This window comes from Delphinus delphis, chromosome 3 (genome assembly GCF_949987515.2).
Source record: "Delphinus delphis chromosome 3, mDelDel1.2, whole genome shotgun sequence".
NCBI lineage: Eukaryota > Metazoa > Chordata > Mammalia > Artiodactyla > Delphinidae > Delphinus > Delphinus delphis.
Genome location: NC_082685.1, coordinates 108,284,846 through 108,861,561, shown reverse-complemented (window position 1 = coordinate 108,861,561; position 576,716 = coordinate 108,284,846). Strand labels below are relative to the sequence as shown.

At 37.5% G+C, this 576,716-nt stretch overlaps 3 protein-coding genes across 20 annotated transcripts; 1 reads left to right on the top strand and 2 right to left on the bottom strand.

Annotated features, from left to right (window-relative positions):
- The first annotated feature begins 532 nt into the window (after positions 1–532).
- Positions 533–14,450, top strand: ZCCHC9 (zinc finger CCHC-type containing 9). Of its 2 annotated transcripts, none has more exons than XM_060009213.1 (6): positions 533–880; positions 2,018–2,424; positions 5,092–5,242; positions 5,546–5,638; positions 7,596–7,664; positions 8,944–14,450. In XM_060009213.1, the coding sequence occupies exons 2-6, from the start codon at positions 2,041–2,043 to the stop codon at positions 9,060–9,062; spliced, it is 816 nt and encodes a 271-aa protein (XP_059865196.1). In that variant the 5' UTR covers positions 533–880; positions 2,018–2,040; the 3' UTR covers positions 9,063–14,450. The 2 variants fall into 2 exon arrangements, with proteins under 2 accessions (XP_059865196.1, XP_059865197.1); XM_060009214.1 differs by having other exon boundaries at positions 1,986–2,424.
- Positions 14,451–14,569: 119 nt separating this feature from the next.
- Positions 14,570–65,903, bottom strand: ACOT12 (acyl-CoA thioesterase 12). Of its 12 annotated transcripts, XM_060009211.2 has the most exons (18): positions 60,865–60,909; positions 55,911–55,971; positions 50,822–50,891; positions 48,292–48,434; positions 47,680–47,857; positions 47,384–47,438; positions 44,768–44,869; positions 40,346–40,481; positions 35,677–35,833; positions 34,001–34,120; positions 32,988–33,138; positions 32,426–32,481; positions 32,077–32,140; positions 31,318–31,401; positions 22,240–22,373; positions 20,370–20,498; positions 18,867–18,993; positions 14,570–18,601 (listed from the first exon to the last, which is right to left on the bottom strand). In XM_060009211.2, exons 7-18 carry the CDS (start codon positions 44,840–44,842, stop codon positions 18,452–18,454), a joined length of 1,383 nt encoding a protein of 460 aa, XP_059865194.1. In that variant the 5' UTR covers positions 44,843–44,869; positions 47,384–47,438; positions 47,680–47,857; positions 48,292–48,434; positions 50,822–50,891; positions 55,911–55,971; positions 60,865–60,909; the 3' UTR covers positions 14,570–18,451. The 12 variants fall into 12 exon arrangements, with proteins under 12 accessions (XP_059865194.1, XP_069396701.1, XP_069396700.1 ...); XM_069540600.1 differs by lacking the exons at positions 47,384–47,438; positions 60,865–60,909 and adding an exon at positions 65,706–65,819; XM_069540599.1 differs by lacking the exon at positions 47,384–47,438.
- Positions 65,904–109,765: 43,862 nt separating this feature from the next.
- Positions 109,766–408,871, bottom strand: SSBP2 (single stranded DNA binding protein 2). Of its 6 annotated transcripts, XM_060009206.1 has the most exons (18): positions 408,676–408,871; positions 334,344–334,416; positions 324,089–324,150; positions 312,698–312,782; positions 200,191–200,280; positions 178,739–178,798; positions 157,923–157,989; positions 157,129–157,199; positions 150,082–150,173; positions 145,114–145,162; positions 135,133–135,168; positions 133,096–133,150; positions 129,411–129,481; positions 126,650–126,728; positions 124,297–124,325; positions 118,422–118,520; positions 116,090–116,203; positions 109,766–110,825 (listed from the first exon to the last, which is right to left on the bottom strand). In XM_060009206.1, the coding sequence occupies exons 1-18, from the start codon at positions 408,735–408,737 to the stop codon at positions 110,796–110,798; spliced, it is 1,224 nt and encodes a 407-aa protein (XP_059865189.1). In that variant the 5' UTR covers positions 408,738–408,871; the 3' UTR covers positions 109,766–110,795. The 6 variants fall into 6 exon arrangements, with proteins under 6 accessions (XP_059865189.1, XP_059865187.1, XP_059865184.1 ...); XM_060009201.1 differs by lacking the exon at positions 116,090–116,203 and having other exon boundaries at positions 109,770–110,825; XM_060009202.1 differs by lacking the exon at positions 116,090–116,203 and having other exon boundaries at positions 109,771–110,825; positions 150,082–150,149.
- Positions 408,872–576,716: the final 167,845 nt, after the last annotated feature.

The window sequence follows — 576,716 nt, the reverse complement described above, 5'->3', positions numbered from 1 at the left end:
GATGCCTAGATCAGCTGCCAGTAATCCGGGCGAGACATGATGAAAGCTGGAACAAGGGAGGTAGCAGTAGCGATAAAGTGGACAGATATTTAAGAGGTAAAAGGGATCGAGCATGATGATGGGGATGGGAGCAGTTGTCCTGGTGAACTGAGTGGATTGCCAATTTTTCCACCAAGCACAAATGCTGGTGGTAGCCGGGTTTTTTTGGTTGGGGGCGCGGGGGGAGGGGTGGCTAGTTGAGATAAAGAGTTGCTCAGGAGACTACAATTTCTCTCTTAAAGGAGAACGTCTTTGGCTCCACAGGGTGGTATTTCAATTGAACGCTGAACTAGCATTGGTCAGGACTATGGGGCACCGCCCTTCACCTAGTAGGGCCCCAAATGTCCTTTTTTACACTTCTATCACAGTGATCCATTCCCACTGCGCTAATAGTTTTACTTTACTTCGGATAGAAAAACGTAACTCCCTCCCGCCGCCAATCCCAAGAAATATTTGCTTTATCTTTCGAAGTCCAGTACAAAGATCATTTCTCAGGGAAGTCTTTCGGGCCTTTCCCACCCCACGGATCCTTCCATCCATCTCGCCCACTATGTTGTGCGTTCCATACAGCACAGATTGCGCACTCTCAACTTCGCATCTCCGGGGTCCAGAGCGGGGCCCTTCAAACACTGCGAGCTTCACATTTTCTAACTAGCCACATTTACTGGCGCTGAGAGACAGCATAGCGCCTGACAGCCGTACCTCAGCGTGTGAACCAATTGCCCCCCGGAAGTGACGCGCTGTCAGGGATGACGTGCTTCCGCTCCCGACTGTCGCGCCGCCGCAGCGTGACGGGTTTCTCTGGCCTGCCAACTCTGCTGCTCTGGAGGATTCGTGCGTGGTAAGAAGCTGCGCGTGGGGGAGTAAGGTCGTGGGACCCCCCCTCTTTCGTTCCCTGGGACGCGGCGGGAGGGCGGAGGGAGTGGCAGCTAGGTCCCCGAGGGCCCCCAGCGCCAGGTGGGGCTGAAGCACCGGGCTCCGCGGCGGGACCAGGCCGCCGGTGACGGGACACGCCTCAGCTGTAGGAGGTTGGCCGCTTGGGCCGGCGCGGGCCAGCCCCACTGGGACCCGTCGGGTCGAATGGATCCGGCCGACCGGGTACTCAGAGCTTCCCCTGTTCCATGTACTCAGGGGAAGGATAACCTTTCTCCTTTTGAACAGCTCCAGTCCCCACTGTGACAGTCACAGGATCTGCAGCGACGAGTGCGCGCGCGTGGTGTAAAGTGGCGTGCACAGCACCACACCTGTTTATTGGCTCCGCCCCGCAGCTTGTGCTGAAGGGATGTAGTGGCAGGAACTGAGGTTTTCCGCACGGGATGCTGCCCTAAAAGAGGGGCGTCTTAATAACTGAAAATTATTTAAAACAGCTGGGCTGGAAGTAGCTTACGCTCTGATTAATAAAAGGAAGACTCGGTATTATCACGTGACTGCAAACACATGTTTTGCTTATCAATCTGCCGGAAAGAGTTGTCATGACAGACTTCAGGTCAAAGGACAGGAGTTGTGTATACTTACTAATTTGCTGTGCAAATTATTTGCGATGAAATGGCAGACTAAACAAGAAGATTGGAAGAAAGTAGACCTGGGACTTAGAGATAGGAAAATAAACCGCTAAGAAAACTGCAGAATTTGGGAAAAGTAACTTCATTTACTATTACTATGTGATTTAATTTTGGAAATAATTTGGTTTCTTAATGAATTGTTTTCCAGTTTGAAGCAAGTATTTATATCCTTGTGTTTTTTGTTGTTGCTGTTTGTTTTCTTACTGGTGTGGTAGCAAGGGCTAGATTTACATTACAGGCATATCTCTGCAGCATGTTATAGAATTAAATATACAGATATATAAATTAAGTTAAAAAGTGTTTTAATAATTAAAACAGTAACATATGGGTACAGGTTATATAGTGATATAGCATGTATCTTTTTTTTTCATTTTTTAATTTGAGATGGTGACTAACTGGCCATGCTTGTCTTAAAGACGGATAAACATCTGATGAAGCCATGACCAGGTGGGCACGAGTTACTACCACACAGAACAAAAGACCCTTCCCTGCAACATCATGGGAGGACATGAAGAAGGGGTCCTTTGAGGGAAAAAGCCAAAACCTACCAAAGAGTAAACAACTTGAAGCCGATAGTCTGTCCCTTAAAAATCATGCACCCCAAGCAAAACACAAAAAGAATAAAAAGAAAAAGGAGTATTTAAATGAAGATGTGAATGGATTCATGGAATATCTAAGGCAAAACTCACAGATGGTTCGCAATGGGGAGATGATAGCAGCAGACAGTCAGGAAGTCAGGGAAGAAATTGCAGTTGCTTTAAAGAAAGATAGTCGCCGGGAAGGAAGACGATTAAAAAGACAAGCAGCAAAGAAAAATGCAATGGTAAGATTATCACTTCTACTAAAATGTTACTTTGTATGGCTAGAAACTATTATTCATACACTCAGATATGTATTTTAGCAGAGTCTGATTGTGGTTATGTACTAGACTTATATGGCATCTTTTTGAGGGCTAGTAATGACACTAGGACTTTTTTTGAACACCTTCTCTATGCTAGACACTTGATGTACTGATTAATTATCACAACATACAAAGATGGTGGCATTATTTCCATGTTTTGGGTAGAAAACACTGGTGTGCAGCTAGGTTAAGTATCTTGCTGAAAGCCACTTAGCAAGTAGCAGAGGAGAAATTCAAACCCAGGAAAAGGTGTTAATATTTGATTACTTAGAATCATGGTTGGCACTTATAAGTATATGCGTTATTAAATAAATGTGAACCTAAATGAGCTGCTAACTCTATGTAGTTCAGCCAAAAGAAAAAAAGAAGATATTTAAACCCAGAGTCTGACTTTAAGACCTATGTTCTCACCCCTTCCAGTAGCCCTTTTTCAAACAGCCATTTTTAAAAAAGATCAAAATAAGGGGGAAGGTTAAGTACAACAGGTTAGATATGTGTGGTTCCCATTAGTTGGAAAGGATGTCTCCTTTTATCTTTATCCATGAAAAACTGATTGCACAGGAAGGAGATCTAATAAGAATCGTACTGGTTAGTAACAGAGCAGAGTAATAGCAGAGTTAAAACTCCTTGAGACTCTCCCTAGTCATTGCTCCCCTTCCCCATGTTACACTGAGAGGAGTGCTGGGGGCTACAGGTTTATTTCCGTGGTGCCAAGACCTAGATTTTAAACTGTGTCAGACACAGGAAATGAAATACTTGGTATAATTCTTTCCCTTCTCTAGCAAAGGATTCTTCTAGCAGGATACTACATAAGAATCAGGATTTGTTGCTATTTTACAGTTTTATTTTTTATCAGAATTACTACTTGTAGAGCACTGTTTGCACCAGTGTAGATTTGAAATGTTACAGCCTCCATAAATGTGGCTTCTGACTATTTGCAGGATTAGTTTTATGCAGTGTCATATTTAAAGATTCTTTTGTGGAGATAATACTGATAAAATGTTCCTTATGGATAAATTGGGATAGAAAAGATAATCATTTCTATTTGGATCAAGATAGTTTTGTTTAAATTATACAATTTTTAAATATTTTAAAGTCAAGTTAATTTAATGTAAGGATAGTGTAAAGATAATTTCATTGACATAGGCGGTGTGGTGAATTGCATACTTTTTGAAAAAGTTTAGTATTGTGACCTTTTAAGAGAAGTTTTATGTTTTTAATTAAGGGGAAGGACATTGTTTTTCCAAAAAAAAAAAAAAAGAATTCTTTATATTAAAGCGTGTGCTTTAAATAGTATATGGCTTGTTGAGACCCTTCAACTAATTTTCTTGTTTTTCTTTTTAATACCTCAGACTAAGCAGACTAAGCATCAGTTCTGTTGTTAATAAGTTGACATCTAGAAATTTACCAGTCCGCTCTCCACAATCCCATCTACATTAAATTTAAGGATCATTCAAAAAGTTTGTATTCGGTGAAGATTAGGTTTTACAGATAAAACCCCAGTCAGTAAGCTGTCAGGTTACTAGAGACAACTTTGACTTCACCAAGAATACAAGGCTTCTTATGTTGGTGATCCAGTTTTGGGTAGTAACTTTTCCTGCAGTTGTAGAATAAATGAATTCTCTTTGTTTGCACTAGCTCATTTTAAATGTAAAAGTTAATAAAGACTAAAGGGACTCATTCTTTTCCAGTATGTTATTAAACAGGAAAAAAAGAAAGTGAGAGCACAGTTGCAAAATATTATTTTGCCTACTGAATTTGCTTTTTAAAAACCTTGTGCTTATTTCGAAAAAAAATTAAATGATGAAATATTTGTTATCCAAAAAATGTACCTTTTTCCAGTTTAAATAAAATACTTTAGCTCTCTACCATCTTTGATTATGACTGATATTCTCATTCATTGCAGCGAAAAATATCCTGCAAATTGCTAGGTAGTGTGTAAAGAAACCAAACCATTGTTCAATGTTAGGCTGGAGCCAAATAATTCATCTTAGAATTATACCTTGAAAATGTGCATATATTCTAAAATGAAACATCTATCTATTTATGAATACTAAGGAATATGTATGAAAGATATAAAAATTTAAGTATACATTTTGGTATGAAATATATCTTATGATTCAAATCATAATTTCAATGGAATCACTTGACCCAAATTCATTCAATTATGTGAACTTTAAAAGTGAAAGTATTAATTTTGAGTGATAATTTCTATGGTCATTGTCCATCTCCTCCAGAAAACTCGGTGTTTCTAGGTACAGACAGCCACATTAATGAAATGAATAGTCCATATTTGCTTAATTCATTTAAGCAATTACCTCCTACAAAGACATTTATAACTTGTGTCTGAGACTGAGAGATTGATGGATTGAGGGTTTTCAAAAGCACTGAAACTCTCTGATGGAAATGACATTTCTTATGGTTTAGGAATATGTGAAACACTTTTTTCTACAGATAAAATACTGAGATTTCAAAAAAAGAACTAGATAACTTTAAAATGAGGAATGTTTTAAAGACATTTTTGATGACTAGAATTAATAAAGCCAGTGTAGTGTTGCAGTGTGGAAACTCACATTTTTGTTTTCCTAGGTATGTTTCCATTGTAGAAAACCTGGCCATGGGATTGCAGATTGCCCAGCTGCCCTTGAGAATCAAGAAATGGGCACTGGAATATGTTACCGGTGTGGATCCACAGAGCATGAAATAACCAAGTGCAAGGCTAAAGTAGACCCAGCTTTTGGTATTAATGTATCTTTTTTTCTATCAATTTTTTATTTGGTTAATGGGGAAAGTGGCCAGTAAGTAGCCAACTTGTTTTTTTCATTGTTGACAGGGTTTGTTATGAGTGTGTCACTTAATATTTTGAAATCAAATGAGATTAAACTTTAAATCATGTAAAAACAAATATGTTTTTTAAACACTCTGAGAATACAGTGTTTTAAAATAATATGAATTACATGATATGTGTGTGTGTGTGTGTATATATATATATATATATATATATATATAAAACTAACTTAACAGGAACTGTTGATTATTACAGGTGAATTTCCTTTTGCAAAATGTTTTGTTTGTGGGGAAATGGGACATCTGTCCAGATCTTGTCCTGATAATCCCAAAGGACTCTATGCTGATGGTGAGTACTTTTACTCTTATGTCGAAAATGGTGAGTCATCATGCAGTTGTGATTTAGTTTATACTTAAACTTACTCAAGAATTTATTTAAAAACTAAATTTATTTAGTTTTTAAATAAATTCTTGAGTAAGTAGCAAAATCTTGAGAATTTCATTATCTTTATCAAGCACTATTCTATGTACTAGACTTTTTGTGTAATGTAACTTGGTATTATTTTTAATACATCAAATCAGAAAAAACTGACATGTATATTTCAAAATATCTGTGCTTGCTTCAGCATCATTTGTGAGAGTATAAGTATCTACTTTTAAACATAACAGAAGCAAAGGGATAATTTCTCAAACTAGGAGAAGATTTAAAAAATAGTGTTGTGAATTTAATCTCAGTCAAGCATACCATTTTGGGTAGAAGGGTTGGTACACACTATTCATATTTGTAGTAACTTTTGTTTTTGAATGTTTTCCTTAGTTAGTTGTCTGGCATGGGAATCAAGTAACTTTCTTAACTTTAGCTCAACTAATGGCTTAAGGTGCCCACAGTAAAGTCTGTGATGTTTAAAGCTTTAAGGAGGAGGTTGTCATCTGTTAATGTGAGTCATTTGTTAATGTGATGCTGGTACCATCAGATTCTAGAAACCTTGTGTTGTGACTGGGTCCCCTTGCAGAAGTCCAGTGAAAAAGCATAGCTTTGGAGTTAGACCAGTTATAGCCTCAGCACTACCACTCACTAACTGTGGGACTTTGGCCAAGTTAACTTCTCTCTTCTCAGTTTCCTTACCTGTAAAATGGAGATGAGAAAATTGTATTTCATTGATTCTAAAATGCACATTTTGTTCACATTTTAGTATCTCTGAACTCATTGTATCTTACTATTGGGGCGTGTCACATAATTGGAAGGTTTTTTTTCCAGAGAGCAATGTAAAATAATGATACATCTTATAATCAGTGGTATCTTAGATTTGATGAATTATGGTATTTTACCTTGAAGAGTTATGAGGATTAAAATATATTATTCAAGTGCCTCTTCTATTTCACTATGGCATCTACAATAGTAAAGAGTCCTGGACCTCGAAGATGCTCAAAAGTGCCTTTCAGTTTTGAACTTAAGAAACAGGTCATATAATATGACTAGTGAGCAAAGATGCCTTTGTATGGTCAACCAAAATGACTAGATATAAAAAAGTGCAGCAAGGGGAGTAGGTCACATAGAAGTGAGAATTCATCCTATTAGGATCATTTTTCTGAGTGAGTCACTTAACATTATGAGCATGATCGTGATAATGCTTGACCGTTAAGCAATAGTGTTCGACCATTCAGTGAAGACTCATTTTAGAAACCAAATGTGTTGTAATTCACAGTCCTGGAATGTTGCTTAAAGAAGGGCAATAGGGATTTTTACTCGAGTTGGGATGCCTGGCAGATAGAAGGTACTGAAACAAAAGTTAATTTCATTCCTTTTGTAATTGCTCACCCCCATCTGACCTGTACAGCAGAGCAGTGGTTCCTAACCCTTTGGGGACCTCATAGCACCTCATGGTTAAACGTTCTGATCATTAAAGAATCTGATTAAAAACTGTGGGCATTCTCCTCAAAAAATGCATCTGCCCACAGATTTTTCAGAGTTCACAAACCCTTCCCTTTCTAACCGTGGTTAATATCCAGGCTTCTGTGCAGTGGCTCTTGGACACTCCAGAGGACACGTACCTTCCGTCATATCTCACTTCTTTTTCCCACATATGCCCTGAAGGCCAGGGGCAAGAAATGGTGGGTAGGTACAGTTTAGTGCTCTTTGAAGTCAAGAGGAATGGAGAATGGACTTAATAGGAGTAAGTTCCTGGCTCCAGCTACCTTTGCAACTAACAAGGTTGTGAGGACCAAATAAGATATGGAAGTGCTTTGAGACCTTAAAAGCCCTATGTAAGTATTAGAGGTTTTCAATTACTCTGTTCTTTTTATAGGTGGTTGCTGCAGACTTTGTGGCTCTGTGGAACATCTTAAGAAAGATTGCCCCAAAAGTCAGAATTCAGGTGAGATCTCTGGGCCTCCATTTAGAAGGGGTGAGATTAGTATTCCTCTGTGTTTTCGCTGGATTTTGTTATTAATAACTTGTTGATATACAACTGATTTTAAGGCTGCCTGGTTTCCTACTGCAGTAATGACTTCATCATTTCTTTATCAGCAGTACTAACTGAGCATCAGCTGCTGTTCTCAGGTGGGAAAAAAAATGACCAGTAAGCCCCAGAGGACCCTGATTTTATAAAGCATCTTATTCATAAATATTTTTATTTGCTAACCCATGTATTTAATAATAGAGCCAATTCTGTCACTTGAAGAAAAGTATGAGAAAAGTATTTCTCACTAAGAGAAAATAAGAAATTTGAGAATAACTTACAGTATTCTTATGATTGAGTATCCTCATGTATGCTGTGAAACCAAAAGGATTCAGTTAGTTGCAAAAACTGCCGAAAATATTAAAATTGTGTTCTCTACACAGCATCTGGCCAGTTATATTTTCTTCCCAGTGAAATACTACCCTCGTGTCATCGAAAACTTCATAAATGTTCACCAAACCTAAGGCAGATTTTTTTGGGATGTGGAGACCATTATTACATTAGTTTACCTAGCTTAAAATGATGATAATCCTGAGTGAAAGAAAGCAAGACAGTAGGATAGCCCACTAGTGCTTCTTGGGGAAAAAGCACATTTCTATTTATATCATATAGTCATAGTACCACACAAATAAGTCTGCCCATTCTTACTTCCTACCCCTAGCATTTGAATCTGAAAACCAAGAGTTCTTGTTTACAGTCTTGTCTAGAAGAAGATAGTCTTTACTACACTGTAGGCAGTGAGGTTGAAATGATGAAGTGGAATTTGAATTCTCCCTCCTGGGAGGATTGCCTCTTCCCAAATGACAAGACTGACAAGCAGATGTTGTATAATTTCACAGGTGGAATCTTGTTCATTTGAAACTGATGCTTCATAAGTCTTGCTGTTTACAGACTCTTGGAATTCATTGACTCTATAATGATGAACTCTGGGAAAGAATGAAAGAGCTTTCTCATCAATTTGTGCATTGCAAAGCAGTTGCTGCATTTCCCTAATTGGGATGAGAAATTGCCTGTGGTACTCTGAAATCAAGGGTTATAATCAATTACAGAATTGCTCACTTTCCTTTAGTGATGGAGTCTTCTCTCTTTGTGATTATTCATGTCAAAACTAGTTCCTTTGCTAAACCAATACCAGTCTAGGTGATGTATTTGATGACTGTTTCTCTTACATTCTGACTTTTCTGTGTCTTTACAGATCGAATGGTCACGGTTGGTCGCTGGGCAAAGGGAATGAGTGCGGACTATGAAGACATTTTGGATGTGCCTAAACCACAGAAACCCAAAACAAAGATACCTAAAGTTGTTAATTTTTGATTAGTGCTATCGTTTGTTAGCACCTCATTGTTAAACATTCTGAACTGGGCCTGCTTCGTAAGTTGGAGCTGGACTCTCCCTTGGAGTCCTGTATTGTAGATATCAGTATAATCTAGGAGTGGTCAAACCAGTTCCTGAGTTCTGTCCATCAGGGAGCACTACTACAGTTGTTTGGAGAAAATCACTGAAAAAAAGTATAATACGTTCAAAATGGATTTTCTAAAAGAATATATTTTTAACCAACAGAACTTAGGTGTAACTAAGTGGTTATATACCTGATTGTAACAATCATCTTTTTCTAAAAACAAAATTATGCATTAATATGAACTATCCCTAAACATGGGGTACCTGCTTTGCATTTGGAAATGAATTTTTGTTATATTGTTTTCTTGGCTCAAAGCATCAATATATTGTTATATTAGAAATTAATTTATAATTGTCACAAAATCTGTATTTTAAAAATATTTAATAAAAACTCACTTGCTATTTACTTATTTTTCTGAATACCTAATTTTGGATTGAATGAGCCATTGTCCATTAATGTCCATGTAACAATCCCTTTGGAAACACAGTCTTTATGAATCCTAGATGAGCTTAATTTTTATTTTTGTTTTAGTTTTGACATAAAGAACAAATTAATGAGGTTAAAATAGAAGAGTATCTCAACTTAACAGCAGCTCTTTCTTTGCCCCTGATTTTCAAGAGAGAAATTCTAGCCAAAATTCAGTTTGTGCTATTTAACCAGAATGATGATGGCACATAACAGATTGTCTGTCAAACTTAATAGCATTTTGTTCACATGTTTTAGTTGAGTCAGGATGAGATGCAAGCATCATCATCATCAAAACAGAGTTAGAACACTAATCAGAGACCCATTAGCTTCTTTGTTTGATTTGATGAATACATGCATACTTAATACATATATTTCACAAGGCTTAAGCCTCCCATTGTACTGTATAATGGAATGACTGTTGGATTGTGTGTTTCATTTGGAATTTTACCTGATTGGATACATTTGTAATGAAAGGAAACAGCTGTGATTAGTTACTGATGTTTCAAAAGCAAATATTTACCAAATAAGAAAAGGAACACTTTTCTGTTTTAATCTCTGTACCTCTGAACATTTCTAATCTTAATAGGAGCTGTTCTTTTTTTTTTTTCAGTGACAGGAAAACATGAACAGACTATGGCTCAGCATCCCAGAACTTAAGGAGATGAGTGCCATTTAAAAGGAATGGTACAAGTCATGCAGCTGGAAAAGGACAGCAGTGCTGCCCTGGTCATTTAGTCTGAACACACCCAGATTTATTTCACCTGTCCTATCAGGAGCAAAAGGCTCTGGAAAGTCAAAAACCTGTCAGCTGCAAGTTAAGTCTAATGTTTTTTATGTAGTCTTCAATGCAGGGATGTCCATTTTGTCTTCTTTGGGGTTACTTTGTTTACATTTTAATGGTCTATAAAGTAGACAGTGAAATCATTGGAAATAAATTGCAGGTGCTGAATGTAACATTGGAAAACTATGTGGACACTTTGTTAAAGAAACTCACCAGAGACAGAAATTATGACATCCTGAGAGATTGTGTATTGCTTGATGTTGGTTATTTTCTTAACTAAGAATGCCAAAAGAAGAAGGCACACATTTACTTTATTCATTATATATTTTCCAAGGACCTGCTGTGTTCCTGGTACTCTTTCAGGCACTTGAGATTGTGGCAGTGAATAAGACAAACAAGGCCACATGCATTCTGCTGGGGCTGAAGAATGGAGAGGAGACTTAGGAACAAAAAATACATATCAGAAATATCAGTAAAAATAATATCAGAGAGGGATATTTTATACATTTTATAAATATTTTGTTGAATCCCCTAAGACTTAGTGGTTAGCACTCTTTTCTTCCTTTAGTCCTTTGGAAATGTCATCTCTCTTTACAAGCTTATCTTTCACTTTTCCGTGGCTGACTCCTAAATCTCCATCTTGCCCTAAAATCCCTGGTTTCGGTTCTGTCTTCTCGCCTGCCTGCTGGACATTCTTACTTGGATGTTACACTAACACCTCAAACTCATAATAGCTTTAAATCTCATCACTTCCCCTGAGGGAAAAAATGGGCTAATTCCCTTTGTCTCCATTTTATTCAGTACAATTATATTCCAAGCCTGTAGACTCGCATCTCAAGTTACGCTTTTCTTGACATTCTCCCCACCACATCCCAGAGTCAACCCTCTCTTACTTCATTCAGGTGTCTGCTTATAATCTGCCTAATAGAGAGTCTTTTATGACCAGCCTTATAGGAAATAGCTTTTTCCTCATCCCAATAACTTTTCATTCTCTTGCTGTCTAAATTTTCTCCATAATTTATGTCCCTACATAACACTATTTGTCCCCTCTCCACCGGATTATAGGTTACATGAGGGCAGGAATTTTGTCTTATTATCCTCAGAAGTGCTTGGTGCATACAGAGCATTCACACTGTTGAATGAATGAGTGAATTAAATGAATATGTGATAGAATTAACACACAGATGATACAGGAGGCTGGGTAGCTACTTCAGATTGGATAATCAGGGGAAGCCCTCTGAGAGGAAGACTTTTAAGCTGAAATCTGGATGACAAGAAGAAATCTGTTGTGAAGATAATGAGGAAGAGCGTTTAGGGAGAGAAAATAGTCAAAGCCATGAGCTTGCCATATTTGAGGGGCAGAAAGAAGATGTGATCTTTTTGACTGGCTTCCTTCACTTAGCATGTTTTCAAGGTTCATTTGTAATGTTACATTGTATAGTACACAGGGAGGTATTAGGGAGAAAGCCTTGGATATCTTGATGTGAGGTAATAAGTAAATGCAATGATACTGAGGAAGGAGCCTGCCTGGTATAGTTGGAAAACAGCAAAGAGGCGAATATGGTTGGAAAAGAGAGGGATAAACTAGTAGAAGATCAGAGAGTTAACAGGGGTCCTATCTTACAGCCTCTACCAGTTTCTGCCACATAAAAACCACAAACTCTCAGAAGCATACATGAATAAGCGGTTAGTTAGCTCATGCCTATGAGTCAGATCTAGACTGGGCTTATCTGGACAGCTCTGCTCATCTCACTTGGGCTTGCTCACATCCATAAGAAGTTTGGTTTGGGGTCAGCTGATCTAAGCTAGACTCAGATGAAGAAGCTCTGGGGCCAGCAGGCTAGCCCTGACATGTTTTTCTCAGGACAATGGCAGAGATGTAAGAGGGCAGGTCCACTTGCAAAACCATTTTCAAGCCTTTGGTTGCATCATGTCTGTTGATGAGTCACACAATCGAGCTCAGAGATAAGAGGTAGAACAGCGCGCTCCATTTGTGGAGGTGGGGATGGTGGTGAGGGAGTGAATACTTCTGAAAAATAATCCAACGTACCACAACATACCCCAGACCATTGTAAAGCTTTGACTTTCACTCTGTGATATGCAAAATTTTTCACATGTTTGGGGAGAAATGTGACATGATCTGATTGCCGAGTTGAGAGCAGAGTGAAGGGAGGAGTAAGGATAAAAGCAGGTTATAATTCAGGTGAGAGAAGATGGTGTGAATGAGGGTTGTTGTGGTGGAGTTGTTAGAAGGGGTCAGGTTCTGATTATGTTGATATCTTTAACATAGAGCTAATAAGATTTCCTGAAGGAAGGAGAATTTATGGAGGGAAAGGTGGCAGAATTAAGAGATCTATTTTGGAAATGTGGACTTTGAGATGACGATTATCTTAGTGGAAATGTCAGATAAGTAGTTAGATATACAAGTGTGGAGTTCAGGAGAGTTTAGGGCTTGAGACACAGATTTGGGAGTTATTGGCAAGTAGATGTCTTTTAAAACCCAGAGGCTGGGTGGACTCACTGAGGAATGGAGATAGAGGAGAAGAGGCCAAGAACAGAGCCCTGGGTAGTCTAATATTTAGAGGTCTGGTGGAGGAGGAAGAACTTCAAGAGGATTTAAAAGTGTGACTGGTCACACAGGAGGAAATCCAAGAGTGTGACATCACGGAAGCCAAGCGGAGACAATGCTGCAAAAAGAAGGAACTAGTCAACTTTGTTAATGCTGCTCAGAGGCTAAATAAGCTAAGAACAGGTCCATTAGTGTGGCAATGAGAGGTCTTTGTGGAGTAACGGAGAAGTACAGTTCGGTAAATGAAATAAGGATATGAAGACCACATTTATAGATAATTGGAGTAGAGATGGTGGCCTTTAGGAAACTGGATCAGGTGAAGTGTTGTTTTGCTTTGTTTTGATTTATTTTAAGATAAGAGATAATAGTGGCTATGAAAATAATCCAGGAAAGACTCCTGAAATAGAGAAAAAAAGAGAATTGGAGGAGGGAAGCCTCGGAGAAGGTTAGAGAAATGGTTCTTTGCTAGGGTAGAGATGTTTAATTCATTGTGTTAGGAGGGATGACAAAGATGTGGAATGTACATAGATGGGGAGATGAGACAACTTCTGCCTAATGGTTTATATTTTCCTCGAAGTATTTTCTAAATTTCATTAACTGAGAAAGGGTAAGAGACATGAGAAACTTGAAGGAAGAGAAGGCAGTGTGAAATAGCAAACATGTAGGAAATGTAGTAGTATTATCAGAGCCCTTTTGAAACCTGTGGTCATAAATTTCAGGTGAGACCCATCCACAATTTTCAGATGCTTAGTGCAGGGGTGAGGTATTACAAATACTTTAACCACAGTTTTGAGTTTGCCAGACAAGTAGAATGAAACGAAAAGGTACAGGTGTTTTCCAGGGTGTGATATTAATGATAGACCATGGAATCTAAGCCAGATGAAGAAAGAAGGGAGGACATGGAGAGGGATAATGAGCTATGGAAATGATCGAAATATTAATTTTGAATCTATTTTCAAATGTCCCTAAAAATGTCACAAAATGAGGAAGGGAAAGATGGCATCAGATGTGTATTTTTTATATGGTACTTTATACCTTCAAGTACACTGAGAAAGACATTTTATAATATTTCTTTGACTTTTGAATCTGGAGGTGGGTTACTATCAAGAACTGTGAAGGGTCTGAGGTTCTTAATACACTAGTCTGTTACTGTTTCATGGATGTCGACAAGGCATGAGAATCCTGGTTCAGAGACAAAAGATAGTATTCATGGCACAGCAAACACCGTGAGTATCAACTTATTTCTGTTGCTTCCCTTTTTCCCTTAGTCCCCACAGGGTGACATGATGGGCCCAGATGGATGCTATAGACATAGCCGGTTTGTGTCACAGCTGAGGAACAAGTTGCAAACGCTGTAGCACAGAGCAAACAAGCCAGCCTTCCTGCGCCCCAGAGAGTGAGCCATTACACTGAAGTCAAGCTGTGGTCACCTTGACCTACTTAATTGCCTATGGGACTAGCATTTGCCTGTGGATAAATAAATCTTGCAGTTTGGCACACTCAGCAATAATATGCAGGACCCCTCTGGGCCCATGGTGAACTGTCTGTCCCAGTAGTTACACTACCTTCAAATGGGTAAAATGAGTCATGAACAAGGTTCATAGTTTACATTTCAATAATTTATTCTAAACATAAAACATTCCTTAACATACACATTTTCAACATATATTTTCAAAACTACTCCTATATATATACCAATAAAAATTTCCAAGGTTGTCTCTGAAATGTGCAATAAGAAATATGAACAAAACCATGTGATGGTATATATAAAAATACTCTGGATTTCTCTAGGTTTAATTAAAATTGTTCATTATTTCCTAGAGGTGTTAGACCATAACGGTAAACTATATTCTAAACTGTATAGATCAATTTTTACATTTTTTTCCTCTAGAATTCTTTAAAAATATGATAGAAAAACTGAATATAAATCAGAAACTCAGTTGCATTAAAACCAGGAAGAATTAATAGGGAAGAACGTCCTTTCTTAATCAAAAAGCTTTCAGTCCTGTTAGACGCACTTGAAAACCCTTACTATCAAGAAAGGTATGAAATCTTTAGTGTTCCTGGAGGATATTTTGACACTCCAAAGGAGAAAATAAGCATGACTACATTTTTATGTTCCCTCTGTCCTTAGTCTCCAGCGGCTTGAGGGTGAGTGCTGATGAACGAGCTTTGCTGCTTATCCTTGGTTCAGGCATGTTTGCTTAAAGTCAGGGCACCAAAGAAATCCAGAAAAGCCTGTCGTTAATTCATCTGTCTTTAATTACCTCTCTATTCCAGCCTCTCCAGCGTCTGCTTTTCCTGGAATGTGCCAGAAACACATTCCCATCTCAAAGGCTGTGCCTGGGCTAGTTCTTCTGCAGGAAACATGCTATCTCCAGAGATCCTCATGGTTCAGTCCCTCTCTGCCTTCAGGTTTTCACTGAAATATCCCTCAATGGGGCCTACTCTGACCACCCTATCCACCAGGCCATCAATAACCAAAAGCCCGAATCCTGGATGTATATATTGCTACATTCGTTATATAGAATATTTACTATCTTTCAGTGTGAACTCCCCCCCACACCTTCTTGTTGTTTGACAAAAGTCATGTTTCATGGCCAGAAAAATGTTATTAAATTTTATGTCTTTAACTTGCAGTTCCCTTAAGGAGTAGATGTGAAGCTTCACACTTCTGACCCCTGGTCCACATGCCTGCAATTCCCAGGCATGAGGGCAACTCCTGGAACTCCTCACAAGGCCCCTCCAGCCCTGGTCCAGCTGGAATGTGGGTGGCCGAGGTAAGGAGTGGGGGGGTGGGGCGTCCTGCAAAGTCAGCGGGGCTGAGGGACCCCGGTCTCTGCACTGAGCCATAGCACTGGCCTCCCAGCCCTGGGGAGGGGGGCCCAGAAGCAGCAGAAGCATTTTCCTGCTGCTTCTGGCAAGTGGCCACCCTTTTTAAAATATGAACAACTACCTCCAACACCTCCCCAGCACTCACATCCTTTACCCTGCTTTATTTTTCCATTTAACACTTATCTCCTAAATATTCTATTTATTTATCAATATTTTATTATGATGTTATCAGTATGCTTCTGTTCCTTGCTGAACCCACAGTGCCTAAAAGTGTCTAACACAAAGTAGGTTCTTAATAAATATTTATTGAATGAGTGAAAGAGCAATCAAATACATTTCCATTAAAAAAGGAAATGTAGGGCTTCCTTGGTAGCGCAGTGGTTAAGAATCCGCCTGCCAATGCAGGGGACACGGGTTCGATCCCTGGTCCGGGAAGATGCCACATGCTGTGGAACAGCAGAGTCGTGCACCACAACTACTGAGCCTGCGCTCTAGAACCCACAAGCCACAACCACTGAAGCCCCTGCACCTAGAGCCCGTGCTCCACAACAAGAGAAGCCACTGCAATGAGAAGCCTGCGCACCACAACGAAGAGTAGCCCCTGCTGTCTGCAACTAGAGAAAAGCCTGCATGCAGCAACGAAGACCCAACACAGCCAAAAATAAATAAATTTATAAAAAAAGAAAAAAAAAAAAAGGAAATGTAAACCTAAGGGCTGTTGTTGAATTTTGCAATAGGAATGCCCTAGTCGTGTCATGGTTTGAGGCACAGATTTTAAACTTTTTGAGGTGCCCTATGTAGAGCCTGAATGCATTGCTATCTTTTCCAGTGTCATGCCCTTTTAAAGTCTCTTTAGTCCAGTAGTCTGAAAGTGAGCACTTCAAATTAGGCCTTGATGACCACGTGACTGATAATATTGAAGTGGGGCTAGTGTGGCTGATGTTCAAATTTTATTTAAGTTTGATTAATGTAAATGGTCACATATGGCTAGTGCCTACCATATTGGACAGTGCTTGACTATGCCTGTGTTACAAGTTAGAGTGGGCAACATCTTTATATCTAAAAGTGATCCAGCCAAAGTTACTCTATTCCTTCAACCTCACAATGTTTCTGTTACTGTTCAGGAGAAAGATTCAAAAAAAATAAATAAATTCAGAGGTGTAGGAGAGGCAGCAGTTAGAAGTGTTTCAGTTGTAGGAGAGGGCTGAAATTTTAGCATACAAAACTCTAGTGTACTGTAAGCCTCTTTATTGCTCCTTTTTTTCACCTTTTTAAAATCTAAAAATATTCTCAAAAATCTTTCTACTTTTGGAATGTAATGTATAAGCATGTTTTAATTGACATATCCATTCTTCTTATTGTATATAAATGTTAATTCATAAAATTGGGACACAGTCCAAAGTTCATATAAATAACCTGCTGGCACAGATTAATAAAAATAATTACAGCCAAATTTGGACAGAAGTAAAGATTTGACAAACTAAAGCAGGATGTAACTAATCTCTTAAGTGCTTTAAACTCTTAACGGAGAAGTCCTTTAACTTTTAGAAGTTGTCCTGTAGAGGAAGCTAACTTGACGTATGCTGGTTTGTCTTATGAGTTAAGACAAATCACAGACAGAGTAAAATAATAAATGTTAAAGCCTAGGGGGACTTCCTTGGTGGTGCCGTGGTTAAGAATCCACCTGCCAATGCAGGGGACACGGGTTTGATCCCTGGTCCGGGAAGATCCCATGTGCCGCGGAGCAGCTAAGCCCATGCACCACAACAACTGAGCCCACGTACAACTACTGAAGCCCATGCACCCTGGATCCCGTGCTCCACAACAAGTGAAGCCACCACGGTGAGATACCTGTGTACCGCAATGAAGAGTAGCGCCTGCTCGCCACAACTAGAGAAATCCCATGCACAGCAACAAAGACCCAACACAGACAAAAATAAAATAAATTTTTTTAAAAAGTCTAGGGAATAAAGTTCTAATGTAATGATTATTAAAGTAGAGCTTTCTTAATGCTTTCTCTACAATATCACATTTTGCAGGTACTTTGTGAGTGTAGATAGAGCAATAGATACTAAATTGGTCAGCTAACTTGATATATGTTAAATGACACTAGGAAAGTAGTTCCTATTACTAAAATTGATTGGATTCCATTATGTTTTAATGTCTTCCTAATTTAAAGCTCTAAAACATAATACATCTTGTCAGATGCTCTTGACATACAGATACCTGCTGTACATGGAACAACCCCATACTATTAATCAACTAGCCAACTTATCATTTCTGATTTTATAAAATTTTGTAAACTTTCAAACAGAACATGTAGCCTAAAAACGTTTTGATTATTTTAACCTAACTTCCACCATTTTACAGAACACACAATATTGCATGTGGGAATTTTCCATTGCCTGTGCCCCTGGAAGGGAGCAAAGCCACGGGTGATCTAAAACAGAGTTTTAAAGCTCTTTTAATGTTAACCCAAATCACTGGTATTGGACTTGGGATGCATTTTGTTTTTTAACCTCTTCATAACTGCATTTTGCTTAGACTGATATTAAATTATTTGTGGCCCAGAAGCTTGTCAAGTGTCAGAGCTAAGGGTGCTTGAAATTGAAAGTGGAAAATAAAATGACAGATAATTTAAAGTTTATCATTTAAAATATGCTTATCAACCCATCATCAGTAGTGTTCTCTATGAATTGTATACAGGAGGCTGCTGTCTCTTCAATGGATTTTGACCAGCCACCAAGATTTCCAGCAAAGTAAGGAAGGATGCTAGCAGAAATCTGGTTAAAGTAAGATACCTGTTTCAAAAAACAAAGCAAAACAAAACAATATTTTAATTTCTTACTGACTTGGAGCTTTTTCAAGCAGGGATCTCAATCTTGTTGGTGTAGGGGAGGCTATGACCCTAATCTTTTCGGAATGGATCTGAAAGGATGACCTTAGGATTCCCTGGTGGGTGTGGGTGGACACATTGCAGAATTAGAGTTAATTAGTAAATCCAGGTAAAAGGTTCCTCTGTATCTGTAGGAACAAATTAATCTGCAGATGTTTCATCAAACTTACGGTACATGAACTGCTGTCAATAGCACGGATGAGAAATCCAGCACTTATGATTTCACTTCTGCTGTACTGTGGAGAAGGTGGGACTGATGGCAGAATAACTGACCTCACTGCCACCGTGTAAGTGTGGCTGAAAGATAAAAGGACATTTTCAAAGTTCTTGAGAGAAACAAAGAATAGTTGTTAGAAAATAAATTCCTACAGTTAATGCAACTTGTTTATATAGTAGAAGTAAAACTATAGACACCCAGATCTTTTAGATGAGTGGTATACATAGGAAAAATTCTCTGTGGATACATTCAAGTATAGCAAATAATAAGGGCCATAGGTGTTTTCTGCCTAAGAATTACATATACTTTGTATAACTCCGCAAAGCTGCAGTCAACCTCCAAACTGGTTTTTTTTTTTTTTTTTTTTTGGTGCCCTAATGGGTTGTAATTTCAGTCTCTTCTTTTTTTAATGAAAAATAATACCATTGTTTTAAAGAACCTTCAAACAATAGAGAACCCTATACATTAGAAAATAGAAGTCATCCTTCAGTCCACCATAAGCACAATACATGCTTATCCTAGAGATGACCACGTTATATTGTGATCCTCCAGATCTTTTTATAAATATATAACATTTATGTAAGCAAATGGATGTATGTAGATTTTTACATAAATATAATCATTTTACAAATATTGGTCTATAATTTGATTTTTCACCTAATGGTAAAACTTTGTAGGTGTTTCTGTATCAATGCCTCTGTGACTACTTCATCCTTTTTAATGTTGGTATAGTGCTCTGTAGTGTGGTTCTACCATAATTAATAAGATGGAGCTTCAGTCTATTTCTAATATCTTTTGCCATAGTAAATGATACTACACTGAACATCCATGTGCATTAATCCCACACGAGAGGGATTATTTCTATAGGCCAGCTTTGACATCAGAAATAATGCTGGCTAGTTCCAGGGGTAGACCATAACTGCCCTGGCAGCTTCCACTTCTTGTCCCTTTGAACACCTGCTCTTGGGCCCCGACCCTTCCCCTTAGAACCTAGACACTATTCTCTGAGAAGCCCAATGCCCATGGAGAAGCCATGAACAGACACTCTAATTGACAGCCAGCCATTTTGGGTGTCTAGCACAGTTGAGTCTTTGTAAATTCTGAACCAAAACCAATTCCTGGTATTTTATTTGGCTTTCACTGCATTTTTACAATAACGGAATATTTTGAAGGTTTGCTAAATATCCGTTTTACATCTGCATAGAGCAAAAGGAAAGGGAACTGCTTTACGAGTCTCACAGATGCTTTGCACATGGCTGGCACTTAATAGATAATTGTTTCTTTCTGGTTCTTTGTTTTTTAATGATAACTAAAGCCTCATCTAGAAAAAATTCACATGAACATCATTCAAGACCAGAAATGCTTATTCCATTGACTTCTTTGTTTTCATATCAACTTTTTCTTTCTACTCTATATTATAAGACATTGCTATAACACTTGAATTACATATACTCACCCATCTTTGAGAGGCCTTCTTCGTGAAACAAGTACTACCAAGTCTTTGGGTTTGTCATCATTCACCACAGGACAAGTGATATAATATATCTGATCATCTTCACTTACCCAGTCTATGACTTCACAGGACCTATGTAAATAGAACAGTGACAGAAAGTCTGCATTTTACTACCTGGTAGAATAAGGCATTCGTTTTGTTTGTTTGCGTAACTTCATTATTGGTGTCCATATTCACCCTTCTGCTCACATAACCATCCCCCCAAAGCCAGCATCATTTCTTAAAGTCTGTTTTTAGAGTTGTTTGGCCAGAAGGAATAATTCTGCATGTGATGAAAAGAATGCTGGCCATCTGACTCTAAGGTCACTGCCCTCAACACTGAAGAGAAAGACACTTTTCTTTTTTCCACAAAATTATTTTTCTCTAGGATCAAGTAATAATATTTTGAAGACTAGTGAATTATATAGACAATCCGACGACTCTGAGGTAAAGGAATATGGTATATTGGGAAAGAGAACTAAGCTTGGAATCAAGCAACTTGCCTTTGAGTCTCAAATTGCTTAGTAGCTATGTTATGTTAGGCAAGTCACTTTTTTTTCATCTATAAAATGTAGATAATAGTACCTATGGGGTTATTGTGAGGATCAAGTGAAAACACCTGGCACAGTACCTGAATCATGATAGATGCACCAAAATAGTAAGTGGAATTAGAATTCATTCATTGAAGTTCAGTTAGGCTAGACTGTCAGGTGATATAGAAAATAATGGGAGATACATTTGAAAAAAGCAGCAAGTTTAGGCATTATTCTTGCTAAAATCTTTGTACTTATAGAGTTATCTACAAAGATCTACGCAAGAAAATCGTCAAGTGTTTCCTCTTCTCTCCGAATGTTTATTATTGTAACATTAACCAGGATGTATCATTCTGGCCTCTATGCAAATGTAACACATGAGCCCAGAGATGTTTCACTTTAATGGTGTTAAATTGTCTATTACATGCTGTTAATCACAGTGAGATTTGGACATTTAAAAGATGAAACTCTACTTCATCCAAATTAGGAAGTAAATGGTAATGCTGAATATAATAGGTATAATCTTACTAATCCTTTCCTTCAAGCAAGGTGTCCATGAGGCCTGAGCCCTGCAGCCCAGGAGCTTGGACTCCTTGAAGAAGGGGGTGTTGCCCTGACAGTGCAGTTGACAAGATGCCCAGCTCTGCATTCCAGGAAAGGAGGGAGAGTGGAGAAGATTGGATTAGGGATGTGGGAGACAACGAGTAACAGAAGAGATGTAGGCTGACAGGAGTGGGCCCTGATCAGACATGGAGAGCAGGAAGGAATGTACTCATAGAGCTGCTTCTCCCAGCTTCTCACCAGGGAGTGCTGCTTCACAGAAAAAGAGGGGACTATCAAATAAAGATCAAGAGTGGGAAGTTGGAGGGACTATTTGATAATCACTTCCTCAAGAGCAATGAGACTGTGTATTAAAGTACAAGAGTGTAGAATTCAGAGCCTGACAGACCTGGGTTCCAATTCAGGTTCCATTGCTTTACTGCCTGTGTAATGTTGGCAAGTCTTGGGATCTCTCTCTTGTTAAATAGGAATAATATCAACTTTGAAGAGTTATTGATAGGAGTACAATAGATGTGGGTAAAGCATGTCAACTCAATATAGATGAAAAATAGATGATTATAATAATTTTTGTGTCTCTCAGTAGCACCTGATGCAGTTTTCCATGCAGAGCAAACTTTAGCAAATACTGTTTAATAAAACAATAGGTCATACATTGGGCAATGGAGATACACTGCAATGTAGAGGTTATCTTTTACATGATGTCAGGGTTGAATAAGAAAATATTTAAAATTTATTCTTACATGTAATGGGGGTCCCACAAAGGTCGCTTGGTAAAGTCAGACAAGAGATGATAAGCCAAGTGTGCTGGTCTTTCCACATGCTTTTCAACACAAACAGATAAAATATTGTGCTCTTCCAGAGTATATATTTTTATCTAAAAGAAAATAACAAGAAAAAAATTACAAAGAAAATTAGGTGTTTTTACATTAAAACCACAGCATATGTACGTAGTCATAGGCGGATTGCACTAGCTAAGGCATCTTGGCACCTGGGTAATAATGAAGCCAAATGATGGCAAGTTCACTTTAAATACTTGGATGTCTAGAGCTCAGACCAGGATGCTATGCCCCTGTGTCATCTAAATAATATGTGACTTGAGGGTGGTTTATTATTGTGCAATAGTTTTTCTCATGAAAAATTAAGAATATAAGCCTTTCTTTCTTTATCCCTTTGTGGTATTTCCCTGCCTCTATCCAGGAACAGCAGAAATTATAACCAGACTGCTGGGCAAGTCAGTGCTTCATGTCCCCCTAAGACCTTGGAGCCAAGGCTGCAGCCTCACGTACTTTCTCAGGATGTCAGGCATGCCTTCACGTGGGCTGAGGGAGCCCAGGGAGTAAGTCAACACCTCTAGAGCCAACTCAGCCTCTCAACAGGGCCGCTGAAGCGTTTCTTCAGCACAAAGAATTCTTTCATTTGTGAATCACAAGAGCTCGTCTTTCAAGGCGGCCAATTCCTGGGTTTCTAGTGCCTATTATTCCTTAGATAAGAGGAGGCTTGTCGTGGGGATCCATTTGATGTATACTTAAACATTCATGTATCCCTTGTTACTCTGAACTTTCCTTCTACTCTGCTTTGGCCAGTAATCAGAGATACATGTTCAGCTAAGAGCATATTTCTATCCTGCCCATTTTCTCCATCTCTTTCAGGGTGCTTTGAAGACAGTGTTGAAATTTGCCATCTTATAATCATTCCCATGGCAACAAGCTGTGAGAAGACAAACAAACATAGGGTTAAGACTTCACTGCAGGAATCAAGCAGATGGAAAAATCAGGCTGTGAGGGAGAAAACCTTTATTTAAACATAAATATCTTTAGGAAGAGAATGAAGAAATGAGAAACTGACTAAAAGCAGCTTAGAAAGGTAAGAAGTGACTATTTGCTTATGCTTTTACCTCTCTAATTGACCTCAGTGCGAAGCCTGTCTTTAAATTGAGCCTGCAAAGGAGGACATGATGTAGGCTGTGGGCACTTATCAAAGAGAAAGAAAACCATGAATGCAGCTGTAGTTGGTGGCTGAGACTCACCCCAGCATAGACATGCCTACCTTTGCCCCCATACAGCAGAAGTCGAAGCAGGTTCATTGGTGTAAATCCAGAGGGAAGTCACCTTATCAAAGCCTGGTGTCCATGTGGCTCTTAGCCAGCCTGTTGGGGCTCTGCAGTCTCAGAGGAGGCAAGGGCAGGGGGCCAGAGTGAATCCCATCACCTCAGTCAGATTCTGGCCATGGGGCAACCATGGTTAACCTTGGTGGAACCAGGGTGGAGTAGGATGTAACACTGGACTGAGCATTTTTTAAAGGTTGAATTGTGTGTCCCCCGCCCCTCAATTCATGTATTAAAAGTCCTAACCCCCAGTAGCTCAGAATGTGACCTTATTTGGAAATAGGGTCATTGCAGGTGTAATAAGTTAAGATGAGGTTATACTGCAGTAGAATGGGCCCCTAACCCAATATGACTGGTGTCCTTATAAAAAGGGGCAATGTGGACACATAAACATACATGCACACACACTGGGAGAATCCCATATGAAGGTGAAGGCAGAGGTCAGGTGGTGCATCTACAACCCAAGGAATGCCAAAGATTGCCAGCAAAGCACCGGAAGTTAGGGGAAAGACCTGGAATAGATTCTCGCTCACTCCCTCAGAAGGAACCAACACTGCCAAGACCTTGATCTCAGACTTCCAGCTTCCAAAACTGCAAGGCATCCAGTTTGTGGAACTCTTAGGGCAGCCCTAGGAAACTATCACAGCACTTTTCCAGGTTGCAAATACATGCTGCTGCTTCCTATCCTGGAACCAAAACAAACTTCACGCTAAGTAGCCATCATTAAATTCTGCCCTTATAAAACTCACTTGACTTATCCAGTGCCAAGTGCAGTATTGGATGAGTGGATGATATTTTGATCCTTTCCCCAAAGTTAAAAGTAGCAGACAATCAGAGTTAATGACATTGATGCAGACACAGCAGACAAGGAAAGGCAGCGGTTGTTGTTGGTTCTCTTTAAACTGTACTATTTTAGGAAAGCCAACTTTGGCTTAGTGTAAAAATTCTCCAAGACCAACTCTCCAAGAAAACGAGTTCCCTTTCATGCTTGGAAGAAGACAGGTTAAATTCCATTTATCATCTCAAATGTTTTATCATTTGGTGCCTGGAGAATTTTAGTCACGAAATGAAGCTTATAGTAGGCCCAAAATCTGCTGGAGCTTGTTAACATTTTACTAATGATATATTTTTTCATTCTAATAAGATTCTGTTTAATGGGTTTGGATCTTATATAAATAGCACAAGAGGAAATAACTCAAAGTTTTAGAATTTTATACTATCTGTTGACAAATATGTTATTGATACTATATTGTGGAAAGGAGGACAAAACTTGTTTTTACAGAGTCATGGGGACAGGGGTAGAGTCCTTGGAGGTAGGTTACCCCCTGGGCTAAGGGGAGGAGACATGATCAGGTGGAGCTCTGGGACCAGCCCCAGCTTCAATGAGAATAGCTCTTCTTTGGTCTGTTTCCTGTGGGTTTTGTCCTGTGTGAAGGTTTTCACATGATCCTTGCCATTCTGGCTTCCAGTACACTCTCAGCTACTCCCTAAATAAAAAGCTACTCCTGTCAGGTCAATCTCTTACCCATGCCAATTCCAACCAGGAAGGTTTGGCTCAAAGCTACTCACTGCCTAGAAAGCACCCTTTACCCCTCCAGCAATTTACCCTTACACTATCTTCAAGGAGGAAAGAATCAACTCCTCTCCAAAGTTGTCTCTAAACAACTGTCTTCCCTGACTTCGAATTGCTAAGAGCTGACCTTTGCGGTTTAAATACTACAATGTCTCACTTGTTTATAAACTACCTTAAAATTATCCTTCAGCTATGATATGTATATATGTGATGCTTTCAAGATAGACTATAAGCTCCTTTAAGATGGGTGTTCATCTTTTGCTCCTTGTATTACTGGTATTATTAATTCCAACACTATACATTGAAAATGAAATATGGGTTAAAATAGTAAGTACTGCCCAATTTCGTTACAAATACTAGAAATTTTAGAATTTTGCCATCTATCAAAATTTATATCAAAATGAGTATAGATTTTTATAACCCAAAATAAGTATAATTCTTAACAGGCTGTTTTGTTGTAAGAATTTATTCAGCTAAAAGGTGACAGAAAAAAATGTGAGCTGTATTTTTAAATTAAAAGCATATAATGGTGAAGGTGGTTAAAAAAACCACATAAAAGCTTTAAAAAGTGGGAGAGAAAAGGGGGATAACTCAGAAAGAAAAAATTAGATTTTTATTATAAATACAATCTAAAAAAAAAGGAGGGCTTCAAATTCAACAGAGATAACATAAGAATGTTTAATTATACAGTGTTCTCTAATAAGTATCTGTACAAAACTTAAGAATTAATTATTGATGGCTCTCCTTAGACACTAGCAAATATACGTTTATTTGTTTAGATTGGTTTCTGGCACAAAACTCTTTAAGAATTGAAATTTTAATGACTTCACTAAATATGTTCTCGTCCTTCATTCCAGACATGAGTTTGTCCTTTGCTATGCTGCTCATGAATGCTCGGATGCCAGCAATGATGCAAGAAACAGATTTCATATTAGTAAAAGAAAACAGTCTTGAAGCAGCTTTTATGAGGGTTAAAGAGAAGCAAGTAACTTAGTTATGTTAAACCTGTATTTCTGCATCACTGAACCAAACACACAGATGGAAACCTAACTGGATCCAAAGAAGGTAAGGAAGACCCTGAAAGGATTCAGAATTGAGCACCAAGACATAATAAAAGCAAACAACCAAAGCCAAAACACGCAGAGGAGGTCAAAGTCAGAGCTGAAAACAATAAATGAAGTAACTGAATTTGCTTTGATTTCAGGGTAAGTGACCATATAACTTATTATCCAAAGTGGAACACTTAGGCACTGTTAATAATTATGAGGGGAAAACCAGGACTGTCCCAGGAAAACCAGAACATATGGTAATCATATTTTAGAGGCTACTGTTTCATTGATGATGAAAAACAGTACACACTGAAATGTGAGCATAGACAAAATGTCAGCATTATTGAGCATCTCCTGAATGCCAGGCAGTGCTGTGTTCTGGGACTATAGTCATGAACAAAATGGTCCTTAAAGAACTTATAATCTGTTTAGTGTGGACATCAGCCTCAAAGGCTCTCCTGATATACCTTTGAAATTAGATAAAATTAAAATCCAAATGATATACATTAATTTAAATTTGATGACATGCAAAACATTGTAAAAGGTGCTGAGAAGAAAGATGTCAAGACAAGGCTTCTTTCTTAAGATGTTTATAATCTAGGGAAAAAGACCATATGTAAAAAGTTAAATTACTATGAAAGACAAATACTAACTCAACATAGCTGTGGGAGAAATGTCATGAGATAATGCATAATTAATTGACAAGTTAATCATAAAGAAGTAATTGTTAAAGGAATTCCTAGAGGGATAAGTTCCTTCAGTCAGGAGTGATTGGCTTTATGGAAAAGCATTTGTCCTGGGTCATGAAGACCAGGTAGGACTGGGGTAGATAGGAGAAGGAGAGAGAGGTGGAACATGAGAACTAAGCTCAGAGGTAGGAATGTGTAGGGCGATTTGAAGGACCCTAGATCAGCCAGTGTGGAGGAGTAGAGACAGGGCTGGAAAGATACTTGACTCTTAAAAAAATTTCCCTCAAAGATTTTTTTACCTTTTAAAAAATTGAAATACAGTTTATTTACAATATTATATTAGTTTCAGGTGTATAACATAGTGATTTAATATTTTATAGCTTATACTCCTATATATATGAATATATATGTGACTATATATGAATCTATATAGATGTACATATCTATATTTATACATTAGATATATACCCAGTAGTAGAATTGCTGGATCATATGGTTGTTCTATTTTTAGTTTTTTGGGGTACCTCCATACTGTTTTCCAAGTGGCTGTACTAGTCTACATTCCCACAAACAGTGTACTAGGGTTCCCTTTTCTCCACTTCTTCACCAATATTTGTTATTTGTGGTCTTTTTATTGATAGCCATTCTGACAGGTATAAGGTGATACCTCATTGTGGTTTTAATTTGTATTTCTCTGATGATTAGGACTGTTGAGCATCTTTTCATGTGCCTGTTAGCCATCTGTATGTCTTTGGAAAAATATCTATTCAGGTCTTCTGCCCATTTTTTAATCAGATTGTTTATTTTTTTTGATATTGAGTTGTATGAGCTGTTTATATGTATGAGCTGTTTATATGTATGAGTTGTATGAGCTGTTTATATGGCCCCTTATTGGTCATGTCATTTGCAAATATTTTCTTCCATTCAGCAGGTGTTGATGGTTTCCCTTGCCGCGCAAAAGCTTTTAGCTTCAAAGCTAAATGCTCTGGGGGCTTTTCCTCCCGATGCCAGACCCCCAGACTGGGGAGCCTGACATGGGGCTCAGAACTCTCACTCCTGTGGCAGAACCTCTGTGATATAATTATTTTCCAGTTTGTGGGTCGCCTACCTGGTGAGCATGGAATTTGATTGTATTGCAAATGCACCCCTACTACCATCTCATTGTGGCTACTTTGTCTTTGGATGTAGAATATCTTTTTTGGTAAGTTCCAGTCTTTTTTGTCGATGGTTGTCGATGGTTGTTCAAAAGCCGCCAGGCTTTTGTTGATGGTTGTTATTTTGGTGTTTTCATGAGAGGAGGTGAGCTCAAGTCCTTCTACTTCACTATCTTGTCTTCCTCCCCTTTATCGTTATATAATGCCCTTCTTTGTCTTTTGTTATAGACTTTGTTTTAAAGTCTATTTTGTCTAATATGATTATTGCTACCCCTGCCTTCTTGCTGTTTCTGTTTGTATAAAATCTTTTTCCATTCCCTCATTTTTGGTCTGTGTGTGTGTTTAGCTCTGAAGTCAGTCTCTTGTAGGCAGCATATAGAAGGGTCTTGTTTTTTATCCAGTCAACCACCCTCTGTCTTTTGATTGGAGCATTTAGCCCATTGACGTTTAAAGTAATTATTGATATTATTGCCATCTTATTACTTGTTTTCCAGTTTTTTTGGTAGTTCTTCTTGTTTATTTCTTTTTGTTTGTTTGTTTCTGCCCTTGTGGTTTGATTATTTTCTTTAGTAGTGTGCTTGAGTTCCTTTCTTTTTGTTTTTTTGCATCTATTTAAGTTTCTGATTTGGGGTTACCATGGTGTTCATATATGTTGTCATGTAACTATATGCTTGTTTCAAACTGACAGTCCTTTAAGTTCAAACACATTCTAAAAGGTCTACATTTTTTTCTCTCCTCCCTCACATTTTATGATTTTGATGTTTATCCCTTAACTGTTTATTGTAGTTATATTTTATTTTATTTATAGTTTTTGTCTTTTAATATTTATACTAACTTATTTAAATGGTTGATCCACAGCCTTTAATAGTGGGGTTTTTCCTTTCCTATGACTTCTTACTTCTTGTTGTAGCCTTTTCTTTTCCACTTAGGGAAGACTTTAACATTTATTTTAGGGTTGGTTTAGTACTGATGAACTCCTTTATTTTTTGCTTGTCTGAGAAGTTCTTTATCATTCCTTCAACTCTAGATGATAATCTTGCTGGGTAGAGTATCCTAGGTTGTAGGTTTTTCCCTTTCAGCACTTTAAATATATTATGCCACTCCCTTCTTTCTTGTAAAGTTTCTGCAGAAAAATCAGCTGATAGCCTATTGGGGAGTGGGTGTCTTGTCCTTGTATGTGTCTCTGTTTTTTCTCTTGCTGTCTTTAGAATTCTCTCTTTTTCTTTAACTTTTGCCATTTTAATTCTGGTATGTCTTGATGTGGGTCTCTCTGTGCTTCCTGTACTTGAATATCTGTTTCCTCTTTCAGGTTCAGGAAGTTTTCAATCATAACTTTTCCAAATACATTTTTGACCACTTTCTCTCTTCTCCTTCTGGGACCCCTATAATATGAATGTTAGTATGCTTGATGTTGTCCCAGAGGTCCCTTAAACAAACTAGTTTTATTTTTTTTAATTTATTTTTCTTTTTGCTGTTCTGATTGGGTGATTTCCATTATTCTATCTTCCATGTTACTTATGTGTTCTTTATTACCTAGTCTGCTTTTAAATCCTTCTAGTGTGTTTTTCATTTCCATTATTGTATTTTTCAGCTCTGACTGGTTCTTTTTTTTTTAATTGGAGTATAGTTGATTAACAATGTTGTGTTAGTTTCAGGTATACAGTAAAGTGTTTCAGTTATATATATACATATGTCCGTTCCTTTTCAGATTCTTTTCCCATATAGGTTATTTCAGAATACTGAGTAGAGTTCCCTGTGCTATACAGTAGGTCCTTGTTGATTATCTCTTTTATATATAGTAGTGTGTATACGTTAATTCCTGACTCCTAATTTATCCCTGACTTGTTCTTTTTTTTAATATTTTCTAGTTCCTTGTTAAAATTCTCACTGTATTCATCTATTCTTTTCCCTAGTTCAGTTAGTATTTTTATTACTAATGCTTTTAGCTCTTTATGTGGTAAATTATTTATCTCTGTTTCATTAGTTGTTTTATCAGGGTTTTTTGTTCTTTCATTTAAAACAAATTCCTCTGTTTTCTCATTTTGCTTAACTTTCTCTGTCTCTATGAAATTAGGTGAAACAGCTACTTATCCTGGTCTTGAAGGGTATCCTTGTGTGGGAATGTCCATATGCAGTCCATATCTGCCCTGTGGCTTTGGTGGGAGAGCTGGATCTGACGTGAGCATGAGTCACATCTTCCCCCAGGGTGTGCTGGCAGCTATCACCTTGGTGGGAGTGGGGGGCTGGATATGGAGGGGCTAAAGCCAGAGCTAGCTGTGAGCTAGGGCTTCTCCTATGCTTGGTGGCCATTACTGCCCTACTGGGCAGTGAGGGGGTCCCAACGTGCTGGCACAGAAGCCCTGAGGGTTGGGTCCAAGCTAGTTCTGTTCCATCTAAGTGTGCGCTCTCCCCTATTCCAGCAGTGGCACCATCACCGCAGAGGGGAGAAGTGCTGGAGCAAGAAGGCCCAGAGTGGGTACCCGGTGTAGGCTGGGGTATGTGCTAGGCAGTCTTGGCACACCAGTCAGAGCTCCAGACTGCTTGTGATCCACCACCTTCACGAGCACCAGTAATGGCCACCCTTGCCCTGTTCAGATGCAGTGCCTGGTCTGAGCTGGCTCCATTTCTGCCAGCTGTGCAACCTTCTCAGCAGTGGCAACCTTCACCCTAGTGGGGAGCTGCAGTGGAGCCAGAGGGGCTGCAGTGGATGCTTGGCATGGGCCAGGGTGTGCACTGTGGTGGTTGCAGGAAACCAGCCAGAGCCCTGGGAAGTTTCAATCTGCTTCCTTTGCCTGGTTCCCAGGAGTAAGGAAGCATGTGTATGCTCTTTAAGAGCAGAGTCTAGGTTTCTTATAGCCCTCCTGTTAGTCCCACTGGTTTTTAAACAAGCTAAGGGGACTCCTTCTCCCGGTATCAGACCCCAGGGCTGAGGTGTCCTCTCCTAGGGCTGCAGGTCCTGACCAGATTGCTTCTCTTCCCCTCCTACCTGACTCCATGTGGATCTTTCTCTGCAGACTTGTTTGTTGTATAAGAGTCTTTCTGCCACTCTCCAGTTTGTTTTCAGTGTGAATTGCTCCACATGTAGATGTATTTTTGATGTGTTCGTAGTGGGAGGTGAGCTCAGTGTCCTTGTACTCTGCCATCTTGATCTCCATTTTTTCCTTCTTAAAAGTAGCAGAACAACCACTACCATGACAACTTTCATTTGTGATGGGCAGTGGGTTGTGTGTATACCTGGATGCCTCCTACCTTTTCCACAGCACTGGTAACCTCCCAACCACTTTTGGCCGCCAGGCTTTTGAGAGCCTCCACATTGCCATTACTCAAGGATACCTAAAACACAAATATTTGAAATGCTGTGAGTTCAGTGCAGATATGTGATCAAATATTTTCTGCTTAGAAAGTGGGCACTGTTAGAGCCAAAGTGATGATGTTGAGGTTAGAACTAAGTTATAGGAACATAATTTCTGTCTCAAACTCTTAATGCCGAATTCAAACAGGTAATGTGAGTCATATATGCTTAGCAGATTAGTATCATTTTAATTAGCATCCTAAGCAAAGACAAGAACACCCTTCAGTATGACTTGTAATCAAAGGGTAATAAGTAAACTTGGATTTCCCTTTACATTTTATGGTCAAAAACATTAAAATGACTAATACTTCTCTATTGTGTTATAAAAACGCAAGCCAGTGGGCATGTCATTCAACACAAGCTATGATGAAACACCAGATCTCAATGTCCTATGTTGCTTGAATGCATTTGATGGCAGAGCATCCAGAGTCTGTATTCAGGAACGATACATATAATTCAAACAAGGCAGTGAAGCAGCTGGCTGAAAACTAGTTGCTGATAGCTTGGTTTTGTTTCATTTTTGAGATGACTGGTTGCTATAATTCACCTTTTCATCTAACCTGTGTAGGCACAACATGAGTCAGTTAAATGAGGGGATTTCCATTTTTGTAATGAAGTGATTTTACATGAAGAGCTTCAGATCATAAAACTGTCACCTGGTTGCCAGTATCCCAGTGTATGCAAAGTGGAACCTCTCCTTTGTGGGAAATAATGTATTTTCTGGAAAAAAATTAAAATATTAAATAACAGTTTTCTTCCCTGTATTTAGCACACAGCAATAACTATGACAGTTTCTTGAACTGAAATCAGCAGTTTTAAAAAGCTGCCTTTACTGGTGGAACAATCAGAAAGAACAATTTCCATCACAGTAGTCTCCACAGTCAAAAAGCATCAGACCTTCTCTTTTTACGTTATGTGGGAATAGAGACACAGAGAGGGCTCTTTGCTATGTAATTTGTCAGATGAGAGAAGATTCCATAAAATCCTTACACCTAAGTCCCTTACCTGCCTAGGCGAATTCTCTTGCGTGCAAGAGCTCCACGATACCGTCTAAAATCATCCTTAAATAAAAAACAAAGTAAAATCAATAAATTTCTAATATTTTAGTGCTACAATCCCTAAGTTTCTCTCTCCTAAGTCAGTTGAAAAGGCTAATTGGGACAAGGGGTCTCTACGTGAACTATCTTCAGGTCAGAGTTGGCAGTAAGGCAGCTTATTCCGAAAGGCTTAATTCCGATGAGTGTAGAGCAGCATAGAGAACTGGGTGTAAGGTGGGAGAAGAGACTCAGAAATGAGACACGGAAGACGATATGCTCCCAACAGTAGCACGTGGCTGAGTAGATGTGAAGTCTTCAGTGACTTCATCATTTAAAGAAATGACTAGAGTGATTTGGAAAAAGAAGAAAAAGACCATTTTACTTTGTGATGCAGAAAAGAAAGAAAACCAAAGGGGAATAGACATGGAGGTTGTTGCCAGTTCAGGGAAAGATTCTGTGTGGAGCTCTGTACCCACAGCTTCCCCAGAATAAGTGGTCTGATTACTGAACCACACATGCTAATAACTGACCTTTGACATCGGTTTGATTCTGGGGAATGTGATCAGTTCTTCCTTATCATCGACAGCATTATAAATGAGAAACGCACTGTTGATATGACGGCCCCGGCCCCCAGACCACTCCTGGCAGTCAAAGGCCTCCACGCGCACTCCCACTTCGACACTGCAGACGGGCGACAAGGGCAGTGGGCAGAGAAACTGAGCATGCCAGGCCTACTCTGCCCACTGCCCCACCACCTCCTCCAGGGAAGGAAGAGAATGAGGACCCTGGGTTGTTTCATTGTCATCTGCTAATCTATGCAACTGTTAACATCCATTTCATCAGGTCGATTGATCTGATGTACAAGCTCCTGGGAGCATTTCTGCTTTACTTTCCCACTTTCAAGTGGTAAAAAGGCCATTGGAACTTTATATACCTTCATGAACATACTTTGGTAATGGGGGAGGGGTGGTTAAATTGTGCCAAAGTCAAGTTTTCTCTCTTAAAAACAATAGTCCTGTAATTTAAAAGCATCGAACACTGAAACTGGATAGGAAACACAGATGTTCTTTTTTACATTTAAAAAGAAAAAAATACTAAATTAAATCTTTTCTTTGTGTATCAAGAATAATAAAAATAACTGGGAAGTGGTTTGGACTTCATGGTGATAAATGATGGGTCCATTATGAAGTGGTTGACCACACAGTCACTGGGACTCTTTTGAGAGTGAAAGGAAGAATGAATAATTATGACAGGTGCAAAAACCAAGACCATCCTGGATCAAGTAGGACATATAGTCACACTTATTATGAGACAAAAACCAACTTATCCTAACAGTGTAAGGAGGCCTGAAGTGGAACAGAGAGTTAAAATGTGTGTCTGTGGATTTCGAAGATTAAGTGAAGTTTAAAAAAAATTAGAAGGAACTTGATTTTTTTAAAGTAGTCACTATACTTACCTCCAGATTGAAATAAAACAAAAAATATTGCTTATGTGCAAGTTTGAATTCATTTATAGCAGCCTAAGAGCACCAGACGTGCTTTACCAGGTCTGAAATGTATTGTTGACAATGGCATTGAAGACAAGACGATCTCCAACTGTAGATGGTCCCCGGAACTTAAACATGTCCACGGACTTCAGAAGGGGATGCGCTCGACACAGGCGGCTGATGAAACGAAGGGAAGGAGAGAGAGAAGAAAGTGATCATTCTCCAAAATATTTTCAGGAACTGTTGCTTTGCTTAATGGATGCAATAGGCCAGTGTTCAGGGTGCTTTCTAAATGAATATCTCTTTTAGCTCAAGAGGGAAATGAATAACTGGATTGTGTGTGTTGAGAGTGGTCCTGTACATTACCTGCAAATATTTTAGGAAATGCCACACGTCCCCAGGCCATGGGGTCTTTACCAAGATGCTGGTGCTCCTGCTCTTGTGGTGACAGTCCTGCTCTTGTTTTGTGCCCTATGGAAGTATCTTCAAAAAACAAACCGCTGTCGTTTGTTCTAATTTGAGGGATTTTTTTTCCTCCTGACAGCTCATGACTACAATCACAGAAAGCTGTGACTCCCAGGTTGGAGTGGGGCACAGTGAAGAGAACTGTCAGCTGGTGCCATTCACATGCATTCCCTGGCTTCACTGTTACTTGAGTTCACCCGCATGTCAAAGACTAATTTTTTTCCCCTAAAGAAAAATTACCTGGATTGCTGCACAAAGCCTGAAAGGCTACAAAGAATACATTTTACAATTTTTGTGGTGTGCGGAGTTTTGAAAATCTATAAAGAAAATTTAATCTCAGAAAGTTACTTCCATAATTTTCTACATTTTAGATTCCCACTGTAGTCATCCAATTACTCTAAAGAATTGTGCCAACAATAAGTGAACAGACTCTGCCATAGTTAATTATATTGTAAGCCTTTACAGTAGAACAGGTTCAAATGCTTTATTGTCATTAAGAGTGACAATGTCATTTTAAAAACAAGCTCTTATATTTGTGCACAATTTATAGGAAGGATAACCACAGGTTCCTAATTATAGTCGTAACTGTAGACATATTACTAATAAAATTCCTTTAATTTGGGGGAAATAAAACCTTAACAATTTTCAGTGGTTACAAAAATTGTCGGAAGGGCAGATCCTGTTCAAATGCATTTTCAGAGAACACAGTGTTCTTTAAAGCTGCTCAATTACCTACGTGGCTTCATTAAGAATAAAGGAACCCTTTTTGAAACTGAGGAGGATTTAAAAGTACTTTTCTAAGTTCTTTCCTCTTTCTCATCTTATTTTTCAGTTAATCCTTTGGCCATGGTGATTCTAACCAGCACCTTCAGAGATCAGACCTAATTGTAAACCGCCTTTATAAAAGTTTGTATCTTGACCGTTTTTAAGTGTAAAGGCTATCTTCTGTTTCTATCCTGCATCTACTTTGTCATAAGTAATGTGACAAGGAGTTGCAGTGTCATAAGATCAACAGTCATAATTCAGAATCAAGTATAAGAACTGTCATTTCATTTTTTTTTCTGAACCAAGAATTTAAACATTCACCTTCAAAAAAGGACAGAATAATTCTAAGGTAAACAGGAAAATGACTTATCATTTTCTCATTTTGATAAAAGACAACATTGTTCTCTACTTGTTTCCTTGACTGCCCAATAGCTGAGCCTCAGACCCTTCTATCCTCTCCCCACTGGTCTCAAGATCACAAGCCAAAGGTCCAAACCAAGAACCTTGCAGAAATAGTAGCCACTGTCTCCATCCAAGCCATGATCTGGCCACCAAATGTATTTCCATGATGGTTTGCATGGGGTGGGAGGACAAGTTCAATGCTCTGCACAGAGGTGCCCCTCGTGGAAACGGTTCCTTCTTCTTCATCACAAGTGGGATCTGAAAGGTGGATGTGAACAAAGATGGTGGAGTTAAATGCAGAACCTGAGGCTACAGCCTTTCCTTCAACTCATGGGATTTTTTAGAAAACATAAATTATTACCAAAGACTTAAAACTCCTGAAGAAATGAATAGGCTTTATTTACAGTGAATTGGATAAGACCACAGATCAGAAAGGGCATTTTAGAGATTGTATTCCAACCTGTTTTACAAGTCAACCAGAATTTTTTTTTTTTTTTTTTTTTTTTTGCTTGCGGTACGCGGGCCTCTCACTGTTGTGGCCTCTCCCGTTGCGGAGCACAGGCTCCGGACGCGCAGGCTCAGCGGCCATGGCTCACAGGCCCAGCCGCTCCGCGGCATGTGGGATCTTCCTGGACCGGGGCACGAACCCGTGTCCTCTGCATCGGCAGGCGGACTCTCAACCACTGCACCACCAGGGAAGCCCTCAACCAGAATTTTGATTAAAAGAATGTTTAAGTTTAAGTTTGAGTTGCTTCAGGTGGAAGAGGGGCAGATCAGAGCAGGTCAGGGCAGAAAGAAATTTGGGGATTGATGGATATATTATTATCTTGATTGTGGTGATGGTTTCATGGGGGTATACATGTCTCAAGACCTATCAAGTTGTACACTTTAAGTATGGGCCATTTATGGTATGTTAATAAAGTTATTAAAAAGAAAGGGATTTGAGCTTTAAAGGGCCACAGACACTGAAAATCTGGAATAGTTTGCTGTATGATAAACTTCAGAATGGGAATATGGCCTCCCGTAGTTACTGTTTTGCAATGAATGCAGTCACAAACAGAAAAGACACAATACATTGTACTTCTTAGTGTCATTCTGCTTCTTTTGAATCATATCTGCTTCATTTACTGACAAATTGGTTTTGACTCTCAACAATGGAGAAATCATTTACTTTGGCGGCAAAGCAGTAAAATGTATTCAGTTATATTGCCTGCATCATCAAGGGAATTACCAGCTAGGCTTATATCTCACGTACTATTGTTGAGGAGGTGGGAGAAAGAATTACAGAGTAGGGCACCATCCTAGTTGTACCGTCAGAGGCACAGCTGAGCTTTCAGTGTGAGAGCACAGACATGCCCGGCTGTTGTTGGTAACTGGGAATGGAGCCTTTCTTATCACAGTCACATATAAGTGAGCAGAGAAGAGTGGTTACAGAGATTTAACTCCATTTCCTGATCTAATTATTATATTTTTCATTAATTGATGGTATTTTTCTTTTATGTTTTTTCCCCTTCATTCCACTGATCATTTCAGTCCCTTGCTTAAAAACATGCAGTGACTTCCCCTTGGCCTATTAGAAGAACCTAAATCATTCCTATGGCCCCAAGCCCTTCCTTTCCTGTCTGGCCTATGCCTACCTCTCCAGCCCCAGCTAGTCTGATTTGCTCGTAGCACCCCTTCCCCTCTCAAGCTCTCTCTCCCTTTGTTCCAACCACAATAGCCCTTTTTCAGTTCCTGTAACTAAATGTTGCCCTCAACATCAGGGCATTTGTACATGGTGCTCCCTCTGTCAGCAGCAGTTCCACTGGCCACCCACACTTTCTTCCACTTACCTCCTATTCTCTCTTGGCCCATCTCAGTCACTACTTCCTCAGGAAAGCCTTCTCTGGCCACAGCAACCCCACTATTATGAGCTCCCACTTGTACCTTTCTTTCACTGTTATAATTTTATGTTTATTTGTGTGATCTTTGATTTTCTGACCCCCTATATCCTAAGCTCCTTTGGGCAAGGACTGATTTTTTAAAATTCTAATAAAATTCCAGAATGTGGGTGCTCAGTCAATATTTATTGAATGAATAAGTGGATGAATAAACTTAACTTTGCTGATTTATTCCACGTTCACAGTCCTTACTAACAACAGAATATTTTTAGGAAACAAAATGATTGTACTGATTTATACTTCTGTCTGTTGTTTATTACAGTTCCTACTGCTCCCCATTTTCACTTAAATAGTATTGTGGACTCCTCAATTTTTCCAATTTCATGGGTGTGAAATAGTGTCTCATGGAGGTTATAATTTGCATTTCCCTGATTAATAATGAGGTCCAACATCTTTTCATATGTATATGAAACTTTCATGTTACCCTTTAATGAAATGTCAATGTTGTTTGCTTCAAATGTTACTTCTCCCCCTTTCTTTTTCTCCTCTCTTCCTGGAACTTTGATTAGATGCTTGTTAGACTTCTTACTCCATTCTCTATATCTCCTAATCTCTCTTATATATTTCCCATTTCTTTGTCTGTCCATCTGCATTCTAGGTAACTTCTTCAGATTTACTTTTCCAGTTTACTGTCTTAGATGCTGTTTAATTCATCCATCGAGTTTTTTTAAATTTTTATTTATTTTTTTTGTTTGCATTGGGTCTTCATTGCTGCACGCGGGCTTTCTCTAGTTGTGGCGAGCCAGGGCTACTCTTCATTGTGGTGCACGGGCTTCTCATTGTGGTGGCTTCTCTTGTTGGGAAATATGGGCTCTAGGCATGCAGGCTTCAGTAGTTGTGGCGTGTGGACTCAGTAGTTGTGGCTCACAGGCTCTAGAACGCAGGCTCAGTAGTTGTGGCACACAGGCTTAGTTCCTCTATGGCATGTAGGAACTTCCCAGACCAGGGATCAAGCCCGTGTCCCCTGCACCGGCAGGCAGATTCTTAAGCACTGCACCACCAGGGAAGTCCCATTCACTGAGTTTCAAATTTTAATTATTATATATTCTTTTTATAGAAATTCCTTTTGCTTCTTTGTCAAGTAGTCTAGGTCATTTTCTTGTTCCTGTATAATACTTTTGATACTCTTTTCTTAAAATATATTAATGTTCTTACTGCACATTCTTTATATGGTAAATTTAATATCTGTAGTCTTTGTGGACCTCATTCTATGGTCTGGTGCTTTTTTGGATTTAGGTGACTTATTTTTGTCTTTTATGATTTTTGACTAGGAGCTCACATTCCTTGGATCTTTATCTGTGACAATTCTTAAGGGCTGGGCTTAAAGTCATTTCTTCACAAAGGATTTGTATTTGTGGCTGCAGATCACCCGTGGGTACATAGCACAGTACCACTTCACACTAAGTATCACTTGGTCTGTTTTGGGCCAAACAAATTATGTGAATTCTGACACCAAATCTGCTTGAGAATGTAATTGTGATTGAATCCTCAAAGAGAAACAGTTTTTTTCCATTCCACCTAGGGCTAAGTGGAAAGCATCCCTACCAGAGCTCTCTGAGGGGTGGGATTTTTCCAGTTGACCCACTGAGGGTATCATTTTGGGGGTGTTGCAGCTCCAGGTATGGTTCCTTGATCCAACCTTCCACCTGGCTGTGTCTCCTGAGCCCTGGCAGGCCCATTAAAACACAGCTCTAGGTCTGGCACATACAGTTTCCTCCTGAGTAAATGTCAACTCTTGTATCTCCTTACACTGCTGAATTTGTGTTTCTAATCATTTGTGGACTTCAAGGCTTTCTCTTATTTTTTTGCCTGCTGAGATGTGTTTGCAAAGATGTTTGTAAATATTTCATCCAGAAATTTTAGTTTTTTTCAGACTCCAAGTCCACCATAGTGCTGTAATCAGAATTGGATTGTTTCCTAAAGTGATCCTTAAAAAACATATGAAGTCTTAAATCCCTTCCAACTTCTTTTTTAAGTACTGATTTTGTTAGATAATTTTGTATAAACATCCAAAACCAGTATTGATTGAGATTTTTTAAGGTTAATTTCTCTTACTCAAATGATACTTTTTTGTTTCAAAATAAATTAATATAAATTATCTGTAAACTATATTGTTAAATGAAAAAAAGAAAGGTGCATACTTGTTTGAGTATTGTGTTACCAGGATAAAATAAAAAATTGAGAGGACCTTATACTGTGAGAGACATTGTAAAGACTCAAATATAAGGCAACTCCTTTTCTGAGGGATAATTAAAGAAAAAGCTACTTGATTCCTATGAAGACATACATGGCCTACACTAGGACACATAGAGGAGATAACTAGGGCAGGTCATATGTGTATAAGCATCAGCTATGACATCTATGCAGAAATATATTGAGTATAGGGGACCTTGGTGCAGAAGTATGCCTATTTGAGGTAATTGCCAATCGATGGGGAAATAGGGCTCTTCCAGGTTTAGAGATCAGTGTAGGCTCACAGCTCTGGCTGTGTACCCATGTTAAGTACAATAAACAAATGTCACCCTTTCTACAGGCTTCCAAATAGGGGCATACTCATCTGGAGGTCAATTTCAATTCTTGTACTTTGGATGTTCATTAAGTATTGTGTCATTCTGCTTGGACAATTTTACATTTATCCCGCATTTTCTGGTCAGGATCTCTGACCTGAATTGAGGTTATTCTAGCTCTGGTTTTCTTTCTCATTACTGGAAAGGATCAATAAACCGCAGAATACACATTCTTCTCAATTGCACATGGAACATTCTCCAGGATAGATCACATGCTAGGCCACAGTCATATAATTAAAGTTCCTGTAAGTAGATTTACTGACCATCAAACTTGCCGCTTTCCTTCATCAGGTTTTTAAAAGTATCTTCATGTTGTAATCGAACTTTCCTTCTCTCAGAAGCCAGATTATGTTCCACATGATCTTGTTCAGTTAGAAGTGTGACTGGTTTTAAATGAATCTAGAGAAAGAAAAACAGTTATCTTTCATTGCCCTGTTAAACTATAAAAGCACATCATGAATTTTGCAAAAACAAATGATATGCTACATTGTTTTCTAACTCAAAGTAAATAGAGCATTTATGGGTGTTTATATATGCATTTTATTTTGACTTAATTTTTTTCTTAAAATATTTTTAAACTAAAAAAAATCAACATAGACTTAATTATTTGTTCATATAATATGTGCCTTAATAAGTTTTCCAAATATTAATTTTCCCTGATTTAAAAAACTTTCAACAGAACTACAAAATTAAAAATTCTTCAGATTAATGAGTGAGGGGAGGGACTTTGACTCCACTAAATTCTTATCAAGAAATGCTTTCTACCTTTTGCAAAATTAATCTATCAAAGGGAGAGAATAAAGATGTTCTAGAGAAAGCTATCATGTACCAAGAGATATTCCCAATTTGGAAATTTCAACACATGGTGAAAACATTGTCTAATAAGCAAACTGAAAAAATCAATAAGTCAGAATAAAACTCTAACTGACCTCCAGAAACCTGGAAATGTGATGCAACAGAATGAAATAGAAACAAAGAAAACAGTAGCAAAGATCAATAAAACTAAAAGCTGGTTCTTTGAGCAGATAAACAAAATTGATAAACCTTTACCCAGATTCATCAAGAAAAAGAGGGAGAGGACTCAAATCAATAAAATGAGAAATGAAAAAGGAGAAGTTACAACGGACACCGCAGAAATACAAAGCATCCTAAGAGACTACTACAAGCAACTCTATGCCAATGAAATGGATAACCTGGAAGAAATGGACAAATTCTTATAAAGGGATAACCTTCCAAGACTGAACCAGGAAGAAATAGAAAATATGAACAGACTGATCACAAGTAATGAAATTGAAACTGTGATTAAAAATCTTCCAACAGGGGCTCCCCTGGTGGCACAGTGGTTAAGAATCCGCCTGCCAATGTGGGGGACATGGGTTCGAGCCCTGGCCCGGGAGGATCCCACATGCCGTGGAGCAACTAAGCCCCTGTGCCACAACTACTGAGCCTGCACTCTAGAGCCCGTGCTCCGCAACAAGAGAAACCACCGCAACCAGAAGCCTGCTCACCACAACAGAATAGCCCCCGCTCACCGCAACTAGAGAAAGCCCACGCACAGCAACGAAGACCCAACGCAGCCAAATATAAATAAATAAAATAAATAAATTTATATAAAAAAAAATCTTCCAACAAACAAAAGTCCAGGACCAGATGGCTTCACAGGTGAATTCTATCAAACATTTAGAGAAGAGCTAACACCTATCCTTCTCAAACTCTTCCAAAAAATTGCAGAGGAAGGAACACTCCCACACTCTTTCTATGAGGCTACCATCACCCTGATACCAAAACAAGACAAAGATACTACAAAAAAAAAAAAATTACAGACCAATATCACTGATGAATATAGATGCAGAAATCCGCAACAAAATGCTAGGAAACAGAATCCAACAACACATTAAACAGATCATACACAATGATTAAGTGGGGTTTATCCTAGGAATGTAAGGATTCTCCAATATACACAAACCATTCAATGTGATACACCATATTAACAAATTGAAGGATAAAAACCATATGATAATCTCAATAGATGCAGCAAAAGCTTTTGACAAAATTCAACACCCATTTTATTATAAAAACTCTCCACAAAGTGGGCATAGAGGGAACCTACCTCAACATAATAAAGCCCATATATGACAAATCCACAGCAAACATCACTCTCAATGGTGAAAAACTGAAAGCATTTCATCTAAGACCAGGAACAATACAAGTATGTACACTCTCACCACTATTATTCAACATAGTTTTGGAAGTCCTAGCCACGGCAGTCAGAGAGGAAAAACAGGAAAGGAATACAAATTGGAAAAGAAGAAGTAAAACTGTTACTGTTTGCAGATCACATGATACTATACATAGATGATCCTAAAGATGACACCAGAAAGCAACTAGAGCTAATCAATGAATTTGGTAAAGTTTCAGGATACAAAATTAACGCAGAGAAATCTCTTGCATTCCTATACACTAACAATGAAAGTTCAGAAAGAGAAATTAAGGAAACAATCCTATTCACCATTGCAACAAAAAGAATAAAATACTTAGGAATAAACCTACCTAAGGAGGTAAAAGACCTGTATGCAGAAAACTAGAAGACACTGATGAAAGAAATCAAAGATTTCACAAACAGATGGAGAGATATACCATGTTCTTGGATTGGAAGAATCAATATTGTGAAAATGACTATACTACCCAAAGCAATCCAGAGAGTCAATGCAATCCATATCAAATTACCAAGGGCATTTTTTACAGACCTAGAACAAAAAATCTTAAAATTTCTATGGAGACACAAAAGATCCTGAATAGCCAAAGCAATCTTGAAGGAAAAACACAGAGCTGGATGAATCAGACTCCCTGACTTCAGACTATACTACAAAGCTACAGTAATCAAGACAATATGGTACTGGCACAAAAACAGAAATATAGTTCAATGGAACAGGATAGAAATCCCAGAGATAAACCCATGCACCTGTTGTCAACTAATCTATGACAAAGGCAGCAAGGATATACAGTGGAGAAAAAACAGTCTCTTCAATAAGTGGTGATTGGAAAACTGAACAGCTGCATGTAAAACAATGAAATTAGAACACTCCCTAACACCATACACAAAAATAAACTCAAAATGGATTAAAGACCTAAATGTAAGACCAGACACTATAAAATTCTTAGAGGAAAACATAGGAAGAACACTCTTTGCCATAAATCACAGCAACATCTTTTTTGACTCACCTCCTAGAGTAATAGAAATAAAAACAAAAATAAACAAATGGGACCTAATGAAACTTAAACACTTTTGCACAGCAAAGGAAACTACAAACAAGACAAAAAGACAACGCTCAGAATGGGAGAAAATATTTGCAAACGTATCAACAGACAAAGGATAAATCTCCAAAATATATAAATAGCTCATGCAGCTCAATATTAAAAAAACAAACAGCCCAGTCCCAAAGTGGGCAGAACACCTAAATAGACTTTTCTCCAAAGAAGACATACAGATGGCCAGGAAGCACATGTAAAGCTGCTCAACATTACTAATTCTTAGAGGAATTGCAAATCAAAACTACAATGAGGTATCACCTCACACCAGTTAGAATGGGCATCATCAGAAAATCTCTACAAATAACAAATGCTGGAGAGGGCATGGAGGAAAGGGAACCCTCTTGCACTGTTGGTGGGAATGTAAACTGATACAGCCACTATGGAGAACAGTATGGAGCTTAAAAAACTAAAAATAGAATTACCATATGACCCAGCAATCCCACTACTGGGCATATACTCAGAGAAAACCATGATTCAAAAAGACACATGCACCCCAATGTTCATTACAGCACTATTTACAATAGCCAGGTCATGGAAGCAACCTAAATGCCCATCAACAGACGAATGGATAAAGAAGATGTGGTACATATATATAATGGAATATTATTCAACCATAAAAAGGAATTAAATTGGGTCATTTGTAGAGACATGGATGGACCTAGAGACTGTCATATGGAGTGAAGTAAGTCAGAATGAGAAAAACAAATATCGTATATTAACGCATATATGTGGAATCAAGAAAAATTGTACAGACGAAATGGTTTGCAAGGCAGAAATAGAGACACAGATGTAGAGAACAAACTTATGGACACCAACGGGGGAAAGAGTGGGTGGGGGGGTGGCAGTGGGATGAATTGGGAGATTGGGATTGACATATATACACTAATAATGTATAAAATAGACAACTAATAAGAACTTGCTGTATAAACTAACTAAATAAATAAAATGTTAAAAAAATAATGCTTAGACTAAATGCAGATCCTCCCCTAGGCACTCTGACCCTAAAAAGAAAAGCCAAGAAATTATGAGTAAGTCCGCAGCAGACAAGGGACATGCTGCTCTGGGCCAAAGCAAGGCAAGCCCACTGGGCACCCACATGAGGCCAACATATTTCTTTTAAGGGTGTTTTTACCCTATATATGCCCTGCAGCGAACTGGCTACATCTCTCATTTTCTCTAAGGCAGTTAATACTATGATATTACCACATAAATATTGGTGAAAATTACGATAAGTATTGGTGAGTAACAAATCTTGGGAAAGTATATCTCACGGTAAAAAGAAATGTCCCTTATTCCATAATAATTCTGATGCTTATACTTCTGTTGATATGTCCCTGAATTACATGCTAGATACTCTTCACAAAGAAATTTACCTTTTCTTTTCCAACTGGTTTGGCTACAAATGTAGAGAAAGCCACACTAACAAGTTTCTCAATGCCAGTGAACATGTCCTGTACTGTGACCTTGATGCTGATCTAAAAAGGAAAGAAAAATAAATTCAAAACTTTTCAGCCGTCTAGACAACAGATGAGACTGCAGCATTCAAAATTCATTTATGCACTTCACCATTGTTTTGTTTTTTGAATAAAACCAGCAATTCAATTTACTTTTAACCAATACTGTCCTCTCAATGATTTTCTATAAAATTGGAAAAAATTTTCTTTCTGATTATAGAAAAATATATATTTACCATGGAAAATTTGGTAAGTATAAAAATAGATAAATGATAAAGATGGAATCTGACAATCAAGAGTAAATATTATCAGTAATTCCATCACTCAGATTAATAGTTGCTAAACTTTATATAAAATTTCTTCCAGTTTTATATATATACATATGTATGAAATGTATCTATATGTATATAGTTGTGTCTGTGTGTGTGTATACACACACACACAAAAGATTATCATACTGTATTTACAATTTTATATTATAATGAAATTTTTTGGCATTTATATGATAAGCATTTTCTAATCCCACTATTACTAAATGTGCTTTTGAAAACAAGATATTAATGAATTCCTTATAGCCCATCAGAGAGATGCACCATAACTTTTTTTTTAATCTTTAGTCTGAGTTTTATAACCAAGATGACATGGACAGCATGTTATTTGCAGTCATGTTATTTGCAGCTTTGTTTTCTCTTTCAGGAGTTTTATTTTTCAGGAATAGCAAGAAAGTAGTTGAGACATTTTATGGTGACACCACAGTGGACTGGATTTCCCCATGTGAAGAACTCTGAAGCTCTGGTCCTCATGATCACACACTGCAGAAGTGTAGCTAAACTCGGGAACATAGCCCAGAGAAATAATACTACCTTCTTGAAATAGTGGGCAACCTCGGGCATCCTAGTTCAGCACTGTGTTATCAATGATAATATCTGTTTCTACATCTTCACCAAGTACATCATGCACAAAAATAATCATCAATTGGTGATTCACTTAACTTATGAAACCAAATTAGTATTTGCATGGTAAACATAAGTTAACTAGATGGTGATTAACCAAATTTAAACCATCCATTTTCAACTCCCAACAACTCTCAACCCCACATAGCTTTCTACTTTCAGAAAAATAGGCAAATGAAAAATAGAATAGACAACTAATAGTAAAAACAAAGCAACAATTCTGGAGAGTTAAAACAAGTTCCAAACATTGTCTTCTATTAGAACAGTTAATTTAGTTATGTACGAAGGCCAAATGTCTCGAAAACATATGCCAGGGAGAATTTCACTTTGTGTCATTACAGAGTGGGTCAGATTGGAATTACATCCTATGAAAACAACTGGAAAATTGGACCAAGTATAGGAAGCAACTATTTTCACACATAGGACAACAGACAACACAGACCTGTGATCTCCAAGGAAAGGGAGATAAATGAAGGGAGCACTTGCATTTCCTGGGTTCTCAGCATGCACATAATTCCCAGACTATGACCAAGGAGGGGAAATGGAAACTTGCTGAATTGAAGAACCAGAAATCAAGGAGATCAAGGCAGCTGAGATTATCCCAGAAAGGAGGGAGCTGCAAATGGAAAGAATTCCAGGTATGTGCATATTGTTCCTGTTGAGTGTTTGGGTTGATACCAGTCTGAGCATGTGTAGGGTGAAATCCGACAAAGCCAGAAAGGAACAGCTTCTGAGGAAGAAACAGTTATTGTAAGGTAAACAGTTCCAAGAGCTCATACAGCGCTAGGAATCTGGTGTTCCCTCCAGCCAGACCTCAGTGAATACACAACACATTCATAGAGGCCATAGAAGACCACAACTGAGTAGAGGAACTAAATTAGCCCTAGATGGGGCTAGCATTTATTTTTCTTAAGATAAGAAATCTGTGCTTTCAAACTCACCGGGTTCTTTTCGTAGCTTTTAGTCAAACTTCCTCTGGAAATTCTAGCTGCTATCAGGGAATAGGAAGAAAGGAGAAAAGAAAAGGAACTTTCATCTGTGTATGGGCTGAGTATAAAGGAGAGTGCTGTCTCTCAGGGGAAAGGCTAGACCCAGAGGCTACTGTGAGGCAAAGCTCAAGAGCCCCATAGCTGAGGAATCAGGATCCAGAAGCACCATCATAAACTGTCTCTGACAGAGCTCATTTTATCTACAAGTTTTTATTACCTTTCTGATTTCTTCAAGTTTTTTTCTATTCTGTTTATAAACATACTGGGAGAAAGTGACTAAATCGGGGTAAAGCCATCACCATAGGTGTGGTTATTGCCAAAATAGTTCTTCTATGGGTTGATTTGTGTCCCTCACCAAATCTGGTACCTCAGAATGTGACCTTATTTGAAAATAGGGTGTAATTAGTTGAGATGAGATCCCTCTGGAGTAGGATGGACCCCTAATCCAATAATGACTGATGTCCTTATAAAAAGGGAAAATTTGGGGGGGTGCCTTCAAGATGGCAGAGGAGTAAGACATGGAGATCACCTTCCTCCCCACAAATACATCAAAATTACATCTACATGTGGAACAACTCCTAAAGAACACCTACTGAATGCTGGCAGAAGACCTCAGACTTCCCAAAAGGCAAGAAACTCCTCAGGTACCTGCGAAGGGCAAAAGAAAAAAGGAAAAACAGACAAAAGAATAGGGACGTGACCTGCACTTTGTGGAGGGAGCTGTAGGAGGAAAAATTTCCACACACTAGGAAGCCCCTTCACAGGCAGGGACAGGGGTGGGGGGTGGGGGGGGAAGCTTTGGAGCCACGGAGGAGAGCTCAGCAACAGGGGTGCAGAGCGCAAAGCGGAGAGATTCCCACACAGAGGATCGGTGCCAACCAGCACTCACCAGGCCAAAAGACTCGCCTGCTCCCCCGCCGGGGCGGGTGGGGGTTGGGAGCTGAGGCTGGGCTTTGGAGGTCACATCCCAGGGAGAGGACTGGGGTTGGCTGCATGAACACCGCCTGGATGGGGGCTAGTGCGCCACAGCTAGCTGGGAGGGAGTCCAAGAAAAAGTCTGGACCTGCCTAAAAGGTAAGAGACCATTGTTTAGGGGTGTGTGAGGAGAGGGAATTCAGAGCACCGCCTAAATGAGCTCCAGAGTTGGGCGTGAGCTGTGGCTATCAGCGCAGACACCAGGGATGGGCATGAAATGCTAAGGCTGCTGCTGCAGCCACCTAAGAGCCTGTGTGCAAGCACAGGTCACTATCCATACCTCCCCTCCCGGCAGCCTGTGCAGCCCGCCACCGCCAGGGTCCCATGATCCAGGGACAACTTCCCCGGGAGAACACACGGCGCACTTCAGGTTATTGCAACGTCACATTGGCCACTGCTGCCGCAGGCTTGCCCCACCTTCCATACCCCACCTACCCCCAGCATGAGTGAGCTAGAGCCACCTAATCAGCCACTCCTTTAACCTTGTCCTGTCTGGGTAGGGAACAGATGCCCTCAAGAAACTTACACGCAGAGGCGGGGTCAAATCCAAAGCTGAACCCCAGGAGCTGTGCGAACAAAGAAGAGAAAGGGAAATTTCTCCCAGCAGCCTCAGGAGCAGCGAATTAAACCTCCACAATCAACTTGATGTACCCTGCATCTGTGGAATACCTGAATAGACAACAAATCATCCCAAAATTGAGGTGATGGACTTTGGGAGCAGCTGTAGATTTGGAGTTTGCTTTCTCCAAATAATTTGTTTCTGGCTTATGTTTATCGGAGTTTAGTATTTAGAGCTTATTCTCATTGGTAGATTTCTTTATTGATTTGGTTGCTCTCTTCTTTAATTTTTTTTTTTTTTTTTTTTGCAGTATGCGGGCCTCTCACTGTTGTGGCCTCTCCTGTTGCAGACCACAGGCTTTGGACACGCAGGCTCAGCGGCCATGGCTCACGGGCCCAGCCGCTCCACGGCATGTGGAATATTCCCGGACTGGGGCACAAACCCGCCTCCCCTGCATCGGCAGGTGGACTCTCAACAACTGCGCCACCAGGGAAGCCCTAATTTTTATCCTTTTTCTCTTTTTGTGAGTGTGTATGTGTATGCTTCTTTTTGTGATTTGTCTGTATAGCTTTGCTTTTGCCATTTGGCCTAGGGTTCTGACTGTCCATTTTGTTTGTTTGTTTGTAACTATAGTTTTTAACACTATAACCAACTTTTTTGGTTTGGTTACTATCTCCTTTCTTTCTCTCTTTTTTTAATTTTTTATTTTTAATAACATATTTTATTCCTTTTTTCTCTCTTCCTCCTTCCCTCACTCCATCTCTTCCTTCCTTCCTTCCTTTCTTTCTCCCTTTTCTTCTGAGCCGTGTGGCTGACAGGGTCTTGGTGCTCTGGTCGGGTGTCAGACCTGAGCCTCTGAGGCGGGAGAGCCGAGTTCAGGACATTGGTCCACCAGACACCTCCAAGCCCCACATAATATCAAATGACAAAAACTCTCCCAGAGATCTCCACCTCAAAGCTAAGACCCAGCTCCACTCAACGATCAGCAGGCTACAGTGGTGGACACCCTATGCTAAACAACTAGAAAGACAGGAACACAGACGCACCCATTAACAGAGAGGCTGCCTAAAATCATAATAAGTTCACAGACACCCCAAAACACACCACCAGACGTGGTCCTGCCCACCAGAAAGACGATCCAGCGTCATCCACCAGAAGGCAGGCACCAGTCCCCTCTACCAGGAAGCCTACACAACCCACTGAACCATGCTTACCCACTAGGAGCAGACACCAAAAACAACGGGAACTATGAACCTGCAGCCTGTGAAACGGAGACCCCAAACACAGTAAGTTAAGCAAAATGAGAAGACAGAGAAATACACAGCAGATGAAGCAGCAAGGTAAAAACCTACCAGACCAAACAAATGGAGAGGAAATAGGCAGTCTACCTGAAAAAGAATTCAGAATAATGATAGTAAAGATGATCCAAAATCTTGGAAATAAGAATGGAGAATATACAAGAAACATTTAACAAGGATCTAGAAGAACTAAAGAGCAAACAATGATGAACAGCACAATAAATGAAATTAAAAATTCTCTAGAAGGGGCTTCCCTGGTGGTGCAGTGGTTGAGAGTCCGCCTGCCGATGCAGGGGACATGGGTTCGTGCCCTGGTCCGGGAGGATCCCACATGCTGCGGAGCGGCTGGGCCCATGAGCCATGGCTGCTGAGCCTGTGCATCCGGAGCCTGTGCTCCACAACGGGAGAGGCCACAAGAGTGAGAGGCCCGCATACCATTAAAAAAAAAAAATTCTCTAGAAGGAATCAATAGCAGAATAACAGACAGAAGAATGGATAAGCGACCTAGAAGATAAAATAGTGGAAATTACTACAGAGCAGAATAAAGCAAAAAAAAAAAAAAAAAAAAAAAAGAGAATTGAGGACAATCTCAGAGACCTCTGGGACAACAATAAACACACCAACATTTGAATGATAGGGTTCTCAGAAGAGGGGAAAAAAAGGGACTGAGAAAATATTTGAAGAAATTATAGTTGAAAATTTCCCTACTATGGGTAAGGAAATAATCAATCATGTCCAGGAAATGCAGAGAGTCCCATACAGGATAAATCCAAGGAGAAACATACCAAGACACATATTAATCAAACTATCAAAAATTAAATACAAAGAAAAAATATTAAAAGCAGCAAGGGAAAAGCAACAATTAACATACAAGGGAATCCCCATAAGGTTAACAACTGATTTTTCAGCAGAAATGGCAAGCCAGAAGGGAGTGGCAGGACGTATTTAAAGTGATGAAAGGGAAAAACCTGCAACTGAGATTACTCTACCCAGCAAGGATCTCATTCAGATTCAACAGAGAAATTAAAACCTTTACAGACAAGCGAAAGCTAAGAGAATACAGCACCACCAAACCAGCTCTACAAAAAATGCTAAAGGAACTTCTCTAGGCAGGAAACACAAGAGAAAGAAAAGACTTACGATAACAAACCCAAGACAATTAAGAAAATGGTAATAGGAACATACGTATCGATAATTACCTCAAATGTAAATGGATTAAATGCTCCAACCAAAAGACATAGACTGGCTGAATGGATACAAAAACAAGACCTGAAAGAACAAGAAATGTCTATTTAGGTCTTCTGCCCATTCTTGGATTGGGTTGTTTTTTTTGATATTGAGCTGCTTGTATATTTTGGAGATTAATCCTTTCTCAGTTCCTTCATTTGCAAATATTTTCTCCCATTCTGCGGGTTGTCTTTTCATCTTGTTTATGGTTTCCTTTGCTGTGCAAAAGCTTTTAAGTTTCATTAGGTGCCATTTGTTTATTGTTTTTATTTCCATTTCTCTAGGAGGTGGGTCAAAAAGGATCTTGCTGTGATTTATGTCATGTAGTATTCTGCCTATGTTTTCCTCTAAGAATTTTATAGTGTCTGGTCTTACATACAGGTCTCTAATCCATTTTGAGTTTATTTTTGTGTATGGTGTTAGAAAGTGTTCTAATTTCATTCTTTTACATGTAGCTGTCCAGTTCTCCCACCACCACTTATTGAAGAGGCTGTCTTCTCCATTGTATATTCTTGCCTCCTTTATCAAAGATAAGGTGACCATATGTGCATGGGTTTATCTCTGGGCTTTTTATCCTGTTCCATTGATCTATATTTCTGTTTTTGTGCCAGTACCATACTGTCTTGATTACTGTAGCTTTGTAGTATACAATGGAGTCAGGGAGCCTGATTCCTCCAGCTCCATTTTTTTTTCTCAAGATTGCTTTGGCTATTTGGGGTCTTCTGTGTTTCCATACAAATTGTGAAATTTTTTGTTCTAGTTCTGTGAAAAATGCCAGTGGTAGTTTGATAGGGATTGCATTGAATATGTAGATTGCTTTGGGTAGTAGATTCATTTTCACAATGTTGATTCTTCCAATCCAAGAACATGGTATATCTCTCCATCTGTTTGTATCACCTTTAATTTCTTTCATCAGTGTCTTATAGTTTTCTGAATACAGATCTTTTGTCTCCCTAGGTAGGTTTATTCCTAGGTATTTTATTCTTTTTGTTGCAATGGTAAATGGGAGTGTTTCCTTAATTTCTCTTTCAGATTTTTCATCATTAGTGTATAGCAATGCAAGAGATTTCTGTGCATTGATTTTGTATCCTGCTACTATACTAAATTCATTGATTAGCTCTAGTAGTTTTCTGGTAGCATCTTTAGGATTCTCTATGTATAGTATCATGCCATCTGCAAACAGTGACAGTTTTACTTCTTTTCCAATTTGTATTCCTTTTATTTCTTTTTCTTCTCTGATTGCTGTGGCTAAAACTTCCAAAACTATGTTGAATAATAGTGGTGAGAGTGGGCAACCTTGCCTTCTTCATGATCTTAGTGGAAATGGTTTCAATTTTTCACCATTGACAATGATGTTGGCTGTGGGTTTGTCATATATGGCCTTTATTATGTTGAAGTAAGTTCCCTCTATGTATACTTTCTCGAGGGTTTTTGTCATAAATCGGTGTTGAATGTTGTTGAAAGCTTTTTCTGCATCTATTGAGTTGATCATATGGTTTTTATCTTTCAATTTGTTAATATGGTTTATCACATTGATTGATTTGCATATATTGAAGAATCCTTGCATTCCTGGGATACACCCCACTTGATCATGGTGTGTGATCCTTTAAATGTGATGTTGGATTCTGTTTGCTAGTATTTTGTTGAGGATTTTTGCATCTATGTTCATTAGTGACATTGGCCTGTAGTTTTCCTTCTTTGTGACATCTTTGTCTGATTTTGGTATCAGGGTGATGGTGGCCTCGTAGAATTTATTTGGGAGTGTTCCTCCCTTTGCTATATTTTGGAAGAGTTTGGGAAGGATAGGTATTAGCTCTTCTCTAAATGTTTGACAGAATTTACCTGTGAAGCCATCTGGTCCTGGACTTTTGTTTGTTGGAAGATTTTTAATCACAGTCTCAATTTCAGTGCTTGTGATTGGCCTGTTTGTATTTTCTATTTCTTCCTGGTTCAGTCTCAGGAGGTTGTGCATTTCTAAGAATTTGCCCATTTCTTCCAGGTTGTCCATTTTATTGGCATATAGTTGCTTGTAGTAATCTCTCATGATCCTTTGTATTTCTGCAGTGTCAGTTGTTACTTCTCCTTTTTCATTTTTATTCTACTGATTTCAGTCTGCTCCCTTTTTTTCTTGATGAGTTTGGCGAATGGTTTATCAATTTTGTTTATCTTCTCAAAGAAACCTCTTTTAGTTTTATTGATCTTTGCCTATCATTTCCTTCATTTCTTTCTCATTTATTTCTGATCTGATCTTTCTGGTTTCTTTCCTTCTGCTAACTTTGGGTTTTTTTGTTCTTCTTTCTCTAATTGCTTTAGGTGTAAAGTTAGGTTGTTTATTTGAGATGTTTCTTGTTTCTTGAGGTAGGATTGTATTGCTATAAACTTCTCTCTTAGAACTGCTTTTGCTACATCCCATAGGTTTTGGGTTGTTGTGTTTTCATTGTCATTTGCTCCTAGGAATTTTTTGATTTCCTCTTTGATTTCTTCAGTGATCTCTTGCTTATTTAGTAGCGTATTGTTTAGCCTCCATGTGTTTGTATTTTTTACAGATTTTTTTTCCTGTAATTGATATCTAGTCTCATAGCGTTGTGATCAGAAAAGTTACTTGATACAATTTCAGTTTTCTTAAATTTACCAAGGCTTGACTAGTGACCCAAGATATGGTCTATCCTGGAGAATGTTCCAAGAGCACTTGAGAAGAAAGTATAATCTGATGTTTTTGGATGGAATGTCCTATAAATATCAATTAAGTCCATCTTGTTTAATGTATCATTTAAAGCTTGTGTTTCCTTATTTATTTTCATTTTGGATGATCTGTCCATTGGTGAAAGTGGGGTGTTAAAATCCCTTACTATTATTGTGTTACTGTTGATTTCTCCTTTTATGGCTGTTAGCATTTGCCTTATGTATTGAGGTGCTCCTTTTTTGGGTGCATAAATATTTACAATTGTTATATCTTCTTCTTGGATTGATCTCTTGATCATTATGTAGTGTCCTTCTTTGTCTCTTGTAATAGTCTTTATTTTGAAGTCTATTTTTTCTGATATGAGAATTGCTACTCCAGCTTTCTTTTGATTTCCATTTGAGTAGAATATCTTTTTCCATCCCCTCACTTTCAGTCTGTATGTGTCCCTAGGTCTGAGGTGGGTCTCTTATAGACAGCATATGCAGCTCAATATCAAAAAAACAACCCAATCCAAGAATGGGCAGAAGACCTAAATAGACATTTCTCCAAAGAAGATATACAGATTGCCAACAAACACATGAGAGGGTGCTCAGCATCACTAATCATTAGAGAAATGCAAATCAAAACTATAATGAGTTATCACCTCACACCTGCCAGAATGGCCATCATCAAAAAATCTACAAACAATAAATGCTGGAGAGGGTGTGGAGAAAAGGGAACCCTCTTGCACTGTTGGTAGGAATGTATATTGATACAGCTACGATGGAGAACAGTATGGAGGGTCCTTAAAAAACTAAAAATAGAACAACCATACGACCTACCAATCCCACTACTGGGCATATACCCTGAGAAAACCATAATTCAAAAAGAGTCATGTACCCCAATGTTTATTGCAGCTCTATTTCCAATAGCCAGGACATGGAAGCAACCTAAGTGTCCACTGAAAGATGAACAGATAAAGAAGATGTGGCACATATATACAATGGAATATTAGCCATAAAAAGAAATGAAATTGAGTTATTTGTAGTGAGGTGGATGGACCTTAGAGACTGTCATACAGAGTGAAGTACATCAGAAAGAGAAAAACAAATACTGTATGCTAACACATATATATGGAATCTAAAAAAAAAATATTGGGTCTGAAGAACCTAGGGGCAGGACAGGAATAAAGGCGCAGACATAGAGAATGGACTTGAGCACCCGAGGAGGGGGTAGGGTAAGCTGGGACGCAGTGAGAGAGTGACATCGACATATATACACTACCAAAAGTAAAACAGATAGCTAGTGGGAAGTAACCACATAGCACAGGGAGATCAGCTCAGTGCTTTGTGTCCACCTAGAGGGATGGGATAGGGATGGTGGGAGGGAGATGCAAGAGGGAGGACATATGGGGATGTATATATATATGTATAGCTGATTGACTTTGTTATAAAGCAGAAACACACCATAGTAAAGCAATTATACTCCAATAAAGATGTTAAAAAATTTTTTTAATAAAAAGGGAAAATTTGGACGCATAAACACACACACACACAGGGAGAACACCATGTGCAGATGAAGGCTGAGATCAGGGTGAAGCAAACCACTGGCAAACCACCAGAGGTTAGGAGGGAGGATGGGGGCAGATTCTTTCCCATAGGCCTTGGAAGGAACCAACCCTACTGACACCTTGATTTAGGACTGTTAGCCTCCAGAACAGTGAGACAATAAATTTCTGTTGTTTAAGGCACCTAATCTGTGAAACTTTGTCATAGAATCCCTAAGAAACAAATGTAAGTCCCTACATGTCTTTTGTGCCCAGAGATCAAAGGGACTGCTACTGAGCAAACTACAAGTTGCAACATGGGATCCATGAACTCCTTTCCTGCTATTTTAACCTGGATAGAGACTTCAAAATCTCCCAAGAATTTTGTATTCATAGCTATAATAAAGAAAAGAAAACCAGGTAGGCGAAGAAGAAAAATCTAAGCTTCCCTTCTTGCTCCAATTACTCTGTCTTTCAAAAACTAGTTAATCGTGGGGCTAGTTTTCATTATAGGTGAGGAGATAGAGAACAAGTAGAATTAGAATAGTAATAGAGTCAGAATAATTAAGAAATAAAACCTATACCTGGCAAAGAACCAAGGGAGTGCCCTCCCTTGTATGTTTACTTTGTGTATATCCTTTTATGTAAAAATAGTTCATTGCATCACATTTAATTTTAGTAGCAGGGAAACACAGGCTTATTATTTACCTGTGAGCCTGACTACAGATTCAAGGGCCTTCTGAAATTCAGAATCACATGAACTCCAAGTTATTCCAGGCCTCCTCCTCTCTCCTCTGTAAACAATGAAGAAATGAGCACCAACAGGCAGAAGGAAGAAAAGGGAGCCTCTTACCTCCATGCTTGTGCTGAACGCTCTAGTAACTTTCGCTTTGATGGTTATAACTTGTCCAACTCTAGATAAAAAAAAAAAAACAGTAATTCTAGCACATCTCATTTCAGACTTGGAGATTCACTTAAATGTGTGTGCCATAGAACAGTTCCACCTTATGCTGATAATGTTCATGCATGAGAAACTCAATAACATAACGAGACAGCACTAAAAATAGATACTGATTATTGTAAGCCACACAAGAGTTAGCTGACTACCTCTTTTTAACAGAAAACGGCCTTTGCAAAGATGGTGTGCAAAATGATTTCCAAATCTACAACAGATACTTGACTGTACCACAGCTGTTTGGTTAAGAGAAAACGAACACACATGCAAACCTATACAACTGATATTTTTAAATGTTGGTTAACAAATAAATGGTAAACATACAAGCAAGCAAACAAACTGAATACCTTCACTCAGTTTACAGGAGCCCTCAATGTTGCCAGATGATCCATTCACTCCACATTATTACTGGGACTCTGGTCATGTAACCCTAGTTGTTTCAAAGCTTTTGTGTTCTGGCCCTTCAGTCACCTAAGGGTCTACCCAATATAAGCCTCCTCAATTTTTCTCCCTGACTTCAAATTCGAACTACATTCTCACTATTCTTCTCAATCTTCTATTTCAGGGGAAGAAAAATAGATCTCTTCCAGACCTCTTTCTTTACCCGTGCCCTTGATCCCGTCCTACTCTTACCTTTCCTCCTGCACCATGGCCTGGCTTAGGCAGCTCTTTCCTCTTTTGTACCCTCAATCTCTGCCCCTTCCTTGACTCCTTATCAGTCTGTGAAAATGTTCAAGGCTTTTCCTTGCTAAAAATCTTTCTCTCAAGTTTATTCTATCACAACATTTTTTTCTCTTCTCCTCTATATTTCTCCATATTCAAACTTCCTAAAATAATCTTTTTCTTTTTCCAGCTCATACATTTAACAAATGTTTACTGAGTTACAACTAGTCCTGGCGCGAAACTAAGACCTCAGGATACAATGATTAACAAGATAAGGTTGATGACATCAAGGAGACCAGTCTTCACTTGGGACATCAGGATGCAGACAGATGAAGTGCAACGCTATGAAATTTTTCAGAAGGAAGAAAGAATCAAGTATTGCAAAAACACCCAGAAGTGACTAATGTGAAAAGTCAGGGAAGGAGCCATAGAAGAGGTAACATCTGAGATGGGTCTTAAAAGATTAGGATTTTGTCAGGTTCAGAAGTTTGGGGGTTTCATCTCTCATTCACTTCTCAGCCACTCAAATCTAGCTGTTGCTTCCACATCTTACTCCTGATATCTCCGAAGTCACTTCCTAACAGCTAAATCCAAGGTCTTCTCTCATTTAACAGCATCAATCAACCTCTTTCTTCAGGAAACCTTCTCTTCCCTTGGCTTCCAAAATACTGTTCTCTCTTCATTCTCAGTTTTCTTCACTGATTTCCCTTTCTTAATCCATTCCTTAATGGTAGCCATCCACCAAATTTATGTTCTTTGTTTTTTCTCATTTCGGCCTCTTCCTGAAGACCTTGTTCTCTTCCACAATCCTATCATCTTTATAGAGATGATTCTCAAGTCTAAATCTTTAGCCCGAACCTCATTCTTGAAACACAGAGCCATATTTTCAAACTTCTCTCAGCAGATTCAGCTAATGGTTATGGAGGCCCTACTAGGCTGAGTGATAGCTGCTTACACACACATTACCTAATTTCACTTAATCCCCACACTTAGCACATGCAAACCCAAACCAATTTTCTCTTTTCCTTAAACTTGTTCCTCCTAGATTTCCTAACTCTGTTTGGTAAAGTTTCTAGCAGAGATTTACAGTGATAACACGAGGCAGAGAGTCCCTCTTCAAAGCTACTGTAGTACTTTGTACTCATATACTACCAAAATCTTCCACCTCTGCCTGTCAGACTCTGAGGAGGGGAAGCATCTTGCCACTTTTTTTTTTGGCCACACAATGTGGCATGTGTAACTTCCCTGACCAGGGCTCAAACCTGCTCCCCCTGCAGTGGAAGTGCTGAGTCTTAACCACTGGACCACCAGGGAAGTCCACCTTGCCACGTTTTTGTCTCTTTTGTGAACTCTGCCCTTCCTTTAAAAGCAGGAGACATTCTGCTTTTCATTCTGCTAAAATCCCAAGTAAAATCAATTTCATAGCATGGCATTCAAGGTCTTCTGTTACCCAGCCCCACAGTGCTGCTGGGGCATCATCTCTGCACGCCAGGCTTTTCCTAAGCACCCCCCACTTCTTCCCACCTCAATGCTTAGGCTCTTACATGTATGTACCTCATCTTGTGAAGTCCTTTTCCTATTCACCAGTGAAAATCTATACCTCATTCAAGGCCCACATTAAATACTACCTCCATCATGAAACTCTCATTGGTTCTCCAGTCAAAATGTACCTTTTATCTACCCCACAGAATTTATATCTCACCCTAGGCATGCATCCTATCATACTTTCTATTCTGATGACTATGTATTTGTCTGACTTTCTTACCAGACTGAGTGACTGCCACACTTCAGTATTGTGTCATAAACATTCATATATTCTATTGAACCTAGGGCAGTACTTTTGGTATATTCAATATATATTGTGAATTGAAAAAATATCTAATATGGGACTTCCCTGATGGCACAGTGGTTAAGACTCTGCGCTCCCAATGCAGGGGGCCCGGGTTCGATCCCTGGTCTGGAAACTAGATCCCACGTGCATGCTGCAACCAAGAGTTTGCGTGCCACAACTAAGGAGCCCGCCTGCCGCAACTAAGACCTGATGCAACCAAATAAATAAATATTTTAAAAAAATCAATATAGTAAAAAAAAAATAATATGGCTTTTAAACAAATTGTATGGCTTTCTATATGTAGCTTTTAATTTTCTTTTTTTAATGGTGCAGGTCCCATATATTTTAGTGGCCACAAATCCTTTCTGATAACACAAACACAAAATGGTTCAAATGGCAAACCACACTTTAATGATGAGGTTACTAGTTAAGTCTAAGTTACAGAATTTAGGATTCGAAAGTACATAATAGATGTTTTATTGCAATATACTGTTGGCATTCCTAAATTTAATAATGGTGCTTTAATCTATTCCCAAATAAGTTTGGATTTTCAGTAATCTGTAATTGTGTTGAGATACAAACACATGTCAACTTTTTCTACTTCAGGAAAAATCACATAGCTAGTATCTGTGCTTAGTCAATAGACCCAATAGACCTTTATCTATATCTACAAGTCTCTAGAATGTCAAGGGCTCTTTCACTGACACTGCAGCTACCTATGAGAACAAGCATTAGGAGATGTTCAATAAAGGTTGCTGATCACAAAGATAGAAGAAGTGGGTTGGAGAAAGCACTGGATAGAGCATAAGAAGATCCAGTCTCTAAGTATCCTCTGTCCTTTGGCTGGCTCTGGGCCTTAGGCTTCAGTTTCTTATCAGTACAAAGAGATGATTGGGTTGAGTTCTAAAGGTCTTTCCATATCTGTGATTCTAATGCCTACCAAAAATTTCTTTTGGGTTAGCTTTGGAGATATGACTTCTTTATGCATGTCATTTTATTTAACTTAATTTTGTTTGTATGTAAATGAATAAGTGCCAAATAGATAAATGTAAGCTGGAGGTTGTAGAGATGAAGTGGGCATCTCACTGGACAGACTACTTAGGGTTTTGAAAACAGGTGGCAGCTACCCCGTGGTCCTTGAGAACCATCCCAGACTAGAAACAGATGATCTTCTCTCTTCCTTTTTCTAAACATAACATAAGAAAAAGGAAGAGAGAAGATCATCTGTTTCTAGTCTGGGATGGTTCTTTTAGGATCAAGATATTCAGAAAGAAAAAAAAGAGATACAAACATAAAATCAGATAAATTAAGTAAAACCATATAACCCTAGTTTATTACAGTTATTAATGTAACTTCTTTAAAAAAAATAATTCCTAATTCTGTCCACCAAAAAGGCATAGAAATAATGACCAGCCCTGCATCAGTGAGCATGTTAAACAGGTATACAATGAGCAGATACAAAATGTGGTAAACGCTGTAGGACAAATGACCAAGTTTCTTTAAAAAACAAATTGCAAGAGAAAAGAAGAAAGGGAGATTTTTATGTTAAAGGTCATATCAGCCATATTGGATCCTGATTCAATCCATAGACCAATTGTTTAAATTAAAAAAAAATGTTTTTTGAGACCATTGGGAATGATAGTTTTTCTTAATGGTATTGCAGTTACGTTATTATGTTTTCTAAAAGAGCCCTGATCTTTTAGAAATATATACTGAAATATTCAGAGATGATGTCTGGGATTTGCTTCAAAATAATCCAGGTATGTGGGGGAGTATGGAAGAGTATTGATAAAACAACAGCATTTATGAGTTGATTATTGTTGTAGTTAGGTGTTGGGTCCTTGGGGATACATGGTAGTATTCTCTCTACTTTTGTATATGGTTGAAAGATTTGTGTATCTTGAAATTTTCTACAATAAGAGATGGTAAAACATATACACACTCCTACACATAAAATGTTTTTCATAATTTAACACCTCTACTCAGATGAATTAATGTTTACCCAACAACCTAATGATGAAATTCACCATCATAGAGATACTTATTATCATTAATAGTAAAGGAAGGAGCCATTCAGAACCAGCTTTTAGAAATCCTGCAGTGCCTTATACCAGAATGCATTTAATGCTGAGAGCTATTTCTCAACAAAATCAGGGCTGTAAATTTACACTTAATAGTATTTACTAAAAGTAGGTCCTGAAATTATTATTATGTTTTACTGATTTACATTGGTTCAAATGTTACTTATTAACAAATTGGATCCCTGACTCCAAATGAGTACGCTTAGGTGCCACAAATACATGTTGTAAATGAACCAATAAACCCAGGAGAAAGGTGTGATAAAGCAATGCCACTTACCTAGCTGTCTCCTCAAATTGTATGTCATCCACTGAGGCTGTAACACAGGAAACCCCAGCATGTTTTTCAGCTTCAAAAAATAGGTTAAAAATGGGCTGCATTAATAGTTATTTTAAAATATTTCAGCATGCAGGAAAAGGAATAAAACAAGTGGATTTATTCTAGTAACTCATCCTCTTATGCAGTATAGGACCACTGTGCCCACACTTCTGGATGAACTGGATTGATAACAGTTCCTTTGCTCAATAAGTTATTTTTCTACTGCATGGAAATTACTGTACTTTCTCCGAAGTTTTAACTTATACTGTCTTTGATTTGAAATTCAGCACCAATACGCAGCATATCTAGCTATTCAGATAGTAACTTTAGTAAGTTGGTGTCAAATTTAAATATTTTGTCAGGTACTACCCTTCTTTCGTTTAAAAAAACAATGCATCAAAGCTGTATCTATTATCCCACATAACCAGTAGCTGAATATATTTAAACCACTTAACCAGTGCAAGCACTGAACAGTGTGGAAGACCTTAAGTTCATACCCCAAATCAGAGAGAAACTTGTCTGGGCATCAGAGAAATAGAGATGGGCACATAGTAAGTATTTAATCAATATTTATTATTTATTACTACCAAATTCATATGAAATTCACTATGCATTAATTATGTTGGAGGAGAAAAGCATTGAGTAGGGTGAGAGAGATTAGGGAAGCACTCCAGTTATTTCCATGTTCCCTGCCTGCATTTTATAATATTTATTTATTTATTTATTAATTTATTTATTTTTGGCTGTGTTGTGTCTTCGTTGCTGCCCTTGGGCTTTCCCTAGTTGCAGCGAGCAGGGGCTACTCTTCGTTGCGGTGCACGGGCTTCTCATTGTGGTGGCTTCACTTGTTGAAGAGCACAGGCTCTAGGTGCATGGGCTTCAGTAGTAGTGGCACATGGGCTCAGTAGTTGTGGCTTGCAGGCTCTAGAGCGCAGGCTCAGTAGTTGTGGTGCATGTGCTTAGTTGGGATCTTCCTGGATCTTCCTGGACCAGGGCTTGAACCCGTGTTCCCTGCATTGGCAAGCGGATTCTTAACCACTGCGCCACCAGGGAAGTCCCTCTGTCTGCAGTTAATTTGTTGAGATTTTTTTTTTTGATTGTTGGTTTTACTTTATGTAAAAGTATCTGAATTTTTCCTCTTTGGGAAAAATCTTGACATGTGGTTTTTCCAGAATTTCATTTTGAGGAACAGTCAGTTAAAACCCAAACAGACTGCATTAGCTTTTTAAAGAAATTTTAACTCCATTTTAATTTTGGAGACTTCACTCCTGCTGTCATATTATGAAAAAGAGACAGTGAATTATATTGAATTTGCATTCTTTGTGTGTAGTGGATTACTTTAATTGCAATATATATTGATAGTCCCAGGTAAAGTGATATGAGAAAATACTCCAGATAGCAAGTATTTAAAACATTCCTCCCTATGATCTAATTCTGTAGAAAACTGGACATTCTGGTTTTACTAGTTGGAAATAACTATTCTTCCAAATATGCAGATAACATAAACTGAGTTACCAGAAAACTAACCATAGCAGAACTCTGTGTGTGAGTGATGGAGGCGGGGAAATGGGTTTCCCAGCTCTAAAGTTCAATTAGAGGAAGGAAACATAAAAGTATTAGACTCTAGAAAGTTGGGTTCAATTTAATTCAGTATATCAAACATTTGTTAAATTCCCATTGATTTCCAGACACTGAGCTGTTATCAGTCCTATCTTTTAATGAGTCTACTCAGTGACAGAGATCTAGCCATAGTCAATAAAGTGTTGACTAAAGGGTATGTAATAGACATTCATTCTGGTCACCTGACATGAGGGAATGATATGTTGAGTTTATTAAACTATTCTTGTAGGTAAGTGTTACCATGTACATCAACATGAGTTACCAAATTTTGAATGATTTAAATGATAACTAAAGTGCAAAAACCAATAAAAGACTAAATTTTTATTGTATATATTGGGTGTCTTCTATGTATATATAGCACAAAGAAACATAATCATAATAATTATGATTTATTATTGGCCTGGCACTGAGCTAAGTATGCATATCAATTACATGAGGTTGATACTGTTATTAGTTCTATTTTACAAAAGAGGCAATTTTGGCTTACAAAAATCAAATACATTGTTCTAAATAGTTATTTTTACTACAGAAGCAACAGGAACTCTGAGAAAAGAAAAGACCAACCAAGGAATGCTCCCTAGAGAAGTACTTGGCTGCATATGGGATTCAGGAGCTCAACTGCCATGTTTTACATTATAGACTTTCAAGGGCCATTAAATTAAAAATGAAAAATGAAAATATGGGGAACCAACACAGGCCACAATTTTTACCTGTGTTTATTTTCTTTTTACAAGCGTGACAGATATGAATTCAACAGGACCAGTCTGTTCTGGTTCTTGGTTTTGATTGCCCTTCATGCAGTATGCCAGTGAAAGTGGAGAAACCCTAAAGCTATTTCTGATTTCCTGGGGAAACTGAGAGAAGCTGAGGAACAGCTAAGTGGATATAGTCCAGGTATGATGACTGATAAAAATGACGGTGGCTTCATTCATTCTTTCTTTTAACTAATATTGATTGAACACTTGTGCTATGCCAGCCTCTCTGTAAGGTGCTAGAAATATAAAACAGCTACTATCCCTATTCTCATGGAATCTAGTGAGGAGCCAGACATTAATTAAATGAATACATAATAACAAAATGAGTTAGGTGATCTGAAGGAAACATGGATTTTGTGAGGGTCTGTAAACTGAGGAACCACACCTAGGTGGCATGTCAGGGAAGGTTTCCCTGTGGAGAGGATGCTTGAAGTGAGATCTGAAAGATGAGAAGGAGTAAAACAGTTGTGTGTTGTGGAGGAGAGCAGGGAAGGGCTTGCTGGGCAGAAGGAACAGTGACTACAAAGGTCCTGGGGTTTTTGTGGCAAAAATGCAAAAAGCAAGAAGGAGAGTAGGTAAGATAAGGCTGAGGGGAAGGCTGAGGATAAACCATGCACAGGGCCTTGAAGCTCTTGGTTGACAATTTTTATAATATTTAGTATTAAAGATATTGTTTCAGTATCTTTTGGTCTCCAGATGAGCCCGGTGGCTAATTCTAACAAGGTCAGTGGCTAATTCTAATCCTTGTTTTCCTACAAGGATTAACAATAACCGTGTTTCCAAACCAACTTTGTCATAAAGGTTTCTTCAATATTGTATTATTAGTAATATAACTATTAAGGTCCACAGTAACTGGTTATCAATTGACTCCTGCTGTGATCCGAGTTTCCAAAGGTGTAAAACCATAGAAATCTTAATGAAAATTGCAGGAGGGCAATTGTTTCTCCATTATAGGACAGAAGCACTAAGTGAGGTAACTTTAAAAGTCACATCAATATTCACATAATGAATTCAGTTGCCATGGCAATAGGCATGGCAACTGAATAATTTCTATACTTGTTTCTCATACATGTGAATTGCTTTTATATTCATGTCTCCATTATTGTTATTATAACAGACCTCAAATCCTGATAAAAACTGTTAAGACAGAAACCAAACAGACCTATCAACAAACAGAAAATAAACAGATTGGCATCAGATATATGACTGAATTTTGCGGGTGGTTAACACACAGGGGATTAGAAACTCTATGCACACTCATTGAAGAAAACAGGAATTTGTAATCAGCTGAGCGTTACTTTTGTCCTGTATAAAATAAGAGTCCTGGGATACACGATCTTAAGCTCCTTCCAGCTCTAATATTTTATCCTAACATATTTTACTTAAAATGTACATTTGCTGAGTCTATTAAGTGCCTTACGCAAAGCCTGGCTTCCTTTTAGAAATGAGATTCCAAGTTCTGGACCCATCCATCCAATTACCCATCCATATAATCAGGAAGTTTTTATTTAGTGCTTACTTATTAAGTGCTTACTAAGCTTCAGTTTACATGCTAATTGGCCAGGCAGGAAATAAAAGGTGAACATATATGTACACAAAGTAATTACGGATTGTGCTAAGTGGTGTGGAGGAATTTGGAAAGGGTGTTGTGATGAAAGGGTGCAAATGTAAAGGAGGTAGTTAGGAAAGACTGCTCTGCATAAATGATATTTAGTGGAGATGGAATGCATGGAAAGGGCCAAGAGAAGAGTGTAAAGGCAAAAATAACAGCAGGTGCAAAGGTCCTTCGCAGAGACTACATGACGGTGTGGAAGGCAACAAACTGAATTCAGAAGCAGATATAAGAGGTGAGTGATGTATTAAACTAGACATTAAAGAGATTTGCAGAAATGTAAACCAGTACTCTAAGTACATTTTTGTTCTTGCTGAAAATATAGTTATTTTACAATAAAAACATGTAATGGGTTTTTGTTCTTTTCAAATGAATTATTTTTTAAAATTTCGCATATGGTAAATATGGGTAAAAGAACAAACACGAAAGCTCTCTGGGGGTCCTCGTTTATTTTATGGGGTAAAGGAGTCCTAAGACTAAAAGGTTTGAGAACCACTGGTCTAGGTCATTCCCAGTGTTGGATGAACAATCTCAATCATTACTTCCCAGGTGCACGGGGTTTAAAGCTCTGTCAATACCCTCCTCTCCTTCCTTCTCCCTCCTCACCGATCAGGGGTCCTGGTGTGACAGCATCCCGACCTCTGCCGTCTGGACCTCCGTCACCCCGCATCCCCACATCCCAGCCCGCTTCCCAGTTCCCAGACACGCCCCTCCGCTACACACACTGGGCCCCGCCCCCACTCAGGGCTCCTCCACTCCAGACCCCCGGCACCCTGGGTCTCCCCCATCCTACCCTCCCCTTCCAGCACCCCTACCCGCCAGGCAGGCGGCAGCGTCGATCCACTTGAGCAGCTGAGCGGCGCTCAGCTCTCCGCGGAGGTTGGCGTGCGCGGGCTGGATGGCCTGGCTCACGTGCACCTCGCCGGGCGCCGGCCGCTCCAGCTCCATGGCCGGTCAAGAGTGCGAAGCAACCGGCCCTGGCCGCCGCCCGGCCACCAACTGGGCCCGCCCCCACTCCAAAGGGCACCGAGCCGCTGCCACCCCGGCCCCGCACCCCGCGCCCTGCTGGCCACTGGGCCACCTGGTGCACCGGGAGGTGAGATTTAAGGGGCCAGGAATACCGCGAGGAGGGCGAAAGGGAACTCTCTTCTGTCTCAGAAGACACTGACTCGGGCGGCCGAGGTTGGCAAAGCTGGAACTAGACCGGGTTTCTCACCTATGAAGGGGGGATAGCAGTACTTATCTCAAGAGGACTGTGCAGAGAATTAAATGAGATAAAGTACAAAAGTCATAGCGTGTGCCCGGCTAAGGTGACATAGGTGTTTGCCAAGTAAAGAGTGAGGTTATTATCAGTCTGAAGAACTTGACAGGTGATGGGGAGTTAATAATTAATTAGTTAAATGCTGTCCAGAGAAATGTAGACCTTTTGCTTTAGAAGTTGATTTTAAAGTATTTGACTTATTTTCTTTTTTTTCTGGCTGTAGACTGCCAGGTAGGGTGGGCACTCACTCTTCCCATCCCTAGTTCAAAATACACCTTCTGAGTCTTAGGATAATATAATGGCTCCAAAACCCCCTGTTATTCATCTTTTTGTTATGAAATTACCTCCACTGCCAAACAAACGGAGAAAAATTTAAAAAGGGCTGATCTTTGCTGGCACATCAGAAGTTACCCAATAAGGGAAGTCAACCTTTTGGTTTTAATATAGAGAATTTACAGTTAAAAGCTTCCAACTTGGACTTCCCTGGTGGCGCAGTGGTTAAGAATCCACCTGCCAATGCAAGGGTTCGAGCCCTGGTCTGGGAAGATTCCACATGCCACAGAGCAACTAAGCCCATGTGCCACAACTACTGAGCCTGCGCTCTAGAGCCCGCGAACCACAACTACCGAGCCCATGTGCTGCAACTACTGAAGCCCACGCGCCTAGAGCCCATGCTCTGCAACAAGAGAAGCCACTGCAATGAGAAGCCTGTGCACCTCAACGAAGAGTAGCCCCCGCTCGGCGCAACTAGAGAAAAGCCCGTGCGCAGCAACGAAGACCCAACACAGCCATAAATAAATAAATAAATAAATAAATTAATTAAACAAAACAAAAAAACCTGTCAACTCATTACAAATGAGCCCAACAAATCCCAAGAGAATTTCTTCTTTATGAGAGACGGAATCTAGAACATTAGCGTTCTCATTGTCAAACTTTAGCACATATAAGCTGTTACACTTTCTAGAGCTGAAATCAGTGACTCTACAAAGCAGTTTCCATTATGGAAACAGTGACACCAGAAAACCTCCAGCATGTTATAGAGCCATAGATGTCATATTGTGAGGGCTGGCTGCATCTGGGATGGGTGAGGGAATGGACACCTGGAGAGAAAACCATGTGTCAGACAGGCAGCTGATGTAAAAGGAGCAGTTAAGATAGTAGGGCACCTGACTTGAACTCAGGACTCCTGACTTACCACAAAGTCTAACTGACTCCAACAAATCAGTGCTGCTTTTTTATCCTTGTGCAGATGGCCTGCCAAGCCCCAGCCTGGAGCATCAGAATGGAGATTCTGGTAATTTTGCTTCTCCTTTTAAAGATTTTTTTTTTTAATGTAAGAGAGGAATGAAGGAAACATGGACTTGATAACTTTTCAGGATCCTCTGTGAGTAGGTTTCTGTCCCGTATAAGCATAAATAAGAATTAGATGCATTCAGTTAGGGAAGTATGAAGTTTGACTTTTATAAAAAGCATGAAAATGACTTTTTTAAACAAACAATTTAAAATGTGTGCTTCCAGGATGGTCCCCTCATGTGCTTATATGCTGATTTCAATGACAGTGTTATTACTCATATCACTTTTGGCATTCCTCATTGGCAAGTGCCTCTAGAGTTTTTAATAGCATCTTGGCAGATTAGATCATTGTTCAGCAAATATTCATACTAATAACTCCATGCGAGGCACTTATTGGTGTTGGGCCTGGCCACATGACTTGCTTTGGAACGGAATGTGAGGAGGTAACAGTGTACCAATTTGGACCTAGCCCTTGGAGGTACCACATGCTCCTGTTCTCAGGAACATCTGACCTCTGCAGTGAGAAGATGCTAGCCTGAGCTGCTGCCCCATTGGCATCTGGGTGCTGGGCTGAATTCACATATTGCAGAGCCATTCCAGCCAACCTGCAGACTTGCAGCCTGAAGCTGAGCCACACAGCAGACATGCAGACTCCTGAATGAGACATAACTATTTATTGTTGCATGTCACTGTGATTGGGGGATTGTTACACAGCAATAAATAACGGTTACATGCATGAATTTCATTTATTAATATTTTAGAAATTTTATTAAGTTATTGGAAATAAAGTGTGTGTTTAGGTTGGGTTGTATTGTTTTGGGTAAAAAAAGGTGACTGAAGTGATAATAATATGTAAGGACTTGTGTACTTGCTTTATACGTATACTTGGTGGCTTTCTGAAGTGATTATCTGGAAAGGGATAGCATGTGTCTGTATATGTATGTCTAGGAACGTTTGATCAAAGAAGCAGACACAGTACACAAAGTCACTATTGTTTTCTTATATATATTATCTCCTAATTAGATGTCTTGATTATGGTTTCATAGCTTTTGTTGGTTTTGCACTGATTTTCATTTTCATAGCCTCTGCCTGAAACTACTGTTCTTATGTTTTTCTCAATAACATCTGCATGTGTGAACATTTGCTATATCCTTTATCTGTCAAGGATTTTTGCTATTATGTTTGAAAAAAAGGCTTCCATTTTCCATTTCTGTTTAGAGACATCTTTTGGAGATGAGCAGGCTGTGAAGCCAGCTTGATTTTTAGAAGGTCATGCACAAGAGCAGGAAAGCTGATCAGGAAGAGTATGGAAAGCATGATAATCACTAGAATAATAAGAACATCTTTAGAATGTTGGTGTAGGAGGGAAACTAGACAGTTGAACCCCGTCATTCTGGAGATGAGGGAATGAGGTGTTGGCCCTGACTCACATTGCAAAGATAATGGTCAGGCTTTGAGAAAACTGAGAGCAAGGAGCATGACATATAAGAAAAGAGACAGGAAAAAAGTGCTTCCCCCAGAAGCGGACCCTCCAACAGGAATTTGAGAGCAAGCAGTTTATTTGAGAGAAAACTGCAGAAAGCACCTGTAGGAGAGTCAAAAGTGCGGTCCTGGGCTTCCCTGGTGGCGCAGTGGTTGAGAGTCCACCTGCCGATGCAGGGGACGCGGGTTCGTGCCCCGGTCCGGGAGGATCCCGCATGCCGCGGGGCTGCTGGGTCCGTGAGCCATGGCCGCTGAGCCTGCGCGTCCGGAGCCTGTGCTCCGCAACGGGAGAGGCCACAACAGTGAGAGGCAAAAAAAAGTGTGGTCCTCAGACCAGCATCAGCACCACCTGGGAGCTTGTTAGAAATGCAGAATCTCAGGCCCCACCCCAGACTTGCTAAATCAGAATCTGCATTTTATTAAGATTCCGAGGGGAGTCATAAGCACATCCAAGTTTGTGAAGAACAGCCTGAGTTATTCCTGCCGGAGACATGGAGGAGATTGGAGGTTTCTACCCTCCAGTCTCCACCTTTCATTGGCTGAGAGCTGCTTCCCAGCATAAATTCCTCAGCACTTACACTGACTGCAGGGCAAGAGCGGGCTCTCAGGCAGAGCTTTGCCTCCTTAGGAAGGGAGGATGCTGTCAGCTTGTACTGGAAGCTGGAATGGCGAGTGCTGAGGGGATGGTGGCAAGGCACCAAGAGCCATGATACTTACTGTTCTGAACACCACGGGCAGCTGGGAGCCTTTTCTTTTTATGAGACGAGTCCCAGGCAGAGGGTTTGGTCATTTAAAGTGTTTCACACAGAGATGAACTTTATTAGCTAGCAGTCTCTATCTCCACCTTTGGTAGAGGTTATGAAAGGCGCCAGGTCAGTGTTTTCAAATTCAAATTTATACGGATATGGTTCAAAGTTTAAATACAGAGTTCCTAAACAAAAAATTCAGAGTGTGTTTCCATGTATTTCGGGTGCCAAGTTCTTGCCTGGAGGGTCTTTTTTGCTCCTGGGCCCTATTCTTGGGGTCACGCTGACCTTGGGAAATTGAACTGTCCCATTTAGCGCCTGGAGCCTCAAGCAAAACTTTCTCCTGTTTGTTCCTGTGCCTTCCGTGGCCCCAGCTCTCAGACAAGCATTCGATGCACAAGCCAGGTGTTACCTAATGCATGTGGAGTGCAGCACTTTATTTTTTTGAACAAAAGCCATGTGTATAGAGTCCAATATTTTCTCTTCCCAGGGTTTGCTTGGCCTTACCTTCATTCCAGGAACAGCTCAGTGGAACCCCCTGGCTGCCACCCCCATTGCTTGACAGTAGGCTGGGCTCCAGGGATTGCTTTCAAATATGGAGCCAGCCTTGCATCTCTGGAATAACCCCACTTGGTCATGGGGTATAATTCATTTTAAACGTTGCTGAAGTCTCTTTGCTGATATTCCGTTAAGGATTTTTACATCTACATTTTTGAGTCATATTGGTCTCTCCTCTTTTTCTTTTTTTTCTTTACTGTCTTTGGTTTTGGTGTCAGGTTCATAAAATGAATTGGGAAGTGTTCCCTCCATATTCTAGAAGAAATTGTTCTTTAAACATTTGTTAGAATTCTCCAGTGAAACCATCTGAGCTACTCATAACATGCTACACAGCCCTATGAAGTGTGGGTATTATTATAATTCCCATTTTATAGATGAGGAAACTGAAGCAACTTGCCCAAGACCACACAACTAGGAAATAGTAAAGACAGGATTCAAACTCAGTAATCTGGCTGGAGTCTCAGCTAGGCTGAGAAGGTGACCAGTGGGGTCAGGACCACACAATTAGGAAATGAGAGAGATGGGAGTTTACCCAGATCTAACTTCAAAGGCCATGCCTCTCTTAGTCAAGCTACCTTCACTCATTCATTCATTCATTCAATCAGTGCATATTTATTGAGTGCCTCCTGTGTCCCAGAGACTGTTCAAGGCACTGGATAAATGAAATGATGAGTGAAATAGATTTAGTCCCTGACTTTATAGAGTTCGTGGTTTAATAAAATGTGCTACAAAAATGTAAATCATTCTAATAAGGATGAAGCAGTGATAAACATGTATGGAAACTAGCTGATGGCTCTGGGCAGCTCCTCAAATTATATCCGGCAGTTGACCATTTACTAGACTGAAGATCACTCCTGATTTGTGTGTGTGTTTTTAGACAGTCACAAACTTGCAGAAAAGTGGAAGTACCATACAAAGATGTGCTTGTTGCTGTTGGAGTGTCACTGCTCCCAGGCCCTCACTGTGGACACAGCTACAAAGTGTAAGTGTGTGTGTATATCTGTCTATAGTGGATAGAATGATGGTCCTCCCCAAAGATATGTCCATGTCCTACTCACCAGAACATATGAATATTAGCTTATGTGGCAAACAAAAAAAAATGTGATTAACAATCAGAGAGGAGAAGCTTATCGTGGATAATCTAGATGGGCCCTAAATGCAATCACATGTATCCTTATAAGATATACACCCAGAGGACAAGTCACACAGAGGAGAGGAGGAGACAGAGGGTGGTGTGATGTGGTCACGAGCTAAGGAACACACAGCCACCAGAAGCTGGAAGAGGTGGGTACAGATGGAGTGTATCTGTGCCTTCACCTTGACTTCTGACTTCCGGCCTCCAGAACCTTGAGAGGAGCAACGTCTGCTGTTTTAAACCACCCAGTTTGTGGTAACTCGTTGTCCTGGGAAACTAATACACTACCTATAAAACCCCAAATTCAGAATTTTTTTTTTTTGGCCACTCTGCATGCAGGACCTTGTTTCCCTGACCAGGGATCGAACCTGTGCCCCCTGCATTGGAAGCACGGACTGGACTGCCAGGGAAGTGCCCCCAAATTCAGATGGATACATCAGTTCCCATCCACCAATGCAGGGTTCATTTTATTTCTCCTTCCGCATATCTCTAACTCCATTTTCTGACAATGAGAAGCCTGGCTTACATCCCACTTGGCAGATTGCCTTATTTGGTCAGTCCCCCCGTGTGTATCCAATCTACCACCTCCAGGTCATTATTGCCCTTGAGGGGCACCCTCCTCATCTGCTCAGGCTCCAACGCCCAGCCGGGCCCTGTCCTGGGGCCACCTCCCCACTAGGCAGGCACAGCCTCCCGCTCAGGCAACCTGCGCATACACACACCTGCTCGCCTCACATGATGGCTTTAGGCTGAGGAAGAGGTGGGCCCTGACTTAGGTGTGCCGGTGCCGCCCCTGCTTGCTGAACGCCCTGCAGCCCAGCGCAAGCCCCGCTCCCCCTGGGATCCGCGTGAGCCCACCCCAGCGGGGCTAGATGTGGTTGTGACCCCGCAGCGGGTGGGAGGGGCCAGGGGCCGGCGCCCACTGAGACGCCCTCACCCTGCAGGACCAAGTACATCTTTTCCCACAGGGAGTCATCAGCCAGGACTTGGTGACTGGAGTGATGCTGGAAGGCTAAAACCAACTGGAGGTTTCGATACTTTATTTCATTTAGGAAGAGGCCTGTACCTAAACATCAGAGGCATTTCTTGGTGGCAAATTGGATATTTCTCCCCTATTATATAGGCATCAATCTGCTGTGAAGAAGCCTTCAGATTAAATTTCAATGATGAACAAGATTAGTCCTGGCAGGTATATAGATCCTCAAAGAATGTGCAATAACTCCTCATAAAACAGCCTAAAAATATTCTTTCTGTCAGTTCCACACTTTGTAAAGAGGCTTTATGATTTGTGCTTGATAATATACTGCTTAAATTTTAAAATTGTTTAATACCAGCATGACTTTTCTCTCTAAAGAGATTCATTCACCAACTACTTCATTGAACACGTTATCTTAAATATGTAATATTGACCAGACACTGGGCTAAGCATAGGTAAAGCCCTCGTTCTCAGAGCTCAGGGAGCTCTCAGTCTGTTATTTACATCAGTAGTGGGCATATCATAAGATACTGTACACAGTGCCATGGGGACACGGAGAGGGGAGGCTCTCCTCTGCATGGTCATCCCCAGAAACTGTTCATCACTTTGTCAGTCAAGCAGCAGGACCTAAGCATCCTAAGCAAAGGGGAATGCTTTGGAGGCTCCCAGAACTGACTAGATTTGGAGAACCAGTCTTGACAGTGGACAGGTGCAAACGCTGTGCTGCAGGGCTGAGAAGTGCAGCAAATGTTTGTTAAGAAGATTCTGGGCCTTCCCTGGTGGCACAGTGGTTAAGAATCAGCCTGCCAATGCAGGGGATATGGATTCGAGCCCTGGTCCGGGAAGATCCCACATGCCGTGGAGCAACTAAGCCCGTGCACTACAACTACTGAGCCCGCGTGCCTAGAGCCCATGCTCCACAACAAGAGAAGCCACCATAATGAGAAGCCCGTGCACTGCAATGAAGTGTAGCCCCCACTCGTGGCAACTGGAGAAAGCCTGCATGTAGCAATGAACACCCAACACAGCCAAAAATAAATAAATTAATTTAAAAAAAGAGAGACCCTATTAAAAAAAAAAAAAAGAAGAAGATTCTGGTATGGCCTTGCCTCTGCTCCTTCCTTCCTTGTGGACCTTGGTTAAGATCTAAAGTCCCAGGAGAGAGCATCTATCTGCTCAAGCTTAACTCATATGTCTTCTCATGGTCCTAGGACTGGGGAAGGGAAGGGTACAGGAAGGGCAAAACCTGTTTCTCTTGGTTTCAGTAGAGATGAGACAGGTGCCTGGAATTACTTTCTCACTAAGATTAAACCCACTGTGGGAGAAGTCATTCTCCCAAAGGAAATTGGATTAGGAATGGAGAAGGGAAGCTAGACAATTTTTTAAAAATTAGCAGTGACTTGTACAAAGGCATTCAGGCATGGGGAAGACAATGGGGAAAGGCAAGTCCTTGATAATGTTCTTCAGCTGCTGGATCAAGCCTCACCTGAAACCAACATACTTTGGAACTTTCCATTTACATGAACAGATAAGTTTTTTCTATGGCCCTTCCTCCCCCCACTTTTTTTTGCTTGTTTGTTTAAGCCCGTTTGAGTCTGGTTATCTGTCATGTGTAACCAAAAGATTTCTAACTGATACACCCGCACAATGGTCTTACACAATTTCTGGCAGTTCTTTACTTTTCTTTTATTTGCTATGAAAATATTCATTATTTTTCCAGTCTCTGAGTGACATCAGTGCTTCTCATTTTTAGCTCATATCAGGTAAGTGATCCAGCTCCATAATATAACATTTTTATTTTTTTCAAATAGGTGGTATACTTTTATAATGATGTTTGATTACACACTTTGCAGCATCCTAATAAAACAAAGGCAACACACATTGGAAATCATTTTTTCTTACAGAAATTTTGAAATCAGTTTTTCAGCCATGCAGCTGACTGGGCTAGAGATGCGAAACCTCCGCAGTCATCAGTGTGTCTTTAAATCAGGCAACCGCTCAGTCCCCACAAGGTCTCACCGGCATGAGCCCTGCCTGGGTGCTGTGGGGCACGCAAAGCAGCATCAAAGAGATCCAGGTCAGTTCCTGTCCCTATGGGAGACTAGAAAAGTAACCCAACTTTATATAATGCTGCATTATCCTGAGGGGCTTTAGAACCATTAATTAATTCACAAGACACTCTGCATGGGAGCAGCCACTATAATTACTCCAATTTTTCAATGAGAAAACTAAGGTCCAGATATTTACCCTGCATTGTCCACCTAATCAGTAATCAAATCTGAATTCCTAAGTAACTCTGCTTCTTTGGCTTGTTGCCATTTGCAATGTTATTTAGCTAAAATAATATGAATGTTTTAAACAATATCCTAATAATCATTCATCATATAGCATTTGAAAAGAAAAAAATGTTCTATAATGTAGGTATTGACGTCTTGGATTTTTCATTAAGGATTTTTTTTTCTCTTAATTTTATCACATGAGAGAAAATCAAAGAGGAGAAAATTGAAATTAACTTTACATTACAGGACAGTAATTCATAGGTCAAAAAAATGTTGGTTTACAGATTAGAACTAATAAAGACAATTGGAGCTAATAAAGATTTTAATAAATCTTAGAAAAAATATATTTCCTACCTGTTGGAATTACGACTGTCTTGCACATTCTCTCCTCGATAGAATCACATGTGAAGCCTGGGATATCAAAGGAACATAAACATTTCCTTACTATTTTGCTCTTATTCTTGTCAGAATTTGGTCAGAAGAAGTTTGGAGGCAAACGACGATAGGAAGCCAAGAGGGTCCCGAATATTCCCTCAGCAAATGTTGAGAGCTTACCCTGGTCTCATGGAGCTTACATTCTGCTGAGGGGAGACAGAAGCTGAACAAAATAAACGCGCGCGTGTGTGTGTGTGTGTGTGTGTGTGTGTGTGTGTGTGTGTGATGCTTGGAGAAAAAATGAAGCTGAAGAGGGATGGAGGGAGGTAGGCATGGCTGCAATTTTACACAGGATAGTCAGGAAAGCTTCCCTGAGACCCGATATTTGAGCAAAGGTCAGAAGGAAGTGACAGAGGAGCCATGAGGCCTCTCTAGGGGAGAAGGTTGTCTTTAGGACTGTTCGCTAATGTTCCTGTCCTTCTTCTTCTGGCCACATGGTAGGACTATCCCGTATCTCCCCGAGTATGAATTGATTTGACAAATGAGACATAAGCAGTGGTGGGTAAAGGACTTTAAGGGTCAGGGCATGATTTGTCATGTTCCCTTCTCTTCAGCCAGTGGGGTCTGCATAGAAGAGGTCCCCTCAGGAGGCATCTCGGGCACAACAGCATGGGCCAGGGCCTGCAGCTAACCCAGAGACTCTGTTGCTGTAACCCTGAGATTTGGGGGTGGTGTGTTATTGCAACATTGCCTAGGTTATTCCGACTAATGTAGCAGTGTTCTGGATAAGGGAGCAGCAGTGCAAAGGCCCTCAGCTGGGGGTGTACCTGGCACGTTGGAGGAACAGAGCAGAGGCTGGGTGGAGCAGATGGGGCCGAAGTGTCCTGAGATGATACCAGAAAGGTAATGAAGGGAGGGAAGTTGTGCAGGTCCTTCAAAGTTACTGTAAATATTTTGGCTTTTAGTCTGAATGAAATGGGGAATTAGGGAGCTTTGAGTAGAGGAAAGATAAGATTTGCATTACATTTCAAAAGGATAAGTCCAGCTGCTCTGTTGAGAATAGATTGCTGGGGGCAAAGGTTCAAGAAGGGGAATTAGGAGACCATTGCAGGTCATTGTATGTATATGTAATAGAACCCAAGGGTCTGGGACGCAGGGGATGGAAGTAGGGATGAACCCAATCACTGTCGCTTATGCTGCTTGGAAAATGTGTGATTCCAGTCCTTGCAACTCCCAACTCAGGGCTTTGTGGGTGTAGATCTCCTGATTCCCAAAGGGGGACACTTCTGCTGGGGGTCCAGCAAGAGTCCCCGTCACTCCAGGCTCCTTGTGCCAAGAGACCAGCAGGGAGGAAAGGTGTCACCATTCCTGTGAGGGCCACTGACCTAAAACTCCAGGAGTAGGTTAGATTTTTGAGGAAGGCAAAAATACATTCGGCATGCAGTAATTTTCAGAGCATCTCTTGGTTCTCACTTGCCCAATTTTGGTGATTAATAGACATGTGCAGCAGCCATGTCCTGTGAAGGACATGATGACAAGGATAAACAAGATCCCTCAGGGATGAGGATGTAATTAACTCACCTGGTAAACTGCCTCAGCCAGTAGAGGTGTAGCCAAGGGGAATCTAGAATGGGCAATTGAGGAGGGTGATTATTAGCATCGTCACATTTCTGAAACCAGCTGCAGCGTGGGGGATACAGCTTGTCCCACTAAGTTTCCTCTTGTAAGTTTTCTCCAGGAAAAGAGATCAGTTAGAATTTTGGAGTGGCTGGTTCCAAAGTTGTCTGACTTACTGTACAAAGCAAGTGGATCTGAGCAGGCAAGGGGTGGACTTCAGTGGATTTTGTGGTGCACTGCACACAATACCCGCTTCAGGACCCAAGCTTTCATTCTCCCAGTTACCAAGAGTGTCCCTATTCTTGGATGACACCTGGGCACCTCCCCAGGATTTGCCCTTAGTGGAAGGAAACTGCTGGGTTTTTATTCATGTTCCCTTCCCATAGGGAAGTTGTATTCAGTGACTGGCTAATTTGGGGAGTATAAGGGCCTGGCCTCTTGCTTCACTCTGGGACATCTCTGAAGAACATGCCTGGTTTAGAATCTCTGTGGGATTGCCTGAGGTCTCTGATGTACCTATATCATAGTTCAACTTCTCCCTCTGCCCTGTCTGTTCCCTTCCCTTCTGGGGTAGACAGAATAATGAATGGCTTCCCAGAGATGTCTACATCCTTCTCCCCAGAACTCATGAATGTGTTGCCTTACACAGCAAAAGGAAATTTGCAGACATGATTAAGTTAACGATCTGGAGATGGAGATATTATCCTTGGTGGACCAAATGTCATCACAAGCGTCCTTCTAAGAGAGAATCAGGAGGTCAGAGAAGAGAGAAGATGCTTCGCTGCTGGTTTTGAAGTTGGAAGAAGGGGCCACAACCCAAAGAATGTAGGTGGCTTCCAGAAGAGGAGAAAAGTCAGGAAAGCAGATTCTCCTCAAGAGCTCCAGAAGAACGGTGGCCGTGATGACTGATTTTGGACTTTGATCTCTAGAACTATTAAAGGATAAATTGTGCTGTGTTAAGCTACTGTTTGTGTTCTTTTTTTTTTTTTTTTTTTTACAAATACACGTTCCCTTACAGGTAATTTACACCATTACAGTTTTGTTCCTTTTTGCAGAGGAACTGGGGATATTTGGATGTATTGAACATGTTCATGCCACACTGAAAAAACTTACTATGAGGATGAATTAAAAGGTAGAAGGACAAATGGTTGTCCACTACTCTGCTAGCTTGGGGAAGACAAGATGGAAAAACAGGATAATAAGTTAGAGACCTTAGCCTCACATTTTGCAAAGCTAGGAGGACACTAGATGCCACAGATTAAGATTCAGGTGATGACAAAACCTGATTAAGCTAAGAGGTAGAATGTGTGGGAAAGTAATGAGAATAAAAGGGAGTAAAAGAAGCTTTTAAAAATACAGACTTCTGTAGCCAAAAATCGATTTGTACAAAACTACTAGGAATAATAAGAATGAAAGAAAATGACTATATATGAAAAGTAGCATGTATGTTTTTGGTAAAAGAAGGTAAGAGGAGTGGAGGAATTATTCTAAGAGAAAAATCCAGAGTCAAGGTGTATATTTTCCTGCTGTATTGTGTTTCTGTTTCCTATGCTAGTGTGATCAATCATCAGAGAAACTGTTTGGGTTAGAAAACTTTGATTAAAATATTTGACTCTCAGACTTCCCTGGTGGTGCAGTGGTTGAGAGACGGCCTGCCGATGCAGGGGACACGGGTTCGTGCCCCGGTCCCGGAGGATCCCACATGCCGCGGAACGGCTGGGCCCGTGAGCCATGGCCGCTGAGCCTGCGCGTCCAGAGCCTGTGCTCCGCAACGGGAGAGGCCACAACAGTGTACGGAAAAAAAAAAAAAAAAAAAATTGACTCTCTTTATAATGTAGTACAGAATTCTCTATTGGCTCACATGAGTATTCAGATTGTTGGTCTCTTCTTGATGAGAAATTGTAAGCAGGGGATTTTATTTGCCTTTTCAGTGATCTGCCTAGAAAACAAAGATTTTGTGTGGTGTCATTTTTTTTCTCTCATGTCAGGTCTTTGATTATCTAAGAGGGCTGCATCTTACAACTATATATATATATATATATATGTTAAATTACGTGGGAAGCATTGTCAAATAAGTATTATTTTGTGTCTAGAAATGATGTAAAATTCCTGGAAATCTGATATGTCCAAATAGAATAACTTTGACAAGTAAGAGTTTTCTGATAACTTTAAGATCATAAAACTGAACTGGGTAGGAATTTCCAGAACTAGATTCAAATAGAGCAAGAATTAATATGGGGCTGAATTAATTGATGAGGGTGATTATAATTTCTTCCAGATATAAGGAAACCTTTCCTTTTAGACTAACTATGACTTACAGCACAGATAGGGAGAAAATGATTGTTTCATATCACTTCATTGCAAGCCTGTTCCTAAAAATTGTACATTTTAGAACAAGAGTCCAAATGGAGGCCCACACTCCATATGTCTAAATATTTAAAAATTATAAATCAAGTGAGCAAATTGTTAAAATATGTTCTATCCTCCCATCTTAAAATATACATTTATGATGACAAAATAGAAAGTTGGCAAAATACAAAACACAAATGAATTTATTATTACACATGTCTTTGGGCTGATGATGTTTGGATGAGTAACTGTTTCATATTGTAGCAAGTTACACAGCCACTATGTACTACTGTTGCACATACTTCCCTAATTCCCAGGTATCTCCCCAGTCAGGAACTGGAAAATGAAGGAAAGAAAAAAAGACAGAACTCCCAGGAAATACCTTGATGTGCAATAGAATCTATTGTATACATAACCATCTCACAGTAAAGTTGTTAGGTGAATTAGTTTCTCTTTTCACCTACTGAAATTTTTCACTGAACTTCTCCCAATGAAATCCTCCCACATTCTAAAGCAGTGTTTATCTCTGACTGAAAAATCACAAACCTTTATTAAATTCAGATACCTTTTGAGGGTGTAGGGCAAGCAGAGTGGAGAGGCATTTCCCTGAGACCTGGACAGTGTTACTCATTAGAATGGATATTAGGGTTAAGGATGGTGCCACATCAGTGAGTGCCAGACCCCAAGAGTATCGCATGTATAGTTTAATAAAAATTTGGGTGGGCGTGCCTGTGTTACATGGAGCCCTTAAAAGTGCAGGACCAGGGCAGGGGGCCCCTTTTAATGTAAGGGCATTGTCACCTCATTGTTCCGTGACATAGGGACAGAAGTCTAGGAAACAATGACAGGACTCTATGTGGGGTTTAATCCACTTTTAACCCCCCCACCACACACCCTCAACAACAGAACAATGATGAGGCTGCAAACCTACTGTTTAGTGATCATGTTCATTGTTTCCATTCATTCATGTGTCAGATGCTGTTCTAGGCATAACAGTGAGCAAAGCAGTCAGAATTCCGCTCTCATAGAACTCACATGTTAGTGGGAGAAGACCAAAGATAAACACAAACTATAAGATAATTTATCACCAATGATAAACACATAAACTATAAGTAAGATAATTTATCATAGAAATAAGTGCTATGAAGAAAATAAAGCATGAAATGGGGCAGGGGCAGGGGTGGACAACTTTAGCTACAGGGGTCAGGGAAGAGCTCTCTGGGGAGGTGACTTTTTGGCCAAGACCCACAATAAGAGTAGGAGGCAGTAATGCAAACATTGAACACATTAGCTAACTGGATTTCCTGATATTAGAGGGTTAAGAAGAACCGCTTTTTAAACTTCAGCACTTGATGAACATCTTAAGTACTTAGGCCCACTATCTTGCTATCACCTGTAGTGCAACAAATATAAAATTTTTCATAATTCTGGACTTTCTACCACACCTTGATAATTAATGCACAGAATATAAATGTAAAATTGTGATCAGACCAAATCTGACCTGAATTCAGAATATACCCTATAAAACACATCACTCAATAGAATTTTAATATCAGCTACCTTGCTGTTCTTTCTCAAATAGCAAAATAATAACAATTGTCTTTGTGACTTCTAATGTTTTTCTAGAACTGATCTTAATATGAAAGACTTGATTTCACTAGCTAAGTTTTTAAATAGCTAAATCTATATAGAATAAAAATTTAGTCCTATACATGAGATTTTTGATTAAAGAATACTCAAAGTTCTAAGTTCTTAGTCAAACAATGCACCTCATAGACTGAAATGGAGCAAAACCTTAATATATTTTAATTTGAAAAAAGGAAATTTACCAGCTGGTTTTAAAAGAAATATGCATGTATAATTTGGGATTTTTTAAAAAATATAAATTTATTTATTTATTTATTTTTTGGCTGCGTTGGGTCTTTGTTGCTGTGCGCGGGCTTCCTCTAGTTGCGGCGGGCGGGGGCTACTTGCGTTGCGGCGTGTGGGCTTCTCATTGCAGTAGCTTCTCTTTGTTGCAGAGCACAGGCTCTAGGCACATGGGCTGCAGTAGTTGTGGCACGCTGGCTCAGTAGTTGTGGCTCGCGGGCTTAGCTGCTCCACGGTATGTGGGATCTTCCCAGACCAGGGCTTGAACCCGTGTCCCCTGCATTGGCAGGTGGATTCTTAACCACTGCACCACCAGGGAAGTTCCTGGGATTTTTTTGTAAATGCTAAATATTTTTTTCACATAATAGAATCAACCTAAAATAATTTTCATTCAATAATTTCTAATTATAAAAGAGAATCATTAGACTTATTTAGTACTCTATTTATTTTTAGTACTTTATTGTTGCTTGTGCCAGACAGCATACGAAGTGATTTACATGCATCATTTCATGTAATTGTCACAAAACCTTGCATGGATTAGTATAAGGTAATACTAAGAATTCCTATTTTATATTTGAGGAAATAAGCACAAGTTAGGCACCTTGTCCAAAGTCACACACAGTGGGAAATTGTGGAACCAGAAATGGAACCTGAGCAGCCTGACTTCAGAGTCAACTTAATGCTTGAGATTATGACAAGCTTCTAGATATTTTATACTGTTTTATTCTTTATAATATTGGCATGATTACATTCTTACATAATCTGAAATTTGCTTAATTCTTAGGAGTTTCTCCAGAAATTCAGTATATTGAATTTTTAAAATATAATTATAACTGTTTATATAATTTTTAATACACTTACATAATTATTTTATATAATATTATATACTTTTTTATAATATGAAACTTTATTCTAAAACATGTCCCAAACTGCAAGACACAAGTACCATTGAAACAGGTAAAGGTATACGTACGGAGAATGGTGAAACAGAATTTTCGCCTTTAAGAAGTCTTTATCGGGCTTCCGGTAAGATGGCGGAAGAGTAAGACGCGGAGATCACCTTCTTCTCTACAGTTACACCAGAAATACATCTACACGTGGAACAACTCCTACAGAACACCTACTGAACGCTGGCAGAAGACCTCAGACCTCCCAAAAGGTAAGAAACCCCCCATGTACCTGGGTAGGGCAAAAGAAAAAAGAATAAACAGAGACAAAAGGGTAGGGACGGGACTTGCACCAGTGGGAGAGAGCTGTGAAGGAGGAAACGTTTCCATACACTAGGAAGCCCCTTCGCGGGCGGAGACTGCGGGTGGCGGAGCGGGAAAGCTTCGGAGCCGCGGAGGAGAGCACAGTAACAGGGGTGCGGGGGGCAAAGCGGGGAGATTCCCGCACAGAGGATCGGTGCCGACCGGCACTCACCAGCCTGAGAGGCTTGTCTGCTCACCCGCCGGGGCGGGCGGGGCTGGGAGCTGAGGCTCGGGTTTTGGGCGGAGGCAGGGAGAGGACTGGGGTTGGCGGCGTGAACACAGCCTGCAGGGGGTTAGTGCACCATGGCTAGCCGGGAGGGAGTCCGGGGAAAAGTCTGGACCTGCCGAAGAGGCAAGAGACTTTTTCTTCCCTCTTTGTTTCCTGGTGCGCGAGGAGAGGGGATTAAGAGCGCTGCTTAAAGGAGCTCCAGAGACGGGCGCGAGCCGCGGCTAAAAGCGCGGACCACAGAGACGGGCATGAGACGCTAAGGCTGCTGCTGCCACCACCAAGAAGCCTGTGTGCAAGCACAGGTCACTATCCACACCCCTTTCCGAAGAGCCTGTGCAGCCCGCCACTGCCAGGGTCCCGGGAACCAGGGACAACTCCCCCGGGAGAACGCACGGCGCGCCTGAGGCTGGTGCAATGTCATGCTGGCCTCTGCCGCCGCAGGCTCGCCCCGCACTCCGTGCCCCTCCCTCGTCCCCGGCCTGAGTGAGCCACAGCCGCCGAATCAGCTGCTCCTTTAACCCCATCCTGTCTGAGCAAAGAACAGACGCCCTACGGTGACCTACACGCAGAGGCGGGGCCAAATCCAAAGCTGAGCCCCGGGGAGCTGTGAGAATAAAGAAGAGAAAGAGAAATCTCTCCCAGCAGCCTCAGAAGCAGCGGATTAAAGCTCCACAATCAATTTGATGTACCCTGCATCTGTGGAATACATGAATAGACAACGAATCATCCCAAATTAAGGAGGTGGACTTTTTTCAGTTAAGGAGAGCAGGATTTATGATTTTTTCCCCTTTTCCTTTTTTTGTGAGTGTGTATGTGTATGCTTCTGTGTGAGATTTTGTCTGCATAGCTTTGCTTCCATCATTTGTCCGAGGGTTATATCCATCCGTTTTTTTTTTTAAATTTTTTTCTTAATAATTACTTTTTATTTTAATTATTTTATTTTACTTTATCTTCTTTCTTTCTTTCCTTCCTTCCCTCCTTTAGACAACGAATCATCACAAATTGAGGAGGTGGACTTTGAGAGCAAGATTTATGATTTTTTCCCCTTTTCCTCTTTTTGTGAGTGTGTATGTGTATGCGTCTATGTGAGATTTTGTCTGTATACCTTTGCTTCCACCATTTGTCCTAGGGCTCTATCCGTCCTTTTTTTTTTTTCCTCTCAATTATTTTTTTATTTAAAAAACTTTATTATATTTTATCTTACTTTATTTTATTTTACTTTATCTTCTTTCTTTCTTTTTTTCTTCCTTCCCTCCTTCCTTCCTCCCTCCCTCCCTCCCTCCCTCCCTCCTTCCCTCCCTCCTTTCTTTCTACTTCTACTAATTCTTTCTTTCTACTTTTTCTCCCTTTTATTCTGAGCGGTGTGGATGAAAGGCTCTTGGTGCTGCAGCTAGGAGTCAGTGCTGTGCCTCTGAGGTGGGAGAGCCAAATTCAAGACACTGGTCCACAAAAGACCTCCCAGCTCTGCATAATATCAAATGGTGAAAATCTCCCAGAGATCTGCATCTCAACACCAGCACCCAGCTTCACTCAACGACCAGCAAGCTACAGTGCTGAACATCCTATGCCAAACAACTAGCAAGACAGGAACACAACCCCACCTATTAGCAGAGAGGCTGCCTAAAATCATAATAAGTTCACAGACACCCCAAAACACACCACCAGACGTGGACCTGCCCACCAGAAAGACAAGATCCAGCCTCATCCACCAGAACACAGGCACTAGTCCCCTCCACCAGGAAGCCTACACAACCCACTGAACCAACCTTAGCCACTGGGGACAGACACCAAAAACAACGGGAACTATGAACCTGCAGCCTGCAAAAAGGAGACCCCAAACACAGTAGGATAAGCAAAATGAGAAGACAGAAAAACACAGAGCAGATAAAGGAGCAAGATAAAAACCCACCAGACCTAACAAATGAAGAGGAAATAGGCAGTCTACCTGAAAAAGAATTCAGAATAATGATAGTAAAGATGATCCAAAATCTTGGAAATAGCATAGACAAAATGCAAGAAACATTTAACAAGGACCTAGAAGAACTAAAGATGAAACAAACAATGATGAACAACACAATAAATGAAATGAAAAATACTCTAGATGGGATCAATAGAATAACTGAGGCAGAAGAATGGATAAGTGACCTGGAAGATAAAATAGTAGAAATAGTTACTGCAGAGCAGAATAAAGAAAAAAGAATGAAAAGAACTGAGGACAGTCTCAGAGACCTCTGGGACAACATTAAACGCACCAACATTCGAATTATAGGGGTTCCAGAAGAAGAAGAGAAAAAGAAAGGGACTGAGAAAATATTTGAAGAGATTATAGTTGAAAACTTCCCTAATATGGGAAAGGAAATAGTTAATCAAGTCCAGGAAGCACAGAGAGTCCCATACAGGATAAATCCAAGGAGAAATATGCCAAGACACATATTAATCAAACTGTCAAAAATTAAATACAAAGAAAACATATTAAAAGCAGCAAGGGAAAAACAACAAATAACACACAAGGGAATCCCCATAAGGTTAACAGCTGATCTTTCAGCAGAAACTCTGCAAGCCAGAAGGGACTGGCAGGACATATTTAAAGTGATGAAGGAGAAAAACCTGCAACCAAGATTACTCTACCCAGCAAGGATCTCATTCAGATTTGATGGAGAAATTAAAACCCTTACAGACAAGCGAAAGCTGAGAGAGTTCAGCACCACCAAACCAGCTCTACAACAACTGCTAAAGGAACTTCTCTAGGCAAGAAACACAAGGAAAAGACCTACAATAAGGAACCCAAAACAATTAAGAAAATGGGAATAGGAACATACATATCGATAATTACCTTAAATGTAAATGGACTAAGTGCTCCCACCAAAAGACACAGATTGGCTGAATAGATGCAAAAACAAGACCCATATATATTAGGCTCTCTACAAGAGACCTACTTCAGACCTAGAGACACATACAGACTGAAAGTAAGGGGATGGAAAAAGATATTTCATGCAAATGGAAACCAAAAAAAAGCTGGAGTAGCAATTCTCATATCAGACAAAATAGACTTTAAAATAAAGACTATTAGAAGAGACAAAGAAGGACACTACATAATGATCAAGGGATTGATCCAAGAAGAAGATATAACAATTGTAAATATTTATGCACCCAACATAGGAGCACCTCAGTACATAAGGCAAATACTAACAGCCATAAAAGGGGAAATCAACAGTAGCACATTCATAGTAGGGGACTTTAACACCCCACTTTCACCAATGGACAGATCATCCAAAATGAAAATAAATAAGGAAACACAAGCTTTAAATGATACATTAAACAAGACGGACTTAATTGATATTTATAGGACATTCCATCCAAAAACAACAGAATACACATTTTTCTCTAGTGTCATGGAACATTCTCCAGGATAGATCATATCTTGGGTCACAAATCAAGCCTTGGTAAATTTAAGAAAATCGAGATTGTATCAAGTATCTTCTCCGACCACAACACTATGAGACTAGATATCAATTACAGGAAAAGATCTGTAAAAAATACAAACACATGGAGGCTAAACAATACACTACTTAATAACGAAGTGATCACTGAAGAAATCAAAGAGGAAATTAAAAAATACCTAGAAACAAATGACAATGGAGACACGACGATGCAAAATCTATGGGATGCAGCAAAAGCAGTTCTAAGAGGGACGTTTATAGCAATACAATCTTACCTTAAGAAACGGGAAACGTTTCGAATAAACAACCTAACCTTGCACCTAAAGCAATTAGAGAAAGAAGAACAAAACCCCCCCAAGGTTAGCAGAAGGAAAGAAATCATAAAGATGAGATCAGAAATAAATGAAAAAGAAATGAAGGAAACGATAGCAAAGATCAATAAAACTAAAAGCTGGTTCTTTGAGAAGATAAACAAAATTTATAAACCATTAGCCAGACTCATCAAGAAAGAAAGGGAGAAGACTCAAATCAATAGAATTAGAAATGAAAAAAGAGAAGTAACAACTGACACTGCAGAAATACAAAAGATCATGAGAGATTACTACAAGCAACTCTATGCCAATAAAATGGACAACCTGGAAGAAATGGATAAATTCTTAGAATTGCACAACCTGTCAAGACTGAATTAGGAAGAAATAGAAAATATGAACAGATCAATCACAAGCACTGAAATTGAAACTGTGATTAACAATCTTCCAACAAACAAAAGCCTAGGACAAGATGGCTTCACAGGTAAATTCTATCAAACATTTAGAGAAGAGCTAACACCTATCATTCTCAAACTCTTCTAAATTATAGCAGAGAGAGGAACACTCCCAAACTCATTCTACGAGGCCACCATCACCCTGATACCAAAACCAGACAAGGATGTCACAAAGAAAGAAAACTGCAGGCCAATATCACTGATGAACATAGATGCAAAAATCCTCAACAAAATACTAGCAAACAGAATCCAACAGCACATTAAACGGATCATACACCATGATCAAGTGGGGTTTATCCCAGGAATGCAAGGATTCTTCCTTATATGCAAATCAATCAACGTGATACACCATATTAACAAACTGAAGGAGAAAAACCATATGATCATTTCAATAGATGCAGAGAAAGCTTTAGACAAAATTCAACACCCATTTATGATAAAAACCCTTCAGAAAGTAGGCATAGAGGGACCTTTCCTCAACATAATAAAGGCCATATATGACAAACCCACAGCCAACATCATCCTCAATGGTGAAAAACTGAAAGCATTTCCACTAAGATCAGGAACAAGGCAAGGTTGCCCACTCTCACCACTCTTATTCAACATAGTTTTGGAAGTTTTAGCCACAGCAATCAGAGAAGAAAAAGAAATAAAAGGAATCCAAATCAGAAGAGAAGAAGAAAAGCTGTGACTGTTGGCAGATGACATGAAACTATACATAGAGAATCCTAAAGATGCTACCAGAAAACTGCCGGAACTAATCAATGAATTTGGTAAAGTAGCAGGATACAAAATTAATGCACAGAAATCTCTGGCATTCCTATACATTAATGATGAAAAATCTGAAAGTGAAATCAAAAAAACACTCCCACTTACCATTGCAACAAAAAGAATAAAATATCTAGGAATAAACCTACCTAAGGAGACAAAAGACCTGTATGCAGAAAACTATAAGACACTGATGAAAGAAATTAAAGATGATACAAATAGATGGAGAGATATACCATGTTCTTGGATTGGAAGAATCCTCATTGTGAAAATGGCTCTACTACCCAAAGTAATCTACAGATTCAATGCAATCCCTATCAAACTACCACTGGCATTTTTCACAGAACTAGAACAAAAAATTTCACAATTTGTATGGAAACACAAAAGACCCCGAATAGCCAAAGCAATCTTGAGAACGAAAAATGGAGCTGGAGGAATCAGGCTCCCTGACTTCAGACTATACTACAAAGCTACAGTAATCAAGACAGTGTGGTACTGGCACAAGAACAGAAAGATAGATCAATGGAACAGGATAGAAAGCCCAGAGATAAACCCATGCACATATGGTCACCTTATCTTTGATAAAGGAGGCAGGAATGTACAGTGGAGAAAGGACAGCCTCTTCAATAAGTGGTGCTGGGAAAACTGGACTGGTACATTTAAAAGTATGAAATTAGATCACTCCCTAACACCATACACAAAAATAAGCTCAAAATGGATTAAAGACCTAAATATAAGGCCAGAATCTATCAAACTCTTAGAGGAAAACATATGCAGGACACTCTATGACATAGATCACAGCAAGATCCTTTTTGACCCACCTCCTAGAGAAATGGAAATAAAAACAAAAATAAACAAATGGGACCTAATGAAACTTCAAAGCTTTTGCACAGCAAAGGAAACCATAAACAAGACCAAAAGACAACCCTCAGAATGGGAGAAAATATTTTCAAATGAAGCAACTGACAAAGGATTAATCTCCAAAATTTATAAGCAGCTCATGCAGCTTAATAACAAAAAAACAAACAACCCAATCTAAAAATGGGCAGAAGACCTAAATAGACATTTCTCCAAAGAAGATATACAGACTGCCAACAAACACATGAAAGAATGCTCAACATCACTAATCATTAGAGAAATGCAAATCAAAACTACAATGAGATATCATCTCACACCAGTCAGAATGGCCATCATCAAAAAATCTAGAAACAATAAATGCTGGAGAGGGTGTGGAGAAAAGGGAACACTCTTGCACTGTTGGTGGGAATGTTAATTGATACAGCCACTGTGGAGAACAGTATGGAGGTTCCTTAAAAAACTGCAAATAGAACTACCATATGACCCAGCAATCCCACTACTGGGCATATACCCTGAGAAAACCATAATTCAAAAAGAATCATGTACCAGAATGTTCTTTGCAGCTCTATTTACAATAGCCCGGAGATGGAAACAACCTAATTGTCCATCATTGGATGAATGGATAAAGAAGATGTGGCACATATATACAATGGAATATTACTCAGCCATAAAAAGGAACGAAATTGAGCTATTTGTAATGAGGTGAATAGACCTAGAGTCTGTCATACAGAGTGAAGTAAGTCAGAAAGAGAGAGACAAATACCGTATGCTAACACATATATATGGAATTTAAGAAACAAAATGTCATGAAGAACCTAGGGGTAAGACAGGAGTAAAGACACAGACCTACTAGAGAATGGACTTGAGGATATGGGGAGGGGGAAGGGTAAGCTGTGACAAAGCGAGAGAGAGGCATGGTCATATATACACTACCAAGCGTAAGGTAGATAGCTAGTGGGAAGCAGCCGCATAGCACAGGGAGATCAGCTTGGTGCTTTGTGATCGCCTGGAGGGGTGGGATAGGGAGGGTGGGAGGGAGGGAGACGCAAGAGGGAAGAGATATGGGAACATATGTATATATATAACTGATTCATTTTGTTGTAAAGCAGAAACTAACACACCATTGTAAACCAATTATACTCCAATAAAGATGTTAAAAAAAGAAGTCTTTATCAATTAAAACCCAATATAAAGATTTGTTTCAAAACAAATTACATATATTAACTCTAGCATAATTCTAAAAAATAGTCAAAGTAAAACACAAAACTATGTAAACTGTGAATTCAAGTACAAAAACAAGATATATGTACATTTGAATCTGTGCAGAGTGCTTCAAATTAATTGTAGTCTAATTCCAAACAGATTGCATAACAAGTCCACAACAAGTCATAGACTAATGAACAACGATTTCATAAAGTGACTAAATGATTTATCTCCAAAATCTCCTGTATGATCTGGCAACTGCCACCTCTACCTCTTTCCTTACCTCTAAAATAAATCAGGTTCTGTCACATCTGATGTTAACCACTGCATGGCTTATTAGATTTTGGGCATTTTGATTGAAACCTTTTCATTAAATTTGCTTTCCTGTGACATCTTTCTTCATCAGTATGTCTTCTAAATTCTAAATATTTCAGGTACCAAAATCTCATTACTGCCTGGTATAATTACGGTAGCTTCCTTCGTTCAAGTGGACATTTAGAGTTCTATTCAAATGAATGAAAAAGAAGAGCAGACAACTCCACACGAACAAGGTAACTTCATAAATATACTTCTTTATTCTTTAATACTCTTGAAATATTATTAGTAAGTAACTCCCCAGGTCAGAGTTTTAGAGCTTAGATGTAGTAAAATCTCAGAATGTAGTCAAGGGAACAAAAGTTAGTCCTATAGAGATGTGGGTGCATTTTAAAATTTTGTTAAATATGTGAAAGGGCTAATGCATTGGGCAGGGGACGCATTTAATCATGTCACTTCTGACTCTCATCACTTCTTAGCTGCTTCTTTCTTTAGGAACCTAAAGTCTGAAAAGATCGATATTATTAGACAATTTCTCTGGCATTTTCAATAACAACTTAGGAAAATCGGTTGTTAACATAGGAAAGTGAACTCAAAAATGGTGGTAAACTTTCAGAAAAATCAGGCCTCCAAATCTTCTTTTATTATCAGACTGTTTCTCTACCTCAATAAAATTTTCTAGCTATTTATACGATCTTATCTTGACATTAACAGTGTTAGATATAGTATTATTATTAGTATTATCAAAATGCAATAGCTTTAAGAAGAGATATTTTATCATTGTTACTTTCTTGAAGTTTATGATGCTTAGAGATTTTTCAAATCCATGATCTTATTTTAGAGCTGAACAAACTGAGGCTCAGAGAAAAACATAACCTGTCCAGTCACGTCATGACAGCAAGGTTATAACGCCCACTTCTTTCTGTCTGCTAATACTATGGTCACTGTGACACTATACTGCTTCTAATCAGAGGTCTTTAATTTCTTAATTTTAAAAATAACCAAAATATTTTAATAAGCAAAAGTAACAAAACTTTGGAAGTTAATATCTGAAGTTTTTTGTTTTTTTTTGTTTTTTTTGTTTTGGCCATAGTTTACACATATTCCTTATTAGGAATATGTCTCCATCTTCTTGTTTGGGGTGAGTCAAATTTTTATGTTTTGTTTCCCTTAAACATAAAACCTGAAACTGTTAACACTCTTAGAAAACATAGAGGAGTTCCTAGACATTGATTTTTGGCAATGACTTTCTGGATATGACAGCAAAAGCAAAATAAATAAATGAGATTATATCAAACTAAAAAGCTTCTGCACAGCAAAGGAAATATTCAGCAGAATGAAAAAGCAACCTATGGAATGGAGAAATTATTTTCAAACCATATGTCTATTCAGGGCTTAACATGCAAAATATAAGAAACTCGTATTACTCAATATCAAAAAATGGGCAAAGGACCTAATAAACATGTTTCCAAAGAATACTTAGAAATGGCCAACAGGATCTGAAAAGGTGTTCAACATCACTAATTATTAGGGAAATGCAAATAAAAATTACAATGAAATATTATACCTGTTAGGATATTGCTTATTAAAAAAATGTGTTGAGAAGTGTAGAGAAAAGGGAACACTTGTACACTGTTGGTGGCAATGTAAAGTGGTGCAGCCACCGTGGAAAAGAGTATTTAGGTTCCTCAAAAACTTAAAAATAGAACACCATATAGTCCAGCTATCCACTTATGGGTATTGATCCAAAGGATGCATGGACCTGGAGGACATTATGCTAAGTGAAGAAAGCCAGACACAAAGATGAATGTTGTATGTGGAATCTAAAAATCATCAAACCCATAGAAACAGTAGAATGGTGTTTTCCAGGAGTTGGGGGAAGTAGGAAATGGAAAGATAATGTTCAAAGGGTAGAAAGTTTGAATTATGTAAGATGATTTCTGGAGACCTGTTATTCAGCATAGTGCCAACAGCTAACAGTACTGTACTCTTAACACACACACACACACGTACATGACAAATTGGGTGAGAGGAAACTTTGGGAGGTGATGGATATGTCTGTGTTTCTGATGGTTTCATGGGTGTATACTTATCCCCAAACTTAGCAATATGTATATATAAAATATGTACAGCTCTTTACATGTCAATCATACCTCAATAAAATGATTTAAAACAAACAAAACATGTAGACTTTAAAGATTAAGAATTTTGCTGCTCTTTGATGCTATTTGCCCACTGGGAACATACTGGCGCTGTGATTTCTGGAGACCGTTAGGCTTTCATGTACCATTCAGGCTCAGGGAGAGGGAGCTTACCTCGGAGAGGGGCATGTACTCATTCAGCTACACAGCAGCCGTGTCTGCCAAGCTGGCCAGAGGAGCTGCTTGTACTTCTCCATCCCATCTACACGCCCCACTTTAATCTTAGCCTTTGAGTAGACATGTGAGTCACTTGGGACACAGAGTGAAATCACAGCATTTAATCAGCATACTCACTTGTTAATTTTACTTGTTTCCTATGAGGGAGGAAGTCTCATCTCAGGGGAGTAACCAGTTAATTATTGTAAGCAATCATCAAATACTCAGGTTTCAGAAGTATGCTGGGCTATGATTTAATTATTTTCCTTAAGAAATGCTTCCTATTTTAATTTTTCAAAGCCATATAACTAATGTGTTTTTGCTGGATATGACTGCCTTACCACCAAGAGTCTCCCCTTTCCCTCACATCAGATATTGAGATCATTGAATGTGTTTAGATGAAAAAATACTGCATTAGCATGTTTTAATGAATTAGGTTCACAGAAGAAATTCATAGATGTAATGAGCATGCATCTAACATATTTAAATTACTTATTTATAGGTTTTTAGAAGTCTTAGAAGCCTAGGTATGTTTACTATAAACCACATTGAGGAACTGTTGATGGAAGAGGTGGAGGCAGCTTGTTATAAAACAATCAGCTCACACTTCATCCATGTAAAGGATCAATAATGAAAGAGGAAGGGGCATGCTCTCGCCCTCCCCTCCTCTCCCCCATTGCTTCAAAACATTGGGAAGAAAACTGCACATTTATAATATTCCATCAAAGCTAATTTGTAAGATATTAGTAGATGTTTGTCTCAGTGTTACAATATGTGGAGCCAAAAAACCAGAGTGAACTCAGGGTCTTCAAGAATCATACGCCTATCTAATAGGACATGCTTAACAGTTATCAGTAGAAACCAGTAATCATGTTTAATAAAAAGATAATCAGTTCGTTGTTGAGCTATCATGTTCTATCAGTCACTGAACACTTTCTTTCCTTAACAACTGCTAACACCCAGATAGACAAGTAAAAGGAAAAAAACAAAACAAAAAACCTTGAAAAACAAAACCCAAACTGACACAATGCAAACTATAGAAGTTGGAGGTAAAACATAGAATAGCTAAAAGTTTTGTGGGTCTCCATGGGGACTGACAGAGACTGGGGGACGGGTACAAGGGAGGGAAGCAGTGAGGCTTCATTCTGAGTAGCTGCTAATGCATGCTGTAAACCACCTGCTGCAGATTCAAACAGGACTCCAGGGACCAATGGGGAGGGGTACAAGTAGGGAGAGATTGAGAAAGGTTACCTTTAACTGGCTTGAACGTAAATAATGGGTCTTGTGATAGAGGTGAAGAGTGTAGTTAGCCCCAAAGCAAAACATCTTGAAAGATTGCTTAATGGAGAAATGGAATTCTTTTATCAAATTGTAATCTTTCATTACAGGAAAGATTATAGTAATTGTGAGATGCCATTACCACTTGCCACAGTAGTTTTAAGATTTGTATCAACTTGGCTTTATTTACCTGGGTTTTCCTGGAGTTATTTATTTATTTATTTTTGCCTTAATAAGCTTCCAAAAACGATTGGACACTGTTCTTACCAGTGTCAAAGTTACTCCTTGAGGAATAAGGTAGTTGTTTCAAGAGCCACATTAATCCTTTTAAAGTAATAACTATTTATGAAGGTGCATTAACTTTTCAATAATTCTACATGGTACCTTAACTACAAGGACTAATTGTAGGTACTAGAGATAACAGGACTCCCGAATGAGAGAGAAAGATACATAGAGAGGATTTAATGTAATTCTACTTACAAAAATTATATGAATTTCTTATTAGACAAGTTTGATTTCACTTGATGAAGATAATGCATGATTGGGTAACTAATTTTTTCTTGACCTGTAAGAGTTTTTTCAATGTACTCTTCTATTGTGAAAGGAAAATAGTTTTTTTTTTTTCTAAAGCTGAAAATAGGGTTTGTTTATTTTAAAGCCGCCTTCTTGAAGTTTCCATTCTCATCCCTCCATCTTAACTCACCCTCTTTGTTTTAAACGTGGCTTGAGAAATAAGGTTTTGTGATGCAGGCAGAAGCTGTCGAACTAACTGCAGGAAAAGGAGTGTTGTGCTCAAGTTGGATATATGATTGGAATTATTTCAAAGGAAGACAGAGGAACCAACCCTGCACATAAATTTCTTGGTTCTTTGCAGCAAGACTCCTCTGGTCTCATCTCTTCTAGAATGTAAAGGTCAAAGTAAACTTCACACAGCTAGCTTCTTATCTCCGTATACTGGCTAAATGTCTTAGGAGGACAAAGTTTACCTAATGGGAAAGTAATCTTATAATTCTGTTTGCATTCCAGAAATGTTCAGATTATGTTTTCCAGTTGAAACAGTTCTATATACAAACATCTTCAAAAACCAGTTCTTTAAGATGTCTGATTTATTTTTTCTTGTTACTGAAATATACTTGATTTACAATATTAGTTTCAGAAGTACTGCATAGTGAGTCAGTATTTTTACAGATTATACTCCATTAAAAGTTATTATAGGATAATGGCTATAATTCCCTGGGCTGTACAATATAACCTTGTTGCTTATCTATTTTATACATACTAGTTTGTATCTGTTAATCATATACCCCTAACATGCTCCTTTCCCCTTCCCCCGCGCCACTGGTAACCAGTAGTTTATTTTCTATATCTGTGAGACTGTTTCTGTTTTGCTATATATATTTATCAGTATTATTTTTTAGATTCCACATATAAGTGATATCATATAATATTTGTCTTTCTCTGACTTATTTCACTAAGCATAATATTTTCTAGGTCCATCTATGTTGCTACAAATAGCAGAATTTCATTTTTATGTCTAAGTAATATAATATTGTATATATGTATATATATATTCTACATCTTTATTATCCATTTGTCTCTTCATGGGCACTTGGGTTGCTTCCATATCATGGCTATTGGAAGTGGTGCTGCTATGAACACTGGGGTGCATGTATCTTTTCAAATTAGTGTTTTCATCTTTTTCTGGATATGTACCCAGGAGTAGAACTGTTAGATCATATGGCAGTTCTATTATATATTTAGTTTTTTGAGAAACCTCCATACAGTTTCCCATAGTGACTGCACTATCTACATTCCCACCAACAATGTATGAGAGTTTCCTTTTCTCCACATCCTCGTCAACATTTGTTATTTGTAGATTTTTTGAAGGTAAGTATTCTGACAGGTGTGAGGTGATATCTCATGGTGCTTTTGATTTGTTTACACTCCTCTGATTAGCGACGTTGAGCATCTTTTCATGTGCCTGTTGGCTATCTCTATGTCTTCTTTGGAAAAATGTCTGTTCAGTTCTTCTGCCCATTTTTTAAGTTGGGTTATTTGTTTTGATGTTGAGTTGTATGAGCCGTTCATGTATTTTGGATATTTACCCCGTGTCAGTCACATCATTTGTAAATAATTTCTCCCAATCAGTATGTTGACTTTTAGTTTTGTTGATGGTTTCCTTTGCTGTGTGTAAGTTTTTAAGTTTAATTAGGTCCCATTTGTTTCTTTTTGCTTTTGTTTCCTTTACCTTAGGAGACAGATTGAAAAAAATATTGCTACAATTTATGTCAAAGTGTTCTGCCAATGTTTTCTACTAGTAGGTTTATGGTTTCAGGTCTCAAATTTAGGTCTTTAATCCATTTTGAGTTTATTTGTGAGAAAACGTTCTACTTTCATTCTTTCACATATAGCTGTCCAGTTTTCCCAGCACCATTTATTGAAGAGATGGTCTTTTCTCCATTGTATATTCTTACCTCCTTCGTAGGTTAACTGACCATAAGTGTGTGGGTTTATTCTGGACTTTCCATTTTGTTCTATTGATCTATTTATGTTTTTGTGCCAGTGCTGTTTTGATTACTGTAGCTTTGTAGTATAGTCTAGAGTCAGTGTGATTCCTCTAGCTCTGTTCTTTCTCAAGAACATTTGGACTATTTGGGGTCTTCCATACAAATCTTATTTGTTCTATTTCTGTGAAAAAATGCCATTGGTATTTTGATAGGGATTGCACTGAATCTGTAGATGGCCTTGGGTAGTATGGTTATTTTAACAATATTACTTCTTCTAATCCATGAACAGGTTATATCTTTCCATCTGTTTGTTTTTTGTCTTCAGTTACTTTCATCAGTGTCATAGATTTCTGAGTACAGGTCTTTTACCTCCTTAGGTAGGTTTATTCCTGGGTATTTTATTCTTTCGGATGGGATTGTAAATGGGGTTGTGTTCTTAATTTCTCTTTCTGACATTTCACTGTCAGTGTATAGAAATGCAACAGATTTCTGTATATTAAATTTGTATTCTGCATGTTAACCAAATTCGTTGAGCTCTGTTTAATGGTGGTGTCTTTAGGATTTTGTATGTGTAGTATCATGTCATCTGCAAACAATGACAGTTTTATTTCTTCCTTTCCAATTTATTGGATTCCTTTTGTTTCTCTTTCTCCTGACTGCTGTGGCTTCGACTTCCAAAACTGCATTGAATAAAAGTGGCGAGAGTGGACATCCTTGTCTTGTTCTTGATCTCTGAAGAAATGCTTTAAGCTTTTCACCATTGAGTATGATGTTAGCTGTGGGTTTGTTATATATGGCCTTTATTATATTGAGGTATGTTCCCTCTATGCCCTCTTTCTGGAGAGTTTTTATCATAAGGGATGTTGAATTTTGTCAAAAGCTTTTTCTGCACCTATTGAGATGATCATATGGTTTTTATTCAATTTGTTAATGTGGTGTATCACTTTGATTGATTTTATGGATGTTGAAAAATCCTTGCATCCCTGGGATAAATCCCACTTGATCATAGTGTATGATTCTTTTGAGGTAGTGTGGGATTTGTGTTTGCTAATATTTTATGGAAGATTTTAAAATCTATGTTTATCAGTGATATTGGCCTGTAATTTTCTTTTTTGTGTGATATCTTTGTTTGGTTTTGGTATCAGGGTAATGTTGGCCTCATGGAATGAGTTTGGAAGCATTCCTTCCTCTGCAATTTTTTGGAATAGTTTGAGAAGGATAGGTGTTAACTCTTCTGTAAATGTTTGTAGAATTTGCCTGTGAAGCCATCTGGTCCTGGACTTGGTTTGTTGGTAGTTTTTTTTTAATTACTATTTTTGTTTTCACTACTAGTGACTGGTCTGTTCAAGTTGTCTGTTTCTTCTTGATTCAGTCTTGGCAAGTGCATGTTGTTAGAAACTTGTCCATTTCTTCTAGGTTGTCCAATTTATTGGCATATAACTGTTCACAGTATTATGATTTTTTTATATCTGAATGGTATCTGTTGTTATCTGTTCTCTTTCAGTTTTCATTTTGTTTTAATTGGGTCCTCTTTCTTCTCTTCTTGGTGAGCCTGGCTAAAGTTTTATCTTTTTTTATTTTTGAGGTAGGCGAGCCTCTCACTGTTGTGGCCTCTCCCGTTGCGGAGCACAGGCTCCGGACACTCAGGCCCAGCGGCCATGGCTCACGGGCCCAGCCGCTCCGCGGCATGTGGGATCTTCCTGGACTGGGGCACGAACCTCAGTCCCCTGCATCGGCAGGCCGTCTCTCAACCACTGCGCCACCAGGGAAGCCCTATCATTTTTTTAATCTTTTCAAAAACAAAAAAACCCCAACTGTTCTTGCTTTCATTGATCTTTTCTATCTTTTAAATCTCTATTTTAATTATTTCCTCTCTGACATTTATTATTCCCTTCCTTCTGCAGACTTTGGGCTGTGTTTGTTCTTTTTTAAATTCCTATAGGTGGTAGTTTAGGTTGTCTATTTGAGATCCTTACTGTTTCTTGAGGAAGGTTGGTATCACTGTAAACTTCCCTCAGAACTGCTTTTGCTGCATCCTGTAGATTTTGGAGTATTGTGTTTCCATTTTCATTTATCTTGAGGTATTTTCTGATTTCCTGTTTGATTTCTTCACTGACCTATTTGATTTTTAGTAGCATGTTGTTTAGTCTCCAAGTGCTTGTTCTTTTCCCATTTTTCTTTCTGTACTTCTAGTTTCATGCTGTGTGGTTGGAAAAATGCTTGAAATAACTTCTATCCTCTTAAATTTGTTAAGACTATTTTGTGGGCTAGCATGTGACCTATTGTGGAGAACATTCCATGTCCTTGAAAAGAATGTGTATTCTTCTGTTTTGGGATGGAATATCCTGTAGATATTAAATCCAACTTCTCTAAAGTGTCATTTAAAACCACTGTTTCCTTTTTGATTTTCTATCTGGTTGATCTGTCCACTGATGTAAATGGGCTGTTAAAGTCTCCTACTATTATGGTGTTATTGTCAATTTCTCCCTATATGTCTGTTAATATTTGCTTTCTATATTTAGGTGCTTCAGTATTGGGTGCATATAGGTTGATGAGTGTACTATCCTCTTTTTGTATTGATCCCTTTATCATTATATAATGTCCCTCTTTGTCTTTTGTTATAGCCTTTGTTTTAAAGTCTAATTTGTCTGGTATGAGTATTGTTACCCCTGCTTTCTTGTTTCTGTTTGTATAAAATCTTTTCCCATCCTCTCACTTTGTCTGTGTGTGTCTTTAGCTCTGAAGTGAGTCTCTTGTAGGCAGCATATAGAAGGGTCATTTTTTTTTAATCCAATCAGCCATCCTGTGTCTTTTGTTTGGAGCATTTATGTACTTACTGCCATTTTATTACTTGTTTTCCATTTTTCTTTCTTTTCTCTTTTTTAGTTCCACTCTGTTCATTTCTTCTTTTTGCTTTTTCATTTCTTCCTTTTGCTTTTTCCCTTGTGGTTTGATTTTCTTCAGTAGTATGCTTGTGTTCCTTTCTTTTTAGTTTTTATGAATCTGTGTAGGTTTTTGATTTGTGGTTACTATGGAGTTCACATATGTTGTCCTATAGGTATATCTACTTGTTTCAAACTTGTAGTCATTTAAGTTCAAACACATTCTAAAATATCTAAATTTTTATTCCCCTACCCCACTTTTTGCATTTTTTATGTCGTATTTTATATCCTCATGTTTATCTCTTAACTGTTTATTATAGTTGTAGTTGATTTTATAGTTTTTGTCTTTTAATCTTCAGACTGGCTTAAGTGGTTGATCCTCAGTCTTTACAATATATTTGCCTGTCCTAGTGGGATTTTCCTTTTGCCATAGATACTTACCTGTTTTCCACTTAGAGAAGCCCCTTTTAACATTTCTTTAGGGTAGGTTTAGTATTGATGAACTCTTTTAGTCTTTGCTTATCTGAGAAGTTCTTCATCTCTCATTCTATTGTAAATGATAATCTTGCTGGGTATAGTATCCTAGGCTGCATATTTTTCCTTTTCAGAGCTTTGAATTTATCGTGCCACTCCCTTCTGGCCTGCAGAGTTTCTGCAGAGAAATCATAAGGCTGATTGATAGCCTTATGGGGATTCCCTTGTATATGACTCTTTGTTTTTCTCTTGCTGCCTTTAGAATTCTCTATCTTTTTGTCATTTTGATTCTGATATGTCTTGATGTGGGTCTGTTTGGGTTCATCTTTTTTGGGACCCTGTGTGATTCCTGTACATGGATATCTATTTCCTTCTTGATGTTTGGGAAGTTTTTAGTCGTAATTTCCTCAAATACATTTTTGATCCCCTTTTCACTCTCTTCTCCTCTGGGATCCTTATAATGTGAATGTTGGTATACTTAATGTTATACCAGACATCTCTTACATTGTTTTCATTTAAGACTTTTTGTTTTTCTTTAGATACTCTAATAATTGGGTGATATCCGTTATTCTATTTTCCAGATCACTTATGCATTCTTCTGTGTCAGTCTGCTATTCATTCCTTCTGTGTGTTTTTGATTTCAGCTATTGAATTCTTCATTTATGATCAGGTGTTTATTTTCTAGTCCCTTGTTAAAATGTTCACTGTGTACATCAATTCTTTTCCCTAATTCAGTTAATATTTTTATTACTCATGTTTTGTGTTCTTTATCTGATAAATGGTTTATTTCTATTTCATTATTTTTTCAGGGGGTTTCTCTTGCTCTTTTTCAATGGAGAGTAGTTCCTCTGCCTTTTTGCTTAACTTTCTCTGCCTCTATGAGTTTATGTGAAACAGTTACCTATTGTGGTCTTGAAGGGGTGTTCTTATGTGGGAGCATCCCTGTGCAGACTGAGTGTGCCCAGTGCCTTTGGTGGGTGAGCTGGACTTGACATGGATGTAAGTCACATCTTTCTTCAGGGTGTGCTGGCAGCTATCACCTTGGTAGGTGGTGGGGCTGGAGATGGAGTCGCTAGAGCTGGTTCTGGGTGTGGGACTTCCCCTTTGCTCAGTGGCTGTCACTACCCTGAGGCCCTGAGGGCTGTCAGAAGCCTGAGAGCTGGGTCTGAGCTGGCTCTGTTCCCTTTAAGTGTATGTTTTTTCCCTTTCCCCTCATTGCGACCCTTGCCCCAGAGTGGGGGCGTGCTGAAGCAAGTGGGGCCTGTGCAGGCTCTCAGAACATGTCCTCTGCTGACAGAGATCTAAGCTGTGTCCGATGTGCTGCCTTTGCAGGCACCCACAATTGTTTCCTTTGCTCTGTTTAGACACAGCCTCAGGTGTAAGTCCCCTTTGTCCCTCACAGCCAATCACTGCCCCCAGCCTCTGCTGCCCCTGCCCTGTGTAGAATTGCTCCACAGGGCAGGCAGGCCCCATGCAGACTCTTGGTGTGTATTGGAGGGTGAAATGTGGTGGAGTGGCTACTGTCAGAGACTCGGCAGCTTCTGATGCGCTGCGTGTGTAATCACTAACAGTGGGCGCTGCCATCCAACCCAGGCTCCACCCCAGGACCGGGCTGCCTCTGTGTCCCACGGTCACGTCTTTCCCCTGGTCATGGCTGCTCCAGATCCTGTGCTGCACTGTGGTGTGACGTGAGTGGGGCCAGAGTGTTGGCTTGGCTCAGGCTGGAATGTGTGGCAAAGTGACTGCAGGAAACCCAGCAGCCATTAGAGCAGACCTCTCTCTGTCCTGCTTAGGGACAAGGCAGTGAACATGTGCTCCTTACAAGGATATCCAGGCTCCCCCAAGCCTTCCGTTACTCCTAGCAGTCCTCTAACCAGCCAAGGGGTCTTTTCTCCTCCAAGTAGGACCCCAGGGCTGGGGTGCCCAATCTGTGGTTCCAACCATTCACTCCCCAGGGTGGGTGTCCCCCCGTGTGTTCTCCTTTTCCTCTGAGTCCCCTCCCAGTGGCACAGGTTCCAATCCTATTGCTTTTCTTCCCTTCCCACCTGATTACCTGTGTATCTTTCTTAGAGCCTTGGTTGTACAGGAGTCCTTCTGCCAGTTTCCAGTTTTCAGTGACAGTTGTTCCACATGTAGATGTATTTTTGATGTGTTCATCAGGCGAGGTGAGCTTCACATCCTCCTACTCCGCCATCTTGATCTCAAACTCTTAGATCTCTGATTTCTTATAATTAAGTCAAATTTTTCAATATATTCTTTTAACATAATCACTGAAAATAAAAATTCATAGCCAAGTAACCAAGAAATGTCTTGAACTCTAAGCACATTCTGAATATTTATGTTGATTTTCAACTTTTAATCAAATGGTAAAATATAAATTCAATTTGTGAAATAAGCATTTATTCTAAAGAGTTTGAAAGTTGAAATGTTAATAAATCACTGTTAGCACATATATACTCTCTCTCTCCAAGTCCCAAATTACCTATTTTTCACAATTCTTTTGTTTGAATCCCATCTTTTGTGTATAAGTTTTTATGTCAAAAATAGATTTGAAGTGTTTCAATTGCTGGCATTTATATCTGAAAACAGTTGGAATGATGTAGCTTATTTTTGGCAAGCAGAATCAAGATCCACCACAAAGCGATCCATAATGTAGAGCCTATAGCATAAATTTTTGTCTTTAGTGGGAATAAATCCACAATAGGTTAGGGACTAACTGTACACATTTACTTCTGAAGTTTATGTGGCAGTTTAGTGATTAAGCATTAACCTTGGTAAATGCCAATTTCCTACTTACTAGGAGTAAGAACATCTATTTGTGCAACTCAAATGGAAAAGGTATGTGATTTAATTATTTGCTCCAAAACTCCTCTTCGGCTGGATAAGCTTTTACATTTCCAGTGCCTTTTTTAAAAAATTTTATTTATTTGTTTTTATTTTTGGCTGTGTTGGGTCTTTGTTGTGGTGTGTGGGCTTCTCATTGTTGTGGCTTCTCTTGTTGTGGAGCATGGGCTCTAGTGCATGGGCTTCAGTAGTTGTAGCATGCAGGCTCAGCAGTTGTGGCTCATGGGCTCTAGAGCGCAGGCTCAGTAGTCGTGGCACACGGGCTTAGCTGCTCCGCAGCATGTGGGATCTTCCTGGACCAGGGCTCAAACCCGTGTCCCCTGCATTGGCAGGCGGATTCTTAACCACTGTGCCACCAGGGAAGCCCCTCAGTGCCTCTTTAATGCACAAGTGTGGACCTCAATTTTTGAGGCCCAGTGCAAGAGCTCGTGTCATGGCAAACTTGATGAGAAATAATACTGCCAAGTGAACCAGAAAGATATTTTATTTAACAGATTTCAAATGAAGGTCAAAGTTATCTGGAACAGATACTTTTCCAATCTACATTTCGTGTTTCCTGAAGTGCTGCCTGCCAGAGCAAAACAACATAATATTTCTGGTTGCTTGAAGGAAAGGATGTTGATATTGCTTACTTATTTTTGCAGATACACAGTTCAGTAACTCTCTTACACAGAAACACTATACAAAAGCTTTCTATAACTTAAATACAGTAGTAAATACCTTATTAAACAAGGTTTTGAGTCATCTGGGAAGTGAAGTAACCAGAGAGAGCTTGCCAGACTTCTACTCACCCCAGACCACCTCCCCTTGGAGATGACTTAAAAGGCTCATCTTAGAGATACTCGCAGCATATATGTTCTACTGAGATTTGGACCTTGAATGCTTTACATTCTAAACTGAGCTTCACTGGACCATGTAGTTTTACAACCAGAAATCTTTCAGCAAGATTACTATTTTTTGAGAAGGGCCTGAGAGGATTGTGTTGCCTATTTCAAAAGGAATTTTTGCTAAATGGATTGAGTTTTAAACTCTGTCTCAATATTGAGAATTTGGTTATGTTCTGATTTTTGTGGAGATAATTATCTTAGAAATACTGGTAGTGGTCTTACTAATGCACTTTTGGTACAAATTAGATATGGCTCCTATGTTGGTTTTGATTTGGTTATTGGATTCAGTAAATTTCTTATTAGTAACTCTTATACTGAGCATTTCAATTTTGAATTGTGTATTAGTTTGAAAACTTTTATGGTGAGATGATCTCTTGCAATTGCTAGTGATCTATTTTCATAAAACACTTTCATATATTGCTTATATGTTTGAAAGTGTTCATTGTATTCTCTTTTTCTCTGGGTATAAGTTCAGCTCTCTGGAGCTTTTTCAATCGAATTAAAAATTGTGCCTAGGTAAGTACTTCTCAAAGATGAAGTAAATATATGAAATTTGGCTAGTAACCGCTTGTTGTAATAGCATGCTGAGTTCTCAAAATTAAAATTAATTACTACTTTCAATTATTTATACATGTGTTCTGTTAAAACAATTTTGAGACCATTAAATATGTGTACTATCCCTTCAGTCATAAGCGAATAATGATTAACTTCATGACAAGACAGTGAGCACCATTAAGACTGTCAAGAGAATACTTTTGACTTTTCAACTCTTAAACTATTTCTTTCTCTGAAACAATATTTACAAAAATAATAAACACTGAATTCTTTTATACAATGTATTCTAATTTTATGTTTTATATTATATGTGATAACGGAGATTATATTGTGAGCACATTTAAAAGCAAAGTTTTTCATGTGACCTGAGTAGATATCAGGAGTTTCCTATTATCGTCAAGAATTATGTGCTATAAGATGCAAAGATACAGTCACGTGAGGAAAATTTGATATCATTGTACACTGAGAAATGCACCTGTAGCCAAGCAGGGCCCTTCAGACTTCAAGGGAAACTTTGCAAACTAAGACAGATAAACATTTATATGTATAATGTCTATTGGCTCTAGAGCTTTCTAAACGGCAATACCATATTCGTCATCAGACAATTTTGTAGGGAATAAAACTTCTGGAATTTCTTTTATTTAATTTTTATGCCTCTCTAGATATAAAGGGTTTGTTTTACCTTTAGAGATACACTGAGCTATGGGAACAAACACTTGGTGAGTCTCACTGTGTGGGCCTGGGTGTGCAGTCTCCAGCCCCTTACCCTTCATTTTGTACTTTTACTGTTATCTCACTTACCAAAAGGAGCCGAGGAGGCATTAAACTAATTCTACTGACTTTTTTTTTAATGTATGTTACTCTTGTCCTGAATCTACAGGATGTTACTACCACTAATAGCCACTTTTGCACCATTAAAAACAGCTTAAGTAACAACTTCCAGAGAAGTTCTTAGTTATAGGACTCTACCTGTTTCAATTCAGGGACTCTCCAGTTGCCTTGCTACCTACTTTCCATCTCCCAGAAATCCAGACACCTTGCTAAAACTGCCTCATAAGTTACTTGAGGTAACCTTCAGCTCAATAAGGTGTCTGCCCAGTGGGATTTACAGCATTACCCTTTCTAAAGACTGTACAAATATGTGGCAGGAGTGAGCTAGAAGACACCATGTGGGTCAAAACCATAATGCTAAAAATAAAACACTTAAATTCTCTTGAATACTACAGAAACAGCATTTAAGAATTTATTGAAAAAATAATTTATATGCTTCCATTTTATCTAGGATGAATTCTTTTTTTTTTTTTTTTGCGGAATGCGGGCCTCTCACTGTTGTGGCCTCTCCCGTTGCGGGGCACAGGTTCCGGACGCGCAGGCTCAGCGGCCATGGCTCACGGGTCCAGCCGCTCTGTGGCATGTGGGATCTTCCCGGACTGGGGCATGAACCCGTGTCCCCTGCATCGGCAGGCGGACTCTCAACCACTGTGCCACCAGGGAAGCCCTAGGATGAATTCTTAATCTCAGTTATAGACCTCCCTCTTCCTATATTCTTAAATATCTATGCAGTAGTGTGCAGAACCTACTTCAGAATTTGTATTTGGGCAAATGCTCATGGTGAGCTGAGGCGACCATCTGTATAATTCATCAGAAAGATGAATGTACTTGAGGAGAAGCATAGTTTTACACGAATCACCTGTATAACTGCCTCAGATTTCCACATTATGTGCAATCCTACTTGGAATAAAATACTGAACTTTTTACCCATTAACAGATTTGCTAATAATATTAGTTATATTTTTGGTATTCAAAGTTTAGTTATCTGACCGCAGAGAGCTAGCCACTCATCATAACCTATTTAAATGCATATAAAGAAATTCTTTGATATTAGAGACACCTGGTTTTTACATAAAGCATAATGCCTAATTCAATTGTAGACACAGATGTCCACATTAATTACAATTTTATCATTCAGACAGCATTTATGCTAGCTTCATATGAACAATTTCCTTTACTTTTTCAATAAGTAATAAAGCTAGAGGCTAGAAATGGTAGAAACTGTAGATGAAAATCTGTATTTTTAGAATTAAATGTGAAAATGTGCGAAATTAAGGGATATTTACGTACATCTTTATGGCAACCTTTTACACTGCGTGACTAGCTCAAATATCTGTACAAAAATGGGGAGTGATAAATCCAATTGAAAATATAATAATGCACGTATGTGCATGCATGTGTGCATACACACACACACAGGCAGACGCTGAATTTACAAAATGTATTGGGTAGCTGGTGGCCATAGTAGAATGAAGGACAGGAGGTTATGAAGAGGCATCCCAGACTCCAATTACAGTTATACATTAATTGTGCATTCATAAAAGCCTGACAAATAATTGTTTTTCCAGGAAGATATTATAAGTAACATTTTAACACATGTAGGAAGAAAACATCTTAAATTCTTAAAATCACAATTAGATAAATTAAACAGTACAATAAGCTGATGGCTATAAAGAACCCTCGTTATAAAGACTTGTCCATTCATGTTTGAAACAACACCATGTCCTTTATTCATTCTAACATATAGTTTCTGTTAAGTTTTTAACTGTTGTAATGCATGGAAAGTAAATATTTTGAAATATAATCTAATAGAAAGCCACATACACAGTTTAATCTGTTTATATTAAAAACATTTCTAAGGTGTGGCTAAAATTAGGTTTATTTTCAAATTACGTAAACTGGAAAGGTTATTTGAGTTGTTGTTTTCTAATAAGTAGATGATTAATTGCGTTTTCCTGAGCAATTCTGTCAGGACACGATGGTAATTTAGCTAATAACATGTTGTCTTGTGTTCTGAGAACACTGAAGAATCCAAATTTCATTTTCTGGGCAATGTACTGAGGTCATTTGGTACAAAAGAGAAAAGTGGGATAAAGTTTTAATGTTAACTGGGAAAAAATTCTGGGAATAAATACTTTTTTAATAGGAATATTAACACTTGCCTTTGTTACGTTAATTGCACATCTCACTTAAAAAATGGAAATGCTAAATATTTCTAGGGACATATCATTACATTTCAATAACTGGGATAATCAAAGTGAGTCCAATTTATCCTGAGGACAGTAAATCCGCAAAGGGCGAAAAGACAAACTATACATGAAAACACTTAGTCCCACTTTAAATTTTACAGTATCTATATATTTGTCTACGTATTTAAGGATGTAGTCAGCAAAAATATTCACATTAAACTATCAATACTTACAGAAATTATTTTTCTTCTACTCAGGAAGACCATTTGTACTAAGTTAACATGGGAAACTTAGAGGAAATCCTCCTTAGGAGACCTACTCAACTGATCATTTCTCTTTAGAATATAGTTCAGGAAAGTAATTAAAGAGGTCTCAGGTGTTTTCATCTGTAGGTCACTCCTTTCAATGCGAATTACAGTTCATGGGTAAAGTTGACATTTTTGGTGAAATAACATCAACTCAGTTTCTTCTAAACAAATGTCTACATCAAAAGACTGTAATTATTGCACAATTCGTGGCAGTGAAGTGACCAAGGATTAGATGGTCATTTATGCTCTTACCTTTAGGTGCAGTGCCTTCTCAAGAAAGCCTAATGTGGACAAGCTAGCAGAGGATGTGAAAGCAGGTGAGTCCATCTGCTTATGTTTTGTATTACTCTTTCCATCCGAAATCACCTTAATCAGCTATTTTACCATTGAAATAACATACAAAGGAAGGAATTAATAGTTACCAGTTGTGCAATAATATAAGTCATAATGGAAGTGTTTTGTGAGCAGACTTCACACTGCCACCCCCAACACACACATACACACACACACGCAAGTTTAATATGCCAAATGGAAGTGTATTAATAGTGGTTCACTTTTCCAGTATTTCTCAAGGTATGGTTCACTGACCCAATTAACAGTGGCAGTCAGAAAGTGGAAATTGTGATTACGTCCCCTAGGAAAACTATATACTATATGAAGAAGAAAACTGTAAGGGCTAAGAAAGTAAAAATGTTCAGTTTGTATCTTATTTCTACTGGAGGGTGCAGGGATTGGGAAGGAGACGTGGAGAAAAAGCCCAATCAAGACTTCATGGGATTAAGGACTGTGGAAAACTCTTTGCCAAGCGCACAGTTCTAAATGCTTGGCTGCACATTCTCAGGATGAAATGATAGAGAAAAGGTATGGACAGACGTAGGGCTTCCTCATGTCCAAACTGAACTCATATATTTTCATTTGCTCTTTTAAACTACAAGAAGAGTGTTAACTGAATGATCCTATGAAATGCAACAGAGTTCAGATAGCTTAGAGAATCATAAATATAGAAATGGCACTTTATTTTATTCCTGGAGGGAAAGGGTTGTTTTGGGCACTTTCCATGGCTCAGGGAGCAGATTTGTTAATTTCCTGGCAATAGAGAAATCTTAACCTCAGATTCTTAGCCATGTAATTCCTGTTCATCAGCAACTGAGTCCAAACTGGAACACTGGGAAAGGAGAACGAACATTCACCCATCAAATGTGTGGGTTGTTACCAGATCAGTGGCACCTCACAGCCTCTGTTCCTGTGTGCAGCTTTGCTATAAGAAAGGTAGCTAGTTAAGGACATATGTACCTTAGAAAGACTCTGACATATATTTTCAACTGTAGTGAGTTAGGCAGAACGCAAAGCAGAGTAATAAGAGTTAATGTTTTCACCTATTTATTTTTATATTTCACATGTATATTTTATATGTTCAATGTAGGCAAGAATTGCTAATGTTACTGTGAGGTGAAATGTTAAAAGTAACTCAGGAACAGGTAGTATATATAAAGACCAACACAAATGCATGGAAAATATGGGTGAAAAGAGAAAAGGATAAGGTTTAAATGATTCAAAACCTAAACAAAATTAATATATAGATATACTATCCTCCATTCGGTGCATGAGAAAATTATTTGATATTGGAATTAAATATCTTTATTTTCTGGTTTTCTTGAATACAACGTCTTCAAATTTTCAATGATTTCAGGAATTTAAAAAACTAGCTATTTTTAATCTGGGTTCCAAGAGAAAGAGAAATACGCTGAATTGATTGCTATACCTTGGAAAACGTCAATTTTACTATTTTGACCAAATAGGCTAGAAATAATGGGACCCTATTGCCTTCATATTCCAATATTACTTCCAAAATAAGAGCAAGTAAAATCATGCTCAGGATTCTTTGACTATAAGAAACAATACCTTCTTAGAAGGCAAATGAAAGAAATTCAAGATCAGTAACAATAGAGAAAAGAGTCAACAAAAGGTTTCAAAATTCTAGCATTATAAGATTAAGCGTAATAATCACAAGACTCTCAGTGTTCACACAGCTGTCATAAAAAGTGAAAGTTAAAATTATTCTTGGTAAATTCGTGTGTCTGTACAAGGTGTCATCTTCAGGTTACCTTGGCTTGAGTTAAAGACCTTGTCGTTTGAATTTTTCATGAAAGCCTCTCTGTGGCTTGAAAGCTTGAAGTTGTTCTCCAGTGTGCAGTCCTAGCCTCTGGCACACTGTGTGATTAATGGCAACTAGTTTGATTAGTTTAAATCTGGAACATAAATTTTAATTCAGCTTCCTTTTCCCCTCTTAACAGTTCTGCCTGACATCCCTGTCATGCACAGGCAAAAATCTTTATTTTCAGAAGGAATAAATCCTTATGGATTTGAGAGAAGTAAGTCATCTGGGATGAGGAACTAGTAAATATATTGCCAAATTTTCACTTTAGATACCATACGCCTAAAGAAATATGGATGCCCCTTACCTGAGATTAAACAATGCTTTTCAAAGTCTCTGGAGTCTGGATATATAGTTGCTGATCAATGGTTATTTTTATCACAATTTTCAAAGAAAGGATCACCAACTTAGCTTTAGAATGTAAAATCAGTCTTCAGACTTTGCTATTATGACTTTGATGTTTGTATGCCTGACTCAACACAGAAAACCCAAAAGATCTGGAAAGGGCCATAGAGCAATGTGCTTTCATAAGGGAAGTGTTTTGTTTAAATTTTTCTAATGTTTTATGAACAGTTATATGAAGCAGATGTAGCCTACTGAAGTCAATGGCTAGATGAAATATAGTTATATCAATAATTTCGCTCTACTATAAGTCCTATATCCTGGGAACAGAGCAGGTGCTCTGCTGGCCGCAAGAAGGGACAGTCAGTTTTGCTGCTACTAAGATACCTGGGTAGAGAAGCAGCACTCCAGAGCCCCTGGTGTGTGATTAAAAACTCCCTCCCCCTTGTGCTGAAAGTCTCAATCATTTGAATCTATCTCCTTTGCAGTGTCTATGTGGAGATATTCACAAGTCTGAATAAAAATGAGGTACATTTCACGTTAGTATGTTATTAAAAATTTAGCTCTAGCATTCCTGGTGACAAGTGACATATTCAAGCAAATAGCTGTGTTACCACTTCTGGGCTTTATCATATTAAAGAGGAAATATGTTGCTAAAAATATGATGACCCCTGTCACTTTATTGCTATGGTCTAAGCAATCATGGCTAATTAATGATTTTCTGTATCATCTAAGACAAATCAAGAATTCCATCTAGAGCAGTTATTGCAGAAATATACTGTGTTAGGCCCCAGTTAAGCTTTTGTTGATTTGAAGTAACACTTTTCCTACATAAAAAGTACAAAAATACTCACTGAAGGTTACTGAGAAGTTGTTTGATTTGACATAAAGATGAAGACACACTTCTTTTCTGAGACAGTATACTTTGTGATTCACAGGATAACTTGCATCACACGCAATTTAATGAAAGCTCTCAAATAAGCGATTTTATTCCTATCCATGATTGCAGACATTTACAAAACCATAACATCTGAGTTCACCTTAAAAAATAACTTATATAAAGCAGTGATATACACAGCACAAAATAGATCAGGGAGGGGCAGGAGCAACTTTTAATAATTAAAATGTAAACGTGAAAAAAAGGATGGAATAAAAGTCCCTACTTATTTCTACTTAAGATGTCATGTGATAGTATTTTACAATGTCCTGTGGGTCAATGTATGTATGTGCATGTGTCCATATAACATACACACATACAATACATTCTCTTTCCCACACATATACATACACAGATAATCATTTGCAGTTCCGTTGAGGGCAATTCTAATATGCCGCTCTGTACAGTTGTTCGAATCACGTTTGGACCCGCTTTCTTCACAAAATAGGGGAGAGAGCAGGAAATAAAAAGGTTGGTTTGGTGTGACTGAGATTCCTTTGTTTAACTGTACACTGTGATGAATAATTTTCTTCCGTAGTAGTTCTGTGAAGGGCTGACTCACTGTGGTTTCCATGAGGAGACTTGGTAATGGATCACACACTCATTGTCATGCTAGGGGAGTACTAGAAGGAGAGAAGAATCCATATTTTAACAACAATTCTTCTACAGGCCACTAACATTTTCCTTGGTAAACAATAGTAACTGTGAATTTTAATGTCTTTTATGCACAAGCTTTAAATACAGCATAAAAATAAGAAAGCATAAAAAGAGTAAAATTATACAGAATTGACTGTCCTGAACTGTTAAATATTTCCTCTGGAAAGCAAGCAGTCTCATTCTGTCTCTGAGCTTAGGGGTTTGATAAGTATCTAGTCCCTCAGCTTTCTCCTAGCCAGATTCATGTTTCATAGGCCCTTGGAACAATTTGGGTAAATCTAGTCCAAGGTTGATTCATAATAATCAAATACGTGTGAGGGATAGGATAGTCTTTGTTAGCTGTGTAAACTTGGGAGGTTACTAACCTCTCTGTGCTTGTTTCCTCACCTGTAAAATCAGCTTAATGATAGTATCGATCTTAAACGGGTTTTGGGAGGACTGACTATAAAACCCTTAAAACTATGTATTTATTGAATACACGGAAAGTGCTCAGTAAATGCTGGAGTAATAGTATAACTCCCAGCTGGCCATAAGAAATCCTTATTTAAGCATTTAGAAAATACTTAAAGAGTCTGATTTATACTTTAGCATATAAACTTCTTCCTTGAAGCTGTGACTCCTAGCTCAATCCACAAGCATTTCTGGGTGGGAGTAGGGGCATTCTTGTTACATGTTACTTGTCAGTTTGAGGCTGACCATTGGTAAAAGGCGAGACTTTCAGAAATTTGGAAAAGTGGTCTTAACAAATGACAAACAGCAATTATTTTGATAATGATGCCAATCTACCCTCATATGCTTGAGGAATAGACTGTGACAGAAAAGTTCTAGAGCAGCTCTGCCCAACAGAACTTACTTCAACGATGGACACGTTCCACAACCTGTGGTGTCCAGTATGAAAGCCACTAGCCACATGTGGCAACTTGAGCCCACGAAGTGTGGCCAGTGCCACCGAGGAACTAAAATTTTTTTTTTTTGGTACGCTGGCCTCTCACTGTTGTGGCCTCTCCCGTTGCGGAGCACAGGCTCCAGACGGGCAGGCTCAGCGGCCGTGGCTCACGGGCCCAGCCGCTCCGCGGCACGTGGGATCTTCCTGGACCGGGGCACGAACCCGTGTCCCCTGCATCGGCAGGCGGACTCTCAACCACTGCGCCACCAGGGAAGCCCAGGAATTAAAATTTTAATGTTATTTAACTTTAACTTATTTAAATATCTCCACGTAGCTGGTGGCCACCATCTTGGACAGCACATTATAGATCCCCTGTGACGGGAAGGAAGAGCGTCTATTTCCAAGTGGTAACGGTTTCCATATTTAATATGACCTCGTGAATATTTTAAATGCTTTATGAGAACCTGTGAGGACCAGGGCAAAAGGGAATTCCTTTTAATGCGCTAATAATGATTGCGCCTCATGGAAAGAGGCAGATAAAATGAGAGGGTTTGGTCCCAGGCTGCAGGGGCTTAACCAGGAACAGTGATGGTCCTGGGAAGGGGAGCATGAACCTTCTAAAAAAGGAACAGACAGAACAGAAAGAAGTGAATTCCAAATGAGCGGAGGTCGTGCAGGAACCAGAAACAAAGTATAAGGTGTGTACTAGATAGGGATGGATTTGTTAATATGGTGAAAGCAGGATTTCCCAGGGAAGAGCACAGGGTGACAGTGGCTCAGCTGGCAGAAGTCTGGACTGGAGGTCATTAGAGTTTGATCTAGTGCTCAAACCAAAAAGCCCACATTGATCCTGAGTAAAAGCAGATGACTAAGCCTGAAAACGGGTCACTGGACCTTAGGGGGAGGATTGTTAATCCTTTAAACACAGGTCAAATCAAGGAAAAATCTACTTGTTAATCCCTTAATAGACTCAAATTTCCTCAGTATAGGAAAGCTAATTTACATATGTTACTGACCTTCCACATTGGATTACAGTGAGTAGGGTGATATAAAGGGGAGACCGCCAGAGAAGCGAAAGGGGATTCAGTTTGATAGAAAAACTCCCTCTTTATGCTTGATAGTGGCAATGAAAAAGCAAAGCTAAACAAAACCCAAAACCCCCAAACAATCATTGAGAAGGATCAGTGAAGTGGAGCCCACCCCGTCCCTGAGCTGGGAGGGGATCTACCCCCATCTCATCAGGAGATACCATGCAAATCTCCACTACAAATAATGACAGCACACTGCCATGACCTATCCACAACCTTTGACAAAATAATCATATTTTGGCATTTGACTTTCAGGGGCAAGACTAAACAAGGAGATAAATGGATACTAAGGTTTTATTAAAAGTAGAAAACATAAGAATATGGCAAAATGGGCATAGGAAATTTAATCTATGCTTTCTATGGCTACTGCTTATTTACAGTAAGGATCGGTGGTGAGCCAATCAGTACTGCCCAGTAGAACCTTCTGTGATGATGGATATGTTCTATTCTGTGCTGTTCAGTACAGCGCCCACACATGGCTGCTGAGCTCTTAAAACGTAGCTAGTGTAACTTAGGAACTGAAAATGTAACTGTATTTAATTTTAAATAGCGCAGCTAGATCATTAATCATTATTTTTTCTATATATATATATTTTTTGGCGGTATGCGGGCCTCTCACTGTTGTGGCCTCTCCCGTTGTGGAGCACAGGCTCCGGACGTGCAGGCTCAGTGGCCATGGCTCACGGGCCCAGCCGCTCCGCGGCATGTGGGATCTTCCCGGACCAGGGCACGAACCCGCGTCCCCTGCATCGGCAGGCAGACTCTCAACCACTGCACCACCAGGGAAGCCCATCAATCATTATTTTAAAGACAAAGCTTTTAATGGGTATATTGTGCCAATCTAAAAACAGTGAAAGACTTTAAAGCTTTTTTAAAGTCTCCTTTTTTAAAAAGGACTTCAAAGGATATGTTGGAAAAAAATTTTCTGGATAAGTCGTAATTAATTCTAGAGACCGTCTCATTTAATGCACATCCTGAATAATCAAATTTTAAAAATCCCTGAATCCTTTTTTCACAAGGATTATTCCAGTTCATTCAAATGCAATGTAACATTAGGGAATATAGTTAAGAATATATTATAGCCTTCATTCTAATTATACACCATTAAAAGTATGCGTATATAGAGACAAGTATATATGCACATTCTCTGCTACCAAGCATGGTTATTGGTTGCTCCCATTTCTTAACATTGGCAATTGTTAGGATTTTTAACCTGTGTTATTTCAAATATCTTAAGCAAATCTTACAGTAAAATGAGAATTTGTTACAGATTCATTGGGAAGTTAAGAGAGTTAGGCTTATTCAGGGAGGAAACTGAGTGGAAAATAGGGTACAACATGAAAGTCAGGGCCAGATTCAGTCAGAAAGGATGGAAGCACCATCTCCAAGCAATACAGCTCAAAAATTAGCAAGCATCTAATGAAATTTAAATTTTGAATAGTACAAGTAACTGTAAAATGATGCCCTAAGTGTATTTGGTACAGTAAAACAGATTGTATTTGTGTGTGACTGTCTTTATAAGCGATGGGCTGTTTGCACTGCTAAGGCTGTAAACTGCTCGTCTGCTGCTGCCTTTATTGAAACTCCTTCAACTAAGTAAGATTGAGGGAAATTGCAAACTTTCTAGGGAAACTCACAGAATGTGCCAGCAAAAAGGAATTTTGCTATTGATTACTATTCAAGCAGAAGTGGCTTACAGTTTTCTAGAAGTAGAAGAGCAAGCGTTAAATGGGGTATCGTATTTAGAGACATAAAATATTCATGGTGTATTGTCCTGAGACCACACTGCAATGTTTCTGTTGTACTGCTGCATCAATATGCCATGACATATTCTAGTGTTTGTGTCAGAATGCTGTGATATCAGGTTGCCCTGATATCACAGCATTCAAAACTATTCTGAGTCTGGTTCTCCTCGATCAAATGATAAAATGGCCTTACAGTGCTGTTGACTGCATCAGTGTTTGGTTATGCATGTAAAACATGAGCTAGAGAATTTATTATACCCAGTTCATGTACCATGGACTCCATCAGAAATATCCATTAAATCTTCGAACAATGTGCATACATTTCTGTTCACACACTTCAAGAACACTTCAGATCTTACATTTCTCTTCATACACTTCAAGAACACTTCAGATCTTACATTTCTATTTCTAAGCATCTATATAATATTTTTTCTTAATGAGAGATAATACTACAGGTACCTGAGCTGAACTAAAGTGAAATAAATCTAGTGTGTATGTGACTATGTAAAAAAAAAAATTGGGGCATATGTGATTTCTTTACAAGAGAAGAAAATGAAAAAAGGCAGTAAGGGTAGTAGGAAATGATCTACCACCTCGTTTCTAATTTCTGTTTGACACCATGATTTTAATAGCATGTTTGCTCAGTATGGTGCAAATATTCTGCTAAATTAATTCAAGAAATAAGACTAACTGCTTTCTTTACTTGAGAGGCACGAAGCACTATTCCTTGAATTAAAAGCCTTTTTGTATTATGTTTTTAAAGCCAAACATTTTATAGAGTTTGAACACTAGGGGGCATCTTTGTTTCTTGAAATAAAGGCTTTTTTTGGATCCCCCCCCAAAAGAGTCTGAATGTTGAAACATTTTTTGATTCCTATTTTCTTGTGTAAAGTGTGTTGGCACTGCAAGGTTTCTGCCTTTGGATTGGACATTTCTGTTTCTATATTGATTACATTAAGTAGTATGTGTAAGGTGACTGGGATAGTGTCTGTACATGATAATCAGTCAATAGACGTTTGCTGTCTGCCCAGGCCTCTTATATGGTTAAACTTCAAGATAAAGACCGACAAACCCTCAAAAGGCAGACTGTTCAAAAATCTGTGCTTTTCAGACTTATGTGCATTAAAAACCACTAGAATTCAGTTTGCATGTTTAGTTACTGGAAATGTTTTCTTTTTAAAAATTATTTATTTTTAATTGGAGTATAATTGCTTTACAGTGTTGTGTTAGTTTCTGCTGTACAGTGAAGTGAATCAGCTATATGTATACATATATCCCCTCCCTCTTGGACCTCCTGGTTTTCCTTGATGATAGTAAAGCTAACTTAGCGGAGATACCTAGTCTATTTACTTCAAGGCCTTACTACATTTGTCAGCAATGAATCTCTTTTGTCTTCTTCCTCTCTGTTCTCTTTTCTTGATCTTTTAAAAAGGTGCAAACAAAAATGTGTGGATATGATAGAGGAAGCCACAGATAACCAGGGTGTCACTCATAGCATGTAGACCCCTCACCTGGCAGACAGAACAGCGCAGCCAGTGTGGACCCGCTTCCAAGGCTGCACTACCCTCCAGGCGGTGGTGCAGGTTCTCAACCATCATCCAAGTATTTCTCTTTTGGGGACTTTGCTAGTGGGGACAGGAGAGAGGGAGGGGGGAGACAGGAGGGAGCTTCTGTTTTCTGCTAACTCTGCACAGCAGTCTGGCGTTTTACCTGCTTCTTGGCTTTAAGGGTAGCGAGGCTGGGTCAGGAGTCAGGGTGGGGGAAGCCCTACTCCAGTGGCTCTATATGCTACGCACATATTCCCAGAGGGATCTGCTATCCAGCATGTGCATAATCCACTTGGGGTTAAAGGATGAGGCTGGTGTTTATTCTGCACAAAGTAGTTTTTTAAGTCCTGTTCTATCTGATTCTCTGATCCCCGTGAAGAGCTTTCTGATGCCAACTCTGAAGCAGCTCCCCTCTCTGGCAAACAAGGCGGCAGTCGCCCACAACAAATCTGGGAAGGAAGGAGGAGAGTTCCTGTCGTCGCTGCCCCTAAAGCTAAAGTCACGTGGAACCTTTTTAAAGAAGTTTTCTTTTCCAATACAAAATTAATACTTTCCTTGGTGCTCTTAAAACACCTGGTTTATATCTATTGTAGCACTTATTAATCTGACATATGGTTTAATTAGTTGTGTAAACATGTTCTTCCCATCAGATTGCATTCTTTGAGGTTAGGGATGTATTATGTTTGTTTCAGAATATTTTGTCCTTAACCTAGTGCTTTGCATAGTGCAGGCTCAATACATGTTGAATTGAACTGAATTAATTATCATATACCTCACTGAATTATACCATTACTGGAAGAATTAGCATAAAATGAAATTAATGTCTCTAGTTAGATAAAGTGAACATTAATTAATTAAAATTAACTAATTTGTCCATAGTCTTGAAGCAAACTAGTGAAAGAAACGGGCTCTAAGAAATCCCATAATCCTAAGCATTATGAAAAACTATATAGTTCCTCACATTTTTCTATTTCCTCATCGACAGGCTAATCTTTTGATTTCTTTAAATATGAGTTTTTATGTATACCTTCTTGGTTCTCACTAATCATAAATATCCTGCAAATAAAACAGATAAACTAAAGATCATAATATTATTTCTAGTTTTAACAGAAATTAAAGTCTAAAAACAAGGGAAGTCTTGTCCCATGCCGAGGTGCTAGGTCAACACCAAGAAATAAAGGAAACCACAGAACACTCCATCTTGGGTTCCATTTTGGGAAGCAGCCATTCTGTGCAAAAGTAGGTATGTTATTAGCCACCGCTTCAAATTCTGATGGCATCAACTCTGGTAAAGGTCTGGGCAAAATGAAGGTAATTTTCTCTTCTGATTCTGTGTATAGTTTGGTAGATCCTCCATTACTTTAATGATGGCGGTACATGTATTGGAGGCACTGATTCTATGAACATGAAACTAGTTTGGGTTCTGAACTCCTTTATTCCAGTTCAGGAGTTCTTAGCAGAGAATGTGCATCAGCATCACTGACGAAGCTTTTTCACATGGGAGGATGCCTGGCCCCACTCCTGGAAATTCTGATTTGCTGGGTCCAGGGAGGGTTCTGGGAAATTGTATTTTTAAAAATCCTATAGATGCTTCTTATGTGAAATATTAGTTAATAAATTATTGTATAATGCAATAAGTCCTTGAGAAAAGATACCATGTTGTCCTTTTGGTCTTTCCAGTGCCTAGCACATTGCTTTGGCCTGTAGACAGTGCTCAGTGACTGTTAAATGAAGGAATAAATTTTATCGCTTCTCCATTTGCTCCTATCTACTTCTGTGGAGACATGAAATGATATTGCCTTTGCTTAACACTATAGTCACACAGAAAACGACGTGGATATCCAGTTCAGGTTAAATGTAAATAACTCGTTAACATACAAGACAGGAAAGTCTAGTGCATAATGTAAAGACATCTTAGAGACAATTTTCAGAGCTTTCAGGACAGCACTGAGAATAAACCTGGTTTTGCAGTGATCAAAGACATTTTAGTAATGTGAAAAATTTATAAAAACGATCACATATGCAACCTGTTTCTAGTACGTTCTTTTATGGTGGATGTTTTCTAACGTAAAATTAGTATTAAAGTTTTTGTCTTTGTAACTATGTACATAGAATCGGAGTAGAAAGTTTATTTTTTAATACTTTCAAAGAAATTCCACTTAGTTTTCTAACTTTTAAAAGATCAACCTATTGAACTCTAGATAAACAGTCGTAATAATGGCTTTATGCATTTATTCTAAAGAAGAGCTTCAGAAATAAAATCTGGATATAGTAACGTAGTCAAGGGAATACTTACACTCTCACTCTGAAAAGGATTTAAGAAATTTCCCCCCATTTCGCCATCATCCCTAGGAGTGCCCGGCTGATTACTCAGGCTCATATTATTGGGAGAATTCTGTAAACAAGATTTAGAAAACAAAGCATTTTGAAGATTTTAATTTCCCTTTTACATGGTACTGTTTCAAACATGGAATCTATACCATCATCTCTAAGGACAAAGCAGACTTATAATTCCAATCTCAGACTTCTACCATGGATTCTGTTCATTCTTTGCACCTTGACAAGTACTAATCCTTTCCCAAATGAAAATTAAAAAACAGAAAACCCAAAATAATTCACTGTAACTCTTTGTCTTAGTCTCAGAATCATTTATTCCATTTCCCACTCTCAGTTCATAGAGTTCCTAGACTTCTGGAGAGTATAAGAAACATTCCCAGGAGGGGCATGATAAAGTGTGCATTCTACCCACTGATCAGGTGGGATGGAACAATAACTTCCCTGGGTGATTTTACTAATCAAACTCGAAAGGTCACTGTTTTGATAAATATTTCCCTTTAATTCTACATGTGGTTTACATAGTAACACGACTTTAACCATTATTTTTATATGAACCATAAGGAAAAAAGGAAAATGGTTAACGATAGTTAAGAACAAGAGAAATAAATACCTCAGGACTTGAGAATTCAGTATGTACTTGTACAGGAAAAGGAGGCTCAGAGGTGGAGTGATTTAGAACCCTTTCCTATCATTTGTTTGAGCAGATTTATTTGAAACTTTTAAGATAAAATGGCTGATATTAGCAATCTAATCAAACACAAAGTTAACAGTATACTGCTTTATATTCTATTTAAGTTCGCTAGTCTTGTTTTTGCTGTGCGACTTTAGCCACGTGAGGTCATCTGATACTCCACGTCGATAGGGAATACAGAATGGCAGCGGCGTATAAAGCATGCTCACACAGGATTGCAACTGTGACTAAGGGACTCTTGTAAAAATAAACTTCAAGGTTAAAAACTTTTACTTGTTATTTCAAACGTAAGTCAGGTTTTAGAGTTTTTTCCTGAGCTGTTGCCATTTTATATTTTGTTTTTGAATAAGTTTTTAGATTTTTTTACAAAAAATTGCTCTGAGGATTTTGACTTAACTAAACCAAGTTAGGCAATAAAAACGAAAATGTCATGAATGGGTTATCCCCAGAAGAATATGTGCTTTTTAAAAATATGGTTAAACTGTAAAGCAGAGACAGGTAGATGAGCTGGTAGAAATAGAGCTTGTATCTTGTCCTGCTGTGCACCCCACAGGGAGGATCTGAGAACAGGGATCCTCTGAAGTCCGTAGGAGCTCCATTTGCCAGTGAACCCCAAGGGCTGGGGAACCACAGCTTAATGGAATAAAGAGGATTCTATTTTTTTTTTTTTTTGGAAAATTTTTTTTTCTCTGGAAATGTTAGTTTCCCAAGTAACTGGACTTTGAAATGAACATGGATAACCTGATTTCCTGAAAAAAAAAATTAAGTAAAATTGAAATGCAATTAACTAAGCTGTAGGTAACTAAGCTACAACTCATGAATAAAGTTATTAATCAACTGTGTCTTGAAAGCAGGAATGATAATGCTTACTTAGCTCAAAAAAGGGCAAATTTATAAAAACACTATAAGATTTACCCAAAATCTATAAGTCTTTGGTGAAGGCAGATTTGTCATTTCATACATAATGGAGAAACTGGCAATCTTGGAATAAAAAATAATCTAACATACCTATACAGGGGTATTTGAGCATGTATTTACAAGCTGCATACTTTTACATATTCAAGCAGATATATGAAACGAGCCCTGTCCATCCTTGCATAATATTCACACTCCTAGCCTTAAGTACGTGAGGTGCCCTGAGAGGAGCAGCATATCTCTGACTAAACTGGGGTGCTCCCAGACTCTGCTGCACTTTTGCCGTGTATCATTGCTTTTTTAAAAAAAGTTTTATTGGAGTATAGTTGATTTACAATGTTGTGTTAGTTTCAGGTGTATCAGTTATACATGTACATATATCTACTCTTTTTTAGATTCTTTTCCCATATGGGCCATTATAGAGTATTGAGTAGAGTTCCCTGTGTGATACAGTAGGTCCTTATTAGTTGTCTCTTTTATATATAGTAGTGTGTATATGTCAATCCCAATCTCCCAATGTATCCCTTGCTCCTTACCACAGGTAACTATAAGTTTGTTTTCCACATCTGTAACTCTATTTTTGTTTTGTAGATAAGTTCATTTGTATCCTTTTTTTAAACTCCACATTGAAGTGATATCATTTCTTGATTTGCAATTCTGAAAGTTTGGCTACCTTCAAATTGATTCCTGACTCAAAGTGTCGATTTAAAAATATCTGAAGTTGGGCTTCCCTGGTGGCGCAGTGGTTGAGAGTCCGCCTGCCGAGGCAGGGGACACGGGTTCATGCCCCGGTCCGGGAAGATCCCACGTGCCGCGGAGCAGCTGGGCCTGTGAGCCATGGCTGCTGAGCCTGCGCGTCCGGAGCCTGTGCTCCGCAATGGGAGAGGCCACAACAGTGAGAGGCCCGCATACCGCAAAAAAAAAAAAAAAAAAAAAATCTTAAGTTTAAAAGTAACATTACAGTAATATTTAAATACATATAAAACACTTCATGGTGTTTCTGTTTTCCATGCTATCTTTTCATAGCATGGTGGCTCAGCATTAAATGTTTTTAGGGGGCAGTGGTGGTGGTGTATATGAGAACACTGAGAGGCGGATTAAAAGGACACATTCAACACACAAAACTGAGCTAGTATCAGATCTCTGAAACCTCTTCCTATCTAGCTCACTGGGTATATTTGAAAATCATGAAATGATAGAACACCTTTAAAAAATCTGAGGTAATCTCTGCAAAATGTTGTGAAAACAACAAAAGTTGCTCAATGAGGAGTCTTAAGGAAATTGTGCTGTCCATGGTCCCTGGGTGACATGATGAAGATATAGCTAAAGATATACTCAGTATTGGTATCTGAGGAACAGCTAAGACAATGGTTCCAAGCACCAACCCAGAGCAGGTTATGACGGTGGGTGGCAATGAACTGTGTGTATGCTGCATATAACTGTAGCTATGTTTGTGTGCAGTGTCTCCAGTAGATTTCATCAACAAGGCAAGAATATAATGCACAAAAAGGGCGTAGGTTGGTCAAACAACTTCTTAAAATGGAGTAAGAAATTTAAAAAATGTAATACTGATGCTTGACAAAATACAGGTTTAACTGGAGAATTAGGAAGATGCAGCTAGAGACCCAAGAGCAAGTTTGAACACAATTGCTAAGCAGAAGTGGTTAAGATCATCTTCTGATTCACAAACAAGAATGATTAGAAAAAGAATAGGATGAAAAGGAATGAGCCCAGGAAATAAGAGAAAAGGGAGAAGAGAGCTTCTTGAGATGGCCGGACATGTGGTGGAAGAGGTGGGGAAAACGAAGTTAGTGACAACTTGGACAGCTTGGAGTAAAAGGCTGAAAAATTCAGCTGTGAGTCGAAAGACATAGGGAAAAAATAATTGGGAGGGGCGTTTATAATACGTTTGATGCTGCTGATTAGAGATAAAGTGACAGACAAGTGGAGATGGGACAGACAATAGTGGTACCATCACCCAGACAGCCTGGTTAGAGCCTGGAGCCAAGGAATGAAGAGTGGGGGCAGGGCAGAAATGAGATGCTTAGGAGCCCATTTGAAGGTGGATGCAACCAGTCATTTCCAGTACATTGTTAAGTGGCAAGTTTATTACTTGGGCATAATTCTTTTTTATTTATTTATTTATTTTTCTTTATTTTTACTTATTTATTTTGGCTGCCACGCGCGGCATGCAGGAGGATCTTATTTCCCTGACTAGGGATCGAACCCATACCCCTTGCAGTAGAAGCGCAGAGTCTTAACCACTGGACCGCCGGGGAATTCCCTTGGGCATAATTCTTATGTCAGTTGAAGTGTACTTGAACTTTCCTTTGTAAACTTTTTCCCTATTGTATTTGTTTGGTCTCCTTAGTTATACTGAGCTTCTTGAGGGCAGAGACCATATCTTGTTTGTCTTTGGAATTGCATAGCCCAGAATAATGCCTTGGCACATTAATGTTTACTGAATGAAGGAATTCCTGCCGAAGTACAAACCATTTGAGGGCAAAGATTATGTTTGTATTTAAAGAAGTCTTTTGTATTTCCCCATAGTGCACAAGGCAATACTCAATACATAAAAGTACACAATGGGTGGTCAATTAATGCTTAAAGAATAAACAGTAATCACTAGGCAAGAGAATGTTAGCAGCAGCAGGCAGTGTGGTGGAAAAACTTGCTTCTGGGTATAGGAATGGGAAAATAAGCATAGAAGGAATAGCAATGGATCTGATATGAGGGCAGATTAGAAGATGGTATTATGGCCCTTAAATTTTTTTTAAGTGCTTTATAAATTACAAAGTACGTTCCCGTATAGAATTTCATTTACATCTATGTAGTGTACAAGGTTATGTCAGTGGAAACTTTACGAAGACGGCCTTAAGCAATCTGGATGTTCCCGCCTTTGTGTAATGAAGAATTATCTTTAGACATTAGAATATGTTTCTCAAATATAACTTCAGACATTTTACTGTGACCACAAAGCACAATTCAGCCAACATCAATTGTTAGATACCTAAGACAGCCAATACAATCACATTCATCTGGTTTGCAAAGGTGCTTCCCAAAAAGAAGGCTCTAACGGTATTATACAATTAATCTTATTTTGAAAACAAGGTTTTTGAAGGCTTACCTAATACTATTTCTCACAGAGGTAAGATGGTGCCGTTTGTATATATCTATTTTTAGAAAAGAAAAAGATCTTCCTGATTGTTTCTAAACACAGACATCCAAAGTGCATGATGAAGTTCCTAGGCCAAGCAGCCAGGCGATGCAGATACAATGTCAGAATGCCAATTAAACGCTCTCTCTCTTTTTTTTTTTAGCTTGAAGTCTTAATTTATAAGTTTCTATAGCTCAACTTCATTTTATTTTTCTTGGCATCAGGAATTTTACTTTATTATACATGAATATAAATTCAAAGTAGAATTAAAAATGAAGTCATCCTTTAATGAATTTCTGTATTTATTGATATAAAGAAGACTTCTGAGAGAGTCATTCTAGTGGTAGTTAATAATTAGTTCTTATCAGCCATTCTAAATATACATTTGACCCACAGAGAAGTATTTTAAAATTCATCATCACCTAAAAAGTATTTAGGTATTCTTCAAAAAATATACGGCATCTTACCAAAGGATTAATTTTAGAAACTCAGACGACTGACAGAGGAAAAACAGAGACATGTGCTATTGGAAGGGTCACTTTCCTACTTCTATTAATATAATTTTCCTCTAATTACTTTCTTACTCTATTCTGTGGAACTATAATAATGATTGAGGACATCAGCATTGCCTGATAAGAGTTTGGAATACAAATGAGATGTATAAATGCAATGCCCTTACAACATATAATAACCACTTTTTTAAATTTACCTCTTCTCGTGTTGCTCTAGATTTCTTTACATTTTCAAAAGATTAAAGTATGTCAGTTTGCTTTACAAATGTGTAACATCATAATGTGATTAAACTGATTATTATTTGTTTGGATATCAATTAATCATGTATATCACATCCTGTAAATGAATCCTAGCATGCTTTGAAATATTCTTAAAAGACTAATTTTACCCTTTCCTACAGATTATATGCATTAATATTTTAAACTTCTACTTAATTATATTTGGCCTTCTACTTTCAAACTCTTTAAGAACAAAAGTCATAATGTTATTCTCAAACTTAATAAGAGTTCTGTGTAGAATAAAACACAGATAAAAAACAACACAATACATAATACTCACCTTGGAAATACTGTCCATATCTCCTGAGCCTAAAACAAAATATGGAAAGAAAGCCTTTATTAGGTAATGATTCTATCTGTAAATTAAATACTCCTTTAAAATAAACTAATGTAGTAATGCAGTACACTGTATGTATTTTGCAGTGTATATCTCCTGGACTTTTGAATCTCAAAAAATTACTTTTCTCTTATACTGTGTGGTAAGTAAGTATCATCTGATGACAAATGCAAGTAAGAGTTGTACCTTTCCTTCCCAATCATCTACTTTTTTTGGTAATGCCAGAATAAAAAACTATTGCTATCATAAATTCCTGAAGGTGAAACAGTAGACATATATATCCTACTCAATTCAAAATTTTAAAATGTGTACACTAATACACGTGTATATATATTTATAGATATGTAAATAGAGAGCAAGAGAGAGAGAGAGATCTCTATTTTCTGAAATGATGCTTCTGTACATCTGATAAAGTACAAAACAGGCATTTGCAACAATACCTGACAAGATTCTGAACCATGTTTTACTATAATAACCAAAATCAAAGCATAATATTTTTAAGAAAATTTTGGCAGCAACAAATATTCATGGCAGTCCATCAAAAGTAAAAATGTCTTCAAAATGTAACACTGTGGGTTTATTTTAATTCTTAGGAGAAATGGACAATCAATACTAATTTCTTACTTAAGAAATGGAATCATAACTTAGGTAACAAAGAAAAATAATCAGATCCTCGCCACAATTTTAGCTTTATTTTTAACTATTTAAATAATTTTCCTGGCATAAAAATATTATAATATTTTAATAGTACAGCATTCAACAGACAGTCACAAATAAAGTAAAGGCTTATTAGCATTAGTTTATAAATAGGCATAATGTTAAATACTGAATGTATATATGCAATTATGTATCTATAAATATATGCAACAATATTCATTATAGATGACAAATATATGTGAAACTATTTTGCAAATTCTGTTCTAGTGAGTAATATAACTAAGAATCTTCTCACTATGACCAAATGCCATCTTTTTGTGAATGATTTTACAAATTAAAAGATTGGAAAGTAAATTATTTTGCAATAAATTAGAAAGTAAAATTCTAGAATGGTGCTATCCCCAGTAGACCTTTGTGTGATGCTGGAAATGTTTCCTTGGGCTGTCTGTTACAATAGCCATTAGCTCATGTGACTATATGCACTTGATATGTGGCAGTGCAACTGAAGAAGTGAATTTTACATTTAATTTGATTTAGAATTAAGTAGTCACACATGACTAGTAACTACCATAACTGGACAGTGCAAATTAACATTTTGAAAACGAGGCAAAACAAGCATGGATCCTTAAAAGCACAAAAGTCTATTAAAAAAAAAGTCTATCAAAGTGTTGTAAATAATTTCTTGATTATTGAAGTTACATAGCTTTTCGAAGTATCAGAGGATGGCACTTCCTGACCTAGGGTGGGGTTGTGAAATCCGTGTATAACCTGAGTTACTCATGGCATAGTTTCTCCAACTTAAGTAAAAGATGGTTCTTTTTCAAAGAAAAAAATTATCACAAACCTCCAACCCCACTGTCAACTTTTAAAATAGTTTTTGATATATGATGATGATAAACATACAAACATAAAATAAATGTCTTTTTTTCCCTTGTTTTGGTTTTGCCTTTGGCCTGCCTACATATACAGTATGCTGTGTGACCAGGTCAATTTTGTACCACTTGTCTCTGTTACTCACTGTTGTGAAACTTTTTGTTCACCTTGCAGATATTTGGCTTCATTTGGTAAGAAGACATCATTTATGAAGTATGTTTACAACCATTATTTGCACTACTTGAAATCAGCTTTATCATGAACACAGACAATGTGGGCAGTGTTCTCTCTTAAGAGAATCATTCAGATTATCCAGAATATGATTGCCAATTTTACTTTTTAAAAAGAGACAAACATTAAAATGCAAAAACAAAATCAAGACATTCTTGGAGAGGACTGAAGTTCCTCTGAGACTGTGTCTACAGACCTCTGGAGACAAAGGAACCCACTGTGAGGATACCATGGTCCTCTAGGTGCCCAAAGCAGCAGTGTCTCCTTTCATCATAAACACTCAGATTTTGATAAGTTAAAGTAAATACCTGTGAATATGAGCTAGGTTAGAACAATTCTCGCATATCTGATTTTCCAAATAATCTCTAGCCATCATAGCGAATATCCTATGGATTAAACTATCAGTTGTAGATAAAAGCTGAAGCACTTCAAAATGAGTTCCTATAAAAAGAACTTTGCAAATCATGATATTCACTATGTAGAATTAAGGTTTTGTTTTGAATTCATTTCTGAACATCAGATTTAATATCCTTACCTAAAGAGCCATTCATGTGATGTGACTCCATTCCTCCTAATCCACCCATGGGACCATCTGACCCAGGGCCCATTGGAAACTATTTAAAAAACGGAGAAAATGACTGTGATCACATTGAAAACAATTGTTCATCTCAATGTCACAATACCTATCTTTAACACTGTAAGACACTTCTATAACTTATTTTCATTTCCAAATTATGGAGATTATTTTCCTAGATTTTTTTCCAGCTTTCTAGATTCTCTAACTGGACTGCTACTTCCCTCATTCCATCTTCTCTATGTTCTAGATCTTCAGGCTAATCCTCATTCATATCCAAATTTTTCTTCAGATATCCTTAACCAGAAAGCACATATATTCCAGTGCAAATGAGAAGATAAGTATTCTATGCTATTGACAAATTCTGCTATTATAAACCAGAGGTAATTCTTAAGAAGCTGCTAAAGGTATTGGCTTATTAATAAGAATAACTGAACATCATATGCCAACATTAACATTTTTCTTAGCAGACAATCTATCTTTGTTCAAATGGACATGATAAATAATTTCATCTTGCAGGTTAAATACATTTAGCTCCTTGGGGAATAGCTGAATATAGCTAAGTCTTCTTGGCAGTCTCAACTATGTCAGTTCAGTCACAATTAGGCATTCAATAGCAGTTAGATTTAACATTTTTTAAAGTAGTGGTATTTCATTTTCAAATGAAACCTTACATTAGAAGCCTAGTACAACACAGATGTAAAGAGATGTGCTGTGGTAGAGTTGGTGGTGGAGAGCCCATGACCTGCCCGCTTAGTCTCTCCCTCAACTCCCCGGAATACTTCTAAGGAAACTCAGACCTTAGTTTGAAGACAGGCTATCTATAATTACCTTATGTTTACAGTCAAGATAGATTACTGAGAACACTTGTTCTTAAAACTTCCCATGCCCAAATCATTTCTTCCATGATACTAAATGTGTTGCGTGTATGTATGTGTATAGATGGGGCTGTGGTGGTCACTAATCATGTAGGCTTCGGGGGAAGACTGCCCTGAGTGGACACCCTGTATACCACCGACTCTGTGTGGAAAGAAGATAGCTTTCCTTCACCGTGCTCACACAAACCACATGCTTATACATTTTCACAGGATAATGCCAATTCTGTTGTCTAAAATTTTGTTGCTTAAAACACATGGATGGATTGTGTTTTTTAGATCTGGGCTGAGAAACTGGTGCCGGTGAGGCCAACAGCCTGTGAACCTCCTTGGTTTGGTCCTTTTATCCGGTCCCCACTGCGCTTTAAACAACACTAAGACTATAGGTATTATACTTGAAGCACATAATACTGCAGTCCTAGCCCTCAGCAGGCATTTGCTTTGACTACCTCTGGCTGAAATGAATGACATTTGGAAGAGTGACATATTCAGCTTCTGGTTCTCTTGAATCTCTTATCTTTGTAACAAGTAAGAGAACCAGAATGGAACACACTTGGATGATATCAGTTTAGCTGTCTGCAGAAATGTCTTCAGTACCATATGCTCTTGGTTTCCTCCCTTATTCCCTCCCTTTCAAATATCAAGTTTTAAGATCTGAAATTGCAGTATGAAGAGCTTTTCTACATTTGTGCTGCATTTCTGAAATGAACATTGTTCATGATCATATTCAGTGTTCTTTAAAATCTCTGTGAAAACACCTTTTAGACATTACTGACAGAAAATTCTTTTTCCTGAAAAAGAATTTATTTGATTATACAAAGGGAATACTGGTAACTGAAGGCAGTGCTGCTTAACAGAAATAATATGTAAGGTTCAAATGTGAACTACGTAAATAAAGTTAGACTTATTAGCAGCCATGTTTAAAAAGTAAAATGAAACAGGTGGTTAATTTTAATAATTTTACTTATATAATCAAAATTATAAACCAAAATAGTATAAAATTTTAGTGAGATATTTTATATATTTTTTCATATTAAGTCCTCAATATCCAGGGTGTGTTTCATACCTGCAGCACATCTCAGTCTGGACTAGCCATATTTCAAGTACCATAACATACTGGACAATTTAAAGTTTCCCTTTGCTAGGAAGCTCAATTATAAGATTTCATCCCCAGTTTTTGGTATAGTTTTGGAAATTCTTTATATGTGTTTTGATTTTTCTTTAATTTGAGCTACCTTTTATTCATATATGTATATATATCTATGTATTAACTGTATTTTCTTATATTTTTTGTTAATATGTAGTCTTATAGATATCATTTTTCTTTACGCGTTCATGGAAAAATCATGACCTATGCTTTATTAAGTACACTCAAATTCTTTCTGTAGAACTGCTTCAGTTCTATATTTAAACTCCAGGTTTCAAAAATTTAAGAAAAACAGGCATATTCAACTTCCTAATTTAGTTTCAAGTTTATCAGGAAAAAAAAACAACCACCTGAAGAAATTAGTGATGTGTAAAATGAGGTGAACATATGATTACACATTAACTGTCACTTTCAAATAGTCAATATTAATTATTAGGTATTTGAGATAAAATAAGGCTACATATCAACATTTTATAATTAAGTTCTGTTTTACATTTCCATTATATTGATATGAAATCTCTTGTTATGTATGTTATATATTATGTTTTTTTCCAACCCAGAACACAGAATTTGATTTTTTGATATCCAGTAAGATCCTGGATAATAAAATATAAAGCTTAAACAGTATCAAGGAAAAGGAATGTACTTAGAGCTTGAGTCTTCAAATGCATTCCAAAAATTTAAAAAAATGCATAGTTACATTAGGCCTGTTAGGTCCAGGAGGTACTGCATTCATTAAAGTATACATGTTGTCTCCAGAGTTGGTTGAGTCTGAAACAAAATATTACTGAATTAATATCTTTCATTATAATCTACGCCCAAGTCATCACAAAGTAATAATCAAAGATGATCTGGACACTTATGCATATATATAGCTACAGCACTCGAAATAGTCATTACTAATGTTCAGAAACAAATATCTGTAAGTCATTTTCTGACCCCAAAATTATCATTCTGAGGTTGTAAATTAGGAATATCTACCTAATATATTAGGAATAATCACTTGAATAATTCAGATCAAAAGGAATATTACTTTAAAAGTCTAAAGAGTTACTGTAAATTTTTTCTTCTTTAAAAAACATGATCTCTTTTGATTTCTCTAAGCAATTTATATGTATACATATAACAGAAATCTCTTAAAATTCAGATTTAGTAGCTTTTAACGTATTATTTCCTTAGGCTTCTTGTAGACCAATTTAAAAAACAGTTTATTTAGCTAATAATTAATAAAAGCTGGTGGAATATCCTGGCTTAGTTCCCACAGAAAGATATTAGAACGAGACTATACAACTGGAATGAAAATTCTCTTGCTTGAAGTAAAAGCCAGCTTCCACTAGTACAACTTTTGATAAAAATCTTTTCATTCATTTTATTTTTGATTCATTATAATAAAAATAACTGTAGTGTATATCCACATAAATATATGTAACATTTTACATTTCATGTCTATTAGCTAGTCCTAATTAAGTCTCTGAGTATATGTGTTTATAATGTATAGCCTAGAGTGAAAGGCTTAATGTTTTATATTTAGGCACTATCAATTATAAAATGTTTTTCTATTTTTCCACAATTATATAGTTCTTAAATATAATGTTGCAGGCCTCTATTTTGAAAAAGATGTTTTTCAAATGTTTTGTACTGATTCAAGGCAGAAGATAAAACTTATTTGCTTTCTCATGGCAATAACCATAGAGTGAGAAATGGGCAATTACTTTTCCTCTTGTTTTGTGATTATTAGACGTTAATTTATTATTTTAGAGTAGGTTACATGCCATTTATACTTTGTTTGTAAACAGTGATCCATAAACCTAAATATTATTTTTTATTTCTAGATTAATACATCATATTGTTGAGAAAGTTGAAATGCCCACCTCTGGTTGACCTGTTTGTTTATACTAAGTAAGCTCCTAATCTACTTTTGTGGCCTTAACTATTTTTACATCCTTATGTACACTATACTCCTGTCAACCCAGGCTACTTGTTCTTTCTTGCATATGGTCATTCTTTTCCATCACCTTATTTTTGTTCTTTCTTCCTCTGAGCATCTTCTCTACACAGTCTCCGCTTACTGAAATTATACTCTCACTATTCAAGGCCCATTGCCAATGCTACCTCTTCCATGAAGTTTTCCCCTGATACTTAAAAGTATGTGAGTGCTCCTCTACCACTGAATTCTGCTTTGCATTATAGTTAATATTTTGTCTTATTTTTCCCTCCTGCTTCAAACTAGGTTATAATTTCTTTGAGAGGAGGAAAGGGACCATATCTTACTCATGTTGTGTACTATAAGTAATAAATATCTACTAACTTAGATTCAATTCATGGCATAAACTCTATCCCATAAAAATGTATCTTTCAGAAAAGCTGGAATTGTTTTTTAAACATAGGAAACCTTCAAATGGTTTTTCACCTTTATTAGCCTTACTAATTTTGCTTACTAATTTTAGCAATTAATTTGAAAGGAAAATGGGCTGTATATTTAAAAATATGCAGAAAGAAAACTTTATTGCTTTTAAGACCAATCAAATATAATTGCATCTGAAAATGAAGAAACATTGAGTGAATAAGGTTGGTAGTTTTTAGAAAATGTCTGATTTATTTTTATATACAAAAAAACTTTACAATAGATATTCTGGCACCTATTTTTTGGAGAGTGGGGGATATTGGCTTCGTATTAGAGGACTGACTGTGATAAAGGATAAGTACATAAAAGAATAGGCAGAAAAGCTAGCAAGATATACTGGTGGCAATTTCTGGCTTGAAAGGAAGAAGTGATCAGATTACTTATCACCTGAAAAGTTTAGTGTTACTCCAAAAACTTTCTTTGAGTATGTAGTGAAGTATTTATTTAATCACATGCTACCTTCATAAATTAAACCTTAACTTCACCAAAAGGATTGCAAATGTGGGCAAGATGTTCAATTCATATACTTCTATCTTCACTGAATTTTGTTTCACTTCACTGAAGATGTTCTGAGGACAGAGATCCATGAAATATTTATGATATATTCCAAAGAGTTAGTGAGGCAAAGTAAAATTTTGAATTAATCATCAAATTTATGCTTTTTCTAAATTAAAGATTCAAAACTTAAAAATATTGATTGGTATGATTAATGATATTTAATTTCAAACTTCTGTGTATCTTAGATTTCAACAAATTCGTAAGAACATACGAATTTAACAGTGCAACATAATAAAAAATTTTTCTAATTATAAAAATTTCCCATATATTTCATTACCCAGAAGTTAAAACTGACAAAGTCTTAGTCTGTTTCTTTGTTATCTACTTTTTAGATTTCAGGGTAATATATTTTAGTTTTTTTGGCCACGCCGTGCGGCTTCCGGGATCTCAGTTCCCAAACCAGGGATCAAATCCATGCTCTCTACAGTGGAAGCATGGAGTCTTAACCACTGGCCCATCACGGAAGTCCCAGAGTTCAGGGTAATATATTTTAAAATAACACTGTGATCATATTGTATTAAATCATGAACATTTATTTCTCTGTGTCATTAAAATTTCTTTGATAATAATTTTAATGGCTACATTTTAGTCCATAAAATATTAATTAAAAAATATCACTAAAATTGGATTAGGCATGAAGGTTGTTTCTATTATTTTGCTATTGGCTATAACAAATGAGCATCATTCTACATGATTCTTGGATTGTACCTCCAATCATTTATAGTAGTAGGATTATAGTGTCAAGTGGTATGAGCTTTTTCACGGCTCTTGCTACATGTTGCCAGGAGCTTTCTAGGAGGGCTGTGCTACCATCAGAGGCCTCAAGACACATTTAATAGTTTGTATTAAAGTCTCAAAGGAAAGAGATATTTAAAATAACTACATGATTCCAGGAATATTAAAGTATTTTGGTTTAAAAGGTTAAAAAACTTTCCCCACTACATAGTGGATTAGCTAACTAATAAATACCTATAGACGTGTAGGATAAATGATATTGTAAGCACGTCCACATCTATCTTAGATGCTAGATATGGTGGGTCTGATTTGCTGTATTAAACCCAATGGATCCATGTATTTCATGTGTTACTTATGCAGAATTTTTCTTAAGTTGTGAGGTTTGGATCTTTTCCATAGTCTCAAGCAAACTTTTAGTCAGATAAATTATTCGGCAATTCATATAGATCAACACAGTTTTCATTCTGATTAAATCTATTATGTACACAACAGGAGTTTTCTAAATGCTTAAACTAACTGGACAATAGTTACTTAAGAACACTATTTCTTCCTACTTGCTACCTCTACTCAACTTGTGAAACCACCAATGAGGTAAAGAATACTACTAACTTTCTTTCATAACAATTTCTGTATTTTGTGGTTTTACTCTAAGAATCAAATGTCCACGTGGCTAGTTCGATTACAATACCTGCTGGACTAGGCATGATGGGTGTTCCTGGTGGCCCTCCACCTCCTGGAGGACCCTAAATAATTACACAAAATTTCAGTAAAAATAAGGCACGGCATTAAACAATATAAGGAAAAACAGAAGTTAGACTTTATAATAATCCAGTTTGAAAACAGCAGAGGAAATACATTTTCTCCATAATTTATTTTCTTTGAATGCACAATCATTTCAATGTTATGCAAAATATAATTTAGCTTAAATATGTTGAGATTGTTTTGACAAGTTTCCAAAAACAATGAGCCTGTAACGCTGATTTATGATTCATGGCTTAATGACATCAGGTATAAGGAGGTTAAGGAGAAACCATTTAATAAGGCCTTTACAAATCCCATACAATAGAAATCATTCATGTGTATCTGTGATTTAGCTTACTGTAATTTTCTTACATTCTGTATCACTGGTTTTTATAGGCAACTGAAAATCAAAAGATATTCATATGTTTAAAAAATACATTGATGCTGTTTCTTCTGCCAGCATCAACTGCAACACTTCTGATGCACTGTTCCTTCAGCTATCACATCAACTAGAAATGAGAGGTAATGCTGACTGATGAGAGGGTTTCTAAGGCTGTAGGTACACAATCAGTTTGAAATGGATGTTAGGTGACTCAAATCAATTCAGTTATTTCATGCAACCAAAATGAGTAATTCAGGCAATGAGTTTTAGAATGTTCAGACTTACAGTAGTCAGATTAACTATTAAGTGGCTAAATTTTTGCTTCATTTGGAGTGCACAGACATAGCCCACTAATTATTTCAAATAATATATGTATTGCTATTTATTAAACAGCTTAAATTTACTTTCAATTAAGTCTATAATTTCATAAAACTATATATATCAAGCCTATTTTTAATTGACTTTAAGAAAAAATAGGTTTTACTCAAACTTTTGCCCTGTTGTGTCCTCTCCCATTGCGGAGCACAGGCTCCGGACGCGCAGGCTCAGCGGCCGTGGCTCACGGGACTAGCTACTCTGCGGCATGTGGGATGTGGGATCTTCCCGGACCGGGCACGAACCCGTGTCCCCTGCATTGGCAGGCAGACTCTCAACCACTGCGCCACCAGGGAAGCCCTACTCAAACTTTTTTACTTTCATAGAGATCGTGCAAAAAGTTAGACTTGCTTAGCTTGTATAGCTTAAAGGGATACTAAGCACTAAGTTCACAGGTCCAAAACAGCGTGTGCTTTTCGCTATGGTCACAGAACAGTTTCCATGGAGGGTAAAATGCGCGTTGATCTTCTTCCTAAGTACTCCTTTTTTCCTACTCTGGTTAGCCACCACCTCTGAAAAGTTCTTTAGGAAAGATTCTTCTTTTTACCGTTTTACCCTTGCTACTCTGTTAGGCATTTCCCTCTAAATATTATAAACAAATTATCTTTTATGATGGCCTTGAGATACAGCAAGGATGTAATGTGATGATGGTTAAAAGGTCATTTGCAAGTTCAAGAGGTCATGTAAAACCTGCTAATTTGACGAATGTAAATAATTGGAAATTTTTAACATGTACTAAGTGATAAGAAGAAGAGTAAGTGGTCTCGGTTTCTAAGAATGAAAACTAGCCCTCCTTCCCCAAATTACTAGTCATTATTCTGCTATCTAATTCTCTTTGTGATTGGGAGAAAGTTTAATGTCTTCTTAGACTTTGTGTATGGGAAGTGGGGTGGGGAGGCAGTGTAGATTATTCTGAAGAACTGCAAATTCAAGCATATCATTGCATAACTGGGATGGCTTTCTTCATGATTGGACAGTGTATTGCAGTGGTTTACAGAAACATGCTGAAGTAAAACACAGCACTCAGGGCAATTTTGGCCAGATTGATAACTGTTTCACTAATGAACATCAACACTGAGGTTGGCAGACGAAACAACTCAATACACATCAGATGTTCATTTCTTGGCCAACACACAGGGGCTCTTCTTAACATCTGGACAACTATTTCATTGCCCAAATAGAACATAACATCAATTCTTATGAGCAAACAAACCCAAATGTACTTACTACATAATTCCCAGGAGATGCTGAGGAGTATGGTATCTGGAACATGAACAGGACAAAAAATATACATATTTTGATTCATGTGGCAGTATGCAGACTGACCTAAAATGAATCTATTTTCTAACTTTTGTCAAGGTTTAAAATTTATCACAAAGGATAAAGGCATTTATATAGGTCTGAGTGCTAGAAAACTGAATAAAATGCAGAATTATCTTGATTTACAAAAAAGAGAGGATTTTAGTCAAGAGAAATTTAGATAGAATTACAGCTTCAAGTTATATTGATTTCAGGGCAGTTGTACTCACTGCTTGATACAATGACACTTATTTTGTAATTAAAAAGATATATATTTGTGCAGCTAAAAACCAGAAACCAGAATTTTTCAAATTAGTAGCCTTTACAGATACAATTTCTAATTTATGTGCATTCTGGGATACATTATTTTTTTTAAAGACAGGTTTCAGGCTACTATATTCATGCAGTAGTCAATACTTGATATATAAACCTCATTTCCCCCCCCCCCTTTCCTTTCTAATTAGCTTCTAGAAAACAATATAATGAATGCAAAAGATTTTGTTAATGTAAGTCTCCGAAGACTACTAATTTGTGGGGATCAGATATGGGTAACATATTCCCTCTTTCCCTTCAAATCAAGCTCCTAACTAAGCTCTTTTCTAGAGATTAGAAGGTATTAATATGACATTGCTGTGATAATTTAAGAAATGAAAACTGGAAAACATATATTTAAAAATAACCCCTTAACTGTGGATATTAATAGAGAAGTTAAATCCAAATATTCTTTTTTCACACAAGCTCACTAGCTTACATCCTTCTGCACATCCAGAAGAGATATTTTTGCCTTATTCTGAAAAAAGCCAGTAAATTACTGTCTTCTTGGAGTAGGACAGCCAGGGCCAAAATAGGACCTTAAAGAGTGGTGAAAAGATTATAATGCCTGTACCTAAATGTTCCCTCCACCCCAACTCCTTCCTGATAATTAAACATAAATAATATGAAATAATAAAGTAAGCAGAAAGAAATACAACAAAGTTATGGTTTTCCTTTGATTTTAATATTGAGTTATTTGAAAGCTCTCTCCTCATTGTTTGGTGTCCTTGCTTTGCCTTAAGCACAGACCACAGGTGTCTGAGCCTCTGGTTGGTCCACCTGTGGGGAAACTCAGCACTGCAGGTGGCCGTTACCGGAGTGTCCAGTATCACTAGTGATAACGATCACTTCTATGAGTATGCGGATCCCTATGGCAGTAGACATTTACTCGACTTGGTGAATGAAGGTAGCTTTGCTCTCTAGGGTCCTCTGCAGTTCATGATCTACTATCCATCCTCTGCTTATTATTTTAAACATGTGCACCTGCCCTCTCCAAATCGCCAACTTATCTGTTGGCTCCAGCTTTCATCTCCTTACAGCTTTAGCACATGGCTCATGTTCTTCTGCTTCTATTGCCTACCGTCACCCTTAAGCAGCTTCAAGATATGATCTAACCACTCTTTAGATCTTTGGAATTTACACTCACTGTCTTTCCTTTCCTTTCCAATATACCCCCCTTTTCCATTTCTGAGCACGAATACATCCTAAAAGGTTTTGCACAGAGATCTAAACAACTTTCCTGACTGACATTTTTCTTGTTCCTCATGGCACTCACAAATAGCATTCTATATTCCAACCAGAATCTTATCCCATCACAATTCCTCTTTAATTTTGGCTTACCCTCACTGTTTCTACCTCATAGTCTTTGTTGCCCTCATTAAGAGAAAGGAGGATTTGGGCTCCTACCCCTAGCACTTTATGGAACCTGCATTCTTGTAAATTACATCAGCATCTGCCAGCCTAGCCTGAGAAACAAAATATGACAATGTAGGTAGAAGTACTGTGTGGGTATAGAAGACGTTATTTGAGCTGGGCAGCTAGGACTTAGAGAGGGTGGGGGTCCATTAGAAAGACAAAGAGAAGGATCAGCATTTGAAAAAGAAATGTGAAAGTACACAGTTTATTAGGGAAATGGTATATGTAATTTTACACAGTTGTTGCAGTGTGGGATGTATAGGGGATTGTGGTAGATGATGAGGCTATATGGTCAGACTGGATTTATGCTGTTGGAAATAGGGAGCCACAGGCTTTAGAGAGACATGTTCAAATTTATGTTTTAGTAAGATAACTCTAGAGGCATTATGGAACATGAATACAATTTAGGAGACCATTGCAAAAAGTCTAGGCAAGAGATGGTAAAAAGTGTTCTAGGCAGGGCTGATCAAGATAAGTAGGAGTAAGAGAACTTGACAGACTTTTCACAGATGTACTCCACAGGGCTTGATGACAAACTGGGTGTGGTGGACAAGGAAGGGAGAAGTTAAGGTGATTCTGAGGTTTCCAACTTGCTGACTGGGTGGATGATGGTGCTACTAATTTATATATAGGGAATTTAGGAAGTGGGGGACAAGTTTGGGGAATACCTGACATGTCGAATTGGAAAGCACTAATAGACACTGAGTTAGATCTGAGCAACAGATATTTGGAAACAGAGGTCTAGAACTCATTGGAGATAGGACTAGAGATAAAGCTTCAATTGAATAAATTTCCATTTTGTGCTGGGCACTGAGACTTTAATCTAGGATTTGATTAGATTTAGTGATAGTTGAAAATGTTAAAATGAAAAAAAAAAAAGCCCAAGATTGAAATTAAAGAACATTACTAGTTGAGAAAGGGTGGATAATGTGACTGGAGGAAAATCAGGAGAAAATATCTCATAAAAAGTCAAGCAAGTTAGACTTTCAAGAAGCAAGGAGTTGGGGCAGCTTGGCTAGGAAATGCCTAAACTGGGCTTATTTTTGAGCTCTGTCAGGCTCAAGTCTTTCAACCTTTCTGTGACACACCTAAGAATAAATAATAAAAAGGAATATGCTAGTACAAATATGGAAAAAAACACATTATTTAAATGAAGAAAAGAAATGAAGAGACATTTAAACAAAACCAAGGTATCAAATATTTCAAAGGTCAGGTATGATGAGGACAGAAAATAAGTCATTATTTTTGGTTAGTAAGTAGAAGGTCACTAGTAACCTTCAGAATAGTACTTTTCATGGGAATTGAAACAGTTGAGAAGTCAATTCAATCAATCTTCGTCCATCACCTGTTATATTTCAGGCACTGCAGTACCACATAGTAATGAAATGGAAAAGAGGATCAAGGAATTCACTGTCCAGGAGAATGATGGTGAGGGATTCAATGTGTGAGAGACACTGGATGGTGGTTTGAGACTGAGGAAGGGTTGAGAGAAGTTTTCTATCAGTTGCCCCCTCCCAACTCTAGAGGAGTGAAAGACTGGGGGTTTTAAGGTTGTCTTGGGATTTTGTTCATTGGCACAGTGTTAGGGAAAGTTCCAACCAATGGAAAGGGATTGATGAAAACTCCTTTAGAAAATGAATGAGCAAGATATGTAGAGACATCAAGACATGGAATAAAGAGAACAGATAAAACAGTTAGCGTTGAGAACATTTCTGAGACAAGCGGAAAGAAAAACGATTAAAGGTCTTATAATATTGGAGGTAAGGGTAGAATTTGAAGAAATTTGAGTCTAATGGTGTTTTGTTTTTTTTCCTCTATAAAATATGAGACAAGTTTAGCTAATAGAGAAGGGGCCAAAGATAAGTGCAGGAAAGGCAGGCGACTAAAGAAGAGTTTAAAAAAATAGCTGGTCACACACATCAGTGAGGACTCAGCAGAGGTTGAAGGTTATATATTTAAATTATAACACATTATGTTATAATGTTCAAAGACTTGAAATCACCTTCAACTTCTTCACTTTCTTTATCCTCAAGTCCAACAAGTCACCAGGTATTTTTGATTCTATGTGAGACATTTATCTCGGCCATCCTTTCTCCACTGCTTTTACCTTAGGCTCTGACAACATTTTATAAGGTCTGTTACTATACTCTCCTAATATTGTTTCCCTATGTGTCCATTTTATATACTATCTTCCTAAAACACAGCTCTGTTCCACACAGATGATAATTACAGATTTCTCAGCATTCAGAGCCCTGAACACATCATGGTCCCATTTTTCTTTTTCCAGCTTTGCCTTCCAAATCTATGTTCCCAGCCACTAAGAATCTAATAATTTTTTCTCACACATTGCCTGCATTTCCCTTTCTTTTTACTTTTGTCCAGGCCTTTCTCCACCTCTAGTGACCAGATTCTTCCCAATGTAATTAATCTCATCCCTCCACCCCTCTCCCATATGCTACACAAAATAACCATTAATATGAAATGAAAGATGAAAATGCAGATGTAGAAGATAAGCAAGACCAGAGAGGTAGAAGATCAGAATCATAGAACAAGAATCTCTTATTTGACAGATGATAAAATTAAGGGCCATATGTATTGTCTGGTTAAGCTAGACAGAAAATTCAAGAGCTGTGACAATAATCCAAATATTCTGAAATATTCTGACTCCTAATATCCATGACTGGTGTGTGGTAGGGGGAACAGCAGAATAACAAGAAGTTTTTTGGCTTCATTAAAAAAAAGATTAGCTAAGTAGCTTTATATTTTAGCTAAGTAGCTTTCGTCAACTGTGAATTTCAAAACTACCTTAAAAGCACTGAAATTCAGTTCACCAGAAATCGCAAGGGGAACATTATCTGTGTCAGTGTAAAGTTGAAAATATTCTATTATTTTGTAATGCTCTTTAAAAAAAATGAGCATCTATTTGTACAGGGCAGAGCCTATTTGGAGTAAAATATTTCTATTTCTCTTAGGCTTAATCATTGTAGTAGATCCTCATTTTTCCTTAAAGGGGTTTTCTCTTCTATCTGTCCAGCTAGTGAGTTGATGAATACAATGCTATACTGAACGTTTGTTGTTTCTGCCTATCCCCTCTTTTGCCAACAATTCCTTGAATTCTCTTTGAACCATACCTCCCTTATTTTTCCATGTGGTTCGGGTGGGGCTCAGGAAGTGGGTGTGTGACCTAGGCCTGGCCCATAGAGCATTGTACATAACTGGTTCATGAATGAGTCTATGTACCCAAGCTAAGTGAATCCAGTTCAGTTAGTTATTCCCAATACCTGTGCTTAACTGATAGAGTTGCGCTCTTTTGTACTCAACAGGGAGCTGTGAGGATATAAATCTGGAGCATCACAGGGCCTTCTTGCCAGATGAGTGGAACAAAGGTAAGCAATGAATAGAGGCAGTGTCTGATGATGTTATTTGAATACTTGGAACCAAATGTACCCCAAAGCAAATTTATATCTGGACTTTTCAGATACACGATCCAGTAATATTCTCTTTCAATATGAGCCTAGTTTGGTTAGTTTTCTATACCTTGTAATCAAAAGTGTCTGCAGACAAAGCTAATTAAGATATTTTTGATAAAAGTGCTTGCTACTTAATGATGAGAACTTGCTTTATAGTTCAACCCAAATGCACAGTTCTTTGTGAAAAACATAAAAAAGAAAAAAAAATGGTTGGTAGACTTGTAAATAAGCTTCCAAGTAAGAATCTGAGGCCAGTACTGTAATGCTCAGAGTGAAGGAAGTTAAAAGTAAAAAATCGTACTCTTATTTTGAATTAAAAACATAAATTTGTCCTTAAAAATGTTTCTCCTGCTGCCATGCAAAACAGTGCCAAAAACATTTTTGATCAAAACACTTGTATATGACAAAACTATGTAAAGATAAAGATTAAGCAGATAAATAAATGTATTGTGGATAATGGTTGGTAGATTTCTCACTTTCAGAGAAGTGAAGTATAAACCTGGAAAGCAGAAAGTCTAGAATGAACTCTGTTGTACTGAATTGAAGTTGAAGCACCAGTGTGCACTCACGGGGTTTTTAAAAAATTTTATTGGATAAAAGTTGATTTACAATGTTGTGTTAGTTTCAGGTGTACAGCAAAGTGATTCAGTTATACATATACATAGATTCGTTCTTTTTCAGATTGTTTTCTGATACAGGTTATCACAGAATATTGAGTAGAGTTCCCTGTGCTATACAGTAGATCCTTGTTGATTATCCATTTTATATATAGTAGTGTGTATATTTTAATCCCAAGCTCCTGATTTATCCCTCCCCTCCACGTTTCCCTTTTGGTAACCATAAGTTTGTTTTCGATATCCGTGAGTCTGTTTCTGTTTGTAAATAAGTTCATTTGTATTATTTTTTAAAAATCAGATTCCACATATGAGTTATATCATATGATATTTGTCTTTGTCTGACTTACTTCACTTAGTATGATAATCTCTAGGTCCATCCATGTTGCTGCAAATGGCATTATTTCATTCTTTTTTATGGCTGAGTAATATTCCATTGTATATATGTACCACATCTTCTTTTATCCATTCATCTGTTGATGGAAATTTAGGTTGCTTCCATGTCTTGGCTATTATAAATAGTGCTGCAGTGTGCACTCATGGTTTTAATATGTAGAGATACAGAAAGATATAGATGTGTGTGTGTGTGTGTGTGTGTGTGTGTGTATACATACATCTGTATCCTAGTTCTGTTGGTTGAGAGGGTTAGAAGCTAGATTACTCCAATGGGTTCTAAATACCACTCTCCACTAAAAGGAACCAGGGACCCTTAAAAAATGGCTGCTTCCAAGGCTAAGACTGGGAAAATATGAGCTTCAAAATGCTCAAAGAATAATGGGGTCATGTCAAAAGGACAAATGATCCAACCTGAAAGGGTTTTAACTGGACAAATCTGAAATGATTTTAGTATTAAAAAAACCTATTGGACAAGGTAAGAATCCACGAGTACCTTGGATTACATGAATGATTGGAGAAGAAAGAAAATCTCTTATAGTAGAAAGTCAACTAATAAGTGGAGAAGGAAAGACAGAATTAGAAAATAGACATTCGGCAACCAACACAGCAAAAAAACGATTCAGGCGAGATTCATCAATGGATACTAAAAGTAGCAGATTAAAGTAGGATCTTTATGATAGTGTCAAAGTATGTCTTCACAGGTTGAAAATTACAAAGGGAAAAATAGTAATTTAACAAGCTAGGAGAAACCTAACAAGCATCATCTAACTAAGTGATCAAAGTTAACATCACAAGTAATAGATAAATCACCATCATATGCCCCCTGAAATGATGCACTGAGCAAATCACAAAATTACTTCTGTGGATTCCTGCCAAATATATATAACATGAATCTAATCATGAGGAACCATCAGCCAAAACCAACTTATGGGACATTCTACAAAATAACTGGCTTGCAGTCAACAAAACTCCAAGTTTACAAAAGACAAAAGTTAAGGGACCTGTTCCAGGTTAAAGGAGACAAAGAGACATGCCAGATGAGTGCAGCAAGTGAACTGGAATTTTCTTTTGTTACAAAGGATATTGTTGGGGCAACTGGTGAAATCAAAATAAGGTGTACAGCTTAGAAAATGGATTACATCAATATTAATTTTTAAATTTTGATCCTTATACTATGGTTATGAAAGATGTCTTTGTTTTTAGGAAACACAAAGTATTTAAAAGAAAAAGAAGTATATAAAACATATTTGGAAACAACAAAAACAAAACAACCAGCCACTTTAATGTGCTGCTCTGAGGAGCCAGAGGCTTACTGTATTGATACCAAATGAAAAGTATTTGTAATTTTAAATATGGACAAAAAGTCCAAAGAACTTGGAATTCAAAATAATACAGATAAATTGTCACTACAACATAATCAATGGTGTTTAGGGGAAAAGGATCTCTCTTTAATACTTTTGCTTTGCTTCATGTAAGCCTTATGTTTTTGCTAGAAAGTCATCAGTTGTCTTTGGTTTTTTTCTTCTCATAATCTATCATATTCAGAGGAATGCTTTTCCTTTCTGTGCTCAGGATGATGACTCCTTTCTTTTTCCAAAGAGAAAAGTATAGGTGTTCCTTCACAACTTTTCCCTATTCAAATTCTTTGGGGGGAAGTGTACCCATATGTGGTATATATTAACAGAAGGGACTGCTTTCAACTTGATTACGTGCCTACATGTGTGCTGGCCAAATGCCCATTTCACAGTGGTTGTTCAGTAGTTTGATATGCACAGCTCCTTCCCTAACGCCTAGTGTTTTTCAGGGTCTAAAATAATGCAGAGCTGCTGCCCTGATACAGTACATTCTCCTATCCACGTGCTCGGCTCTGTGAAATCCCCAAGAGTTGTTTAGGTATCTAAAAACTAAAAGTGATCAGAAAGCATAACTCTCTCCTCATCTCTGCCTCTACCTAATACTCTTCACTTGGATAACATACCCGCTAGGCGCAATGCACCACCTTTAGTATCATATCCTGCCCACCTTCCTCGGTGGCTTTTGGAGGATAGTATCTCCAGATAAGCGTACAAAAGGAGGTCCTGCAGGAGGTGGGCAGTGGAGGGGATGGCTGGCTGAGCTGGCAATGAGGAAGGAGAGAGGGTCCTCTTGCTTCTAGGCAGGAAGGCTTACTAGCTAAGGTGGGTCGTCGATTGTGCTTTTTAACCCAGTTTCATCAGACATGTAGATAACAGAAATTCTTTCCAGATTCTGACAATAAGAAGATTTGCAGAGTTTTCACTGTTATTAAAAAATTGTTTTTCTGCACCTTTATAGGTATTTTAATGGGGAGTTCGAAGAAAGTATCTTGAGCTGCTAGTTAGATGCCTTTTAAAAGTGAAATCTTGAAATCTGAAAGGCGTATATAACAAGAGGCAAATAGAAATGTGAACTAGTCAAAAGCATATAAGCAGACTAAAAGAAATTTGGAGGAGAAAAGATAGTCATATTACAACATAATCGGGTAAAATGGTATCTTAGAAGATTTGTTGAACTTAAATAGTGAACTGAAGACCCAAACGGAAGCAGCAACATCACTCTCTCCACCCCAAACAATATTATTTAATTAGCAACTGTAATAGCTATTGAAACTAAGAGATAGGCAGATAATATAAAGTAAATGTTTTCTCTAAAAATATGACAGTTACTTAATTGAGAAGAAAGTGATTTCTGCTTTAGAATAGCAATGGATTTACGATGATTCTTTCTATACCACCCACACCTCACTTTAAATTTTCTTTGAGTTTAAATTAACATTAAACATTGAATCAGTTTCATGTTTATTTAGCATTAAGGCCACTGCTAGTCAGTGAAGGTACCTCTGCATATTAGCAAAAGGCATCCCTTCTGGGCAGAATCCATAGACTTCACAAGTGGAAAACAGCTATATTTCAGCCTCCTTTTGACTTGCTAGACTCAGGCATCTTTGTGCAGTGCACATACTACACAAATGTACAGAGCAGAGCTCTCTCGCAGATTGAAGAACTCAAGGTTTCAAAAGTCAAGAAAAAAATCTCCAGGATCATTAAATTCAAAATCATATCGATATTAATTTTAAGATTGAAAGCTTAATTTTTAACCTGTGCCTATATTTGTGACATTAATAAGAGACAAAAATATTTATGCAGTCAAATCATGGCCACAAAACTTGTAAGGAAAATTCCCATGATGTCAGATACATAGATACAAGTGTAAGGATGGCAGTTTAGCCCACAGGCACAAGGTAAATGTGTACTTCCTTCTTGGGGCAGCGAGAGAGCAAATAGGTATAACCAGAACAGCAAATATAATAATAATAACTGAGATTGATTTTATTTGGCAACTTAGTAATTATTATAGTTATTTTAGAAGGTGAATTCATTATATGATAAATTTTACGATAAATGTAGGCTACCGTAGAGTATCCTTAAATCACACTACTCCTCTATTTTTGAGGGCCTGGTAATCTACATAGAATGCATGTTTACATTAGACCTTGAAGTGAAAAAAATCACATAATTTCAAAAGTTATACATATTTTTCTAAAAACATATAAAAATTTATTTTTTGAATGATTTCTTAAAAAAAAGGTTAATATAACCAATTGCAGGGCTTTCAAAAGCAACAGATTTTTGTTGTTAAATGCTACAAAGTGCAAAGAAAATGAAAAAAATACATATACTCACTGAGTTGGCATTTGTTGGGTTTGGCCAAGGTCTACCACCACCAGGACCCCTGTAAGACAAAATGACAAATGAAATTTTAACTGATGCTCTGAATGTTTCACAGTAAGCAATAACATCATAAAATACAAACATTTATAATTCAGTTACCATGCAGTTCTAGTCCAGCACTGAAATTACTCTTTATGTTTTCACAGCTTTTTAATTTCTAAAATCCAAAAATTTTATCATTCCCCCAAACAGCTTTCACTGTTTTACAGCTGTTTTAAACAGCTTCATCACTAATTATGAGATAAATATAAAAGATAATTGTGACAATAATAAGTGCTGCATGTATCATACAAAATGAAAATGAAATTATTTGTGAAATATCATTATACATAAAATGATTGCTCTTAAGCTACAAATGAATAAATGTACATAGTAGGTATCTAAATTTGCCTCCTCTTCAAAAAATTGCATAGAATATCATGTTACTTTATACATCTATATATCAATCTATCTTTCGGTGCTGGTGATGATTTGGTTACTATTAAACAAGGGAAACACATTTCTTGTTTTCATAATTGTAGTTCAAGATAGTGGCCAGGGTAAATCTTGGGGAAAAATAGGAGGTAATCTATGCTCATGTATGTCAATATATTACTTCATGTTAGGGCGAGGGAGAATGTTCCCTATTCTATAGCTTAAAAGGACATAAAGCTTTTAAAACAAAATTAATGCCTAATTAAATTAAAAACATCTCTTGTCCATTTGCTTTTTAGTATTAAGTGTACCTGAATATATACTGCCTGATGAAAAGTAGACTACTGTCAGCAGGTCTTCTCTAATTAGAGTCACTCAAAATTCCCCTTTTTCCTCTAATCTCAATGAAAACACTGTGACATTTTTTAATTTAAAAAAAGTCCCCTGATTCTTATCCTAGGGACCTTAAACCTAAAGTTCTAAATGCTAGATAGAGGCTGTCCAAGTTAGCTATATTACCCATGTTTGCTTGGAATATTTAGAACTGTTCTGGGTATTATTTTGGGGTTCCCCAGGAATGTAAACAGCAGGGAAGGGCATGAAAAATTGTGTCCTTAGGCTCTATTAGGATGCCCAAGTGCAAGTCCCCTTTTGACCAGAATGGACTTGGTCGAAGTATCATGCATAGGGAAAAGGTGAGGGGCACGTGTATTGTCTCTGGAAATAGTTCCTCTCTAGGATAATGACGAGGACTTTACAATTAGTTACTGGAACACTTTGGAAAGGTGATTTTACATAGAGGATTCAGTGTCTTAATGGACAGAAACTGAGGTAAAGCATAAGATATACGCTGATCAAGTAAAACACTTGACTTGTTTGACGTTAAATAAAACACAGTAAAGAAATTGGAAAATATTTATCTTAAAACAACATAAAAATATACTATATATCCAAATCATGGGAAAAATTTGTATGCAACAACATGCAGACAATCTCATATTTTGAAATATTATGTTTAAACAAGGACTGTATGAATAAGAGATATTAAATATAAAATAATTTTGTTAGTTAAAAATTTGTTTAATGTTAAATTAATGTGCTAAACTAAATGTTAAAATAATTAAACATTTTACTTAAGTAAATACAAATTAAATAAGATGAAGTTAAATGTTAAATTTATTCTAAGAACCATAAAATACCTTTTATGCAGTTCAATTGTTTGACAAATACTAATCTAATCTCAGCTCACCATGTATTTCATATTGTTACATTTTAATGTAATGGGTTAAATGTTAACTCATTTGAATAAGCTAAATTTACCCCACCATTACCATTGTGTTTGAAAACATTTTCAGTTTTGCAAATACCGCTAAATAAAGTGGGGGTTATAGTAGTGAGTAGTTCTATTAGAACAACTTCTTAAGTGTGGTAATTCCTACTCCTTTTGAGGGCCATCAGTATTATCAAGAGAGTAATCTACAAACTATTACACAGGCATTATTTTGAATGTACATTTCTACATAAGTATAATTTGAAGTAGAATCAGGTTAGCCTCATTTAAAAATAAAGAGAAAAATGAAATTTAAAAGAAGTCTTTAATTTTTCGTAAGGGTATATGGATATGATTAAATCAAGGCAACCATGACTACCAAAGAGAAAAATTCTCTTTTTTTTCTGTAATTCAGTCATTTCGAGATAATAACCATACAAACCTTATAATTCTATAGGATGTGATTTAGAACAAGAAAGTCTAGATCCTTTGAAATTATTTGTCCTCTTAGTTTCTATAAAATAGCAAGGTATACAAAGTTGAATTAGAAATATTTTAATACTGAATCCTACACTCTTTTGAAATTTGTAAAACTGTAGTTTATTTAGAAATATAATTTTCTTTAAAAAATAATCTATAATGCATTTGAAAACATTTACATTGTGGCTGTTGTTTGTAAATTCTACTTTAAACTACTGAAATGGATATTAAATTTTTTTCTAAATATATAATACTAGTTATATAAACATTAAAAGTATACTCTTATTTTAATTTTAGGTGACACTACATATGATTTATCCTGAGTTTGGAGCATGGAAATGTAAAAATCATATCAGAATAACTATTTTCTTTAGAGGTCACCAATATTTTTTTAACAACAAAATTATCAGAATTTTGTTCCCAATGGTTTGGTGTCAATATAAGAGAGAAAGCTGCAGTTACAGACTATGGTATTTAGTTACTTTAATGACCGGGGTTTGGTATTCTTTACTGTCATTATACTTTGGTGTCAAATAATAAAAAGTGACGAGCTAAAGAAACCTCATCCAGATATGATCCTCCAGTAGATCCCTCCTGATCCCAACACACAAATATCTTAGACTCTTAAAAACATAGCCTAAGGTAACACTATTCTAATGCCTTTTCCTTTAATTTTTAAGTTAGCCAACATGTAAAACAGTGACATGAAGGGAGCCATAATTCCAGTTAGAAATACTTACTTGCCATAATACAGTAAGATTTAGTTTGTTTTAACAATAATAAATTATGAAGTGAATTTCAATAAAATTTATTGAGTACAATGGAGACAATAATATGTTTTATTGTTAAATTCACTTTTGCTTTCTTGGGGCCAATATCAATAAGAGAATGAGTCTCTCTGGTTGGACCTTCCATACTTCAGAACTTTCCTTGTTAGAGGGAAATATTTGTGATTTCATTGTCCTTGAATCCTAATCTATAGAAAACTGAAAATGGTATAAGACTCCAAATAACAGTCAACAGTAACAAATAATGGAAATTTGAGTCTGTAAAGCTTAAAGGCTCTTTAAAAAACAGATATTATATAAATAGTAAAATATTATGTAATAAAAATATTTTAAAATATCTGGGTATATTTAAATGAGAAACCCAAATATGAATAAAAATAATCATTTGAAATTTTCAGCCATACTTTTAGTCTCCATAGTCCAGGGAATTAAATGTACCCTTATGTATCTGTTTAAATGTATGTGAGAAAGGAATGCGACAATTTTAAGCTATTTGAGTCTCTTAATAGTCATATGAGAATAACTTTCCTCTATACTAGCAAAACTGTGTTGATCTAAAGTCAACCACATCACTACAAAATGATATTAGATACATTCTTAACATTTAAAGAGAATTTTGGGTTGATCATAGCATTCAAAATGTATACTCCTTACCTCTATACATAGTATTCAAAATTATTCTTTAAAAGGCATTCTATTTTAAAGTCAGAATCTTAGGTAGGTAAATTTTATATGTATCTAAATCCTATTGTTAAGAGTTTCAGCTTTTGATATAAGCACAAGATATCACTCCTTTTTGTAGAAACCATTAATAAGCCTAAACCTTTGAGGAATTTAAGAAAAGTCAGACTTCATGTCTATCCATTTTTACTTTAAAAGTAAGAAGACATGATAGGAAAATTTGACCTACTTTTTCCCCTTGTTCTGTTAGTTTTGAGCCTGGCTGGTATCCACCTATTAACCTATTTTCTATTTTAGGCAAAACTGCTTTCCATGAAAATGGTTCCAGAAACTTAAACAAATCCCTATGTACATCAAAAGAGCTCATATATTCAATGCTATTAAATGATGGCAGAGTTGTTTAATTTGATAGGTAGGTAACCAAAACATGGACTAATGGGAAATATATTAGAGGAGACTACCCAGAACCCTATATAGAGCTCTTTCATTATTTCTGATAAATTTTCTTTAGGCTACATCATGGACTTGGATCCTCTAATCAATTAATGAAAGTCATTCACAAGTTCTGGGTGTATATGGAACTTTGAGGGCTAGTAAGATAATGAAAAATAAATAAAAAATCCTTAACAAATTGCATTATATTGGCTGATAGAAGCAACTACTCTCTTTGGGCTTGAAAGGCCCTTTCAGTACAAAAAACAAAAAAAACTGTTAGTTTACTCCCTAAGTATATTTTGAATTTTCAAAAGAAAGTATACTATGGAAAGTTCTTTAATAAAGAAGAAACTACCAGAGAGACTTCTTCCTCGGTTAACAATGGTCCCAACAAAACAAAAGTAAAGACATATATATATATTTATAAGAATTTAAAACTCATAGGAATCACGCTATATGTGTTAAAATGAACGATATTCCATCATCTACTTCTGTAAAGTCAAGTCATGGTCCTGGCGTCATCATCTCTTCATACTTTTGTATGGACTACATAAATATTATGTGCTTATTTATAAAAGACTCATTTTTATGATAAACATGAAAATCAGGCTAAAAGTTGGCATTTGTGGCATTTGAAAATGGAAAAAAATTAAGGGTTGCAAGGGAAGGAAGAAAAACATGGAGAATATGTTGTGAAAATGAAGCAAATGCTACAGCTCATGTTCAGTCCATTTATACTACAGTTTCATTTTATACTACACAGAAATTGAGCTTAAATTGTGTTGCAAATTGGTGTGACTTTAGAAGACAGAAAAGAGAACACTTTACAGGATAATATAGCATTTTGCTTACATGTTCATTCCAGGCATTCCAGGGCCACCTAAAGCATTCAGTGGGGGTCTCATTGCACCTCCATAGTTCTGTAATGATAACCAAGGGTCAGACTACCACAAAACAAAAAAACAAAACCAAAGAGGAGGGGGGAAAGAAAGGAGAGCAGGTTAATGATTTCCCTACATAACTGCTGATGGGATAAGGCCTGTGCAATTCATTCTCAGAAGGGTCCACTCTTGTACTTTTGCTTCTATTTTAACAATTACTTTGGTTTGTGCCTTTTAAAAACTACATGAATATGTACAATCATTGGAGCATGTTAAGTGATTAAGGTATAGTTGCAATTATAATATTCAACATATCTTTATTAATTTCCTGATATCTGTACAACAGTGAACTTTTTCAACAAAATATTTCATAAATCCCAAACTCTGTTTTTAAAGAAAGGACTTAGTCAACATGTTTGAAATTGTCTGACTCAGAAAAATTACATAAAGTCTGAAAACAAATAGGTGAATCCAGCATAAGAAAGTGGAATACAAACTTCTGTTCACAAAATAATATATCCAAGAGAGAAATGTACAAATATACAGATACACAAAAATATATGAACACTAAAGTATACTTCAAATATGTATGCGTGAATTATATGACTCAACAGGCTTCTGTCAATATCTATTATGTGCATTCAAAGGATAAAAATATTTTAATGTTTTAACATGCATTATCAGCTTAGCTTAGTTTAGTTTCCACAAGGGCCAAAAGACTACTTTTAACATTATCATATTAATATATTTTGACATCATCAACTACTTTCATGCTCAGTTTTCTGACACCACCTATTCCTCCAACATTTCTGATCACTCTTCTTCAATCTCCTTTGCTGGCTCCTTTGCTAGCTCTTAAAAATGTTGCTTTTCCCCAAGTTCTAGCCACAGAATTCTTTTAAATAAATACACATTTATGGGTACTCTTACCTGCTACCATTAGTTCAACAATTATTTATATGTTAGGAATTTCAAATCTATTTTGTCATGATGTCTCTCCTAAGCTCTTAGATAACTCATATGTTGAACTTCATATCAGCTGTTTCTATCTGGATACCATTTCACACTCAACATACCTAAAGGTAACCTCAATTTTATCTTCTCACAGCTGTGTTCTTTATACTGCCTTCCTCAGTCAGTTCTGTGGCGTCACCTTCTATGCAGCAGTCCAGGCTAAGAGCCTCTGAGAGCTTGATATTTCTTCCTTTTATTTCAATTTCCATATCCAGTCAAGTTACCAAAGTCTATTGATTCTACCTGTAAAATAGCTCTTGAAATACTGCCCTCCTTTGTATCACTCATCTCTGTCATTTACCGAGACTACTGTACTTAGTTGGTCTCTCTGACTTAGCCTCTCCCCTTCCCCATCTATTCTCCATACTGCCTCCAGAACTGTGCTTCTTAAACTCAGTCCTATTTATGTCACTTAAAAGCCATGATGCCCCACACTGCCTATCAAATAAAGTCTGTACTTCAGCATGGGTCTATGGTGTTATTCACAGATCAGCTCTAGCCTATATTTCCTGCCCCCATTTCCTATAATATTTACCTTCTTCCCCTACTCCCAACTATACCCTCCAGACTGCTGAATTTCTTGTGGTTCAGAAACATGCAGTACGCTTTTACACTCATGATAACTCATCTGCTATGGCCTTCTGTGTAGTAGGTGCTAAGATGACAAGGAAATATTCAATGAGAGAAGGTCTGTTAACTCCAGAGAGTAAGCCACAGTTTGTAAATAAATTACCTAATTACATGCTCTTCTCATTTTTTATTTACTTTTAATTTCAAGAAATCTTATTTAAACATCTCAATTGTGTATGCTATGGGATAAGAGAATGGTGTCTATCCACACTTGAGTCACTGGTTAAAGAGATAGCTATTTCTCTTAACCTCTGGAACAAGCATGGGGGTGGCAGCAGCAGTATTACCAAGGAGTCTCTGAGAAGAAAGTTAGTCACTGGGAACGAAATCTGAATGGTAGAGTATAATAGAAATTCTTCACACAAAAGGTTGCTCCTCATTTTTGATCTTAGTTGGTCTGTGTTTTATCAAGGAAAATGTTAGTTTTCCTTCTAGCTCTGGACATGGAAAGATACTGGTTTGAATCTCTCTTGCCCCTGCCCTATTTCCTCTTCTCCTCTTTCTATATGTGTGATTGCGGGCCAATGATTCTCCCAATGATCTGCTCAACCTTTATTTCCTTATCTGTAAAGTGAAAATATCTCTTATAAGCTTGTTGGAGGAAAAATGAAGTCATACAAAACGCATATTAAAGTGCTTGGTGCATTAAAAGCATGATACCTGGTGCTCAAAAACTGTAGCTGTTAACTCTTATCACTGTTAATAAGGGACTGACTTAAATGAGTCTTCTCATTTTCCCTTGAGCCCTCAACCCTAACATGCTTGTGACATAGTGACTCCCTGACAGAGTACACGTATTTCTTTTCTTGACTTTTTTCCTACTGCCTAATAGTTTTTCTTTATGTATCTGAATCTCCTGCTAAAGAATAAGTACCTGAAGGTAGAGTCTGTATTACTCATCTTTGTGCATCCAGTGCTCAAGTATGACAGTGCACAAGTGTCATAGGAAATGAGTAAGAAATTATCCAACACATATTTTGATAGACTTACAAAATATTTTCATTTTGTGAACAATCTGAAGCATATAGAGAACAGGAAGATAAGATAGAATAACAACTAGCTTTCTAACTGGTAACAAAGGCAGAATGTGAAGAGCTAATTTTGAATCACTGAATTTTAAAGCTGATGGCAACTATACAATTCCATCTGGTTTAATCTCTCTCCCAATGCAACGCTCCTGACAAAAGGGCTGTTCAGACTCTGCTTGGAAAGTTTATAAAGAGTTTTTCCATGATTGGGCAGTTTAATTTCTAGCAAGTTCTTCCCCACACTGAGCTAAATTCCACTTCCCATCTTAGATTTGAAAATACAGAATTAGTTTACTCTCTCTTTACATGAGAGCCTATCATATATTTCCATCTCACTATTTCTCCACCCCAAGTATTTGATTTGGAAATCATGATATGTTCCTACTTGTATATAACTCATTTATCCTTCAGATTTCTAGAGGAATTAGAACTAGTTGGACAGTCTTGTTGAATTTTTCTGTTAATCATATGGTACCTGCTGAGCCTAAGAACACAGACAAGCTAAGTATACCTTATTATAAAAGCCAAGTAGAAAAATTACTTCAAATATGGCATTAGGGAAGACATTTTTTATTGAAAGGATACTGATATCAATCTAAAAATCGTGTATTACTACTGAACGTAGATTTAAAATAGATTAAGGGGTGGAAGAAATATGCCAGCATTTGGAGCAAAGTTTTATTTCTTCATCCATGCAGTAGGTTTTAATCACATATTTACTATGTTCTAGGTGTGCACTTTGCCTACATCAGCATTGTCTGAGAATCAAATTATATATATTTCTTCTAGGAATTCAATTATTCCAATAGATAACTGCTGTCCCTCTTCACCACATTGGTCCTAAGCTGAAAAAATAGTGGAAATAATATCTATGATATTATGATACATAATATCTATGTATCTCATATCTATGATACAAAGGAGGTATGTATTTTATTTTGCATAAAGCTAGAAACAATATTCAAGAGACTGTTTCTATAATTCGGATACAAAAAAAGCAGACACATTCTGTTCTTGAGTAGCATCCATAGGATTAAATATCTGTCATGAGAGTTGTTTTTCTATTATCTTTTAAGAAACACAGCTAACTTTTATTATAAAGCTCACAGTTCAAATCCATATGTTACATATACCAGGTGTTATGAGTAAATACCTTACAAGAATCCCTTAATTCAAATAATTTTACTTCACTTTTTACCTATTATACCATTCATATGAATATGATTCCTATTTTCATTTAAGTACATGATATTTATAAATAATTTACTTTAACCTTTTATACTTATATACTGTGATTTTAAAAGTTGTTGTAGGTATTTCTGGTTTCTGAGGTAAATTCACACCAAAACACTTTACTTCCTCCAAATTATAAAGAAATAGATAGCAATGATATTAATCCAAATGGAAGAAATAAACTACTCTCTTTGGGTGTGAAAATGAAAAGAATTCATACTTATATGATAAACTTAGTTAAACTCTTCAATAAGCAATTAGTCCCCAGAAATGTTTTCTTACTTTCTGTCATAATTTACTTATAACACAAAACACATACATATTTGGCTAGATATTTATAAAATATAAAGACCAATATGCTTTTTACTTCTGCATTTTCAAATGAGATCTAAGTATTCATACAGCTTAGGTGAGCATTGGTTCATCTTTCAAACACTGCAAAACTGACTCAAATCAGACTCTAATTTTTAAAAGTATTGAAAATATTGGTCTGGAATGACAAAAACTCAAAGAGCAGCTAGCTGAAAAGTAAGAGAACTGAATGAAGAATAAATTACAGGCATCAACTTTTGATGTATATTTAAAATGCATCTGTTATGAAAATCTTTTGAGGAAAAAAATCCTTCAAGTTGTATATAGCTAAACTGGTTGGCTTAGCTCATTAAAGACTAAAAGTATATTCATTCAGTGAAATATCCTACAGATCTTATAAATTCTGACTGCCATTAATAGATTAATGATGGTTGGTCATAAAAATCATCATCCTTAACATGAGTAGAAATAGGAAAAAATAATTTAAATATCTAAATTAGGGTTTTATAAGATCTTAAGAAAATACATAGAAAATAACTGAGCCTAAATAAAAGAAATGGGTTTTTTATGACTTTGAAGATCCCACAAATATTTACATAAAACTTTTTCTTATCATGTAATATGGTATCTCTGAAAAATTTGTGCTTCATGTCCCAATACAGACTATATATACAGTTGACCCTTGAACAACATGGGTTTGAATTGTTCCAGTCCACTTATACGTGGATTTTTTTCAATAAATACATTATTGGAAAATTTTTTGTAGATTTGTGACAATTTGAAAAAACTTGCAGAGGAACCACATAGCCTAGAAATATCTAAAAAATTAAGAAAAAGTTAGGTATGTCATGAACGCATAAAATACATGTAGACATAAGTCCATCCTTATATAAGCATAAGGGGAGTGGTATGTAATATAAAATTAATAATGTGTTTTCTTACTGTTTTATAATTTTGCTTTCAAAGAACTACATTACTATACAGTATGTGCCTCTCTCTCTCTCTCCCTCTTCCCCCTGCCACCAACCCCAACAGGAGAAACTATGTATCAGCCTATCATCACATGTAAGTGGTTTAAAAAAATGTAACAATGTTCACAATACTGTATTGTGAATATGACTGTAATACTGTATGCCTTAAAAATGTTATAATGATTCATTCATTAGTGTATAGGATAGGCTATGATGAAGCAATCATTGATTATTACGCTAGTTTACCATAAAGCTATCATATTGCTGCTTCTTTGTTATCAATGCATGAATTGTTATACCTGTAAATAAATAGGAATTTTTTTCACATGATCTTTTCATTTTTGATGTCCCGTGTTAGAAATATATATAATATCTACAGTGTTTTGTATCATTTAAGACAACATTGATGAAGATGCTGAAAGATGATTCATCTTATAAACAGATGATATAAACTTATGGTATCGAAAAATATAGTGCAGTACAGTAAATGTATTTTCTTGAGTTCTGTAATAACATTTTCTTTTCTCTAGCTTACCTTATTGTAAGAATACAGTATATAATACAAACAATATATAAAACATGTGTTAATTGACTACGTATGTTATTGGTAAGGCTTCCAGTTAACAGTAGGCTATTAGTTAAGTTTTAGGGAGTCAAAAGTTATACCTGGATTTTCGACTGCACAGTGGTTTGGTACCCCTAACTCCCATGTTATTCAAGGGTCAACTGTATATTATTACATGTTGGCAGTAACTCCTTGGTCTAAGTCACATTTACCTGAGAATCAAATTATATATATTTCTTCTAGGAATTCAGTTATTCCAATAGATAACTACTATCCCTCTTCACTACATTGGTCTTAAGCTGAAAAAAGCTTAAGACCAATGGGTGTTAGATTCTTAATTCTCTGACTCCTTTGGGTACACAACAAAATACTTAACATTTTTAAAGCAGATACATGAAACAAGCTCCTAAAATTATCACTTATAAAGTCTGTTCTTGGAAAGAATAAAGAAAGTAAATCAATTCATTCTTTTAACCAATGTTATGATACACTAACCTCTGACCTTTGAGGAAGAAATTTAAAATTCGGAGTTCTGGATTAGTTTCTTTGAAATATAACATTACAACATTAGTTTCTACCCCATGCAGTTTTCCCAAGAGAGACAGAGGGATGTTTTAGCTAAAATAAGTGATATCCTGGAGCAGCATACTTAAAAATGTAATCAATAGCTGAATAGGTTCAATCTTGGTGTATACTTCTGGGAAATTTTGATACAGAAGTAGGCTAACATCTAATGTATACTGATAGTATTATGCGTGTTCAGTAAGACCCATTTCAGTGTTTATTTCTAAAAGGTTCTCTATTGATTGCATATTCTGTAAAGAAATATGGTAGTATATAATAGTCAATGGAATTCTTTAAAAGATTTAGAAATATATTTTATGCTGCTTATTCTATTTAATTCAGTCAACTAGGTTTTATTTAACTTATCTTAGTTATCTTTTGTAATAATTACTATAATTTTTTATATTTCCTCAATAGAACTAACAAAAGGGTAATAGTTATCATTTTTAATAATTACTATAATGTATTTCTACACAATGTGTTTTCTCCAATGTACCAAAGGCATATGTGTAGCACCTGTTAAAATATGGTTTGTTGTTACATCAATTTGGACATGTCATAGATATGTCCTCAAGAGCCTAACAACCATGTTATTAAGCCTTTATTGTATATACTAGAAGCCAGCAAATAATACAGTTTGTTTGTATAAGATGAAGGCAAAAAACTCAGCCTCTAGCTTCCTGCACTGATTATTTATTTACCTGTGGTCCTAAGGGCACCATTCCTCTTGGAGGCGTCATTCTCTGCATTGGCCCACCCATATTTGGATGTCCTAAAAAGAAAAAAAGTATGACGATATTAGCAATGTAATGAGCATGAGTGCTAAACCGGAGGCTATAGCCTCCTCTCTGCCTGGTGTCACATCTTATTTACTAAGGACTGAGTTATTGACATCACCTCATCTTGGCTTCCATGGCCAGTTTTCTACCTCTTATCACTACTTACCCACACTCTCCATTAATGTCTTGAAATTGAAATGTTCTTCCTATTCTGTGTTGAATTACATCTCTCATACCATTTGCTCCTCGTTTTTTCTCTTGGAATAGTATAATAGAGCCATACATATTTGTGGTACCTAAATAGCTCTGATTATTGGGTTTGTTAAACTACCAAGTAAGTTACTTATTGCATAGCATCCTCTTTCCTCCTGCTTATCTTTCTGGTGGACTAACCTCTCTATCTGAAAAAGGCAGAGAAAATCACAATTGATACAATCACTTTGAGTCTCACTTGTTTGAAGTTATACAAGAGGTTTTAGAAGTTACTAGTTAAAATACAGATTCTGGATATTTAATTATTCTGTTCCTTATGTTATCACTACCCTCACTATCACACATAATTAAGAGTTAGCTAAAAAGATAATTACTTGGCCACGTTACCTGTAAAAATGCAACTGATATAATTATGGAATATCTGTACAAATAAAACCTTCCTTAAAAAATACAGGATTTCCTTTGAGATTTTGCACATCAATTTCACTTTTACAAGTAGTCACCTTGTTGTCGAGTTGGGTCCATTCCACTGGGAAGTAATGGCTGACTTCCTGGGACACCTCCAAGAGCCTAGCATATTTAGTAAAACAAAATAAAAAGGAATATTGTAACTATTTATAAAATAAGTGCTGTAACAATTACAGAGTGCATCTGAGTATTTCATAAGATTTTTTTTTCAACATGTATTTTTTTTCTATTGGAATATATTTGATTTACAATGTTGTGTTAGTTTCAGGTGTGCAGCAAAGTGATTTAGCTATAAGTATACATGTATCTATTCTTTTTCAAATTCTTTTCCCATATAGGTGGTTACAGAATATTGAGTAGAGTTCCCTGTGCTATACAGTAGGTCCTTGCTGATTATCATTTTATATATAGTAGTGTGTATATGTTAACCCCAACCTACTAATTTATCCCTCCCCCACAGCTTTCCCCTTCAATAACCATAAGTTTGTTTTCTAAGTCTGTGAGTCTATTCCTGTTTGTAAATAAGTTAATTTGTATCATTTTTTAAGATACCACATATAAGTAATATCATATGATATTTGTCTTTCTTTGACCTACTTCACTTAGAATGAGAATCTCTAGGTCTATCCATGTTGTTGCAAATGGCATTATTTCATTCTTTTTTATGGCTGAGTAAGAGTCCACTGTATATATGTACCACATTTTCTTTATCCATTCATCTGTTGATGGATGTTTAGGTTGCTTCCATGTCTTGGCTACTGTAAATAGTGCTGCAATGAACACTGGGGTGCATGTATCTTTTCTAAGTATGGTTTTCTCCGGATATATGCTCAGGAGTGGGATTGCAGGATGATATGGTAGCTCTATTTTTAGTTTTTTGAGGAACCTCCACAGTGTTCTCCATAGTGGCTGTACCAATTTACATTCCCACCAATAGTGTAGGAGGGTTCCCTTTTCTCCACACCCTCTCCAGCATTTATTGTTTGTAGACTTTTTGATGATGGCCATTCTGACTGATGTGAGGTGATACCTCATTGTAGTTTTGATTTGCATTTCTCTAATAATTAGCAATGTTTAGCACCTTTTCATGTGCCTCTTGGCCATCTGTATGTCTTCTTTGGAGAAATATCTATTTAGATATGTCCATTTTTTGATTGGTTGGTTGTTTGTTTTGATACTGAGCTGCATGAGCTGTTTCTATATTTTGGAGATTAATCCCTTGCTGGTCACATCATTTGCAAATATTTTCTCCCTTTCTGGGGGTTGTCTTTTCGTTTTGTTTATGGTTTCCTTTGCTGTGCAAAAGCTTTTAAGTTTAACTAGGTCCCGTTTGTTTCTTTTTGTTTTTATTTTCATTACTCTAGGAGGTGGATGCAAAAAGATTTTGCTGCAATTTATGTCAAAGAGTGTTCTGCTTATGTTTTCCTTTAAGAGTTTTATAGTATCCCATCTTACATCTAGGTCTTTAATCCATTTTGAGTTTATTTTCGTGCATGGTGTTAGAGAATGTTCTAATTTCATTACTTTACATGTAGCTGTCCAGTTTTCCCAGCACCTCTTATTGAAGAGACTGTGTTTTCTATCCTGTTCCATTGATCTATTTTTCTGTCTTTGTGTCAGTACCATACTGTCTTGATTACTGTAGCTTTGTAGTATAGTCTGAAGTCAGGGAACCTGATTCCTCCACCTCTACTTTTCTTTCTCAAGGTTGCTTTGGCTATTCAGGGTCTTTTGGGTTTCCGTACAAATTTTAAGATTTTTTGTTCTAAATCTGCAAAAATGCCATTGGTAATTTGATAGGAATTGCACCGAATCAGTAGGTTGCCTTGGGTAGTGCAGTCATTTTGACAACATTGATTCTTCCAATCCAAGAACGTGGCATATATACCTTTCCATCTGTTTGTGTTTTACCTCCTTAGGTAGGTTTATTCCTAGGTATTTTATTCTTTTTGGTTTGATGGTAAATGGGATTATTTCCTTAATTTCTCTTTATGATCTTTTGTTTTTAGTGTATACAAATGCAACAGATTTCTGTGTATTAATTTTATGTCCTGCAACTTTAATGAATTCATTGATGAGCTCTAGTAGTTTTCTGGTAGCATCTTTAGGATTTTCTATGTATACTATAATGTCATCTGCAAACAGTGACAGTTTTACTTCTTTTCTAACTTGGATTCCTTTTCTTTATTCTTCTTCTCTGATTTCAGTGGCTAGGACTTCCAAAACTATGTTGAATAAAAGTGTTGAGAGTGGACATCCTTGTCTTGCTCCTGATCTTTGAGGAAATGCTTTCAGCTTTTCACTATTGAGTATGATGTTAGCTGTGGGTTTGTCATATATGGCCTTTACTATGTTGTGGTATATTTTCTCTATGTCCACTTTCTGGAGAGTTTTTATCATAAACGGGTGTTGAATTTTGTCAAAAGCTTTTTCTGCATCAATTAAGATGATCATGTTTCTTGTTTTAATTAATTAATTATTTTTGGCTGCGTTGGGTCTTCACTGATGCACGTGGGCTTTTCTCTAGTTATGGCGAGTGGGGGCTACTCTTCGTTGCAGTGTGCAGGCTTCTCATTGCGGTGTCTTCTCTTGTTGCAGAGCACAGGCTCTAGGTGCATGGGCTTCAGTAGTTGTGGCACATGGGCTCAGTAGTTATGGCTTGTGGGCTCTAGAGCACAGGCTCAGTAGTTGTGGTGCATGGGCTTAGCTGCTCTGCGGCATGTGGGATCTTCCCGGACCAGGGCTTGAACCCGTGTCCCCTGCATTGGCAGGCAGATTCTTAACCACTGCGCCACCAGGGAAGTCCGATCATATGGTTTTTATTCTTCAATTTGTTGATGTGGTTATCACACTGATAGATTTGCAGATATTGAAAAATCCTTGCATCCCTGGGATAAATCCCATTTGATCATGGTGTATGATCTTTTTCATGTATTGTTGGATTCAGCTTGCTACTATTCTGCTGAGGATTTTTTGCACCTATGGTCATCAGTGATATTGGCCTGTCATTTTCTTTTTTTGTGGTATCTTAGTCTGGTTTTAGTATCAGGGTGATGGTGGCCTCACTGAATGAGTTTGGAAGTGTTCATTCCTCTGCAATTTTTTGCAATGGTTTCAGAAGGATAAGTGTTAACTCTTCTCTAAATGTTTGATAGGATTTGCCTGTGAAGCCTTCTGGTCCTGGACTTTTGTTTGTTGGGAATTTTTAAATCACAGTTTCAATTTCAGTGCTTGTGATTGGTCTGTTCATATTTTCTGTTTCTTCCTGGTTCAGTTTTGGGAGATTGTACCTTTCTAAGAATTTGTCCAAATCTTCTAGGCATTTTAGTGGCATATAGTTGCTTGCAGTAGTCTCTTACGATCCTTTGTATTTTTGTGGTGTCTGTGGTAACTTCTCCTTTTTCACTTCTTATTTTAATGACTTGAGCCCTCTCCTTTTTCTTGATGAGTCTGGCTAAAGGTGTATCAATTTTATCTTTTCAAAGAACCAGCTTTTAGTTTCATTGATCTTTTCTATTGTTTTCTTTGTCTCTATTTCTGTTCTGATATTTTTTTCAATTAATTTTATTTATTTTTGGCTGTGTTGGGTCTTTGTTGCTGTGCGTGGGCTTTCTCTAGTTGTGGTGAGCAGGGGCTACTGTTTGTTGTGGTGCACGGGCTTCTCATTGTGGTGGCTTCTCTTGTTGCAGAACATGGGCTCTAGGCACGTGAGCTTCAGTAGTTGTGGCATGCGGGCTCAGTAGTTGTGGCTCGCGGGCTCTAGAGCACAGGCTCAGTAGTTGTGGTGCACAGTCTTAGTTGCTCTGTGGCATGTGGGATCTTCCCGGGCCAGGGATCGAACCTGTGTCCCCGGCATTGGCAGGTGGATTCCTACCAATTTTTACAGTTTTACAAATTTTTACAGTTTTTTTCTTGCTGCTGACTCGTAATCTCACAGCATTGTGGTTGGAAAAGATGCTTAATATGAGTTCAATTTTCTTAAATTTACCAAGGCTTGCTTTATGGACCAGCATGTGATCTATCCTGGAGAATATTCTATGTGCACTTGAGAAGAATGTATATTCTGCTGCTTTCAGATGGAATGCATAAATATCAATTAAGTCCATCTGGTCTAATGTGTCATTTAAAGCCTGGATTTCCTTACTGATTTTCTGCCTGGATGATCTGTCCATTGATGAAAGTGGGGTGTTAAAGTCCCCCACTATTATTGTGTTACTGTCAATTTCTCCTTTTATGGCTGTTTGTGTTTGCCTTATATATCGAGGTGCTCCTATTTTTGGTATATGTATATTTACAATTGTTATATCTTCTTCTTGGATTGATCTCTTGATCATTATGTAGTGTCCTTGTCTCTTGTAATAGTCTTTATTTCAAAGTCTGTTTTGTCTGATATTAGTATTGCTACTCCAGCTTTCTTTTGATTTCCATTTGTATGGAATACCTTGTTCCATCCCCTCACTTTCATTCTGTATGTGTCCCTAGATCTGAAGTGGGTGTCCTATAGAGAGCATATATACAGGTCTCGTTTCTGTATCCATTCAGCTAGTCAGTGTGTTTTGGTTGGAGCACTAATCCATTTATATTTAAGGTAATTACTGATATGTATGTTCTTATTGCCATTTTGTTAATTGTTTTGGATTTGTTTCTGTAGGTCTTTTTATTCCCTTCCACTTTTGTTCTCTTCTCTTGTGATCTGATGACTATCTTTAATGTTGTGTTTGGATTCCTTTTTCTTTTTTGTGTGTATATCTGTTGTAGATTTTTGGTTTGAGGTTACCATGAGGTTTTGATATAGCAGTCTATACATATACAAGATTGTTTTAAGTTCACGATCTCTTAATTTCAAATGCACTTCCAATATCCTGCATTTGTACTCTTCTTGTGATTGCTGGTTTTGATATCATATTTGTGTGTGGATGATTTCCTATCTTTACTGTATGTTTGCCTTTACTGGTAAGCTTTCCCATTCATAATTTTCTTGTTTCTAGTTGTGGGCTTTTCTTTTTCGCCTAGAGAATTTCCTTTAGTATTTGTACAGCTGGTTTGGTGGTGCAGAATTCTCTTACCTTTTGCTTGTCTGTAAAGCTTTTGAGTTTTCCGTCAAATGTGAAGGACAGCCTTGCCGGGTAGAGTATTCTTGGTTGTAGGTTGTTCCCTTTCACCACTTTAAATATATTGTGCTATTCCCTTCTGGCCTGCAGCGTTTCTGCTGAAAAATCAGCTGATAACCTTATGGGGATTCCTTGTATGTTATTTGTTGCTTTTCCCTTGTTGCTTTTAATATTTTCTCTGTCTTTAATTTTTCTCAATTTGATTAATATGTGTCTCAGCATGTTCCTCCTTGGGTTTATCCTCTATGGGACTCTATGCTTCCTGGAGTTGGGTGACTATTTCTTTTCCCATGTTAGGGAAGTTTTCAGCTATTATCTCCTCAAATATCTCCTCAGGCCCCTTCTCTCTCTCTTCTCCTTCTGGGACTCCTATAATGTGAATGTTGGTGTGTTCAATGTTGTCCTAGCTGTCTCTTAGACTGTCATTTTTTTTTTTTTTATGGCAAGGCGTTTTATTTTAAATATAGCAGTGTGTCAATCCCAAACTCCCAATCTATTCCTCCCTGTCTTCATTTCTTTTCATTCTTTTTTCTTTATTCTGTTCTGCAGCAGTGATTTCCACCATTCTGTATTCCAGCTCACTCATATGTTTCTCTGCCTCATTCTGCTATTAATTCCTTCTAGTGTATTTTTCATTTCACTTATTGTATTGTTCATCTCTGTTTGTTGTTTATACTTTCTAGCTCTTTGTTAACATTTCTTGTATCTTCTTGATCTGTGCTTCCATTCTTTTTCTGAGATTTTGGATCATCTTTACTATCATTACTCTGAATTCATTTTGGGGTAGATTTCCTATATCCACTCCACTTAGTTGTTCTGTAGTTTTATCTTCTTCCTTCATCAGGGACATATTCCTCTGCCATCTCATTTTGTCTAACTTTCTGTGTTTGCAATCCCCCATGCTGCAGGATTATAGTTCCTCTTCCCTCTGGTGTCTGCCCCCTGGTGGACAAAGCTGGTCTAAGAGACTTGTGCAGGCTTCCTGGTGGGAGAGACTGTTGTCTGCCCACTGGTGGGTGCAGCTGGGTCTTGTCCTTCTGATGGGCAGGGTCATGTCAAGGGGTGTGTTTAGAGGTGGCTGTTGGCTCAGGACGACTTTAGGCAGTCTGTGTGCTGACAGGTGGGGCTGTGTTCCTGCCCTGTTGGTTGTTTGGCGTGAGGCATCCCAGCTCTGGAGCCTTCAGGCTGTTGGGTGGGGCCCGATTTTGGCATCAAAATGGCGGCCTCCAGGAAAGTTCATGTCAATGAGTACCTAGTACCTCTGCCACCAGTGTCCACACAAGATTTCTTATATTTCACACTCATTTATGAATTTTATATGTCTGTACACCCAGTATAATTTCTTAGTTTTAAAATGATCCTACTTTGCCCAGTTTGCAGGCAAAGAAAATTGGTACTGTTGGGAACAAAATCTAGGCAAAAATTGTCCTATTTCTTCTTGAGAAGTATATATAATGCCTTTCCCCGAAATTAATTTACTAAGGGTAAATTAATTTTGCTTCTTAAATGTAAGCTATTTCTATAGATTATTTTACTCACTGGGGATTATAATAGGAGCAGAACTAAAATGCGAAGGGGCCAATGAATATTGTTTTGGGTAGTCATATTTTCCTAAGAAACTATTTAGAAAAATAATACTCCAATTAAGTTCAAACAATTTGGCTGAATGGAAAAAGAGAACTAGAACTGAAAAAAGGTGCCAATTAACAGATAGGGTTTATATTATGCAGGGGTGCAATACTGGATACATACTGAATTGTAAGTTTCTAATAGTCATCTGAGAAGCACTTAGAGCTGGACCAAGCTATAAATGATTTAAGCATACTGATCCTATGAAGCATGTATGTATACATATATACACATAATCCTGACAACTGGCAAGAATTTCTATAAAGGTTCACTAATTTAACTTAAAAGCAGGAATATCTTATTTCATTAGTTTAAAATTTCAAATATTTCAAGGGAAATTTCATATTAAATAATTTATTTATCCAGACCAGAACTGTTTCGCTAGTTGTTATCATTGGGATGCAGTAGAGAACTGCCATTTTTCAAGCCATTTTTGTAATCCTTTGATTTTTTTGTTTACAAGCACACTCAATGTCAATTTATTGATCTCCTACTAAATGACCTATTTCCTGCTTACCTTTCCAGCCTAATTTCTTGCTACTGCCAAGCTGACATTCCAACTTCCAGTTATACCAAACTCCTTTCAGATTTTTCAATTCATGTACTCAGTCAACAATATCTAAATGCCAACCATTAAAGGCAAAATAAAACAAAACTAAACACAAACTAAAACTAAACTTTCTTGTCTCTCTAGGAGGTCACAGACCCTCAAGTGCTCATTCTGACATTTTAGATCTCAGTTTAGGGATAATTTCCTAACAAAATTCTTCCATATAATCCCAGTTTGGCATACATTCTCCTTCTATATGCTTTAAAATATAAATATATTTTTAAAAATTTCAAACTTACAGAAAAATTGCACAGACAGTACAAAGGATTCCCATATACCCTGACACTGACTGCCCAATAGTTAACATTTCACCGTATCTGCCACTTGAGAGCAAGTTGCAGACATTATGCCTCTTCACTTCTAAGTACCACAGAGTTTAGTTCCCTAAGCAAGGATATTCTCCTACATAACCACAACAAAACTTTTCAAGTCAGGAAATCCATTGATACAACACTACCATCCAAAACACACAGACGCCATTTAAATTTTGCCACCTGTCTCAACAGTTTCTTTTTACTTTCTGGGACCAGGATCTCATGGAACACATATTGCATTTAGTTGTCATGTCTCTTCATGCTCTTCCAGGTCTTTCCTTAGTCTTTCTCTATCATAGCCTGAACAGTTTTGAAGAATGAGTCTTAAATTCTACAGGATGATCCTCTGATGTCTCTTCATGACCCAGACTCAGGTCTTATTTTCTTAGGAATACTGAAGAACTGATGCTATACTCTTCTCAGTGTATCACATCAGAGGGTACATGATGTTGACTCATCCCGCTACTGTTGATGTTAACCTTATCATCTCATTCTGTTGGTGTTTGCCAGGTCCTACACTAGATCATGATTTTTCCCCTTTGTAATTGGTTACATTCAGTATTAGAGCTATTCCAAGACTGTTAATATCCCATTCCTCATCAATCCTTTATCAGCCTTAGCATCCACTGACAACTCCCAAGCACTGTAACAGTTGCCAAATGGAAACACTGCATGTGTATCATTCTTTCTATGCTTACTAGTTGGCATTCCATTGTAAGGAACAGCTTTCCCTTCTTACTGATTGATACGTTGACACTTATGGATTACTATTCTAATCAAAGGGTTATAATCTATTTACTGTCATCATTCATTTTAATATTTAAATTATGCAAGATCTGGCCAGTGGGAGGCTCTTCAAGCTGGCTCTATTGTCCTTTTGAAACATTTCCATCATATTTTGAGCATTTCCTTACTGGTATGAGATGTTCCAGGTTCGTTTCATACTTCTCCTTGCCTAGCTCTGGAATCAGACCTTTCTCCAAAGGGTCCTGATTCCTTCTAGTGGAGGACAGCATTTAGGCACCAAGATCTGGGTTCTCAAAGTGCTCCTTCTTAGTTGAGTACATTGCCTTCTGGCTCTCTCAGTAAATGCTGCACTTGAAAATCTATGTGTATATGTGCACACATATATATATGTACATACATAAATTTATGACTAATTTTATATCTATCTGTGTGTGTGTGTGTGTGTGTATGGTACATACACATACCATAAATTCATACTCTCTAACACCAATCAAACACGTCCAATTACAATCCAAAACCTCAGGATTATTTTCAGTCTTCTTCCTTCTTATGTTTGTAAGTATTTTCTCCAACAGTGAGAAACCTGGCTTTCATTATCTTTAATGAAATTTTCTTTATCTATAATTATCTTTTATACCATTATGTGGCATGACCGTATGACTCCTCCCTGCCTCCCTGAATATCTTGGCATGCAGGGGGGGTAAGGGCTTCTTACGTGCATTTATAGATTCTTTTTTTTTTTAACATCTTTATTGGAGTATAATTACTTTACAATGGTGTGTTAGTTTCTGCTTTATAACAAAGTGGATCAGTTATACATATGTCCCCATATCTCTTCCCTCTTGCGTCTCCCTCCCTCCCACCCTCCCTACCCTACCCCTCTAGGTGGTCACAAAGCACCGAGCTGATCTCCCTGCGCGATACAAAGCACCGAGCTGATCTCTCTGTGCTATGCGGCTGCTTCCCACTAGCTATCTATTTTACGTTTGGTAGTGTATATATGTCCATGCCACACTCTCTCACTTTCTCCCAGCTTACCCTTCCCCCTCCCTGTATCCTCAATTCCATTCTCTAGTAGGTCTGTGTCTTTATTCCGATCTTGCCCCTAGGTTCTTCATGACCATTTTTTCTTTTTTTTAGATTCCATATATATATGTTAGCATATGGTATTTGTTTTTCTCTTTCTGACTTACTTCACTCTGTATGGCAGACTCTAGGTCCATCCACCTCACTACAAATAACTCAATTTTGTTTCTTTTCATGGCTGAGTAATATTCCATTGTATATACGGGCCACATCTTTATCCATTCATCTGCTGATGAACACTTAGGTTGCTTCCATGTCCTGGCTATTGTAAAGAGAGCTGCAATGAACATTCTGATACATGACTCTTTGAATTATGGTTTTCTCAGGGTATATGCCCAGTAGTGGGACTGCTGGGTTGTATGGTAGTTCTATTTTTAGTTTTGTTTTTTTTTCGGTATGCGGGCCTCTCACTGTTGTGGCCTCTCCTGTTGTAGAGCACAGGCTCCAGACGCACAGACTCAGTGGCCATGGCTCACGGGCCCAGCCGCTCCACGGCATGTGGGATCCTCCCAGACCGGGGTATGAACCCGTGTCCCCTGCATCAGCAGGCGGACTCTCAACCACTGCACCACCAGGGAAGCCCTATTTTTAGTTTTTTAAGGAACCTCCATACTGTTCTCCATAGTGGCTGTATCAATTTATATTCCCACCAACAGTGCAAGAGGGTTCCCTTTCTCCACACCCTCTCCAGCATTTATTGTTTGTAGATTTTTTGATGGTGGCCATTCTGACTGGTGTAAGATGATATCTCATTTTAGTTTTGATTTGCATTTCTCTAATGATTAATGATGTTGAGCATTCTTTCATGTGTTTGTTGGCAATCTGTATATCTTCTTTGGAAAAATGTCTATTTAGGTCTTCTGTTCATTTTTGGATTGGGCTGTTTGTTTTTTTGATATTGAGCTACATGAGCTGCTTGTAAATTTTGCAGATTAATCCTTTGTCAGTTGCTTCATTTGCAAATATTTTCTCCCATTCTGAGGGTTGTCTTTTTGTCTTCTTTATGGTTTCCTTTGCTGTGCAAAAGCTTTGAAGTTTCATTAGGTCCCATTTGTTTATTTTTGTTTTTATTTCCATTTCCCTAGAAGGTGGGTCGAAAAGGATCTTGCTGTGATTTATGTCATAGAGTGTTCTGCCTATGTTTTCCTCTAAGAGTTTTATAGTGGCTGGCCTTACATTTAGGTCTTTAATCCATTTTGAGTTTATTTTGTGTATGGTAATAGGGAGTGTTCTAATTTCATTCTTTTACATATAGCTGTCCAGTTTCCTTGGCACCACGTATTGAAGAGGCTGTCTTTTCTCCACTGTATATTCTTGCCTCCTTTATCAAAGATAAGGTGACCATATGTGCGTGGGTTTATCTCTGGGCTTTCTATCCTGTTCCATTGATCTATCTTTCTGTTTTTGTGCCAGTACCATACTGTCTTGATTACTGTAGCTTTGTAGTATAGTCTGAAGTCAGGGAGCCTGATTCCTCCAGCTCCGTTTTTCGTTCTCAAGATTGCTTTGGCTATTCGGGGTCTTTTGTGTTTCCATACAAATTGTGAAATTTTTTGTTCTAGTTCTGTGAAAAATGCCAGTGGTAGTTTGATAGGGATTGCATTGAATCTGTAGTGTGGTTTGGGTAGTACAGTCACTTTGACAATGTTGATTCTACCAAACCAAGAACATGGTATATCTCTCCATCTATTTGTATCATCTTTAATTTCTTTCATCAGTGTCTTATAATTTTCTGTATACAGGTCGTTTGTCTCCTTAGGTAGGTTTATTCCTAGATATTTTATTCTTTTTGTTGAAATGGTAAATGGGAGTGTTTTCTTAATTTCATTTTCAGATTTTTCATCATTAGTGGATAGGAATGCAAGAGATTTCTGTGCATTAATTTTGTATCCTGCTACTTTACCAAATTCATTGATTAGCTCCAGCAGTTTTCTGGTAGCATCTTTAGGATTCTCTATGTATACTATCATGTCATCTTCCAACAGTCACAGCTTTTCTTCTTCTTTTCCGATTTGGATTCTTTTTCTTTCTTTTTCTTCTCTGATTGCTGTGGCTAAAACTTCCAAAGCTATGTTGAATAATAGTGGTGAGAGTAGGCAACCTTGTCTTGTTCCTGATCTTAGTGGAAATGGTTTCAGTTTTTCACCATTGAGGACAATGTTGGCTGTGCGTTTGTCATATATAGCCTTTATTATGTTGAGGTAAGTTCCCTCTATGCCTACTTTCTGCAGGGTTTTTATCATAAATGGGTGTCGAATTTTGTCAAAAGCTTTCTCTGCATCTATTGAGATGATTGTATGGTTTTTCTCCTTCAATTTGTTAATATGGTTTAACACATTGATTGATTTGAGTATATTAAAGAATCCTTGCATTCCTGGGATAAACCCCACTTGATCATGGTGTATGATCCTTTTAATGTGCTGTTGGATTCTGTTTGCTAGTATTTTGTTGAGGATTTTTGCATCTATGTTCATCAGTGATATTGGCCTGTAGTTTTCTTTCTTTGTGACCTCTTTGTCTGGTTTTGGTATACGGGTGATGGTGGCCTCGTAGAATGAGTTTGGGAGTGTTCCTCTCTCTGCTATAATTTAGAAGAGTTTGAGAAGGATAGGTGTTAGCTCTTTTCTAAATGTTTGATAAAATTCACCTGTGAAGCCATCTGGTCCTGGGCTTTTGTTTGTTGGAAGGTTTTTAATCACAGTTTCAATTTCAGTGCTTGGGATTGGTCTGTTCATATTTTCTATTTCTTCCTGGTTCAGTCTCGGAAGGTTGTGCATTTCTAAGAATTTGCCCATTTCTTCCAGGTAGTCCATTTTATTGGCATATAGTTGCTTGTAGTAATCTCTCATGATCCTTTGTATTTCTTCAGTGTCAGTTGTTACTTCTCCTTTTTCATTTCTAATTCTATTGATTTGAGTCTTCTCCCTTTTTTTCTTGATGAGTCTCGCTAATGGTTTATCAATTTTGTTTATCTTCTCAAAGAACCAGCTTTTAGTTTTATTGATCTTTGCTATTGTTTTCTTCATTTCTTTTTCATTTATTTCTGATCTGGTCTTTATGATTTCTTTCCTTCTGCTAACTTTGGGGTTTTTTGTTCTTCTTTCTCTGATTGCTTTAGGTGCAAGGTTAGGTTGTTTATTTGAGATGTTTCTTGTTTCTTAAGGTAGGGTTGTAGTGCTATAAACTTCCCTCTTAGAACTGCTTTTGCTGCATCCCATAGGTTTTGGGTCATCATGTTTTCATTGTCATTTTTTTCTAGGTAATTTTTGATTTCCTCTTTGATTTCTTCAGTGATCTCTTCGTTATTAAGTAGTGTATTGTTTAGTCTCCACGTGTTTGTATTTTTTACAGATTTGATATCTAGTCTCATAGCATTGTGGTCAGAAAAGATACTTGATACGATTTCAATTTTCTTAAATTTACCAAGGCTTGATTTGTGACCCAAGATATGATCTATCCTGGAGAATGTTCCAGGAACACTTGAGAACAATGTGTATTCTGTTGTTTTTGGATGGAATGTCGTATAAATATCAATTAAGTCCATCTTGTTTAATGTATCATTTAAAGCTTGTGTTTCCTTATTTATTTTCATTTTGGATGATCTGTCCATTGGTGAAACTGGGGTGTTAAAGTCCCCTACTATGAATGTGTTATTGTTGATTTCCCCTTTTATGGCTGTTAGCATTTGCCTTATGTATTGATGTGCTCCTATGTTGGGTGCATAAATATTTACAATTGTTATATCTTCTTCTTGGATTGATCCCTTGATCATTATGTAGTCTCCTTCTTTGTCTCTTGTAATAGTCTTTGTTTTAAAGTCTATTTTGTCTGATATGAGAATTGTTACTCCAGCTTTCTTTTGATTTCCATTTGCATGGAATATCTTTTTCCATCCCCTCACTTTCAGTCTGTATGTGTCCCTAGGTCTGAAGTGGGTCTTTTGTCGACAGCATATATATGGGTCTTGTTTTTGTTTCCATTCAGCCAGTCTATGTCTTTTGGTTGGAGCATTTAATCCATTTACATTTAAGGCACTTATAGATATATATGTTCCTATTACCGTTTTCTTTATTGTTTTGGTTTTGTTATTGTGAGTCTTTTCCTTCTCTTGTGTTTCCTGCCTAGAGAAGTTCCTTTAGAATTTGTTGTAAAGTGGGTTTGGTGGTGCTGTATTCTCTTAGCTTTTGCTTGTCTGTAAAGGTTTTAATTTATCCATCAAATCTGAATGAGATCCTTGCTGTGTAGAGTAATCTTGGTTGTAGGTTTTTGCCTTTCATCACTTTAAATATGTCCTGCCACTCCCTTCTGGCTTGCAAAGTTTCTGCTGAAAGATCAGCTGTTAACCTTATGGGGATTCCCTTGTCTGTTATTTTTCCCTTGCTGCTTTTAATATTTTTTGTTTGTATTTAATTTTTGATAGTTTGATTAATATGTGTCTTGGCGTGTTTCTCCTTGGATTTATCCTGTATGGGATTCTCTGTGCTTCCTGGACTTGATTAACTATTCCTTACCCATATTAGGGAAGTTTTCAACTATAATCTCTTCAAATATTTTCTCAGTCCCTTTCTTTTTCTCTTCTTCTTCTGGGACCTGTATAATTCGAATGTTGGTGCTAGATTCTTATACCTCACTTGTATAGAACTTATATATGATCATGGCTTGTTTTCTTCTCTGTATCCCCAACACTGTACGTTCAGAGAGTGAAACCTATCTGTGCCTTTTTGGCTCAGAGTAAGACATATTTATTGAAGGAATAAAACAAAGAGTTTTCATTGGACAATTTTAGGAATCATCAGTGGTAAAGTCTTAAGAATGGACTAGATTTCAAGAAGTGAGATGAAAAAAGATCAAAGAATCAAAGATACAATTTTCTTAAAATACCAAAAAGAGGTAGGAAAGGAAACAAACTGAATAGGTATGAAATTAGCCAGGGGACCAGGACCAACAGTTCAGAATGCATGAGGGGGAGTTTCCAGAAGAAAGAAATGGTCAACAGTGTCAAAAGTTATAAAGAAGTGAATTAGGGGGAGGAGTGAAAATGTATGACTAAACATTATCTTCAATTGTGACTTTGAAGTTCTTCCTTTTTTTAAAATTCTCTAAGTGGTTCAAGTTTTATACTCTGATTGTGAATTTCTAAATCTCATTGGTGACACCATGTTTTATCACTGGAAACCATTTTCTTCAACATTTTACTTTTTCCTGTTTATCTTGGAACATCAGAACAATTGACAAGTCTTTCTGCTATTATCACTTAAAAACATAGCATAATCCTATAGAAATGTTGATCAATGTCAAGTTGTCTTTCAAAATGAGTGTCTTTACCCAAATTTAACTCTTTAGTCGCCAGTGTTTTTCTTTTGGTAAGTCAAATCTCTAACTTTTAAAACATTTTCATCAGTCCCGGGATGACCAGATGATGGTTTTGTGCATCAAAAGAGCACGATCACTAGATTCTTTAAACCTTTAATATGTATCAGGAAAAATAAACAGATTTATACATCTTGTGGGTCAATATATATTCTCATATTTGTCAACATGTTAAATGTATTCCATTGAGACTTGTTTAACTAGTCACAAATTTTGGCACACATTTTTTGTTCTATAAAAGATCTTCATTCTGTTTGTTAGGGAAATTGACACTAATGATGAGAATGCTTAATAATAACAAACATAATATCAACAAAAATATATACTTGTGAGCCAGTACATTTGTGCCAGGAAATGTGCTAAACATTTTATATTTATTTCCCTCAGTGCTTACAACAATCCCACGAGGTTATTATAAATCCTTTTTGATGATGAGAAACTGAGTTTTAATACAGAAGTAAGTTTGTTAATTTGTCCATGGTTATACTATCAGTAAGTAGTAGAGCCAGGGCTTCAAATCAGATCAACATATTCCAAAAGTTCTAACAGATAAGCCTTAAATCCTAGGATTTAAAATAAATGAAATAACATAAAATGTTATTAAGTATTTTAAATTAATAATTCAACGAAGGAATTTCTTGCTGCACAAAAAATCATTTAGTTTACAGAAGATTCATCATATGATTCCAATGGTGAGCCCCTCTAGGATCTTAAGATTCTGGTATATATTTCCTTGAATACCATTATATGTATATAATCTACTCACAGAGACTAAACACTCAATGATGATTAAAAAATAGTGAATTTATCTATGCCTTTATGATATAATTCAGTTAACAATTTTGACCTACCAAAATTTTTCAGTGGGTCCCCTCAATTACATGAAATGAAGTAGAATCAAATAATTAAGAAATTTTGGAACTAGAAGGGATTTTAGAAATACAGGAGTCCACTCTCATTTTACCTGTAAGAAAAGCAAGTCCCAGAAAGGTTAAGTGACTTGCTCAAAGTCATACATTGCTGGGCTTTGCTGGCATTTGGATCTAAGATGCTTGACACATTGAGGTCCTGCCAGCAATAGCACTGTTACATTTTTTTTTTCCTGTAAAAAGGCAGTATCAGTAGAAAAGATATTAAAATTCAGAAATGTGACATTCAGGTTGGAAAGATATTTGTCTCCAAATTACAATTCACCATTTGACATATATATTTACTTATTTATTTTTCTTTTTTCTGTATCTCAACCACTGTAACTGCACTGTCCAATATAGTAGCCCTTTGCCACATGTGGTTATTTAAATTAAAATTAATAAAGTTAAAAATTCGATTCCTCAGTCACACTAGCCACATTTCAAGTCACACTAGCCACATTTCAAGGTCCTCAAAGTACTAGAGCTACTGCATATGACAGTGCAGATATGGAACATTTCTCTCTTCCCAGAAAGTTGTTGGGCACTGCTGCTTTAGAACGCCAGTTCCATGAAACAGGGATTCTCATTTGTTTGTTTTCTGATGTATCCCCCATGGAGAATGGTGCCTCGCAAATAGTAAACCTCAACAAATTTTTGTTGAATGACTATTTCTGAGAGTGATTTTTGTACAGCCCTATGAAGTTTCCAATCATATATATGGCAACGCATTTTTTTGGTATTGGCTTATGTCCAAAAAGGGAATATCTTTGACAAAATGGCTGTAAAATAATGAGATGCAGTTTGGCAAAAGAAGTAAACATTGTACCAAAAAGCCCGATATACTGCTAACTTAAATTGAGTAAGACAGCACAGTGTTCACTATGTAAATTTTTCTTGATTTGGGAAGGAGAATGAATTTCTTCTTTGCCAGAGATTTTGAATTTGTTAATTTCCTTTGTCCTACAAAAGGCAGAAAATAATTGGAAAAGACATATATCCCAGGACATGGTCATAATTCAAAGTCAAAAGAAAATAATATATTTTTCATTGTGTTTCACTGGATTTCAAATAATAATTTAAATACTTTAACAGTGTAATTAACACAATAGAGATTTACTACAGTCTTCTTTACGATTTCAGCTATAAGACTCCTATCATTTACTCAATGTAGAACTTAATTCTCTTTATGCAGCTGAAGTCCTTCTCATGTTTTCATATTGATATCATTAAATAAAAGTCAAATTCTACATATGAAATATTTTACAAAGACAGAATTACTGGGAAAGGACATGCTAAATAGCATTTATTCTGAAAAACAGAACATGTAAGGAAGAGTAAGTGCAATATGTTTAAAATATAGGTACCTTGGTTATATGGGGGGGATACAGTACATTTATTTTCAGTATATGAGTAAATGTCCCAACAACATGTTTTTTTTTTTCTGCTCAAATGCTTGCTGACTTTTCCCTATCTGAAAAGTGAAGAATAGTCTTCTCAAGATTTGCCTATCCTTAACATCCATTGTTTTTCATTTTGTCATGTATAGTAAGAACTATACATTCAATATTAACAAAGAATAATCTCATATACTGAATAGCCAGAAGAATAAAATATCTGTACTTTCATTTACATATATAATTAACTAATAATGTCTTTATCCAGTCACAAATAAAATTCCTGTTCTATGCAAACTTTAAAAATACAGAAATAAAAAAAAAAATCACTCATAATCCTATCAGCCAGAAATAAAGGATAAGTCCCTTACAGTCTTTTTGGGGTGTGTGTGTGTGTGTGTGTGTGTGTGTGTGTGTGTGTGTGTGTGTGTGTGTGTGTGTGTGCATGCGCATGTTGGGGGGGGTGTGGAGTGGAAGAACTGAGTTTGTACAGTGATATATGGTAAAGGTGACATACCACACAGGTTTGTGCCTTTTTTACATTTGGTAATAGGTCATAAACATTCTGTCATATCAATAAATTTAATCCTGTAACATACCTTTTAATAGCTGCATACTATTTCACCATTTGGATATACTATAATTTATTTAACCACTCATTCATCTATTATTGGACAAATATCTTCGAGACTTTCAGTAGAATGGTCAGGTGCAGTGTGCTTTTAGAATGTCAAAATCAGCTTTAGAATATAAAATGGTCAACAGCATTCACTATGTTACCTCAATTCACACACCTGTTTATAGAGTTTCAGGAATGGTGAGAAATTCCAATTCTATAGGGTCAATAAATCAATAGTTTATTCTTGGTGTCACTCATTAACAGTCTCTATATTTTTGGCTGTCTTGGTTTTCTTAGCATAGCGTTGTATGAACACTGAATTTTTCAGATTAAACATTTTATCTATGAGAAGGATAAAGACCTCCAGTTTATGGATACTTCAACACCACCAACCTATTCTGACAGTTGAACCAATTCCGGTGTAATTTCTATATTTCATGTGTTCTCTCATAGATATTTATTCTTTGCAACATTGCAGATTTTTGTAATTTTACTTTGCTTTCATAATTTTAGATACTATTACCCTTTCTTGCATTTTTTGGGCATAGTGATTTGATACCATGTCCCAAATACCCAGTCCATAAATATATAAACAGTATAAGTAAGCCATTGTGGATTTAGTTCAGACCCATGAAAACCAAATCAGAAGTACTTAAAAATTATAGTCTAATCATTAGTAATTATAAATTCTGGAGAAGCTGTTTATTAAAGGATTGTCTTTTACATATTCAAAATGACTAGTCAACACCACTGAAGAAGTTAATAGCATACTTTTTATTTTCTTAGATACAATATACCAATAAAAGAAAATTTTATTAGTTTATGATCATTTAAAATAGACTAAATAAAAACTTTAACATTTGTTTTTATATACATCATTCCAATTAATCACAAAAATAGCTTTTCCAATTTTACTTTAATGACTACATAATGAAATTGAAGAAATGTTTTGTTGTTTGAAAAGGTCATGCTACTAAATAGTTAATAGTGTAAACATTGTTTTAGGAAATATTTAACAGTTTGCTCAAAATTCTTTAAAAAATAGTATAAATGTAAATTATTATAAATTTGAAAGACAGATGTTTGGATTAATGAAGCTTAACTATATATGGGGAGGGGGGCAAAAAAGGGCCACTCATAGAAGAGTACAATTATTTTAAAATATACTTAGGTAAAGACTGTTTAAAACTCTTGAGGAGAAAGAACCTGTATCATAACTCTTTATTACCTTTAACTTTTTAATTGTCTCTTTTAAAAATCCAAAGGTTGTTGTTCTTAAAAAATTTTTCAAACAACCTAGATTTACAATTTCACATTTCTACCACTAACCCATTCTTCCTAAAAGTGTCTTTCATTTTGTCAATTTCTTTAGGTGTGGAACTTAGTATCTTATACATAGCAGGCATTTCAACACTGTCAAATGGATGCAATTACAATAACTCTATGAGATTTTCATTATTCATATGCAATAAATGGAATCAGAAAAATTCTCACATGCTTGTACAAGAAATTCACATTTCCCTAATGGAGATTTTCACAAACCTCTTATATCTACAAAATACATAAAGCTATGAATGGTATGTCTGAAACACCATGAAGACTGCAATGAAAGATACAACTTTCTGTCCTTAGAAAAGGAAATTTAAAAGACTCAGGCACCTATAAGCAGATCTGACTGTCAATACATATAGGTTCACCCACAGAGAAAATAAAACTCCCATATGTTGAAACCCTTGGCATCCATGCACTTCTTTTTCCTATTTCATGCCATGTTTCCCTGGCCCTATGTACCGAATGCATTTTCAGTCTGAAGGAGAAAACTCCTCCAGCTGCTAATGTGAGGACTTCTAGCCCTGTAACCATGAGATGACCCAGCACTGCTGCCTGCTTAGAGTTCTCCCCTGGGGGTGGATGTGGGTGCTGGCACTCTTTGCTGTGCATTAGAAGCAGAGAACACCAGCAATTGGGACACTTCAAGGACACTGCATAATTTCAGTAAGAGTTAGGAGAGGAGAAGGAAAACTCCATTTCTATCAAATGTACTATCAAAGTAAGCACAGCTTTCTTGTTCCAATTTTTGGTCAGGAAGGAAGTGGAAATTTTTAAAAAATGAAAAAGATTTTATTGTGATAAAAATAATAAACCAGGGTTTACTTTAAATCTGGGAAAATGATGTATACAAAAACAAAGAAAGTGACAAAACAATCATCTTGACATTAATATTCCGTATGGTTAAGCATTTAATTTCTTCTTGTGTTACTTATATATGTATATATATATACACACACATGCACGTTGTCTCTATTCTAAACCTAAACTATAAGCTACCTGCAAGTAAAAATTGTGCTTTATTCTCTTTAGCAAATAAGTATTTATGTTATTGATAAACTATCTGAGGACGAAAGTCTGTGAAATCGCAGAGCTCTTGTAGATAAAGATAGTTGGATGATCTACTGTTAACTATTAATAGATCTAACCCTTCTAGAAGCAGCTAATTATATGCTTGATATGCCACTATAATTGGGCAAAATTGGTATGTTACAGCCATGTTATTGTAACTATATAATATAAAAATAAGCTTAAGTATGTTCATAGAAAATTTTATTGCCATCCTTCACAGTATAATCTGCATTTACCAAAATTATATATATTTTGAAAGGTAGCTTCAAAGTATATGGTAGACTCCAAGGGTCAGCAAACTTTTTTCTGTTAAGATCTAGACAGTAAATATTTCAGGGTTGCAGGCCACCTATGGTCTCCATCATGATCACTCAAATCTGCTATTGCAGTGTAAAAGAAGCCATAGACAATACATAAATGAATGAATGTGGCAGCGTTCCAATAAAATTTTATTTACAAAAAGTCAGCCAAACTATGCGCTATAGTTTGCCAACCCTTAATGTAGGTTATACATCACTAGAAGTAGCATAAAATGGAATGCAGAATAATTTAACATTTTTATAGGAGAGAAATATGTGACATTTTCAAGATCTTTATTGACTCTTAAAAAAAAAACGCAACAAAAAACCACCAAACTTAAATAGCACACACAAATCTTACCTGGTTAGGTATCCTCAGTGGGGGCCTTGGACCTCCAGGGTACCGAGGTGACATAAAAGGCTATTGAAGTAAAACAAACAAATAAACAAAACAAAAAAACAATGTAAAATACAGATCTGAAAATAAACTGCTTTTAAGAATTTTTGAATTATACAAAACATAAATCAAATTTACTTATGTGGCTGATTTCAGTAGAATAAAAGCTTTTAACAAAAATTACCATCCTATTTTTTACTTTGTAGAATATCTGGAAAAATTCCAAAGAAATCATAAAAAAATCAAAGATGACTAAAGTAACTAGCAAAAAAAAATTTTAATGCTATCTAATTGGCAAAAAGTAAGACTAAGAAATTTAGGCAATTGAATCTTAGTAAAGACTTCAAGAAGAGGATCACTGGCTACATTATTATACAAACTGGATTCTGAATTACCCAATTCAGTTATCACTTTCCTCTAATAATTTTGACTGAATTACCCAATTCGGTTATAATTTTCCTCTAATAATTTTAAAGTTGCCAAATTTCTTCATCTTTTCTTTTGTAGTTCCATTTAAAATGGTAAAGAAATTTCTTTTCCAAGGGACATTTGTGGTTAGGAGAGCTTTGGCTTTCTTTCATTAAGGGTTTGTTATAATTCAAAATCGATTATACATTTTAAAATTGAAATTTCTTTGCATATTTTGAGCCTAGCAGACTATGAGGTGTGTACTTTTTTTAATAACCATTTTTTATTGAAGTATAATTAACAATGTTGCATTAGTTTCAGGTGTACAGCAAAGTGATTCCATTATATATATACATATACACACACAGACATATATATATATATATATATATATATAAAAATATAGACACATATATATATATTCTTTTTTTAAAAATTTTTATTGGAGTATAGTTGATTTACAATGTTGTGGTAGTTTCAGGTGCACAGCAAAGTGAATCTGTTATACATATACATATATCCACTTTTTTTTAAGATTCTTTTCCTATATAGCCCATTACAGCGTATTTAGTAGAGTCCCTGTGCTATACAGTAAGTCCGTATTAGTTATCTATTTTTTTTTACATCTTTATTGGAGTATAATTGCTTTACAATGGTGTGTTAGTTTCTGCTTTATAACAAAGTGAATCAGTTATATATATACATATGTTCTCATATCTCTTCTCTCTTGCGTCTCCCTCCCTCCCACTATTCTTTTTCATATTATTTTCCATTATAGGTTATTACAAAATATTGAATATAGTTCCCTGTGCTATATAGCAAGTCCTGGTTGTTTATCTATTTTATATATAGTAGTGTGTATATGTTATATTTTAAATTTATTTCCTCTTGTATGCCCTCCTCCAGAAGTCCAGAAGAAAAAAAATGGCCTTATATTAAAACTCAAGTCAATTTATCTTGTTAGATGAATCAGAGGCTGCTAAGATGTGCTGATTCTGTCAGTCCTGAAACTGTCTGAAAAATATGCTAAAAGTATCATTTAGTGATTGTCCAATGATGAGTGGAAGGAGAATATTTTTGATCACTCAGATTTGGGCACAATTTTTATTTTTAAGTTTATTCCTAAAATTATTCAAAATTCCATTTTTATAGAAAAATATAATTTTGTTTAATTATAATACATAATTACATGTAATATAAGCAAATTATCAACTCTAAAGGGTTGAATATTAAGTAAAATATTAAGAATGAATTAATAATATAAATTAAGAATCAATTTACCAAAGGCTTGGGCAAGCCAAATCTATAGTACTTTACATAATTAAATTCCACATTTATAATGAATTTTCTAAAAATATTTTTAGAAATTAGGCCTGCAGTTCTAGGGCTATTTTAAAAGCAGCAGCTGAAAAATAAAATTCTAGCAAATTTATGTGCTATAGACTTTTCTATAATATCTTTTGGAGGGTCTGACAAACCAACAAGAAGAACTTTAGAATTAAACAATTTGAGTTTTTACTTGCTGTGTTCTTATATGTTAACATATTCCTAGGAGATCATTTTAAATGGACAGAAACAGTAGATTATTCAGGTAATAGTGTCACCTTCAGCTGATAAAGCTTAAGTGGATTTTCCAGTTTAAACATTTAAAAAATGTTTAGTTTTCACACATTTGATTAAAGTTGACTCTCATCATTTCTGAAGCTCTAAATTGGATTAATTAGTTAACTATACTGTCAACTGGGAAGCTCATCCCCAAACTCACACTCCCTCTGCTACTTTTCTAACCACCTAATTTCGTTTATGAAACTGTCTTATAAATTCTGGACTCACTTCAAAAATTTAATTAAATATCGTGTCATTGATTTTGGAATGGTTGCCTTTCTTTCACAAAGTGATGTTTTATGACATAGTCACTAAGCCCAAGTACAATATCAATTTAGTGTTTGAGACATGGAGACATAAAAATAGGTTACTGATAATTCCTGTCTATAATAAAATCACTTCAAAATGGAATACAAGGTAGAAAGTATTAAAACACTACTAAATACTGATAACCTTGAAATGTACCTTATTTGAAACAGGGCATTTGAGATTTGTATGTTCCTCTGAATGTAAAATAATGTAATACTGTTAATATAAATGGACTATTTGAAAAGAGAAAATTTTTCTCTAATCAATGGCATTGTGAATAAATGTATTTTAACACGACTGTTGTATTCTCCTATCTGACCATGAGGCCCCATCAAGGGACTACTAAGAGGGAGAGGCAGTGCATGTGGTAGTTGCGAACCTGTAGTCCCCTATGGAATAAGATTGCGAGAGAGAAAGAGTCTCTTTTTAATTTATTTCCTCTTGTTTGCCCTCCTCCAGAAGTTCAAAAATTTTTTTAGCCAAAAAAAAAAAGGAAGAAAACCACTTCTATTTATCAATCTATAGCTATACAATTAAAGCAAAAAATAACAAAAATCTAGTTAGTTTAGATAAAAAACGACTACTTTTCCCTAAAATATAAACATTATTATGGTTAAAGCATTTTAATATCAAATTAGTGCTGTTATAAGCTCTTAATATTCAGATTGATTCTTAAGATATCCAGTTAACCACCTAGGTCCTCAGCTGCCTACTTGTTGAGGTATAGCCACAGCAACAGAACCCAAAAGAGTTTTCATGTTAGCAAATGAGAATATTCTACTAATATTCTGTATTTCACTATTCAGAAGTCAATTTGCTTTCAAATATAATTTAAGGTATTACAACAAGTTTAAATTCTTTTATGGTAAAATGCTAATCTAAGAGATTACATACTGATATTATAAAGTATACTTACTGATATTATAAAGTACATCTATCGACAGACCTTCAGTACTCTCTGCGTTGATAACCTGGGAAGAACAGGTTCCTCAAAAGAGCCCTTAGCTATGAAAGTATACTTACTCATAATACTTGGGGAAAATTTTTTTAATAGTTTGGGCATCAAAATATGTGCTTGAGGGTGTCAGAATGATGAATCAATATTTTAAATGGAAAAAGCCTTCCCCTTGAAAAATGGGCTAAAAAGTTATTTATAATGTGTGTGGACAAAACATTTGACTGGGAGTCAAAGGCCTGGATTCTAGTTTTTGCACCACCACTAATTAGCAGAGGGACCCTAAATTAAAAGCCTTTAGGGCTTTAGTTTTCCCAACCTTAAAATGAGAGAGTTGGACAAGATGATCTCAGCAGTCTCTTGGGAAATAATAATTTAAAACCCCCATGATACTGAATGTCAATATTATGACATGGTATGAGTGTGTTTCGTGTTTGGTAATTGCAATCATTGTTGGTTTTGTTGTGGTCATCCATTTACAATGCTTGGTGTCAGTTTATTTACCTCTTGTAAAAATAAAATACACTGTGTGTGTGAAAAAAATAAAAAAACAAAAACAAAAACAAAAAAAATATTAATGCTAGTAGAATAGGTAGTTTAACTCTACAATTTCCAGTTACTTGGAATATTTTTACTTCTTTTTAATATTTCATAAAAGGCCATTTAAAATATAGTTTATACTAATTTGTATTATTTCCTAATTTTGAATCTGCATCCACATAGTGGTCAATTGGTATAATAAAGAATAATACTTGAGTCTTTAAAAAAAAAAAAACATGATTCCATGTTAATTATTTCCAGCATTACCCTTAAGTATAAAGATTAGCATACTGTAAATAGCTATAAATATTTGAAGTGTGTGTGGGTGATATCAGTCTATGTTCCTAAGGCACAAGCTATCTTTATCAAGGAGCTAGAGAAGCTTATTCCCATGCTTTCCAGAGAAAAAGAAAAACTTAGGTAAAGAAAAAAAATACTCCAACAATGATGCCCTTTGTTCAGATCAAAGGCCAATAGAATAAAAAAGCTGCACTTACTGATTAAAAGGCATGCTAGAGATTTGTTCATTCAACAAATATTTATTAGGCACCCACAAAGGCACTCTTCTAGATGGTGGGACATATCAGTGAACAAAGCAGATGAAGATCACTGCCCTCTGCTTAGGATTTTTCAAGGTTCACAGTCTTGTAATTAATAGGAGAAACAATGTTCTGGAAAAACTATTTTCTACAGTCCACTAATCTGGAAGAAATAAAATATTCTCTTCACCAAATGGCAAATATCAATGAAAACCCAAAGAAAATAATATTTCAACCTGGTGCCTTCTCAGAAGTCATATTACATCATCCCTACTTGACAGAACATGTAGTGCTATGAATGACTAAAAATCAAGGCTAGGCTTTTAAAAAAGTTTTCCAAATTAGGCAAAACTCATGGACAAAGGTTCTTTATAATACACAAGATAAACTGAGTAGCACAGTTAGTACCCTGACATATGGAAATACATTTATAGGCATAAATTCTCATTTCTACATGTTTCAGTTATCTACTTAGAATGAATGGGATAAACCAAAGTGCAAGCAATAAAAACGTATACAAAGACAGAAAATCAATAAATATTTGATGACTAAATGAAAGGAAAAAAACTCTAATAGAAATATAAACTAAATGTCCAGCCCATTTCCTCCAAGTAGTCTTTTAGAGAAAAAAATCACACTCATTTAGAATCATAATTTATTTCAGAATGAACATCATTCAGTCTTAAAGGATTATTATTTTCCATTATATCAAGAATTATTCATGAAATATTAAACTTCTGCTTTCCTAAAAGAGAGATTTTCCTTTATTCTTTGCCATTTCTGCTAGTGGAAAGTAGTAGTCTCCCTCTTCTTATTTCATCTTCATAAACTGTTAGTGCTTTATCTCAATTCTCTAAGATTTAGAAGGAAGAAGTTCTTTCTCATCTTTCCTTCTCTGAAGATCCCAGACCCCACCAATGGAATTATTTTATAAATAATTTACCCATTCTGAAATTACAGGTGATAAGAACCATTTAAAGCCCTAACTTCTTTTCACATATATATATGATCAAACTGTACATCTTAAATGACACATTGCTCAAATGTTAACTTTACTAATATTTTCTAACATTTTAATAGTTTCCAGAAAGCATAAATATGATTTATCAATACCACAATTTTTCTTGAGATAACTCAGTATTCTCCTTTCTATGCCAAGTAAACATCTACTAATCCTCCAGGGGCTGGAATGTCACTTCCTCTTTAAGGAGTCTCTATAGGCTCCTTTCCCTCCATTTCCTGAGCACACTATTCTCATAGAGGATTCAGCACACTGCAGCGTAATGTGTGCCTTGATATGAAGGGAACCCACTTCAGAGGAAAGGACATGAAACCAGATCAGAACAAGTACCTTAATGTTATGGTAATCAATCCATAAAATAAAACTGATATTTCTAAGAATCCTTAAAATTGATGGCAGCAGTGTATAAATCACCCTATATCTTATTTTAAAGATTTCAACATGGCTTTAGAAACTCTTTAAATCTTGGTCTTTAAGAGCAGGTTGATAATAAAGAAAATTTAAAATCACTAAAAAGTAAAATCTTCTTTAAAATACCAATTTTATACTTAAGTATTTTCTATATACTACATTTTATTTTATTTAGGACAAATTTAGAACAAATCAATGATGAAAAGAATAATACTAAGTTCTTTAGAATGAACAAATGTAACATTTAGGAGAGTTTACATTCTGAAAATTTAGAAGTCTGAGATATGTTCTACAATTTAAAGTAACTGAACTTTTTCGAGTACAAAACTGTTCATGTGAAATTTGCTTCTATTTTTGAAAAAACAGTAGTTTTTAAATGACATAGAAATACACAATTACCAAGTTTGAGAAAACATGAACTTACAAAACAGTCTAAAAAAGAAATACACACTTAAAAAAATGACTTCACAAAACTACTCAAGTGAAGTTTTTACAAGTTCTGTATTGTACAATTATAATAAAATCTGACTTATAGAATTTTATTCCAATATACCTTTTTGACACATTTTACAGCAAAAAGTTTGTAGAGTTAACTAGGTCAACCTCCTTATTTTATGTAAAAGAAAACCAAAGACCAAATTCCTTAACTGCCACTTTAGTTTTCTTAGAGCTATATAACATCCGACTATAGTAATACCTTTATAGAATAAAGGCAGGTACACATACTTCATTCTTATGACTAACTGACCATAAATAAATTGCCTGACTTGGCATTTCCTCCTAGGCACCCCCAGCAACCTTGCAACCATTCACTTAATGTAGAATTCTTTACCTTTGTTACCACACAACCATGAAAAGCTGAAAAGACAGTGGTATTTCAGGTAATCAAGTTAATTTGCACATAAAACACTAATTAGCATGTGCTCTTGATTCACCAGATGAAAAGAAATTCAACAACTGAAATATAAAATAAATTTAGTAAGCTCTATCTCTCTCTTCTTGAATATTTTTGGTAGAGTTTTGATAATATATGTTGTCTTTAGTTCATTTATTTTTGTTTTTAAGTCAAATACTGGAAGGGAATAGAAGATGGGTTAGGAATGGTGGTACATGGATGTGGTATTATTAGAAGAGTATTATGATTGTAATCAAGCTGTTCATTATAATGTGACAACTTGTAATGAGGTTCTGGAGGAAGGGAAGGAAGCAGTTAGCACATTCTAAGAGAGAATGTACAGAGTCGCATTCAATAAATACTTGGCTGTTTCCATAGCTGGGTCATTGATTGAGTGAGTGAACAACATTGATGGAAGACTCTATAAACCAGCAAAAGGTGTAATAAAGTTTGGTTCTCTTGTATAAAATCTCACCTGGCCAATTTATGTGTCTTGTTAAAAATAGGTAGCATCTATTGATATTGCAAAGGGTAAGGCACAGTTCTGGCATAGTGTATCTGGTTGTCTAATGAGAAAATGCTTATATGTATAGAGGGGAAAATTCAGCTTGCTTATATAGGATAAATTATGTCTTCTAGAGCAGCAGTCTCCAACCTTTTTGGCAGCAGGGACCAGTTTCATGGAAGACAATTTTTCCAAGGACCAGGGGGTGGGGGGAGTTGGGGGGGTAGAAGGATGGTTTTGGGATGATTCAAGGGCATTACATTTACTATGCACTTTATTTCTATTATTATTACATTGTAATATATAATGAAGTAATTATACAAGTCACCATAATGCAGAATCAGTGGGAGCCCTGAGCTTGTTTTCACTTGCCACTCACTGATGAGGTTTTGATATGAGTCTGCAAGCAACTGATTTATTATGGTCTCTGTGCAGTCAAACCTCTCTGCTAATGATAATCTGTATTTGCAGCCGCTCCCCAGTGCCAGCATCACTGCCTCAGTTCCACCTCAGATCATCAGGCATTAGATTCTCACAAGGAGCATGCAACCTAGATCCCTCGCATGCACAGTTCACAGTAGGGTTCACACTCCTATGAGAATCTAATGCCACTGCTGACCTGACAGGGGGCGGAGCTCAGGCGGTAATGAGAGAGATGGGGAGCGGCTGTAAATACAGATGAAGCTTCGTTTGCTCACCCATGGCTCACCTCCTGCTGTGCGGCCCGGTTCCCTGGGGGTTGGTGACCCCTGTTCTAGAGGACCTAATAAAAGTAGGTAAAGAACAAAGTGTTGGAGATCCCAAGATGATGCGGAGTTATAATTACAATATCTACATCAACAACATATGAGAGAATTTATGATTTAGATGACTAAGAAGGTCTTGTACTCTCTCCTACTGCTTTCAGGTTTCTCTATTTCTGGGGCGTCAGGGTTGAAAATAGTGATTCTTAGGCAGTTTTACAAAGTAACAGTATTTAATAACCACTTTTTGGTATAGAAGGATGTCAGGTTAATTTATGTATGATTTGGAGAAAAAAAAAGTATGATAACTTCCCAATTTTTTTCTAAAGCAGAGGCCAGCCATGAGAACTGCCAGTAATTCAATATAGCAGGGCATTTCAACTGTTTGTCTAATATAGTGCCAGTTGTACACATGAGACCCTGGTCTTCTTAGATTTAAATACATTCAAAGAGCCATAATCCTCAGGTCTCAGAAACATGTTCTAGCTTACATATTTTCTTTCCATTAAGAGGCTCAGCATTTGAGTAACATATATTGTCTTTACCACATAACCATCTTTAGTCTAAAAATCTGTAAGAAAAAGTGGTTATTTGCTAAAAAGTAATTTACTTCCATCAACATTTAGGCAAAAACACAAGATACAAAGTGATACATAGCTAGGAAAAATATCGGTTATCTTCAGTAATTATATTAATTACATAAAGATCAAATATCTACGTTTCTTGATCCTGTGCAGATATGACTTTAGACAGATATAATCTTTCTTCTGATATTTTTCACATACTGTTTTAGGCAGACACAGGGAATAATACACAATTCTGTGTCATAAAAATTATGACAGAATCTTTCAAGGGAAAAACTTCTCTTGAACATAATTTTTTTAAATGATAAATATGGAAGATTATAATTATAGTCTTGTAAAGGTAATAAAAATATGTTCACTATGAGATTTTACCCCAAGCATAAACATTCTATTAAAAATTAAACATTACTTTTTATTCATTCTGGGTCCAGTTTTTTAGTTAGTCCAGTTCTCTTTACATGATTCTCCTACATAGATTTCTATTCTCTATTTTGCTATTCAAAATCTCACTTAGAAGTAAATCTTTTTTTCCTTAATTGTGATAAGAGTTGAAGTCATATGGCTATCAATAATATATAATATTGACAGTATTATTTTGAAAAAAGCATCACAAAAAGTGTTGTGACTTGTACATTCATTTCTGCCATCGTTCATACAGTAGGACTGTTCACATGTTTTTATTTTTATAATTCCATGAGATGCTTCATAAGTTTTCTATAGAAAAGTAATGAAGCATAAATTATACATCAAATGAATTTCGTTAAAATTACTTTACAATTCATATATCTTAATTTGTTCAGTTTCTTTTCTGTTTTTCAGGAAAATCTCCATCAGACATTACTGACACCCCAGTGGATAAGACACTCTTGATTAACACATTTTAATTCCAACTAGTATTAAACTAATTTAGCTCACAAAATGACATACTTGTGCTAGCAATTCTGCTGATAAGCATAAATACGTAGTTTATCTTCCATACATCTTAGATATTCTATCATCAACAACACTTAATTAAAATAACGCATATCAAATATCTGTAAAGTATGAACAGATCAGGTTTCCTAGATGTTGTTTTGGCAAGGCTAATCCAATTCAGCACAGAGTTATAAGCAGGTTGATTCTTCTGATATGGATTTAGTCTAAGCATTAAAATTGCTCATTTCTATTATGGGCCTTTTCAAAAAGATGAGACTATTTCTCAAGCCTTCATTACCATATATCAGATACTGGCTCGTGGCAATGGACTTGTGGATTGTGAATGGGGACTATGCTGCCTTCTGGTCTAATCAACTACAGAAGTTTGAAAAACATTCTATAAAAAACTTTAATGATTTGTTTTAGATCAATTTATATTCACAAATACACACAGACCCTTTTATTTTTTTTTTGGTGTCTGTGGGACAAGTAGCTGGCGTCCTGCGTAAACTGAATCTCGCTCTGTGCTGCCTCCCATCACTGACTAAAGTCACAAGGACAGATCAACCCTCATTAGTAGTATATTAAAAAAAACACTATGGGTATGAAAATCAATATGTGAGGTTTATAATTGAGGAAAAGTATTGGGCTAACTCGATAAAAAAAGAAGCAAAAACAATAATTTTTTAAAACTACTCTTAATTTTTCATTGAAGAATGCAAAAACATTCCCCTCTTCCCCAACCTTTTCCCTATTTTATATTCATGCTTCCACATAAACTTGTTCTAGATGAGAGGGTGGGAGACAAGCACTTTAATTTACCTAAATGTACCATTAGGTTAAAAAAAAAAAAAAAAGCTACTTTGTTCTGGTACCCTTCTGGTATCTTGATATGCTAGGTAAGTTTCTACTGATAAAGCAGTAGTCTTTTCAAATTCATAAGCAGCGATAACATTTGTTAAAGAAACCTGCCTATGGGCTTGGTCTCTGATACAAGTGGCAGATTATATATATTTTTACTTTCTTTAAAATGAAATGTTACACTTCATATTCACTTGGTTACTTACCTGCAAACATGAAGTCTAAAGTTACTCAACTCAAGTCTGAACTGTATAATCTTTTCTACTCAACAGATTTTAACGGAAATTATTAATGCCCCAAAAGTCTGTTTTGAAACTACAGCTTACTAATTTGCCTAATGCTAAAAAGTATGAAAATAAGCAAGATGAGAGAATTCAAATTGCACAAAGTGATTTCTCCATCTCCAATTAAGATGCATTTTGAACCACGTGTCTTAAATAGATACAGAATAAATGTACAGAATAAAACTAAGACAAATTTGAGTGGAGAAAATATTACTGATGTCAAAGGTATTTGCAATGTCAGATTATTTATAGAATATAAAAATGACAGAAAACAGGTAGTAGTCACATTTGCAGGCACTCTTAGTAAGTAACTCTATTTTACTCTTTCTTGATAAGCATCCTACTGTGTACAAAGAATATCCGATTACTCTATTCCTTGGCATTATGTCTTATACCTGATTGTTGGGTATGATAGATGGCACCTGGCAATTGCCTATACTCTCTGTCCACAAGTGCCAGCAGAGCAGTTTTCTTTGTCCCTCGGCAGGAATGAACAGTTTATAATAGCCAACACTTCACTCCCAGCAGCATTTCTTTGACCTCCCCAGCTTCTCTCTCCAGCTACTGCCTCATCTTCACTTTCCCTTTACAGCAAAACTCTTTGAAACTCTGAAAGAGTTGGACACACTCGTTGTCTGCAATTTCTCTCTTCCTACTTTATCATGAATTTACTTTTATGCGGCTGTCACCCCCATCACTCCACCTGGCCTTATCAAAGTCATCAGTGACCACCTCGTTAGGTCCAGTGGTCAGTTGTCAGTCCTCAACTAATTTGAACTATCAGCGGCATTTGACACAGCTATCATTCCTCACTTCCCTGCATTTTTCTTCTTGGCTTCCAGGCTCCCACATTGCCTCGTTTTCTTCCAAACTCATGTGCTCCTTCTTCCCATTCTTCTTGCTGGTTCCTCCTCATCTTCCTGCCTTCTTAAAAACAGAACCCTGGGATCCTTGAGCTTCTTGTCTCTCTCTCTACTCATTACCTGGGTGATGTCATCCAGGCTCACAGCTTTCAATATTATCTGTATGCTAATAACTCCCAAATGCATCTAGTCCAAGCCTCAAGCATAAAACTCCAGATCTGATACCGTGCTCCCTACTCGACATCTCGTGAATATCTAATAGCCATCTTAATCTTAACAAGTTTAAACTTAAGCTTCTGATTGTCCCCTCATACCTCCTCTTGCAGTTTTACCTATATAACACGGGTAAATGTCAGCTCCGTTCTTTCAGCTGAACAGGGCAAAAGACTTGCGGTCACCCTTGATTTGTCTTTTCCTCTCACAACACATATCCAAACCATCGCCAAAATCTGTTGGCTCTAACTTCAAATTATATCTAGAATCCAGTCACTTCTCACCACTGTTACCAGCCTTGTTTGAGCCATAATATTCTCTTGTAAAGTTTTGCAGTGACATCCAAATTGGTCTCCCTGCTTCCACCTTTCCCTCCTATAGATGAATCTCAACATAACAGCCAGAAAGACCCTGCTAAAACCCTGCACTCAGAACAAAACCCCAAATCCCTACAATGACTTACAAAATTCTACTTGATGTGGCTTTCTCCTGCCTATGACTTCATATCTAATTGCTCTCCCCAGCCGACACTCCACTATAGTTACTCAGGCATTCTCTTTGTCCCTGGAAAAAGCTGGTCATGCACTGAACTCAAGGGCTTTATACTTGCTTGTCCCTCAGCCTAGAACACTTCCTTCAGACACCAGATGCTTGTTCCCTCACTTCCTTCAAGTCTTTACTTAAATGGCATCTTCCTGATGAATCCTTCTGTGGCCACCCCATCCAGAACTTCCTCAACACTGCCTATTTTCCTTTTCTGCTTCATTTTTCTCTCTAGTCCTTATCACAATCTAACATATCATATATTTTAAAATAATTATTTATTTTGTTTACTGACTGTCTCCCATAGTGGACTCTACGTTGGATGTGGGTAAGGATTTCTCTTTAGCTTGTTTACTGTAGTGACTCTAGCACAGGGTGGTGGGAGGGGGCCATAAATATTTGTTGCTGAATGTCATCAGCAGTTTGAGCCAGTGGTTCTCAAATTTTAGCTTGTAAGACTCATCTGTTAAAAATAAAAAACAAACAACAAAAACCAAAGGATTTCCAGTGCCATTACCCCACCACCAAGAATCCTGATATACTGGGAGGCAGATGACCCCCGGGACTCTTGACAATAGTACAAGAATACGCTTGGAGAAACACTGTTCTTGGTCTTTACCCTTTGGATTTCTTACAGGCCATCTAGTGGTGACCATCTTCATAAAGAATAGGAGTGGGTAAATTATCATGGCTAAATGTGCTCCACCACTTGTTTTTGTAAATAATGTTTTACTGGAATAGCCATGCTCTTTAGTGCACACAGTGTCTATGGCTGCCTTTATACTACAACAACAGAGTTGAGTAGCGTGACCTCAAAGCCTTCAAATCCTAAAATATTTACTATCTGGCTTTTTACAGAAAAAGTCTGTTGACCTCTGATATAGATAGAAGATAAATTATTCCAGAACACGACCTAGTGATAAGCTATTTTTTATTTATATATATATATATATATATATATATATATATATATATATTTTTTTTTTTTTTTATGGTGTTTTCTTTTTCTTTTTGGCTGCACGGCATGGCATGCGGGATCTCAGTTCCCCTACCAGGGATTGAACCCATGCTTAACCACTGGACCACCAAGGAAGTCTGATAAGCTATTTTTCAAAAAGCTGAAGGTATCCTTATGTATACTTAAGGCAAATCTATCCGACCTATATAGGAAATTTGCAATATATTTACTATTTGATTTATATTTAATAATCCATTCCTTACCTCTAATTCCCCAAAGAATGGTGCCCGTTTTTGTTTCTGTAACCAACGTTAAACAAAAAACTAAGATTGTGTTATAAATTGCCTTTGGATATTTGCTATACATTTTTTTGTTTCCCAAGGACCTATAATAAAAATAGAGGCATTCTGGGAAGAATTTTCAAAAATAAGATATTGGTCTAGGATGGCCAAGTTAACTTTTTCATAAATACCCATTTTGATAAATAAACATCAAAAGTAAGGTTTCTAATAGGAAACTATTTCATTCCCTTCTAACTGAAAAACCCAAGTAAAGAGTCTAAACCCCTGACACCCTCTTCTTTGCTTGTTGTCCATCTAGTCACCGCTATAGGGTCTTCAGTTGTTTGAAACTGCGATTTTAAAAAAAAACTTACTTAGTTACTCAAGCTGAGCAGTTTTAATTTGTTCTAATAGTTGAAGCCAGAAAAACTATTACCACAACTGCAGGAAAGCATTATCAAAGCCAGTAGCTGTCAGGCACCTTTATTTTTTTAGGTTGCTTTTATCTTTATACTAGAGAAAGACTTGTTCTGTTCTCAATATTCAGAATCTTTGTTCTTTAAAGATTCAAAATTACATTTTTAAGAAAATTAAACTTCAGTTTTATTTATTGAACTTTGACAAATAAGCAACCTTCCCCACCTCTACTCTCCAAATCCTGGTGTATTTAATTCTGAGAAATACTATTTTTAATGTGTGAATTTTAAACTATATATATTAATAATGTTAAATGTTATAGTTCAGTAAGTCAGTTCAACTTGAGATATTCAGTATTCCACTTATTCAAATTAAGAAATGATGTACTTACTAATCTTTTGGTTTGTTATCTGAGGTCAAAGATGGTATCTACAACTTCTGGGGAGAAGAAAAGGGAGTTTCTCCTGGCTTAGAGTATTTCCTAATACTAACTTCTGAAACAGACATGATCAGGAGGGATAAGAGGAAAGGCATACCATTGGGAGAGAAGACAATTTAAAGATTAATAATAGAAGGAAACTGAGAAGGAATGGAGACTATTTAACTACTATATCTATAAATAATAGGGTAAAACAGGTGCTACTGATAATAAAAGGTTGTTTTGTGAAAGTCTGAATAGGAAGAGGAGTATGCTTAGTTATGAAGGTATCTTCAAAATGTAGGACTTATGTCCAAAAATAAATCAAATAAATATCTACCTCCAGAAACATTTAACCAGGGCTTGTAAAAACATTTCTTCTTGTCTTTTTCCTTTTCAGTTTCAAGTGTTAGATTAAATAATTGTTTTTCTCCTTTTTGATTCTCTTTCTTTTAAAATATCAAGAATATTATATTACCCTGAGCTTTGTTTTTGTCTTTGGTGCTTTATGAACGTCATTTATATTGAGTTTTTCTAGTCAATAAGTGTACCATGGAGAAAAGGGGAGATTTCTTTGTATTTTTGTTGTTGTTGTTGTTGTTATTACATTATTACTATGTCAAAGCATTAGGTCAGCTTGCTACAGTGCAGTCTTGCTAAAAATAGAACCTTTGGAAAATATACCCAAACAAGTAGAGACATCGGCAAACCACCACTAGATGGCAAAACCGCTTTACCATTGCTAACATTCTGCCTGTAGAAAGAATGTGACTTAGGAAACTGCTGCAACATATTTCCCACCATATCAGAGTTTTGATCAATTCGGATTTTAAAATATGGATGGCCACTCTAGTCTGAAACTAAATTACTTGGTATACTTTATCTTCAACAAGTATTTATAATCTTATTCATGTCAAAGCCTTACATTTACAATCCATCATCAATGTATTATTAGTTTTCAACAGTTCTCAGTAAAGAAGACAGATCCAGTGACTAAGAATACAGCAAATGTATTAAGATAAAAATCAAAACACAATATAATACATGGTAAAAATGAACAAAAGCCTATACAGAATTCAAAATTAAATATTTACAAGTATATCCCACATTAGTTATATACACAAAGATATCTACATTAGACCTATTAAAAAGATTACATTGTGTTTTTATATAAAAGTTATAGATGTGTTTGATTAGAGTGATAAAAACAAGATATGGTTTTCTTAGAAGTTTTCTTGTGGTGAAGAGCAGAAAGAAGGAAAAAATAAAGTATTTTTTTCACTCCCCTCAGATTTTTTTGGTTGAAATAAGAAATGCCCATTTCTTTAACGTAGTTTAAGTTATATTAAATTCACAAGAGAAGATTTCTTACTACTCAAATCTAGAAAATTATAAAGCAACAGAGTTAATAGTCTATTTTTAAAAAAAATACAAATGAATGAGAACTTTGTTTTATAAGTGCATTTTACTAAACTATTTTGATTATTATACATAAGTGTGAAGAAAATCTAATTGGTTCAAGGATTAATGCTGCTTATTCGATAAAACTACAGGAAACAATTTTTGCCTGACTTTTAGTAAGAATGCTATGAGAATGAATATACAGCAGGTTGATGCTTTTAATGCATAATTCAAATTTCTTAGCATACAATGAAACTTCTGAATAATACTCTAGCATAGGGACAGGAGAGTCAGAGTATAGACTTAGTTCTGAGGACCTATTAGGTGTATTCACACCACACCACAGTACTGTATTTTCTTCCACCAAAACTGTCAAACTCTAGTTAGATCAAAGCCCACTTCTACTATCTTCCCACTGACCCCAGTAGCAACACTCCTCAATTTAAGAAAGTTGCTCTCAAGTCATTCACCAGTTCCATGGTAGGTCACTGTGAGAATTTAGAGCGTTTCTTATACAAATTACTCCTTTGATAAAAGACTCCAAGTAAATAAATGTGTCTTACTTCAAATGGCTTTATTTTACTAAACGGACACCTCCTTTTGCATGTCCAACTATTCCCCTTGATTTTACTTAATTTGATCTCCTACTCAACAATAGAAGCACTCCCATTTCAATTAAAAAAGGTCAAGGTTTAAGTCTGAACCATGCTGATATCACAAATAGATGTGACGGATATCAACATGGTTGATAGATGCTAATCTAGAGACCGTCTTCCAGGATGGACTTATTAAATGTATGGGGTATTAATCATAACTATTTATTTTGGAGTTTGAGTTAATTGCTATTATTCAAATGCAGTTGTTATGAATTCACAAATTTAGAGTTTGTAATAATTCCACTTGGTAATATATGTAAGTCTATACTTATAATGGAAAAGAGAGGGCTTGTTCTGCAGTGTAAACAGGGATAAAACGAGAATGTTTGTCTATTTAGGAGAATGTTTTCAATGTATTTCTTATGGTAGGATCACACAGTGAGTAGAGCTCAGAACTGTTGAAGCTGGTGAAGCTTTACGTGTTAATTAAACTTCTTCTTGCTTTACTTTCCTTTATTCATTAAATTCTAATAGGCTCAGTCTTTTCCTGGTCTAGTCCCATCCAGCCATCCCCAAATAAGAACGGGGATTCAAAACTATTTTCATACTCTGGATAATTCTTGGACATCACTATCTCTATGGAACTGGATTAGAAACTGGCGTTTGGACTTGAATTATGATTGTCATGGTGCTATTTCTATTTATAGAAGGTAGCTGCTCTTCATTAACAACAAGCATTGTGGTCAGAATCATGATGAAGGATAGGAAACCGATATTGATATTTAGGAAACATTTGAGTACCCTGATCTCATTATGACAGGTACCAAAGGTAACATACTATTTCTTTTTCAAAAGTTTGATGACTTGAGCTTTCCAATATTTCTGAGAGGCATTTCTACGGAGACTGGCCATACTTAGGCCTACTGAATAGGGGAAACAAGTATTTAAAAGATTAGCTGGAATGGTCACCCTGGATAAAAAGGAACGACATTTATCATGCTCAAACATATCTAAAACTTTTTCTACCCGCTATCTTTCCTAACTTAGATTAAGACATGAAAATTTTCCAGGGGCCTTAAGTAGGAACCTCAGAGTCATGCTTGATTCCTCCAACTCTTTCCCTTCTACCCCTAACTTGGTTAATCAACTAAGGCCTATCAAACATACTAGGCATAGCTTCTTCCTCTCCAGTCCTGCTGCCACTGTTCTTAAGTAGGTCCACAGAGTCTCTTTCTTGAGCTACTGTCACAGCCAACCAGCTGACAGTCTGCACCAGTCTCTTTAATGGGTTCTGTTGTTTTTGCTCTTCTTTCAAGGGTCAGTGTTTTTCGAGTCCAGGTGTATACCCCTTTACTCTCTCATTCTGTACTTTCCCCCTGGACAATCGATCTACGTCTGTGGATTCAGGTCCTTGATATGATGACAATCCTGCAATTTTTATCTCTAGCCTAGATCACTGTCTTAGGCTTCAAACCTGTATGTTCATCAGCCTAAGGGATATCTCTAATTGGAGGTCCCACAGGAACCTCTTCATCTGTCCTACCTCAAACCTACTCCTCATTTTGTGGTCCCTGTCATCAAATCTCACCTAGATTACTGTAATAGCCTCCTAAATAGTCTCCCTACTTTCAAACCTGTCCCTCTGCAATCCACGCTACACCCTATAACTGGAGTGATTTTTCTATAAACGCAAATATGAACATGCCTGTTTCCTGCTTAAAGTCCTTCAATAGCTTATTACTGCCCTTAAGATCAAGTTCAAACTCAACTAACCTACAAGGCTCCTCAAGGTTACTCTGGAGCCTCATCACCAGCCATTCTCCCTTTAGCTAATTAAGCTCTGATTTTGGGGAATTATTTGGTCTCTCTCCTTTCTTGTCTGGGTCTTCATAAATTTTTTTCCCTCTTCCTGGAATATTCTTTCCATATCTCTCTGCTTCCTTTGCCTAATTCATCTTTAGATGCCAATTTGGATTTTATTTACTTCCCCCCCCCCCAACTTTCTGGTTATTAGCATAGTCTCAATTGGAATTCATGCCTGTTATTTTCTCTTTTTATTTTTTTAAAAATTTATTTTATTTATTTATTTTGGCTGCGTTGGATCTTTGCTGCTGTGCACAGGCTTTCTCTAGTTGCAGCGAGCCAGGGTTACTCTTCCTTGCGTTGCGCGGGATTCTCATTGCAGTGGCTTCTCTTGTTGAGGAGCACAGGCTCTAGGTGCGCAGGCTCAGCAGTTGTGGCATGGTGGGCTCAGTAGTTGTGGCTCGTGGGCTCAGTAGTTGTGGTTCGCGGGCTCTGGAGCATAGGCTCAGTAGTTGTGGTGCACGGGCTTTGTTGCTCCATGGCACGTGGGTTCTTCCCGGACCAGGGATCGAACCCGTGTCCCCTGCATTGGCAGGCGGATTCTTAACCACTGCGCCACCAGGGAAGCCCTATTTACAGTTTTGACAATATTTTTCTGACAATGACTCTCCCAAGATTGGGTTTGGTGGCCTTCTGCTGTGCTCTAAAAACATGCAATACTCATTTAATATAGCCATTTTCTTTCTAAATTCTAATTGCCTTCTCTCTCTCTCTCATTCACCACAGTGTAAGTTTTTTAACGGCAGGGATTTTGTATACAACTATATCATAGGTGCCTAAAAAAGCCTAAATCTGTAGTTTGAATTCAGGTCACTGCCCTTCTGAAAGATGTCTGACAGTTCCTACATGCCTACTGAATAAAGACTCAAGTTCTTAACATGGCATATAAGGCCCTTCTCAAGATGCTACAGCTTATCTTCCAATTTCATTTCCAGGAATTCCTGCTTGCCCTCCCCTCTACTTTCCATTCATATTACCCTGAATGCCTCTGCACAGGTCATTCTGATGCTTCCACACTTTTGCTTACACTTTTCCCACTTTCTGGAATATCATTCCTCTGCTTGTTGTCTTCTTGGAAAACTTTTTCCAAACCACTCTTAGCTCCAGTTCAGGCAGACTTTAGCTCTCTCTTCTAGGTCAACACAGAACTTTACTCTGTTACAGCACATATCTTGCTGTATTACACTTATTTATTTTTAATAATGACTCGCTGGCTAGACAGTGAGCTTCAGGAAGGTACGTATTATACACACTCATTTTTATATGCCTACCACAGTGCCTGGCATCTAGTAGTAGTCAAGTGTTTATCTAATTGGATTAAAACAGAAGTTAATTCTGTTTCAACTACTCTTATCAAGACTCAGGCAGAAGGCAGGTAAGGGAAGAATGGTTCATTCTACAAAATGTAAAAATGAAAATGTATAGGTTTATACATCTTTGCTTAACCCTAGGAAGAATTTGGCTTCCTTCCCAACCCACTGCCTCTTTTTTAAAGTGCCACTTAGAGAGCTTCTGCTAGCTCTTGTAAGTAGATAAACTCTTCTGATTTACTCCCTAACTCCAATCTATCCTTAGTAAGAGAAATAAGAGCATGAGGAAAAAATATAAAATGAGCTAGAAATATTTTATGAGTAACGATCAACTATGAACTTTAAAAGGTAAAGTCAATGGCAGAAGTTCAGAAAGCCTTGCCTTGAATCCCCGTCCTGTGACTTTCTGACTTTGTGCAAACTGCTTATCATGCTTTGGTTTTTTCATCTGTGCAATGGTAATGATGATAATACTTACTTTACCCCTAGGTTATTGTGAGGATTAAGAGTTTATACACATGAAATATTTAGAACAAAGCATGGCATACAGTAAGCAGTTACTAAGTGTTAGCTATTATTATTATTATCTTAAACAGTGATTGTTTAATTAATAACCAAGAGTTATAATATGTTCCTAGATTTTAAGAAAGGGGCCTCAAGACAGAATGTGAGCTCTAAGACTTTTGAATATTAATATACAGTAGCCAGACAAATAGCATATCCTAAAGGACTTTACATTTCAGACTTAGTACTAGGTTCTAATTATGACTTTTTTTATTCAATTGCTGTACTGTGGAAAATTACTTATATTTTATTTCTCCATTTTCACATTTATAAAGTACATTGATCTACACTGAAATGATGGTATGTATTAATTAACAAATGATTATCAAGGACTCTGAAAATATAAAACACTAAAGTGACAAATTAGTTTATAAGTACCTGATGTAATTCATTAACAATATAGCATATAACATTAATTCCTTCCAACTGCAGTTTTTAACTCCTAAATTCTTCCTAATTTTCTCAAAGGGTGTTATAAAATTAACTATGGAGTTAAAAAAAAATAAACTTCAGAATCTATGTAGCTTTGGGTTAAAAAACTGTCAGATTTAAATGTGGATGCCATAGGGCTTCCCTGGTGGCGCAGTGGTTGAGAGTCCGCCTGCCGATGCAGGGGACACGGGTTCGTACCCCGGTCTGGGAGGATCCCACATGCCGCGGAGCGGCTGGGCCCGTGGGCCATGGCTGCTGAGCCTGCGCGTCTGGAGCCTGTGCTCCGCAACGGGAGAGGCCACAGCAGTGAGAGGCCCGCGTACCGCAAAAAAAAAAAAAAAAAAAATGTAGATGCCATAAAATTGATGTAATTCTAAAATCATTATCATCTTTTGCTAAAATAAATGCGCTTGTTGCAAATTTAAAATACTAACATATGTATTTTAAAATCTGATTTTATATATGTTATATAATGATATTGATAAAAATTCCAGTTTAAAAGCCACAAAGATGATTCTCAAAATATTTTGTTATAGCCTATAATTTTGATAAATGAATAGGTTATGACTTAGCCATAATGTGAAAGTACAGCCAAATCTTGATTATCTTTAGTCTGTGGAGATATGGATGGCTTGGATAGTTAAAATCCATATATCATTCCAAAACCTCATCCATTAGCCTTTTCTCCCACCAAATCTTCACCACAGTTAGCTTAGCTAATTTGCATTTCAGCTACCTTTCTTTCTTACTTGCACAGTGAAATGGTAAAATATACGAATAAAAATTTGACAATAAAGAAAATATTGGAAGGAAGGGCTAATCTACATACAAGATAACCGGTCTCTGAATAATCAAGAGTTGGCTGCACAGCATTATGTTTACCTTAAGGATTAAAATAGCCTCATTCTCCTTCATATATTTCAATAAAATCGAACAGGAGTTCCTATGCCTTAACATTCCTAGTCAGAGTTTCTCTGAGTACCTGAAAGAACCCTGGTGGTACAGGACCTACTGGCATGCCATCTCCTGGGGGAATGTTTCCTAGCACTGGACTGGGAGCTGCTGCAGCACTCTGCAAAGAATAAAGGAGAAACAAACCTATATCATTACAGAGAAGGCACAGAACAAAAGACTGATGATAATAGACTGTAGGAAGGGAAGCTTTTCATTCCTGGGAACAAATATTGGTAATTTCCCCCACTCCAGAGGTAAACAAAGATGTAGCAGTTAGTTTAGGATATGACTAAGTTATTTGGTTTAAACAGGTCTCTTTAAACTTTTAGAAATCACAGAACTTTAATAAGATAGTATATTTGAGTAAAATGTAAAAGGCAAATAAAATGATAAAGTGATAGAAGTTTAAGTAAATGCTTTATTTTAAGGCACAGCCTTCTGAAATGGCAACATCAACAACAAATAGATAAATATTTAAGTAACAAGTTTGAAAATGGTGGTTGTAGGAGTTGGAAAAAAGAACTCTGTTTAGATTATGCTTTTCTCTGTCATAAATAAGTATAATTACTTCTCTGTCTATAGGTGGCAACACGCACATTATTCACTCTCTGATATACTATAATTGGTAGCCAAAATATAATTGATAGCAAAAAACAGGGTGGTGAGGATGAAAAAGTAATTAGGAGATTGAATAAGAGAAAGGAATTAGATTTGGAGAGATTAGTCTCAGATAAACAGATTATGAAAAAATCAGATTGAAAAATTCAAAGTCTACTTTACTTGCAAATTATTTCATGGAATCCTATGGCTTCATGAAATAGGAATATGAAAAACTTTGGTATAGGCTCTTTGTAGTCAAGTCAAGGTTTTAGATTTAACTCTTACATAGAGCAGTAATACATACAACTATTTTACAACCATGGATTTCATCCCTCAATCTCGTTAGACACATTACAAATACTAAGAACAGCCAAGAAGGGAGCAGAAATATGCTGAAGACAGGTCAGTATGAATTCAACAGTTCTGTTATGAAAAGAACTCAAAACAAATCCTGGATCTAGTGTATTTGTTGTACTTTTCTCACTTGTAGATCAGTTTATTCATTCATGAATTAATATTCCATTAGAAGATATAATATCTCAGTATATTTGTAGCATATATTTTCCGATATATAAATTGATAAAAATACTAAAACATGTTTATTCTATAGTAGTGGAAGTTATTATCACTGAAAGCCAATGATTTTAGTATTTCCTGAGGAAACCTAGATTTAAATGTGGTTATCTAAAATGTTGGCTACCTATGAATGCCAACATTCTAAACTTCTGATAAAGCATAGAAGTATAAAAGGAGAAATAATATTTCTTAGATATTAAGATGAAACATCAATCTATCATCCCATTTTAAGCAAAAACATGCAATTTCATTCAGTGTACATTAATTGAATACCTACCATTTGTCAGATGGCTCTATTTTGCGTTATAATATCAACACTCACGTTTTTAAAAAATGAAAGGCAAACTGTTTTTCATTTTAATTAAACTTGCATAAAATTTTAATACACAATGTTAGAGTAAGAGAAAAAGTTACCACCAAACATTTATCTTCTTTTAGTTTAAATACATATGGTTACAGGCAGATCTAGGAAGAAAGATTTGATCTACATCCTTTGACAGTCAATTATTTTAATGGGGAAGTTGCTCTTAGTACTGAAAGCTAGACATAGGATGTCACTATTGTTCTAATTAATTGCAGAATAGAAACTTGTTTTTGCAATAAAAAAGACTTACATAAAAAGAGACAAGTTTGTAAAACACACTCACCTATGCTTTTATAGAAATGTATACTACAATGTTGAGCAGGTTTACAAAAACAAAACAGAATTCAGTGAATTGCTGCACCTCCTTAGTGTTGTTCACAGATGCTATTTCTCCTGCAATTCTTGTTGCCTGGCAAGTATAGCTACATAATTTCTAGTATAGAGCACGATGCTTTAGTTTTCTGGTGTAATAGTAATTTCTAGGCTTGGCCTAAGGACACAAATTGAAGTGAACAGAATACTAGTAATTATCCAGTTTATTTACCCAATACAAAGCACTGGTATAGAGCACTGCAGTCCAAACTTCACTTTGTGGATCACATTTTTGAACTAAATTATCCATCCATTCTTCTGGGATTTATTGACAAGGGATAATTCCCTCCTTTATTGTACTGTGTGGACTCAAGCTTAGAGTACCATTTGGTACACCATGTTGATCAATAACAAATACTAGTCTGATAATAAACACTGAAGAGTTACACTAAATGGTACTCTAAGTTTTGTAAAAGAGCATATTTCTCAAACTGCCTAACTTGCTCATTTATATACGGTAGCAATAATAAATAATACATGCTTTGAAACTGTAAGCTAAATAAGAATCAAGTTTTGGGGATTAGAGCTTAATGTAGATGGGAGAAGTACCACATTTCTTGGGTTTCATTGCTGGAATTTCTGAGACTTGTCTCAAGTTTACTTCCAACTCATGAGACAAATTTATCTCATGACTTGAGGATCCACAGAAAGTTGTTGCTGGCTCTAACTCATAAAGTATGTATAATATTATTCTGGGGGTTTGTGACTGAATTAAAAAAGGAGAGCAAATAATTTAATTATACTAAGAACTACTACAAAGCATTAGTTTTGCTGGATTTGTGTGAATTCCCATTAGAATACCATGGAAAATCCTTTATATATAATATATCCACAATTATTTAGGGTTGACTTTTTATATTCTCTCTCTTGTAAAAAAGAAAGACATATACATAATATGGCTGTAAAATACTTCTAACTAAACTGAATACATAAGACTTTGGAGCAATGTAAAAATATTAATTATCATTAAAAGTATTTTTTCTTTTTACTAGTTTACTTTGTATGCTTTTAACATATTCTTTCACATATGTATTTTCTAACTGCTCTTAAATCATTTACTTTGTCAAGTGACTTGAATTTCAAGGTTTTTTGGAAGTGAAAACTTTACTTTTAAAATATTTTCCCAAATCACTAATATAATTTTTACCTGCTATTTATAAATACAGTATATTAAATTTGGTGTTTTCAAATGAACTAAATTATGGAACAATTATTTGCTTTTCCAGGGATATATTAAAATGAACTTTAAAGAGTCACCAGGAAATCTTTCTTCATGTTGCTATATATTTGTCTTTGTTTAAGTCTCCTCTCTTGGACTTTCTGTTTTTATATCTTTCTACCTATAAGAAGGCACAAGTCAATCTGTGCCCCTTCCTCTCTGTGTTATTTATTTTCTCTTGTATATATGGCCAGCACCATTTCCCATTTTGCCCCTTCTCTTAAATGCTATTATATAATAATTGAATTTTAATAATAACTTTTATTCTCTAATTCCCTATTTCTGAATTTAAAGAACAGAGATGTATACTGTTATTTTATATTTTCCTTCTTAAATAAAAATCTGAAATAAAAGCTAGAAGAGTTCTTATTTTGACCTTAGTTATTATCACTAGTGGCCTCTGGTAGAAAAAAAAAGTTGTATATACTTCTGTAAGGAGGTTTCAAAACAATAGGCATAAAATAAAATTTTGCTTAAAAATAAAATTAAGATGTAATTGATTAAAACATAATTAGCGTTTATCAAGATTCTACATATTAAATAACTAACAGTTTTAGTTACTAAGGATGGTACAGAACCAGCTGCCTAACTATACACTGGGGAATTTTCCACCAATTCCATTTGGTGGAAAAGGAAAAAATACCTTAAGTATATGTAAAATTGTGAAGGTAATAACAGAGGAACTAAAATAGTGATATCCTTATTAGAAATTGGAAGGAGGATTAAAGGTAAGAGTAGGTAGGAAGAGACCAGGCAGAGAATTATTTGTCTTTACTATTAACACACTTATACTATTTTTAAGTCAGATATAAGTATTTTTTAAGAAACATTTAAAATGGTCATACAGTAGACTCCCTTATCTGTGGAGATAGATTCCAAGACCTCTAATGGATGCATGAAACTGCAATAGTATTGAACTCTCTATATATTGTTTTTTCCTATACATACATAACTATGATAAAGTTTAATTTATAAATTAGGTACAGTAAGAGATTAACAATAACTAATAATAAAATAGAACGATTATAACAATATACTGTGATAAAAGTTATGTGAATGTGTTCTCTCTCCTTAATCAACTTCCTCACCTCTGCCAGAAATGCGGCAGCAGCTTCTTCAGCAGCCTTTCTAGTAATTTTTATATTTTCTGATCTATACCTATTCCTGCATCTGTGTAACCATCCCTTACTAGCAGTAAATGGCTTGGTGTCACTTGTTTCAGAGGATCTCTTGCTGAAGTCTCTGTAGAGGCTCGATATGCTTTCTGGCCCAACACAATGCTGTCAATCAGAACACATTTTCTGTTCATGTCTCCCACCCACAAATTTTAATGCCTTTCCTACCTTAACTAGTGCTTAGCATGCACTGTGGGCATGACTTTTGCAGTCTGAGGTGTGAAAACTAGCACAGATTTCTTTTTCCTTTGTCACAATTTCACGGATAGAAGACTCCTTCTTACCATAGATCTTAGCAACCTCAGCATACGATTGCTTTTCTTTCCTTATTAAGTTGAGAACTTTCACCTTTTCACTTAAAGGAAGCCCTTTTCAGCTTCTCTTTGCCATATCTGAATTGCCTGCATCAGTACTATTGTGCTTTGGGGCCATTGTTAAGTAAAATAAGGGTGACTTGAACACAAGCACTGTGATACCACTACACTGTATCTGATAACCCAGACGGCTGCTAAGTGACTAATGGGTGGGTCAGGCTGGACAAAGGGATGATTCACGTCCCAGGCAGGATGTAGCAGGACATAGTGAGACTTCATCATGCGACTCAGAATGGTCCACATTTTAAAACTTATGAATTGTTTATTTCTGGAATCTTCCATTTAATTTTTTTCAAAACTTGGTTGACTGTGAGTAACTAAAACTGCAGAAATCAAAACCGTGGTTAATCAGGGCCCTGTAGTAGGTTTCCTGTCTTCACAATTTTAATGCAGAGCACAGTTAAATATTTTAGCTGTTGGTTGAAGACATGTTCTTTATTATACTAAGAAATATTTCTATGCCTAGTATTTTAAAAACAATTTTCAAAGATTAGGAATAATAAAAGAGACTTTGCCTTTTCATATTTGATGGGTATTATTTGGTTTTCTTTTTCTTTCTTTTTTTTTTTTTGCGGTACGTGGGCCTCTCACTGCTGCGGCCTCTCCCATTGCAGAGCACGGGCTCCGGACACACAGGCTCAGCGGCCATGGCTCACGGGCCCAGCTGCTCCGTGGCACGTGGGATCTTCCCGAACCGGGGCACGAACCCGTGTTCCCTGCATCGTCAGGCGGACTCTCAACCACTGAGCCACCAGGGAAGCCCCTGGTTTTCTTTGGGCAAAGACACTTTGCCTTTTCATATTTGATTGGTACCATTTGGTTTTTCTTTTGGGATATAAGTAATTATATATTGATAGTTTTCTTAAACCATCATTGTATTTATGAGATAAGTCATGCTTGATCATCATGGATGATCCTTTTAATAGGCTAATGAATTATATTAGCTAATATTTTATTTAGGATCTTTACATCTATATTCTAAATGAGACAGGTTTAGAAAATTCCTTGCTGGATTATTCAAATTTAAGCATTAGGATTATGCTACCTTCTCAAAATGGACTGGATTGTAAACTCTTTTATAATGCCCTGAAGAAATTTACATAATATGGTGTTTATCTACTTTGTAAAGTTAAAGAATATGCAGCGGGTAAAACTGCCTGAATACAAAGGCAATTTTGGAAGTAATTATGGCCATTATTCTTTTTATATTTTCTACTTCTATTTACTTCAATTCTGTTCACTTATATTTTTCCCAGAAAACTTCATTTCATTGAGATTTTTAGTTTTATTCATATATACACCACTTTCATATGCTTAAAAAGGTCCTCTGTAGCAGCTGTGAGAGACTGCCAGTAGACCACAAACATCTGTTTCCCTCTTCTTTTATGGTAATAGAACTGTAGCCAGAGACCTGGCAGCCCAGCTACACTACATTGCTCAGTCTCCCTTGCTGTCACCAAGAATTAGGCTCTTACTAATGTGAGCCGAAGAGGTATGCACCACTTCTAGACTGCCTCCTACTTTTTAACTGGAGATCTAATTTCTGTCATGCCTACAAAACCAATGTCCTGAACAATGGCAGAGCACCCACTAGCCTTAGTCTCTGGATGACTTGTGGAGCACAGCCTGCCCACCTGCCCTGGACTGCCTTACTGAACTGCTGGCACTAGACAGATGATGACTTGTTTTCTCTCTCCTAAATTGAATTAGTGTTCTCATCATTATCTTTGCCAGGAATTGTTCTATTAGTTCCCTTTCTTTTTCTGTTCAATTAATATGTTTTCTTCTTTAAAAAATTATCTCTATTTTCCTTTTTTGTAAAAAAGGTTTCGTTCATTTTCAAAATTCTTAATAGATTAGTAACTAATTTATTTTCTTTTTTTTAAATATAAAGAATATAAAACTGTAAATTTTGCTCTGAATTTACCTTTGATTGCATTTGCAAGGTTTGATGGTAGTGTTCATGATTTTTTTCCTAAATCATCCAATAGTATAATTTCGATTTCCCAAAGAGTTACTGGATATAACTGGAAACCAAAATTATACTGATTAGATGATTTAGAAAAAAACGAGGACACCAATATCAAACCTTGTAGATTTAACCAAAGATATACTTTAATTTACAAATGGTTGGAGGTTTTATTTTCCTTTTTAATTTCTAGCTTTCCCAATTGTGTCCAGGTAAGATATACTATACAACTTCTGTATTTAGGAATTTGTTGAATAATTTTTTGTGGTCTAATCAATGACCAATTTTCATAATTTCCCAGGGATATTTAATAAAATATCCATGTTCCTGCTCTACATTTTTATCCATTTGCATAATATCTTTATATTATCTCTAATTTTTGTCCCCTTGCTCTTTCAAATATATATAATACCCTATTATTGTTGCTTGTCCATTTCTCCTTTCTTTTTCATGTTTAATAATCACTGCCTTGAATCTATTTTGCCCAAAATTGAGATTGCAAACTCAGCTTTTTTGTGTGTTCATATATCAAATCATCTCCCGTCCATTTATTTTTAAACTTTATGCTGTATTTTATCTACCTGTTTCACTTGTTAGCAGAAAAGCACCCTCATATGCATCTAATGAGATGTCCTTTAAAATTAGAAAAAAGAAACTTTTTTTTATCTTAAGCTTTAAAGGTACCAACGTTAAGACAAACAATATCGTTTATGTTTCTTTATGAAAAATGAAGTTAGCTTTCTCTTCCTATTCTACATCTCCCTCTTCCATTTCCTAACCCTTATTATAAACATCTGGAGTTTTAGGCATAAACTTTTTGTTTTCATCGTCTCTGCTTTCAGTAATAATTTTTGACCTCCAAATTCAGTTTTACAATTATACTTTCAGTATCAAAAACAACTCCAAGTTTGTCTAGTTTTTTTTCCCATCAGTTTAAAACAATAACATAACTGTGCTACTCACGAGTTTTAATTTTTATATACTTCTTAGTTGGCTAGAGGATGTATGAATATCATTTTCGAAATCCTTACATGTGCAAATGTCTTTTTTTGACTCTCATAAAAACTATAGACACCACCATTGTCCGGTATTTACTGTTCCAGAGAAGTCTGATGCCATCCTGATTTTTGTTCCTTGGGGTGTAATCTGTTTTTCTCTTCTAAAGATTTGAAGAATGTTTTCTTGATATTTATAATTCCCAAATGTTTCCATTCCATTTCTAGGTACTGATCTTTAAATTTCTTGCCTAGAGTGAGATGAACCTTTTCAATGATCATACGTAGGTTATTCTTTTCTAATGCTAGAAAGTTGGGGGGAAATCTTTTCAGTTAATAGATGTAAAGCAAAGATCTGGCAAACCTTAAAGGGTCATTCTTTGCAAATGTTTTTAGCAACTAAGTAAATAGTTATGATATTATTGATAACTTGGGAAATATGCTTAGGAATCTTGATAGGACAGGATTTTAATAGGTTATTAGTGGCATGGGAACCTGGTTGGTACACTTGTAGAAAGCACACTTCATGTATATATCATGTGCTATAAAAAAATTAATAAGTTTTAACTAAGTAATCCTTCTGTTCAGACACTATCCAAATATAAATCCTGAACTATGAGAAAAACAGTATGCATAAAATATGTTCACTGTCATGTATTTATAGTAAGAAATATTCGAGGTAACCCCCAAATTCAGCAATAATGTAATATTTCTATAAATTGTAGCACATATAAAACATATATGTGTCTAAACATGATAGAACATGTTTCAACTATTAAAAATCATAGTTACAGGTGGAATTATTTGGGAAACATAGGAGTTTATTTATGATATAGTGCTATGTAAACCATGCCAAATATAGAATTGGGTGTATGATTATAATTATGGAAATGGTAAAAAATAATCTACCAAAGATGGTGGGTGGATACATAAAATTAACTGTTAGAATGATATAACTGATTGATTTTTTAATAAAACATTCACACACTTTCTGAAGTTTCATATTTCTAATATAAATAAAAATTATTATAGATTAAAAATACACACTGCCAGTTTTGTCAATAGCTATAAAACAAGACCAAATGCTAACTTAAGACAAACCTAATCCCTAAAATTTAAGGTTAAATAAAATGCAAGTATTTCTAACTTAAAAAAAGAACTCTTATGTTAATAAGACATGAAACATTTTAATTTTCAGACCATGAAGAACCAGTTTTTCTGTTTTGGAAAGTTAGATCCTAGAAGTAATCTAAAAATCACTTTCATTAATCCTGGGCATTTATTAGCATTGTCTTCACAAGTTCATTTTTAGAGCCAGAGCCACATGCTTCTATCCTAGCCCACTCCACTCAGTCACCCTCTTAGAGTCCAGAGAACCAGCATCACTGACTATTGTGTACTTTTAGGCTTGTTTTAGAAATATTTTATATGTGCTTTCACAAAAACAATTATCCAGAGTATAGTATTCAACCCTTTAGGCTTCCAAAACAGGGACAGACCCAGAAAGAGCATTAAAAACAAAATTATAAGTAGCCCCTGAGCTCCTAGAAACATAAAGTGTAAAAGAGTTGATCTAAGTATTACAGCTTGATGTTTGCCATGCAGAAGAAAAAGAGTGCTTTGATTGGCTGGTAAATTCTACAAAATGTTAACTTTTTCATATGAAAGCCAAGAAGCGTGGGAAATATGACAGGCAGCAGAAGCGAAGCAGCTACAGGTGCTAAAAAATGTTTTAAATGCAAGAGAAATGCAAAAAGACCCTGATAAACACAGTGATTATTTCATTCCTAAAGAAGACTTTAGCAGGCAGCCTTTAATTTAGTTGTTAATTTTCAAAACAGCAGTTTCATGGTTCAGAAATCAGGTTCCCTGAATTCTCTACTCAGCTTTAATCAGAAAAGGTAGATTATAAGAAAAAGGGCTAACAAATTGGTAGATTTAGTTAGGTGAGGGGTATTTGGTGTTCATTGTACTATTTTTAAACTCTCCTATAGGTTTGAAAATTTTCAAAATAACATGTAGAAAAAAATATAATTGAAATAAGCTAATGAAATTAGGCTCCAATCTGCAGTAATGTAGAGAAAAATTCAGCTTAAACAAGTGCTAAGACTGTACTTCCCAAGATGAATTTAGGGACTCTGCACTACCACATGAACTCTTCTCCACCTCCGTATTTTCAATAAATTAAATTTAAAAAGAAAGAAAGAAAGAAAAAGGGCTGACATAAAGAATTTGCTCTGGGACAATTAAGTTCTAGGTGATATCTTCACTTCTGTACATGCATCCCAAATATTAGGTACCTACTATGTTCTAAGATGCACAGATTCATTCTGATCACAAAGAATTTTGAAGCTAGTGCAATTACTCCTCAAAATTATGAGTTACTAAGGAAACTCATATAAATAGCATATAAAATTTTCTGTTTAAAAATGAAACAAAATGGGGATATTTAAGACACCATTTTTAGCATTCATATAAGTTCAGGGATCAAGAAGCACTTACTGTCTTCATATGAATTTCAGAGGTTGGGCAAATTGTTATTACAGCATTAAGCCTGCATTATGGCCACAAAGTCAAACTATAGGCCTATCTGTGAGCTTTTCCATTAAACACCCTCTCCCCACCCCAATCCACAAACTAACATTTTAGTCAAACATTTAATAAAAATAACCTTAAACAGTATTTCATAATACCATAGTTTAAAGGAAAAACAAGGAAAAGTTGTTAGAAATACTAGTGTTGTTACCCTCTTTCACAAGTTTTTAACAGTTATAGATTCTAGTCATTGCCCTACTTTTTCCTTTTTGACCTCAAAGATGGAAGCCTTTGTCTCTTTTCTACACTATTGATTCAGTATAAAAATCCCTAAGCTTCTAGTTGTTTGGGGTCTAGATATTCTTATTGGTAAGAGAAACTGGATAATCAGAATCATCCCTTGGCAAAAAATTGTTTTCCTCTGTGGTAGGCAGAATAGCCCCCCAAAGATATCCATGCCCTAATCCCTGGAGCCTGTGAATGTGGTGGTCTCTAGAATCTGAGAGCAGCCTCTGGCCGACTCCTACAACCACAAGGAACTGAATTCTACCAGCAACCTACATAAGTCTGAAAGTGGATTCTTCTCAGAGCCTTCTAGGAAGAACCCAGCAGGCCCAGACCTTGATTTCAGCCTGGTGAGACCTAGAGGAGAGAAAACAGCTTAGTCAACCCAGACTTCTGACCTTCAGAACTGTGAGATAATAAACTTTTAAGCTGCTAAATTTGTGGCAGTTTGTTAAGTTAGCAATAGAAAACTAATACACCCCTCCCCCAAAATTACTATTTCATTTTGAAGAACATTTTCCATGGGGCATCTAGAAACTAGGGAACTCTATGTGTCCTTAGAGGTTAGTGTACTTGCCCTGTTGCACAGTGCTTGTTTGCAAATACTGTGATTTTGATTAAATCAACTGTCCTTCTGATTAAAAATAAACAAAAGTATCTCCCAGGTTTAACAAAGCTTACTTTTGTGGTATTCTTGGTCTCACAAATCTCACAAAATTTCCCTTCCACAGTTAAGAGTAGGGAAGCATAGTGAGAAGAATGGCACACGAAGCATCTTTTCTTCAGCTACAACTGCCTGCCGGGACTCCAACTCTGCCTTCTTCTTATCCACAAAGGAATAACTCCTTAACTATTAACTGAAGGCTCCACCAATCCCATCTAGATTCCAGCCAAGCTAGCTCCTAGGATAGGGAGAATACAAAGAGAACTGAAACCATAGTTTAGGATTCACCATCATGTCAACTTTTCTAATGGTCCCTGACCCAGTACACTGATCGAAAGAAACTAGGATCCAGCTTCAATCCTTGTACCAGAAAAAGGTCCATTTCTTACTTCCTTTTGCTGGGCTTTCAGTCCCAGTTCCCATCTAATTAGCATCTCATTGCCTTAGAAACAAGAGGAAAACATTCTATTGAGTTCTTTCCACATATTAATTCTGAGGGAGTACATTCTGCCACTGGACTTCCATTTCCACAGTCGAGTCATCAGTATTTGCAGTTGGATTCCCTTGACACCAACAGTTCATCCGTCTAGATCTCTACTCGTTATTTCTTGCCATGCCCCCTCCCCTACCCCCATGCATAGCTTTTTGCACCTGCAGAATATTCCCATTACTCATTCTCTAGTATCCTAATGATGACCATTTGCACATATCTAAGCCTGTTACCTCCTATCAGTCTCTAAGACCTCCAAGGCACATCTACTAACCTGTCCTGACCTCCTCTCAATGGTCTGCTGTACACCCTCTCTCAATTGTTTCCTCTGTCATCTTACAATGGCTTTGTCTTAGAATCCAAGGCACGCTTATTCTGATTGCATGACCAAAGAAACTCTATTTAAGAAGTTCTTTTTTAAAACTTTGTCATAGAACAAATTACAGTCATGGAAGTATAGCTCTGTATCAATAGCAAGAATCATTGTAATTTTTGTTTGTGTATTTAATTTTTCCAGGGAGAAGATAACCATTATATACTCATCTTTTAAAAAGTCACATCCCTTATGAGTCAGTTAAAAAGTTTACACAAAAAAGGCACACCTTCTCTGAAATATCTTTTTCTCTTTTGTAATTTACAGCTTCTATAGGAAGAAATTTAAAGTCAGTAATTCTGAGTTTTTTCCTTTAACAGCATTGTTAGCATGGACCCGAAACAATATACACCTAATACAACAAATTTCTAAATGTTCTTAAATTTTACCTAGAATGAACAGTTCAAATATGCTTAAGCAGAAATTTTAATAGGTGTAAAAAAAGGAAATTTAAATTATTTCACTGCATCACAATATTTTAGGATGATTTCCATACAAAGATTAATTTTTAAAGCTTCAACATTTATCTCATATCCTCAAAAGTTGTTACTATGAATAAAAAGAGAACTTGAAAGTAACTTGAACAGAAATATTGTTTAGTTTTAAAAGGTGTTAGTTACTGTTTTCTTGAAAGTGGCATAACAGATGGATTATAAAAGTCACAAAATGAAAATAATAATAAGATAATAAATGAAAATATTTGTTTATATTGCCTCCAAACTAGAAACAGGGGCTAAGCCACTGAACCAGTTTTCTAAATCTTTATTAATATAAAGTATAACTTGGCTTAATTCTGCCACTGGGTTTGGAGGTATTTAATTGTGGCCACAGGCAAAACAACATGTTAGCACGTATAAACACACAGGTTAAGGGATACCTGCAAAGGGTGCTTTTATATCTGTGTAATGTTTTGGTAGGGAGATAATCTAAAAAATACCTATCAAAGATTCTAAAAATAGTACCTATAGGGCTTCCCTGGTGGTGCAGCAGTTGAGAGTCCGCCTGCCAATGCAGGGCACACGGGTTTGTGCCCCGGTCCGGGAGGATCCCACATGCCGCGGAGTGGCTGGGCCCGTGAGCCATGGCTGCTGAGCCTGCAGGTCCGGAGCCTGTGCTCCGCAACGGGAGAGGTCACAACAGTGAGGGGCCCGCGTACCGCAAAAAAAAAAAAAAAAAAAAAAAGTACCTATATACAGTTAATTAGACTAAAAAATGAGAAATTCAGCAAATAACTGGTACTCTCTACTAAAACAGGGAAACAAAGGTAAAGACAATCATGCTAAAGATTTACTTTAATTTAAAAAGTAAATCTCATGGGACAGTGGTTAAGATACATTTGGCCAAACTTGATCTACCATTTTTTTCTAACCTTCAACTGCAATGCTCTACAGTAATCACTGATGTTCACTGATATAAAATATGTAAGATATTTAGTTATCAGAAAAGGATGGTTAAGTACAGTTTCAACATAAAGAGCTAGTATGACTTCTTTTAAAAATAAAAATACGAAATCTTACATTACAAAGTGGTAGTAGGCTCTAGAGTATGCCAACACCCCTCAAAACATCTGAAATTCCTTTTAGGGAACTGTGTGCCTTCAGACACTGTACCACATTCTTTTGGATACTCTCAAGATAAGAAATTTTTATCCTTAAACAAGATAAAATTTGCTTTTTGGAAGCAGGCAAAATTCATTTGGTATAGTGTTTTGTAAATAGTGGTTAATAAGGATTAAAAAATTTGAATTAAAAATTTTTAATAGCCCTTCCACATAAAATGGCTTTGAATTCAATTGCAAAAATTTGAAGTGTTTAAAGTGATGACATGATTGAGACGTTTTAGGTTTATTTATATTTTTTAAATCAATTTTTTGACCTCATAATTTTCACTCATTAGTGCACTTGTTATCCAACAAATATTTGTGCCCACTACATGTCTGATACTATACCAAGTAGACCTTGTTCTTGTTCCTAGGAGCTTATGATCTTAGAGGGGGAAACAGACAATTACACACATATTTATTTACCAGAGTGATAAATGCTAGAAAAAGAAAGGAGGAGATGTACTTTAGAGGATTATAGAACATTTCCTAGAAGTAAAATTTAAGCAGAGAGCTGAAGAAAGTGTTGGTGATCAAGGGGCAAAAAAGAGAACGAAGTGAGAGAGTGGCATGGACTTATATACAATACCAAATGTAAAATACATAGCTAGTGGGAAGCAGCCGCATAGGACAGGGAGATCAGCTCGGTGCTTTGTGACCACCTAGAGGGGTGGGATAGGGAGGGTGGGAGAGAGATGCAAGAGGGACGGGATATGGGGATATATGTCTATGTATAGCTGATTCACTTTGTTATAAAGCAGAAACTAACACACCATTGTAAAGCAATTATACTCCAATAAAGATGTTAAAAAAAAAAGTGAGGCAGCAGAATTAAATTATTACAAACTAAAAGAATTAAAAAGTAAAGACCTTAGGGTGGGCAGGGTAGTGACAGAGTATAAGAAATATTAAGGAAGGTCAGTGTGGCTGAATCAGTGATTCCAATGTGTGGTATGAGAGATGAATTTAACTTTATCATAGGACCAATACAAAGTCAACAAAGTGTTTTGAGAAAGAAGCACATGATCATCAGATCTATTGTTTTAAATAGGTAACTCTGATAGCCCCCTTGAGAAAATGAAATAGAGGGGGCAAGAGAAGATTCCTTCTGAAGTAGCATAGTGATATGTTGAGGTGTTTGGGCAGCAGTGGAGAAGAAATGTGAATGGATTCAAAATGTTTTAGGGCTTCCCTGGTGGCTCAGTGGTTGGGAGTCCGCCTGCTGATTCAGGGGACACGGGTTCATGCCTGGTCCGGGAAGATCCCACGTGCTGCGGAGCGGCTGGGCCCGTGAGCCATGGCCGCTGAGCCTGCGCGTCCGGAGCCTGTGCTCCGCAACGGGAGAGGACACAACAGTGAGAGGCCCGCGTACGGCAAAAAAAAAAAAAATGTTTTAAGGTAAAAAAGTGTCAGGATTGATGAAGGCCAACAGAACAGGAGTAAGGAAGTAGGACATGTCATGGATGACCCAGATTTCTGGCATAAGCATCGCTAGGATGCAATGAGATAGGTAGCATTGGATGTGCATCAGATTTGGAGGGAAGAGTGCAAGGAGGGGAGGGGAGAAGCATCCGTTCAATTTAGAACGTGTAAGATATTCAGCAAGAACATTTATTTACTAACAACTGGGCCCTTAGGGAGTACTTCCAAAAAGGAAATTCCACACCCCCTAACTACTTTAACAATCTTACTGACCTTGAATTTTAAACCCACTTCTTTTCATTTAAGTCCTTCTTTTCCATTTTTCTTACATCACAGAGAAAACAACTGACCACTACCTTAGGCATGTACTTATAGCAATATATACCTTCATTAGCAAATGATGAATAAGAATTTATGGTTTCTGTAACTCTTGCATAAATTCTCTTGTAGTACCAACCATATTACATTGAGATTTTCTCTGTTCAGTGTGAAAATACTTAGCCCTATATGGTCAGACCTATTTTCCTCTCTTGTATACTCAGCGCTGAGCTGTGCCTGGAGTGTGGTCAGTAAAAAATGGCTGAACTGAATCCATGCTATTATGATGACATGCTTTGTTCTGGCTAAAGTAAGTGTTATGTCATTTACAGAATTAATAAATATCTTAAATCGAAACTAGCCCATGTTCTTTTATGTCAAGCAAGCATATCAAGTTCCTGGAAGACAAGTTGACAGAAGTCAATGTAGCTGGCACTTGCTTTGCTATTTTCTAAATAGGCTTGGACAGTTTTAAAGGACACTGAAGTGAAATAAATTATACAATCTTCATGTTAGCATTCACTGTAGGTGATGAACATGAATCAATGGTGCTATTACATGGGAAATGTCAACTTATTTTTAGCATCATTTCATCTGAATAGTAATTTGACTACTGTAAGATGACCACATAATTCATTTTCAAGATCAAGTTCTAATATATGGTTGCCAATCACGTATCGCCATTAAGTTAACTTCATTTTAAACACCATTTTGAAAATGGATCCATAAAATAACCATTTATTTCATTGTGAAATCACTACTGGTGATTACTCAACTAGATAAGACTAGATGTTTTGTCTAAAAATAAAAAGCATCAGTAGATAAAAAGAGGATCTAAAGAATAAAAGGAATGATTTACAAGCAAGTTATAATGATCCTTAATGCATCTAGCAGTATATTTTTAAAATACATATAGCAAAACAGGATTACAAAATTACAAATCCATCATCACAGTGAGAGATTAAGAGACCTCTCAGAAACTGATATATTTAAACAAACTAAAACTTAGATTTGACCATAATTAACAAGCTTGATTTAATGGACATTTATAAGACCCAGCTCCCACAGATAGAAAATACATTTTTTTTCCAAACACTCTTAGGATATTCATAAAAAATTGATCATAAACTAGGCCACAAAGAGGCATAAAAAAGCCAAGAATATATATGATATAGATTATATTCTTTGAACACAATGCAATAAAATTTGAAATAAAACTTATTATTCCAAACTGTATACTTTTAGAAACTGAAAATACATACTTCTAAATATATAAAATCACAATGGAAAATTGTTTAGATTTGAACTACAAAAGCCCTCCATATCAAAACTTGTAAGGTATAGTTAAAGCAGTACTTAGAGAAAGTTCATAGCTTAAATATATATATTAGGTGATGGGAAAGGGTATAGAAATATTAGATGTTTTAGATTTATTACTGCACAGTAATAAATATAGGGAACTTATTTTTGCTCCATTTGAAATTTACAAACATATTTATTATGTTTCTTTTGTGTGTGTGTGTGTGTACGGTACGCGAGCCTCTCACTGTTGCGGCCTCTCGCGTTGCAGAACACAGGCTCCGGACGCGCAGGCTCAGTGGCCATGGCTCACGGGCCTAGCCGCACCGCGGCATGTGGCATCTTCCTGAACCGGGGCACGAACCTGTGTCCCCTGCATCGGCAGGCGGACTCTCAACCACTGCGCCACCAGGGAAGCCCATATTATGTTTCTATTTTAGACTTGGTACTTGAAAGATGTAGTTGAGTAAAGTGGCATGTAAGATTCTATTCTTAAGCTTATTGCAGAAAAGAAAAAGTAAGAAATAATTATTTAATAGTGTAAGGTAATGCATATAATCAAGTATAATATGTAATGGTAAAAACATAGCTATGGGGTAAAACCAACTATATTGTGTGCATTCTAACCCCCGAAATTGCATTGAAGTGGAAAGTAAAGAGAGATATAAGGAAACAAATACCATTTAGGTTGGGGAAGAAGTTTTCATAAACTGTATTGTATTTCATTGCCTTGGCAAAATACTACATATTGCTTATATGTTTGTGAGAAACATGGGTATTCATACCTAAGTTGAGGTACCACCACCTATCCCACACACACTAACTCCCTGATGCAGCTCTGATAAGGTGATCCCCAGAGAAGTCTCAGTCCTTTTTGCAATATCCAGGAGACCAGTATCTCACCAAAGGCACAGGTAATTCAGAACACAGCTTATTATAAGTACTATAGGAACTCACATTAAGAGGAAAGCAACCAACCATTGGATTAACTTCACGGAAGATAATCATGGTTAAGCTGAATCTTGAAGGAAAGTTAATTGATAGAAAGGAATAAAAGTAAATAAATAAAAATTCAGCCCAGAATAAGAACATGGAAAAATGCACAAAGGAAGCAATGAACTACAGAGAAACTATAGAAGATAGGAAATTAGTCCCTCCCTGGTAATCAGGGGAAAAAAGAGTTGTATATATGAGCTAGGACCAGTTGCTGGGAATTCTGGGAAATATATCAAGATATATTTGATTTAATGAGTAACAGAGAGTTATTATATGTCTCAAAGATATGAAGCAACTCAGTAACATGATGATAGTGATATTTCTTTGGCAGTAAAAAGAGGAAAGAAGAACAAGTTAAAACTGAAAGCAGTGATACCAGTATTTAAAATAACCCAGGTTTTGGGACTTCCCTGGTGGCGCAGTAATTAAGAATCTGCCTGCCAATGGAGGGGACATGGTTTTGAGCCCTGGTCTGGGAAGATGCCACATGCTGCGGAGCAACTAAGTCCATGTGCCACAACTACTGAGCCTGTGCTCTAGAGCCCGTGAGCCACAACTACTCAAGCCTGAGCACCTAGAGCCCATGCTCCATGACAAGAGAAGCCCCCGCTTGCCGCAACTAGAGAAAGCCTGTGCGCAGCAATGAAGACCCAACACAGCCAAAAAAAAAAAAAAATTTATAAAAAAATAAAATCCAGGTTTTCAGCTGGAAAAGTGGATGGCAGAAATGGTGATACAAAGAATGAACACAGAAGAGAAGCCAGGAGAGAAACAATCAATTCAGGTTTCAGACAATATAGTACTATGGTTAAAAAAACAAAACAGAAGAACATGGATCCTGTGTGACACTGGTCAGTTACTGAAACTCTCAGAGCAATGGTTCCTACTTCAGAAAAAGTGCATAATAATAGTACCTATCATATAGATTTGTTGGAGGAATAATGAGTTAATGCATATAAAGCAGTTAAAATGATACCTGACACAAAGTAAGGGATCAGTAAATATTAGCTATTGTTTCTCTCATTATTTATTTCTAGTTTGAGTTGATATACAAGTAGAGGTGTTTGAGAGTCCAGTGGGAAAACACACAACTGTAACATGGATGAAAGAACAAAGCTGGATAAATATCTTTGGTATTTTTCCCATCCTCATTCCATTGCCATTGTCAAAATTAAGTCTTCCCTCATCTTTTATAAAAGACTGTTACAATAGCCCCGTTTCTCTCCTGTTCCTTTCCCTTAGGTCCACATTTAAGGCTGCCAATAATCACCTTTTTATAAGAACAGATGTGCTCCTATCAATTCTTCATATGAAAACCTTAAAAAAAAAAGAAGGTACCTCATGTCCTATAGGAGAAAGCCAATTACTTGGTATAGTGTAATGTATAAGTTACTATAATCATTTGAGTGTTTTTCTCTCATTTGAGTCAAAAAGTTCTCAGTTAAAGGAGCTTTGCCTTATCAATCACTAAATCTCCTGTGCCTAGGTGCACAGAAAGTGTTAAAGATATGTTCACTAAAAGCTACATAAATATATATAATGGTAATTTTATGGTGCTAAGCAAATATTGGCAAATATAGGCTCTCAAAAAAGAATTTTGAGGGAATAAACCAGAAAGGTTTAGAAGGCAAGAGAGGAGACAATTTCAAGTGGAATATTAAAAATGTTGAATGACACATTGATCAAAAATTTTAGGAAAGGAAAAGATACTTTCACTTCAATTAAGACAATTAATTATGAACTTATATATCAAACACTGCAAATATAACTAAGACATGATTACAGCTCTAAAGGAATAAATATAGTGTAAAGTGGGAACTAGACACACTAATAAGAAAGAGAAATTCACAAAGAGTCCATCTGGGGAGTTTAGAGAAGTCTTCTTGGAAATTATTATTCTGAAGCTTAGGGTTGAAGTAAGTAAGAATTAACAAGGCAAAGAAATATAATTACAGTTAGGTTGTAGTGTGAAAGCTATAGTACAAGGTGTGAAGAAGGAAGGAAGTTGCTAGGAAATACAGGTAGTAGCTAAAGACTACTCATTTAAAAATCTTAGCTAAGAAGGACAGTTCAGAAATCATAAGGTAGTTTAAAGGAACAAGACAGTGAACTGGAGGTTTTATTTAGATGGGGAAAGTGTGCAAGAAAATGATAAATCAGGAGAGCAGGACCTCTAAGAGACGAAGAAATGAAATTTAAAGCATAGTTTAGAAAGGGAAGAAGTACCTCTCTTCTGAGACAGCAAGGAAGGACAAGATTATCATCATCTACTGGTAAAGAAAGTAGAAATTAGTTGAGGTGAAAGCAGTATATCATGACGTTCATTCCAGATGGTCTTGGTCCATCTTGGTCTTCTCTGTCAAAAAGGATATGAAGTTATCGGCTATTTTGAGAGAAGCTGAAATTGAACACATTTGGAAAGGAGCTATTTGAAACAGTTGCTATAAAAAGTAAGCTGTCAACTAATGAGTGAAGAGTAGTATTTCCAGGAGTATAGAGGGCCAAGATTATGTTGGGAATGTACATCTGAAAGGACAAAGTCTGTTTGATAAAAAGAATGTTCCTTAATACAAGGGAAGAAGTGATAATACAAAGACAAATCTGAAAAATTAATAGGGAACTCTGTAAAGTAGTACTCATTAATTTTTGCTTTAAAATGACATCTTCAAACTACAACCTTCCTAGTTCAAAATTTTGGTAATTGATTAATCAATGATGTGCACAGTCCAAATCAGCAATAATTTTCTAAGTTTGAGCTTTTTTTTCTTAAGGAAAAGCATATTTCAGATATTGTAACCTCTAGAGCATCACTAAAAAAAGTAAAATAAAGAAGTATACCTAACAGCGGAGATAAAATGGAATATCAAAAACTAAATACTAAAAAAATCAGAAAAAAAGTCAAATGTAAAGGAAAAGAAGGACAAAGATTAGATGGGACAAATAGAAAACAAGATAGTAGACAACCCCAAAATACAGATCATTACACTAAATGTAAGTGGTCTAAACACTGCAATGAAAAGACATAGATTTCAGAGTGGGTAATAAAACAAGATCTGAACATGCTATTCCAAGAAACACACTTTATATATAAAGATACATATAAGTTAAAAGTAAAGGCATAGAAAAGGACTTACCTTCAAAGATTGTAAGAAAGCTGGAGTATCTATATAAATATCAGATAGATTAGACTTCAGCACAAGGAATATCAGAGATAAAGAGGAACAGTTTTATAATAATAAGAGTAAATGGACCAAAAAGACAAAACAATCCTAAAGGTACAAGCACCTAGTTAATGAGCTTCAAAATGCAAGAAACAAAGATTGTCAGAACTGAAAAGAGAAATAGACAAGCTCACAATTATAGGTAGATAGAAATTTTAACATTTCTCAATGTTTGATAGAATAGGTACAGAGAAAATCATAAGGCTGTAAAGGAATAGAATAAATCTGTAAGTCTACTAAATTTAATTGAATATAAAATACTACACTCAACAATAGTAGAATACACATTCTTTTCAATGTGTACTCTTGAAGCATTCACCAAAATAGACCATATGCTGGGCCATAAAACAAGTCTCAATAAATTTTAAAAGAAAACATACAACATATGTTATCTGACAGCAATGAAATTGAATTAGTAATTAAAAACAAAAAGTTATTAAAAAAAACTCCATACATTTAGAAATTAATATTCTTCTAAATAATATAAGCATAAAAGAAGAAATTACATGAGAAATTAGAAAATACTTTATACTGATTGATAATAAAAATAGAATATATACAAATTTGTGGATGTAGCTAAAGCAGTGCTATAGAGTTAATGTATTCATTAAATATTAAATAAGAAAAGATGATTTAAAATCAATGACCAGGGCTTCCCTGGTGGCGCAGTGGTTGAGAATCTGCCTGCCAATGTGGTGGACACGGGTTCGAGCCCTAGTCTGGGAGGATCTCACATGCTGTGGAGCAACTAGGCCCGTGCGCCACAGCTACTGAGACTGTGCGTCTGGAGCCTGTGCTCCACAACAGGAGAGGCCACGACAGTGAGAAGCCCGCACACCACAATGAAGAGTGGCCCCCGCTCGCTGCAACTAGAGAAAGCCCTCGCACAGAAATGAAGACCCAACACAGCCAAAGATAAATAAATAAATAAATAAATAAATTTAAAATCAATGACCAAAACTTCCATGTTAAAAAGCTAGAGAAACAAGGGCAAATTAATGCCAAAGTATGCAGAGGAAGGAAACAGTGAAGACAAAAGCAGAAATCAATAAAGTAGAATATTTTTAAAAAGAAAATATAACCAAAAGCAGGTTCTTTGAAAATTCAATAAAATTGATAAACCAGACTCAAGAAAGTAGAGAAGACATAAGTCACCCTTACCAAAGTATAGTAATAGTTATCTTACTGACATGAAAAGGGAATATTATGAATAACTGTACGCCAATAAATTTGATAACACAGAAGAAATGAACAAACACCTTGAGAGAAAAAAATGACCACAACTGACCTTAAAAAAAATAGAAAATCTAAATATCTCTACATCTAATACATAAACTGAATTCTTAAAAACATTTCCACCAACAAAATTCTAGACCTGCATAAAAAGATCAAGTACACAGGAGGCTTCCAAAAAGTACCTAGAATAAATAAATTTAGTATGATATAAGGTCAATATACAAAAACTGATTAAATTTCAATATGCTATGAACTGATAATCGCAAAATAAAATTTAAAAAACATCAACAATCACATCAAAAAAATAAGTACTTAGGATAAACAGAACAAAATAGGTTTAAGATCTGTACAGTGAAAACTACAAAATACTGCTCAGAGAAATTGAAGACTTAAAGAGATGTGACATGTTCATGGAATAGAAGACTCTATATTTTCAAGATATCAACTTACCCCAAATTGAGCTATAGATGCAATCCCAAATCAAAACCACAGCAGGTTTTTTATGTAAAATTGATGGGTTAATTCTAAAGTTTATACGGAAATGTAAAAAAATTAGAATAGCCAAAGAAATTGGGGGTGGGGGGGAGAACAAAGTTAGAAGACTCACACTAAGTGATTTCAAGACTCCCTATATAGCTACAGTAATCAAGATGATGTGGTATTGTGTAAGAACAGGTATTTAGATCAACTGGACAAAACAGAGGCCAGAAATAGCTTCAAAGTTGAATGGTAATTTGATTTCTGACAAAGATGCCAAAGTAGCTCAATAGGGGAAGGACGGTCTTCAACAAATTTTGAGTAATTAATCTTAAACTCTCTTTACCTCAGTTTCTTCATTTAAAAAGTAGGAATAACTAAGAGTATCTATCTCAATTATGCTAGTTTTAATGAAAATTAAACGATTTACTATATGAAGTGCTTGGACTGTTGGGCCTGGCACATATTAAATGTTCATCTAGTCAATAAATTTGTATCTTTAAGTGGAAAGTAGGTGGGAAAACTACAAAAATTGCCTAGAAAAATGATTCTAGGATGACACTTTTACATGAAATAAAAATTAAGGCAAACATGAAATTTTGTTTCTTTGTAAGATTTAGAAAATTGTCTTAATTTTTGTGTGTGTCTGTTGTTGGGGTTCTTTGCCACTGTTATCTTTTTATTGAAGTATAATTAATTTACAGTATTATATTATTTTCAGATGTACAGTACAGTGATTCAGCATTTTTACAGATACTAATTATTAGTTATTAATAACTAATAATGTATTGCATTAATATACTCCATTATTAGTTATTACAAGATAATGGCTATAATTCCGTGTGCTATACAATATATCCTTGTTGCTTATCTATTTTATACATAGTTTTATTTCTTAATCCCATTTTACTAATTTGTCCCTTCTCCCTTCCCTCTCCCCTTCGGTAACTACAAGTTTGTTTTGTATACCTGTGAGTCTCTTTCGGTTCTGCATATATATATTCATTTTTATTGTTTTTTAGATTCCCCATATAAGTGCTATCATACATAGTTGTCTTTCTCTGTCTGACTTATTACACTAACCATAATATTCTCTAGGTCCATCCACATTGCTGCAAGTGGCAGAATTTCATTCATTTTTATGACTAAGTAAGAACTGTCTTAATTTTTAAAGCTTTACCTATGTGTTTAATTCTAACACAGGACAGGAAAAACTATCTTATTTTCAAAAATTGTGGTATTATTGTAGCACTGATATCTGTTCTAGAAAAGATTAGATTCATTTTCTGAAAGGAATTTTTAAAAATTGAAAATTTTCAATTGTCAACTTTCTCTAAAGAAATGATGGGTTGAAATTAATATCTTGAACATGTTCCAATCTCACTGGGCTTTGCTGACTTTATTTGTTAATAAATAAATCAAAGTTGTATTATGAAATTTTTAAGATCAACACCTACATGTTATTTACCCAAAAATATTCTTAACTATCAATGTATTTATTTCTCTTTTCACTGAAGGTTGGATAAAGGACAATGCTGATGAGATCTACGTTTTCAGAAACTAGGCCATAAATGACATCATTAACTCTAGGCAGATATTTTGAAATGTCAGTGACCACCATGAGAATCAGGAGGCAGCCTATTTAGGGATTAAAATTTAGGGATAAATTAGGAGTTTGGGATTAACAGATAGATACTAGTATATATAAAACAGATAAACAACAAGGACCTACTGTATAGCACAGGGAACTATATTCGGGATATTGTAATAACCTATAATGGAAAAGAATTTAAAAAGAATATATACATATATATAATATATAAATGTTATATGTATAACTGAATCACTTTGCTGTACATCTGAAACTAACAGAACATTGTATATCAACTATACTTCAATAATAAAAAATCATCATCACTACTTATATGACTCAAAAAGCAGGGCATTGAGTCCTTTCAATATCAAGGGTTATATGTGTTTGTTCTCTTCAATTTTACATGCTTTATTCTAAAAATAGTAGGAATTCAATAAGTATTCGGTGGATGGAAGAATAAATGAACATATTTTATGGCTTATCATATCTATCCTTGAGAACAGATGATGTGTACCTGAGAAGAATGTATTTTTTCCTTTTGTTGGTTGGAATGTCCTATATATACACCTCAGGTTAATCTGGCCTAAAGTATGGTTAATGTAAACATTTCCTTATTTTTCAACTGCATCTATCTGTTGCTGGAAGAGGAATACTGAAATCCTCTACTATTAGTATTTGATATATTTAGGTGCTCCAATATTGGGTGTACATATATTTATGACTGTTATGTCTTCTTGATAAGTTGAGCCTTTTGTGAGTATATAATGACCTCCTTTGTCTCTTGTTACATTTTTGGTTTAAAGTCTATTTTCTCTGATATAAGTAGAGCTACCCCTGTACTCTTTTGGTTTCCACTTACATGGATTATCTTTATCCATCCCTTCACTTTGAGCTTGTGCGTGTTCTTGAAGCTGAAGTGAGTCTCTTGTAGGCAGCATATAGTTGGGTCTTGTTTTTTTTTTTTTATCCATCCAGCCTTCCTGCCTTTTGATTAGAGAATTTATCCATTTACATTTAGAGTAATTATTGATACGTAAGGACTTACTATTGCCATCATATTAATTCTTTTCTGGCTGTTTTGTAGCTTCCTTTTTCCTTTTTGGCTCTTGCTGTACTCTTTTGTGAGTTGGTGATTTTCCATGGTGGTATCCTCTGATTCCCTTGTCTTTATTTTTTGTGAGTCTACTATAGTTTTTTGCTTTGTGGTTACAACTGACTTATGAAACATCTTATACATATAACAATCTATTTATGCTGATTCAAAACTCTATCCTTTTATTCCCCCCCTTTCTGTTTTTAATGTCACAATTTGCTTCTTTTTATACTGTGTATTCATTAACAAATTATAGTAGCTATGATTATTTTTATACTCTTGTACTTCAACCTTTATACCAGAGTCAAATGGTTAACATATCAATTACAGTATTAGAATTTTCTGAATTTGCCTCTCTATGTCTATATCCCTTTATCAGTCTGTTGTCTATTTTCATACTTTTTATGTTACATATTTTCTTTTTTCTTAATTGAAGTATAGTTGAGTTACAATATCATATTATTCTCAGGGGTACAGAACAGCAATTCAGATATATATATATATATATATATATATATATAATATATATGTAATATATATATACTATATATATATATTCTTCTTCAGATTTTCTTCCCTTATAGGTTATTATAAAATAATGAGTATAGTACCCCCACCCCCACCCCTCTTTCCCCTTTGGTAACCGTAAGTTTGTTTTTTACGTCTGTGAGTCTATTTCTGTTTTGGAAATAAGTTCATTTGCATTTTTTGTTTTTTTTAGATTCCACATATAAGCGATACATATGATATTTACCTTATTCTAGGTCCATTCATGTTGCTGCAAATGACATTATTTCATTCTTTTTTATGGCTGAGTAATATTTCATCATATATATAAAGCACATCTTCTCTATCCATTCATCTGTCGATGGAGATTTAGGTTGCTTCCGTGTCTTGGCTATTGTAAATAGTGCTACAATGAACACTGAGGTGCACGTATCTTTTCAAAGTATGGTTTTCTATGGATATATGCCCAGGAGTTGGATTGCAGAATCATATGATAGCTCTATTTTTAGCTTTTAAGGAACCTCCATCCTGTTCTCCATGGTGGCTGCACCAATTTATATTCCCACCAATAGTGTAGGAAGGTTCCTTTTTCTCCACACCCTCTCCAGCATTTATTGTTTGTAGACTTTTTGATGACAGCCATTCTGACTGGTGTGAGGTAATAGCTCATCGTAGTTTTGATTTGCACTTCTCTATTAATTAGTGATGCTGAGCATCTTTTCATGATGTGCCTTTTGGCCATCTGTATGTCTTGTTTGGAGAAATGTCTATTTAGATCTTCTGCCCATTTTTTGATTGGGTTGTTTGTTTTGATATAGAGCTGCATGACCTATTTGTATACTCTGGAGATTAATCCCTGTTGGTTGCTTAATTCACAGATATTTTCTCCCATTCTGTGGGTTGTCTTTTTGTTTTGTTTATGGTTTCTTTTGTTCTGCAAAAGCTTTTAAGTTTAATTAGGCCCTATTTGATTATTTTTGTTTTTATTTTCATTACTCTAGGAGGTGGATCCAAAGAGATATTGCTGTGATTTATGTCAGAGTGTCCTGCCTATGTTTTCCTCTAGGAGTTTTATAGTATCTGGTCTTACATTTAGGTCTTTAATCAATTTTGAGTTTATTTTTGTGTATGGTGTTAGAGAATGTTCTAATTTTATTCTTTTACGTGTAGCTTTCCAGTTTTCTCAACACCACTTACTGAAGAGACTGTTTTTCTCCATTGTATATTCTTGCCTATTTTGTCATGGATTAATTAGCCATAGGTGTGTGTGTTTATTTCTCAGCTTTCTACCTTGTTCCATTGATCTACAGTTCTGTTTTTGTGCCAGTACCATACTGTTGTGATTACTGTAGCTTTGTAGTATAGCCTGATGTCACGGAGCCTGATTCCTCCAGCTCTGTTTTTCTTTCTCAAGATTGCTTTGACTATTTGGGGTCTTTTGTATTTTCATACAAATTTTTTGTTCTAGTTCTGTGAAAAATGCCATTGGTAATTTGATTGGGATCTCACTGAATCTGTAGATTGCCTTGGGCAGTATAGTCATTTTGACAATATTGATTCTTCCAATCCCAAAACACGGTATATCTTTCCTCATGTTACATATTTTCAAATGACAGCATCCTTTCATTTCAGGTTGAAAAACTCTTTTCAGCATTTCTTGTAAGGTCCAGTGGGAATGAATTCCCTCAGCTTTTATTTGTCTGGGAAAGTTTTTGTTTCTCCCTCATTACTTAGGGATAACTTTACTGGATAGAGTATTCTTAGTTGGTAATATTTTCTTTCAGCACTTTTAATATATCATTCCACTCTCTCCTGGCCTTTAAGGTTTCTACTGAGACATCTGCTGATAACCTAATGGGGGTTCTTTTGTATGTCATAATATCCTTCTTTCTTGTTATCTTTAGTATTCTTTTTGTCTTTGATTTTAGACAGTTTTATTATGTCTTGGAGAATGCTGGTTTGGAATGAAATAATGGGGCAATCTATAAGCTTCATGAACTTTGATGTCTAAAACTTTCCCCATGTTTGGGAAGTTCTCAGCCATTACTTCTTTAGATAAGCTATCTGCCCCCTTCTCCCTCTCTTCTCCTTCTGGAACTCCAATGTTTTGGACATTAGTTTTTTTGATGGTGTCCCATAGATTATCTAGGCTTTTTTCATACTTTTATTCTTTTTTTCTTTTCAGACTGGGTTATTTCAAAGTTCCTGTCCTCTAACTCACTAATTCTTTCTTATATTTGGTCTATTTTGATATGCTTTATACTGCATTTTTTTCATTCCATTCACTGAGTTCTTCAGCTCCACAATTTCTATTTGGTTCTTTTTTATGATTTCTATCTCTGTTACATTTCTCATTTTGATCTCATATTGTTTTCCCGATTTTGCTGAATTGTCTGTGTCTTCTTAGAGCTCACTGATTCCATGAAACAGCTATTTTGAATTCTTTATCAGGTGAGCCGTAGATCTCCATGTCTTTGGATTTGATTACTAGAAGATTATTGTGATCTTTTGGTGATGTTACAATTTTGTTTTTTCACATTCCTTGAAGTTTTGCATTGTTGTGTTTGCATTTAAAGTAGCAGTCAACTTCTCCAATTTCTATTAACTCCCTTTTGGGTGAAAATACCTTATGTCAGTCCTGATATAGATTCTGAGGTATTCTTTGACCTTGTATGGACACAACTGCTCCATGCTCCTTCCTCCCTCTTGTGGCTGAATTCTTAAGCTTGTCTTCTCTTGATCCTACAATGTAGCAGGCCAGCTGCTAACAGCCTGTCTTTTATTTTTCTGAAGGTGGCACTACAGCTCAAGTTTATGGTTTCACTCTTGCCCATAGACACTGGCCTGCTTTCTGAGTGAGTTTCTTGCCTACCAGAGCTTGCTCTCACAGCAGCCCTCGGAGCCACCCAGGGAGCCAGCTACAGAGTAGGGGGAGGTGTGGGTTTGGCATGCATACACTGCAGGTGCCCATGGGACAGTTGGAGGGATCCATGGGTGAAGTTTTCTCTTTGGCTGCTGGGTGAGCTTCCTAATGGAGTCCAGAACACAGTCAGCAGGAACCTTATCCTTTTAATGCCCTTTGGGAGCCCTATATGCTGCTCTCCCAAACTGTTTCTTCCCCTAGTCATGAAGCTCCCTCTTTAATGCTCTGGATGCTGTGAGACAGTAATGAGTCTCTCTGGCAGTGTTCCACACAGCTGGGGAAGCCAGGCCCTGCCCTCCCTACCCAGAAGAAATCACCAGCTGTCTAACTCAGCCCTAAACTGTGCTGCCTTGGAGAAGGGATGATGCTGGCAAAGAGGAGCTATTACTCTTACCAAATACAGTGCAGCCAAACTCGTTTTTTTTGTTTGTTTTGTTTTGTTTTTTTCCTCCTCTAATAGAGTTTTGGAACTTCTCTGGAAACCTGGACTTTCACAAAGGCTCTCTCGTCTCTTCTGCAGGTTCTCCCAGACTGCAGCCAACAGGGTCCAGAACTGATTCACAGACTCCTGGTAGGTTCCACAGCTGGTACTTAAATCTGTCTATTACCTATTACCCCATGCACTGGTTGGCGAGGCTTCTGGATCCCACAACTCCCACAAAGGTATTTCTGTTAATGGATGGATGCCAAATTTTTGGTTTTGAAGTTGGGCAAAATGAGGGATGTCTTATGCTACCATTATGCTAATGTCACTCCCCCAGGCATCCTATATTTTATCTTACAATCCTACCCACACTAGACCATCCTAAGCAAGAAACAAACTTTTATTGCATTAAGGCACTGAGATTTATAATTCATAACCATTTGCCTACCTTGACTAATATAAGACATAAAAATATTTTAAAGGAATAGTAATAATTAGTATTAATAATACCAATGATAGTCATAGAAAGAATTAGGTTTCTGAATGAAGTCTGAAAACATCACTGCATAGTTTATTGTGGTTACGGTGATAAAGAACCAAGTACCTCTAACTCTCAGGCACAGTATATGAGATAACTGAGATTCAGGGAATTCATTTATAATACTTGTTGAGTATGTATTAGTTATGATGTATTCTGGGATATATAACAATGAATAAGACACATTTTGTGCCTTCAGGAGCACAGCAGGGCAGCTGATACAAATGTTAAAATTACCCTTGTATAATGCAAAAAGCAGTGCACACCAAATTAGGCGGGAAAATGGTGTTAATGCAAAATCTTTAATTCTGACACCACAAAAGGTATTGAAGAGGCAGGAAGAGAAAAACTGGTTTGTAAGAAGGCAGAGAGAGTATTTTATTTTTAATTTCTTTGTCATGAATCTATGCTCCTGGAATCTAAAGGCCATTCCACTCTTGGTGGACAAATGAAATTCACTTACTTTCCTTTTGCCTTTGATAGTTTTTAAAGGGAATGTTTAAGTATAAACCTAGTTGATCTTATTAGAAACAAGCACGATGGCTACCATGGCTGCCATTTATTGAGTTCCTACTGAGTGTTAGGCCTTGTATGTACCAAGTGTTTTATATGATCTCATTCAATCATATGATCTCATTTAATCATTATAGTAGCTATGAACAGCATTATCTTTCCCATTTTACAGATAAGAAAGCTATGGCACAAATATGCTATCCAGCTTATCCAAATCACATGTTACTATGTACTAAAATCACAATTTTAAATTCAGTTCTGATTTCAAAGGTTGTATTCTTCATCACTAAGTTACCCTGTATAATGATGTTTTTCAGACTGATTATTCTATACCTCAATCCAATCAAGTCTTTAGTCCATGTTATACAGTTTGAGTTATTATACTGATATAGAAGTCAATTTTTAGGTGAAATCTGAAAATGTCTTTTTCTCCATATAAGCACTAACTGGAAAAAGAAACCTTATTCTACTACCACAAGATGTATGAACACTTTCTCAGGGTCTTGAACCTTAAATTTCTAGAGCTTTAGTCCTTTTTAGGCTTACGTTACATTTATAGTAACAGGTCTTTGAAGTCTAAGGGATAAAATTTTTTATTAGAATTCTTTATACATGTTCAAAGATAAAACTGCTGGTCTTTGTTAAAAAGGCCTTAATTTTCTCAGAACAAGTATCATTTCCATTTTTCCTCTTCACTGAATTTAGTAAAATATTATGAATCTATGGTAACTATTGGGCAGGCTACTGAAGAGTAGAAAAATCAGCAGATGTACTGATCAACTATTTTTTACCAAAAATGACTTTTCAAAAGAAATTTGCCTTCTAACACCATGCCAATCTTATAAACATAAAATTTTAAATGTCACAATACACTCTATAGAGTCTGAATATATACATTTTCTCAAAAATCATTCAGAAAGAATTATCTTAGAATTTATTGGAATAATGATTAGTCTAGCTGAAAACTCCTACCAATCATCACTCATACTTTGGGCTTTTAGTAAGGGGCAAATCTTGACGAAAACAAAGAAATGAAGCCTATCAAGAAATACATGTTCAGACAGCACTATATCAGGCTTACAGTTCTTAGAAAATGTTTTAACTATGGATCTAATGCACATTACTTCTGCCCAAATAGTGCTCTTCATGACATCTGTAGGAATTAAAGGGAAATAAGTGAAAAATGTCCTTCCTTTCTCTTCCTCCACTGGATTTGCTAATGTAAGCTCTGAAATGTTTTAAAATGTATAATAAATATTAGGAAGGTAGTTTTATCGTTTATAAACTGAAATTTTATACACACTTAATTAGCATTATATTAATTCATTTTTATCTGAGAAAGAGTAGCCTAGATGCTTAATAAGCAAGACATATCATATTGTTTAAAATTATCAAAGTAAACTTCTAACTGCTGAGCTACTATCTGGCTTCAAGATTTAAAGATTTATCTGGCTTTAAAGATTTTAAATTTCCAAACTTTTCAAAATCATCTTTCTCCTTTTAATCTATAATTTTGTTTGGTCATTACTATACCTTAACTGAACTACTGAAATAAAATAGCATTTGATCTTTCTGTCTTTATCTCTCTTCATCAATCAATCCCTCATTGGCTCTGACAATGTCAGATCACACTGTCAAATATCAAATATCTCTGCTCTAACCATGTCACTGACATATCCAAGTATCTTCCACGAGTCCCATTTATCTAAATTAATTCTGTATTTTTTAAGCTATAATATGGCCCTCCATGTTCTGAATCTGAAGTGGATTTCCAGGTCTCTTTCTACTACCTTCCTACATATATCCCACATCCTGTTATTGTTTTGTATATGCATCTGCTCCACCAAGCTAAAACTGTAAGCCCCTTGGAAAGAAGAACAGTGCCTACCTCAATATCCTCCATACAAATGGGGATCACAGTATCTATTGAAAGAATAAGTAAATGATTTGTACAAAAATTATTTCAATTAAAGTGTTGTTATTATGATAGTGATTTTACTGAATATCTATTGATTGACTACCTGTTAATAGGGCATTTTGTTTTTTTAAGTACTATAAGAAGTCATAACCTTAACGTCAATAGGTTCTGGTATATTCATCCTCTTCTTAAAGTGCCCTCTTTTCCTAGATAGGAATCTTCTCTTGAGAGGATACCATATCCCTTTCTTTTTTATGTTATACTTCCCCATACCCTTCCTCCCAGCCCCCATCTTAGAGACACATAACCAGATTCACAGCTCAAAGAAATAAAAGAATATCTATGATATAGTTACTCCTGCTTGCTGATGGACTAAACTTCTGTGTAAATGAATTTTAGCCTATGTTGCTATACCTGAACATTAATTAGTACTTACCTATATTTTATACTCCAAATCTACTTTCTAACATTTGGAAAGCATAACTATGATTCTGATACTATTTTAATCTCTGAAGTTGTCTAACATTAAATATTTTTGGTTTAACTTTTCGTGTATTTGGGTCTTGACTGTATCTATTGAATATACTGCAAATTCCTTGGAGACCACAATAATGTCTTACACTCTCTTATTACCTAATGAACCCTCATTCAGCACCTTAGACTTAATAGCAATGTGTTCAATAAATAGTGTTATTAAAACATATTAAATTACCCCAATTTGTTTTACTAAAGTAATTTTATTAATGAGAAAATGAAAAACAACAGTTTAAAGATGTTAAAAAGGGGATAAAAAAATCACACTGATCCATTAATTAAACTTTATTTTGAATTTACACAAATGGTTTAAAGCTTCAAAATAACCCTTAGTTGATTTTAACTGAGCTGAATGGGGCAATTTGATTTTTACATATGTCTAACATAATCAACAAATCTTTACTTGACTTAAACATGTAGATATAATTTCAGGATTTGGCTTCTTATTTACATTCCATGGGATCATGGATAAGAACTTATTAAGCTAGTTCTGAGCTCCCAAAACACAGGCATCATAGTTTACTGTAAGTATAGTAATCATAGAAAAAAGGAAGCTCATGTTATTATTATAATTAACTAGGAATCAATTTCTTTTTACTATAAAAATAGCTAATTAAATAGCCTCTAAGATTTTTCTGTTCTGTGTTATCTCATTACATTATAAAATACATTTGGTTTCAGGAATTAGAAAAACAAGACCTTATTTTTCTTAAGTATATATGTATCTGCTTCGTAACAATAAATTTGATTCTATATTCAGGAGATATTTAACACATGCATAAGCACCAGGTTTTCTAATGAATGGTATTTCAAGTGAAGCATCGTACGTATCCATTTTTGGAGTTTTACTATGCTTATAACTTCTGGAAATGCAAATGCAAGTTTTATACAGAGTGATCCTATAAAGTTCTGGAAGTCCAGAATCAGTCTCAGCGGGAAAGCCTGAACAACAAATGACTCTCTAAGGACAATTTTCTACTTAATCTCTACTATTTATTAAATGTATCCTTTTTCATAAAGGAATGTAACAGAATTTCTTCCAGTAAAGCTCTCAACTTAAATCTTGCTTGAATTTTTTGACAGTCACCTGTCAATTAAAGGATTCAGTAATTATATTTCAGTACTGAAAACAGTATAAAATTAAGTTTTCTAGAATTTAAAAATGTATACTTTATCAAATTTAGAATTTTATGCTTGTTTTTATGTCATTATCCTTTTTATGTCACATGTACTTAAAAAAAAACCTGTAAAACTATTCTTTTAAAATGTTGAGAAATATTTCTAAAGTAATTATGCTTTACATTGTAGTTATAAGTTTCAGGAAATTTCAAAGAACTTGGAGCAGGCTATTTTAAGAAAACAATTAATTGAATATGAAAAGGTATGTATGTCAACTCATTTCACTAACCACCTACCATAAATATTTTTTTGAAACAAATATAAACCATAAATATTTGTGATCGCTCTCACATTCCTTTTCCAGTTACACTCATTTGGGATTAGAAAAACATTGTTTACAGATTTATTTTGTTTTATAGCATGAAGCTAATAACATTAACTGGGCAAGTCCTTGAATGTGTGAACATTTGTGTTAATTCTTGTACTGAGTGATACATAAGCAAACAGTCTATAAAGTATGCTTAGCACTAGTCACATTCATATGACTAAGTTGATTTCACACAGTATATATTTAAAATAAATATCCATATTTAAGCAGTGTAAACAACATATTTAATTATAATCAGAAATGATATGAAAAAACCAAAAATTTACACAGTCAAAACAAGTAAAACAAGATTTATAGAAAATAATGTAAAGGTGTGCCTGTGGGGGAGGAGGTGGTAGAACAAATTACAGTTTGGAAGAGTTTGATTTTTTAGTTAACTTATAACTTGAATGGTGATAGACTTCTTTTAGTAATTATAAACAGCATGAATATGCAAAGTAGACTCAGAATTTATAAATTTTTCTCCATCCATTTTTCACAGCAATGTATGAAACACAGCATGCAATACTATCTCTTCCCTTGAAAAGGCAGCATTAAAAATAGGTCACAGGATACAAACTGCCAGGATGAGGGCTACAAGCACAGCAGGAGTTCAAGCGATGATGGTAATAATGAGACCGCCATTACTGCTGATTCTCAGTTCTGCTGAGAAAGTTTGAATTCTCACTCCAGCCCTATCGTCATCCAGCCCTATCGCCATTTTCTATATGGTCTTGGGTGAGTCACTTAAACTCTCAGTGATTTGATTAACAGCAATTCTGAGTTGGCTTTCCTCACAAACGTATTATAAGGTCCAATAGACCCATGATGAAATGAACATGTAATACATATTCCTTTACTCATGGCCCTCGTCTCCTAAATACCTTTTATGTTGTATCTTCTCTAAGACAACGTTCAGATTTACATATGTCACAAAAGCTGAGAGATTAATTCTAAAAATATGAGAATCTTTCAGGAAGAGGATTTATTTTAGAAGGGAAAGAAAGCCCTCCAAAATATTGGTTTTACATTTTCCTCACTTCATGTGGAACAAAACTTGAAAGCAAAGTCGTGAAAATGAACTAGACACTTGATCTTTTGACAAATGAAGAGTGTCATGCAACCTAATATTTGTAGCATTATACTAGTTTGGAAAGACTACTCAAATAGTTACCATTCAAAACTCTAAGAATGATTTAGAAAGTGTCACTTTTTTTTTTTTTTTTTTTTTTTTTTGCGGTATGCGGGCCTCTCACTGTTGTGGCCTCTCCCGTTGCGGAGCACAGGCTCCGGATGGCAGGCTCAGCGGCCATGGCTCACGGGCCTAGCCGCTCCACGGCATGTGGGATCTTCCCGGACCGGGGCACGAACCCGTGTCCCCTGCATCGGCAGGCGGACTCTCAACCACAGCGCCACCAGGGAAGCCCGAAAGTGTCGCTTTAATACCTCAGAACAGGGTTCGCCAGCCTTTAAAATCCATTTCATTCTAACGGACCTTTTCACTCCACCTTTTGTATATACCTATCAGCTAAAACTTTGTTAAATTTTACCTTCTATAGCTTTTAATATTAAAATAGTTACATTAAATATGTATTTTCAACTGCCTAAACTCTTTCCCGAAGAAGATTTTTACACACTGCCCTGAACTTTTCCATTTACTACCCTACTAGCCAAATCCCAGATTTGGGCAGGATAAATTTTTTACTCATAACATTAATACATATCATTACTGAAGTAAACTTAGAAAGCTATATGAGATGGCCAGCTATTTTCCAGTAGTAATATAAATTTTTTTTTTAAAAAGTATGACCAGAACAACTCTCCTTTATGTTTCAATTACTTAGAAATTCAGTAACAACATCACCAAAAATATACATATTGTTTCATTTATTTATATATTAATAAAATGATATCATCAGGGCAGCAGGGAGTAGAAATGAGACAATCACAGGATCTTGTTCTGGAAGAACGTTTTACAATTTCTTATTTATTTTTATACAAATGAACTACATGTATAGTTAACTTTCTTGTTTTCCTTTTTTGTTTTTTCTTCTTTTCTTGCTATTCCTTCCTCCTTTCATCCTTCCCTTCCTCTCCTTCATCCCTCTTTCCTTATTCCTTCCTTCCATCCATCGTTGGTTTTTGGCTGAGACCACAATTTCGACAAGAAATAAAAACTGCATTAGGAAGGAAGCTAATAAGTTTCCCCTCCCCAAATGCTATTAGAGACTTCCTGAATAAATGAGAAGCACATTAATTAAAAAAAAAAAAAAAGGAGGATGCTTGCAAAAGCAACGAAAACAGATTCTGGTCTTCATTATGATTAAAATAAACTTGAATAATAAATGTCAGATATGGGTAAGATCTATTAGGACACCTTGCACATCTATGGCCAATGAAGTTTGCTCCCAACTATTGTGTGGATTTCTTCAGTGCATTGTTAAATAAAGTTATTTTGTTATTGGGACTTCTACCATTTCCCTTTAAGATAATCCCATAACATAATGGATTGCAGTAACAGCAAATTTCTTTTAAATATAATTATTACTGAAATTCTTCATTCAAAATCCTTCCCATTATTCACTGTTATAATAGTAGAACAGATGGATACAATTTATACACATAAACACATATACATACATATGTATACACATATACATATGTGCATGTGTGTTTAATTATAAATATACAATATTATTGAATTTACTTAATTTTATGTAATTATTTACATATTTAATTGACACATGGGCTCAAATTTTACATTTTACATAAAAATGCCATTTGTATCCACATATATTCTTGTTCTGAGGCTCTCTATTCTTTTATTTTAACAAGGTTACGTAAAAATTCCTCTTACAAGTTATATTTTAATTATAGTTAATGAATCATAAGCCTATTTGACTAATATTTAAAGGACAAAGAGAACAAGGGTTTTGGGGGTTATTTTTTGCTTTGGTTTTCTGTTTGTTTTGAATGACAATTTATCCACAAGTCGGTAGTTTGTAGCCCAAGCTTCAATCGTGAGATTGCTCTCAACAAATGATTTGGTCATTATAGAGATAATAAATACCATTCATAGTGATAATTTAAATAAAAATATATGACTTAAGAGATAAGATTTGGTAAAAATTGGTTTCTCTTCTATTTCGATGACTCCTAACATAGTACAGCCACTGAAGTCAACTTAATGTTTACCAAGATCCATTGAGCTTTATAGTGAGCATCTGGGTAGTGCTACGGTGCAGATGTTGAATAGAATACCACAATAAAACTACTTCAGGTATCACCTGGTTAATAACAGTACTTCATTGAAAACATTACTTTCTGTAATTTGACTTAGTTTTGCCCAAATAAAAGCTGTTCACTTTTTATTTTAAGGCACAATTGTGACTTCTTACAAAACAAAGCCCTCAACTTCTATAATAAAGTATAGGTTTTATTCATAGCTAAACAACTGAATTTAGTTTTTCAAATTAAATCTAAATCACTAATATAAAGCATTATCTACAAGTCACAAAAATTAAAAACATCTCCATAAACCAAACTGAAAAATCTGAATCTTCAGAAATGAGAGACAAAGCCTAAATGTAATTTATAACTTATATACCTCTATTTTCTCTTTTTTTGAGGGTAACTATACTCTCGGGCAGTGCTCATATCAGATGCTGGTTAAATACAAGGAACTGAAGGACTTGAAAGTGTTTATTAGTGGCATCATCAAAAAATTTCTCCAACTTTTTTGGTAACCAACAAGAAGCATTTTCTTTATGCATCTTCCAGGAGTCTCATCTTTGCCTAACCCTGACAAACTATTCTTCCCAATCTAATTCATTTTGGCTTCTATGTCTCATCCTACTACTAGATGATTTTATTAATACTACAGTAACACATGTTCATTGTAGGAAAATCAGAAAACATATGAGAACCAGTAAGAAAATAAAAATCAACTGTAATCTCACCATTCAGAATCTACAATTAGCAGTTTAATATAAATTTTTAAAAATAAAAATGAGATTAAGGTATAATCTGCATAGGTTTGTAAAGCGATATTTCCATTTAGCAATACACCCTAAATAGCTTCTACTTTTCTAATTCCCTTCACATTTTTAGTATCTTAATTTCTCTTTTTCACAAAAGAATTCTCTGAGTCCTTACTGCGTTATTATTCTAGACAAGAGGTCAGCAAACTTGTTCTGAAAAGGGCTAAACAGTAAACATTTTAGGCTTTGTAGGCCATATAGTCTCTGCTACAACCATTTAACCCTGGTGTGGTAGTGCAAAAGCAATCACAGACACACATCAAGAATGGATATATCTCAATAAAGTTCCCAATAAAACTTTATTTTAAAAAGCAGGCAGAGGGCTGTAGTTTGCTAACCCCATATTCTAGACAACTGCTTAAAAAGAAATATTGCATATCATGATCACTATCACCTACAGCTGAATATGTTACAGATTATCTTTATACTCGACCTCTTCTATCAATACAGATTTACCCCAGCACACATCACCAAGGAGTATGTTCATTTCCTTTGGTAATTGCAAATGTGATTCTTCAAAAGTGGTTGAAAATCATCCATGCCGGAACGGTACCAGAAAGACTTCCCCAGCTCAGTCTGTGTCTTAGAAACCTGTATTTCAATAGCAAAGTAGAAGGATGCTCTTCCCTCTCCCCTTTAGCCAACAGAAGTCCAAGTTAAATGGGTAGTAACTTGCTGACACAGAGAATTTTCATCCCTGTTTCAAATCTATGAAAGAGAGAGAAATTGAGATTGAAGGAGTTGGAATAGCAGGAAACCTACAAGTTTACATGCATCCAAATCCATGCTTTCCTCCTTCCCCAATGTGACAATAAGAGGGCTTTCTCCTCCTAAGGTCTCTCTATTTATTTATACTTGCTATGGATCCTATTCCCTACTGCTTTGTCATCATGGTTCAAAAGCTCTCTTTTTATTCTGTCTCTCTCTCTCCCCCTTCCTTCCTTCCTTCCTTCCTTCTCTTGTCTCTCTAACCCCTCCCTCTCTTTATGTGTGTTCTCTCATCAGCGTTTAATCTAATATTTGCTTATCTTAGAAGGCCCTTCCTCAATCTCAAACAGTACTCCCTATGCCCCTGTTCTCCCTTTTCACACTCTAGTTTCAAGACAGAATTGTCTGCACTTTCCTTTTCTCATTTTTCTCATATATTCCTCAATCTGCTGCAATCAGGTTTTTGCTCCCATTTGATCCACAAAAACTGACTAAAGTTATCAGTGAAACCCTTATTGTTAAATCTGTCTGTCACTCTGATCACTTATCTTGCTGGTCAAAAGTACAAATTACATAGTCGAATAATCTGAGTTCAAATCTTGATTGTCAATTAGCCAAGCGTTTTCTTGGGCAAGTCACGTAGCTGCTCTGTATGTACCTCACTTACCTCATCTGGAAAACTGGGACATGTTAATACCTAGCTCAAAGAATTGTGATGAAAATTAAATTAATGAAACATGCAAAACTGTTTACAAGAGTGCTTAGCCCACAGTAACGTCTATATAAATGTTAGTTATTACTGACCTCTCAGCAGCATTTGACACTATGAACCTCTCTCTCCTTTCTGAAAACATCTCTTTCTATAACACATTCTCTAGGGTTTTTTCTTACCTCTTTGATTCATCCTTCCTAATCTCACTTTCATGTTCCTCTTCTTTATAAGCTGGTTTCTCTCCTAAGGTCACCTTTCTACTCACATGACATCTTCTTCCTAGGCAATCTCTTTCATTTCCATGGCTTCAATTACCATTCAGTGTCTTCCAGTCTATTATTGCCCATCAAAACTTTTCTTCTTATCCAGACACCTGTATAAACTGGCTCTAGTACATCATCACTTGGCTATCTCAAAAGCATCCCAAGCTCCACATGTTTAAAACTCACTCCATCTTCCCAACTCCTACCCTATCTTCAACATTCAGTAAAGGTCCTGTCAGTTCCATCTCTTAATAGGTACCAAATCTGTTCACATCTCTCCTTCCCTACTGCAGGCTAGGCAACTATCAACTTTCATCTCTATTATTTCTATAGACTTTTACCTCAAGTCTCTGCTTGAGTCTTAAGGCCCCCTTCAATATATGTTACATAATGCAATCGAAACATACTCTCTAATTGCAAATCTGATCAATGCAAAAAAAAGTTTAGTGGTTATGCATTGCCCTTATGAAACTCTGGCACTCCTTAATGTAGATTTTAAAAGCATTAATGGCCTATATACCTCTTGAGCTTTGTGTCATATCCCCACCCTTTCCCCACCACAGGTTTTCTGCATAGATGATCATGTCATCTGCAAATAAAGACAATTTTACCTCTTCCTTTCTGTTTGCCCTTTTTTCCTTTTTCTTGCCTAAGTGCACTGGCTAGAACCTCCAGTATGGTTTTGAATGTTAAGTAGTAAAAGTGGACACCTTGATTTATCTGTCCACTTTTCCCCCCTACCATCTTGTTGATAGTAGGGGGAAAACATTCAATATTTTACCATGAAACAGTATGTTAGTGGTAGGATTTTATCAAATTGAGGAAGTTCTTTTTTTATTCCCAGTTTGCTGTGGGTTATAAAAGATGAACGTTGGATTTTGTCAAATGCTTTTTTTGTTTTTACTAGATGACACGTTGCCTTGACTGATTTTCAAACGTTAAACCGACCTTATATTCCCGGGACGAGCTCTACTTGCTCACAGTATATACATCCTCTTTATATACTGTTGGATTCTGTTTGCTTAACTTTTGTCAGGAATATTTTTGCATCTATATTCATGTGGGATACCAGTCCTTAGTTATCTTTATTGGAATGTCTTTGTCTCCTTTTGGTGGCAGGATAAAGCTGGCCTCACAGAATGAGTTGGGAAATATTCTCTCTTCTTCAGTTTTCTGGAAGAGTTCATGTAGAATTGGTATTATTTCTTCCTGAAAATGTTTGATAGATTTCAGAGTAAATCTATTAGGGTGTGGATTTTGTTTTGTGGGAATGTATTTACATACAAATTCAACTTCTTTAACTAATAGCTATTCAGATTGTCAATTTCTTCTTGAGTGGGCTTTGGTAATTTCCGCCTTTCAAGGAATTTGTCCATTTCATCTAAATTGCAGAATGTACTGGTACAAAGTTATTATCTTTTTCATATATATAGAATATGTAGTAATGCCATCTCTCTTATCTCTCATCTCACTGGATTTTGTGTCTTTTTTTTCTTACCAGTTAGCTATAGATTTATCCAATTCACTGATCTTCTCAAGAAATCAACTATCAGTTTTATTGATTTTCTCTACAGTTTTTTTTATTTCATTAATTTCCACTCTGATCTTTATTATTTCTATTTTCTTTCTGTCTTTGGTTTTATTTGCCTTTTCTTCCCTGCTTGCTTGAGGTTGAAGCCAAGGTCACTAATTCGAGGCTTTTCTTTCTTTCTAATACAGGTGATTTTCCTTTAAGTATTGGTTTAGTAAGCAATCCACAAATTTTTATGTGTCACTTTTCATTTTCATATACTTAAAAGCTTCTAAGTTTTTGGGAATTTTCCAAATAATTTTCTGTTATTGGTTTCTAAATTAATTCCATTTGGTTAGAAAGCATAGTTTGTATGACTAGAATCCTTATAAATTTATTGAGATTTAAGTTTTATGGCCAAGAATACTGCTTAACTTGGTAAATATTTAACATGCATTAGAAAAAAATGTATATTCTGCTATTATGGGTAGAGTGTTCTATAAATATCCATTAGGCTAAGTTAGTTAACAGTGTTGTTCCTATATTCTGTATCCTTACTGATTTTCTGTCCACTTTTTTCTATCAATTATTGATAGAAGGGTATCTCCAACAACAGTTATGGATTTATTTCTTTTTTAAAATTTTTTATTTTTGTTTTATATTGGAGTATAGTTGATTTACAATGTTGTGTTAGTTTCAGGTGTACAACAAAGTGATTTACTTATACATATATCTGTTCTTTTTCAGATTCTTTTCCCATATAGGTTATTACAGAGTATTGAGCAGAGTTCCCCATGCTATACAGTAGGTCCTCCTTGATTATGTTTTACATATAGTAATGTGTATATGTTAATCCCAAACTCCTAATTTATTTCTCCCCCTCCCCTCTTTCTCCTTAGGTAACTATAAGTTTGTTTTCTAAGTCTGTGAGTCTATTTCTATTTTGTAAATAAGTTCATTTGTATCATTTTTTAAGAATCCACATACAAGTGATATCATATGATATTTGTCTTTCTCTGTGTGACTTACTTCACTTAGTATAATAATCTCCAGGTTTATCCATGTTGCTGCAAATGGCATTATTTCATTTCTTTTTTTATGGCTGAGTAATATTCCATTGTATATAAGTACCACATTTTCTTTAGCCATTCATCTGTCAATGGACGTTTAGGTTGCTTCCATGTCTTGGCTATTGTAAAAAGTGCTGCAGTGAACATTGGGGTGCATACATCTTTTCTAAGTATGGTTTTCTCCGGATATATGCTCAGGAGTGGGATTGCAGGATCATATGGTAGCTCTATTTTTAGTTTTTTAAGGAACCTCCATACTGTTCTTCATAGTGGCTGTACAATTTACATTCCCACCAACAGTGTAGGAGGGTTTCCTTTTCTCCACACCCTCTCCAGCATTTATTGTTTGTAGACTTTTTGATGATCACCATTCTGACTGGTATGAGGATTTCACTACTTCTTTTTATAGTTCTATTAGTTTTTACTTCCTGAATTTTGAAGCTCTGTTAATAGGCACATAAACGTTTGGTTACTATATCCTTTTGATGAGTCGACCCCCCTTATTATTTAAAATTTTTTTAAAAATAAGAATTGTATATATTTTTATATATACAACATGATATACAACATCATGATTTGATATACATACACATGGTGAAATAATTACTACAATCAAGCTAATTGACATATCATCTCTTCACACAGTTACCTTTCTGTGCATGTGTGATGAGAGTAGCCAAAGTCTACTCTCTTAGCAAATTTCCAGTATTCAATATGTCATTATTAGCTATGGTCATCATGCTGTACATTAGATCTCCAGACTTATTCACCTTACATAACTGCAAATCTGTACCCCTGACCACCATCTTCCCACCTCTAGTAACCACTGTTCTACCTTTTTTTTTTTCATTTATATGACTTTTTTAGATTCCACATGTAATTGAATCATGCAGTTTTTTTTTCTTTCTGTGTCTGGATTACTTCATTTCCTATAATGTCCTCCAGGTTCATCCATGTTGTTGCAAATGGTGGGTCTCCTTTTCAAAGGATGGTTAATGTTCCATTGTGTAGGAGTACATCACAAAATTTCTCTGACCCCTTTATTACATGAAATGACCTTCTATATCCCTGGTTATATTTCTTTGTTCTGAAATCTTCTAACAATAATATAGCCACTTCAGCTTTGCTTTTGATTAGTATGCAATGTATCTGTTTCTTTACACTTAATGTGGGTTTCTTGTAGGCAGCATACAGTTGGATCTTGCTTTTTCATCCAATCTCGCAATCTCTGCTTTTAAAATGGGATGTTTAGATTATTTATACTTAATGTGATTCTTGATATGGTTAAGTTTAAATCTACCATCTTGCTATCTGTCTTCTATTTATCACATCCATTCTTTACTCCCTCTTTCCTCTTTCCTACCCTCTTTTCAATTAATTGAATATTTTTTAATGATTCCTTTTTTATCTCGTTTGAGGAGTTATTACCTATAACTCTTTTTCTTATTTTTAAGGTTGCCCTAGGGTTTATAATATCCATATTTATGTAGTATACATACTTATAATATATGCTACCACTTCATGTATAGCATAAAGAACCTTGTAACACTATACTTCATCTCTCTCCTCCCACCCTTTGTGTCACTGTTGTACATTGTACATGTGTATATGTTATGCACCACATGGTACATTTTTTTGTTTGAAGTCATTTATCTTTAAGTGAGATGTGAATTATAATAAAAACATCTTATATATTTATTCACATATTTACAATTTCTGATTTTCTTCATTCCTTTGTGTAGCTCCATATTCCTTTCGGTGTCATTTTCCTTCTGCCTCAAGGACTTCCATTAACATTTCTTTTAGACAATTCTGTTAGTGATGAATTCTTTCAGCTTTTGTATGTCTCAAAAAGCCTCCATTTTGCCTTTGTTTTTGAAGGATATTTTCACTGAATACAGAATTCTACATTGATTCCCCCCAATACTTTAAAGATGTTCCACGGTCTTCTCACTTGCACTGCTTTTGATAAGAAAATTTCTAGAATCCTTAATATTTTCTCTTTGTTACTGGTTTTGAACAATTTAATTATCATGTGCATTGGTGCATTTTTCTTTGTGTGTGCATGCTTGGGTTCTTTGAAACTCTTGAAATTCTAAGTTTATAGTTTTCATAAATCTGGATAACCTTTGTTGATGATTTCTGTAAAGACTTTTTCTGTCTTTCCTCTCCTTTGGTCTATCTCTTCTGTCTAGCTCTCTCCTCTCCTTTGGTGACTCCAGTTCCAAGCATATTAGACCACTTGAGGTTGGCCCACAGCTCACTGCTGCTCTACTTAGCTCTTTTTTTTTTTTCATTTTTTTCCCTCTCTGTGTTTCATTTTGAATAATTTCTATTGCTATGTCTTCAAGTTTATTAATCTTTGCTTCTGCAATGTCTAATCTACCATTAATTGCATCCAGTGTATTTTGCATCTTTAGAATTTTAGTTGTTTTTACATATTCCATGTTTTTGCCTAATATGTTCAAGCTTCCCTCTAACTTTCTGAAGACACTGAAAATTATAACAACTGTTTTAATGTCCTTGTGTGCCAATTCTAACATCCATGTCAGTTCTGGATTAGTTTTGATTGCTTTTCCTTATTATGGGTCAGATTTTCCCACTTCTTTGCATTGCCTGGTCATAATTGATCAAAAGCAGACATTATACTTTGTTGGGTGCTGGATATTTCTACATCCCTATAAATATTCTTGAATTTTGTTCTGAGATACAGTTACTTGGACACAGTTTGATCCTTTTGGTTCTTGTTTTTAAGATATCATAGGTGGGACTGGAATAGCCTATAGTCTAGGAATAATTATTTTCCACTACTGTAGCAAGGGTCTTCTGAGTAGGATACCCAATGGCCTGTGAATTATGAGGTTTTGCACTCTTTCTGCCATATATTTCTATAGCACCCTGTACTTCCCCTATATAAAGCACCTCTTATACTTCATTGAAATTGCCATTGTGGTTGTCTTCTCATTATGTAGTTCTTTCACCATACTGTTGCTATATTAAGTTCATACTTAAGCAATGCATATTTTGTATTCCTAACACCTGGCACAGTCCTGGCACAGCAGATACTAGCTGAATAAATAAGAACATTCATAGGTGTATGTTGACAAAATACAAAATTTTACATGTTTAAACAAAATTTTTATAAACCCATGGTTTAAGACTGAACTTTTTCTAACTTGCATGATTTTTTAAACATACTGGTATACTTTTATTCTTAGGGAAATCATAACCACCTACATATTTGAATATGAAACCTTGGCAAAACTTGTATTTGTTTTTTATATAAATTTCTTTCCTTTCTTTCTTTTTGGCTGCATTGGGTCTTCGTTGCTGTGTGCGGGCTTTCTCTAGTTGCAGCAAGCAGGGGCTACTGTTGCGGTGCGAGGGCTTCTCATTGCAGTGGCTTCTCTTGTTGTAGAACACGGGCTCTAGGTGTGCAAGCTTCTGTAGTTGTGGCACGTGGGCTCAGTAGTTGTGGCTCACGGGCTCTAGAGCGCAGGCTCAGTAGTTGTGGCGCATGGGCTTAGTTGCTCCGTGGCATGTGGGATCTTCCCGGACCAGGGCTCGAATGCGTGTCCCCTGCACTGGCAGGCGGATTCTTAACCACTGTGCCACCAGGGAAGTCAACTTGTATTTTACTTTCCGTCTCTTTCAAGATAACTTTTATTTCCCTTTCTATCTCTTTCACATTAGGCTCCAGACTAAACTAATAGTCAAAGCAAAAGATTTATTCTTCAATGTAGCAGTATTACCTATATTTTCTGTGACTTGTCAGAACTGGACATCTGGTCTTTTAAGCAGTGTTGTGATACTTAGATCAGAGCAACATCTAAGAAACTCAGCATGCTTAGAAAGATGTTTTGAAACACATTTATAATGTTATAAAAATTGGAAATTAACTGCAAACTAGTAATGATTTCTGCATTAAAATCTGAGTTATTAAACCTTATAATTTCTCTTTTTATCAAAATATCACTTAATTATATTTCTAAAATGGACCCTTTATTTTAATATATATCACTTTAGTAATAATTAAACCTTTTGTATATCCAAGTCTGTATATCAATAAAAATGTCTTTATATAAAGCAACTGTCAAAATCTTAAGGTTTCCTTAAAAGACTGTAAAAACACTTGTCTTCACAAAACAATAAACAATTTATTCTGATAGAGTACTGTAGAAGGTATCAGAAGTCTAGTTTCATTTGTCCTTAACTGATCGAAAATTCTTAAATAAGCTTTTAATTTGCTTACTAAACAAAACAAAATTATCTTGAATAAATATTCTGGTTTCTTTCGATTATTCTGTGGTTTCCAGATATACAATTCCTACAATTAGTGACTGAAAAAAAGACTGCTTCTCCTAAAAAATAAAACTTTAATAAACTATATTAAATAACAGAATACAATGGTATAACAAGTGAGCCTTTTACTATGTGCCATGGTTAATTGTATAATACTTCCTATTTAGTTAGAAAAAAAGAGTAATGCTCCTACTAGATTATGTCATTTCCAATTTTTTTAAAAAGGTTGTGTTTAAATTTTAAGAATGAGTAATTTTCTTGGGATTTAAAATATCAAGCCCGTAGGTTAACAGCCAGAGAACCTTTATATTTCACTGTCCTGCTCTCCGTTTAGACAGGAACATAGATGTGACTATACACTCTTTACTGTTAAAGGGTTGCAGAAAATTTTAAAACATAGCCAGAACTTAAGCTTATCCTACCAAAACAAAGGATATTAATCCTTTGGAAGAACTTCAGAATCGACTTGTAAGGAAAGCAGGCATTATGGCATAATAGCATAAGTATTATTCTAGCGAGATATGAATAGAAAGCTACCACAATACATATTTTTTCACCCCTGGCTTCCCCTAGTCCTTACTCTTCTCACACTCCGTCAGGAGAGAAGCAGCATTCTTAGATTTTACAGAGATACATTTTAACATAATGACTATAAAATTATGTTTTATAAATAAGTTCTGTTTTCATTAAGTATTAGTAGAAGAATGTGTTTAAGAAATTATAGAATTTTTAAGAACCATTACAAATTGCTGTAGGATTTAAAAAAGAAAAAAAGACTGTTGTCCCACTCCCCAGACTTCACCACTGTCTTTTGATCAAAAGAATTTCTCCTTTCCCAGAAATCTTTTCTACAATTAATGTTTTCAGAAATTAGTTTTCTCACTTACTTTAATAAATGTCTAAACGTGCTAGAGTAAAATATCACACCAAATAAGTATAATCCCCTGATAAATCTTTCCCCAAGAATGTTTCTTTTCTGCTTTATTATGGGAACATCTTATGACACTGGAAAATAAAAGTTGAAGAAACTGAGAATAGAAAAAGGAAGCAAAGTACTGCTAATAGTCTCTTAAAACCTAGAAAACAATGAGTATTATCTCTAAAACATGGCTGTAAGTATCTTTAAAAATCTTGTCTTCTTATTCATAGCAGTGAATGATGGCAATGTAGTATCTGGAAAAAAAATAGTCAGTGCTTTTCCACTTGTTAATACTGAAAAAAAAAATTCTACTTAATAACTTCTAGTCCAAACCAGTAGCCTTAGGAAATAAGTCCAGAAACAAACATTGTCAAATAAATAAATAGGCAAGCCAAATTATTAGATAAAACTCTTCTATTAAATACTAAATGTAAGAAAATTTTTAGATTGAGGGGAAAAAAACTATCTAAAATCAACTGCATTTTGTTTTCAGTGACATATTACTGAGAAGAAATCCTGAGTTGTAGCAGTGCAGAAGGAAAGAAATCAATAAAGCACTACAGAGTAGAATTGCATCTAGATAGCAATTGTACACTGTAAATGCCTCTCATTCATCATAATCTGCTCAAATTAAAGATTCATTTTTAAGGTCTTGCGAACTCACTAAAGCAATATCACAACGTCTTTTTTTAAAATCACATGAAATATGAAGGCAGTCTTGAACATGATTAAAATGCTTAGACCTTTTTTACTTATATAACAACGATGACTAAACAGTACAAAAAGAAGTACAATTCTAGCAAGAAGGTATTTTCCATTTTTGTTATTTATCTTAGTTGTCTATAGCAAGTAATATACACATTCTTTCAAATCCCATTAATAGAGAGGACTATTAGAAACATTCAATTTCCTATATGTCATTTTTCATGTAAACGTATATCCTAACTATACAAGAATATGGCATTTTTATAAGAGATAACTGATTAAATTGGTTCCCTGTACTAAATAATTGACACTAAAAACAACCAAGGTGAAAAAAGAAAAACATACCATTAAAATCATCTAATCATATGGTATGTATGTAAGAACAACCATCCCATGTCCTAAGGATCTCATGAATTAAACAAAACAAAATACATCTTTTTTGGAAATCCTAAATAGATATCATTGCTTATATATAAACTCCAAAAGAGCCATAAAACAGATACTAAAACTAAAATTTAGTATCTTAACAAGGTAGAAAATCAATATACTATATATAGGATATGAACATTTAGATACTGAAATTTTAAAAGTGCCATTTATTATACCACACAAATCATAAAAATATTCTGCTATAAATCCAAAAATACGTATGCTGAAAGCTACAAATCACTAATAAAAGAAATTAAAGAAGACTTAAATGGAGAAATGTGTAGTGTTCAAGAATGGGAAGACTCAATATTATTACCATTTCAGGTCTCCTCAAACTACCTATAGACTCAACACAGTTCCAATCAATATCCCAACAGGACTGCTTTGCAGAAATCAAAAGCTGATTCCAAAATTTATATAAAAATGAAAAAGAATTAGGATAGCCAAAACAATTTTGAAAATGAAGAACAAAATTGGAAGTCTCACACTACCTGATTTCAAGACTTATATAAAGCACAGCAAAGAAGATAACAAGGCCATGGAGAGAGGATAGAGGATCCATACATACTGTGATTTTAACCAAGATGCAAATGCAGTTCAATGGAGAAAGACGAGTCTATCTGTGGAATCTTGGTCTAAACAAAGATTCCCTTAATATATCACCAAAAGTAAAAATTGATAAATTGGACTTCATCAAAAGTAAGAACTTCTGCTCTTGGAAGGATACTATTAAGAACAAGCCACAGCAGGGAGAAAATATATGCAAATCACATTTCTGATAAAATTTTTGTATTCTGAATATAAAGAACTCTCAAAACTTAACAACCCAGTTTTAAAAATCAGTAAAAGATCTTAATAGACACCTCACCAAAGATATAGGGATGACAAATAAGCACATGAAAAGGTATTCAGCATCGTTATTCAAAAGTAAAATGCTAACAAAACCACAATCAGGAAACAGTACATACTTATTAGAATGGCTAAAAACAGAAACAAAAATCGCCACAAAACCTGACAATAACAAGTGCTGGTGAAAACACAGAGCAACTAGAACTCTCATACATTGGTGGTGGGAATGTAAAATGGTACAGATGCTTTGGAAAACAGTTTGGAAGTTTCTTGTAAAGTCAAACATAGCATCATACAACACAACAATCCCATTCCTAGGTATGTACTCAAATGAGGAAAGAAAAAAAAACACCACAATCCTATGTTTATATTGGCTAATTCATAACTGCCCCAAACCAGAAGAACTCAAGTGTCTCTCAAGTAAGGAATGAATAAACAAATTGTGGTATATTCATACAATGGAATACTACTCAACAATATGAAGGACAAACTACTGATTCATGCAACATGATGGATTAATCTCAAATATATTATGCTAAGTGATTGAAGCCAGAATCAAAAGGCTGCATGTTGTATGATTCCATATATATGACATTCTAGACAGGCAAAACTACAGGGGCAGAAAACAGATCAGTGGTCACCAGTGGCTGGGAATGGGGGGGAGGTGCTAACTATGAAGGACTAGGGGGTAATTTTCTTAGGTGATGGAATTATTCTGTATCTCCACTGCAGTGGTGGCTGCATGGCTTTGTGTTCGTCAAAACTCACAGGACTATACACCAAAAAGGGAGAATTTTACTGTATCTAAGTTATTCATTAATATAAAGAGTGGGGGGAAAACACCATAATCAGACAATGAGAAATATTCAATACTGAGTTATCTGATTATGAACGTAGGTTGAAAAACATGATCTTCCCAAATTTCAGAGCTAGTCCTGGATACTGTTCAAGATTTTACTACTATAAGGCAATATTCTATCATTTAGTAGGTAAAAATAACATTTAAAATAATAAAATAAAAAACTGGGAAACTATTGTATACACAGATAATATGCAAAAATAGGTCATGCATGCCCTCTGTTCTCAAGACCACCTCATTTCATGTATTGAACACGTATCCATTTAAAGAACACAAGGCAAGAAATATCACTAATGTATAATCAAAGTAACGACACTATGGTGTGTTCGGGGAAAAAAATCATGGGCTTTGGGGACAGACAGATAAACAGGCCTAACTTCAAGTCTTATTTATGCTGCTTACTTAAATTAAGAATGTCACTTAAATTACCTTAGTTGATTACACAAGAAGTAACAGAAAAACACCTCGCTCCTTGCTGGCTTCTAAATCTTCCATGAAATATTCCCTTGCTCCTTCCCTCCCCTCCCTCTCTTCTTTTCTAAAGGCCCAAGTTTTCCAAAAGTGGTCGATCTGAGAATGTAAAAGGTAACCGCTTTTTAAAAGAACAGTGTTCTTATTAAGAAAATCCTCATGAATTAGTCCCACCAGCTTCCCTCTCATTTATATTGCCACAACTCTCAACTGCGGATGTACCACTGATCTATTATTATCAATGAGTAGTTAGTGTCTCAGGGGTGGCCAATCTCTAGGCTAATCAGTGATCTGTGAGGCAGGCAGACTTGAAGAGCTCTGCTTAGAAAAAGTAATGGTAATTTGTTTAGCCAGTCAGACCGAATATTCTCAGACATAAACAAGAGAAAACTGGCTAATCAGCAGCAAAAGGAAGAGCCAATACACAGAGACAAGTAGGGTGTGAATGATTGTGTGCATGCAAAAGAAGGGGGATGTGTGTGTAGAGAACACACTTGCCAGGACAGTGCCTGCCTGAAATGGCTGGGTGATGAGAGAGAGAAAGAAGCTAGAACCTAGAGCTGCTTTGCTACCTAATAGTTGTCTAGTTTCAGTTCTTTATCCACTTTATGAGTCCTTATAATAAAATTCCTTTTTCTTAAAATGGTATAGTAAACATTTTTCATTGCCTCTTCTACCCTTAACCACTTTCAGAAAAATTTTTTCCTGGGGTTGTCATCCCTAAGGACTATATACAGCTTATTGGCTCAAAGGAAATATCTGACCCAACGCAGCCTACCCCAACCAGATTCTCTCAAGACCAAGTTACTCATACTCATAAAGACAGTGATTGATTCTCTAGTAAAAGACAGGCAGAGTTAGGGTTGTAATCAGAATCTTAGAATGTCAAAGTCTCATGTAAAATAAGGCTATGAATTATAAGAAATCAAGAGAAAGCTGGACTAAAGAATGAGCCAGTCATTTTACAAGCTTTGATATTCAAAAGCTCTCTCCTGGTTTCCTGCTCCTTCTAATGACAAACATCACCTTACAAAATTCTTACAAGGACAATTATGATGACTGCTGTTTGGCCAACACTGGTTGCACAACTATCAACTGTAAGATGTATTCTAATTACAGGGATGTTAAAATGTTAAAAAAAAAAAAAAGTGCATCTTAGAAGTGATGAAATAATATGTCAATTTGGTTCATTAACTGTATTCAAAGGGATGCTCTGGTGCTTGAAAATAGTTCTGCTCTCTTAATTTAGAGTTCCTCTCCCACTCTCTCTCCACACACATATATCCCTATCATGGAAATTAGTTCTAGAAACATCTTGCTAGTTGCTGTCAAAGAAGCAAAACTTTATATACTTACACTTTTGTGTTCCCTGTCTACTTGAAATTTCAAAAGTAATACCATGGTACCTGAAAAGAACCAATTCCTATGATTCCCGCCCCTACTCCAATCAAAAAAGTGAACTTTGCAAGATGATAAAGTATTATGTACAGTATTCTTGTGTATCTGTTCCTCTCAATATCCCTTTCCATTTGCAATGATTAATGATTCTTTACCATATGATAAGAGCAGCTTATTACCATCTTCAGTTTCTTTTAGGAATATATTTCTAAATTAAAAAGTTGGGACTGTTTTTTTTCAAACAGTCCAATAATGGAGCACAGTATCTGAAATTAGCCTATCTTAAAAAAATCTAGACAAAGTCACTTTACCACAAGTTAATGTCTGTTGATTATCATCCTGTGATAGCAACTATTTAAAAAAATTTTTTTTACATATATAGAACACAGTAAATTTTTCAAAGCTGTGATAAACTCATTTCCTCACATCACATAAACTCACTGTGAAAGAACCAACCATATACTTCACTTTGGAGTCTTCAGCACCTATAACAGTGCTTACCTCAGAGGAGACGCACTAAAAGGATTTGATGACTGAAATATCCATTTCATGGGAAATCTTAGTAAAGTGATTACGTAAATTTAGGCTAGTAAACCTTAAATTTGGAGTATCTTACACATTCAGAAAAAGAAATGTTTCCAGCCAATATATTCAATTTATTTCTTAATCTGGCTAAAAAGGAAGGTTGTATGTTCATATATCTTAACCTTCATTCTTAAAAAATACTCAACTCAGAACAATACTTTCATTTCATCAATCATTTAGTAGTAAGAACTCAAAGAAGAAAATATCAGGCTCAAGGAGAACCATAACAAAAATGAAAATTCCTGATTACTGAATACATGTGTACAGCAACTGAAAAAAAATTATACAAAGATAAAATCTAGGACTATTTATTTGTCAAAGACAGGCTGTGAGTAATATATCTTCATTCAATTTACTAATCTATTTAGACTCTGATAAATAATGGTGCTAAATAGCTTTTTATACTGTTAATGCAGTATGCATATAAGGCTCAGATTATAAACTGAATCCTTATGAGAGTAAGGTAATTTTACTCTGTCCCATAGTTTATTCTGAAAATGTGTACTATTATCCCAAAGGAAGAAGAGAGGAAACAACACAGTTGTCTACATACAAACATTACTAGCATTATTAAAATAATATAAAGCAAGTTTTAAAAACAGAGTCATTAGGATGCATATATTTTTATATTTAAAAAAATACAACATTTAAAAATTTCCCTTTGTGCATACCTGACAAACAAATTTTTCTCTATAAATAACAAGCCAATATTTGAAGTTGGGTATTTGTCCTCCATAAATGGTCTTAAGAAATCTAGCTTGTAGAAGAGTCTATGTTAGAAATATAAACATATGTGTGAAAATACCATAAACAAAGGTATACAGAAAAATATGGGAGGAAGGAAGGAGTGAGAGAAGGAAGGAAAGAAAGAAGGAAAGAGAAAAGGGAGGGAGAGAGGCGAGATCTTCCAAAGTCTTGCCCAAATATCAAAGTCTTCTGAGGCTCTTCTGAATCAGAGAGTATGTCTGAGAATTCCAGCCAGGTGTTACTAATCTAGGTCTTAGAATAAAAGAAAGGCAGAAGAGCACCAAGATACACCAAGTATCTTTAATAATATCAAATAAATTTTCCGAGGAAAGAAAGGATTTCTGTATTTTTAATTTTTCTTTTGAAATTACATACAGTAAAATTCACTCTTTTCTGGTGTAAATTTCTGTGAGTTCTGACGAAAGCACAGTGTAACCACCACCACAATCAAGATACAGACAGCTTTATCACCCCCAAATTCCCTCGTGCTGTCTCTTTGTATCCTGTGTCTTAGTCTAACCATTAAATTTAGCTATCTTTTGTTTAGTGAAACAGCTTAACAAAGGTGACTGAGGAGTGGGGGAATAACTACTTTTAGTTAAACTCTTAAAAATTATTTACATGGGAGATACATTTATATCCTAGAAGTAATCCTCCATGACTCCACGATGTTACAAAACAAAATAAAGTACACAATTAGACTGATGATTTTCTCTAAACATCTGATTGCTCTCCAATGCTGAGAATCTCCACTGCTGGTACAGTCATGCCAAATCTACTTTGTTCCACAGAATTAAATCAGCAGTATCCTTACAAAATATCCACAACTAAAGTCAACCTCTACATATATAAGTGGCAACTAATACAGTAGTAATTTAAAAGGCATATCAAACTGCTTTTTGCAGACAGGTTTTTTTTAAGCCTCTCACAGGTAGAGCAACAGCTGTTACTGAATAGTTCTAGTCACTAGAGAATTTCTTTTAGCACAGTTTGACATCACGGCCTAAATTCAAAGTGACACCAAATTAAAGCTTGTTATGGTAATAATCATGGCAGTGTAAAGTGGTTTAGAAAAACCTGAAGTCTGAGACTTCAGATATAATTTCAATTATATCACTGTTGAGTCTGCTAGTTTCAAATCTTACTTTAAGATAAAACTATAATGACTTAAAAATGTTTAAAACTTTGATAAGAAAAAAGACATCCCATAAATGGGCAATACATTAATAATAAACCCTTCCATTTAAATGATACATTACTTGTCTAGCAGAGGAACAGGATGAGGTAAATATCTCTTCAGAGGCTAGGTACCTAACTTTATAGTTTTCTCAAGTTTCCAACAGTTAAACAATAATATGCAGAGTGACGCCAGCAGTATGGAGGGAATAGGAAGTCCCAGTCCTTGTCCCCACACAGAAATACTGACCTAAAAACTATATGCAGACCAGAATACCTTGATGAGAGCCCCAGAATGCAGTTAAGAAGATGCAGCACCCTGTAAGAGTACAAAATAAGAACAAACTACACTGAAATGGTTAAGAAGGGCAGTTTCACTGTACTTGTGTCTCCCCCCGATCCCCAAATCAGCACAGGTCGGTGCAGAAAAATATCACTTTAGTATGTAATTTCTATCACATGGGAGAGGGCCAAGGGTGGATCCAACATCTCTAGACCTTCAGGGTGCTGCCCAAGAGAACTGTTCCTGTTTCACCCCACCCAGAGTACTGAGAGATCCACCATAGTTTGAATGCCTCAAGACAGCTAAGAACAAGGAACAGGGATATGTGGTTCTCAGCAGTGGCCTGTGTGGACTGCAGCTGCCGGCATGGATGGCAGCAGCTGGCATGGGCCCCTGCAACTGGTGTAGACTGCAGCAGCCAGGAAGGATCTCAGCAGTCCATGGGGCTCTCAGCAGCTGGCATGGATATTAGCAGGTGACTTGGCTCTGTGGGATTGGAAGAAGGCACACAATCCTGAGACTTCTTTAGGAGGGAAGGAATGGGGAGAGAAGTGGAGCTTGCATCTAACGTCCTGGCATCTCAGTGCACTGCCCTAGGGAAAAGGGGTGGGTGGCTCTCAGTACTGAGAATAGCTCTGAGGGATTGGGAGAAAGTATAGAATCCTGAGAATTCTCCCCTAGGAGGGAGGGAAAAGAGTGGAACACGCACATCCATAAAAAGATTTTAGAGACTCCCAGAAGATTTCTAGTTGGGCTGATTGGTGCAAGTCTTTCTCAGCCAATGCCAATCCATAAAGACTGGAAGAAGTGGCTGTTTCTTCAAATGTATAGACACCAAATTCAAAGCTTATAAGAAATACAAAGAATCAGGGAAATATGACACTGCCAAAGGAACAAAATAAATCTTCAATAACATACTGTAAAGAAATGGAGAACTATGAATGGCCTGACAAAAAAAATAAAAATAATCATCTTAAAGAAGCTCAGTGAGGTACAAGAAAACACAGATAAGATGAAATCAGGAAAATGATACTTGAACAAAATGAGAATATAAACAAAGAGAGAAACCATTAAAAAATACCCCACAGATTCTGAAGCTGAAGTGTAGAATAACTGAACTGAAAAATCCATAAGGAAGAAACTTCTATAGACACACAAAAATAAAGACAAAGAAATCAAAGCATACCACTCCAAAATATCAACAAATGACAAAGGAAGACAGAAAGAGAGGAAGAAAGGAATGACAAAAGAGCTAGAAAACCATTAAAAAAACAGTAACAGTAAGTCTTTATCAATAATTACTTTAAATATGAATGGACTAAACACCTCAATTAAAAGACAAAGAGTGGGGCTTCCCTGGTGGCACAGTGGTTGAGAGTCCACCTGCCGATGCAGGGGAATGCAGGGGACACGAGCTCGTGCCCAAGTCTGGGAAGATCCCACATGCTGCGGAGCGGCTGGGCCCGTGAGCCATGGCCACTGGGCCTTTGCGTCCAGAGCCTGTGCTCTGCAACAGGAGAGGCCACAACAGTGAGAGGCCCACGTACTGCAAAAAAAAAAAAAAAAAAAAGACAAAGAGTGGTGGAGTGGATAAAACAAACAAAAGAGCTAACAATATGCTACCTACAAGAGACTCACTTTAAGAACACACATGTGCTGAAATCAAAGTGATGGAAAAAGATATTTTGCTAATGGTAACCAAAATAGAGCAAAGGTGGCAATACTTATACCAGACAAAATAGACTTTCAGTTAAAATCAGTCACAGGAAACAAAGAAGGTCACTAAACAGGGATAAATGGGTCAATTCATCAATAGGATACACAATTGTAAACATATATGCATTCAACATTGGAGCAAAAATATATAAAGCAAATATTAATAGAGCTGAAGAGAGAAATAGACAACAGCACAGTAATAAAAAGGGACTTCAAGACCTCACTTTCATCAATGGATAGATCATTCAGTAAGAAAAGCAATAAAGAGGAGACATGAATAACACTATAGATCAACTAGACCTAACAGACATATATACAACATTCCATCCAACAGCATCAGAATATGCATTCTTCTCAAATGCACATGGAACATTTTCCAAGAGACATCAGATGCTGGGCCACAAAAGAGGCCTTAACTAATTTTAAAAAGATTTAAATCATATCAAGTATTGCTTCTATCCACAATGGTATGAAACTAGAAATCAGTAACAGGAGGAAAACTGGAAAATTCACAAATATGTGGAAATTAACACACTCCTGAACAACCAAAGAAGAATTCAAAAAGGGAAATCAGAAAGTATCTTAAGACAAACAAAAATAAAAATAAAACATATCAAAACCTATTGGATACAGCAAAAGCAGTTGTAAGAGGGAATTTTACAGCAACAAATGCCTACATTAAAAAAAAAGAAAGACCTCAAATAACATAGCATTACACCTCAAGGAAACACAAAAAGAAAAACAACCTAAGCCCAAAATTAGCAGAAAAAAAGGAAATAATAAAGATTAGAGCAGAAATAAATGAAATAAACATTACAAAAACAATAAAAGAGATCAATGAAACTGAGTATTTTTTGAAAAGATAAAATTGACATACCTTACTAAACCTAAACTAAAAAAGAGAAGATTCAAACAAACAAAATTAGAAATGAAAGAGGAGACATTATAGCTGATAACACAGAAATAAAAGGATCATAAGAGACTACTATGAACAAGTATATGCCAATAAATTTGATAATCTAGAAGAAATTCCTAGAAACATACAACCTACCAAGGCTGAATCATGAAGAAATAAAAGATCTGAACAAACCAATAGTGAGTAAGGAGACTGAATCTCAGTAATTAAAACCTTCTCAACAAAGAAAAGTCCAGGACCAGATGCCTTCATTGGTGAATTCTATCAAACACTTAAAGAAGAATTAATGCTAATCCTTCTCAACTTCTAAAAAAAATTGAAGAAGAGGGAACACTTCCAAACTCATTTTACAAGGTCAATATTACCCTGTTCAAAGCCACAAAGACATCACAAGAAAACTACAGAACAATATCCCTGGATAAAAATAGAGGCAACAATTCTCAACAAAGTACTAGCAAATCAAATTCAACAGCACACTAAAAAATATCATACACCATGATAAAGTGGGATTATTCCATGGGACACAAGGATGGTTCAACATATACAAATCAAGAAGTGTGATACACCACATTAACAGAATGAAGAATAAAAATCACATGACCATCTCAATAGATGCAGAAAAGCATTTAATAAAACTCAACACCCTTTCATGGCAAAAACACTCAATAAACTAGACAAAGAGGGAATGTACTTCAGTATAATAAAGGCCATATATGACAAGCCCACAGCTAATTATACTCATTAGTGAAAAACTTGGTTTTTGTTCCTCTATGGTTAGGAACAAAATAAAGACACCCACTCTCACCACTTTTATTCAGCGTGGTACTGGAAGTCTTAGCCAGAGCAATTAGGCAAGAAAAAGAAATAAAATTCATACAAATTGGAAAGGAACTAGTAATCTGTTTGCAGATGACATGATTTTATATATAGCAAGCCCTAAGGATTCCACAAAAAATCCTGTTAGAATATACGAATTCAGTAAAGTTGCAGGATACAAAATCAAGATATAAAAGTCAGTTACATTTCTATACACTAACAATGTACTAATTGAAAAGGAAATTAAGATAACCATTCCATTTAGCTTCATAAAGAATAAAATATTTAGAAATAAGCTTAACCAAGGAGGTGAAAGACTTGTACATTAAAACTACAATACATTGCTGAAAGAAATTAAAGACACAAATAAATGGAAACATATCCCAAAGACTTAATATTGTTAAAATGTACATAACTACCTGAAGTGATCTACAGATTCAATGTTATTCCCATAAAAATCCCAATGGCACTTCTTACAGAAATAGGAAAACTAATACTAATTAAAACCAGAGACCCCAAATAAACAAAGCAATCTTAAGAAAAAAAAAACAAAGCTGGAGGCATCACATGTCCTGATTTCAAAATATATTACAAAAATAGAGTAATTAAAACAGTACGGTACTAACATAAAGGCAGAAATACAGACCAGTGGAATAGAACAGAGAGCCCAGAAATAAACTAACCTACATAATGTCAATTGATCTTCAACAAGGGTGCTAAGAATACACAATTGGGAAAGAATAGTTTCCTCAGCAAATGGTGTAGGGGGGACTTCCCTGGTGGTCCAGTGGTAAAGAATCTGCCTTCCAGTACAGGGGACACAGGTTTGATCCCTGGTCAGGGAACTAAGATCCCACATGCCGTGGGGCAACTAAGCTCGCATGCCACAACTATTGAGCTCACACGCCTCAACGAGAGAGCCCACGTGCTGCAAACTACAGGGCCCAGGTACCACAACTACAGAGCCCATGCACCCGAAGCCCACATGCCACAACTAGAGAGAAGCCCGAGCGCCAAAATGAAGAGACCGCGCACCACAACAAAAGATCCCACATGCCTCAATGAAGATCCTGCATGCCACAACTAAGACCTGACACAGCCAAAAAAATAAAGAAAATAAATAAATAAAACAAATATTAAAACAAAAAACAAATGGTATTGGGAAAACTAAATATCCACATGCAAAAGAATTAAATTGAACTCCTATCTTATACTGTACACAAAAATCAATTCAAAATGGATTAAAGACTTAAACATAAGAACTGAAACTATAAAACTCCTAGAAGAAAACATAGGGGAAAAGGTTCATGATAGTGGTCTTGGCAGTGATTTCATGGATATGACATCAAAAGCACCGGCAACAAAAGCAAAAATAGGGAAGTGGGACTATATTAAATTAAAAAGCTTCTGCACAGCAAAAGAAACAAACAACAGAGTGAAAAGGCAACCTACAGAATGGGAGAAAGTATCTGTAAGCCATATATCTGATAAGGGGTTAACTTCCAAAATAAATAAGAAAACTCCCACAACTTAACAGAAAAAAAAAAAAAAAACCCAAACAAAAACAAAACCAACAAACAACCAACCAAACAAAAACACCTAAATAAGCCCATTAAAAAATGGACAAAGGACTTGAATAGACATTTTTCCAAAGAAGACATACAAATAGTCAATAGGTGTATGAAAAGGTGCTCAGCAATCACTAATCATCAAGGAAATACAAATCGAAACTACAAGGAAATATCTGGCGCCTTTTAGGATGGCTATTATTGAAAAAAGTCAAAAGATAATAAATGCTGTCAACATTGCAGAGAAATCGGAACCCTCTTACACTGTTGGTGGGAATGTAAAATGGTACAGCCGCTGTGTAAATCAATATGGCAGTTCCTTTAAAAAATTAAAATAGAACTAACATAACATGCAGCAATCCAACTTCTGGGTATATATCCAAAAGAACTGAAATTAGGATATCAAAGAAATATCTGCTGTCCCATATTCATTGAAGCATTATTCAAAACAGCCAACATGAAACTCAACAACTCCAACCCACAGGTCCACTGACAGATGAAGAGATAAAGAAGATGTGGTATATATGTACAATGGACTATTAATCAGCCTTTATTTTTATTTATTTATTTTTGGCCTCATCACCACGCAGGATCTTAGTTCCCTGACCAGGGACTGAACCTGGGCCCCAGCAGTGAAAGTACTGAGTCCTAAGCACTGGACCACCAGGGAATTCACTAATCGCCCTTAAAGAGAAGTAAAACCTACTATCTGTGACAAAATGGATGGAGCTGGAGGATATTATGCTAAGTCACAGAAGCACAAATACTGCATAATTCCAACTCTATGAGAAATCTAAAATAGCCAAGCTTATAGAAGTAGAAAATAGAATAATGGTTGCCAGGTGATGGGGGAAAGGAAATGGGGAGTTGTTCTATAAAGTAACTGGCATACAAGATGAGTAAGTTCTAGAGATCTGCTGTACAACACAGTTCCTAAAATTGATATAGTATTATGCTTTAATTTGTTGGGAGTAAGTAGGTCTCACGTTACGTGTTCTTACTAACAAAGGAACACAAACAAACTTTTGAAGGTGATGGATATGTTTAACACCTTGATTTTGGTGACAGTATTACAGATGTATGCATATGCCCAAACTCATCAAATTGTATATAGTAAATATGAGCAGTTTTACATCAATTTTACTCAGTGAAGCTGTAGATCTCAAAAAATATATATATTCATATACTCATAACCCCCCCACATATATATATGAAAAGGAGGAAAGTCCCCTCTAATATTAATACTATAATTGGTATTAGAAATATTATAATCAAACATGGTGGATCAATTAATATTTTCTGGCTGATTAGTAACTGAATAGTATCAGAGTTCTTGAAAATTAAATCTTCCAGTTATCTGAAATCAAGCAAATTATAGAATTTTTGTTAAAAGAAACTCTAATTTCATTCAGAGGAAACAAGTCTTCGAGCAACAGTACTTAGTTATGTTTATTTTTTTAATTACGCCAACAATTAGACAACCAATCACAGACATGTAAAAAGATCACAATACACCTGAAATCAGTCTATAGAGAAATGTCCTCAGAACACTGACCACCAAATAATCAGAGATGCTGTGTATATGGTGGTTCAGGGTATGCATATTGCTCACTGTTCAGGGGCATCTAGCTGAGGAAGCAGAGAAGCCTGGAACTGGACCCACTTCACTAGTTATGCCACGTCCCTTCAGGGTAACCCACAGAAAATGTAAGGATAAAATATTATAGAAAATTTTTGAAAAATACTACTTTGCCAATCCTTAAAGCAGCTTATGCAGTATTACTGGAGGAAGATCTCAGATAGAATCTTAAAGTCAGAATTAATCTTAGGTCATTGCCTCTCCACTCCCTCCAGATGAAATACATCATACACCATTCTAACCTATATTTGAGTACTTCCATGGACATACATGGCCATCCGGTAGTTCTTTGTGATAAGCCAAATTGTATCTCTCTGAAACTTCTGCCCTTTTCAATTACTGCTCTTATACATGATAGCCCTAAAGGATTTTTAAAAAAAATTATTTATTTAATTTATTTATTTTTGGCTGCATTGGGTCTTTGTTGCTACACGCGGGCTTTCTCCAGCTGCTGTGAGCATGGGCTACTCTTCGCTGCGGTGCGGGGGCTTCTCATTGTGGTGGCTTCTCTTGTTGCAGAGCATGGGCTCTAGGGGGCCGGGCTTCAGGAGTTGTGGCTCGCGGGCTCTGGAGCGCAAGCTCAGTAGTTGAGGCGCACGGGCTTAGTTGCTCCGCGGCATGTGGGATCTTCCCGGACCAGGGATCAAACCCGTGTCCCCTGCATTGGCAGGCGGATTCTTAACCACTGCGCCACCAGGGAAGCCCCCCTAAAGGATTTTTGAAGACCACTATCACATTTGTCTTTTCCCCTTTTTCTTCACTGCAAATAACTTGAGTTCCTTTAATTCATTATCATATGATAATGATTCTAGAAAGTGGCTACTCCAGAGTTCCTATACAGGACAGGCTAGAGGACTTGTCTTGAAGTTTCTTCCGCAGGGCAGACACAGAGCTTCTATTTAGCTTTTATATGATACTACTTTTGTCTCCCTAATAACTGTCCAATTATGCCAAAGATAGTTGACAGCATTTACTTAGTTTCTGCCACAAATCAAGCTTTGACATATTGACTTGTAGGTTTTAACAAACTTTGCTGATTTTCTTTTTTTCTTCCTTTAACTTTTTTGGGGGGATGGCTTTAGTGAGGCTTTGGGGGTGGGAGTACAGGAGGCAAAAACACATTTTGCAGCCCTCTAATAGCATCTAGGCTAGTCAACATTCTTCTCAAAAGGTCATGTGCAGGAGGAAGTGAAAACAAACAAAACAAATAAGTGTGGAACTATTTCTTCTTACCTACTGGAGTATTATATTTAACTCAACAAAAACTCTCAGATATATTTACCCTAATGAGCTGCTTTCTAGTCACATTTCTAGATTTGTACATTTTATTTACTTATTTTTTTTTTGCAGTACACGGGCCTCTCACTGTTGTGGCCTCTCCCGTTGCGGAGCACAGGCTCTGGACACGCAGGCCTAGCGGCCATGGCTCACAGGCCCAGCCGCTCCACGGCATGTGGGATCCTCCCGGACCGGGGCACGAACCCGTGTCCCCTGCATCGGCAGGCGGACTCTCAACCACTGCGCCACCAGGGAAGCCCCGTACATTTTATTTTTATTTTTTAACTTAAACATAAACTTGGTTTTATTTGTGTAACTAGCTGACATTGGATTATATGTTGTAAAATGTATAATTGTAAAAATTTAACTATATAAGTTCAATTATGTACATGAAAGACTTGGTTTCTTTTTTAATTATTAGAATAAAGATTCCAAGAGTAAATAAAATAACCTAAAATATTTAATAATATTATTTGTCAGGAAGTCCTATAGGCAGAATGTTTCTTAATTCTTCTGGTTGTCTTTTCCTATTAGAGTGCTAACAAACCAAAAGAGACCTAAATCTAATGATACTACAGGTGAAAAATGCCTTAGAAAAATATGTGAGAGCTCAGTTTTAAAGCAGTCATGGCAATCCATCTAATTAAAAATAAACTTTCATCCTTTTCTGCCCTTCCTAACTTCTACCTCAATGAAATTGATTACATTAAATTTTTAAAAGTTAGTAACTGTTTTTCATTTAAAAGGTTCTAAGAAATAGCAAATCATCAATTTGGAAAAATCAGCTACAAGTCTGTGCATAGTATCACACCAGATATTTAATGAAAAGGGCATTCTACTTCCCACATCAACTTGAGGGCCCAGTACATATGTACTTTCCAAAGGATATGAATTCATGGGTTTCCAGGAAAATACTGAATAACCAATTAACCTAAAAATAAATCTGGGTAACTCTAGGAATGTTCTGAGTTTACAGTAACATTTTAGAGCCTCGGGGACAAGTATTAAGGAATAAATCTGTTTTAGTTTCTAATGCCAGTGAATTCCTTTGTGGCAACTTTTAAACCACAGGAATTATCCCATTTGGAGGCTATAATTCTCTTATAAGATGTGCTTCCCAATTAAAGACCACATCCAGGAAGGCATGTCAGTAAACATTATGGCTCCATGGATAAATCCTGAGGGAAGATTTAAATGGTCATTAAGAAGGGAGCTTATTTACATTAGATTTACAAATTTTCAAATAAATTCTATCAGTAAAGGAATGGCCTATTGGTGTAAAGAATAGAGCAAAGGCTTTAGGTAAACAACAGAATCAATGTGTTTTGGCACTGAAGAGGAACTTTAGAGATCATATAAGAGGCATATAAGAAAACCTTCATTTTATAGACATAGAGTGACTTGTCCAAAGTACAGCCATAACTGGAAATTTGACTTTTGCATTTTTCCTTTTTTAACTTGCCTGATCTCTAGCAAGTCCAAAACACCATATTAACAAGACAGTGTCATCCCCATAGACTATATTACATAATCGATTTTCAGGATAAGAATGCAACATATACACTGCCATCATCCCTGTCACCTCTATGACCTGGTAGACCGAACCTATGTCCCCAGGCATAGGGAATGAGAAAAACAGCCACAGTGACAACCTCTTTCCACTATTTCTCAACAAATTCGTGGTGCCACAAAAGGTCAATGATTTAATTTTTAAAGTTTGAGGAAGAGGAAAAGTACATTTTTGTACTTCATGGACTCCTACCTGACATACATGCAACTGGTTGTCTGAGTAGCCAGAGACTCCTTTGCTCATCATCCCCAGATGGATGTAAACAAATGTATTGGAGGCTATTATTAAATTTACCAAAAGATCCTTTCCAAAAGTATTCTTTTAGATGTTTTAACATTTCACTGCCTTTACAAAATCCTATTTAGATCAAACATTTTATCAATACCTGTAATGCTTGAATTCTCATCTGGAATGTGAAGGCACACTGTCTGAGAGACCAAAGAATCTGGGGGCTATGGGGTTCTTTCAAACTTAAAACCTCTAAAGATAAACATGCTAATGCCACAATCCACAAACTTGCACCATGGGACATCTTAAATATTTAAGGGAAACACAGGAGTACTCAACATATGTTGAATATCGTGTGAAGTACTAGCTCACACTAGTTCACAGTTTTGACATTAGATGACATGAAAGTCAATGTGAAAAGGAAAATGAGGCTGGTGGTGTCCAATCTGATTCCAGGATTTGAGAATCCTGCAGTGCCCAACAGGGGCTCAGATCCTATAAGTAACTGTGATTATTTTAAAATGAAAATATCTTTTTTCTTTCCATTTATGTGTATTTTTAAATAGCTATTAAATTGTTAGATCACAGATACTTATTCACTTAATAAGCAGCACTCTTAAGGTTTTGCTTGTTGGTGCCAAGGGGCTCCATGAAAAATACTAAGATACTAAGGGCTCTGTGAACTGAGACAGTTTGAGAAACTCTGTGCTAACTATAAATATATATAAATATAAAAATATATAAAATCTCAATAATAAAATAAAAAAGACTAGAATCCCTAGTAAAAAACACAGATATGCCCAAAATTATACATCATAGACTCAGTATTATCATGTATTTATTAGTTGTCATATGTACTTTATTATATACAGCACTGACTGGCTAAGACTATTTTTTCTAGAGTTCAACAGCCTTAGGTTCAAAATTTAATTTTACCGTAACTGTGCACCCTGGCTCTTTAAATCTCAGTTTCCTAATCTGTAGTAATGAGAACAATAATAGTACTTACTTTATAGTGTGTACTGTAAAGATTAAATGAAATAATGCATGAAAACTATACGTGGCACATAAGTGCTCAGTAAAATATTAGTTTATTGTCATTATTAAAATATACTCGTTACAAAGTTCCACTTCCAGGAAGATAAACTAGGTGCTTGAGACCAATCCTACTGTAAGTATGTCTTAAAATGTTGAAATGAAATGAACAGAATTTTTTTTCATAATTTTTAAGGCATCAGATTCTACTGAGGTAATAAAGAACTCTGGAGTCATGACTAGAAAAGGAAGTCAGCTCAGAGAGGTGAGCCTGGCATTTGAGGGCAATTTTGTGCTCAAAGCTTTTGTCAATGTCAAAAGCATAGCTGAGAGGCTGAGAAGGGGAACAGAGGTTTTAATAAACTTACAGTGCTGGGGCATAAAAATTAGCATTCAGAGCCTACTAAGGAGAAAATAAAGCCTGGTATGAGTTGGGATCTCAAAGGGTTTGGAGTAAGTATGACTCTAGAAACAGACCCTTCCTCACAGAAGATAAATCCTGTTTTAAATCACTGCATTCTCTTGGTTCGTTTACAGTGATCTGGAATTACTAGTGCTCCTAGACTTGCTGCCTGCCAGAGGCCAAAAAAAAAATCCTCTTTGGAATATCACTGAGATTTTAAAATTACCTCCATTATTTTTCATATACGACACCTGGACACAATGAAAGATACCCAGATATATGAGAAAACAACAAAACCAAACATCTGGAGACCAAGAGAAACAAAAGAATACAGATATCAGACCCACTGTGGATTCAGATAATGGGGCAATCAGAGGCAGGCCTAAAAACCATTATGCTTAATATGACTGACAAATTAAGCAGCAACACTGAGATTGTCAGAAAATGGTAGAATAAAAACACCTAAATGGAAATTTTAGGACTAAAATGCAATCAGTGAAATTAAGAACTAGTGGATGGGTTGAATAGCAAATTAGTGAACAGAAGATAAATGAGAAGAAAATATGCAAACTAAAATATGGAAAGGGCTTCCCTGGTGGCACAGTGGTTGAGGGTCCACCTGCCGATGCAGGGGACACGGGTTTGTGCCCCGGTCTGGGAGGATCCCACATGCTGCAGAGTGGCTGGGCCCATGAGCCATGGCTGCTGAGCCTGCGCGTCCAGAGCCTGTGCTCCGCAATGGGAGAGGCCACAACAGTGAGAGGCCCGCGTACCGTAAAATATGGAAGAAAAGATGAAAAATACAGAAAAGAACATAAATGATATATAGGATATAGTAAGATATCCAGCAGACAGGTAACTGGAATCCCAGAATGAAAGGACTTAAAAAAATAGAAGCAGAAGCAATATTTGAAGATATAATGGCTGACAATTCTCCAAAAATGATTAAAGACATTAAGCTCCAGATTTAAAAAGCACTACAAACTCTAACCAAGATAAGTACAAAGAAAACAATATCTAGTCACATAATAGTAAAAACTGATGAAAACCAAAGGCAAAAAATACCTTAAAAGTAGTCAGAAATAAAACAAAAAAAGATGCAAGAACACTGCCAGACAGCTGAAATCTCAAGAGAAACAATGGAAGCCAGATAACACAAAATCTTTATTAATATACTGAAAGGAAACTGTCAACCTAGAATTCTATATCCAGCAAAAATGTCCTTCAAAAAAAAGGTAAAATAAAGATATTTTGTAAATATACAAAAACTGAGAGAATTTATCATGAGCAGATCCACATAAAGTATTATATACTACCTAAAATAGGTTCTCCAGGCAGAAAGAATGCTTTGAAAACAAAGCTCAGAGATGCAGTAAGGAATGTCTTCTATAAAAACAGTGCCAATAAAAATCCCTCATAAATAATACATACAAAATTAAAACATTCAACAATAGCACTTAAGTTGGGGGAGGGGGTTATTAAATGTATTAAAGTAGAAGGTTCTTTTACAGCCCAGGAAGTGGTAATAGTAGTACGTTACATCATACCTTAATAAATCAAAGACGGATAGTGCAGCCTCTTGGGTAACCATGAAAACAACAATAAAGACTTAAAAATTACAAGCTAATGATGAGAGGAAGAGAGATGCCATAAGAAAAAGTAATCAAACAAAAATAAAACCAAAGAAAGTAACAAAATGGAAAGAATGAAAATAAAATGATAGATTTAAACTCAAATGTATCCGTAATTATATTAAATGTAAACAGAATAAATGCTGTGATTAAAAAAAATATATTGTCAGACTAGATTTTTTTTTTATAAATCCACCTATATGCCAATAACAGGCCATAAGGCTTAAATATAAGGATGTAGAAAATTTAAATTTGAAATTTAAAAAAGATATAATGGCAGCTATCAGCCAAAAGAAAGCTGATGTAATAGCAGACAAAGTACACTCTGAGGCAAAATATAATCACTGATTAACATGTACACATTACTATATATAAAATAGATAACCAACAAGGACCTACTGTACAGCACAGGGAACTATACTCAATGTTTTGTAATAACCTATAAGGGAAAAGAATCTGAAAAAGAATATATATGTAAAACTGTATCTCATATATATATGTATAACTGAATCACTGTGTTGTACACCTGAAACTAACATGACATTATAAATCAACTATACTTCAATACAAAAAATACAGGAGACATTACCAAAAAAGCTGCTTAACAAAATAAAAAAATATATAGTTGCCAGACTCTGGGAAAGTGTTCTAAAGTGATGAGAGAGTAGTCATCAGTAAAAGGGGAATTTGTACAAGAATTCTATTTCTTTGCATTCTTGTCAATTCAATGCACACATCACACACCTTAACCTCAGACCTGAGATGCTAGAGATGCTCTAGTTGAATTCCCTATATGTAAAAGAAGAAGGAACTGAAATTTCTTTTAAAATCTCTCTAGAGAAATTATAGTATGCCCAGTTTCAGGTTACACAGATAATTTGTGGAGAGTTTAGTTCATATTAGCATTCAGACTCTCCAATGCCAAGTTGCATGGTCTTTGTCTCCTCAAAACTTAAAAATTCAAATACATTATTTATTCTGAGCTAATTTTATACTCAAGTGAAATATTTGAGGTTAACCTCTAAAATATCAACAAGTACAGTATATAACTCACATATAGCATTAACTATATGTTAGGCACTATTCTAAGTATCTTACGCATGTTAACTCATTCAATCCTCATAACCAGAATTTGAGATAAGTACCATCATTATCCCTTTTTTATCAACATAGAAACTGAAGCACAGAGAGTTTAAGTATCAAGATCACATAGATAATAAAGAGAGAGGCTAGTATTGGAATCTAGGCTCCAGAGTTTGTGCTCTTTACCAACTAAGAGAAGCCTCCGGGATTAACGTAGACTCTACCACAAACTATATGTCTAACCTTGGCAAGACATTTCATATTTCTACATGTTCTTCCTAGTACACAGAAATGAAAAATTTTACAAAATATTACCTAAAATGTTTTTTAATTTTTAAAAACCTAATTTTCAATAGCAAAGCTTTATTATGTAATTATATCCTTAACCATAGAAAACTTACATGAACACCAGGCCTCTCCAGACAGTTTAATTATAAGTTTCCTGATTTCTGAACAATGTAAGTCAACTAATATTACTGTCAGAGTACAGGAAGAAAGCCTATTAATGAAATACAGGCATATTTTTCTGTACAATCATTATAAAGGCACTTGTATTTTCCATGAAAAAGGTAATTCCTGTTTTTGGCAGTTTCTAACAGTGATTTTTTAGTTTCCCTCCAAAATCACTTTTCTTACAAAGCTGTAGGAATTTTCAACTGAACACATATTCATGTAGCTAAAGACCACATTTCCCAGGCTTTGTGGCTACATATGGCATATGACTAAGTTCTGACCAGTAAGATCTGAGCATAAGTGCTATGTACAACTTCCAGGTCTTTCCTTTCAAAGGAAGGGGAGTGCTCTCTTCTTTCCCTTCTTTTCCCTTTTTAGCTGACTGGATTTGAGTAAAACTGGACCACTAGAGGTAAACTGTGTGTTGAAGCTGGCACAGCAACAAGAAAAGAGAAGGCTAATTCTCTGATATTTGCGGGGCCATCATACCAGCCCAGATATTTATATGAGTGAAAAATACACTTCTAACTTATTGGGGAGCTCTTAACTTCAGCCACTGGCCATGAATCCTAAGTAATTTAGAACTAGAAAGTCAATCACAAAGTGATTTGTGTTTCCACACAAAAAGTTGTAATTAGGGAATATGTTCTTATCCTTAGTCTTAACTTTAAGATAAATGTTGTCAACAATACAATAAAAGGACAAAATAAAACAAATATCATTAAACTCCCTTACAATATAAAATGATGATACGTAACAATAAAAAGACATGCAAATATGCTATGCACATTGATTATACAGGCTTATATAACCTCTGCACATAAATATAAAAATACATATATCTCAATTATATATGGTATATCATAAATGTGACCTAAAATTAACAAGCCAGCTATAATCTGAGTAAACATTTAATTAATAACTTTGCTTGCTCCCTTGGAACTTAATTAAAGGAGGTTTTGCTTGTTTCTCTGTTTTTGTACTGATATAGATTCCCTTGTTTTCTTACAAACCAGTCCAGGGCAGCTTAAACTATAAACTTCTTCTCTCAAATAGTTTCCTAAGTGCAATAATTTTATTGATCAGATAGCTATACTTTGTAAAAGTATCCTAAAATTCTTCTTTACTGCTTTTAGTTTGGTTGGCATTTGATGACAAACTTGATGTGCTATGGGTAATTAATGCAGGATACTAACCAGGGTTCTAAATTAAATTGCATTAAATCTGAGTATCTGGGTCCACACTGACTCATGTGCTTCTAATGAACACCTGAATAAGGTTTTTAAAATAAGATTTAATTCTTTACAGAATTAACTGAGAGGAACCAAAACAACTCTGTGAGTGGTGTGTATACAGAATTATTTGCCATTAACCACCAGTCACAGAACTCTAGACACTAGATTTGAAAAAGAAACTGTAAGGCACAGAGGCAAAGTCCTAGACCTGGTCTTGTATAATTCTCTTCTTGAGCCATGCACTATGGGATCCACCCGAGTCTAGATGTCTAGACGCACATGACTTTAGGAACTCTTTTCCATTTGTATGAATCCCCTTTCTAATGTATTACTTCTTTCTGCTTTTGCTGTAAGTCTGGAGGTTCTCTCATCTTTCGTCTATCTCTGACTCTTGGCATTTGTGCAAGAGAAACACTTATCTCTGCTGAGTAAGGAAAAACATCCCTTGTCTATTGGCACTACATTAATTAGCAGGGTATTCAGTTTCCCGGTGTTAGACTATTATGCTAAACTAATCCAAGCTCCCTTCTTGTATTGCTTAAGGTTGAATATTTTCATTGACTCTCTGGCCTTAAGAAAACTATTTTTCTTTTTTATCATAAATCTTTTTTTATATATATTTATCAAATCAATCATGATATATTCATATGCCTCCAAATGAAAATTTTCCCAACATATGAAGATTATTTAAAAGTTATAAATTATTTGTGGAGGAAATAAAATATAATTTCTTCAAAAGAAAAATAATCTTGTGTAACAAAAACACTATTATATTCACTTTTAAGTTGCTCTGAAATCACACTCAAACAGTGGCCATCACTGACTAGCTTACAGATAAAATAAGAATTGAGAAGAATAAATTTAAAATATCCTATGTAGTAGCTTACAAAGAGAATAAGAAAAGCATAAGAACAAAATTAGAAGGAAAGCAAAATCATCTGTCTTTAAACCAGTGAAACACATTTGTATTTTTCCCATATAAAAATTTCAACTTCCACACAACTTAGTAAGCCAAAAAATTTAACAGTAACCCTATATAATTATCACACCCTTTTTTCTACCTCTTTGGCTTCACATTGAGATTCACATTTTAAATACAATATACTTACTGAAAAATGGTAGTACGAGTATGTTATAGCAAAAGCAGAACAGCAACTATCATTATTAAGTGCTTACTATATACCACTGTATAAAGTTAAATGAATTACCATATTTAATCCTACCTATACCTCTATGAGACACATATTATTATTAGCCCCATTTAACTGGAGCAAATATATATATATATATATATATATATATATATATATATATATATATATTTTAGACGAATTAAGTAACTTGCCTAAGATGAGACAGCCTGTAAATGGTTCAAATGGGACTTAAACCCAGGTAGGTATACCAAGAGCACACTTCCAAACTTTTCAAAAATATATTAAGAGCATGTCATAATTCTATAAGTACTCACTTAGATTCAAATTTTCCTTTAATTAGCAATTACACACATATAGACTAAATAACAGCTCGAAATATCACATTGGTGACTACTTGCAAATAAGAATCAGAGGATGCTTGCGTTACAGAGCCTCAAGAGTCGCACACTGACACAATTCTAGGACGTTCCCTCTTCTCAGTGTTTTCTCTTGCCACTCCAAAATCCCAAAGAATTTTAGAGCTTGGTAAGGATCAGAGTGGCATTACAAAAACCACATTGACCTATTATACTAATTAGAAGATAAATTTTACTTAAAAAGAGCTGCTACATGATTGAGTTGAAATTATTTCTAGATTTTAAAAAATGTATACAATTTAATGAGAACAAAGGAAAGGACCAAAAATTAAAAGTACTGAAAGAATGGAAAGCAATGAGAGGGAAAGAAAGAGTAGTAAGAAGGAATGCAAAAAGGGAAAACAGAAGAAAATGGAAAAAGAGAAAAGGAGAGTATTTAAGAATGAGAAAGATTATGAAAAGTAAATTACTAAAATAAATTACAAATTTACAAAAGTAAGTTACACAAGTAAAGATAAATCATAAAAAGTAGACTGATAGCAAAAATGAAAAATGAGAAAAATCTGTGTCTATGACCATTCCTTTCTTGCAATCATCCACTAAGTATAGATCTCTTCATTACTCTTTTTTCTAGACTTCTGTTCTTTGGTAGCTATTCAGACACAGTGCTTGCTATTTCGTACATAGGTCAGGAAAATACTAAGGAGACACCCTAGTCCCTTACTCACAGTCTCTTTCCTTTAAACATTTGTTGTTTTCTTTTTGAAGTACATAAACTAAAATTCAAGAGCCTAAATGGTTTTATGAAATACTAAAAAGTATTTTAGTTTATTCTTATTTTATAATAAATGTGTTTTCTTAATATACTATTAATCACTTTACATTGCTCTTCTGCAATATGACATTAGAAAGCATATTTCCTTTCAAAGGTTAATATATTACTTATAAAATAGGCAAAGTTAGAAGCTCTTTCCAACCTGCCAATAAGATATTTGTTATAATGAAACAAAAATCAAAAGGAGTGATCCTTTCCCATCTGGCCCTTTCCCAGGCTAACACTCATTTATAGAAAAAATTCCACTTATCGTAAATCTGGAATTTATTACTTATGAACAAACTTAAGAAAAATGCTTTAACCATAAGTACATAACATAAACCCAAATTCCACCAGAAGGAAACTTTATTTCACAGAATTAAAAGAATATGTGATGACATTACAGCTTATTTAGAAACATCACTGGTGTTTCTTCTAATGCAGATGAAATTTCGATTATAAACGAAATCTGCCTTTATAAGTATATTCACAAATCCACTGATTCACACTGGATATATTTATAAATTAACCTCTCAGTCGTTTGAAAATATGCTCAAGGACCCTAACTGGAAACAAACAGAATAAAATGCAACACCTCAGCTTTGAAAAATTGAGGGGAAATTTTAATATACCAAAAGACATACTACATAAAGAAAGTAGAATGTATTTAAATAACCAGCTATGTAACTTGTCAATAGATTCCTATGTTAAAAAACTAAACAAAACAAAATAAAATGAACTCTAGTCATTAAAGGCACTGATACTCGAGAACATTCCAGGAACACACTCTAAAATCTGTCAGAAAAAAATTAATTTACAACTACCTATTACCATAAATCTTAGAAAACAACTAACTTATACTTTTCCCATGTATGTTCTACTTACCCAGTCTAGGCAGGAGGAAGCAAATACAAAGAGGCAGTGAAGGAATAACACTATGATCTGGGATGAACTTCTTGCCACCACTTTTTGGCAAGGGATAGACCCCAAAGCAATGACAACCTTCTCTGATATTGCCTCTCTGTCATATCATACTCCCCTAAGTGTGTATCTCAATGGAAAATGGGGCCAATCAATCAACTTTGCTATAATAAATTTGTTCCCAATCCTAAGATGTAAAAGTTACCTTCAAAAAAACCAATGTATCGGTGCAAAGTGAAAAAGAGGCAGGCTAAATGAATTAAAAATATTTATACATGTTTATACACATGTATGTGTATATGTTATACTCGAATTAAAGTTTACTTTTTATTTTAAAGATCAGGAAATGAGCCTCAGAGAGGGTCATTAACATACTGCTTATGGTACATGATCACATGGCATTTAAATGGCAAACATGGATATAAACCTAGATCTATCCTTCTGACTCCAAAGACACTGCTTGCTCTTGGTTGTTATACTACACTGTCTTCCCTTCAAAGTAAGTACAGCAAAATGATTAATCATTCCATATTTATTAATGTTTATATGAAATGCACTAGGCATTGTGCTAGACGCTGGAAGCTTACAATTACGTAGTGTTAACAACTTATACCAATAATAACATTTATTTTTGTTAATAGCCACTGCTATATATGAGGAAGTAAAGGGTAAAAAGTACCTCCACTGAAGAGGTCAAGAAAGGATTTATGAAGAAAATCGTATCTAGAGTAGGCTCCCAAAGGGTGGATTACATCTAATAGGTGAAGAGAGAGTTTGACCATTAGAAAACCTCAGGGAAACATTTCCAAAGCCATGTGACTGAGAAAGGGCTGGATTGGTTAAAAAAGTGATGGGTTTGAGTATAGCTTTAATACATATTCACAGGGCAGTAAGCAGACAGACTTGGCTGAAATGGTTGGGAGTAGAAACTTAAAAATGAATACAGAGAATAGAAGCAGATAATCATGAAACTGAATGCCAGAAAGAAATCTGGATTTCCTCCTGAAAGTACTAAGAAATTATTAAACATTTTTGAATAGAGTAATTACTTGAGAAAAGCAAGTAACTATGTATCAGTCTGGTAGGAGGGAAGGTGGCAAAAAGCAAAAGATAATTTTTGAAGGATGTTGGCAGAAAAAGAGAGGGAAGGGTCAAAGTTCCAAATCATGAAAGAAAAGAAGAAAAATGATATCAGAAATAGAATTATGAAAGCTAGAAGGGGACAACAAGTCTCTTAATTCTTTTCTCACAAAGTTTTTTGTTTGTTTAGGTTTAGCCAGGTGGAGTGGATTTAATTATTTTTAAAACATTTTATTTAAAGTGGGAGAATGATGCCTAAGTACAAATGTCCAATGGACCAACTGGAGAAGTAGGACTAAAGCTCGAGAGGGATTGGGGAGTCACGCTAGTACGGATGACGAAATGAACTAAAAGGACAAAAGAGAAAAAGTGGCATAGTAGCACTTCTGAGTGTTAAGGTGTAAAAAGGGAACTGACAGGAAAAAAGAGAGATAGCCCATTACATTACATTTAAATGTGTAGACCTCGTTAAGGATGGTTAAAGAATTGTTACTTCATTATGTTTAAAATTTTAATCTTAGCTGCTTCTGTCATGATCCACTGTAGAAACAGGAGTGGAAATATTCTGGTTTTAAATGATACGGTTTCTACCATATAGTTGCAAGCAGTTGACAGTAAAAACCAGCACCAGGCCCCTCAGCGCACATGCACAAACACACACACACATCCATTATGTAATCAGATAAGGCTTTCAAAATAGGAAAGGAAGCTGTCAAAAAGCCCCTAGATACTACCTGGTGAACAGTTTTGCCAGTTCCTGCTCTGACCAACTGCCAGCAACAGTTTTCAACTTAATTAAAACATATGGTCATTAAATACACAAAAATGCATTACAAATAGACATCTTTTGTACCATAGATGTATTCATCAGAAGCTGGAGAAAAATATTATTTTTAAATTTAAGAGATGCTTTATCTTAATTTCTGATCTTAATTTGGCAGTGACTCAAAGCAATTTTCAGTTTATCTGCCCTCTGGCCCCTCAGTTAAGCAGCTAATGTTCTATAAATAATATTTAATGCATTAAAAAAGCTTCCTATTTCAATAGGCAACGTAAAAACGTTTTGTAAAACAAACAAAAATTAGTACCTCTTGTTGTCCATTTTGAAAATCGGAATTGTAGGGAGAGGGTGGTATGAGGTTGGGCAAAGAGGCTTTTCTATAGAATAAAAACAGTATTTCTATTAAATTATGGTCTCTCACTATAAAACTCTTAGAGGAAAACATAGGCAGAACGCTCTATGACATAAATCACAGCAAGATCCTTTTTGATCCACCTCCTAGAGGTGGAAATGGAAATAAAATCAAAAATAAACAAATGGGATCTAATGAAACTTAAAAGCTTTTGCACAGCAAAGGAAACCATAAACAAGACGAAAAGACAACCCTCCGAATGGGAGAAAATATTTGCAAATGAAGCAACTGACAAAGGACTGATCTCCAAAATATACAAGTGGCACATACAGCTCAATATCACAAAAGCAAACAACGCAATCCAAAAATGGGCAGAAGACCTAAATAGACATTTCTCCAAAGAATATATACGGATCGCCAAGAAACACATGAAAGGATGCTAAACATCACTAATCATTAGAGAAATGCAAATCAAAACTACAGTGAGTTATCACCTCACACTGGTCAGAATGGCCATCATCAAAAAATCTACAAACAATAAATGCTGGAGAGGGTGTGTAGAAAAGGGAACATTCTTGCACTGTTGGTGGGAATGTAAATTGATACAGCCACTATGGAGAACAGTATGGAGTTTCCTTAAAATACTAAAAACAGAACTACAATACGACCCAGCAATCCCACTACTGGGCATATACCCTGAGAATACCATAATTAAAAAAGAGTCATGGGGCTTCCCTGGTGGCGCAGTGGTTGAGAGTCCACCTGCCGATGCAGGGGACACGGGTTCATGCCCCAGTCCAGGAAGATCCCACATGCCACGGAGCCTGCGCGTCCGGAGCCTGTGCTCCGCAACGGGAGAGGCCAGAACAGTGAGAGGCCTGCGTACTGCAAAAAAAAACAAAGTCTTGTACCACAATGTTCATTGCAGCACTATAGCCAGGACATGGAAGCAACCTAAGTGTCCATCGACAGATGAATGGATAAAGAAGATGTGACACACATATACAATGGAATATTACTCAGCCATAAAAAGGAACGAAATTGAGATATTTGTAGTGAGGTGGATGGACCTAGAGTCTGTCATACAGACTGAAGTAAGTCAGAAAGAGAAAAACAAATACTGTATGCTAACACACATATATGGAATCTAAAAAACAAATGGTTCCAAAGAACCTAGTGGCAGGACAGGAATAAAGATGCAGATGTAGAGAATGGACTTGAGGACACAGGGAGAGGGAAGGGTAAGCTGGGACGAAGTAAGAGAGTGGCATGGACATATATACACTACCAAACGTAAAATCGATAGCTAGTGGGAAGTAGCCACATAGCACAGGGAGATCAGCATGGTGCTCTGTGACCACCTACAGAGATGGGAGAGGGAGGGTGGGAGGGAGATGCAAGAGGGAGGACATATGCAGATATATGTATATGCATGGCTGATTCACTTTGTTATAAAGCAGAAACTGGGAGACCTTCAAGATGGCGGAGGAGTAAGAAGTGGAGATCACCTTCCTCCCCACAAATACATCAGAAATACATCTACATGGGGAACAATTCCTACAGAACACCTACTGAACAGTGGCAGAAGACCTCAGACTTCCCAAAAGGCAAGAAACTCCCCATGTACCTGGGTAGGGCAAAAGAAAAAAGAATAAACAGAGACAAAAGAATAGGGACAGGACCTGCACCAATGGGAGGGAGCCGTGAAGGAGGAAAAGTCTCCACACACTAGGAAGCCCCTTCACTGGCGGGGATGGGGGGTGGCAGGGGGGAAGCTTCGGAACCATGGAGGAGAGTGCAGCCACAGGGGTGCGGAGGGCAACGTGGAGAGATTCCTGCACAGAGGATTGGTGCCGACCAGCACTCACCAGCCTGAGAAGCTCGTCTGCTCCCCCACCAGAGCGGGTGGGAGCTGGGAGCTGAGGCTTAGGCTTTGGAGGTCACATCCCAGGGAGAGGACTGGTGTTGGCTGCATGAACACAGCCTGAAGGGGGTTACTGCGCCACAGCTACTAGGGAGGAAGTCTGGGAAAAAGTCTGGACCTGCCTAAGAGGCAAGAGACCATTGTTTCGGGATGTGCAAGGAGAGGGGATTCGGAGCACCGCCTAACGAGCTCCAGAGAGGCGTGAGCCACAGCTGTCAGCGCGGACCCCAGAGACGGGCATGAGACGCTAAAGCTGCTGCTGCCGCCACCAAGAAGCCTGTGTGCAAGCACATGTCACTCTCCACATCGCCCCTCCCAGGAGCCTGTGCAGCTCGCCACTGCCAGAGTCCCATGATCCAGGGACATCTTCCCTGGGAGAACACACGGTGTGCCTCAGGCTGTTACAACATCACACTGGTCTCTGCCGCCACAGGCCCACCCCACATTCTGTACCCCTCCTTCCCCACCAGCCTGAGTGAGCCAGAGCCCCCTAATCAGCTTCTCCTTTAACCCCGTCCTGTCTGAGAGAAGAACAGACGCCCTCAGGTGACCTACAACACACAGAGACAGTGCCAAATCCAAAGCTGAACCCCAGGAGCTGTGAGAACAAAGAAAAGAAGGGGAAATTTCTCCCAGCAGCCTCAGGAGCAGCGGATTAAAGCTCCACAATCAACTTGATGTACCCTGCATCTGTGGAATACATGAATAGACAACGAATCATCCCAAAATTGAGGTGGTGGACTTTGGGAGCAACTGTAGACTTGGGGTTTGCTGTATGCGACTGACTGCTTTCCGGTTTTATGTTTATCTTAGGTTAGTATTTAGAGTTTATTATCATTGGTAGATTTGTTTATTGATTTGGTAGCTCTCTTCCTTTTTTTTTTTTTTTTTTTGCGGTACACAGGCCTCTCACTGTTGTGGCCTCTTTTTTTTTCTGTGGTACGTGGGCCTCTCACTGTTGTGGCCTCTCCCGTTGCGGACCACAGGCTCCGGACGCACAGGCCCATCGGCCACGGCTCACGGGCCTAGCCACTCCGCCGCATGTGGGATCTTCCCGGACCGGGGCACAAACCCGTGTCCCCTGCATCGGCAGGCAGACTCTCAACCACTGCGCCACGAGGGAAGCCCCCTTTTTTTAATACATAGATATATTTTTTTCCTTTTTCTCTTTTTGTGAGTGTATGTATATGCTTCTTTGTGTGATTCTGTCTGCATACCTTTGCTTTAACCATTTTGTCTGTCCATTTTTTTTTTTGGTATAGTTTTTAGTGCTTGTTATCATTGGTGGATTTGTTTTTTGGTTTGGTTACTCTTCTTTCTTTCTTTCCTTTTCCTTTTTTTAAATTACTTTTTAATTTTTAATAATTTTTTATTTTAATAACTTTATTTCTTTTTATTATTTTTTTCTTTCTTTCTTTTTTTCTCCCTTTTCTTCTGAGCCGTTTGGCTGACAGGGTCTTGGTGTTCTGGCTGGCTGTTAGGCCTGTGCCTCTGAGGTGGGAGAGCCGGGTTCAGGACACTGGTCCACCAGAGACCTCCCGGTTCCAAGTAATATCAAATGGCGAAAGCTCTCCCAGAGATCTCCATCTCAACGCTAAGACCCAGCTCCACTCAACAACCAGCAAGCTACAGTGCTGGACACCCTAGGCCAAACAACTAGGAAGACAGGAACACAACTCCACTCATTAGCAGAGAGGCTCCCTAACATCATAATATGGTCACAGACACCCCAAAACACACCACTGGATGTGGTCCTGCACACCAGAAAGACAAGATCCAGCCTCATCCACCAGAACACAGGCAACAGTCCCTTCCACCAGGAAGCCTACACAACCCACTGAATCAACCTTAGCCACTGGTGGAAGACACCAAAAGCAAAAGGAACTACGAACCTACAGCCTGCGAAACGGAGACCCCAAACACAGTAAGTTAAGCAAAATGAGAAGACAGAGAAACACACAGCAGATGAAGGAGCAAGGTAAAAACACCAAACCAAACAAATGAAGAGGAAATAAGCAGTCTACCTGAAAAAGAATTCAGAGTAATGATAGTAAAGATGATCCAAAATCTTGGAAATAGAATGGACAAAATACAAGAAACATTTAACAAGGAACTAGAAGAACTAAAGAGCAAACAAACAATGATGAACAACACAATAAATGAAATTAAAAATTCTCTAGAAGGAATCAATAGCAGAATAACTGAGGCAGAAGAACAGATTAAGTGATCTGGAATAAAATAGTGGAAATAACTACCATAGAGCAGAGTAAAGAAGAAAGGAAAAGCATTGAGGACAGTCTTAGAGACCTCTGGGACAGCATTAAATGTACCAACATTCGAATTATAGGCGTCTCAGAAGAGGAGGAGAAAAAGAAAGGGACTGAGAAAATATGGGAAGAGATTATAGTTGAAAATTTCCTTAATATGGGAAAGGAAATAGTCAATCAAGTCCAGGAAGCACAGAGAGTCCCATACAGGATAAATCCAAGGAGAAACATGCCAAGACATATATTAATCAAACTATCAAATATTAAATACAAAGAAAAATTAGTAAAAGCAGCGAGGGAAAAACAACAAATAACATACAAGGGAATCCCCATAAAGTTAACAGGTGATCCTCCAGCAGAAACTCTGCAAGCCAGAAGGGAGTGGCAAGACATATTTAAAGTGATGAAAGGCAAAAACCTACAACCAAGATTACTCTACCCAGCAAGAATCTCATTCAGATTCGACGGAGAAATTAAAACCTTTACAGACATGCAAAAGCTAAGAGAATTCAGCACTACCACCAAACCAGCTTTACAGCAAATGCTAGAGGAACTTCTCTAGGCAGGAAACACAAGAGAAGGAGAAGACTTCCAGTAACAAACCCAAAACATTTAAGAAAATGGTAATAGGAACATACATATCAATAATTACCTTAAATGTAAATGGATTAAATGCTCCAACCAAAAGACATAGAATGGCTGAATGGATACAAAAAAAGACCCATATATATGCTGTCTATACAATAACCACTTCAGACCCAGGGACACATACAGACTGAAAGTGAGGGGATGGAAAAACCTATTCCATGCAAATGGAAATCAAAAGAAAGCTGGAGTAGCAATTCTCTTATAGACTTTAAAATAAAGACTATGACAAGAGACAAAGAAGGACACCATATAATGATCAAGGGATCAATCCAAGAAGAAGGTAGAACAATTGTAAATATTTATGTACCCAACATAGGAGCACCTCAATACACAGGGCAAATGCTAACAGCCATAAAAGGGGAAATCGACAGTAACACAATCATAGTAGGGGACTTTAACACCCCACTTCCACCAATGGACAGATCATCCAAAATGAAAATAAATAAGTAAATACAAGCTTTAAATGATACATTAAACAAGATGGACTTAATTGATATTTACAGGACATTCCACCCAAAAACAACAGAATACACTTTCTTCTCAAGTGCTCATGGAACATTCTCCAGGATATATCATATCTTGGGTGACAAATCAAGCCTTGGTAAATTCAGGAAAATTGAAATCGTATCAAGTACCCTTTCTGACCACAATGCTGTCCACTCACCACTATTATTCAACATAGTTTTGGAAGTTTTAGCCACAGCAATCAGAGAAGAAAAAGAAATAAAAGGAATCCAAATCAGAAAAGAAGAAGTAAAGCTGTCACTGTTTGCAGATGGCATGATACTATACATAGAGAATCCTAAATATGCTACCAGAAAACTACTAGAGCTAATCAATGAATTTGGTAAAGTAGCAGGATACAAAATTAATGCACAGAAATCTCTGGCATTCCTATACACTAATGATGAAAAATCTGAAAGAGAAATTAAGGAAACAATCCCATTTACCACTACAACAAAAAGAATAAAATACCTAGGAATAAACCTACCTAAGGAGACAAAAGACCTGTATGCAGAAAAGTATAAGACACTGATAAAAGAAATTAAAGATGATAAAAACAGATGGAGAGATATACCACATTCTTGGACTGGAAGAATCAACACTGTGAAAATGACTATACTACCCAAAGCAATCTACAGATTCAATGCAATCCCTATCAAACTACCACTGGCATTTTTCACAGAACTAGAACAAAAAATTTCACAATTTGTATGGAAACACAAAAGACCCCGAATAGCCAAAGCAATCTTGAGAACGAAAAATGGAGCTGGAGGAATCAGGCTCCCTGACTTCAGACTATACTGCAAAGCTACAGTAATCAAGACAGTATGGTACTGGCACAAAAACAGAAATATAGATCAATGGAACAGGACAGAAAGCCAAGAGATAAACCCAGGCACATATGGTCACTTTATTTTTGATAAAGGAGGCAAGAATATACAGTGGAGAAAAGACAGCCTCTTCAATAAGTGGTTCTGGGAAAACTGGACAGCTACAGGTAAAAGAATGAAATTAGAACACTCCCTAACACCACACACAAATATAAACTCAAAATGGATTAAAGACCTAAATGTAAGGTCAGGCAGTATAAGACTCTTAGAGGAAAACATAGGCAGAACACTCTATGACATAAATCACAGCAAGATCCTTTTTGACCCACCTCCTAGACAAATGGAAATAAAAACAAAAATAAACAAATGGGATCTAATGAAACTTAAAAGCTTTTGCACAGCAAAGGAAACCATAAACAAGACGAAAAGACAACCCTCAGAATGGGAGAAAATATTTGCAAACGAGGCAACTGACAAAGGATTAATCTCCAAAATTTACAAGCAGCTCCTGAAGCTCAATATCAAAAAAACAAACAACGCAATCCAAAAATGGGCAGAAGACCTAAATAGACATTTCTCCAAAGAAGATATACAGATCACCAAGAAACACATGAACGGATGCTAAACATCACTAATCAGTAGAGAAATGCAAATCAAAACTACAATGAGGTATCACCTCACACTGGTCAGAATGGCCATCATCAAAAAATCTACAAACAATAAATGCTGGAGAGGGTGTGGAGAAAAGGGAACTCTCTTGCACTGTTGGTGGGAATGTAAATTGATACAGCCACAATGGAGAACAGTATTGAGGTTCTTTAAAGAACTACAAATAGAACTACCATACGCCCAGCAATCCCACTACTGGGCATATACCGTAAGAAAACCGTAATTCAAAAAGAGTCATGTACCATAATGTTCACTGCAGCTCTATTTACAATAGCTAGGACATAGAAGCAACCTAAGTGTCAATGAATGGATAAAGAAGATGTGGCACATATATACAATGGAATATTACTCAGCCATAAAAAGAAACAAGATTGAGTTATTTGTAGTGAGGTGGATGGACCTAGAGACTGTCATACAGAGTGAAGTAAGTCAGAAACAGATAAGTAAATATCGTATGCTAACACATATATATGGAGTCTAAAAAAACAAAAAAAAATGTAGGGGCAGGATAGGATTAAAGACGCAGATGTAGAGAATGGACTTGAGGACACAGGGAGGGGGAAGGGTAAGCTGGGACGAAGTGAGAGAGTGGCATGGACTTATATATAATACCAAATGTAAAATGTATAGCTAGTGGAAAGCAGCCGCATACCACAGGCAGATCAGCTCAGTGCTTTGTGACCACCTAGAGGGGTGGGATAGGGAGGGTGGGAGGGAGACGCAAGAGGGAGGAGATATGGGGATATATGTATATGTATAGCTGATTCACTTTGTTACAAAGCAGAAACTAACACACCATTGTAAAGCAATTATACTCCAATAAAGATGTTAAAAAAAACAATTTATGGTCTCTATGATGCATGATATTAAAGCAGAACTATAGAAATGATTTACTACTGTTAAAATATCTTTTTCACAGAAATCTGCCCAACTGTACAGCAATTAGGATTTACTGCTTTGAGGAAAAAGATGTTGCGCTAGTAGGCGAAGAAACGGAGTCACATTGATATATCCTCAGAGTGAAGAACCTATATTAGGTCATACACTTGGCATTGCTCAGATGGGCAGTGAAGACCATCAGCCATGTTAACTCCAAAATCCTACTCAAGCTCATGAACATTTACTGAGTACCCACTGAGCAAGGCCTGCAGGGAAGTAAGATAAATAAGGTGACAACTCAGCCAAAAGACAGCCAATGCAAAATCAAAATCCATACTGGTTTTCTGTGTTAGTTCCAAATTCAGACTATAAATCTTCATTTTTGTTTGGGAAAAGAACATCACTGTATTGAGTCTCCCAGTCCTGTGTTCGTATCTCCACATTTTATTGTTGTGTCTGCCTGATATTAGAATTATTGTGTAACCCTGGTAAATTGGTCCTGGATGGAAGAGGCTGATATCTTATTACAGATAATAATAATAAAATATCTTAGTACCGTCTCAGTTCTAGTACACTACATCAAGTATATACCTGCTCAATGTCAAGGTATTTATGAGGCAAAACATTTTAACTAGGATTCTCCTAAAAAAAAAAATCTAATGTGTAGGTGAGGAAAAAAAAAAAATCTCATGTGCAGGTGAGGAAAAATATGCTCTGTGAATAGAAGGCAAGGACACACAATGACACCATATGTTAACACCAAATGCTGATTTTATTGTGCTCAGCTTCTGGTTCCTCCATTTTCCCAGTACCCTATTTTTTAAAGCATAAATGATTAAAGATAATATCAATATAGTTATGTTCATAATAAAGGTCTTTAGACCACTTAAGATCTCAGACCTACAAATGAAAGAACAAAATATAGACCAAGTACAAAATATTCTGCTTTTCTATCTGGAGTACCATGTAACCCATGAGAAAGTTAAGTAAAAGCACAGATTTTATAAGTCAAATATACAGTCCATCCCTCTGGTTTAGTAGGTATATTAATGGTCTGGTACCTGAGAGGCAACCACTGATTGCAAATCAATCACAGCATTTATTGCCTAGGTCTGTAAGAAACAGAGAGAAAAGGATTAGTGGAGAGGTGCTGCAAGTGAGATCAAGAGTACCCATGGGTCAGAAATTTGAAGCTGGAAGTAACCATGAGCATATAATCCCTGAGGATATGCAGCAACACTAAAGAGGCCACAGGACGGATAGAAGGCTTGTGCTGACACTGGGGTTAAATGTAAAATGAAAGTGTATGACTAGGTGATCCGAAAAGTCACTTTTAGTTCTAAAAATCTGTTACTTTATACCTTATAATCTTTGCAGAGGCAGTACCATGTTAACAGGAACCTTCAGAGCCAAGAAGGAAAATCCAGTAAGAAAAAGTGTAACTCTACTGAGTTGAAAAATTCAATTTCAGCCTTTTAAAAATAGTAGAGAGAAAAATGAGGAATTTTCCCCATAGAAGACAGAGGAAAATGATTCTGCTGGGAGAATCTATCACTTATAGCTACTTGTTGCCTAAAACTGAGCATAGGACAATGATTTTTTGAAGTATGTAAGTACAGGAGAAAAACTGTATTTTATATTTTGTAGAAAAAGCTAAGAACAATAGTCTTGTTCTCATAATGGAGTCTATGTGCCCTGTTGCCTCAATATTTTCCATTTGACTGGCTCCTTTTAAGCAAGGATACATACAAAAAATGCAGTCTAAAACAGGAGAAGGTCATATAATTGCTCCAAAAACAAATACCTTTTTAAAACTTTATATTAGCTATGAATTCTAACTAAAACTTTTTAATTCAGAAATTTAGATTTAAAGCTTATTAGGTTAAAAATATAGAAATGTCATTATCAGCAACAATCAAGTTCTATCTCAGCTAAGGCCATTTGATCATCCCCAGTTTTTCAAAGGGCTTCTTAAACTGAGTATCAAAGTAAATAGCTTATCCCTTGGAAAATAAGTTCAGTTTGTTTAAGTATTAGGTTAATGCTCTAGTTGTTTTGTCTAAGAAAATCCATCTTCTCAAGACAAAAGTATCCCTCTTTGTTAGGGGTTGGGGTCTATGAGCTGCTATTATTTTTTTTCTTAATAAACTTTTAAAAAATATTGAAAATAAAATAGTTAACAAAATTAAGTTTTCTTTATTTTGAGGAAATAACACTTTAAAAAATTTATGGTACAAAAGATAAGGCTTTTTCTACTTTAATGATTAATAAAACCTATCTAGTTCAATATGTATTCTCATAAATTCACAAAAAGAAAACATTCTTCTGAAAACAGTTTATACTGAACCCAGTGTATATGTAGTCAATTTTTATATTAACTTCTATTACACAGTATGATTTCCTTTATAACATGTATTTTCTCATTTACAGAAAATACATAAATGACACAATGTGAAGAAAAATTTTATAATGATTACTGAAATTTGATAGTAAACACATATTATCATATAGACTACTATCTTCTTTTAACATATAGATATTCTAAAACATAAGTAACCAACAAGGAACTATTCTGAAAACTACATCAAACATGTAACTGGTGCTACCACATGTATGTTTCTCCTTCATTTTAAAAAACAGACATTCTGATACATTTCCAATCAGAAATGTGGCTTCCCATCACTGTCCAACTAGTTTTGGAATATATTAGGTTACTGGTGACAGATATAAAAACTATTAATAAAGAACAGCTTCTTGGCTTTTAAAAAGAACATGGCATTTTTGTTCATATTTACCTACCAAATACCTATGTCATTCCAGAAATTTCCACCCAGTTTTTTTCTAGCTCTTCTTATTTCAAATCCAGCTTCACCAAATGCAGTTTTCCATCTAACTAGTGTTAATACACCAGATGTTAAACATAACATTTGTTATTCTTGAATTTTTTAATATAATAACTATATTACAGTAGTCTCCATGCTCAAAAACTAGTTTGAAACAGGAGAATTATAGTTAGTCAATGTAACACTGATATGTGTTATTTAATAAACATTAAAAATGTTTCTACACACATCATAAATCTGTAGAAAAGAGAATAAATCAGCCAATTATTGAGCTATTCATTAATAGCTAGGGGGTTCTTTTAGTGATTGGTGATATATTCAAATATTTGGTCTAAAATTTTTAAAGTTTCATCTAGATGTTTACCAAGAGTTTTCTTGTATTAGTAGACAATGATTAATTAGTTAGCTGAATTTCTAATAGTTCTTGCAATATATCTTATATTTGAAAGTTAACTTTTCATATTGAGACAAATATTTATACATAATTATAATGTGCAAGGCAGCTTTAGGCTAGGCATTAGGCACTCATGAAATATTTTCCACCTCTTATTAAGTACAAAGAAAGAAATTTTATTATATAGCTTTGCTATCCTGGACTAGACAACCCTTTTAAATTCTATCTTAACCTTAAAAAATACTGCAAGGGAACAAAGTACAGAAGATTTATTCTTACAAAAGTTCTTTCCACATAGTTGAGTAGTATGCCAGAGGAAAAACACAGGAAACAAAGGCCAAATAAGGAACCTATATTATATGAAGAATCAGGAAAACCTAAACCAGTACATATATAAATGCTAGGAGCCTACACTATACAACAGGAGAGCTATAATGTTTAGCAGCAAGAGAACCTTCTGGTAAAAACATTCAGTAAGGTGGTAGGGGACTAGGTAAGAGCAAACTGAGGAAGATACATAACATTGCTGTGGAGAAATTCCATACATAATAAATATTATATGCTAAGTATACCTAATGTAACTCATTAGGATGAGAGAGTTATAATTTTTAAATGATGGCCATAAATACTTTCACACAGCTTTTTCACATATATCATCATACTTAATCTTCAAAACAACCCTATGAGTTAAGTAGTTTCCAGTTAGGAAACAACAAAAGAGAAATATATAATACTTATATTACACCTTATATAAACTATTAAATAAGAAAAGTAAGTCTTCCTAGAAAGTTTTAAAATCCACAAAAGCAGAAAATATATGGATCAGGCATCAGTGTCTCAACAACACTGATGCGAAAAGTGACTGTGAGTTTATATTTGCTTCAGAGAAAAAATATACAATTATCTTTCCCCTCCAACCCACCCCATCTTGTTTTCCCTTAGTCATGCTCTTCTATTTCCCTGGCATATCCTTTGTCCTTTTTTTCCTCCTCTCCTTATACTCCCTATCTTCACTTCAACTCCAGTTTCCTCCTTAAAAGCTTCCCCAAGGAATCTAATCTACTTTAATTTCTTTCTTCTCCGCATACCGCATATAAGAAAATCCTATATCTACGAATCAATGGACAAAGGATTAATCTCCAAAATATATAAACAGCTCATGCAGCTCAATATTAAAGAAACAAACAACCCAATCCAAAAATGGGCAGAAGACCTAAATAGACATTTCTCCAAAGAAGACATACAGATGGCCAAGAGGCACATGAAAAGCTGCTCAACATCACTAATTATTAGAGAAATGCAAATCAAAACTACAACGAGCTATCACCTCACACCAGTTAGAATGGGCATCATCAGAAAATCTACAAACAACAAATGCTGGAGAGAGAAAATCTACAAACAACAAATGTGGAGAAAAGGGAACCCTCCTGCACTGTTGGTGGGAATGTAAATTGATACAGCCACCATGGAGAACAGTATGGAGGTTCTTCAAAAAACTAAAAATAGAATTACCATATGACCCAGCAATCCCACTACTGGGCATATACCCAGAGAAAACCATAATTCAAAAAGACACATGCACCCCAATGTTCATTACAGCACTATTTACAATAGCCAGGTCATGGAAGCAACCTAAATGCCCATCGAAAGATGAATGGATAAAGAAGATGTGGTACATATACACAATGGAATATTACTCAGCCATAAAAAGGAACGAAATTGAGTCATTTGTTGAGACGTGGATGGATCTAGAGACTGTCATACAGAGTGAAGTAAGTCAGAAAGAGAAAAACCAATATCGTATATTAACACATGTATGTGGAACCTAGAAAAATGGTACAGATGAACCGGTTTGCAGGACAGAAGTTGAGACACAGATGTAGAGAATAAATGTATGGACACCAAGGGGGGAAAACCATGGCGGGGTGGGGATGGTGGTGTGCTGAATTGGGCGATTGGGATTGACATGTATACACTGATGTGTATAAAACTGATGACTAGGGCTTCCCTGGTGGCGCAGTGGTTGAGAGTCCGCCTGCCGATGCAGGGGACATGGGTTCGTGCCCCGGTTCGGGAAGATCCCACATGCCGCAGAGCAACTAGTCCCGTGAGCCATGGGTGCTGAGCCTGCGCGTCCAGAGCCTGTACCCCGCAACGGGAATGGCCACAACAGTGAGAGGCCCGCGTACAGAAAAAAAAAAGAAATAAAACTGATGACTAATAAGAACCTGCTGTATAAATAGTAATAATAATAAAAAGAAAATCCTATATCTAGATCTTATTCTAAAATTTCATTTGCAAATCAGTTGTTTGAAACTTGGAATGGAGTTTTATGTAAGAAAACTTGCTATAAAATTTCTGGGTGTCTCATAAAAGCCTTTTAATTTCATAGCAGAAATACTATTTGAGGCGAAAAGTAATAGAAAATTGTTTCATAACATTATAATAGCTATAACAAGTGTTAACGTTTGTTCAATTAGCAGAACATGAGGAAACATAGCCAGAGTTCTGTATTGACCTGAATGGAGCTTTTGGATGCTTTTTGGAAGGACCTTCAAGTCTAATAGCAGTGTGCAAAAAAGAGTTAACATCGCAGGCTTGAGGTTGCTATCCTTAGAAAGATCTGTGTGCAAGGCTGGTCTTTGGATGTCTTCTGGGACCTCTGATTTGGGGAGGGTTCTCACCATTCACAAAATGAGAGCTCACTATGCCTAAACTGCACAAACAACATGGTCTATAGTTAACATTTGTTTTCCTTCTAGGAGAGTGTGCCTACATGATCAGCTCCCAGTGAAAACCTTCGGCACTGAGTCTCACATAAGCTTCCCTGGTGGAGGTTTCACATTTTTTTCTTCCAGTTTTATTGAGACACAATTGATAGAGAGCACTGTGTAAGTTTAAGGAGTACAGCATAATGAACTGACTTACATACATCATGAAATGATTATCACAATAAGTTTAGTGAACATCCATCATGTCATATAGAAACAAAATTGAAGAAATAGAAAAAAATATTTTCCTGTGATGAAAACTTTTAGGATTTACTCTCTTAACAACTTTCATTTATAACATACAGCAATGTTAATTATATTTATCATGTTGTACATTATATCCCTAGTACTTCTTTATCTTATAACTGGAAGTTTGAACCTTCTGACCACCTATATCCAATTCCCCCTCTCCCTACCCCCTACCTCTGGTAACCATAAATCTGATCTCTTTTTCTATGAGTTTGTTTGTTTGTTTTTGAAGTATAATTGACCTATAACACTGTGTTAGTTCCTGTTACACAACACAGTGATTTGATATTTCTATACATTTCAAAATGATCACAAGTCTAGTTACAATAGTCACCATTCAAAGATATTACACAGTTATTGACTATATTCCCCACACTGCACATTTCATACCTGTGACTCATTTGTGTTGTAACTGGAAGCTTGTATCTCTTCACCTCTCTCACCTCTTTCTTTCCTCCCCCACTCCCCTCCCCTCCAGCAACCGTCTGTTTGTTCTCTGTATCTATAACTCTGTTTCTGTTTTGTTCTGTTTGTTCATTTGTTTTGGTTTTTAGATTCCACATACAAGTGAAATCATGCAGTATTTGTCTTTCTCTGTCTTACTTAGTTCACTTAGCATGATACCCTCTAGGCCCAATAATGTTGCAAATGGCAAGATTTAATTCTTTTCTATGGCTGATTAACAGTCCATGGGTATACATATACCACATCTTCTTTATCCATTCATCTGTTGATGGACACTTAGGTTGCTTCCATATCTTGGCTATTGTAAATAATGCTGCAATGAACATAGGGGTGCATATTTTGGAATTAGTGTTTTTGTTTTCTTCAGGTAAGTAAAATTGCTGGATCATATGGTAGTTCTGTTTTTAACATTTGTTATCACAAGTAGTTGCTGGCAGAATTTAGTGCGTCCTGCATAACTCTACCGGGAGGGGACTCTTGGAAGTTTGCATCTGTTTTCCTCCAGCCCATCCTGCCTGCCCTTGAACCTTCATCCTTTCCCTCCAGCCTTCCCCTGCCCAACCTTTTTTTTTTGCTTTTTAAGCTTTTGCTATAATAAATCACAGCAGTGAGCATGCCTATATGCAGGGTTCAGCAAATCACTTCTAGCAAATCACTGAATTTTCAAGTGGTCTTAGTATACTAACCCAACATAGGCTGTTATGTTTTCGTCTCATTTCCATTAAATGTATGAATATTTCATCCTTAGTACAAATAAACTAGTAACAGTATTCTGAGTCTTGTCATTTCTGATTAGGGTTGTCTGAGGTTCTCTGTATATAAACAAATGAGCAAAAGAGGAAGATTAATAATAACTATACCATATTAGAAAAGGAGAAAAGTTAAATAAGATGTCAATATATACATATGAGGGGAAAAATACTGCTTGAAACAGAATAAACTGAGATGTGACTTGGGAAAGGGGTCCAGAGTAAAGGGAGGAAAGGAAGGAAACCTGGAACATAACACTTCTATGAAGAAGGAAGAAGGTGGTAGATGGAGACATTGAGTCCAGTCATTCTGCCCTTGCCACCATGTTGGTGCAGAACATCTGGGTTGCTAAACCCAGTGAAGAGCAATAATTGACATGTGAAGTACAAGTGGATGAGTACTTAGTAAATACTTGTTGATCAAGCTCAACTTTCTCGTAAAACAGTTACGGAGTCACCAAGTTTTCAAGAAATTATGAATACATGAGATATTCTTTTCAGAAAAAAGTTTTAAAAAAATACTCACTGACAAGATGCCTGGGAACTTTACAACTTATTAGGAACAAAAAAGAAATGAAGGATACATATCAAAAAATCAGAACTTTAAAAATACCAAATAGTAGCAAATAAACTCTTACATGGGCAACTAATAAAGTAAAAAAAGATCTTTAAAGGTAAAAAGACATATTTTGAGATAAGAAAATTCTGACCACAAAACAAAATGGGGAATTAGAGCATGAGAGGTTCAAATTAGAAGTTAGATAAATCAAAAAACAATTCAAGCCCTTACCAAGAGTCTTTAAACCAATCATAAAAAGTTCTTTAAATAAACCAAAAACAGGAAGTAAGATTATAGCTGGTCCACTTAATCTTAGTAAAAATAAATGCACTCATGGGTGAAAAGTATATCGGGAAAGGTAATAATAAAATCACAATTTGTATAGAGTTTTACATTTTTCAGAGATCATTTATACACAATATCTCAGTTGAGTCTCACAGCAACTCTATAAGAGGAACAAAGGTCTTAAAATCCTCTTTTAAAAGTGAAAAAAGATGTCCAGCTAGATGAGTGATTGATTCTAGATGAGTTAACTAATAAAAGAAGAGACGACACCAGGGGCCCATATTTTTCTAATTCTTAAAAACGGGATTTCCTTTCCCCACCAATGTATTTCAAAATGTGTCTCTCAGAAGTTGCCTTAGAGATATGTTTGCGGTGAGGAGGAAAAGGTTGAAAAGAACTATCAGGCTCTAGCCAGAAATTTTTGAAGAATTTATCAGAAAGCAAATCAAAGTCGGAACTGTGGACCTTTCAAATAAAATGTGTAACCCAGTAAGTATCATAAACAACACAGATGAACAATGTGATTATATACTGAGGGACCTACTCATACATTTTCCACATAAGATGTAGAAAGCTGGAAACAGTATCATTTCCAACCTTACAACAAAAAAGGCAGTTAATTTACAAAACTGCAAATTTCCTTGAACCCATCAGAGAGCTCATCTAAAATACAGACAGACACCTCCAAGGAGAAACCTAATGTGGACACCTGATAATCTGAAGCAGAGGCCAGATGGAATGCAAGCTGGTAAGAACCAGCTAAAATTTCCAACAAATTCCTAAAGGCTCAGTGTGAACTAGCATGAGACTGCAGAATCCCTGAGAGCCAGAAACGTCAGGGGAATGCTCATCTAGTAGTCACAGACTCTTCTCCACATAACCTCACAAGATGCTCACAAGAAAAACCGGGAGGAAGCAAGAGACTGGAGAGCTCAATCCCTGACTAGATTAATTTAGCTGCTCTGCCCACACATTAAAGGACTAGAAGAGATCTGTCACTCTCCAGGCATAAATAAAATTTACCTTAGCCTCCATTGTCCTACACAAGATGTTTAGCTTTCAACCAAAAAAATACAAGACACACAAAAAAAGAATGAAAAAAAGACACACTGTCAACCAACAAAGAAATAAAAATACATATTGATATGATGATGTTATTGGAATTATCAGAAAATTTTAAATATCTAGGATTAATATGCTAGCAGCTCTAGTGGAAAAGATGGGCCACAAGCATGAACAAATGGGAGATTTCAGTAGAAAGATGGAAATTATGTAGGACAATCAAATTAAAAGGCTAGAAATAAAAAACTTAGTAACAAAGATGAGGACTGCCTTTGACAAACTCATCAGTAAACTCAACACAGTGAAGAAAGCATCAGTAAACCTGAAAATAAGTCAATAAAAAGTACTCAAACTGAAACACAAGAAAAAAAGAGAACAGGGGCGTTGCCTGGCAGTCCAGTGGTTAAGACCCCATGCTTCCACTGCAGCGGGCACGGGTTCGATCCCTGGTCAGGAAACTAAGATCCCGCATGCCACACATGGTCAAAAATAAAAATAAAGAGGACAGATCATTTAATAGCTATGTCTATAATATCTATAGTCTAACATATCTGCAAGGAAAAGAGAAAAAAAGAGGACAGAAAAAATATTTGAAAATATAATAGCTGAGAATTTTTCAAAATCGATAAAAGACAACAAAACACAGATCCAACATGCCCAGAAAATATCAAGCAGGATAAAAATCCTACCTAGACACATCATAATCAAATCCCAGGATAAAGAGAAAATCTTGAAATCATCCAGAAATAAAAAGACATATTACATACAGAGGAACAGTGACAGGAATTACAACAAACTTCTCATCATAATTTACCATACAGAAGACAATGGAGTGATAATTTTGACAGAGGTATCAAACATCATGGAGCAAAGACAAGCCATGACTACTTCACCCTGTCCAAATTCCTCAACCAAGGAACTCTTAAGTATAATAAATGATTGCTTTACACCATTACTTTTTTTTTTTTTTTTTGGTACGCAGGCCTCTCACTGTTGTGGCCTCTCCCATTGCGGAGCACAGGCTCCGGACCCGCAGGCTCAGCGGCCATGTCTCACGGGCCCGGCCGCTCCGCGGCATGTGGGATCCTCTGGGACCAGGGCACGAACCCGCATCCCCTGCATCAGCAGGTGGACTCTCAACCACTGCGCCACCAGGGAAGCCCTACACCATTACTTTTAAGGGGTAATTTAGTTAACAGTGGTCTACACATCCCTACTTCTATATTGATACCTGAGTGGACTTTTAGAAACACAAATCAGATCATGTTTTTCCCTCTGTAAAGTAAAAATTCCCATCAGCTTCAATCTGCCCTCAGAGAAAATCAAAACTTCTTAACTGGGTCTTCAAAATCCGCTCTGACCTGGTCCCTGCCTACTGATCCAGTCTCACCTCTCAGCATTCCCCCTCATACCATTTGTTCTAGCCATATCAAGCTACAAGAAATCTCTTAAATATACATACTTAGTCTTACATCTGTATTGGCTTATAATTCATCAAAATTAGAGAGGCTTCCCTCTGAGCCAAACCCTACTATGATTCTTAATAACTAAAATTGTAACTCCTGTCCCACCAAAAATACAAAGAAATCTGACTCTGCCTTTATTCTCCAGACATATGTGATGCCAAGCAATAACCTGATATTACCAGCCTGCTCTTATTCTTCTGAGGACAGTAACAGTCTTAAAAAGTCCAGAACCCCACAGCAGGGTTGGCATTTGGGAATGTATAACAAAGAGAGTACTTAATGCCTGATACCTGAAGTTTAGCCTCTGCCAGTGGGACCATTCTCAGGAGGGAGGGAAAAATGAAGAATGCCCCATCTCTTTTTTCCCAGGCCCGAAATTGTAGGCTAATGATGTTAGCCAATCACAAGTCCCTTACATCACTAGTTAAAGGTTCAATGGTGAATCTCATCCCATCATTTTTGCTTTCTTCAAGACTGAAGGGGGCAAGTTTCTATTTTTTCCTCTATTCTTCAATGGAAAAACTCTTGAACAAGAACAAGCACACTTTCTAAACCAAAGGGCCTTTGCGCAGGGATTTTGAAAATATTACGTGTTTTATTGTCTAACTTCTGGAAGAAGTCAGAGATCCTCACAGCTGTGTGCTTAGAAACAACAGGCAGTCGTCACAGTCTGTTGATACTATGGGGAAAGAGAGGAAGAGAAGGAGGGAGGGGAGGAGAGGGAGAGGAGAGTGAGGCAGAGGGAGAGAGAGAAAGGGATAGGGAGGGAGGGAGGAGACAGAATGGGGAAGTCAAGTCTGAGAATGTCTGCCTCAGGAGAGGATTTTTACCAAGGACAAAAGCCTTTGTACATGCTTCTCCTTCTGTCTGGAACAACCTTCTTTCAATTAAGTTTTCACTCAACTCATTCCAAAACTCTCTGTCAAAATTCAGCTAGGGGCTTCCCTGGTGGCGCAGTGGTTGAGAGTCCGCCTGCTGATGCAGGGGACACGGGTTTGTGCCCCGGTCCGGGAAGACCCCACATGCCGCGGAGCGGCTGGGCCCGTGAGCCATGGCCGCTAGGCCTGCGCGTCCAGAGCCTGTGCTCCGCAACGGGAGCAGCCACAACAGTGAGAGGCCCGCGTACCACAAAAAAAAAAAAAGTTCAGCTAGACATCTCTGCTTTTCAACAGTCATCAAATACATGATGGGCCCACTCTACTCTGGCATTATAATAGGTAGTGGGGATACAGAGGGGGTTACGGCCTCAATTCTTCTGCACTCATGAAGAAGCCTAACAAATTCCAATCTCCTCCTCCACCTGGAAGCCTTCTCTCACTTGTGAAGGCTAAGTTTAAAGCTCACGGCCTGAATGTTTCCATAGTATTCTGGGTTTATTTTTCTGTCACAGATCATTTTATTATAATCATCTGTTGACCTATCTCTTCTATTAGACAGAAGCTCTGTAAGGGCTGGGACTCTGTTTTATTTCTATCCCTTCAAGACCTAGACTTTGGTCTGGCAAGGTCAATAAATATATTTTTAATTAAAGAAGGAACAAAATAAAAAAAGAGTGGTTTGAGATGGTCTAACTGCCTTTTTAAAAATAAAAGAAGATGTAGATTAGATACTAGAAATAAATCACACATAGCAATAATTTTAGATATTTCTATCTGTGAATCACAAATAATGCATATCATATACTATAAAGCTCTACAAAGTTAAAGATCCTGCACATATCTTAATTAAACAATAAAATTCACACCAACATTTCATAGTACTTCTGGCATTGTTATAAATAATTCAGAATCATAGGAAAAGACTGTAAGGATCAGCTGAGTACATGAGAGAAAGAGGAAAAAGGAGGGAGAAAAATAATTTGGTAATCAAAAATTTTTAAACGAAAAACTAAATTCCTTACAAATTATTTTGCCTATTTTTCTTACTATAGCAACAAAACAGTACAGTAGAATAGATATTAAAGTAGCACAGAAAGGCAATTCTTTCCTTTAGGAATGCTTTCCTTATAACTCTTCATATCTGGTTTCCTTCGACTGAATATGCTATAAATATTAAAGAATAAAAATATCACTATTTAGGGTATACATTTTTTAAATACAAAAGCAAAGGCATTACCCTATTGCCCAATCTATCTATACAACTGACCACATGTAAATGAAACACTTATGTCAGTGTTTTAAACCATCTCTGGATAGCAGTGAAAAATAGTAAGCTAAATTAAAGTAGTCTTTATGGATATATTAGTCGTTTATTTCATTAACAGATAAATCCTGAACTTGGAAAAATCAACCATTATATATTTCTATATATATTGAGGCCTTTGTTGGTAATTTCCATAGACCCAATTTAATAAAGTGATCCTATATATAATATATATTCATTTTTTCAAAGGGTATCTGCATTTATAATGTGAGCTAATGCTGTAACAGACATCAATCTGGCAGAATTAGAAACAGAGCAGGGAGGCAGGTGTGGCCAGAAAAGAGCAACAGGAGGAATCCTTCTGGTTGTGTACCTTGACTGTGGTGGTGGATACATGACCTACAAATGATAAATGTCACACAAAACTAGAAACACACACACACAAATGAGTAAAAGTGGGGAAATCTGAAGTAGATTGGTGGATTCTGTCAAGACATTGGAACGAAGAGGCTAGAGGACAGCACCCAGAGCACAGAGAAGTACTCCCAGTGAGGGACTAGGCCCTGATCAAGGTACTGGTTACAGGTGTTCTGCTGGATATCAAACCTAGTTATTGTACTAGTGTTTTGCAAGATGTTACCCTCAGGGGAAACTAAATAAAGGGTAGATGGGATCTCTCTGTATTATTTCTTACAACTGCATGTGAATCTATAATTATCTGAAAATAAAGAGTTTAATTTAAAAAACTCAATCTGGCACAATCCACCCAATTTTCACAACACTTCACATCCCAACATGAGATATACTCACTCCCTTCCCCATAATCCCCAGAGTCTCTTCATAATTACAGCATTAGTTCAAAGTCCAGGATCTAATCATCTAAGTCAGGTCAAGATGCAAATAATGTTCTTGGGTTCTGCATCTTGAATACAATTCTTCTCAATACAAAGACCTGTGAACTAAAGAGACAAGTTATCTACCTCCCACACATCCAAAATACATAGTTTTCCAGGATACAATAATCACAACAGATACTTCCATCCAAAAAGGTGCAGGTGGGGGTAGGGTCTAGGGGGCATGTAAATGTCATGGGTCTATAATAATTCTAATATCCAGCAGGGCACATGTAACCAGTACCTTGATCAGGCCCCAGTCCTACTGAGTGGGAGTATTTCTCTGTGTTCTGGGTTCTGCCCTCTTGGTTCCACCATCTGAATCACGTTTCCTTTTCCATAAAAAAGAAGCCCGTGTTTGTAACTGAAAACTTTTCTCAGCTTTCTTTCTGCCTACAGAGATCCAAAAGTCTCTTCATTTTGTGTTGTTTCATTCCAAGTCCAGGCTGATATAATTGTTTTAAAAATTTTATAGGTTTCTTTTGTATCGATTTATGAATCCACTCATTCAGGCAAAAGCCATGCCCACAGATCTCTTTAAAATAAGTCCTTCTCAACCTTGGGCAATCTGTGAGGCTGCTGTGGGACAAAGCCCTTTGATTCTTAGAAGCTCGTTTGTTTAACACAGAGGAACTAGAAGGCACATCCTTAAGATAGTCGAAGAGCTTTTTGTGTGTCTTTTTGAGGACCACCTCAAATCTTTCTGAGATCTTAAAAAAGATTTTATAGTTGCACCTAAGTTTCATTTTTGCCTTGAGACCACATTTTCCTAACTTTATTCTGGATTTGATATTTGTTCTGAGGCCCTTTCTTACTTTGAGAATCCTTTGCAGGCTGGAAAAACTGTCCTGGACCCTTCATATTTCCTCCAAATTCTGCATGAAAACAAGAATTCCTTTTTTAGCTCATCTCTCTCCATCCATATCTCATGAGATATACCTAAAAGAAATGGCTGACAACACTTTAGACATTCTGCCTGGAAATCTCCATTGCCAGATCTATCAGTTAAGTGTATTTTCTCGTTTCCATGCTACTCTGAGTGACAGTTCTGCTAAACTTTCTGCCACTAGATAATAAAGGTCTTCTTATTTCCAGCTTCAAATAATATTGTCATCACTTTCTTTCAAGCCCTCACCAGCCATCACCATGAATCCCTTCCAGGTTTCATGAATAGTCTTCTCCACCCACTGGCTTGTCCCATGTACTTTTAGCTTATGTTACAGCAGCACCCCACTTCCAGATAGCGAATTATGTTCTGATTATCTATCGCTGTATAACAAACCAAATTTAGTAGCCAAAAAAATAATAACCCTTTTATTTTGCTCATGCATTCTGTAGTTCAGGACTTTGGACAGTGAATACCAGAAATGGCTGTCTCTTCTGACTCCATGATATCTGGACCTCAGTTGTGAGATCCAAACAGCTAAAATTAAACTCTATTAGCTAAATGTCTATCAGAAATAAACATGGTACATTAGCTTGCATAATCTTGCTTATATTTTTTTTAAGCAGGATAAGCTCAATTTGGCCACAAGGCTACCATGAGTTCAATTCCAGGTAAAATGGCAACAAAGGCCTTAAAAATTAAATGTTTTGATTATAATACAAAACAAAATAAAGCTTAACTGCTTTAAAATTTAAATATTTCATACAGATAGGCACTGATGATCAGATCTTTTTAATGACATCATTGACCATGTAAAGTGTTATAAGACACACTGTATTTTCCATTGCAAATTAAAATATTACCTGAGAAATCTAATAGCAACCACTCGAAGTTTTCAATATGATAAAAATTTACTTTTAATATTCTGGACCAGTTTAATTAAACAGCATTTTTTCTTCCCCTTAAAATGAAGTAAAGAGATATCAAGAACTCATGAGATAATAAATTATTTTTAATAAATCTGATTGTTTACCTATATATTTAAATTGAAGAGTTATTTTTTTCATTAGGTCACTAGTCTAATATATAAATTAATCTCTGACTTTCAGAACTTTCCTAAATATGAAGGTCTTGCTTCTGATTCTTACTCTCTTTCTCTCTGGTTCATTATATAGAACTAAACTTTTAAAATTTTATTTTATTAAGTAGAAGTTATATTCTTATTCTTTATTTTATAAGCTGATCCTCAGGATGATTCATTAACAACAAAAAAACTCCTCCTTTTTAAATAAAAATTACAGAAATAAAAACCTTAAACTGAATTACCGTTTACCCTCCTGAATTTGTTTTAACTCTGATTAAATTCATTGATTCTCCCCAACAGAAAGATGGTTCTTATGTTCTTATTCTTGACAGCACCACTGTAGTAAAATAAGTATCTACCTACTATTTACTAAAGGAAAAAACATGCACAATTTTTTCTCTACAAATATTTAATGACAAGATCTATTATTCACTCTTTAGCTTTCTAATTAACTTCCATTATTAGTAAAAATAAATAAGGTTTTACAGAAATCACAGGTGAAGTGAAAAAAAAAACCCTAAATTTCTTTTTTTAATCTAAATTAATCAACCCTAGTTCCCTAAGCACCTCCCTTTATTGCTAGTGTAGTCTTCTGATATGAGTAAGGAAAGCATTGGGTGCTGTTTGTTCCTGACAGGTACTAACAGCCCATGAGATCTACACACACAATTACAGAAAACTATATATAATTATCACTTCTTAAAATTCCTAAAATAAGGGAAAAAAATCCTTCTGGCTCTTTTTTATTTCAAAGAAAATTACTGAGATAATTTTTTTCTGTTTCAATCTTACTATTACTTTAACTCCATGAAAATTTTTTTAAAAAGAAGAAGGGAAAGTATTTTAATCAAATAGTCTAAGTGAGAAGCAAATCAGGTAGAGCACTGACAGGCAATCTCATATTTTATTTTATCTTTTTACAGAGTTGATGTACCATACTATATAAGTTACAGGTGTATGACTTGGCCATAAAAAAGAATGAAATTTTGCCATCTGCAACAACGTGGATGGACTTGGAGGGTATTATGTTAAGTGAAATAAGTCAGACAGAGAAAGACAAATACTGCATGATATCACATATGTGGAATCTAAAAAATAAGGCAATCTCGTATTTTAAATCCATAAAGTGAACAATTTACTAACACTGGAGTAGTTAGGAAGGTCCTTGCTAATGAGGCAGAATTTGACTTGTATACTGAATGACAGGAGAGCTTGCAAAGGCAGAAGCAAGGGTAAGACGAAGGCCTACCTTTTCCCACTGATGGAAACTGTTAAAGTTGATTACTATTTAATAGAACTTAAATTTGGAAAAGGAGACTTGAGAGTTTATTCAGATAGCATCTGTAAAACTGATCTGAGCAAGTAGGTCCCTGAGCAAGGGCACCAATCATTTTTGTTCTAGAAATGAACATCTCTCAGATAAGACATAGGAACTCCGTAGATGCTCCAACCGGATGCACAACTTTGACATAAGAAAATATAGGAGCCGGCTAAAGGTAACTGAAGGGAGCTAGTAATAAAAGGCAGAAAGCTTCCCTCACAGTAACACCTGATGTTAAACCTCATTAGCGCTGAAGAAACTAAGCCTAAACATTCATTAAGAACACAAAAGCTTAGTTACTCTCAAAGGTAGAATTAGCCTGAAAGTCCCAGCAAGTGGACAGGTGATGGAAAACTAAGCATTAAAAGGTAGTGGAAGAGCCAGGAGGAGAACCTTTGAGTGTCAGCTAGGAAGTGCCCTCCTTATTTATTTTGCCCTCTCAGAGAGACCACCTGGAAAGTGAGTGGCTTCCAAGGATACCACGAGTTCTAAAGAACTGGGCAGTGGTGCCAGCTCAATCCTTTCTTGGTTTGAACTTGAAGAAGCGTGAGCTCTCATCCAGTCAAGAGAGGAGAATAATTCCCAAATAAGAAACTTAAAACACCCCTACCCACTTCACTCTCCCAACAACCCCTCGGAAAAAAATAAAATAAAATAAAATAATAAAATAATAAAATAAATAAATAAATAATCAGGAATGTGGACATGGAGGTAAAACCAGGGAAGTTCCATTTATATTTCAAACAAAATCTTGTGGAGATTCCTAAGTCTCTGCAAACTCCCAGTGTTTGTTTAGTTACTTCCTGTATGTCTCTGTAGCGAATGAAATGAAAACTCTAGACATAAAGAAAGGACTAGGCACTGTGGGAGAAAAAAAACTGACAAAGGAAAATGGGAAGAAAAAGTCAAAGGTTATAGTCATGGTTTGGAAAAGACAGAAGGGTATGCAGGTAGGTGGCCTGTGATGGAACAGGTCTCCAGATTTAACTTACAGAAAGCTCCCAATGTTCTTTCATGAGGATACTCCAGGTTAGAGCAAAAAGGAAGTTAGTCTGGTTATGTGGTTACGTGTTGATGAAAATGCATATAGAAATTATGCTCATAATTTCTAATACACATTAAATTAAGATATACTATTGTAAGCAATACAGAAGTCACTTTGTGATAGCTAAAAACATTCCATTTCCTTTCTGTATTTGGGCTTTTGTCCATATCATAATAAAAAATTATAACTTCAACTCTGAAATATTTTTCTTCATTTTCTCTTTTCATATCTCTCTAAAGGCTAACAAAGAAAGGATGATGATCAGGAAGAGGGATAAGATAAGGTGATAAACAGGATAAGGTAATTATCAAAGGAAAGCAAGAAGAAATATTGACTGGATCACATATAATGTTCCCATGGAAGTGGGGGCACGTAGTTTAGAAACAGCATGCATGAAGAATGTACATTCTTTCATCAAATATTGAGTACCAATTAAGTACAAGGCATTAGACTACCAAGTTGAACATGATGGATTTTTATAGTCTTCACGTATGCTCACCTCCTTTAGGTATGTGAATTTTTACACTGCTCTTTATTTAACAGGCAACTCAATACATGCTTGCTAAAACAAAGTTTCAACAAAGAAGGAAGGTGAATATATTGAGATTTCCCTACCTATTAATCTGTTTCAAAAACTTCTGGAAGAAGCCATGGATCATTTAAGTCCACTTAGCTTTCCTCCAAATTTGAATCTACTCTCCCCCCAATCCAATTCATGACTGCTTTCTAAAATGAAATTGTGGCCTATAAAAATCATTCAGGCATTGACATAGCTGGAGTCTCAAAGTCTTGCTTCAAAAACCATAAACAGCTTTTGAATATCTTAGGAACTCAAGATAGTACCTTAACACCAAACACATTTTATTAGTTGCCCTAGGATACAGAGTTCACATTGGACACATCCAGATATAGTAAACAGATTCGGTAAATTTACTGGGATATGGAACACACCACTCATGCCATCTAAGCCAGACTAGCTAGTGTGGTAAGTATTTACCTCTCATTGTATCATATTTTTCCCCATCTTAATGCTAGTCCCTTCCTTTCTATCACTCCTAAGTGTATTTCTTTCCAAATTTCTATCCCCAGGCCTCTGTTCTTATTTTACCCCTATTCCCTCATTAATTTAACTCACTTTTATAGCTGAACTGTCTTTCTTCCTTCCAAATTCCAGATTTCTGCTAAAAGCATCACAAGTCTCAGTTCATTAGTCATGTTAACTACAAATTATTTAAAAAATTTCTCTCTTCCTCAGTGCTTACAACTAGACAATCTCATCTTTTTAATTCTTCATTTTCATTCTTAATTTTCCATTTCATTTGCCACCATGCTAATTCAAGGGCTTCTCAGCTCACATAAGACTATTAGGATAGCCTCCTCACAGTCTCTTATCTTTAGCCCTTTTCCCTTCTTCAGCTCCTCTTACACAATGCCCTCAGATTAACTGTCCTAAAACAGAATTTACTATTTTTTGAATATGCTTGAAAAAATGACTCTCGAGTGCAGACAGAACAAAGCTTTCATCCAGTATAGTTGGAAAAGAACTCCATGAAAATTTTTGGAAAGCCTGAGTTTTCCAGGCTAAACCTCACTCAGTTTTTAAACAATGGCATGTCATATCCTTTGTGTCTCTGAGTACCGAGTTCCTTATCTAGTAGAATAACTAGGTCAGCCCAAATAAGCAGTTTTCAAACTTTTTTAAAGTTTTTGGATTGTTTTGGATTCTGACACTGTGAATATATAAAAGAGATTTTAAAAAAAGAAGAAGGTTGCTTATTCAAGCGTTTTACCAAGAGCCCTTGGGAGAGAGTTCTTGAACCCTGCAGGGGTAGAAGGGAGACAGATGCAGAAATAGCTGTTGTAATGCTGTTGGAACATGATGAAGATGTGAACTAAGGTACCTGCACTGTGATCAGAGAGGAGAAGACATGTGTAAGAAATGCTTAGGCAATGGAATTGACTGGTTTTGATGACCACTTGACGATAACAAGGGAGCTTAAAAGAGGATTCATTTATGGCATAGGTAACTAGTTCAATCGAGTTTCCATTTAATAAGAAAGAGAAAATAGAAGGAACTGGGAAAAAGTAAAAACTGAGCTGCTCTGGTTAAAAACAGAAAGAGGCCAAGGGCCTTCTGGTAGGATTCTCTCCCTCTCACTCCTAGGCACCATATGGGCCTTCCACTGCACCTCAAGATTCCAGGGAACTCAGCATGAAACCACTGAAAAGGATGATTTCACAGTTTCCTTACAGCTTTAAAATGCTACCATCTGTTAGCTAAGCATTGATCCCGTGTTTGATTTTTCTACTCTGGTCAAACAGCTCTTCTTACCATTCCTTAAACATAGTCTACATTGTTCCAACATCAGCCAGTTTTGAAACATCTCCAAAATAAATTCATGAATTTCATATCCCTAATAGAAAGTTAGAAATGCATGTTATTTTTGAAAGTATATTTCTGTTGTTTATGTTATGATGCTATTGACAACATAATCACAGGCAGTGCAACATCTGCATCAAAAATAGTAAATTAAGGCCTTTCCATCTTTATCTTTCCACATTCACCAGAAATTAGACTTTAATAAAAATGAATACATCAGTGGGAGGAAAGGGGCTTAAGATGAAGTTCCATGAAAATACATACTTTGAAATATAAATAAGGTCAGAGCTGTTTTGTTTCTTTATCTCTTTTCCATATTAGCTTCTTCATTTATTTCTTTATGAATTTCATAATGTCTATATAATGCAGTAAATTATTGTAAAAGATATTTAAGTAAAGTAGAATTCTTTCACAATGCTTTATAGTTTCCTTGATTGTCTCCCTTTATTCATGTTTCGCGTCGAATGACTGAAATAACATATTCCCTACCAAGAAATCTCAGGATCAAAAGAAATGGGGAAAATAGCTAATAGTTATTAGCAGTACTTAGATGCCACCCAGAAGCCATCCTAGGCCGATGGACAAGTTGATAAGACACACGTGTCACAGGTAAAGTGGCAAATGTACTTCTTCAAATCAACACAGCTTGCACAAAAACAAAACAAAATAAACACCTTACACTATAAGGAATATAAGGTGGTTTACACTGTTTATATATGGCAAAAGAAATTAAATTGGATCCTACAGGAAATGAAAACAAGGGTAGAAATAATATGGCAGATAAGAATAAGGCAAAAAATGAATCTCATTACAGTGGTCCCTAGGTATCCACAGGGGAGTGGTTCCAGGATCCCCGCAGATAGCAAAATCCGCAGACGCTCAAGTCCCTCACATAAAATGGCATAGTGCAGTTCGCTCTCTGTAACCGCAGATGTGGAACCTGCATATTCAGAGAGCCGTCTGTATGTCCCTACCTGTTGAGCTGAACAACAGCCTATACAGTACTGACTGACAAATGTTAATATATACCTAGGATAGTTTTTATCATCTTAATGAATTTTAAATATAACTTTATTTGTTCCTAGCCTATTAAGGACTCTAGTTTACATAGACTGTTTAGGAGAATTATGGCCCAATGTGAAACTATTCATTCATTTGAGCATTTACTAATTATGTCTCTATATGCCAAAAATTAAATATATATCAAAAGTTATGTGTACTTACTCTCCATATTCTTACCTATTTCGTTCCATATTCTTACACATCTATAAATTTTGACTGGTCTAGCAATATAATGCTATCTCTACATGTACTTTACTATTTGATGTTTCAGACTTCTTGAGGAAAGATCTCTTTTGCTAGATAAGCCCATAAGCATAGGGACTACATCTGTTTTGTTCACCACTACATTCCCTAGAGCCATGCCTCCCAAGATAGAAAGCCTCTGCTACCTGCTTTGATCCACTTATGTCTTTACAAGTTGCTCTTTTATCTAAATTTGTTTTAAAATACAAAGTGAATAAAAGTAGTATTAAATTACCTTCCTGCAACTACATATTCAGTTATACTAAAATAAGAAATGATAAACACTTATTAGGCAATATTTTATTTAATGATTCATTTATGTAAACACCAAACATAATTTGAACATCTCATGTCAGGCACCCTGCCAGGTAAAGAGCATGAAAAAGATAAATAAGACAAAGTCTATTCCTTGAGGAAGCTCACAAATTATTAGAGAAAACATTCTATTACAAAAATCTAATATATAGGGATATTCAGGATATACACAGAGGATGTTACAGGATAATGGCAAAGAACGCACCTAACTTGGCAGTAGTTTCTACACAAGTATTGATATTTTCCTAAATAATATGTAATTATCTGTAAAAAAAAATCTTCACAACATATAAAAACATTCTTCTCATATTATTTTATTTACATAATATATGTCTGTTTATATCTTTTTTAAAAAGCATACCATCGCTATAAACCTGTAACATAATCCTTTCCAAATGTTACAAACACTGTCTTAGGCAAGAATACAAAAACCAGCCACATGTTATCAACAATTATGACTCAAGCCTATCACTCTACCTGAACATCTGAATGATGTGAAACATTTCCAGCTTCCCAACTAACAGACTACTTCATTCTGTTAACATTTGTTTAACATCTATTACTTGACAGACTCTGGGGAAGAACAGGTCTGATCTTTCCTGCTCTCAAGAGCTCATTGTAATAATGTTATTCCATTACCGTCACACTGCTAAACCAATAATATATTTTGACTCTATCTTTGCTTTAGGACAATTAAGGAATCTTCTCTTCATACCAGAGAACTAAAATTATAATCACGGTATATGTTTTTCATTAAAAGTTTAGTAGTATATGTTGATATTTTTGCTAAATATTTTGGAAATAAATGAAATCAGAAATAAATTATTAAATAAAACAACTCATGTTAAGCTGTAACAGGAAAAAAATCCAGTAAACATTAACTAGCTCCACATAAAAGCATTGCCTGTGATTTCGGAGTAAAATAAAAACAACAGTAATACGGAGAAAAGGAAAGCTAGTCCAATAAACTTTACAAGCTACCAGGTATTATTTCTAATCACTTGAAATGATGGTTTACTTTTTAATCATAATATTGTAATATATAATAATAATTTTATAATTTAGATGAACCTGGTTTTCATTCAGGATAAAAATAACAGGGCCAAGCTAGGTATCCCCCAGCTATATGGCAAAATAATTATAGTAAAATCTCTCTCTTCTCTTATAAAATAAATTCTTAATTACTAAACTTTCCTCCGTCATTCCTGATCTTATTCTCTACTCTCCTCTAGATAATCAACAGGTAGACATACTTCATAGAGTCTGTCATAGCAGAGAAGAAACAAACACAGATTTCTTTGGAGACCATCCCTAGATTTTCTGCCATCAGCTCTTAAGGATGAACCATAACAATGTCTGGAAACACATTAGAACTGACTGTGCATATTCTTTTTCTAAAGTTAATTATTGTAACTGTTTTAAAATCTTGTTATTTTAAAATAAAAAAATACAGAAAGCCATACAAAATAAACTTGTGGCATTATGAAATTTTATAAAGCAAACATATCGTTATTGTAAAGTAACCACCACTGTGGTCAGGAAAAAAAGAACTTTGCCAGCCATCTCAGAAGCCACGGCCATGAGCCCCATCCCAATCATAACCTCTTCCTATCTCTCAGAAGGAACTATTATCCTGACATGTACAGTAATCATTTTCTTGTGATTTTTATAGCTTTGTCATCCAAAAGTGCATCCCTACATACTATTAATTGCTGATTTCTAAAGGTATAATTATTTTACATTTGGTACTCCATATGGATGCTAAGTAGTTAATATATTTTAAAATATAAATGCAAAGGTCAATATGACCCAGCAATCCCACTACTGGGCATATACCCTGAGAAAACCAAAATTCAAAAAGAGTCATGTACCAAAATGTTCATTGCAGCTCTATTTACAATAGCCCGGAGATGGAAACAACCTAAGTGCCCATTATCGGATGAATGGATAAAGAAGATGTGGCACATATATACAATGGAATATTACTCAGCCATAAAAAGAAACGAAATTGAGCTATTTGTAATGAGGTGGATAGACCTAGAGTCTGTCATACAGAGTGAAGTAAGTCAGAAAGAAAAAGACAAATACCGTATGCTAACACATATATATGGAATTTAAGAAAAAAATGTCATGAAGAACCTAGGGGTAAAGCAGGAATAAAGACGCAGACCTCCTAGAGAACGGACTTGAGGTTATGGGGAGGGGGAAGGGTGAGCTGTGACAGGGCGAGAGAGAGTCATGGGCATATACACACTAACAAACGTAGTAAGGTAGATAGCTAGTGGGAAGCAGCCGCATGGCACAGGGATATTGGCTCGGTGCTTTGTGACAGCCTGGAGGGGTGGGATAGGGAGGGTGGGAGGGAGGGAGACGCAAGAGGGAAGACATATGGGAACATATGTTTATGTATGACTGATTCACTTTGTTATAAAGCAGAAACTAACACACCATTGTAAAGCAATTATACCCCAATAAAGATGTTAAAAAAAAAAATCATCTTAAGTGTTTCCTCTCTTTTTCTTTTTCTCACAATAAATATGAACAGGGTGATTTTTTGAGGAAAAAGATATTAATTAACACTGCATCTATAATTATTTGGCAAATAAAATAATATGGTGACAAAAATCCATATTCTAAAAAGGCAATGATTAGAAAACAAACCAAAAAAAATTAAAAACCAAAAGCCAAAAGTGTTTCTGGGATAATTATTACCAAAAAAGTTATTAGAAATTATAGAATGGCTCAAAATTACATCTATTCAGTTTGTATATCTCTCTTTTAGTATGTGCATTTACCAAAAAGGTCTTTCCTGAGCAGTGCTAAATATGCTTATGAATATAACATGGTTACATGAAAACATATGAGGCTAAAATTTAAATTTTATTTTACTAAAATTTTTATTTTCTAATTTTATTTTATTTTTTAATTTTATTTATTATTTTTTTTTTGCGGTACGCAGGCCTCTAACTGTTGTGGACTACCCTGTTGCGGAGCACAGGCTCCGGACGTGCAGGCTCAGCGGCCATGGCTCACGGGCCCAGCCGCTCCGCGGCATGTGGGATCTTCCCAGACCGGGGCACGAACCCGTGTTCCCTGCGTCGGCAGGCGGACTCTCAACCACTGCGCCACCAGGGAAGCCCTATTTTCTAATTTTAGAAGAAAGATTAGAACTCACTGTAAGGTGAAATTTAATCTGCTTTAAAGTAACTTTCCTGTATATAAAGTTAACTACAGATATTTGGAAAATACAGAACTATATAGATAAAAATAAAAATCATGCATAATCCCAGTATCAAAAGATAATCACTTTTAACACTTTAGCCTATTTTTTAATTAAAAGGATTATTCATAATTTACCTCATTATGCCTCCACTATCTCTTGTTTTAAAAAATGGTTCTGAAGAACCTAGGGGCAGGACAGGAATAAAGACACAGACGTAGAGAATAGACTTGAGGACATGAGGAGGGGGAAGGGTAAACTGGGATGAAGTGAGAGAGTGGCATAGACATATATACACTACCAAATGTAAAATAGATAGCTAGTGGGAAGCAGCCGCATAGCACAGGGAGATCAGCTCGGTGCTTTGTGACCACCTAGAGGGGGGATAGGGAGGGTGGGAGGGAGATGTAAGAGGGAGGAGATATGGGGATATATGTATATGTATAGCTGATTCACTTTGTTATAAAGCAGAAACTAACAAACCATTGTAAAGCAATTATACTTCAATAAAGATATTTAAATATATATATATATAGAAAATGTATAACTGAATCACTTTGCTCTACAGCAGAAATTAACACATTGTACATCAACTATACTTCAATAAAATAAATTTTAAAAAATAAAAGAAAAAAAAGTAGTTTATCTTTCATTATCCATTCAATCTCATAGATAAGTAAAGACTAGAAAATAATGAGACTATTTTTTAAACATATCAGAATTTATACATGCAAGTATTTTTTTACTCTGAAGATGCAGCTAATAAAGAAAATATTTTTCAGAATGCTTCCTTGAGAACTACCTTGAAATTCGGTAGGTATACATACTAATCACTATCTCAGAAATGGTTCCCAGTGGACTCTAATATAGCAATATTATGTGACAATTTTACCAAACTCTTAGTGTTTGTTCCTGTTTTCTTCCCTGAGTCTTTCAAACTTCCATATTTACACATTAAACATGAATTATGTTGATCATTTTCAGAAATTGTCTACTATTAAGAATTCAGGAAATCCTACCCATGAAAATTACCATAAAAGTTTGCTACAGAAAACAAATGCATTTCTAAAAATCCAATTGCAATATAAGATTCTATAAGTCAAACTCTATCTTTTCAGCAACCTCCATTTGAAAAAATTTAGAGATGTATTACCATTAAAAAATAAATTGACTTAAAGGTATAATAAAAATGCCACCTAAGAAATCAAATCTCTTAAAACTAATGTTTAAGATAAAATTATGAAATATCTGATAAAACATGTACTAATTCATAACAAATTGTAAAATCCAAATACTGACTTTTTTCTAAACTACATTTTCTTAGGACCAAATTACATGGTAAGGGGTTATTCTTCCTATAAAATCTAATTTCACTCCTACCTCTGGTCAATGCTCATTTTCAAAAACCTTGAAATATTTAAGTGGGTTTCTAAAGTGAGTACTCTCTGAAATACTGAAAGCACCTTATGGATGCAAAATGATTACGATTACGATGATGATGATGGCTATGACAACAACGATGATGATTTATCTATGCTTCTAAGAAGGAGATACTAAATTAGTTCAGTGTTCCCTATAAGATCTCCATGGTGAACAGAAGGCTGCATCTTTCTATACAATGGAATTTTGAAAAAGTACTTATGTAATTAATTTCTTAAGATGTAGATCCACAAACATTGTACGTCCTTTACAGCAGAACACTGATACTATCTAATGCCATCTAGTTGTCAAAATCAGTGGTTATTTAAAAAACTTTTCCCATTACTGGCAGGCCAAACCTAGGCAAGTCTTTCTTGATGTAAGAGACGGATGAGATGAGTATCTCACTCTAGCCAGAATCCTTACACTCTTCGTGGTTGGATCTCTGCTTTACTTTACAGCCATTACCCAAAGGTGAAAAAGGAGAAGGAGATTGTTCAAATAAATGCTGTGTCCTGGGCCCTGCCTTATCTGCCTTTTCTGTACTTCTTCTTTATATGCAGCAGCATCTCTTTCACTCACCTTGTCCCCAAGAGCTAGTGTTTACCACAAAGCAAGCTTTATAAGTACAATCAATATCAGATGAAGTAATCACAAGCCATCTCACTTTAATCAGTTTGGTATACGTTTAAAGTATTACACAGTATTACAAGATGCCCAAGATTTTCACTTCTCTTAAGTCTGCATACTCTTCCTTGTGCTGTGTTTGGGGTTATAATTCTTCTGGCTAGTTCCACTCTTCAGACTTAAGGCTGAGGTATTTCCTTTGGAAGAACAAGTTCTTTTTCCCTTTTGAGCCCCAGTTCTGGTTTTAAAGGCTGTTTACACAGAATGATGCCTCCCTTCTACCAACTAAACATGTATCCTTCTGGTGAAGTTTAAGGTACTTAAAATCGCTATTTCCTCAGGCTCCAGGCCCAATTCCACTTCCTCCACACCAAGGAAACTGGTTTTCCTCCATCCCAAACTCAATCTGCATGTCTTTTATGGACAGTTCTGCAAACACAGTGTTTTCCCAGCCCCTTCAAAACACAATCTCCTCATTCTTAAATGCTATTTTTCCCTAAAGAAAACCTACTCCCCTGCCACTTTTTTTTTTTTTTTAACAATTCTATTTCCTGATGCCATCAACTCTCTAAAATCACATTTACAGTTCTTCTAAGAAAACACTCAATATACATCACCTAGCCAAGGACAGGCCACTGCTCTTCCTTAAGAATTAAAAAAAAAAAATTCACATTTTCATTTTTGCCCAGACTCTTTTGCTCTCTTATCTTGTATTTCCTTTAATTTACAATAAATTTATTTATGGAACTGAATTCAGTGAAGGGGATATTTAGCCTTATGATGTGTAACTAAAAGTTGCAAAAAAGAATAATGTAATATTTCTATATATTTTTAAAATTCTATATGCAGAAGAGGAACTTTTCACTTATAGAATTCTTATGATGAATTTTGTGGAATAATTACTACTTAATTTTTATAAATCTGCAATTTCACAAATCAGGCACACTTAAAGATAAGAAACACCTTTAACATCCTGGAGTTAGGACTACTCTCTTATCCTAAATTTCTTCAACAAGTCTCACAAACCCATTTTTATTTCACTTTTAAAGTGATGAGCCTACTTCCCAAGACAAAAAGAATAATTTCTTAAGTACCAAAGGAAAAAATGGATGGTCCAATGCATTTTTCAAGAACAGTGGTTAAGAAGAAAACCGACAATATAACTTAGTAAAATTATATAGTAACTTACGTAATCATGGAAGGCTTTTGCTTCACTTGAATGTTCACATGTTTCCCGTCTTTCTGGAGCTGCACAGTAGAGATCCCAAAATACACTAAAAAAGTAATTATGGTAACATTAAGAAAATCATATAATGTCAAATGAGAGATCACAATTCCAAAAATTAGAAGACAAATGTTCTTTACACAAAATGTGTTTTCTTCTTCAGGACAGGTATTTATTTGAAAGATTTAAATACAGACAAGGCTCGTCATGTAATAATAGGGTATAACCCAGCCATTGTTCAGAAATGCTAAGATTTTTCCAAAATGAAAATTTAATTTAAAAAAATTTAGACTGTCATTCTTAACTGTCTATTTACATGACTTAAACACATGATTGAAATAATTATAATACTTTTCACAACTTCCCCATGAAGAATGAAAAGGTTTTAAAAATACCAATTTAAGCATTAAGGAATTAAAGTAACTTTATTTATAAAAGTGGAATTAATTTTTTCAAGATAATTTTGTTGTCCAATCCCCAGACCGATACCCTACCCTGACCGTTAAGTCACACCTGTCAAATAAATATATTTTCTTAAAATATCCTCTGGTTTTCCCTTGTAATTACAAAGACAGGTTAGTAATTTTGAAAATTAAAAAATTCACACTAACTTTCTTTTTTTCTTCCTACTCAAGAACAATGGGAAGAAGCAAGATGGAACTGGTTGAGAAAAAATAATTATACTGCTTACAAAACATATGGCCCCAGTCATCCTTCCATTTATAAAATTAACAACAAACGTGAGCAAGGGATTAAAAATCAGCAAAGCAAATGGCTGAAAGTACTGGCAATAAACAAAGGTAATTTTACTGATCAACAAGTATTTTTTATTATACATTTCCCACTCTATAGAATTGGAAAGTAGGCTAAGCTGAGTGGTTAACAGCACAAGTTTTGGAATAGGACATATTTGAGACAAAAGCTGGCCCTGCCGTTTACTAGCTCTTTTTTTTTTTTTAATCTTTATTGGAGTATAATTGCTTCACAATGTTGTGTTAGTTTCTAGTGTACAACAAAGTGAATCAGCTATATGTATACATATATCCCCATAATCCCCTCCCTCCTGAGACTCCCTCCCACTACTAGCTCAATTTGTTTAAACAGATAGGAATTTCCTCCTCTATACAATGGGGTTGCTGAGAAAATTAAATTATACAAAATAAACACAGGGTCTTATAGTAAGCATATTATTAATAATATCATCAACACTATAATTAGCTTGCACAAAAGCTTAAAATGCATACATATTGTTAAGGCAGGTCATTGGGCTTAGGGCACAGTTAACAATGGTACAATAAAACTTGGTAAATCAAACTGGTCTCTTTGTTTTGACCCTTGAAGTCTCGTTTAACCTGGGTCTCTCTCCTCAGTTAGGATAAAACATTCTGTATGCCTTATAACATAATTAATTCAGTAAAATAAGATTACCCTTAGAGGTGAAAAATATGAAAGATTAAGTACTGGCATTTATTTCCTTTTAAATTTCTACAATAAGCAAGAAATACAAAGCAAACAATGAAGACCAAATTAATTTAAATAAATTTCAATTCCTTTAGGAGAGTGAAAGCAGTTAAAAGTTGTACCTGACCTCCCTCTATCCCTTTTGGGATAAAAAGTATAAGAATTATACACAGACAAGGATACAGCTTAAAGTTTTCCACCTGGATCAGGTGTGTTATGAATTACAGTATATTACAATTATTCTCATTTTCATGTTCTTAAGGAACTTAAAAGCTCTTAAAACCAAAACTTTATAATGGTTGTCTTTAAATTGTATTTAGTTTAACCACAGAATATTATATGCAATATTATGACAATGTTTCTCTTTATGGATTTAATAGAAGGTCAAAAATTTGCAAGAGCCAGATTAAGGATAATAAACCAAATTACTAAAGCAGATAACTTTATATATCGTATTTCTAACAATCCTACGTTACCTATACATTTTTTTCCTTGAATAAAGCTAAAGAAATATATCCTTTTAAACTCATTTATCCAAGGGAGAAATACACGGTTCTACAATAATAGAGACATCAATACTCTACTCTCAATAATGGACAGAACAAGCAGACAGAACACAAGCAAGGAAATAAAGGGCTTAAATGGCACAATAAACCAACTACATCTAATAGACATACACCGTACACTCTAACCAACAAAAAGCACACATGTTCTTCTAAAGTTCACATGGGACATTTTCCAGGATAGATCACATGTTAGGGCACAAATTAAGTCTCAATAGACTTTAAAAGATAGATATCATACAATGTATGTTCTCTGACCACAATGGGATAAAGTTAGAAATCAATAACAGAAGGAAAACAGAAAAATTCACAAATTTGTAGAAATTAAACAACACACTCCCAATGGGTCAAAGAAGAAATCAGAAGGAAAGAAGCTAGCAGAAGGAGATAATAAAGATTCAAGCAGAGATAAATGAAATAAAGAATTAAAAAAAAGAAAATTATTAAACCAAAAGTTGGTTCTTTGAAAAGATCAACAAACTTGACAAACCATTAGCTAATAGACTAAGAAAAAAGAAAGAAGACTCTAATTATTAAAGATTCCACAAAAAACTGTTAGAACTAATAAATGAATTCAGTAAAGTTGCAGGATAAAAAAATCAATATACAAAAGTCTGTTGTAATTTGTGATGTTTGTTTTTGTGAATCTACACTAACAATGAACTATTAGATATAGAAATTAAGAAACAATTCCATTTACAAATACAACGAAAAGAAAAAAATACCTAGGAATATATTTAGCCATGGAGGTGAAAGAGCGATACATTGAAAACTATAAGACATTGATGAAAGAAATTGAAGAAGAAATTAAAAAAAACAGAAAGATTTTCCATGCCACGGATTGGAAGAATTAATATTGTTAAAATGTCCACACAACCCAAAGCAATCTACAGATTCAATTCAATCCCTATCAAAATTCCAATGGCATTTTTCACAGGAAAAATAACCTTAAAATTTGTATGGAACCACAAAAGACCCTGAATAGCTGAAGCAATCTTGAGAAAGAATAATAAAGCTGGAGACTTCCCAATTCCAAACTATACTATAAAGTTATAGTAATCAACAAATACAGACTTTCTCTCTCTACAACTTGACATGCTGGAGACCCAGGAGCTTTTCAATTTCTCTAATCCAAAGCCTGAAACCAAAACACTATCCCTGAAATTGTGGTAGATTGATATTCATGAATAATGCTTTAGATTTACAGTCTCTTTATTCCTAAGCAGAAACAAGTGAAAAATCTCTATTTTAGAAATGAAGAAGATAGAGACTAAATACAGAGAAGCAAAACTTGCACAGTACTGAAATCTTTGTTCTTGTATCATTTTTTATTATTAAAAATTTCCCCACCTAAGTTAAAAGAAAACACAGGATTCCCAGGTTGAGGATCTCATCCAAATACTTTTTTCCTTCTATCCTGAGGATGTGAGTCAAAGTGACTAGCTAGCTTTCAATTTCTCTAGGGAACATAGAAAGCAAAATGGTTGTCAGAGAAGTCTACGAGGGTGGGTAAACATGTCAGATGTGTCCCAGAAGATGGGATGCTAACGTAATTATATAACCTTCATGCCACTGGCAAGATCTAGAATTCTATGAAAATAAAAATTAAAAGAAGACACAAAAAAAAAACCCTGGGGAAGACATTTTTTTCCTGAGGAGCAAGTCATGTTATTATAAGTTCAAGTCTTAAAATAACTAAGGAAGTTACTTCTTATTGACTGTCCCAAAAATACATTATCAATTAATGTTAGCTACTCTTAACCTATATTGAAGAAAACTATCCATTCGTAACGCTCCGGAGGGTGGTGAAATGTACATGTACCTGCTCATCACCTTAGAACTTCCACATACCTGTACTTGTATCATTCCTTAGCACTGCTTAATACCTTCTAAAATGTAAGCATTAAATTTTGCCCCACTATCATAAAATTCTCACATAATCCTGGATTAGTAACAAATTCATATTTTAAAGTATCATCAAAATAGCTTACATTTAATAAGTATGTGCTAAATTCAAGCATCATATACTAAACAGTTTCCATCATTTAATCCTCCTATTATTTTCCCATTTTATAGATAAGGGAACTGAGACTTCAAAAGGTTAAATAATTTACCTAAGTGGCACACAAGTGGCCACACAAGTGCCACACAAATGGCAGAGCTGGGCTCAAACTTTTTATCTTACATTGTTTTGCCTCTAATGTGAGTGTGGTATTAAAAATTCTTATTTCAAAGATGCCTTATATTCTGATTATGGGCAGGTTTATACAGCTCTGGCACCGTGAACACCATCAGCTGTTAAAAGAGTGTGGTAGCTAGATACCTGTCCTGGATGAGACAGCAAACACTTTGTTATCCTACCTTCTACCTCTGTACTCCAACTCATTTCCTGAGTAACCTATGGCAACCACCTCCTCACCCTACCCAAGCTGCCCTGCCAGTGATCCATGGATGCCTCAAGACAGACTGGACTCAGAAAAGACAACTTTTCTGAGTCATTTATATCTACTGTCTGGAATTAGCCACTCATGATGCTCAAAAGGGGGCTGTAATTAGTGTCTTATTAATAGTGGGCCACTAAATTCTGCTTCCTATTTAAGAAATAATATCTGTTACTGAGATGAGTACTGGTTACAATTCAGAAAACTTTAATTCTGAGTTTGATCTTGAGCAAATACTTTTGTTCCTTAGTTTTTTTATGTAAAGAGAAAATATCTGTTATGTATTTTACAGACTTTTGTGCAGATACAAAGATGATTTACACTAAAGTACTTTTAAAATAAGTATGAAGGTATTAAAAGTATTCTAGAAAAGTCTCATAGAGTTATTACGGCCAGAAAGAAAGTTTTCTTATTAAGTAAAATTTGCCTCAATTTCCTTTCTAATCCTTTGCATTTAATGGAAGATTCCATCAGTTTTTTTTTACAATGTCTTCTCCCCACCAAATCTTCCTCTGTATTCCACATTCCTTTCCTACTCTCCCAGACACATTTCGCTTCTCCCCTATAGCCTGACCACCTGTGTTCTTTGCTTTCTCTCTTGCTAATACTATTTATTCCCTTATCACTGTGATTATACTCTTCTTCTATCCTAGTTGTTGCCTACATTGTCTTATATTGATGTTTAGTTTAACTTAATTCAAGTAAATAATTAGCTATGCAATGCCTATTACAGGCAAGAACTAATGGGTAAGAACTAGTCTACCAATTACAAATATTATACCATTCTAGTAAGCCTGCTGACTAATTCCAATGCTATTATTTTCACATAAGTATTTGGTTATTCTTAGCTATACCTGATGGCATCGTTAGATTCTAAAATCATTAGAGTGCTAGCGTGCTGCAAGATTTGACTTTCCACTGCCAAGTGACAGAAACTGGATTCTCGTGATAATCTTAGTTATTAGTTTATTTTCTCTGCAATGTTATCCATATTTAATTACAGGATATAAATACATGAGCCCAAAGTTACTTCAAAAGGTGTTTTACATATAATATTAAATAAAACTGAGTCACAGATTCTGCCATTAAAACTTTAAATAGGAAGTTTCAAAAAGTGCATATTTTTGAATTACACAAATCTAAAAGGACATTCATTTCAGAGGAAAGAAGTTTCTTGGCATTTTTATTTCTGAAATTCATGGAAGAGAGTTGGGAACTTTTATTAAAGCATACTAAGAGGAAATACGCTTTCAAAGGGATTTGATCAAGGTAAATGCAATGAACACAAGAGGGAGGCCAGGAAATATGACAGCACTGCGGCATGGTGCAAACTGGGAAAGAAGAAAAGAAATGATAAGGGAAATCTTATCAAAAACAAGAAAAACAGTTGCAGAAAGTAAAATCACAGACTTTCCTCTATCCCATACTAAAAGGAGAAATTCCCCTCCTCCTCTCTCTCCAAGGCCTTTGCCCCTCATCTCTTCTGTAGTTTATTCTGCATTTTTGTGCATGTTTATTGCTCTTTCGTGCATCTTCAACCTCTCCTACTCTTTTCACCTCAATCTATATACATGCTCAAATCTATTCAATTTTAAAAATAAAAATGTTAGGTCCTGTTCCATTGTTAATCCTGAAACGACTACACACATCACCACATACTTCAACTACTACACACATCACCACATACTTCAACTACTCTCCATAAACCTGGAGCTGGAAAAATGAAATATAACAGCCTTCTAAATTTCACTTTCACTACTCCACTGAAACTGTTCTCCCCAAGACCACCAAAGTTCACTTTACTTCCCGATTCAGGAAAATACTTGTTGTTGTTTTTTTGTTTGTTTTTTTTTTTACTTTTACCTGCTGTAGATTTAATCTCGCCTTTGAATGCCTTTTCTTGTTCCCATACATTATTCTTTCCTGATTACCCTCCTTCCTCTCTAAGTATTTTCTTTTGAGGCTCCTCTTTATCCACCTACACTTAAAGGTTGACTTTCCCCAGAGTCCCAACCCCAGGCCCTGCTCTTACTTGTTACACTGGCAGTTTCACCCATGAACACTCTTTACTACAGTATAGTCTATGCTGATAATTCCCAAACCATTATGGGTCTGTCTCAGACCTACAGATCCAGAGCTCTGACTGTATAGGGCATCTCTCTCTGAATGTGACATAGGCATCTCAAAATTTAATCTGTCAGAGCTAAATCATGGTCTTTTTTCCAAAGCCTGTTGCTCTCTCTATACTCACTCACTCAATCAATGGCATCAGTGTTCATCCCACCATCCAAATCTAAAACTTGGCAACTTCTTCATTCACCTCCAATCTATTCCACTCAGTGTTCACTCTCTGGGGTCCATCACCTAATAACCTTTCAACTGGACAATAGCAACTGCCCTGTAAACTAGACTCTGTCTCTGCTCTCAATCCTCTTCAATCCATGTCTATGGTAATGCCAAGTATCTAAAAGCACAAAGCTAATCATGTCATATACCTTGTTTAAAATTTTTGAGTTCTAGTCCAAAGTCCTTGATGCACTCCAAGACTTCATAGTCTGACCCCTGCCTTTGTTTCTAGCCTTATATTCTATCACTTCATAGTACTGCATCTACAATTCAACTGATCCAAGAGACCTGCCTTTCTTTGAATGCATGAGGATCACTTTTAAGATTTCATGCTAACCATTCCTTGCCCTAAATACCCTTTTCTCACTCAACTTTCAAATCAGCTCAGATTCACTTTCCCTGTGTAGCCTTTCCTACCTCTCCCAAGCTGATGTAAGTATTCCTCCTGTATTGCTATTATAACCAGTATATACCTCAGTTATAATACTATTAATTGTTTATCTCTCCTACTACTTAGTTCCTTGAAGGCAACATAATTTTGCATAGTAAATTTTTGGTGAAAAGGCTTAAACAACAGGAAAACTCCACCTGCAAATATTCTATAAAAGACAGAAGTGAGGGCTTCCCTGGTAGTGCAGTGGTTGAGAGTCCGCCTGCCGATGCAGGGGACATGGGTTTGTGCCCCAGTTCGGGAAGATCCCACATGCCGCAGAGTGGCTGGGCCCATGAGCCATGGCCGCTGAGCCTGCGGGTCCGGAGCCTGTGCTCCACAGCGAGAGAGGCCACAACAGTGAGAGGCCCACGTACCACAAAAAAAAAAAAAAAAAAAGAATAGATAATACATCAGTGGGACGGAAAAGAGAGCCCACAAATAGTCCCATATAAATATAGTCAACTGATCTCTGACAAAGGAACAAAGGCAATACAATGGAGCAAAGATAGTCATTTCAACAAATGATACTGCAACAACTAGACAACACCCCATGCAAAAAAAAAAAGAACGTAGACACTAGAAATCCTTCACAAAAATTAACTCGAAATGGATCACAGACCTAGATGTAAGGTATAAAACAATAAAACTCCTAGAAGTTAACTTACAAGAAAACCAAGATAACCTTGAGTATGGCAATGATTTTTTAGGTATAACATTAAAGGCACAATACATAAAAGAAATAATTGATAAACTAGGTTTTGTTAAAATTTAAAACTTCTGTTCTGCAAAGGGCAATGTCAAGATAATGAGAAGACGAGCCACAGACTGGGAGAAAATATATGCAAAACACACATCTGATAAAAGACTGTTATTCAAAATACATAAAGAACTCTTAAAACTCAACAATAAGAAAAAAAACAACTCAATTAAAAAATGGGCCAAAGACCTTAACAGATACCTCACCAAAAAAGATACACAGATGACAAATAAGCATATGAAAAGATGCTCCACGTCATATGTCATCAGGGAAATGCAAATTAATACAATGAGATACCACTACACACCTATTAGAATTGCCAAAATCTGGAACACTGATAGCAACAAATGCTAGCCAGGATGTGGAGCAACAGAAACTCTCATTTGTTGCTGGTGGGAATGAAAAATGGTACAACCAGTCTAGAAGACAGTTTGGCAGCTTCTTACAAAACTAAACATATTCTTAGCATATGATCCAGCAATTACACTCTTTGATATATACCCAAAGGAACTAAAAATGTATGACTACATAAAAACCTACACGTGGATGTTTATAACAGCTTTTTTCATAATTGCCAAGCTTGGAAGCAACCAAGATGTCCTTCAGTAGGTGAATGAATAATTAAACCATGGTACATCCAGACAATGGAATATTATTCAGCACTAAAAGAAAAGAGCTATCAAGCCATGGAGAAACTTTAAATGCATATAACTTAGTGAAAAAATCCAATCTGAAAAGGCGACATACTGTATGATTTCAACTAAATGACATTCTGGAAAAGGCAAAACTATGGAGACAATAAAAGGATCAGTGAGTACCAGGGGTGGAGGGTGGGTGGGGAGGGATGAAGAGGCAGAGTGTAGACTTTTAGGACAGTGAAAATACTCTGTATATTACTATAATTGTGGATACATGTCATTATACATTTGTTCAAACCCATAGAACGTACACCAAAAATGAACTGTAATGCAAATTATGGACTTTGAGTGATTTAGTGTGTTAATGTAGGTTCATCAATTACAACAACGTACCACTACGGTGGGGAATGTTGATAATGGGAAGGCTATATATGTGTGGAAGCAAGAGGTATAAGGAAAATCTCTACCTTCCCCTCAATTTTGTTGTGAACCTACTGAAAACTACTCTAAAAGATAAATAAAGTCTTAATTTAAAAAAAAAAAAAATCAAAGGGACCACTGAAACAGCTGAAAAAAAAAGTCAGCCCTCTGCTGGATTTAAGGCTCACAGTCATGGCTGGCTACACACAATGATCAGGAAAGCTTAGGATCTGGGCAGTTTCCTGGAAGAGGGGATCCACAGCTTTTCATCAGTTCTCAGAGGACCCCATGACTTCAAAATTATTAAGAATCACTGATTTATATCAACAAAGTAGGCACCTCAAAAGGTACGTTAGTATTGATAGTTTTAGGGAAGAACATTAAAAACACTGAAAATAATGTACCTTTTGCATATGCTAGATTTAAATTAAAATAAATATGGTCTAAAAATATTTATGCTCATTATTTACAATTTCTTTGATATCTCTAAGTAAAAATTTCTTAAAATACCAAAACCACAGAGGAAGAGCTCCCCTGAATCTAACAGCCATAGAAAAAGGAAGGGCAATAGCAGATTTAAGAGCTATACCTTCTGATAGCAAAGACCAAAAAACTAAAGTCTGATGGAAGCAAAAAGCCAAAGTATTCAGTGAGTTTTTATCAACCATTTACAGTACGAGGATAGGTTAAATTCATGAGGAAGGGAGTAAAACAGAAATAGGTGCAAGAAATAGAATTAAATCTATAATGAAAAACTTTAAATCCTCATTTTGTTAACCCACTAATCCAATAGGGACAGACTTCTAAAGTGGTTTCTTGTGTCACTTTGCAGACCTAATAGGAAACATACAAAATATAAGGGTGTCAACAAGTGGGAAACTCAAATACATTCAGCAAATAATTAAGCGTTTCTAGTCTAGATCTAGATATCATAAAAACAGACTATGTAAAATGAAAAACTGACTTTTATACCACTATATGTTACAAGAGGTCAGTCTTAAACCCCAGGAAAACAGCACAATGACACTGCTTAACTGCAGTGAACCGTTGTTCCAAATAAAGGAACAACTCTGAACCAAAGGACTGCACCTGTTCCTGCCATACGTATGCGAGACAAACAAGGGAAACCCACAACCACAACTGACCAAGTGTGGTTCTATTCACCATGGAACTTCTAGTAAAGCACGTTTTCAGGAGAGAGATTAAAAAGATGATGGCTTGAAGTAACGGACCAAGGAAACCATGTGCACGGCACTAGAAGAGAGCTTTTGTTTTTTCTTTTGAATAAGATTCAAATCTTATTCAAGATTCATCTCTCATTTGAGAGATGAATGTATAAAGTACTGAACAGGAAATGCTCCTAACTGAAGAAATTTTTTAAAAATAAAAGAAAAAGAAAAGCCTAACTTGTCCATTTGAATACCTAGACTAACAACTACTGCTGTAGAAAAGTCATATACCCGGGCATACCTGTACCACAATAAAATTTATAAGTTCTGATATCAACTGGGCCTTTAATACTGACTGACCATCTTTGTGTACATTCCTAGTCAGTTCTAGCTCTGAGTCTATATAGAATTATTTCAAACTTTTTTGGACTATTCTCTCTCCTAAAAATTTACCACCATCACCACCACTACCTTCAATAGCCTCGGGTTTAGATGAGGTCACATGGGTGGGGCCCTCATGGGCAATTAGTGCCCTTATAAAAAGAGACACCAGAAAGCTAGTTAGTTAGCTAGCACGTGCTTGGTCTTTCTCTCTCATTCTCTGTTATGTGCTCGCTCTCTCTTTCTCTCTCTCTCTCTCTCTCTCTAACTCTCTAACTCTCTCTCTCTCTCTCTCTCTCTCTGCCATGTGAGGACACAGTAAGAAGGCAGCCATCTACAAGCCAGGAAGAGAGTTCTCACCAGAAACAGACCATGCTCAGCAGCTTGATCTTGGATTTCTAGCCTCCAGAACTGTGTGAAAATAAATTTCTGTTGTTTAAGCCACCCAGTCTATGGTATTTTATTATGGTAGCCAGAGCTGACTAATACAATATCATACTTATAGCTGGAGATTCCACACACTGGTCACAATTCCAGCTTGATTTAATAGAAGTATCTTTAAGTTAAATAACATTAATGCTGGTTTTGAGTTTATTTGTTTTTTATTTTTCTAAGTGCCACCTTTCAGAAAATAATTGTAGAAAATGATAAAGTATAAGTGAGAGGCATGAAATCATAAACAGGTACAGTGCAGGCCTACTGAAATGCATCATCAATCTAGTGAAAATGGAATTAAAGATACTTACCACCACCAAGAATGTAAGAATCCTGGTGGTTCCCCCAATGTGATGTTTTTTTCCCATCTTATCTAAAATGAATAAAAGAGATATTAAATACTTTCCTAATAATACTTCTCACACATATTATAAAGCAATATTTTTTCCATTTAAAATATTATGATAATATATAATATTTTCATATTATTCTTTACTCAAGTTTTAAAAATACTCATTTTATATTGTGATTTGCTGACTGGATAGTTTGAGAGAAGATGCCACCATTATTTTCCTGAATTTGCTTCCCATTGTGCCATAATTTCAGAAGATATTTCAGGATCCTAAGGCACATTAAAATCACCATTATTAACACCAATATGAAAATCAGTTATCACCACTAACCCAGAAATTTGCAAGAGACTGGGCTTAATATGTAGACTCTAAATTATACTCTAAGTATTGAATTTTTTAATAAGTTCCTTATTTGAGGGGATGGGAGTAAGAAGGCATATGACTTTCATAAGAATTTTTAAAAGATGGTGACATAAAACTTTCCAATTATTTATATTTCAGATGAGTTGGAGTTCACTATAATAAACATTTAAAACAAGGTCAATATTCTCAAAATTACAAGTTCTGACTAAATGCCTTTACAAATTAAATTTAAAAACTGGAAAGCTGTGTGGGTGCTTATACAGTGCCTTTTTTAAGCATTGGATCACAGTCAACAGAAAGGATAAAAATCTTTGCATTCAGGGAGATAATAATTTAGTAAGGAAGACAGATCATAAACAAGCAAACAAACAAAAATAGGGAATTGTATTTACATTAGAAATAGAAGGTGACAAATGCTGTGGAGGAAAACAAAACAGTGAAGGAGGATAAAGAGAAAAGGTAAATGTAAGTTATAATTTTAGCTAAGGTGATCCAGCTTTGAAAACAAACAATCCTTATGTATAAGTATATCCTGTAGTTTTTAAATAATTAAAAATATTTAACAATACTCCAATCAATAAAATGTGCCCACAGGCCCTTAACACTACTAGGAAGTAAACAACTATAATTATAGATTTCAAAAAATTCAAGGAATCCTTTCTATCACTTACTATGGAAGAAGTTATCCCAAAAGGATAAAAACCAAAAACATTTAAAAATGAAAACTCAAGAAGTGGCCCTAAATGTAAAAAAAGAAAAAAAATCAAAACCTCTCTAAGGAAGAGATGCAAAACTTAAGTGCAATTAAAATAACTGAAACTGATTACATGTTTAGAGTTCTTATGTACACAAAATATAAACCACTGGGAACCTTGACATAGACAAGTAATTTGCTCTCAAAAAACAAACGAACTTTCTAAAGATTAGAAAATTATATATGTGATAACCAGTTTTAAAAAGAGGGCTTCCCTGGTGGCACAGTGGTTGAGAGTCCGCCTGCCGATGCAGGGGACACGGGTTCGTGCCCCGATCCGGGAAGATCCCACATGCCGCGGAGCAGGTGGGCCCGTGAGCCATGGCCGCTGAGCCTGCGCGTCCGGAGCCTGTGCTCCGCAATGGGAGAGGCCACAACAGTGAGAGGCCCGCGTACCACAAAAAAAAAAAAAAAAAAAAGAGCTAAAACGTGAAACTCTAGCAATTAATGAACTTGAATTTATAAAGTCTAAATGTGATCTATGAACCAGAACATGTTATATAAATGTAAGCCAGATCCTAGCTTGAATTCTCCTAAGCAGTAACACTCAAAAAAAAATTTTTAATCTATACTACCTTTTATCCGATAATTTCAGTTGATCAATATTCTATCTTTTTGGTTCATGAAAAAATAAGGAATGGTACTTAATGAATCTTATGAGAATTAAAACTCTGATGTCCTGCTAAAGTTATAATTTAGTCAGAAACCTGTGTCTCATGTTTCTCTCAATCCTTTCTCTTACCATTTTTTCACTAGTCTTCTTGAAAGGGCATAATAATGGACCTCACAGATGTGCCCCAGACACACTAATATTCCTAACCCCTGGAATCATCCTAAGCATATAAACAGTAAGTTTTTTAAAGCAGTGTCCTTATGTTTCATCTCAGTTCATCCTGACTTTACATAATACAACTGTGAAATAATTAAAAGGAGAATGTGAGATGACTTATGAAGAGTCAAAATAGCATGACTAGCTCTCAGTGCCAGACTGTGCTGGAGGTTGGATTAGACTCACAGTCTAAATGAGTCCCACTGCACCACATCAGCTACTAAGCAGTCTCCTTCCTGTACCTTCACAACTTCCACAACCAATCATCAGCTATTTCAGGAGATAAGGTACTCTAGGAAAATAACTATAAGATTTATATTTGATATGGTCTTTCACAAGAGGAAGTCTGAAGGTAATGCATCTGTATTTTAAACAGTATTACATCTTATTATTCCTAAGAGAAATTCAAAATGTTTCACATACATCATCTTTTTCATCCTCAAACATTCTTTACTATATCATAAGTAAAGTTCATCTTTCTCACTTAAATTGCAAGTCTGTGGCAGAAACAGCTAAAACTTTGGTCCATCATACTGAAGTTAACACAAAACTCCAAAACTCACAGTTATTCAGTGAACAACAACTACCGTTTTAGGTATTTACAAAGAAGAGATGGTTATACATAGGAATATGTTTCCATAGTGAATGGCATTTTTTGCTTCCAAACTAATTACTACTCTAGATATTACTTGTTTAGAGAAAGCATGAGATGATGCTCAAGAAAACAGAACCTGATCTATAGAAAACTTTGGCACATTTACTGCAGCATTTTTAGAAACAATGAAAATTAGAAACAACCTGAAAAACATTCACCAATAGTGAATGTAAAATAAATTTTCATGCTTAAATACTACAGAACAGTGTGTAATCATTTAAATGAGTAAGATATATCTACATGGAAAAAGAGCCATGCTATATTGGTTTTTCAAGCTGGAGATTACACAAGGTTGGAGAACAAATACATATAGTATAAAACCTTTCCTGTTTAAAAAAGAATGTGTGAATATGTACGTGTGCATTTGGGTGTATGCATATTAAAAATGACACCAAACTTACAACTATTATCTCTGGAAAAAGCTAAAGGAAGACTTTCATTTTAAAATCATATTCGCATCCACATATGTAGTTTAATTTTTTTAGCAAAAGTGTATTAATGATGGATGGGGTTGAGGAATAGCCAGAAAATACTTCTAAATGTCAACAGTCATTTTAGAAACAATTCTTCTACTATTTATGAAGAGGCATTTTCTGTTGTACTGAGTTTCATGGGCTTCAGGCTTGTTTAGGTGTTTAAGCGGCATCTATGCAAACAATCTCTCTCTCTTTGTTCTATTTTTCCTTCTTGCATTATTCCAGGCCCAATGTGTAGTCCGTAGTCCTTAGGCTTTTTGCTGTTTAATCATCCACCTCCCTTCCTTCCGACATTAGTCCAGCTAAAGGCCGTATTCTCCTGTAACCTTGTAAATCCCAAGGCCAATTCCCACTGCCATACTCTGCATCTGAGGGCCTTGTCTGTGATTATGCAGTGTCTCTATCATATGATCTAGTGTTTTCAGCATTTCTATGTAAATGCACAGCCAAACATTGAATCATGAATGAAAGGTGTATTGGCAAGAGTAAGACATGCCATATGGTTTATAACTGAAAATTATAAATTACAAACTATCACTATCTGATAGCAATTCTTCTTCTAGGAATTTATTCTATAAATGTGGTCACATGTGAAAAATTATAAATGAAACAATTTTCATTGAAGCATCATTTGTAATTGCAAAAGACTGGAAACAATCTAAATGTCCATCAGTAGGGGGCTGGTGAAATATATTACGGCACATTTCATAGAATGAAATACCCTACAACCACAAATAGAGAATTATAAATTTAATGAACCAATATAAAACAACTGAAGTCAAACAAGTGAAACAAAAATCAAAGCACAGAACAGAGTGTATAATAAAAAAACATTTGTGATACACACACATACAAACATACACACACACACACATTTACTTATCATCTCATCATCATTTGCTTCCAGCAAGGTATACTCGTCAGTTACCTATTCTCTCTCAGCCCGAAACCCACCCTTCCTATACTCCATTCTACACTTGGTGCTTGGATTCTGAAAATTACATTTCCTAGGCTCCTTGCCAGCCAGTTTCCTGTTAAGTTCTGCTATCAGGGGACACTAGTAGGAGATCAAAAGGCAGGAGGAAGAAGAGAAGCTTCCTGCCCCTGGCTCCAAAAGTGTAGTCGCTGGTTGCAGCAGGAGCAACAAAGCCGAGGTGGGGCAATTCTGGATGTCGACAGCACCTTTTTTGGGGGGTTCCAGCCTCGTCAATGTAGGACCACTTTAGACGGTCAAGAGCATCTCCAACAGCACAGCAGTTCATGTGAAGCTCAAGGGATACAAACTTTACAGAGTATTCCTAAATCCTTTCATACTTTTTGAAAACCAATATTAAAAAAATTAATACCCTGAATGGATAAAGCTAGTTCCTCTGTTAAGAAAAGAATGCATACCTATGTACACATTTGTTGCTAGACAAAATCCTGAGACTTCTAATTTAGATATAATCCACCGTTCCTACTAATTTTCTAAAACCTTCCATGTATAGAAGTATTGGTGCATCCATACAACTAAACTAAATGTTAAAAAAAGTAAAAATTTTTACATTCTAATTTAAAAAATTAAAGCTGACAGATGTATAACAGGAAGAAAAATCTGACTGTACTTTGAAGCAGATATAATCCAAAACTGTGCTGTTCAACGTGGTACTCATTAACCACATGTGGCTCTTTACATTTAAAATTAATTGAATATTCCTCAATTGCTCTAGACACTTTTCAAGGGCTCAGTAGTCACATGTGACTAGTGGAGAACTTACTATACAGCAGAGATTAGAGATCATTTCCAAAATCATGGAAAGTTTTATTGAATAGTCCTGCTTTGCTTTAGAAGGAAGGTAGAAGTCCTCTTAAAAAGGAATGCTCCTTATTGGGAAAACTCCTTGATGCATATGAAGGAAACAGGAAAGTTAAGGCAAAGAAAAGGTATCAGCCACAAGGAGGAGAAGCAGCAGGGCTGTAATACTTAGTGAGAGCAAGAAATCACAGCAAGAGAACCATACTGTCCTCCCTCCCCCTAGTAAGCCCCAGAGAGTTGGAGAGGACTTGAGACAACCTATTATATTAGGGATTAGAACTGGAGCCATTTTGCTAGAAAAGGTAACCCCAGGAGGTAGGAGGATTGTGGGCCATCCAGGTGACAGATACTTGGAGCACACACGTGCACGTAGGATATGTATTTGTACTCTAAAGAAGTAAACTACACAAGATAGAAAAGAGGGGAATTCCTTGGCAGTCCAGTGGTTAGGACTCAGGGCTTTCACTGCCAGGGCCCAGGTCCAATCCCTGGTCAGGGAACTAAGATCCCACAGCAAATTAAAAAAAAAGAAAAGAATCAGTCAAGTATTAAAATAACACCTTTCAGCACTTACCACATGCCAGGCCCTTCAAATCACTTTACATGTACTAACTCATTTAAACCTCAGCACCACTTTAAAGTATTATTATGATTATCTTCTTTTTATAATTAAGAAAACTGAATAAGTAAATATAATGTAGAACACAATTCAAATCCAGCAGTGTGGCCCTAAAGTGATTGCTCTTACCCACTACACTATGTTGCCTCCAAATTAAAGTTCAAGAAACAGGTAAGGTAAGGAAATTATTATTATTATTTTCTCTCTTCATATAGGTGGAAAAATAAACAGAACAGAATTTTGGAGTCTATGGAGTTCAATAATTTAGCATTCCTAATAAAATCTGAAGAAACAATCCATTAGATATTTTTAAGCTTCTATTTCTGGCTAACTTATTGGCTAATTTATGGCAAATAAGGGCTAGTAATACAGTATAAACAATGTAAAATTTTTAAGAAGAGAAAAAAAACCTAGATCTCTGCAACAACACTCTAATTCTTAATTTTATTTGCTACAGACACCAAGCCTCATTCTGAGGCATGAATACCATACAAAATTTCAGGAACAAGCAGGAATTATCTTTGCATAATGAAATAATATAACGCAGGAAAAGAATCATTTTTAAAGAACCCAAAATAACAAAACTTGATATAGCATTGTAAAGAAGATTTCTTAGCATTCTGTTTATAATTATTGAATACTGAAGGATAAAGAAATATAAAGCAGAGGAGGGGCTCTGTACTGAGAATATTTCTAAAGAATATTCCATTTTGTCCTCTTGGTGGTAAGAAAATGAAAAGTCATACAAACTACATTTAGGATTCAGGTAGTGGTTTAGGATCTATGATGAATCAGAGATAACAATGAGCTTTAACACAGCCTGGCTAGAGAAATGTTTTAATTTCTACTATTATCCCAGTGTTATCTCTTTTAACTAAGAAAAAAAAATAGTTGGGCTAATAGTGCCCTACTATTCAGACTGATAACAAAAGCTATCAGAAGCAGTCCAATTTCTGACAGGCTAGGCCAAGGGCACTATAAGAAAGGCTAAGCCCAACTGAGAGATTAGGCTGCTGAGATACACATCTTACTTGTTCAGATGATGCCTGGAGTTCCAACTTGACCTTCTCACAACTTCATCCAGAAAGCAAACCCGTATAAATGAAAGAGGTGGCCCAGCACAGTAAATCCTGGCTCACAAGGGCTCATTAACATCATAGTCATTCATATCCTCATTCACCCTGAGGGAGAATGCCGAAATTGGAAGAAGCATTCTACTTTGCCTTGAACCAGGGTGAGAACATCGAATACTTGAGTAATTGGTGTCACTTCAGTCATTTCCTTTTTATCACAAATACCCAAACCAAATAAATAGGTCCCCCTGATTTTTAAGTTCCTTGTATAACAGTTCTGAATCAGGTAAAAATCTGGGTATAGAGTAAGAATTTAGATAAGATGGTCCTTCACTACTCAAATGACTTAAGAAGTCATTCTACAATGAGCAGCCTTAAATTTTCCAGATGATCCAAGTGAAAGGAAGAGAGAAAGCAATGCTAAATAGGGTACAGAGCTCTAAAAGATTACATTCTCCTTTCTTTGTTGTCCATAGTTAAAGAGGATGGGTACTGCCATTCACATAGGCACTGCAGTACAAATCTAAAGATGCTATTCTTTTACTTAAAAGGATAAAAGTTCTCTTTTGCCGAGAAGATAAGTCCAAGCTTCTTGGCAGAATATGCAAAGGCTTTCAGGTAAGAATGCACTATCAGCACGGAGAGGTGGAGCCCTGAGAAAGCTTTCCTAGAAAAAGCTACTTCTAAGCTAGTCAAGGAGAGAAGGGGAGGAGGTTTTAGGCAGTGAACAGCACCGAGTAATGCCCAGATGAGAGAAGGCTTCTGGTATGTATAGGCAAACACAAGCAGCTGGTATTATGGAAACTTAAAATATGAGGGAGGACTATATAGCAAGCTATTGAAATTTAACCAATTGAAATTACAGTCAACCCTCTTCTATCTGTAGGTTCCACATCCACAGATTCAACCAACCACGGAGAGAAAATACTTGGAAAAAAAATTCCAGGAAGTTGCAAAAAGCCAAACTTGACATTGCTTCCTATGGGCAACTGTTTACTTATCATTTACATTGTACTTACATCTATTACACAGCATTTGCACTGTTAAGTATTAGAAGTAACCTAGAGACGATTTAAAATACATGGGAAGATAAGTATAGGCAATGTGCAAACACTGCTATTTTACATAAGGGACCTGATCTCTGTGGATTCTGGCATCCACAGCAGTGGGGTAGGGGTTGGGTGGTCCTAGAACCAATACCCAGTGGATACGGAGGGACGACTGTATCTAGAACTCTAGGGTATACTCAGCAATGGCCTATTACAAATCTACCTCCAGACTTCCATTTTAAAATCAAGGTAATTTTGTATTTTATCTTCTATTATTTTTATTTTTAAATAACTATACAAATATATATACATATTTCTTGTTTTAAAAAATCCTACAAGTAAGGATAAAATTCCCCTTTGATTCCTTTAACATCCCCACTCCCACCAACAACTAGTCTGGAATGTATATTCTTTCAGACCTTCACTATACTTCACATTCATAAGTATGTACCCACAAAAATATATACGATTGCTTTATGTTCAACGATTTCCATGTAACTATTCTGGGAATCACATACACCCATCTCCAAAGTCCAGTAATATTGTGTCTTCCTGGTGACAACAGTTTAATTTCAGCTTAACTGATTCCTCATGTGAAATTGAACCAGCTTAATAATTCAGAGATATCCTCAGTTTTGTATTCCAAATGCAGCCGGAGAAAATAAAATCATGGTAAATACTTGTTTAAAAACGTGTAAATCTCTTCTGGAATTACAATTTTATTTTTACCAAGTAGCTCTAGAAAAGCTGTACATCCATTGTCCATTGAGTCAGAAGCATATCAGTACAGTATCTAGTTATCTGTTCAATCCACATAACTTATTTGAGCCCTAGTACCTGAACTTCCTTAAATAAGTTAGCAACTTTTTTCTTTTTTGATGAAGTGATTATTAGTGTTGCTTAGAAAAAATATTCTTGGGAACCCCTGAGGACTCAGAAAATTAAGCCAATCCAAAATGGTCCTTGATTTAAGGAAAGTGACCAGTAAATTCTTTTATCAAGTTTTCAAATGCATTAAAATAAAACTTGAAAATCTCCATAAGCAGATTTAGTTTCTTTTAAATATAAGTTGGCAGTGATTAAGAATATAATTATTAAAAGCCTCCTCTTTGCAATCTCAGTCACTTTATAATATCAAACAGTGAATGTGACTCAGAAAGGTTATAGACCAAAGTCTTCTAATTAATTATTTAATGAGATATGGATACGTTAAACTTCTGTTTTGATTTAAATAAACTTTGAAATCACATTTTTATTACATTGCATACATTACTTCTGTAGTAAAACAACTGACTTCTTAAGTTCTGAGCATACCTCTCAATTTTCTTACTTGCAAACAGGCCCTAACAGTTCACATATATTAATTAATTAGATAAAAGATTGGGGGCTACATGTGTTTGTTTACTTGTGTGCTTGTTGGAGGATAGTGAATCTCAAGAAGGCTGTACCTCAAGCAGGGCACTTTGGTCAAGGGGTTGCCCGTCATATCCCTGATCTGAAAGGGGCAAACTAGTGAGATCACTAAAGACAATGTAATTTTGATCAGCACTGTCCCACAGAAACATAAACATATGCCACATATGAGAGCCACAGATGTAATTTAAAATTTTCTAGTAATTACATTAAAAAAGAAAAATAATGTTAGTAATTTTATTTTGTCTAATATATCCAAAATATTATCATTTCAATGTGATCAAAAATTTTAAATTATTGATACTTTATATTCTTTTGTTCACACCAAGTGTTCAAAATCCAGTGTGTACCTTCATACTTACAGCACTTCTCAACTGCATTAGTCATATTTCAAGTGCTCAAAAAGTCATATCTGGCCAGCGGCTACTATACTGGACAGCACAGATATAGAGGGGAAACCAGGGGCTTTGGAATTAACCTAAGGTTTGAATTCTAGTTCCATAACTTACTAAGCTATGTGACCATAAGCTAGTAATATAAACTCCCTGAGCCCTGTAGTTCTTATCAGTAAATCAGGAATAATACCATATGCCTTGCAAATTTCTTATAAGAACTATAGATAATATAATATTTATTATAATTATAGATAATATGCCTGGCATATATATAACTCAATAAAATCCTCCTCATCCTCATCATTATATAAATTAGGGAAGGAAAAAGTAACATTGTATGAGAGCTCAAAGTTTAAAATATTGTGACGGAGAAAAATAGAAAGAGAAACAAGAACTTGAAGCAAGATTATCAAAATGTTTTCTAAGGGAAGTTTCAGCCGTCAATCCACTATTATCCACACAAAATAAAAAGAAAAACCATATTTTCCAAAATTGTGAATAATGCCAAAATAAGATATTGCTAAAACTAGAGATATGATGGTGTTTAATGGTTCTATTTCTACAGGGAAAAAATGGCTATAAAGGTGAGTAGAAGGTTATTTGCATGGACATGGAATTTTGGGATACTAAAAACGCTTACAAACAATCTACAAAGAGTATATTATGCATTCTGATAACTGAGCATTCATTATATAATACATAATGATATTTTTTTCATATATTGTTACAGTATATTTTTCATTCACTTACACAGGATATCAAAATACAATGCAGAAAATATACAAAACATACCTCTGATAAAAATGTCTGGGCCGATTTCTGAGCTCCTACATGGAGCAGATATTCATATACGTAGAGTGCTAACCTGTAAAATGAATAAAATATTTATTGAGAAGAGGTATATTTAAAATTCATTCTTTAAATAATGCACACACCTTTTCATTACAGAAATATTTTTCACAATAACAGTGACAGAAAATCAACTCTTCCAACATCTTTTCAATGGGAGTTTATACACATATGTTCAGAAAGAACTTTAATTAAAATAGGACGCAAAAGAATAAGACACATAATATCTTCTCTTGGCAAGAAACACCTAAATATGGATTTTTGTCTTGGATCATCTAACTTATCAAGCCCTCAATTCCCTTTGTTATACCTAATATGAATTACTAACTTAAAACCAAACATTAATAATTCCCATAACCTACTTGAAGGTCTAATTATTAGTAAAACAAATGAATTAAGTTATTGGACCTTTACAACAACACTATATCCTTCCAACTTTCTGGTGAATGTTAACATAAACTCCAGCTGTTTACATATCCGTATGCCAAAATGGGTGTTGAATGTCCAATTTTAATATATTTGTTCAGGCACTCTCTCCTTATTCTTTAGTTTAGATTGTTAAACCAATAATATTTTAGTTTAAAAGAAATTCAAATGAACAGCAAATCACAGCATTAAGTAAACTTTAAAGATACCAGATTATATTAAGCATTTGGGTGCTTATAGTTTAAAGGTTAACACAGAAGTAAATATAAATTTATCACTCAGATACAGAATATTAAGTATGCACTATACATTTATACTACTCTCATTATCTTGTGGATTCAGAATTTTAAGCTACACCATGTGGCTCAATTTTAGTTAAGCTGTTAACAAAATATTATTCATAAACCCAAATTAGTCTGAGGCAGTATTTTTAATAATATCTTGGACTGATGCCCGGATAGCTCACAACAGTTCAGTTTCTGCTACACTGTATTTACCAATATTGAGCCAGGTTTACAGTAAACAAAACAATGTAACAATAACCACAGTTCTGTAGAGCTACTCCATTTCTCTTGCCAAGTGAATTTATGATTATTAAAGACTGATGGCATTTGCAAAACTGAATATTTTCCCAAAAACATAACATGTATTTGTCACGAAAAGGGAAAGCCTGTATATAATCACTTGCTCTGTCCATTTAATTCTTTCTCCATTCCCAAACTACCAAACTCTTAAGATGAGAATTATTCTGTAGTTACTAAGCACCATGAGCAGACATCTGTTAAAGTTACTCATAGATGAAAATATGTTGTTGACGGTGAGTATACGAATATAACTTAGAAACATCTCCCATTCTCTTCAAGTTGAATGCCACTTCCTGGATCAGTGCTTCTCAACTCTTTCTCTACTCTAACACACGTAGTATGTCACATCCCTGTGTGATGCTCCCTGAGGAAGGTTCATACCCCAAAGTATGTCATATGGGATATTGGAATTGAAATGTTCCTGTAGTTTCAAACAAACAAACCCAACTGGTGATTCTTATCACACATTCTCCAAACACACATATCCCACATACTCTTGTCTCTCACTAACTACTTCCAAACCCATCACATGATTCCCCGACCATGATGGCAGATTTCACCTTGAAAAAAAAAAAAAATTTTGTGAATTTCTCCTGGAGAGACTGAAGCCTCAAAATTGCCTGCCAGTGGCAGTGTGGCCCTACTGCGTACGGCCCTAGAGCCTCAGGTTATTCCTTGTGGGTTGTAAAATCTTGGACCTAGAGCCAAACCAGTGGTGCAGTCTGGACAAGAAAGCCAGGCCTAAGTCAAAGGCTCAGCAGTAAGGATGTTCCACCAAGCCTGGAGAGGTTGGAAGTGAGAGGCACTGAGTGAAGCAGAGGCACTGTGGTGGGTCTGGGGAGGGGGGGGGTGCAATAACAGAACAGACCCCAGAACAGTCAAGGCCAGAGCACAACTGTTGCTGTGTCCTTGCAATAAACACCATTCCTTAAAGTTAAGCAAGCCACTTCCTTGTAATCTCTTCTTTGTAATATTAAAGGAGATAATATATTTCTTCTATGTTTTCCCCCAATTAATTAGGGAGCAAAAAGTATATCTCTTTACAAGTAGAATTTAAAGCAACAATGTTCAGGACAGTGATTCTCAAAGACATATTGGCGGAGGCACAAAATCAATGGGGGGAAGCGGTTTCAAACCGCAGAACTAAAGATTTTGAAGTATCTTCCTAGGGGTGTGCTTGTCCTCCTACCCTTAGAATCTGAGCTGTAGCAGGACATCATATTGTTATCAACAGGATGATAAAATGGGACAGGGCTGAGAAAATCTATCTATAACACTGCCTCATATATCCATGTTCTGTAACTCCCTTGAACAAAATGAACGCTTCCCAGGCAGTCAGGACCTACTCCAGAGAGAGTGGCAGGGAGCATCATATCGGTGAACAGTTAATCAACTCTACTGCCTTGATGACTCCAGAATACATCACTAGCAAATCTCCAACATTTTAACTACTACCTCTGTGCATAGGATTTTCCAAACCTATGTCTTTAGCCCTATCCTCTCTACCAAGCTCCAAACCTGCTTCTCCAAATTACTGTTTGAAATTTCTAGCAAGATAGCTCTCTCTTAACTTGACCATGTCCAGAGTTAAATTCACCTTCTCCCTCTATTTACAGTACCTGTGCTCACTTTCAATGAAATATAATTTCTGAGTCTCAGTTTCCTCATTTGTAAAATGGGAAGGATACTTTCCTTGTAGTATCGTTGAAAGGATCAGAGAGCACAGTAAATAGTAACAATGACTGCAACAGTTTCAGCTAATTCTGTTACACATTATATTACCAAGTCACATACTGGATTCCAACACCACAGCCTCTCTCACATTTGCCATTCCTTTCTAACCTCCCTCCTGCTCCTGAAGAACCAGTAGGAGCCACAGCAATAGGAGTATTTGTTCAACCTTCAGATACAGATACTGTGTATTTCCCATTAGCTGCCTACAATAGAGGCATTAGGGCCACCAGAAATAAGAACCTCCAGAAGGTTCTGGGGGAAGAGCCCTGCAATAAATTATCTGTGTATGAATACAAATGATTCCAGGGGAGTGAGGACAGACACTTGTCCATCCGTGCAGATGAATCATAGCATGGTCCCTTACCTAGCGACAGGAGATCATCAAACATTTTATTCGGATTCAATTTCTACTGGACAGTGAAAATTTAAAAATAAATATTGAATATACAAATATTTAAAATGTGTACACTCTCATATTAACATTTTCATTTTCCTTTTTAGGATCTTTAAGAAATTTAACTACTTTTGATAAAGTACAGAGTGCCTATTTAATCTAGTGGCTTATAATGTGATCCAATTACACAGAAAAAAATTAATAATCATGCAGTAAGAGTTTGTTTGCAGAAAGTAGACATAGACTTTTTTTTAAACATTGATTAATGAAAAAGCATATCAGTGATTCATGGATCATATATGCCTTTAAATTATCTTCATTTCATTCTAAATTTCAAATAGATACCAACGAATGAGTTAACAAAATCATGACCAGGAATTCTAGAGAGGAATGCAAAGCCAGAATGCAAAATGTATCTGAAACAGCTCAAGACCTTCTGTACTCCCTGGTTACTGCAGGCTCTTAAGTTTTAAAAGTAAGAGCAAAGGTAGAGGTTAAAATGGGAAGAGAACTGAGAATAGCCAAAGCCTGAGCCCACCTGCCACTGCCCTCAACACAGTAATTACATATCACCTACACATGTGATGCACACTCAACTCACTGTCCCTCAGTTACACACATATACACTTATGGGTGCCATCGAAGGCAGAACGGAAAAGTCAACCACCACTGATAAAACTTCACAATTCAAATTCTATCAATCTCCAATTCTGATAGGGTCAAATCTATCGATATTTCAACTAGACTTCATGGATTCAAAATCTCTAATAAATTTGGATGTTGACCAGTCTACAGTTTAACTTTTTAACCTATTTACAAAAGGAAAGGGGGAAATCCCACTCACTTTATTTTGCACATGATTCTAACAAAAGTGGATTTTTTTTGTTAATTATAAAATATATAATTAGAAGGGAATTAAAGATATATAAAAATGAAAAGAACACAGAAAGATGTTAAACCTCACTACCCCCCACCGAAAAACCCCAAATAAAATTAAAAAGCAATAATGAACTGAGAAAATAGGATATACGATCAATAGGACAACAAAAGGCTAATATGCTTAATATACAAACAGCTCATATAATATGTCCTGCCAGAATAAGACCTTAATGTTTAAATAATGAGCAAGGATGGACATTAAAGGTCAAATAAGAATGGCTACCTATGGCCAGTAAATAATCCTAAGGAAAAATATTCAACCTCCCAGCCATAAACAATATTTTTAAATTTCACCAAATAATGTACCAAAGACTCTAAAAACATTAAAGCATTCGGTGCCTAAAGGATAATATATGGACGTGTAAATGGTACAGCTTTTCAAGAAAATAACATGGTGAGGTGAAAAGGTAAGTGAATGAGTAAAAAACACAAGTGTAGAATAGCTTGTACAGTATGCTCCCATGTACATGACACATATATTCTTCCAGAGGTAATTCATATACATACAGGCACAGCAGCAACAAGTGTCACTCCCCAGGCTTCCCCCTCTGGTGGAAACATATGTATCCAAACAGTATCTTTTATTGAAGGGGTTTTTTTCCTAGGGAGTGGGAGCTTAGGATAAGAGGCAGACTTTTTCTTTTTTTTTTTTTAAAGAGGCAGACTTTTTTTACTGCATAAACTTTCTTCTGTTTGATTATTTCCCCGTACTTCTTCTATTACCTATTTTAAAAGAAATAAACAAGTAAATAGGAAAAAATAATAAAACTTTATGACCTTTGACCCAGTAATTTCTATTCTAAAATACTATTTTAAAGAATTAATCAGAAATCCAAACAATTTATAATGAAGCTCGTGGCAAAATTATAGCAGTGAAAAACTGGCAACCTAAATATCTGATAAAAGAGGAATAGTTTACATGCAGGTGATGGGAAAATATATTTTTGAAGATGTTTAATGAAGAAATGTTCATAGTTCATTGTTAAAAGTGTGAGCATATATACACAGAAATATACATACTGCATTGAGAAAAAGAGTAGAAGGAAATATGAGTTATAGCTACTGGCAGAAATATTAATAATAGTAAGAAGCAACAGATGAAGTCCAACTAGTATGGATGTAGCAGAAAAACTAAATAAAGCATAAAACCAGTATGGTCTAATCAGAGTAAGAGCTAACATCCCCACGCCTCCTTCAGAAGGCCTGAGGACAACTCTTGTTAAAGCACTGTCCTCTAATTAACAATCATAATGGTAGCTTTGTGTCTCCAGTAAAAGATTAAATTTTGTGCCACTCATACTATACAAAAATCTAAGATATCTGGCTAGATAAAAATATTAAACACTTTTTCCCAGTTTGTTGTCTGACTTAATTTTGGTTAGGTTTTTTGGGGGTGGGGGAGAACAGGGAAGGGGGGACACATTCAGATACTTTTGATTAAACTTTAAAGATAGAAATAACTAATATGAAAGTAAAAATGCTAACTAAACCTTATAGATAGATGGGGAGAAGCAATAACAAACATCACAGATAATTTTAAAATGTGGAAAACATTAAACGTTATTGGGAATCAAACAAATATACATTAAAGCAACAATGGGATTTAAATTCTCACTTAAATACATAATATGTAAGAAAATGTATATTCAAATACTGCTCATGGCAATAAACTAGCATAGCTCTTTTCAAAACCAATTTGGCAATAAGTATACGTCAAAAGCTTGCTAAGAAAAGTTCACACACTTTGACCCAATAATTCCATTACTGGGAGTCTAGCCTAAAGAAATCATCTTAAATGTAGAAAAGCTTAATGCACAAAAATTTTTAACCAAAGAACATGTAGAACAATCAAAAGAAAAAGAAAAATGGCTGGATTTATAGTAAAATATTTTGCATTAATTTCAGGTTTGAAAATATAACTCAGAATTTAGATATATTCATTCAACAAGCACCTGAGAGACTTCCCTCTGCTTAATTCTTGAACTTTAAAATGTGAGAAAATGTCATAACTGTACCACCAAATAAAATTATTTCAAATTTACCTTGTGAAAATTACAAAATCTAACAAAGAAACAAATTTTTACCATTCATGTGAACAACATCTGTTACATGCTTGTCAAGAGGTATCATCTAACAGTACTAAGACAGTTAAGTATTTAATAGCACATCTACAACACATAATGTCATTTGGAGTCTAATTGCAGCAAATTCTCAACTACACTTGTAAATAAGGACTTCACAGTCTGGAAAAGGGGTAAAGAATTTACTTTACCCCTAATCTAGCTAATCTACCCCTAATCTAGCTATCTAATTTGAGATTAAATCTCTTGCTCTGAAGGAAATGGTAGAAAATAAGGAACTATGGATAACATATGAAAAAGGTTTTAAAGACAGTATTGTTAATTTGCAAAAAAGTTCTCCAAGCTACACATAAATAAAAGGTGAATACTACCTATAGTTCAGAGCTAATTCCTAACTCTCTCTCTCTACATACACATATATGTACATACGTCAATATCTATACATGTGTGTATAATACATCTATATAAAACAAATCATTATTTCACAAAAGTCAGTCAATAAAAATGACCTAATGTGTTTAATCTGAATTTATAGAACAGTTAAAATGGATATGACTGTTTAAATCATAGAAAGAATTTTTTAAATCTTGTGAACAGGATTCATCAAAAGTTTTCTTTATATTACACATGCTAGTTATAATAACACAATTTAATGTTCATAAAACTTTTCAGGAATGTGTGCCACTTGTGGATAACATTTAATCATGCCTCACAACATATTCCTATGAGGCAGAGTTATGAACTATGTATAAACATCATTAGGTAAGTACTCATACAATGAAAAGTCCAACTACCAATAAACAGCTATGTCTGTCAGCCTGGCCATGATATCCTATATCTACTTTTCACACATTTACCTATTAAATAACCTGTCTTTGGCATGCCATTCTTTTAATATTCCAAAAAGATACAGTGTTGAAACTGAAAAGCAAGAGAAAGTAGCCATTTAATATGAGAAAACATACATCCATCCCAAATTTCAGTGATGAAAACCGATTTCACCATCTTCTTACATTTAGCAAGGAAAAAGGAAAAAAAAAAAAGATTCAAACATAAAGCCTTCAAATTAACAAATCCCCACCTGTAGTTTTAAAATTCTTTTGGTTGATTCACTATATGTGCAAAGGTAGAGGGAAGACACAGTAGGAGAATTAACTTCAAAAAACAGCTGGTCCTAATTTCTCTTGAAATTAAACTACTACAACACATTTTGTCTTGTTTATCTCTGTATCTCCAGCACCTAAACTAGCGAGTACCCAATAAATATTTTTTAATGAAGGAATGACTCTCTTAAGCCAGGCATAAGGCACTTACAGAATCCTTTGGTTTCCTCTAGTCAAGGCATTCAAAGGGGAAGCGTAAGGAATCTCCTTAGGTACCTACTTTAGCATTGACCTCCTCGTAGTATCCTTAAGCTTCAGCCTCTCAATAAAATACTATCATTTAACAGCATGAATGTTACTAAAACAATTCCTTCACACTGATTCCTATCTCTATATACAAAGGGTAATTTTTTAAAGAAATAAATTAATCCATTTAGTTGTGGGTGGTAGATATGTTTTGTTAAATCCTCAAAAGACAATAACCTCTCTCTCGCTTATATCCTTAAAGGAAATAAATCAAGGTTAGGAAATAAACAATAAAAAGATTGTAGAGGGCTAGAAGAGGGCTATTTTATAAAGAATGGTCTAGCTGTTACATTTAGCACTGGTGAGTAGTATGTGCTGCAAAATGCTACATCCAAAATCCACTCCCCATCTTTTGTCCTTAAATCCCAACGTCATTAACTCAAGAAGCTGCAGACATAGAGAATTTAGAACACATTAAGTTCTCCTAACGCACAGTAAAAAGTCATGTGGGATCTAGATTCCTACCCACTGCTATATTTAAAATGGATAACCAACAAGGACCTACTGTATAGCACAGGAAACTCTGCTCAATATTATGTAACAACCTAATCAGGAAAATAATTTGAAAAAGAATAGACACATGTATTTGAATAACTGAGTCACTTTGTTGTACACCTAAAACTAACACAACATTGTTAATCTACTATACTCCAATATAAAATAAAGTTTAAAAAAAGTCATGTTGGATTTAGAAAAAAGAACTTTCTTATTCCTGATCCATTGTATAATTCCACTGTTGACTAATGACACGTATCAGTATCCATATGTGTCTCCTAAGTGATAAAATGCCAAGAGTTAGCTGGATCACAGCTAGCTAACAAGTAGCAAGGAGCATTTGGCAGCCACCGAGAGACTGCTCATGGGATTGTAAGTAGTTTAGCAATGAAACTAGATCAGCCTGATCAAATTTTCAACAGAGCTTACAACCTGGTGCTAAGGGGTGTGAAAAATTAGAAATCTGTTTCTAACATTGTCTTTTTAAAGTTCTTCATCATTAACAGTGAAGCTAAAAAACACATTTAGCATGTCAAAAACTGTGTCTATGCAACCACCCAATAATATTAATATCCAGCCTTTGCTTCAAATTCACTTAGTCTATTTTTTATACTCTCAATGTCAGTTTTAGAGAATAGATACCTGATATGCATAAAGATATTGAAGATACTAAACAGAATTAAATGTTCTGGTGCAGAGATAATTGCATCAGTTAAGACTGACAGGGAAAGGAGTGAAAGATTTAACAATTATTAAATAGATAGCTGGGCATAAAAAATATTACGTTGCCGATGTGTCATTGATGTCATAAATGACAGACAAGTAATGCTTGGGAGTATGGATTTGGAAATAAATGATTTGATGTGCTTAGAAATAAAAACACTTGCCTTGGGCAGACAGGCAAATTCATGATTAAAATGACTATCAATAGAGAAAATAAAAAGGCTAAGATATAAAAATAAGAATTAATTTAAAACTAATCAAGAGTTTATAGAAATATGGTTATTTGTAAAATTTAGTAAAACTTTCCATCCATTTTTAAAAATAATTGTTCTTGCTATAATCTCCCATTTGATCTTTTTTCATAAATTTATTTATTTATATGTATTTAATTTTGGCTGCGTTGGGTCTTCATTGCTGCACGCGGGCTTTCTCTAGTTGCGGTGAGCGGGGGCTACTCCTCGTTGTGGTGCACGGGCTTCTCACTGCGGTGGCTTCTCTTGTTGCAGAGCACGGGCTCTAGGCACGCGGACTTAGTAGTTGTGGCGCACAGACTTAGTTGCTCCAGGGCATGTAGGATCTTCCCAGACCAGGGGTCGAACCCATGTCCCCTGTATTGGCAGGCATATTCTTAACCACTGCACCACCAGGGAAGTACTCCATCCACTCTTAGAGCTAAGCTATATACATTGGAAATACAGTACTGGGTATACTTGATAATAGCACTTAGTCCATTTCAATCCAGCTTGAAGATTATACATTATAGCCACGCTCCCACCTGCCCATGGAAACTTGATATATATTGTCTGATATACATAGTTCTGTTTGTGTCATCCTTATAGAGAGTAGATTTTCTTTTATATCCACCCAGAATACTAGTAGCTTCCTAACACTTGCTGACTAACCTTGGGAGTCATCTCATACTCAATTTCAATGTATTAACACCAGACACCAGACTTCCACTTATGCCATGGAGGAGTAAGTGGGACTGAACTTGCCCTCTTGCTGCAGACAACTAGAAAACTGGATATATAAAACAACTGGTTTTAGATACTGGACAACAGGCAGTGCAGGCCTGTAAAACTTGAGAAAAGAGGAACATACAAGATTTGAGTCCTATCATAACCCTAGTTTTCTGCCTGAAGGCACATTCCAGAACAAAGTACAAGAAGGGAACAAATCCAAATACAGCACAGTGGTCTCAAGTTGAAGAGATCAAGGGATTAAACTGGGGAGGATTGAGGCAGCTGGAATTTGTGGGCAGAGTATCAGACAGGAGGGGGCTACACAGCAAAACAACTCCAACAATCTGCATAGGAATCCCTTTGCCCATGTATAGGGTAGAACCCCACCAAGCCAGGCAAAGAACTGTTGCTCACAGAGGGCTGGGAAACCACTAACTACTCACAGGAGAAACTTCAAGAACACTACTCACAATGAACACCAACAGCATTCGGTAGAGACCCACGGGCCACACTTTGGAGGTAGGACTAAACTAGTCCTAAAGTAAAAGTAGACTTACCCTAACCATAGTGTGTAATTTTAACAACCCAAATAAGCTTTTAACAACATGCAGTGTAGCCAGATTAATTTGTCTAGAAAGTAGCTTTAAGTAAAGATAAATATTATTTAAAAAGTGATACCAAGTATCAAGTCAGAGATATCAAAATAACTTTCAGGTTGGTGAATGACATGGCCACTGAGGGCAAGGGGAATATGGGAAATCTCTGTACCTTCTGCTCAATTTTGCTATGAACCTAAAACTGCCCTTTTTAAAATAAGTATTTTTCAAAGAATTTACAAGGGGTAATGGGGCTTCTTACTTCCCTCTCTCTACTGTTCTGTGTTTTGCAAATTCCTATAATCAAGAAAAAATTATTTTAAAACTTAGTCATCAGTTCATATCTCCTTCCCCAAGCTAATTTTAAATTATTATCTATGTGTAACATTTTCCTCAAGTACAAATGAACAGTAACAGTTTACTCTAATAATAAGTTAATAACCAAGAAAATATCTTCTTTATAAATAATATAAATTACATATCCCAAGAAATTAAGATGAGTGGAAAACATTTAAAAGCAGTCTAATGTTTTTCCTCTTGCTACTAAGCACTGAGAATAACTTACTCAGAATTTCTTCCAGGCTTTACGATTTTTTTTTCTTTTTTCACCTCATGCAGAAGTTTATTGTAGAACTGAAAATAAATTGCATCATTTAAAATCTCTCTCTTCTACTTATTTACAAAACAGAAACAGACTCACAGACTGTGAAAGCAAACTTATAGTTACCAAAAGGGGAAACGTGGTGGGGAGGAATAAATTAGGAGTTTGGTATTAACATATACACACTACTACATACAAAATAGATAATCAACAAGGACCTACTGTATAGCACAGGGAACTCTGCTCAGTACTCTGTAATAGCCTATATGGGAAAAGAATGTGAAAAAGAATGGATATATTCATATGTTTAACTGAATCACTTTGCTGTACACCTGAAACTAACACAACATTGTAAATCAACTACACTCCAATGTAAAATAAAATATAAATTAAAAAAAAAACTCTCTCCCCTTATTTCTGTCTTTTAAAGAGTGCACATAGCAGAAGCTATATGTATAGGCAGCACCTCCTCATCATAAGTCATCATTTCTCTGCCCAGCAGGTCACATGACAGGTGGTTGCAACCCACGCCACAGAGCCAAGTCTAAGATCAGCAGTTCAGGATCTACCTTCCTTTCTTAGGCTCTTCAAACTTGGGATCACAGACGTGAACACTTCATTCTGACCAGGTTTTAGTAACCTGTATCCCCCACAAGTTTAGGGAACTGTAAATCCTCCAATACCCTTCTATTCCCTGCTTCATGAACATTAATAGTCTCCTCACTAAAAGTCTGAGGCTCCCTGATGTGGACTGAAGTCACTATAGCTTACTTCTCTACCCTCAGGACTTCTAAGGAGTCCATGAATAGAAATGAGAAGAACTTGATCTGACATTCTTATTTTTCTTAATGCTTCCTGTTAATTCTCTTTTCTAATCTTTGCACATGCTATTTTGGCATTTAGATCTATTCTGCTTTATATCTTCTTTCCTTTAGCACTCACTTTACACTCCCTACTACTTCTTGCACCTTCTTTTTAAATGTTTCACCTTGTTCTAACTTCCTTAACCCCAGCCAAATCTGTATGATCATCTAACTATAACATATTTGGTGATGTCTTTAGTTGGACCTACTTCGTTACTGCCATGTTTAAAGTATCCACATTAATATGCACCATTCATTGAGGCTAGTGCTTGTAATTCATTTTCCACTTTCCCTAGAGGAATTCTGGGAGAGTTTTTCTCATAACAAATTGCAGCAATGTCTCTGATCTGTACTCCTTAGGGCACATAAGGAACAGGGAAGAAATGCTTCAGAAGAATACACCCATAGACACAGGTCCCAGAACTCTTAATACCACAGAAGGAAATGGGCAGGTGTTTGAAGGAAAAACCCAACTCAGGAAAGACACAGGATAATTCTTCTCTCTGATTTTCAGAGGGTATAAATGTATATTTTTAATCCCTATTTGAAGCTATTTTTAAAAAGCTCCATATAAAATAATCAGAACCACAGGGGTTTTGTCTAGGGCTTAATCCATTTCCTAGCGTTACTTCGAAATATTTAGACATTTACAGCATTTGCTCTTTCAGGCCATTTATTTATCTCTTTATTAGACAACTCTTAAGCATCTAGTTTGTGTAAAGTATTGAGAACCAATGAAACATCATTAATTTAGGACCCACTAAGGCAGAATTTGTGGCAATATGGTCAAAGAATACATCTTTACACTAACAAAGAGTTTAACAAATTAGCAGCATAAAGATAATTCTAAATATCTAATGTTAGAAAGAAAAACTACTTTCAAACATCCTGAGAAACTTTACAAAGAAACACTTAACGCTCATCACCATCAACAGTCAGTAAGCTCCTACCATTGTTCTAGGTCTTAGACCAAAAAAAAAAAAAGAAGACACAAATTTTGCCCTCAAGTAATTTTCAGACTTGTTAATCGGAAGAAAAATATAATTAAAAATAAGATCAGTAACACAAAGTGGCATATGATTGGTGTACAGGCAACAAAATATCAAGAATTCAGAACAGGAAGAGACCACTGTAAGAGACTCTTAACAAAAGGGCTTTAACTGACAGAGGAAATTGTACTTAAGCTAGGTATTAAGGGAAATGGGATAAGCAGGAAGAAAAGAGGACGTTTAAGGAAAGCATGAAATAATTATCTAAATTATATACAACACTGTGGCCAAAATAAAATTCTCTATGTACCTGAAAGGAGTAAAATGTTTCACAAAATATTCCATTATTGAGACAGACTTCTAGTATCACTATGCAATAGAAAGATTTTACTCTATTATATAGAATATGATAGAGTAATAATAGGAACTTATATTTATACTATTTTATGGCTTATAAAATGCATTTACATAGGAAAGGAAACATTTAATTATTTAGTAGCAGTTTATAGCAATGTTATTTTATTAAGAATTTCTCCATATAGTTCTCTTTAATTTTTTCAGATTTTTAAAAAATAAGCCTGTTTCTGTACATTTGTAATTGAGAAAAATGTTCATCTAGAAGGCATTCCCTATGGCATTTCCTAATTAAAATTTAGGTTACCATGTAAAGCTTTAGAATACAGAAATTTACTTTGTACCCCAAAACATAAGTAAAAACCCACATTTTTTTAGTATCAGAAAGTGGGATCTATATATCTATAAATTTAGATAAAGTTATTCTGATTCTTCAGTTATATTTGTATCTAAAAATAAATGTTTAAAGTGTATCTCTAGATAAGAAGCTAAAATAATCAATAGATAAAAGAGAAAAACAGACAAGGCAAGAAAATAGGATTAAATACAACATGAACCTCTACTAAATTAATCTCCAGATACTCAATTTCCAGTCAATTGCACTCAGAAGCATTTGGCATCCATGCGTGCCTAAATCAATGAAGAGTGACCTAAGAGATCTTGACTTCCCTAAGTCCCAATACAAATAATCAAACTCCTTGATTTTAGATAAACAATCACAGCATAATTATCAAATTTGAAAATAAAAGTAAGGAGATAACTAAATATTTAGATTCCTGAATCAGTATCCCAAAAGAACAGGCACTCTGAAACACTGCACTAAATCTAATAAGATTAACTTGACAAAAATAAATGTACTGTGCTTGAATCAAAAATCTTGTATAGGATAGACAAATATAACAATAGCCCATATAAAAAGACAGGTTTTAGCTGACTGCAAGTTTAATATGAATTAATAGTATATTAGACCACCCTACCAAGAGCTAATTTTACCTTAAATGCATTAACATAGAACTAAAAAAGGAGAGATAATAAGTCCTAGAAAGATGAGGGGGGAAAAAAAAGACAAGTTGTGAGCAATGGTTGGAAGTATCAGTGATGCATAACCTGCAGAAAGTAAAGGCTCAAACACTTAATAGGTTGTCAGCTATTACAGGGATTGGTCTTATTTTACATGGCTAAAGAGGGTGGAACTAAAACCAATGGGTTAAAGTGCTAAGAAGGCAAATTGTAACTCAACACCTCAAAGACCCTTTTTGTAACCATTAGAGCTATCCAAAAATCTTATAGGCTGAGAAAAGAACCATTTTGGGGTTGGGAAATGTGAGTGTCCAATCTCTGAAAGAGTAAAGGAACGGTACAGGTTGAAACTGGGGATACTGCAGGGGCTTTATTCATTGAACAGAAGTTTGGATCAGATGAACTTTTAAAATACCTCTCAGATACAAGATTACATAATCCCATTATTACTAAAATATGGCCCAGAGCAATTGAGTGACTTCCAGATCAACAGAACTATTTGATAAAAGAGTTGAGATTAGGATATATGACTCAAAGCTTAGTCTGCTGTATCTCGAAAAATACTGCAAAACAACATGATTCAATATCTTCCATGAAGAAATTATATTCCCAGGAAATATCACTCTGTGACCAAGTGAAAGATGGAGAAGTGGCAAGCTTACCTGTCAAAGTCAACATAAGGCAACTGTTAGTACAACCACCACTCCCACCACCCTGCTCCTCAACTCAAACATTAAGAAGATAAACTGTTTCTCCATGATGTAAGTCTGTGTGGTTCCTATAGATCACGTGGACCAAGGTTCCAAGGTTTCCAAACCAAAAATGGAAGATAAAAGCATGCTATCTATACCTATGGGAAAAACCTGACCATACCAGTGAAAGATTAGTCAACTGACTCCATACAAGTTGGTTTGATGGGTAAAAAGCAGAGTTCCAATCAGTAAATGGAAAGAGGCATATCACAATAAGACTCTATCTAAAAGAATAAGCAATTTCTAAACACATTTACTCTTTCCAAATTCTCCCTGATGTTAGCAGAGAATTGCTACATCCTATATTAGTTTAAGCTTTTTAACCTAATCTACCCTATAATTAGAAACCATACTTTTTATTCCAAAACAGTTGAAGGGGATAAATTACACTAATATTGACAATTACAAAGCCAGTTAAATAGAAAATGTGTTATAATAGGTTCATGGTACTAAATCAGATTACTATGCCATTTCAGTGTTTCCTTGGCATGCCAAAATATAATTTATAGAATGTAAGTAAAATATTATAGCAAAGGTCTACCTTCCTTAATTGACTTCCCTAAATATCTGCAAAATTAAATGTGTTTAAAAGCAGAATAGTTTGCAGATCAGCACTGTCAGGTGCACAATCTATTCCTCTATTTTTAACAGTTTCCTTATGATGAACCACAGTAATGGCCAGGAGAAATACCATGGAAGCTCCAAAACAGCAGATTAACTGAATTTACAGAGCTTTAATAAGCTCCTATTCTCCCCCCTCAATTACACACACACACACACACACACACACACACACACACAAACACACACACAATTTTAATCTCTTCTACAGTAGAGACTCTTAGTTGCCTGGAAGGTCTTTCCTCTGAGTAGTGAGAAACAAAATTATTAGCTGGACATATTCCTCCTCAGCTAAAAGATAATGTTCCCCTATTTCCCTTGAAGCTGGGTGTGTTCACTTGCCTGAAGTTTGGCCAAAGAGATAGAGATTTAAGTTGGAAGACTTACACTAAGGGGTATCGTTCCACATTCCCTTAACCCGCATTCTGCCTATAAGGTTGGTGTGATGCTTCAGCCTCCATCTTGGACCATGAGAATGAGACCACTCTAGGAATGCCAGATGCAATGGACTGAATGTTTGCGTTTCCCCAAAATTGATTTGTTAAAACCCTAATCCCAATGTGATGGTATTTAGAGGCGGGGCCTTTGGGAGGTAATTAGGTCATGAGGGCAGAGTCTTCATAATGGTATTAGTGCCCTGACAGGAAGAGACCAGAGAGCTAGCTAGCTTTCTTTCCACCATGTAAGGACACAACAAGAAGTCAGCAGTCTACAACCTGGAAGTGCATCCTCCCTAGAAACACACCGTGCTGGCACTCTGATCTTGGACTTCCATCCTCCAGAACTGTGAAAAATAAATTTCTGTTCTTCATAAGCCACTCTGAATGTGGTACTTTATTATAGCAGCCCAAGCTGACTAATACACTAGAATAAAAAGGTAGAAGGGGTATAGATTCCTGACAACTTCATGGAACTGCCATTTCAGCCCTGGATTCTCAATCTTCAGATTTCTTTTATTTAAGAGGAAATAACTTTTAATCTTATTTAGGGTTTCCAATTATGTTCAACCTAATCAACTCCTAACTAGTACATGTGCTGTGAAGTCAGGCTTACTCTCCAGTCTTCCCATAACATGACTTCCACACAACTCTACCTGAACCACTCTTGCTGCATTGTCAAAAGCGGTCACCATGGGGCTTCCCTGGTGGCGCAGTGGTTGAGAGTCCGCCTCCCGATGCAGGCGACATGGGTTCGTGCCCCGGTCCGGCAAGATCCCACATGCCGCGGAGCAGCTGCTCCCATGGGCCATGGCCGCTGAGCCTGCGCGTCCGGAGCCTGTTGCTCCACAACGGGAGAGGCCACAACAGGGACAGGCCCGCGTACCGCAAAAAAAAAAAAAAAAAAGAAAAAGTGGTCACCATGCAATCCTTGTCTTAGTTTGCTCCTTCAGTGTAGTTGACTCTGGTGGTAACTCCCTCAGACTTAAGACCTCAAATCACTCTTCACTCATTCTCCTCCGTATCTTAAAACATTGCTTTGTTTTTTCTTTTTTTTTTTAAACTCTACAAAATATCTTATTGCTTGGACGTGCGAAATAAATTTAGGAGGCAGAAGAATAAATACTGGCTCTCAAATTTCTTTGCTAGTGATACACAGAATACAAAAGGAAGAGTTTGACAAGTTACAATCAGTTCAGTTCGGGATACATTGTTTTAGTATGAGTCTGAAACTCCAAGAAGAGTCCTAGATATAGAATTAAGTTGATTTTTTTCATACAAAATTATCTAGCACAAAATATTGATTAATCAATATAATGCCAATTTATAATAACGCCAAGTTCTCATTATATGTGGGTCATTTCTTGAGCACTCTGACTGTTGCACTGACATACAGTACTTGCCCACTCCCATGCCAATATTACACTAGTTTTATTTTAAAAATCTTGTTATTGCATAAATAAGTCTCCACACCTTACCACTACCACATCTTCTTCCTCTTCAAAACTGTCTTGGCTGTTTTGGTTCTTTTTTTTATATATACAGCAGGTTCTTATTAGTCATCAATTTATACACATCAGTGTATACATGTCAATCCCAATCGTCCAATTCATCACACCTCCACCCCCACCCCCTCCGTGGCTTTCCCCCCTTGCTGTCCATTCGTTTGTTCTCTAAATCTGTCTCAATATTTGCCCTGCAAACCGGTTCATCGGTACAATTTTTCTAGGTTCCACATATATGCGTTAATATACAATATTTGTTTTACTCTTTCTGACTTACTTCACTCTGTATGACAGTCTCTAGATCCATCCACGTCTCAACAAATGACCCAATTTCATTCCTTTTTATGGCTGAGTGATATTCCATTGTATATATGTACCACATCTTCTTCATCCATTCATCTGTCGATGGGCATTTAGGTTGCTTCCATGACCTGGCTATTGTAAATAATGCTGCAATGAACATTGGGGTGCATGTGTCTTTTTGAATTATGGTTTTCTATGGGTATATGCCCAGTAGTGGGATTTAAGGAACCTCCATACTGCTCTCCACAGTGGTTGTATCAATTTACATTCCCACCAACAGTACAAGAGGGTTCCCTTTTCTCCACACCCTCTCCAGCATTTGTTGTTTGTACATTTTCTGATGATGCCCATTCTGACTGGTGTGACGTGATACCTCATTGTAGTTCTGATTTGCATTTCTCTAATAATTGATGTTGAGCAGCTTTTCATGTGCTTCTTGGCCATCTGTATGTCTTCTTTGGAGAAATGTTTATTTAGGTCTTCTGCCCATTTTTGGATTGGGTTGTTTGTTTTTTTAATATTGAGCTGCATGAGCTATTTATATATTTTGGAGATTAATCCTTTGTCCATTGATTCGTTTGCAAATATTTTCTCCCATTCTGAGGGTCGTCTTTTTGTCTTGTTTATGGTTTCCTTTGCTGTTCAAAAGCTTTGACGTTTCATTAGGTCCCATTTGTTTCTTTTTGTTTTTATTTCCATTACTCTAGGAGGTGGATCAAAAAAGATCTTGCTGTGATTTACGTCAAAGAGTGTTCTTCCTATATCTTCCTCTAAGAGTTTTATAGTGTCCAGTCTTACATTTAGGTCTCTAATCCATTTTGAGTTTATTTTTGTGTATGGTGTTAGGAATTGTTCTAATTTCATTCTTTTACATATAGCTGTCCAGTTTTCCCAGCACCACTTATTGAAGAGACGGTCTTTTCTCCATTGTATATCCTTGCCTCCTTTGTCATAGATTAGTTGACCATAGGTGCGTGAGTTTAGCTCTGGGCTTTCTATCTTGTTCCATTGATCTATGTTTCTGTTTTTGTGCCAGTACCATACTGTGTTGATTACTGTAGCTTTGTAGTACAGTCTGAAGTCAGGGAGTCTGATTCCTCCAGCTCCGTTTTTTTCCCTCAAGACTTCTTTGGCTATTTGAAGTCTTTTGTGTCTCCATACAAATTTTAAGATTTTTTGTTCTAGTTCTGTAAAAAATGCCATTGGTAATTTGATAGGGATTGCATTGAATCTGTAGATTGTCTTATAGTTTTCTGCATATAGGTCTTTTGTCTCCCTAGGTAGGTTTATTCCTAGGTATTTTATTCTTTTTGTTGCAATGGTAAATGGGAGTGTTTCCTTAATTTCTCTTTCAGATTTTGCACCATTAGTGTATAGGAATGCAAGAGATTTCTGTGCATTAATTTTATATCCTGCAACTTTACCAAATTCATTGATTAGCTCTAGTAGTTTTCTGGTAGCATCCTTAGGATTCTCTATGTGTAGTATCATGTCGTCTGCAAACAGTGACAGCTTTAATTCTTCTTTTCCAATTTGTATTCCTTTTATTTCTTTTTCTTCTCTGATTGCCATAGCTAGGACTTCCAAAACTATGTTGAATAATAGTGGTGAAAGTGGACATCCTTGTCTCGTTCCTGATCTTAGAGGAAATGCATTCAGTCTTTCTCCATTGAGAATGATGTTTGCTGTGGGTTTGTCATATACGGCCTTTATTATGTTGAGGTAGGTTCCCTCTATGCCCACTTTCTGGAGAGTTTTTATCATAAATGGGTGGTGAATTTTGTCAAAAGCTTTTGCTGCATCTATTGAGATGATCATATGGTTTTTATTCTTCAATTTTTTTTATGGTGTATCACATTGATTCATTTGCATATATTGAAGAATCCTTGCACCCCTGGGATAAATCCCACTTGACCATGGCGTATGATCCTTTTAATGTGTTGTTGGATTCTGTTTGCTAGGATTTTGTTGGGGATTTTTGCATCTATATTCATCAGTAATATTGGTCTGTAATTTTCTTTTCTTGTAGTATCTGTCTCTGGTTTTGGTATCAGGGTGATGGTGGCCTCATAGAATGAGTTCAGAAGTGTTCTTCATCTGCAATTTTTTGCAAGAGTTTGAGAAGGATGGGTGTTTACTCTTCTCTAAATGTTTGATAGAATTCACCTGTGAACCCATCTGGTCCTGCACTCTTGTTTGTTGGAAGATTTTTAATCACAGTTTCAATCTCATTGCTTGTGCTTGGTCTGTTCATATTTTCTATTTCTTCCTGGTTCAGTCTTGGAAGGTTATACCTTTCTAAGAATTTGTCCATTTCTTCCAGGTTGTCCATTTTACTGGCATAGAGTTGCTTGTAGTAGTCTCTTAGGATGCTTTGTATTTCTGTGGTGTCTGTTGTAACCTCTCCTTTTGCATTTCTAATTTTATTGATTTGAGTCCTCTCCCTCTTTTTCTTGATGAGTCTGGCTAATGTTTTATCAATTTTGTTTATCTTCTCAAAGAACCAGCTTTTAGTTTTATTGATCTTTGCTATTGCTTTCTTTGTTTCTATTTCATTTATTTCTGCTCTGATCTTTATGATTTGTTTCCTTCTGCTAACTTTGGGGTTTGTTTGTTCTTCTTTCTCTAGTTCCTTTAGGTGTAATGTTATATTGTTTATTCGAGATTTTTCCTGTTTCTTGAGGTAGGCTTGTATAGCTATAAACTTCCCTCTTAGAACTGCTTTTGCTGCATCCCATAGGCTTTGGATCATCATGTTTTCACTGTCATTTGTCTCTAGGTATTTCGTGATTTCCTCTTTGATTTCTTCAGTGATCTCTTGATTATTTAGTAACGTATTTAGCCTTCATGTGTTTGTGTTTTTTAGGTTTTTTCCCCCTGTAATTGATTTCTAATCTCATAGCAATGGTGGTCAGAAAAGATGCTTGATATGATTTCAATTTTCTTAAATTTACTGAGGCTTGATTTGTGACCCAAGATGTGATCTATCCTGGAGAATGTTCTGTGTGCACTTGAAAAGAAAGTGTAAACTGCTGTTTTTGGATGGAATGTCCTATAAATACCAAGTAAGTCTACCTGGTCTATTGTGTCATTTAAACCTTGCGTTTCCTTATTTATTTTCATTTTGGATTATCTGTCCATTGGTTTAAGTGAGGTATTAAAGTCCCCCACTATTACTGTGTTACTGTCGATTTCCTCTTTTATAGCTGTTAACAGTTGCCTTATGTATTGAGGTGCTCCTATGTTGGGTGCATATATATTTATAATTGTTATATCTTCTTCTTGGATTGATCCCTTGATCACTATGTAGTGTCCTTCCTTGTCTCTTGTAACATTATTTTAAAGTCTATTTTATCTGATATGAGTATTGCTTCCCCAGCTTTCTTCTGATTTCCATTTGCATGGAATATCTTTTTCCATCCCCTCACTTTCAGTCTGTATGTGTCCCTAGGTCTGAAGTGGGTCTCTTTTTGACAGCATATATATGGGTCTTGTTTTTGTATCCATTCAGGAAGCCTGTGTCTTTTGGTTGGAGCATTTAATCCATTCACATTTAAGGTAATTATCTATATGTATGTTCCTATGACCATTTTCTTAATTGTTTTGGGTTTGTTTTTGTAGGTCCTTTTCTTCTCTTATGTTTCCCACTTAGAGAAGTTCCTTTAGCATTTGTTGTAGAGCTGGTTTGGTGGTGCTGAATTCTCTTAGCTTTTGCTTATTTGTAAAGCTTTTAATTTCTCCATCAAATCTGAATGAGGTCCTTGCTGGGTAGAGTAATCTTGGTTGTACGTTCTTACCTTTCATCACTTTAAGTATATCATGCCACTCCCTTCTGGCTTGTAGAGTTTCTGCTGAGAAATCATCTGTTAACCTTATGGGAGTTCCCTTGTATGTTATTTGTCGTTTTTCCCTTGCTGCTTCCAATAATTTTTCTTTGTCTTTAATTTTGCCAATTTGATTACTATGTGGCTCAGTGTGTTTTTCCTTGGGTTTATCCTGTATGGGACTCCCTGCACTTTCTGGACTTGGGTGGCTATTTCCTTTCCCATGTTAGGGATGTTTTCGACTATAACCTCTTCAAATATTTTCTTGGGTCCTTTCTCTCTCTTTTCTCCTTATGGGAGCCCTATAATGCGAATGTTGTTGCATTTAATGTTGCCCCAGAGGTCTATTAGGCTGTCTTCATTTCTTTTCATTCTTTTTTCTTTATTCTGTTCCACAGCAGTGAATTCCACCATTCTGTCTTCCAGGTCACTTATCTGTTCTTCTGCCTCAGTTATTCTGGTATTGATTCCTTCTAGTGTAGTTTTCATTTCCGTTATTGTATTGTTCATTTCTGTTTGTGTGTTCTTTAATTCTTCTAGGTCTTTGTTAAACATTTCTTGCAGTCTTCTCAATCTTTGCTTCCATTCTTTTTCCAAGGTCCTGAATCATCTTCACTATCATTATTCTGAATTCTTTTTCTGGAAGTTTGCCTATCTCCACTTTAGTTGTTTTTCTGGGGTTTTATCTTGTTCCTTCGTCTGGTACATAGCCCTGCCTTTTAATCTTGTCTATCTTTCTGTGAATGTGGTTTTTGTTCCACAGGCTGCAGGATTGTAGTTCTTCTTGCTTCTGCTGTCTGCCCTCTGGTGGATGAGGCTGTCTAAGAGGCTTTTGCAAGTTTCCTGATGGGAGGCACTGGTGGTGGGTAGAGCTGACTGTTTCTCTGGTGGGCAGAGCTCAGTAAAACTTTAATCTGCTTGACTGCTGATGGGTGGGGCTGGGTTCCCTCCCTGTTGGTTGTTTGGCCTGAGGCAACCGAACACTGGAGCCTACCTGGGCTTATTGGTGGGGCTAATGGCAGACTCTGGAAGGGCTCACACCAAGGAGTACTTCCCAGAACTTCTGCTGCCAGTGTCCTTGTTCCCACGGTGAGCCTCAGCCACACCCCGCCTCTGCAGGAGACCCTCCAACACTAGCAGGTAGGTCTGGTTCAGTCTCTCCTGGGGTCACTGCTCCTTCCCCTGGGTCCCCGTGCACACACTACTTTGTGTGTGCCCTCCAAGAGTGGAGTCTCTGTTTCCCCCAGTCCTGTCGAAGTCCTGCAATCAAACCCCACTAGCCTTCAAGTCTGATTCTCTAGGAATTCCTCCTCCCGTTGCTGAACTCCCAGGTTAGGAAGCCTGACGTGGGGCTCCAGTGGGTGGACTTCTGTGGTATAAGTGTTCTCCAGTCTGTGAGTCACCCACCCAGCAGTTATAGGAGTTGATTTTACTGTGATTGCGCCTCTCCTACCATCTCACTGTGGTTTCTCCTTTGTCTTTGGATGTGGGGTATCTTCTCTGGTGAGTTCCAGTGTCTTCCTGTCGATGACTGTCCAGCAGCTAGTTGTGATTGTGGTGTTCTCACAAGAGGGAGTGAGAGCACGTCCTTCTACTCCACCATCTTGGTTCAGGACCTCTGCTTTGTTTTTTCTACAAGCTTTTCTTCGTCCACCTACCCCTAAAATGTTGGCATTCCCTAAGATTACTTCATGGTCCTCTTCTCAATTCTACACGTTTTCCTCAGACCTACTACGCCAGTCAGTAGAAAACAGTCAATGTTGATACTACCAAACCTCTGTCTCCAACTCAGAATTTGCTAAAAGCTCCAGGTCAATTTATTAAAATGTTTTCTGAGCACATCCATCTGAATATCCCCTGGGCAACTTATATGCCACATTGCTCTCTGTTCTACCTCTTAGTTAATGATACATATTCATTTAGCTGTCCAAACCAAAAACCTGGGAGTAATCCTCAATTCCTTACTCTTGCCTGATATGCACTCGGTCACTAAGTATTCTAGAGCTATAGTCTATGGCTCATATCTATCTTCTCTGGCAATGTCCTCACTGTCACTTCCGCAGATTACTGTAATAGTGTTTGAACTGGTCTTCCTTTCTCCTATCCTCACTCCTCTCCACTGTGAGGTCAAAAGATCATTACAAAGCATCAATCTCTTAAAGTTGCTTCCTTGGTCATCAGCGTACCCGCATACCTATACAATAAAGGCCGGATACCTAAACATGGCAAATGCAGCCTGCCCAGATTTAGCTATGGCTTCTTTCTACAGTAAAAATCCGACCAAACTGAAAAATCAACAAACCTTAGATCTGTAAGAGAGGTGAGGTCGCAGAGCTAACTACTGCCCCCAAAACTGGAGAGACACACAGGCAGATATAGAGAAATATAACCAAACAGAAAGGAAACCCCTCAAAAGGAACCTATCCAGAAACCAGTGCCTGGGTAGGAAAACCTGTGCTGTAATTGACAAAGTGGTAGAGACTCAGTATTTACAAGTCTGAGAGATTTAAAAAAAAAAAAAAATGGCCAACCAGTCATGGAGGGCCTCCATGTCATCGTGAGTTTTATCTCCAGGAGCCTAACCTGGTTCTTACAGTGAAATTCAGAGAAAAATCCCCTCATGCTTCTAGCAGGGGGTGTGGGGAAGCAACCATTCTGGAATATGCTAGAGCATTCTATTCTTAAAAAGGTCCGCCCTCGGGAGAAACCAGTTTACAGCCTTATCTGCTGGGGTTTCATCAGAGCCTAACCGACTTGGAGTAAGTGACATACACAACTCCAGCCTCCTCTAGGCATCCTCTCCCCCCTAGAAAGTTTAAAAAAAGAAAAAAAAACACAAAAACTGAGAAGCACTGGCAAAGTTCACAGTCCAGAAACACAAGCTCACCAAAAGACTGAGACCTAATCCTAGGACTATGGAATATACAGCCCCATCTTTCCACTGTATTACTAAAGGCCTCCTTACTGCAGTTCCTTTTACCCAGCACATCATGTCCACCTTTCAACAAAAAGTTACAAGGCATACAAAAGTACAAAAACACAGTTTGAAGAGACTGAACAAGCATCGAAACCTGAGTCTGATATGGCAAGAATGTTGGAATTATCAGACCAAGAATTTTTAAAACTATGATTAATATGCTGACAGCTTTAATGTAAAAAGTAGACAACATGCAAAAACAGATGGTTAATGTAAGCTAACCAGATTATTATTGCTAGAAACTTCTCCCTTTACTTTGACTAAATGAGGTCTGACTTATTTATAGTGCTTTCTCCTTTTAACGGATTTTATTTTACACTGTTTTTAGTTTATACTAAATGATATTAACATTTATCTTTGAAAAGATCACAAAGATTATGTAACTTAAAGGAAATTTTAACAAAGACTTTCAAATGCATAAAAGTAACATTTTTAATCCATGTGATATGTGGACATTTAAATATTTCCTAATGATATTATAGATAAAAAGGAAGCATCAATAAAAAGAAACAGTGTACAGGCAGAACCTGACTTGCAAACGTCAATCCCGTAAATTTGCTGCATCTGAGAAATTCAAACCCCTGGGCAGGCTGACTGCCAAGATACGGTTCCCTTTTGTGCAGCTACTGTTAAACATTCCTCTCCAGTTTCCTGTTCTACCACATCCAACTTATGCTACCCCACTCCTTTAATGCCATCTTGACCCCATCCCAATACTACTCCATCTACCCTCAACTCCCATTCTTCCTTTTCTAGGTGCAAAAGGTTCTCCATCTCCTGAATGATCTTTCATAGATCAGTCTCCCTGTCTGACTACTTCACCCATCCCCCTAAGTGCCCAAAGCCCGTATCTCCTTCCTGTCACAGCTGCAAGGACACTCATTCTCCTCTTGCCACCATCACTACCACAGTTGGTGAAGAAACCTCTCACTGCCAATGGGTGGGGAAAAAAAATGGAAATACTCCCTGTTGTTTAACGCGTATGGAAACTGGGGTAGTGGGAGGAGGGGGGGAAGGAACATTCTTCAGTTATTGAAATTGTTGTAAAGCGAAATAGAGTCTCTAAATTTTAAATTTACAGTTGAAATTCATATCCCCAAAGACAATGGGAAACCATAATATCGTTAGTTCTGGAATTCAGCTATATTATGGGTACCATTTGGGAACATAATTACAATTTATAATATTTTCTTTGGTGATATGTTCCCTGTATCAAACAAGCCAATTTATAAACCACCTTTTGAAAGACAACCTACCTAAACACTAGGGACAGCATGTAGAGTTATTCTTTCATATTTTCCCATACTAAGAAATAAAAAGTATGGGGAGATAAAACTGTAAGCTGCTGAAGAGCAGGAGCCTTGAGTGTCCTGTTCAGCATTTTATCCTGTACCCAGCATTTGACACACTTTAATCACTCAACAAGTATCTGGAAAAAGAAGGTGGGTGGAGGTTGGGGACAGGGAGAAGCCCAACATCCCCAAGAGTCCTCTTCCATGATGAACTTGTGTCCATGATTAGTTAAGGAAGAGTACAGGGCATTTCAGAGATTGAGAAGAAAGGAGTTTTCTTTATCCTTCAGGTTACCTGAGACTAAGTGGTGATTCCTTTTTAAATAATCTTAACTTATTCATGGCCAAAATCTTACCTATCCAGTACAGGCTGTCAAAAATTAGGTCTGTCCAGCTGAAAGATGAGATGTTAAGTCATCTTTCACTGGTAACACTGCAAGATAACATTATAAATGCTTTCAATTTTAACCAGCCCGAAAAATTAAATGGAGGACTGAGAACATTTTTCTGTATAAAGCTGAGAAGCAGGGGAAAGAAGACTAGCTACAGTAGAAAACTCTTTCAGACCAAATTATCCAGACTGGTTGGTTTTGCTTCAACTTCTTCTTTCATTCACTAAAATAGTTATACTCTTAGGTATGTTTTTACAACAGTCGATGACAGCTTCTGCTGGAATTTACAATCTGGTGTTTATTTACATAGAATGCTTCATTAATATCACTTGCCTGATCTTCTATTTTAATTAGATTTACATAATTTGAAATGAAACAATTGTTTCAGGAAATAAAGCACAAAAAGAGAAATATAATAGTTAACAACTATGATTACTAGCTTTAATATTTTTAATCTTATTGTTTGTTGAACTACTTAGTAGAAGATTTTGAAGAATAAAGTGAAGCAGGATCTGAGGTTCCATTTCTGCTGTCTGTTGTTCTAGAGACCACTAAAATTCCTTAAAAAAGAAATAAAGTTCTCAAAATAGGCTAGGTAAAACCCTGAATTATAATATTACATTGTCGTAAGTATAAATCCCTTAAATCCAATAATAATTACTCATATACCCAAATGATACATTAAGATGATTAAATGTATCAAATGAACAAATATTGACATTATAAAAATATAACCATAATTATTTGCCCCTCAAGTAAAATTATTTATCAAAAATATCATCTATATATCCTTTTGAAAAATAAGTTCTTTACACAGTGTTTTATATCCTAATTAATTTTTATAGTAAATTTCTTTCTCAAGACACTGTAAATCCTCAAAGGTTAAAAATGATATTGAGAAATTTATGTGACTACTTAAAATACTCAGGCTATGACTAACATAGAATATGAATGAACTACAAAGAAAATGTACAGAAAGTAAAAGATTTTAAATATAAAATACCAACCATAAAAATAAGATTATAGTCAAAATTAATTTAAGAGTTTTTAGGATGTTAAGCTTAATTATTCCACTTTATATGTAAACAGTAAAATGGGTGGCCTAATGTACTATGTAATGCTATCTACACTACAGGTATTTAATAAGTACTTTTTGTCTGGACGTTCCACCTATTTCCACATTTCTTAATTTATGCTAGTTTTTTTTTTTTAAGGGCACAAATTAGCTCAAAATAAAAAGGTTAAGACAGTGAACACCAAAAGTTATCCTATTTTGAACAAATAACTCATTTTCAGCAATAAGGAAGGGTTGATGGATAACAAGAGGAGTAGAAAGAGAAAAGGCATTTATTTAAACTGTGCATGCTTTTGCCAATTTCTGATAAAATAATAAACACCAAATTCTATAGAGCAACTTGTAAAAAAAAAAATGAAATAGCCAATGGTTGAGAGTAGAGTCCAACAAACCTTTACAATTTTAGTCTGCCGGGAATAAGTTTAAGGAATAATAAAGCAAAAGCACTGGCACATAATTTAAGCTTCTAGGATCTGGCAAAAGAATTCTGATTGAACATGTACTTTGAATGACATTGGCATCCATTAGTTTAACTAACTAAACCAATATAACATGTTGTTAGTTTCAAAGTCCTTATTCATCACACACTGTAAAGTGTTAATCTGAGACTGAGAAAGATTCAAGATCAAAACAGGAAAAATATTGCAACAGTCTAAATAAATAATTGCTAAGTGTAATGTAAGGCGGAGTGTTGGTCGTGGTTACTGAATGCTTAGTGCATCTACTCTGGATAGCCATTCTTCAATTCCCACATCATGAAAAAGAATCCATTGAAAAATTCATTAAGAACTTCCAGGCATCTCTCTGGTGCCACTAGTTTTGCCCAAGATGGCAGCAGAACAGGGAGTTAAAATGATTATCCTACCATCACAGCCTTTGCACTCCCTCAAAAATCCTGATCTCTGTAACAAGTGCCACAGCCCTGTCTATGCCTAACTCACAGCAATGAAAAGCAGTGGGGGAAAAGTGGAAATGAAGGAAGCAGATTAATTCCTTGGTCTCAGCAAGCATCTTTCTGTTCCACTGGATTATTTCTAAGCAAGATACAAAAGAGGAAGCCAAAAAAATGATTAATCCAATGGGTGAGTAAAAAATGAAAATATGTATATGAGTAAAAATAAGGGTGAGTTTTCAAAGAAGAGAAATAAGTGGGTTTTAACCCTACTGTTACTCTCTAATACACTGAATCCTAACTAGAGGCTTTAAAAACAAGTTTTAAAAAATGAATTACAGACTATTTTTTGAGAAGAACTACAACAAAACAAATACAGATCTCTCTGAGACCCTACCTTCCCTGCAAAATTGAACTACCCAGTAAATTACCACTTGGGGTGGTTATGACAATTACAGATCAGCTACGTAGAAAGCCTAGCACAAGGCCTAGCACATTATGGTTAAAACAGTAACTATTATTATTGTGGCAAACACTTCGAATATATTGATAAATAGATAAACTTAACCACATTATGAAAGTAACTATAGTTCCTTTTCCTTCAAGTAGGACTTAAAGAGCCAGAAATGTAACCCTCCAAGTTGTGAAAGACTTCAAGATTTCTAAATTAAAACAGAAGAATAATACGGTGGTAAATTCAATTGGCCTGTTTATTTCCAATCCAGCAGCAACTTCAGCTGCGGCCCTGTAAGGGCACAGACAACTATGAGTATAAATGGAAGGAAAAATCAGCCCTAAATGAAGCTCTATTACAGTGCCCGGGGTGTCTCGGTTCAGGAATCCAGGATTCCTAAGGCTTGTGTCCTGGGTGTCCCAGCTCCTGAGTCTCTACACCCTCCACCTCCCAACCCCAACTCTGAAGCCAGAAAAAAGCCAGAGGGATAATGTAGGAAAATATTTCCTAGAGCAATCAAGGAAGAAGGACTCTACAGAAATACTAAACACTACAAGAGGCCAATCTAATTCTAAAGTCTTTATTTCACTGTCCATTCTTGATCAATCTTAACAAATTTCTTTCTTTATTAAGCATCTATGTGTCAAACACTATGCTAAATAATTCCACTAAAGATGTCTCAAATGAAAAAGACCTTTTTGACTAGGTTAATCTCATAAGGCTTTTTATTTTAGTAATATCAAAACAAGCCCAGCAAAATACAAAAGTACTAAGGCAACAGACATCCTTGTCACTTTATTCTATCACTGGCCTCCAAAGAAACTCTGGACTAAAATAATTATTTACCTTAGCAACTATTAGAGCCTTTGACATGATGTACATTGTGAATCTCTAAAAAGATATATAGTATGTACCATTCCATAAACCCATCTGACCTCTGAACCCTTTTATCCTAGAATGCCAATTTACATAGTAATTAATGTTTTCACAGAGATTAAAACTTAAGTTTAACTGTATCATTAATAGGGATGATTAGAAACAAAGATATATGAGACTAATAAGGCATACTTTGAAAGAAATCAACATCATTAATTTTTTCATAGTAAAAAAAGATTTTGTAGTATTTAGAAAAGGACAAAAGCTATAGATTCTTCCTGCTACTCAATGTTACTTATACACAGGGCTTTCATGCAAAGCAATGGAAGGAAAGGAACAGAAGCTCCAAAATGGGATTCTGAAAATACAAAGTATATGAAACACAACGCCAGTAAGTTCTGAACAAATGCAGGAATGCTATTCTTTTTAACCAAGCTTATCAATTTACACTTTCATCTAGACATCTGAGCATGAGCTCTCTGCTAGTGCTCAACCCCAGTAGAGATAATCCTTATATCACACGACCCAAATGCCAATTCAAACTGGATCACTACATTTTTTTTTTTGTTTTATTACAGGAAGGTAGATTGGACCTTTTTTTTTTTTTGCCTCTTTCCATTATGTCCCCTTAAACGGTTACATAATATCTTCATAGCCTTTAGCCAGCTAAGGGATCTGTGACCTACTCCACGCTGCCATTAATGTCTCAGATTGAACTACTGGACAGTAAAAGAACTGTGATCTCTCAGGCTACAGCTAAACCTTAACATACTCAAGCTCCAATAACTAGGAATGAGAACAGATATTTACACACAGTCTCCACTGTTTACTACAAAAGACAAACTGGTCATTTTAATGAGGGATCTTTGTCTTTTTCTCCCCCCTTTTTTTCCCACATCTTATTCAGTATTCTTCATGTGATGGCTACTTTAAGTGGTTCAATATTTAATTAAGGATTAAATGGTAAAGCAGTTTGACCATTAAATTATAAAAACCTTCAGTGTTTACAAAGCTTTTTAAAAATTAAATAACTTAATATAAGTTTAAAAATTAGATTTAAAAGTGAGCTTTAAGAGCACACAAATTATTTTGAAGATATTAAGCCATGACAAAACATATGCATCAGTCATGATAGAAGACACGTGTAGTGCTAGCAACCCAGGAGGACCCCCAAAACGCAGGCATTCTCAGCCATTATCTGCACTGTCTGTCAGATGGACACACAAAATTTGGCATTAATACAGTGATTCCATGGGACAAGAGGAGCACATCAGATTATCTGAGGAGGCCCAGAGGGAAACACAACACATATTTCCAGCGGAAAAAAAGTCAAAATAATGACTTTAAAATTCAATTGTTTAAAAAAAAAATGGTGGGGGGATTTCCCTGGTGGCGCAGTGGCTAAGAATCCGCCTGCCAATGCAGGGGACACGGGTTCGATCCCTGGTCAGGGAAGATCCCACGTGCCACGGAGCAACTAAGCCTCTGCGCCACAACTACTGATCCTGCCCTCTAGAGCCCGCGAGCCACAACTACTGGAGCCTGTGCTCCCCAACGAGAGAAGCCACTGCAATAAGAAGCCTGCGCACCGCAAAAAATGAAGAGTAGTCCCCGCTAGCGCAACTAGAGAAAGCCCGTGACCAGCAACGAAGACCCAACACAGCCAAAAGTAAATAAATAAATAAATTTATTTTAAAACAATAGTGGGGAAAGAGAAGAAGAGTTTTATATAAACCTCTTAATAAACACCAACGTCAGAAAAATTCAAATAAAAAATTTTTTAAAAAGTCATTTAAATTCAATTCCTCTTTCACTTAACTGTTAAGCATTGAGTCTAAGTCTTTGTGTTTATTTTCCTAGTAATAGAAAACACTGGATTTATTATGCTTATTAATGTTTTCTCTTAAAAGAGAAAAACCAAAAAAGAGCTTAATAAAGTCAGCTTATTTCAGATTATCTTTCAGTTTATTTTAAATACTTTTTTTTTAATCCACAGATCCAGAATTTGGTGCCAAGTTTTTCCTTGCACCCATAGACAAATTCTACATTTTGTTTCCTTATTATATTTATTATATTTTCATGCCTAATAAATATACTGAGCTAAAGCTGAAAATATTTGCTACCTAAAATGAATAAATGCCAAGAGTACCTGGCTATGGAGCTTCCCTGCTGCTTTAGTTTCTTCCACGTGTGAACAGAAAACTGGGAGCTGATGCACCAAGTGAACACCCAAGCCAGGCAAAAAGCTCGGCAATCTGAGCCATGTGAAATGGTCACATGATCACTGCTGTCACAAAGCAGCACTGGCATTTGTGTTACCTAAGCAGTGAGGTGGAGGGTTGGTGATTCTCCTCCTTAGTCATCTGGTACACTTTTGTTCTCCTTTCTCAGTCCTTCCATTGTGGTATATAATTAATGACAGCATGATTGTGAAGGGTGTGGCAGGCTTTCACTATCTCTAGCTCATTACCTCCTGTAAAAACTGTAAGCTTACATATGCTTTCTCAGTTACCTACAAGTCTTATGAAATACCATCCCCACCTCCCATTTCCCTGCCATACCACCATCTGTTCAGTTCTATCACTTACATTACATAAAAACCCACTGTTTTCCAAATTTTGCATGTACATATATACACACATATACATACACGTACACACACAATTTTGGAAACGCTGGGCTAAATTTAAATAAGTTTCTTTATTGCTGGACCATTCAGAACCTTTAATGTGCTAATCTCTATTAATTTCTTGACATAAACGTAATATGCCCCACTTCCAAATCTATTTGGCTAGACAGACCTTTTTTTAATAGAACATTTTCAATGGTATACATCTTGGAAAACTCTCATCCAAATTATTCAAAACAGAACATTTTAAATGTAGATATAAAATATCTATATGTAAAACAAATTATGTATATATACAAAAATTCATATATCTATATATAGAATATTTATATAAATATGTATATAAAACAAATTTGAATATATTAATTTACCCACTCATCCACTTACACACCCATTCCACAAGCCATCCAACAGATAACGTACATATAGAGTGTCTATATACGTGAACATTCTTGTGCTTGGTGCTATGGGAGATAAAGAAATCTGGAAATATCTTTAACATATTTTCTACTATTCTCTTATTAATCTTCATACAAACTACCGGAGTTTTTAAAAGCCACTTAATATGTTAAAATTCTTGAAGAATCTATTAACAGGAAACATAACTTAAGAAATTATAAGTGGTAAAGAAATTACAAGCGGTAAACTAAGGAAATATTTACTTCACAAAAGTGCTTTAAAATACTAAATATCACAAATATAGTTTAAATTATGTTTATATTATTACACAATTTTCCAGGAGCAACTAAAGCTAAAAATAATTAACTGATTTTTTAAGTCTAAAAAATTAAAATGTGCTTAAATATATACTTTAGGATTTAAAAGCCATAAACACATCAAGACAATTAAATGTATCCTAATTAGATTCAACTAATCAACCACTATGCAATACCAATTACTTGAAATTTTTGCCTTGAACTTTAGAATTTTTCTAAGTCAAGCCTTCTTTCAGCTGCCTCATTTTAATCCTGACTTTTATATTGAAAAACTATAGGAAAAATCTTTAAATTATTTGACCATAAATACTTTTATCAAGTATAACGTAAAAGTGGTAAGACATTCCAAACTGGACATGTTGGGAACCAAATATACCCATGATCAGTGTGTGTTGTACTTCAGAAACAACCTTACTTGTTTTAAACAAATATTACTTATGGCTCCAGTCTCTACACATTTGCTCGACACTCCCCTGTGCTTTTCCCTTCATCTATGCAAGGTCAACATTAGTTCAATCCCCAATACTGTGCAGGTATTTTCGATGGTTCCACCCCACAGGTATCTGTCTCACCCATCTCAGAACTCACAGTACTTACAGTCCATATCACTCATAGCATCTATTATGTTACAACTTATACTGTTACTTTATACTGCCACTTAACTTTTCATGTATTATAGTTTTCCATGTATCTATACGATAACCTTTCTGAAGGCAAGGAACATTTCCTTCCCTTCTTTAAATCCTGCACTACACTTTCAATAAAGTAAGCACACAACTTATTTCACAGAATAATAAAGTTTCACAGCTGAATGTGCAAATCTCTCGCTTTGCAGATAAAAAAGGAAGCCAAGAAAGGTGAAGTAACTTGCACAAGGTTATTCAGTCAGGTGGGAACTGAATCAGGGCAAGAACCCAAGTGTGTGGATCTAATCTACTGTTCCTTGGTTTAGCCCATATTAAAAAAAAATAAATTGTGCTAAACTCCCCTTGTTCACCTTCCAGTTTTAATAAGTACAAAAAGCCAAACTGTGTGTATAACCAAGAACTTTGCATTGTTTCAAAATCACAGTTTTTTTCAATATTAATCATTGGCAATCCTAAGAATGATGATGATGATACACATAAGATGAAAGTGATCTTGTAAAATGTCTACTGGCCCAGAACAGCCTTTGTGTTATTTCTTCCTTTTAAAGCATGATACAATGGGGGGCGGGGGGTGCTCAATTAAACTAAATAGGTCAGTTACCAGTTTTAGTTAATTGGGATTTTATCTAAATAACAGTAAAGAGCTACTTGTCTCCCTCTGAATCTTATTATTCAAGAAGTCTTCTCACCATTTATTTACAGAATAATCTTTAAAAAAAATAAGTAGCTGCTTGATAGTCTGATTAACCTAAACTTTCCTTCAGAGACTCTTCCATCATCTGCCTAAGTCCTCCAGGGAAGTGGGGCCATTTAGATGCACAGGAGAACAGCTGGAGCATGAAGTGACAGATAGATTTACTTTAGAGATTAGCCCCAAGAGAAGTGCTTGGTTCTCAGTTAACTTTGTGTATTCTAACTTAAGAAAATTCCAGGGAAATAAAATTATATACAGGCGTATTTCCACAAACTACTCATTAGATAACTCTATAGCCTTAAGAACCAGAACAGGGACGGTTCTGTCAAAAATGCCTCCCACTGGCATTAATTTCATTTGAGAGTTAACAGAGCAGTGAGGATCAAATGAGTTTCTATTAAGCTATTGGAGAAGAAAAATAAAAAAGCCCTGATCTCCAGTCAGGCTTCTTTTACTAAAAGGTTTAATTAAGTGTTATTGGTTAAATAGTCCCCACTCAAAAATGATGCTAGAATCCTAGCCACCAACACATCAATGTGACCTTATTTGGAAACATGGTTGTTGCAGATGTGATTTGTTAGGATGAGGTTATACTGGAGTAGGGTGCGCCCCTAATCCAATATGACTGATGTCCTCATAAAAAGAAGAAATTTGGACAGAGAGACACACTTAGAGGGAAGATGATGTAAAGAACCACAGGGAGAAGATGGACAGAGGCCTGGACAGACTAATCCCTCACAGCCCTCAGAAGAAACCAATCCTGCCAACAATGTGATTTCGGACATCTAGCCTCCTGAACTATGAGACAAGAAATTTCTGTTATTTAAGCCGCCCACCGTATGATACTTTGTTTCAGCAGCCCTATCAAACTAATACAGTAGGCAACAAGAAATAATTTTAAAGGTGTCTGTAAGGTAAATGTAAAATAGCACTAAACTAGAAATTCAAGTCTTAATTTCTAGGTTTTAAATGGATAACTTCTGACATAAATCTCTAACTCAGTTTCCTTACCTATACCTCTTTTAGGTTGTTGTGAAGATAAGGTTTAATAACATGTATGAAAGTTCTTAGAAAAGTACAAAGTATTAAATATAAAATGTTATCATCCAACATTTACAATTAATACATTTGGCTTTTAGATAAGAAAAACAGCAAAGGTACAGAAAAGGTATAGGTGGTCCCTACATTTCTTCCTTAGAAATGAGAGACTAATGACTTCAGATGTTAACCAAAAACTAAATCACAGTGCAAATTAAAGTATACCATGGTTAATATTTCCTTATCTATTAATTTTTAAAACTGCAATCCCCCCTAAAAAACAAACAAACAAAAACCACCCAGAAACATTCATAGCTCATATAATGATTAATTCATCTAAACTTGTTCCGTGTCTGCTATATTCCAGGAACTGGGTTAAATCTTAAAGTTAACAGAGCTCAGAGACATGGGTCCTGACTTCAAGGAGCTCCCTCTACAGCGAAGGAAATAGGAAGTGATTAAACAAAGATTCATATAAACTATGACAGAAGTATGCACATAGTACAATAGAGCAGATACAGTTATTCATACCTACATTTGAATAGAATGTTTAATTTTCTGGAATTGACAATGCTTTACATAACACATACAGTAACACTTTAATGGGTTAATTGAAAAGTTTTTCAATGCTTTTTCTTAACTCTGCTAATCATTGCTTCATGTTAGAGATAGAGAACCTTATCCCTCAGAATTTTTTAGACCATCCTTAAACAAAAACTGTTTTGGGGGCTTCTGTGTGGCGCAGTGGCTGAGAGTCCGCCTGCCGATGCAGGGGACACGGGTTCGTGTCCCGGTCCGGGAGGATCCCACATGCCGCGGAGCGGCTAGGCCCGTGAGCCATGGCCGCTGAGCCTGCGCGTCCGGAGCCTGTGTTCCACAACGGGAGAGGCCACAACAGTGAGAGGCCCGTGTACCACAAAAAAAAAAAAAAAAAAAAACACTGTTTTTGTTTGTTTGTTTGTTTTTAATTTGCTGTATTTGTATTTTATCATTCTCTTGTGCTGGGAAAGAGAATTATAGTTAAAGCTCTAGGTAACTGGGTATTTATTTTCATAAGAGAACACCAGAAAATGAATGTTCCAATCCTTACTGAAAATCCTACTAAAATACACCCTTCCTTATCAACTTTGTATGTTTGGCCTGTGTATCCCAATTAAAGCTGTCTTTGATGGCTAAAGATTTTCTAAGTCCTTAGGAGTCAGCTGAGTACAGTGACCCAGGCATGGTCATATAACTAAATACAGAAGAACAGTATTCTGGGTTGATCTTTACCCCTAGGTGGAGGATAACTGGGAGAGGCAAGGGCTAAAAGTCAATTTAAAGACAATTAAATTCACTTGAAAAACACTTTTATTGTAAATTGCTTTTATTTCTTTAAGGAAAAAAAAAGTAAGAAAACTGATCCATTTTGAATCAAAGTTAAAGGATGACTATGAATAGTCTGACCTAAGAGCCAAACTACACGAGTATAAAAGCAAGCATGAAATAGTGAAATGACTCAAAAAGTCTGTATCACCCTCTTTGCTTACTTAGGTCAATAAGAACTTGAAAGCTATATTTGCAAAGGCTAAAACACAAAGCAGATAATCTCTCTATGGATAATTGAGTTGACACTACTAGATCTGGGAGTTGCAAAGGCAGCAGAAGCAATGGCTCCCATTTTCTGGAAGTTTAAAATTCAATGAGCAAAGAACAAGTAAATTAAATAAATTGAAACAGAAGCAAATACGTAATCAACTGTAGCTATGCAAATAATTCTCTTCGTATTTTTTCCCCTGTTCTCTTTCACCTTTGTTTTCTGTTTTACCCCCTTCCGCTTTCCTGCTTTCTCTTCTATAATACAGTTAAGCAAATACCTCTCCAATAGTTTCCTTCATTTTCTCCACCACTATGTGCACAGTTGCCAGTAATTCCTTAATAATATCTTAATCACAACTCATAATATATCAACAAATCTTAATCTAGCTCATGAAATACAAAATACAGACATATGAAAATGTAACAAAGAAAAAGAGAAACCCTAGAAACTTGACGTGTTTGTCTAATTTGATCTCCAAGAGTGTAAGGAATTAAATCATAAATGTAGAAAGAAAAAATAGAGATTTCTAAATGATCTGTGATTTGTAAGAATTTAACATAGATTTTTCCCCTTTCTGAAAATTTAAAAACATATCCATTTTTTTCTTAACGTCTTTATTGGAGTATAATTGCTTTACAATGGTGTGTTAGTTTCTGCTTTATAACAAAGTGAGTCAGCTATACATATACATATGTTCCCATCTCTCTTCCCTCTTGCATCTCCCTCCCTCCCACCCTCCCTATCCCACCCCTCTAGGTGGTCACAAAGCACCAAGCTGATCTCCCTGTGCTAAACACATCCATTTTTGTATTAGTTTCTTTATACAACTTTTTGAAAGTAAAAAAAGTTATAAAAATAATAAAATGGAAAGAAATACAAAAAGTCACCAGAGCCAGATGTGTAACAATTAGAGAATTATTCTTTTGTATATGTTAGGACTCAGTCTGTCTGGGATGCAGAGTTTTCCCTCAATTCAGTATTTTAATTTAAAAAATCAAAAATTCATCAGAAGAAAAATAAGCAGACATAAATTCTTACCAATACTTTTTATTTATGCTTTTAGTTTTACACTATCAATTCAAATATTCAACTTAACAGGCAGTTCTTACGCAGTGTCCTCAAATTCAGCAATTTATTCTAACTCATTCTTTATTAAATTAGAAGAGAAAAAATTTCATGAGGATGAACTCTACCACAAAAATTCAAACTGAGAACACTGCTGTTAAAAAACAAACAAACAAAAAAACCTCCCCTTGATCCTAACTGCCATGAATAGGGAAGGTTATAATGACACCATGGTAACCAGTGGCCCAACTATAATGGGATGTAGAAGGTAAATTAAGTAATGGAAATGAATGAATGAAGATTGTCTAGTACATACCTTGGGAGAAAAATGTGGCTTCTTCACAGAGGCAGTGCTTTCTGATGTTTGACTCTAATTTCAATATGCCTTCACCTCTTATATCACTTTTCCCTTCTAAATGAATCTCAAACAAGGAACTGCGTGATCAAGACCAGCACTGGCTAGTGTTACTCTCAATTAGAACTGGGCAGATGACAATGAGCTTTTAAATGACATAATAAATACCTATATAATTATGAAATGTAGTCAAATTTTTCTATGAAATTGCTGTATCAACATGCATTGATCATCTTCTAGAAGCCAAAGTATAATATGAGGGGCTAATGGATGAAAATAGAACTGGAAGACCTGAATTAGAAAACCACCTCTCATTCTTAATAGTATCAATAGGAAACTAAAAAGCACATTTCCATAGAAACAAAACATTGTCTCAAACATAGTATGAATACATAAGCACTAAGGGAATCCCAAGCATCACTGTCACAGAGTGGGTTGGAATAAGTGATAGATGAAGTCTAAAAATAAATGAGTGAGCTATGTTTTAATATAAGAGGCTAAAATTTTCAGAGAAGAAAGAACATTACAGTCATAGGAACAAGAATAAAAATCTGTTAATCAAGTAAAACAATTAAATCTGATTCTAGGATTTGTTTATATGATTAGATAATAATTTTTAATATCTTTAATAAATCACAATAAATAAATCCTAAAGAACAAAGGCAAGGAGATATACTTTTGAATGTACATTTGAATATGACTACATCGAACGCTCTTAAAATTCATTTAATAAAATAAAAACTTTCCTTCTTTCTTTCAGGCATAAATTGAAATAGTTAAGAGGGTGCAAAAGCCTAAAATAGAGCAAGTTTGGGCTTCCCAGGTGGCGCAGTGGCTGAGAGTCTGCCTGCCGATGCAGGGGACGTGGGTTCGTGCCCCGGTCCGGGAGGATCCCACATGCCGCGGAGCAGCTGGGCCCGTGAGCCATGGCCGCTGAGCCTGCACGTCCGGAGCCTGTGCTCCGCAATGGGAGACGCCACAACAGTGAGAGGCCCGCGTACGGCAAAAAAAAAAAAAAAAAAAAAATAGAGCAAGTTTAATTCTACAAAGTTAATTATTTATTCACCACTTGATGCAGGAAGGGAATCAAATAATTAGGTGCTTATCTTTAAGAACATCTTTCTTCCAACTCCTAGTAAAACAAATGAAACAAAAAGCCAGTCTGTTTTTGTTTGGTTTTTTTTAACATCTTTATTGGAGTGTAATTGCTTTACAATGGTGTGTTAGTTTCTGCTTTATAACAAAGTGAATCAGTTATACATGTACATATGTTCCCATATCTCTTCCCTCTTGTGTCTCCCTCCCTCCCACCCTCCCTATCCCACCCCTTTAGATGGTCACAAACCACTGAGCTGATCTCCCTGTGCTATGCAGCTGCTTCCCCACTAGCTATCTATTTTACATTTGGTAGTGTATATATGTCCATGCCACTCTCTCACTTTGTCACAGCTTACCTTTCCCCCTCCCCATATCCTCAAGTCCATTCTCTAGTAGGTCTGTGTCTTTATTCCCATCTTACCCCTAGGTTCTTCATGACCTTTTTTTTTTTTTCTTAGATTCCATATGTATGTGTTAGCATATGGTATTTGTTTTTCTCTTTCTGACTTACTTCACTCTGTATGACAGACTCTAGGTCCATCCACCTCACTACAAATAACTCAGTTTCATTTCTTTTTATGGCTGAGTAATATTCCATTGTGTATATGTGCCACATCTTCTTTATCCTTTCATCTGTCAATGGACACTTAGGTTGCTTCCATGTCCTTCCTTTTGTAAATTGAGCTGCAATGAACATTTTGGTACATGACTCTTTTCGAATTATGGTTTTCTCAGGGTATATGCCCTGTAGTGGGATTGCTGGGTCACATGGTAGTTCTATTTTTAGTTTTTTAAGGAACCTCCATACTGTTCTCCATAGTGGCTGTATCAATTTACATTCCCACCAACAGTGCAAGAGTGTTCCCTTTTCTCCACACCCTCTCCAGCATTTATTGTTTGTAGATTTTTTGATGATGGCCATTCTGACTGATGTGAGATGATATCTCATTGTAGTTTTGATTTGCATTTCTCTAATGATTAATGATGTTGAGCATTCTTTCATGTGTTTGTTAGCAATCTGTATATCTTCTTTGGAGAAATGTCTATTCACAAAAATAAACTCAAAATGGATTAAAGACCTAAATGTAAGGCCAGACACTATAAAACTCTTAGAGGAAAACATAGGCAGAACACTCTATGACATAAATCACAGCAAGATCCTTTTTGCCCCACCTCCTAGAGAAATGGAAATAAAAACAAAAATAAACAAATGGGACCTAAAGAAACTTAAAAGCTTTTGCACAGCAAAGGAAACAATAAACAAGAGCAAAAGACAACCCTCAGAATGGGAGAAAATATTTGCAAATGAAAGAACTGACAAAGGATTAATCTCCAAAATTTACAAGCAGCTCAGGCAGCTCAATAACAAAAAACAACCCAATCCCAAAATGGGCAGCCAGTCTGTTTTTAAACAACGAAACTCAGCCAACTGATTGATTCTTCTCAATAAATTCTCAATGAAATATCTGTTCCAAATATTCTGAAATATGGATAATTCCCCTGTAACATAATTAATTTGTGAAATCTGAAAAGGACACATTTTCCTATAGCGCACCACCTTACCAGAAATTCACCATATGTTTAAATAATAGTATGATGAAGCAGGAAGTAGTCTTTGGAAAGTATGAATCAATGAAAATTAAAAGAGGATCATCAGAAATATATCCATTTGTATAAGGAGGGAGAAAGTAAAGCCTTTTAGGACACACCAGAAAAATCTAAGTAACAAATAACTTATCTTCAGATAATCATCAAAAGGGAAACATTTTTATATCTATAGACTATTTGTGATAAATGATGCCTAAGCAGATATATGAATTCTAGTGGACAAATAAAATTGATTATTCTACCTGATAGGAGAGAATTTAAATCTTTCTCTCAAACAAAAGACATAATCCCAACAACATCCAGAGGTAGTACCGCACAATAGTTAAGCGTGTGGGTTCCGGAGCCAGACTACCTAGGTTTATATTCTTACTCCTCCACTTCCTAGTTCAGCTGTGATGACTATGGCAAAATTACACAATCTTTCTATGCCTCCATTTCTTCATCTGTAAAAGGGAGGTAATAACAGTGCCTTTTCCAAAAAGTTGGTATGAGGTTTAAATGTGTTAAGTGGAGAACTTAGACAGTGCTTGGCTTAGTATGGAAGTGTAGGCTATTTAAGCTATTTTTATTATCACTGCTGATATCACAGACCTATTGTAGCTATCATTAACCACTAGCTCTTCATGCAAAATATCAAAAGTTATGGCCTAAATCATACGAGTTTTTAGCTGAAATAGAACTTGTGAGTAGACAGAGGGATATTCACCAGATCTTCTATAAAGGGGAGTTGCGGGAGGAGGGGGGGACAGCATTATCAATTAAAACATTAAGATTTCAGATTTATGGTTAAAGATGATGGACTGACTGAACTTATATTGACAAGCACACTCTCCCACCAAAATGACAGTAAAGGGTTTTGTTTTGTTTTGTTTTTAGGCTTAAATTCACAAGGACAGAGTCCAGGAGGTGAGATAATAATAACAAAATGATAGTAAATGTCTTTTCAGACCCAGGAAATCTGAATACGAAGCAGGCAAAAGTGGTAAGTAAAAAAATTCAGTCTGCCTGACAGAATCTCCAAAAGACAAAGAAGGATTATAAACAGCAGGATTGGTTAAAAATCTGCTTGTAAAGCTGTTATATTCCTAATTCCCCACTCTACCTCTCCAAAACTTCAGATAGATTAATCCTCCTCTCCAGCCCCTGCAGGACACTGGAGGTTTATTTCTTGGAGGAGACTTTTTAAATGGTCTTATTATTACTGGATGACATAAGGCAAGTTTAGAACAGACATATCACACTAAAAAAAAGAGAGGAATAAAGAGAAACTTTATGTGCTCCTTCCCCAACTTGGCTTCCAAAACACTAAAGACTGGCTTACACGCTCAGGTCAGGTAATAAAGAGTCTTCTCTGGGGAATCTAAGCAGCCTAAAATAAAACATCTAAAAACATGGACATCAGAGATTCCCCAACTGAACAGCTCAGCCAAATTACCCTGAAAGCCAGATTACAAGACTGAAATTTGTAAATCTACAAGCCTCAACCAGAGACACAGAACTACTGGTCAACTTTTCAGAACTCTTTTTAGAATGCTGAAATGAATAGATTAGCCAAGGACCACTGCATATTTAAGGACTCCTGAAACAAGAAACACAGAGACCAAAGCAAGGGAATAAAAAACAGTAATTTGGAAGGAACAGATAATACGTAAAGAGAAGAAAGTTTCCTAAAACTATCACTAACAACCTTCAAAGAAATAAAAGAATACAAGCATCCATGAAACAAGAATAAAGATGGTATTAAAAAAGAGTTTGAGGTCCAGTAAGAGGAAAATTTTTTTAATCTACAGACATTTGGAAGATAAAACTGAGGAAATCTCCCAATGAAATAAGCCAAAAAGAAAGATGTGAAAAACAATTGAAGAGAAAAGCTAAAGTAATTGGAGACCAGTCCAAGTTCCTACAACATCCAAAGAAAATAGGAATTCTAAAAAGCAAGAGAATGAGAGAATTGAGGGAAGGAAATTAAAGAACTAATTCAATAAAACTGCCCCAGAACTGGGCCTGATTTTCTAGGTCAAAAGAAGCCACGAAATACTTAGGATGCTGCTGGAGAATGTGCTCCACCACAGGAGGACCCAACGAAGTGGAAATCAGGTAACAGGGGATCCAACATAAAAAAGAAGCAAAAGGAGGGACTTCCCTGGCGGCGCAGTGGATAAGACTCCGCGCTCCCAATGCAGAGGGCCCGGGTTCGATCCCTGGTCAAGGGAACTAGATCCAACGTGCATGCTGCAACTAAGAGTTCACATGCCACAACTAAGGAGCCTGCCTGCCGCAACTAAGACCCAGCACAACCAAATAAATAAATATTAAAAAAAAAAAAAAGGCAGCAAGAGGAATCCCTAGGATGATGGGGATGAGGTGAAAGGGAGGGTCTAGGATAACAATTACGAAAAAGACCAGAAGAATATCTAGTATAGATTAGAACAGGTCGAAAGAGACTGAGAGATATATCTTTAAGAAAATTAAATTAATAGAATAATTAAGAGGGTATTTACACAACAGCATAGAATTGGGGGATAAATTAATGACAAGTACACAGAAAATTACGCTACCTTTTAACAAATAAATGTATTCCAGGAACAAAACTGTGTAAAAGAAAGAAAAAGTAATCACAGAATACTACTACATGGCAGAGCTATGAAGAGCCTTTATATCATTATAATAATGTAAACATTAAATACTGCTCTAACCAAAATTAGAATAACTGTAGTGGGAGGATGGGAAGGAAAGAAATGTATATGTGGATGTGGAACAGAATGAACAAGAGAACAAAACTCTCATCTTCAACTGTGGGAAGTCAATAGACAGCATCTAAAAAATTGAGTAGCAGCAATATGTTTGTTATTTGGAGACAGGACAGTAAGTAGCAAAAGAATCAGATAAAATTGCTGAAGGTGGTCCTCCTTAAGAAACAGAAAATGGGATAAGGGTGACAGTAGACAATGTAGTTTCCCATTACAAGCCTCACAGAACTATCTGGCACTCTTTAAACAACGTGTCTGTGAAACATTGATAAAATGCATATATTGAATAAATCACTGATAAATTTAAATCAAAATAAAAAATAATTTTCCTAATCATAATTTGAATACATGTGCATATAATTTGAAAACTTCACAGACTAAGAATAAAGTAATTTTGCCATTCAGATAAAACTATTATTAATATATTGCTGTATTGCCTTTCAATATTTTTGCTACATAAACACACACGTGTGTAGACTTTTTTAAAATTGAGGGTTCATGCAGGATATGAAATTTTACATAATTTTTTCAATTAACAGTATATCATTAACATTTTTGATGTCCTTAAATATTCCTTTAAAACACTATAGTACTCCACCTTATTCTGCAGCATCACATATTTAATCATTTTTCTATTTACTCTTCAGCATATATATGGTTAACAAAGGTCTCCTTTCTCAAGCTCCCATCACTTGAATTGTGGTTTCTTTCCTGATTCCCTTCCTTTCTCTAGCCCCTTCTGTGTCTCCTTCGTGGAATCCCTCTCCTCAGCCTCCCCCTTAAACATTGGTGTCCTGCTGGATTTCATCCTCCATTTCCTCTCCTCACTCTGGATGACTCCCTAACAGTACGATATGAAGATAAATGTCAATCACAGAGTTCTGTTAATTCCACCTTTTAAATAGCTTGAATCTACCAACTTCCATCCATCTCCACTACTACTACCTAGTCCAAACCCTCATCACCACCAGCCTAGAGTCCTAACTGATCTCCCAGAATCCACTTCCGCCCCCTTCCAAAGCATTCTCCACAGAACAATCAGAATCTTTTTAAAACACAAATCTAATCTCACAGCACCCTCCTTAAAACCTTTCAATAGCTAACTGTTGTTTTAGAATGAACTCCCAAAAGCCTTCCTGCCTACAAGGTCCTGAATAATCTGGCCCCTGCCAATTTCTCCAGCTTCATTTCACCCGCTCTCCCTCTGGCTCCCTATGGTCCGACCACACTAGTCTTCCTGTTCTTTGAATTCACCAAGATCTCTCCTGCCTGGAGGCCTTGGCACATGCTGCTTCCTCTGCCTAAAACAATTCTCTCCCCCTCTCCACATATCTTTCCTTGGCTAACTCCTATTCATCCTGAACAAGACCCTCAAGTTACTCATTTTATTCTATGTAAACAATGCCCCCTGCAGTTGGGCAACACTAGAGCTCTGAAATCTAAGACAGGCAGCAGTTTAACAAAAGAATTTGCAGTTTTCCTGTTTAATGTCTGTGTCCCATGAAAACGTAAACTGCATGAGAACAACTTTTGGTTAATGCTGGTTCCTCAGCACCTAGCATAGTGCTTTTACATACAGTAGATACTCATTTGTTGAATGCATAAATGACCCCCAAACCTATATCCTGGTGTTCAAAACTCTCCTAAATTCTAAATCCATATAATCAACCAAAATCTCCACCTAGATGTCCTATAGGTACCTCAAACAACATAGGCAGGCCTGAACTAGTCTGTCAGATATTACCTCCCCAACAACCTCTTCCTCGTGTTTATCTTCCCATTAATGGCACCCTGTCAATTCTTCTCAAATCATTCTTGAATTGGTCCCCTCTTCTCCACTAATTCTGTCATAGCCTTTAGTTCAGACCCTTACCAAATCTTACCTAAATCACCATGCTAGCTTAATAAGGAGTCGCTACACCTCCACATCAATCTCACCTGTCTTCCAACCTTAGTGCCAACATTAGTGATTCTTTTTTTTTTTTAACTAAAAAAACCTTTGTCCTATCACTCCCATGCTTAGACGTTTTCAATGACCTTTTCCGCATATGTGAAATACTGCTGCTGCAATACTACTATACTACTGGCAGGTCGCTGAATGCAATCAACTCCCTTATCTTGTGCTTTTGTCCTTTCCAGTCTCTCTGCCTGTATGCTCATCCTCTCTTACCCATTTTGCTAACGTTTTATTTTTTAAGACTCAACTTTAAAGGCGTGCTCCTCCCAGAAGACTTTTCCTGACCACCTCACCCCAGGAAGAGTTGGGCACCCTTCTTCTGCGTCTCCACAGCCTCCTGGGTATCACAGCATTTATTACACTATAACATAATTTACCTGTCTTCCCCTCCATTCGACCCTCAGTGCACAGAGGTACAACATGTGGTTTAATCTTTGAATTCTCCGAGTCCACTAAATAGTAAGCCCCCCAAAACTATTTGCAGCATGACTGCCTAACATAATGACTTCGTTGGTAATATAAAGTTTGGTATAAATTTTCTAATTTTTGCATCATTAAAGAAATATATGGCTTGAAGCTCACTAGAAGAATTTTCCATTTTAGGGGGCTTCCCTGGTGGCACCCTGGTCAAGAATCCACCTGCCAATGCAGGGGACACGGGTTCGATCCCTGGTCTGGGAAGATCTCACATGTCGTGGAGCAACAATGCCCGTGAGCCACAACTACTGAGCCTGCACTCTAGAGCCCACGAGCCACAACTACTGAGCCTGCATGCCACAACTAGTGAAGCCCACGTGCCCTAGAGCCCGTGCTCCACAACAAGAGAAGCCACCGCAATGAGAAGCCCGTGCACCACAACGAAGAGTAGCCCCCGCTCGCCACAACTAGAGAAAGACCCAATGCAGCCAAAAATAAATAAGTTAATTAATTTTTTAAAAAAGAATTTTCCATTTTAAAATCTCCTTCAGTTAATTATTCTTTAAATACTATATTCATAGTTCTAAAACTTAAGAAAATGGGATGTACTTACTGACTCTTAATATAACCTGTTGGAGACAATCCTCTATGGATTTCTCACAGTCCTATATGTCGTGTTGGGTATGCCAGAAATGCAAGATCCTGACCACTCTTTACAACGGCCATTTCTCGGGATTGTGTTTGCAGTGAGCAACCTTGAGGGATGAGGTAACATCACCCTCCAGGACAAAGAGCAGTCTTGGTTACTATAAAAGCGGTGGAGTCCCCATCCTTGTTGTTCCTCGGCAGCAACCCACTACACGTACCGCATCTCTCCGTACCACACTGTATCACCTCCATGGGACCTGGGAGCAAGGAGTCTTGTGTCTTCTACCAGCAGTCATGAAACAGTAACAGGCCACTTATAAGTAGAGTGAAGTCAAATCCCAGACCCACCAACCTGCGTCTTAGCAATTCACCAACCTCTGAGGCCAAATATATAACACTGAAACTATAGAATAACACTGCCATTTCTTCTTTACCACCCATTTAAAACAAACATAATATATGAAAATCCATATTCCTCACAAAACTCAACTTACTATACATTTCAGGATTTTCTGCCTGCTTATTTATACTGTTTTACTGCTTCAATTCTTTTGTCCCCAACCAAATAAACTTCATGATTCTACTTAAGTTTTCATTTCTCTCTTTTACTCTGTATATTGCTTAAAATAGACGAGTTTTCCAGTATATTATCTCTCCAACCATAAGATATAAAACCCACATCCAAACAATTCACAAAGCCTACCTAAAAGGTACCAGAACCAACCAATGGAGCATATGTTGTTGTGGTCTCTTCACATAAAAGAAAAAGTTGTCAGTATACAGCTGAAGCATGCTGGTACCTCTTCTGAGTTCTAATTGAGTTAGAGTTAGAGAACTCTAGATTGAATTCTAATCTTGTAAGCCCCTGAGAACTTTTTTGTACCACCCTGTGGACGCTAAGTATGCTTTTCCATCATTTATTTATAAGTTTTTCTTTTTGAACAGACTTTCATACCTTCCCAGACATTAAGCAAATAACTAAGAAATGACGCTTCTGAAAAAGGCAGGGAAAGGAGACAAAGGAAGCTCAAAGTGACACATTATTGACAGGGAAATACTTTTTAGGAATTTACATAAGAAGGGGTAGATAGAGGAAGAAACTACCCAGGTTTTTCATTTTGGCAATAATATAACGTACCCTAGACAGAGAGAGAGTTCAGAAGGCTAACTGGAAAGAGTAGATCTAAAGTGGCAGACTAGCAAAGAAAAAATCACACAAAAAAACTGAGAAAAAGAAAAGCTAACAGCGATTTTTTTAAAAAAAGAAAACAGAGACATCGATTAGCTTTGAAAGCACGCAAAGTAGGCTAGCTCTCACCAGGTCATCCAGCAACTACCATCAGCCTCATACTATCAGCAGAGCGCAAGCTCTCGTGCGAAACCTCAGTGAAAATATTCTCCACAGTCAAAGGAAAGCCACTGAGACTTAAGAAATCAGGAAGCTGGTGGAAGCTGAGGGTTGCACAGTTTCACTGAGCAAGCTCTAAGCTGAGGCTCTACATTAGTTAAATTTATTAACACAACTATGATAAGAATATAAATTTTGCATTTCATATATTCCCAGGAGAGCCACACATGAAAAGAGAATATGTCGATCTGTCAATATTCAATGAAACTGAATCCTTAGGGGAACATATGTAAGAAATGCACTGTCTATGGTCTTCCCTAATATGTAGCCATAAGCAATGCCATCGCAAATAAGTCTGTAGCTTCCTTAACAAATAAAAGCACTTTGGCCCACAGAAACTCTAATGTAAACTTCTAAGGCCATTTCTAATCTAGACATTACTATAAACCCCATACATTAATCTCTCAGTTAAAATACAACTGATATTTAGTAAACACTGAATTTGTTATTTTTCTCCATTTTTCCTCCACTTACATTTTTTATAAAAACCATGATTATATTTTTGCCAGAATTATATAATATCTTTTCTTCAGTAAACATTTATTATGTTTACTCCTACAGTGCTTCCACTGAAGCATCATTGTTTATACATTAGGATCCAGATGAGGTCGCCACAGGTTTCAAAACAGAGTATGATAATAACCTCCTGCTACAGAAATCCACAGGCTGTGCTCAGGTTGTAAGCAGCAGCAGTCTCGGGGGTCTGGCTCTGTGCCTTCTGCAGCCGTGAGGAGCCACTGGTGGACTTCCCTCTGAGGTTACCCAGCTCCCCTTCTCCAGGACTTACAGCCGTCACTGCTCCTCCTCTCTCCCACCACATCCCCCCATCCTCCAAGAAAAGCTAAAGCCAATCACAAAGGAGGGGGCAGATTACCATCCTCGTCCAGCCAATCCCGTTACTTCTCAAAGGAGATGCCCTCCATGGACTTCTCAATATCCACAACAAAGGGCACAGAGGGAAAAGGTGTAGGACAGGCTCCTCACGGTAACAGTGGGAACACCACAGGCACCCAAGATCTTTCTACCCATCTTGATTACGAGCTTGAATTGAGGCTCGACCAGAATTAGCTAAGGGGACTCCAGAAGAGAGCTGGGCCCATGTTTTAAAATGTACCCAGGATTTGTTTTCACTGGGTAGAGTAAGATGACAGACATGGACACAACTGCCTTTGAAAGAAGAGTTTATTACTCAGCTCCCAAGGCAGGGTAGGTGGGCAGGCTGCACCACATAGGGCTGTATGGGCAAGTACCAGATGGGTCAGCAGGCATAAGGAACAAGGCGAAAATATGGGCACAAGCCTTTACCGTGGTTTTCTCAGGAAAGGCATGGTAGGACAGGGTAAGTCATTCAGGACTGGCAAGTTTGATTCATTTCAGCAGCCTCTAGGGCACAGGGATTGCCCCTAGTTGGCTGCTACCTGACCCTGGGGAGTTATTAGGGCCAAGGGATGGCAGCTTAGCCTGTAAGAGCTCAATAAACGTGGTGAGTAAGGGCTCTGGATTGGTTGATTTGTTATATGAAAGGCACACTCACAGGGGAGTGCTATCTCTAGGAATCCTAGCTACCTCTAGGAATTAGCTAGCCCTGGGAGGGCAATGTGTCCCAAGTCAGCAAGGGTCCAAGATGTCAAAGCGTCATAAAATACGGAAAATAAAAAACATAATACAGCCAGATTGTACTTCTGGGCTCAGAGCTCATCTAGATTGCACTTTTTTCATAAACTCTGGTAACACGGCATGTTCTTAGCTAAAGAGTTTTCCTAAACTAAGAGCCCTCCCTGAAGCACTACCAAGCCCATCTCCACCTTGTGTCACCACTACCACACGCTGGTGGAAAAGATATCAGAGTAGTCACTCCAAATGATCTTCCCTTAGTCTCATACTGATTGCTGTTTACATCACAATTTGAAACCTGTATCACAACCCATCAAAATGATGGCATGGCCTTTGTTACAACTTCTGAAGAAGGCACGCTGCTGCTGTCAGAATCATTCAGAACACTAAAGCTTCAGGTGCTAAAAAAGCATACACGCTAAGCTTCTCAAGCTAGACTGTTAGCTACTGTTTAGATGTTTGCATAAAATTTCAACAGAAAGAACAAAAAAAATAATGCCTCAGGATTTCAAAGACATCACTAGTGTTTATCATCGTCTAGAAGAAAGGCAAGAAAGCTGACTAGATAAATATCAAGGCATCTCCCCCTCTCCTCTGATGCTAAGCTTTTGAACAAAATTTTTGTTCTACTTTAAAATGCCATCAGTCATGCACTCTTAGAATCCACAATTTGGCTGTAACCATCGTTCAGTGCAGTAGATGTTCAGCCGTAGAAAAACTTAAATCTGTACAATGATTTTTTAACTGGTGAGATGCATTCACTGTTGAACTGTTATACATGCTGCCTGATTATTCCACGTAAAAGTAAAACTAGATCTGTATAAAACACACACAAATAACATCAGTAACCTGGGGTTTTCTTTTTGCTATATTGTTTTCACAGTCACAGGCATGCTTGCTAGTTAATATAATCATCATGAAACAAAATATTAGGTAGAATAGTGGTTTTAAAACAAAACTAAGTGGGAAAAAAGTAACCAGATATACAGACAGGCTCGGTTCCACATTCTCTAGTATATTTATCAACCACCCAGCTTAATACCATTTTCAGAAATTTTAGAAAATAGCCACAATTGCAGAAGACCTAAAATCTGCCAGCTACTAATCAAGTCTGGATGGATACCACACAAAATATTAAGACTACTACTTGATGGGATGGTTAGTCACAGCAACAAAATAAGTCAGCTATTTAATCCTTCTCGATCAGGCTTAAGAATCACAGGATCTAAAAATATTCCCAAATATTTTACTTAACTTCTGGAGAACTCTTCCAGCTCAGACAACAAGCAAACAATGGAATGGATTATATTATAATATCTAAAATCAACAAGTATTAATGTCTAGAATATTCAAGGAACTCCTGCTGAGTAGGGGAAACGGGCAACGATACAAATAGCAAATTCACATTTATTCACTCAGCATATATTTGTGAGTACCACTTTTTTAAGTGCTAGGGTTACAGATGTGTACAACACAGATAAGACACCTGCCTTCAAGGAACTTGAGCAGGAGAAATAAATAAATACAGAATAAAATTAATATACTATGTTTTGTTGTGATAAATACTATGAAGAAAGATAAAACAGAACTAAGACATAAGGTGATGAAGAGTACTCCTTTAGATAAGATGGTCAAGGGTATGATATTTAAGCAGAGATCTGAATGAAGTGAGTGAGCCAAGCTAATAAGGAGAGTTTTCTAGGCAGAAGAAACAGCAAGAACAGAAAACTCTAAGGATAATGGATAACAAGTACATGAAAAGATAACCAACCTCACTAATAATCAGAGAAAGGAAAATTCAAGTAATGATATACACTTTACAAATATCAGACCAGCAAAAATATAATGTGTGGGAATACAAAGCATCAGTGGAAATGAAGGGAAAGGGAACTCTCATGCACTGCTGGATAGAGTGTAAAGAAGTACAGCCATTCTGGGAAGCCAGCTGGCCGTACTCAGTGAAATGAAGAATGTGTACACTCTGATCCAGAAATCTTACCCTAGAAAATCAGAGTTCTCCCAAAAGCCCTTAAGAAGACACGTATGAAAACAGAAATCACAGAGTTGTTTGGGGTAGCCGGAAGTGACAGGCCATCTAGGTGATCATCATCAGAGGACCAGACAAGTAAGTTGTCATAGATGCATACTCAAACACCTGAAGAAGTTTCAAGTTATGAAATATATATACAGAGATTCAAATGGATAGTTTTTTTTTTAAGTATTAAGCACTGAAATACTTACAGAAAAAAACTCTCAGATTTGCTTTGAAATAATACAGCTTGCTGAGGTGGAATTGTGGAGAGGTTACAAATGTTTATTAAGCAAGATTAGCTATGAGTTTATCATTGTTGATGCTGAACGACAGATACATGGGAGTGTGTTATACTCTTCTCTCCACATTTGTATGTTTGAAATTTTCTATCATAAAAGGCATTATTAGAGTGTTGCGTGAAAAAAGAAACAGATCTATAGCAGAATACCATTTATATAAATGAAAAACATACATGTTCATAAAACACCACATTTTTTTTTTAAAGATACACACTCATTCAAAAACATTAGCATGGATGTCTTCGGAGGCAGGGAATGAGAATCGAAACTGGGGATAAATGAGAATTACTGTAAATAAAATACAAGAGAGGGGCCTGTACTTGCCAAAGCTGACAGTGTGCCATTATCTGAGGAGTTTAATTCAATGTTTTTTCACCTGAGGTCAAGAAAGAAAACATGAAGCACAGAGGAGGGGTTAACTAAATCTGACTTGGGAGGAGTGGGTACTCCCGGCCCACACCTTGGACCCATTGAATCAGAATCTCCAGGATTGGGCAAAAGGTACTGCTGTTCAATTCCATTTCACAGAGGAGAAACTGAAGGACAGAAGTGAAGTAACATTCCAAGCTCATAAGCCAGTAAGGAGAAGAGGTGGAATTCAAGCCCAGGGCCAGAACTGCCACTCTTACTCACTGTGCTACCAATGCTGCACTATTCTAACTTAAAACCTGCACGCTGCTACCAAATTCAACTTCCTAAAATATTACTTCATCCCACAGTGCCATTGATCTTGACAACCACAGAAAAAATTAAATTCTTTATAGACTATATACTGCCCCCAATCACCCTCATTCACTTTCAACAAATATCCTATTTTTCTCCATTCTAAATCCTCTCTTCCAGTCACACCAGTCCTTACTTCTTTCAAGATACCCACAATACCTCCAAGCCTCCAAGCACTTCCTCCAAACTGAAATAACTCTCCTCTCCTCAATATATACTTACTCATATCCTATATATCCTGCAAGGTCCAGTATTCTGAACACTTTCGTAGCACTAACTGAATGACATTCCACAGATACTCCAAGAACCTTCCCTCATGACTTCAGCACACACGTTTTCCTTCTTTAATTTCTCTTGCACGTACTCTCTGAGCCACTCAATTAGCACCTATTACAGTAACACCTCGTTTATCCAGCATCATTGGGAAGGGTGTTTATCAGAAGTGAATTTTCCAGACAACTTAAGCATTAATTTAGGAAGCAGCAAAGTAAAGTCATGCTAACTTTAGCCACAGAAATACCTAGGCTCAAATCTCACCACTTAACTAGCTTTGAGCAAGTGTCAACTGTCTGTTTCATCATCTATAAAGTGGGGATATACTACTAACTTCTCAAAGTTGCTGTGGGTATTAAAGAAATCACATACCAAAGCTGGTACATTAAGTCATGGCTACATTACTCCAATTACTATTATGCACTAAGACAAAATCATTTTAATGGAAATATTCATCAAATGTATATACTTTGAGATTTTTCTCAGAGAACAGTGAATATCAATCATCTCTTGATAACTCATTATTTATTCAACATTCACTCATTCAATAAATAGTTATCAATTCAGTAAAGCTGCAGGATATCAACTCAATATACAAAAATCATTTCTGTATACTAACAATGAACTATTAGAGAAAAAATTTTAAATCCCATTTATAATAGCATCAAAAGAATAAAATATTTAGGAATAAATTTAACAAAGGAGGTAAAAGATCTCTACACTGAAAGCCATTGATAAAGAAATTAAAGACACAAATAAATGGAAAGATATTCCATGCTCATGGACTGGATAAATTAATATTGGTAAAATGTCCATACTACCCAAACTGATCTCCACTTTTTTTCTCATTCTATTGTGGAGTTAACACTGACTAATTTGACCTAGAATTTTCATCCCAAAACAAAAGCAGCAACAATGATACACAGCAATGATTTTCTAAGTTTTGTTAAATAGAATGGCACTTTTTAAAAAATAAAACATTTCGTTTTACTCCACTATCTAAAAACATTAATATTGGAGCTACTCTAATATGGCCTCATTTTATACTATAGTGTGGCCCTCATTTCATACCACGTCACCTCCTTCAGTCCCTTCTGGAAAAGAGTTTGAAAACACGGATATACAATTAAGAACACTGGCCTAGGAATCAGAAGATTCTAGTCCTTGTCCTGAGGATGACTTCATAGCAAAGTAACCTTGTACAAGCCACTTAATGTCTTCAGTCTCATTAAAACGGAGATAAGGGCTTCCCTGGTGGCGCAGTGGTTGAGAGTCCGCCTGCCCATGCAGGGAACACGGGGTTCGTGCCCCGGTCCAGGAGGATCCCGAATGCCGCGGAGCAGCTGGGCCCCTGAGCCATGGCCGCTGAGCCTGCGCGTCCGGAGCCTCTGTTCCGCAGCAGGAGAGGACACAACGGTGAGAGGCCCGCGTACCGCAAAAAAAAAAAAAAAACTGAAATAAACCTGACATGCTTACCACACACAATAGTGAATCAAAAGCATAATATTGAGGGGGAAACACTATCACCAACTAGACTGTAAACTAGAAACTACATCTTGGACTTCCCTGGTGGTGCAGTGGTTAAGAATCTGCCTGCTAATGAAGAGGACACAGGTTCGATCCCTGGTCCAGGAAGATCCCACTCGCCACGGAGCAATGAAGCCCATGTGCCACAACTACTGAGCCTGCACTCTAGAGCCCGCGAGCCACAACTACTGAAGCCCGCGAGCCCTAGAGCACGGGTGCTGCAACTACTGAGCCCACGTGCTGCAACTACTGAAACCTGGGTACCTAGAGCCCGTGCTCTGCAACAAGAGAAGCCACCGCAATGAGAAGCCCATGCACAGCAACGAAGAGTAGCTCCCGCTCTCCACAACTAGAGAAAGCCCAAGCACAGCAACAAAGACCCAACACAGCCAAAAATATATATATATTTTAAAAAAGAAAATATAATAAACTACATCTTATTGCTTTTGTAATAAATAAATTCTAGTTGTTTGGTTGATGTCCAAGTCATATTGAAATATTAAGGCCCTCAAGAATGAATTAACCTTTGCAAACGACCAAGCCAATTTACAAACTGGTAAGTGTGGCATCAAATGGAATCAACACATTTATTGAATCCCTACTACATTTGAGGCCCTATGCAGTGCTATAGCCAATTGCAAAGAACAACTAAATTTGGTGCTTAATGGAAAATGAAGTCTATCTTTTAATAATTTGAGCTTAAAAAGTCAATGAGTTAAAAGGGTAAATAATATACTCTCTTAGATTTCTCAATGCTTTCAACATGTTAAACTTGCTTTTTATAAATCACTTAATTAGGTTATATTTATCCGTGTGTGTGTGTGTGTGTGTGTGTGTGTGTGTGTGTATACACACACACATATATATATATACACACAGCAAGACAGATAGACCTAAATTGTTTCCTATATGGCTGGAGGTTGTACACATGGGGAATGGAAGCAGATAGGAATAAATGAATGAGTGAAGGAATCATGAATGTGAATTAAACGGTAGAGGCGCCTGACATGGACCAAAGATGATACTATGCCATGAACTGGGGAGTATTATTAACTCAACCCTCTACACTTACTGTCAAAACAAATAGATAGTTACATATATAAATACACTAAATCTCATAATTTAAAATACCTAATTCTAAACAATTGGCCCATGTTATCAATCTTTTTAATCTAAAAGATAAAATAAAGAGTAACAATTTTACAAAATATAGGTGCATAAAATAAAATTTCTCACAGACATAAGAGAGACCCAGGAAAAACACTGGCTTTTTCCAATGGTTGGTTGTTTTTTAATTGAGATTTTTTTTTTTTTTTTTTTTTTCTGGCCACGCCATGCTGCTTGTGGAATCTTAGTTCCCAACCACGGATTGAACCCGGGCCCCTCAGCAGTAAAAGCGCCAAGTCCTCACCACTGGACTGCCAAGGAATTCCCAGAGATGTTGTACTTTTAAAAATAAATTTTATTTTTAAAAGAATTTTAAAGAAAATTATTTTATTTTTAAAAGAAATTGTAATTTTAAAAGAAAATTTACATAGTAAAAAACATATCTGTAACTAAAAATCTATAGGCTTACTTGAGTTTTACCTCTACTGAAAAGTAGACTTCTCATATAGAGTGACAAACTGAAATACACTTACTCTCTAGTACCATAACTCTGATTTATATCTTATCTTTTAACTTTACATCATAGACTAGATTTTTTAAAGAAATATAACCTTCTGCTAATAAAAAAACTAGACTTTTTATATCTCAGTCCAAATATAAGTAGAAACTGAGGTTCCTCCTAAGTGATAAAATTTCAGCAGATTCATTTTGGATAAGAAATGAACCAAAATGATGAACATCTTACCTCCAGTTATTCTTCACTAAAAATTTATTTAATAAGTAAATCCCCTAAAAAATCACTTCTCATATAATTTTTATTGTAGTAAAAACCACATAACATAAAATTTACCATCTTAACCATTTTTAACTGTACAGGTCAATAGTGTTAAGTATATGCACATTGTTGTAAACAGACTCCAGAAATTTTCATCTGGCAAAACTGAAACTCTATACTCATTTAAAAACAAATGTTCACTGGAAAAAAAATGGGTTCAAATATGGATTCTATAAACACTAAAATGTATGACCTTAGGTTTCTAACTACTTTTGTCTCAAGATTCTTTGTCTATAAAAGAGTATAATGTCCACCATATTGTTACTGCAAGATAATGAAGTCACTAATTTAATATGCTGTGTTCTGTAGGTCATTCAAATATGTTAGTAGTTTATTAAGAAATTATACATTAACCCTTTACCTTTTTTAGATGACCATGGATTTAAAGAATACTGACTACTATTTTCATGGAGTAGAATTATTGCCCTCAAAAAGTAATCACAAATCCATGTGACTGCCAAGCCAAATGAATCTTTGGCAATATCCTATGGAAAAATATCTTTACTTATGCCAAGTAAGGGAGAAAGATTTCCTGGCTGCCTAAATAAGCTTCAGGCAAAAATGCTTATCCATTTCAAGTGTTCCAGTAAAGAACCTTAAAAAATAGAAAGTCAACTACTTTATCCAAAGAGAGTTCAATTAATATGATTTTTTTTTAATTTCCAGATTTCAACACATCTATAGAAGAGATCATCATCCAAATTAAAAGAAATCCTTTTCCTTTTCCATAAGAACAATGAACCATTTATTTGTAGGTTACTTGGGAGGGATAACACCCAAAACTTTGCTTCTCTTCTCCCTGTTGGTTCTGTATAACTTGAGAAGGTGATAAGATAAAACCCAAAACCAAACTTTCTTGTATTATAAAGTTAACTTAAATGGAGAAATGAAAAGTTCTATCTTTATTTCAATTATCATGTCAGGAGAACAAAGTCTTTTGGCTTTTCAACACTGCAATGCATTGGAGCATTAGATTTCAAGGCCTTAAAATTGGCTTCAAAAGATGGGCGTTGATTTGATGTCTTATGTCAAATCAAGGTTATCTCTGATAACGTTCACTTACATGAATTAGAAAATCTTTATAGTAATCCTTAAAATACTATATCAAAATCTTTCTACCTTACTTGGCATAAGTAAAGATATTTTTCCATAGGATATTGCCAAAGATTCATTAAAAGTAAAAGAACCTACTCAATTAGAACCATAATATAAATTTACTTCAGAAATTAAGTATGCAAAAATGAATGACATATGATGTTAAAGCATCTGGTTCTTCAATTTTTTTCCTTAATTCTTTTCTTTCAGTTTCTAAATATGGAAACTATCATTCTCTTTTTTCAAAATAAAGTGGTAATCCATGATGCATAGTGTGGATAAATACTTCAACGTAAACATATATTAAAAATTACTGGTCTTTATGGAACAAAGTAATAATAATTTACAGCCTAGACTGCAAGACATGCAATAAGAGTAACGCCAATGCACTCTGTAAATTTACTTTTAACATCTTGTAAATAACGTTTTAAATGTTTTAAATAGTTTTGCTTTTACATGTTCAACTTCCTATCAAAATTCTAACAAGATTAAATGGAATCTCTAAAACTTAATTTTTTAAACTAAGTTCTGAATCATATCTACCAGAAGAAATGACAATTTGCTTGTTTTTCCTGTTTTGTTGCTTTTTATAAGAACTTCCCTTTTTACAGATACAATAAGTTACATATGCAAATAAATAAGAGGAAAACAAGCAGTCTGAATGCTGCTTTTATATGTGGTATAAAGCTTTGCAGTTTGGTTACTTTGAGTGGTTCACACAGAAAAAAGAAATCTTGACTACAGGAGAAATTGAGTCTTGTACAGATGCAACTATCACTATTGTACAATAGAGTATCTTATGCTCTTTCTATTAAACATTAAAAAGAAAAAAGACACTCCACAACCCACCCCCACCACTCCTTAGCTATTTTAGTAGCCTGATCCATTGCTGATTAAGTGATATCTTAACTTTTTAGACAATTAGAAAAACAGCACATTCAAGAAACTTTCAACTTCTACCTTCATACATTTTAAATGAATAATTCCTCTCATTATTGGAAGGAAAGAGGTCTGAGAAAGTAATTCTACATTTTAAGATCCTCCAACTTGGATAATTTCAAAAGATTTAAATTTATGAAATATTTTAATTGATTGTTAAAACTGTAGCCTTCTTTGTCAGATAAAATAAATATGCCCAGAATCCCCCAATTATAAAGGTCTTATTACGCTCATTTTAATGTCAATCAGCAAGATCAAATACTATCAGTCATCAACAGAAAAAAATATGAAGGCCCCAATAATCTCAGGATTCCACTGAATGGAAAATATAACTTGGAAGTCAGCCAGAGAAGAGAACTAGTCTTACGGTAATAAACAAACAGAAGAAATAGAGAGGGCTCCCACGACTTTTCAAGCATTACAAAAATGAGTCTCCCTTAGTTATAGTAATTACAATTGTAGGGATTCTCATCACACGTCAACAGCTGAAAGAGAAGGATCAGAAACCCCCATTATAGCCACACAGGTGGAAGCTCTTTAGACTTAAAACTGAAGTATTTGCACTAAGTGATATGTTTCACATAATATGAATTTATTATAATCTACCTAAATTGGATTACTCAAAATCAAGCAGTCTCAAGAACTGTCCTTTATAGTCCTCCAACTCTGTTGATAGATCATATCTATTAGGAAATGTAAGAAATTATTAACCCTAGATTTTAATGATTTCTTTTTTCTTTCTATATAACTTACCCTGATCTGACCAAACATCATGCACTAGACAGTATTTACCTGTAGCAATATAATTTAGCAAACTGAAAGATCTCCCATAAGCCTGTCACAGTGGCTATTTTTGTCTAAATAGGGCCTTGAATACTAAGTAGTACTTATTTCAACTAGTTGAATTTCTATGCATTTAAAGACGCGAAACTTGTTCTCTGAGCCCTGCAAAGGAAGTCCGAAAAATTTTAAACATCATCAGTCTTGCAATTATCTGAAAAAAACAGCAAATGTTTAACTACAGACACCATCAGAAATGTGCATGTTGTATCATAAATACCCATTCATTTAAAGTAGATGAACAAAAGGATGATATTTTCTGATTAGAAGAGTCAAGACCCTTTTTTTTTTTTTTTTTTTTTTTTTTTGTGGTACGCGGGCCTCTCACTGTTGTGGCCTCTCCCGTTGCGGAACACAGGCTCCGGACGCGCAGGCTCAGCGGCCATGGCTCACGGGCGCAGCCGCTCCGCGGCATGTGGGATCTTCCCGGACCGGGGCACGAACCCATGACCCCTGCATCGACAGGGGGACTCGCAACCACTGCGCCACCAGGGAAGCCCAAGACCCTTTATTTTAATTAAAGCTACTTAAATGAATTGGTAGGTGATGCGCCTTTGCCTTTTGTAATTTTTTAACCATATGGATGAAAAGGTCATTGTTTAATTTGTTGTATTACTTATGTATTAACAATAAGAAAATGTGGTAAAACAGAAAACACAGCAAAATATCTCTACGCAATCTTTAGTACTTTAAAGGGCTGGTAAACCTAAAATAAGATATTTTTCATCTTAGTTTCCATTTGCAGTTTGACGAAAATATCTCCCTCCCTCTACTTTACTCTAAATGACAGCAGGCTACTATAACACGTACACAATTCTTCTACATTTCAAAGTTCCTAGCCTTGCCAAGGGAACAAACAAAGTAGATGAGAAGTATATCCATAACATCAACAAATTCTCAGTATACACCATATAGACAACCAACCAGCAAAGGAAATGGACTTATAAAGTCTCATAAATCTATTAAGCAGAAAGATTTTTCTATATTTAAGAAGTATTTATAAGGAAAACATTTAAAGATGATATGCTACCCTCTTAAGCCAGTACCATCATTGCCTTTCCAGTCAATAACTGGTTATCTTACAACTGGTATCAAGACCATTGCCCTTACTGGAAGATTTTTCAAATAAATGCCGTTTTATTCAAGTTCCCAAGAGAAAAATCAAATTGACCTACATATGCTCCTCACTGTTGATTTTAAATGAATATAAGCATGCTAAATTAATGATCAAATGAAAGTACTTAAGAATTTTGCTTAGAACAGCAATGGTTGTAAACTTTAGTTAATTCATTTCATGTTGCAACTATATTAAATATATATTGACAAACCTTAATTTATTGTATCTTTTATAACTATATAACAAAAAATAAATAACCATCTTAAACCTGTCAGTTACATTTCAAAGCTTTAATGAAACAGTCATGAGATTTATGTAAAAGGCAAATATGCTATTAATGATATGCTATATAGAACTAATTCTTATACTTTAAATTTTTTAAATTCAAATATACTTTTAAATAACAGATAAGAAATTAGTATTTTACAAATGACAATTAACACCATATTTTGTAAACTACTGACAGGGCAGTGGCTGGATTCAATGACCTTTTTCAGGATTCCCACAGCACCCTCTGCATACCCATTATACGGTGTGTTACCCAGAGTGGTGATCACTGGTAGTGGCCCTCCTCTGGGCAGTCAGTCCTAGTGGGCGAGACTACTGTGTTATTCAGATCTGACTGAAGAAGGCTCAACAGAGGCTGACATATCAGAGACAGTTAGCATTTCTTAAATGAATAAGAAATGAGAGCAGAAAGCAGAAGGAATATTATCCCCACCTCATAAAATGTATACAAATTTATAGTACCATAAAGTAGTTAAACAGGTTTTAAAAACTAATTTTAAGTGCTAGGACATAGAAACAACCTAAATGTCCATCAACAGATGAATGGATAAAGACGATGTGGCACGTGTATACAATGGAATATTATTCAGCCATAAAAAGGAATGAAATTGAGTTATTTGTAGTGAGGTGGATGGACCTAGAGTCTGTCATACAGAGTGAAGTAAGTCAGAAAGAGAAAAACAAATACCGTATGTTAACGTATATACATGCAATCTAGAAAAATGGTACTGATGAACCTAGTGGTAGGGCAGGAATAAAGATGCAGATGTTGAGAACAGACTTGAGGACAGGGGCGGTGGAGGGGGGAGGCTGGGATGAAGTGAGAGAGTAGCACTGATATATATACACTACCAAATATAAAATAGATAGCTAGTGGGAAGCTGCTGCATAGCACAGGGAGATCAGCTCTGTGCTTTGTGACGAATTAGAGGGGTGGGATAGGGAGGGTGGGAGGGAGACTCAAGAAGGAAGGGATATGGGGATATATGTATGCATATAGATGATTCACTTTGTTGTACAGCAGAAACTAATGCGACATTGTAAAGCAATTATACTCCAATAAAGATGTATTTTAAAAAAACACTAATTTTAAGAGCTATTTTGACCAAACCCAATTATTCAAAAAGCTCTGTTTTCTCAGGCCATTCTATACAAAGAACTGGAAGACTTATTTCAAATGCATAAAAACTTGAACACTTGTCCTGGGTATTCTCCATTGGTCCTGCCTTTCTGCCCTGCTGTGACCAGGAAGACTGATCTCTACAGAGTATATCACCTCAGGTCCCTTACCCTATGGCTCCCAGTTGGGCTCTACAGAAAGGAGGCATCAGCTGATCAGAGGGCAGGAGAAGAAAGAAGATCCCCTCCCTGCCAGGCCTCCAGCCTCTGTTTACAGTGGGTCTGACCATGGCTGTGGTCCCCATCATAAAACCACAGCTCCAGGAGAGTAGCTTTTCTACAATGACCACAGTGTTCATCAGGTTCTGGTAACTGCTCTCTCTCTTTTCCCCTCAGACCTAAGAGGGGTAAAAAGCTTCTCTTGTTCCTAAATCCTGGGTGTTCCTCTATCCCCAGTAGGTTTTAATCATGCACATACCTCATTAAACTCTTTAATTATTCTTTTAAGGTAGCTATCCTACTGGGGATCTGACTAATACAAACACAGAAACATTTTACTAACTAGCAGCATCTTTGCCAGTGATTGCTGTATCATGGGCTATTGTTAATGATATCCCCATCTTACAGAAAAGCATCATTTCTTTGGTGTTAACTAACTTTATTGTTATAATCATTTTGTAATATATACACATATCCAATAATCACAATATAAACCTTAAACTTATATATGTTGTATGTCAATAATATCTCAAAAGCTGGAAAACAAAACAAAAAACCCAAGTTTTATATTAAGTATTTCTCAATCCAAAACCAGAAAAACTGTCTGAGCTTCTCTCTGGACATGGCTTGGTATTACCAGCTTGGTATGGTCAAGGTAGATTTTTCTGAGGTGCAAAAATTCTGTATATTAGTTTCCTACTGCTACTGTAACAAATTCCTACAAATGTAATGGCTTGAAACAACATAAATTTATCATCTTATAATACTGGAGGTCAGAAGTACTAAAATCAAGGTGTTAGGGGGGCTCTGTTTCTTCTGGAGGCTCTAGAACCCATCTGTTTGCCTTTTCTAGCTTGGTAAGGATGCCAGCATTCCTTGGCTCATGGTCCCATCCTTCACCTTCAAGACCAGCAGCATCTTCCAAAACCAGATCTTCCCATCTCTTTCTCTGCTTCTGTCACCACATGGCCTTTGCCTGGCTCTGAAACCCTTGTCTCTCTCTTATAATTGTGATTACACTGAGCTCATACAGATAAGCTAGGTAGGAAGTAACCCATATCAAGATCCTTCATCCAAGATCCTGAACTTAGTCATGTCTGCAAAGTTCATTGTACTAGGTAACATATTCACAGGTTCTAAGGGTTAGGATGTGGACATCTTTGAGTCACCATTATTTAGCCTACCATAGTCAGTAAAAATCCAAGGTGCTGGTTGGAAAAAAAATCACAAAGATTGGAAATGGAAACATCATTTAATGTTTTAGTAAAAACTTGCCTATACTCTAATCTTCTTGGCCCTGAATCTGTAAGCCCAACTCACTTACAAAACTGACCAGTACCAATCTGAATTAAAAATGAATTAGTAAGTCATTTCCCAAAATGAACTTCTACCTGAAAACTATTCCTAGTATATACATACACATATGTATATTGTGTAAATGTATGTATTTTATGTAAATGTAATGCATTTTATGGTAAAAAAAAACTCACTGAAGTTTTTTTCATTACAATATTTCTAAATGAAAGAATAATAATATCAGTCTCTCAGGTTAATTCGGGGGGAAAAATGCTTATTGAAACACCTTTAATAGCTTCCTAATAATAGCTATTGCTTAAATGTACTGATAAAGTATACTCATAATTTTAATCCAATTATAAATCCAATGTTTACATCACACTGTAAAAAAATGAAACAAAGGAATTGTTTCTATTTTTTCTAATAGTCAGTACTACAGAAATGACTATGTAATAGATTCAATATGGTTGTACTATTGATCCTGGACCACATGGAACTTTCCAGATGCCCTAGTCCAAAAACAAACAAAAAAACCAATAGACCATATGCTGGTTGGAAGAGAGAAGTAGAATAAACTCATAATTAGAGGAGAGAGTATTTTTTCTACACATTACATATTCTTCTATTTATTTCTGCCTCTAAAATTTACCAAGTAGAGTAATTTATGCCAGATTACTTTGCCTCTAGATACAGAAAGAAGAATGGAGAAACAGCTCCACCTGAAATTATAACCTGAGTTCTTAACTGGCATCTTCCTCTCTGACAAGCATTACATCCATGTTGCTAAATCTCAGATACCAGCTAAAGAATTTGGAGCTATTTGTGGAACACTCTGGGTAGCTGTAATTCTGCCCACCTTCTTAGCAACTGTAAAATGTTTTCTTTAACCTTTTTCCTTAACCTCTCTCTTCTTGAGTGCATCCAACCCCAAGTAAAAATGGTGGATATGTGTAAAGAGAACTATCCACGCAGTCCCCTCCCACTCACCACCCTCACAGCTCCCATTATTTTTTTCCCCCGTATGAAGCAATGAAACACAGTGAGGCAAGATGTTTACAATGGGTAGTGGAGTCAGAAACCTGGGTTTGAATCCCTACTATGCAATTTACTACACGGCCTTGGACAAGGTATATAACCTCACTGAGACTCAGTTTCCCCCTATGTAAAATGGGGCTTATATCAACTTTATGAAGTTGTTGAAGTGATTAAGCAAGAAAAAAAGCCAGACACAAAAAGACAAATATTGCATAATTACACTTATACAAAGTATCTAGAACAGTCAAATTCATTGTTACAGAAAACAGAAAGGTGGAGGGGCTGGGGGAAAGGGGAAATGGGGAGTTATTATTTAATGGGTACAGCGCTTCAGTTTGGGAAGATAAAAAAGTTCTAGAGAGGGATGGTGGTGATGGTTGCATAACAATGTGAATGTACTTAACGCCACTGAAACGTACACCTAAAAATGGTTAACATTTTGGTAAATTTTATGTTATATATATTTTACCACCATAAAAATAAAAAACCAATGTTCTATCAATAATCCATATCAAGAAGCTTTCTCTCCTTTATTGGAGAGAGGCACAAAGGGAAAAAAACCACTACCCCAACTCTCCAAATTGAAGCTAACTGGCAAAAGAATAGAGTTCATCAACCAAAATTAGCCTAAACCTTCATTCGAGTATTGACATAAACTTTTAACTGTCTTCTAGTCCATGATTCTCTGTTGCATCAAATCCATACCTAAGCCTTCTTAAAATATGTATGAATCTCTTATTGTAAAAGAGGCAGCTGTAGTATAATGAAAGAAACACTAACCTTGGAACCAAAAAAAATCTAAATATGACTAAGCTCTGCCACATATTATCTGTATTACCTTAGTTGGGTAAGTCAATCTCCATGTACAAATCTCTACAGTCAATGGGAATTATCACCTACCTCACAGAATTATCGAGAGATTTAAATAAAGCATATTAAAATACCCTGAAACTCTAAAGTATGATTCCATTTATATTATTAAATTTGCTGAAACACAAAAAAGATTATTCTATCAAAAATTCATATTAAAAATATACACACATTTCATACTAATACAACTAGGTAATCTCCTGTAGTCCTGAAAGCCACAGACACTACTACTAAATGCCTATATTATAGAAAACTCTTCTTTAGGAATTACATATTAATCCTATACTAAATATTAGAAATATTTGGGGAGAAAATGAGCTAGATATAGTGATATCCTGTTGTGATATATTTATAACAGGTTACATCCTTGATCCATTTATTCCACAAATATCTAATCAGAACTCCAAGCACTGTGCTAAGCAGTGAGACTACACTGGTGAAGACAACCATGGTTCTTCTCGTCAGGGAACTCCCAATCTAACCAGAAAATGAGACATTAAACATCACACAAATAATCCATAAATTTGTGACAGATGTGAAAAAGGAAAAGTAGAGGTTGCTATGAAGCACAGAGTAAGGGGGTCTAATCCAATCTGGGAAATTTATGAGAAATAATTAGCCAGTTGTACCATCCTTTGTCAACCCAACAGGCTTTAAGTATTTAATAAATCTTAGCTATTTCTACCATCAACATTATTATAAAGGCCATATGTTCCACTCTCCTCATTAGGAACAACTGTATCCCTAGGGTTTAGAAGATAAGAGATATGCAACCTTATTATTTAGGAAAACCCAGATAAACTAAACCCACCACCCAATTCCTCAATAAAAACCAAAACCAGGCTCTCGAAGGTACAGCTTCATCCCAATTCTGACTCATATTCTACATATCCTTGAGCAATTATGCCGATGCTGAGAGGTTACCTCAATGGCAGTTTAGACCTGTCTAAAATGCTCTTAACCCCAAACCTACTCATGACTGATTCTTTCAATATTACTCAGGTTTCTGCTTAAACGTATCCTCTAGGAACCTTTCCCTGACCACCCAATCTAATGTAGCCTCCCAGTCACTCTCTATTATTACGCCACACTACTTTATTATTTTTTAGCACTTATGACTACCTGAAATTGCCTACTATATTTATTTACTCATTTATTATTATATGTTTCCCCTTCAAACTTGAAAGTAAGTTCCATAAGGCAAGGACCCACTTTATTCTCTCCATATCCTCAAGATATATCTTCCTTGCCAAAGACCTCCAGTTCTGTTTAGGTAGTCAGGTACAAAGGAGAAATATTTCCAGCCCACAGGATGACTGATTTAAGCCAATTATGGTAATCCCATTACCTTTGCCAGTAACTGGTTTAGGAGAGGAATTTTACAGTTTTCTTCAATAAGGCAAAAGAAGATATCTGCTAAGCACCTCCAGAAAAGGTTTTCTCTCTGATTAATGAGACATAAAGGAAAAACCTTGCCCTTTTTCCTGCCTTCATACTTGGTTGTGTGACAAAGTGATACTGGGAACCTGATGCAGGGATGCTGCATTCATGAGAGGGAAACCATGACGATGGCAGAGAAGCTTATCTCTTGGTGTTCTTGATTCCCTGAATCAACTCTGAAACTACCTCCTTCCAGACATCCTGTTATGTGAGATTTTTAAGCCCTGATCAATTAAGCCATTTTCTGAGATTTTAAAGCCCTGATCAATTAAGCCATTTTCTATCTCCTGTTTTGATACCTGCCCCCCAAAGCACAATAAACTCTTAAGCCTCTGTTTCTTCTGTAACATTAACAGAAAATAGTACCTACAGTCTAGTGGATTCTTGAGGGGATTAAATGAGACAATGCAAGTAAAGTGCCAAACAGAAACAAAATACTCAAACGACAGTATTTGCTGTTATTGTTACTATTAAACATTAAACTTACTACGACAAAACTCCACAAGCTCTTTATGTAGTATTTAGGATTTTGTTACTTTACAGAAAACATTCATTTTAATCCTGTTTAAATAAAATCATTTTTAATAAAATAATTCATTTACCTCGCTTTCTTCCATCAGTAAAGAAGCTTTTGGTTTTGTTCTCAAGTTTGAAGTAGGTAAAAAGAAGAATCAAGGCAAATATCAGATCATTGACGAAAAATAATCATTAATTTCAGGTGAGACCCTGTTTTTAGCATCAACTCCTCCCTTAACTTAGACACGGACAGAGCCTCATAAAAATTTTCATCTACTTACCTTCACAAATATTTCATCAGTATTTTAATATTGCTTAGATTATACTAATTAAAAATTTAAAATATTTTAGTAACTAAAACTATATTATAGTTATTTTAAAATTCTTTTAAAAAAGAAAAAAAATGAAGTGTTATACTTCAGTTTCTACAATTTTTTCTGTGCTCAACTACTTGTTTGATATGCCATGAAGCAAAATTAATACAGAAGATCAAAAATAAGAAATTGCTAGGTCATTGGTTCAAGCTCACTCCAGCTGAATTGCGATTTAAAATGTTATGATGGCTCATTACTGTCGGAAAACTGTATGGGCCCTACATGAAATAGAATAATCAAAATTCTTAAAGTGAAATATGAGGGTAGTTTTGTCATTACTAAAGAAGTGAAACCAACTAAATTGTCTCTTTTAAAGATGAACAAAGAACAAATATTAAATCCTTCACTGTATTGGAAATGCCCAGGCTCTTATGAGCCCAGATAAATTTCTGGTTCTGTTAATATTACAAAAACATTATTAGTTCCACTTTTCAAAAATCTTTAACTATCAACCTTCTGTGACAAAAATTACCAGTTACTCATTATGACCAACCATAAATTTGAGCAACTTGTAGGGCTATTAAAAGTTATCTGGAAAAACTCTATTCTTCCCTGGATGGAACATTTTTCTGCTTATTTTTCAACATCTCACACAGTGACTAAGATACACAGTTTGGGGAAGAATAGCCTCTACTATTTCTCTAACACTACTGAAAACAAGTAGGATATAAATCTTGGTAGACCATCCTTCAGATCACTCTTTATAGTATACATAGGGTTTTGGTACAGTAATCAAATAACTCTCAGAGTGCAAGTCATAAGTCATGTGAAGTCTAGTCGTATACATATGTTAACAAAACCTTACATTAATAGATATTACATATGTAAAATACATACGAAATCTGATAAGCAAAGTTTAAAATCTAAATATAACCACTTATTTTTTATCCCAAACTCTTTTCAGATTTTGACAAATATATCCTATTCTATTGTTTAATGCTATTTTAAGGCCCTCCTTTGAGAAACAATAAGTTATTAATAAAATTAATATTTTAGCATGTTTACAGAGGCTCACATACTAAGCAACAATATGTCACTAGTAAAATATTTTCCATACCAATGTCAAAGCAATAGTGTACACACAATAGTAGAGAATATCCCCACATATTCCAAAATAAAATTATAATTATTTTCAATACATATTTTAAATTATACATTCCAAGAAGTAGTTTCATGTCTTTTAAATCCAGTACATTAATCCTCAATCCTATGTCCCAACATTAATATAACAGTTGTGATCTCTATGGAAGAGAGAACATTCTAAATACAAAATTTTTTTCCAAATTTTACTTCTAACTCTATAAACTATTGGGGTGAAGTGTTAATAAATGGCAACCTAGGTATTCCAACCCCCACCCACAGAGTATGTTTCAATTTTAAAACAAAATAATTCTATTTTCTAGTAGTAATTGAAGATGTAAGACACATTTACTTCACTACTGCAAAGCAACTAAAACTTGATGCTTTTTTTTTCATCCTGAATTGGTTTTATATGGCAAACTGGCTCTAAAGTGTGGGAATAAACCTTTCCATTTTTTTTCTTTCATAGCTCTGAAAAAATACATTTCAAAATACACTAATACTATTTCTAAGAGTAATAAACCTGTAGATAAACAATACTAAAATTTAACTCTCAACATCTTACGCTTTTTTTCTTCAGGTTTGTTCCTTCAAAAAATCATTTTTTGGATACTTCTAAAATAATGGAAAAGAGATCAATCAAAAGAAAAGCTCCTATAGCTAAGATGACATATTAGATACCAGTATTTTGGAGGAAATATCCTGGGGATTGGGAAGGAAAGAGTCAATTTAATCTTATAGAAAATTTCATCCCCATAAAGATATTCCTTCATTAGTTTTAGAAATCTTGAATTGCATTAACTGCATTAATGCAATCAAGTTTCTGAAGAGATTTGTATTACTTCACTTGTCTTAACTTTATTTCCTTCAGAAAGGAAGGAAGGAAGAAGAAAAGTTTATCATTTTTAGGGGGGCAACTTAATAAAAATGCCGGTAGATACTAATCTCTACAAACTCTCTTTTATATGGAGTAGTATTTACTTACTGTTTTTCCTAAATGACCAGAATTCGACTAAATTCTACTTCATGTATAAGCATGATCATCTATATGGAGTAGCATTTAAATGATCTTTAGACTTTAACCACTGAAAAATGAGTATATGTTGTTTTCATAGTTTAAAAACCAAAGTTACTTTTCAGAGTCCCAGGTTAGATGCACAGTTGGATTTCTGTAGTTTCTGACAAGTTTACTTAATATCACTGTTCAGTATGTGTACCTTATGTTCAATGTTGCTTTACAGCAGATTCATCTTTCTGTGCTATTACTCAACTTTAAAGATGAAATTAGTTTAAGAAACAGCAGTATCACAACTCATCTATTTGCAGGTGCCAGTTAATCTTTCTGTGGCAGTGTGGCATACAGAGTAGCTTAAAGTTCAGCAACATTTCATACAGAAATTGTTCACAACTACAATGTCTAATTTCAAAACTTAAGTGATAAAACAAATCTCCGGAAGGAAAAATCTCAAGAAACAAGGCTTCTCCATTATTTTAGGCTTCCAACTTTCCCTCCTGAAGTTTGTCTTCCCCACACCACACACATATCTGTAATCTGTTAAAATGGAGTTTATAAGCATACGGTGCACCAATGGTTAAAACTGCATATCTGATCAATCTTTACAGTCTGTTATACCTGATTATGTAATGTTGTTCCCTAAATCTGTAGCATTCTACCCTAAATCAAGAAAGCAATCTGTGACAGTGAAAAAAAATGCATCTTTCATCTTCCACTACAGGCTTTAAGCAGAGATATCTTTGTTAGAAATCCAGCTAGTAGTGTAACCCTGGGCAAAGTTACTTAACTACTCAGAATTTTCTTATTTCTTTAATGGAGAAAAAAAAAATCACTACCTTGCAGAATTGTTGGGAGAATTAGAGAAAATATATATAAAGTGCTGAACACAGTGACTGACACATAGAACGACAAATAAATAATGATTACTGTTTTGTTGTTGTCGGTTATTTTTGAAATACACCTAGGCTAGAGAATATGGAACTCAAACTTCCAAAGTTCTTATTTTGGAGGTCATTGAAAAAAAAAATTTCACACTGAAAAAATGCCCTTGAGTCTAACATCTTCATTTATTCAACACTATTTGATGCTTTTGACATTTGAAGACACTATTCTTAATGTCAAGGATACCTCAGAGAAGAAATTGGCAGTATTATCCCTTGCCCTCAAGAAACTTACATTTTAGAGGAAGATAGACATTAACCAATTCCACAGTTACCTAATTGCAATTGGGATTACAGTGCAGTGTTACAAAGAAAACCTGCTAAAGGGGTAAATGACCTAACAGGATCAGAATTTAAATTTCTACACAAACATCCCTCCTCCCTCCAAGGGTTTTCAATCACTCTCTCTATAATTAAACCTAATCCAAACTTTTGTATAGACTTGATCTGTCTGGCTTTTAAAACAACAAAATCAGTAATTAACCTGACTTCAGCCATTTTTATGTTCAGAACTGTATAGTGAAAATGTAGAACCTGTGCAAAACCTACAAATTAATTTCAAGTATTTCATATAATGACTTCTTAACAAAAGAGAAAGCAAAGATATAATATAGGTAAGGGTCTGTCTGATATTTACTATGAACTCACTGGAAAATACATTTCTTGACAGATTAGAAAACCAATATTTTTATTTTATGTGCATGCCATTATTTTTAATAATGACTCAGTTTTCAGAATGTTTTTATTAGAGTAAAATAAATATTTACATATTCATTACTGAAAAACAGTTCTGTGACTTTTAAGGCCAGTACAATTCTGATTTGCTTACTAACAGAGCATTTGTCTTCACTCAGGTACCTTTTAAAATCTGCCACCTTAAAAAAATTTTTTTTTTTTAAATCTGGGGGCATCCATTTTAAAGACAACTTCAAGATTCCTATCTTCAGAACTTAGTAGGTTGTTTGTTGTAGAATACTGCCGTTAAAGTCCCAAGTACACATACAGGGAAAAAATGAGTGATCAGATCAACTCTCCCAGCAAAATGAAACTAAGTCTATCCCATAAAACAGAATCTATCTCAATGTTTGTCTTAGATTCAAGCAACATTCACCTAGAAATTAATGCAACGACAATTAACCCAGAACAATCATTGTCAATTCTCCAAAAGTGGCCTCTTCACCTGTATTTAGTTCATAAGGCAAACCAGTCCAGGATTCCTGCTGCCAATTATAATGAATGGAAGAAATATATTTAAATCAAATAGCACCATCTAGCAGAACCGTCACCACTTTGCTTACAAGAGTAGATGTTACTTGGTGTTCAGTTTGGTAGATTTGACAGCAAAATGGCAATATCACAGAATCAGAGCTGGAAAGGACTACAGACACACCAGGTTCAACTTCCTCATTATTGTATTAGATACTTAAAAAATTTTTTTACAAAGTTATCAGAATATAGATTAAATTCAGCCATTCCTGGAAGTTCAAGTAAAATACAAAATTATTTTAATTCTCAAATTCAACCACTCCCCAAATAAATAAGACCTCAATACACATTTCAATTCCTTCACTTCCAAAAATGTGAAATCCAAATACTCTGTAATCATTAAAACATCTTCCCTAAATGTCTCTATTTTCTCAGATATATTGCAACCAAATAATAAATGCACACAGATTAGGCTATTTCAAAACTTCAATTCCAGTAACTTGCTGTTTCTTAACCAAGCTATAATGCTAAGCCTTTTACATACTCCTTGTCACAGCAACAAGATCCTGAATATAACTCAGAAAATACCTCGGGGGGGGGGGGCGGTGAATACCTCTCCGTTAATTTTTTTTGTTTTGCCACATCAAGGCCTGCCTCCCCTAAATCCTATAGGAATTATGTGTGTTGCTGCCAACACGAAGATTAGGAAATGTTCCCATCCCTAGGGCACAAGAAACTTTCAGGAGACGACTACTAACTGCCTCAAGCTAGGAGGGAAACTCGGTAGTTTGCACGTTCGGTTTTTATTTACGCAGCTATTTCCGCGCGCAAGGTAACTAAAGCAGCTTTTGAGAGATGCTCTCAGACTTTTACCCAGTCTGAACCCCTAGGAAAGGCAGAGCGCGTCCAATGACAAGGATACACTTCACCCTCAGAGTGGAGGTTGTTACTGGGAATCACTGTAAGATCTGCTGTACAGAAAAGAGGGGTTCTTCCTCAGTGGTCACAGTCACTATTCGCTCTCATTGTTAGTAACAAGCAAATCACAGTTACAAGTACATAAGAATAGCAGCAAACAACCCTGCCTCGCAGCTTGCCGTGACCGTGGCATCCCAGGCCGGGAGGGGCTCTTTTCTCGCCAGCCTCCCCTGGGCTCCCACCGAAGTTAACACCTGTATCTCCCCGCCACCCCGACCAAACAACTAACTCCTCCCCGCATCCACGCTTCTACCCTTCACGCAAGTCCCCGTTCGGACCACTGCCCCCTCCCCACCGCAGACCGCCCTCCTCGCGCCGGCCGCCGCGGCTCCCACGGCTACCCCTCCGCGCCCCGCGACCCCCGCCCGGCCCGCCGCCCGGGCCGCCGAGGCCCCCAGACGTTTGGGAGGTTGCAAGTCTCCAAAAAAAGTTCTCCAGCCGCCGCCGCCGCGGAGTTGGGTCGCCTGAGAGCGGCAGAAACGCCAGCCTACCCCAGCAGATCCCGCTTCTCGCCAGCACACTTTTCCTCACAGGGAACTCGGTCTTAGACTCCCAAACTTCAGCGGCGCCCCTGGCGCCCCCTGCCCGGGCTCCGCGAGGCGCGCGGGGATGAGAATGCCGCGTCCCTCCGCCCGCTGGAGAAAGCCCCGACGCCCACCCGACCCACGGCCGCACACGCCCTCCGCGCCCCGCGCGCGTCTCCGCGCCCGGCGGGGCCCCGCTCGGCCGCTCCGCGCCCGGCTTCCGCCCGCCGCGCGCCCGGCACCGCCGCCCTCGCCTTGCTCGGCGCACTCGGCGCACCCGGCCCCGAGTCCCGGCGCCCGAGCCCCCGCCGCGGCGCCCCTCGTACTGCCGGCCGCTCGCGCTGCCCTCCCCGCCAAACACCCACATTCCCTCCGCTTGCCCTCCTCCACGCAGCTGCCCTTTCTCCCCCTACCCACGACGTCTCTCCGCTCCCCGCAGCCCCGGACCCCAGCTCTAAAGTTACTTTGTGAGAAGATGAAGCCGCGGGTTATTTCCCTCAATCACCCAAACAAGTTTCCAATCCCCGCCACCAGCACTGCCGCCGCCCCCCGATACACTCGCTCCCTCCTGCCGCCAGACCCCAGGGCCGCCCGCCCCGCGCGAGCCCCTCCTGGGAAACAGCCGCTCCCCGCACCGCATGCCCCACCTCGCGTACCCCTCCCCCTGCCAGCCCACCCCAGGCTCTCCCCGGGCGGAGAGTGTCTGTGTGTCTCCGAGAGAGTGTGCGAGTGCGTGCGTGTGTGTGTGTGCGCGCGTGTGAAGGCGGAGGTGGGTGAGAAGCGGAGACACTTACTTCTCCCGGGCCTGGCTGTCGGACGGGACGGCGCTGCTGTTACTCTTGCCTTTGCCGTACATGCTTGTGCCGAGAGCAGCTCCCACTGTCACGCACCTGTCAACCCATCACAGCCTCCCCGGGAACAGCCCCGTCCCCATGGCGACCCACGCAGCTACCCCCACTATTGGCCGCCCCACGCCAAAGCTCCGCCCCCTTCGCCCAGGCAACGCATGAGACTGACAGGCCTCCCCCCTCCCTCCGGCCTGCCGAAGCGCGCGGCGGCGGCTACAGCCTAAGCGGCAGTCTCCTCCCTCCTTCCCTCCCTCCCGGGTTCCCTCCCTCCTTCCCTCTCCGATCTCCTCCCTCCACCCGCTCTTCTACCCCCCTCCCCCCTCCGAACCCCGGCGCAAGGGGGGAATTAGAAACTGCTCTAGAAGGATTTTAAACAACTGGCTGTTCTCTCCGTCGCCGCCCCTCCCCCCGCGCCGCCCGCGCTCGGCTCCTCACTGGAGACAAGGCGCTGGGAGGAGGGGAAAGTGCGGCCTGGAGTCTCTGGCAGGAGCCGGCGGAGCTGGAGCCTTGGCGGCCCCAGACTTCTGGGCGCCCGCCGAGTACACAGGCAGACCTACGGCCCCAGCCGCCGTGGGCCCCCCCCACACCAGCCCCTTTCTCCCGCTCCTCTCCTGTCTGTGACCCCGCGCCGGTACCCAGGATTGATCTCTGCCGCCCTCGGCCCTACTCCCTGTGGTGTCACCCTCCGCCCTGCTCCCAGAGGGCCGGCTGGCGAGGGACACGCGCGCCGTTCCCTCGACCTTCTGGCTAAGCAAGCGGGAGGGACCCGCCTTCCCTCCCGGGGAGGGAGTGAGCCTCCGGCACTTGGCGCCGCTGGGATGGCGTCGCCTGGCCCCTGGGGCCGCGCCCTGCAATCTGGGGGAGCACTCTGCTAGGGCCTGCCTCCCAAAGATGGCCCGGTGAGTCCTGGGGACTCAGTGGCCTCCACCCTGTCCCCCTAAGACCGTAGGCCCGCGGCGCACCACGCACCAGCTTCCCTGCCAGATCTGCTGCAGAAAAGGACTCCAGGTATCCCCACCTGGCCTGCTTTTCCAGCCTTTGTCGTTAATGCCAACTCATCCTGACCTTTGGAGTGGAAAGGGCCATAGAAGGCCTTTAAAGACATCCCTGTCCTTTTCCATCAGCATAGGCCCCAGCTGCGCTCCAAGGTGTGCAAAGATGTGCCAGAGCTGAAAGGCTGCCCCAGAGTATTTCTGGATCCAAGCCCCTAATCCCATTTCAGTAAATGCGCAAAAGTTTCTAAAACACACACAACCTGGTTCCCAGTTGAACTCCATCCTTTATCTCATGGAGATCCTTGGATGTAAAATCAGACAAAGTGCAAATAGGGTTAAAAAGAAGAGATGGGCATCAAACAGGGAGTGAGAAGGGAAGAGTGGTGCAAGTGGGGGTTGGTCGGATGGGGGAAAACATCAGGAAAGGATGAAAAGACATGGAACAGCTATGGGAGGGGAGAGGAAAGGATTCAAATGGAGGAAGGTACCTTTCTATTCTGCACATACAGCTTTAAGCTTTTTGTAGTAGGGTCATAAAAATGTATATGGAGAAACGGAAATAGATGGAATTGAAAGAAATGGGCTTGTGTGGGCATTGACAGCAAGTGATAGGAATAAAACATCAACAGAAGGTTAAGGAAAGGCAGTCAGTAAAAATGAGAGAATCAGAAAAGGTACTGGCAACCAGACATAAATCAAACACTGGGAAAAATGAAGAGAAAGGACCTGCCATACTGGTGTTAAGGAAAATGGAAAAAAAATTGGAAAAGGTGAAGTGTAAAAGATAGGTAAGAAGAATAACAGAAACAGGATTAAATGAAGTAGCCATAGAATATGATAACAAAAGATGACGAAAACAAAAGAGGATTGACTGATATAAAAGATATAAGAAAAATAAGCATGCTTTTTTTAAAAGGACAAAAATTCAGCCAATAGAAGTGAAGGTAAAGTGATAAAAGTCACAGTGGCTTAAATTGATTGATTTTCAAGAGAAGTAATTTGCCATTCCTTACTCAAAATTCTCTGTTTACAATGACCTGCAATGATTTGGTGTTGGGGACATGGCATTCATGGGCTCTGAAGAACTGGAAGGAGTAATAACCTCTCTTGATGACCTTTTGTTCAAAATGCTCAAACGTTATTAGGCTGCCACTCTTTACAAACTCTACCGTCAAGGTTAGCACTGTGTAATTTGTTGTTCAATTATCTACTTCCATTAGCTTTAACCCAGAAAATTATTAGCATCTCCAGGCTCTATCTCCCATAGAATGTTCCCTATAAGGTGCTGCTTCGAGAATGTTGTCAAGGAGGGAGCTCTGGCAGCTGCTGCCCACACCTAGAATAAGGTAAGGTTTCCATTTAAAACCAAGAGTGGGTTTTATACTATTATCTAAAAAGAAATTCGATATTATCTTTGCACTGGTGTTGGGATTCTCTCTGATTCTCAGTCACGGCACATTAGAATTGCCTTAGGAGAACTTATTTCTTTTTTGTTGGTTTTTGTTTGTTTGTCCCAGACTAACTAAATCAGAAACCTTGGAGATGGACCCAGGCATCTGTATTTTTTATAAGCCCCAAGTGATTCTTATATGTAACTAGGGCTGTTGAACTCTGCTCTTCAGTATCCATTTAAAGACAGCCAATGGGCACCATCTCTCAGAGCAAGATATTTATGTTGTGGCTATACAAAGCAGATGACCCTCCCCATTTTGGTATTAAGACATCTTTACAGTGGACTTTACTTTCTACCCACTGAGCCAACAAATTTGTTTTAGGATGAAAATGTATGTGTTCTTATAGTACAAGACCACAAATAGTCATGGTTTAATTTGCTGTTTCCTGAAGAGAAAGGAAAATGAAGAAAGAAAACAAGAAAGGCTGTTTGCTGTCTACAGCTGTAAGTTATTCGTTTGATTGGTCTTTACTCAGATTTGTTACGTGGAAGAGTCTTGAGTAATGGCATATTTTCTGATATTTAAAAAATAAATAAATTATAGATCTGCACAGTGGGGTATGGAATTCAAAACAATTTGGTCTTAGTATCTGGAAATAATAAAATGCCAAAAGGTCTTAGTTCAGAACTTGCCAAGTTAATGTCAGAGTTACCTTTACAAGAATGTTATCATGCAACAAATACACAAAGTGAAAACATGACTATTCCTCCACATGGTAACCTTACAGCTTAAGTAATCAAATCAATTATCATTAAAATATCTAAGCAGCTACCTGAACCATCATCTCTGTTTTATTTTTCTCTTAATGTTAACACATGTAAATAAAATGCTTCTTTGCCCTTGTTCAAATTATTTTGAGTATAAAGAGTGTTCTTTGCATCAGCAACTGTATCTCATGGGGCCAATATTGTAATTAATGAGATTTGAAACACATATTCAGAGCCAAATTTGAGATCCCAGACACAGAATTGAAGATCCATGTTTTGTTTGTTTTCATTTTTAAAAAGGAGGAAGAAATAGGAGATTTAAAGCTTCCTAGTGTAAAGAATCACAATATAATTTTTTATAAGTTTTGGGGCTTTTTAAACCTCAAATAGGCTGATTAATTTGGGGGGGCTAGATTTGGGGTAGGGGAATACTGACCACCTGAGAATATTTGCATTTGAAATCTATTTTTTCTAAACTTTATTCTGTCAGATATAGAACACCACAATTACTCAATCATTAGATCTTTTTTCCCTCCCATTTTGTTTGGGCACATATGCACAATTTTCTCTTTCTGGAACCTGCATCTTATTCTTGGAAGTCCTTATCATTTTAAAACAGGCAGTTTATTATACCACCCTGCTCAAGCTCTAGATTGACTATACATTCCTTTGATTCTAATTTTTTCTCTAAAACATTAAGGTTAATAATGTCTGTGTTCTTACAGTGCATGGAACATTAGAAAAGATTTCCCTTTGCTATATAGAACAAAGAGACTACCTCTTTATGTTTAAATGGAAGCTAATCATGAATTTAATTATTTGCATCACATAAAATACTTAGCATGTTAACTTAGAAAAGAAAAACATTTAGAGTAGAAAATATTTATTTAAAAAATTAAAATAAACTATTTACACATAAAAATGAATTTTCTTGTTTGGGGTAATTTTTCCAAAGGACAAAATTATACTATTATTTATTTGTTTTATAGAACTATTTAGTTTAAGAAAATAACGTCTCCCTACTTACATTCATATCACTTTTCATTTGAAGTCATTTAGCAGAATATACCCCAGTTAATTAGATTTTCCTGACCAGCTTTTTAAATTGGGTAAACTGAGTCCTAGAAAAATTCATAAGCATGATCTGATCCATAAAGAAAATAGAACTAGTTCCAAGATGAGAACTCTGTGTTCCTGGCTGATGGTCCTGTTCCCAGACCACGAAGCCGCACCTCTTTCTCTTAGAAGTGACTATTCCACAGAGGAATGTGAGCAAGCTCTGAGATGTTTGTCACTCAAACTACCGTATGAAACTTCACTCCCAGGACTTCCCTGGTGGAGCAGTGGTTGAGAATCCGCCTGCCAACGCAGGGGACACGGGTTCGAGCCCTGGTCAGGAAGATCCTACATGCCATGGAGAAATGAAGCCCGTATACCACAACTACTGAGCCTGCGCTCTAGAGCCCACGAGCCACAGCTACTGAGCCCGCATGCCACAACTAGTGAAGCCTGCGTGCCTGGAGCCCGTGCTCCGCAACAAGAGAAGCCACTGCAATGAGAAGCCTGCGCACTGCAACAAAGAGTAGCCCCTGCTCGCTGCAACTAGAGAAAGCCCGCATGCAGCAACGAACACCCAAGTCAGCCATAAATAAATAATAAAAATAAAAAATTTAGAAAAAGAAACTTCACTCCCAAGCAGAACAGACCAGCGTGCTCATATTCGCAAATATGTTCACATGCCACGTTCCAAAGTAGTGAAATGAACAGAGTCATCAGAATTATAATACGATGCAACATGGTCTCTCATACCAGAATAATAAATGAAACGGGGCCTCAAATTAACATTATTTGACACACTGCTATTGGTTTAACATCAGTTAATCTGAGGCAATGACTGTTTTCTTAACCTATTGCCCTGGATTTTTAAAATCCCAATTTAGATATTCATAAACACTTACCAGTGGGTTAGGAGAGACAGTGTGCAAATCTACTGGTTCTAAATAGTTCCATCTCTAGAGTGCCTAGTTTTTTTTAACACTATCAAGAATTGGAAATTTAGGAACTTGGAATAATTCTGATCCAAAGAATTGTGCATAAGCTGAAGACGAATAAAAATTTAAGAAAAAAAAAAAAACTGGGCTATCGTGTATGGCAATTTCTCACACTTTAGCACATTTTGCAAAACAAATTCCAAGTGTTGCAGTGTTCACTGGCTGGATTTTTATCATTAAATGTTGAAAGTTATGTAATAGGTAGCATGCCAAAGAGTGTTCTTTATTCAAAAGTATTACTATATATTTTTAGTGCATTCCGAAATCTTCACAATGGTTTTTCACCTGCTAAGGTATGCCAATATGATGTCTTTGCACTCTTGGAGTTGACAAAAGCCCCAGTCTCAAGAGGCAGGCTGTGCAACATTCCAGGTGGTATCATTTCCTTCTGTTGGGAGTGGAAATGCAGGGAAAAAAATAGCACTACATTTGCTTTTCATAATTTTCCAACATAACTGGGTCTTCTAACCAAGTGTGGCAGAAAAGGAAGATAAAATATATCACAATTGTATTTTATTTACCTTTAAATAGTTTAAGAACAGTATTGAAAATCTGTTTAAGACAAGTGCTGAATATTGTCATTGCCAATAGTCAGCCATAAGGAATTAAACAATCCTATCAGGGTCATGTATACTTCCCAAAGATATAGAGGGCACTTTAAATATTTTATTTTGGGGTGTTCAAGAAGTCTTTGAAACCAGTTGGATTCCATCCTATATATTGCAGTAAGTTCCCGAAGATTTTTAAGTACTCTGGGGACTTCTCTGGTGGTCCAGTGGTAAAGAATCTGCCTTACCATGCAGGGGACGTGGATTCGATCCCTGGTTAGGGAACTAAGATCCCACATGCCATGGAGCAACTAAGCCCGTGCACCACAACTACTGAGCTCATGCGCCTCAACTAGAGCCCGCGTGCCGCAAACTACAGAGCCCACGTGTTCTGGAACCCATGTGCCACAACTACAGTGCCCATATGCGCCCTGGAGCCTGTGCGCCACAACTAGAGAAGAGAAAACCCGCACGCCACAACTAGAGAGAAGCCCGCGCACCACGACGAAGAACCTGCGCACCGCAACTAAGACCCGACGCAGACAAAAATAAAAACAAATAAATATAAGTACTCTGTGGTGGTAATTACTACCTGCTAGCATCATCATCATTAGATTATACATGTACAAACCAGATTTCTCATCAGATGAATAATGTTATAATCCAATTATCATCAGCTTTCTAAACTCCTCAGGTCTTTTTCCTTGGAACTAAATTTTTGAGGCAGAGGAGAGAAGGATCTCCCTGCCACATGTTGCTGAGCTATTGACTACCACAAGGCAAATCCCCATTAGCCTCACTCAGCTTCTAAGACAAGTTGTCTGTAGTATTGGGGGCCAGTGCTAAGAAAGTTAAGAAAGAATACATTTTTGACTTATGGTCTGCTACTCTGAGCTTACCTCCTACCCTGTAACACTCATGGGATTTTAATTCTTTGAGGAGAAACTTAATGTGTCCAACCCTGTGGACACTCCTTAGGGCTAAAGTTGTTGCTATGTTAAGGAGAGGTGTTTTTTGTTTTGTTTTGTTTTGTTTAAGTTTTAAATTTTATTTATTTTTTTATACAGCAGGTTCTTATTAGTTATCCATTTTATACATATTAGTGTATGTATGTCAATCCCAATCTCCCAGTTCATCCCACCACCACCCCCCGACCTTGGTGTCCATACGTTTGTTCTCTACATCTGTCTCTATTTCTGTCCTGCAAACCAGTTCATCTGTACCATTTTTCTAGGTTCCACATATATGCATTAATATACAATATTTGTTTTTCTCTTTCTGACTTACTTCACTCTGTATGACAGTCTCTAGATCCATCCACATCTCTACAAATGACCCAATTTCGTTCCTTTTTATGGCTGAGTAATATTCCATTGTATACATGTACCACATCTTCTTTATCCATTTGTCTGTCGATGGGCATTTAGGTTGCTTCCATGACCTGGCTATTGTAAATAGTGCTGCAGTGAACATTGGGGTGCATGTGTCTTTTTGAATTATGGTTTTCTCTGGGTGTATGCCCAGTAGTGGGATTGCTGGGTCACATGGTAATTCTATTTTTAGTTTTTTAAGGAACCTCCATACTGTTCTTTAAGGAGAGTTTTGACCAAGGATACTGACCTCTGGAAAAATCTAATTAGATTCTGTGTTTGATGCGGAGGTGCCCAGAAACTAGAGGCTTCAGGAGCACTATATCCATTTTCCCTAGCTTTTCAGCCTGGTCCAGTTTCTAGGAGGGTGGCAGACAAAGAGCTCACTCTTGTGATGGATATGGGTCATCTGTGGAGAAGGGTAGTCATGGAAGAACCCAGCTCTGGGCACTTTCTCCCACCCCTCTGGAAGAGTTACCCCTGTACCCCAACGTTCCTGTACTGCTTCCTTTGTTTTTGCCTCGGCACTGTGTCCTTTTAGGAGCTGTCAGTTCTATTCTATGGTTTGGGCATTTTCTTTATTTTAAAGGAGCATTTATCATGTGTGGCACAAGGAGACACATCCATGTCTCAGGAATTTTCTAAAGACCTGGAGAGTTCACTAAAGGGTTGTGAGAGTGGTTGAGGGGAACAGGACTGCATCTCATCACCTCGGCTTCCAGTCTGTGAAGGTTCTTCAAAGGGCTTTACCACGTAAACTCCTACTTTCCTATATTCCTTCTTTTCCCTGTTCTTCCTCTCTCTCTTCCCTCTTTCCTTTATTTTCCCTTAACCCCTGACAAAAGGACAAAAGGTGAGAGAAATAGGGAAGTTTTGTGGGGACATATTAGATTGAAATACACGAGACTGCTATTTTTGCAAGTCAAATATGGTTGACTGTTGGCAATATTATATGGTTCAACCATACAAGAATTTCAGTGCTTGCAAAGCATGCCACAGTCTTCTTATGTATTAACAACACTAATATTTATCAAGCCCTTGTAGTGTGCCAGGTACTATCTAAGTGCTTTACATAGAGTATCTCACGCAATGCTCTTCACAAGCATTTGAGGTAGGTGTTACTATTCGCAAAATTTTCTAGTTTATACAACTACTGAATAAGAAGAGTGTATTTCTCTCTAGCTTATACGACTACTGAATAATAAGAGTGTATTTCTCACCCAGACAGCCTATGTCTTCAGGCCCTCTTAGGAATCTGATACATGCATCCTTCCAACCACCCCTTCCCCTTAACACTTACTCTTTCATGTACCATGATTCTGCAAGGGCAACTTCTCTATGAATTCAGGTTGGATTAAATATAGGTGGGACCACTTGAGCAGGGCTTATGGGATCTGGCTTCAGCATGGTAAGCAGCAATGAATTCTGTTCTTAAAGCCAACCCTCTGATTAGATAAAATCAGAAACACCAAGCCACGTCCTGCTTTATTATAGCTTTGTCCTTTATCAAGTACATCATTTCTCCCCATTTTGACTACTGCGAAGTGAATCCCTTGGCTCACTATAGGTTATTAAAAGGAGAAATGCTGTAGCATGAATCTATTTCTTTTCTGATTTTTAAAAGAGGTAAGGATTCTCCTTACTCCGACTAAATTGGTCAGTTTGTGTCTTCTCTCCAGTCTTGGCCTTGTTCATTCCTCTGGGAAATGTCAATCACATTTCCCAGATCTAGGTGGCTGTGTGATCTATGGAAGATAAAACCCCAAAACCAAGGTCTTTGTTTTTTTAATTCACATTCTGCTTAGGAAGAGGGAGACCTGGATCACTGGATCCCATCACCATCCATTCATTGATCACTGTAAATAAGTGCCCTACCTCTGCAAATGGTCAAAAATTCATCCGCTGCATCTAAATCAGCAGATTGCAATTCCCTTTGTTTTTTTTTTTTTTTTCCTGTGTGGTTTTCCTTTCCTGGTGAATTGTTGTAGTTCACTGCTACTTTTCCTTCTTCTCTTGTTTTTTTGGCTTCACTTCCTCCTTCTATTGTTGTAGCTGTCTTTTCCTCTCATCACTTTTCCTGTTGCCTTTCCAACTGGGTGGGGCCCCCATCCAGCTCACTCACTGTCTGGCTCTAGACTCTCTTGGTCCCAGGGGAGAACAGACTTGTGCCAAATAGTCCCAATCTCTGGGGCATCAGAAGAAAGATCCTAGAGACTTAAGTACCTCTAAAATTTTCTTTTATTGATTTATATTAAAATGAAATCCAAAGATGCCTAATTAGGGAAGAAAAAATACTCATCCTCTTGGCCTCCCAGCCCCAGACCATTCTGAACTCTGACAGCACCAACATCCTTCAAATCAAACAATGAAATCAACTTTGGTTACTTAGCATAATAGAAATAAACTTGTAATATTCTATTAGTGAAGGATCAATGTCTCCTGTCTTGAAAATAAGCATCAGAGCTTGGCCTCAACATTTATGTAGCAGCAGGAGACCGTTATTTTGTGGCAACATTCGATTACATTGACATCAAGACAGATTTATTAAATTAATAAATAGTACATGATTTTCAGCCTTTCATTTCCAACCCTCACCATCACCCTTCTCAAGGTGATTCTCTGAAACCCTTCATCCTAGTTTGGATTCCTCATTATCTATCATCTTTATTTCTTTTTTGTTATTTGTCAGTTTATACTCAAATTAATTTTTTTAAATATCTACTTTTTTCAGATGGAACATTTTACATGGTTATTAAGAACAAAGTTAATAATGAGAATCATTGAATTGTTAATTGTTAAAATATTTCACTGACACAGTATTTGAAGAAGTATTTCAGATATGCTTTTCAAAGCTCTGAATGTGGCTAATAGCAAAAGGCCCCGGTTCTTGCTGCCTCTTCTTCTAACTTCCAACCTCAGGGCCTTTGTTCTGGCTGTTTCCTCTGCCTGGAATTCTCTTTCCTCTGCTCTTTGTATGGCTGGCTTTTCCTTATTACTCAAGTCTGTCTGAGAGTCCTCTTTAAAGTGCTTACTCTTCTATCCTGTCATTCTTCATCCTGTTGCTCTGTTTTATTTTCTTCAGAGTCACATGTTTATGGTCTGAATAACCCTATTGGCTTGCATACTCCATGAGGGCAGCTGTCTTATTATACTTCTTCTCATACTAGACCCCTATGTCCCAAGACCTAGAACAGTACCAAGAGCCCAGTGGCACTCAATAAACAAATACAGTTGACCCTTGAACAACACAGGGGTTGGGGGTACTGGCCCCACAGGCAGTCAAAGATTTGCATATAACCTCCATATACATGGTTCCTCCATATCTGCAGTTCTACAACCAACCTTGGATTGTGTGGTACTGTAATATTTACTCTTGAAAGATATCTGTGTATAAGTGGACCCACACAGTTCAAATCCATGTTGTTCAAGGGTCAACTATATTCATTGAATGACAGACCCACTGAATGAATGGATAACTCTAAAAGGATCATACATGAATGAACTTATGTCCTAATTCTCTTATACGTTTGCAACAAACAATCTTTCCAGGCCTCTACCCAACCCCTACACCCTGAGGGCTCCTTATATTCTTAGGAACAATAGTGACTGAACAGAAAGCATCAGCATGTCTTCAGATTTTAGGCTTCAGCTCTTACTCCAATTTGTTATTCCAGCATCTAAGCCAATTTAGCAGAACTTTGGTGAGCAGGACGAGAGAGACAGAAATATTTCCTCCTCTTTTCTATACCACAGATCTAACTTACTTGGAGTTCCAAGTGGCTTAATGTTGCTGACAATGAGGAAACAAGTAGCACAAGTCAGCAGATTAAGTTTTCAGTAATAAGCTTTCATCATGTCACTCCTACTCAAAAACCTCAATTCCTCCACACTGCTTATAGGATAACTTTCTCTCCCCTCAGATTTTATTCAATCTGATCCTTCAGTACCTATAGCCTTCAGTACATTGTAGTTATTTATACATGTCTGTCTTCCCTACCAGAGTATATACTCCTTGAAAATAGCTTTTTCATTCACAGACATTTACAGTATACCTACATGTTGAGCTTGATATGGGGGAATATACTTTTGAAGACATTTTCCTACTCTCAAACCCTACAATTCCTACCTCAGTTTGTGCTTTGCCTCTGGGAAGTGATACCAATGTTTCTGGAATTAAGGTTTAGCCCCAGTAGCTGAAGTCTGACAACCTGAGTTTGAATTCCCTGCTCCATCAATTGCTAGCTGTGTGATCTTAGGCAAGTCACTTAACCACTCTGTGCCTCCATTTTATCAACTGCAAACAGAGATAATGTTTCTAACTGTAAGTTAGAGTTATCATGAGGACTGAATAAGAAAACGCAGGTACTGGGCTTAGCATAGAGCTTGGTGCTTAGTGAATGTTTATGGGTGTTTTTTCTTCAGTAGAGCTGGTCTATGCCCAACATGGTCTGAAACCATACACAAACCTACCTGACACATCTGTCAATAATACTGTTTCGCTACTCTGGCCCCTAACTCCTCTGAAATCCGCTCTCTGCTCTTGTAATCTGTATCACACATAAGAAAAAGCTGCCTTTGACTAGAACTTAACTTTTCCTATGTCTTGTCTCCCCAGTGAGATATAAGCACAAGGAAAATGCTGTGATTCTTCAGCAGAGCCTAAGACAGTCCTACATGCATAGCATGTACCCGCTAACTCTTATCTGAAGGCAGTGACGGAAGAATGTAATGCCGAATTCAACAGCCTCTTTTTTTTTGCAGGCTCAGCGGCCATGGCTCACGGGCCGAGCCGCTGCGCGGCATGTGGGATCTTCCTGGACCAGGGCACGAACCCGTGTCCCCTGCATCGGCAGGCGGACTCTCAACCACTGTGCCACCAGGGAAGCCCCAACAGCCTCTTTATTGGTGGCAGTTGGTCACTGCGATGACATCATTTCAAATTTCACAGATTCAAGGGTGAAAATGAGGATTTTGATGTCATCTAGTCACGTCTGCAAAGTAGGAGTTCCCACAGTATCCCTTAATTCCAGTGAAGAGATTCTTTCTTTACTGATACAATGTAAGTACTTTTCCTCACTGAATCAGCAACAACAATGGGAAAAAAATTAGTCATCCTTCTCCTCATGATAAGCCTACATATACTTCAAGACAGTCATCAAATAATCCTCTTCTCCCAAAGGAACATTCAAAACATTTATTTGCACAGCTAATATCACAAATGGTCTAGCAAACAGACAAAATCACTCTCCTGTTAAGAAGTCAAGCCCAATGTAGGCCTGATTATGCCTCAGCCAATCTGGCAGAGATCTCTGGAGCAAATATTATCCATCAGAATGTCCTGTGTCCTGTGAAAGGGCCTGATTTTTATACTCCAGTCTCACTCATCAGATGCGTGCTGCCTCAGAGAGGGCATAATCTGTGGAGACGTTGTTCTTAGCAGCTGCAGCAGCCCCTGAGATGCTGACACTCCCCACGGCTGGGTAGTGTGTCCTCTGAAAGGGTGTCTCTGTGTCTCCCATACCTGTACACTGACATTTGAACGGAGCTCAAAGGCAGAGCCAGGCTATCTTCCTGGCCTTAGCAGAACTAAATCTACACCACTCCAGCCACACAACTATATCTTCTACCCTTAGAAGTGCTATATTCAGAATTATAGAAATACCAAAATGGTGTTGAGAAAAGAAGAATTCAAAACTGAGTTTAAAATCATTTTTAAATAATGAAATATCACTGGGAATTAAAAGAAGAAAAGCAGGAAAAAAATATTGATTGTTCTTTTCCTTTTCGTGTGTATGGTGGAAATCACAGAAATAATACAACCTACAAGGCAATCATGTAGCCTTCATAGAACTAGAAGGAATATTAGAAAGCAACATAGAGTACTCTGGAACATAGGAGAAAACTGTGGTTTCCTTCCTCCATCCTGTCAGCTATAGCCTCATCTGAGGGACCTCTACCAAAACATTTAAACTCTCTTGGCCTGAATCACTGATAATTGAATAGTACTTGTAACAGGAATACTATCATGTAGAAATCATGGCACAAGGTACAGGATGGAAGGGGAGACAATTTTAAAAACCAACAGAATGACTAAAGAAAGAATGGCTCATCAAAGTTCAGAATATCAGTCTTTTTCAACATCATGGCAAGAACAAGGCATAGAAAATAGTGAAGATCTTTAATTGTCATTCCTATAACTTAGTACTATGTACTGAGTTCATAAATTCCTCATCCCTTGGAATTTGTCTCTGTGGCTAAAACTCATTGATAAAAATCCCATAAATTTGTAATGTTACAGTAATACAGTTGTAGTGTGTCCTTATGGCTAAGAAAACATGGTTTATTTCTCTGAAAATAAGGGGCCTACTAATATTCTCCAGGCATGTCTTCAAATTCTGGGTCCAGCTATTATTTGCATAAAGTCAAGGGTGGTAATGATCCACTACCATGGGCCAATAATGATTTGTAATTTTTAAACAAGTTCACCTATTCTTAACAAATACTATTTTTCTTATATTATGCAAATTACTTGTAAAATAATAAATAGCATTTACTTCAAAAAAATTATTTTTCACTGATTTGGATGAGGTGTTCTGCTCCACTTTTACCCTAGGTTTATTGTAGTCCCATTGTAACCCCTCTCTCCAAGCCAACTAATGCGGTGCTGTGTTCCCACCTAGATGCCATGTGTGTACCAGAGAACCTTTTTCTACCTCCCAAAAATCGGATTAGTGCAATAATACAGATGTGAGGAGAGAGTGGAGGAAGAGGGAGAAGTTAGCTTAAAAATGGGTAAATGATAATATCCAAAGTAAATATAAACTCACATGTATCCCCAAAATATCTGAATATCTGAAGGGCAACTTTGCCACACCAGTTTCCCACAAACACTTTGGTCTTTGAGTTTATTTATCACAAGTGTTTTATTGCCTATGGAAAATAATGCACTTTAAAGTTATCTTATGAATGGATAAAGAAGATGTGATATATATATATGTATATTATGTATGGATAAAGAAGATGTGATATATATATATATATGCAATGAAATATTACTCAGCCATAAAAAAGAATGAAATAATGCCATTTGCAGCAACATGGATGGACATAGACATTATCATGCTAAGTGAAGTAAGCCAGACAGAGAACAACAAATACCATATGCTATCACTTATATGTGGAATCTAAAATATGACACAAATGAACATATCTATGAAACAGAAACAGACTCACAGACTATAGAGAACAGACTTGTGGTTGCCAAGGGGGAGGGGGGAGGGGAGTGGGGGAGGGAAGGACTGGGAGTTTGGGATTAGCAGATGTAAACTATTATATATAGAATGAATAAACAACAAGGTCCTACTGTATAGCACAGGAAACTATATTCAATATCCTGTGATAAACCATAATGGAAAAGAATATGAAAAAGAATATATATATATATATGTATAACTAAATCACTTTGCTGTACAGCAGAAATTAACACAACATTGTAAATCAACTATACTTCAACAAAATTTTTTAAAAAGTAATCATCTTAATTTTTTAAAAATTTCAACAAATCAAGTTAAACATTTTGATGCTTTGATTTTCAGAGTGTATGTATCTTATGAACAATTACATCAGATGCCTGTAATTTTTTCTTTTATTATTGCAGAGAGGATCTTGGTCTTAGGCACTGCATCCATCACAACTGCTACAGGAAGACCCCTGTGGCCCCAACCCCTTCATCTCAGTGAATACTGTTAGGACTGGACACCACATGCTGGAACTTCCACACTGTCCCCCTCCAAAGCCAGAAGGCTCCACTGCCACCATTGCCAGAAAATGGATTCTGTGAAGCACCTACTTCCTCTCTCATTGCTCTCTTCCAAAACAATCTCTCGTACAAGCAAGGAGGACCGCCGGCTGAGCCTAGGTCCCAAATTTATGCTCTTGCTATAAGAGAAGATGGGAAAGTACATTTGGGGCTTATACAATGGGAGACTAAGACTCGGGCTGTGGGGAATTCCTCAGAGGTAGAAAGGGTGTTCAAAAGGTGGTAAGTGGCCACAAAAACCTCAGCGTGAAAGGCAACAAAATACAGAGCTCAGAACATCTCCATCAAGTGACTGAGAGTGCCTATGAAGTTTCACCAGTCACAGACCTGGGGGAAATACTGGTCTTCCCCGGGGGAGCTGGAGAGGAGACGTGAGTGCTTCTTGCTGACATCTTTCCTTGTGCTCCAGACTGTTCCAGATGGCAGGAAGTCCCTGCTCAGGCCTCTGGCTGGGCCTTTCTCCAAGAGCTGACCCTCAACTACTGCACAGAGGCAAGCTGCCAGAGCAGCAGGGAGACTCACCTACACAGGCACAGCCCGTTCTCCATAACAATTTGGAAATTTAACTGACACACAGTGGGGAAAAGAACAGGTTTTAAAGCCTTGTTACTATGCATATGTTAATTATTAGACAGAGGGGAACATTATAATTGAGTTATGAAATAACTAAATAAAAACAGAATACCTGACAGAGAGCTGCTTTACGTGACGTTTTTACACAAGAATAAACAATGTGTTCTTTGTTGCACTTAAAAAAAAAAAATACAGGGTTAGTTTTATTCTGTAAACTACAGTCTCTTGTTGTAACTAGACTAGTGCTTGTGTTTGTTGACATCTTGATTTATAAAAACCTGAACAAGTTCAATTTCAATAATTCTTTTTGTTCAAGCAATACCGGGGTGGGGGGGGAAGATGGATGTTCCCCCCTCCCTCCTAAAAATGGCATATGCAAAAGCTTTAGAATTCTCTTTGTTCAACTCTGGGTTAGATTTCATGAAAATGTCATTGAAATTCTTTTTGCTCCCCATTCTTCCATGAATGTATGGAAGCTTTTGTTCTTAATGAGCACCGAGAAGCTTCCTTCCACAGAACTTATTTTTGAAAGATGAAATCACCTGTACCCTCAACTCTTCTCAATGTTGTTTCTCTGTTTTATTAACACCCCCTTCCTCAACCACAACAAAGAACATGTGCTAATTAATCCACTGTTGAAAATGTCAATCTAATGCCTAGAATTGGTGCCATGTGCTAATGGTCAAAGTAGAACCAAAAGCAGAGAAATAAAGGGTACTAGGTTCTGTTATTTTTTAACACCGAATCACTTTGGGTAAAACCAAGAGTAATTGTACCTATGAAGTGGCAAACAAGTGGTTCACCATGTACACAATTAATGAATTTGTTTGTGTAACATGTCTTGAGATCTTTTGTTAAAAAAGAAAGATAACAAATAAAGATAATAATATATAAATAAAACAATTTGGAAAAAGTCCTGTGTAAGCCATACTTATTCATAAGATGTTACTCTCTTCACATAATATGATAAAAGCAACAAAAGAAAGGAATATTCAAAGTACAGTTGCTGGTAAGAGAAAGCAACCAGATGATTTAAAGAAAATGTCTCTAAATTAGATGATAATATGTGATATCCACAGAGAAATTCCCCTTCTCCAAGAGCCACTAAACCCAAATACATATATGACTATAAGGCAGTGCCCCTCCTTATTCATCCTTATCTGTATAATTCACCTTCCTAGAATCACCCCTGACTTCTACCATTAAAAAAATAAACAATGGAGATTGCTTTAAAAACATACTTGTCAGTATGACACATCTACTTTTGCTACAGGTTCTATTTTCAAACAAATAGAGCAGGGAATTAAATTGAATTGCTGATCCAGGCTCAACATACCAGGATCTACCAGACAAATGATACTTTATAACAGGTTATCTAGAGTCTCCCTCTTCTAAGTCAGTTCCTGAACCAAAGAGGTTGAATATTGCACAAGAATACCCAGAATGCTGTGATGTAACTTAATAGATAGCTACAATCCTGGAGCTGAAAGGGCCAAGGTACAGACCCTGTTGCTGTTGCCCATGACCCACTGGCATGTTCTCATGTGTCCATCACATAAGATGGACAATGGAGAAGTGTGATAACTGATACTTTCTGCTCTTTTGTGAAATGAAACTTATTCCTGGTGTCACAGATGACATTTTAGGCTTTTTTTTTTTTTTTTTTTTTTTTTGCGATACGCGGGCCTCTCACTGTTGTGGCCTCTCCCGTTGTGGAGCACAGGTTCCGGACACACAGGCTCAGCGGCCATGGCTCAGGGACCCAGCCGCTCCGCAGCATGTGGGATCTTCCTGGACCGGGGCACAAACCCGTGTCCCCTGCATCGGCAGGCGGACTCTCAACCACTGCGCCACCAGGGAAGCCCGACATTTTAGGCTTTGTCAATCAGAGTCAGACTCTCAGGCTTTGCCAACGGGAATATTAACTGTCAGCTAATAACTGGATCCAAAGTTACCTGAAAATCTGAGGATGGAATTTGCCCCCAGTAGCACTGTTTCCAAATCAATCAGACCCCATTTGAAGCTCAAATGTGACAATGACCTGCCTTATCCTGATTATCCAGTTTACTAAATGTCCAGCTGCTATTCCTTTCCCTTGATTGCATCTTTGTCTTGGCCACTGCACTGTTCCTCCACCAGCCAGAAGAGCTAGAAAGAGAAAAGAGGTAAAATTGTAATTTGTGAATTATTCTTTATTACCAGTTTGGCAAAAATAATTTGAATTTGAAATGTTTTACAATCAATCAATCGATAAGTTTTAGAGGTTATCTATGGGCTTGAATCATTGATCCTAGTATAAAACCAAGTTAATTAAGAAATAATATAGTATTTTTTCCATACACTTACTAAGAAAAGGCTTACTCTTTTTTAAATTTAATTAATTTATTTTTTATGCAGTAGGTTCTTATTAGTTATCTATTTTATACATATTAGTGTATACATGTCAATCCCAATCTCCCAATTCATCCCACCACCACCCACCCCTCACTTTTCCCCCTTGGTGTCGTTTGTTCTCTACGTCTGTTTCTCTATTTCTGCCTTGCAAACCGGTTCATCTGTACCATTAAAAAAGCCTTACTCTTTTTAAAGTGCTTTCATGTCATCATCTCATTAGAAACTCTGGAAATTCCTGTGAAATATTTTAAGCAGTTATTATTTATTTTTATTTTAATATTACCATTAAGCCCTCCATTTTATAGATGAAGAAACTGAGGCAAAATATTGAAGGTTGCTCAGGAGTACCCACCTAATAGTGGTAAAATTGAGATTAGATACCAGCTCTTCTAACCTATGATCCCAGATGCTTTCTACTTGGTCATCTGCCTCTGCTTTCTGGGCAATCACCCAGTCCTCAGCTGGAAGGGTCTTGCATGCAGTTTTCCACTTCACAAACTACTGGGTTCCAAAAAATGCAGTTGAAGAAGTTAGAAAGCATTGTCCCACCAGAACAATAATGACTACATCCCTGTGTCAATTCACAAGAACCTATGCCTGACCCACAAGAGGGTTACTTTAAGACAAAAGTTATGTTACTTTAAGACAAAATATGTTTCACAGAAGAATATTGTCTCAAGAAAGCTTCAAGGAAAAAATTTTTTCAAGGAAAAAATTCCAAGGTCAAATAAGTTTGGGAAACACTGCATGTCATATATCCCACTCAGAGATTCATAATGTACATTTGCATATTAAAAGCTTTAAGAGGTTCTGCAGGAAAGAAAACTGCTTATAATTGTTCCATTGAGAATTCATCAACCTTCTTTGCCTTTGAAACCCTTTTATTGAGTAACAAATATTAACACCCAAAACTAGAGCTCCCCAAAACACATTCTGAAAATTGCTGCTGTAGGAAAATATGTTGAGTTGCCATTTGAGATGTTAGGAGCATCTCTGCTGCTCTGAGATTGGGGGTAACCCTGAATGTAAGACAGATACTGGTCATCACTCCTGTGAAATCAGTCTGGGCCTAAAATCGGTGATGGATGTTGGGACACAAAGCAGGGTCAGACATTGAAGGATAAGGAACAGAACAATAAAGGATGGGAATGATGCCTGGGAACACTGAGACGAGACCAGGATGACAGGGCCGGGGGCACATGAATGGTGAGCGTGATAAGAGAGCAGCTAACTTGGGGATTTCTTCTGTCTTCCTCAAATTCTGCTACTGTAGATGCTCCCCTAAAACAAACCAAGGATAGGAAGCAGTGAGGCTGAGAGAAGGAGGGGTAGACACAAGCATTAGTGGCTGCCATGGAAGGAAGAGACAGAGAGGAGAGGCATGCCAAACAGTGCGCTAACATCAGAGTGCCCTCCCCCACATTCCTCCCTAGACTCTTGAGGGCAGAGTCCATCTCCTTGTCTTTTCCAGCTTCCAGAGGCCACCCACTCACATTCCTTGGCTCATGGCCCCTTTCCTCCATCGTCAAAAGTATTAGTGGTAGATGGAGTCCTTCTCATATTGCATCTCTCTGACCCCCTCTTCTGCCTCTTTCTTCCATTTTTAAGGACCCTTGTGATTATATTGGGCCAACCTGAATAATCCAGGTGACTCTCCTTATCTATTGATTAGTAACCTTAATTCTCTTTGCCATGTTGATTAACACATTCACAGGTTCCTGGGATTAGGATACAGACATCTTTGGGGGGCTATTATTCTCCTTACCACAGCAACCTAGCAGTCAAGTACTTCCACGATTTTGTTCCTCTCCCCACTCCCCTTTGTCCCAGGTACCTCTCTGACCCTCACTGTTGTGTATAGTGAACTTTTACTGAAGATTTGTGAATCGTGATGGGTGATCACAGTACAGTATAGAAAAGCACTTAAAATCAAATATAAGACGTCTTTGTTTCTAAAGTTTTAGGCCACCCGGAGTCTCTTTTTAGCCATTTTCCCCTCTGGTCTGCCCACTCTGTCCATCTACAGGGATCTTTTTTCCCCATTATTCTCTCTTTTCCAAGTTCTTAGCCTGTAAAAACACCTTCCTCTCAATTCTCACTGGAAATGGAAAATTCTTCTTACTTTATTATTTAAAGCAAATTAGTTTGTTTTGTCTCAGCCTTTTCCATCCAGGATATGTCCTGGGCCTTCCCTTTCATTACCAAAAATATCCATCAGCATTTTCAGAGACAAATTCTGGGTCTGCAGTTCATTTTACTTCTTTATAATAGTAATAATTTTCTTCTCCCTACATGCTATCAAAGAAGGCTTTAATACCAATTTTAGAAAGAACATTCCCTTTCCATTACATGTGGATGACCTTCTGCGGTTCAGGGACTAAGTGGACAGTGGTTTACAAAGAAATGAAACCAACTGGCATGCTGTCACCTGGGATGCTGAAATCAGCCTGGCTCTAGGGATCAGGAGACCTGGCTACTAATTCTGGTTGTGCTTCAAATGGCCTGGTGACTTTGGGCAAAGCCACAGCCTCTCTGAGTCACCATTTTGTCATGCGTAAAACAGAAAAGTTGAATTAGATGTTCCCTGGGTTCCAAAATTCTAGTTCTCTAGAATTCATACTTTGTACTTTTTTGGTGTAGACAGAGTGTGGCTCTTGGAGAAATTAGCTCTAAATGATCTGGGTGATGTGCAGCCAGTGGGTCACTCCTCAAAATTTAGAAGACTTTGATGACACGATGAAGCTGGAATTGTATATTAAAGACATCCTTTCTAGTGCCTCGGGGATCTCTGATCATAGTGTAAATACCTCATTGAATAAGTAGAGTTTATGTCTGTAGCCTGGGGAGTTTATATGACATAATAAGCAGAAGCAAACCAGTGTCACAGGAGCTCTGGGGACTCCCAGAAACTCTACTACTGTGCTATCTGGCTTCATCTTCTGGGATTACATTCAGTCTGGGGACCCTGAGCTTTTCCTTTTCTTTTTGAAAGGGCTGTTGGGATGGTAGCCAACCTGCAAAAGCCACAGTGATGGACTGAAAAGAAAAATATGACAAGACCAGTGTCTTTTGAGAAAGATTAATCTAGCTGTTAGGTATGGGATGAAATGAAATAGTGGGCCATAGGCAGCAGGAAAACCAATTACGAGACCGTTGTAAAAGTTCAGGCATAATAAAAATGTAACAGGATGCTGGATGGGACTTTTCCTGTTGTCTCAGAGTTTCCGCCAAAGCGCCCCAGCTGAGGACAATAGGCAGTAGAAGTCCACACATTGTAAAGACAGTTGCTAAACACATCCAGCTAGCACTTGCTAATTGGTTCTTTGACTGTCCATTCAATTATGATCCCATCCTACATAACGGAAGTTAGTGAATCATTATGGGAAGAATCTGGGGTGCAAGTGGAAAGCGCTACAGTCTGTGTCTCTTCTCAAATCACATATTCCCTGGAGTTTGGGAAACAGAGAATCTGATGCCTGCCTCTCACCTGGAGGTGGACAGGGACACAGAGAACAGCAGTGGGAGAGCCTGGCTTCCAGAAGGTGATAGAAAAAGTGGCTAAATTTCCCATAAGCCAAATAGCATGGGAGGTAGCTGGGTTCCAGGGCTGCTTGCCGGGCGCAAGTATCACTTTCTTGGGAGAATAGAGCACTGTTTGACATTCTTGACAGCAGGGAAGTGGAGGGATGAGAGTCCCAAAGAACTGGCAAAAATGCTCCTTCAAGGAAAGGGCCAGCTTTGGACATTTGCTGGGACTGAGGCCATTTGAGAGAATCTGTCAAGAGAGAATCAAGAAAGAAGTACAGGGAGCAGCAGCTACCACCTCCTCTGGTCCCCTCCACCCCTTTCACCCTACCCCCCACCCCACCCTCCAGCCTGAAGGAGCCAGAAGCAGGTGACAGAAGAAAAGAGGGCCAAGCAACAGACTCTGTGTTGCTCCCTCCACCGATCTGTGGGCCCCATGGCTGGGCCTGAATTGGGGGGAGGGGAGAAGATTTAAACTAGATGGGAAATGGATGTTTTGCTTTAGATTGGACTAGACTTTGTAAATTTTGAAAACGAGACTGTTGTCTAATATCTTAAAGTAACAGGAAAGTACACAGAGTCTGGCAGAGGTATCATCCAGGGGCAGGAAAGGGAGATAAGACAGAACATGTTTAAAGGCAATGAAATTTAAAAATAAAGCTATTTCCTGTTTGTACCTCATAGAGCCCAGCTCCTATAATATATTGGTAAGACAACAATAATAAACAACAATGATCGTAGCAGCAACAATAATAACAACCATTTGTTAAATGTTGGCCACAATGTGCCTGACTCTGTGTTAGATGCTAAAGGTGCATTATTTCATTGAATCTTTACAACCTACCTCAAGAGGTAGATACTGTCAAATTTAACCCCACTTAACAGATGTTAAAAGTGAAGCTTTGAGAGGTTAAGTAATTTGCTGCAAAATACAGTTAATAAGTAGCTGATTTTAGACTCCACAACAAAATTAGGGCTAGAATAGCGTGGCAATTATAGAAGATGATAGAAGCAAGGAATGAATGAATGAAATAATCTGTGTTTATCATTCTAACCCAAAAATCAATGACATAATTGATAAAAAGCAATGACACAATTTATGTACATTGATAGTATGTCAGTTATCATACAACCCACAAATAGCATTTGTTGTTAAGCATAAAACTAGTAAAGGTATACCTTAAATAACTTGCTTTTGGTGGGTTGTTTCGGTTTTTTTTTTTTTTTTTTTTTTTTTAAGAAATGTTGCCTGGTAATTTTGAAGTTAGTTCTCTGGAATACAACCAATGCAGTAATCAGTCATTTATGCCATGGAGATGTTTTACTATGCTTAAGATATTTTATGGATATAACCGAGTGCATCTTCATTGTTTCAGTGATGATGTAGCTGCTTAAAACAGTCACCTACGGCTTCCCTGGTGGCGCAGTGGTTAAGAATCCATCTGCCAATGCAGGGGACACGGGTTCGAGCGCTGGTCTGAGAAGATCCCACATGCTGCAGAGCAACTAAGCCCGTGCGCCACAACTACTGAGCCTGCGCTCTAGAGCCCGCGAGCCACACCTGCTGAGCCCACGTGCCGCAACTACTGAAGCCCACGCACCTAGAGCCCGTGCTCCGCAATGAGAGAAGCCACTGCAATGAGAAGCCCGCGCACTGCAACGAAGAGTAGCCCTGGCTTGCTGCAACCAGAGAAAAGCCCGTGCGCAGCAACGAAGACCCAGCGCAGCCAAAAATAAAATAAATAAATAAATTTATTTTAAAAAAAACCCCAAAACAGTCACTTAAATTCAAGAATATCTTCTACACTGTGTAGTCCTTGAAGCAGGGGTCTTATCTTACTAATTTTTGTGCTCTAAACCCCACAATCACAAGACAAGTATGTGGGCAATTGTAGATACTCCTTAATCGAGAACATTTTTATTAAGCACCTACTAGGTTCCAGGCACTGAGGTGAGTGTTACAATGTGTAAGACAGAGCAAACCTTTTCGTAGTGTGTGTCCACAGCCCTAGCTACACCTCTGCTGCCCTCTGAAGAGAATGCTGGCTTTTGCTCCACAGCGCGTATTCTCTGCCCTCTGAGGGGAATTAGACTTTTGCCAGATTCCAGGACATTTGTGATACAGAACTGAGAGACTGGGAGCCAGAGAAACAGAACTAATGAGGAGGAAGGGGGAGAGAAAGAAAGGATAGCTCTATGAAAACAGGACTTTGAGAAGAAGACTAGGGGAGAGGTTATTCTAGGGAGCGCTATTGTCGATTACAAACAGGACCTCCTTCATCGTGCTCTGAGAAATCCAGGTAAAGGATATCATTTGCTTCTAACTGCTCCTAGCTGCTGTTTCTTCTCCAAGGTAGGAACATGGGGACCCAGAAAACATATATATTATTTCTAGTCCTTAAAACACCCTGCCAATGGAGACGTTAGTGTCTTTAATTTCCAGGCGAAGAAAGAGCCTTGAGGCAGCTAAGTCATTCTCTCAGGGCTGTACAACTAAGGCCAGGACTTGAATCCACCTCCGGTGGGCCTGAAGCCTGCTCTCTTTCTATATTGCCACACTACATCCCCATAACCATCTGTTGAGCTAAGCCGAATCAAAAGGCTTCCCCTGTGCGGGACCTCTGTTTATTTTGGTATCACAGATAAATGGGAAAGGCTTATTTCTGATATTTGAATCAGAGGAGAAAAGTTTAACTCTTAGCCTGGAAAGCAGGCCTGCTTGCTGTACTAAGCTTGCCTGTGGCCTTGATGGTTCATTTTGAAGTCCAATCACTCAGCACCCAGGAAATTGCCTTGTTTACCGTAAAGGTTCAACTAAAACTGTTACTAAAATTGCTCTGTGGCCATTCATGCTTCTGGAAATCAATTTTCTGACCAGGTAGCTGCCTGATGCAAAGAATGAGGAGTAAAAAGTTTCTTCAAACTGCCAACCAAGTTACCCCAGACCTTTCAATGACCAGGTAGTAAACAAAATTGTATACACTTGTTTTGGCGAATTATCATTTTAAATGGCTTGAATTAATGTTCTCATTCTCTATCACCATAGAAACTGTTATAAAATTTCTTATAAATACCTCAGAAACTGGACTACCTACCCTCATGGAAATGGATAGTGAATACAATGGACCTCCAAGGAAATAAATGAGTGCTTGGCAGAAAATAATACAGCCCATCAAAAGAAATCTCTTTATGATTCAAGTTCCAATGGACAAGCTGGAAAGGGTCTGAAAGTAGTATGAGATGGTTTTGGAATAGTTTGCCGATACCACTTTCCAAAGTTGAATAAACTTTCTCACTTGTTGAGGGAACATCCCACTGAGCTGTTAACAGTGGAGTGATTTCATCTGTATTCAGAGAATACATGCCACAGAGCCATTATGGACCAGATAGGAGTTGTCTAAAAATGACTTGACAAGAAGACATAGCCAGTCTGCTATGCCAAAATCCAGAGTGCTCTTCTTCAAGGTGAATCATATTCCCTTCCAAAATGTCAAGTAGATTTAGTCATTTTACTCTTTCTATTGGATTAAAACTTGATACCTTTATAACAGCTAAAGGAAATGACTGGAATATAGGCCTGATAAATTGTGTGATCTCGGGCAAGGTGCTTGGCCTCTCTAAGCCTCAGTTTCCCCATCTCTAAATTGAAGGTGGTGCTTAGTTTATGGCAGGATTAAATAAAATAACCCATGAAAAGCACTCAACACTGTCTTTAGCACTTTAGTGAGCAGCCAATGATAAATGTTAGAAATTATTATTTATCAAAAGGAATAATAAAAGTAATGAATGATAATAAGTTTGCTGAAGTCATCAACATATATTGTTAATTTTTACATTTTCTCCTTCCCTTGGACCCATAGAAAATATGTAATCTTAAATAATTGAAAAGAGTGTGCCAAGGGGTAAATAAAGAAAACATAGATCTTAAAGGCAGAGTCGATGCAATCTCTGCATAGCTCTGACCATTCCAGTATCGATGGATCAGGAAGTTTCCACATGCCACGGGTGTCCTTCATGAAGTATTTCCTCCTGATGCTTGAAAAGAAAGTCTGTTTTCATAAGACCTTGGGCGTGATTTCCAGTGGGAAAAGGGCTGAAGAAATTTGGCTTCATTTCCAAGTATCTTTGTACTTTTCCCAATTGCACAGAACCTCCAAGCTTCCCCAGATTACCTCGTTTCGATGACATCCAATCTTTCAAAGGGAATGTAATAATTCCACAGAGAACTTAGCATTTCTGACAGCCTACCTCCCACTGTCCTCAGTGCTTCATAAATTATGCTGCTTCTGAATGTGAGCTGGGCATCAACGTTTTCCCGGTCCCTCATGATTCATGGTTTCTCTTAACTATGTCAGTGCCTCATCAGCAGAGCTGTTCCTTTTGGACAGAATGTGATGTGCTCTGCTTCTTAGAGGGCAGCTTGCTAATTATGCACTGATTTTATATACTGATGATTTTTTTTTTTTTTTTTACAATTTCAAGGTAGCTAATAACTATTAACTTTAGGAATTACTTCCAAACTCAGAAAACGTTACCATTTAATTAAAAATCTGCTCTCTGCAATACACTGTGACCTGAGAAGTCACTCTGATGGTAATATGGTGTTATCATTAAAATGAACTAACAAGCCAGAAGAATGGTGCTGTTCAGGTCAGATATGGAGAGACCATAATTAAAAGAAAGTGAAACTAAAAACAAGTATCAGACCAAAAGATCAACACAACATGGACAGCCACCCTGCCAGCTTCCCTGTTTTGCACTGCCCAGCAATACCCTCCTGACCTGCGGCTCCCCAGGAATCCCAAACCTGGGTCCCCGTCAAGCACAGGACTGAGCCAATTTCTTGGGCAGTTTAATAATGGAGGCGCAAAGGAAATAGGAAGAAAAGTTCCTGAAAATGACTTGCTTCTAGAGCACCTTCTCATGTATCTACTATCTTTACATGTAAGAATTAAAATCCATTCTTTTGGCTGTCTCATCTTTCCCTAGCCTCCAGGAATTCCCAGAAGTCTTTCCAGTTAAACAGGTTCTTCCTAACTTAGGAAACAGATGCTCAGGGAGAAATGATGGAAGTTGGTATGTGGAGCCCTTACCCCACCCGCCTAGCCCCTCAAACCCCCATCTACTCAGAAAGGGTTCTGCCATTGCCAGGGTGCTTCTCTGGGCTTAGGGAATGCAGAATTAGGAGAAAGGGGGTGGCAGAAGAAGAAAAAAAAAGTGCATGGGATGTGGCTAGGGAGAAAGCTTTACAGGTTTAGAGAAGGATATTCTAGAAAAGCTATAGGATGAAGCCAACAGGAGAGCAAAAGGAGATTTAAACCAAATACTTTTGTGGACGATGTATTGACAGCACTCTGAGAGAGGCAAGTATTTAAATTATTTTGAGATCATCTTTTAGTTGCTGGGCCATGTTTCTTGGATAGCGTGGTGACCCTGAGATTAGATCTCTTGAATTTCAGCTTCAGCAGAATTTCTTTGAGAATGTAATGCAGACGTTAATGAATGTTAATACAGGTAAACTGCTGCTACTACTCTGTCCTCCTATGGCCAGAGCCCACCTGACTTCTGAAGCTCACACAGAAGAACCCCAGAGTCAACACTGGTACAGACTCCCTTCAGGACTCCAGCCTCCTGCTTTTTCTAAGCCTTCTCCATCCTCATGCACCAGCTCCATCCTGTGTCTCTCTCCTTACAGGGTTTTAAGAGATCCAAAGCTTATGTAGGGAATGAATGTGTGGGGATTGTGTTCCCTTAAAGGAGTTGCAGGTCAGAGGGCTAAAAGCCATAATGGGCTAAGTAGGTTTTGTTTTGTGGGCCTGAGTTGATAACCTGTCATTTGAACATTGTCTCTATGGGGAAACTGTGTTCTGATTTCCAAACAATGAGTGTTTATAGAGATTTTAGAAAGACAATTCAATGTAAGGCTCCCTTTTAATGCTTCTTGGGTTATACTGGTGTTAGATTGAATTTTTAAAGAACAGACTCCCCATTTATATTTTAAAAATATATGTATGTAGGTATGCATATAAATAAGACTACTGGATATTCACCAAGGTGCTAATAATAATTATCTTTAGATGGTAGTATTATAATTGATACTTTCTTCTCTATATGTTTTCCAAAGTGAGAAAACAGTGAGGATTTTTCATTTCTTAATAAAGCAAATAGGATTAAAAAGTGAAATTTATAATAACACTCAAAAACTTTGTTAATATTTAGGGATAATTTCTGTGCTGAAAAAATATACAGTACTACTGAGAAATTTGAAAAAAAAAAAACAAAACACCTAAATAGAGCTAAACATTATCATGGATTGATATGCTCAATATTGTCAAAATGTCAATTCTCTCCAAAGTGATTTATAAATTCAATGCTATCCAAATCAAAATCCCAAGAAGTGTTTTTGTAGAAGCTAATTCAAAAAATACATATGAAAAAACAAGGAACCTGGAATAGCAAAAGTAATTTTAGAAAAAAAAAAAGAACGAAGTTGGAAGACTTAATCCTTAATCTACCTGATTTCAAAACATACTATAAATCTATAATAAGCAAAATGAAGTAGTATTGACAAAAGGATAGGCAGATAAATCAATGGAACACAATAGAGAAGTCTGGAAGCAGACCCTCATTTATAGGATGAAAAGACTTTCAACAAAGGTGACAAAGAAATTCAGTGGGGTTGAAAGGACGGTTTTATTCAGTAAATGGTTCTGGGTCAGCTGGACAACAATATGCGCAAAAAAAGTGAAACTTTTTTTTTTGTCATCATACACAAAAAATTAGTTTGAGATATACCATATACTTAAACACAAAAGCTAAAACTATAAGAGCATTTAGAGGAACTATAAGGGAAAATCTTCATGAAGAAGGATAGGCAAAGATTTCTTAGGCTGGACAGAGAAAGTCTTAATCATAAAAGGGAAATATTGGTAAATTGGACTTTATCAAAGTCAAAACATCTCTGCTAATCAAGAGACCTATTAAGAAAATAAGTAGGCAGTCCCAGCAGAGTGGGAGAAAATATTCATAACACACAGATTTGGCAAAACATTTATATCCAAAATACATAAAGTACAACTATAACTTAACGATAAAAAGACACACACTTTAAAAGTGGGCAAAAGACTTGGAAATGTCACAAAGAATGACTTATAGATAGCCAATAAGTACATTAAAATATGCTCAGCATCACTGATCATCAGGGAAATGCCAGTTAAAATCACTGATATACCACCATGCATCCACTAATTTGACTTAAAATCTAAAAGATTGACAACATCCAGTTCTGGCAAGGGTGTGGAATAGCAGAAATTCTCATAATTGTTGGTGAGTATATAGAATGGTTCAACCACTTAAAAAAAAAACTTGTGTTATTTCTTATAAAGTTAAATATATATCTACTCTACGATCCAGCAATTCCACTCCTAAGTGTTTATCCAAGAAAAAACTTTTTTTAAATTGTGTTCACAGGGTCTTCCCTGGTGAGGCAGTGGTTGAGAGTCCACTTGTCGATGCAGGGGACACGGGTTCGTGCCCCGGCCCGGGAAGATCGCACATGTCGAGGAGCAGCTGGGCCCGTGAGCCATGGCTGCTGAGCTTGCGCGTCCGGAGCCTGTGCTCCGCAACGGGAGAGGCCAGCGTACCAGAAAAAAAAAAAAATGTGTTCACAAAAGACTTGTACTATGTTCATAGCAGCTTTATTCATTATAGCCAAAAAAGCTAGAGACAATGCAGTTAGGAGGCTCTTCCTTGTCAGACCCCTAGCTACCTGTCTATTGTCGTCTTACATAAATCACCTTGTCCTTCCCACCCTTTCACTTACACTCTCAAAACACAACACTCTCTCTCACGTTCATGCCTCTAAAAAGTACAATTCCATCTGCCCAGAATTCCCCCTCCCTCTACTCCTGTTCTCCAAGTCCATCCTCCCAGGATCAGCCTGCATTCTCTGAGTTGCCTTCCCTCATTCTTTTCAATCTTGCTCGCTTTCCCTTAGGAACCTTGAATGATCATGCTGCATTACAATCTTTTATGTGCATGTTCATCTTCCCCACTAGCTCATAAACTTCTATCTTCATATATCTCTTGCACCTAGCATTACGTCTATCACACAGTACATATTAAAAGAAAACTTAAGGGCTTCCCTGGTGGCGCAGTGGTTGAGAGTCCGCCTGCCGATGCAGGGGACACGCGTTCGTGCCCCGGACCGGGAGGGATCCCACATGCCGCAGAGCGGCTGGGCCCGTGAGCCATGGCCGCTGAGCCTGCGCGTCCGGAGCCTGTGCTCCGCAACGGGAGAGGCCACAACAGTGAGAGGCCCGCGTACCACAAAAAAAAAAAGAAAAAATTTAAGTACATGCCAGAATCTAACTTATGTTGCATTTAATACTGAAATATATACTTCTCATTTACCTTTATTTCCAAATGCAGGTAAGTTTCATAATAATGCTGCCAATTCAATATTTTCCCTGGCACGAGTCTCTATACCCTAAGCAGTGCCTGTAGGAAAGTTGAATAAACACTACTGCGATGCTATTAGTACTGTGCCAATTACTACAAGTTCTCATTGAATTTTACCTGTTGCTTTTAGCCATTTCAATTTTTAATGATTTACATGCTAGTGGAAGATTCTTAAGTAGATGATCCTCTGAAAAGTGTGTTTTTGCTTTTTACAGTGGCCTTGGCATGTAAGTCCTTAGTCAGTTATAACCTACATATGTCCAAAGGAAATATCACCTTTTAATAGCAGATACTGTTCAAAAGATGGTTTCTTTGTTGTAGAGGGCTGTGCTGTGTACTGTATGAAATTCAGTAGCATCCCTCGCTTCTACTCATTAGAAGCACCCCCAAATTATGGCTACCAAAAATGTCTCCAGGCATTGCCAAATATCACTTGAGACACACCATCACCCCCAGTTGAGAACTACTGCCCTTTAGTTTAAGAGAAGTGTCCCTGGAATTAAACAGACCTTGGTTCCCATTTAAGCTCTATCACCAAGGGATCCAGGTTAGGCTATTACCTCTCTAAATTGAGATTCTTCATCTGTAAAATGTGAATTGCAGGTAAAATTGTGAAAGAATTTTAATGGACCAAAATGTTGCTGGGTGTCTTCATTTGAAAACAAGGCATGTGGTCTTACACATCCTTCTGGGTTATCTGATTCTATGGGATCTCTTACTTTTCATTGCCTTTGAGCTACTGTAAACTGTAACTTGTAGAAAACTGATAAAAATGTAATTCTTGACGGTAAAAGCCCAAATTGTATCCGGCAGAATGCAATCAATTATTTACCTGTGGCTATTAGCCCATTTTTCCTGTTTTTGCATCTCTTTTAAAATTCATTTCAACATACATTATTTGACCACAGATGTGTGGTACTGTGAATTCTCCTTTGAATCTATTGTAACATCTTAGTGGTTCCTTTATTAATTAATGAATTAAATGAAATCTTTGACATGTGTTAAAAAAAAAAAGAGATGGCTGCTTCTACAGTGATCCACTTGTTCTTTAGGAGATGAAAACATGAGACACTTGCCTAAAGACCTTCGGGAGGAGAGGTTTTCAATATGCAAACTACTCCAGCCAAATCACTCCTCTCCTGATTCCTTACAATGCCTATAATTTTTGTATGCATTAATCAAATAAATGAGGGGAATAAAGCGAGTGCTTTGGAAGCAATGGCACTGTCTACAATGCTACCTAAAGTCTCTAAATTCCTTGTTTTTGCTGTAGAAATCTACTAGTTCAGATGTCAATCTATGCTATATAACACCTAACCCAGCTGGTGACAATATCTGGAAAATTATCCCAGACATCCAACAGGGGCACAACTGCCTCATTATTTGCAAAACCAAAATGTATTTCATAGGTTGATAGAAGTCATACTTCCTATAGAAGTTATTATTTATAAAAACCAGTTTTATTATTTACCATACCATAGTGTTTCATTTTAGCCTACTTATTGAAGTGAAGTGTTCCAACACGAGCCCACAACTAATAGGGCTTCAAAAGTGTAGAAAATTTACTGGAACACCAAAGGCACTGTCTTGAGACCCAGGAGAAATTGACTTTGGTTCTTTCTAGCTCTCTGCCCCTAGTTTGTATGTGACCTTGGGGAAGCTCTTGGATCTTCCTGAATCTCACATTCCTTGTCTCTGGTTGGACTAGAAAGGCTTAGGTTATTTTTAGCTTCAAGATTCTATGACATCATGGTTCCTTCTCTATGAGTGTTTTCTTGAGAACCAAGCAGAATCAATATTTTTCAGGGGAACACAAGTACAGTAAAAGTATGTTGTATTGTCAAGTCCTCCCCCTCCCAGGTTATGACTCCTTCTGTTATTTTTGGCTGGGCTCTACCTTCCTTCTTTGGTCCAGTACCAGGGCTACCATTTGGGAACTGATACTCAGGCTCCAGTTCCTCTCCAGGAACAGCCTCAGCAAGTCATTTTACCCTTTGCTGCTCACTCTACATGGGTGAGTCTCTTTGAGAACATCTTAATGAAATATTTCCTCATCACTGTGGACAAAGGGGTTTTTATTGTTGGTGTGTCCCATTATTTTCAAGCTCAGGGATTCCTCCTTTATTGTTTCCCTTTCCTCTAATTCCTTGTCCACCATCTGCTTCTCTTTCATGGCTGCATGTTTCTTCTATTGGTGTTGCAGGCTAGGTCGGCAGCTGCAGGAGAACTTGATTAGTGCCTTGCCTCTGTGCAGACGCATTTCCCTGACAGCATCGATCCTGGGTGCTTTCGCTTGGCAGGCAGCTCCACAGAGGAGGAGCTTGGACTGCAAAGGAGGTGGACTGTTGTCTGTTCAAGGTGAGTTTGGGGCAGGCTACTAATTCATTCCTCTTTGCTCAGCTGTTAACTTTGCTTAAATAGGAACTGCTTGCAAATTTTTATTTAAAATCCACTGCCTGACCGAGACCTTGTGATGTCAAGATTCAGACAATTTTTATTGCTAAGTTATTAGTCCTTTGAAAGAAGGAAAATTTGATGTTTAATATTTAAGCAGTTTCTATTTTGCTGAATTCTTTGATATCTGAATGTTAACTGTGTAACTGTTTAAGGTCCATTTCTAGAGACTCTTCCAGACATTTAAAGCACTACAGGAATTTACGTGTAATGCTCTTGCATGAAAAATTTCCATTCATTTCTTGCCATGGTGGTCATTGCCAGGAGATATGTTCATTAGGGATGAAATAAAGAAGTATTTTATATTTTGATGCATTTCAATTTGTCCGCTATACTAGACTTCTCTTGAGGACAGGAATAAATTCCTTTCATCTTTAAAATGTTATCACTTCTTTAGATTTTGGAAAAATTAACAGCATTTAGCACAGGGAAATTGCATTATCTCTGGGCAAAGAGGATAACTCCAAGCATTTTTATTCAATTCTTTTTCTTGATTTTTGGTTTGAGGTTCAGGAGTCATTAAAAAAAACTGGCACAAATGTGCCTGGGTATAGATGTGACTAAGGGTTCATTTCTCCATGCATTTTAAGGACATCCCCACCTTTAGGGAGTCTATGACTCCCTTAACCAAAATTCTAGCTCCACAAAACTGTCACGTGACATTTCAAAGGCATATTCTATTACTTGTACAAAATTGAACTACAATTACTCAATAACCCAAAACAATCTATTCAACTTATTCTTTTCATGGTATCCATAATTCCTATAAGTTTGTACCATATCAATATAAGAAAATGTATTCACAAGCTTCCAGCGGAGTGCAGTACTAACCATTAGGTACAACACAAAAATGTGGTATTGTGAAAGGAAGCTAAAACCCACTGTGGTTTCAAATTAGCAAATTTATTCATGGGTGCTAATTGTGAATTAAACTGTAGATGTAAAACTGCCACAACAGCAACTTTCTTCCATAAGCTGTGTCCGTTTCCATGGACAAAGAGGCAGCCTAATATGGTGGAAAGAACTGGGGCTTTGGTATCTAGTCTTGGGTCCTCCATTTACTTTGCCAGATGACCTTCCCAAATCATTCAGCCAGTTGGCCATAGTTTCCTTAAGTATAAGGTGGTGATAGATAATTCCAGATCAAAGGAGACTGTATGAAAATATTCCCCAAACTATAAAGTCATATTCACATACTTTTTATTTATGGTTGGAGGTATATGTGGAATGCCTGCTTCACTGAGAGCCCTATTTTCTAGGAATCGCCCATGCTCCTAACCTTTCCTAAGGAGGTGGGCATAACAATCACATTTGTGCCTCCCTCCCTGGTGACTCTGGTGGACATGTGATCAAGGACACAAATGGCGGTGAGGAATCAGATCTCTCGAAATGAAAGAGAATCAAGAGTGCCCTTAGATAGCAATCTGGTGATCATGAGGAATTGAGATCTATGGTGGCCATTTTCGACCATGAGCGCACTGATGAGTAGGCAGGGAATGCTGGAGAATGGAGGAAGCAAAAATAGTGCATCATGTGGTCACTGGGGAGACAGAGGAAGTACCTTGGTTCTAGGTCTCATTCTTAACCCAGTGTATGGGCTGAACACTGATTTTTTTTTCCCTAGGATGACCAGAAGATGGCCCGTTTTTACCCCACAATAGACTCCCCTTGAGTGGCTTTCTCTTCCTGTCAATAAGTAGAACTTTGGCTAAAACATTAATACCTCAATTGAAAGGTCGTTACCAAGAACACCATAGATTTTATTGTACCAAAAGCAGAAATTTCCAACCGTAGCTACCAAGATGAACTTTGTAGCTACCAAGATGAAATCTTTCTAGATATGTTTTTCCAACTGTAAAATGCAGACTGCGACACAGAAGATGCAAGAACAAGTTCAATTTGCAGCACATAGATTTACTAACTAGATGTGAAAATGTAACTCAAACAATATGATGTGTTACCCTCCAAATGAATTCTATCCTCTGGTCCTCCCTTTATGAAGCTTCACAATCCATAGAAGGTACCCCAGTATAATAAAAACAACATAAATTTTAGAGTTAGACTCAGATGGAAGTTCTGGCTCCTCTAAATATGAGCTCTGTAAATTTGGTCAAGTTATTTAACCTCTCAGCCTCAGTTTCCACATCTATACATTAAGAGTAACAACAGTTCCCTTTCAGTTTGTTGTAAGGAATAAATGAGATCATTTATGGGAAGAGCTTAGCACATGTCAGATACTCAGCAAATGTTCTTCTCCTCCTTCCCCTCACTCACCATGTAAGTCCTTTTTTATTTTTTTACAACAAACCACATATTATAACTCCAAATTAATAAGCAGGGTGTGGAAACTAGAAGGAAGACAAGCTCTTTTTGATTTCTTGGCCTAGTCAGTCAGAAAGTTTCTTACATTATTGTCAAAAAGAGGAAATACATAGGGCTTAAAATCAGACTTTAGGCAGAAGGGACTTTATTTAATTCAGATATGCATATTTCAGTCAGCAAATTACTCTTTCGGTGCAGTAACATGTGATGCCAATACATGTCCAAGCCAGTGCGTGCGTGTGTCTACATGCACTAGCAGGGCCCAGCCAACAGAGTGGCTTTGTTTATCCCATAAACTCAAGCTTGATTTGTTAAGCATATCTGCTCATTTGCATGAAGAAAGCTAGAAAGCTTCACAAACCGGGCACACTGCTTCAATATTCAGTAATAAAATCTATTAAGCCCATAAGTTATTATTTAGCTTAAAAGAGGAATATTCTTGACAAGGAAGTCCTATGAGAAATGTAGTACATGATATCACAGGAAATGATTTCTGGAGGACGGCGATGAGTCTAACCAAATCTTTTTAGATTACTCCAGGCCTGTCAGTCCATGTAATGCTATGGAAAACCAGGTGCATTCATTAAAATGTCTGATTCCCTACGTGATAGATAGAGCAAATAATCTCCTAGAAACCAAACCTCAGTGACTATGATCAGTTTGCAGCCTAAGGTTTAAATTGCATGTTTTCAAAGGAGGTGCACAAAAAAGAGAGCAGGAGGACCATGCACTACTAGCTTTATACGTGAATAATTATTCCTTAAGCAACCTAACAGAAAACATGGAAGAATCGCAAATACTTTTCTTTTTTTTTTTGCAGTACGCGGGCCTCTCACTGTCGTGGCCTCTCCCATTGCGGAGCACAGGCTCCAGACGAGCAGGCTCAGAGGCCATGGCTCACGGGCCCAGCCGCTCCGCGGACCTTCCCGGACTGGGGCGCGAACCCGTGTCCCCTGCATCGGCAGGTGGACTCCCAACCACTGGGCCACCAGGGAAGCCCCACAATACTTTTCTAAAGGTACTCTCTCTAGCCTCTCTCCATCCATCTGTGTCTAGTCTCGGTGCCAGGCCCAAATAACCTGAAAGTGGACAGAAAATATAGAAAAATATTTATATTCTAAAAGAAGAGCTTTATTAAAAATGAGTTACAATATCAACTATATTCTAATACTCTAATTATTCTTATGTTAATGTTCTTTTGTGGTTGTGGAAACCATAATTTCATAAAGAATAAGAACAAAGCACTTCTATTTATATTATTATTCTTACGCTGTGTACATTACATTCTAATTCAAAACCCAAAGGAGAGGTATCACCAATGACAAATCAAGTTTAAACAGGTTATTTAAATTGGGAAATTTGATAGCATACCAAAATTAATAAAGTATAATCCACTAGTCCATAGTTTTATAACAGCCTCTGTTTAAAGTCAATTTAGAAAAGTTTTCAAGCAACTACTCTAAACCTAACTCCCTTTTCCATTTTGCTATCTGATTAGTGTTTAAATAAGTTTATGATATAAGCATTATTAGTCTCTAAAAGAGCACTCCTCCTCCAACCCCCCCCAACCCCTCACTAATTTAGGTTAAAAACAAAGTAATGGCAGCAAAAGTGTCTTTAAGTTTTGCAATAATCCTTCCAGTACTTTTGCATCCCAAAAGGCTCCAGATGTGACCAGCCACTGCAAAATGGTAAGTTGTTTATCAGCATTCTACACTGGGAACTGGCACCTGTAATTTTACTCTTATTTTGCATCAGCATTATTAAAACACCTAAAAAATGACCAAGTGAAGGTTTTGTGTAATCACACATACACCTTCAGGGTGAGATGCCCTGTGGGCTGCCTGCCATCCTGAAGGTGCTGGCTACAGCAAGCAGCTCCTTTCTCTGTTGTCTGCAAGCAGCTTCCTTCTCTGTTGTCTGGTTAGCAGCTATGAGCCTCCTTGGACAGAGAGTTTCTGCTGGTAGCTGGAGCTGGAAAATTATGGTGAAATGGTGTTCTGGCAGTCTTTAAGGAATCGATTGTTGATCACTTTTGATAATACAAATACAATACTTTTCTTTCATTCAGTTTTCTCTTTTTCTTTCTTTCCCCTTATTTGTTGTTAATAGTTATCTATAGCTAAAAAAGGAGGCCCCTTGCCCACCTCAGTCTAGGGTGAAGGTTTAAGAAATAAGCATATCTGAATCACCTGATGACAGTTAACCACTCTGTTGAGCCATAGAGCCCACTTCCCCCTTACCTCTTCTTTTTAACCCTGGGGCTCTGTTACATCCTGCCTATGGTTTTCCTAGCTGCCTGCTTCAGCCTGCTCCCATCTTCCCAGTGGTTTAGAAACAGGACAAGCTACCTTTCGCTTGCTGGCACTTCAACAATGCAGATTCTGGGAACTTAACTTTCCCTCAACTGCTGATTTCTAACCCTGTATGGCAACAGATTGTAATTTGGTACTGATGTAAAGTCAACCCAGGCTAGAAGTTTGCTTTTCAAAAAAAGTTTCTTTTCTTTGAGCCTATAAAAGGATTTCCCACTCAGATACTTGAAAATGGGTGATTTTTAAAAAGTCTTCTTCTGCATGGTCTTTACATACATGTTCAAGGGAGATGAGCGGGGAAACTGAAGAGTAGAGGGTTTAAGGGACTCAGGGGATTGCAGAGTGAGTCATCACTAAGCTGAAGTTGGGACTCGGAGTTCCTGACAGTTGATGGTCAACACAATATATTTGATTATGGTACTTTGGGAGTTAAAGCTCCATAAAATTCTCCTTTCTGGTTTAACTTGGGCTTTGACTAGTTTTGTTTCAGCTCCTTATTCATGGAAATTAAACATGTATTGATACATTAAAATAACCCCAAGACCAAGGACAGTCTAGATGAGGTCATGCAGGAACTTCTAACTGCTGTTCCCTGAAGTTTAGAGTACCTAAGAGTAGCCAGCAAAACCTAGTGCTATTTTTATTTCCCTGAGTTCATTGTTTAATTATCTTTAGTGTCAGTGATGGTCAAAATGTTTATATCCATCCAAATAACTTACTGCCAAACAAATCTTATACCCAGCAGTTCACCCATTGATCAATGTTAGGTAAGTCTCTTATCAAATATGTAAGACTGTGAAATGTGTAGGTGTATGCGAGGACAAAGAGATGTGGAGTGGTTACACTCCTGCTCTAATGGAAGTAAGATCTCATGCATGACCACCAGAGTGACCATGGTGCCCCAGTGAGGGCTAAATCAGGACCCATTAATGTTTCATAACTTATGATATGCATCACTAAAGCATGCCTCTCCTCAGTAGAGTTTGGGGGTTTGACCCTGGTCATCTGCATGTCACTTCATTTTAAGAAGCTATTTTTCAAAATTGGGGAAAACTTCCATCATCAGAGGTCTCAAAGTAAGTTATTTAATGGATGATAGAGTATTTTCTAGTAACGTTAGTTATTTTAAAGTAATAAGGTGAGACTCTTAAGAGCTGGAGCCAAAAGATCCTTCTGATTTGGGTGCAGATGCAAAGACCCTTACCTTCCCCATATAAGCCCTCTGTGTAGGAGAGTCCTTTGGGGGCAAACAGCAGTCTAGAGAGCACCAGGATCTCCCCCTGAAATCAATCAGAAGCCCTTGGAGGAGTCCTAGAACCACCTGTCTCTAATTAATCTCCTCTACTGTATTCCCTCAGCACTTACACACTCATAGTTATATTTATGATTGTAATTGTATTATATTACAGTTCAGCTCCCCTTACAATATATACCATCATAATGAAAACTTCACTATTATAAAAAAAATTCTCAGCCTTAGCCAGCAACTTACTTATTCAAGCATACTCAATACCATAAAATTCTAGTGAAATAAAATAATTGGGATGTCACTTCAATTCTGTTATAATGGAATTTGACCTTGTAACTATAACTTTGTCATATGAAAGTGTGAGGGCTCTTCTACTTGATCACAAGATCCAGTAGAACAAAATATACCCTAACACAAAGTTTCATACATAGTAGATGCTTAAGAAATACTATAATGAGTGAACAATTTACATTGTATATTGTATTTTGTATTTGAATACAATACAAAATATTTTGTATTGTATTCAAAATACAAAATATTTTGTATTTTGAACAATTTACATTGTATTTCAAAGCCATTATTGGTTATGAAATGGAAACTAGTTTCCTTGGTATACAGCAATGGCACTGCTAGAATTGTTGAACTGCAATTAGCATGGCCTTCATTCTTCATCACCATTTTTATCACTATTTGAAGGAATTAAGTGTGAAACTGCAGCCTGTCATATGAAACCTTCTAGACTCTTTTGTTCGTCCCCGATGCTTCCTTCAAAAAGTAACCAGCTTATTATCATCCAATAACAGAAGGGCTATTTGTGCTTCCATAACGCTGTCTGCAATGACATTAACTGGCTGGTACTCATCTGGCCTGGGATATTTATGTTTCCATAAATCTGTAATTGTACCATTGACATACATCCTTCATTACTAGTGGAAAACAATTCTACATGGATACGGTTGGCCCATAGTATTATTTTTATATAAAAACCATAGCATAGGGCTTCCCTGGTGGCGCAGTGGTTGAGAGTCCGCCTGCCGATGCAGCGGACATGGGTTCGTGTCCCGGTCCGGGAAGATCCCACGTGCCGCAGAGCGGCTGGGCCCGTGAGCCACGGCTGCTGAGCCTGCATGTCCAGAGCCTGTGCTCCACAACGGGAAAGGCCACAGCAGTGAGAGGCCTGTGTACCGCAAAAAAAAAAAAAAAAAAAAAAAAAAAAGCATATTTTGTCTATTTTTTCAAAAATCTACATCTTAAAAAGATAGTGCCATAGTGCCTCCACTGAAAATAAAACACCTTAAATGTGAAAAGATTAATAAGAGAAGCAAAAAGTAATTAGATTTTACCAGATGTGAGTGGGATCACTAAAACAAGGAAGCAACATGAGTACCTACACTTCTACCTCTACCTGACAAGAAAAGACAATGTTAGAAGGTAATGGAATTGTGGGGGGCTTGAGTGTTACCCTCTGGAAGGATATTTTTCTGGGTCTATGCTATACATACTCATGAAGGGAAGAATTAAACATGTAGGCTCTACGTATTTCACAATCATTTCTTTCATCATTGGAAGTGGAGAAAACATCTAAATAGAAAGGAATATGTTTACAATTCATATTAATGAACTCACGTTAATATGCAAACTAAAGTGACCTGAAGAGTAGAGCACTGCACACAGAATTCTGGATTTTTTTGCACCAGCAACTTATTTAAAGGTAAATAGATATTCAGGAAAAGTTTTGGTTTTCCCTCAGGTATATGTATTTGGACAAGTCGGAATCACTAGGTCTAGTGGTGATGGTTGTACAACCTTGAGACTATATTAATAACCATGAAATTGTACACTTGAAATGATTAATTTTTTGGAATGTGAACTGTATCTAAAAAAAGAGGGAATCACCAAGTCTTTTAGGTCATCTGGGTCCTACTGTGCCTGGGCAGGAGTAAACACCAGTTCCACAGATTTCCAGGGAGGGAGGTCTGGCTGATCCTGAGAGAAGCCTTGTGTCGTAAAAATCATAAACCAACAAACAAGGGGATAAACTTGTCATTTGTCTGAGTTCAAATGTGTGTTATATTCAGATCTTTGGCATTGTGCCTAAAAACCAACCAGCTTCCTGATCTGTAAAGGCAGATATCACTGTTAAGCACGGGTTCAAGCAACAGTGAACTGACTGAGGCCTCCAGGATTCTAGCAAATGACATCCTACTAAAAAACCACCCAGCTCTGAACATGAAACAGAGCCAAGTGGGCATCTGATTCTGATAGACACATTTTATAGGTGGCAGTTGGAGCCAGTAAACCCTACCCTCTAATCATCACTACCAGAATCACTTGTCATCCTTTTAATCAAAACTTTTCAGAAAGGTTTCATATATAATACTATGTAAGAAAGAAGAAATATTTGTGAACAAACTCTGCCAGAGCTGAGAAACCTATTGCAATAGTTTAACCTGCGGTAGCGTTAGAGAAAGCAGGTTTCACTATAAGTAAAGCTGTTCTTGGCAAATGCTTGACAGGTGCCTGCAGATGTTAAGTAATCAAATCCTTAAGGACATTGCAAGGTAGGTCTTATGGTCCCCATTTTACAGATGAAGCAACTGGAGCTCTGGGAAGTTTAATTTATCTAGGCATATACAGCTAGTAAATGACAGAGCTAGAATTCAAAGTCAGAGCCGCTTTTCACCATGTCCTATACTCCTTGCACTATAGAAAACTATCTTCCCAACAAATGAAAGCAATTCATGTTGGGAGAAGTATTCAGTCCTGCTTAATTAATAATGGCCCACAGGTTGATGAGAATAGAAAATAACTCAATAGGATAGAATTGTAAATCTAGGACAAATAAGAAATTTTGGGCCATACCCCACAGGTTTCGATAAAGGTGATGGTGATCTTGAGAGAATGGAAGGCTCTGGAAGTTAACATTAAAATTAAATTACTGGATCGCTGATGGAATTATAGGCTTATTAAATACAAGTTATCCTTTCTGTACTAGTCTTCTCCTACAGATATGCTTATACTCTAGCTTTTGCCAAGCTGGGTATCCAATATCTAGCCCAAAGGGAGGAGCTAAGATCTCCAAGATCTCTAAGCAGAGGGACTGTGGTAACAAGAAATAAAACATAACCTCTGGAGAGAGACCTAGGTCAAATCCCAGCTCTCCTGCTTAATAACTATATGGCTTTAGGCAAGTTGCATAGTCTTTCTGAACCTCTGCTTCCTTGTTAGTGAAATGGGGATGATGGTACTACTAGTATGTAGTTCATAGGACTATTTTGAGTATTAAATCACAAAATGCAAAAATCACATTTGGCACATGGCAAGTGTTCAATATTATTTAGCTATTATTTTCCACAGTTCTTTTGTTGACAAATTAAAATCTGACATCTATTTCTATCAAATTATTTTCCTTTTCTACATGCTCAAATCTCTCTTACTAGATTCATGTTTTTTATTATATTGCTCTCATTAGAGAAGAGAAGCTATTTTCTTTTGAAAAAAGAAATTAGTGATCACACAAACTCATTCTTCGACCTTTTTGTAGGATTTGAGGATTTTGTAGATCAGTCAGGAAATAACACTAAAATTAGATTAAGACTCCTAACATTATGATTGTAGTTGGTGATTTTCCTCGAAGTTGAAAATGTTATAATCATTTATTCAAGGAAGTTATCTTCTGGGCTCTAATATTCCTTCAGATTCATATCCCTGACAAGAAAGAAAGCCACCAGGAGCTTCAGATAAATAATAAATGGGACTGGGACCTTAGAAGATATTTGAGTAATACTGTCTTCAAAGTTCTCAAGAATTAAAGGATGTGCATTGGAATAAAACCAATACATTTAGGAGGCAGGGTATTTGCACTGCTGAAGTGTCTCCTCACTCCCCAGACCACCTGTTCTAGAAGGACTTCCTGAGCCCACCTCAGCCATGGGAGTTACCCAGCCCCTCACAGCACTTTCAAAGCACTTTGTACACAATTCAAACAGCAATGATCACACATATACTTTGTTTTGTTTTGGTTTGGTTTAGCCTATATTTCATCCAATGAGATTTTTTTTTCTAAAGAACTGAAATCTAAATATGCAGACTGCCTGCTCAAAATCTCTCCCACTAACTTCAGGCAAACAAACAAATGAACAAACCCAAACTCCTCAGTGTGGCATTACAGGCCTTGTATGATCAGCCATGCTTCCTTCTCCAGCTTCATCTTTTCCTCACTTCCCCTCCTCACTCTTTGTGCACTGCAGCCACAGTGCACTCTCCCAGCCTGGGGCAGGCTGTGTTCCATCTCCCCTCGGGGTCTTGGACCAGTTGTTTCTTAACTGGAATGCTGTCTCCACCCTCCTTCTCCTCCCCAACACTTTCTCTGCAAAGCCTTCCTAGACTTTCCTTCCTCAGGATGCAGTGGGGTGGCTCTTGAAAGTGTTCCCCTAACAACCAATATATCCCCCAACATCACTCTGAGTCAAAAGGTGTGTTTTCTTGTCCTTCTTCCCTGCTAGACTGTAAGCTCATTGAGGGCAGGTACTGGGTCTTGCTCACTGCTGTAGCCCTAGCTTCTCACCCATTGCCTGGCAGATAAAAAACCCTTAGTAATTATCTGTTGAAGAGATGAAACTGAACCTATGTGCTGAAATTCAATAAACACAGTATTACCTTTCAAATAATAAAGGATACCTAACACATGGAGAAAACACTACCTTCTTGCCTGCTGGTGTGAGAATTTCTTTGTAGGAAGAGGCTTGCTTTGCTATAAACACTCTGATAAGTCTGGTATGGGGTAGGAGCAAGGCTTCTGCTGGGGTCCAGGCTTTCTGCAGATGAAGAAGACTCTGCCTAATAAAGGAAGGAGAGCAGGCAGGTACAAGGCCAAGGGCTTCTTGGAGGAAGAGGTCAAAGAAAAGAAGATTCCAAATGTTTGCCCACCTATAAAGGGACTTGGGAGAGAATACACGATGGGGGCTTTATAAATTGTTTCCTGTGTGGTATGCAATTAAAACTCTTTCTTCTTTCCTCCTACTAAATATTTATTAAGTCTACTTTGATAATGCTTTGTGTAAAAAGTTTTGTGATTTGGGAAGCTCAAGGAGGACAAGGGGAACATGTTACTACATGTTATTACATATCTTTTTTTTAAACATCTTTATTGGAGTATAATCGCTTTACAGTGTTGTGTTAGTTTCTGCTGTATAACAAAGTGAATCAGCTATATGCATACGTATATCCTCATATCCCCTCCCTCTTGCATCTCCCTCCCACCCTCCCTATGCCACTCCTCTAGTCGCAAAGCACCGAGCTGATCTCTCTGTGCTATGGGGCTGCTTCCCACCAGCTAGCTATTTTACATTTGGTAGTGTATGTGTCCATGCCACTCTCTCACTTCGTCCCAGCTTAACCTTCCCCCTCCCCGTGTCCTCAAGTCCATTCTCTACGTCTGTTTCTTTATTCCTGTCCTCTTCCTAGATTCATCAGAATCATTTTTTTTCTTTTAGATTCCATATATATGTGTTAGTATACAGTATTTGTTTTTCTCTTTCTGACTTCACTCTGTATGACAGACTCTAGGTCCATCTACCTCACTACAAATGACTCAATTTCGTTTCTTTTTATGGCTGAGTAATATTCCATTGTATATATGTGCAACAGCTTCTTTATCCATTGATCCAATGATGGACACTTAGGTTGTTTCTATGTCCTGGCTATTGTAAATAGAGCTGCAATGAACATTGTGGTACACGACTCTTTTTGAAATGGTTTTCTCAGGGTATATACCCAGTAGTGGGATTGCTGGGTCATATGGTAGTTCTATTTTTAGTTTTTTAAGGAAACTCCATAATGTTCTCCATAGTGGCTGTATCAATTTACATTCCTACCAACAGTGCAAGAGGGTTCCCTTTTCTCCACACCCTCTCCAGCATTTATTGTTTGTAGATATTTTGGTGATGGCCATTCTGACTGCTATGAGGTGATACCTCATTGTAGTTTTGATTTGCATTTCTCTAATCATTAATGATGTTGAGCATCTTTTCATGTGTTTGTTGGCAATCTGTATATCTTCTTTGGAGAAATCTCTATTTATGTCTTCTGCCCACTTTTGGATTGGGTTTATTTTTTAGATATTGAGCTGCATGAGCTGCTTTTATATTTTGGAGATTAATCCTTTGTCAGCTGCCTTGTTTGCAAATATTTTCTCCCATTCTGAGGATTGTCTTTTCATCTTTTTTATGGTTTCCTTTGCTGTGCAAAAGCTTTTAAGTTTCATTACATCCCATTTATTTTTGTTTTTATTTCCATTTCTCTAGGAGGTACGTCAAAAAGGATCTTGCTGTGATTTATGTCATAGAGTGTTCTGCCTATGTTTTCCTCTAAGAGTTTTATAGTGTCTGGACTTAGATTTAGGTCTTTTATCCATTTTGAGTTTATTTTTGTGTATGGTGTTAGGAAGTGTTCTAATTTCATCCTTTTACATGTAGCTGTCCAGTTTTCCCAGCACCATTTATTGAAGAGACTGTCTTTTCTCCATTGTATACTCTTGCCTCCTTTAACAAAAATAAGCCCACACACATATGGTCACCTTATCTCTGGGCTTTCTATCCTGTTCCATTGATCTATATTTATGTTTTTGTGCCAGTACCATACTGTCTTGATTACTGTAGCTTTGTAGTATAGTCTGAAGTCATGAAGCCTGATTCCTCCAGCTCCATTTTTCTTTCTCAAGATTGCTTTGGCTATTTGGGGTCTTTTGTGTTTCCATACAAATTGTGAATTTTTTTGTTCTAGTTCTGTGAAAAATGCCATTAGTAGTTTGATAGGGATTGCATTGAATCTGTAGATTGCTTTGGGTAGTACAGGCATTTTCACAATGTATTCTTCCAATCCAAGAACATGGTATATCTCTCCATCTGTTTGTATCATCTTTAATTTCTTTCATCAGTGTCTTATAGTTTTTTGCAGACAGGTCTTTTGTCTCCTTAGGCAGGTATATACCTAGGCATTTTTTTGTTGCAGTGGCAAATGGGAGTGTTTCCTTAATTTCTCTTTCAGATTTTTCATCATTAGTGTATAGGAATGCAAGAGATTTCTGTGCACTAATTTTGTGTCCTGCTACTGTACCAAATTCATTGATTAGCTCTAGTAGTTTTCTGGTGGCATCTTTAGGATTCTCTGTGTATAATATCATGTCATCTGCAAACAGTGACAGTTTTACTTCTTCTTTTCTGATTTGGATTCCTTTCATTTCTTTTTCTTCTCTGATTTCTGTGGCTAAAGCTTCCAAAACTATGTTGAATAACAGTGATGAGAGTGGGTAACCTTGTCTTGTTCCTGATCTTAGAGGAAATGGTTTCAGTTTTCCACCATTGAGAACAATGTTGGCTGTGGGTTTGTCATATATGGCCTTTATTATGTTGAGGTAGGTTCCCTCTATGCCTACTTTCTGGAGAGTTTTTATCATAAATAGGTGTTGAATTTTGTCAAAAGCTTTTTCTGCATCTATTGAGATTTTCATGTGATTTTTATCATTCAGTTTGCTAATATGGTGTATCACATTGATTGATTTGCATATATTGAAGAATCTTTGCATTCCTGGGATAAACCACACTTGATGAGGGTGTATGATCCTTTTAATGTGCTGTTGGATTATATTTGCTAGTATTTTGTTGACTATTTTTGCATCTATGCTCATCAGAGATATTGGCCTGTAGCTTTCTTTTTCTGTGACATCTTTGTCTGGTTTTGGTATCAGGGTGATAGTGGCCTTATAGAATGAGTTTGGGGGTGTTCCTCCCTTTGCTATATTTTGGAAGAGTTTGAGAAGGATAGGTGTTAGCTCTTCTCTAAATGTTTGATAGAATTCACCTGTGAAGCCATCTGGTCCTGGACTTTTGTTTGTTGGAAGATTTTTAATCACAGTTTCAATTTCAGTGCTTGTGGTTGGTCTGTTTATATTTTCTATTTGTTCCTGGTTCAGTGTTGGAAGGTTATGCTTTTCTAAGAATTTGTCCATATCTTCCAGGTTGTTCATTTTATTGACATATAGCTGCTTGTAGTAATCTCTCATGATCCTTTGTATTTCTTCAGTGTCAGTTGTTACTTCTCCTTTTTCATTTCTAATACTGTTGATTTGAGTCTTTTCCCTTTTTTCTTGATGAGTCTGGCTAATGGTTTATCAATTTTGTTTATCTTCTCAAAGATTTTAGTTTTATTGATCTTTGCTATTGTTGCTTTCATTCCTTTTTCATTTATTTCTGATCTGATCTTTATGATTTCTTTCCTTCTACTAACTTTGGGGTTTTTTTGTTCTTCTTTCTCTAATTGTTTTAGGTGTAAGGCTAGGTTGTTTATTTGATATGTTTCTTGTTTCTTGAGGTAGGACTGTATTGCTATAAACTTCCCTCTTAGAACTGCTTTTGCTGCATCCCATAGGTTTTAGGTCATCGTGTTTTCATTGTCATTTGTTTCTAGGTATTTTTTGATATCTTCTTTGATTTCTTCAGTGATCTCTTGGTTATTTAGCAATGTATTGTTTAGCCTCCATGTGTTTGTATTTTTTACAGTTTTTTTCCTGTAATTCATATCTAGTCTCATAGCGTTGTGGTCGGAAAAGATACTTGATACAATTTCAGTTTCTTAAATTTACCAACGTTTGATTTGTGACCCGAGATAGGGTCTATCCTGGAGCATGTTCCATGAGCACTCGAGAAGAAAGTGTATTCTGTTGTTTTTGGATGGAATGTCCTATAAATATCAATTAAGTCCATCGTGTTTAATGTGTCATTTAAAGCTTGTGTTTCCTTATTTATTTTCATTTTGGATGATCTGTCCGTTGATCAAAGTGGGGTCTTAAAGTTCCCTACTACAATTGTGTTACTGTTGATTTCCCATTTTATGGCTGTTAGCATTTGCCTTATGTATTGAGGTGCTCCTATATTGGGTGCATAAATATTTACAATTGTTATATGTTCTTCTTGGATCGATCCCTTGATCATTATGTAGTGTCCTTCTTCGTATCTTGTAATAGTCTTTATTTTAAAGTTTATTTTGTCTGATATGAGAATTGCTACTCCAGCTTTCTTTTGACTTCCATTTTCACGGAATATCTTTTTCCATCCCTTCACTTTCAGTCTGTATGTGTCTCTAGGTCTGAAGTGGGTCTCTTGTAGACAGACAAGCGCATATGTATATGGGTCTTGTTTTTGTTTCCATTCAGCCAGTCTATGTCTTTTCATTGTAGCATTTAATCCATTTACATTTAAGGTAGTTTTTTTGTTTGTTTGTTTGTTTTTTTTTTGCGGTACGCAGGCCTCTCACTGCTGTGGCCTCTCCCATTGTGGAGCACAGGCTCCGGATGTACAGGCCCAGTGGCCATGGTCCATGGGCCCAGCCTCTCCGCAGCATGTGGGATCCTCCCAGACCGGGGCATGAACCCGCGTCCCCTGCATCAGCAGGTGGACCCTCAACCACTGCACCACCAGGGAAGCCGTAAGGTGGTTGTTGATATGTATGTTCCTATTACCATTTTCTTAATTGTTTTGGGTTTGTTATTGTAGGTCTTTTCCTTCTCTTGTGTTTCCTGCCTAGAGAAGTTCCTTCAGCATTTTTTGTTGAGCTGGTTTGGTGGTTCTGAATTCTCTTAACTTTTGCTTATCTGTAAAGGTTTTAATTTCTCCATTGAATCTGAATGAGATCCTTGCTGGGTAGTGTAATCTTGGTTGTAGGTTTTTCCCTTTCATCACTTTAAATATGTCCTGCCACTCTCTTCTGGCTTGCAGATTTTCTGCTGAAAAATCAGCTGTTAACCTTATGAGGATTCCCTTGTATGTTATTTGTTGCTTTTCCCTTGCTGCTTTTAATATTTTTTCTTTGTATTTAATTTTTGATAGTTTGTTTAATAAGTGTCTTGGCGTGTTTCTCTTTGGGTTTATCCTGTACGGTACTCTCTGTGCTTCCTGGACTTGATTGACTATTTCCTTTCCCATGTTAGGGAAGTTTTCAACTATAAACTGTTGAAATATTTTCTTAGACCCTTTCTTTTTCTCTTCTTCTTCTGGGACCCCTATAACTCAAATGTTAGTGCGTTTAATGTGGTCTCAGAGGTCTCTGAGACTGTCTTCAATTTTTTTCATTCTTTTTTCTTTATTCTGCTCCCTGGAAGTTATTTCCACCATTTTATCTTCCAGGTCACTTATCCGTTCTTCTGGCTCAGTTATTCTGTTATTGATTCCTTCTAGAGTATTTTTAATTTCAGTAGTTGTGTTGTTCATCACTGTTTGTTTTCTCTTTAGTTCTTCATGATTCTTCTTAAAAGTTTCTTGTATTTTCTACATTCTGTTTCCAAGATTTTGGATCATCTTTACTATCATTACTCTGAATTCTTTTTCAGGTAGCTTGCCTATTTCATCTTCATTTATTTGGTGTTGTAGGTTTTTACCTTGCTCCTTCGTCCTTAACAAATTTTTTTGTTTCTTTCTTTTTTTTTTTTTTTTTTTTGATGGGTGGTCCTGTATTCCTGTCTTACTGGTGGTTTGTCCTGAGACGTCCAGCACTGGAAGTTGCAGGCAGTTGGATAGAGCTCGGTCTTTGTGCTGAGATGAGGACATCCGGGAGGCCTCACTCCAACTGATATTCCCTGGGGTCTGAGGTTCTCTGTTAGTCCATCCATTTGGACTCGGAGCACCCACCACAGGAGCCTGGGCCTGACCTCTGGCCTGGGAACCAAGATCCCGCAAGCTGGTCGCTGGGGGTTCCTCCCATCCCCCTAGGTGTCTGTGGTCCTCCTCCAGTGCCTGGTAGGTGCCCTGGCACCAGGCTCCAAGGGCAGACTGGGCTTCAGCTGGTGGGGTCCAGCCGAGTGTGGCAGCAGTGTGACTGTGTGTAAGGTTGAAGGTCGCACCACCCTCCCCTCAGGCTCTGGGGCGGCTCAGCCGTGGTGGAGAGAAGAGACACCAAGCCAGGAGTTTGGGCTCCGTGGGGACCTGGGCTCAACTCCAGGTGTCGGCGGGGGGTCTGCTCGGCCCTAAGTCTCTAGGGGAGGGGGGTGGGAGCAGCAGAGAGTGTGGGGAGTCAGAGGGAGGAAGCGGGGCCCAAGCGGGCGGCGGGGCACCACGCCTCCGTTAAGAGTTTCCACCTTCTGAAGATTCGCTGGCTACATGTCTTTTTAAAGTATACATCTTCCTGTATCTTTCTTTGGACTTCTAAACAAATTAGACTCCTAAGAGCCTATCATGTGAAGGTACCAGTAACCCATATTGTCTGTAGATCTATCTTCCTTCCTTGGGAGACAGGATTCGGCAAGGATCAGCGGGCTCAACTGGTCACATCTTGAGGAGATAAACCAGCCCCAGCCTATCATACAAGAGTACATAACTCAGGGTTACTTTGAAAGAGTTATTTTCCTGCATGTGACTAGGCAAGTTTGGAGAAAGTGGAGAAGTTTGGAGAAATGGTGATGCATAAAACAGTTTTAAGAGATTGGGAGAGAAAGGGTGGAGTTTGGAAGGCTGAGTGTTACATTAGAGTAATACGTTATTGTGGGGGAGGGGCAGAAAAGAAATGATGGTCTGCTGTAGTGTGGGTCTAAGTGGCATGCCAGAGAGACGTGGGCAGAGAAGCACTGCTGAGTAGAAAGAGGGTTTACAAGAGTGTATCATATGCAGGGTGCGGTGTAAAACATTCCTTGATCTCCCTTCCAAAAACTTTAGTAAATTTTACAAGACTGGCTAATGTTTTTGGTTTGAATGGATTATAGCTCATACCATAAGTGACTTGAGGGTGACTGTCAGCACTATACAGAAAACTTTGCGAGGGGGCAATTGAAACAATTTACATAATTCCTTTTAGTTCTCAGATGGCTTACTGCTCAAAATTCCCCACCTTTTTTTTTTTTTTTTTTGTGGTACGCGGGCCTCTCACTGTCGTGGCCTCTCCCATTGCGGAGCACAGGCTCCAGACGCGCAGGCTCAGCGGCCATGGCTCACGGGCCCAGCCGCTCCACGGCATGTGGGATCCTCCCGGACCGGGGCACGAACCCGTGTGTCCCCTGCACCGGCAGGCGGACTCTCAACCACTGCACCACCAGGGAATCCCCAAAATTCCCCACTTTTCAACTTCTTTTTAAGACTTTTTTGGGAAGAGCTCTGATCATCATCACCCCAGACTTTGCACTGGGGCAGTTTCAGAATCAGTACTGCTCTTCCTCCCATATCTAATACAGCATGGCTGGGTAGCAGCTAGCAGAGCTTTGATACTGGAGTCCCTTTAGGCACAAGAGATGTATGTGCTAGGACTCGTCTGCTCTTGAAGAGGAAAATGATGCTGAATATTATGGCCTGACTTGGAGTCTATTGGCCATGAGCTTTCTCATACTCCAAATGCCCTCGAGAAGGAAGAAAGTAGACACTAACATGTTGAACATTTACAAGCCAGCTATCAGGCTAAACACTTCATACGAGTTATCCTCAGCGCCACGTATTTCCAAAGGTATCCACCAAGGAGACAAGGGGCTAAGGAACTTTACCTGATTATGGGCCAGAGTATTTCCTGATTCTACAGCATTCCAGACATAAAGATTTGTAGGCAGATTATTTGAGGCATGAAGACTGATTTTGTTTAGGGTGTTTAAACAACCATATTGATTTAGAGATATCCTAGAGGACCCAGTTCAAGTTTGCACCAGTCCCAGAAATTCAAGGAACAGGGGTTTTCTTATTAAGAACTTCCTAATTGACAGTTATAGACTAAGTACCTTAACAATCATCTTGAAACCCACCGCCAGGATTTTAATCTATTTAGCTTGGTATCTGGGGAACAGGAAGTGTTTCACAGAATAGCACTTCTCCCTGAATTATTTGGAACCCCTGGTTTTAGGACAGGGGAAGGATAATCTAGAATTTTTTTTTGTCTTCTTGAGTCAGAAGAAATCAGCTTGGGTGTTTCCAACTGCAATAAATTGTCTAGAACCAACACCAAATGGGTTCAAATTCAAAACATCCCCAAATCACCAAGTTAGTAAACAGGTCACAGGAGGTCAGGACATACTCTGCCCTCTGTGGCTGCTAACTGTATTGGTACCACTTAGGGACAAACTGATACTCCAATTTATAGAATACCACATATATGACTTCAGTGGCAAATGCTGTTTAGAAACCAAATGAGATTTAGATTCAAGGCATATCTAGGAATGTTGAAAAAATCTTTTACCTTTCAAGCAAAAAAAAAGATTATACAAGGGTTAAAAGGCTTATAAGTCGGGAAATAGCATTAAAACATAGGTCAACGTTAGAACCAGGTGGACATTTACTGACGAGAAACCTAAAAGTATAAATGGTTTTGTTGCTCATTACCATTTGGGGTGAGTAGTGTTCAAAATAATTTTAATTCTTAAAGACAAGGAACATTATGCATCCAGGGTAAAAATAAAATATGATCTACTGGGCTTCCCTGGTGGCGCAGTGGTTGAGAGTCCGCCTGTCGATGCAGGGGACGCGGGTTCGTGCCCCGGTCCGGGAAGATCCCATATGTCGCGGAGCAGCTGGGCCTGTGAGCCATGGCCGCTGAGCCTGCGCATCCGGAGGCTGTGCTCTGCAACGGGAGAGGCCACAATAGTGAGAGGCCCGCGTACAGAAAAAAAAAAAAATCTACTAAAATAATGGTTTAATGAAAGGTTGTTTGTTTTTATTTTAACATCTTAAAGCACATAGTAACCTTACCTTGAATAAACATTGTTAATACTCTTCAGCTATAAAGTGATTTTCAATCATCAGAAGAGGCATAATATCAAAGAAAATTTTCTAATACAAATAATAATGTTTAGAGAGACTACATACAAGGTGAAACTTCTTCATTGAAACAGGCCAAAGGAAGCTGCAAATTAAGAATTTACCAAAAGTAGAGTAGGAACCCATTTTATTAGAAGTAAAGCAAAATGAAGGCTTCAGCCACCCGAAAGTCTCACACCAGTGATTAAATTGGAGAGATCATTCGTTATAAACAGGATTAATTCCAGTTAATGGAAAATTCAAATTATGTTTATAAACACTAACAAAACACTATCATTCCATAGCATATTACTCACATGGCACCTAGCCTATAAGACATTTTATAAAAGACAAAGCTTCGTTAATTTTGCTAATTCTCCATTTCATAATGAAGAAATTGAAGCATAAAGCATTTAGAAGACAAGCCACTGCAAGTTTCCAGAAAAGCTGAAAAAATTCCTTTTCTTCATGGTATTCCCCCAAGGAAAAAAAATGAAAAGCCAGACCCAAGTAGCACAAAAATTGAAAAATGGAAAATTGTATAAGCATCTATAGCAGCAATCCAGAAGAGAGGTGGACCTGAAAGTAAGAAGTAATGATTTACAAATTGCAAAGACTTAAATTCCCTTTTCTCTGGCCCTTCTAATAAGATAGGAACCCAAGGTACTGCCTTTGTATCAAGGAAAAGCTTCTCGATAAAAAGCTCTTAGCTCTGTAGCTCCTGACACCCTCTTTTTTAGCACTTGGCAGATGTTTAGCATCCTTGAGCAAGCACAGTTCGTGCCATTGTTGACACCACCAGCCACAATATGACCTGGCAAAGTGGGGTTCCTCTATGGAGTTTTCCCTCGAGCCATAGGGCCAGCTCAGCCCCTGGCCTGCTGCACTAGGACTGAGATCTCAATTAGAAAAAGCCCACAGCCCAGCAGGTAGGGGCAAAACCTGTCTGACCAACCAGCCGAGAAATACACCTGCTGAGATTGTCTATGAGAACCCAGAAGCCATTGTAAGTGATTGACCCAGGCTGTGTGTGTGTGTATGTGTGTGTGGTGTGTGTGTGAGAGAGAGAGAACAGAAAAAGCAAACCCAAGAGACCTTTGTTGTTACTACCTGCCTGCCCTCCAGAGGACCCTCTGTTGTTAGTTACCCAGCAGAGCCTAGGGCAGGAGATGAGCACCAAAAGATGTGGCTGCAGAGCAAGGAGGAGCCAGGTCACGGGGGGCACGCACTGCTCTCCATACTGAAGAGCTCAGATTTCATCCAGAAGGCATTGGAAACTGATGAAGATTCTTAGCAGAGAAATGCACTTGAGAATGATCCTTCTGGCCAGCTGCAACTTGGAGTGAAGTGCGCAAGAACTGCCTTGTTCATCACTGGAGCACAGTGTCTGGTGCAGAATAACTCTGTGGATGCTCAATATATATCTGTTGACTGGATGAGTGAATGAATGAATGAATAATTTTAGTTGGGGAGAAAGAAGAGCCTGGCAAAGAACTTACTTTGCTGAAGGTTGCCAACAATATCTTAATCATAAGACAAATGAGATTTCTTAATGTACAAGGCGGGGGGGGTACACTGTCTACTTTATAGGATTGATTTTGCCTTTTGGATGCTTTCATTATGGTAGAGGAAGCAGAAACAAAGACAATTAAGTAAACTATTAACAAATTATGGTTGGTATCATGAGAGAAACCAAGGGCCAAGATAGAGAAGAACAAAGGAGACCTACTTTAGAGGATATGATTGAAGAAAATCTCCCTAAGAATGTGGTCTCTAAGCTGAGCCCCTTAATTCTTCTTCTACGGGAAGAATCAAGGGAAGGGCTGTACAGGAAGAGGAATGGTTTACATAATGGCTCAGAGGCAGGAAAGAACTCGTTTTGTTCCCAAAACAGCAAGAAGACCAGAGTGACTGGAGCTGAGAGCCTGAATGGGGAGATAACGGGGGCAGGGACCAGATCCTTCAGGGCTGGGAGATCGGCTGGGACAGCTCTGTCCTGCCAACCCCCTTCCCTGGCTCAGCAGGAGAAATGAAAGGAATCTAAGAGAGGCAGCTGAGCAGATGAGCAAATGGAACCTTGAGGGGAATTTCAGACCACTTTTATTCTAGGCCTTCCTCAAAGGAATCACCACATTTTAGAAACACTCTGAAAGGAAAGGAGTGCATGTATGAAAGATAGAGACTTCAACTCGGTCAAAGGAGATACTTGGGAAGTCCAATTCCTGGGCACCAGTCTTTCTCCAAAGGAAAAGTATCGCTCACCTGCCTGGTGGAAAGAGAGGGCTTTTTTGGTTTTTGGTTTTCCTTCGATATTTCAAATAACCCCAAAGTAAAATGACAAGAGGAATAATGTGAAAGAAAGAAACAAGGAGGAGAAAAATCTTCCAGGGAGTTGCAAAGCGAGGGGCGGTACAGAAGCAAGTCAGCAAAGGGAGAGTTGCCCTTTGCGCCCCTGACTGAGTGCGCCCCATCATCCTCATCCTGATGGAGTCTGGCCTGGCTGGGTGTAGGATTAGGTGGCCCTAGGGAAGAGAAGTTTTTACCTTCTTTTCTCCCTGAACTTGGTGTACGTTGTATTTTTCTCCTGAACAAGGTATACCTGCATAGGAAGTTCCCCTTACCGTGGGGAGAATGGCCTTTTCTTTTATTCTCTCTGGTAATTGCTGATTAAAGTTCTTCAGATTTTGCCTGCAGCCCCATAGTTCCATAACTTGTCTAGGAAGAAATATTTTGTAGCTGAAAGCAGATAGGATCCCAGTAGTAGGTAGAGAAAGTGTGCATCCCATATGAACTGGGAAAGTTTGTGAGATGAAGACTGGTTGTATCTTGGGTACCTCTGACTGATGGATGGGGCTTTTCCTTCCCAGGGCTCCTTCATGCTCAGCATAATAAGTGTGGGGTAAAACCCAGATCCACCATTTACACTACATGACCTTGAGCAAATTACTTAGGTGGGTCAAAAAATAACTTTTCTATAGGTCTGTGTTCTTCCAAGATTGGTGATCATTAATGGGTCATGAAATCAATTTATAGGCTCAACAAACATTTTTTAAAAAGAAATAGAACAGAATAGAAAATAATAGCATTCTTTGCAAATGGTAAGGGTTAAGTATTTTCCATGAAGGTTGTTTCAGATGTTTGTGATGTGTGTGTGTGTGTGTGTGTGTGTGTGTGTGTGTGTGTGGTGTATGTGTATGTGTATGTGTGGAGGGGTGTATACACACACTCATGTGTTTACTGGTTGCAATGTCAGATGTATTGCTTATTGAGGGTAGTGATTAACTTAATTTCTATCTCCCATTCCTACTCAGAATTAGGAAAAAAGGTTAAAATTCTACATTCAACACTACTCAGCACCTTTCAGCTTCCAGTCGTCTATTTGGGGAGTTTTTAAGTCCATTCTCCCCTCCCCTTTTACTTCCTTCTTCTCTCACTTGTGTCCCTCCCCACTTCCTTAGGCTGGTCAGTCTCTTTCTTGGTTTCAACGGAATTAGAGCTTCAAGGAGACAAACTGACCAAGAGTAAACCTCTAACTTACCAATAGGGGGAAAGACAGCAGAAAATGCTTTTAAAATAACATTCCACACTACATATAGAACCTATCCAAGACTCAGTTCCTTTATCTGTTAAGTGTGGTGAAGATCAGATAAGTTTAAATATTTAACTGCCTGTCACATTTTAGGTTCTGGATAAACATGAAGTTGTTCCCTCTTTGGACACTTATTTGCTCAGAGAATTTCTCTAAGTTTCTCCAGGAACTTAGGCTGGGATATGGATGTGTATGGTACATAGGACAGCAAAATGAAAACAAAGCAATACATCAATAGAGTGGAAGGTATTTATATCATACTCAGGTCAAGTGCATTTTATGGCCCATGGCCAAGGGTCTAAGATGCCTCAACTGACGAATCCCCCAGAAAACTAGTTCAAACATATTTAGATTTAAAGACAAATACTGAATTACAACTGCATGGACACAGGCAGAGCTAACCAATCCTAAGCAAAAATGAGAGTGGTGAAATATGTGGTCCTGAGCCCCCTGCCTGCCTGCCCTGCGCCCTCATTAAGAGCCTAGGGACAGTCTTCTCACTGAGCATGTGCTTGTCCTTATGCTCCTTTCACAACCCAACCCTCAACCACCCTGAGAAGATTCTGATAGCATGTAAAATAACTGACACTCTAACAAACCCCAGTCTCACTGAAGTGTTCCTATGGAATTGTATATATATATATATACACACACACATTTTTTTTCCCTAAGGAAATTTCCAACAGAATCAAGGGACCTAAGGAACCTTAATTTAGCCCCTTAGTGTGGCACAGCAGGTGAGGAGTGGCATGGAAGTGGAACAGAGCCCACAGTCTGGACTGCCCATAGAGCACGCTCTCCCCAGCTAAAGACCCTCTGACCTGGCCCTGAAGCAACTGAGACAGAGTAAGATACCTCCACCCTCCAAAGACTGAAGTCTTGCCCACCTAATAGAACTAAAAGGCCTCAACCACTGCCCGCTGCCCGCCACCAGGTCTGTTCTCAACTTTACTGCTGTGTTGGTCAGGGTTCTCCAGAGGAAAAATAGAACCAAAGAAGGAGGGAGAGACAGAGAGAGAGAGAGAGAGAAAGAGAGAGGGATTGAACTGAGATTTATTTTAAACAATTGGCTCACATGCTTATGAAAGCTGGCAAGTCCAAAATTTGTACAGTTTGATTTATTTTAAACAATTGGCTCACATGCTTATGAAAGCTGGCAAGTCCAAAATCTGTACAGTGGGCCAGCAAGCTGGAAACCCAGAAAACAGCTGATGTTACAAATGAAGGCTGTCTGCTGGCAGAAACCCTTCTTGTTCAGGGGAGGTCAGGCTTTTGTTCCATTTAGTCCTTCAACTGATTGGATGAGGCCCACCCACATTATGGAGGGCAATCTGCTTTACTCAAAGTCCAGCAATTTAAATATAAATTTCACCCAGAAATTTACACCCTCACAAAAATATCCAGGATAATGTTTGACCAATTATCTGGGCACCTGATGGCCCAGCCAAGTTGATAAAATTAACCATCACAACTGCTAAAGCCAGAGTGGGCCTTGTCCAACACACCAACTTTAATCCAACTGTTTTTCAACTCAGGCACTCTTTCAAAATTCCCAGATTCAAAATGCTCTATTCTAGCATATTTTAAGTTATTAAAGAGTCTAAAGATTGTTCATGGTTGTAATTCCGTCCTCGTATTTGATGTACAGAAGCATTGTAAAGTATTGGAGGGCAGGATGTTTTCATATATACATACAGTTGTTCTCAAATTTTTTGGTTTCAGAATGCTTTTACACTCTTAAAAATTAAGAATGTAAAAGAGGTCTTGTTTTCATGGGTCATATCTCTAGATACTATGCTTTAGAGAAATATATATATTAGAAATAAAAAGTGAGACATTTAAATATATATTTATGAATTTCATTCAAAATAAGCTAACAAAAAGTATGTTACCCTAACATATTTTTATTAAAAATAGCTGTTTTCCAAAATAAAAATAATTGGTGAGAAGTGTGTCACTCATTTACATTTTTGTACATCTCCTTAATGCCTGGCTTAATAGAATATGGTAGGATTCTCACATCTGCATCTGCATTTAACCTGTTGTGCTATGTTGTTTTGGTTAAAATGTATGAAGAAAACCTAGCCTCATACAAAGATGTAGCTGAAAAGGGGAAGACTTGCCCAGGACTCCTTGGGCCACATGTTGAGAACCACTGGTTTTACAGAACTACACTTACTGTGAGTTCTGACTGTAGTCCCAAGTCCTGCTCTACCAGTAACCAGCTGTGCATCCTTAAGCAAGTTCTGAACTGAAGCTTCCTTACATAAACAAGGAAAGGAATTAACATATTGTTGAACACCTACTATGTGCCAGGCACCTTTCATTTAACTAAATTTTCGAACAACCTACAATGTAAGCAGTTGTGTGGTGGTGAATGCTTAACTCTGGGGGAGGAATTAGTTCAAAATGCTCCCATGGATGTGACTTATGTTGTCGAATGGGACATTGAGCCCCATTTACCAGTTTAATCTACTGCCTGGGTGGACCAATGCCCACTCTGATTACTTCTTTCCCACAAAGGATGGTGGGGTGGTGGGGGAAGAGATGCAGTGCAAGAGAAGAACTAAAATTAAATTTGAATAATGATGTAGGGTGTGCCAGAAGGGAAGGGGAGGGCCTAGGGTTAGCCACACCATGAAGGCCAGGGGGTTAGGGTTAGCATGCTGGCCTAGGGGAGCCTTGATCTGCAGTATTTGCCAATTTCCATGGTATAAATACATACACCATGGCCAATTTAAGCTACCAACCTGATATTTGAACAAAGAGTTAGAAAGACAGGTACACCACTGGCTTTCAAGAGCCAGTCCAATAAGAACCTCTGCTTCTTACAGCAGAAATGAGAAACTGAGGCTTAAGTGATTAAAGGACTTGACTGAGAACCTGCAAGCATCCCTGGTACAAAAAAAAAAGTAAATTTCAGATTATATTTAGTATGAACTCAGTCACATAAAAAAATTTTAAAAATACGTCTGTGTATAAATTACCTGGTTGTAAATGATAGAAAAAGTCCAGGCAGCTATACACCAAACTATACATACTGATTTATTTGGGGGAAAGAAATGAAACAGGAATGAAGATGATAAAGAATTTTTAATTCTTTACTCTCTATATTTCTGTAGGTTTTAGGGTTTTTTTGTTTATTTTTTTACAGTGAGCCTATAATTATGTGTTCCTTGTATAATCAAAAATAAAACATTTTTCAAAGAGACTTAGGGATATGATTAGATATTTAATTATATAGCCTTAACAAGAATGATTCAAAATATTCAATAGGCGATTTCAGAGGGGACTGGTAAGAATCAGAGAAAGAAAAAGAGATTGAGAGAGAGAGAGAGAGTATATATATTGATGTAGTGCCTCCTCTGTCAGGTCCCTTAGCAATTCTCTTTTCAAATAATTTCTCTCCAGTGGCTAAACTTGAAGTATTGAACATAAAATGTCTTATATTCTCTGGCTAATTGGAAAGCCCAGTAGCTTTTTGTGTAGACAAATATTAAAATGAACCTTGAATCCCATGTATAAGCCAGGGCTCAGGTCTCAGTTTGTCAATACTTAGTGAACCACTTAGCTCAATTGGCTAAATCTGGGGTCAGCACAAGCAAGCTTCAAATTGTTAACCTCTTATTCTCCAGGGTGTGTGTGCGTGTGTGTGTGTGTGTGTGTGTGTGTGTGTGTGTGTGTGTGTTGTATGCATGAATATTAGCATGTGTTGGTGGGAGTGCTTTTGGTGACTTGAGCTAAGGAAGAATAGAAAGGCACCCTGCCAAGATTGTTTTCTCACATGTTTCACAAATTAATGATTATCTTGACCTGACAAATTCTTCTTCTAAGGGTAAGGGTCATCAATATCATAGCATAAATTAATTTAGTTAGGCAATTGTCTTGCTTTTTCCTTTACAACAAAAACTTAAAGAATAGGAAAATTAATTAGAGAGGAGGAAAAAAGTTTTTTTGTAGTATGGGGCACTAAATTTGGGTGGAGGGAAGGGCCCCCAGAGTGGTTTGGTAGAAAAGGCAGCCTCGATATGAATCTGGGCTTTGTCATTTGCTGGTATTACTTCCTAGGGCAAATTTCTTAACCTCTCAGATGCCAAATTTCCTCTACCATAAAATAGGGATTATATAAATTTCAGGATTATTGTAAAGACATATATGGATGTATATCTATATATAAAGCACTTGCACAGAGCCTGGAACATAGGGACTAGGCAAATGAATAGTAGTTATAATTTGGACAGCAAGAAAGGATAATCAAAAAGACTTGCAGGTAAGCTCTCTGAACTTCAACACCATAAATAACTTTTAATTTAAGCACCTACCATTTAGACTGTCATTCAGGCATCAAAAGTTGGAACTAGCCACTTTCTGAAAATGGGGTACTTAGTAATAGGCATACCAGAAGCTGAGAGGTACAGAAAGGGCTGTAGAAAGAAGCCAAAGGAAACCACTGTTCTGGGGTGATGGAAGAAACGTACAATACCTGTTTCTCAACTGTATGCCTATGGACAAGAGGATGTAGGAGATCATGGGTGATGGCTCATCACCATTCTCCTTTAACTCAGAAAACAACTCCTGTGGGCAGCCTAAGAGGGTTGGTCTCCAATGCCATCTTTCTAGAGCAAGAACATGGCATTAATGTCTACTGTGCCTCACCTGTAAATTGCAGTGATGGTACTGATACAGTTAGATGAGGGAGGCTAGTCTTTAGGAACTCTCGATTCAAAGAGAGGGCATTTATGCTGAGAAGAATGGAATATATGAAAGGCAGAAGCCAACAAACAGCAGGGAGAGAGATTAGTTTCTGTCATCAGTCATCGCTGACACTGGACATTTCTGAGATTGTTGATGGTTAAGGAAAAAGCCTTAGAGGAGAAAATGAATCTTTTGGAAGAGGTGAGGTTGCTTAATCTGGAAGACAGAGGAGAGGTTTGAAGGAGAAGAATAAGATGGGAGTGATGGGAGAGAAAGAATACTCAGAGAGGATTTTGAACTGACTGGATCAAAGAGAGAAAGGAAAATGAGTTTGCAGTAGTTGAGGTACCATGACACTGGGGAAGGCGGCGTGGTGATGGCGATGACAATGATTTCAGAGATTATAAGAGTGTAACATTAAACTACCTTACAGCTTCCAAATTATTTTCACATTCATCCTTTCACTTTTTTCTCCCCATAATGCCCTGGGGGTAAATAGAGGTGGTAAACAAGTCAGAATTCATCCAAAAAGCTCTCAATATCAGAACTGGGGGAGAGAGGATGTAAAATACCAAGTTTCTAACTACAGGCTTCCCTTGCATGTGAAAGAAGAGCGTTCCTATGAAATCTTTCATAGGCTGGAACAACATGAAGCGAAGAAGCAATTAATTACCTTTTTTAATAAAAGTGAAAATCCTTTCTCGGTTCGTGAAAACAGGTACTAAAATAGGTCTTTCCTAAAAGAGAAGTGGTGTAAATCGAACTTTTAAAAGAAAAATGGGGGATACCTGTCTTTAAGATTCATCACAACTTTAAATGTGCTCTTCAGTGTCTGCGGAAATAAAGATTTTGCTCTTTTTTTTTTTTTTTTTTTTTTGCGGTACGTGGGCCTCTCACTGTTGTGGCCTCTGCCGTTGCGGAGCACAGGCTCTGGACGCGCAGGCTCAGTGGCCATGGCTCACGGGCCCAGCCACTCTGCGGCATGTGGGATCCTCCCTGACCAGGGCACGAACCCGCGTCCCCAGCATCAGCAGGCGGACTCTCAACCACTGCGCCATCAGGGAAGCCCCCAAAGATTTTGCTCTTAAAAAGAAGAGTTAATTATATTCTTTTCTTAGGACTATGAATTAGTGTCACAAAAAGTGTCCCTTAATATCAGTCCCTTAGTATTAGTATCACAAGAAGCGTCCCTTAATATCAGTCAGGTAGAAGCTCCACATTCCAGAAAGTGATGGTGAAAATCCAACCCACTCAACAATGTTCATCCAAACTAGGAAAACTGTCTCTGTACACTGGGCATTTCCCCCTCTACTAAACATTATTGTAAAATACTTGAAAATCTAACTTAAAATAGTTACTGTAAAAGCAGACATAAAGGATTAAAATAAAAATGGCAAGGACGACGACTAGCAAAAGCATTGTAGGGCTGGCAAAGATTACATTTAACTCCACGTGAATTCTCTGAAGGAATTTAACACCATTTTTCCCATTCTAAATCAAAAATTAATTTCTGTATATTGTCCTTGAGATTTGGATTGGGAATGAAAAGGAGAAAACTGTTGAAAGTGTGAAGATTTTATATGAATTAATCAACCAAGGGTTCCGACACTGGGGAGTGAAGATTAAACTTTATAGTTTAGAAACCCAAGGACAGTACTTTTGCTTACGAGTGTACCTCACATCAAAAAAATCTCAACTGATATATATGTCTCATTTACAACATTCAAGTGAAGAGGTAATTTTTATGACATCCCAATGAGAAGATACAAAGAGGTTAAACATTTTATAGAAAAGTCAAGGGAGAGTCAAAATTAGAACAAAATGGCCTCAGTCCTGGCACTGTCTGTATTCCAGATGAAAAGATAATTTTGTCCCTCTGTCCCTTCACATTAAAGCCTAAGCAAGTGAGACAATTCAGCTTTAATGAATCAGAGAAAGAAAGTTATTATCGTCCATGGGGTATTGGTATTCAGAAAGAAGCTGCTATGTTATTTCAGGAGTAATGGTGGTTTCACAGCCATTGACCATCTCTGTCCACTGCTGACAGCTTGTTGAAGCTGTCAGTCACTGCTTGAAAGAATTCAGTCTGCAAGATAAGATAGGGGCAGGTGCAAGGTTTGCACATAGGTTCATCTGGCCTGGTCTTCCCCAGGCCTATTCAGAAGTACTCTGTGGGACTAAGATATGGGTGAGCCTACATGCCTTACTGTGTGGTGAAGAGCTTACTTTTAAGAGTTGCCTATTCCAGATATCATAGACTTTTTGAGCCTTTTCTAGAAAAAAAATCTAAAAAGAAATGTATGAGCAAATGAACCTATAGGATCGGCCAGCTTTCATTGCTTTCCAGCACCGGCTGGCTTACGAAACGGTCCAGAATACCACATGCTAAAATGAGGAGTTAGGTTCTGTGTCCCATAGAGTGAGCAACCTTTTCATTTGTTTCATACAAAATCAAGTTGGTGAACTTGACGTAAAAGGAATGCCAGGGTAATTCATTCTATGCTAGACTTTAAGGCCACTAAGAACATCGTGATTTTTTTCCCTGCACACTTCTCTAAAATTCCCGTATAGCCTGGCCTGTGGTAGATATTCTTTCGATGTATTCAATCAACAATTATTAGACACCTCCTCTGTGGTTAACCAGTTTGAAAAAAAAGTATAAGATGTGGTCTTTACCGAAGACTTCACAGTGGAACTGAGCTTACAAGAAAGACCTAAAAATATGTGCAAAGTATAATGTATACAAGGAAACTAGGCATCTAAGGATTAAGAGAGGGTCAGAATTACTTTAGAACTGGAAACCTTAAAGAAAAGTAGCTTCCTCTGCTTTTTAGAGCTTTCCAAATAGTCTATTCCTTCATTCTTCTTATAGGTAGAAAACCCCAAATAAAACAGAATTTGTTCACACTTGAAGATACTGAGAAATTTCCACTTCTGGGAAGATGGAGCAGACATACTTTTCCCTGTTCCTCCCAATAAATACAATTAAAAACCCTGGACATTATATGTAAAACAAACATAAGAAGACTCTGAAAGGCTGAGAGAATAGGCGAACTTAATAGGGACCACAGGATCCGAGGAACGTTGCAGGGGTGATTGCCCTGGGTTTCCTTTTGGTTCATTTATCCCACACTTAGAACTGAAGAAGCCAGCAACCCAGAAATGCCAATGGGCACAGGTGAAGAAAGCTCCAAAAAAGTCTGCTCTCTCTAGCAAAAGGGCAAGGAGTGGGGCAGCCAGGAAAGAAAGAAAACTTGTGGACAGTAACTGCTCTCCTCCAGTGAAACACCAAAGAAGAACTGTGGCCCCAGCGACACTCACACAGGCAAAAGACAAGTGGGACCCTAGATTTCCACCCTCAGGAGGCTGTGATAAGCAAAACTCTTGCCAGGTGGGATCAGAGAAGACAAATAGGGAACCAAGACTTTCATCAGGGCAGATGTTCCCCTGTATCCTGGGTAAGAGATACATGGGATTTCTGTGTTATTTCTCACTGCTGCATGTGAAGCTACATGTTTCTCAAAAAGTTTAATTAAAAAAATTAAAGGAATCGAGTCATTTTTGACACTTGAGGTGTCTCTTTTGGGAAAGAAAATTTCATTCATAGGGTAATCCAAAATTGTAATCTAAAAGTTAGGAATGTGTATGTTTCCTGTGGCTGCTCTAACAAGTCACCACAAACTTGGGAACTCAAAGCAACAGAAATTTATTCTCTCACAGTTCTGGATGCCAGGTCTGAAATCAGTATCACTGGGTCGGCAGCTTCTGGTGGCTGCTGGCACTCCTTGGCTTGTGGCCACATCATTCTAATCTTCAAATCTCTTTCTGCTTCATCTTCATGTTATCTTCTCCTCCACGTGCATGTTAATTCTCACTCTGCCTCTCTCTTATAAAGGTACTTTGAATGACCCACATACCTATAGTCAATTAATCTTCCACAAAGGGGGCAAGAATATACATTGGAGAAAAGACAGTCTCTTAGGCAAGTGGTGTTGTGAAAGTTGGACAGCTACATGTAAATCAATGAAGTTAGAACAGTCCCTCACACCACACACAAAAATAAACTCAAAATGGCTTAAAGATTTAAATATAAGACGTGATACCATAAAACTCCTAGAAGAGAACACAGGCAAAATATTCTCTGACATGAATCTTACTAATATTTTCTTAGGTCAACCTCCCAAGGCAACAGAAATAAAAACAAGAATAAACAAATGTGGCCTAACCACACTTACAAGCTTTTGCACAGCAAAGGGAATTATAAACAAAATAAAAAGACAACCTATGGACTGGGAGAAAATATTTGCAGATGAGACAGACAAGGGGTTAATTTCCAAAATATACAAACAGCCCATACAACTCAACAACAACAACAACAAAACAACCTAATCAAAACATGTGCAGAAGACCTAAATAGGTATTTCTCCAAAGAAGACATAGAGGTGGCCAATACAAACACATGAAAAGATGCTCAACATCACTAATTATCAGAGAAATGCAAATCAAAACTACAATGAGGTATCACCTGATACCAGTCAGAATGGCCATCACAAAAAATCTACAAATAATAAGTGCTAGAGAGGGTGTGGAGAAAAGGGAACCCTCCTACACTGCTGATGGGAATGCAAATTGGTGCAGCCACTATGGAAAACAGTATGGAGGTTCCTTAAAAAGCTGTAAGATAGAGTTACCATATGATCCTGCAATCCCACTCCTAGACATATATCCAAAGAAAACTCTAATTCGAAAAGATACATGCACCCCAATGTTCATAGCAGCACTATTTCCAATAGCCAAGACACAGAAACAACCTAAATATTCATCGACAGATGAATGGATAAAGAAGATGTGGTACGTATATACAATGGAATACTACTCAACCATAAAAAAGAATGAAATAATGCCATTTGCAGCAACATGGATGAACCTAGAGGTTATCATACTAAGTGAAGTAAGTCAGACATAGGAAGACAAATATATGATACCACTTATATGTGGAATCTAAAATATGATACAAATGAACTTATTTACAAAACAGAAAGACTCACAGACATAGAAAACAAACATGATTACCTAAGGGAAAAGGGGGAGGAGGGATAAATTAGGAGTTTGGGATAAGCAGATACAAACTACTATATATAAAACAGATAAACAATAAAGTCCTACTGTATAGCACAGGGAACTATATTCAATATCTTTAATAAACTATAATGGAAAAGAATATATATATATCATACCTGAATCACTTTGCTGTATACCAGAAGCTAATACAACACTGTAAATTAACTATACTTCAGTAAAAAATAAAATAAAATAAACTGCAAAAAAAAAAGATATTTTGTGCGATAGCATTTAGGGCCTACCTACTAATCTTGGATAATCTCTCCTCACATTCCTTAATTTAACTGTACCTGTAAGATCCTTTTTCCATATAAGGTTACATTTACAGGTCTGGGATTTAGGACCTGATTTTGTATTATCAGAATGTATTATTATCAGAATAAAATATTATTGTGCCTACCACAGTATGCTAAGCAATCCATCATGTGAATGTGGTGTAATTTAACAAAATCTACAATTTACAGAATACTCAGGGTGTTTTGTTTTCCTTTACTATAAAGATAACAAAGGTACTTTTGCATTAACAAATTTTTTTTGAGCATTTGTGTGTCAGCTTCTCTTTTAAGTACTGGGGATAAAGCAGTGAACAAAACAGGCAAAAATCCCTCCCTCATGAAGCTTGTAATCTAGTGGGGGAGGAGGAAAATGGGCAATGAACGAATGAGGAATAAGTGTAGAATGTTAATTGATGATAAGTGCCATGGAGAAAAATAAAGCCAGGAAGAGGATAGGAAGTATTAAGGAGCTGCATGTTGCAATTTTAAATAGGATGCCCAGGGAAGATCTCACTGAGAGGGTGACGTCTCAGTAAAGACTTGAATGGGATGGGAGATAAAACCCTATTTGTTTATTTTGAATTGCAGCATGACCAGAGCAACAGCAAGGGCAAAAGCCTGGGGAACAGCAAGAAATCAGGGTGGCCAGAGTGGAGTGAGGGGGAGGTTAATAGGAGCTAAGATGTATCTCTTAGAACCCTTTTCTATTTACTTTTAGATAAGATTAAAAGAGGATTATTAATTTATGAATGTTCCCATTCTTTACCTCCCCGATAATTTCAGTCTCCCTGGGTCCTCTGCCCTTAGGAAACATACATTCTTGGTCTTCTTGGTCCAAAAGGAGAGAGGAGAGTCGCTTGAGGCTGGGGCAGAAGGAGTACTTTGGGCAGAATATTTGTGGGTCACAGCTTCAAAGTACAGGGGCAATGAATTAGGGGAGAGGGTGAAAAGGGATCTAATATATAATTCTGGGAGCTCATCCTTTCCACAATGTTTGACACAAACAAGTAAAGGGTGTGAGTTATTTTGAAAGAGCTTTGAACTGTGAGTTTACTTTTCATTGCATGAACTCTATATTCTACGACACCATTCATGGGTCATAGCCTTTTTTCAGGATAAATAAATTCCTATAAGCAAAATTTCTGGGCCAAAAGGAACCCTTTAAATTTTGATACACAATATCAGATCCCCCCACTAGAAAGGGTATGTCATTTTAGATGCCCAATAACAACTAGTTCCCCACAAGCTCACCACACTGAGTATCAGCATTCTTAATCTTTGTCAGTATGATATGAGAAGAATGATTTCTCAACAATATATGAGAATTTTGCATCTTGGAAATGTGAGGGCAAAGTCTTTCTCTACGTTTATTGACCAAAATATCTTTTCGTAAGTTTATTTCCTTGTTGGTGAATTGTCTGTTCACGCCCTTTGCCCTGTTTTCTATTGGACTGTGCATCTTTCCTTATTGAATTTGTTAGAACCATTTGTATTTTCAGGATGTTTTGCTTCTGCCTGTAAAATGCTGTAAGTAGGTTTCCCAGTGTATTGTCAGGGGTTCTTGGGTGCATGCAACAGAAAGTTGACTGGCTCATTCCAGCAGAAAATGAATGTTTTGAAAGGATATTTGCTAGATCACAGAATCATTTGAAAAGCTAAGAAACTGGACTCTGAAAATAGAGCAGCACTAAGGGAGGCCGGGCAGAGGGCAGCCCAAGCTAAACTTAGGAATGACTGGTGAGGACCCTGCCAATACTGACACTAGATGCTGAAAGCCACTCTGGCACATTTGCCCGCACTGGCCCTGGAGTGGTCTGTTCTCTGTCCCGGATTCAGAGTGTCTTATTGGGGAGCCCCTGTCATAGCCTGCATCCTAGTTGCCAGGGGGCTGAAAGAGTGAATATGGGGAGTTTTCATCTCCTGAATTGGAAAGTAGACCCTGTATTTCACCTAGAGTCATACAGTGGAGAATTCTGCAAACAAAAATAGGAAGTCAGAGGCTAGGCAAAGAGATAGGGAGAGATAGAAAGAGAGAGACCCCTATAACCAGCTTGTTAACTTTTAATTTTGTTTATTGTGCTCTTAGCTTTACAGAGAATTTAATTTTTTGGTGAATATAATCTGAAAATACCTTCCTTTATGATTTCTGATCTTAACAACTCTGCTCTGACCTTCACTCTCTCCAACTTTCTACACACTCTCCCAGTTGAACCAACCAGGGCTGTGTTTTTCCTTTTAACGACTTCCTGTGCCTGTATCCAGGGCTTTGCAGACTATACTTTGAGTCTGTAGGCAGGTCTGATGTCCCAGGTCTTCCTCTCATGTCAGGGACATCCTTGACTCTGAGACATGTGTGTTCCTGCTCCGGAGGCTAATTATCTTAAGTGGTGGCCCTGTCACCTTCTACTTTGGGAATCTACCACCTCTCAAAATGTTTAACATTCTGACTTTCAGACAGGGGAATTTTTCTGACCTGTTCGTCAAATATGTGCCTTCATGGCTAAGGAGTCCCTTATTTTATTACTCAGTTAGTTTCCATTGGCCTAACAAAACATCATGGGATACTTGACATTTCGATATCTCAGACATTAATAGAAAAGCGTCCAGCTGATCATTTTCATACAGTAAGCCTAAGTTCCTCTTTCCTACTCCAAGGAAAATGTTGCAGTCTAAAGGACACACTGAATACTTTTAACTGATCTTTGAAGGGCTCAGTCATCTTCTCTCTTCTTGTCTATACCATTAGAAGCCTGTCTACACATGTTGAACAGACCGGTAACCCTAACACGTGCTAGTCCAGAGGAACTTCTGGAAGAGTCTCTGCTCAGGCAGTGTACCTTGAGAAAGTTCAGGTGCTGGCTCCCTATAAAAGCCCCTTCCAGACTCAGCTGTGGAAGGAGGGGAAAGAATTAGCGGGTGTAAAAATGATGTGGTCACTTTCTTTGTCACTCTCTTCCACGGCCAGGGCACTCCTTGCAGAGAGAAGCCCCAGCAGATCACCTTCAGGAATGGAGCTTGGACCATTGTAGTTGGAACTATTCCTGGAGTTGCTGGAGCCCAGATGTGGAATGTCCAGTGTAGGTGAGTGAGGGGCTTGGAGACCAAAGTCGCCATGGGTGAAGGAGGGAACCCAGCCAGAAAGGCAGTATCTGGAATTTTCTGAGACAGGTATTAGGTAGCATCCTGAGTAGGGATCCAGGGCAGAGAGGCCTAAAATTGGGTGGAAGGAGCAGGGCTACTGCCCTAGGACTCAGGGTCAGCACTCCAGCTCCTGAGGACACTATGGTGAGGACCTAAGACCCCAGGCAGCTCTTCACCATAGAACTCAGGCAGACAGAACAAGTTAGAGTCATGATATTTAGAATGGGAGAACAAGCTGCAGTCTGAGACAGAGGAATAAAGGAGAAGCTTATTAGGGGGCAAGTAGTTAAGTACGTGGCCTGTACAGCCAGCCAGCCTGGGCTCAAATCTCCATTCTGTCACTCACTACCTGTATGACTTTGATCAAGTTACCTAGCCTCTCTGTGCTACCATTTCCTCATCTGCAAAATGAGAAAAATAACAATGCCTACCTCATAGGGCTTTTGTGAGAAGCAAATGGAAAACATAAAGTGCTTAGAATAGGGCTAGCACAGAGTAGGTGTTAAAAATATTAGTTATTATTGTTCATATTATCCTTACTAGAACTGGCACAAATAAAGCCAAAGAAACCACAGGGTGGCCCTGAGGTAGAATCACCAAAGTTGCTCTTATTCTTCAGTTTCCTCTGAATAAGAACAAGATTGGTCACAGGCCTGGGATGAGGCTAAGCTGACGGAGGAGGGTCAAGAGGTGGAAAAGAGCTGCAGAGGAAAGGAGCCCGGCAAATTCTTGCAAGGGCAGTTGGGAAAGGGGCATTTTCTCCTTAGGTGGACTCTGCCACACAGACATGTGCCCCCTGGCCCATCCGGCATAGGCATATCGGGGCTCTCTGGGGCCTGTGCTGGAGATGTGAGTAGTGAGACAGAAAAGCCTGGAAGGTCCTCTGCTATCTCGGGGACTCTGCCATAGACGGGCTCCCCTAAACCTCCAGGGTGTGCAGTGACCATGACAGAGATCGTGCACCTCTGGCCTCATGCTGGCCCTATCTGTGGGAGTGAACCTGGAGTTGGAGGCATTAAAGTACAGACTCTCTTCCACAAATCATGCCCTTGTGGATCCTTCCCCATACATACGTCAACAAAACAGTGCCTTAAAAAAGAGTTCCTGGGGGAGGGAGAAGGGGAGGGATGGGGTGGGAGGTAGGGGTTAGCATATGTAAGCAATTATATAGAGAATGCATAAACAATAAGGTCCTACTGTATAGCACAGAGAACTATATTCAGTACCCTATGATAAACCATAAGGGAAAAGAATATTAAAAAAAAGAATGTGTATATATATGTATAACTGAATCACTTTGCTGTACAGCAGAAGTTAACGCAACATTGTAAATCAACTATACTTCAATTAAAAAAAAAGGGTTACTTATAATACAGTTGACCCTTGAACAACATGGGTTGGAACTGCACAGTCTACTTATAGGCAGACTTTTTTCAACAGTAAATACTACTTTACTGCATGATCTGCGGTTGATTAAATCATTGTGGATCGGTAGGAGCTATGTACTTGGAGGGCCGACTTTGAGTTCCAGCCCTTGTGTGGTTCGAGACTCAACTGCAATAACAATGGCTACCACTGCTGGAAAGTTTAGCATGTGCCAAGGCACGGTACTTGTACCTGAGGGCCACATATCCACACCTTATTTAGTCCCCACTATACCACTCTGAGGTAAGTCCTATTATTGTTTTGCAGATGAGGAAATGGGCTCAGGAGGGTCAAGTAACTTGCTACGGTCAAACAGCCAGCAAATGGTAGAACCAGAAATCCAGCTGAAGCAGTTCAGTGCTCGAGTCTGAGCTTTTAATGAGAAGAAACAAAGAATGCTTTGGAGTTGCTATCCGAAAGGAAATACTGCATTTTTGACAGAAGTGAAATATGTGCTATTTGCTCCCTTCCTTGGTGAGCTGACACCAACTTGAACCATTTGCTCCCCCCAGCAGCATCTGTTTTGGTTCTCCAAGGACATGGATTCACTCTGTGGAGACTCTCTCTGTGAGAGGCAAAGTTCCTTATAGCTTCTGGGATCACAAAACCCTTTTCAAGAAGATTCCCTCAGGCCCAGCCCCCTAAAAACTATGTAATAAATTTACCATCAAAACAATCTCGCTTGGTCCCTCTGAGACCATTATGCTACAAACAAAGGTAACACGATATTCCAATAAATATTTCTCCTGTGAAGTCATTAGGGTTTTTTCTCTCATCCACTAAACTGTATTCTTCAAATTTAATATAATTTCATAGTTCCCCTAAATCATTCATGGATATATATGAACAACATTCAAGTGTTCCACATCCTGTCATTTGAATAAGAATGATTATTAAAGTTTAGGCTGAGTCTAAAATGCAAAAGCATTTTACTGTTTTTATTATTAAAAATGCTGTAATGAAATATTTTTAAATGTTACAGCAATTATCTTTTCATTGCACAAAACTGCATTGTCAACTATGCCACATTAAAATGTTAAATCACTATTTTAATATCAAATTACAGAAGAGAGAGAGAAACTACTAAAATTCATCTTCTGTACACTGCCTTCCTCTGCAAAATTCTAGTACATGTGGTCTGTCATGGCGGAGATGTGCTTCATCATACAGCAAACGCCATGGATTCTGGAGACCTCAGAGTTGAAATAATGAGGAGGTGTAGGGAATGTGTGATTCTTCATCATTTTAAAACACTGGGATATTAGGAGCTTGGGATTAACATATACACACTACTATATATAAAATAGATAACCAACAAGGACCTACTGTATAGCACAGGAAACTCTACCTAATATTCTGTAATAACCTATATGGGAAAAGAATCTGAAAAAGAATGAATATATGTATATGTATAACTGAATCACTTTGCTGTACACCTGAAACTAACACAACATTTGTAAATCAACTATACTCCAACAAAATAAATAAATAAATAAATCCCCCCCCCCCAATAAATAAACACTGGGATAATTAGCTATTTTTCTGAATTCCCAAACCCAAGCCTGCAGGACATACTGGAAAGTGAGCAGAACCTGAACAGCTGGGCTTGCAAAAATGAGATGATTCACAGAACCCATTCTGCAGGTTGTGTGCTTTGGGCATCAATGCTGTGGTCTCCCGTCATGCAGCCAGGACAGTGTACTGGGCTCTCACCAGGGGAGGTAACGGCAGAACTTTAGGGCAGCTCTTGATGAGAGATGCTACACTCAGGCTCTTGCCTGCGTGGTTCTCACAATATTATCTATAAAACTGAGCTACCTGTCCGGATCACACTGAATATAGTCATTTCACGGAGGACTTTGACCTGGAACTTTGTCTATTAGGTGATTAAAAAACAAAAAGTACGTTTTTGATAGATTTCATGAGGAGCTGGTTGTATGTGACTCTGGTTGCTTACGGGAAACTACCAGATGAGGTCCACCCTGGGTCAATAACTCACTTTTAAGTCCTTGAATTTACATGGTCTTATTTTCTATGCAGTTTTAAAAACTGGGCTTGTTATCAAACTCAAAATCAGGGCTTCCCTGGTGGCGCAGTGGTTGAGAGTCCGCCTGCCGATGCAGGGGACATGGGTTCGTGCCCCGGTTTGGGAAGATCCCACATGTCGCGGAGCGGCTGGGCCCGTGAGCCATGGCCGCAGAGCCTGAGCGTCCGGAGCCTGTGCTCCGCAACAGGAGAGGCCACAACAGTGAGAGGCCCGCGTACCGCAAACAAACAAACAAACAAACAAAAAAAACCCCTCAAAATCATCTGAATAATACCAATAGGTTATGTTATAAACAAACTGCAGTATTAATGGAGATTTTGAGTGAGAAACTAGTTATCTTATGGGTGCTTAGTAAATACTTGACTCATTGATTCATACGGTGTTATTTACATTAATACATCAAATCAGCCTTGAGGGATACTACAGATTCAAACCAGAAAACCTAAAGGAAATTTATTAAGATAAATTCACTTGTAGTGAATTCACTTGTAGTGAAGAAGGAACTCCTTCTACATCTCTTTCCTACCCTCCCTACTCTATATTAACATCTTTGTTTAGTTCCTTTTATAGTGTCTTAGCTTTGATTCCTCAGGAAACAGACAGAGATGAAAATAGGTGTGTAATTTTATGAGGGAAAGCAGAATGGGCAGAAAGACAAGTTGAACTATTGGTGCAGCTGGAACAAGGCTTCAGCCAATCCCACCGTGAGTCTGAAAGTGGATGGTCCCTCAGAGAGGCCGCCAAATTGAGGCAAGGGAGCCAGGACTTGGTACCACCTCATCAAGCAGACACTGGATGTGGGCTACCCCTGTGAAAGAAACATAACTTAGGGCAAGACAGTGCCTTTTGGCTATGGGCAATTGCTGGGGAGGGACTCAGCTGTGAGTGGTAAACATGTAACACCCTGATAGCTGGGGAAGTAAGTGCCTTGGTCCTGTCCATGGAATTTGGGTGGCACACCACAGTGCCCACTACACTGGGTAACACCACAAAGTCACCATGTGGGAACTAAACTCAGCCTTCTATTAACATGTTAAATTTTCCTTCTTACTTTCCTCTCTTTGTTATCAGCGTCACCATTTTTCCTTACCCAAGGTAGCAGAAAAGAAATCTGAAGATTTCTAAAAATTGCCTTGGGTGATTTTTAACAGTCTGTCACATTTAATTTCCAGCATATTTATCCTTTTAAACAATTTTAAATAATTCACTACAAAGTGAAATCTGGCATAGGTCCTATCTGTCTTTTACTCCCTGAATTACTGAAGAAGCCAAGACAACAGATTTCTAGGCAGTTTCTAGGGCTTGGGTTGGGGACTGGTGGTATAACTAAGGAACGAGGAAGTGGCTGTCTCTTCTTCCTACTTCAGAGAAGAAGGCTTGAGTCATTGGTCAGGCAAATAAATTCTCCACTATTCTCTGGAAGTCCTACTCTGTCTATAAGAATGCAAATGAATGACCTTGACAAAGAATGTTATTTCATGTAAAAAAATGTTTTTTCACACGAGCTAAATGTTTTCAGAGATTGAGATTAAAAAAAAAATCTACCTAGTACTTGTGGGTACAACTTCACCTTCCACTAGCATAACTATGCTGTCAAAGACCCAGCTGCCACTCCGCACACTGTCCTCAAAGTACTTGCAGAGAAACACAAGGGATATTAAATTATCATGTAATTAAATTAAATTATCACTTTGCAATCCCACCAATAAGGCTGAGATGGCACTTCTGTTATGAATCCTTGCTTGCAAATCCTTTTACTCTGAGATGAGAACTCCTTCCTGGCAGAAGCAGTTTCAGCTTAAAGGTGAAGTTGTGGATTAGATGATTGTACAAGGGTTCTTGAACCCAGAAGATTCTAAGGACAAAAACTAAAAGTTGTTTGTTTTTAAGATTTATGATCTTTAGTTGTTGAATAATTTAACTTGTCCATAACATGGATCTATATTGTACATATCGATGACTTATTCTAAATATAAAGCTTCTTGAAATCTTCGGAATGCTATATTTTGTTTAGTAGTAAAGTGGGATATTTTAATGTTAGGAACTTTGGGATATGCAAAAAAATATCTATTTCTGAGTAAATGGGCCAGAAACCATAACTGATGGTTTGAAGCAAGAACTATGGGAGCCGTGAGAGTCTGTCATCTCCACACCTACTGTATGCACAGCCCTTACGAGATACCATAATGACGACGAGCACAGTGCGGGGGAAAAACATGATCTCAGATTTCTAACAATATAAAAAGGAAAACAGGGCAGGGAAACACTTGGGGCTCAGTTTTCCTCTTTAAACCCATGAGGTTTCTTAAGCAAGTCCCACTGGGTATGTGGGAAAGATGAGGTTCATCCAAGAACCACCCTAAAGTCTCTGGGGCCACAAGGAGCCTGTATGGCTGACACCAAGTGCCCCCAGTACATTTTAGATGTGTGTGTGTGTGTGTGTGTGTGTGTGTGTGTGTGTGTGTGTGTGTGTGTGCCTGTACAGGAAAGGGCACATTCTCAGTGCAGGAATGCCTTGCCATGAACAAGCCATATGAAAGAACGGCTTCATCTGTCCTCCCCTTATCCTTTAGACTCTCTCTGGGATCTATCTGGGGGATGCGGGTGGCAATGGATGGATGCATGGTGGCATAATGCATGGTGGCCACACATATTGGACACAGAGAGACATGTTGGGATGATAGGCCAACATCCTTGGACTCAACAGTCTTCCTTCAGTAATGTTTTGGAGAGATCACCTGAACAAGGGGCTACTGAAATGATGGCTTAAAGGAGAAATTCTCAAACTTTAACCTGCTTCAGAATCACCTAAAGTGTTTGGTTTTTGGGGGATTTTGGGGTTTTTTTTTTTTGCGGTACGCGGGCCTCTCACCGTTGTGGCCTCTCCCGCTGCGGAGCACAGGCTCCGGACGCACAGGCTCAGCGGCCATGGCTCACGGGCCCAGCCGCTCTGTGGCATGTGGCATGTGGGATCTTCCAGGACCGGGTCATGAACCCGTGTCCCCTGCATCGGCAGGCGGACTCTCGACCACTGCGTCACCAGGGAAGCCCCAAGGGTTTGTTAAAACAGATTCCTGGGCCCCATACCTAGAGGCTCTGATTCAGATGTCTGGGGTAAAGCCTGAAAACATGTATTTCTAACAGATATCCGGGTGACGCTGATGTTGCTGGTCCAGGGATCCCACTCTAAGAGCCCATAGTATAAAGAAAAGAATCTCTACTGTCCTTTTCTGAGGTCCTCAAATTCATTCAAGTTGCTGAGCCTGGTGGTGAGGATGACTACCAAGTGGAGGTGAGTCAATGTCCTAGGTAATGATTCTCATCCCCGCCATGAGCCAAAGATCTGAGGTGAGAGCAGGGCGTGTGGAAGAGGTCTGTATGAGGACCTTGGGAAATTAGACAAAGAGCCCATTTGCTCTTCTGCTCCTTTGTAGAAGAAGATGATACAGCCAAGTTGTATAGCTACACCTCTCGTCACAGACGCACTTGTTCTGTCTGCACGGAGAGGCGTTCCTGTTCCCTTGGAGAACTGCTCTTCCCCCTTTCCAAGCATATATTTCTGGTGGGCTTAGAATCAGAGCATTATGCTCCATGACCACAGGGATGTGTGCCCTTCCCTTGGCTAATATTCGTTTGGCACATGACCAGAGCCCAGCCAATCAGAGTTCTTCCTTGGGAATTTGTAATTTTACTGATGGGGAAAGTTCTCATTCATTTCTGGTCACAGAGCTGTAAGAATGTGTCCAAGAGCTGCTGTCAGCCATACCCTCCACAGTGTAGAACAGGCAAGAGAATGAAGAAGACGAAAGCCAAAAAGAAGGAGCAGAAGAGAAGCATGGTAGCAACAAGTCTCTGCCTCTAGTCACTAAGGGCTCAGAGCTATTTGGGCTCTGCAACAATTTCTTCAGTTCTGTGGTCTCTATCAGTATCTTTCTCACTTCCATACTTCTCCCATTTCTCCATCCCACCCCTGTTTGTTTGCTGTTTGATGGCTTGCTTGCTTAAAGTAATTTTAGTTGGGTTTCTGTCACTTGCAAAGGAAAGAATCGTGACTAGTATCCCTCTTATAATCAAACCATCAAGGAGAGAGGTGGAAGAAAGAAGCCTTGGAAGGGTGTTAGTGGTGGGATGCTCACATGTGCTGTCGTAGCTGCAAGAAACAGAGCCCCACTCAGGTCTCACAAGGACACATATGTGGAGACTGAAAAGTGGAAAGCCACCAAGAAAGGAGACAGGTCAGGGCCAGCTACTCTGTAGGTCTCTCTCTCTCTCCTGGCCTCTTCTCCATGTCAACTCTGCTTCTCAGAGTGTCTGTTCCATCCTCCATTTGCTCCTCTCTGATCAACACCCTCCCACTTGTCAGTTCAAATCCCAGGAGGTCAGCTAGTGACACTGCTGTTTCCACTGTGCAGAGCTCTTTTTTCCCGGCCACTGGTGGGTGAGGCACCATCTCTAGTACCATCAGGGTATCCTCTGAACAACAATAACAAAAGCTGGGGAATTTAGGACGAAGTGGACACTCCATCATGCCCATGGTAGGAGATGTGTGTTCCAGAACACCAAGAATGAAGAGTCACAGTATGAAACATCGAGCAAATACTACATCAAAATATTTGCACCAGAAAATCAAAAGTGTACCAGAGAGGTGGATATGAGAAGACACAGAGCAAGGATTTGATGAAGTGATCTGGACTAGAGCCAAGGGTCTTAGGCTCCAGAAAAAGCAGCGAGCCCAGGGTGGGCACTTTCCAGATCAGAAGTTTGAGGCCTCCCACAGCCCCAGCAAAGTCACGGGCCTCTGCTTGGCTTGACTTCCACTACTGACTGGGGGAAATTGGAGATAGTCCCACACTGCCTACACTTTCCATCATATCTCAAAGAGAGGTCACACCCTGAGGGCTCACACACACCTAGGATGGAGTCCTAGTAAGTGACCTTGGGCAAGTTTCTTAGCTTCTGAAGCCTCCGTTTCCTCATCTAAAGATGGCATTATCTGCTTTCATAGGGTTATTGTGAAGAGCAAGTAGGACAAAGCCAGTGAAACACTTAGCCTAGTTCCAGGCAAAAAGTGTTCTTGAGCGCCAGTTATTGTGCCATCATCACCGTTATCCTCAGTTTCCTTATGACACTTTGAAGGTGAGTGAGTGTAGTATGACTCCCAGGATACATTGTGAACAAAGCTTATCTCTTTACCCATTTGCAGATACAAGTCATTTCTCTAACAAACACTCCCCACTTACAAATAAAATTAAAATCAGAATATATTTTAATTGCACAGCTATTTATGTAAAGTGAACACTACTTTATACTATTTAGAAGGTTTTTATTTTAAAAAAAGAAAGAGAGGAAGGAAACAAGCAAGCGGGGAGGAAAGATGGGAAGGAAAGAGGGAGGGAAGAAAATTGCTTGTCAATGTCCTCTTTCACTTGTGAGATTTTATACTTCACTATAAGAGATGCCTATTGTTAACTGAGGTATCAGTAGAACGACAACTACCAAAATACAGCCAGAAGAGATACCTAAAATCATTTCACTCTGTAATACAGAATATCTGGGTATATTTAGGTGATGTAAAATCATTCATTTGGTCTGACATTCCCCTAGTATTACCAACAGTTTACTTGAAAAGGATATGAAAAGGTTGGGAGGGTGTGGTTTAAATATAATCTGCAATTTTAAAATTTAACTTTACATATTGCCATGCTGTTTCATTATACATGCAGGAAAGGGAAGAGCAGTGTTCTTCAGACTTGAAAAAATTAATCCATGTTTCTTGGCATGGACAACCAATGTTATGTTTAAAATATACATGTATAATGTGAGACATTATCTAATAAAAGTCATGCAATCTAGCTTGTTCACTTTGTAACATATAATAACTGGAAGTTGATCAGAGAAAACTACTTTCACTTTTATTACTACATTGTTCTTATTTTTATGGACAAAATTTAAAATGTATGATAAAAATCCAATATACAGTAATTGAAACATACAGTCTGACCTCACATTGCTCTGATAAATCTGTTCATTTCTGGCCGTTTTCAGTGTTGCTATAGTGAACAGTGTTGACAAGTGGATGAAAAAAAGCTTATAAATGGAATTCTGATCATAGATAAAACTGAACATAAACTATCTCCCAACATTTCTGCATGTTGGGAGGCCCGGTTTGTGCCACAGATGGCCATCTCCCAATAATACATAAAACATTTCTTGCTGGGGCTCGGCTCACGTTGTTGAATTCACAGGTCATTTGAACAGAACAATAATTCAATTCTCTTAATAATGACCTCACTGGGAACAAACACAGACACAGGATGATGCTGTTAGAAGAACAAAATCGTACTAGAGTTTTAAAAATGAAATTCTTAAAAAGCCGCCATGCTCTCTTGTCGAAATAGCACTTAAATGTATTCAGTGTTTAGCAACCAGGCAGGCTCACTGAGTTTATTTTAGTCTCTTGAATTTTACTGCAGTGTCTCTGTGCCATGTTTTCTCCATTTTCAGGCTGGTAGCTTTCCTGGGAAGGTCAGTGGTGCCCACTGAACCCTCTATTGGGTTATTGGCTGAGCTCATTGATGAAGAAGGCTTGAGTACATCATTTTTTTCTTCTCAAATAGCTGAGATGGCAGTCAATGAAGAATGACTGCAGAAAGTTTCAGAAGGACACATGGGAATCATTTAACCAGAACAGTAAAATCAGCTATTTATGTAAGTAACAGTTATTATAACCTTAACCATCCAGGCCATACTTCTCTAGAATAATTCCTAGGTTTAGGGCTGATTATATTTCTAGCTTATAAGGCTTAAATTCCAGGATTCCCTGCATTGGCAGAAATGAATGAACTGAGGAGAAATCAGAATCTAGAGTGACCTCTTTCTAGCATCTAGATGCTTGCTAACAAGATAGCATGTATTGATACCACTGGTATGCACGAGATCAGGTCTCACCTTCTCAGAATTTTTAGCTATCATGTTCGCGTCTATATTAGAAAACTAAGCCCAAGTGCCACTGAAATTAGGCCCTTTACTGTCACAGTTTTAACTATTAATACCATGTTCTCCTTTGTCATCCACATTTACTATAAAAGCACACTTAACAAACAGCAGGGGCTTTAACTATGTTTTTGCTTAATATATTTTATTTAAAAGATTTTTAACTTTTAAGATTCAAATTATAAACTTGCAGAATAGAGGGATTTTGTTTTTAAAAAGCAGTGAATGAAGATACATTCTATTCAAATTATTACTATTTTAATGTTGAACAGGGAAAAAATTTGTGTAGGACTTCTGTCAACAATCCTATAGTTGTTTATAGTTTAGCTTTATAGTTTAATTATTTTATTCTTTATCCTCCCCCACCCCTCAACTTCTATCTTAGCAGGCTTGAAAAAACTAAATCTACTTTACCACAGAGTAGTGCTTTTATGCTTGGAAAACACATTTCTTTATAGGAAATAACCCATTAGTTTACGTCTGTACCTGCCTCATCAGTATCAGCTGGGAATACCCTGTAATCGTGACAATTTATTAACCTCTGCTGTAAAAGCAGGAGAAAGAAGACTCGTGCTATTTTTCCGTGAAAATGGTGGTTAGAGGAAGGGGTGTTGTAGGGGTGTGAGGGGAAAAGGAGAGAGAGTTAAAGAAACAGAGTACATTTCCAAATACACACATGTAAGTTTCTAAAGCTTAACAGAGGTATCTATAATCCAAACAAGACATCACTTTTTCCTTCCTCATCTTCCCCTCCTTCCATTTACTGATACTTCTCCCAGAAGACAAAGTTCTCGTCTCTAAAAGAACTTACTGGGTGAAGGAAAGAAAACACAGACAGTAGATAAATGGCAGCAGGTAATTTAGGGACCATGTTGATATTGTAGGTGTTCAGAGAAATAGAGACCAGGAAAGGCTTCTTGAAGGAACTGCAAGGCATGTGACATATAATATGTTGTCTCTCAATTCCCTGTGAGGCAGAGGGGCATTTCCCTTCCTCTCCCACCCCGAGGGCTCCTTTCTCCTGCCACCTCCCGAAAGGCAGGAGGTTCTTCTATGTCTACGTCCACCATTTCAGGGCAACAGCTCAGCTCCCCAGCTTACCTGAGGGCCAGCAGGGCTTGTTGAGACTGAGCAGGATGCTGAAGAGTCTATGTACTTTCCTCTCAAGGGAAAAGGAGGAGGGTGGGGCACAGGAAGACACACGCCTCTCGGGGTTTAGGCACTTGGAAAGGGGGAGGAAAAATCCAGCAAATGCTACTAATAATCACAATAGTAACATTTACCCAGCACTTACTGTGCAGGGAACTGTTCAAGGAATTTACATGGATTATTAACCCAGGTGATCCTCACAACACCCCCATGAGGAAGTACTATTAATATCCCCATTTTACAGATGAGGCACAGAAAAGCTAATTAACTTGCCTAAGATCACAGGATACTTAATTGGCATAGTTTGGACTGGAGCCCAGACTCAGCTGGACTCCAGCACCTCTGCCTTTAACATGGTTGACAACTCAGGCTGCACTTGAAGAGCTGCTAAACATTATTTATACCTGGGCCTCCATCTCAGAAATACGGATTTCATTGATCTGTAGTGGGGACCAGGGCAGGAGGACTTTTGAAATTTCCCCAGGTGATTCTAATGTGCAGCCAGGATCACCAGCCATGCTATTCCACCTCTCACCACCCTGCTGCCTCATTATCTCTGCACCTCTCCCCTCCTCCCTGTTACTCAGAAGATTCTGCCCTGACCTTAGACTCTGCCTTGGTCCTTTTTTTTGGTCCCACACAAAATGGCCCTTGAGGTGGTTGGAAAATATGTCCACGAGTTCTTTGACATTCCTTTCTTCAAAAGGTGGAGCCTGACCCCCATACCCTTGAGTGCGGGCTGGATGTAAAGACTGGCTTCTAATGAATGGGATTTGGTGGAAGCAGTGGTCTGTGACTTCCAAGACCAGGTCATAAAAGACATTGCAACTTCCTCCTTGTTGTCCTTCGTGAATTGTAGATTGCTCACTCTGGGGAAAACTAGCTGCTATGTGATAAGAACACCCAAACAGCTCTATGGAGCAGACCTCATGGCAAGAAACTGTGGATTCCTCTCAACAGCCAACGAAAAACTGAGGCCTTCCAGCCAACAACCATTGAATGAGCCAAATCGGGAGTGAATCTTCCAACCCCAATGAACCCTCAAAATGACTGCAGCCCCAATTGACATCTTGAATGCTGCCTCCTGAGAGACCCTGAGCTTCAACCATCTTGCTAGAATGCTCCCGGATTCCTGACCCTCAGAAACTGTGAGATAATGAACGTTCGTTGTTTTGTGCTGATAAACTGTGGGGTGGTTTGTTATGTGGCAGGAGATAACTAATTCAGGCATCTCCCTCCCCACCTCACGCCAGACCCTCCCAACCTTGACTTGGAGCTGGGGAAGTTGCCAGGGCTGCAAGAGAAAAGTGTGCTGACATCCCAAGGTGGAATTCTGAATGTCTTTACTACAGAAACATAGCTCCATGCATATTTATATATGTACATGTATGTATGGAAATGCATAGGAAAAGTCTGGAAGAAAGAAGCCATGCTATTAACAGTGTTAGAGGCAGAGATTGGAGAGGGAGAGGGATCGGTGTTGGAGGAGAAAGCCAAGGGGAATTTTCCTTCCTGCCTCGTAGGCTGCTGTGTTGTTTGGATATTTCACACTGAGAATGTGTCTATGCATCACCTGGGTAATTAAACATATTTTTCCTATATAAAAGCAAGGGAAGTAAATAAAAAAGAAGCATAATCATACCTGAGGATGGGTTCTGTTGGAAGTCGAGTATTAAGAATATAGTTCTGGGCTTCCCTGGTGGCGCAGTGATTGAGAGTCCGCCTGCCGATGCAGGGGACATGGGTTCGTGCCCCGGTCCGGGAAGATCCCACATGCCGCGGAGCGGCTGGGCCCGTGAGCCATGGCCGCTGAGCCTGCGCGTCCGGAGCCTGTGCTCCGCAGCGGGAGGGGCCACAACAGTGAGAGGCCCACGTACCGCAAAAAAAAAAAAAAAAAGAATATAGTTCTACAAGTACATTATGGATATAGTAGTACCTTGCAGCCTGTTCAGACTGCCTTAGCACCAGGTACAACACCAATCATAGGTACTATGGTGATGAAGAATTAAGAACAGCAGGGCTTGGGGCCTGATGCTCACGTGTTCTCGATTCCTGGCTCTGACACTTACCAGCTTGGCAAGTCATGCAGCTATTCTGGGCCCATTCTTTCCTCATCTGTAAAGTTGGGAGAATAATGTAAAAAATTTTAAAGCTAAATATATAAGGGGCCTCAGACAGTAAATGATCCAGAGACAGCACTCATTCAATGGTAGCTATCATCCTATGGGAGAATATTTTTCTAGTTTCAAACACGTAATGGGGATTTTTACACGTAAATAAGTTGAGGACTCCATGAATTATATATTTTTGTCAATTCACCTCATTGGGGGGACACAAGAGGTTCATGACACAAAGCACGTTTTCCAGACACTTTTACTGTGTGAATTTTGCAAACATTGCAGTGGTCAAATGTTTGTTTTCTATGGAAAGTGGTAAAGACCTGAACAACTCATATTCCACATTTACAAGGGAGAAACTGAGGACAGTGGGTGTGAGCATATAATCCCATAGAGTTGAAACATTGCTAGATCTGAATTCTACTGAATTTTAGCACCAAAGAGTATTGGACTACCCCATCCTATACACATACATTAGAGGTCACATTTGGGGAGCCAACCTATAGACCCCAGAAGTCAAAAAAGCATTTTGTTTGACCCACACAGTATTGTTGAAAACATTTGAATTTGTTGCCTGCATTTAATTTTGGAAGATTTCACATAAAAACATGGATTTCAGACTGCTCGTAAAAAACTGATATATCTGGCTATCTTGGGCCAGTTGGCTAGCACTGAGTCATGGACTCCTTTTTTAGTCAGGATAAGCGTTCTCTGGGAGGTCACAATTCCTTCTTGGACTGGCCTGTGTTACTCATTGGGGTTACTTTCCTGCCCCTGTAGGCACTGAGTTTGCCCCTCTGAAACTTTGGATGTTTACTTCACTGCAATAAGAATGTTATTGGATAGGATGATCACGTGCTTCTCTAATTATAAAAACTGCCTCTGCTGCAATGTAGAGATCCCAGAAACGAAGGCCATCTCTCTCTGTTTACTTTTTAATGAACCAAAGAAAAGGAATGTAGAGCTCTCTAAAATGTTTCTATGAGGAGATGAAGAGCTGCTATTTATAATCTGCTATACTTCTGCAATGAGCTAGTATTTATCAGGAGGACCTCCAGTCTCTCAAACACTGTAGAGTTGCATGTCATCATAGCCAATCTATTTATGTCACCTTTTCCATTTGACTGAGTAGGCTGGGATTCTTTCCCTCTGCACATGCTCAGATCCTACAAATGGAAGAAAAAGCTGAACCATGATTCTTACCTTTGATATACAGAGATGCTTATCAACTTTGGCGATATTGAGTTCTTTTTTTAATATCATGGAGTCACTTGTGAATCAATACCTGTCCCATACTTGTTTAATAAATGTTTCTGTCTCACCGTTATTAAAAACAAACAAAAAAATAAGTCCTATTTCTTTAAATCTGCTTGAAGATCTCTCCGCGGCAAAATTATTCTCCATAATTAACAAAAGCAAAATGTGAATTTGTGGTGAAAAGAGTCCTTCATTTGCTAGTTATTTTTTTAGCCTAGATCATTTCCCCCAAACATTTTATTAAGAAAACTTTCATACAGAAAAGTTGGAAGAATGGCACAGTGAACACCCATACATTTACATTTTACATTTGCTATATTTACTGTATCACATATTCATTCATTCCTCTATCAATCTGTCAATCATCTTCATTTCTTGATACCTTTCAAAATAAGTTAAAGACATCAGTACATTTCACCCCCAGACACTTCAGCATGCCTATCATTAGAGTTCAATATTTGTTTTTGGATTTTAAAAACATTTTTTTAGTGCGGTAACATATCCATAACATAAAATTTAGCATTTGAACCATATGTGAGTGTACAGTTTGGTAGCATGAAGTACGTTCACCTTGTTGTGCAATCATCACCACATCCATCTCCAGAACTTTTCATTTTCCCCAACTGAAACTCTACACCCTTAGACAGTAAATCCCCACTCTCCCTTCCCACTAGCCCTTGGCAACCACCACCCTACTTTCTGTCTCTATGAATTTGACTATTTAAGGTACCCATATAAATGAAATCATATAATATTTGTCTTTTTGTGACAAGCTTATTTCACTTAGCGTAGTGTCTTCAAGTTTCATCCACATTGTAGCACGTGTCCGAACTTCCTTCTTCAGGGTGAATAATATTCTGTTGTATGTACATAGCACATTTTGTTTATCATTTCATCCATCAGTGGACAGCTGGTTGCTTCCACCTTTTGCCTATTGTGAATAATGCTGCTATGAACCTGAGTGTACAGTTATCTGTTCAAGTCCCTGCTTTCATTTTTTTTAGGTATATTTACAGAAGTAGAATTGCTGGATTGTAAGGTAACTCTATGCTTAATTTTTTGAGGACTCTATGGTTTCTTTCCTATGTAAAATTTGCACACAGTGAAATGCACACAGTGAAATGCACACATCTTAATTTACCATTTGATGGGTTGTGACAAATGCACACTCTAGTGGATATTTTTTGTTTCTTTTTTAGGTCCTCCATATACCTAAGAAATTTTCACTTAGAATGCAGCCACTTTCTTTGGCCAAAATCCTAATGGAAAGAGTATGGGTTTGGATAACATCAGGCATCTAGTTTCAGGATCTACTGACCTCACCTGTTCACATATTTTAAAATCTGTAAAGGAACTCACAGTCCTGCAATCAGGAATTTGCAAAAAAAAGGTTATCTCCATCTTCTATTACTGACTATAAACACTTTACCCTGTGTGAGCAATGACTATAATAGTTTCAAAACGAGATTTTTTAAACAGATGAATGCATGGTAAGCTCATTTTTTTAGCTCCTGCCCATTCATTACCAGGGCTGAGATGATCTCTCCCTGCATCTCTCATGCAGATTTTCCAGAGTCTATAATGAGGCTCTTTCTAAAGATTCTAAGCAGGCAGTAAGCAATGTTTATCTTGCATATCAAGAATTTATATTATTGAAAATGAAAACAACAATGGACATAGCGTGTTTTTGCAATCAGATTGGCAAAAAAGTGATAGTAGTCCCTTTGTGAAGGGTGTGGAGAAACAGGCATTCTCCGATACTGTAGGTGGCATTAAATGGCAGGACAATTTGCTAATGCCTATTAACATTTTTAATGTTAAATCTTTTGCCAAGCCTTGGAATTTCACTTCTAGGAATTCTTCTTACAGAGATGCTTATACAAGTGCACCAAGTTGTGCATTGCCACATCGGTTCTAGTAGCAAAAAATTGGAAACAACCCAAATATCAGTGAGTAGGTAACTGCTAAAAATAAATCCTGATATACCCACATTTAACTGGTATAACTTGCTTTACCAGCTTGGACACAAATAAGGTTACATCTTTTTTATTTTTTTCAAATTACATTAGGCCCAAACATCAATGTGCCGGATTAGTGCCAGAGGAAGTCCACTGCCTGTCTCCTTTCTTAAGGCCTATTCCCTCCCGTGAATTATCCAACCACCCTGGGGCTTCACTTCTTGCAAAGTGGCCTGTCCTGCCTCTAAATATCTCATGGAGACAGAAGTAGGGAATCTGATTAGTCTATTAGGAGCCTTATTTTCAGCGTCTGTTTCTTTTGTTTGCCATTATATGGCTGATGAAAGCTGCAAAAGTAATAAATGGAGTTTAGCATTGTAAAATGAAGAATGAAAAAAAAGGTTTTGATTGAGACTTTGTTTTGAAAAAATTAAAGATTATCTTATCTTTAAATATGACTTATCTTTGAAGATATACATATAACAACTCTAATTGCAACTAGGCTCTAATTTTTAGAATACACAAAGGATAAATCAAGTGTTGATTTGGTGAGGGGCTTAATTTTTCTAGCAAAATTACTTGATAGCAAATTTTGACACACTTTACTTCACACTGACTTTTATAGCAGAATCATACAAAGGTCATTTTGAAAAAAGATGTGAGGGCTTCATCAATTTTCCTGAGAGCCTCTCTTAATCCTTTGATATTCAAATAATTTTCCTTTTGAAGAACTTATCCTCTTATCATCCTTGTTGTTTTTCTCATCTTTAATTGTTAACTGGTCTAACACTGCCGTATACTCATTTTGTTATGGAGCAGTTCTCCAGAATCACTTTCAATGACTTCATAAAATCCTGCATCTTTTGCAAGATTAGCAATTTTACATGGCAGCTGAAATGCATTTTATTTACATTGTATTGTTGGATGTTTATAACATCTACAATCAGCAAAATTGGCTGAGTGGGGATAAATGCTGGTATTAAATCGGGAGGGCTATTTGAGTAGGGACTAATTTAGTAAGTGACCAGTTCATTAGTGGATATTTTCCTGTTATGACCTATTTCTGCTTTCCTATACAACTTAGCAACTACAGGGCTTCAGATAGTGATAATGAATAGTTGGATCACAAGAAACTTGTACTATGCAGCTCTAAAAAAGAATGAAGTGTGTGTTGACATGGAGGAACATTCACAATGCATTGTTAAATGAAAAAAAGCAAGTTCCAAAAGACAATGAACAGTGTAACCATGTTCCTATGAAATAATAATAAGTGTTAATACGTGCATCAAAAACATAAATAAATAAAACAACTTGGAAGAGTATGTTCCAAAGTATTAGCAATCATTTTCTAACAGGTATGTGGAAAATGGGGAAAGCCCATCTATGTAGACTTTTTTTTTTAAATTTTCATTGAAGTATAGTTGATTTACAATGTTGTGTTAGTTTCAGGTGTACCTAGCCTTATTTTTAATGAGAATTTATTGCACTTTCAAATATGATAAAAACCAATTAAAGGTATTTTAAACTAGTATTGTTGAGACAGGGCCAGAGTGAAAAAACAAAGGAAAAGAAAAGAAAAATGAGCTGTTACTACATTAGTGACCAAAGAGAATTCTCCTTGAGAAAGCCTTTATAGGCCTGTTTTGAACCTGTTTCTTCAATCTGAACCTGTTTTGTTATAAACACCCCAGAACTCTTTCTCAAAATAACCAAACCACAAACATTTGCTGAGAATCTGTTATTTTCAAAGTACTGTGTTGCACTTAGTACCCAGAGGGATACAAGGACCTATGAGACTGCTAGAGCCTGTAGTCAGAAAACTCCCAGTCTAATTGAGAAGATGAGAAGCTGCTCAGTGAATGAGGTTGGCAACAACACCTGGTCATCATTGACCACTGTCTAAGCAACTGCATACAGCTGTCTGATGGGACATCTGAGAAACTGGCTGTCTGACTTCTGAGTCTTTGCTTAGGTTTTGATGGGTCAAACATTAGATGAGAGTATAAGGTATTACACTGAGTGTAAGGTATTAACTTTTAGAGAGTAATGCGATCCTTTAGCTGCCATGGGAAAGGAAATTCACAGACTGTTCCAAAGGCCAGTTAGAGGTCCATCCAGATCTTATGAGAGCTTCGGGGTGCATTTGATGGGGATACTAATGAAGCGAGATGGTGAACAATGGGTATGTATTTTTTTTTATCTTCTGCACTATTTTATGAATGAGGAACTTAAGACTGACTCAAGGTTACACTGCTGCTAAGACAGAATCAGGATTTGAACCCAGCACTGTGACGACTGAGGCTGCATTCAATTTTTATGACCGACTCCTTCCTCATTGCAGATTATAGGCTAATCGTCACCTGGAATGAAGAAATGTTCCGCATGGCACTAATTGATGTGTATATTTACTGTGAAGTTTACCCCAGGAGAAAAGAGGAAACCAGCTGCATGAATGGAATTTGGAGAAAGGTAATACCTCCTGGCAAACAACAGCAAGATCCATGAAATCTCTATAGTCCTCCTGAATAAGAGTTTGCCAAGATTTCTGTAGGCTTGGTCTTCCTACCCACTCCTGGAAATAATCCTTTTAGGGGAGAGTTGAAGCACATAAACACAGTAACACTTTCTCTTCTGCCTGTATTCTGCCTAAGCAGTGGATAATCAGAAGGGCTTTGGGTTCTGAATTCAGCTGCAACAAAAATCACTTTTTAAACAGTTGTTGTTGAGACATCTGAATTACAGACTCACTTTGTATGGCATCTTCAATATCTAGGATGAAAATGCCTTATATGTGCTATATAACATAACCTAGAGTGATAATGTAGTGTGCCATAATATTTACCACTTAATTACACCAACTTGTTCTTTAGAACTCTTTGAAATACATGGAAAGTACTTAACTATCAATTAGAGTTTAGCTTAGATTTATGACCCGTTTCAGAAGAGTTAAAAACTTTGAAGAGTGTACACTGTTCAAAGAAAAAAATCATTTGACCTTTTAGGAAAAGCTTATGTGTATTAACTTGCAAAATTGTATCATAGAAGAACCAAATATAGAAAAAAAGGTTTTAGTTCACTACTGTGGTCATTATGAAATGCAAGACAAATTGTTTAGGTCAATTCCCTTGTTGCAGAGTGAAAACAAACTGCTTCTTACATCCACTCTTGGGATAGTACATGAAATGCAAAAATACCCCTTTTATGGAAAATGGCTGGGAGTCATCGCCTTGAAAAATTTCTAAGAAGTATTCTCGACATCCTGAACTACAGGAAAATAACTTGTGGATCATGAGCTACACATTCTTTCTCTCCTTCTTTGCCTTCTTTCTCTCTGAAAATGTGAGGATTTGGCATTGAACGTTGCGGTGACTTATGGACAACCTCAAAGCTCTATGAAAAAAAATAATTTGCAGTTTTGCTGAGGGAAGCATCAGAATCCCAAACATGACTGTCTCAGAACAAATCACTTTACTAGTGAGTGGGCCCAGCCAACCACCTGGTAGTCACATCTTAAGCAAGTTCTTATGGTTCTAATTGTCACATCTGCAATAAATCCTGCCAAGAGACAATAATTTTGTTTCTTTGTGAAAATTTTTCCTGAAAAGAAAGTCAAATGCTAGTGCAGTGCTGAAAAATGATGGCATTTGTTAATTGGCATGATTATATTTAGATAATTCCACGATTATATTTAGATTATAATTAGATGCATGGTGTTGAAGACCTCTTGATGTACTTTTAAACATGAAGACTCCCTGTGTATTTCTCTGCAGACTGGCATGTGACTTCTTTGAACAGAAATGGGAAGACACCTTCATAGTAATATTATATTGCTATGATCTTTTGGGGGCAAACACATCTGGAAAACATAGGTACTGTGTAATTGCTTGGGTCTGAGATGGCTATTTGGCAACAAAAGCTCTCTTGGGTCAGTGAAGTGGTTGCTTTCCCCTAAATTTTGCTTTTTTATTTATTTATTTTTTTTGCGGTACGCGAGCCTCTCACTCTTGTAGCGTCTCCCGTTGCGGAGCACAGGCTCCGGACGCGCAGGCTCAACGGCCATGGCTCACGGGCCCAGCCGCTCCGCGGCATGTGGGATCTTCCCGGACCGGGGCACGAACCCGTGTCCCCTGCATCGGCAGGCAGACTCTCGACCACTGCGCCACCAGGGAAGCCCCATATTTTAGTGTTTTTTAAATTTTTTTCTTTTGGCCACACCATGCGGCATGTGGGACCTTAGTTCCCCGACCAGGGATTGAACACACTCCCACTGCATTGGAAGTGCAGAGTCTTAACCACTGGACCGGTGGGGAAGTCCCTAGATTTTGCTTTTTAAAAAAAAAAAAAAAAATCCTCTGTGGTTGACCTTGTTGTTCACCATCTGCAGCTGAGAAAGGGCTCACTGTTTTCAGCTGAGAGTCCTATATAGTAATCACAATATCCCAGAATTTTACAAACCATAGAGTTAAGGTGGCTCACAGCCAGGTATCATCAGGCTGTTGACAGGTGAAGAGCTGATGCCATCTTTGATACACAGTCCCTATGCCCTCTTCCAGGGAATGTTATTAGGCATGTTAGGTTGTAACTGGGACACTAAAACTTGAATCACTTATTATTCGTCACATGCCCCTTACTGGTAGTCAGCAAAACTCAGACGAGAATACCCTATCCAGGATCTGATTGTGATGACACATGGCAAGATGTCAAGCATCTCCAGAGGTCTTAGATGTTTGGCCTATTGCCATTTGAGAGATAGCCTCCGCTTTTGCAAAAAATTATTCGCATAACTGGTTCTAGGTGCAATTCTTAATGTTTATCTTGGGAAGGTGGTAGCATCATATAGTTGGGCCTATAGAGTCTGAAGAATATTTGCTGTCTCAGAAGAACTTAAGGAAACTTAATTTTCAGACCTGGAAGTGATCCACTTTTTAGAATCACTTGTTTAGCCTTGTTGCCTTGAGTCAAATAAAGTGAGGTAATTGGACTTCGCTGGTGGCGCAGTGGTTAAGAATCTGCCTGCCAATGCAGGAGACACAGGTTTGAGCCCTGGTCCGGGAAGATCCCACATGCCGAGGAGCAGCTAAGCCTGTGCGCCACAACTACTGAGCCTGTGCTCTAGAGCCCATGTGCCACAATTACTGAAGCCCGTGCGCCTAGAGCCCATGCTCCGCAGCAAGAGAAGCCACCGCAATGAGAAGCCTGCGCACCGCAATGAAGAGTGGCCCCCACTCGCCGCAACTAGAGAAAGCCTGCGCGCAACAACGAAGACCCAACGCAGCCAAGAAAAAATAAAGTGAGTTGCTCTTTATGAAGCATGAACAATGCCAGAAACACATCATTAAAATGTTAATTTAATTTGGAATCCAGACAGTTTGGTTCACCTAAAAGTGACTGGGATTTATGATATTGTTTTTGATCTGGAATAATTCTGGTCACATGAATGAGAGTTCTAAGGGAAGGAGATTGGGCATAGTTATGAAGAATCATCACCTTTGCTGCAGGGTTCGGGACCAAAGTATGAAGCATGTTTTCTTCAGAGTTGTTGACTTCGTACTTTTGGCAAACAATAAATTCACTTTTAAGAGGAAGGTAAAAGTTAAAATCTATCTGGCTGATATGTTTGATTTTGTGACCATGGGTTTTTTCATCTGTTCTTTACTTCCCTGCCAGCTTCTCTGAACTGAAATGGGAAGAGCTCACTCTCAAGTGATACGAACTTATTTCGCCAATCACCAGCAGTTCCACAGTAGAAGTTAAAACTTTGCAGGCCCAGATATCACAAGAGTATTCTTTTTCTATTTGCCAAGATAAAATTCCAACTTTTGGATTCGGATCATGCTGTAAGATGTAAATAACATTTTAATGAGTGCTGCAGAGGAAGAGTGTGCTGGGTCAGTTGCCCACCACTGAAGGGCTGGATTTAGTGTAACTTGGGTCATAATGAAACTAGTTTGGTGGTCTTTGCCTCCCCAGTTGACATTTTCCCACATTAGAAAACCAGCACAGGAGTTCTTGCTATTCCCTACAAAGGACAATTGCAGTTCTGCCCAAAACCAGAACTGGAGTGTGGATGGGATAACTGGAGGAGAAGCTAGAGGAGAAACAACACAAACACTTTTAATCCTAAATTAAATTCTTGCCTAGATTTAGAATGAAAAGGAAAGGGGGAAAAATAATTGCATGTGTATTTTTATTTCTGTCCATATTCTGTAATCTCAAATACTATGCAAAGACATCTTGTTTCCATTTCCTTCACTGTTCATGTTCTTGACTCTGTGAGAATACATTTTCAGAAACATTGACTAAAAGCATGTGTTAACTTCTCTGTACTAATAACTCCAGCTCCTCGGGCTATAGGACTGAATGCCCACATCTCAACAAGATTCCATGTGAACTGTACTTGTGACTTTCTTACCTCTCCCTGATTTCAAATTCATCTTCTCTAATCAGCTATAACTCACCTGACTCTTAATCCAGGCACAGTCCCAGTTCCTACAGGGAGTCCTCTGTCATGACAAGTGCACACCTTCATCTCTTCCTTTTTGCACCTGTCTATATGGAACAGTTAAGGCCTAATCACATACATCTGAATTTCCTATTACTGTTTCATTTGACTGATTGAAATATAAGTGAACATTTAAAAGGGAGAGAGAGAAAAAACCCTTCAAACATAAAATGCTACATTCCCGACCTCACTAAGGACCTAAGAGGATTCTTTAGGTCCTTTTAAAAAAAATATATTTATTTATTTATTTTTGGCTGCATTGGGTCTTCATTGCTGTGTGCGGGCTTTCTCTAGTTGTGGCGAGCAGGGGCCACTCTTCGTTGCGCTGCGCGGTCCTCATTGCGGTGGCTTTTCTTGTTGTGGACCATGGGCTCTAGGTGCATGGGCTTCAGTAGTTGCGACTCGCAGGCTCTAGAGCACAGGCTCAGTAGTTGTAGTACATGGGCTTTGTTACTCCTCGGCATGTGGGATCTTCCCGGACCAGGGCTCGAACCTGTGTCCCCTGCATTGGCAGGCGGATTCCCAACCACTGTGCCTCCAGGGAAGTCCCTAGGTGCTTTTTTTTCTTTGGAAAGAGACACTAGCTCTAAATCCCTTAATAATTCTACCTGATTTAAATCTGACTTTAATCCTACATGATAAATTAAGATTCTGTATCTTTTCACCTTTGCTTTTTGGAGTAATTTGTCTAACCCAACACCTGTATGAGTAGATCAGATCCTCTAAGTGATAGAAAGGCATTAGCTTTAAGAGGAGCTCCCTTACTAGGGGGCACCCTGAGCTGGCTGGTGCTTGAGGGCTTCAGCAATGGTTGCATTTAGAGACCCACCCACTGAAGGAAGGACATCTGATTCCTCTGATTGCATGTAGAGTTCACTGGACAGCCACTACAGGTATCCTCTTACAGTACTATTCCCAATTCACCAAAGTCCCCCCCAAAAAAATTCTACTTAGAGGAAGAAAGCATTGTCCCTGGGAGGATGCCAGGTAGCCAGCCAGAAGAAGGAATCCTGAGGTCTGTCCCAGCACAGTACTTCCCTGTGGCAGGATAGTGTGCCTTTCCTGGAGCTGGGCCGACTTTGCCCTAAGGTTACATTTCCACACAAAGAAGCCTTTAAGGGTGCTGTTGCAGGCCTCCACACTGGAGGTTTATGTCTGTCAATCTCAGGAAAAAAAAAAAAAAAGGAGGCTGTAATAAAACTGGAGGAGCCAGCAGTGGGGAATTACAACTCCAGGATCAGCGGAGGTCTGCCTTACAGCCCTGCTAGATGCTAAGCACTGGCCTCTCTAAGGATGGAGAACAATAAAGCGGAAGGAATTTAAGTCAATTGGCTGCTGGATTGCATGAGCAGGACTCAGAAAAGGGGGCACTTGCAGAGGGTGGGCCACTGATTCTTGGCCGCTGTTATCATGCCAGTCCAGCTGGGCGATCCAGAGTCTGAGAGGAGAAAAGTTTACCCAAGTCAAGCAAACCAAGGAGGACTACAGACACGCAAGTTGGAGGCTCAGTGTGTGCAGCAGCCAAGGCAACTCCAAGTGTAATTCAGCTGATTCAGTTAATAAGAACAAATGCTAATTAAGGTCTCAGTGAGTGACCACGATAGACAGAAAAACAGGAAATACATCAGAAGATGGACTGAAACACTTTGCAAAGAGACACAAGGAAAAACAAAGGTGGTGGTGGCATCTAGGAGCTAGGCAGAGAGAGGTGGGGAAGCCACTGAGTGTACCTGACTGGCTGGGGGGTGCGAGTGGGTTATGGTGCTGAGAATAGAGAGGGCATCACTGCCACCTGTCCAGCATCTCTGCAGCCCTCATTTTGGCAGTATGGCCGTGATTCCTGCACGGAAGGCTGGTTGGACCCAGCTTGAGAGCTTCCTAAAATATCCTTGGGTCTGATGCAGTATCACTTTGTGATGGCACTGCATTGCGATGCAGTGACAGGATAACCTGGTGGTGGAGTAGGAAGGCCTTTTACGTCTTCATATGACTGTGTCTGACAGAGGCCCATGAGAGCAGCGCGTTCCCAAAGGAGAATGCGTCAGGTGGAAGAGTGCTTAAGCTTCCTGATGTGGAAGGAAGAGTTCCCAATCACCCACTCTCACTGCAGAGACTGGCCACCTGTGGAGGGCTCAGTCAGGGGATGGAGACTCAGGCAGACAACAGGGCACCCTAAACAGCACAGTGAGCAGAGGAAGGGCTGTGCTAAAACCATCACCCCGAAAAAAGCAGAAAAAACAAGGTAGCTTCCCCTAGAGTATGCCCTCTGGGCCAAGGTGTTGCGTTGGGTAACAGGAGAGGGGACAGGCCTAATCTGGAGAAAGCCACCAAGAGCTGCAAAGAGCTGGCAGAAAGGTCCAGGTTGGCCTAGGTCTCCAAATGAAAACAATTTGCCTAGCTCTAGGCAAGTCCTTGTTCTGCATAATGATATGAATTTCGAAATGTGAATTAAACCTTGCAAAGGAAGGCAACTCTTTTCTCCCTCCCCCAGGCCATTCTACCATTCTTAGAGGGGAAGAGGTGGGTCAGAAAGAGGAAGGTTTAACATTTTTGCCCTTTTACCAAAACAAGGAAAGTGTCAACCACGTCTCCCGCCATCCCTGCCCCCAATGCTCAAAGTGTTCAAAACTAAAAGCTGCAGCATCTTTTCAGCAAGTAATCAGCACAAGTTGAAAGGCACATGCTGTTGCATTTCTGATCAGATTGTATGTTAAGCAGGAAAATAGCCTCCCTCCCCCCCCACCTTTTTTTTTTTTTTTTTTTTTTTGGCTAAATGCTTGTCTGTTTAAAGAAGCCACCAGGCAGTGCCTCTCACTTTGTCTTGGCAGGGCACAACCATCAGACGAAGTGGGAGGAAGAAACATTAACTTCAACAGCTGTTTCTTGACCCCGGCTGTCAGTCTTCCCAAGAATAAATTTTGGAGAGTCCTATTTGAAACAAAGAGGGAGTTTTGGGGGAGAGAAAAGTTGGTTGGTTCCAGGGCGGCCGCCCAAAGGAGCAGGGACCACGATGTTGGCAGTTACGACGCGGCCTGCCAGCCTCTGCCGGGTGTAGGGATGGAGCAAAGTAACTTGAAAGCTCCCCTCTCGGCGCCCTGTGCCTGCAGCTTCCCCCCCTAACGCGCGCCCAGATCCAGCGCCGGCGGTAAGAGCTGTAGCTCGACTACAGTAATTCCCCAGCTCGGGCGGCTTGAAACTGCTCGGGCTGAATAGCATTTGCTGTTCCGTCCTGCGGCCACCTCCCGCCGCCGCTGCCGCGCTCGCTGCAAAGCAGCTCTCATTATCCCGGAAGTTGTGCTGACACAGTCTCGCTGCCACCAGAAGTTTGTCAACATCAAACTTCTCCTGTGTGGGGTACGTTCACCTTCCACGAGTATTTAATCGAGCCAACAAGCAAACAAACAAACCCAAATAAACCTGCCCGTGATGTCATGGTCTTTTTTTTCTTCTTTTGCTTTTCTGGAAGGCTGGGGCTGTTAGGAATTTGCTGGTGGGCGCTCCGAGCGCCGGTAGGTTTCGGGAGGAGATAAGGGACTGCCCCCGGGTGGGGAGTAGGGAGGGGACCGCGCAGGGCGTGCGGGAGGTTGGGGCCTGGGCGCGGGGCAGGGGGCTGGGACCGGGGTTGGCAAATGGGTCCTGCAGCCCCTGGGCTGCGGTTGGCTTGGAGGACGCACGGACGTGGTCGAAGGTTGTTGCTTTTGCGGCCCCGACCCCGCAGCAAAGGTTACCTAGACGCGGTGGCCAGGCGTATACGGCGGGAGGTGGGAGGGTTCTGCGCTCCCACCGCGGTCTGCACTCCTGCAGGACGTTTCTGCAAACACCTCTCGGGATCTTTCGGAATAAAGGGCATTAGGGTCATGAAATGTGTTTTGAGGCTTCAACTGCAACCTAAAAGAAATCCTTGCTATTTGAGGGCACAGATGTACCACCTTTTCTCTTCTGATACCTTCATTAAGCCATTTGGTCTAAAACTCCTTTCCCTAAGCCAGGTCTCCAGGTTTGGTTTGAGTTGCTGCTCGCCAATTTGGGCGTTTGTGGTTGCCAGTTGCTCGTCTGCTGAGATACTCCAGGCGCAAATGGGGGTGGAGTGGGGTGACGGGGGTAGGGGGGAGAGGAGGAAGAGGAGGATTCTGATTAACCCTTTCCGTTCCGTACTTTTATCCGGGTACGTTCAATCCTGCTCAGACTGCAGAGGACAAGGCCTGACTCGCTGAGTTGTGACCCTAGGCACTCGTGAATTAGTGCCACTTGGGGGCCACAGGTTTTTGTGGAGGAGCTGGAAACCTCAGACACTGATATTAACTTTATATATAGTTTGGGAGGCCACATACTGCCTTCAGACCCGGGAAATCCGAAAGTGGGTTGCGGTATCCCCCGTGTAATGTCAAGTCAGGTATGGGCGTCTGAGAGAGTTCAGTATCCTTAAAGCGACAGCCCGAAGTCTGCTCCCTTGAATTGGAAATGTGTCCACTTGTGGATGCAGCAAAATTTTTCTATACTCTTCAAAAATAAGTCAGAGTGAATAAATATCTCTGAAGAGAATATTACCCATTATCCCACTATGATCTTGTGGGGAGGCTGATTTAATCCATTTAGGGCGCCAGGTACTGCATTTACTCTTGTTGGTAGGCTGATATTAATCATGTTTTTAGAAAAATTATATCTACAGTCATGTATCTTTGATAACAAGAAGCAAGACGCTTTCTCCTATTTTTCAAACTACCCTAAACAGGAAAATTGTTCTAGTCCCAAGGGGCTAGCTTACCTTAAACACAAAACAAAAACAAAAAGCTAAAAATAAAATCCAAAGAAAACACACTGAGGTGTTTATCTGGCACTGGAAGTTACTTTTGACAAACACAAATCAAACTGATTCAAATACAGTTACAGAGCAGGCAGTCCTAAAAAAAATAAAAGTCACACACAAAGAAGTGTGTTTTCTTGAAAGTTTAGCTATTCACTACAGTGAATTTTCCCTTTGGCCATGCCTCAAAAAATGTCCCTGAATTATTCAGACTTCTTTTCTTTGGATGGTACTTTAATTTCTATTTATTTATTTTCTTATAATCCACAAAGTACTACTCAACATTGTTGTACCTCAGTGTGGACATGAATCAAGAAGGACATGTGGAGGATTCCATTTCCAAATCCACGTGCATGAATTTTTTGCCTTGGTTGTTAATCTGTCATGGTGTAAAAAGCCTGATTTACAAAGGCTGGAGGGCTTTTGCAGAGCAAGATTTTGTATGGTTTCTATGGCTGGGCTTATATACAAATAAAACTATTTTGCATTTCTGTCCACAATTTCCTAGTTGCACAAGGATAATTTTCAGAGTTTTCAGTTTCTAGTCCCTGAATGGGAGCAGCAAGCATGAGGAAACAATTTCTTTTTACAGTGATGTGAGCTCTATGCTCATCTGGATTTAGTTACTTCATAAGGTAAATATCACTAAATGTGCACTGAGATCTTTGGGGATCTAAGGTGGTGGACGGGTGAAAATAGTCTACTGTGAAATGCTAAAGAATGTCAAACAACAGAATTCGTTTACAGAGCTAATTGGGTCAACTATGGTACTCTTTAAAGTGGAAAGTAATTCGAACATTTAAAAAAAGTATTTTCAGTTTACTTTTGGTTACACTTAGATTATGTTAGTTACTATGAGTTTTAGAATTTTACCCTGGGAATTCGATTAAAACAGACCCTTCTGAAAAATATACACCCTCCAATGAATAATGTCTGCTAGTGAAAACGTAGGTTTTAAATTTCATGCTAATTACATTTTTAAATAATGAAGTTCTTGTAATTATTTTTATTTAAAAGCAAAAATATCTGATAGATAATGGCCAAAGCTAACCAAACAGCTTTTAAAAATAATGAATATTAATGAAGTTCATGAATAGCACAATACTGCCCCTGCCTGCCTCAGGAAAACAAATGTATTGACTTCAGTCTCCTAAAATAACAACCCTTAGTTATTGATGGTTAAAATAATTTTATTGCTAAAAAGACTATACATAATGCAGTTTTTGCAGTTCATAAGACTTGGCCCTGTTTACTGGACTTTACTGGATCTCTTCCCCAAAACTAAGCATATTTTATCTTTTTACATATCTGAATGTTATTTCTTTTTATTAATTTGCCGCCTCAAGACATTTTGTTTTCACTTTTCTAAGTTCCCCTCCTCTGCCATTTTAGTAGCTCACATGAATGACTCAGGATTTTTAGGCCTTTACTTATATTTGGTACATGGATAATGGCATCATTAGTCAGTGCCTCCATTCATCTACATTCCTCTAAGCATATTGGAAGCTACCCATGAAATTTTCTAATGAAAGTGACAAATGGATGTCAATCAAGTGACCCCATCCATTTCAACCTCATTTTGTATGGTGTGTAAATGTTTGTGTATAGTTCTTCCATAAAAATAGGCCATTTTTTGATCTGGACATCTGCCTGCTAAGGTAGGTTTCCCAGATCACTGAGTGGCATTAGACTAAATTTGCAAAATTTAACACCAAATGAATGACAAAAGAAGAGAAACAGTATATAAAATTAATTAATGGCAGAATCCATTCCCTTAAGATAAATACTTTCTGATGCTCTAAATTTCAAGATTCTACAGTTCTACTTCAAATGAATTTATAATGAGAAAGGTAAAATCATTTTGAGTAAGCCAGCAAATTTGGGTCAAAATGAAAGCAGTTCTGAGAGAGAAAGAGAGAAAGAGAGAAGTTCCTACTTCCCAAAGGGCTGGTTGGGATTTTCTATTTTAAAAAATGTGTATATATATATATATATATATATATATATATATATATTTTTTTTTTTTTTTTTTTTTTCTGTATGTGTGTGTTTAAAAATACGCACACACGATAGTATACTCTGGTGTCCTCCTTGTTTTCCTTTGTTTTTAATAACCAGTCCAATTTCTAGTGCTGGTAGGTGAATGTTTATTAGAACTTGATGCCAGTTTTAATCTGAGATTACTTTGCACTTGAAATCAATTGCTATTTTATAATCTGTGACATGTTTTTACATGTTTAGAAGTGCTGCTGCTGCTGCTATAAAAAATTCTGTGTTCATATTATAATGAGTTTGTGTTTAGCCAAAAAGTATTAGTACAGTATGCTAAGATTAGACAGTAAAGATTCTAAAATCCTAAATGGTTTAGTAAGCCCTTGATAATAATTGTAGTTTTATGGATAAAAAATATTTCGAACATTTTAATACTGCATAAAAGTGCGTTTTTTTTCCTAAAGTTGTTATGGAATTTCTTTGTCCATAAGGAATATTTTTTAGAAGTTTATCATTTGAAGTTTATTTGATTTGGAAATGGTTTGGAGTGAAGCTAATCTTTACAGCCAGGACCACAGATTGCAATTTCACTTACCATTATCCATGGCTGGATATTTAATTTTACTCCTGTGACCTAAAGAATTTTTAGTGACTTTTTAAAAGTGGAATGTGGAACGTAGCTCCAGCTCATTGTGAACGTGGGAATTTGATAAATAATGGTCTAAATGACCATTTACTCTGTGACGTTGTATAATGAGTAGACATGAAAAAGAAGCTATCAACTACACTGTGGGTTTAAAGTTTAGAATATTTTTTGACTGCGGCTGTAAGTCAGAGTCAACATGGCAATTACATTTGCCATGTAATTGGCAATATGTTTTTTGGTCCACCAGTGCTTTCTTCCCCAAATTTCCTGTATATTCAGGTACAAATGAGATTTTTCTAACTGCCTATTCTGCAAACTAAACTTGTTTTCTAAAAACCAGACTGGGCATCTCTTTCTGTTTACATATGGAAACAAAGAATCTTGAATTAGAGAAAAATCTGGCTCTCTTGCTTATGATTTTGGAAACAAGAGTTTTTAAAATATAGATTTATATTGAAGGGCTAGCTGTCTTCTTTTGGGGGGAAAGAAGAAGCCTTGGTTTTGTTAATAAACAGTACAAACCCAGCTCAGAACTACTATTGGGAATTAGATATGGAAAGGTTCAAGCTGTTCTGACTTAAATTTTTAGATATGTAACATATGTGATGACCACCCACCTAGTGGCTAAATAGTATGTTTACTTTGCTACAATTTTCTGAACCCATTCAACTTTGGAGATTTAAATATGGCATAAATCTCTGTGCTCAAGAACCTGGTATGGGAATTCTGACGTAGCAGGATCCTCCAGCCTTGACTCTGGTTTGTGTCAGTCTTTTCTCCAAGGCGGTGGTTCTGGCTCCATCCCACACACTTGACTCTTCTCTCACTCTGAGCCATCCCCCTGTAGTGTGCCCCACTGGGTCTGGCTGGAATGCCCATAAGGCAGCTGCTTAAAGACTGTATAGCATCCTAGGGGTACAGTTTGACAGATTTAACCTCACATTCAAGCTCTTTAAGGCTAAAATTAGCCATGTTTTCCTGCCTTCTTCCAAAACGCTATATTTAACCAAAGGATCTTAAGGATGGAGAAGTTCTAGAAGAGGCCTGTAAGCTGAGGTGGTGTTCAGGTTCTGGTTCCTGAAGAATCCATAGCCCGGGGCCCACAGGCCCTTTAAAATGTTTTGTGATCACTAGAGGGCTCTGAAGGAATCCCTTAATGCTTTTAAAAGTCCCAGTGCCCTCCCCCATCTGGCCAGGGCTTGCAACCACACTGGGCCCATTGCCTCAACAAGGGCATGAAGAAGTTTGGAAAGCTTGGGTAGGCTTGGAAAAATGACAAGGATGGATGCTTCTCATCCCACTGTTCCAAGGAGAAGATTGGAGGACAGGCGGCTGAAGGGACAGATACCCGGTGCAGACACTTGACAACTCCTGGGCGATGAGCCAAACACTGGGCCAAGCACTGGGCACAGCTCCAGAGCCCGGGCCCATGCCCAGGGCACTCAGTGGTTTAAAGCTGGCACAAAAAGGACACTCCTGCCGGCAGGAAACTGAGTTGAACAGATTGGGAAAGAGCAAAAACAGGCTGCCCAGGAGGCTGTCTCCTGGCCTAGAGTTTCCAGTTGTCAGCGGCAACCTAGGGTAGAGCAGATTTTGGGTTTCCTCCTGCCTAGGGGGCTGGTAGAGGCGGGATTGGATCCAGGGTGGGTGCAGTGTGCCGAACCCAGCACGGGAAGGTACAGATGCACATATCCACCTGGGGAGAAACCCTTCATCAACGTAGGATTTCCAGTCCAGCTTTGTCTGGGCTCTGGAGTGTCCTCTGAGAGTGAGTTCTGATGCTTTAAAACTTCTGTAAAATGTCAGAACTTCCTTGTCCCAGATTTATCTCAGGAAGATTTTTTGAAAGGGTTAGGAAAAGAGCGAAATTTTCTTAGCTTTTTTCATTTCTCTTATTTAGTGCTTACCCTGTATATAAGAAAAAGGAAAATTGAAGAATATGATCAATCCTCCTCCTGTTGCTATAGTAGACTCCTTTTTTTTTTTTTTTTTTTGCGGTACGCGGGCCTCTCTCACTGTTGTTGCCTCTCGCGTTGCGGAGCACAGGCTCCGGACGCGCAGGCTCAGCGGCCATGGCTCATGGGCCCAGCGGCTCCGCAGCATGTGGGATGTGGGATCTTCCCGGACCGGGGCACGAACCCGTGTGCCCTGCATCGGCAGGCGGACTCTCAACCACTACGCCACCAGGGAAGCCCCAGACTCCTATTTTTGATATGTTAAACCACTGCAGCTATCTCTTAAGGGCTAAAAGTTGGTAAGTCAGTCCCACTTCCCTACACTTGGAGAAAGGCAAAATAGTTCTGAGTTTTATTAAAGAATTTTAGACCCTGGAGAATCCAGGCATTATGTTGGAGCCAAGAGAACAAGAAAGGGAATGAAGCTTTGGGTCTGCAGAAATCCAGATGGGCTTCAGGTTAATAGCAGGGGGTTGCAGCTGGTGGCTCATATAATTAGCAGAAATAAAAAAACAAAAGCAGAAAGACATTTTTTTTTCTAAGTAATAAGCAGCACTAACACCCAGTAGTCACCTCAGACCTCCTGAACCAGCATCCTACATAGGTGTTCCGGAATCAGAAGTTTCAACAAAACTTTCACAAGTGATTTTTATACATGCTGAATTTTGAGAGCTATAGCCATACAGCTTAAGAATAATGCCATCCTTCTATGATCCCAAATCATGAAGGTAAATAAAGACATCATCTGAAGTCACTTACTTCTCTGTTGTTTTTCTTCTTCTTCTTCTTTTTTTGCGGTACGCGGGCCTCTCACTGTTGTGGCCTCTCCCGTTGCGGAGCACAAGCTCCGGACGCGCAGGCTCAGCGGCCATGGCTCACGGGCCCAGCCGCTCTGTGGCATGTGGGATCTTCCTGGACCAGGGCACAAACCCGTGTCCCCTGCATCAGCAGGCGGACTCTCAACCACTGCGCCACCAGGGAAGCCCTTCTCTGTTATTTTTGAAAGCACTGTAATCATTTTGCAGCACATTTTTCCTTCCCAGTTGCCTTCATCTAGGACAAATTTTTTTATTGGTTAATACTTGGCAGCAGAGGGTTACTGAGAGGTTCTAATCTGGCCATTAATAATCATAACAGGAAAAAATTATGCTACCCACTTTTCTGAAGTGCCTAGATACAGTAGCCCCACTTTACAGATGGGGAAACTTGACCATCAAGAGATCAGACAACTTTCTGAAGGTCAAGATGGGTGGCAGAGCCAGGTTTCAAACATAAGCTTGTGGCATTATAATCCCTGCTCCTAATCACTCTGTTCTGGGAAAACTACTTAATCTCTATAAAATGTAGTTTTCTTGTGGCTACCATAGGGACAAAACCTACTTTAAGAAGGTGTGAGGGTTAGATATTAACATAAGTAAAGCTCCTGACACATAATAGTCACTCAATAAATGGTTGCTCTTATTATTACCAAGTAATGGAGTAAACCAAACAGTGGATAATCCACATAGAGATAACCAGTGATTGACTGGGTCTTCTCAATCAGCTTCATGGTTACATTTCATGAGGCGTGCACACCTACTTCATCCTTATTTTGTATAAGGAAGTCATTTCCTGGTCTCTACTCAGTGCTCTAATTGGGGACCACAATATATGGGAGGTGAGCAAACCACAAGGCTAGAACTATATTGCTGGTTTATCTAATGACAATCTAATGAAATTTAAAAATCATTTCTAAACACTCAAGATGACTGAATTTTTCTTGACTAATGTATACAACATCTAAGGAATATTTCTTAAAGCAACTATGATGCCACAATGGAATCTCCAGAGCTTTGAAAACTCTTTCAGAAATTGATTTGGTTACATCATTGCTTTGTTAAGGCCATAAAGTCTGTCTGCCTTGCCTGGTTCATCTCCCCAGACAGACTTGCTAACACTTTCCAACATGCCTTCCCATGTGTTGTTCTCTGTGCTGGAATATACCTTTTTTTCCTCGCTTCCTGGAATGCTCCAATTCGTTCTTCATGGTCATATCTCAAATGTTACCTTCTGTGTGAAGTCCCTCCATCCCACTTCCCCAGAAAGAATTACTCTCCTCTGTGGTTCCACAAAACACAATTACACCTCAGTTATAGCACCGTCACAAGATATTACATTGAACTAATTTGTCTTGTGAACACTTCCAGGCCAAGGACCATGCTTTATGCATCTTTGTATACGTCAGCCCATCATCACAGCTGATGGCACATCTTAAGTGCTACGTAAATGCTTGTTAAATGAATGAAAAGTTTTAAGTGGTACAGCCTTTTTTTTTTTATTATTAAAGGGAATTTGATTGCACAAAGTCACCTGACTGGTTTTCAGTGGGCTGACCTAGGAGTTCTTGGTCATTCATTGTGATGGAGGAAATGAACATGAAGAAATGAACCTGCCTTCATACATGTACATACTCTCTGCTCTCATCTGTATGCTTAAGAACCTGACCTTGGGGAATTCCTTGATGGTGCAGTGGTTAAGAATCCACCTGCCAATGCAGGGGACACGGGTCCAAGCCCTGGTCCGGGAAGATCCCACATGCTGCAGAGCAACTAAGCCCGTGTGCCACAACTACTGAGCCTGTGCTCTAGAGCCCACAAGCCACAACTACTGAACCCGTGAGCCACAACTACTGACCCCACGTGCTGCAACTAAAAGCCCACATGCCTAGAGCCCATGTTCCACAACAAGAGAAGCCACTGCAGTGAGAAGCCTGCACACCACAACGAAGAGTGGCCCCTGCTCACCGCAACTAGAGAAAGCCCGCAAGCAGCAATGAAGACCCAATGCAGACAAAAATAAATAAATAAATAAATAAATTAATTAATTAATTAAAACAAAAGGAACCTGACCTTGGACAGGTTAAAGAGAACAAACACCAGCAGGAATCATGGGTGCAGTTGCATTGCTAGGGGTAGAAACACAAAGTAGATGGTCATAGTTTAGCATCCTAGGTGAGTTTGGAGTGAAAGATGACCTTGAAACATTTTAAGATCAATAGCATCTGTTATTCAATTTTCAGTTGTCCCTTTATTCTGAACTGTGCCACATTTCACCCTCTCTTACTCCCAAACTTCCTATAAAAATTCTACTCTTCACAGCAGTCTTGGGCTATTGGCGAATGAAGAATTAAGGGGTAGAGTAAAGTGAAGTAAAGCCTTTTCTTCATTTCTCTTTGGCTAAGACCAGCACCTTGTCAAGAAAATGGTGTCCTGAATGATAGAATGAGTGGAGATTCTGGGCCCGGCTCCTCTTGCCATGACTTTCTTATCCAGCAGTATCCAGCACAAGACACTCTGTATCTCTCTGCTCCAACCATACAGGTCTTATTCTTGATGTGCTCCTTACAGAGACTGCATATGCTGTTCCCTTTAATTAGGGAGCTCTTCCATTCCCTTTTTTATCAAATTAACTATTTCTCATCCTCAACTCCATCATCATTTACACAAGGAAACGTTCCCCGACTAGGTCATCCTCCTCCTGATTGCCTCTCCTTAGTAGCATGTATCACAGTTACAATTTTACATTTATTTGTAAGATTATTTCATTCATGTCTGCTTCCCCTGTGGACAGAAGCTCCATGAGAGATGTTTTTGCACAATTATATCCTTAGTTCCTAGAATAGTGCCAGTTGCAAAGTGGGTCTCAGTAGATACTTGTTCAATGATATGGGAAAAAACTATTTTTTCCCAAAGACATTAGACATAGGTGACCCCTGAAATGGAAGGCAGCAGATAACTTGGGTTCCACATCCATTCACTGAGTCCCTCCAGTGTGCCAGACGCTGTGCTAAGTCTTAAGGATACATGATGAATGGGACACTGAGCATTGCCCTCATGGTTTCTTTCTTTTTTTTTTTTCTTTTTTTTTTTTTTTGCGGTACGCGGGCCTCTCACTGTTATGGCCTCTCCCGTTGCGGAGCACAGGCTCCGGACGCACAGGCTCAGCGGCCATGGCTCACGGGCCCAGCCGCTCCGCGGCATGTAGGATCCTCCCCGACAGGGGCACGAACCCGTGTCCCCTGCATCGGCAGGCGGACTCTCAACCACTGCGCCACCAGGGAAGCCCAGCCCTCATGGTTTCTTTAAAGCTTCTCTTAACTATGTATAAGCTAATTATAGTGATGATGACAATGATGATAATAATGTAAAAGTGATAGTGAATATGTATAGTAGATTAGGCATCTACTGTATACCAGATATACTACAAGGTAGGTGCCTTATGTTCATCAATTCACCTGATTTTTACACAACGTATGAGGTAGGCATTTATCATCTCTAGTTTACAGCTGAAGAAATAGGAGCATCAGAAAAGTTAAATTTCTTGCTCAAGATTACTCATCTAAAGCTCAAACTCATCCAGAGACTCTGGTCTAGATGACTTTTAAGACTGCATTTTTAGATATTAGAGACAGGAATGAAAGTCAAGCAGAAATGAATCTGAAATCCCCCTAAAATCTCAAACTCCAATATCCTGCTCTCTGAGTACAATGTCTTTCCAAGTCTCACTCCCAATCAACCTCACAGAGACCCTCAGAACCTCAACTTCTTACTCTGCCTATTCACTGGCCTCCCTTCAGCCCCACTTCCATCCTTAGCTTTCACAGAGGCTTGACCCCCCTCATAGCCCTCTACTTTTATTACATCCATCGGTGAAATCTCAATGCCATGATCAACCTCCTCTACTCATACACAATTTGATCCCTACATCACTCACATGGAGTTGTGAAGATTAAATGAGTCAGTACATGCACTCTTTAAAACAATTCCTCACACGTACTTAGTATTATTTTTATTTATTCCTGAGTAGTCAAGCACTGTTCGATAAAGTCTTTTCTGTGATGATTTAGACAACTTCAGGTGGATCCTTAATGTTTCTGTCAACCTTCTTATTTGGCAAAGTTTAAGCTCCCATATATTTTTAAGTAATCTTCCAAATCTCTATTCTTCACAAGTCTTCGACGCAACTCCCAATAGAGTTGCCTTCAGCAAATGACCTTGGCAGTGGACATCTTTGTTGCCTGCTCAGCATCCATTCCCCTTTTATTCTGGCAATTACCACCACCCTCCTCATTGACCATTCTCATGTCTGTGGTTTGGGTGGATGACCATATCCTCTTGGCCATAGTGATCCATTCAGGAGTAGGCATCTGATCCAATGTGAGCCAAACAAAAACTTTCCTAAGACCTTAGAAGCATGACTGTAAAACACATCTTTAGACCATCGGTAAATAGACTTCTCTTTTACTTTTGACGATGTCTATCACTTTACTTCTCAAGCTCTCTATCTAGGTCCCAAGATGAGACAGCTCTCTCTCCATCCCCCTAAAACCATTCTTCTCTATTTCCCTTATAGTTTCCTCTTCTGTTCACTGGTTTTCTCATGCTACATTCTCCTTGGGTGATCTAAATACTCCATAGTTTTCATTCTTACTCTATGCTGTTGACACTCAAATCTATATATACCCAATTCAGTGTCCTACCTGGAACTTCAAATGTTTGCTGTATATTTACACCTTGATGTTCCAAGGGCATCTCAAATACAACTTACTAAAAACATAACTTATTATCTTACTTCCAAATCTGCTTTCCCTGCTATATTCTCTGTCTCCGTTTATAATACCACAGTCTCCCAGAGGTGCAAGCCCATTTTTGTCTTCTGACCTTCAACTCACCTGACCTGACCCAACACATTGTTGGTCTTCTAAAATATTTACTGAGTAGATTCCCCCCTTGTAGCAGATGCTGATGGCCACCTGCCCAACAAACATTCTCCCTGCCTCCTTCCCTGCTAACAGAATTCCAGTTTTGCTCAGGTATCCACGTGATTCTGTAAAGATATGTGCTTGAGGGGAAACTGGCATCAGTCTCTGTCCCAGCTCCAAAGGATGAGTCTTGATTTGTCTATTCTAAGCCAATCATGATAATTCTTGTCAAAGAATAACTCAGAAATATTTAGTTAGTTATCTGCACAGAAATATTTGACTCATATATGAGACAAACAGTCATTAGATTGTTGTCAATGAACAAAGGCAAAACAACAGGAATTATGGGAGGAGAGGAGGAAAAAACCCAGACATTCTGGGCACATTAAATCTTGTTTTATATGTTGGATAAACTGATTAGGCAGCAGCTGCTTTTGTTCATTCTGCTGCCACTTTTTGCAAAATCCTTTTACCCTCTCCACCTTCCACTAGCTCAGCAGGTATCACATTCTCTGGAAAACCTCTCTAGTCAACTCCTAACCCTTGCTACACACCAAGTATACTAGAAACCCTTCCTTTGTTCAGGACACACACACACACACACATACACACACACGGCATTGCACGCTAGCTGCTAGATTAGTCTTTCTCTAGTTAGATGGGGGGAACTCTACAGTTTAGGGGGAAAATATGTGCTGGACAATAAATATAGATCTACTTGGGTAAGGTGGGATTTTGAAAAAGGAAAGAAAAAGCCACATTCATTGCTTCTGATTAGTTGTGACTAAGGACCCTTGGTGTTCTGCAATTCTAGAACGTGGATTATCTGATGTACATCATTTCTGAAATGTGTGGTTACTAAACTCCTAAATAACTGGAGAGAGATTCCCTTAGGAAACACATAAAACTAGATCTGTCATTTATAGAGCATTTTTTTCAAGTGTTATAAAGTGCTTCATAATAACCTTGTTAATAGATGCTTGCCCAGGACAAGTAATAATTTACTGGACAAGGTATAAAAGTTCCTGTTTTATTCATTTCCAACTGTATATTTTGTATGAAGGGAAACAACTCACAGAACTTTCAACTTTTCCTGCTTTTTATTTTGAAAATTTTTAAGTACAATGAAAAACTCATTATATCTTTCACCTAGAATCACCAATCATTAACATTTTGCCATATATGCTCTCTCCCTTCTTCCCTTCTACCTCTCCCCAACACGAACACACCACACTTTTTTACAACTGAACAGTCTGAAAATAAGTTGCAGATATCACCATGTTACCCCTTCATCCTTCAGCATGCATCTCCTAAGAAAAGGACATTCTCTTACACAGCCACAATATCATTGTCACACTCAAGAAATTTAGCATTAATACAATGAAATTATCCAATACATAGTCTATATTCAAGTTTCCCTAATTGTCCCAAATCTGATTTAGCTTTTTTTCTCGCCTGGATCTTATCAAGAATCATGCATTACATTAGGTTGTTATGTCTCTTTAGTATTCTTTTATCTAAAACAGTCCCTCAACTTAAAAATCTTTCAGTTACAATTCGTATTTCTAAAGAATCCAGACCCATCATTTTGTAAAATGTCCCACAGTACATCTGATTGTTACCTTATGGTTGGATTCAGGTTAAGCATTTGGGAGAAAAATACTACATAAGAGATGTTTCCTTCTCAGTGCAGAACATGAGAAAGTAGTTTCGTTATTGATGACGTGCAGTTTGATCACTTTTCTCCCCTTTTTTTTTTGTACACTTCTCAAGTGAATCATTTATTATGGGAACCTCATAGAGATGAGACCAATATATCCATTTATTGAGCATTTAGTAAAGCGAAATGGTGAATAAGGTAATTATTTCAAAAAATACTTTAAAGGTAAAATGGTCAGATTTCAATTATCTGGATATTTTCACTGAAACATTTTTAGCATCTTAGGAAACAGAATTATCTGCACAGTTGTTTCAAATCTGCAATTCTCTTTGTTCACACAGATCTGGCCAGCTAATGGCATCTATTATCTCCAATTCGCAGATCAGCACAAAATTCAAATGGCTTAAAAGCAGCCCCATATAGTGGAAAAAAGAGATTCATCTAGAGTCCAGAGTAGTCAAACTTGTCTCATACCCTTAAGCAAATCACATGCTCTTCCTGGGCCTCAATTGTCTCCTTTGTGTACTGAAGAAATAGGACTTTAAGATCTTTAAAATTCTACCATTTTAAAAGCTCATTCATATCTGTAGTTCACTACCAAATATACTGTGAATCATTGTGACTCCTAATTATAAATGCTTATGACTTGGGTAAGATCAAATTAACTATAATATTTTTTCCTGGTGGAAATAACAGAATTTTAAGAATAAGAAGGAGTTATGGAAATCATCCCATCAACCTCCCACACGATGTGGGAATCCCATCCTATTGGGCCATCCGGACAGCACTTGAACACTTTAGGTGATGTGGGAGTGATCACGAGAAGCAACGTTTCCTATGTGGACTCAAGTTCTGCCTCAGTCATTTTATGTTCTACCTGATAATTGGCGATGTCTTCACTATCTTAGTCTGTTTGGGCTGCTCTAATAAAATACCACAGACTGGGTGGCTTATAAACAACAGAAATTTATTTCTCACAGTTCTGGAGGCTGGGAAGTCCAAGATCAGATGCCAGCTTGGGCATGGCCTGATGAGAGCTCTCTTTCTGTCTCTTAGCTGGAGCCTTCACTGTATTCTCACACGGTGGGAAGGGAGAGGATCTCTCTCAGGTCTCTTTTTTTTTTAAAAAAAAAAAATTACTTATTTATTTGGGGCTGTGTTGGGTCTTCGTTTCTGTGCGAGGGCTTTCTCTAGTTGCAAGCGGGGGCCAGTCTTCATCGCAGTGCGCGGGCCTCTCACTATCGCGGCCTCTTTTGTTGCGGAGCACAGGCTCGGTAATTGTGGCTCACAGGCCCAGCCACTCCACGGCATGTGGGATCTTCCCAGACCAGGGCTTGAACCCGTGTCCCCTGCATTAGCAGGCAGATTCTCAACCACTGCGCCACCAGGGAAGCCCCTCAGGTCTCTTTTTTGAGGACACTAATCTCATTCAATAACTAAGACACTGCCCTCAAGACCTAAGCACCTCCTAATACTATCATATAGGGCATTAGGATTTCAACATATGAATTATTTTTCACTTTAAAATATAGACTTTAATTTTTTACAGAAGTTTTAGGTTCGCAGCAAAAGTGGACAGAAAGTACAGAGTTCCCATATAGCTCCTGCCCCCTCACATGCATAACCTCCCCATTATCAACATCCCCCAACAGAGTGCTATACTTGTTACAATCAATGAACCTGTACTAACACATAATAATCACCCAAAGTTCATAGATTACATTAGTTTCACTCTTGGTGTTGTACATTCTACTGTCAACATATGAATTTGAGGGAGAGACACAGATATTCAGCTTGTAAGCATTCACCTTCTCTGGACTTCAAACATTATTTCCTTCACTCTCCTTCAACAATGCACCTGCGTGTCTGTAACTGGAACTCATAGCCCAGCTCTTCTCTGCGTCTGAGATCCAGACTTCTGGTTTTCTCCCCTTTGACCATCCCTTTTCCCCTTCTCATTGCTTTTGAACAACAGCTGGATGTAAAATCCCTGGACACTTTCCTTCCTCCCCATCTAGTCCACCAGTTCCCTAAAACTCTGTTTATCTTCTGCCCAGCCTGGGCAATCACTTCAGCATTGCACTTACAACTTCCTCAATACCCATAGCAATTCTAATTATACCAGGTGTACTTGAATGTTTATTTGTATGCCAAATACTGCACAACACACTTGCATAATATAGAACAGCTGTGCAGGGAAACAAAAAATCAGCTTGTGAAGAATGCTGTAGGTTTGAGTGTACACTTTCTAGAATAAAGATAAGTATTTAACTATATTGTAACCTAACCAAGCAAATACCACTGACCAAATCATAAATTATTCACATAGAGTAATAATGGCAACTTTTCCAGGTGAAAACGAGACACCTGCCAATGAAACTGAAAATATTACATATGTAATCTTTTTTTAATAATTAATTAGTTAATTAATTTTTGGCTGCATTGGGTCTTCGTTGCTGCACGCGGGCTTTCTCTAGGTGTGGGAGCGGGGGCTACTCTTCGTTGCAGTGCACGGGCTTCTCACCATGGTGGCTTCTCTTGTTGCAGAGCACAGGCTCTATGTGCGTGAACTTCAGTAGATGTGGCACATGGGCTCAGTAGTTGTGGCGCACGGGCTTAGTTTCCTTGTGGCATGTGGGATCTTCCCAGACCAGGGCTCAAACCCGTGTTCCCTACATTGGCAGGCAGATTCTCAACCACTGTGCCACCAGGGAAGTTCTACGTATGTAATGTTAAGGGTCTTAAAATATTGAGGGCTGCAGACATGTGAGGTAACAAATATTCCCTCTGATGTGTAGTGATGTTCTGTGGTTTAAGTTGGAGATGGAATACAGTGATCGCAGATGAAGAAATGTGACCCTGAGGGTTTGAATGGGTTTTTATTATATTTTTCAAGAGTAAATAAGTACATCATATTTCAAAACTATGTGCTTTTAATGCTAACATAACCCATGGGTGCCTTTCTTCATATTCTACTCCCAATAGATTTCTTTACAAAGTCTTTATGTGAATAGTTATATTAGAAATCAGGATGAAATATTGGCACAAGAAGGACTCTTAGAGATCATTCAGTCTGTTGTTAGTGAGGGAATTGAGGCCCAAAGGGGCAAAATCACTTTTCCAAAGTTGTACAGCTCTGGTGATCCAGCCAGATCTAGAGCCTGGTTTTGAGGTCAAGCTACTTTCCGAGTGATTTTCAAGCCTGTCTGTCTGGGGGCTTGAGGAGTCTCTCCCTTGAAAGAGAGAGTTGATTGTTTCTCATCTTCTTCAGCTAGAACCCACTACTTTTGAGGATTTTACATACTGTGGTTCTACTTAAAAATTTGAACTAAAGAAAAGGATTCTAGTATTAAAACGTGTATTTTAAAAAATTGGTAACCAGGCCTTATTCTTCCAAATGGTGATTGAAATTTTCCCTGTAGATAATTGAATGCTAATAGTCAATATCAGTATGAAGTTCTAGATTATATGCATTTCATATATTTTAATTTAAATTGGTTCTTTAAGTAAATGCATCAAACATGTTTCTACAGATAAAGATGCAGACCAAACTGGATAAAATCTTCTCTTTTGCTCTCTTCACATTCAGCAGCCTTCTCCTTGATTTTGCCAGTATACTACCTAGCTCTTTCAAAATGAGGAGAAATAAAATAGATACCATAAGATGAAAAAAAAAAAAAAAGCAAGTTTAGGTTTCTACAAACTACCCAGCACTCACCTGGTGGGAGTCTGACATGTTATGTATAAATGGCTAGAAACCTATCAGATTCATACTATTATGTAACAAGAAATTTATTTTCACAGCTCTATTCCTTCTCAAGAATTTCTTCCCTAGAAATACAAACGTTGATTGATATCAGATTAATAACAGCACACATTTTCCTAAGTTTTTTGCATGTTACGATTAGTAGTAAGAGTTCCCTTTCTAACATTATGGTGACTGTAGCCATGTTTTCCTGGGGTCATGGAATGGCCTATATTTTAGTTTCCCTGGGCTCTCTGGATTTCTAGTTAACTGATATTTCAGTGCCTGAAATTTTTCAGTGATCATTTCATCCTTCCTTAATCCTAAAATATATTTGATTATGGAATTAAATTTGAATAGACTATTAAAAAAAAATCCAAGCATGAATATTTCTTGAAATGGTCGTTTTCCCGATTAGAACAAACTCAGTTTGCACAGTGATAATTCACAAGCATTTTGAATTCCAGTTATGAGCTTCTTTCCTTTATTAGAGCAATTCAGATCCATGAAAATGGAAGCACGTTTCAAAAATATCAGGAGCACAGATTTCCCTTAAAAGTTTTTTGACTTTCACAGAAAATTAAGGTTTTCTGGGCTATAATTTCACTTTTTTTGACACTCTGATAGGTGTATGGCTTTCCTCAATACAGCTGTTTTCCTTCACTACCTGTGGTGATGTGGTTGCAATGTTAAAAACCAAAGGCATGCACTAAACTCCTGCAATAATATTTCTAAACTAATCCAACATGAGGAGAAAAGTGATTAGAAAGGTGACAGTTCCCAGTGGAAGATGGATAAGCTATTTCTAGAAACTACCATTACTACTGAAAAAACTAATTGCTTTCCTCCTGTTTTTGGATATTTCCACCAGTTCAGGAAGGACAAAGTGTGAAGAAACTTCACCTTGCTGCTACTTATAATGTTGCTTTCCTGAAACTGCACAGAGCTTGGGTCTCCAAAGCAAGTTTTTGAGACAATAGACTAATGTGCTTAAGAGAGAAAAGATGAAAGTGTTCCTGTGTCTATGAATGAGTAGATCAATAACTCACTGTTCATTTGATAAATATTATGGAGTGCCTACTATGTGGCAGGCACTGAGCTGGACAAAAACAAAAAATATAGAGTCTTTGCCCTGGATGGGCTTATATATTAATTCTAATGTGACATTAAGTAGTAGTAGTCAGTTGGAAAAATTACTACGGTAGTCCCAGAATAAGGAATGCCTCAAATACCACCCCGGTGCCCTTTTACGGCCTTGCAAAATTTGTTTTAAGCCAGTTCTACCAAAACTTACATTAGGCTAGCAATTAATTATGGGTGTGGCATATATATTACCCTTTTTTAAGTTCTATAAAACTCAATAAAATATACTAATAATACATCGTGAGATCTGGGAATATTTGGGCTGACAGCTGAAAGCAAGAGCCTCAAGAGCTGTCCTAGTGACTATTCTCCATGGCATTGTATTGTGGAAAGAACATAAGCTTTGATCTAAATCCAAGTTCTTCAAGTTATTAATTGAATTAGCAGGAGCAAGTCACTTAGTTTTCCTCAGTCTTGGTGTCCTTATGTGTAGAACAGAGCTAAAAATAATTTCTGCCTTGCGAGATTATTGTGAGAATGAATTGAACTAATATATGTGAAAGCACTCTGTAAAATTTGAAGTCCAGTAAAAAGTTGCTTTTTTATAGCAAATTCACAACAACGCCCATTAATCAACATGGAAACAATATTGCTATAGTCATAGTACCAACCTTTAAGATGAAGGATGCTTGTTACATCTGTCAGAAACCCTGATCATGGTTAATATTACCATATGGCTAGTTAACATTTTTAAGTAATAGCTATTTGATTTCATGGGAAGAAAGATCCTATTTCTTTTCCTGAGAAGGTTACAAACTATTTAAACTTTATATAAAACTGTACTAATAACTCAAAAGGGCAAACCGAATGAGAATCATTTCCATACTCACATGACAAAGTGATAAGAACTTATGTCCTAAAAGGAAAGGAATTGTATTGGTTGGGACGGTTTTGGTTGAAAATAACAGAAGATCTAACAAACACTAGTTTAAGTCAAAAGGATATTTATTGTTTATTTAACAAGAGTCTAGTTATACGCAATCCCAGGGCTCAATGATGTTAGGGCTCTGGGTCAGCATCTTTGACATTATCTTCATCTTCTATCATGTTGCTGCCTTATGTGCAGTCACAAGATGTATGTTTCCCTTCCAAGCATCAGTCCTTTACATCAATATCTCAGACAGGAAGAATAGGAGCACTCCAAGGAAATCAAACTATTACCCAGAAAGCCCCTGGAGATTCACTCTTACATCTGATTGGCCAGAACTGGCTCACGTGACCACCACTAACTCTAGGGGAAGCTGAGAAAACAAATATCCAGCAAAAGACCTTATGGCCATACTGTAAGGGCCTTAGACCAACCATGATTCATTTCTTGGGGCTAGGCACATTGTGACCAAACAAAATCAGGGTTTTAATAATTAGGGTAAGGCAGAGTGGAGAAAGACTGTTGGAAAACTCCCTGATGGTATCCATCTGAGATATTTTAAATGTGTGTCTACAACTAGTTAATGAGCTAGACCCGATACAAAAGAAATATTGTCCTTGCCTTTTAAGAGAGATTCTAAGAACCATAGACTGAGCTGTAAGGTTCTGGTAAAGAAAGTCCAGTAAAGCAGCAAATAAAATATTATATATCATAGCAAAGAAAGTCAGGCTAAAAGCCATTTGCCTCTATCCCCCCTGAAGCATGTCGAGTCTGTGACTCAGTGGTTGCTTTCTCTCTCGTGAACTACTGATCTTCTGAAATGGTTATTTTAGTGTTTTAGCCAACAAGTTCTTACCCATTTAAGTATGAGTTCTGTGATTAATTACAAGGTGTAGAGCTCTCTTCAACCCATCAGCCTTTTCTGTTAATTTGTTTAAAATTTTGTTTCCTAGGCTGGGCTTTGATAATACAAACAGAAACAGTTAAGAACCAACTCCCACCTGCTAACTCAAATGAGGGCTGTGCAATTTGCCCTCTTTTCATGTTCTATCTCACTGATAGCTGACTTTACATCATTCCCTGTTTTGCTAAAGCTAGATCTAAGTTGTGACAAATTACTTTTTTATAAATGCTATCTCTTCAACTCCCACTGTATCTAGCCAGAGACACACCACCTTACGATTCCACTGAATATCCTCTGAGAAGGAACATTAGTTTCAGAAGGAACATTATCTGAGGACAGCCTAGAAAGGGAATGACAATGTGTATTAGTTCAGACTTTGGATCCCTACTAAATTTTATTTTTATTATTTTATATATTTTTTGCGGTACGCAGGCCTCTCACTGCTGTGGCCTCTCCCGCCTCGGAGCACAGGCTCTGGACGTGCAGGCCCAGCGGCCATGGCCCGCGGGCCCAGCCCCTCCGTGGCATGTGGGATCCTCCTGGGCCGGGGCACGAACCCATGTCCCCTGCATCGGCAGGCGGACGCCCAACCACTGTGCCACCAGGGAAGCCCCCTACTAAATTTTAAAAAGTGATCAGTCTTAGGGTTTATTTCTTTTGACACTTAAAAAAGCTTGCTTTTTCCTCCCTTACAATCTTAATAAATTGTAATAGCATTTTTGTCATACCAGATATCAGACGAAATGAACCCACTGGCAAAAAAAAACCATCCAAAATAATAAATTTGTACAATTACGACTTCTCTCTGCCCTCCTCCCATTCAGCTTACTCCATCTTTCAGTCTGGTTTCAGATATTAGTAAGTAATGGAATAATACACAGGAAATGAATAGCCCCTCCCCTGCCCTGTAAATCAGAAAAGTCATTTACAGGAGCTGAGTGATGGAGGGAGAGATATGTGGCAAGGGAATTGAACCTTAATGGCCACTCAAGAGCTATAACCATCTACCTCTCTGCCAGTCTGTCTGTCTGTCTCTCTCCTTCCCTCCCCTCCCCTCCCCATCTTTCTCAATATTGCCCCCTCCCCCATTTTCTTTCTTTCAGTTTCTTTCTTTCTTTCCCAGTTTACAAATCTCTCAGGCCTGGGAACCTATTGTCTTATTGGGAGGTGGTCTGTGTGTTTTAAACATTGAATTCTCCCAAGTGCCTAAAGTCACTCCTTAGGATGAACTTTCCCTTGACAATGGGATGCTTGGTTACTGGTCCTCCCTGGTGGACCCTGTTTTTGATCTGTGTGGTTTTCTGCAAGATGTTAATTGTGTGGTTCAACCTTATATTGTCATGAAAGAAGTCAGAGTCATGAAAATAATCAAGATTTGAAAATAAAAAAGTCATCATAACATTGTTTAGAATGTACTTCCTAGTTATATGCAAATATGGCCACTCTGAGAGTTTTCAAAATTCAAGCAAGAAAATGGATAGTTGTATCAGGTTCTGAAGCAAGAGATATAAGGAGTTACCATTCTTTTTTATCTACTTTCCTATATTTCTTTTCCTTCTTCCAACTTCAAGCTAGGAATGAACTCTGTCACTTCTCAAGACACCAGCAGATCATCTAAACCATCTTCTAAACCTTGATTATACATTTAGAATCACCTGGGAAACCTCAAAAAATTTTAATACTTGAGTCTCTCCCAGAAATTATTATATCATTGGTCTTCAGTAAGCCCTGGGCATCAAGATTTTTTAAGAAGTCCCAGGTGTTATAATACCCAACCAAAGTTGAGAACCATTGATGGTTAGGGAAGAAGTTGTAAAACAATGATGGAAAAACATGTTTGGTGGACAAGTCACTTTGTGAAAGACTATACAAGTTATGCTATAGGTTTGGCTGCTGTGATAGAAATCCAAAATAACAGTGGCTTAAACACAACAAAAGTTATAATCTCTCTTATATTACAGACTGAGCTAGTGGGCATCTCTGCTTTGAGAAATTGTCAGAGGCCCAAGGTCTCTTTATTTTGTTGCTTTGCCCTCAATCACATGGTTCAGAACAACTTGCCACTATGTCCACATTCTAGTTAGCAAAATGGCACAATCTTTCTTTTCTTTTTTCTTTTTTTTTGCGGTACGCGGGCCTCTCACTGCTGTGGCCTCTCCCGTTGTGGAGCACAGGCTCCGGACGCACAGGCTCAGCGGCCATGGCTCACGGGCCCAGCTGCTCCGCGGCATGTGGGATCCCCCCGGACCGGGGCATGAACACGCATCCCCCGCATCGGCAGGCGGACTCTCAACCACTGCGCCACCAGGGAAGCCCAACCCTCTTTCTTCTTAAGGAAACAATCTAGAGATTGCACATGTCACTTCCATGTCCCATCTAACAAACCAGAACTTAAGTCATAAGCCCACACTGTTGCAAGGAAAGCAAAGAAATGTAGCCTTTAATGTGAGCAGCTATATAGCCTGATAAAACATGGGCTTCTATTATTCTGAGGACAAAGGAGGAATACTGGAGGAAAACTGGCATTCTTTGCCACAAACATCTTATTGTCTTTCCAAGGTGAAGTCTTAGAGGTTCTGAAGTAGTTGGATTCAGCAGGAGGGAAGGAATGGGAGAAGAGGAGAGAACTCTGTGGTTAGAGAGAGTGAGTTCAGTGTTCAAGGTATTGGAGTAGGAGTCATCCAGGAGCTGGCTTGGGTGAGTCAAGTAGAGATAGATGAGATTCCCAGAGTAAAGGAAGTGCAGGGACGATGGGGCTACAAGTCTCACATGTGGAAGCCACTGTACAGAAGGCTGTTGTCACCTGATCCTCTGCTGTGAATGCTATTGCTTTTCCCACCCCATGTATTTAATAATGAAAATAGAATGGGGCTATTTATCAGGTCATATTCTGATCCGTGGAAGGGCTTGGAAAGAAATGATTTTTACAGCATAGGATTGCAAAAACTTATGCTGAATGAGGGATTTACACTTTTCTTTCAGACCCAGGCCACTGTTGGTGGGCATAGAACACTGGGTGTGTTGATTGCTAACATGATTTATTGCTGTCCCTGTGTATTCAGCTACATTCTATGACCTTTCTTTCACAGTGTCCTCTGCCTTGATAAAATCACTCTATTCTATGTCAAGTCTTTTTAATTCTTTTTCTGAATCAAGTAAGAAACAATTTCCAATGGATTCAACTCTAACTTTTTTTGCTCATTGTTTATTCCCTGGAGACTGAATAATACATTTAGAAGTTGAAGAATTGTAAGCTGCTGCTTTGTACACAGTGTCTTTAACTTTTTTGTCCAGGTTTTCAGCCTAGCCTCTGATGAACCTTTTATTTTTTTCTTTTTTACACATGAACTTTGGGTGTCCAACGTTAATCACTTCTGTCTGTGACTAACCATTTGTGTCCCCCAAATCTATGGAATCATTTAACTGGGCACATGGGGGGGATAATTGTACATACAAGAAAGAATGGTAATTAAGCAGTTATGCACAAAAGTAGTATTGCAACAAAAAAAAGGGGGGGGTGTTGGGAAAGGACCTGAAACTTTATCCTCTGGTGGTCCATCCATCTACCCATCTACCCATCCATCCATCATTCCATTAAAAAAATCTTGCAAAGTGTGAGTCTCTGTAGAACTTACTAAGATTCAAAGATTGTTATAAAATGTTTCCAGTCTTTGAAGAGTTTATATGTCATAACTTGAGCAGACCCAGTTTTGAGAAAAGAAAGGAAGTTTGTCAGGAAGAAAGGAAGGAAAGGAGATTATGTACCAACTGTGTTCTAACTACTGTGCCAAGTTTTACATACATCATCTAATTAATCATCAGGACTAAGAAAGACAAAGGCTATATCACAATTTAGTAGAAGAATATAAATGCATAAATAACTATAACCACATGTCATTGGTACTGTAATAAGAGTAGGAGCCCAGATAAGGGACAGGCTGATTCTGCCTAGGATGGACAAAGAAAGCTTCCCAGAGGAGCCCCAATTTCATATGGGTCCTGATGAATGATCGGGAGTTGCCCAGGTAGAAAGATGGGAAGGACACTATAAGTGAAAAGAACAATGTGCACAAAAGCATAGAGATGTGAGGAGTAGGGCGGGTTTGGACACTGTTGAGTGGTTGAGTGCTAAGAGGAGAGATTGGAGAGGTGGGTTGGGATTCTGTTTGCCAAGCTAAGGCATTTGAATTGTATTCTGTACGTAATGGGGAGCTACTGAAAGTTTATAAGCACGGGAGTAACATGATCAGATTTATGTTTTGTAAAGATGACTGGAAAAACAAGCAAAGGAGGAAAAGACTAAATACACTCATTTTCACCTTGCAAATATTTATTGAGTACTTACCATCTTCCAAGCATCTTCTAGGGGCTGAAGATATAGCATTGAGCTAAATAATCAAAAATTCTTGCCCCCATGCAGCTTTAAGGAGGGAAACAGTCTATAAACAAATATATGCATATAATCACTGAGGTGGTAAAAAGAGCTGTGGAGAAAATAAAGCAGGAAAGGAAGATAGATACATTCTTTGCAATTGGGTGAACACTTCACCCTATATATTGTAAATCCCACTGAGAAGGAAGGGAACATTTGAGCAAAGACCTGAAGGAAGAGAGAGCAAGCCATGTGGCTATCTGTAGGAAGAGAATTTTAGGCAGAAGGAATAGTGCAAAGCCCTCTGTATTATATGAGAGTTCTGAAAACCCTAAAATGACAAAAGAGAGGGATTTAAGATTTACATTCCCATATTTGTATGAAGGAGACACTGAGCCAAATAAATACTGATCATTTCTTACATATCATTCAGAACTTCTACTCATTTGTCTAAAAGTATTTGAGTTTGACAGGATCTTCTTTTATAGATCATTATGGGGCCTGACTTTTAGGCAGAAGTAACTAAACTGTTTCCTTCTATCACTCAAGACCAGCAATTTTGCATTTAAGCGGTGAAGCTCAGTTATCATGCCAAAGCCAAGAGAATAGTTCTTTGTTTCTTTTGTAGTTTTAAGCTATTCATTTCATTTTCAGATGCTCAAAATCTGTACTTGATGACCACATTTAAGGGAACTCTCCCCCAAACCTAAGAGAGACGCTGATTGGATGGCACATGTAGAAACCCTTCAGCAAACAAACAAGATGAGTAAAATTGGGAATGTGTCTGGCTGATCATGGTCTAGCTGAGTGCATTGCACACACGGAGTTAAAAATGAAGTCAGAATCTGGAGTGATATCATTAGTGTATACCATCCTGGAACTGTAGTCAGACCACACACATATTTAATGCACTGAACCCACCTTGAAATGCCCCTCAGCCCCTAGAGAATGAAGTATTAGAAAAAATCAAGGGGCTGGCGGGAGGATGCTGAGTGATCCATAATGCTGTCAATGTCACAAGTCATCCTGAACAGCAGAATAAAGTTAATAGGGGAAGTTCTTTAGTGCTTGTTCAGCTGCCTGCCACCCAACTCTGTGGCAGAAAAGCAAGGAGGAAATAGATATATCACTATAGAATGCATCAATAATAAATTATAGAAATGTCTTATATATAAGGAGTAGTTCCCTATATTTATTTGAAGTATCAATCTTTAGGATTGTGTATTTGACCACTCAACGCCAAACAAAACAAAACAAAACAAAAACAGTCAAGTCTTTTTTTTAAGACTATTGATATTTTAATAATAAATTAATAGTATGAGTCAAAAATATTGAAGACAAGAATTGAAAAGTTCAAGAAAAAAGAAGGGAAGTAATATATTTTCTAGTGTTCAATAAATAAAAAATTGGAATAAACGTATCTATTTATAGCGTACGTAAAGAGCATCTCTGGATGTCAACTCTTCTATCTGAATTTTAAGTGTTATTTTTCAGCTCAGAGAATTTCATGGTTTATAGTAGAATATTTTCATTCCAAATCTATGTACCTTTACCTCTTAAAAATATTTCCTAAACTCTACCAGCATTGCACTACTTGGTTATGGAGTCAAGAACTTACACAATTCAACTAAAAGCTATCAAACATTTATTTAGAGGTTGAACACCTCCTGTGTTCAAGGTGCTGACTGGGCAACGTACTGCAGGAAATGCAAACTGAGTAAAATCTAGTGCTTCCTCCCAAAGACCATAGGAGGTAAAGTAAAAAATTATAGTAGATGACACAATATGTTCAGTGCCCTAAGGGTTCAAAGGAGAGAGAGAAGACCACGGGTTAGAGAAATCAAGGAAGGCTTCAAGGAAAAGCGACATTTGACCTAGAACCTTAATGGATGGATAGGATTTCAATAGGCAGAGATGAGGTTGGTTTGAGCAGAGTGGGGAAAACAATTCAGAGGAAGACAGAACTTATTTGAGACGAGAGTTTCCTGTTTTGCTGGAGCATGATGTATGTATGTGGGAGCAGCCAGCCTAAAGCTGGAAGGTGGGTGGCAGTCATGGGGTCTCTGGACTTCGATGTCAGCCTGCAGTCTGGACTCGATTCAGTCAGCAGTGGGGCTCCATCGAAGTCGCTGGATGTGACATGATGTGACATGACACCACTCTGTTTATGCTCTGGTGCCCATGCTTCTGTACTCAGTCACATTCGCCTGCTGAAAGGGTGAGGCTGGTTCTCCAGCCCTGGGGGACAGATTGGTTCTGTACTACAGATTCACTTAGAGGGCAGAGCATGGTAGGAGGTATTTGGGTAAGTTCCTCCCACTCCCCCAGGGATAATCTAGCTGCTGAATGCGGACTGTGACCTGGCTATTTAAGTGTCGTTTGAGCTCCTGAACATTTTCAGAAGTGAGGGAAAAAAACAGCGTCATCCACAAATATTTTTTCAGTGTAAATTTAAAATAAATTAATATAAAATAAATTAATTAAATAAAAATTAAAATATTTTAAAAGATATATTTTAAATTCACCTACTAGATGAACAGCAGCAGTTTTGCCCTGTTCTAGATTGGTGGTAAAATAGCAGTCTTAGCCAGAAGCAAAATAAAAGCTTGAACTCAGAATAGGAAAGGGCTAAGGCTAAGGTTGGTGCACCCAGTAGATAGGCTATGGAATCTTTGCCTTTGCAATGCTGTTCTATTATATAATAATTTCTCAGATAAGTTTTTTACATTCTAATTTAGGAGAAGCAAAGATAATGTTAGGTATTTAGCAAGATACAAAAGAAGTGACAGCCATTCCAGAAATACAGAAATTCAAAAGAAACTTTAACCTGTTAATAATGTGCATCATATAGGGCTCCCCTGGTGGTGCAGTGGTTAAGAATCTGCCTGCCAATGCAGGGGACATGGGTTCGAGCCCTGGTCCGGGAAGATCCCACATGCCGCGGAGCAACTAAGCCCGTGCGCCACAAATACTGAGCCTGCGCTCTAGAGCCCATGAGCCACAACTACTGAGCCCGCATGCCACAACTACTGAAGCCCACAGGCCTAGAGCCTGTGCTCTGCAACAAGAGAAGCCACCACAATGAGAAGCCTGCGCACCACAACGAAGAGTAGCCCCACCCGCTGCAACTAGAGAAAGCCCGTGTGCAGCAAAGAAGACTCAACGCAGCCAAAAATAAATAAATTAAAAAAAAACTCACTTAAAAAAAATAATGTGCACCATATAACATGATATGTAGTAGAATATAAAGTTCCAGAGTGTTTTCCTCTGGGTTATGTTCAGCACCTATAAACCCTGTTTAAACATCATCTTGCCAGGGGGCTGTTTGCCCTGTTTGTCCATTCTGGGCACCAGAAGATAGGCTGCAGTGGTTAGTTGGGTTTGTATTCCACATACAGACTTTTAACAGTACCTAAAAATGGTTCTTTAATCGAGATTTTTTAAAGACACAGAAACCTTAATTAAGAATGGCTGAAACCCTTGTAGGATGAGAACTTTACAGTACAAACTCTTATTTGACAAGACCAAAAGCAGTATTGTGTCAATTAATCAAAAAATTTGGTTAAAGTCCCAACTCCTAAAAAATAACAAAACATGCTTTGGCAATATTTTGATGTAGAGTCAAGGTCTTTTTTCCCCCTGAGTGCAGATCTGTGTTTTAAAGACTTTCTTACATAAATCACAACCACAATGCATCTATTTCTAGTTTCAGTTTATTTAAAGTAAAGCAGACATTTCTGAGGCAGTCTGAATCTAGAACCTGAGGGGACTTTTATGATTCCTATTACAGTCTTTTAAACATTGTTTTGCTCACCCCTATTGCAACAATAATTTTTTTAGTGGTTTGGGGTTATTAAGACTTTCCAATGCAGTCAACTTAATTTTCAGAATAACAACTACTCTCTTTTTTGCTATCCTAGTTTGTCGATTTTCATAATATTTATTTAAAATATGCTTAATTTAATTAAATAAAATACTACAATCACAATTCTAATTAACCCAAACAGGCTTGGGAACAAATACAATGAACTCTTGGTTAGTAAACCACAGCAGAAGTGGGAGCAGAAGTCCTTGGATATATTGGAGAGTAGTTACTGCCCTCATGTGCTCAGCCTGTTGTGCATATCAGAAAATTTAGTCCACAGAGGGAATGGAGAACATCTGTGAATCTGGCAAGTTAGTTAAGTGGAAGTGGTTGAGAGTTTCTACTGTATACAGTTAGTTAAGCAGTTAGTTTTTGTTAACTACTCAGAATAGCTATGTGATTCTAGATAAACATTACTAAAGAAATGGTTAAACACACACAGACATACACATACCTAAAGCAAAGGTATTTTTCTTAGGTGTGGGGAAAGGAAATGTTGGCTCTGGCCCTATTGTGAGCTTCCGTTTATATGTTGTTGGTATTCTTAAGTGTTCTACCCTGAATGTTCATCTGTACTGTAATTTCTATATATCAGGGATTTTATATTAATTACATAATTTTTAAACTCCTTAAAATATAGATAGTGATTATTTTATAGGCTTTTCTAAGAATTAGTGAAACAACGCATGTAGAGTGTTAATCACTGAGCTGATGAGCTTTACCCTCCCCCGTCATCTTCTTCCAGTTTGAATGCAATTGTCCAAAATCCGGACTTTGAGTAGAGTCTTCTTCAAAAGCATATTGACCAACTTGAAGGGGTTCCCACTGGCCAAATTTGGAATAATCCGAGCATCAGAATGAACAATGACAGGAATTAATTAAACACATTAAATTTTAAACATATCTATGAATCCATACACGTAGGAAATAAATTTAAAAGAGAGGGGAAGAAGGGAAAGCTCTTCTCTAGAAAAAAAAAAAAGCCAATTAGTAAATGTAGAAGAAATAATAGAAATAATAAATTACCATTTTACAATCACCACAGTAATTACAATTATTTAGTCAAAAATCGTCAGTGGATGCTAAAACAGTTGGGTGAAAGAACACTGGGGAATGGGATGTTCAAACAATCTTGCCTCATAGATTCTCATTTACTACAAAGGGAAAATACAGCTTTAACAATGGAGAAATCTGGTTAATACTACCTTCAGCAAGAGACTATACATAGCATCACCAATGAGGTACAAGCTGGCATCATGAGGTCCCTAATTTGTTGCACACAAAGTCATCTGTGTAGTATTCCTGCTCTGACTCCCCAAGTCCCAGTTTAGCCTGAATCTAATTATGAGAAGGCAGTCAGACCCATCCAAATTGAGAAACATTCTGGAAAACAAAACAGTATCATCAACAACAAAATATGTAAATCGATGTGGCGAAAGAGAGAAAGGCTGGGAAATGATTTAGGTTAAAAGAGACTAAAGGGACAATTGGGGAAATTTGAATATGGCCTGTATAATACATAATGTTATCAAATCAATGTTAAACTTCCAGTTTTATGGTTATGTAAGAGAATGTCTTTATTCTTAGGGGTAAAGTGTCAGAAAAACAATAATAATAATAATTGTTGTGTTTATGTGTGATGTATAAAAGCATATAATGAGAGAGACGGAAAGCAAATGTGACAAAATAATTGGGGAATCTCCATAAAGGTTATATGGATGTTCATTATACTTGGAAACTTTCTGTAGGCTTGTAATTTTTCAAAGCAAAAGCTGAGAAAAATAAATATATCTCTACAGCTCTAGGTACTGCCCTTCCTAATTTGCTATTACACAGATTAGTGCAATGTTGGATCATCCAGTGCAAATTGTACAATTGTCCTCTGTCACCCATTTATAGGTTTGCTCTGTTACATGCATTCTCTCCCATAGCCACCACTTATAGCAGAGCATACAGAACCAAGGATTTCCTCTTGCACAGTAAAGCAAAAGCATCTCCAATATCTTGAAGTAGATTATATGCAGATCTTAGTGAAACTTGATAGTGGAAGAAGACATAGCAAAGAGCAAACCTTCTGACAGGGCCTCAGGGGTGCTTGCTAGAATTCCCACTAACTGCATAGATTATTAACCTAGTCACCAAGATGCCCTATGCAATACTTTAACTTGAAGTACACGTAACTGAGACTGTTAGGAAAAATAAACAGGCCAAAAAACTGACATGAGAATTTACCAGAGAAAATAAGGTAGATGGCAATCATATGACACAAGTCTCTACTAATCCAGTTAAAACTCAAAAGTTCAGCAGAAGTTTTCTGACCAAACAGGTCCAAATGGAGGCCCAAGTGGAGGAAGAGCTTGCTCCACTGAAGGTTCCCGAAGGAGATTCCAGTGAGCAAAAGCGATAGGGTCGTCCCTGCCACTCAAGCACAACAGAATCACAAGGTGTAACTCTGTGACTGGAGCAAGATAACAGCACTGTGGAAACTTTGGTCTCTTTAAGAAAGGTGTGGGCATTTTCTACGTGCATGTCACAAAACAGTCCTGTCAGCAAGATCCAAGTATAAGAAAGGGAAACTCTAAGGTACAATCCAAACAACAAGATGAGAATATATACACAGGCAGGAAGGTGTAACAGAGAGGTTAAGGGTGACTTTCCACCGATAGGGTTAATTAAGACATTCAACTCTTCAGCAGAATAAATGAGAGTGACTCTTTTAAAGACTGGCCAAGTTTGTGTGTAATAATTCTCTTCTTCAAACTAAGAACTTCCTTTGGTGGTAGTAGAAAAGGTCATATTTGTTTGAGCCAGATGTTAGTAGCCTGGAATCGAAGACATTTTGAACAACAACAACAACAACTACAACAAAAGTATTAGGAGAAATGTGAAAACCAAAGAGCTAAAGCAGACTGGCCATGGGAATTAGGGAACATACATACTGTTGCTTTACCTACATGGATCTTCTGACCCTAGGATCAGGTGCTATAGGAATCACAAACATTCTAAAGAACATAAAACATCAGAAAATAAAAGGGGCTTTAAATATAATAATACACATGGGATAATAACGTCTGAACTTTTGAAGTTCTTGTCATGGACCAGGCAGGCAGAGTTCTAAGTATTCTAACTCATTTACTCCAATTCTCTGAGTTAAGTGCCACTATTCCCATATTACTTATGGGAAAATGAAAGCACAGGGCAGTTAAACTACGCAAGGCAGAACCAGGGTTTGAAACCAGGCAAACTGGCCCACGTGCTCTTAACTACTGTTCTTTGCTGAAATGTTATTAAACCATTACAATAATCTTTTTGTAGACCCCTTAATGCATGGTAAAGTGTTTTAAAAAATTAAAAACAGTGGCAAATATGTATACGCAGGATGCTCCCCATTTTAAAAATATGATGATTAAAGGAGAGAGAGAAACTGAGGGAGAAAAAGCAAGCATGAGGAACACCGAGAGAGAAGATAGGAAGGCAGTATGCAAGAAGTCAGTGCTAATCTCTCAATGATCGTTTCTCAGTAAATTTTATCTTCTTATTATTATGAAATTTAAATTTTTTCTATGGTGAAAATGTATCATTTTATAATTTTTTTAAAAAGCTACATATAAAATAAATATTCTGGAACTTAAAAAATAATCATGTCAGATATTCATAGAAGCAGACCTAGTCATCGACTCACTGTTCCTCGAACTTCACCATGTACCTGCCACTTTCACAATTTTTGCCATACGAGTTCTACCTCCACTCTGATTTACTTAATAATCCTTTCAATTAAGTCACTATTTTAATTTAGCATCCTAAGTAATATATATGAAATAATATTTTTGCTATTATATGGGTTTTTTAAATGTAAATAAACATGTAACTCTTACAATGTCTTGGGCCACCACAATATGAATGGCCACTTTGGGAAAGACTATGCTCCTCCAATACTGGCTTCAGAATCACTTAGGTGTACATGACAAAGAGGCAGATTCCTGGTTTATGGAAGCCTGGAAACCTGCCTTACAAACAGACTCTCTGAGAGATTTTCATCAGCCTAAAGTTAAGAACTGTCATAGTATGGGTTCCCCAAGAGGATGTATAATGGTCAAGGATTTGGTACTGACTCTGAGGTAAGTAAAGAATTTAGCAAGATAACCAGGATGCCATCCAGAACTGTACCATCAGACCACCCCAGGAGACAGATTGTGTACAGCATTAGCGATAACCTGGTGATGGTAGAGGGGAAAGGCTAGTTATTGCAAACTAAATGAAATCCCTAGTTTCTTTTGTTACCAAAAACGACACCCTAGAGAGTGGCTTTGCTGTCTTGTTTTAGTGACAGTTCTTACTGCTGACAAATCTTATCGCAAAATGTATTAAGTATGTGACAGTTCAGATTAAGGTTGAGGTAGACCTATAAAAGTAGAGACAGACAGCTGCCCCAGATCCAAAGTCCAGAAAGGAGTTGCTGCAGCAGAGGGAGCAACAGAAGCTCATGTGAAGGAACCAGTTAAAGAGCTGGACACTGTGGGCAAAACAGAAGTTGGCCAACCAGTGAGAATCTTAGGTATGAGCTGATCTGAAGAACTGAATGAAGAAAGTTTTCAGTTTAATTTCCATGTTGGAAGAGACCAGGCTTTGTTGAGAAGGTACTTTGATGATCCCTCTGCAGAGTGGAAAGAAGCCTCAGAGCCTGGAGAAGAAAGCTGCTCTGCATAACCAGGAGACAGAGCTGGAAACAGCCTGAAGGGAAGGGGCTTTGTGGCAGCTGCCAGCAGGAAGAGCCGCTTGAGGCTTGGGAAGAAGTGTCTAAAAGGGGTGTCTCTGTTGAGATGCTGTCATTGGGTGAGGTGACCCTTCTCCATAAGTTACCAACAAAACCACACATATCACAAGGTGTGCAGACCAGACTCCTGGAAGCTAGTGAGGGAGGAGCTGACAGCTGCTATGTGGGTTATACAATTAATGGAGAATTTGCAGATGCGTAAGACCAGAATAGAGAATGGAGATGACTTTGTTCGAACACATAACAGAGGTCTGTGGGGTGATGAGGCCCGAGTAATCTAGTCCAGGTAGATGTGGGCTAGGAGAGAAGCATCATGTAAGGAGACATTCTTGGAGGGATTTCACACAGTGACAAAGGTAGAACCTTCACTGGGTTACTGCCAGGAGCACTGGGGCTAGGGAGTTTGTAGTTTGTTAGTATTACAAAAATCCAGAGGAAGAAACTTTGCTGTTAAGATGGACAAATACTTAAGCAATTGGGAGGAACATTCTCTGGTAACAAGAGAGGCATGTATGAGTGCAAAATCAATGTAAATGAAATCATGCTGTAATCAGAAAAGGGTTTGATAAAGATAGCAAAGAGAAAACGTGGAAAGAGGACCTGGAACAAACACTGTCCTGTGACTTGTATTCTGTTCTCCTTCTGTTGCAAGCATAGCCTGGGGCCCTCAGGACCCACTGACCTGGTTACCTCCAGCCTAGCAGCCCTTGGCTTATTGGTTTAACTATATTTCCTATACATTCTCTGAGTCTGTTATTCCTCTTCTGAAATGTGTAATTGCTATTTATTTCTAACTTTTTTTCTATTATATACACATCATTTTGAAACCTGATTCCATTCTTAATATTGGTGGTTCTCAAGAATTTTCTGGTCCTCTTGAATTCCTTTTCCCTTAATGTTCACATTAAACCTTTTATAACTGTATCTGCCCACTCCCCTGCCCCCTTTCCCGACATGCAAAAAAAAAAAAAAAAAATACAGGATAGCTGACCAGCAAGGTGATTAGAAAAAGAAGGGAAGGGAAGCTAGTATTCTGTGGAATTGGGGGCTCCAAGCATGGGTTAATGGATGGTTGGGACCATCCACTGTGTCACATAACACTCTGCAAATTGACTTTGCCCTTTCATATTTAAATGATACAGGTGTCAACGAAGATATGAGATGGTATCAAGTTTGTCATGATTCAATGAATGTGCATCTGTCTTCCCTCGTTCCACCAAGGGAAATGCATTAGGCTGGTGATGGTCAGCTGTCCAGCTAGGCTGGACAACTAGGCTGAGGGAGCACCAAAAAGGGGCTTTCACTGCATTTTGTGCCCCCTACCATTTCATCCTAAGACTCCAACCAAATTACTTTACATGGTGGCAAGAACTGCTCTGGGCTAGCCACATCATCTGGACCTAAAATTCAGATGTCAGAAACAATTTCCTCTAGGTTATAGAACTATGTTGCCAAGCCAGCCACAGATTATAAAATAACCTCTGGGCATGTACATGAACCGTCACACCACAACACTGTGATGACGACCAGTCTGTGGGCACATGCTTTCATACATCCAGTGGGCCTTGGACCCAAGGAGGCACTGAGCATAGCAGGTCTGAACTGGCCACCACTAGTAGCTAAACCGTTTGAGGAAGGCGGGGCCTGGGCTTGCAAAGGAACTTGCAGCAGTAAAGAAAAGGGAGGCACTGGGCAATGCAGAGTTGGTGGTGTAGAGCAGCTGCAGTCGGTTCTGAGATACGTTGCAGAGAGTGTGACCAATACTGCAGGGAAATAGCCTGACTCATACCCTCAGCACCTGAGCACTCACAGTCAGAAGGCCACTCTCTAGCACCCCCATGCACTCTGCTACCATCAGCTGAATTCTATACTTACTAAGATTCAGGTTATTTGTTCCTCAGCCTGTTCCATGCCAGTTAAACGTGTCGTTATTAATAATAAATAAAATATATAAATATATGAAATATGAATGCAAAAAGAAAAGTTGTTTCTATGAAAACTTGGTTGAATATTTTGAAAACATTCAATAAAAGTAAGTTGCTGGGCACTGGTTAAAGTGGAAAAGCAATTATAAAAATTTAGATGGACTCTGCATTCAGTTTGTCCAACAGGTGTCTTTAAGTTTTTGCTTCCTTTTAAAGAAATTATAACTGGAAATAGTACTGGATATACTATGGGTGCAGTTTATGCATGAAAGATAAGGTAGAACTCCAACCAACTGACCAACATTCAAAGAAAAAGTCTTTATATCAAAAGCTTGGCAAAAGAATGCAGTTATTTTAATTTAAAATACAAATTTGATGTGTATATCCATGATATTTTTATGATTCATCTCTTTAACATCTTCCATTAACCAACCAACTCCCTGTTCTGATTGCATTTGATTAAAGGGTCTCTGTGGAACTCCCTCATTCATTATTCTGTTGAGATCCAAGGAATGAGGAATTCCCATAATCAGTCTCTTCTTCAAGGTACAGGGCAGTAGCATTTCATAAAGGAGGAAGTTCTAAAGATCCTGTGTAATTCAAAGCTTTAATTCCAGCCTAATCATGAACAAAAAAAGGACAGGTATTCCTAGTTATCAGCTAAAAGTGGCACCATGATTGTGTTACCGACCTTCCAGAGTGGGTCCCCAACAAGAGTCCTTCTGCCTGGTGTTGTTCGCGCTGATAGAAGGAGACCGAGTTTGGTTCAGAAGCGAAGGAAAGTTTTATTCTTTGATCAAAGAATGGAGAGGTGGGAGCTCCCGCTCTGGAGTACACACTCTCTGAGACGGGCGGTTGGCGGGACCAGTTTATAGGGTTCATCTGCAGAGGGAGGGGCAGAGTCCTTGCCCGTTGGGGCAGGTGTGTTGCGCAAGGCACACCATATCTCAGTGCCAGCATCTCTGCACTGGGAACTCCAATCCCATGTCTTAGGTGCAAGGCCTCTGCAGGGCCCTGCTACAGGCAACTGAAACTAGACTAAGCACAAAAGAAGTGGTTAGACCTTATATTGTATCATCTAGATTCCATCTTATTTTTCCCAGGACCCCAGTGGGCTTTGCTGGTGACAATAGCGATAGCAAAACCCAATTTATAAAAATCCCTAACATACCAGCTTTGAAATTGAGATTCTTGATAAATTTAGAAGCAGTTTCAGAATTTGCATTCTTTCCATTTTGTGCACAAAGACGTTACTATTTTATACTACATCATTTCAAATTGTCCTGTATCAGAAGCAACTCTCTTTTTCTGGGACAGTAGAAGTAAGCCTCCTAAAGAAGATGGTTCCAGGCAACACCTCTCTTCTTGATGACGCAGGTCTCTCCCCTTGAGCTTCGTTTTGGCATAGAAGCTTATGCTCATTACAAGCGTTGACCTTCTCTGAGCTTTTCCCTGGAATAAGTCACTTTTTTAAGCTCTTCTCTTTCTTCAGATGCTATGAGTCTCTAGCAATATCAGTGGGCTTCAGCTCATTTAAGTTCTTCTTGAAGCTTGTGAATGACTTTGCAGGTTGTTTTATTTTAAAGTATAGGACTGAGATATTTATCTACAAATAAGTTTAACATATCTAGGCAATTTGATTTCTTCAACATGTCTTTCTCCATCGCTAGGTCTCTGACCAGAATGTCAACTCTAGTCCCTTAATAATACTTTCAGATGACCTGTTAGAGTCCTTCAGGTTAAATATGAGGCACTGATACACATTATCTTGGCTTTACCAAATGGCTTTGACCAGAGCTTCTCATACTGAATTCTAGGACCTGGAAAGGTCAAGAGGCAGTTCTGAGGGCATTACAGAAATCAGAGGAGCAGAGACAAGGACTCCAGCAAAAGGAACTGTTCTCTTCCTCTGTGCCTTCTGTCTGAATTTCCCAATTTTATTCTGAAATAGCTCCTTTACCTGGAGCCCCCTTATGCAGTTACATCAATCAACTGACCTATGTGTAATGCCCAGAAATTGAGCAGAAACAAGGCCCCAGCCCCTAAACTCCCAAACTTGTTAAAAGGACATGCACGATGTTTAGGCCCTTGATTCTTTTTTATAGCAGCTTTTCTGAAAAGTAAGTCACATATCATGAAATTCAATCTTTTAGATGTACAATTCAGTGGTTTTGAGTGTATATATATATACTGTTGTGCAACCATCACTATGTGATTTCACAGCATTTTCATCACCCCAAAAAGAAACCCCAAACTCACTAGAGTCACTCCTCATACCAGCATCCTTTCAGCTCTAGACAACTACTACCTTTGTCTCTATGAATCTGTTTATTCTGGATATTTCATATAAATGGAATCATACAATATATGACCTTTTTTGTATCTGGTTTATTTCACATAGCATAATGTTTTCAAGGTTTACCCATGTTGTACCATATATTAGTATATCTTTTTTTTTTTTTTTTTTTTTTTTGGCGGTACGCGGGCCTCTCACTGTTGTGGCCTCTCTTGTTGCGGAGCACAGGTTCCGGATGCGCAGGTTCAGCAGACATGGCTCACGGTCCCAGCCGCTCCGCGGCATGTGGGATCTTCCCGGATCGGGGCACGAACCCGGCAGGCGGACTCTCAACCACTGCGCCACCAGGGAAGCCCAGTTAGTATATCTTTTATAGCTGAATAATATTCCATTGTATGGATATATCACATTTGTTTATACATTCATCTTTTCTTTGCTTTTTTAAAACATCTTTATTGGAGTATATTTGCTTTACAATGGTGTGTTAGTTTCTGCTGTATAACAAAGTGAATCAGCTATACATATACATATATCCCCATATCTCCTCCCTCTTGTGTCTCCCTCCCACCCTCCCTATCCCACCCCTCTAGGTGGACACAAAGCACCGAGCTGATCTCCCTGTGCTATGTAGCTGCTTCCCACTAGCTATCTATTTTACATTTGGTAGTGTATATGTATATATATTCATCTTTTGATGGACGTTTGGGTCTTTTCCACCTATCTGCTATTGTGAATAGAGCTGCTGTGAACACTTGTGTACAGATTTTTATTTGAACACCTGTTTTCAATTCTTTTAGGTATGTGCCTAGAAGCAGAGTTGCTAGGTTATATGGTGATTTTATGTATAACTTATTGAGAAATTGCCAAACTGTTTTTCATAGCAGCTGTACCATTTTGCATTCCCAACAGCATTGTATGAGAGTTCCAGTTTATCCACATCCTCTCCAATACTTGCTGTTTTGTATTTCAAAATATTATTATTATTATGGCCACCCTCATAGATATGAAGTGTCATAAGGTCAGTCACCTTATTGGTGTTTTTATTTGCATTCCTGGATGACTGACAATATTGAGCATCTTTTCATGTTCTTATTGGACATTTGTATACCTTCTTTGAAGAAATATGTATTCAAGAAGTTTGTCCAAGAGATATGGGAACATATGTATATGTATAACTGATTCACTTTGTGATAAAGCAGAAACTAACACACCATTGTAAAGCAATTATACGCCAATAAAGATGTAAAAAAAAAAATTGCATAGTCTGTTGTTTTGTTCTTGAGTTGTGTGATGGTGAATTTTATGTGTCAACTTGGCTAGGCTATGGTACCCAACTGTTTAGTCAAACACTAGTCTATGTGTTGATATGAAGGTATTTTGTACATGTGATTGCCATTTATAGTTGACTTTAAGTAAAAGAGATTACCCTTGATAATGTGGGTGGGCCTTAATTCTATCAGCCTTAAGAGCAAAATCTGAGGTTTCCTGAAGAAGAAAGAATTCTGCCTCAAGACTAGAAATCTTGCCTGAGTGTCCAGCCTTTAGGCCAGATCCCATAACATTGTGAGCCAATTCCTTAAAATAATCTCTTCATATGCATGTGTGTGTGTGTGTATAACTACATATATAATATATATGTATATATGCTTATATATATTATATATTTATAAATAAATATTATATATTTTTATATATATATATGTGTATACACATATATAATATGCAAACACGCTCACACAGTATACATATACATCCTATTGGTTCTGTTTCTCTGAAGAACTCTGACGGATAAAAATTGCTAAAGTTCTTTATACATTTATATATTCTGGATACTAGACCCTTATCAAATATATGAAAATAGAATCCATGTTTGGTTAAGCCACTTCAGCTGAGTTTGTTACATGCAGCCGTAAGATCCTAAATGAATCTCATAAGGGTTTTAGAGAATCAGATAGGATAATGCATGTAGAACAATTAAAACAGTGCTTAATACATAACTCAATGTTATTATTATTTTCACACATCTGAATTCATTTAGAGAAATGAGCCCTGCTCACTGAGGCTTAAAGATATTATTCATTATTCAGTAAATGCTTATGAATTCCTATTATGTATAACACACTATATGATGCAAGGTCAGCTTCATAGCATGCGGTCTGTGCAGTCATACAGGGCCCTGTGCCTGGTTTAATGCTCTGTTGTCATCATCTTAAAATTCTTATCAAGTCTTGAACAAGAGGCTCTGCATTTTTATTTTGCACCGGGCCCTACAGATTATGTAGCCACTCCTGTTATAATGAATAGGAAATTCTTTTTGCTCAGAACAGTAACTGATGTTTCTAAAAATTACCATGTGTTATTCAGAAAATAAAAATTTTTGCTGAATATACTCTGTTTCAGAAGACTGAGAAATATACAGAAATATCTTACCAACCACAATGTAAATAAATGAAGTTTTGACATGTAACAGGTAAGCTTACATTATCTGAAAAATTCACTTATTTAGAACAGTCAAGTGCCTGATAAATGAAATATCAATATATTTTGCAATAACAAGAAAGAGAGAAACTGTAGGTTTTGTTATGGTAGTAGTTATTCGGGGTTGGGGAGTTTACACTGCTGAGGTTTTGGGGGTTATGAAATAAAATTTTTGAATTAGGTATCTTCTCCCAGTTATGATTGGTTACATACAGGAGCTCGCTGAGAGACATTGGACAAATTGCTTAACTTCTCTAAATCTTAGTTTCTCTTTCTGGAAAAATGAGGATAACATACAGCTCGCAAGTCTATGCAGAGAATCAGATATTTAGCACTGTGTCATATGAGGTACAATAAATGTGCTTTTCTCTGAATTTTCTCTTTCAAAGATGTATTGAGCATGTACTATGTGCTATGCCTCATTTTAACCATTCTGGACGTGTAGCTGGGTAAAGGTCCTTGTTCTCAAGGAGATTATATTCTAGTAAAGAAGGACATGATAAGTATGAAGAGAGATAAATATAATCACTTCAGGCTGCAATAAGTGTTAATGAGGGTTAAATGGGTGGGGGGCTGCTCTAGCTAAATGGGGGGGCGGTCAGGGAAAAGCTCTCTGGGAAGGTGATGTGTGAATTGAGATCTGAAAGACGAAAACGAGGAAGTCAGGTGAGGATCCCAGACAAGCACATTCTTAGCGAAAGGCACGGCAAGAACAAAGGTCCTGAGAGTGAAATGAGCTTGGCTTTTGTGGAGACAGTGACCAGAGCACAGGAGTCAGGGAGCGGAGTGGTCTGTGAGAGCAAGAGGACAGACAGGTGCCAGGTCAGGAAGGGCTTTGAGGACCAAGGACAGCAATTTGAATTTTATTCTGGTTCACAGAAAAGCCTTTGGAGGGTTTCAAGTAGGGAAACTCTATAATCCAATTTTATGCTTCAGGAAGATTCCTCTAGCTGGCTGCTCTGTGGAGGACTCAGAAGGACTGAAGGTTGGCAAGAGTGGTGGCAGTGACCACTTACTGGGGGTGTTGCATTAATCCAGGAACAGGAAGATGGAGGCTTCGACTATGGTTGTGGTCTTAGGAGATGGTAAGAGGTTGGATTTAGGATATACTTCGGAAACTGACAGGACTTACAGTTGGACTGAATATAAGGGTTAGGAAAGGAAAGAGCTTTTCGTTTTTCCCTGATGAAAAATTTAATATATGTTCACTATAGAGAACTTGGAAAATTCAGGAAAGTATTCAGCAGGCTACCTGTTCTAATATGTAAACTTAGCTTTTTCTTGCACAAGAAGAAGTCTATTATTATTGTTACCCTTTTGAAGATTTCGGTGTACCTTAGCTTATTAGAGGCATGGGGGATTATTCAAGTTAGAAAACAGAGAGAGAGGGAGAAGGAGAGGGAAAAAAAATACCTGTTTCACCCTGTTTAATACAGACTTTCCTAACCTTAGTTGAACTTTTAATTATTTTGGTGGTTGTTTTGTATAACATCTACTATCAGCTCTATCAATGATCACCAGAAAACAAGATCTAATACTGCACTGGATCTTTTCCTCTCATTTCTCACTGCTTCCCTTATGTATAGAGTTAGATTTGCAGGTTCTAAACTCAGGACCATTTACTGAGTGCACCAACACAATTCTTGCACTGGCTTTATTCCTTCTCTTAATATTCTAGGAGGCAGGGACTTCCCTGGTGACACAGTGGCTAAGAACACGCCTGCCAATGCAGGGGACACGGGTTTGAGCCCTGGTCCAGGAAGATTCCATATGCCTCAGAGCAACTAAGCCTGTGCACCACAACTACTGAGCCTGTGCTCTAGAGCCCGCGAGCCACAACTACTGAGCCCGCGTGCCACAACTACTGAAGCCCACATGCCTAGAGCCTGCACCCCGCAACAAGAGAAACCACCATGAATGAGAAGCCCGCACACTGCAACGAAGAGTGGACCCTGCTTGCCACAACTAGAGAAAGCCCGTGAGCAGCAACAAAGACCCAACGCAGCCAAAAATAAATAAAACTAAAAATATATATATTCTAGGAGGCACATGGTGTCTGGATTACATTGTTCTATAGTATTTTCAACTGTCTTGCTAATCCATTGCTGTTTCTTCTAACAGTTATTCTTACAAAAGCGGTAGGGAACTTGTATAAAATTATGTTTAAAATTGACATTGTCTTCCAAATATCTTATTTTTCTCTTAATGGAGAAAGTGACAGCCAGTGGAATATGAACTACATTGATAACATACAACTAGTAGCAATGAAAGAAACTGAGTTTTAAACTTGAGAACGCACATCTAAGGTGTTTATAAATTTATACAGTCAAATGTCCTTAATTTAATGCTCCATTTAATTTGTAATTTGGGAGCGACAACACTGGGTATTTAGTGAGGTTCCAAGTATCCAGGGCAGGGGTTGGGGGAGAGGGAGATGGTAGAACAAAAATATTTCCTTTGTCTTTTATGACTTGAAATTGTCTAAAATGTGATGAAGAAAAAATACCTCATTTAAAAAATATATTTTGGGATAGGTATTGGTAATAATAATTAATAATGAGTGCTTTTATGCCCCAGAAGCAATTGGTGCTGCTTGTCCCATTAAGGTGGACATGGTGAGCCTTGATTATACTCAGCTTAATTTGAAGATTTTAATAAAGGAAAAAATTTGTAGGAAGTGTGGTATATTATCATACTTAAAACAGCCAATTAAATGAGTCTCCTGATACCGGCTACTTTATAAATTCATTTATCACACAAGTTATTCTGACCTTTCCACCTCTTCCTGGATAAGGATGGTAGCAATTTCCCAGTAGCAAAATTATTGATTTTTTTTTTTTTTTTTTTTTTTTACAGAGCTTCTTTTCCAGTTTGAGTTTCCTTTCTTTCTGCACTTCTATTCTTGAATCCCCTTCTGAGAGACTGGAGTTCCATTTACACACTGGCAAGAAAAATGCTGTTTGGAAGGATATGGGAAGCTGCATCTTAACGTCCAAGCTAATTAACCACACCTAAACAGTTTACGAAGGCATTTTGCTCAATATGGAGTATTTCCCTTATTCAATAAACAGAAGAAAGTGTTGATCATCTATTGAAGCTTGGCATACTCGCCAAGCAAATGTCAATCCTTTTTTACACCATTCAGTTTCATGGGCTCTAATACCTTTTTCCTAAATTTTAATGTTGATTCCTACATGTTAAATGATGATCCATTTCTCACATGCAATATTGACATAGATCATTCACTCAGCTAATTGAGAATGTTTCCCTTTATCAACAGTTTTTCATGGTTCAGGGGCACGACATCTCCTTCTAAAAAATAATTAGAAGGTGACTCTAGCCTTTTACCAGATTTGAGAGATTTGAAGAAAATAACGATCTTTGCAAAAATTGCATTTGAAGTCAGTCTTTCTAAAAGATAAAGAATTTTCCAGAGAAATAAGGGGGGCAGGGGTCATGGATGGAAGAGAGCTTCCATTTACTGAGTACCCATTATAAGCCAGAAACTGTGCTTGGAGTTTTACATGAGTTTTTTCCTTTAACACCATGAGGTGTTTATTTATTTGCATTCTGTGGTGAAACTGAGGCCTGGAGAGGTCAAGTAACTCATGCAATCAGCTGATGGATGCTTGGCCTGGGCTCTAACACCAAGTCTGTTGGACTAGATGCCATGCTCCTTCCATTTCACTGTACTTTGCTGCTTCAGTTGGCAAGATCAATGGCGTCCCCATACTCTGAGGGTTGCAGCAACTCAGTGATCAGAGCTGGTTCAGATTCAGAGTTCCCTTGACTGTTTTCTCGGTGTTGTTGATAGAGGCGTGGGAGGCTCTTATCCCATGTAACTTTGATCTCTCACCCATGGTCAAAAGCAGGTAGTCTCTTAGCGTGAGGCTGAGATACTGAAAAGCTCCGTGCGCTCTTACACAAAGAAGCAAGACTATCACTGCTTCCTATCAGTGTTGCTCTTTGTTTTCTCTTGGTAGCTGGGATTTTGTTCTAAGGAAGGACACTATTATACATTTTCCTCTGTGCTACTCACACATTTGCTGATAGCTACTCAACCAAGTACACGAATTACTGAAAGGTTCAATCACCTATTATTTTAGACTATTACTCATAGTAATAAACTGTTGGGATATCTACTGAAGAGAGAACAACAAAGCATCATAAAAGCAGCATTCCTGTGCTTATACACATTCATAAAGATCAGCGCTAAGAAGAATTTCCATATTGCTTTGGATGTTAAACATACATAGTCCAATTTTCTCAGGCCACCCTTCAAAGGACTATCTAGTTCTTTTAAAACAAATAAAAAATATGTGTAGCTCAGTATTGAGAGGGAAGACTGGTCTCAGGGATTCTTTTGTTTTTACAAAATATATTGGCATTTCCTCCTACCAAAATACCTATGACTTGTCCAGGAAGAAGCATCTTGATCCAGAGCTATCTGAATTATTTTTCTAGCTTCAGTTAGCACTCTTCAGGGAAAATGTCAGCCTCTTGAGCTCCAGCCTTCATATCTTGGGGCACTGTCTGAGATGACCTAGATAACCTGAGTGAGGCAGGATGGACTAGAAAAGGCAGGTTAAGGAGTTACCTCTCCTACAAGGGTGAGGCAGGCAGTGGGGGCACAGGCCCAGCTGCAGGCGCTGGAAGTGAGTCTAGTCCAAGAGCAAAGGAAGTCTGCATCTGACCTGGTTGTTGTCTAGCCAGAAGGCTGCCAGCTTGGGGCTTGATGCCAAAGGAAGAATCCAGAAGCTGTCAGAGATTGAGAGTTCCACACCTTTGCCTGAGGTTCAGGAGCAGCCTGGGGACTGAAAAATAGGATCAAGGTGAGCTTTAGTTCTAGAAGAACCCATAATAGTTAAATTACCAAGGAGAAGAAACACAAAAGGGCAGCAGTTACAAGACCAATGAATATGGTGGGAACAGGTCTTCCAAGCCTGGGTGTCAGACCTAAAGCAGACACTGAATTCCAGGCTTAATTTCCTTAAGTCATTCCTGAATAATGTTGGGCCTGGGGAGCTCGGATGTAGGGAAGGGGTTGTCAGAATAGCTGCATTTGGAGCCCAGGGACCCCCTAGGAGGACAACATCAGGGACTGGGGAAAAGGCCATGGGGACAGGCTGTATTCACTGAGGTTGTACATCTGTGTTTCAGGAAGTCAGTCTGGAAAGAAAGGGCACAGGTACTCCAGATGAGGGCTCTGGGAAAAACATGCCTTCTTTCTATTGCTGTTGGCTCTTCTGAGGCTGTGGAGATCTACCTCTTTTGTTCTCCCTGGGACCCTATTAAAAGGTTTCTTGTGTTCAATTTGTATGTGGTTTTCCCATTCCTATGGGTTTCCTGAAAATTCGAATACAGGTTTCAGATGACCCAGTAATAATTTATAGATACCATGGCTCAATGACTTTGCCCTGGAGACTCCTACCTCTTAGAGAGTCTGCTACTTGTTGAATGTTGAAGGATCCAGCAGAGCAACACAGAGCCAAAACCACATATGGAGTTAGAGCCCCATATGGCACTAGAGTGGAATTAATTGGAGTAGCAATTGCCATTCTATTTCACATAATTTTGTGTTTTTATTCCATGGAATTTTAGCCACAAGAACGTTATTCACAGGATGTGTCTGTGGCATGTTTTGCACTGACGAACAAAAGGGAACACTGCATTGACCACGATGCAATTACACTTCCTTCTGCACTTCATCCATGCCTGACATGTGGAATCTGCCCAGGACTGGCTGTGAACCCTGCAAAACCGTTGTACGATAAATTATTGTCATCATGCCTCAGAAGGCTGTGTCACATTTGCCTGCAACCATTGTACAGACCTACCTTTTAAAAATAGATGTGTTTTTGCACTCTTGAAACTACTTATTTTCTTACTCTTTGTCACAACCAGCCTAGTTTAAGCTGACGGTAAAAAGAGGTTTTGGAGGTTTTCCACCACAAGGTTATTTAAAGTTCTTTGAGCTGCCGCCAGACCTTCATTTAGCATTTTAATAAACTTCCTGGGCCAAGGAGTAATTTTCCTGTATCCTCTTTGTCCTCAGCATGAAGTAATAGTACAAAAGAGGGTCATCATTTTTAGGCCAGTCATCTGCATGAATTATAAAATTATCCTTACGAATAACCAGATATAAGGTCTGGGATAGAGAAAAGGCGATCAGACTTTTTTCTGTGGTTAACATTAAAAAGGGGTGGTCATAGACACATCAAGGGTTTAAGAAAGTGCCAACAGAAATATTTTTCACACAGATAGTTAGAAAGGACTTTAAAAGAAACTGCACATACAGTCAAGTTACAGGAAGATAACTAGAATTAAATTGCCTAAACTTTTGCTTGCTGGTGGTGTCCTTATCTGGAGCCTCTCTAAAGGCAGAAGTACCAATAGACTCCCATGTTTACATGGTGATATGGAAATCGGCCTCCAAGACAGTTGTAAGGCTCCCCAGAGAATTTTTTGGAAACTGCATCTCTGGGTGCGGTGTGATGTCACTTTTCAGTGTTTCTAGGCATTGTGCCAAAACTCAGTTTCAGGAAAATAATTGCAAAAATGTTTAAATAATTTGCATGATGTTTCTGAAAGCAAAGGAAAAGCTGCCTGCTCCATTCCCAAAGGAGATTTCAAGACACAATCAATGTTGGGCCACAAAAACACTGTTTAGACAGAATAATTATCAGCCCTTCCCTTCTCTTTCATTATTAAACTGAGGTCTATTCCCTCTGAGGGTTTCACCTGGCATATGGAAAGACTGTTTTGCTAAGTCCCCTTTATGGATGTTCAAACAGGCTAAGTAAATTCAGAGTTTACTAAATTGGCACTTTCATGTACATCATTTGACATGAAGTTGCTTCTACGTCATGATTAGCTTTTTTGTTTCTATTTCATGTTATAATCAAGTATGATGGAATTATATAGGATGGTTTCAAACTACCAGAATTCTTGAAAATGTATCCCAATGCTGAGTTCATTTCATTCATTATTGACACCTTTAAACTGAGCTCAAAGAACCCTAAGTGACAGGGTCATCAAAACAACACACAGAAGGATGCAGTGGGTGGAATCGTATTAAGACAAAAAAGTGAAGTCGTGTTTAAATTGTGTTACAGCTTTCAATGCCCAAATTACAGTACAGTTATTTCTTTAGGGATCTACTTAAAGTACTGTTTGAATTGAATCAAAGTTATTTTTATAGAGATTCTTGAAATGACATTTTGTGATTTAAAAAGACATGGCTATTCTTTATATTGTAGTTTATTGATTTTGATAGTTTAGGAATGAATACATTGAAAAGTGGCACTGTTAGAGTGCACACCAATACAATTTTACTCTCTCCCCTACCCCCATACTGCCTATTCAAACGCACTCTGTGCAACCAGTTTTTCCCCTGCCTTGTAGAAGGCACTACAGTATTAGGATAGATAGATAGATAGATAGATAGATAGATAGATAGATAGATAGATAGATAGATAGATGATAGATAGATAGGTGATAGATAGATAGATAGATGTATATACATACTTAGCTAATAAAATGTCTTTGGACACTTTTAATCTAAAACGGCTAATGTTACTAATTAATGCCTAGTTCTGTGTAACTGTTAAAGACATTAATTTGAAGTTAAGCACCTTTTCTTACTTCGGGCCTTTAGCGGAAAACAGGGTGAAGTTAGCTTCTTCTCTTTTGACTCTGCCTTCTTTTCCTTGCCACTCACTGTGATTTCTGACCCCACCAGAGTTGGGATGTGAGTGAGGGAAAGACGTAAGGAAGCAGGCAAAGATTTACTTGACTGGTACACTCTTTTTTTTTTCTTTTATTTATTTATTTTTGGCTGTGTTGAGTCTCGTTGCTGCGTGCAGGCTTTCCCTAGTTGCAGCAAGTGGGGGCTACTCTTCGTGTGGTGTGCGGGCTTCTCATTGCGGTGGCTTCTCCTGTTGCGGAGCACGGGCTCTAGGTGTGCGGGCTTCAGTAGTTGTGGCTCATGGGCTCAGTAGTTGTGGCATGAGGGCTCTAGAGCACAGGCTCAGTAGTTGGGTCACACGGGCTTAGTTGCTCTGCGGCATGTGGGAGCTTCCCAGACCAGGGATCGAACCTACGTCCCCTGCACTGGCAGGCAGATTCTTTTTTTTCTTTTTTTCTTTTTTTTGTGGTACGTGGGCTTCTCACTGTTGTGGCCTCTCCCATTGCAGAGCACAGGCTCCGGATGCGCAGGCTCAGCGGCCATGGCTCACGGGCCCAGCCGCTCCGCAGCATGTGGGATCTTCCCGGGCTGGGGCACGAACCCGTGTCCCCTGCATCGGCAGGCAGACTCTCAACCACTGCGCCACCAGGGAAGCCCATGGCAGGCAGATTCTTAACCACTGCGCCACCAGGGAAGTCCCTTGACTGGTACACTCTTGATGTGTTGACACTCTTCAGACTTGGTGAATGTTTACACCTGACTTTTTCCCTCATGAGCTCATCTATAATTTTTTTTTTTTTGAGACTCCCACATCATTGGGTATCTCTTACCTGGAATGTCCAGCAGAAATGTATCTCCTCAAAGTGGTCTTTTCTGATGCCTCCATTAGCTCTTGAGTATCTAGCAGAAAACTTGTACCTCTTTATGCTGAGGTCTCCTCACTCTCCAGGTGATCCTTCTGGGCAGAACCTTAGACAACTCTGGCCTGTTTTGCTCATCCATAGCTTAGTCTGGTCCACAAAACACTGATCTGGTGTCAGTTATACTATAGTTATTCCCCTCTGCATTGTGGCTAAAGGTAGCTTAAAGCTTGAGCCAGTTTATATTTTTTCAGACCTGTATCAGACATGCAGTCCCAATACTAGGAAACACAGAGGATACTTTCTGGGTGGTCCCAAAAGAGGTCCTCTCACATTTGAGGTGAAGAAGTATCTCCCATCCTACCTAGTTTTTAGACTGTTAGATTCTCAGCACAACTCTCTCCAAATACATCCTCTCTCTTGACCTCTCTAATCTCTTTTTTCAGGGTAGAGTTGGTAGTTTTTACCAACTCTTTTGGAAGTTCTTCTTAGGTGGCCTCAAAACTCACTTTGGAATGTTGCTGTAGAAGGAATCCAAAACTACCGCAAATGACTATGCAGTTTGTACTCCACACAAAGATATCAAGCTACAGGGATGAGTGAGTGCTGAATTACAGCCATTCCTCCTCTAGCAGCACAGGGTGCCAGAGGGGCACTTTACTGCAATTCACCTACCCAGTGGGATTGCTTTTCTGCTAATTTGCACAAAGGCACCTATTGCCTTGGAGCCCTGGTTGAAACTGAGACAGAGTCCCATGTGAAATCCCATTTCATTTAGATGAGTTACAGGATTAGCGTTTTCTTACATGAAAACCATCTACAGATATTGATGACACCTGTGACAACTGTTCAACAGCATGTCAGAAAATTACCAGGAGGCCAAAGATGTCATCCTGCCACTTTTCATTCAAACAAAATATCATATTTTTAGAGTTTTTTTCAACAAGAGTTCCAAGATACTTCAATGAGGAAAGAAAAGTCTTTTCAGCAAAAGGTGCTTAGACAACTGGATATCCACATGGAAAAAAAAATGACCTCTACCTCACACTGTGTACAAAAATTAACTCCAAATGGGTTATAGACCTACATGTAAGAGCAAAAACTATACAGGTTTTAGAAAAAACATAGGAGCAAATTTTGAGGCCTTGGATTAGGTAATGGTTTCTCAGATATGACACCAAAAGCACAATCTACCAAAGAAAACATAGATCAAATGGACTTAATCAAACTTCAGAAGTTTTGTACTCCAAAGGACACCGTCAAGGAAGTGAAAAAGCAATCCACAGAATGGGAGAAAATGTTAACAGGTCATAAATCTGATAAGAATATATGAAGAAGTCACAATAAAAAAAAGAGACATCCTAAAAATGGACAAAGGATTTGAATAGATATTTCTCAAAAGAAGACATTCAAGTGACCGATAAGCACATGAAAAGCTGCTCAACAACATTAACCATCAGGAAATGTAATCAAAACCACAATGAGATACCACTTCACACTCATTAGAATGGCCATTAAAAACAAAAACAAAAAAGAGATAATAACAAGTGTTGTGAGGATATAGAAAAATTAGAACCCTCATACACTGCTAGTGGAAATGTAAAATGGTGCAGCCACTTTGGAAAACAGGCTGACAGTTCTTCACAAAGTTACATATAAAGTTACCATAGATCCAGAAATTCCACTTCCAGGTATAAATACAAGAGAGTTGAAAACATGTCCACACAAAAACTTGTACCTGAGTGTTCATAACAGCATTATTAGTAATAGCCCAAAAGTGGGAAAGAACCCAAATAACTATCACTTGATAAACAAAATATGGCATATCCATACAGTGGAGTATTATTCAGCAATAAAAAGGAATGAAGAAATGATTCATGCTACAAGATGGAAGAATCTTGAAAACATTATGCCAAGTTACAGAAGTCAGTTGCAAAAAACCACATACAATATAATTCCATTTATATGAAATGTCCAGAGTAGGCAAATCCATAGAGACATAAAGTAGATTAGTAATTGCCTGGGCAATTTTAGTTTTGGACAGTTCATTGCTAATGTATAAACAAAAAATTGATTTTTGTATATTGATCTTGTATCCTGCAACTTTGCTGCACTATTTTTTTTGTTTGTTAGTCTTTTAGTGGATTTCTTAGGATTTTCTTGAGTACAAAAATATTTCATCTGCAATAAAGACAGTTCCACTTCCTCCTTTTCAGTCTGGATGCCTTGTATTTCTTTTGCTTGCCTGACTTCACTGGCTAGAACCTCCAGAAGTATGTTAAATAGAAGAGGTAAAAGCAGGCATCTTGCCTTGTTCCTGACCACGAGGGGAAAGTGTTCAGTCTTTCACTATAAAGAATTATTTTGCTGTGAACTTTTTGTAGATATTCTTTTGTCAGGTTGAGGAAATTTTCTTCTATCCCTAGTTGGTTAATAGGTTTTTAAAAAAATCATGAATATATGTAGCATTTTGTCAAACACTTTTCTATGTCTATTGTGTTGAATATATGGTTTTTGTCCTTTATTCTATTAATATAGTGTGTTACATTGAATGATTTCCATATATTAAACCAATCTTGTATTCCTAGGGTAAATTCCATTTGGTTATGGTGAATAATCCTTCTTATATATTGCTGGATTTGGTTTGCTAGTATTTTGTTGAAGATTTTTGCATCTACATTTATAAGGCCTTTTAAATTTAAAATTTCTCTTAGCCTGTTTGTCCACTTAACTGACCATTGTGTCTTTAGCTGTGCAAAATTTTCCAGCTTTTATGCAACCAAACTAGTGAATTTTTTCCTCTATGGCTTCACAGTATTTTTTTTCTTGCTGAGAAAGATTATTCCTACTCCAAGACCATAAAACTATTTATCTGTGTTTTTCTTTAATATGGTCATTATTTTATTTCTTTTAATGTTTAGAGTGTTAATCATTGGGAGTTTACATTTATATAAGCTTTAAATTGAGGACCCAATGGCCTGTTTTTTTTAATCATTCCTTTTTTAAAATTTTTAAATTTTATTTTATTTATTTTTTTATACAGCTGGTTCTTATTAGTCATCAATTTTATACACATCAGTGCATATATATCAATCCCAATCGCGCAATTCAGCACACCACCATCCCCACCCCACTGCGACTTCCCCCCCTGGTGTCCATACATTTGTTCTCTACTTCTGTGTCTCAACTTTTGCCCTGCAAACTGGTTCATCTGTACTATTTTTCTAGGTTCCTCATATATGTGTTAATATACGATATTTATTTTTCCCTTTCTGACTTACTTCACTCTGTATGACAGTCTCTAGATCCATCCACTTCTCAACAAATGACTCAATTTCGTTCCTTTTTATGGCTGAGTAATATTCCATTGTATATATGTACCACACCTTCTTTATCCAGTCTGTTGATGGGCATTTAGGTTGCTTCCATGACCTGGCTATTGTAAATAGTGCTGCAATGAACATTGGGATGCATGTGTCTTTTTGAATTATGGTTTTCTCTGGGTATATGCCCAGTAGTGGGATTGCTGGATCATATGGTAATTCTATTTTTAGTTTTTTAAGGAACCTCCATACTGTTCTCCATAGTGGCTGTATCAATTTACATTCCCACAAACAGTGCAAGAGAGTTCCCTTTTCTCCACACCCTCTCCAGCATTTGTTGTTTGTAGATTTTCTGATGATGCCCAGTCTACCGGGTGTGAGGTGATACCTCATTGTAGTTTTGATTTGCAATTCTCAAATAATTAGTGATGTTGAGTAGCTTTTCATGTGCTCTTGGCCATCTGTATGTCTTCTTTGGAGAAATGTCTATTTAGGTCTTCTGCCCATTTTTTGATTGGGTTGTTTGTTTTTTTAATATTGAGCTGCATGAGCTGTTTGTATATTTTGGTGATTAACCCTTTGTCCCTTGATTCATTTGCAAATATTTTCTCCCATTCTAAGGGTTGTCTTTTCATCTTGTTTATGGTTTCCTTCGCTTTGCAAAAGCTTTTAAATTTCATTAGGTCCCATTTATTTTTGCTTTTATTTCCATTATTCTAAGAGGTGGATCAAAAAAGATCTTGCTGTGATTTATGTCAAAGAGTGTTCTTCCTATGTTTTCCTCTAAGAGTTTTAAGGTGTCCAGTCTTACATTTAGGTCTCTAATCCATTTTGAGTTTATTTTTGTGTACGGTATTAGGAAGTGTTCTCATTTCATTCTTTTACATGTAGCTGTCTAGTTTTCCCAGCACCACTTATTGAAGAGACTATCTTTTCTCCATTGTATATCCTTGCCTCCTTTGTCGTAGATTAGTTGACCATAGGTGCATGGGTTTATCTCTGGGCTTTCTATCTTGTTCCATTTGATCTATGTTTCTGTTTTTGTGCCAGTACCATACTGTCTTGATTACTGTAGCTTTGTTGTATAGTCTGAAGTCAGGGAGTCTGATTCCTCCAGCTCTGTTTTTTTCCCTCAAGACTGCTTTGGTTATTCGGGGACTTTTGTGTCTCCATACAAATTTTAAGATATTTTTGTTCTAGTTCTGTAAAAAATGCTATTGGTAATTTGATAGAGATTGCATTGAATCTGTACACTGCTTTGGGTAGTATGGTCATTTTCACAATATTGATTCCTCCAATCCAAGAACATGGTATATCTCTCCAACTGTTGGCATCATCTTTAATTTCTTTCATCAGTGTCTTATAGTTTTCTGCATACAGGTCTTTTGTCTCCCTAGGTAGGTTTATTCCTAGGTATTTTATTCTTTTTGTTGAAATGGTAAATGGGAGTGTTTCCTTAATTTCTCTTTCAGATTTTCCACCATTAGTGTATAGGAATGCAAGAGATTTCTGTGCATTCATTTTGTAACCTGCAACTTTAACAAATTCATTGATTAGCTCTAGTACTTTTCTGGTGGCATCTTTAGGATTCTCTATGTATAGTATCATGTCATCTGCAAACAGTGACAGTTTTACTTCTTTTCCAATTTGTATTCCTTTTATTTCTTTTTCTTCTCTGATTGCCATGTCTAGGACATCCAAAACTATGTTGAATAATAGTGGTGAGAGTGGACATCCTTGTCTCGTTCCTGATCTTAGAGGAAATGCTTTCAGTTTTTCTTCATTGAGAATGATGTTTGCTGTGGGCTTGTCCTATCTGGCCTTTATTATGTTGTGGTAGGTTCCCTCTATGCCCACTTTCTGGAGAGTTTTTATCATAAATAGGTGTGGAATTTTGTCAAAAGCTTTGGCTGCATCTATTGAGATGATCATATGGTTTTTATTCTTCAGTTTGTTAATATGGTGTATCACATTGATTGATTTGTGTATATTGAAGAATCCTTGCATCTCTGGGATAAATCCCACTTGATCATGGTGTACAATCCTTTTAATGTGTTGTTGGATTCTGTTTGCTAGTATTTTGTTGAGGATTTTTGCATCTATATTCAACAGTGATATTGGTCTGTAATTTTCTTTTTTTGTAGTATCTGTCTCTGGTTTTGGTATCAGGGTGATGGTGGCCTCATAGAATGAGTTCGGGAGTGTTCTTCCTCTGCAATTTTTTGGAAGGGTTTGAGAAGTATGGGTGTTAGCTCTTCTCTAAATGTTTGATAGAATTCACCTGTGAAGCCATCTGGTCCTGGACTTTTGTTTGTTGGAAGATTTTTAATCACAGTTTCAATTTCATTCCTTGTGATTGGTCTGTTCATAATTTCTATTTCTTCCTGGTTCAGTCTTGGAAGGTTATACCTTTCTAAGAATTTGTCCATTTCTTCCAGGTTGTATGCTTTATTGGTGTAGAGTTGCTTGTAGTAGTCTCTTAGGGTGCTTTGTATTTCTGTGGTGTCTGTTGTAACCTCTCCTTTTTCGTTTCTAATTTTATTGATTTGAGTCCTCTGCCTCTTTTCCTTGATGAGTCTGGCTAATGGTTTATCAATTTTGTTTATCTTCTCAAAGAAAAAGATTTTAGTTTTATTGATCTTTGCTATTGTTTTCTTTGTTCTATTTCATTTATTCCTGCTCTGATCCTTATGATTTCTTTCTTTCTGCTAACTTTGGGTTTTGTTTGTTCTTCTTTCTCTAGTTCCTTTAGGTGTAAGGTTAGATTGTTTATTTGAGATTTTTCTTGTTTCTTGAGGTAGGCTTGTATAGCTATAAACTTCCCTCTTAGAACTGCTTTTGCTGCATCCCATAGGTTTTGGATCATCGTGATTTTATTGTTTTATGTCTCTGGGTATTTTTTTATTTCCTCTTTGATTTCATCAGTGATCTCTTGTTTATTTAGTAATGTATTGTTTGGCCTCCATGTGTTTGTGTTTTTTACGTTTTTTTCCCTGTAATTCATTTCTAATATCATAGTGTTGTGGTCAGAAAAGATGTTTGATATGATTTCAATTTTCTTAAATTTACTGAGGCTTGATTTGCGACCCAAGGTGTGATCTATCCTGGAGAATGTTCCGTGTGCACTTGAGAAGAAAGTGTAATCTGCTGTTTTTGGATGGAATGTCATGTAAATATCAATTAAATCTATCTGATTGTGTCATTTAAAGCTTGTGTTTCCTTATTTATTTTCATTTTGGATGATCTGTCCATTGGTTTAAGTGAGGTGTTAAAGTCCCCCACTATTATTTTGTTACTGTTGATTTCCTCTTTTATAGCTGTTAGCATTTGCCTTATGTATTGAGGTGCTCCTATGTTGGGTGCATATATAGTTATAATTGTTATATCTTTTCTTGGATTGATCCCTTGATCATTATGTAGTGTCCTTCCTTGTATCTTGTAACATTCTTCATTTTAAAGTCTATTTTGTCTGATATGAGTATTGCGACTCCAGCTTTCTTTTGATTTCCATTTTCATGGAATATATTTTTCCCTCCCTTCACTTTCAGTCTGTATGTGTCCCTAGGTCTGAAGCGGGTCTCTTGTAGACAGCATATATGTGGGTCTTGTTTTTTAATCCACTCAGGAAGCCTGTGTCTTTTGGTTGGATCATTTAATCCATTCACATTTAAGGTAATTATCGATATGTATGTTCCTATGACCATTTTCTTAATTGTTTTGGGTTTGTCTTTGTAGGTCCTTTTCTTCTCTTGTGTTTCCCACTTAGAGAAGTTCCTTTAGCATTTGTTGTAGAGCTGGTTTGGTGGTGCTGAATTCTCTTAGCTTTTGCTTGTCTGTAAAGCTTTTGATTTCTCCATCTAATCTGAATGAGGTCCTTGCCAGGTAGAGTAATCTTGGTTGTAGGTTCTTCCCTTTCATCACTTTAAGTATATCATGCCACTCCCTTTTGGCTTGTAGAGCTTCTACTGAGAAATCAGCTGTTAACCTTATGGGAGTTCCCTTGTATGTTATTCGTCGTTTTTCCCTTGCTGCTTTCAATAATTTTTCTTTGTCTTTAATTTTTGCCAATTTGATTACTATGTGTCTTGGTGTGTTTCTCCTTGGGTTTATGCTGTATGGGACTCGCTGTGCTTCCTGGACTTGGGTGGCTGTTTCCTTTCCCATGTTAGAGAAATTTTCGACTATAATCTCTTCAAATATTTTCTGTGGTCCTTTCTCTCTCTTTTCTCCTTCTGGGACCCCTATAATGTGACTGTTGTTGCATTTAATGTTGTCTCAGAGGCCTCTTAGGCTGTCTTCATTTCTTTTCATTCTTTTTTCTTTATTCTGTTCCACAGCAGTGAATTCCACCATTCTGTCTTCCAGGTCACTTATCTGTTCTTCTGCTTCAGTTATTCTGCTATTGATTCCTTCTAGTGTAGTTTTCATTTCAATTATTGTATTGTTCATCCCTCTTTGTTTGTTCTTTAATTCTTCTAGGTCTTTGTTAAACATTTCTTGCATCTTCTTGAGCTTTGCCTCCATTCTTTTTTCAACATACTGGATCATCTTCACTATAATTATTCTGAATTCTTTTTCTGGAAGTTTGCCTATCTCCACTTCATCTAGTGTTTTTTCTGGGGTTTTATCTTGTTCCTTCATCTGGTACATAGCCCTCTGCCTTTTCATCTTGTCTACCTTTCTGTGAAGTTGTTTTTTGTTCCACAGGCGGCAGGATTGTAGTTCTTCTTGCTTCTGCTGTCTGCTCTCTGGTGGATGAGGCTATCTAAGAGGCTTGTGCAAGTTTCCTGATGGGAGGGACTGGTCCCAATGGCCTCCTTTTAAAATTCATTCAGTAATTCACCAATTTATTAAATTTTGTTCAATAAATTTATTAAACACCTGAGAAGTGCTATACACCATTCTAAGCATTGTAAATACAAGTGTAAAAACAAAAAACAATCAAACAAAAAAAACAGGGTCTCTGTTCTCATACAGTTCTCATACAGTTGGAGAAGAGATTCAACAAAAAATTAAACAGGTAAACAAGGTAATTTCAGATAGCTAGAAGTGCTATGAAGGAAACAGAACAGGATGATATGATGGAGAATAATAGAGCTTTGTTAGATACTATGGTCAGCGAAATCTCCTCTAGGATGGTACATTTACCACTTTAATGATGAAGATCTAGTCATTGGAAGAGCCAAGAAAAGAATGTTCAAGTCAGTGGGGAAAGCAAAGGCAAAGGCTCTGGGCCAAAGCAAACTAGGTGTATTCAATCAGCAGAATGAAACCGTTGTGGATGGAGTGAAGGGAGTGAGATGAAGAATATTACCAAATGATTCTCAATGGTGAAAAACTGAAAGAATTTCCTCTAAGATCAGGAACAAGACAAGGATGTCCACTCTCACCATTATTATTCAACATAGGTTTGGAAGTCCTAGCCACAGCATTCAGAGAAGAAAAAGAAATAAAAGGAATACAAATTGGAAAAGAAGAAGTAAAACTGTCAGTGTTGCAGATGACATGATACTATACATAGAGAATATTAAAGATGCCACCAGAAAACTACTAGAGCTAATCAATGAATCTGGTAAAGTTGCAGGTTACAAAATTAATGCACAGAAATTTCTTGCATTCCTATACAGTAACAACAAAAGATCAGAAATTAAGGAAACAATCCCATTCACCATTGCAAAGAAAAGAATAAAATACCTAGGAATAAACCTACCTAAGGGGGTAAAAGACCTGTACTCAGAAAACTATAAGACACTTTTGAAAGAAATCAAAGATGACACAAGAAATCAAAGATGATGGAGAGATATAGCATGTTCTTCGATTGGATGAATCAATATTGTGAAAATGACTATACTGTGCAAAGCAATCTACAGATTCAATTCAATCCCTATCAAATTACCAGTAGCATTTTTTATAGAACTAGAACAAAAAATCTTAAAATTTGTCTGGAGACACAAAAGACCCTGAATAGCCAAAGCAGTCTTGAGGGAAAAAAACGGAGCTGGAGGAATCAGACTCCCTGACTTCAGACTATACTACAAAGATATAGTAATCAAGACAATATGGTATTGGCATAAAAACAGAAATATAGATCAATGGAACAGGGTAGAAAGCCCAGAGATAAACGCACACACCTATGGTCAACTAATCTATGACAAAGGAGCAAGGATATACAATGGAGAAAAGAGAGTCTCTTCAATAAGTGGTGCTGGGAAAACTGGACAGCTACATGTAAAAGAATGAAATGAGAACACTCCCTAATACCATACACAAAAATAAACTCAAAATGGATTAGAGACCTAAATGTAAGACCAGACACTATAAAACTCTTAGAGGAAAACATAGGAAGAACACTCTTTGACATAAATCACAGCAAGATCTTTTTTGATCCACCTCCTAGAGTAATCAAAATAAAAGTAAACAAATGGGACCTAATGAAACTTAAAAGCTTTTGCAAAGTGAAGGAAACTACAAACAAGATGAAAAGACAACCCTCAGAATGGGAGAAAATATTTGCAAATGAATCAAGGGACAAAGGGTTAATCACCAAAATATACAAACAGCTCATGCAGCTCAATATTGAAAAAACAAACAACCCAATCAAAAATGGGCAGAAGACCTAAATAGACATTTCTCCAAAGAAGACATACAGATGGCCAAGAAGCACATGAAAAGCTGCTCAACATCACTAATCATTAGAGAAGTGCAAATCAAAACTACAATGAGGTATCACCTCATACCCGTTAGACGGGCATCATCAGAAAATCTACAAACAACAAATGCTGGAGAGGGTGTGGAGAAAAGGGAACCCTCTTGAACTGTTTGTGGGAATGTAAATTGATACAGCCACTATGGAGAACAGTATGGAGGATCCTTAAAAAACTAAAAATAGAATTACTAAAAATAGATTGTACATATATACAATCCAGCAATCCCACTACTGGGCATATACCCAGAGAAAACCATAATTCAAAAAGACTATGCACCCCAATATTCATTGCAGCACTATTTACAATAGCCAGGTCATGGAAGCAACCTAAATGCCCATCAACAGACTGGGTAAAGAAGATGTGGTACATATATACAATGGAATATTACTCAGCCATAAAAGGAAACAAAATTGGGTCATTTGTAGAGACATGGATGGATCTAGAGACTGTCATACAGAGTGAAGTAAGTCAGAAAGAGAAAAACAAATATCGTATATGAATGCATATATGTGGAACCTAGAAAAATGGTACAGATGAACTGGTTTGCAGGGCAGAAATAGAGACAGATGTAGAGAACAAACGTATGGACACCAAGGGGGGAAAGTGGGGTGGTGGTGGTGGTGGTATGAATTGGGCGATTGGGATTGACATATATACACTAATATGTATAAAATAGATAATCTTCTGTATAAAAAATAAAATTAAATTAAAAAAATAAAAGGTTATTACCAGATGAGGCAGAGAGTTGGGTTGGGGCTAATTCATCCAGGGGATTTCAGACCACGTTCAAGAAGGCAGTGAGAATTATTAAACAGGAGAACATCTGATTGTTATATTTTTAAAGGGTCCCTTTACTACTGTGTGGAGAACTAATTGTAGTGGGACAATAAAGTGGGGGGATCAGTTAGAAGGGATGATGGTGGCTTGAAGTCAGGAGGTATACATGTATACGGAGAGAATTAGAAGATTTGAGATGTATTTCGAAGACAATAATAATAACTGATATTTATTGAGCACATAATGGGCATCAGCTATTGTTCTAATTTCTTAACAACTTATTAATCCCTACCATTATCCTATGAATCAGATAATGTCATCATCCTTGTTTTATATATGACAACTTGACCGAATGTAGGTAGGTTACCCAAGGTGATATAACTGGTCAATGATAGAACTGGGATCTGAACCCAGATAGCTTGTTTCCAGGGCTTATGCTCTTAAGCACCCATTTTTAATTTCTCTTGAGTAGAGCCCATGGACATGCTGGTAGAGTGAATATTGGAGGTTGAAGGAAAAGCAGAAATCAGAGATGACTTAGGTTTTGGGAAGGTTTTGGGATTATGCACTTGGTGGATAGTGGTGTTATTTACTCAGATAGGAAATATGAGGGAAGCTATAATCTAGAAATGGGTATGTATGTTTGGTGGTGGTGGTGGGAGGGTGGTAGCAGAAGAATTACCTGTTCTGATTTAGAAATATTGTGGGGTTTTTTAACATCTTTATTGGAGTATAATTGCTCTACAATTAGTAGAGCAATTACTTTAGTTTTTGTTAGTAGTTTTAGTAGTTAGTAGTTTTTGTAGTAGTTTAGTAGTAGTTAGTAGTTTTTGTTAGTTTCTGCTTTATAACAAAGTGAATCAGCTATACATATACATATGTCTCCATATCTCCTCCCTCTTGCGTCTTCCTCTCACCCTCCCTATCCCACCCCTCTAGGTGGATACAGAGCACGGAGTTGATCTCCCTGTGCTATGTGGCTGCTTCCCACTAGCTATCTATTTTACATTTGGTAGTGTATATATGTCCATGCCACTCTCTCACTTCGTTCCAGCTTACCCTTCCCCCTCCCCGTGTCCTCAAGTCCATTTTCCATGTCTGCGTCTTTATTCCTGTCCTGCCCCTATGTTCTTCAGAACAATTTTTTTTTAGATTCCATAAATATGCATTAGCATACGATATTTGTTTTTCTCTTTCTGACTTACTTCACTCTGTATGACAGATTCTAGGTCCATCCACCTCACTACAAATAACTCAATTTCGTTTCTTTTTATGGCTGAGTAATATTCCATTGTATATATGTGCCACATCTTCTTTATCCATTCATCTGTTGATGGACACTTAGGTTGCTTCCATGTCCTGGCTGTTGTAAATAGAGCTGCAATGAACATTGTGGTACATGACTCTTTTTGAATTATGGTTTTCTCAGGGTATATGCCCAGTAGTGGGATTGCTTGGTCATATGGTAGTTCTATTTTTATTTTTTTAAGGAACCTCCATACTGTTCTCCATAGTGGCTGTATCAATTTTCATCCCCACCAACAGTGCAAGAGGGTTCCTTAAGGTTTATAACAAGTAGGCAGTTTAATGTATGATGCTAAGGTGTAGGAGCTAGGTAAGGGCTAGAGAGAGTAATTTAGGACTCATTGGTAGAGAGCTGGTATTTAAAGCCAGATTCCTAGATAATGTAGATCTAAAAAAGAAAATAATAAGTCCATGTTCAAGTTTTTGTGCACTTAGATGTAGAAATAGAAGCCAAGAAATGAAACAGAAAAGGAGCAGCCAGCAATGTAGGGGGAAATCTAGTAGAGTGAGGTGTCTTGGAAGTCACGAGGCAACTATTCCAAAATACGATTTATTGAACAACCAATGCCTTTCCTCATTAATCTGAAATGCCACTTTTATCCAATTTTTCCCCATGTTTACCCAGGTTTATCTCCAGACTCTTCCACTCTACTTGTCTGTTCTGCCCTAAGCGCAAACAAGGTGCTGAATCAATCACTACCTTACCTTAGGCTGTAATTTTCAAAAAGATTCTGGCTGTTCTCACACATTATTTTTTCTGCATTTGCACCAAATTGTCATACTCCAAATAATGCCATTGGAATGGCTTTGAATTTATACAAGCATGTGGAGGAATATTGACATCTTCATAACAGTCAGTTCTCACCAGGAAAAATTCTTCCATTCAGGTTTTTTCCTATATCCTCAGCAACGATTTATAGTTTTATTCCTGGAGGTCTAGCTTGCTTGCTCGTAAGTTTATTCCTAGATAGTTTATGGTTCTGGTTGCTAACATATACCAGCTTCTTTTTATTGCACTCCTTAATTGACTACTGCCGGGTTTTCTTAGAAGTCTTTGTTGTAGCCCACAAACAGCAACTCTGACCAACTTAAGCCAAAAGGGAACTGAGTGGAAGTGGGTGGGGGAGTTTATTTGATTAAAAGGAGATTAAAGAACCAGCCTCAGAATATGTAGTACTTTTTATAATAATAAGAAAAGTTATTTTGATTTATACATTTTATAAAACTAATAAAGTTAAAATGTAGTAAAGAAGTTTAAAATGGGAACATATTAATACCTTTATTATATAAATAACTCCTAAAACTATAAAACACTATGAACCTAAAAAGTAAATGTATAAAGGACAAAAATAAACACTTTACAAAGTAGAAAAAAAAATTAACAAATATATGAAAAATTATTCAGGCCTCACTAGTAGTAGAAGAAATGTCATATAATAAGGTATTACTTTTTGATATGTCAAATTAACAAAATTTTGTGGGTTGTTTTTTTTTTGTAAATGATTAATTCTGCCAAGGGTTTAGGAAAATTGTATCCTTATCCATTACTGGTAAAATGTAAAATGGTATAAGAAGTGTCAAAAGCCTTAAAGATGTTCACAATTATACTGTCATCGAATTAATGGTTATATTTTCAGCATTCTATCTTTTGAAAGTGATTGTGAATGTAGAATACATTTTATGTGTGAAGATGTCCAGTTCAGCTTTATTTATGAGATAGCAAAAAATTGGAAGCAGCTCAAACGCAGGAAATGGTTAAGGATATTATAGCACATCCACTTGGTAGAATGTTAAATGAAATTTAAATGTGAGGTTTATGAAAGCTAAATAATAACTAGAAATGCTAATGTTAACATGTGGAGGGAAAAAACCACCCAATTGTCTGAAAGGAATACACCCTAGTGGTTATCTTTGTTTCCTAGGACTTAGGTACCTTTTTTTCTACTTTTCCAAAATTTTTCCAGATTTTCTATTGTGAGTACATTTTGTAATATAATAAAAATACAAAAAAGTTTCCGCTGGGGCCTGTGTCTACTTTGAGGTGATTGCTCTTTTAATTGGTATTTCCTAACGCCCAGGAGCTCATAGACGAATTTTTCCATTTTTCCTACTCCTTGCCTCTAAACATCAGTCTCTCTGCACCCTCTTGGGTGTCTCTCCCTTTTCAACGCTAACTTCTCTTCCCTGGAATCATGCTCTGTCAATTTCCCTCTGTCTTCAGCATTTTCAGTCTCTTCTTCTTCATAGGCTCCTTCCCCTCAAGCAACACTATACACAGGTCTTATCTTTATTTGAAACAATCGTTACTTGACCCTTTTGCTTTTAATGCTCACAATCCTTTTTCTTTTTTTACCATCACACTTCTTTCATTATAATCGTGTTTTTGCCTTTCTCACTTCTATTCAAAACACATCCTGGAGGGTCACTATCACTTTTCTACTTTGTATATATTGAAATGACAGAGGTAGAGTTTCTCTTCTGCCCTTACATTTCCCCTATTTCCTCCATGTGCTAATTCCCTGCCCTGACCAAGACTGCAGCTTTATACAACTCCAGGGTCGTCAAGTACCTCCTAGTCCATGTGAATGCCACCCACTGCAATTATGCAGTACATGGCCTGTGTGTCTATATGCTGTGACTCTGGCCTTGACCTCTCTCCTTAGTTGCTACCCAACATGTTAGACTGCACATCAGACATTTCCACTCAGATGTCCCATTGTCACCTCTAATTTGTGTGTGAAAAGTGATTGCCTCACCTTACCTTCCAGACTAGTGGGTTTTCCACCTTTCTATCTTCATACAGTGAAACTCCATTCAACCAGTCCTCAACCCCAGGTCCTAAACCCCAGGATCATATCCTCCCTTCTAATGTCTTATCTTTCATCCCCACCAAACTGTCAGGCAACTGAGTTCTGTTTTTGAAACCAGTACAGACCTAGAGAGAGTTCTGGTTGCAGTAGCCTTAGCTGGTCCTAGAGAAGATGCTCCACTGGGTGTGAGGCAAGGGGAGTGGTGTGAATGGTAGTGATGGAGAGAATCAGAGGTCAGAATGAGAGCCGTAGTGTCAGAGGGTCAAATCCAAAGTGAGAGGGATAGGTGTACAAAGGCAAGGGATTGGTGTTGAAGACATCAGGAACAAGTGATGAGAACACAGAATGTAAGACTAAGTGAAAACTCAGGCTGTGAGGGGTTGGGGTCTAACCCTGAAAGGTACTTATGTGGCATGGGGACTCATCCTTTAAAAAGTGGCTAGCCATTCCCACTGCCACTATCTTAATTCACTGCTTCAGTGCTTTCACATCCTATTGGATCTTCTCTATGCCTTCTCCCACATTAGGTTAGTTTTCTCTATTCCTTGCTTTGAGCACCTGTCTTAGTCTGTTTGGACTGCTATAACAACAGCACCATAGCCTGGGTGGCTTATAAACAACAGACATTTATTTCTCACAGTTCTGGAGCCTGGTAAGTCCTAGATCAAGGTGCCTGCAGATTTGAGTTCTGGTGGAGACTACTTCCTGGTTCAGAGACAGCATCCAAACATCATATCCTGGAGCAAATAAACCCAGAAGGAATGGGGCCTGCTAAGTAGATAAGGGTGGTGTGTTTGTGTACTTGAGGATTTGTTTGAGATTTGGGCAGCAGCAGCCTGGACAGGCAGTGGGGTCCTGGGTGGGCGCTCACATAAGAAGGCCTACCAAGTCATTCTAGATGGGGGTCCACCAACGGGGGAAACCAAGCAGAGAGCCAGAGGGTTTATCCAAAGAGAAGCCAGTCAGAAGAAACTATATCCCAGATGGGATCAGTGTGTGAGCAAAAGTGGGAGGGAGGAGGGTCAGGCACCCTTAGTGAGGGATTTCAGGCCACTGCTGCTGTCTCAGCGGCCTTGTACAGTCACTACAAGACACACAGTGACCTTCAATGTGAATAACACCTAAGTCTGCATCTCCTTGTAAAGCAAGGGTCAAAAACACCTGGCTTTGGGCTTTTTGTGCTCTTCTTTAGGCCACCCCCACAAAAGAAAAACAGGACTTATCAATATCCACATGCCATAGGATGAACGCTTGTGGAGGTCAGGATCTGAATCTTTTAAGGAATCATGAGGCATATGGGAGAAGCAGCATCATGACTGTCCAGATGATGCTTTGTTAAATGCTTCCCTTTCACCAGGTCCCTGCAGTGCAGTCTACTGCCTTAGACATTCCTGGCTAAACCGTGGACTTGGATGGAAGCCAAGCAGCTGAGGGTGAGCCTAGGTAAGATGGAAGGTGATGCTGCTCAGGGGAAAACAGCTGGCTAATGGTGTTCAATTTATCTTGGCTCTTCTACCTCAGTAATTTTCCATTTTTATCAAATCTCAATATCTGATATTTCAGTATCTGGGATTGTTTCTGAGGTCTCAAATGATAGCTCAAAAGGTCAGGAATGTGACACCATGATGAGAAATGATATTAGAAGCATCACATACAAGGTCTTATGTTTGTGAGAAAGCCGGTATATATGTATATATACAGACAACTGTGTATATTTCAGGTCACCAAACCTTAAAAAAGACAACATGGATTAAAAACAAAAAAGATCCTTACAAGGACAACTAAAAAGACTAAAAGGTGACGGCAGTTCTTGTTATGAGAACAGACTGAAAAGATTAAGGCTCTTCATCCTGCAAGGGACATAGACTGCAGCCTGTAAATCAAGAAGCAATGGGAAGGCTAGTGAAAACACCACTTTGTCCATCAGATCCCATGACGCAGCCGCTGAGAGGGCCACTTAAAACTCCGCAAGGCTTCTGTCTCCTTTCAGGACACAGAAAGGTAGGTGAAAATTTACACATTAGGTAATAAGAACTGTGTTATTTCATGGGTTGTGCAGACTGATAATATAAATATGTATGCTTGATGAGAGTTTATAAGCATTGATCAATGATTCATAATGTGCAAACTAGTGAAAAATGCTCCTGTTGTAGACATTTGAGGTTGTAGAGAGGGATAAATCGGACATTTTGGCTTGGGCAGATCAAACATATGACCTAGTATGGCATTTCCTACACTATTTTGAGGCACCTCACTTATCATCATCTGTATCTGTATTTTTATTCCTATATTTTTACTCTATTGATAAAACTGGTGTGCTGTCTCTTTTTTTATAGTAAAATGGTTTAAAATATATATACTTCTTTATGCCATTATGATGGCTTGGGGAAAAATGAGGTCATCTGCCAAGTAATTGAAAAGTTGTGTTTAAACAGAACGTGGGAATTGCCTGGTGGGAGTTTGTTAAAAATGCAGATTCCAAGGCCTGCCTCAGTAGTCTGAAGTGAGATCCAAAAATCTATATTATTAAGTCAATTCAGAAAGGAACTGTGAAAAAGTAGTTAGTCCCAAGACCATGATTTGAGACACAGTGAAGGAAGAGCATTTCCTTCAGCATTGTTTCTAGCCTATACAGTGCCTTAGTGATTGAATCAAACACTTGATTTCCATCTGCCAGAAATTAAATATACAAACTACAGAGGTAAACAGCACTCCAGAGCTGTGCAGTACACAACCTGCACACACGTATGCAGCCTTGTTTTCTTTCAAGCCTTCAGTTTAAAGCTTAAACGTCCTTTGTGCACAGGAAGCACGAGAGAGCAAGTGCATCTGTCCCTGGCAGGAGGCCCTGGCAAGAGGCTTCTTATTGCCTTTTCACCCTTGTTATCATAATTGACTTCCAGCCAAAGCACGGACATGAGGAGAGACACCTCAACAAAGCAAAGGGTCGGTGAACAGAGAGGTGGTTTTAGTATGAGAGAGGTAGTTTTTTCATGAAAAAAAAAAAAGCTATAAATAGTAAAATTTATACTGATAATTTAAAAATAGTAACAAGACTGCAGATTTGTTACGTTATGTACTTTATAAATTTATTTATTTATTTTTGGCTGCATTGGGTCTTCTTTGCTGCGCGCAGGCTTTCTCTAGTTGCGGAGAGTGGGGGCTAGTCTTCGTTGTGGTGCGCAGGCTTCTCATTGTGGTGACTTCTCTTGTTGTGGAGCATGGGTTCTAGGCGCGCAGGCTCAGTAGTTGTGGCTCGCGGGCTCTAGAGCACAAGCTCAGTAGTTGTGGCACACGGGCTTAGTTGCTCCACAGCATGTGGGATCTTCCCGGACCAGGGATCGAACCCATGTCCCCTGCATTGGCAGGCGGATTCTTAACCACCGCACCACCAGGGAAGCCCACGTTACGTATTTTAAAAAATGATTCCAATAAAGAACTTCAAGTCTGAGTCACAAAACAAGTTGCCACTTTTACTTGACATTTCAGAATATTTGTCATTTTACATTTAAGATTTCCATCTACAAAATAGCAACTTTCAGTACGATTTCAAATACCTTATATTCTAGGCTCCACACAAACAACCAGCAGTTCACATCTCTAGATGCAACTATCCCTTCTTACAATGCAAGTTTCATCATTATCTCATCCACTTTCTCTCTCCTGTCTTGTTTCCTTCTACTCTTTGTGTATTTCTCCTTTCTCACTAGTGACACATGTTACAAGCCATGTGGCAGTTTCCCAACACTGTCACTCAGTTTCACCCACTTTTCTCCAGCCCTCCAGTCGTCACCTCAGCCATCTGCCATAATCCTATGCTTGGATTACAATGTTCAGCTCTTTTTGGTGTCTCTGCCTCCAGTTTCTTCTTCTAATCTATTCTGGACATCACAGACGAAACAATTTCCTAAAATAAATTTTTCAGAGTATACTTTTCCTTGTTTAAGAATTAAGTGACCCAATCAGTTGACCCATACCTCACCTGTCCAGGTTTTCTGTTGCTATTTCTTTCCTATTGATTTCAGCACCATTTACCATGTAAGTGATTTTATCACTAGCTCAGTTCCTTTGCTCAAATGCTCTCCCTGTGAAGACACCTTAGGGAAAAGAGCTTTTCATATATATGCATTTAAGTACACCCTTCAATGGCGGTTGCCTAACTTGGCTATGCTTTGGAATCACTGGGAGAGATTTGAAATGACACAGTACCGTTCACCAGCCCTACAGGTTCTAATTGGGTAGGGCTAGGTCGGGCCTGGACTCAGAGATGGTTTAAAAGTTCTGCAGGTGACTCTGGTCAGCAATTTTACTCAGTGCTGGATACACAGCAAGTGTTTAGTAATTAGGGAGAGAGTGAATACATTCCATTCCTTGCCTTAAAATCTACCAATGTTCCCCATAGCTCTCAGGATAAATATCAAACCCTAGTTTAGCACACAAGACTCTTCATGATCTGGCCCTTTCCTACCTCTGTTGATTCATCTTCTGCTGTTTCCCCCATTCAGCTTTTGCCACACTCATACTGAACATTCCCTCTCCTCAATTCTTAACCATGTTCAATTTGTGCTTCCTATGGTATAGCACATCTTATTTTCTGCGTCAGTGTCTGTGCCCTTGCCTTATCTCTCCTACTGGATTGTAAACCTCTTGAGGACACTTCTCTCCCTAACGCATCTTTGTCTCTCCCGCTGTGCCAGCACAATATCTCGCACATATGTTTGTTGCTTAAATGAATACATTTCACTAAAGTCATCGCTAATAAAGCCTTGTTGTATGAATGAATGCATTTCTATTTTCCTTTCATTGTTCATTTTAGATCAAAAGTTATTGTGGAATGCAAATGTTCTTTACACCTTTTAAAAAATGCCCCTTCAGATGGCGTGTTGACATGATTTTTAGCACATAGTTTGTGTGTGAAACAGTAAATGAAGTTAACACATATAAACTTTTCATTAAAATTGCCATTGTTGAGGATATAACTGAGAGTGAAAAAAGGAGGGCCCACGTTCGTCTCAAAGTATAATTACACTCATGGTAACATGTGAACAACCTTAAGTATGTTTCCATTTCAATTTAGGATAAATTGTTCTTCATATCTGCTTGAAATCTAGAATAATGATCCTCCAAGTGTGGTCTAGGGACTGCCTAGTCACGATTCTCTGCGGTATATTTTAAATATAAAAGGGGTAGCCCCACTCCAGATACCTCCCAGGTCAAAATTCCCAGGGTATGGGAACCTAGAATCTGTATTTGTAACAAACTCCATACATGATTCTTAATGCCAAAACAGTTTGATACCAGCCTGTCTAGAATTAAAATAAATGCTCCATTGCATTTATTTAGTATAGATAATGGCTTGGTTTTAGAGCATATTCTTTTTTCTTTAATTTATTTTTTTAAATAAATTTATTTATTTTATTTTTTTATTATTTTTGGCTGTGTTGGGTCTTCATTGCTGCACACGAGCTTTCTCTATTTGCGGCGAGCGGGGGCTACTCTTTGTTGCGGTGCGCGGGCTTCTCATTGCGTGGCTTCTCTTGTTGAGGAGCACAGGCTCTAGGCATGTGGGCTTCAGTAGTTGTGGTGCACGGGCTTAGTAGCTCCGTGGCATGTGGGATGTTCCGGGACCAGGGCTCCAATCTGTGTTCCCTGCATTGGCAGGCGGATTCTTAACCACTGCATCACCAGGGAAGCCCCTGGAGTATATTCTTATTAATGAAAACTACTTAGGTGAAGATGTATTAAATTAAGGGCTAGTTTGAATACAAGATAAAAGAACAAGATAAAAAATCTCTTTGGTATTCATTAGAATGATATCTACAGCTAAAACTTTCTCCTTCTCTTGAAATTTCTGAGGTACTTTCTCAGCAAGAAAAATTTTAGAAAGGTCCCATGGAACGTATAGATACAACAGTATGGATACAACAGTTATATTTTCAAAATATTCTCAGGAATGAGAAATTTACAATTCTTGAGTCTTTGACTGTGTTGTTGACTTCTTTAGTAGTTCTGTGTCACTGCTAAGACATCAGGATACAGTCTCCATTATGTGATGTCACAACAGCAGCAGAAGGCGGTTAAAGACCCACTAAAGTGGTTTTATAAACTCTTTCTCCAGAATCCCTTTTAAGGGTTGGACTAGTCTGCCTGGACTGCCACAATAAAATACAGTCTGTGGTATTATTAAGCAACAGGTTTAAACAACAGACATTTTGTTTTATCACAGTTTTGGAAGCTCATCCATGAGCAAGGTGCTGGCAAATTCAGTTCCTGGTGAGGACTCTCTTCCTGGCTTGAAGATTGCCACCTTCTTGCTGCATCTTCACATGGCCTTTCCTTGTGCTCACTGAGGGGTCATGGTGGAGACAGAGGTCTGGTCTGATGTCTCATCCTCTTCTTATAAGGACACCAGTTCTATCCAATTAGGGCCCCTTCTTATGACCTTGTTTATCTTTAATTACCTCCTTAAAGATCCTATCTTCACATACAGTCACACTAAGAGTGAAGGCTCAACATATGAATTTGCGGGGGACATAATTCAGTCTATAACAAAGGTGTTTTCAGTGCCATTGACCTTGTTATTCAGTCTTCCAACTCTAGGCATTCACAAATATATTCCATTCATTTCCACAGGACTTTTCTTTCAAATATCAGTTCTCAGTGACCATAGGATCTTGTTGGGATCAGCTCTAGCCTTTACCTAATTTAGCTGTTTATGCTAGCTCTCATAGCTGAAGCCACTGTGTGATAAGGTCTGTTGTTAGTGGGCTGTAAAACTGTTTTTAAGTGGCCTTGCATTGTAGGCTTCTTCATGGTGAGCCTTGTTTTGAAGTCAGTGCAATGATAAAATGTTGGCCTTATCTGTGGTGCAAGTTACTACGTATTTGCCTCATAGAACACTAAGCCCAGTGACATTTGCTTATGAGAATAACCCTGTTGGAGGTGGTATTAGTGGACATCTTATCTAAACAAAAAAGGGCCAGCTCCAGGTTGTTATCTCTAAATACAATAAATACAGTTATATCTAAAACAGTGCTATCCAACAGAATTATAATGCAAGCTGTAAATGTAATTTAAAATTTTCTAATAGCCACATTTAAAAATGAAAAAGAAATAGGTAAATTTATTTTTTAAAGCATATTTTATTTAACCCAGAATATCAAAAAAAATTCTGATTTCAACATGTGATTACTATTTTAAAATATTGATGAGATCTTTTACATTGTTTATTTTATTTTTTTACGGTACGCGGGCCTCTCACTGTTGTGGCCTATCCTGTTGTGGAGCACAGGCTCCGGACACGCAGGCTCAGCAGCCATGGCTCACAGGCCCAGCCGTACCGCGGCATGTGGGATCTTCCCGGACCGGGGCACGAACCCGTGTCCCTTGCATCGGCAGGCGGACTCTCAACCACTGCGCCATCAGGGAAGCTCATACATTGTTTATTTTTAATAAGCTTTTGAAATATGATGCACATTTTACACTTACAGCACATCTCAATTCAGACTAGCCACAGTTCCAGTGCTCAGTGGCCACATGTGGCTAGTGGCTACTGTGTTGGACAGCACAGGTCTAAAGTATCCAAATCTGGATATAAATCCCACAGTTTCAGAGCTGAAAGAGAAATCCAGTATGTAGATTTCATTTTTTTGTCATGTTAAATGTATCCATCTGGTATACATTTCCACACAGTAGGAAACTTCCATCATGTTTTTTCTCCCTGTGGTATTAAGTGTCTTTCTTTTAGGTGTCAGCATTATGACTTAAGTTCCTCTTGACAATCAGTTGGTCAGGTGTCCATTCTGATATGAATCATTTCTTTGTCTACAGTGATGCAGACCTCTTGTCATCTTCCATCACAGGACATCTATCTTGTCATCTGCCATCACAGGACAAGGTGATAAGGTACGCTCATTAGGGGAGCCATGTTCTTTCAGTCCTAGCCATTTAGTGCTCGAGGCAGGAACTTATTGAAAGAATTAACACAGCTTCCAAAAGTTTCTATTGACTTGGTAGTAGCTTAGGCACCAGGAGATTATGGCTCCTCATGTATAGACATGTATTTGATTTAAACTGCTTTGAATTTTTATTCATCTTTCTGAATAATAAACCTCACCATCATTCATTAACCTTTGGAAGCAATGTAGGCTTTTCTTTATTTGGCTTAGCCTCCCATTGTCCTAAGTCAGATTTTTAAAGGTCAAATTTCAAAATGTAATGGGGTTGATATTAGGATTGGTGAAATTCTTTAAAAGAAGATACTGACACTTCCCTGGTGGTGCAGTGGTTAAGAATCTGCCCGCCAATGCAGGGGACACGGGCTCGATCCCTGGTCCGGGAAGATCCCACATGCCACAGAGTAACTAAGCCTGTGTGCCACAACTACTGAGCCTGCGTTCTAGAGCCCGTGAGCCACAGCTACTGAGCGTGTGCCACAAGCACTGAAGCCCGCTCACCTAGAGCCTGTGCTCCGCAACAAGAGAAGCCACCTCAATGAGAAGGCTGTGCACCACAACGAAGAGTAGCCCCAGCTCGCTGCAACCAGAGAAAGCCGACATGCAGCAACAAAGACCCAACACAGCCATAAATAAATAAATAAATAAATAAATAAATAAATAAATAAATACACCACAACTGAACTCCTTGGCCATTGGTTTCAGGTGGAAACATGTCAATCTCATACCTGAGTAGCTGCCTCTAACTCCCCGTTGTATTTGTCACAGCTTCTAACGTAGCACCCTGCATGTAACAGATGCTCCACAGATGTTTTTTGAATAAATAAGGAAATGTTTTATAGCTAGATATTCCAGTTGAGTCTAAACTGGAATGCATGCATCACTTTACCAAGTGATATGAGTGGAGAGTAAAGAAGTCCTTTCTATGTTTCGGGCCAGGGACCAAAGCAACACTGAGATGGAGGGGACAAGGAGACATCTGATCATCTAGGCCTGCTCAGTACTCAGGGCCCAAGACTAATCCCTGTGGAAAGGTCATTCTCCCCATTTCTACATCTAAAGAGCCTGGATCCAGCGTAGAGAGGATAGAAGGTGTCACTGAGCAAGTAGCCTGGCAACTACTGAATTCTAAAA

What these genes read in the sequence shown, in the direction of transcription:
- ZCCHC9 (XM_060009213.1), top strand. Translation starts at nt 2,041, where the DNA reads ATGACCAGGTGGGCACGAGTTACTACCACACAGAACAAAAGACCCTTC. An exon ending in CAGCAAAGAAAAATGCAATG is followed by an intron (nt 2,425 to 5,091) that starts GTAAGATTATCA and finishes TTGTTTTCCTAG; the next exon opens with GTATGTTTCCATTGTAGAAA. An exon ending in CCCCAAAAGTCAGAATTCAG is followed by an intron (nt 7,665 to 8,943) that starts GTGAGATCTCTG and finishes GTGTCTTTACAG; the next exon opens with ATCGAATGGTCACGGTTGGT.
- ACOT12 (XM_060009207.1), bottom strand. Translation starts at nt 65,838, where the DNA reads ATGGAGCTGGAGCGGCCGGCGCCCGGCGAGGTGCACGTGAGCCAGGCC. An exon ending in GTGGCTACTATTTCTGCAAG is followed by an intron (nt 34,121 to 35,676) that starts GTTCTTGGTTTG and finishes TCGTTTCATCAG; the next exon opens with CCGCCTGTGTCGAGCGCATC. An exon ending in AGAAGGCCTCTCAAAGATGG is followed by an intron (nt 18,994 to 20,369) that starts GTGAGTATATGT and finishes TTTATCTTTCAG; the next exon opens with CCACACTTACACGGTGGCAG.
- SSBP2 (XM_060009206.1), bottom strand. Translation starts at nt 408,737, where the DNA reads ATGTACGGCAAAGGCAAGAGTAACAGCAGCGCCGTCCCGTCCGACAGC. An exon ending in CCCAGACATTTTTATCAGAG is followed by an intron (nt 324,151 to 334,343) that starts GTATGTTTTGTA and finishes TATTCATTTTAG; the next exon opens with ATAAGATGGGAAAAAAACAT. An exon ending in CAAAAGCCTTCCATGATTAC is followed by an intron (nt 200,281 to 312,697) that starts GTAAGTTACTAT and finishes TATTCTTTGCAG; the next exon opens with AGTGCTGCAGCAGCTCCCAG.